Source organism: Phaenicophaeus curvirostris, chromosome 4, assembly GCF_032191515.1.
Source record: "Phaenicophaeus curvirostris isolate KB17595 chromosome 4, BPBGC_Pcur_1.0, whole genome shotgun sequence".
Classification (NCBI taxonomy): domain Eukaryota; kingdom Metazoa; phylum Chordata; class Aves; order Cuculiformes; family Cuculidae; genus Phaenicophaeus; species Phaenicophaeus curvirostris.
In genome coordinates, this window is record NC_091395.1 from 35,123,703 (window position 1) to 35,700,418 (window position 576,716).

Genomic DNA, 576,716 nt, shown 5'->3' on the forward strand with positions numbered 1-576,716 from the left:
TGTTGTGAAAGGGGGACAAATAAATCTCTGCTTATATGACTTTTTACTAGAATCAAGTCCTTGCTGACTTTTCCTAGCTTCCTTACTTGTTACTTGAGGACTGTTGTTCTGTACACACATTTGTATTTGCCTTTTATTTAAGTGCCATTCAAGATATGCATTCTGATAGTGCCAGAGCTAACAGTACTCTTTGTTGGAGATTAATTTGGTTTCTCTTTCTGTTGATATTACACAGCCAGTGTGGCTGGGGGCAGTGGGAACAGTGAGCAGCCATACCGCTCTGAGGAGGCCTGCAACTGTTTGGGCTTATCTAGTCCTTCACCTACTCAACAGAACAGGTTATTTTAGCAGCAGTAGATGTACAACAAATTGAACCATTAATGCTGTAGCTTCTGAGAGGTATTTATTCATTTAGATAATGGTAATTTTTTTTTAAACTGTACTTCAGCAATCTTCTACTTTGTATTCCATCATGTAATACATCCAAATAGAAAATAGAACAGGTATACAATTTTTATTCCATTGTTCATCTTCTTAATTACAGTCTAGTAATTTACAGGCATATGCTCTCTGTAAATCCTTTAAGCACACCTTGAAATCATTATTTTAATGCATCAGTAAGTTGGTCAAAGCTTCTATAGCTGTTGTTTAATAACATCTAAGCCAACTATCTCATACTAGTCAGCACAGAAGTGTATGTTTTCGTTTTACTTATTATCATGTATATATTACTAATTGTAGCCTATTGTATAATAACATCAAATGCACATACCTGCCAATAGTGTCCCAGTTTTTACAGAGAGCTATATTTCCTAAACTGCAATAACCAGAGAATTTTATCCTGGTTCCCAGAAGATTAGACAATGCCATCTCACTTGCTGATTGAGCTCTACTAGTCGCCTATCAGCCTAGATCAGCACTGGCTGCTTTACCTACTAGCACATTGGATAGGGATTATACAAAGTTGACGCCAGTTCTTCTTGGCCCTTTAAAATTGTTTATAATAGCTGAAATTGCCAGAGAATGTTTTGTCCTGAATGTCATTTAACAGCGAGAGAAGGCTGTAATCCCAGACTCTCAGAAAAGTGAGAGAAATGGATATTTTGCAGGATACCTGCAGGAAAGGGTGTTTATTCTCAGAGATGCCTGGAAAACACTCTGACCATCAGAAAGGCTAGTTGATAAAGAAAAGCATCTCAGAGGCTCAAGAGAGGCCACAAATTTCTGTTTTGCCACCTAATGCTGTCTGAAATGTGTGTGTGTTTATGTGGGCTGGACTGCTGTGAAGTGTTTTTGAGATGTGCAATGGACCGGATCGTCTGAAAAGCTAGTCAATTCTAAGGTACTTTGGCGAGCAGGGTCTGAAGTGGAAAAATACAGGTCAGGCCAAAGTCAGAAGGAATGTGCCCCTTGCAGCGACAGCAACTGTGGAGAAAGACTCCCAACCCCAAAGATCAGGTTTATATAGCCATGGTACAGACCTTTATGGAAAATGAGCAGCAGAGCCCTGATGAAGCATTATTATCCTTCCAGGTGTAGATTACTATGATATGTTTAGATGTAGAGCAGCAGCTACAATTTGAAGGCTAATATGACAGGAAGAAAGGAAAGCGAACTTTAGGGGGGCTCATTTTTCTTCTACACGAAAAGCCTTTTCCTTGGCTAACAATCCATTCAACAGTGCAATTGTACAGCCTTCACACTGGTACTCTGATTTCCTAGGAACTCATCTAAATGAAAGGACAGGGTATAGATTCTATCTATGTGTTCTGGTTACAAATAAATGGCTCTGGAGATGTACGAAAACAAACAGGAAATAATTGAGAATTCTCTGCTAATAGGAAAGAAAAGGTGAAGTTTTACTGCTGTCTCTGCCAATAGAGCTTTGATAGTGAGAATCATGGGGACACCTTTTTATATATATTAGCTTTGCAGTCATATTAGGGAATAAACTGGAGCCCTGTAGAACTGAAAGGAAGAGCTGCTGCACATTAGATAATCACACTCTTTTGGGAATTTTGTAAATTAAAGCGCCTTTGACTCCCTGCACCTTGACTAGACATGAACTTGTATCATGCATTAACCAGAGATTACACATCCATTTCAGATTTGAAATAATGCCTTCTGTTAAAGTTGTTATAACCCCTTGGTGGCTTACCAAATGACATATTAAAATAATTCTAACTAATTTTGTTATATTCATGTTAGTTCAGTAAGAATAATCACAAGTTAAAATCTGCTTTCCAATGTTAAGTTCAGCTGCTTCTAAACATTTATAGGAAATGTATCCACTGAATAAGCTGCTTCTGTTCTTAAATATTTCCCTCTCTGAGTAGCACTGAATTTTGAAGGTGGTAAGAAAGTACATCACCTTCTTCTACAATTTTATCCCTCAAAGATGTTTGTCTGCCTGTGCTATGAACTATAACCCTAGCACAGATAAAATCTGTAGTGAAACTGACCCACAGGACAGGACTTCTCTCTTCTCCTTAGGTGCCTTTCTTCTCCCTACCCTTCTGCTAGCACAAGCTGCAGCAATGGAAGTACCTGAGGCAGAAGGGCTTGTGGCTCTGCCAAGGCAAGATCAAAACATCTTTAGTCACTCTTATCTTGAAGGACCTGCAACAGCAGAAAAATCTCTTGGCACAAACCAAAATGGAGGGAAGAAAGAGGACCAGCATTCTGGCAGAATAGTACAGATGGGGAACCAACAGAAGGGGAGAAACACCAAATAGAAAAAAGAATAAAGAAAATAACTGACATGGATAAAAAGGGGTGAACGCTGCAAGGAGTCATTCACACTTTTCTGTTTTTTAGAGCTGTATGGGACGTCTGAAGAGAAACATGTGTTGTCTTGATCCACATAGGAAGTTGGCAGAACTACTTTGTACTGATCTGAGTTGACATTTGCTTAAAAATTTAAACACTTTTTCAAAGAAAGCTGAGATGATAGAATCATAGAATCACCAGGTTGGAAAAGACCTCTTGGATCATCGAGTCCAACCATTCCTATCTGCCACTAAACCATGTCCCTGAGCAACTTGTCTTACCCCTCTTTTAAACACCTCCAGGGATGGTGACTCAACCACCTCCCTGGGCAGCCTGTTCAAGTGCCCGATGACCCTTTCTGTAAAAAATTTCTTTCTGATATCTAGTCTGAACCTCCCCTGGTGCAGCTTGAGACCATCACCCCTCATCCTCTCCCATGTCACTTGGGAGAAGAGGCCAGCACCCTCCTCTCCACAACCTCCTTTCAGGTAGTTGTAGAGAGCAATGAGGTCTCCGCTCAGCCTCCTCTTCGCTAGGCTAAACAACCCCAGCTCTCTCAGCCGCTCCTCATAAGGCCTGTTCTCCAGCCCCTTCGCCAGCTTTGTTGCTCTTCTCTGGACTCGCTCCAGAGCTGCAACATCCTTCTTGTGGTGAGGGACCCAGAACTGAACACAGGATTCAAGGTACAGACTCACCAGTGCTGAGTACAGGGACAGAATAACCTCCCTGGACCACTGTTTCTGATACAAAATATCCAAATACAAATATCAAAATACAAGTATCCAAATACAAATTACCTCAGAGGTAAAACAGTAACCATAATGTTCTGCTTCTACATGCTATCCTTGAAGTATCCTCAGGAATGTCGAAAACTCATCACTGGCTTGGTTCCAGCAAAGCTTTACTCTTCTTATTCTAAATGTAAATCCTTTGCAGGAGGGGGTGAAACTGATTGCTTCTCAATTCCCGAATATTTGTGATGGAAATAAACACACAAACTCTGGTATGAAGACGTATCCAAAATTATCAGTGGCTGGCCCTTGTAGGGTCATGCTTCCTTCATACCCAGGAATAAACCTGACTCCTGCCTCTTTCCTTTTACCACCTATTTCCTCCTTCCTCTCTCAATTAAACTGTCATCTCCTAATCTCACCATTTGGCCTTTCACCTCTGTGCAAGCTCATGACTCCTGATCTTCTTAATCTAGGATCATTCCCATCAATCACTCCTTTAGGCAAATTAAGCCTTTTTTTTTTTTTCACAGAGAGATGCTAGGGGCCTATAGATCTTTCAGTATGATAACATTGTTTTAGTTCTGGCACCAGCTGGGGGTTTTGACCAAACTGTGTCTAGTGGCATTTTGTGCCAGTGAGATGCTCCAAGCTGATCAACAAAATTTTGCTTGGGCCGGTGATTCCTTCCAGCTTGAGTCATTTGCCTGGGAGAGGTGAAGGATTAACTTAATTAAATCAACTAATACTTTGACAAAGTGTTAGGGACTGACAAGGCTAATGTGGCCTAAGGTTAATAAGGGCCAAGTTTTCCCTTCCTATGTCTTACTGTCTTTTAGACAGTACCACTTACCAGACTTCTTCACTGCAGTTTTTCTCTCATCTGTTACACTGTTTGTGGTATCCAGCTCACTGCCCTATTCACCTGCTTTTCAAAAATAGGCTCTTGGGACTTTTTCTGCATTTTATGCTGAGTTCAGGCTTTCCTGCTAGCCCACTTTACATGGCTCCTTCCAATTCATATATTCACTAGATCTGGGCATCTACCACAATGGACACATGAAAGGAGATTTCTGTTTGTGTATGATTAACCTGCTTGACAGTGCTGTGGACGCACCACCTTTAGGTAACCACAAATTCTTACTGTTTTAAGCCATGTCCTCTTTGTTGCCTATCATCTGCATTGTTTTAGTAAAGGTTCTTGAAGAACCTGACACGCTACCAGATCCTGTTAAAAACCACAAAAATACTAAGATAATGGGAACTTTATAAAGAGCTAAGACTCCTAGGGCATACCAATCTGCAATATTTGACTACAATTTTTTCAGGAACTGTTCCTAGAAAGTGTTGGTTTTTTTGTTTGGTTTTTTTTTTTTTAATCTGGCACCATGCTTTCCACCTCCTGTGCCAGATGATGAGGGGTCATTTTCAAAAGTCCCCCTTCAGGGCAATAGCACTGATACTAATGATACACTGAAATAGAAAGCCACTGCATACAGCAAATGTATTTTCTGAATGCTGCAGAAGCTTTCAGGAAATGATACATTTTTTTTCATACTCTCTTGATAAACTTCCTCACTGTTTGCTTGTTTTCACACAGGTTTCTTTGACAGTTTTTAGAGGAATTTTTTCCTATGTCTTTGTTTAGATTTTTTTCAGTCCAGTGCATTCAGAATTATAACAGGGAAATATGAGATTGCAGGACACCTCAAGACAGTTTTATGTATTACACATAGTTAAAAAAAACCCCTGTTAGCAAATAAATATACAGATTCCCTAAAATTTGATTTTTTAAGAGTAAAAAACCCACTATACTCTAAAGATTTACTAAACCATATTACTTATCATCTAAAATTTTCTAATCAATGGATACTATTTTAGATCAAGAAGTTTAGCAAAATCTCTTAGTATACTAGGCATAATAGCCAGGTATTTTTTTTGTTTGTTCATTTGTTTGATTTTGGTAACTTTTGGCCTATTCCTGAGAGTTTCTTAAAGGTCTTTCTAAACTTTCTTTCAGGCAGGGTGAGATCCTCAAAATATTACATAAAAGCAGAGGATATATGGACCAGAAATGGAAGGAAGTTAGTTAAACAAATTAATTAATGAACTTTATACAATTAATACTAGCTATAAAACTCATAATGATCAGCTTTTTCTTTTCAAGGGTTTTGAAATGGTTTCCCTAACAACCTTGATGGATTAGAAAACATTATTATATTCTTTTTTTTTTAATGTACATCTTATGTTCTCTTGAAAAACACTGGGCTAACAGCATTAAAAATAGATGCTCTTTAGACAGAAAATGGATACATCACTAGCAGCCACACCTAAAGCCTTCCAGTACTGCCTTCCTGAAATGTTCCCTCCTCAATCTGTCTGGGTAGTTTTTCAGTAAGTATTTACATGCCTGCCCCTTTTCTAGGTTAAGTGCCCACGGCCCATCCACCAGTCATAGCCAGTCATGTAGGATGATGTGACATCCCACTCACTCAGTCCTTTACAGAAGTTATCAGTAAAAATACAAACGAGTTGTCATTATGATTACGGTTTTGTTTTTTTTTTTTTAAACTAAGTTGGCATCTTATAGAAGTGCAATGCATCAAAACGATTTGGTTAAGTTATTTATATGCGTTTCTTCTAGGATCATCTGAGGCATCCGATTTCACTAAGGTCATGGAGACAGTGATGTCTAGTAAACTGCCAGCAATCAAAGGTTGTTAATTGCTTGTCAACTTCCTTTTAAGCTTTGTCTTTATAATGAGGAAGACATGTTCAGTAATACCCAGGAAATATGCATTATATCATTAAAATATCCATAATGTTGCAGAAACTTTATTTCTAAATACTACTGGTCAATGAAAAGTGAAATCTTGTTATGCCTCTGCAACAAAGTTGCTCTCCGACATGTGAAATGCTTTGTTTCCTAGCTCCTCCTCTCTCCTTTAAACCTCCTCCACCAGGGCTTCAGTTTAGTTTAGATTTTGAAAACTAGGCAGGGAAACACATATGATTTTAGCATTATAGTTGTGTTCAGTGTTTATTCCAGCTTTTGCAGCTGCTCTCTGCTGTGGTAGCAGTTTGCTGGCCACAAAAAGAGAGTCAGATATAACTCTAAATGGAAAAAGTTTAGGATAAGTGCTGGTGAGCTCTTCAGATGCAAAGATCTTCTTTTCAGGCATGTTGATTAAAGCCCTCTCAACCATAAAATAATTAACTGAAAAAACCTGAAGCAAGCCATCAGCTGGTGCAGATTAATATAGCTTCACTAACATGGTGAGCCCAGGTCAGTTAATGCTATCTGTACACTAGATTAAACATATATTCAGAACTATCTGGTAGTTTAAAAAAACTTCTGTGAAGAAACTTCACAGCCTTTTTGAGGAATGCCTATTAAAACTAAGTGCTTCTGGTGAAATATGAGAGGAAGACATATCTATCCGTCCTATCAAGTTGTTCCAATGTTTGTTGGGTGGAAAAGATATAGTTGTAAGAATACTTGAAGAAATTCTGAATGTTAAATTAGTCATGAAATACTGTTATCAGTGGAAAGCTTTGGAGAACACCCAAGACAGAATTTAATTTAGAAGTAGGGATGATAATTCATTATTAATAAAGTTTTCTGTTGAAGGAGTCATGTGCTTAGCAAGCCATAACTATTATCTGTGAATCTGTCATCTCAAACGTTACAGGAGTACAGCCCTAAAGCATGTTGTCCCTAGGGCCACCTTACACCTGTAGAAGGAGGATTACATTTGACTGTGGTGATAGCTTTTTTTGTCTCAATTTTTAAAAAAAGAGAAATTTGCTTAAGCTGAAAACAGTGAGATAATGGTCTTCACCGTTAGTCTAATGTATACTACATTTTTTTTTCTCTGCAGTTCAGGTTATACTTAATATATTTGAAAAATCAACCCATTAATTTAAAACAAACCTCTGTCCTCCATTTATATCTTTCTGATGGTCACATATACAAATGTGTCTATATATACACATACACATATAAACCATGTGTTTGTTTCTATGCTACATTGTGGCAAGTTCTTATTAAAATTTTCTCAAGATATGGACCTTCATTTAACCTTTATATTCCAGACTGATCAGTGCTTGCTTACCATTGACAAACAACAGACTCCAACATATTTTTCTTTTATTTGGCCTATAAAGCCTGAAAACATTTAGTAGATCATATTTTTCCCCACTACAACATCTGAATATTAGTTATGTGGATTGTTTTCTGAAAAGGACTGCTAGATCTTACAATTAGTGCTCAGCAAAGGTTTTCTTTAGCAGTGCAAGATGCTGTGCAGTATTACTCAACGAGGGATGTAAAAGGCATAAAAGTTCTTTGCCTCAACAGCAGCCTAGTTCCCACAGACATTTCAAAATCAGACCACTGAGATGCAGTCAGACACTCAATGGTATAACCTCACCAATCTGTCCATAACATAAATTGCTTAGCTAGTTTAGCAGTTCTCTTTTGCTTCTATTTTGGGCACACTGTGTTGGTTCCAGGACTTTGACAGTTTGGGGCCAGTTACAATCAGCAGTATGAGGGCTGCATTTACATTTTAGACAGACATTTTCTTCTTTTAGGAAATCTTCTTTCCTCATGTCCAGGCTGCAAATAAATTATGCTACAAGCACTGCACCTGAGAAGGCTGAAAGTCTGCATTGCCTAGTCTGGTTCTATGCACTGATGTCTAAAAATATCTGAAGTAACCTCACACAGCAGCCTTACTTCTTCCATTTCTCAGGGCACCATATCTTCAAATTAAATTTAAACAACAGCTAAACAAACTCACTTATTTTAAAATCATAAAATGAGAAGTCTAACTTTCCGATTATCTGAAAGATCCCTTCACTAACTTACAGCAGTTGCTCCAAGTAAGGATGCATTTCCCTATTTTCCAAATGCGTGCATCCTGAATGATACAGGATCTCACTCCCCTCCCCAAAAAGTTCCTATGAGCTACAATTTTGGGTCTTAATCTACAACTACAAGGTGCTGCCATAAAATAGCACATAGTTATTGATACTGAAATCATCCTCTGGATGCAATCAATGCTCTTTGTGCAATAACACAGTTTAAGGAGCAATAAACAAAACACAGTCACTCTACTTATTCAAAACAGGATAGATTGCACATCAGTATTTTGGTTAGTCAGCCACCTCTCCAGCAATCAAAATAAGCAACTTAATTACATATGGTATTTTTGGAACCTGAAAGCGCTGTTACAGCTACCTCTTAGAGGATGTGATCTATCTGCATTTATGGTGCTTTCATCTATCAATTCATATTTGAAGCAAAATCAGGCAACGTGCTTACTTGATATAAATTTATACTTGCTCTTACCTTGAAAAATCCCAAACCTATCAGTTATGTTCCATGCATCACTATTAACTGTTTTCTGCTGAGAGAAACCATAGTTTCCCCCCAAAAAATTTTAGAGGCCTCTCATGCCAACTGCTTGACAGCTTTGAGGGACACCATGGGCCATAATGATCTGTGTGACAGAAGTCTCTCTTCATCTGAATTGTGCCTGTGCCGAAAACACCAAAATATTGTAACATTGAACTTATTTGCACTTGTTTCCTCCATCATGAAATCTACAACGCCATTCACTCACAGATTTCAAAAACTATGAAACCACCCAGCTAGTTTCATGTCATTTTCCCTCTCTACAATCCGTCAAGAGCACTGCAAGATCTCTGCAAGATCTTTTAAGCTACACTGCAGGGAGTCAACACACTTTGACGTGATGGCAGAGTACCAATGTTAATTTGACTAACCTAGTTCAACATGCAGTATGCACTTATTTCCTGCTCTCCTTATGTTCTTTTTTTTCCCCAGCCCATTTTGAATTTAATTTATACTTTGGTAAGGATTTTACCTTTACAGAAGATAGTTAGCCTGCAAGCCTTCCATTATGCTGCAGCTGCTGCTATTGTATTTGTTGTCAAAAAAAAATAAATCTCACCTTGTGTGACAATAGAATTCGAATCACAATTGCTAAGTATACCATGTATAGAAATTTGATTGCTTTACATGTTTTTTTTTCCAGAAGGGGGGAAATATGAGGGCAAAACCTTACAGTTTATTTCATGCTTCACTACAGTGTAATTCTAGACCCTAAGATTTCTACCATTCCTATTTTGGTAATGGATGGAATGTAAAAGGGAGGTATTTAAAATTAATTGCAGCAGTTCTGAGGGTTAAACCTGCTTAACCCAACCTTTTATTAAGAGAATGTCAACAGAGCATATATCTTGTCTAGGGAGTGCTGGGACTTAGTTATTCTTCTACCAGCATGTTTATTTCTCAAACTTGGGATTTCTTCAGGTTGCTGTAGTCGTCATGCACACCATATAACCATCCTGAATTATAGTGTCTGTTCTGAGCTACTCACTACAGCAGGATTAGACCTGAGAAACTCTATAATTTTGTTTTAGTTTATTAACTTGGAGTACTTTTAAACAGTTTTTAAACAATTCTTTTTTTCCCTTGACCAGCAAGGAAATTTTCAGCCTGAAGTTCTCAGCAGCATCCAGTGAGGCTCTTGGCCAAGTTCTTCAGATACTGTACATCCACAAGGACAGCCTGCTGGCTCTTGCTGTGGCATTTTCTTAAGCCTCAGAACAGACTTCCTAGATCTAGGAAATTTAATTCCCGATTCCTTTGACCCAGATGCTGGCGAAAATGTAGTCTGCAGTCTGTATGTAATTTGGTCTGTTCATTTTTTTTCCTTTCTAGGAACTGGCCTTGCTGTTAAATTTTTCTAGAACAGTCATATTAATATGTTCAAAAATCCACTGTTGAGTTACAGATAAAGGATCACATCTGTTCATGAATATCTTCTTCTCGGCTGGGTTACAATCTATGCAGCTGCTGCTTACCGGATGGAACAAAGTTTTGTCCTACAGGAATGAAAAAAAAATAGAATTAAGTAGCAAATGCCAAATCGTTGCAAGTGTTCTCATTTTACAAAATATGAAGTAACACAGCCCTGTCTGAAATGATTTTGTGGTCTCTGTGCGTTGCTCTTGTACAACAACCACAGCTATTACTAGGAAGCTGTTGAGAGTGGAGTGATTTTTTTTCCTTTGGGTTATTATCCTTTACAAAACCGGAATTCAAGAAAGAATGAGAAGAAATGTTCTGGTCTTTAGCTAAGAGCCACATAATGTAATGAAGAAATAGAATGTCTTTTAATAATCTTTGCACATCATGTGCTTGCCTGGGCCCTATTTAAGATATCTGAACTTGAAAAGGGAAAGTTTTCTTGTTTGGATTTGGTTTTGACACTTTCTACTGTGCTTCTGGGCAGAATGATCTGTAACAAGCTATCTGGAAATGGATAATTTTAAATTTGAGGAAGATGTTAAAAAGTAATTATTAACTGAAGTGGTTTGATGCACAGACACGCCCAGGACTGATGATCTTAGTTCCCACCCCATGAAATGCAGATTTTCCTTACGGCCTCAACAAGACCAGTCACTGAAATATGCGCTCTCTCATAATGAGAAGGAAGTTCTAACACTGTTTCAGCTCCCTATGAAGATTTTGGCTGGATAAGCATGGATTAAGTTGCTTTAAAAAGTATATATGTGATGATCAGTTTTATTATTTTTTATTGCACAAAACTGGAGCAAATTGTAAGTTACCTGACTGTGAATCTTTGGTAAAACAGAAACTATCCAGATGGGCAACTGGTATTTGTGAGTTGCATAGTTTCAATGTATTTAGTTCATGTGGGTAAGTGTTTGAAAGAGACAGAAGTGGGAATGATTAGACAGTTTGAAAGTTTCCAGGGACCGTACATTCACTGTACCTGTTGAAATAAATCTCAGATTATTCTTGGCAAACCCATCCATGCCAAACATGGCCTGCCAGTATTTTAATACTACTGCTTGCCCAGTTTGTGAGAGGGAAAAAGAAAAAAATAGAAGCTACTTGTCAAACTGCAAGCGATTAAAAACTTAGCAAAGTGCTTTGTGTGCTGAGCAACAGTCACAGAAACTTCTCTTTAACTAAAACTACGCTGCATTAAAAAAAAGAAGTATGAAGAGAAAACCAAATATAACTCAATAAGTCAACAAGAAACACTAGCTATTTAAAAACCACTTTTTAAAAAAGAAAGGGTCTCTTAAAAAAATTAGTTATTATGAAATTGCTTGATTTTGGGTGGAAGTGAAACACTAGTAAGTACAATAGCCTTTTTTTTATATTAACATATGCAAAGCTGCAAAGTCAAAACCATCTTGTGCTCTTTCTGAGGGAGGTAGTGTTACATCTGCCTTTCACAAACACTGGGTTTCACCTCCAGTGTCTGTCCTTTCCTGCAAAAAGTGGGTAAACACACACAGACACACACAAGACTAATTCTGAGGGATGCCATCAAAAAAGGCAGGACTAAACCAAATGGGTAGAGGCCTTTCTGCCATGCTCCTTTTTGCTCTACAAGCAAGCAGGTAGGATACTTCATCTTGTAAGGAGGAGCTGACTGTACACACTGCCTGAAATCAGGACACAATGACACGGCCGCCCTGCCTGCTGCAGGGCCCCAGAGGAAGGTGGCATCTGGTTTTCCTTCTACCATAGCTGGGCATGAGGGTCAGCCAAGATACTAGGAAGCCAAAGTTGGAATACTAGAAGCTTTAATAGGATAGCTAGTACAAGAAGAAAGGAAACTGCTTCAGTATAAAAAGCATGCTATGAAAAACACTTCAGTCTTTCTGAAGAGAGCTGAGCGTCTTTCTTCTCATGGAATTTTTTTGAGTGAAGCATTGTTGCTTTCTTTTAGAAAGTCTGATTATTAGGAGAGAAGAGCAACTTTTAAGAATAGGGACAGTTACCACTCTGGAAAAACTTCTGGGTGACTTTGCCATATATAAAGGCCTATTAATTTGTCATCTCAAGCTTACACTGAACTAAGGTCAAAGCCTGCTGCTCTTACAGCTTTGGGAACAGGCTCAGGACTGTAAGGGATAACAGTTGTGTGCATCTCTGAGAAGAACCTTCCAAAAGAAATATCTGAATTCCTCTTTACACCAATATTAAAAGGCCACAAGAGCTCTTGTGGAGACTTTTCTAACATCTGAAAACAGCAAAGCAATTTTTTTCTTCTGCACGAAGGCAAGTCTGAAGATTATTTGCAGAAGAGAAACTTCACAAGATAATGGGCCTCGACAGTTCAGGGGGCTGGTAATGAGACACAGAGCCTTTCATTTCTTCTAGGTCACTGCTGTAACTATAGCCAAGGTCAACCGCAAGTGGAAGTCATTATCAGCTGGTGGCTGCAGTAGTTTATCTGGAATTAGCTGGTAGCCCCAGTGCAGTTTCAGCAGGACAGATGTCCATATGATAAAAGCCTCTATCACAATGACATGTCTTCGTTTATCTGAGGAAATAATCTATGTACCTACTGTGTGAAGAGTGAACTTACTCTTACAGTTTGTCCCTGAAGCTGTCAGGACAGTTTGAGCAAACCACACTGTTCTGGACATGTTTTTTGACATTGTCAGTTTAGCAGCTAGCGTAATCAGTAGGCTCAGGGTAGAAGTAGAGTATAATTAAAAAGATTTTGCACAACTGTTTCCTTTGAAAAACTTACTAAATCAGACACTTTTTGGATACTTGTACTCTACAAATAGCACTAATAGGACTGGAGCACATAAATTGACTCATACTTTATTAGAACCAATGTATTACCTATTAACACAGAACAAAGCTACATTGAAAACCAGAGGTCTATTCCTTCACTGGAAGGAATGGAAATTTGTAGGCTTTGTTGGTTTCTGGTTCTGGCATGCTTAGAAATCTCAGAGTCAAGGAAATTCCTTAAGTTTAGGAAGCCACTATTCTACAAAATCTCTAATAATTTCAAATTATTTATATATCTAATTTCTCACATTGCTCCCATCATTGATGCCATAGCCCTGTTATGGTCTCAATATTATTTTTTCCCAGTATTAAACTAACTTTATTCTATTTCCAACTCACATTGGTGTTTATGATATTAATTGGATTCATTCTACTCCATAATTTCTTACAGTAATTTCTTAAAGGTATATTTGGCTGGTTTGGATTGCTCCTGAAAAAAAAAAGATTTAATATCATGGACTTACGAGACTTCCAAATAGTTGCTTGGATATAGTTTAACATGTAGCCAAATATGTGATTAGCAGTATGGGAATAAGAATAGCTTTTTGGCATGTTCAGTAGTGATGGTTTTGGTTTTATTATTCTGAAAAGAATTCAGTTTGCATGCTCTGAGATTGCACTCTAGTGAGAAAAAAAAAGTGCTGGTAATAGGGATAAGCTGAAATTCTTTTGAGAAGAGCACTCCTTAACCAAAGTAAGATATTAATGTATTCTACTTGCCACTAAAATATTTAAGCTGTTTTATTTGCCAGTATCCAAATACAGGTTGTCAGGGTTTTTTGTGATATAAGAATATGGAATCTTAACACAGTGTCTGGCTTCAAACTGTATTTGCAGCGCTCTGTAATGACTTCGTAGCCCTAACTTCTTCTTACCAGTAACTCAAGGATCAGAGAGATTCATTCTTAAAAGAATAAAAATCTCTCATTTGCTAGTTCTATAGGAACTGTATGATAGCACAGTAAAAAATGTTTCCTATTAAGCATCCTACAGGATACTGACAAACAAGGTCATTTTTCCTAAAACATGGGAGGAATTATTGGCAGGATGGATAAGTGAGTGTTAGGAAGCTACAGCATCTGTAAGTGGTGCAGAGAACAGAACACAGCTGCTATCCTGCTCTCTGGTTTTCAAAAGGAGGCATGTCTTGCTTAACCAGACTGCTATTCTTTTTTTTTATTTAGGGTGCAATGTTAATAGCATACCATCCTCTAGATAAAGGGCTCTAGCATAGATGCAGTTAAACTGATATTACATGCTTTTCTTGTACATTATTTTGTGGGGGGGAAGGGGCAACACTGTAAAACCTATTGCCAGGATGCTTTCAGTACTAGACAAGGATCATATTATCAGGATTTTTGAGATACAGGGGTGCCACCAAAAATCTCTAATGTAAATCTACTCTGTATCTGAGGAAACAACACAAAAATACTTAATTTATAGCCAAACTAAAACTAAGCCTAAAGAAATCCAGGTATACACAATTCTATTATTCCAATGCAATTTCTTAATTTGAAAGTTTATACAAACTAATCAGCTTGCTGTGAGGTTGATGTTACAGTTAAAATTGTGTCAGTAGTTACATGATAACAAAATTTTGTCATGTTTTTTGCTGAGACAGAAATGCCTGCCTTGCATGGAGAATTTTTATGTGAGCCCTGTCAGCCTTCTGGAAGTGAAAAATGAAGTTGTGCAGAGGATTTAATAGAACTCACACTGTGTATTTTTTTCAAATGTATTTCTTTTTAGTTATTTGCTGTATTCTGTGCACGTCAAAGGTGATGAGCCTTACAGAGAACAGCTCTAGACCTGTATTTTGTCTTATGAACTGGCTACATTAGGCACCAATGAAGTGCTAAAGGTGTGAAAGCTTCTTTCTTGCAACTTGGGCAGGCAAAAAGATAAATTGGAAGGGTTTTGAAGCAAGAAGGTATTATGATGGAATTATAAAGCCAGACATGCAGCAATAAAGCCATGACAATTCATATCCTATAAATATCTGTTCTGTACATTCTAACTTTATTACGAGTAATACCTTAGTTTCACAGGGACTACACTTCTGGAAAATCTTGTGGTGGATCTCCAATTGCAGCATAAATAAGGGTAAAAAGGCACAGGCTAATAAGTAGGCACTCAGAAAAAGCGTCAGGGCAAACCTGTTTTTAAAAGTTCTTGACTAGTTTTCTACTACATATACTTTGAAACTAGAAAGTAATATTGAGGTTAATCTGGCAAAGTCCAATTCCTGGCACTTCGGCCTCAGTTTAAAGAAGGTGGTGGTGGTGGGCAAGGCACAGTGGTCACAGAAAAGCAAAAGATGTGTGAGAGGAATTCTCAGCATATGTCTTTACTCTGCATGGAATATAGAGTTTATTAGTGAAATTTTCAATCAAGGCAACTTGCTGATCAACTATTTAAAAAGACTAATAACAAAAGCTTGGGACCATTACCAGGACTTTTTGCCCTAAATGAGGCTCTGACAGTTTCTAGGTTGACCTACTATTTTCAATGATTTATAAAAGTAAGCTGAAACTTAGCAGATTAAAGTAGTGCTTACCTTTAGTTTATAAATTCCTGCCTTCTTTGGCCTTACAGCAGTGCTTCTAATATTGGTTTCGGTTTTTTTGTTTCTTTTTTTTGGGGGGGTGGGGGGAAGTGTGTGTTAGGGTTTTTTTTGTTGTTGTTGAGGGAGATTTTTCTGCTATTTTTAACCCTTAACATGTAGTAAACCAGTACTTATAGAATCATTGAATCGGGTTGGAAGGGACCTGAAAGACCATCTAGTTCGAACCCCTCTGCAATGGGCAGGGACATCCCAATAGATCAGGTTAGCCAAGGCCCCATCCAACCTGGCCTTTAAAACCTCCAAGGATGGGGTAGCCACAACCTCCCTTGATAAGCTGTTCCAGTGCCTCACCACTCTCATTGTGAAGAAATTCTTCCTAATGTCTAATCTAAATCTGCCCCTTTCCAGTTTATACTCGTTCCCCCTTGTCCTATCACCACAAGCTTCTATGAATAGTCCCTATTAATAATATTTACCTATTATATTTATACTAAGTTAACTATATTTAACTATTATATTTATACTATATTTAACCCAGTAAATAGCAATATTTAACTCATGAGCAGCATTTCTTCCAGCTGTCATGTTGGATAAAACTATTTCCAACAGTGCCTCTGTTAGAATGACACAAGCATCTTGAAGTGCCAGAATGGTAAAACACCTTTCAGGGAACAGACTCTACACAGATGACCTCTGAGCCGGATCATCCATTTTCTTTTAAATTTGGCCTAAATGGCTGAACACTCAAAAGGAACGAACTCTAGAGAGGTTACCGCAACATTAAACTGGAATAAGAGCGTGTAGATTTTAAAACAAAATTTCTCTGATGGGAAAACAGAAGCCTGCACTAAACTGAAAATAGTCTCAAGACAGTCTGAACCTCTGAGATGCCCCAGAGTGACTCCACCTTCCTATAGCTCCAGTGCTGGTTTCCCTTCATCCCGTGACAGTCATACAGTGTGACCGGGCTACTGTGTGAAATGGCATCGAAGCAGAACTTCCTGGTGTGAAGTGGCTCCCCAGGGCGGATGTCTTCTCTCCAACCAAAGGTGAAGAGCTAGAAAAACAATCAGACAATGTAGCGATATATTACTAGTGAAAAAAACCCCAAACATTTAAAACCACACACAAAGCTTGATGCCCATTTTCCTACTTCACATATCCCAGCTGCTGATTAAATGAGATCCTGTTTGTTTATGATTAAGTAAATTAATTGCCTTAATTAAAGTGACTATGTGGCATATCTCCCAGGAAAGCACAATCCCTATGGCAGGGAAGAAAAAAGTCTCTGGCGACACAGTTCTGTGGAGAGAAGAGAGGATGCGCTGTATTGAAGTTATGCCAGCAGAAGAAGCACTCATGTGCACTAGGACTACAACTGCCTAAGACTCAGAAAGCCTCTGATAGTGAACTTGTCCTAGCTCTCATTTGGGTCTGAAGAGGCTACCTGGAGACATCTTCCCATCATAGCATCTTTCCCATGTTTAGTGAACAGTTTCTTTCTGTTTACATGGGACACTTGTTGGCATATCCTCTCACAACTGTCTCCCCCCCGCCCAAAATAGACATTAAATGATCTTCATCTTTCTACTGCAAAACCTATGAGCTACAGGCAGCTTGTAAAAGCCCTTTCACTGGCTGAGAGGAATCATGGAGGCTCACAGTTAATAGAGGAATCCTCAATCTGACACCAGCTGTCTGAAATGATGCTGTGACACTGCAGTCTTTCGATCATCAGATGAAGGTGACAGGTCTCACAGCACCAAATATAAAGATACAGAGTACATTTTCCTTTCCCGTGGACCAATCTTTGCAGAAAACAGGTTGCAGGTTGCAAATTGCTACCTAGAAGTTCTGCTGAAAGCTGAAAGGGGTGGTCATCATTTCCACCCCTCACCCCTAGCCCCGCCCTTTTTTTTTGCACCATTGCCATTCTTTGGCTTTGTCCCTGACTTTTTATATTCCACAGTATAAAGAGAATATAACACTGAGAAAGTGAAGGTTTGTTCACATGGAACTGCATACAGGCTCATTATCCAGAGAAGCAGATTCCCATACTGTGCTCAGATTGCCTCCAGCACCGTACCTACTTCATCTCAAGATTGTTTTGGTCCCAGTACCCTGCTCCCTGCGGTGTGTATGTTACCTGATAGAAGTATCTACAAATCCAAACTGAAGCTTGCTATTGTATGGGTCTGATCCTGAATACTTCAATTGCATTTCCCAGATTTAACCCTTTCATTATGATAGCTATCTTCTTCCCACGGTCTTTATAAAAGACACAGCTTGTAAAAATACTCATCTTTAATGCTGTGCCATCTTCCAAATGCCACATTTGAGAGCTGCTACTATTTCCCTCAGCCTGCAGGCACAAAATACAAGCATAGATCTGAATATTTGCCCCTTGTTTTGCATGTGTCTCACTGTAAGCCATTGTGCTCTCTATTAGCTGCTGTCACTCCATATTACTTCTGTATTATAGGTTTTCTAGACAGTATTTTCTCCATCTGCCCATGTATCCTGCTTATTTCTTCTTCCCCCGAGACTGCATTTTTAGTTTATCTGCAATAAAATGCAGTGGACAGCTTTAACTTCATTTCAAATAATTTTCTGCTTTTTAAAAGGTTAAGTCTTTTCTCACTCTTCTTCATGTTTCTTGGAAGTGGCATCACGGACTCCCTAAAAAGATAATTTATCATTTTACAAGCAAACTCAGAAGATCTGGTACAGAAAAAAAAGCTATGCTGCTGCTTCTTTATTAAAACAGAAGCCTGACATGATTTTCCTATAAGCAAAAAACAACAAAAGCCATTTCCTTTCTCTTACTCTTTAGCTTTCTACAGATGAATAATAAACCTAGAGCTCAAAGTAATGAATAACAAATACCTAGAGGAATGGTGTGGAAGAGTGGTTCTGTGATATTCTCACCCTCATCGCTATCACTGTTAGGGGAGGGCTGGACATTAGGAAAAGCTTCTTCAGCTGTTGGAGCAGTGGAACAGCTCCCCGGGGAAGCAGTCACAGTCTAACAATATTCCAAGTGCTTGGACAACACCCTCAGCCCCATGGAGTGAATACTGGGATTGTCCTGTGCAGGAGCAGGAATTGGACATGATGACCCTTATGGGTTCCTCCCAACTCAAGGACATTCTGTGATCCTGTGATCTGTGATTATCAGTGTGTGGCTCTTGAAATTCCTCATTCTGTGTATGACTGGTGAGCTGATGGGCCAATTCCCACTGCTCTCTGGACCTTGGCCTGAGGATTAGTACCCCACTGTATGCATTGGTACACCTGAAAGATCTCAAGCTAGCTTCTAAATCAGATCATACTGACCTAGGGCATCCCTATGCCCTTCCCACTCCTGTGTGGTTACTGAAGAGCACCAGGGCTGTGTCTTGTTTGAAGGTCAAGACATGGTAACATAGGATTTTTATTCCCTTCCAATGAAAACCAGGATCTGTGTAATACTAGATCTCGATGTTTAGACTAGCACAGATTCTTCTTCCTCTTTCTTAGCTTCCTGTTTTGTAAATCAGTTTAATTTTTAAGTCAATGACTACAGCTTCTCTCTACTCATACTATTATGTGTTGGGACAGAATAACAGTTTTAGGACCAGAAGGGAGAAGAGGAAAAAAATCAGAAAAAGGGTTATACGTCTCTATATACTAAATTAATATTAAAATCTTGTACTTACAGATAAAATTTGAAGGTGTATGGAACTTCCAATCTCATCATTCTGTGCTAGCCTCCATTATATAGTAAATAATCTCTAGTTAACACTACAGTGGCTAATACAAAACTTATATTTTCTCTGCATAATGTGCGACAATGCTATATGCTATTAGCTGAAGTCCTGAGTACATAATGCTCAGCTTTGCTGCCACCTGTCACTTTGGATTTTTTTTTTCCCTTTTCCCTAAGCTTTATACCCTTCATTCATTCCTGCCTACTTGTTGATTTGAAACAAGGCTGCAGCTAAATTTCCAGACACATTATTAACAAACAGCAGGGTGGATCTTCACTTTCAGTCTGCAGGGCTGCTGTTCACTGCTCCCTGGTGCACCCAAGAAACTCTCCGTCCTGGCTTAGCAGATTCTCATTCTCCTGCTCCACCTTCATTCATACCACAGAGCTTGTAAAACATGGCCCCATCCTCTGCCCTTGCAAACAAGCAACCCCTCAGTCCTCATGCTCTAGCTTTTAATTCAGCCTAGCCCTGTCACACAGTGACTGGGGCAAACACAGCTTTGGAGATTCATTTATAATTGGCACAGGGCCTGAAAAATGATTGCCTGACATGGCCATTGGCTTGGGACTATCTAAAAGACAAAGGCCCTTCTGATATCACTAGTGCTTCCCAGCCTGACAGCATTGTTCAATTACTTGCTGCATGGCTGGAGTCCATCATCTGGTGCTGTGGACACACACAGTGCCCTACAAAAAGATGAAATGCCATGTTTTAACACTGGGCTCTGATTTGAACTATACCTCCAGGTAAAGAAGGAAGAGCTGGGCAGGGTGTATGGCTACTTGTTGTGCCATGTTAGAGCTGATGCCTGTCCACCACCTCCCTGACCAGGCTGAGGTACTTGAGAAGAGAGAATAATGCCTGTCATTTTTCTTTGCTGCTGGTTATCACCACAGCAGAGCCTCAGTTTCCCCTGAAGCCAGAAGTCAGCTCTGGGAAGAGAGGGGGAAGAATCCTGTGCTGTGCCATCCTCCTGCCCCATTACTTCCTCTCTGTTTTTTAATTCTAGGGAAGTTTCCAGAAACCACAGTGACACTCATCCTGATTTCCATCCTTCTCATGTTCACCAGAAAGCCTGCAAGTGCACCACAAGCGTCTTGTCTGCTGTTTGCCTGCTGGGGCTTGTATAGCCCTGGGCAAAAGGTCTTCTCCTTCTCCTGGGGGCTGCTAAAGGGCTGCACCCCACAACATGGCTTCTGATATGGTCAGCTTCTAATTCCTAACCTTGTAGTGTCACATGAATCAAGTGGCACTTTGGACCATATCTCTACCTAGTATCAGCACTGATACCTGCTGCACTGATCACATCAAGCTATTGTATTTTGCCACTGATCTCCCTGTAAATTTATACCAGAAGTTACGTGACCAGCTCAGTGTCAATCCATGGTATTTGAAATATGATAATAAAATGCTTGATACTTTCATTAATACTGATAGTTTCTACTGGCATATGTAGGAATCACATAGAGAACAAACTCAAGAAGCCATAAGAAATAAAGAGTTGCTCTCTGGAGGTTTGTTCTGTGTTCAGCAGTTCTTTCCAAACACTCTTCAACAAAGTTAATCTTAACATCTTACTGTGGTGCAAATGGAAGATCCCATCCCTTCTCCTTGGGAGATGTTTCATTAGACTGTGCTGTGACATGCACTACAGGTAAAGTTCCTGATCAGGCAACCTTTGGGATCAAGTACAGAGAATTACTTGAGAAATTTCCAACAAAATATACCAACCTAGCCCATACTTCTGTGGGAATTTTTGCAATTCTGTTAACTGTCACCAGCATAGAGACAGAATTTGCTTGCCGGGTGGTTGTGGCTGGAGTAGCAGAAGCCCAGGTACTAACACAGCATGCACAGTGTTGCCACTGTAGGCTGCGGGAAACTACAGGAAAAAGGGGGATAAGGATGCCATCCTTTTTTATGGAACAATTCCCTCAAGCCCTGCCATCACCAAAATATTTTGATCTTCTAAAATTAAACTTTTTCAGAATTTCTTTTCTAGAGGAAAACAGAAAGGTTCTCCTCTGGATGAAATACTTTGCACATACTGTAATTTCCAGTGGGATAGAAATTCTGAGTTCCAGCACGACCTATGACCTTGTTCGCTTCACATTTTAGTTAATGAGATTCTGTAATTCTTTCCTTTACTTCTTAAGTGGTATCTTTAAAATCTAGGCCTCGCACAAAGTCATGCTTGAAATCTATTAGCCAGATGAATGTATCTCATACCAGGAGTCTGAATATTTGAGTATAATTCAGGTTGGTTTTTTTTTTTAAACTAATCCAGAAACCAATAGCGTATTACCACTACTAAAATTATGCAAATAAGAAACTGCCCAGTAACACAGTAGTAGATACTAAACCAGGTCCTTCTCTGACAAGGGAAGAGATAAAATAATCTTTCTTCTAAAACATCTATTCTAAGTTTTAGAAAATAAATTTCCTTTCTAGGAGAAAGTGAAATGACATTTATTTATTTATTATAATAAATACCATTATCTTTTTATGTATTATTTGTAGCTATAAATGAACTACAATTTTCTTTATTTATTACCCTGGTTTTTTTTTCTCCAAAGATTCTTCAACATTTCTCGCATGATTTCTAGGATTTATATCGACAGGTGGATAGACTATAGGTAACTGTGTCCCTATCAGTGGGAAGAACAACCTTTGAATGCAGCGCTACTTCCTGGGGAAAAAAAACAAACACAAAAAACCCCATCAAACGAATGGAAACCAAAGGCAACCGATTGTTTTGAGGATGAAAAAGCTTTTAACAGTCAACTGTTCATTAGGCTGCCGTTGGCTCTGTTCTGCGTTCCGCTTGTCCGGAGCTCCCTCTGCTGCCTACATAGAATCATAGAATCATAGAATCACTAGGTTGGAAAAGACCTCTTAGAATCATCGAGTCCAACCATTCCTATCTGCCACTAAACCATGTCCCTGAGCACCTCGTCTACCTGTCTTTTAAACACCTCCAGGGATGGTGACTCAACCACCTCCCTGGGCAGCCTGTTCCAGTGCTCAACAGCCTGGAAAACTGCCCCCTCCGGCCCCTCCACCACAGTCCTGAAAGACACTGCACTCTCCAGCAAACTGGATGAAATGGCTTGAATCTTAGCAAAACCTTCCTAATGCAACTGTACGGCTCTGCTGCTCCCTTGCAGTGTTTTCATGCTATCGTGCAGTGAGAAGGTACATGCTGTTCCACAATAGCCCGGCAGAAATCATTAACGTTGTCCCTTGGGCACATGTCAAGCATGGACACGCTTGAGGCTTCCTAGTTCTGGTTCTGTGCTCTGAGTAACTGGCTGGTTGAAGTCCTTTTGTGCTAGCTGAACTCTGTTTATTCTAGTGAAGTCATTTTTTATCATTACTATAGAATGAGATCTTGAGTCTGATCCCAAATACTGCAATGCACACTGCAGGACACTGAAGCACAGATTCCACTCCAGCCTCCTTCTCTCTTTACTTCCCTTTGCCCTCCTCATAAGAGCTACTCTTTCAGAGGATATTTCAAGCCTTTCTTTTTTTCAGCTTTCTCTGCTAAAATTTTTTCTTCTCTCACCTTTTCATCTTGTTTTCTCCTCTCCTTTCTTTTTCCTCATCTCCGGCAGTGTCAGGACTCCATATTTCTAAAGGAGGATTTGAAGCTCTTTATGTTTGCAGATTTTAAAGCCAGAGAGACCACTCTGATATGATCTAGTCTGGACCATATAACTTCCTTCACTTACTGGATGTCTTACACAAACAAAACCCGATTCTATTTATTTAGTCTTGGCATCCTGTCAGTGTGTTGTATCTTTGTTAGCTATGTAAAGAAGCCTTCTTTCAGCACCTTTCTTTATCCCATGTTGACACTTACCTAAATAGTGATCATCCTTCAGCTCCTCCATTTCATTCTCTCATACCTCTCCCCATGCATTTCTCAGTATACTCCGAGAATAAATTCTTGACCTCAGCACTTCAAATACCCCTCAGAACTCCTCTCTCTTGAGCTTTTAAGCTTTTACAGAGTACCACGTGTAGTGTGCCAGGTCAATTTTTCTCCTTAGCACTAGGAATTTTTTCTAATCTGCTACCTCATCCCATGAAAGACAGGTTCACTAGAATTGCTAATAAATAGCTAGGTTAGACTTTTCATCTAGATTGCCTTTGTTCATGTTGGCCAGACCCACACCCGGTAGGTCAAGATCCCTTTCTTAAGGCACTCACAGCCACAATGAGTACAAATCAGAGCTTTTTCCCTCCATACTCCTGAGTACAACATTTTTCTACCTAACCAACCTAGATAAAAGCTTTTTTTTTTGAGTCTTTATCATCACTTGTCTTTGTGAAACTTTCTTTCTAGCTTTTACTCATTTATCTCACTTATGCCTCATAAGAATTTTAAATATGATGGTTTATGACACTTATTGAGATGAAAGCATAGAAGCAGACAACCATTAGAGCTGTGCAAACCCAGGTACTATATTTAAAATATTTTCAGCTAACTGAACCAAAATTAACATGTTCCCATAACACAGCGGTGGAGAATGGAGCAACCAAGGTTCTTTGAGCATTGCAATTCATTTGGAAATTAAGAAGAATACACAGTCCAGATGGTGGTTGGAATTTCTGAGGTGGTGTTAAAGAGCACTTTGTAAAAGCCATTAAGGTCAGCAATCACTCACAAATTGTTTCTACACCCTGATCTGCCTTAGGAAAAGGAGAATCCCTCAGAGAAATGTTTAGAAACTGGAAAAGATTTTAGCCCGCTTTTTCTCTTTCTGCAGTTAAAATACCTGTTCGTGCGACCACGTCCGTTCTGAGCCATCCTTCACACAGATGTCTAGCCTCAGCTCTGTCCCTGTGGCTCCATGTTTACTGTCCACACAGAGGTTGGCTGCCACATTTCGAATCTACAAAACCACAGCAACATTTCACATTAAACAAGGGTGCAGAATAGAGGTTCCAACATTAGGGGTTTAGGATTTTAGCTCTGAATGGCTCAAAACTGACCATTAGTACATAAGACTGGTGGGACTTATTTTTTACAGCATAGAAAGCCATATCCTGGAATAAACAATTCTTTTTTTTTTAACAGCTTCAGAAGCAGCAAAGTTTGAAATATTCTGCTTAACAAAAGAAAAGTAGATCTGTATGAAATATTTTCATGGAAAGAAACTAAGAGAAAAAAAAGCCTGAGAAGTTCAAAGCCGGGTCTTACTGCTTCTCCCCTGCTACCAGAGCAAGAGAGAACAGTGCATTAAAAGGAAATGATCTCTGTATGAGTCTGTCCTAGGCTTTGGAGCATTATTTCTTGAACACAGAGGCACACCTTGTTTCAATGCTTGTTCTTACTTTGACACAATAACACTGTTGTATATAAGGTCACAGATTAGTGCCCAAAGTGCATAAAATTAAAAAGCACTTAACAAATCTGTACTGAAACTATGCTTACCCATGGAGGTTCCTTGTGCTGTCTGCATGCCTTCTGCAAATACTCTGCAGTGTAACTTATACTTAAAAGGCAAATCTCATTTCTGAGTCTGAAGCAGCTGAGTAATAATTAATCTGTGACTCTCAGCCATACTAGTTATGTACCACTGCTGCCATGTATATTTTTCTGGAGAACTGGATTGAAAAGGAGTGGGTTGCCCACTGCCACCAAAAAGAGGAAAATCTCAAATTTGTTATGCAAATACACACATGTGTATCCTTGAGTACCTTAGTTGGGCTATTTAAAAACCCTTTAGACACCTCCATGGATGAGGAAGATTTCTTAAAAAACTTTCCCTGTCAATGACACTGAAACTGGGTAGTCAAAGTCCGCTTACATGGAGATATGCACAAATTCAATACGTATCACATGGCCTGCTACATTTGTAATCCTGAATGATCATAGTTATAGAATCACCAGGTTAGAAAAGACCCACTGGATCATTGAGTCCAACCATTCCTATCTGCCACTAAACCATGTCCCTGAGCACCTCATCCACCTGTCTTTTAAACACCTCCAGGGAAGGTGACTCAACCATCTCCCTGGGCAGCCTGTTCCAGTGCCTAATGACCCTTTCTGTGAAAAATTTCTTTCTCATATCTAGTCTGATATAGAGAAAGAAGCAGGTGTACATTTTGACATTCTAGCCACTATTTTCATTGTTATTTTAAAAAATCCCAAACATCTAAATGCCAAATAGAGATGCCGTCCAGTTGACAGTTGTAGTTTTTCATGGAAAATATCTTCGAAATCACCATTGCTGTTATATTACACTACACAAACGTAAACATTGCCATTCTTAAATACTACATACCTCACACCCTCCAAAAAAAAAGGATGAAAAGCTTCTCAGCGTAGCACAAAACGCTGCAAGGAGGGGCAATCCTCATCCTACTCTGCTCTTTTTCTGATTCTGGAGAACTGGAATTGAGTCTATTCACCATGTTCTACAAAAGATTTAGACTGATGGGAAAGCAAAAGGAAATGGGGAAAATGCAAAAAATGTCACTTTCTGGAAAGGTTTTAGGAGTTGCATTTGTTTAGCCTTGAAAAGAGCAGATCAGGCGAATGATGGGAGCATCAGTTTGAGTAATTGGCTCCCAGAACTTTGAACTGTCACCAGTGCTCAGAGGAGTATTCTAAAACTTGGACAAGCCTAGTTCTAGGTTTTTTTTTCCTTGCTTTCATACAAAAAATTTTGCTATAGATGAGGTAAACCACTAGCATTTCATACACGCAACCAGATGCAGAAACCCAGCATTGAGTCCCACAGTACAGAGAGTTACATTAACAGAAAAAAGGGAGGTTAAGTTAAGTAATAAGTTCTCAACACCTCTGCTTTCATTTTCACATCACCAAGCAAGAGAGACAGGAAATAATGATGAGGGGAAAATATTTTTAAAGTTTCATGTTAAGTAGCTACCCTAAGTATAATTTTTTGAGTGTTTTCAACCATTTCTCAGGGCACTTAAACTTACATTGTATAAAAAAAGGATTATTGGCCTAATATAGAATTAAATGATACATCAGTTCTGTTCTTAGAGCATGTAAGCTAATTAAAATGGAGCTGTTAACAACTGCCATTAATAACTGGGATATATTTATGTGATTCAGAATTGTAAAATGACAGTGAATACACTCCACATCCAGTGAAGGCTTATTGGATGAAAAGGCTTTCAGAATTTTGTCTTGATGGCATTGTTCCATGACATTCTCAGTTATTTGGACTATATGGTAAATGCATTCGATGCGTTTGTGGAAAAGGTTTGAGCTGAAGCTACATTTAGTTCCTTCACTACTGGAATCTGTCTTCTCTGTTCTTTTACTTCCCCTGCTTTCTCCTCTCCCCCTGAAAGGTTTCCTTGAGTTAGTTTTTCCTCTGGTTTGTTGCAGCTTACATGTTAGTCATGATTTTGTGTGTGTCTCTGTTTTATCCTTCCTTTCAACTGCAGAGGGTCTGCGGTTTGTTCTTCATTCTCTTTTTGCAACACAGGCATTTCAGTCAAGTCTATGCTTTTGTTCTCTGGTGTTTCTGTGTGGCCTTTGCAGTTGCTGGAAGTTAAACTGAGCCATCGTGTGCTGCCAGAGCCACAGGGCATGTTCTGCTGAGTACCACACCGCCTGCAAATCCCTTAAGATGTTTTCATGGAAGGAGTGAGAAAAGTGGAAGCACAGTAAGGAGAGGATTTTTTCTCATTTATACATCAACAAGCATTTGAACTGCCTTGTCTCCAGTCACATTGCACAATGGATTTTGAATTTTTAAGCTTATAAATTACAACTAGCAAAGAAGAGTGAGTACTGCCAATACACTCACTTTTCTAACATTCATATATGTGCAACTTTAGAGATGGAGGTGCACAGGAGGTTTTATCACACATGCAGGTAGGGCACTGAGTTGCTACATACAACATGTATTTGCTGGGCCTTAATTGCTGTCATTAGTACACACAGATAAGTGTATGGAAGAACATGCTTTTAAGGAGTCTGTATGGACTATTAAGGGTGGTTAGTGATCATCTTAAAGGCTTTTTCAGAATTAAACATATTCCAAAAAAAGCATAGGGCACTATATGAAAGTCATGACACATGTATAGTTTTTGAAATGCCATCCTAATGCACATTGGGACATAGATACAAAGATAAGGGCCCTGTAGTCCTTATAAAGAACATATTTTTTGATGGATATCAAGAAAGGAACAAACAAACTGGAAAGCAATGGATGTGTTGATTACCACGATAATCTCCTTGTCAGAAGATTACAGTTTTCTGAAGAAAATGAAGGGTTGCAAGCCATCAATACAGCCTGCTAGGATTAATTTTGAGATTTTTGAACAATGTGGTGTAATGATGCACTTGCATGCTCCATGTCAAATGAAGAGAAAAAACAAGACAATGTACCCTCACACCTCTACAATTTTAAGCAAAGTGAATTTCCCCCTTCCTGTTAAGACAAAGTATTTTAGGCTGTAAAAGAAATTACATAGAGCAACTAAAACTCTCCAGGGTCCAGCAGTTATCTTGACAAATTTTCTTTGATAATACCAAAACTCTACAACTTTGTTCTCAGGCAAATGAGTTCCTGCAAGATTTGCTGTTGAGGTAGTGAATGTTGCCTTGTATCCAGCAGCCTTGCCCTGCCTGCACTGGAGCCAGGCTGTCACCCAGGGTCACTTCAGCCTTCCTGGGAGAAGAGAGGGGCAAGTTAGAGAGGCAAAAGCACTCCCAGAAGTCCTGGGAGCTACCCTGCAAGAAGGAAGATGTCTGCACCAAAAGCCAAAAGTGGGAAGGCATAGCAATCTAAAGACAACTTTATGTATGGTCATCTGTTAGAATGATAACTGTAGAGATGGTGCTCGGACTATCCTTAAGATGACACAATAGAGCAATAAGAGAGGCAGCTTGGTGCTATCACTTTTTTTTTTCATACATATGATTTAATTACTCAAAGAAAATATGTCTGTAGCTCTTAGAAGACATTTTCCTGTCAACTGATATGCAGTAGCTTTAAAAGTATGTATCCCTTGTGTGAGCCATAAAGGGAAAAGTCAAAGTTAAAAGAAGTCAAGACCTCACTGAAGTAACAGGGGATTCTGTTATTCAGTGCAACACTGATGCCAATGAAAGAATTTGAACAGCCTAGCTGTGCAGCACTTGGTCTGTGCAGTGTGAGGAACAGCTGGCTATGTCACTATTGTACAATGGATGTGTGACACTTGGACTGAGATTGACTGACTAATAGTATGAGGATGACAGGTTAAAAAAAGATAGTAATCAAAAGAGAAGTTAGTGACTTCTTAGGCTTTAATCCTTTCCCAAATGTGCTACTTGACTTAACATCATGGGTGACATTTTCATGTCAGCGCTGTAGAACAATTCTTTAAAATCCTCAAGTTCAGGACTGAGAAAGGTGTATTTTCAGGTTCTACAGCTTAGCGCTGCTGCAGTGACTAAGAGACTTGCTGTGTATTAAATCATCAAATAACAAGTTCATATAGCAGCAAACAAAAAAAAGCTTAAATACTTCCTATTTGACTGAGTACAAAAATCATCTTTTTTCACATCACCTTGACCACAGGACTCATGAAGTCTACAATAAATGACAATGGCTGATATTATTTGATTGATTTAAGGTAAAAAGGATTGATTTAAGGTAAAATGTGTTTTCAAAGATACTGTTGGAAATGGTGATATTCACACAATATATTCATGCTGGGTCACAGCTCATAGATTGATGAGTATTTTTTAAGTAAACATTTGCTGTTGAAATCTCACCTAATGCAGCAATTGTTTTAACTTCTTTTAGTAGAATTTCAAATACACATTACAAATAAATCATTCTGTCTTAGAAAGAGAATAGGGTTGGTATTACTGTTTTTCCACTGTTAACATACTTCCCAATATATTCAGAAGAGTAGGGACAAAACCTAATTGAAAACTTTCCTTTTTGCCATGGTGGGAGAGGAAAGAGTACAGTTATCTCATCCAGACGCGGAAATGACAGTCTCACTAACCTTAGTTTGTCTGGATTCACTATTACATCGCTTTACTGCACATATTTCGGATGTTACAAGGCAGGACAGAATATAAAGGGAATGTATGCCCTGTCAGCTATAAAGGACAAAAGGCATGAACAAGCAGAATAGATAAGGCCATGACAAGTGTAGTGAAGATTATTGCTTTTTGTTCTGTAAATTTCCGTCTTTTCCATCATGAAGAGATTTTGTCAAGAAATATAAGAGTCAGATTTTAAATAAATGTGTTTGCCAAAAAAGAAGAGTTGTGCAGAGGGTGTTTATGAGATGTCTGCTTTCACAACACATGGTTTTACTAGCTAGATATCAAAATACTGGAGCCAAAAATTGTCTGAGTACCTTATTGTTTATTCTTTCTCAGACTGGCATAGGCAGGCAGATGAAAAGTCATTCCAAGTGGAAGCAGAGACGGTACTAAGTGACAGTCAGTCTTGGCACAGACTTCTGGCGTGTATAATCAGCAAAGTTTCTAGAGCTGCTTGATTCTTACAACGCAATAGCACACAGTCTGTTTTCCTTTTTCAGCTTCTAATTATGACAGCCATTGACCTTCAAGTTTGTTCAAATTCCTTGCAAGTGCCAACAAATTAATTAAAACTTCACAGGAATATGACAGTCTTGGAAAAAAATAGAGTAGTAGTGCTGAAACTTCTCTTGCTGTTTTAGAGAAAGTACACCTTAGAGTAAATAGAAAGCCTTTGGTCTTAACTGCCTTCCTAAGAACTCTATAAATGCTTTTAAGGTAAGGATTTTATACCACTACTATGATCTCGGATTTACTTATAATAAATGTTGCTTTTATGCAAAGAGTATATTTTAATATTGGCGTGAAAAGAATGAATACTTGAATCAAAATCTCTTTCACTTAGACCCCTTAGATGGTTCAGCTGGCCAGAGAAAATACAGCTCTCACAATCGCAGTCCTCCAAGGATGCACATGTGTACATGTAGAAGATGGTGAAGGAAGATCACAGTAGCAGTCCTAGCATTCCAATCCAGTCTGACTTCTATTGATAAACTCCTTAAATCTTGGTATGTATTAATCCCACAAAGTGTGGGCAGCAGTATCAAAGACAGAAGAAACTTTATGGTTTTGACTTCAGACTTCCTTTTGACTAAGGTGATTTCCAGCATCTCAAATCATCTTGTGATATGCAATAATGACCACTACATATCTTTTTCACATTCTTGTCCTCATTGTGCATGCATCTTATGGCCCGTAGACACAAAATTGTAATGAATTATAAAAGGGACAATGTTAGTTCTAAGACATGACACTTTCTCATTTTAAGGGCTATTCCAGAGATATTTCCAATCACTGTGAAATCCCTTAATAATATTACTTATCACAGAGGCTAAATCTAATGTAAAATGTTTGACTCATTTAAATTTGATCTAATTTGTGTACTTCTCACCTCTCCCCAGGCAGCAGGTGGAGGCTCTACGGGAGGGTAATATTTGGGAACATCCCAAGCCACTGCAGCCATGAACCACTTGAAGTCTTTACATTTAAGGTGCTTGCGAAGTTCCTTCTGGGCAGAGATATCACCGGTTGAAAGGTGTCTGTACTCAGGCCGTCGCTGGTAAATATACTCTGCAAACTCATCCATCCATGTCTCTGCCACACGCTTCAGGTTCTGTGCAGCAGAAAAATGTAATTAATAATTTCTTCATGCTTCGAAGGAATGATATTTCTAATGGGAAGAATTAAGTAAACCCACTTCAATAGGCCACAAAATTTTTGAGCTTAACTGGTCTAATTTCTCTGTCTTAAAACATGGAAAATTACTGGGAAATATATGCTGTCTTCAGTATAGCAACAAACATTACAGAGTATTAACATATTCTGCTTTCCTACTGAGTCTGTAAGAAATGGTCCTCCGTCTGTTGAACATCTTATTTTCCTTCATATTCTTTCTGCATCTTCACATGCTTTTTGACTAATGATGGATGTTGGACAGAAATTTTCTTGCAGCTTTTCACATTGGTACCTATGTTTTTTCCTGTTAGTTCAGAACTTATTACCATGCATTAATGGGTCAAATTATTCCTTCCAATGTATTTCAGTTTGCATTTGAATGGCATCTGAATTTTCAACTGTCATGATACTGTCATCTGGTAATACTTACCTAAAGTTTAGGGTCAAGTGTTACACAACAATGTATGGAGCAAACAATCATGAGCTTGCTTTGTGCCACCTCACAGTTGGTTTTGCACTAGCTTTGGACTGAAAGCTTTGTGGTGTCGGCGTGCTAGCAAGTCTATGCAAAGGCACAGCTTATATCCTGAAGTAGAGCTGATTAGAGCTGAGGCAAAGGATAGGTATGGCAAGTTGTGGATTTCTACACTCACACATATCTAAGACTATTTCTGTTCCACGGAACCCAGTTCTGGCGTAGGTCCCACAAAGTTTATTTTCATTGGTATTTTACAGGAAACAAAATTTCCTATTTTGTTGCATAAGATTATATTCAAATTAGAATCAGCTAACTCAAATTATAAAATAAATAAGACTAGTAAGAAATCCTGAATAGAGGAGATCGAGGAGTTATATTTTATTTATATTTAGCACTACAGAGTCTAAACAGGCTAGGGTCAATATTTTCCATATTTTTGTTTGTTTTTAAAATCCCTTTTGCAACTTAATCCACACAAATTTATATGCAGATGTTGTAGTGGAGTACAGGCTTAGTCTATTCTGCATTTCCACATCTGTCCAATAGCCTCTTATCCCACCAACAAAGCAACATCTCACTGGATGACACTGAGATGCTAGGATGTTCTTATTGCTTTGTTTGTAAAAAGAAGACCATCGAGTTTTGTAATATTCTTTTTATAGAACACTAGCTGCAAAATGCTGAGATTTGCTCTGTAATAAGCTGGAGTACAACATACATCTGATTATCATCAACATAAGGTAATATTTCTTCTCAGAACACTCTGTGCATTTAAGTAAGCCTGACTCATACTCTGATTTGCTTTCATGATTAATTTGAAAATTCCTTTCCTGAATTTTATTAATCCATGCAAACTAAATATCTCTGAATTAATAAGGCTTATCTGATCACAAAGACAGCAAGATATAGAACAAATAAAATACTTCTAGCTGACACTGCAAGATAAGTTTCTATGTGCTTTCTCTCTGTGAAGCAAATATGTTAAAGCCTGCAGGGATAAAGCAAGTAAAATAGAACAGTATAAGAAATCATAACACTCATATACCTATTAAAAATGGCTTGTGCCCCACACAAGGTCGATGTTGTAATTTAACAAAAACCTGAATTACTTTAGAAGAAATTAGAATTAAAAATACAGGAACTGGGTAGGACAAAGAAAACCAGAACAAATACAAGAACAACATCTAAATGACAATCACACCTTTCTGGTCTTTAACCTTGTAATACAGAAATCTCCCGACAAGTTAAAGACCTATGTGATGAGACTTTGTAGATGAAACCAAAACATGATTAACCTCATTAAGCTAAAACGCCAAAATGATAAAAAGAGGTGTGATCTTTCTAGCACAATTTGCACTGCAATGCTGTATATCTCATTTACTGCAATGCAAATACAGATTAAGACTGTTCTAGAAAATATCACACTATTTTTTGACTTATTACCTTATCTGACAGTGATATTTTCATATTTAAAAATCATACTGTAGAAAGAATCGTTCAACAATAGGACAGTAAAAAAATTCTCTTAGGAATGAAAAATTCAAAGTAACTCCAGCAGCAGCTTACTGCATCAATATTAAGAATAGTCTCTGCTAGAGTTTTGTCTTAGTTGTTTGGCTGCACTAAGAGAACCACATTCTGCTTTAGATGAAAATTCTCATTCAACAGTCAAAACCTCTTTGTTTTCCAATAGGTCCTTTATCACTGTTTAGGTTTTGTGTGTGTGCATAAACCCACCAAAACATCGCATTAAAAAAAAATAATAATTCAGTTCTTCCCACCATTCCCCAAGTACCAGGTAAGGCACTTCAGACACATCGATTTGGAAAATTATTCCCCAGTTCTTCCAAGATCGTTCTTTTTATTGTCTGCTAAAAATCTTTCCAAATCTTTCCAGATCCTGTATTGAACTTTTATATTAATCTTAGTATGTTTATACATTCCTGTCATAAAGTGAACTCCATGAGTCAGCCCTTTGAATTTCAACAGGCTCCCATTTTAAAATAAAAACTCTTGATTAGCTACCTCTAAATCTCCAGACTGTTCATGAACACAACTGCAAGGAAATCTCTGTCTTGGAGTAGTGGGAAGCCCTTTCTGAAGTTGCCTGTTACTAGGAAGCAAGCACTCAGCATCCAAACAGTGATGTTTTAAAAAGGTTTGTTGACTTCAGTTAGCATGGGCTTCTTATGCTCATCATCACTATGCCAGCTCAGTTATCACCACACTATCTTTTAACATAAACATTTACAAGTAGTAGAACTTCAAACTGCAGTTAATCTCCATACTCAAATGGAATGCAGTCAGGTAGAGCTGCAGTCCTGAAAGCTAGTCTGGTGCAACCTTGCACAATGAAGGCAAATATCATTTAATATTCCTATTTAGAATGTGCTAACCTAGCATGATCCTGATGCAAAAATTAAGGCTGTCCAAGATTAGGTGAGTTCAGATAAGTTGAAAATCCTAGTTCCGTGGCTGTCTAACACCATGAAAAGATGCCCTGTGCAAAAAACCTCCTAGGAACAGAGCTCTTCTCTGCAAATTTCTCACAACAGAAAGGTAAAGGAACACAACCGAAATGAAAGTGCTCATCTCTGAACACTTTAAGGCCTACCAATCAAGTAACTTACTGTAAGGTAAAGATGTCATTTCAAGTCCTTTATGAGTCTCAGAGTTGCCATTCCCACAGTCTGGGTGAATGTCTGACATGATGCAGAAAAGGAGACAGCCATGTTCTCCCTGCCTGAGCCTTAGGCAAGGCTACATACAATCTAAGCACGCCAACATAGTGGTGATGGTTATGAATTGCTACCAAATCTTAGCAGAGTGTAACTGTAAAATAGGTGCTAAGCAGTTAGACCTTGTTGGGTCTTTACTATGCGCGCGTGTATACTGCCCCAGAAATTACAAGTCAAGTTTAAGAGTCTACCAGATCAAGTGTCACTTTGAGAGTGTCTTATAGCATCATTTAAGCAGTCTAGTCTCACAGTGAAGCTAATCTATAAAGAATATAAAACAAAGTAAGAGATTTTGACTTCGTTCTATGTTACTCTTTGTGTAATCTTAAAAAGAAGTTAAATAGCAGTTTCTCAAATGGCATCAAATACACCTATCAATGAGAAGAATCAGTTTTGTGATATCTTCATGGTAGATCATACTTGCTTGGATACAATCTGAACACCTCATCTAAATGCATATAGAAAGGAAAAATTAAATATGCCCCATCCCTGGAGGTGTTCAAGATCAGGTTGGATGTGGCCTTGGGCAGCCTGGTCTAGTGGGAGGTGTCCCTGCCCATGGCAGGGGGGTTGGAACTAGATGATCTTTAAGGTTGCTTCTAACCTGAACTATTTTATGATTCTATGAATTCTACAGGTGAAAACTGCTGTAGTTTAGCTTGGTTATCAAACATCATTACAGATGTCCAGATTGCTTACACTGGTCTTTTAATAGAAAAAAAGGAAAAATAAAAATTAAATAGAAACAATTACAGGAAAATAATTTCCATGTTAATCAGTTACACACATTGACACATAATGTAAGTAAGTCACAGGGACTCTTGATGGACATCTGAGGAGCTTCTCAGGACCTACCCATGATAGACCAATGATAATTAGTTCTCTTTCTTGTCATTTTCAGTGAAAAAATTCTGTATAAAGATAAATAAGGCCCAATGATATTTCAATAGATGCTTATTTCTATATGTAAGGTTGTGACAGCTGTCACCAGCAAGCTGTGAAATGCATACAAAAGTGATGGCAACCATAGTGAGACTGACTCATCTGCTGTCATCAGTTGTCCATACACGCCTTCTTGCTATAATTAAGTTTTGTGTCACTGTTACAATTTTACTCCCTGGCAAATACTTTTACCTTTGGGCTCAACTTTGGACAAGTTTTCTTTAAGTCACGCATTTAAGACTGTGACTTTGTTTTGTATTTTTACTCAGAAGCAGTTTATGAGACTGTAAGTTTCAATGTCACTGATACCTGGACTTCAATAAAAGAGTTTCAATCAGCTTGACTGGAGAAAGAGAGAGATAAATGAGGACCTCTCCACTTGAAAAAAAGAAATTTTTCATGGACCATTTTGTCCCTTTCACTTTCTTCAAACTAGGGAAGATAAATCTCTCTGATCAAACGACTGCCCTTTCTTTTTAAGTATGTAAGATCGTCTGTCATTTTCAAGAGACATGATATTACTCAAACAAATACAGAGAAGAAAGTAGACACTGACCATGAGAATGGAAAAGTAGAGCAAGGCAGGGATGTGGCTAAGGACAGATTCATAAATATTCCCTCTAATGAAGGCTAACTAGATTGTTCCCTAGTGAAAAAGGGCCTGGTGTGCTGGCTTGCAATAACAGCACAGATCAGAGAGTACTTGCTGCACAGTACCATGCACTGGGAGGCCGCTCAACTCCACCCTATAGTCGCTTCTTTTCCTACTGACATTCTAGGTGCAGCAGATAATATAGAAATGTAATTCCTGTTTTCAGTTTCTCTAGATGTTCTAAAGTAGATTTTTGTTATCCAGTGGCACTAAAGCAGCACAATGGTTTCATTATTTGTTCCATTTCACCTGCATAACCTGTTTTTTCTGCTTTTGTGCCTATCTCACACTTCACATGAAACCAACCCTGACCTCAATCCACAGACTTTACTTTTGTCAATATTAAACTACTGCAGGAACATTTGGATCCTGTAATGAGTTGCTGTTGTCCTACATTTAATCTGAACGTTTTCCAGAAAACTGAATGTCACCAGCTAGTGTAATCTTATTTGTCATGATAGTCATTTCTCACATCAGCAAGGACATCAAAAATAACTTTCAATTACACCAATCAAATACAAGTCATGTCTGACTGTATTTCAGTTCTGAAATATAAGAGAGGATATGACTGTTTATTTGCTAAAAATAACACAACAGTCTTTGCAACAACTGTCCTGTTAATGTCTTTTCTTTCCTAGTAAAATTCCAGTGGGGTTATTTTCATTACATCTACATCCTCCTCCTCATTTAAATGTCTTTTATTGTTTGTTTTGTGAAGCACAGTGTTAGTACTACTTCAGAATGGGTTCCCTGTATATTTATGGAAGCAGCTATATTTCATTTGGCTGGAAATAATATAATATGCAGTTTGCTACATGTAAAATGTATTTAAAAAGTGCATCAGGATCCAGCCAGACAAGACAACTATGCTTTATGTTCCTCTGGAATATGGGTAGCATAAATATAGCATAATAATCACAAAGGAGGAGAACAAAGTATGACTGGACGAGCCTATCCAACAAGTATGGATAATATAACAGGGGCAGCAGGGTACAAAACTGCCAAGTATCCACAAGGAGAAAAACAGTATCCTCAACTTCATGCAAAGGTCCCTCCTTCAGTGTGGGAACACAACCATTCTCATTTCCCTTTATTTCTACAGGGGAAATATGAAAACATACGAAAGATTTCTAGCTAAGTCTAAATGGGTGTTTCATTCCTTTTGCCTTTCTTGCCTATCTCCCTTTCAATTATAGTGCTAGAATTTTTCCCTCTCTTGGGTATCTTATTTTGGTCCTTTAAACTGAACTGTGTTTAAAACTTAATGGTTTTATTCTAGCAATGGTTCATATTTGTGTAGAAAACCCCAACCAAAACCAGAGATGTCTACAGGCATAAAAGAAATGCTTCTCCATGGAAGAGAGCATGCTAACTAGGCGGCAAAGCTGATGATGTATATAAATAACTCTTGTGAGAGTTAGCACAGCTGGCAGAGAAGCAAGAAACTATTTATCCTTAGCTTGTAGCCTGCAAATACCTGAAATTTCACAGATGCCATCTGAAAGCAGCCGGGATTTCATTCTCTCTATAAAGGTTTGTAACTCCACCGCAAAAGAATTTAAGATCTACACATTTGAAAAAAGTGACCCTCCTTCCCTGCCAAAAAGCAGCCCAGTCACTGGAGGCTACATCTGTGCTCTCTGGCTCACTTGAGGCCAGGCTGCCAGGTTTGGGAGGCAGGGATGGGCATGGTATCCCGTGAGGATGCTGCCTGCTCACAGCTCTTCGGCCGCAAGTCTCTGCAGGAGCTGCAGAAAGCAGTGACAGCGTAACAACATCTCTACAGATCTGTTGGCTACTTCTATGCTCGCTGTATAGCCCACCTATAGACTATAGGGCACCTCTGCAGCTAAACTTGGAAGAAAGATTCAGGTATTTGTTTCAAAATAGATTTGTTTAGGTATGTAACTTGAGTTGCAGTGCTGGTCTATTGAATGAATCCTGGAAAGCAGCTACCACTGCTTTGATGATGTTGCCCAGAAACATCTAGTCCTACATTTTCTTTGTATTCCTTTTCAATAGCTAAGCTATCTGTCCTGTAGCATTTATCATCTTAAGAACAAAACTTCTATTCAGATTGGAGAAAATATAAAAAATTAGCATATAAAAAATTACTTTGACTTTTTTGTATTCAAGAATTAGGAGATATTAATTTAAAGATTTGGAAAGTGCTCTGTTTGAGATGGTTAGTTAATTTTAATGATGAATTTCTAAATGTGTTAAATGAAAAAAGTTAGAATGTAAACTTAAAAGCTGTATTGTATAGTCATCATTATTATTATAAGCTATAGCTGTGTTGTTGCAAGAAGGTGATTCTTGATTCCTAAATAATTTGCTTATTCTAAGGTGACGTTTCAGCTGCTTACTGTAACTGCTGAAACATAACTGACTTTGTGCTACAGTCTTGTGCTAAAGAGGTGACTGCAGAAGTGCCAGCAGTGCTTCCTTAACAACATGCCACATCAGTCAGTTTGCACTCTGGTCATGTGAAAATATAGCCATTATCTAACCAGTTCTCCTTGTTCTTTAACTTGGCTGGAAACTGAAAAGAAAAATTCAGAAGCTGCTTTAAGAAAACACTAAACATTATTTGCAGCTGGAAAAAACCAAACAAAACCATAAACTGTTACAATATTAAAGGAATCTCTGTGAAAAATGCAAATGTGGTCACAGCACCAGATGGCATAGCTACTGATGTTTTCTTTATAGATCCCTTTTGAAGCTACACAAAAAGGCTGCATAAATGGTTCAGGTGGGAATCTGAACCCACCTTTATTAGCTGATTCCTGAACCCAAACTTGTGCAAGTTCCAACTCAGCAACACTGTGTAATGAGGCAAATGTCATCGTGCTTGTGCCTGCTGGGTCACAGGATCACTGTGCTCTGGGATCCCACGTCCTGGTGTGCAGGGAGGAATTCAACTTAAGGTTAGGATTCATCATGCTGCTCTGTTAGGATCCAAACTTGAACTTCAGTGTGATTGTCCTTTCCTTCAGAAAGGCCTAATGCTCTAATGTTCTGTAGTTAATGCTAAAATTCTGTGTAAAATACCTGCAAACAAAAAAAAAATCTCTAGATATATTTTGAAGTTGTGAGTTTATCTCTGCATATCCTATGGAACAGTGAGCTTTTATTCATAAATTTCTTATGGCTTTTATAAAATCATGAATAGAAAAAAAAAATCTCCCCCCAAACAGGAAAATAAATACAGTAAATAATGAACTGGGATACACCTACAATAAATGGCTCTAATGGCTCTTAATATTTTTAAGTCTAATTTCAAAGGTAACTAGCTAAAAGAAAATAGCTAGAATTCTTAAAAATGAATCAAGAGTCAAGCACCACAAAGCAACTAAATAATCCAGTAAAACAATTCAGAAGTTTTAATAGGACAAGATCTTGCACAGGACTCTAAGTTTTGAGAATTTGCTCACTCTATATGTTGTACCTAAAACAAACAGGCAAAACTGGTTATTATTGCTTCAGTTTTGTGCAGAGTTGACAGGTTTGGAATGAATGAACAATTATGAGGTGCTTCCACATTATAATGTGGAATCAGTGTTGACATCCGCATGTCCATTAATCTTGCTTTATGTGCAATTACCTGTAAATTGGACATTGACAGCATTTGGCAAGCAGCAACATCTTAAGATATCTCCAGGAAAAAATATTCAGCTTTTCTATCTACATTTAGTAGTCACGGTCTGTTTTTTAAATCTAATACTCATGTTTACAGCTTGCTTTACTTTTGTCCTGTACCACCAAACAGTTTTACTCACAGAGCATTTCACATGTGGATGTTTTTTCAATTTATGGGATGTGTATCAGAAAAAAATATGCATAAGGCCTTGCAGGTCTTGAGTGATTGATAAGAAGGCAAGAAATATGATAAGGGGGATATGAAAATTTATGTCACAATACATACTGTTGTGTGTGGTACACTAATTGTTATTTAGTCATGGGGAGGCAGAACAGCATTTTTGACAAGTCTTTCATTTACTAAAGTGTATGTGATCCTCATGCTAGGTCACAGCTCTTTAAAAAAACATCTAGATTGGTCAGGCATTATGCAGCCAGCTGAAACTGCATGTTGAAACTTGCTGCGAAAAGATATAGAGGTGAAATCCCAAGGGAAGGTCAAATGCTCACTTTAAGTATTTGTTGTTAAGGGCAAACATTAAATGAAATAGCTTGAAAGGCATGATTTAAGCTATGCCTGAGTCAGTCTAGAACTTCCATCTGCTTCCTGACTCCAGTCTCCATATCCTTTGTGCTGCTGCTGTGGGATAGGGTGGAAAATCTGTCATTCTCTAATGGAGTATCTACACAAAAAGAAATTATTTCTTCATTAAAGAATGGGCTCCTGCAATCATTTATACAATCACATGGCTTCCTAGGCCTCATTTCTTTATGAACTGCATCTCCAGCATCCTCCTTTACATAGCAAAAGATGGAAAATAATTTAGCAAAAACTTTGTGGAAAATACTTAGTAGGAAAAGTAGTAGCATCAGTAGCAGCAGCAGACGTAATACTTCCAGATATTCTTGAGTGTGTTATTCATTATATTCTTTAACTGGAGGGAAGTTTTAGATAAAATGCTCATAAGGGGTAGACTATAATCTTTGGAGTGTATAACATAATATGTGGAGGATAATGCAAAGATATCTGAAGTATCCAGGCCACTTCTGTGCATACTCCCCTAGCATTACTTTTGCCAACAGCTCCATTTGGGGCAGTTTAATTGGAAATACAAGTGTTTTGTATCAGAGATTGACACACTGAAGATTAATATGTGCTTGCTTTTCCTTTCCTGGCTTGGATGACAGAAAGAAAATACTTTTAGGTGTAAAAATGCCCTGGGTCAGGGACCAAAAACTCCTCCTTGGTTAGTTATTGAGATAGCCCCAAACACTAAAATGTACAGAATCATACAATCATAGAACGGTTTGTGTCATAAGGGACCTTGAAGAACATCTAGTTCCAATGCCCCTGACATTGGCAGGGACACCTCCTACTAGATCAGGTTACCCAAGGCCCCATCCAACCTGGCCTTGAACACCTCCAGGGACGGGGCAGCCACAGCTTCCCTGGACAACCTGTTCCAGTGTCTCACCACTGTCATAGTGAAGAAATTCCTCCTTATGTCTGGTCTAAACCTGCCCCTCTCAAATTTATAGTCATCCCCCCTTGTCCTATCACTACAAGCCTTTGTAAAAAGTCCCTCCCCAGCTCTATTGTAGCCCCTTTCAGGTACTGGAAAGTCGCTATAAGGTCTCAGAGCCTTCTCTTCTCCAGGCTGAACAAGCCCAACTCTCTCAGCCTGTCCTTGTGTGGGATGTGCTCCAGCCCTCTGATCATCCTTGTAAGCCTCCTCCGGACCCCTTCCAAAAGCTCCATATCCTTATGTTGAGGATTCCAGAACTGGACACAATACTCTAGGTAAGGTCTCACAAGAGAGGAGTAGAGGGGCAGAATCATTTCCTTCGATCTGTTGCCCACTCTTCTTTTCATGTAGCCCAGGATATGATTTGCCTTCTGGGCTGCGAGCGCACATTGTTGGCTCATATCAAGCTTCTCATCAATCAGCACCCTCAAGTTCTTCTCCGCAGGGCTGTTCTCAATCACATCATCCCCCATCCTGTACTGACACTGCAGATTGCCCAGAACCAGGTGTAGGACCTTGCCCTAGGCCATGTTGAACCTCATGATGTTCACACAGGCCCACTTCTCCAGCTTGTAAGAAGATCTTGTGCTCTTGGCAGCTGTGATGCAATGTATCCTAAAAGCAACATTTGAGTTTAGAACACTGCATTGGAAAGAACCTGGGAACCTGAGAACTTTTCGTACTTTGATAAATTTATCCCAGAAATGTATCTAAGCATCACATTTTGGACCCCTTCAACACACAAGAAACTATCCATTATTTGAATGGGAAGGATAGGGCCCACCCTATCAGCACACTAGATCTTTTCCCACACGATATAGGACACTCTGTCCATGACCAGAGATTTCATTTTTATAGCTGACTTTTTTTTAAATATTTCACAAGTAATTTATTGAAATCAAGCTAGAATATATAGTATAGAGAGGCTGCAGGCTTTGGCTGCCTGATGGCTCTAAGTACTCACAGTGCCTCCAGAAAAGCTAGTTAAGTGTCAAACTATATGAGATGCTAACAGTCCAACTGGAAATTAATATTTTGCTCCCGCAGGCAATGCACAAGACAGCATATTCTCTAATGAGGTACTTTGTGCTGTAATAGAGAAAAGCAGAGCCTAGGTTTGGATTTCTTATGTCAAGTTGTGTGTGATTTTTGTAGGCGATACTGTAAATGAAGCGGTTTATTTCAGCCAGTGCATAAAACTGCATGGGGAAACAGATACTACATAGAGCTATACTAGGAGAAGATTTTCATCTTGCAATTCAGTCAATACAATTTTTGTTACCACCACTAACACCATTGCCAATCCAATCCCATTACTGTATTGTGTGTCTCACTGTCTGCACAAATGCTCTTTTAAGGCAATTCTTTCTCTCTGTCTAGCCAGCTGTCAGGCAGGCAGCACAGGCGGCCTCTTTCCTCTGTTACAGTTGCCACAGCAAGACTTGTCCTGCGGTGCTGAAACCAAGAATATCTTTGCCTTAAAGCAAGAAATTCATTCTTTTATTCATACTGCATTTTTATTATTGTGAAAAAACATGATTTGTAAAATATTACCCTATGGCAATAGGCAGACTTTAATATTAATGCTAGCTTATTAAAAAAAAATCCTCTAAACTAGAAAAGATTAAACTCAAACTTCAATAAATACAAGTATCTGCCTGGAAGCTACAACTGTGTTCTTTGTCTCCCATCTTTTGACACCTTGTGAACATCTCCAGAAAGGTACGGAACATTTTCTCTTGAGCTAGAAGCCCCTCATGGATGTGGATGTGCTCAGTACTCTTTGAGGTCTTGTAGTTTCTTACTCACATGGATTCAAGCTGGCTGTATTACACAACCAGGTTTTAAACAATAATCAGACAGTCGCTCAAATCATTGTTACTCAGTCCTTTTGCAACAGAAAATACTCCTTTTGTGAAATTCTGTCTGTTCTGCTGACTGATAAGGAAATGTGCATTCAAATTGCTCCTGCTTGTAAAAACCCTGACCGACAACACTGTGCAGTTTGAGAACTTTAAGCCCTAGGTTATTCCTAGGTTCTTTTGAATCAGCATGAAACATGCTTCTGTGCTGAAACATCCAACCCTGTGTTTTTAAGCTTTTGTTTTATACTTGGGAATCTTATCTCTGGAAGGCAGCATAACTGCAGCAATTGCACATTTCATTTCAGAACAGTAAAGAAACATTATTCTTCCATGTTAATGTTTTACTGGGAACTAGTTCACAGGGAATTAAGAGAGATATGATGAAAGAAAACAAAACCCAGCAACATCCAATTACCTACCCGGGCTAGGCTGGTTCCAGAAGGAACTTTATATGGGACATACTTCCTGTAGATATGCCCAACTCGAGAGCATGGAACATCAAACATGCCACCTCCACACATCCATACCTGGAAAAAGGATACAAAGTAAATGAAAGAATGATTCCTGGAAACAAAACAGGCAAAGAGGGCATTTTAAGTAATGGGTATGTGAAAATGACACATCATTCTGTATTGACCGCTTCCACAGTTCTGGCTGTGGCCTTCTTGACGTGTTGATATCTGGGATAAGATAACATGGTAGACTCTCCTACCCAGAATCTCACCATACAAAATCAGAGTATGTTTAAAATAAAATCATAAAACATGTTTAGAATATCTAACAATGATCCTCCTGCAACACAACCAAGATATAATTGTGTCTGTTGTATAAAACCTACAGGAACAAAATTTCAAGAGAAGGTTATGTGAATAAAGCAAGCCACCAAGCAGAAGTAATTTTTTTTTCCCAGAACACCTGCCTTACATTTTGTTTTTGAGTAGTAAGTACAAAGCTCAAACATTAAGATGCTCTTTGTTTTGTAAAAAAAAAGAAACAAAAATCAATGTACTTTGGATAAAATTTCTGTAGGCAGAGAAGGAAGATCATACCACTGCATTTCATTAATAATACTTTAATAATGAAATATATAGAATCATCTGGAGTGCACAGGTTTGAAGCATCAGGTCTGAGAAACCAAAATTCAGCCAACATTGATGGGAGCTGCAATGCTTCATGGGTCTAAAAATCTAGTTGCATCCTGATAAGCAGTAAGTAAGGAATTCTTCATAATTCTTTACCCTGCATGACTTTTGTTTTACCAAGTGTACATGAAAACAAGGTTGTATGTCCTGCCAGAGCAACTATGGCAGTCAGGCCAGTGATACCTATAGGCATGTTTTTCTATGTCCTGGCAATGCAGACCCACTGAACTCCAGTACAGCTATTGGGCGACTTATGTAGAATACTTATAAAATTAGTAACTTTCTGATTTGAAAATCCGCAATTTTACTTAGCAAATCAGGGAAATGGAAAAAAACAACAAAACCACCTCAAACAGGAGTTTTTTAACTATTCTAAAACCAACCACATACCAAGAGTTTAAAAATAATTTAGAGTGTCAGATTATAAAAAATACAATTTTTTCCCCCCACAAATATTAGAACGGAATGGCTGCTATTCCACATAAGGGACCCTTGTGGCCTCAGCTTTCAGCCTTTAGACTGAAAACCAAAAAATCCCCCAGCACCCTACAACCCAATTTAAAAGAAACCCACAATCAAGCTGGGAAAGACAATTGGCTCCTACTTTTCATGTCTCTTTATGTGGACAAACATAAAGCTACTTCATGAAACATCTGCATGAATCTGGATGAGAATTCAGGTCTATCATATTACATTAGATATGTGAAGGAATTTTATCTGTATTTGATGCATTCTGGAGGGAAATGGCATGAAATAATTTTGTGACTGAGGCTAAAGTACAGTGGAACATAGACAGACAAAAGTTTCACCAACAATTTCCAGACAGGAAGGAATTAATCTAAAAGTTGATATGCTGTGAATTAAAACAACAGTAACCATGCCCTTAAAAAAAGGTATCAGAAAGTATGATGTGATCACAAATACTTGACATCCTGCATGAAGCCTCCAGAGAATAATGTGTATCTCTATACTTCTTTTACCTTAAATTTCTCATTCCAACCCTTTTGTCCTGCTCATCAGCTGGATGTAGCTACTGGATTTTTGCAATTATAGGAAAACAAAATGATTAATTTTGTTCATTTAAAACATTAGTGGAAATGAACAAAAGTGTGGCCTCTTTTGCTGTGCTTGCCCATTTGTGTTATAGTGAGTATTTCTATCCAGTCCTGGCAGTATGTCTGGGGGCTTGTGACTAAATTTTAGTAATCTGAACATGCAGATGCTAAACACTGCAATATGGGATAATCTGGCACTTGACTGTGACTTAAAACACTTGCTGAAGGTTGCATTCTGGAATTCAGCCAGTGAGACTGGCTGTCCTATTCATACTATGAAAGGAGAAAACACGGAGTTTAGAATGAAGCCTTGAGTTGCAAAGTGATTCAGGAAGCTGCATCTCATGGGTTATTTCTGTATTAGCCCTTACAGTTCCTTATCTTTTAGCTGTGGCATCCAGCTGACACCTGGTAATGAAATGTTTGAGGATCTACACCACATTACAGGATAAACCTATACACACTGGCCTAAGTGGTTAAGGTAGGTTTGAAACCACTGAAGGTGGAGCAAGATGACACGCTTGGCTTCATTCTGAAATTCCATGGACACCTGTGTGCGGCCAGGTACAGATGAAGGCTACTTGGGGAGCTGCTGCACACCACCTACCAACAGCTAGTTAACTCATAACTAAAGCACAGCAACTCTGGTGCTCACCAGCTTCTCAGAAGAGGAGATAAATTTCACAGGTTAGTGGCAAAGGGTAACAAAAGCAGCTGGCCTGGGCATTACTATGCCAAAGCACATAGGCTGACAGAATAAAGAGTATTTCAGTACCTGTTTCTGCATTGAGTATATCCCACTTGGTCTCCTAGCAAGCACAGTCCTTCTCAGAGAGGAACTTTTTTTTGGAAGTTGGAAACAGAGAACCAAATGAGTATTGCTCCATGCCAAAATAGCTCATTGCAGAGAGCAGTCTTAGTACACCATATAGACATAATGATTATTTTCTTTTCAAAAGTATTTTGTAAAATTTCCTTCTTAAAGAAAACCTTGAAACCTGTTTAATCCCATGCCACCTAATTCACTGGAAAACATGTTCATAAACATATTGCAAATTTTAAAATAAGCTGGGTAGTGCCACCATTACAAAAAAAGTTATTAACATTTCTGCATATACTTTGTTTGTATGTTATGTCATTTGTACCTTCTTAAAGAGGAATATCTTTTCTGTGTCTGTCTTCAAACAACACAATGCACCAATGAACTGCAGACCTATACTTACCATTTGTTCTTGGTTTTAAAATTAAGGTGTCATTTCAAAGGCTAGACAAGATATTAAAGTGATTAATGAAGATTTCTTAACCTTTGAAGAGTGGACAGCATAGCAGTTTGGCTCAGATGAAGGCCAGCCACCAAATAAATTGAAAAGACAAGAAAGCAGAAATATGTATGTATAGGCCAGTATTACTTTAAATCAGACAGCGCGAGCTCAAATATTGCATTTCCTTTAGAGCAGTAGGGTATCAGTGAAAAAATAAATAAGAAAAGAAAAGAAGAAAAGGAATTAGAAAAAAACCTGTCAGATATGCAGAGTCAATAACAAGAAGCAGGAAATAAAACTTTGTTTTAGGCTTATATTTGATAGCTATAAAACTTGAAAATACAGTGCTGCACCTGAGGTATGCTGTGCATGGTAATTGAAATGAATCTTAGGCTGCCTCGAAGAACATTTAGCAGCTGTTCCTGTTTATCTTTTAGCTTCAGAATGATTTTAAAAGCATTTTTTATATTTTCCTGAGAAGAGCAATTCCGGCGACTTTATCTTTAAAATGTGCATTTTTATGTCATCTGCACTAAATGCAAGAAATTGGAGAATGACGTCTGTGTTAAATATTACAGAACACCAATGTACCATGAAAGGAATTCAGGTAGTGTGGGACATTTGCTGAAGTGGTATCGCAACATGAATGCCTCTGTGTTTATCTAAGGAGCAAACAATGAAAATCTCAAGACTGCTAATGTTTCCTTCTTACAAAAGCAATAAATCTGGTCTGCAGTTGAAGTATAAAAACCAAAGACAAAACCAAAACAATGCCATTGCAGCTGGGAAACATCAAAAGAAGAGCATTTTATATGCAAACCATATCACAATTTATGTAAGTCCTTCCGACAGAATATTCCAGACACTTTATAGGGATAGTTGGAAGCAAATGGCAACCACTAACACAAGCTTTAAGAGAACAAGCTGTGGTTATGTGGCTTTGCTCCTGACTGGAGCCTGGTTGTTGCAGATGCATTCTTTTTCTCTGTTCTACAATTCTTGCAGGATTTTGCATGAATCGTCCTCTTTTGACATCACTTGTTTGTCTTTAAAATCGAATTCTGCTTGATCTTGTGATTTTTAAATCCTCCTTCCTTATCTATCTAGTTTATGAGTGATCCAGCCTGGGGACTATCTAGAAAATGTAAATACTGTGCACAGGAGAACGAGACTTCAATCCATATGCTACACTGTAATCATAATTACTGCAGTAAGAGATCATGATATATGAGCAGTGGAGGATGTCATGCTGTGGAACAGGAACGTAAACATACAGGGAATTATGTAAAAGACTGAGGAAAGTGTGAATGGATTTTGGATCAGTCTTCAAAACTAATTGAGAAAGGCATTAATGAACTTGGAGGTGCATATTGGGAAAACAATATGAAGAGAAACTGGAAGATGTGTTGGCATGGATAAGGATAAAACAATTCTAGATATAGGTGGCTAGCCAGGGTACAACATTTTTGTTAAGGTATGATTTATGATACTTAAGGAACATCCAATGTAAAAGAACTTCAGCAGACACGGGATATGTTTCACTTCTCTATATTTTGGAGATTGCTACATAAACTCTGTCTTTCTAATCGATTTAAATTTGGTATTTCCTGAATACTAGCTACTCTAGTTATTGAGGAGGGACAATATTTAATCAAGTCAATTCCAATACTTTGCCAGCTTTCACAAGTCTAGCACACACTGAACAGTATCATCAGCAAGATATCATACATCTTTTTAATTAAAAAATTGGACCTGAGGTTATACTGCCAAAAAATTTTAAATGCTGCACATTATTCCTTATGTAAAAATTCATTTAAGAAGCTATTTAATGAAGAGGTCATATTTTGAGACACCTCACCATCCATTAAATGTGCATGCTTGTGCTCTGATTTGGGAACAGCAGTTAATCAGCATGGCACACACTGCTACGCTTGCTGCTGTCCTCTGCATCAATGTTTCCAAGCAAGAAGGGAACAAAAGAGAAATACGCTGTTTCTTTAAGTTGAGGAAATACAGGTCGAGCAAATATTTTTTTTTTTTTTTTTTTTTTGTCTCTGTTTTCCTTACAACTCAGCACCTGGAACAGTCCTGTCTGAAGTTTTCTGAGGAAGTCTCCTTTCCTGCTATGGCACAATTCCAAATGTCATAGAAACATTATAAAGCATACTGTATTTTGGAGAAACTTATTGAATTATGCAGCAGTAAATTTAGATTCACTGCAGGCTCACTTTCTGTAGTATATTTCTTTTTTTATCAAATACCCTTCCCCCTAAACACGCACAGATATTTTTGCTTACATCATCCACCTTCGGCCCCTATACAGTGACACAATGCAACCTCCCCCCCAAAAAAGACCTGCTTAAGACCATGCTCTGTACTGAAGGCTGGTGCCTGTCACCCTCTGTCACATTTAGTGAAACAGCCAGAAAGAAACATCAAAATTGACACTTTCCCTTCAAGCTTCCCAACCTGAGTGTCTTTCCTAAATCTGTTTCAACCTCTTCTTGTCAGGAACTGAACTCCCCAGGCAACCACTTGTCCTGCTAATATGATTTTAATCAGTCCTTGAACTGTCCTAGCATCTTGAACTCATAAAGCAATATGGCTTTGCTATTATTAGGGATTCCTTTGAGCTTGCATGATAGCCCTTGACTCAGCACAAGGCTTTAATTCATTGTGTGTCTAGCAGTAGATTACGCTGAGCAGAGCAAAGCAGTTGCTATTAAGTTCATGACCAAGCAGCTACTCCCTAAAGTCAGAGGACTTTAGACAAACTATTTTATTGAGTCTTGACTAGAGCACATCTAGCCATTGTGTTTTTCTGAAAGATCCAATTTCTCTGACTCTCTAAACCCACACTTTGTACTCATGGCTTCCCACCTGCTTTCTAGCAAACACTCCTATAACTTGAGCTGTGCAGTTGACTATGGATGTCTTTAATACAGTAACACAGAGGCTTTTGGTTGAGAAGATGCTTTCCCTTGGTAAGATATCGGTTGTCAAGTGATCAACATGCAAATGTTTCGTGGGGTGAAGTTTAATTCCAACATACAGGAAATTCTTCAAATAAGGGCCAAAGAATATCAAACATACACTGTTTCTTAAACAGGATTCCATATTTTCCACCAGTGAATTTGGATATTTAAACACAATATTTATCAAAAATCTTCCTTAACATACTTGTAAGCTTACCTTTGCATCAAAACATTCGTGATGCTAATTAGAGACACAGGCCATAGCTTGTCTATTCTGTAATACCTGGATCTACTCTTAAAATACTAAGCAGAAGAGTTATACTAGTCTGTTGATCCATGGAGTTTAAAATGTATCACTGAGAAACTCAAACCATCTGCAAATACTCCTCACTCCTGCTCACAGAGCAGGGCAAGCAGTTCAAGACGAACAAGACACTCCTTCATTTTAGGGATCACCTGACAGCTCTTGCTCTGGCATGACCCTTCATAACATCACTACATCACTATTTGAATTAGCTACAAGAATCCCCAGTCTGACACTGGGAAGGCCATGTCATCAGCATGGTCTCCGTTTACAACAGGTTTTGAACAAATGAATCTCAAAGTTAAAAACAAGACCATAGGAGGAAAATCTTGTCTGTTACTGAGGTTAAAGATCAACCCAAACCAGACTTCTACATACAAACTTCCCACAATTATGAGATATTTCAAATCAGCTGCTTTTTAGAACTTTTTAATGAAAATCAATCATGATTTTTCAAGATATTAAGAATTAATGGAATCAAAGAAGAAATGCATAATAACAGGTAAATGTATAGTGGTTAGACATGTTTTTGAGGCAGGATACTCTGAGTAATTATTTTCCAGGAAAAATACTGTTAATGTGAGATATAGTATCAACACAGGGCACCCATCCTATGGCACTTCCACAGGCCATACATGTGGACAGTTGAAGGAAAGATAAAATGTAGTTTGACACTCACTGGAGCTTCTGAAGAAACTGAACCAGGCTGGTGTCTGCCTTCTTCATTGACTTTGTGAATAACAGAGACAGCAAGTCCACCATCTTCCCAAGTTTTGTGAATAAAGTTAGTAAGTTAAACTGTCTTGCTAACTTGTCCTCATTTAAGTAAGTTCAAAGATGATTGAATCTATAGCTACAGTAGAAATTGTTGAAGCAGAATTGTTTCCCAAGCTGATATTAGTGATGCTGATTTAATAAAAAAAAGTCCTTTTTGTTCTCCCTCCTGCCTCCATAATTCCCCCCCCATTTTTTGTCATTGGAAACAAACAGCAGTCTTTTTAAAATTTATATCTATTAAATTCTTCCAATAGAAAGTTTTTTGTATTTGTCAATGGTATCTAAAGAGTATTTTTTCTTGTTTTGACACTAATAAGAAAGGGCAGGGACCCTAATCTCAGTATATACTAATGAGATGAATCAGAAGATATGACTGAAATGAGACATAGCATGACACAGCTGCCTCCAAAAAAAATCTATTGCTTGAGCAAAACACACTAGGACAATCTAGTATCTCAGTTTCCAGTGCTGTTACCATGGTTTCTATACAAAGATTGGAGAACATTGCAAGTATTCGTATATTCTTTGTGATGACGAATAAAAGGAATATTTGAAAAAGGATAATAAAATCTTAGGTGACCTGTTAGAGACTGTTGTGACAGCTACTAGTGACTACTTATATTTGCCTCTGAAACAACCCAAAGGGCCAGAAGGTGAATCAATATGGTTTAAATACACAGTCTGGCTATTGGGTTTCCCCTGCCTTCTGGTTTTATTTTCCTAGGGTATAACAATGACTGAGAGAAACAAGAGAGTAGCACACCTAATACAAACCGTTATGCTGCTCTTGACAACTCCTGTAAAGACAGCTAGGCAGTCCCGTGTCGGGTCACACTGTATGTTTTGTTCAACAGAACAGCCTCAGCTCTGTTGATTCAATCTCTGTTGAAACTCAGATACAGCACGATGTATGATATTAGTCATGGCTGACATACTGAATTTATTTACTGAGCTTTACACTGTTGGAGTTTGGAACTAGGTTGGAAAGATCCTGAAGCTAAATGTGAATTCTAATTTCAGTTCCAAGCTTTATCCAAATATGCTTGCATCGATTCATCTTTGTCATGAAATTCTATCATGTCATTGAAAATCTTCGCATAGCGTTCTTATGTCTTCGGGTATACTGGAACATAAAAACATTTAATTTTCAAAAGTAGACATGTTAGTCCTCAACAAACTAACACAAATACCTATTTTACATGTGGAAAGCAGCAAGACTTTTGACTCAACATGTAAAAGGCAAGTAACTGATTTGAATACACATGTTGACATAGGGGATATGAGGATATATCATGTTTTTTTTTTATATAACCTGAGCATTTGAAAACTGCCCATGTGTTTTGTATTACAATTATTCAAATGCAATTGATAAATCATCTGATTTTGAAAATTTGGCCAGTAGATAACAGGTCATAGCAGCTGAGCTGATTTAGTGATTCACTGCTACTGGAAAGGTGAACTTCATTCTTTGATGGTTGTAACCTACCAGATTTTCAGGGGAATTGCTCTCAGTGTGATTTTTACATGGCTTCTGGGGCCATGTTTATGTTTATGGCATAGTTCTCTGTAAAATTAGTGGAAATGCCTAATGGAAAAAATAGCATTGTATGAAATCAGTTTTAGTTAAAAGTCAAGAGCCAGGATGAATGGAAGCATCATGATCACAAAGAATATGAGAAGTGAAAATCCAGAGGTGTAAGACAGAGTCTTGTACCAAACAAATAAGGAAGTATTGTGTAAGTTGACTTAAAGGCTTACCTTAAAGGAGATTTCGTACTGTTCTCCTCCCCATATTTCTAATCCTGGATCATAGCCTCCCAGCTCCCAAAACCATTTCCGGTTAACAGCAAATAAACCTCCAGCCATTACAGGAGACCTGAAACATGCATAAAACAAACGGTGAATGACAGGAACCATAACATAACCTGAGATTAGCAATGTGCATGGACAAGCAGTTTTGAAGATGTGTGGATGATGTGTGTTTGTGTGAATGTAGGTGGTCTGGCTTCCACAATTGTAAAGCTATGGAAGGCATAGACAATGGGTACTGTAAACAAACAACATTTACCTTTATTCACTCCCAAATGGATTCTAGATGAGTAACAGGCAGTGTGATAGACATGTAAATAGATACAGAGCATGGTAGACAGTCATGCACACACTCCTTTTTTAATAAAAACCCACAAATTCTGTTTATTACTAAATAAACCCAAATAATAGAAAAACAAAGGAACCATGGAAAACTGCCAAAGTGTTTAATGTAGTCTCAGTACTCCATGTGAAGTGACTCACATTTGAAAATTAGCAAAATTTTTCAATTCATCTCAGTATCATAGGTGCTGACAAGAGAAAGGCAGAAAAATGGCAGTGGATGGTTACAGAGCAACTGCTGGCAGTTAAACATCTGCATTTCTACAACAGCATTTAAAACTCCTAAACTTTGTCACACAATGGTACTTTAACTCATCGACAAGTGATTTACTGTGTTTTCATTTATTCCATGAATGAACATGAATGTACTTGAATTAACTCGGCGTTTTCCACAGACAAAACCAAATAAAACAAATGAGATATTTAAAGTTAGTGTTAGGGAATATTAATGAAAAGTGCATTTTAAATTTGTAAGCAGGAATTTTTTACTGGAAACTAAGCAAGTTTTTTTCCACTACCAAGAACACCATGTTTCTAATGCAGTAAATGCATTGATAGCTTGAGGATTTAAATGTAGCTCACTGATTCCTCGAAGTTGTGGTAGAAGTGGGATAAAATGGCTGTACACTGAACAGTGAGGAGAAAACAGGTTGAAGAAAGTCCAATCCAGCTGTTCAATTCAATCAACGCAGGTTACCACTTGCATAATGAGTTTTGGAGCAAGCGTCTAGAGGGAACAAATCACTGTTGATGGCTGGTCAGCAAGAGAAAAGACACGTAACTCTCCTCAGAGACAGGGAGAGCTTCCAGGCAGTGCTTCCTTATCAGATGTGTAGAACTGGATCCTATGCCATGTGGTTTTTAACACTGCAGCCCCTGGGGGGCAAATGATGCAATCTAAGTGCATTTTTAGGCTGAATCACTATTTGTGGTTTCTTTGAGGCAATGGAAGCAGACAGTATCGCTCCTTAAGTATTGACTGAAAAATAAAGACTTCACTCTGATTTAGGGATTTGGCAGTGAGCTTAGGGCCGGTAGATACCACAGGAATCTCTATATAAGTTAGAAATTTATTAAAGAGATCAGAAAGCTAATGGAACAACATTCTGCCATATTTTCTCTGCCTTAACACTTTTTAAATTCCTCTCCTTTATCCAAACCAGTGAAGAAGATAGAACAGCAAGCAGACAGTTGAGTCGCCTCTGTCACTATTAGGATGCCAGCAAATCCCTGTATACATGAATGTTAGAAAATGATCCTCTCTTCTGCATTCATAGTAATGAAAAACATCACACATATTTTACCTTTCACTTCTATAAAATAGCTTTAAAAAAAACCTTTTAAAAAACCCTTTTGCATAAGGTTTAGGTAATATCTTATCTTAAACTACCTGTTTTCATGACTAGGGAGCTCTGTTTTTAACACACTAATTCTATTTTCATTTAGAGATTATATTTTTAAAAGCACATAGAAGCTTTGTGAAACAAAGCTGCACTATTCTAACTGACAAGACCATGCACTGTAACATACACTGGATGCTTTTTACTTTTATTGACATTTCATACCTCAAATATTGACTGTTCTTTCCACATATGAATAAATTCAATGGAGATCTTAGTAGAAACCTTCCCCATGGGATTCTGACTACTACAATACATTTTCAGTTCCTACTAAAGCAAATCTAATTACAATACGCCCTTTGCTGCTTCAGGTCCTAAATAATCAAAACACAATGTCCTTTCATAAAGATGGACTTGTATGAAGAACGCTTATAACTTAAATCTTTACTGGGAGAAGAAATGAAGTCCCAGAAATCACTGAGGAAATACAGGTTTCCTCTAATCTCTTAGGCACAGTATATTTTCTAAGTATTTTTCTTGACATAGTGAACAGCCTATGAAAAAGACAATCCCCACAAGTGACGGAAGATGAAAAAATCAGAGACTTAAAATTGCAAAATAACTGGCATATACTTACAAATGATACTTTGTAACTAATCTGTAGATTCTTTTTTTTCCCAGTAGTTATTCTGAGTAAAGGAAACCCTTTGTTGGTTAAAGGCTAGTTCAAGAAAGTTCAGAACATTTATTACAATTAGCAAAGCTCCCAAACAATGACTGGAACAGCAACAAACTCATGTTTCATGCACTTACTTGAAATTAAAAAAAAACCTGGAAGATACTTCATGTAAAGTTGCTCTACTCTTTTTAGTCCACATGTTCTGACATTTGCTGCTTTTCAGCAGGAGTGATGGAGAGGACAAACAAGGTGGCTTTTTGGTTTTCATTGGAGTTGGATGAGCACTAAGCCATGTGAACCTGACCACTTGGCACAGGATATTCCACTCCATGCCCATGGCACAAACAGCTGCTGCTGAACAGGCCTTAAATTGTCTCCAAAATATGAAGACAGGAGTCTGCAATCATGACTAACACGAAAAATCCTTCTGTAGCCAATAGAATGACTCACACAAATAAGAACTGCCCTCAGCCCAAAGGGGAAGAATTACTCTTTTGTTTAATGCCTTCTGTACAGAAGCGTCAAGTACAAAGCCATGTTTGTAGAAGCAGTTTTTCATGAAATGTCCTAGATACTAGCACAGACTTGAGTTACTGTAGAATAATATTATGTGAATAATTACAGTGGGAAGCTGTAAAATACCTAGAAAAATTTTGATGGTAAAAAAAAAAGAGAGCTTTCCAAAACATCAGAAAAGCTGGAAAGGCTTAGGTTGCTAGACTTAAAGATAGTTAGAAAAAAAAAAAGAACCATATTGTAAGTAAAAGATCAAAAAATGGCCCAACAGGTCACAGATTCCTGTCCTGAGACAGAAAGAGAGTCTGATTTTGCGAGACTGCAAAAAAATCCCACCCCAACACAATTAGTGAAGAATTTTGCAACTTCTCATAATTTACATGCAGAGGAAGAAAAGAAATCATCTATGAATTTTCAAGGTAAGAGAAAGAATGACACAGACTTAAAAGGAATTTGAAGTTACTTGCATTAGAAATGAATGTGGTATATTGCAAACAAATGAGCTGCATAGCAGGGCTTGGATTCATTACATTGCAAGAATTGTATATACATTGGACCTAAAGGATCTACGAAGACGTGAAAAGAGGACCTTTTGACAGCATTCAGAAAGACATTTGGGAAAGCACCTGTGTTAAATGATGTGTGCAGTAGGTACATTGATGTCGAGAGTGGAAGATGTGCAATGACACATCTATTTAGTATCATGTTTTAGTAGGTGAATGCAGGTTTGTGTAATCTATCATTCAACATAAAGAAAATATTACACTATGCATTGATCATCATCGAATTTGGGGCTGCTGCACATTGGGGTACTTTGGAAAGGGCTTATAGGGATCACCTGCCTGGAACAGCTGGAATTTGGCCATTAAAATCACAACCAGTGAACGACACATTGCACTATGCATCTCTTTGTATAATCCAGACTGATTAAAGGCTTTGTGCTGAGCCACTGAATAGAAACAGATGAATGCTGAAAAGATGTGTCCACCTCATGCAGGATATGCTAGAAAAACTGACCTTCAGTGCCAAACCAGCTGTCACACAGTACAAAAACTGGAGTAAATGTCAGCCTTCATCAGCAGTCAGAGCTGTGTCCTGTTGACCTTGTAGAGTTGTGGATGTGATAGGTGCTGAGGAAAGGGACCGTGTTGCTGCTGGCACAGTGACAGTCCCAGAGACGACTGGTGACCTACTGAATGCAGCTTTGAGTTGGACTTATGCATTTTTTTATAGTGAATTTCAATGTCTTGTCAGTCAAGGAGCGTGGCCCTCACCCTAGTGCTACCACATGAAGGCACCTCAGAAGAGTGAATAAATTCAAATACCTTGTTTCAGTGGTTGCTGCTCCTGGTGCTCTCTGCAGTGGTTCTTGATACTGCACCAAAGATTCTTAAAACAAACAGCAGAAGCTGACACTAATCTTAGATAATAAAAGGTTCTAATGAAACTGATAACCAAAATCTATGTGTGTGTAATATTAGAGACAGACTTGGTCACTCACATGAAGTGAAGGGAATGCAGAAATAAAAGAAAGTGAAATTAAGATGAACTGCACAAATATCAAGGAAATTAGATAGGCTAATAAAATAAATGACCAAAATATGAGCTTAAAGGTTGCTCCAGCTAAAGATAAATTGAGGAACAGAATCTATACTGTGCATAGAAAAGGTGCTGATGTAGCTGGAATGAAATTGGATCAGACTTACTGAATTTTTCAAGTAAAATAAAAAGTGGAATCTTTAATATACTTAAATCTTTAAACAAATATATTTAAAAACATATTTTTAAGTGTACTGACTTTGTAAACATTTAATATTGCTGTAAGACAATAAAAATTTAGAAAGTAAAACCTCTACCTCTGACATTAGCCCATGCGATTTACTCTTTCTTTTTTTCACAAGAAAAAGTGTCCAGTGTTCTGAACAACTCTTCCACTTGATGAATTTTTGCCCCTATCTGTACCAAATGATCATACACATTTTGCCAACCACTGCATTCCTGATTTCCATATCATTATCTCCTTGGAGTCTAGAAACAGTATCTTAAAATACATGGCAGATCAACTGTTAATGGGTCTGTCTAAAAGTTGATTTGCTCCCCTTAAAAACTGCCTCCATCCCAACAATTAATTCGCTGTACATTCAAGGCTGTCACCACAGTACACGATAAATTGCCAGAGGATTTTTTTTTTCCTCTGTTAATTCATGTAACTTCAAAGTTCTAATTATTTATGGTAAGGTACCCCAGCAATTTTTGCAAAGCAAACTGAAGCTACTTGCACAAATTCTAATTTGTATGAGCTGTGTCCCACTGTGCAGACTATTTCTGTATACCCAGTTGGCTTCAGTATCTGTATTCTCTTATTCAACTGTTGTATAATTTTATTGTCACTCTTAAGCAGTTCGGGTATTCATATGTTATTTTTTCTTTGCTATATCTTTCTAATAAGTTGTTTGAAAATCCATCACATGTCGACAGATTTTATATAGATGAACACTGTCTCCATATTACCCTATAAATCAATAAACACCCACATATATGCATGCTTATTTCATACATTTCTACTCACTGGTATCCAGTCAACTATTTTACAAGTGATAATTAAATTGTGAGATACCTGCCCTTTAAAAGACATAGCACTAAAATTTCAACCATATTTATCTCTGTATTAAACACTCTCAATTTTCTTTTCCCAAAACAATCTGTAAAATACTCAAGTCTAAACAGCACTTATCCACAGGCTAGCACAAAATGACTAACTCTGCAATGATAAATCTGCATTTCTAAGAAGTTCCATTTAAATTCTAGTCAATGTTGACAAAGAAATCATTCCCTTTTTCAGAGCAGAGTTGCATTCAGATCTAGCAGAGTTCCATTATGTTTTAACTTAAAGTAAAACATCTTTCGTGCATCCATCTTTCGTGGACAACTCAAACCTGTGAAATGCTAATGTAGCAGAAGAATGGGTATGCACAGAGCTGTACCCACTAGTGACAGCAGCTGCTTGTGACAAAGCCACACAAGCTTTTCCTGACTCTGCTACTTCCCAGCACAGAAGGCATTATCATGCAGGATGGCAATCAAAACTTATATAATTTGAATTGCACTCTTGTAGCCTGCATCTCCACATAATGAACAATCTCTCTACTAAAATTGCAATGAGGCCTCATGTTGATGCCAAATGTAGCAAATTATTCTTGACCAGCAGAGTTCAAAAAACTTTGATAAAAATTTGCATTCTTATTCAGTCATTGTTGTTGAAGATTATGACCAGTTAGTTTAATTATATGAAACCTGTGTGAATAGCACTATATGTTTCACTCCCTTGAAGCTTAAAAGTATAAACTTGTGGCATTTAAGCAAATGTTCTTACAAGTATGAAAAAGAAAGAAAAAAGCATCAGGCCTAATCTGTCAATTCAAATCCTCATGGTGCTGAAACACATTACAGCCAATTTGTATTACTTAAAATTAACCCCCAAATCTATATAAAATTACATTTAATTATTTAATTAGACTTCTGATTGGGAAATATTGAGATAAAACCTCATTCTTCTCCAATGGACAGAAAATCAGCTGTAGAGAGTCACCCACAAGGAAAGCTCTGAAAGCACGTAAGTTCAGTTTATAAAATTTTGCACTGTGATTTCACCACATGGCTTCTCTGTGTATTTTTCTTAGCTCATAGCTAAATGTCATTGAAAAAATCATATTGAAAAGAGTGATGAGCCCTTATGCTGAGGCCCATGTATCCTTCCCTCCCACATTTAGAAATTAGTGAAGCTATAGAAGAGGTGAGTCAGTTGGGTAGAGATGGAAGACTCTGAAGAGGCTTCCCCTTCTCATAATTATCTCTTATAAACCAAGGGAAATATATCTGAAGTGTTGCTAAAGTAGATCTACAGGACTTAAACTAAGGAAGTGGGTAAGGAGAAATTGTCATCCAGAAGCAAAAAGAAAATGAAAGCCTCTGGAAATATCCCACAGACAAGGGTGTTCAGAAGGGCAAAACTGAGGAGCAAAATAACAGCTGTAATATTATGCTGCAAGTTGCACTTACAAGTTGAATCTAATACATGAGCAGTCTCACAAGGCAGAGGCCTCAGTACTGAGAGCAGCACTTTGGCTGAGCCATATACATGTCATGAGCAGGAATGAATCTTCGACATGAAGAACTCAATTACAGCAACCTGTCCTTCAGCCTATTAGTAGGAAGTGAGTAAGAACTGTTGGGGAAAAAAACCCAACCTCGAAGCAAAATTGGACACAAATCTGTCAATTTATTGTATCATATTGCTAATTATAATTTCTATCCAGGGTTGTCCCTGGAAAATACAATGTTTGCAAATTAAATGCTAACATAATGATCAATCAGAGGCAAAATATTACCACCTATCTCTAAAACACGAGCTTACCTGAGCCCTCCTGGCTTTTACTGTGCTTCGAACTGAAGCTTATCTAAAACTAAGCACAAAAAGATTCACGTTCTTTGTAAAACGATATACTCTTTCTCAACTTGCCTAGATTTTCAGCTATACTAAATTCTGCATATAAAGGTAACCCGAGGTCAGAATTCAAAGAGATAAGTAGTGTTTTGCACAGCCTAAGAATTTCAGAAGTGGGGGAAGTAACCATGTTCCTGGTTCTTGTGAAAATCTAATTCTTCTATTGTGAAAGCACAATGATCATCCTATGATCATATTTTCCATCTATGTTATTCTGAAATATGATGCTGGAATTTTAAGGCAATGCCAATAATCTCTCCTGAGTGTACATGTTACTTTTGAACAGGAAAAATGTGTTCAAGCTAACAAGGAAAGCTGTGTCTAAGGAAAGCAATACTTAGGTAAACTGACATCTCATTTGAGATTCAACTTGTATTTTCAAATAAGAAACAAGACCAGAAGCATATTTTCAGTTTACCCATCCTGGTTGCACATGACCATCTCCCAAGCGTTAGGGGATAATAACAGTTCATCAAATTCCATCACTGCCTCTTTCAGAATATGTGGGAGCAGTGGCTGAGAAGAATTACTATTCAATTACAATGCTATCTTCCCCTCTTTAGATGTAGTGGTACTACCCTCCTTTTCCAGTGCTTACTTTTGCTTCATTGATTTACTTAAGCCCAGTATAGCACCACAAGCAAAGTTTAAATAAAAGGAGAAATTTTAAGATTTCATTAGAGATGATAAATAATTCCTCTTAAATCATAGCCACTGGCCTGAACATAGGTTCTGATTTCTAACACAGTCCTTTAAATCAGACCTTGTCCTCCCATGTAAGATTCCTAGATAAATAATGATAACAAATCTAATTGATATAGCAGTCTGCTGTTAAAAGTTACAGGTAATCCTGATTAACTTATTCTGTTTACTGTAACTTTATGACTCTGATTTCTATAACTCTAAAACATTATGTACCTACTGCAGATTAAAGTAGATTTAAAGGCAGCACAGGCCAGAAAAATAACTTTGCACTTAACATGTAACAGTAACTTCCCAACTGGGAATTACAAGCCGCTGCAGGAACAGCCTTTTATGCACTGCTGACACCTTTCAGCACAACCTCAGATGCAGACCAAACCTGCTGGACCGCTAATTGCCCCAGCAGGACTGATCACCATGGTGCCCTCCCTGCAGACAGGACCAGTGGGGCTGTGTCCATCAGGCCTGCAGCCTCTCCAGTGCCATATGCACTCCACAGGGGCTAGTAAAACAGCTGCTTGAGCTTTTTGTGGATAACAAGTGAAGAAAAGGGGTCATTCCAGTAAATATATGACATGCTACTGTCTAGCAGAAGCCTGAAATGATTACATGCTGACAGGGAGGAAGACTGGGGCCTGTGAGGCCATGCCATTTCTAGCATAAGCAGGTCAATCATTTGCCAATGGTTAACAATTTTAAGAACTTTATCATTAAGTTATGAGAAGGCAAAAATAATTATGCCTGAAGAGGCAAATACGCAGCCAATGGGATCCTGGAAATGTGCTTCTAGATGCCTCATTGCTATTTATTAAAGCTCTATAATTTGCTACGTTACCCTGCTATGGAGGGCAGTGGGGAGACAGGCACTTAACTACAACCAAATTAGATGGCTACTTGTCTGCACCAGAGGCACACCACTATTTTCTTGCAAAAACTATGAAGTACTGAAAGCAGTTTTTCAAAAATGGATATGACAAAAAACACTGGAAAGCACTTCGCAATGAAAGGTGAAGGAGCTGAAAACTGATGAGGTTGAGCACTTCATTGTCCCACAACAGCACCTGCTTTTTAATTCGATATTGTAAAGATGGGCAGGCAGGGCTGTGGAAACCCAGGGAAACGAACCTTCCTGTTTTATCATCATAGTAAATCACATTAAAAAAAAAATATCTCCAATTGATAATAGAAATAAAATGAAAGTCTGGTCTAGGGATAGCTCTCCACATTTGCATAAGCTCATTCGCTCTGCACTAAAAGTGCATGGAAATAGGCCTTAGTAATAATGAGCTAGAGAGAGAATATCTACAGTGTGATCTATGGGAGATTAATATTTTTGAGGTTTTCAAAATCCAGGCTGACAGGAATTGCTGAAGATAGTCAAGAGCTTGTTTTATTTCCTCAAAAGATTTACATCTAATATTTCGCTTTCAGAATTTGGATGTGAACTGGTTGTTTTCAAAAATAAAGACAGTTTTCATTAACTGTTAGCGAAATGTTCTGACGGCAAGAGTTGCTGACTGCTGTTATGAAAGGTTTCTGTTAGAAACCTTTCAGCTACGTGAATGTCTTGATATACAGCTGAGAAGAAAATAGTCTATCCCATTTGAAATATCACATTTTTATTTTAATCTACACATAAGTGCAAATTTATGGAAGTGTCACAAGTACACTTATTACACTATTTACTGATAAATAGTCACGTCTAAAGGTGAAGCACTAAAACCTGTATGAATGAATGCTTCCAGTCAATGTGTCTTGTGAACCTGAAGTGGGTCTTTAGGTGGCTTAAGTTTATGAAGAAAACGTTGCCAGCGAAATTATGCTGTTATGTGTGAACTCTGGACCTGACCCTTGAAGACAAACAAGGATAATGAATTTGCTGTAGAGTTCTGCTAATTTATATAGGCCATAGTGTATTCCATTCTGAGCAAAGCACATTGATTTCAGAGCTTGAAACAAGAACTCATATGTAGTGTAACTGCCCATGCATAGTAAAGCACTTCCAACCAGTGAGATGCCCAAGCTCCCTGACCCTAGGAGTTGCACACTAAAAATTTTCATGTAGATGGAAGGTACAATACATATTTCTGAGAAGAACAAGCCGAAGGGGACCTCTGGGAGTAATTCAAAGGCAGGATAATGGCAGTTCCTTATACGTAAAGCTGCTCCATGTGGGATAGGACTGGACTAGGTACAAAGCTGGTTTCTGGGTGACTCAGATAGAGACCACAGTTACCTTGCAGGCTTTCTTCCTCCTGGATCCAGAGACTGACTTGCTTCTAGGAAACACTATTGTTTCACATTTACCTAGAGTAATAGTATGCAGATAAAATAAATGATATAGTTATTTTAAGAAACCTCTGAAGAGTTAGAGAAATTTGCGACAATTGGTCATCCCAAAATAATTTTCAAAAATTTGCCAGTGAAAGCCCTGTCACTTCAGTATTAAATTAGAAAACACACAAAAGGCACAACAAATCCTGAACTGTCAGGAAGGTAAGCTGGACAGTAAAAGGACTCTTGCATCTGATGTAAGAAGACTTCATCGTTAATAGTTTACAAGAAAAACCCCACCAAATCCATGAAAAAAACCCAGAAAAACAGTACAGAAAATGTAAAACCTTAATAACAAACAGTCAGAATAATCTTTGTTACAAATCCCAGCTACCAGCTGTCAGGAAATGGTTGTTTCATCTGATCTCCTCCACCATGTTCCTATTCACCACCATGAACAAATGAGTTTTATATTGTCTAGATGGTTACTGACAGATAGTCGTATGAAGTAGAAGATATTCATAGGAGGGAATTGGTAACACAGTTATCATTTTACAGACTACACAAAGAACACTCAGTGCTCCTGGTCCAACAGGTTTCCTAGCTGCTCATCTAACTACTTTGAATGCAGATTGGAAGAGGATTGTCAGTGGTAGCTTTTAGGTTATGAGCCCACACTTTGAGGCGTTTCCACTTTTCCCCAGCTTCTCAGCATGAATGCAGAAACTGTCCTTGGAAGTGTAAACCAAATCTCAGTAAGAGATCAATACGCTGCTGTAACCCATTCTCAGTGTCAGCATATAGATGGGCTTCTTATCTCAGATCATCTGTTTTCTCCAAGAGCCAATTTTCTCCATCTGCCCAGGCACTTCTCACCATGGGGCAGCACTTTAGCCCTGCAGGTACCTACATCACCTGTTTGTATTCCTCAGTAATCCACTCTTAATATTTGAGATTATAATCTGTTATTTAGTGGCAATGGCCAGGATCTGCATGGATTATACTAAAGGAATAAAAGCTGAACGCTTCTGAAGGGCAGAAGTCTGCTGATGAGAGGAATGTTTTTGTCTACCCTGTCACTGTAACTTCCTTTCTTTTTTATTTCTCAGCCTGAGTTCCCTGCCTACCTGCTCCGACCCCATCTTGGCTCATTCCCCAACTCTCCCCCGGGGAAACTCTGCCAGCAAACTCTGAAAGGAGGGCGGCTCTCAGGAGATATTTCTCTCTGCAGCTAGTGTAAGCCATGGAGTATGAATCTCACCAGCAGGTTTCACTCCCTCCACCTAGGGCAGTCCTTCCATAAGTAAAAGTATTCCTAGAATACCAGCTAAACAACAGCAGGGTAATAAATCTGAATACTTCACTAATGAATACATTTTCAAACCACTCAACTCCAGCTTGCAGAATAGAAGAGAGCCCATTAGAAATTGTAGACAACAGCAGAAATTAGGCCAATCTGACATTCATTGTCCTGTATTTATGAAAATAGTTTCCTGAAAAAATCAGCTACACAACAATGCATGACCAAACAACAGACACATGAGCCTTCTCAGATACACAGTTAAATACAAATAGCAAGACATAAATGAATACATTATAAAACACAGAAATGCAGGTCACAGATTGAAATTATTAGCACTGACAGAATCACTTTTATAGCTTTTCTTCTGAAGGTATACACAGGATGCTATTCTTCTAAACGCTATGCTTATAAATAAAGATAAAATGAAACAGAACATTGCAAATATTTCCCCCTCATAACTATACTTTAATAACAGAACCATGCCTCCACTGTAATTACAGAAAATGCTATTCCATTAATAACTAACACTAAGAGTCAGCAGGAAAGCAAACAAGCCAAAGGGAAAAAATCTGCTTCCAAGTATTGCTAAAAGAATCCACATTCATAATTGAGTTTGCCGTGTAGTGATGAGGCACAATCTCTCAATGGAGGCAGAAAAGCAATACAGTCACAACTAAACTTGTATTCTGGGGTCAAGTGAAGTGGATTCCTGACAATATGTTTCAATCACTTGCAGATGCAATTATTCCTGGAGGACAAAACCTGCTCTAGCTGGAAGATACAATTTCTTGACAAAGAGTAATAGCAAGAAAGAAAGACTAAGTACATTTTCTTAGAAGAAGAATGAGCTTCACAGAGGTCAGTGTTTTGTCTTTGTTGCTTCTCTTTCCTGAGCAGGGACAGCAGCTTCAAGCAAATCTGACACAGCATGCTCTGCATTACTGGTCTTCATTCATACATCACTCTGTCTGTACCAATACCCTATAGATACCTTCTCATTAATCTAGTAGTGGTTCATACACCCTCATTTCCCAAGGAGAAAACTCAGTGTAGTCCAACTCCCCATGTAGAAGTAAGATACAAAACAACACAACCTTCCTCTTTGTGCACAAGAAGGGAGGAATTCACCTTGAGATTTGATTTCACTTCCTGCAGAATTTGTTAAATCAGAAAGCAATGAAGCAGGAGACTCACCGTCTGTTTAGAGTTCACTTTTTAAAGAAAGCTGCTGAAGAACACACACTCTCATTACCAATTGTACAGGTACAAACTCAAGTAATGACTAAGAAGATAATTAAGACACAGTTAAAAAGTTTTCCTATTTTTGCTTCTGGAACTTGAGGAACTCTGGAAGTCCACAGAAAATACCAGCAAAACATCCACGTATGCCCTCCTGATAGTTCTTCAAGATCAATGCATTATTTGTTGTGTGCTAATAATAAAGAACAATATCAGCCTTTGGAAACTCTTGTTGCCAGAAGCAATGGTGTCCACATGATAAACACTATGCAACCAAGCTAATATTCCTACATTAGATCTTCACATCTCTGTGGAATAATGAAGTTCATTCCACTGTCAAGATACATTCAAAGCATGTGTGTATGTATTTCATTATCAAGACAAAAGCCAACAGCCAAGTATTAAGCAAGAAATATGCATCATATTCTTGACAAATAGTGTAAATAATAAAAAGCTCCTGTTTCAGAGAAGGGAATGTAGTCAAGAACATTTTTCTTCTTGCATGAAAGACTTTGAGTTTAGTTTTCCAGCTACTGAGCTTCATCAATGAAGCAAAGCTAATTCGTACTCTAGGCAGAGATTAATGTAAGATCTTTTAAATATATTTTCTAATAAGAAGTCAGCATGCAATCTGTTGCAGTAAGTAGCAAACCAGAAAAATAATCTATTTTCAGGAAGTTTATGGCTTGTCTGCTGATATAAGAAATCCATTGAAATATCAATTCTTGCAAAAAGGTGTTTGTTTAGAAATTGATACATAAGATGGCTTTTTTCAGTCACCAAACTGTTCTAGCAGGGCCTGTCTCCCAGAACCTCAGTACAATTAGACATCCTGCATTCATGCCACCCCAGTTAGCTGCTGAAAACACCTTTTTTAAAATTTTAACACTTAAAATACTGATCTAGAATACCAAATAAAACGTTTTCAGGGCTACTATGCAGGAAGTTACATTTCAAAAGATCCCTTGAAATATGATTTCACACATGCCTCCAATGTTAACTTTGTATATATTGTTCAAATTTTTGTTTGAATTACTTGTCAGTACTATAACTCTTGATCTGTAGAATAGATTTTTTTGAAGTTAAACATTTCCTCTTATTGTAAGCCTTACAAACTGACTTTATCACAAATGGTTTAGCTATTCTGTTTTATTTCCCTCTTAGGACACAAACCTATCAATGAAGTGCTTCACTGGATTAAGAATGCTCTTTCCTACATCTCAGTTATTAAATCAAGTCCCTTGATGGAGCTGAAGAGTTCAGCAAATCACTAAGCACTGTTCTTTGCCCATGGAAATGCAATTTTCACAGGAAAAAAAAAAAAAGAGTTGTGCACAAGTAAACCACCACCACTGAGGTTTTGTATAGCACTCCTTAAAATATTAAGGGTTGATAAAACTGATTTTCTTCTCCTTGACCACTTCACACGCTGCCTTTACTTGATGCAAACCTCAATAAACAAAGGAAGAAACAAACAACTTCCTGAAAAAATTGCCCCAGTCTCCATGGAAACAACCAGTATCCCCCTTTAAATGACCTTTTTTTCATATCAGAAAACAGATATGTCTTCCCTCTCAGCCCTCCTTCTACATTAAAAAACTGAAGTTGAACTGGAGTCTCCCAATGACTGCTGCATGGTTCCCAGGAATGGTGACCAAATCTGGACGTAACATAGAGTTACCTGCAGTTTCTTAATTAATGAAACAATAATAATAAGGAAAATACTATTAATAACAAAATAATAAGCTATATACAAACATATGAAAGTACTCCATGCAGTGACTATGTCACAATTGAAGCTGCAGAACAGGCATGGGGAAAGGTCCTGGGCTGGATTTAGTGGCAGATGGGAGTTGAACTCAGGAACTGGGTTCAGGAACACATAAAGTGTTCCAAGAACACAAAAAGAGTTCTTACTGGATGCTGGCCTTCAAAGAAGAGAGTTCGACCTCCCTGATCCCTCAGTTTTATCCTGAGTATGACATGTATGGGATAGAGTACTCTGCCAGTCAGTTCAGGGTCACCTGAACTACACAATGAAAGTTCAACTTTGTTGTTTATTTAACATAACTTTTTCATCCTGTCATGTCACAGGGTTGACTAACTAGCTATTTGCATTTATCTCCTCAGCTGTAGCACTCTATGCTTTTTGAGGCCTAATCTCATGTTATTTTCACCTAATTATTTCCTCAATTTGCCAAGACTAACTTACATTTTGACTCCGTTTTCTTAATGACTCGTACGATACTGCAAATGCCAGCGTGCTTGGTGTTTAAAAACTTACTACTAATTTATTGTTCAGATAATTAATGAAGACACTGAACAGAAGTAGGATGTGGGGTTCTGCAGAGACATTTGCCTCAGGGACCTGCATCAATATGTGAGACAATCTCACAGTTTAATGTCAACCCACTCACAGCTACTCTTTGACAGCAGTTTCTGCTCAACCTGTTGTGCAGTTATCTGATGAAAATTAAAGATGTATCCACACTCTTTCAGCTTTATTAGGAAGCAGCAGTGGCAACACCAGAAGCCTTGGAAGAAAGAACACATTAACCACCTCTCTATTTTCCTACATTCCCAATATTGCTTAACACATCTAATGAATTGCTGTTACCAATGGGAGAGAATGCATTCTCTATTCACTCCTCTAATCCTCCCCCACCTCCTTGCAGGTTTGTGGTCTCCTTCCCATGAACAGCTTTGTCCTCCTTAAACTGTTTAATTCACTAAAATTCTAGAAAACTAGACATTTTTTCCTAAATGTTTTTTTTTTTTTTTTTTTTTTCTTTTTCTCCATTTCAGAGAGTTTACATAGGTCCTGGAGATGGGTACTGTAAAGTGCAGGAGGCAACACAAGTCAACAGTGTGACAGACTGCCCCACAGCAGGATCATCTTTTCCTCGACCTGGTGGCATAGAGCTAGTCAAGTTTTCCCTGTGTCTTATGACACCACATCCTTTGTCAAAGAAGAAAATTAAATTTCTATGACATGGTCAGCTCCAGACAAGCTCGTATCAATCAGATCAGAGAGAGCCTTCTTTCTGATTATGTGGTTGTCATGGTTTAGTCCCAGCCTGATTGGCAGCTAACTGTGGGCAGTTACACCTCCAATTCCACCCCTCACCCCCAACAGGGAAAGGCAAATGAGAGAAAGAGACTAGTGGATTACAAACAAAAAAACCCCCAGCTTTAATGAAACAATAATAATAAAAAAATACTATTAATAACAAAATAATAAGCTATATACAAACACACAAAAGTGCCCCCTACAATGACTATGTCACAATTGAAGCTGCAGAACAGGCATGGGGAAAGGTCCTGGGCTGGATTTAGTGGTAGATGGGAGTTGAACTCAGGAACTGGGTTCAGGAACACATAAAGCATTCCAAGAACACAAAAAGAGTTCTTACTGGATGCTGGCCTTCAAAGAAGAGAGTTCGACCTCCCTGATCCCTCAGTTTTATCCTGAGTATGACACGTATGGGATAGAGTACTCTGCCAGTCAGTTCAGGGTCACCTGTCCCATCCACTCCTTCCTGCAAGTGTGACCCTTTTTCATCCCTTTTACTTGCAGCATTTCACAAACTCTAGAATGGCTTTCATCTCCATAGGGATAGACGTAAACAATAGCCTTTCTGCATACCACTGACCCGTGTTATCACTTCTGGAAGAAAATACTGTCTGAAAAGACGTATTTAACTTTGAGAAACTGAAGTTACTTATATGAGGATTAGCTGAAAGTTAGAAAATCAGTTCTGCTTTAGCTCAAACTAGAACAGTAGTTTATAATAGCCTGCACACATAGGCTAAATATTCACTAAACAAACCTGCCTCTTGTCTGTCCCAGATTTTCATAGCAATTATAATAATCTTGTATAGCCCACAAATCCTGCTCCTCTTCACTCTGTAGATCATATTTGCAAATCTCTGAGAAATGCCCATGTCTGCCATACCTGACAGAGCACTCCTGGAGGCATTCTGAATTTTAGGCTGCTTCAGAGACCCAGAACAGTATGCCCATCCTTTCTAGCTGTGCTGCACCCAGTAGTATCATTTGCACCCAGCACCGATGCCCCAAATCCCCGGTCTTCTAGGTGTTTTAAATCAGAATTGAATCACTCCAGTTTTGGAAGGATGCAGTGAAGCCACTGCCAGCACAACCTCTGTCTCAAACTACTTTTCCCCGGCTCACCTCTTTTGCTTGTTGTTGTTATTATGCAGTGTATTGACCCTACATTCATGGCAGGAAAGTGTGTCTGTATCTTGCTTTTAAACTGATGACATACAGTATTTCCCTTGGAGAACACCAGCTGGAATGTCCCTGGAGCCAACTCTGACATCACTCCTGCAGCTAATTAATATGGACAGGTGGCTAATTTGGCTTTAAGCCTGTCCTCCAGGATGTTCTACTCAGTAATCAAGCTTGCTTCTGATAATGACAAAACATAAAAATTCTAACAAAACATATGGATTTATACCAGCATTTCTGGTTTGTATAATTTGTTTTCAATGTTATTGAAAATAAATTACAATCAGAAATCTCAAATTCAAAACATTTTCCTTGTTGAAATCAGCTTATTTTAGGCTTATAACATACTTATGCACTCTTTTCTCCCAGTATCTTTGTCACTTATAATTATTCCATTAATAGTATTTTGAAATTTATCTGCATGGATCAAAAACTCCATAATCTGATCTGTATTTGATGTGACCAGTCAACCCAGTCACCTGGTATGATACTGCTCTCTCCTTGCCACAGTGTAAACATAGAGCTTGCTCATTGGCTTTCCAACAAGGCCTGTACACAGAAAGCTGAAATATTTCCATGCATTTTGAGATAATAAAGCTATGTATGCATAAACTGAAGACAAACAGAAAGGGGCTACAGATGACATTAAATATTGGTGAAATTTCTTTTTGGGTTATTTCCTTAAATCTACACATGACAGCTAAATAACACTTGTTTTGTGCTCCATCTATTAAATTCAATATTAATAGCTTTCTACTTCAGTAGGATGCTTTAATAACATAGTCACTAAAGCTTATAATGCAAACAAAATCTTTTAAGAAAGACTATCTTTAAAAGATCCCAGTGAAAAGTCAAAGAAACAAAAAGCACTTTCTTTGCATTAAATGTTTATGTTCTCCTTTCATTCTCAAAACCTAGTTTCAATCCTGAAAATAAATGTGTCCATTGTTTTTCAGAGACTGACTCTGGGTTCATTTCAGCCAGTGGCCATCTGACATCTGTCTTCAAAGTGACAACCAAAGTGGATTCACTTGGCACTGATCAAGGGAACAGCAGCAGAGCCTATTTCTCCTATATACATTAGTCATAGCAAAGACAGAGATCATGTATTCTGCATATCTGATAGTACATTTTGCCATAGAACAGAGATGCATGATGATTGCCAAGAAAAACAATGCTTTTTAAGCTAAACCAGCCTATTTATATTGAAATGAAACAACTGGGAATACTCTGACTTACCATGAGACAAATATTAAAGCACCTGTATACCTAATCAAAAGCTTAACAGGCTCCCAATCCTGAAATGTCATTCCTTTATTTAGCAAAACACAGTTCCAGCAGTAAAAGCAGTAGATCAAATACTAGCTAAATATTGTCATTATTATCTTGGTGAGAATGAAATTAATTTCAATTTCAAAAAATGTGAGGCATGGAAAAAGAACAACCAAAGCATTTAAGACATGGAGAAAGAGACAGTCCTTCCATTTCTAAGAGTGAGACAAATGTAGGTGAGATCAAATCTCAGCATTAGTTTAGTCGTATCGATTTTTCTATATTTTGAAAGGTTTCATTCTTGCTCTGTTTTATACAAAAGGAATTTTGTTGTGAGCTTGACAGAAACCAGGATCTCTTTTCTAGAGCTTCCTAGCTCTGCCTTGCAAGTTCCTGCAAACTGTAGTTGGTATTCTAAACTGCTATTCAAGTACTCACAAAGCAATGAATATATAATTGGGACATTTCTTTCTTGCTGTTTTTAACCATTGCTTAGCTAATTATACTCCGGAGACACTATCTGACTTAGCAGCAGCAATGCTGAATAATTCAGAAATATGGAATATCAAAAATGCAGAAAGAAAAGCTGTCATGAAAATACCCTGGTGTCTGTTTTAGCTAACAACTCTGACAGCACATCAGTTACCAGCCCTGTGATGAGCAACTACTGTTCCAGCTATTCTTATCATCTACAGATTTTTTGAGTCACAACAAGAGAATCTCCAAAGCAGTAGTATCTTTAGACTGAAATATCTGACTTTGAAAAATGGATTAAGGACACCAAAGTTTACTTTTTCCATTACTGCTGTATCTCTGGAAGGATGTGTATACTATTAACATTACTGTTACAGGGATGGAAACCAGAGAGGGACCAAAAAAAAAAAAAAGCTCAGAAAGGCAGATTACTCCAAAGTAAATATTAACAGACTCTGACCTTAAGGCTAACACCAAGTTTATTTAAACAGATAACAAATATACAAAACACCAGAAATCTCAAGGTGTATTTTAAATATCAAAGTCAATCCCATCATACTTCCAGCTTGCAAAATTTACTTACTGAAATCTTGTTCATCGGTACAATAGGGTTGATGGATCAGGCTCAGTCACTAGTGGGGGTCTCCAGGACTCAGTTTTAGGGCCAGTTCTCTTCAATGTTTTTATAAATGATCTGGATGCAGGAATCAAATATGCATTAAGTAGGTTTGCCAACAACACTAAACTAGTAGGAGCTATGGATTCCCTTGAGGGCTGAGAGCCCTTACAGAGAGATCTGGATAGACTGGAGAGCTGGGTAATCACCAGTCATATGAAATTTAACAAGAGCAACTGCTGGATTCTTCACCTATGGCAGGGTAATCCTGATTATACATACAAACTTGGGAATGAGAGGATGGAGAGCAGCTCCATGGGGTGGAAAGTCATCTGGGGATTTGGGTTAATGGCAAGCTGAATACAAGCCAACAGTGTGCCCTGGCAGCCAAAAGGGCCAACTGCATCCTGGGGGGCACCAAGCACAACATTGCTAGCCAGCTGAGGGACATGATTGTCTTACTCTATACAGCACTAGTGTGGCCCCCACCCTGAGTAGTGTGTGCTGTTTTGGGTGACTCAATATAAGAAGGACATAAAATTATTAGAGTGTGTTCAGAGGAGGGTGTCTAAGATGATGAAAGGTCTTGAGGGCAAGGTGTAAAAAGAACAGCTGAGGTCACTTGGCTTGTTCAGCTTGGAGAAGAGAAAGCTGAGGTGTGACCTCATTGCAGGCTACAATGAGGCAGCAGAGCAGGAAGTGCTGATCCCCTCTCATCAGCAACAGGACAAGAGAAAATGGAATAAAATTGCATGAGGGGAAGTTCAAGTTAGACATTAGGAAAAGGTTGTTCACTGAGGGGGTGACTGGTTGCTGGAACAGGCTCCCCTGGAAAGTGGCCAAGGTACCAAGCCTGTCAGACTCAAAGGGCTGTCTGAATTACCCGTTTAATCATATAGTTTAGTTTTAGGTAGTCCTGCGAGGATTAGGGAGTTGGACTCGATGATCCTTATGAGTCCCTTTGAATTCAAGCTATTCTATGATTCTCTGATCCTAATATAATCTTCTACGGTCTTCAGAAATTTCAGAACAATTAACTGCTATAATTTTTCCCTTAAAACCATATTTTTTCCATGCTATTACACATGCAAATAAGAATAAGAAAATTAACTCACAAAAAGAAAATGAATGTGTTTGAGCTTTTCAAAACAAAAAGCATCTATGTTAAGTTAAAGTGATGCTACCAAAACCTTGAGAACCAAAATAACTTTTACCTTAGATTCACATGAATTGTCTCCAAACAAATAGCAGTTTAAATGTAGAGATACTAAACACTATTTTTATCCATAAGGATAAAATAACTCAGAACACTCCTCCCAATGTACAGGGCCTATCCAAAATACTTCTTACTTCTGGCTCCAGCTTTACAAGAACTATTCCTAGTACCATGCTATTATGATCAACAATGACATTGCAAATAAGAAAGTAAACAAAAAGACTATGTTAATTTCAAGCTTCATTAGAAATACAAGTGAAAAAAACATTAAAGCTTATTAAATGAAAATGGACTCAAGTATTGGAAAAGTAACACCAACGTTCTTGAGGAACCTTTCAAAAACATACCTGGCTGCTATCCTGTGCATCTTGTGCCTGTTACCTCACCAGGACCAAGACTGGATCATTGAACTTTTGCAAGAAAAGCTGAGATGCATAAGGTCAGATAGTTCAGGAATGGATGAAAAGAGTATCAGATAAGCTTTGGAAAGGGCAAATGAAACTTTAAGATCTATTAGCAGAGATCTTTCCAGCAGATACAGATCAATATCACTGCTGAGGATTGCATGCAGTACGATGCTGCATACAAAGCTGGCCTGCTATTTTCGAAAAAGGACAAATGAAACTAAACTTAGAGCTGTGTCAGAATAGTCAGAGGCATTACAAATCTAGTATTTAATGAAAAGAGGTTGAAGAAGCCCATAAAATTGAAGACAGAAACAGGATGTGATTTCTCTTTAGCAACAGACCAGGAAGTTATCTGACAGATCAAATATTTTTGAACAATCTGTCTGCTTATGTGTGTTCAATTCATTTCAGAAAGACCAGCACTTTCAAAGATCTGAGACATCATCTCTGCTGCTCTCAAGTTGCAGGAAGCCCTCTAGTCCTGCTGGTTTCATGTGTTTATGGGTTGAACTCCAGGTCTTTCAGCATCACTTACGCTCTTGGGGTATTCTGGATTCTCTCTCATGTCCAGAATGTAGAAATGTACAAATTCAGTTAACAAAGTTGCATATTTAACTTTCTCAATCCGAGTCAAATGAAACCATAAAAAACTAGCTATCTGCAGAACTACAGCTATTGTCTCACTGGGTAATTAATATTCCTGCTGGTGCCTGTTGCTTACATATGCACAGCAAAGTGCCTTTCAAGTTTCCTTCAGTTATCTCCTGCATTTGTGAAAAAATTCTTTTCCAGCTGTTAAGAGCTGTTTTTCCATTCATGGCATGCACCTGTTTCAGGTTATTTTTTTCTTCTGTAACTATCTGAAGAAATTGTTCAGAGGAAAAAAAAAAGGAAGAAACCTACTTGATTTAGCATCTGCTTTCTAGCACTGTTTAACATGGGCTTCTATATAAAACACTGCTTAGAGAATAATGGAATCATTTAGGTTAGAAATGACCTTCAAGATCAAGTCAAACTGTAAACATAACGCTGCCAAATTCACCCTAAACCCTGTCCCTAAGCACCACACCTACACACCTTTTCAATACCTGCAGGGATGGTGACTCAATCGCCTCCCCGGGCAGCCTGTTCCAATGCTTGACAATCCTTTTGGTGAAGACATTTTTCCAGCTATCTAGTTTAAACCTCCCCTGACACAACTTAAGGTAATCTTCTCTCCTTCTATCACTTGTACCACCACCGTCTTGCTACAACTTCCTTTCAGGTAGCTGCAAAGACTGATAAGGTCTCCCCTCAGATTCTTTTTTTCTCCAGGCTAAACAACCCCAGTTCCCTCAGCTGCTCCTCATGAGACTTGTGCTCTAGATTCTTCCTTGGGTTTGGTGCTTTTCTTTGGACATGCTCCAGCAGGTCAAAGTCTTTCTTGTAGTGAGGGGCCCAAAACTGAATACAGTATTCAAGGTGTAGCCTTACCAGCACTGAGTACAGATGGACAGTCACTTCCCTGGTCCTGCTGGCCACACTATATCTGGTACAAGATAGGATTCTATTGGCTTCCTTGGCCACTGGAACACACTGCTGGCTCACATGCAGCCAGCTGTCAACCAAAATCTCCAGAGTTTTTCCCACTGGGCAGCTTTCCAGCCATTCTCCCCCAAGCCTGTAGCGTTGCATGGGGTTGCTGTTTTGGCCCAATCATAGGACCTGACACTCAGCCTTGTTCAACCCCCTAGCGCTGGCCTTGGCCCATTGATCCAGTCTGTCCAGGTCTCTCTGTAGAGCCTACTTTCCCTCAAGCAGATCAACACTCCCACACAATTTGGTGTCAACTGCAAACTTTCTGAGGGTGCACTCAATCCCCTTGTCCAGATCACTAATAAAGACAAGAAACAGAACTGGATCCAATGCTGACCCCTGGGGAACACCATTTGCGACCGGCCTCCAACTGGACTTAACTCCATTCACCACCACTCTTTGGACCTGGCTATCCAGGTAGTTTTTTAACCAGCAAAGAGTATGCCTGTCCTAGCAACGAGCAGCCAGTCTTTTGCAGGAGAATGCTGTGGGAAATGATGCCAAAGGTTTTACTACAGTCTAGGTAGACAACACCACAGCCTTTCTCTCATGCACTAAGCAGTTCACCTTCTTGTGGAAGGAAATTAGGTTAGTTAAGCAGGATTGCCTTTCCTAAACCCACACTGACTGGGCCTGATGACCTGGTTATCCTGCAAGTGCTACATGATGGCACTCAAGATGATGTACTCCATAAGCTTCCCCAGCACTGAGGTCACACTGACAAGCTGGTAGTTCCCCCAGTACACTTTCTTGTAGCTGGGCATCATATTTGCTGACTTCCAGTCAACTCTGACCTCCCCAGCTAGCCAGGAGAGCTGATAAATGATGGAAAGTGATTTGGTGAGCACATCTGCCAGTTCCTTCAATACTCTTAGGTAGATCTCATCTGGCCCCATTGACTTGTGGACATCTAAGTGGTGATTGCTAACTATTTCTTCTTGGATTATGGGGTTCCATTCTGCTCCCCATCCCTGTCTTCAAGTTCAGGAGGCTGGTTACCCAGAGAACAACTGGTCTTACTATTAAAGACTGAGGAAAAAAAGGCATTACGTACCTCAGCCTTCTCCTTGTTCTTCCTCACCAAGTTTTCCCCCATATCCACTAAAGGATGGAGAGTCTTCTTCGCTCTCCTTTTGTTGCTGATAGATACATTTTTTATTGCCCTTTACTGAGTACCCAGATTAAGTCCAAGTTGGGCTTTGGCCCTTTTAATTTTCTCCCTCCATAACCTCATGCCATCTTTGTAGCCCTCCTGAGTTGTCTGCACCTTCTTCCAAGGGTCAAACTCTCCTTTTGTTTCTGAGTTCCAGACAATGCTCTCTGTTCAGCCAGGCTGGTCATATTCCCCACTGCTTTGTCTTTTGGCACAGCACATGTGGACAGTCTGCTACTACAACTTTAAAACTTCCGTCCTGAATAATGTGGAGCCTTCCTGGACCCCTTTGCACTTCAGGACTATCTTCAAAGGTACTTAATTCTAAGAGGCATTCTAATAACATCCTTAATTCTAAATGCTTTTTCAGGTGCATCTGATCTAATCTGAGTCTCTGTAAAACTAGAAATGTGTGAGTTGAAGAGTTACTATTACTCAGCCCAAGCATCACTAGAAATGTCCAAGCATTTCTAGTTTCATCATGTGTTGTACTGTATTTATTCTTAATATGATTACTAGGGAGACTGTGTATTTAGTATCCCTTACAATAGTTAAGATTTTACCAATGTTATCTCGAGTAAGAGTTTCCTGAAGCCAGAAACTTGGGAATTAAGCAGAAATTAAGTAGATTCAGTAGAAATGCCAGTCAAAAAGATTTTAAAGGTAGAGGGGATGTGACATTAGGTCCCACAGACAAATGCCCCATCATAAAGAATAAGAAAGTAAAATCTCTGGAGAAAATGAAGGTATAAAAGAACAGCCTATACTGTAATTTTGTGTCTATTTATTCTATGTTTCCTCCTTCTCCCTGGTGAAATGAGGGAAAGGTTGTAGAGTCTAAAAGACAACAGAAGCATGACAATTTCCATCTGAGGCTGAGAGGAGATGATACCCTGACTTATGAAGAAAAGGTGCAGCAGGCATCTGAGATTCTGAAATATTCTATAACCATGAAAGGTCAAGGGCTACAGCAAAATAAGTTCTAGGATTGCATTTGCCCTTTTCACAGCTATTGTCACACTGCAGAGGAGTTGTTGTCTATGATCAGCTTTTACAAAAAGCATTTCTCCTCCTCTACTATTACCAACAGATGAAATCTACTCTGAAAGAAAATTCTCATTATCAGTCCACTTTGACTTTCAACTTTTTATTACTGAATTGCAGCCTCTTCTCTTTGCTAACCTTTAAACTGCTAATATGAAATTTCCCCCCCCCCCCCACTTTTTTTTTTGTGCTGGAAGCCAGCACTAGTAATCACCCTATGGGTTAGCTGAGTTCTTCGCTACAACAGACTTTTCCTTTACTGTTTTTATAAATGATTTCTCTAGTGACAATTCTTGTTACACTATTAAACTTTATTGAGTTACATCGGAATAACTTCCTACAGTTCTGTGGTGTACTTGGCTCTTGGATATGCTCATGCATTGCCACTGACAGAATCTGTAGGTGGATTAAGTGTATTTTGTTTTTCTGATTTAAAAATCTTGTCATATTTTCTTTGTTAGACCTAGGTGAATACGCATAGGTCAAATAATTTTAATCAAACTTCCCTCGAAAATCATGGCTGTAAATTATTTTAATATCATAAGAAAATCTTTTACAGTTAAATGCTGCTTCGATTACATTTCAATGGGACTTTGCTGCATCAGCCAGCAGGTGGAGATGTAAGTCCAGTAATTACTGCAGATAACAGCTATTTGGCAGTTCTTGATGCAGTTGAAGGTTTGTCTAATACAATTTAACATTTCTTAATAAACATTAGATAAGACAGATGAATCTGTCTGCAGTTAAGACCAATCTATCAGCCTTTCTTGCAACACACATTCTTACAGCCTATGGTCAGTGGTACCCATGGAGCTTAGGAAACTTTATATTAAAACACTATTAATGAAAATAAAAAGGCAGCAAGTTAAATAGGCAATCAAAATAAATATTTTCTAATATCTGACAATGTGTTATCAAATATTTTAAAAGCTCTTGGTAATTATTATATCACATTAAAAAATAAAACAACAATATAAAAAAATGTCATCCCAATATCCACATTTTGACAAGTTTTGAGTCTTTTCATGCCTACATAAGTTATGAGCACATCATTACCTTCCAGTAGATATATGAATGTTCCTAAAGTATCATCATTTCCATTGAGACAGTCACAATATTCTCTTTTTGTATTGAAAATGTATGAATCTATTAAATTATCATTAAAGGAATTCATACTGGAAATTGGTTGCAATAGTGATAATATCTTGTGATTTAGAAAAAAAAAGCAATCATCTCTCAACATCCTTCTGCTACAGAATAACAATAATATGCCTATTTAGCAGAAACGGAAATGCAAACAATTACATTAATATGAGAGAAATTGTAAAACTTAAGGGAATATAGTTGGACATTTATAATAACTTCATTTTGTTTATGCTTGATTTAAGATCAAATGAGAAAATACCTTAAATAATAGGGTCCATATAACTTAGCTATATCAACTAATTTTATATATATATATATATATATATCACCTACAACTGTGGAGACAGGCAACCTATAACAAAGGATATTCTTCCCTGAATGCTCCGTGAACAAGTCCAGAACAAAGAAAGACTGCGTTTGGAACAATTTTGCTGTTTAAACTGATGTTCTGTCAAAGAGGATCACTACAAAATGGGCTAAGCATTAAAACCTACTGCAAAGCAGCAAGCTAGGGACCTGAAACGTTTTCCACAGGCTGAGAACGTGGTGAGATTGCTTTCCTTTGGTGCCTTCTGAGAGTCTCTTTGAAATCACTACCCTGAGGTCCCCAGACAGTTATCTGAAAACACTGCTCCAAACTACTTTCTTCCCCACTGTTTACCTTTTCCTCAGATACTCTGAGAGGTCCTTTGCATATTTGCAATGTCTCGAAAGAGAAAATATTGTTACTGTCCTCCCACTGTGTTCCTGGTTTGTCACCATCTCTTTCTTCCACTGTTAATGCACTGCACGTCCGTAGGTCATTTGTACTCATGGCAAAACAGAGTGGTTATTTGCCCTAGCACAAAAAAGCCAGGGAAGTTCTGCAGAATCAGCTAAACTTTCAGATGGAGAATGAGGAGAGCAGAGGGAGTGGGTCTCCTCTCTTGTTGCAGGCACCTCTTTCTCTTTGGGGGGCAAATGGACTTGTATAATTTAATGCCTACAGTGCCTCTCCAGCACTGAAAGTAACACTGACATAACAACTTAGCAACAGAAAACATCAGATGGGTTGATTTTCCAAATAACTCACTTGAAGAGATAGTTATGTGCTGTTTTCCCACAAGGGAAGTGGGTATTTTTAGAAATGGGTGAAGGTGATATACAAACCTTGTTCTCTAAATAAAGGACACTGACTTGGCAGTTTATAAAACAAATGTCAACTCTTTTGAGCCTCATTTGTACTGGGTCTCTCAAAAGATATGCATAGCATTTTATAAATAAACTAATATAGCAAAATTGGGAGCGTTTATCATAATTTCCACCTCACAGGTTGCTGGAGGCTTTTGCCTTTGACTCTTCATAAAACTTGTCTTCCAGCTAGAATAGCTATAATTTAGTTCCTTATGAGAAAAGAAAAGAGATGCTAGTACATCTGAGGATGATTCAGGATGTGATCTTGCTTTGCTTATTTCTAAGGTCCTCATCATGTCAGTACCTAATTGAATTCTCCTAATACTTTAAACAAAGTTTGTTAACTCTTTTTCTCGCTGAAGTCTCAGATAAAACATCTGATTCATAGACGGTTGTCAGGGTTAACAACTACAGAAATACGGAAGAGAGATAATAACTGTCAGAAAGATGTAAAAACTGCTGACAGCCGTTACTAAAAAGCAATCACCTATAACTTAGCATCAAAATGGAAATTGTCCTGAGAGTGTCTGCAAACATTGTTATGCATCTGACTCAGTTCAGCGTTGCATTAAAAACCTGTACAGCGCAATTCAGCAGCCCTACTCTGTGGAGCTTTAAATAGTGCTGTATGCATTGCTGTACTAGTTTGGAATATGTGCCCATGAGGTCCTAAATCTTAGTCTCAGGTATGGAAAGGGACCTGAAAAGCCAGCTGCCATTGTGTTGTAAATCTGTTGCCACCTAGACCATGTGGAGGAAGTCTTGTGTATCATTTTACAAAGGTTTGCTCCACAGGAAGCAAGGCTCTCAAATCTGACAAACGTTCCAGGACCATAAAAGTGGTATATGCTGTGTTTTTGGCTGAGAAAATGTAGGAACCACTGGATGTATTCTTGGAAAGTCAGAGGCTTTGCATATCTTGATTTCTGGCATGAACCAAACAGATTTTCTTACAATCAGGATTTAGAACAGTTTTCCCTTTGCACAAACCTCCAACAGAGCTTAAATAACATTGCAAAGGCCTGTGAAACCAGGGAGTTAATCGGAATTAAAAAATCTTAGCAAACAGGAATGAAGTAAACAAAAGCAAAAAAGATAAAATTCAAAATGTTCAGCTACAAAGTATCACACTAATCTAGGGATACTGAGGAGAGATCACCTTTTTGGACATGACCCTTCAAGCATATATGAAGACAAATGCCTTGCCTTCAGATATATAAAACCTGAATTACAAGAGCAGGATGATGAACACTTGGCTAGATACCAGTTCTGTAGCAAATTATGTGGAGGTTACACCACAGCACAAGCCTGGCACAAATCAACAACTTCAAAGAAATATAAAAGGAACATAGCCTCTGAGCCAGGCAGTCACACAACTATTCTACCAGGCAATGACTAGGCTTTGGCTGGTGCCGTATCTGCTCCGAGTGTGGAAAAAGTTCAGAGGAGAGCAAAGATAATAATCAGAGACCTAGAAAACATGGCTTAATAAGAGACTTAAAAAACCAAGATAATTTACTTTAAAATTAACAGATCCAACATGAGTCCTCAGGTACTTAAAAGATCTTCTCCTAGTGTACAGTGTATATTACAAAATATAAGAGAGTTACAGGCTGCCCAGAGAAGTTGTGAAGTCTATTTCTCTGGAGATATTCAAAACCTGCTTGGTTGCATGCATGTGCAACCTGCTGAAGGTGAACCTGCTGTAGCAGAGGAGCTGGACTTGACCTACAGAGGTCCCCTCCAGCCCCTTACCAGTGATTCTGTGAAGTTGCGGCAAGAAAGTTTCTTACTAAAAGTTAAAAAATAGTACTGAAACACTGGCTGTATGTAATTTTCTTCCCAGTCCCTTCTTTTCACGCTCCTAGCACACACTGCATTTGCAGCCTAATTTCTTCAGAATGGAGGCCAGAAAACCCTCTTCACCTCAGGGCTAAGGATGACCCACAACCAAGAGAGCCAGACATTCAATTATTCTTTGTTGTTAAAAAAAATCAGAAGGCATATAACAGCAGGTGAAGATGCTTCTATGCCATGCCTAGTTGATTGCTTCTTCTGAAAAAAAGAACCATGGGCATTGCAGGGGAGAGAAAGAAAAGCACTGTGATACCATGGAGTATGTTGCAGACCCTTTAGATTAAGAGAGAAATGACACACACACACCTCCCAACTCCAGCTGCTCATACAGGACAGATGCTAAAGAGTATTACTAAACTTGTGTCAACAAGCATACATGGAAGTTGCATCAATGTACAGATTTGGAAGCCGTTTGGCACAATGAAGGGTCTGACAAAATTTGTCAGTGGTTTTAGTCTTTGTTCTCTATTCTGTTGGAAACAACAGTAGCACAGATATGGGCTTTGGAGAGCAATAGGTCATTCTGTAAGAATCTCACAACAGCAACCAAACAAAAATGGAAGTAGACACAAAGGTCAATCCCAACTTTATGCTGGTAAGATAAAATGAAAAAGAAGGGTGCTGGGTTTGTGTTTCTTAGTAGCAATAGGTCTCACCAAATTCTGCATGAAAGTTCTGGAGAAAATTACTTGAAAATATAAAATTAGAAATAATTATTTTAAAAGCATGGTTTCTTTTTCTTCATGGAAAATTGTTCAGATATGATTTTATAATTCTGAAAGCCAAGTGATCTACAACAATAGAATGTTGCTAGTGTTAAATAGGTCACCTGTAATCACTGAACAACATTGATGGTCTTCTTGGCCACCATCCCAATCGTCTTTTATGTAAAAAATATTAAATTTATGTCCAGAAACTTCTTTCTTTTCTAGTGACTGATAGCTTTGGTGACCCACTCTATGAATTTGCCCCAGCAAATGGGAAGACAGACCATCAAATGCTGAAGTTAATACTTGTGTGAAGTAGCAGGCTAACAGTTCAAGAAACAATACATTCAAGATGTTCACAGCAAACTATGAAGCTCCAAATGTGATAGAAAATTGGAAATATGAGTTTCCACAGAAGTTGAAAAAAAAAAAATACCTACTGCAGTATCAAGACATCATGAACAAAATTTATTCTGTTTTGTCTTAGGGGCAAGACCACTGGCAATATCAAGTGAAAAGTTGTGTATCAAACCTGAATCTATTCAGCAGCAGCTTTTTATCCTTGATGGTTTTGTGTGGGTTTTTTTTTTTTTCCTCATTCTAGCAGATTACATTCTCTATAGAGATGCCTGTACTGTCCTGGCCTTCAGAGAACATGAAATATTCTCTGATATATAATATTCTCTGATATATATAATATTCATGAAATATGAATACAACTGGTTGTACGGAATACCTACACTGAAATACTATCAGAGGCAGGAGAAAATGATCAAACATTCATATCTTGACTCATAAATGGTGTGTTAGCATCAGCATTTTTCATTGAAAAAATTCTGAGCTTTTCATGGAGCCACAGGTGGATGGCAGTTTGCAAAAGCTGTTGTCTCACCTAACAGCCTTCTACAGACCATAGCTTTTCAAAACAATAAATCAATACTTTAGATTACAGAAACTCACACTGGTTGGAGACTGCTTCTCTGCAGAATAATTCCTTTGCATCAAACAATCCTGCAGCACAGTTCAAAATAGTAGATTATACTCAGGCTTTCAAAAAAACAATGATTGTTTCTGGTTGCGAGAGGTTTTATGAATACGTTTATAGGCAGAAATCAGCCATAAGAGACAGACTATAAAGGACTGGGAGCTATAGAACAGAAATCATTGTTCAGAGCACTTTTTAAACTTGAGAAAATGATCATAAAATTGTAAAAGTACTTGTCAGATTTGAAATGTAGTCTTAGGGAAAACTTCCTTTGCACCAACATGTTGTTAAAAGTATATATAAAGACTGAAAGTAAGGAGCTGCAAGAAAAGAGTATTGCTGAGAGTATACAATCTTAAAATAAAAAAGCATGCTGACAACAGCTTGCATAATAATAATAATACGATATTACATATGCAAATCAACAGAAAATGTCAAGTAATCTTCCAATCTAACACACAACTGTCTACATTAAGGTCATATGTTAAATCCAAGGTTGAGCGTCTGCTATGCAAGAGAAGAGAAAAATACACAAAGCTGCTTCTACTTCCACTAGCCTAGTATTTGCCAAATTATTGTTCTTGTCCTTTGCTAGAATTACATGATTCTCCAGCCTCACCCTTCCCTCAGGGGGTGGGTCTAGAGATGACAGTTCCACATCAGAAGCCACACAGGCTGTTACAGAAAGGTACCCTTGGAGAGCAACGATTGGTCATACAACAAAAAATTAGTGACTTTCCCAAATAGGTGCTGGAAGTCTTGGCATCTAGTAAGTAGCAGAACACTCTTTGGTTAGGTTTTCCACCTTGAGTTGCAATTCAATAGCAATGCTGTTAGGTCTCACTCATCCCTTTCCCTCTGTCCTGTGTCACAAAGTTACAAAAGCACAAAAGTGCTCTGAGGAGCTGTGCAGCCCTTTCCTACTATAATTGTTTTGTGCTATGTTAATTCTCCTGATTAGCTTGTGTTTTTTCCAAAGAGTTTTTTGAATTGAACTGTTGATGTTCTCTTGTCTGGTTAAAAATGTGTTACTGCTGGCTTCAATGGACACAGATGTCTATTTTCAGACTGGGCATGTGATAACATGAATTGATGTAATTTAAGTGCTGCCAGGAAATAAAGAGCAGTCATCCCCAGCAGACTTGAGCATATCAAACCTCTGCTTTGTACTTCCACAGAGCTTTTAGCCCAGACAGGCTATTAAATCATATAAACTGACATGCTGTATATCATATTCCATTATAGTAACAAGGTTACCCTATTAGTTTAAGTGGCAATCACTTGGGTTAGGCAAGTCCTCCAGAGACTAGAGTGCTTACACCACAGAAACAGCCACACAACAGTATATTCCTAAGTCCCAAACTTGTTTGTCCCATAAAAGTATGCTCCCAAACCTCTGTCATGACAGAGAAACAAACCAGTCAGAGATAATAAGTCAAGGTGATGCTTGCCACAAATGAGGTAAAGACCTCTGGTGCTTCCTGTTTATAGAGCAGAAGAAAATTTCCCAATTAATCTGAAATTCTGCTGAATGATCATTGACCTTGGAATCAAGACAGTGAGAATCATCACAACATGAGGATGATTTCACAATTGTCTAACAGTTTTCCACGATACATTAAAACACCAATTTGTTTTGTGTTGTTTATACAACCGAAAACACATCAGAGCCCACTTCAGAATACATTGAGGTAGTCATACACGAACTGCAAGAGAAAAATCACTACAGCCAATTGTGATGAGCTGCAAGTATGATAAATCACGTGAATGCAATATAAAACCTCTGTTGTTTCTGCAGCACATTACTCCCCAGCTTTCTTGCAGGCCCCCTTCAGGTACTAGAAGGTCGCTATTAGGTCTCCGTGGAGCCTTCTCTTCTCCAGGCTGAAGAAGTCCAACTCGCTCTGTCTGTCCTCGTATGCGAGGTGCTCTATCAAGTCAAATCTTGGTGTAAAACTACTTGTTGTGAACAACTGCAGAGGGCCTGAGACCAGGGGTGTGTGTTCACTTGGAAAAGCTAAGATCTGAAATGAAGCCAAGTTATGCCACAACAAAGGGTGGAGATACTGTCTGAGTGGCACTGCAGGTGTATGAACAATAAAACGTGCCCATGCTCACACTGCAGATGAATGAGAATGTCCAGATTCTTCACAAGAGGGATTTTGAACTAAAAGACTGCATCCACATAAATGGTGTCCAACAGGAGAGTGCCTGTCAAGCATTGACCACTCCAGAATAAGGTTTAGAAAAAAAAGGAGGCGGGGAGAATTAATTCCAGAAGCACTAGCTCAGCAGGCATTGGAGTTCAGTAAGCTCTGCGCTATGGTCAAAAAAAAATCCACTTCTGTTTGTTGTATCAACAGCAAACACTGCTTATGTCTGCTGCAGCAGTGTTTTGATCACGTGCAGATGGAAAGCAAATGTATCATTCAGATGATACAATAATTGCTCTTAGGTTTTCCCTAGTTTGATCTGGTTTTACATGCACTATTTCTTAGGCTGATGTGACCTTTTCTGTTTAGCGTGCATACTGAGCTGGCATTTTAAGCAAAGGGGAAGAACTTATCAGCACAATTTTTGGATCACATTCACATTATTTGCTGGTGTTTCACTAAAAACTGACAGTTTTCCAGTTCATTAAGGAAAAGCTCAGATCTGATACTGTTGGTACACTAATAGCTTTACTTCTTTCCAACAGCAAAATATTTAACCTAAACAAAACCAAAAAATCCCTACTGCTTACAAAATAGTAACATTGTAATTATGGTGCTGGCTGAAGGCATTTCTAGTTTCAGTGTATATGCACCTAAATGAAAACTGTTCTGTCTCTTTAATTCTATAGAAGCTGTTTTGGTCCACTAAGTTACTGATATCTAAAATAGTTTGTATCATTTACCTTACTTGTAAGCAAAGTATTGAAAGCTTGAGGTGTCAACAGAGAAGGCCCTAGGAGAAAAGCAGTACTGGATTTGAATTAGAAAATAATTCTTCACCTAAGCAAAATTCATACTGATTATATAAAACACTTCTATACTCTCTCCATTCTAGGCAGAGGGTATTCTTGAGCAAAGATGTTGTCCTAGCTCAGCCAGCCTTCAATCCTGCTGCCATGTGCAGGGACAGACACAGAGGTCCCACATGCAATGTTGCTTTTCCACCTACATCACTCTGATGTGGATCCTGTAATGGGGAAAATGGAAGCAGACTCTCGTTGATTTGTGTAAGAACTGGGAAGCCTTTCACCTTTCTGGGCAGATGACTACTCAGACTACAAGAGATTTATAGGCTGCATTGTCCTATATGTTGTTCCTTGCAAAGCTATTTATCCGTGCATCTTACAAGTGATTTCTGGGCAAGGTGAGTATCCATTACTGCTATGCTGATAGTAACAACAGTTCCTGAAAAAACTTGTGTCTATTCTGCATTGCACAAAGCCTCATCTGTTCTAGAAAGTTTTCTGCAAGTCCCTCCTCTTCAGGCCTCTCTCGTCTTTGAGGCATGCATGCTACAAACTGCAAATGCATAAAACGGCTGATAAACAGCCCTGTAGCTACACTGGAAACATGGAAGTTTTGCTTATACACAAACTTCAAATGCTGAACAAAACTATATGAAGTGCTTGGTGACTTTCAGTAAGTGACAAAGAATTACAGATGTTCAGAGGACCAGAAAGACTTGGGGAAGAGCAATGGAGGCTCTCGCAGCCCTGGAGTATTATGTGATTGCACTAGCTGCATCTGTGTTAGAAAGTGGTTATATTAGTAGCTGATAGGAAGTACTTCATCAGCACATACACCAATGTAAGATGAAGATTGATGTGCCTAGATGGAGATAAGTAAAAAGGAACAAGTAGATTAATGAAAATAAGCCCACTGAATGCCTCAGTTGCCTACTTCTCCCTGTACAGAGCTGGTCATTCCCTGGATGAAAGGGCCAATTTCCACACAAATTAGACCTATTACTTCAAAACAGTGCAGAGTCTGGACCCCAGACAGCTCTTCTGTTGCTATTGTTTACCAGTTTTATTTCATGAAGGGAAAAATGCTGAGTTTTTAAACTGCCAAGGTCTGCACTGTGGAGTTTCAGCCAGGGGTACTGACAGCAACAGAGCCAGTTCTGCTGCTAGCCCTGCTGGGATGTATGCTGCATAAGAGACCTGGAGCTTTGCCACATCGAGCCATGTCTGTCTGTCTATCTGTCCTCTCTCTGCTGATGTGGATTAATCCCAGTTAATACTTACACAAGAATAATTGATAGAGAAGAGGATATACTTTTGTGAAGAGTAGGAGATAATTCCTGTGAATTATTTACAAATCAGCTTGACACTGTCCAGGTTTGACAGCCCTATGTCTATGTTACAGCAATACATACATAGTAGCAATATCATCAGTCATAAACAAAGCATCTGTGGGCAGAATGAGGACTCAGCTATTGATGCATGTATTGTGTCAATCTCCGGCAAAGAAAATATTAAAATAAACTCTGTTCAGGAAATAAGCATAACTGGTTTCATTCACTCCTTGTCCAATGCCAATATCTTCCCCTACATACAAGTACCCATTTCTTTTATGCAAAACCACTTTGCCAGAAAAGATGGGGAAGGTTTGTATTTCCAGGCACATCTTGCAAATTCTGCAACTAGTTGCCCTAATCTTTTTTTCTAATTTTGAGGTTTTATAAGCCTGTATAGAAGCTGTTTGCTTCTACTACCTTTTATTAGTACAAAGTGGCCTACATGGAAATTTCTGGGCTTGAATTCTTCTGCTAAAATTACCTTCTTTGCTTGTTCTGCTTCATGTTCCCACTCTTCCCTTTATTGCTACTTACTCAAAGGGGTCGCTGGGATCATCTCTCTGGAGCTCTGGAGGAATTGGTATTCTTTTGTAGTACATTTCCCAGTCAAAAGCTCCTCGCATGGCATCCCCCGCCTGTGCCTCATAGCCAAAGTGATTGTGGTCAATGACATCGATCATAGGACACACGATGGTTTTGTGGTTTAGTGCAATCTGGTCTGAAAAATGAAAGTAGAAAATAGGAAACGGCATGTCTAGTCAAACCATCTATCATATTACTGTAAAGCGAATCTCACAGGTTTTCTGATGTTTGAAGATTGCTTGCTTTGTTCCCTATTGCCCCCAAATAATTTCATTTTTCAAATCTGTATCAAATCTTTATCTGAAGTGGACTTAATGCAGTTGGGAAATGATTAGAAGGATTTACAGTTCTTTAAAGGGAGGCATACCCCCGTGAGATTCAGGAGTCCAGTCATCTATGTCTCTGTCACTTTGCTGCTCTGAGCTGTCCCCAATCTGTCAGCTACAGAACAAGCCAGCAAGCAAAATGTAAAAATACTCCTTCAGCTGTGGGGAGTGTGTATGGCAAACTCCTGTGAGACAGATTTGTGTTCCTAAATGTGAATCTCAGCCCTTGCAACCATTCAGTCCCTGCCCCTGTGGCTCCACTGTGCATCAGCTTTGAGATCAAATGCTACAAAATTAAAGGCAAACTCCAACACAAAGAACGAATCAGGGTTTGTGTCCTTTTTTTTTTATTGATCTCTGAGAAATAAAGGAGGCCCTACAGTATTATTCTTATTCATTTGTTTTCTAAATAAAAGGGTTTATTTTTGCTTTTTCAAAAAAATTTAGAACTGTGAGTCTAAATAAAATTCCCATCTCTAGTATAAGGACAGGGCGCACCAGACCCTGCTTTGGTGAATCCTATTGCTTAATCCCATATAGCTCCTCAGAAAAGAAATGTAAAGAAGATATTCCAACTGCAAGAACTAGGCCAAAGAACAATGGTTAGAAATGAGGAAGTACAGGGGAAATTCGCAGCTGTGCTGGGATGAAAGGACAGTAGAAAAATTATCTATGAACCCTTGAAAAACAAAACCTCAAAGTTCCAAGCATATTAAATCTTTTTCTTTCAATGGTAGCCTAGATTCTTTAAAAAAAATGTAATATATTGTTGGGCTTATGTGGAAAACCTGATTTTTTGTTTAAGGATTAGATTTCAGTAGTGCTTGACAATACCCTAAAAAATAAATCAGAAGCCTAAGTGTGGAATGAACACTTATATAGGAAGGCAGATAATGCTGGTGCACTGATTAACTAATAGATTCCACTTCCTTGCTTATGAAGTATTGAAATTAAGAAAAAATATCATTTCAGCAAAACATCTCCAGTTTTTGCCTTTATTCTCATCTGTTACTAGAGGCTACAAAAGGGGGAACAATGCTGACTGCTAGTGAGAAATCTGGAAGTGTCTGGAAGTTCAGCAGGTTTTTACAACCTTATCCTTTAATAGTGAAATAAATTTAAGGCACAGGCCCTCACAAAATTCTAGGAAACTCATGTTAGACATGACAGCTGCATTACTGTTGCTATTGCCAAATATAATTACATTCACTGGTATACTGTGTAGTGTTATCAGTAATCATTTTGTAAAGTCATTTTCACATAATCTCTTTCCTGGCAATACTTGTAGGGTTTATAATCTGTCTCTGATCTCCCACTTCCAAACTGATTGGAAGAGAGAAACTAAATGGGATTGATTTGGCTGAAGTAGGTCAAAGGTAGACTCATTATACATTAGCATCTTTCTATTGATCTCTAAAATCTGCTTCCTTTAAATACACTGGAGGATTGGAAATCTCCAAGTCATATGCAGACATAATTTCTACAACTCTGCAAGAATTTTGCAAGTAAGATGATGCTTACCTGCCCATTCTTGTATGCATTTGCAGAACTTGCTTCTCAGCCTCAAAAACGCTTTAGAGATGACGAGGAACCATACGAAGATCTTGACTTTTAAAGAAACCATGGTGTGTGTAGTCATGCACACCAAAAGGCAGAGTAACCAAACTTACAGCCTCAATGTTTCTTTCAGTATGCCTAAAATAATGAATTTTGCACACCTACTTCTTAGGCTTAAATGCAGCCCTAATTCAAACTTAGGAAACAGAAAAAAGGGCTGTAGGGCTAACTTACATTTAACAGGAGTGCTAGCAACATAGATTTACAGACATGAACATGCTGCTCTTTGCCAACCACTGCTCTTTATTCCACCAGCTCCTAACACAAGAGCCTGAAAGTCACAGCTGACATACTTTACAGAGTCTTTTCCATTGCCTCTCGCAAATTCCTAGTGGTCTGAAAATATCGATCCATTATTCCATTACATATATGCTGCAGATAAAGTGAGACAGATAAGCATCATTTACATGTATAAATCTTGCCGATTTGAAGGAAAACACGGGATCAAGAGGGAACATTGCTCAGAGCCTTCTTCCTAGCAATTTTAAACAATATATACACATACATTCCAATTCAACACTTTTCATAAAGCTGAGTGTGCATATGTGGCAATAAACAAGAGTTTCCAATATTTTCTCTTTTGTAAAATGCATTGCTTTAAGTTTCAAGTCCTTGTTTCAAATTGGCCTGCTTAAAGTACCAATGTTACACTGAAAATATTTTTAGCTTTCTACTTAAATTTGTAATTACAGATGATGACAACATTTGAATGGCTCAGCAAATCATCCTCTGTTATTTGAGTTGTCAAAAGCACTTGTACACTCAGCCTGCCCTACTAGCAAGCAATGTATCATATAAATGTTGTGAAGAGGGACAGATATAGCTAGCAGGTGTCTTGGCAATTTGCTAAACATGATATATTCCCACAATAATTTCACGATCTTGGTCAGTAAAAAAAAAAAAAAAAAAAAAAAAATCTGTTTTGACAAACCTGGTTGCAGTAGCCTTTGGCATTACTGATCTATTGTTCATCTTCTCTATTACTCCTCTCGTGAGCACCATCAGCAGAAGGAAAGTTGGGTCAGCTTCTTTCAAGCTAGTTTGCTGCTCATTTCCTTGCCTTAAACCTGCAGTAACTGCAACTTCACACACCACTAAGCTCACAAATACAGTTACTAGAAATCAACTCAGAGCTTTCCTTCTGCTGACTTTATACTACTGAGAAGTGATAACAAACAGCTGTGTTTGCAAGGATTTTTATATACCTACAGCTGCCTGCTCAGTCAACATCAGGTGAAACTTGCTGAGATCTCAGAGTAGCTTATCTCAATTTAGGATCCCATATAAGTTAAAGAAATAAACCAAATAAAGCTCAAAGAAAAGCCATTTTGCTCCTGCTTTTAAGAAAACAAAGCAAAGGGACTATAAGTGGAAACAACTACAGTTCAGCTCCACAAAGCTATTTAGATACCTAACAATTACTGAAATAACTCAGTTTTACTTTGGCCTAAAGGGTGATAGTCACTTCTGAAAATGTAAGCTAGATGCTAAATATAATAAATTTTAGAACCACCTTTAAGTAGTTGCTCTTGGTTCTCCATCTATTTGCAAAGTCTCATTTTGAAAAAAAGAATCTTGTTTGGAACACTGGAAACCACTGCCCCTCTGTGAAGACTGGCAGACTTCACTGCAGAGCTGAACTAGGCTTTTGTTGAGGATGTTTCACTACACATGGCACATACAATCAGAGCTAAAATAGAGCATCTTCAAAGCAATAAATACATAGCATATTCTGTGTTCTGGTTTCCTTGAATGATATTCATTCAAATGCAGTGTTGAGTGAATCACAGGATAGACCTTTATATAAATGCTTGCAAAAACATGTTAACTTTACTATTGTTAGTAGCCAGGTGTCATCTGATTTCAGTGTAGTAAATATTTGCCACCTAATTGTTATGAGAAAGTTCTCTAATCCCTTTTGGAAAATAGGGCACAGGGAATCTTTAAATTACTGGTGGTGTATTCATTCTCTGTCCTTCTTCACGTAACGATCTACTTTTTCTTTCAAAATAAAGTGTATTGATCCCAGGCTCCAGTGTTCCTCCAGATTATTTTCTAGATCCTCTGGCTGGTTAGCTAAGGGAATTTCTACTACATGTGGAACAAGAAAGATCTCATTCCTCTAGAGAACTAAGCAGAACTGTGACTTGGTCGCAGATGAAGCTTTTCTTATCTTTCCAGTTTTTTGGCTTGAGGCTGAGGGTTATGACCATCCGTTCAATACCCAACTGCAACCTAAATGCATTTGTGAATATTCTGTGTTTTCAGTTTTTATAGGGTAAGTCCAGCTATATACACCTTCATTTCAGATAAGAAAGCAAGAAAAGGAACTGATTTTGCAACCTGCAGTTTTCCCATGTCTAAGTTAACAAAATAGAAGGGTTACACCTCATTTACAGTAACTCAGGAAAAGATTTCAGAGGACAAGAGCGAGAATCTTCTTCAGAATTTCTGATTAGTGGCAATGTATTATCCATGATGGGGCAAAATCAGAGAGCAGAGGAAAGGTGGCTGTAGACTATAATAGAGTGTATACCAACTACTTGTCAGGGTTATTTGTAGAAGGCTTATTGAAACTTGGATTTCTCTCTGCTCCTTTATGCCATTTGGACTTTACATGAAGACATGGAGGTTACTTTTAAAGATGCTGATGTTGTGATTAAGGGCACAACAAGGGGATAGACTGCATGTGTAATTTGATCTGAAAGCTAGAAAGGTTGTAAGTTTGGAATTTTGGACATTATCTTGCTACACATCTGAAGAAAAACTAGGTTTTTGCTTTTGTTTTTTAGTCTCAAGCAATAACTCATTAGCAGAACAGCATCTCTTCTTGGCTGCAAATGTTTATCAGCTTATTATGTGGCCAAACCAGTCCTAGCAACAAAAATCAACAAAAAAAAAATCATTAATTGGTGAAATTCTATCCTGTCATGTACTTACGCATACTTCTGTAATGAATACAAATTTCTTTAATAGTAAACTTGGACATTTTCTTTGGTTTTGTGAGCATAAAAGCACTCACTGTGCAAAGCCCATAGACTTTGCATGTAGTCAGGTAGAAAAGGGGACTTTTGAAGAAAAGGGGACATTATTTTCTGAAGTGAAATCCAACTATTGATTCTTCCCATTCCTTTGACTAATGGAGCTTTGCCAGTTGCAGCTGGAATTCAGCAAAGCAGTCAATAACAAATCATTTTTCCTAAGCTTCCTATTGTGAATGCAATTGTTATTAGATTTAACTCTCAGGCCTTGGATACATTTACAGAAAAGCTGTTTTATTGGAATGTGGAGGACTAGGAAGAAGTATAATATATGCATAACGGAAGTTTTCAGATGTATAGTAATAACAAAATTAATTGTAACTCTAATAGGCCAAAGTGATACTTCAAAATTTTACCAGCTTTTTAGTCACAAGAACCATAAAATGCAACTGCTTGCTTTTCTCTCAGTTGTCTCTCATACTGAGTCTTATACACTGTAGCAGAGCTCCACGCACTTCTATACTGTGTATGTTCTGCTTATTGCGGGACATAGCTTTGATTACTTGAGCTATGCTATATGCTCTAGTTTTTGTGGCTGATGAATGCTCATACACTTACTAAGCAAGGGAGGCAGCCAATTCACGTTGACTTCACAATGGGAATCCAGAAATGTCAAGACTTCTCCTCTAGCCAGCGAGGCTCCTAGCAGTCTGGTCCGAATAAGCCCTTCTCGTTTCTTGGTACGTACAATCCGCACTTTGGCAAAACGGACCATGTATTCCTCCAGCTTCTCTTTTAAATGTTCTAGAAAGAAGGGCAAAAAAAGCGTCAGTGGTGCCAGGCCTGGAGGAGCCAACAGAAGGACAGGATGGCATACAACCTGCAAGCAGCTTATCTACTTCCATCTCTTGTCACTTCAAGTCCTCCAAAATCTGCCACAAATCCTCTCTGAGACAGTTTGGAAAGTGCAAATGTTCTCTGTTTTATCACACAGAGGAAGACACTGACACTCTGGATCTTTTACTGCAGTTGCTACTGGCAACCTGCCATCCACAATATAGTCGTGGCCAAAACAACTGCAGGATATTCATCCATCCTCTTGTTCCTGCAGCCCAAGGCCAGATAAACACTCTGGCATGCTTTTTTATAAGCAGTGTCATTTCCAAGTGGGTTTCCTATAACAACTAATTATGAAAAACTATGCTTGGAAAGCAATTTTTAAAAAGTCAAATATTAAATTAGCTTTATTAGGTAGTTTTTATAATGGGAAGGGAAATAGACGTGAAGATCTTCATAGGTGGATACCAGCATGAAGCAAAAGGACAGCTGACTTCCTAATAAAATTAAGCTGCGAATATAGATCATCTGATAGATTCTCTGATCTGCATAACTTGTCTCTGTTTGTATCACAATGCAGCATCTTTGGGAATGTCTTTTCTTCTGACTAGACATACATACTAAGAATCAAAAAAAAACCCCAAACAAACCATAAAAACACTCTTCAAGTTTGCCTCTTCCTAATTACATCTGCCACAGAAATAGCGATCTTTTGTCTTTGATAAAACACCTCAGCTTATCAGACTCATTACTTTGGAAAAATATACTAATTTCATTTTGCAGGAAAAGAGCAAGAAATGCTTAGTCTCCAATAATTAAAACTAGCGATAAGCCACATTTAGTGATGCTAGGTGTTGAAAGCTTAGTCTCACTGAAAGGCATTTGCCAAGTTAATTGCTTCTTACATTAGCTTGTAGTTCTTTGGACTTGTGTTGTCGTACAAGCCTTGATCCAGACCTTGCCTCACTAGAGATTGCAAGAAGTTTGCTACCAACTACCCAAAAGGGCTACCATTTAGCAGTGCACTGGCTGACACATAGATTAAAGGCAACAAGCCAAGTTGTCACAGTGCAGAGAATGCAGGGTCTTGTGTTAAAACAAAATTGAGTTCTACTGAGCAAAAGCTTCTTGGGACACAGTCCTTATCTCTGCTCCTTTCCTTCTTAGCTGACCAATGCACAAGATTTTCCAAATCTACCTGCAGATTAGGGAGGAGTAGAAACATTAGTGTGTAGTTTTACATATTTAGTTGGAGAGTACTACATAGGATGTACTGATGAGTCTTGATGTACATTGACACCAAAGAGGAGGAAGCCTGAGAGCTGGGAACATCAGCCTACAAGGTTTACAGAACAGGCTAGGGGTTTTGGGATGGAGAAACTGAATGCTTTGGAGACTTGCTGACCCATTAGACCAAATGAGGAAGGCCAAGTCTGAGGCAAAAAAAAAAAAAAAAGAGAATGACATTCAAGTAAGCATTGAATGTTTTTGTTTTCTACTCTGTGGTTAATTGTAGAATACCAAAGTTTTAATTCTGAAACATGAGGAAAAGAGGTATCCCTTTTTTTCATTCCATTTTGCTACTTATGTACTCAATAAAAAAACCCAGCATGGTCCCCCAGTGGTTACAATGACAAGAGATGTACTGTGTCTTTAAATGACGATCTTTGTATCACCACTAATATCCATGGGACAAGGGCTGTGTGCCACTCTGACTCATTGTAGCTATCAGCTACAATTCAGAATTGTGACTAAATTCAGGTTAAATCAAGTCTTAGATCATCTCATGCCCAAGTGAAAGACTGTCTAAAGTGTATATTTATCAAACTGTTTTCCTGTTTTTATAAGCTCCATTGAGGCTATTCCCATAATGTAGGAATATAGAAAAAGAGAAATAAACCTTAAAAACAAAGATACCAAGACCTTGCAAGTAATCTAAGAAAGTCTGCTAAGGCTGCCAGTTTGGATTTTTTTCTGTATTGTAAATTGCATCATCTTATAGCCATGAGAAATGAAAGTTTCAAAAGGACAGGATATTCCACATTTCCAAAGTAAATGAAACTTAATGAAAGCTAACCATAGCTCCTGTTAGTCCTCAGACACTGTGGAATGTTATCTAACCCTTTCCCCTCTGATCTCTTCCACACAAGTCTTAAGTTTGTTTGAACTGAATAGCACATACGAACCCTGCACCAAGAGCAGGACCACACTGTACAGACAACTAATAAAAAGATTCAGGTTACACAGCTCTCCAACTGTGTGATCAATCACTTAACACCTTGGCTATAGTGCAAATCGTCCACCTTCACCTGCCTCCTCTCAAAGGTGGATTCACTGATGAGACTCTGGCTGATCAGAGGGTCCTACTGTACAGCTCTGAATTCGGCTACATATCAGATAAGATTGCTTTACTGTTCCCTATGGCCTGGTTCTAGGTCATACAAAGTTTCCCTCTTTGTATGTGAAGACAGCTACCAATGAAGCACCTAATGCATCTGGTGGAAAGAAGCAGGAGCTTTACTTAGACAATGTAAGTTGTTTGTGGTGTCGGTAGACTCTCCGTTGCCTGTACAGAAATTCAAGGCACACCTGAACTGGCCATTCACTAGATAGGTGTCACAATGGTTAAGGCAAGACCCTTGCAACAGACATTTTGAACATGGTCACCACTGATCTTTAAAAGAACTAATAAAAATATTCTTTTTTCATGCATTTTAATGGCTATCACTTGGGCCAAACAAATTTAGTGAAATTCAGTCTCATACAAAGGACTTGATTTCACTCCTTTCACACCTTGCAATGAGCAAATTCTGAAAGCGGAGTGCTTATCTCTTCTGGAAAACATTCCAGGGAGAGATGATGTAAGCTATCGTATTATGATACATTCTTTTCTGTTCTCATATCACTTGCCAAATAACAAAAGAGCTGAATAATATAATTTGAATGTCAGCAGTTGCATCTGAGCTTGAACTCCATGAAATCAATGATAATTCCTACTGTTCTTTCATTGCTTCAGATTCCTTGCAAACTCAGGAAAAGAGATCTCTCAAATATTGATTTTTTTTTTTTTCTGGCTAGAATAATACCTGAAATTCTATGGAACAAACAAGAGTTGTCTATACCGCCTTCTTCCCTCTCTCTCAGATAGCTCTTCACACATTTTATTCAATGTGTCATCTGATTTGTGAAGAACTGCATTAAAACATCCAACACATCTTTTGATGCCAGAATCACATATACCAAAATTGTTTTCATCTACTCAATTAGTCCCATGATTGAATAATTTTATTATTTTCTCCTTGTCACTCAAAGAACAACTTGCAGAAAAGCAGAAGTATAAAAACAAAATTTGCATGTCACGTTCACATAGAATTCTAAATATATCCCCATTTAGATGTACCTGGAAGGAATCAGGAAGAAAACAGAAGTAACAAGTCTTAACTTTTCTAGAACAGTTACACAAATGACATATTGTTAAACATATTGTGACATTTTGTTAAAATAGTTACATGTTAGTATTATAATAACCTAATAATTATAATAAGTCATGACATAGTCAAATGGATGTCACTTACAATACCTATGGTATCTTTAGGTTTGAGATTTGGACAAGAAGACAGTTTGGGAATTTATTTGGGAAAAATTCTCAATAGCTACAAAACTATCATGAAGTATTTAAGTTCAATGACTAACTCCAATATGGTTGTGAGAATGAGAGTATCTTAAAGTGGAGAAAAATAATTCCCTTTTAGATCCATAAGTAATGATTTTTTTAAACGGTCTCTTATTGTATTTTCCCTTGCAATGTCTTGTGTTACATACCTGTTTCAGATCTTACCAATCTCTAAAAGCATAAACATAAAGTAACAGTCCGAGATAGTCGAACAGTAGTTTTAAAAAAAACCTGCACTATTTTCTACTGTTTATATAAGTAGTGAAAATGTATCTTTATGTTGACACACTTATTAAACTCCTCCCATACACCTCAATATAATGGTATTATCATAGATGAGACTCTTTAAAGCAAAAAGGCAATTCTGCAGGACCTGCAGTCGGCAGCTGGCTTTAAAGGCTAGCTACTTAAACAAAAAGCTAGTGTTTGAGACAGGGGTCATGAAGATATAGGTGCTCTGACAAAGACAATACCTGGGAATCTCACAGCTTAAATGTTGCTTAAAACAGACCAGATAAGTCTTCAGCATTCTCTGTGTAGAAATAATTTTGATTAAGAAATTATCTATGTGTTTGCGATTACTAATAAATATTAAGTTTTTTAGCCTTGCATTTCCCCAAAATACTTTAATAAATTGCCCTTTTTTCACAGAACTCCATAAATTTCCTTCACAGAAGAGAAAACGAGATTATATTTTATTTCCTATACTAAGAATGCATTTTCTCATTTTCAATTATTGTGTTGCTAGTATTATCTCCACAAGAAGCATCTCACACACAAAACCTATATATTGCACATATACACTTAGATGCAAGTAAACTCAAATGCCAAAGTAAACATTCATCGATCAGTGTCAGAGCAAAACTATAATTCTAAAGAAATTCTCTAAAAGAAATTAGAATGTGGTGTTTAGAATAGAAAGCAACCTGTAATATAAAAATGCCTTAAATGTCCAAAGGACAATACATTCTACATGTTTATTACCAAAGAAAACATTTCAAGCAATCTTGCCATGACAATAAACGAGAGAAGAAGGATGGTTTCATTTAAATGCTGTAATATTACACAGATTTCACTTTCAGAATTAGGCATGAGAGAAAAGCCAGTATTTAAATTCTACAGTGAGCTATAAATGGTGCATTTTGTTTATAAAGAAGCCAAAGCCCCTGTCGCTAGGTATGGGGAGTAAACGTCTAATTTGTAATTTAAAAGAAAATACATCATCCTTTTCTTCACAGTGTTGAACAAATGAACCTATGAATCATATGTTTGACACATGCCAGGCACCTGCCAGGCCAAGAGTTGGCACAGGTGGTGACAAATGAAGAATAATACACAGGCAGGAGCTTTACAGGCTGTCACCACTATGACAAGTGATGATAAAGGGAAGCATTATGCCTCTTCTAGTGATAGCCTGTAAACAAATTCTCCATTGTAATTGCTTGGTGTGGGTCTTCTCTGTCTTCATTAAAGTCTGAAGTAGTTTTTCTAGAAGAACAGCAGAGATACAATTGCCTGGTCATGGTAATTAAAGATCTACTCAAGCAGAGTACCCAGTTACTTAATTTGGTGCCCAGAAATAAATTGGAAATAAAGATTCTGCCTTTGTCAGGAAAAAAAAAATCAAAGTAAAAAGCAGAACTGCAATTCTTCTCTCCTGTTGGGATGCTACAGAGAATATTTCATTATCACACTGGTACCCTGTGGTAACATGTGCTATGTGACAAGCAATGTTCCTCCAAGGTTATTGAGAAGGTGCTAAGAGAGACTTAAAAGATGAAAAAGCTGGAGCTGCTCTTCAGGACTTTTGCTTGACTGCAGCATGGACCATGAAAGAGAAAGGACAATACAAAGAAAATAAAACCTTTTGTTAAGCCCCTCTTCTGGACAGCCAGAAAGGTCCATCCCAAATCTGTGCTTGTAACAGTTAACCCTCTCCACCCCTATAGCACCTCTAATTTCTGTCCCCAAGTACTGAAAACCTCTATTATAGTATCATTGACCTCCAACTTATCAAATAATTAAAAACAGTGACAGAGCCAGCTAAGTACTCTGATAAACAATTTGAATTAAACCTGTTTCTTTTTAACTTTAATTGAGTGAGAAGTACGTAATTTGAGCTGTTCTGCCTTTCCCAGGGAGAGTCATGTAAAAACAGTTCAAGAAGAACTTGCAGTAGTAGAAAACACATGCTAGCCTCTCCTGTTACATGAGCACAGGCATATGGGAAGAAGCAATGTGGCCAAAACCATAGCAATCTGTGATCTTAGGTCAGTAAAACAATCTCAAAGTGACTATTTCTGTTAGTGAAAATTAAAGCAGTCAAATGGCTGTTCTGAAATGCTATAATAATGAGGCCAGCTTAAAAAGATTTTTCTCATTAGCCAGCAGCAGAAAGCTTTGTGACAAATAAGCACAGATAAACCCGAAAGTACATTTATGCAAAATCCATGGCTCGCATTGTGAAAATGACCTCCATCACTTTATGTCCTTTTATGCAAGATGAGAGTATCTTCCCAGGGAAATTAGCAAGAATATCCTTTATTCCTTTCCTAATGCCTTGAGCATACATTTTTCCTGGAACACCTCAGCTTAAATTTTTGATGAGTGAAATACTTCTTTCTAGTTTAAGGCATAAGCTTGAAAAAAATACATAAAGGAAACTTAGGGTCCTATGATTATTCACCTATTTGTTGCTGCAACGAAAAATATAGCCCTTTCCAGTGCATTGCCATTATTTTTACTTTCACTGTCTGCATATATATTACTATTAAAGCAAATCAGTCTGAAGAGAGAATACAAGGTGACCATAAGAATTTGGGTACATCAACTACCTTTCTTCCAGTTTCCCTTTAAGCTTCTTATTTGAAGAAGATTGGTTGGAAATGGGAAATGCTTGTTGGGCACAGAAATGTTGCAAAGGCTTTACCAGGTCAGCTGCCAGTGTTTCTACCCAAGCTGAAGACTCCAAGAAGGAAAATTCCCCTGGTTATACCTCTGGCTAAGCTATTCTAGTGCTGCTCTACTCTTCTGGTGAATAACTTTTTCCTAAAGTTCAAACTGAATCTTCCAAGGTCTATCTTGAGGCTATTGCCTCTTATTGTACCATCTGTCAGTACCAGGAGGAATTGGGTTTTGCCATCTGCGCAATTCCCATTCAAGCTGCTGTGTGCGGCTATTAGATCAGCACTTAGCTGCTTCTTTGCCAGACTAAACAAGCACAGACTAGCAGAATCATAGAATTGTTTGGGTTGGAAGAGACCTTAAAGATTATCTAGTTCCAACCCTACCACTACACCAGGACTCCCCAGGCCCCATCCAACCTGGCCTTGAACATTTCCAGGGATGGGGCATCCTCAAGTTCCGTGGGCAATCTGTTCCAGTGCCTCATCACTCTCATCCTGAAGAATTTCTTCCTTATGCCTAGTCTAAATCTTCCCCTCTCTAATTTAAAGCCATTCCCTCTTCTTCTATCACTATATGCCCTCATAAAAAGTCCCCTTCTTATAGCCCCCTTCAGGTCCTGGAAGGCTGTTATAAGGTCTGCCCCAGAGTCTTCTCTTCACCAGGCCGAACAGCCCCAACTCTCTCAGCCTGTCCTCATAGCAGAGGTGCTCTAGCCCTCATATTCATGGCACTCCTCTGGACCCATTCCAAGAGTTCCATATTCTTCTTATATGGAGGATTCCAGAATTGGACACAGTAATCCAGGTGGGGTCTTACAAGAGCGGAGTAGAGGGGGAGAATCACCACCCTCAACCTGCCGGCTACACTTTTGATACATTCCAGGATACGGTTGGCCTTCTGAGCTGCAAGCGCACATTGCCAACTCATGTCAACCTTCTCATCAACCAGCATCCCAGAGTCCTTCTTTGCAGAGCAGCTCTCAATCACAGCATCCCCCATCCTGTATTGAAACTGGGGATTGCCCTGGCCCAGCCTCATGTGATTTGCACAGGCCCACTTCTCCAACTTGTCCAGGTCCCTCTGGATGACATCCCATCCTTCTGGTGTGGCAACTGCAACACTCAGCTTGGTGTCATCTGCAACCATTCTGAAGGTGCACTTGATCTTGCTATCTATATCATTGATGAAGATATTAAGCAGCACTGGTACTCATACAGATTCCTGAGGGACACTACCTGTCACAGATCTCCATCTCGACATCAAGCCACTTACCACAACTCTCGGAATGTGAACATCCAACCAATTTCTTATCCACCCAACAGTCCACCCATCAAATCCATATCTCTCCAATTTAGAGAGAAGGATGTTGTGGGGGACCATGTCAAAGCCTTTGTAGAAGTCCACATAGATTACATCCATTGCTTTTGCCGTGTCCACTTACATGGTTACCCCATCATAGAAAGCCACTAGGTTGGTCAGGCAGCACTTGACCTTGATGAAGTCATGCTAGCTGCCTCAAATCACCACCTTGTATTCCATGTGCTTTAGCATAGCTTCTAGGAGGATCTGTCCTATGATCTTCCCAGGCACAGAGGCGAGGCTGACAGGTAGGTAGGTAGTTCCTAGGGTCATCTTTTGTACCCTTTTTCCAGTCACCAGGGACTTCCCCTGACTGCCGTGACTTTTGAAATATCATGGAGAGTGGCTTGGCAACCACATCAGACAATTCCCTCAGTACTCTGGGATGCATCTCATCAGGTTCCATAGACTTATATGTGTTCAGGTGCCTCAGGCAGTCAATTCCTCAGCCTCTTCTCAAAGGGCACAAGCTTTTGGCCCATGACAGTCTTGCTAGACTTTTGCTAATCTCTAGCTTTCATCATCCTTCCTGGACTGCAGAGCTCAAAACTGGAGACTGTGCTTTGGCCAAGAAAGGTTGGACCAGATGATCCTTGAGGTCCCTTCCAACCTGGTATTCTGTGATCCTATGATTCCTGTTCACCTGGTTACCACCATGACTTTTGCAAGTCCTTCACAGCATACCAGCTAGACAGCTTGCAGTTCTACTGGTATATAGGCTTATTCACCCAGGTACAAAATATAGCACTTGTTGCTGAACTTCTTGAGATTTATCTTTCCCAATTCTAGAACTTCTCTGGACTGACATCGTACTATCTGATGTGTTAGCCACTTCCTCTGTTTTAGTATTATTTACAGATTTGCTGAGGATTTGTCTCATCATTCAGGTTATTGACGAAGATACTGACTAACGTTGCCCCTAATACTTTACCTCCAGTACTTACCTGTGATATTCTCTCAGACAGATATCAAGTAATTGATTAGCTGCCCCTTGAGTCCAGCAACCCACCTAACCATCTTTGTGAAGCCCATGCTTCCTCTAGCAACAAATGAGAATGATGCAGGGACTTGAACTTCCTGAAGTCAAGGTAAGTTATATCTATCACCCTTCCTTGACCACTACCATCGCAAAAGGCAATCAGACTGTTCAAACACAATTTGCAGTTGGGTGGACACGTGACAACTATCTGGTATTATTCTCTTGTCCTTCATGTACTTGCTGATGGCTAAGCACTATTCAACAAGTGGATACGATTCGTGACCCTTCCAGGCAGTGAGCTTGTTGGTTCACAGCTAGTGGATCCTCTGTCTTTCTCAAAGATGTAAGTAGCATCTTTTTCAGGTTGGTTGCACATTCTCGTTCACTGCAATTTCCAATAGTTGCCCAATAGGTATTTTTTTAGGTTTTTTTTTTAGTTTTTCATTGTAGCTTTATTTCTCACATAGGAGAGTGTGACAGTGTTTGGTCTTCAGATATCCATATCCAAAGTCCTGGCTAAGTAACCCTGGAGGAAGGATGGGGAGGTTTTCTGCCAGGCTGACTTTAGCATCTCATCCATAGCCATGTCAGACTCCAACACAAGTTCCAAAGGCAGACAGGTACTGTTAAAACTGTTAGATGTCATTAAGTCTGACACAGACTGATAAATTAGAGCAAAATTTAAAACAATTTAATTTCAGCACTGGATAACTCATTCTTTCTGAACAGTTTTGCACATGTAAGAATAAAGGCACTTGAGGAAAGCTATGTAGTTCCTGCTGATCTGGAAGTAGCACTGTTTAGAGAGACATTTGTGCCAATCACTTGTAAACTTTTTCTCCCAGCTGTGATGTTTGGGTTAGCTGGCTCGTGGCAAGCTAAAATGCAGTCTCTTTCTTTTGACATTAATAATGAGCCAGAGACCTTGGGTAATATACTACAAAGCTGTGGAGAATATCATGGATGTGCAGCAGTTCTGTTCATCACTTGTACCTCAATGAATATAAACTTCCAAATAGTACCTTCATTTTGATTTCAACTACAGATTGTTAAAGTTGAAAGAACCTCCAAACTCAACAGTAAATGCACATTTCTTTGCCACAGCCTGAAAAAGTTAGCATTACTGAGGTCAGGAGGCTGAACAGAGCAGATGAATATGTAGCTTAGCTTGATTTCATTCACAGTAGTCTTAAGATAAACTTTGAAGAAATCTGTTTCATAAAGCATAAGTTTCATATAGGCAGTCAGGAAAGGAGTGACTGGGACTGCAGTCTGTGAGGCTACCCAGATTTGCTGAGACTTTCTCAGACTATAGCTTCAGTCAACAGAGAGATGCGGAGGTTCTGGTATCTCTTTGTTCCACTTCCCTGAGCCTGTGTAACTGTGACTGTTAGTACAGTTGTGCTGTTGCCAGCAGACAAGCACCTAGGAAATCTTCGTCAATTAGGTGAGTATTCAGGTAATTGAATACATGCAGGAGCTATTAGGTGGGGTGACTTCTTATAGAGACGCCATGGAAGCATCCCTAAACTCTTGAGGTACTTTTCCCTTCCAGATTTTGTGACTAAAGAAAGGAGCAAAGAAGTTCATTTTTAGGTTGTGGTAATTTAGCACAGTAAGTCAGATCACCCCATAAGCAGCTAGGGCTGGCTTGCTAATTTGCTGGCAGTACTAGCATGACTGGGCAGTTTTCCTTCTCATAAGGATATGAATGAAAGATGATTATTTGTTTCTAAGGATTTATCAGGGACATTATAATAAGTATATGGCAAGATAACAACTAAATGTGAAACTGCCTTCAGAGATCATTTCTAGACACAATTACGTAGTACAGACTTGCTGCATTAAAATTAGATTCTTTTTAACAGGTCTGTGCACTACACAGATACATATATACACAGTAACTTATCCCCAAGGGAAGCATATTGTGAGGTTTCTTCCAGGTTGCAAGGCCAATTAGAAGAAAGATATTTTGAAGAGAATCCAGGAAATTGTAGCTTTCCTTGAGATGAATACATTGCTTACAAACATCATCCTCTTATTTTCAGAGTCACACTTTTGCATCTTGACAGTATTAATTGTTAAAAATTGTAAACAATGACCTGTCAAGCAAGACTGGTTTTTGGAACATATTTCTAACACTGTAAGCAGTCTTGCAGATTTTGAGACCTGTCTTTCCACTGACATTGTCTCTGTTTTGCCTGAAACAATCTGTGACATATTTTCAGTTCTTCCTGCAAAATATATCACTGACTTTTACAGTAGGTGTTGTCTTCAGATAACAGTTTTCTCTCATAATGCTCTTTTTAACCTCTCAGATGCCAAGGACAGATTGTACTGGAGAACTCGTGAAGCAAGGATGGCATTGACCTTATATTTGCAGAGGACAGTCATGATGGTTCTCAGGAAGGGAGAAAATAGAAGTCATGCAACTCATGAAATTACTTTTTAAGTGGCATCAAATTCTGGTACAGTTCCCTCCACTGAACAGTTTTATTTCCCAGAGTAATTCTACTGAAATTATAACTTGTTGCAAACCTTAGGCTCTGCTATCCTAAACACACTGGAATACGTCCATCTCCTAAGAAAATATTTTAATAACTTTCTGCCTAATTGAAAATACTACATTTCTGTAGTTCTTGTCCATCTTTGTCCTTCTTTGCCTCAGTCTTTAATTGTAAAGAAAGCCGTTCCGTCTGTGTACAAACCCAGGAGCTAGAGGAGCAAAATGAGGCTCCCATGATCCAAGAGGAGGTGGTCAGAGCCTTGCTAGTCCGACTAGACACCCACACGTCTATGGGGCCAGATGGGATTCATCCAAGGGTATTGAAGGAGCTGGCGGATGTGCTGGCTAAACCCCTTTCCATCATCTTCCAACCGTCCTGGAAGACTGGGGAAGTCCCACTGGACTGGAGGCTGGCTGATGTTGTGCCCATCTACAAGAAGGGTCGCAGGGAGGATCCAGGGAACTACAGGCCTGTCAGTCTGACCTCAGTGCCAGGGAAAGTCATGGAGCAGGTGATCTTGAGTGCTATCATGAAGCACATGCAAGAGAACCGGGTGATCAGGCCCAGTCAACATGGGTTCACAAAAGGCAGGTCTTGCCAAACTAACCTGATCGCCTTCTATGACCAAGTGACTAGACTATTGGATGAGGGAAAGGCTGTGGATGTGATCTTCTTGGACTTCAGTAAAGCCTTTGTTACAGTTTCTCACAGCATTCTGCTTCGGAAACTGTCAGCCTCTGCCCTGGACAGGCGCACACTCTCCTGGGTGGAAAACTGGTTGGATGGCCGGGCCCAGAGAGTGGTGGGAAATGGAGTTTACTCCAGCTGGAGGCCAGTGACAAGTGGGGTTCCCCAGGGCTCAGTGCTGGGTCCAGCCCTGTTCAATGTCTTTATCAATGACCTGGATGAAGGCGTCGAGTGCACCCTTAGCAAGTCTGCAGATGACACTAAGCTGTGTGGAAGTGTTGATCTGCTGGAGGGTAGGGAGGCTCTGCAAAGGGATCTGAACAGGCTGGACCACTGGGCTGAGTCCAATGGCATGAGGTTTAACAAGGCCAAATGCCGGGTCCTGCACTTGGGGCACAACAACCCTATGCAGTGCTACAGACTAGGAGAAGTCTGTCTAGAAGCTGCCAGGATAAGAGGGACCTGGGGGTGTTGGTTGACAGCCGACTGGACATGAGCCAGCAGTGTGCCCAGGTGGCCAAGAAGGTCAATGGCATCTTGGCTTGTATCAGAAATGGCGTGACCAGCAGGTCCAGGGTGGTTATTCTCCCTCTGTACTTGGCACTGGTGAGACCACTCCTCGAGTACTGTGTTCAGTTTTGGGCCCCTCGCCACAAGAAGGATGTTGAGGCTCTGAGGCGAGTCCAGAGGAGAGCAACAAAGCTGGTGAAGGGGCTGGAGAACAAGTCTTATGAGGAGCGGCTGAGAGAGCTGGGGTTGTTTAGCCTGGAGAAGAGGAGGCTGAGGGGAGACCTCATTGCTCTCTATAACTACCTGAAAGGAGGTTGTAGAGAGGAGGGTTCTGGCCTCTTCTCCCAAGTGGCAGGGGACAGGACAAGAGGAAATGGCCTCAAGCTCCACCACGAGAAGTTTAGGCTGGATATTAGGAAAAAAAATTTCACAGAAAGACGAGGTGCTAAGGGGCATGGTTTAGTGTTTGATAGGAATGATTGGACTTGATGACCCCGTGGGTCTCTTCCAACCTGGTTATTCTGTGATTCTATGTTTCTATGATTCTATGATCTACGTGCCATCCATCCTGGGTAAATCAAGTCCTAAGCATAGCCTGCAACTAGTCCTTTTCCTCAACAATTCAGTGGGTGCTTTCCTAGTGCATGGGCTTGTTCTTGTCAATAAGAGAAGTCATTGAAGTATGCTTTGAAAATGATATGCAGATTCAAAATACAAATGAGAATTTGGGCAATACCTTGTTATCCATGAAATCTGATATTATATCAAGAAGTTGCTCTTGTCTTCCAACTTTTGTATCAACATTTGGGTTTTTAAAAATGCCCTCTCTGATGTAGGAATTTGAGTTCTGAGGCACCAAGTTTCTCCTATGGAGTGATGAATTTACCTAAGGTCTATATACTGCAGCAGGATAAAATATGAAGATAGTCAACAAGATTTCTCTGACCTACTGAAAGAGGCCGTAAATTCCTAGTGCAAATTCTAGAACCAAGTATGTAGCCATGAACTCTTAAATATCTTTTGTATCACCTGAATTGTATTTCCTGCAAAACAACATCTGGCAGTACTACACTTTTCACAGCTGGAATGCAGACCTTTATAAGCTTCAAGAACACTTATTGTTGAAACAAGTAGCCAGTTCCTTCTCTTGACTGTTGCTTTCCATTATCCAAACATTTTATTTTTTTTAGTTATTTCAAGACTTTTATCTTTTTCACTTTGTCTAGAGTGGAAATACATTCCTTCTTCCAAAACTTTGATATTAAAACGACTCTGTGTTTACTAAGCTAGAACTGTATTTCTCAAAATAGTTACACTAATTTATTTGCAAAAGTTAGCCATGTTCTTGGTATAACCTTTGCAGTCATTGCTGTGTTAAGGCGTGAATGAAAGATGATGGAGTTAATATTGCTGAAGAGGTTTTCAGAAAGCTGCAGTCTGTGGGAATTCTCTGACCACCTACTGGCAATGAAAAGCAAACTGTTAGAGACATGTTTTTGAGATAAGGTCAGATATTTTTCTTTCTCCTTTCATTATTTGCAACAAACAGTTTGCTTCCAAAAGTAGGGGAATATAATTCTTACAGTGAAAGAACTAGATCATTGTTTAGGTTAAATATTTTGAAGCATGAGAGCTAATTATCAAAAAGGAAACCATTCTCTGTTCATAGACTAATCTGCTATGATGATGTTTCACTACATAATGAGGCAAACATTGATGCATAATTAGGCATCTCCTAACATCAGTATTAGCTATTAACCAAACAATAACACAATATTTTTTTCATGGATAGATGCCTGGCTTTTCACTTTTTATTTAAAACTAGAAAAAGAACAAATAAATGAGTTGCTGCATAGATAAAGCTTTGGAAGAGAAGACATCAAGCTTTTTATTTTCTTTGTTATCTTTTTTCTCCCTTTGTTTTACACATTGAATAAACCTGTCTTTTCCTATCTCTTGGCTGTCACACCTGTTCTGCAGTATCACTGAAGCTCTTCACATCCTCTTTAGTCTGGCAGGTTCCCTCATTAAGGATGTGAATTTAAGAAACAGAAAGACATATTGAATATGAAATAAACAGCTGAGATAGAAAATTGAAATAAATAAATATTATATTGACTATTAACTAGAAGATCTTGTTTTCCTCCTAGGAGCTTTCATATAATGACAACGGGATCAGGCTCAGACTATGCTCACACATTTCTATATCGTTTATTTTGAAAACTCCTACACCACCTTCCCTCCCTCAAACTGCTGTCTTTCTTGCAATGTCAAAAGACAGAGGATGTGAGAAAGGGATTTGAAAAGGCTGGACTGCTGGGTTGAGACCTGTGGCATGAGGTTTAACAAGGCCAAATGCCGGGTCTTGCACTTGGGGCTCAACATCCCTGTGCAGTGCTACAGACTAGGAGAAGTCTGTCTAGAAAGCTGCCTGGAGGAGAGGGACCTGGGGGTGTTGGTTGACAGCTGACTGAACATGAGCCAGCAGTGTGCCCAGGTGGCCAAGAAGGCCAATGGCATCTTGGCTTGTATCAGAAACGGTGTGACCAGCAGGTCCAGGGAGGTTATTCTCCCTCTGTACTTGGCACTGGTGAGACCGCTCCTCGAGTACTGTGTTCAGTTCTGGGCCCCTCACCACAAGAAGGATGTTGAGGCAATGGAGCGTGTCTAGAGAAGAGCGACGAAGCTGGTGAGGGGGCTGGAGAACAAGTCTTACAAAGAGTGGCTGAGGGACTTGGGGTTGTTTAGCCTGGAGAAGAGGAGGCTGAGGGGAGACCTCATTGCTCTCTACAACTACCTGAAAGGAGGTTGTAGAGAGGAGGGTTCTGGCCTCTTCTCCCAAGTGACAGGGGACAGGACAAGAGGGAATGGCCTCAAGCTCCGCCAGGGGAAGTTCAGGCTTGACATCAGAAAAAAATTTTTGATGGAAAGGGTCACTGGGCACTGGCACAGGCTGCCCAGGGAGGTGGTTGATTCCCCTTCCCTGGAGGTGTTTAAGGCATGGGTGGATGAGGTGCTGAGGGGCATGGTTTAGTGATTAATAGGAATGGTTGGACGTGATGATCCTGTGGGTCTTTTCTAACCTAGTGATTCTGTGATAGGATACAATCCAGTAGTTTTTACTTTACATGTCATAAAAGTTCACACTATCATCTCTGAATACAACCAATAAGGATGGTGTGGACTGTTCTAAATCCCTTTGGAAACCTAAGCTTTAGTCTCATTCCCTCTTCATATGGACAGCCACGTGAATCCAGATCAAAATACAAGAACTTGCTGGTTTTGGCCTTAAATTATATAAACCCAGCCTCTTCCTACTGATTTTTTCAAATCCTTTATAAGTATTAACAGACTAGCACACATAATGTGAAAAATAAATCATTGCCATGGACATGTCTTATTACTCTTGGAAAGTTTAAAGCTATTTCAAAGCCACAGTGGTCATATCTGCTTTACAGCATTTTACTGATCCTTAAATCTGGACAAAATATTGTACTTCCGAAGAAAATTCTCATATTCTTATTAATGCTAAAATTACAGATCATAGATTCAAGACAGTAAGTAACCTTTGTATTTCAAATTTCCTTAACATAAAAAAGCTTGCACAAACCTGCATTTAAACCTATAACAGAAATGCTTGAATTTCAGAAATATATGAACAGAAAAACAAAAGTATGCCTTGTTTAAATTTTAAAATGCTTTTTATTTGAAGTACTCAGCAGGCTCTCAGTACCTTGGTTGTTCCAAGAAACCTTACTGGTCCTGCCCAGAAACATATGCATCTTCCCCTCACCATCTTGTTGCTGAACTGAAGTATTCTGATATACACGTAATGTGTCACTTAGACTTCCCCTCAATTTTGTGCTGGTGTGAGGTTTCCAACCATTAGCAGAGAAAGCCTTTTTTAAAAAAAAGGTGTACTAAAGAGTTCTGAATTCGTTATTAGAGTTAGGTTTCTGTGTTTGTCTTTTCTTGGAAGAAAGTGAAGGGAAATAAGAGCAAGAGAAAAACAGGAGATTAAATAATTGTTACACTGGGCAAAGCTGAATACAGGTAAACTATAAAACCCAAAACACTAGAGAGCACATAAATAAAAGGTAAAGTACAAGTAACTACAGTATTCTGAAATGAATATGATTTCTATTCATACCAGGCTATGCTGAACAATATGTTGGGATTTTAATTCTGCTGCAAAGGGCAGACTGTGTCTTAGCCATACATCTCATGATTTGGTTTGCTGTAGCTTGCAGTGAAAGGAAGAACACTTAAAACTCGCAGACAGATGAAATACAAAAGAACATATTTTCCAAGGGAACAGTTGGAGATGTTCAGAAGAAGGAAATAACATGTTACCTGGTTTCTTTTACTGATACATGCTTCACTGCCCAAATGAAGCAAGCTTTCATCCTACGGGGGGACTTCAACCACACTGACGTCTGCTGGAAAAGTAGCAGAGCAAGCTGTAAGCAATCCAGGAGATTCCTAGAGTGCACTGAAGATAACATCTTAACCCAGGTGATACACACCCCTACCCGAGGAGACGCAATACTGGACCCAACGGTCACCAGTGGAAGTGAGCTCATAACTGGTGTCAAGATTGGAGGCAGACTGGACTGCAATTATCATGCATTGGTGGGGTTCAAGGTATTGAGGAATATGGAACAGGTGAGGATGATAGTCAGGAGCCTAAATTTTAGGAAAGAAAATTTACAGCTCTTCAAGTTGTTAGTCAGTAGGACACCCTAGGATATGACCCTCTGGGACAAGGGAGCAGAACTGAGCTGGCAAATATTTAAGGATGCTTTCCAGGGAGTGCAAGAGTGCTCAGTCCCCAGATGTAGGAAATCAGCTGGGGAAGGGAAGAGATCGGTGTGGCTGAGTCAAGATTTGCTGGTCAAACTGAAGACCAACAGGTAACTGCAGACAGTGCAAGCAGGGACACGTAACCTGAGAAGAGCATAGGTACACTGCCTGGATGTGTAGGGTTGAGGTCAGGAAGGCCAAAGCACGGCTGGAGCTGAACTTGGCAAGGGAAGCAAAGTATAAAAAGAAGGGCTTCTACAGGTATCTCAGCCAGAAAAGCAAGACTAAAGAAAATGCACCCTCACTGTCTTACAGAGGCACCTGGGAAAGCAAGATGGGCAAGGAGGGTATTTGCCTGCCACCTCAAGCATGGACTCACCCCCATTCACTTGTTTCCTTTAATGTACTGATTTCAGCCTGCTGGGGAAGGAATACAGGATCCTCTTGATCTTGTTTTTGGTTGTTTTTTTTTTTTTTCTGGCGGCTGTTCCTGTTTCTGTCTTAGGAAGGACAGAGCCTTTTCTTCCATGAACAAACTGTATATGTAACAGTACACTAACATTATGCTTTTGGAAGGATCTCACTGAGTGTAATAAAATAAAAAAAAATATTCCAGTTCCCTTTGAACATGCCTTAGTGACTTCCCATAATCTCTTGTTTCAATAACCCTACTGTGTGTTTTTCTTCAGAAACTATTGTAGCAGAATACTTTGAGAACAACAAAGTCAGCAAGGCAGTATTTCATCTATTTGTCAATGTCAATATTGTTTTTGCTTTTAAGACCCTTTGCAGCCTCTGAATACCAGAGCTATCCGTTTCATCAGACAACGATTTACCATGGGACTCGGGGCTTGTTAGTGTAATGATTCAGTATCTGCCATAAGACTGAGGCAGCTTTACACACACAGGCAATAGCTTTACACATCTAGCAAGTTTATGAAAACGCACTTTATTTTAAACCAAGATCTTCTGAAAAGGACATTCACATAACACAGATAATTTGTGAGCTATACAGGGAAAACCTCAGCATATACTGAAGAACAGGAGGTAGAATTTGTAATGTCTTCTCTGTATTTGATGACTCAGACAACCACAAGCTTCACTGAATCTCAGACTTGTACAATCTCTCTGAGGGCTGCTGTTCACCAGAGCTGCTAAGGTACTGCAGGATCCCAATTCAGTTCCTGTCTCATTTCATTTTTTTCTGGGCCTCATATGTCACTACCAAGAGGAGCTTTAAGAGCTTCTAGGGAGGCAGCAGTGAAATCTCTGACTCCAACGAGCCAGTGTAGTCTATGACTGCAGAAAGTAGCACCAGGTCTTTAAGACAATGCCCCATAATAATAATCCACAACACTCTACATGTGTTATGTACGCACATGAGAATGAGAGGTGAGAGATGACTCCCTGTGAAGCTCCTGTCTCACTCCATTGACTGGTTAGACAACAAAAGGGAATGAATTACCATCTCAGTCAGGTAGCTAAAGCTGAGAACAAATAATTCTACTCAAACTTAGGGCTATTTTATAAAATGTTTTCTGAACTAAAGCTATCTGCAGGAACCAATAACAGCAAATGTATGTATTCTAAGTCACATCCCTGGAGTATCTGAATGTGAGCTATACCTTGGGATCCACCTGCTAAAAAGAACTAGTTTATCCTAAATTATTTGCCTTGAATTTATCTGCAGACACAGGAAAAAAAACATGTGCAGCAAAATGTCTTCACAAAAGTAACCTGGAAAATAGTGTTAAAGAATAAACAGATAAATAAAACTAGTCAAACTCTTCAGGACACTAAACACTTTGAAAAAGAAATTATGTTCACTGAAGAAATAATTCACAATTAATAAGTTAAATGTTAATACAAGTGGGATTTGTCAAAACAGTAGGAGTAATTTTAATAGTGTGACTGAACATTTCTGCATACTTCTGCTACGCTTTTTTGTTTTCATCAAATTAATTGTCAGGCTACAGAAACTTCCACTTTTTTGTTTTCAATGAAGATCAGTTTGTTTGTATGTTTCTCCAAAACTTCACCTATGTTTTAAACATACCTGTTTAGAATAACTGTAACTTTGAATCATAGAATCATAGAATAACCAGGTTGGAAGAGACCCACCGGATCATCGAGTCCAACCATTCCTATCAAACACTAAACCATGCCCCTTAGCACCTCATCCACCCGTGCCTTAAACACCTCCAGGGAAGGTGAATCAACCACCTTCCTGGGCAGCCTGTGCCAGCGCCCACTGACCCTTTCTGTGAAAAAATTTTTCCTAATGTCCAGCCTAAATCTCCCCTGGCGGAGCTTGAGGCCATTCCCTCTTGTCCTGTCCCCTGTCACTTGGGAGAAGAGGCCAGCATCCTCCTCTCTACAACCACTTTTCAGGGAGTTGTAGAGAGCAATGAGGTCTCCCCTCAGCCTCCTCTTCTCCAGGCTAAACAACCCCAGCTCCCTCAGCCGCTCCTCATAAGGACTTGTTCTCCAGCCCCTTCACCAGCTTTGTTGCTCTTCTCTTGACTCACTCCAGAGCCTCAACATCCTTCTTGTGGTGAGGGGCCCAGAACTGAACACAGGATTCAAGGAGCGGTCTCACCAGTGCCGAGTACAGAGGGAGAATAACCACCCTGGACCTGCTGGTCACGCCATTTCTGATACAAGCCAAGATGCCATTCGCCTTCTTGGCCACCTGGGCACACTGCTGGCTCATGTTCAGTCAGCTGTCGACCAACACCCCCAGGTCCCTCTCCTCCAGGCAGCTTTCTAGACAGACTTCTCCTAGTCTGTAGCACTGCATGGGGTTGTTGTGCCCCAAGTGCAGGACCCGGCATTTGGCCTTGTTAAACCTCATGCCACTGGTCGCTGCCCAGTTGTCCAGCCTGTTCAGATCCCTTTGCAGAGCTTCCCTACCCTCCAGCAGATTGACACTTCCACCCAGCTTAGTGTCGTCTGCAAACTTGGTAAGGGTGCACTCAATGCCTTCATCCAGGTCATTGATAAAGACACTGAACAGGTCTGGACCCAGCACTGGGGCCTGGGAAACCCCTCTTGTCTTTGTGATACACTTAATTTTATTTTCCCATAGCTTCACATTTCTTCACAAGTTCTCTTCCTGGGTACAAATGGATGTATTGCAAAAAAAAAACCGGAAAGGGATTTTTAAAGTCAGTCGGTTTGATTAAGTATTAATAAATTTTTACATGCTCTACATTATTGCCATTGCATCTATGGTTACATAAAATTAAAGAATGAAACTAGACTGGGCACAGTTTCAGGAAAAAAGATAGACACCACTTATTATTTTTCATTATTAAAAGCAAAAGTTAATCCTCTTTTTATATTTCTGAGTGGAAAAGGTGATCGCCTAAGTAAAAAGGGAGAAGGATTACTATTGGTAATTACTACTGTGAAACACTTTTACCTATTCTACACTGGAAGTATATCATGTATTTCATATTTTGAAGACTTGCAAAAGTGTCTAAACTAGAAAGACTCTGTGGGACCAAATTTTACTTTTTTATGTTTTATAGTACTCTCACATGCACTTTTAAAAATCAAATAAGCTATTATAAGCGTTTTGAATTTTCTGAAAACAAACCCAAGGTGAATATATATCTATTTAAAGAATGGTTTCCTTGCACTATATTTCTGCTGGAAAACTTTGGCTCAATAGCAAAGCAGAAACAGCTATATCTAGTCATCTAATCCACAGTATAACTCAGGTTTTTCTGTCATCAGTCTTGAAAAATTTATGTAAAGAACAAATTATTTCTTTGCTTTCTTTCACTGCTATGTATCTTAATGTCAAACAATGCAGAATTTGACCCATCAAAAATACACAGACCTAGGCTTTGTTGAATTTTATTTTTTTCTTTTTTTTTTTTTCCCTAAATCACTGTAGTCTATACTTCCCTCTTTTACACATCATTTACATGACTTGCCTTCTACCTGGTTACCGTCTTTTCCCCTGAATTTCTGTTACTACAGATCAATGCTTACAAGAAGCATGGGATCCTGTAGTAGTAATTAAATTATTGTCTTGTGGAACTGAAAATTTCTCCCTAAGTTTAACCTAAATCCTATAAATGTTTTTGCTGAAACCAAACCAAAAAGATTGTTTTCAAAAAGACCTCACTGGCAGATTCCTGTTCTTTTTACTCTGCACAATTCATCCCTGCAAGTATAATATATGAATATATGCTTTAGCAACAATTCCTCATATTAACAACTTCAGACAGCTATGAATTGCACAGAGCAGGCTGGAAGATTTTTCTACATAATCTAAAATATTCACAGTTCAGCCAGAGCATTAGGAAAAGAGATGTTACTTATTTAATCTCTGAAGATCACTTTGCTTATCTGAAGTGAGAGGACTTGATAGTAGTCAGGTGCTTTTAGAAAAGTTTCCTTGCTTACATTTGTAAGTTCTCATTAAATGATATTGCTAAATTAAGCAGAGAAAATCCTTTAACAAGCAATCACCATGTCAGATAAGCTAAACTGTAAATTAATGGCCAGAATGCTAAAGGTCTTCAGTTATTGAGTGGTCCTTGATAATAGTGAGAGATAAGTATTATAGTACTTCTAGAACTCCCACTAATAACAAAAAATCCTAAAAGGTAAAAATATTCTGACCTCACTTTCTGGTATTTTTCTTCAGCAAGTTAATTTATTAAAGCTACCTGAAAAATGGAATTGGATATAATTTGTGAACACTATTTATCACTGTACAATGACTTAAAAGCAGTGCACAAGTACTTATTAGTCCAGGTGTCGTAACTCAGATAAGTAGAAGATTTGTGAGCAAAACCAGAACTTTGAGTATTTCTATTAATAAAATCACACAAAGCTACATTTCATCTGCCACAGAAAGGATGCCTTTATGGTCTCTGATATTTACAGTATAGGACTATACATTTTACCTCTGCTTTGACACATCCTATTGTTAAACTAAAATTGAGTGTTCACATTGAAGAAATTCTTTATTCAGAAGTTAGTGTACTGTAAGCAAAGTTGTCTCAATATCTGCACAAATTAATGATTTGATCCAACAGCTTTAACTCTGACAAAATTCCTATTGATGTACCTAATGTACTACAAAGCAATTTAAGTAGTGAAATCTCTTGGTCATTAGGCGCTATCAGATTTGCAAAAAAAAGTAAGCTCTTGTGGTCAATTTAGCCTTTAAGTAATTAACATGCTATATAAGCATTTGTGGCTCATTGATAGTCAGGTTGGTGAAAGTCAGAACGTGTGGAGAATGCCTCCAGTTCTAGTCCATCCTACCCTCTCCCTGTTTTGAGCCAGCCTTCTGCTGTCCCTGTCTGGGTAATCCTCTTTGTAGCGGAAATAACAGCCCAGGGAGTGGGAGGTACATGAACAGATACTGAAATATAGATGAAGCCAGTCATACACTTGTATCTCTGTAAGCCTAGGGATGATGCCTGGGACTCCACAGTCTGCCTAGAGATGAAATGACCCTGCCTGTCTGTGAAGGCTCAACCGAAGACCATACAGACTCCAGGAAATGATAACAGCTTTAACTATTATTATTATATTATATTATTATTATTATTATGTCTTTTTCATTGTGCTGGGAAAAATAAACAAACAAATAAAGGCGTATTCTAGGTCCGACCTGACCTAAGTTTAATGGATCTATCTGTATCTATATTTGCCAGTTTAGACTGATTCACCAAATTACTGCTGTGCATTGAAGAAAGCTGGTGAGTCTATTTAAAGATTTGGGGTAAAACCTTCGTTATTGTATTATGCCTTATGCATTAAAAAATCAATTTCCCCTGAAAAGAACCAGAATAAGAAAAATGCTGTGCAATAAGGACAAATTTTGGCACTGTAATGACAGATAATAAAGGTAGTTATAAACGTCAATATGGGCATTTCCCATTAAAAGTTCATTAAGCACAGATGTGTGTATTTAGAATGATAGAATGGGTTTGGGTTGGAAGGGACCTTAAAGATCATCTAATTCCAAACCCTCCACTGGATCAGGTTGCTCAAAGCCTCATCCCACCTGGCCTCGGACACCCCTAGGGACGGAGCACCCACAGCTTCTATGGATAATCTGTTCCAATACCTCACAACACTCACAATAAAAGAATTCTTCCTAATACCTAATCTAAATCCACCTTCTTTCATCTTCAAATAACTTCCCCTTGTCCTAACACTACACTCTGATACAAAGAGACTCTCCCCATCTTTCCTGGAGGCCCTCTTTAAGCATTGCAAGGCTGCTAGAAGGTCTCCCCAGAGCCTTCTCTTCTGTAGGCTAAACAACCCAAACTCTCTCTGCCTTTCCTTGTATTGGAGACGCTCCAGTCCCCTGAGCATCTTTGTGGCCCTCCTTTAATAGATCCATGTCCTTTCTGTCTGGAAAACTCTCCAGTTGAATGCAATGCTCTAGGTGAGGTCACACAAGAGCCAAGTAGAGAGGAAGAATCACCTCCTGTGACTTGCTGGTCACACTTCTTTTGATGCAGCTCAGGATATGGCTGGCTTTCTGGGCTGCAAGTGCACATTGCCAGCTCATGTTGAGCTTCTTATCTATGAACACCCCTGAGTCCTTCGCTTCAGGGCTAATCTCAGTCCATTCTCCAACCAGCCTTTATTAGTGCTTGGGACTGCTTTGACCCAGGTACATTGCACTCAGCCTTGTTGAATTTCATGAGGTTTGCATAGGCCCACCTCTCAAGGCTGTCCAGTTCCCTCTGGATGGCATTCCTTCCCTCTGGTGTGTCAGCTGTGTCACACAGCTTGGTATCATCAGCAAACCTGCTGAGGCTGGTCTTCCCACAGTCTGTGTTGACAACAAAGATGTTACACAACACTGGTTCCCATATCAACTGCTGAGGAATGCCTCTCATTACCTGTCATTGAGTTATGGACCAAAACACTTTGAGTGCAACCATCGAGCCAATTCTTTACCCACCAAGTGGTCCATCCATCAAATCTATGCCTCTCCAATTTAGAGACAAGGAAGTCCTTCAGTATACCTGTCCATGAGGTGAATTCAAAGACTGATTTATCTACATATTTTATTGTACAAAGTTTTCTTTGTCTACGGCTCTTCTTTTGGAAAGTGAGTTGGAGCTTATTCTGGCATAATAGTGCCACATCTACAGGGACCTGCTCTTTTATTTTCCTATAAAAAAAAATCAGTTCCATAAAGGAATGTTTCCCTGGTCACATCTGTAAAATTAGACAAGTTTGAGCACTGAATGAGTGAAGTTGATAGCTTCAGCCATGATATGGGTCTGATATTTAGACCTTAGAGGAGAGAGATCTACGATGTTTGAACCGGATATAGGAAAAGAATGATAATGATAAACATATAGGATTATGATGATGGTACTGGTAATGACATTTATCATCTTATACACTCACAAATAATAGTAGAAGATATTAAAGACTTCAGGGAATTCTATATTTATTCTAGCAGCAATTACTTGTATTATGCACCAAGATGCTGAAAACATATATCCTTCAAAGTTTTAAAAATTTCTTATTATCTTGTGTATATCTTGTGATACACACAAAATACCTGACCAGGTGAACTAGAAGCTTTAGCAATACATTAATTTGGGATTCACAGAAAGTCTTGTGGTTTTCTCTCATTAATTTAAACCTTTTCCATCCACAACGTCATCATTTTGCACTCTGTACTGCAGATCTCCTCATTTTAGTACCTACATGTTCATTTGTGTGCTAGAACGTAACAAATTGTGTCTATACATAACAATGATTACCAGGGATGAATAAAATGTTAATTTATTAGAAAGGCACACTATATTAAATATTTTCCATTAAGCCAATACTTGGAGACTGTGGAGAATCTTGCAGGAGACCGAACTGTTTTGAGACCATCTGTTTTGAGACAACCATAAAAAAATTTAATGCTGCAGATACTTATGCTCAAACTTTGCTTTAAGAATTAGGATAATAATATTCAAGTAAATGGGTGTGCTGGCTTTTGCTGTGGTAGAGTTAATTTTCTTTATAGCTGCTAGTATGTGGTTGTGTTTGGGAGTTTTGCAGATAACAAAGCGATAACACAGGGCTGTTTGACTTACTGCTGAGCAGCGCTAACACAGAATAAAGGCTTTTTCTGCTTCTCACATGGCCCTGTCAGTGAGTAGGCTGGGGGTACACAAGAAGCTGGGAGGGGACACAGCTAGGACAGCTGACCCAACTGAACAAAGGGATATTCCATACCATATGATGTCATGCTCGGCATATACAGCTGGGAGAAGAAGAAGAAGAAGAAGAAGAAGAAGAAGAAGAAGAAGAAGAAGAAGAAGAAAGGGAGGACATTTGGAGCAGTGGTGTTCATATTCCCAAGTAACTGTTTAGCATGATGAAGTCCTGCTTTCCTGGAGATGGATGGACAGCTGCCTGCCAATGGGAAGTAGTGAATGAATTCCTTGTTTTGTTTTGCTTGTGCATGTGACTTTTGCTTTAGCTATTAAACTCATTTTATCTCAGCCCATGAGCTTTCCTCACTTTTACCCTTCTGATTCTCTTTCACATCCCACTCTGGGAAGGTGAGTGAGGAGCTGTGTGGTGCTTAGCTGTTGGCTGTGGTTTAACCCATGACAACAGGACTTTAAAGTTGAAATGCTTTTTATAAGCTCCCAGTGTCAGTGCTAAGACTAAGAAAACAGGCAAAATCAAACTTCCAATGTTAAGCTTTCAGCAATGTCCTTAAAATATTCTTACTCAAGTTAGCTGAAGAATTTCATAGTCTACTGCTCAGGTGAATGATTAGAGAACAGGGTGACAGACATTTGAGTCAGATATTGATTGAACATCATGAGAAATCAATTCTGAGAAGCTCTTTCAGTATGTCTATACAACAATTGGTAATTTAAAATACGTAGCATACACACAATGTCAGGAACTATTACTGCTACTCCGAAAGAGCAGAGATCCAGTTTAATTTCTAATATATGAGGAGAGGGCTCCTGAGGAGATGAGAGCAAGTTTTACCAAGTTCCTAGTACCCATTATTTTATGCTAAGGCAGATGTCTGAAGATACAAGACACAAAAGACAAGTTAAAACCCAGAAGGGAAAAAGAAGAAAAAGGATAAAGCTGTTGTTGATGGTAGTCTACTATCTTTTCATCCCCTTCATGTAAATTCTTTTAAACAGTACACAGACAATTCAGTTACCTAATGCCATCCATGACAAGAGACTCCCTGATGTTTTAGGAAAATTATGTCTGCATGAGAATTACTACACATCGGTGTTATGTAGCTGTGACGGTCTGAGAGTGTAGGGGAAACAGGGGTTTGCAACACAGACATAATCTTTCATTAAAGTGGATAATATAGTGAATATAGATTTTTTTAAATTAGATCATAATTTCTAACAGAAGATGTTACATAAATAAAATACATGTTAATAGAAGGCAATCTCACTTTAAGGAAATGAGTGTGGTGAATTCACATTATCAGTCTGTTATTTGAAGTGATACATTTTGAAGGCATTTAGCAACACACACTCACAAAAAAATACAGACATTTAAAATACTGTATTTTTGATTTCTCAGGTAATGCAGTCCTGAAGTAACCTGTAGAAGATAATGAATGATTCTTGTATTAAGACAATATAATCTTTTGCTTTCACTGAAAAAGTAGAAGAATAATGAAGAGAAATTCAATCCTTGATGAATCACGATAGCTCAAACATTTGCAGGCATGAAAGACTTCATATGAAGTAAAAATAATTTAGAAAGTACAGAAAAAAATTAAGGAGTGAATAAAGACCTATTAGATGAAGTGATCTTTTGCTACCAGTGTTAACAGCAAATATTCTACCCTTGAGTAAGTTAAAATAAAGAGAAACATAAATATACAGTAAGACAAAAACCAGACTTTGAACAGGTAGGCTGGTGATCCAGGTTCATGAATAATCTGCTATAAATATTGGGGTGATATTATTTTGTGGACAAAATAAATACAATGCAAATTTGTTTCAAGGGCAGTCAAGGAATTTTTCAGCTGTTTAAAGATTTCTGTCAGGCTGTGTAGCATCTTTCCTGTATTATTTGTGTTTGAGTTCTTTGATTAAGGAAGAAATAGACAAAATGACCGACTGGCATATTCCTATCATCTCGAGACAAGACTATTCCTTGATATAAGCATAAACAATCCAAACACTACTGCATACTGCCAGCTCTCAAAAGGAAATTACACTCTTGTAATAACACAAACACTGATGTCTCTTCATCCAGCACATCTTATCTTTCTCTATATTTGCCATTATAACATTTTCACAGTTACCCCAACTCCCAACTAACTGGAAATAAAAGGAATTCAGAATCTTGCTACACAAACCTTGTCTGATGTGAATGTTTACACACTTATAAGCTACTGAAATCATTCAGTCATAGAGTGCTTTGGGTTGGAAGGGACTTTAAAGATTGTTTGGATCCCATGTCATAAGCAAACTTGCTGAGGGTGCACTCAATCTCACTGTCTGTGTTATCTACAAAGATGTTAAACAGCAATGGTCCTAATACTGACCCCTGCAGAACACCACTCATTACCGCTCTCCACTTGGACATTGAGCCATTGACCATAACTTTTTGAGTGTGAACATTTAGCCAATTCCTTACCCACACCGTGGTCCATCCATTAAATCGATGTCTCTCCAATTTAAAGACAAGAAAGTCATAAGATGCAGTGTTGAATGTTTTGCATAAATCCAGGATATCAGTTACTCTTCCCTTATCCACTAATGCTGCAGCCCCATTGTAGAAGGCCACCAAATTTGTCAGGTACAATTTGCTCTTAGTGAAGCCATGTTGGCTGTTACCAACCAGCTCTTTATTTTCCCTGTGCCTCAGCAGAGTTTCCAGGAGGATACGCTCTGTGATCTTGCCAGGCACAGAGGTGAGACTGACTGGCCTGTAGTTCCCCAGGTCTTCCTTTTTTCCTTTTTTAAAAATGGGAGTTATGTTTCCCCTTTTCCAATCAGTGGGAACTTTAACAAATTGCTGCGACTTTTCGAGTATGATGGATAGTAGCAACTTCATCTTCCAGTTCCCTCAGGACGTGTGAATGCATCTCACTGGACCCCGTGGAATTGTGCACCTTCAGATTCCTTAGACGGTTTCACATTTGATCTTGTCCTACAGCAGACCATTCCTTGTTCTTGCCTTTTTCTTCTGTGATCTGGGTGGTGTGGCTCAGACCCTTGCCAGTGAAGGACAAGGAAAAAAAAGTCAGACCCTTGCCAGCCTTCTCCATATCCTGGGTAACTAGGTCTCTCATTTCCTTCTAGAGAGGGTGCACATTCTCCCTTTTATTGCTGACATACCCATAGAAGCTTTTTTTGTTGACCTTGACATCCTCGGCCAGATTTAATCTCTCAGAGTTTTAGCTTTCCTAATCTGGTCCCTGTACAATCTCTCTGTATTCCTCCCAGGCTACCTGTCTTTGCTTCCATTCTCTGTAAGCTTCTTTTTTTGACTTTAAATTTGTCCAGGATCTCCCTGCTCATCAACAATACAAAATACTACGAATTCATATAATTATGGAAGAAAAGAAGCAAGAGAGACAAGTTTGCCTCAAAGCTTATAGTAATCAGATATTATCAGATGTACTTAAAATGCAAAAACATTTGAAAACCAAATAGAAAGGTGGCATTCGGGATTCATTTTGAATGCTTAAAATTTACCCGTGTGTGAAACAGTGAGTTCTAATCCTCTAGAAATGGGCCTCTCAATGAAAACATGAAGTTTCAATAATTTAGTCCACAGACTTTAACGTTTTACAATTAACGATTTTTCTATAAAACTGTGGTACCATGAAAATTCAATCACAACTGAATTCTTGGCAAGGCAGGATGCCCTGGAATAATGCTGGTAATGCCTTTTCTACAAAAATAAATGTTTTTCTTTTGCTTCAGTAGCAGTAGTTTCTCTACAATAATGATTTTGACGGATCTTTAGCAAAGAGTAAACATTTCAAATCTTTTGGTCCAAGCACTAACAATCTGGGCTTCCCAGAAACGCTGAAGGAAATCAGCATCTTTAATGGAACGATAGTTACAATTCAAAATCAATACTACCTATATTTTGCTGTCATAATTAACGCAGAATATCTTGGAAGACAATAATCTAAAGTTTGTTTGGTTTCTTATTGAATTTACTATGAATAAGCATTTAAAGAAGTAACATGGGAAATAAATGATATTGCTTAAAATAACATCACAAATATTTAGAATTCTGAAGTCAATTGTTTAAAAAACCCCCAAATTTACATTCAGATTTCTAGTGTCGTTCAACACAAGCTTTATCAGTCACAGAATCACTAGGTTGGAAAAGACTCCCAGGATCATCGAGTCAGCAGCATTCAGTAAAATTGAATGCTCCTCTCAGTATACTGACTGCTCATTAGGAGTATATATTAGATTATCATACTTCCAATGGTCATAATTCTGCTATCGAGAGTAGTAATTCCACTCTTTGCCAGCCACACTAACGAGTGAAAGAACTTGAAAATATTTTACAGTAAGCTACTTTGGGATGAGTAATAATAGCAAATGATTCATACATTAAGCAAAGTCAGAACTACAAACACTGAACATTATCGCCAGGATTATCATTTATAAACTCACAAATACCATGCTTTTAGCAAGAACATGCTAGTTTAACATATTGTTTTATACACAATCCATAACAGCCACTAAAAGCTGTCATAAAACTATTTAAGTGTTTGGAAAATGTCTGAAACTCTCAAATCTGAGGTGAAGTCATCTCAATGAAGTCAACAGCAAACTTTCTACCCATCAAGACTAAGATTTCTTTCTCCTTATTTACACTCCAGATCTCTTACACAAACACACCCTGCACTAATTATGGTTCACAGAATCATAGAATGGTTTGGGTTGGAAGGGACCTTAAAGATCATCTAATTCTAACCCCCCTGCTACAGGCAGGGACTCCTCCCACCAGATCAGGCTGTTCCAGGCCCCACCCAGCCTGACCTTGAACACTTCCAGGGAAGGGGCATCCACAACTACCCTGGGCAACTTGTTCCAGTGCCTCTCCACCCTCGTTATGAAGAATCTCTTCCTAATGTCTTAGTCTAAATCTTCCCTTCTCTAATTTAAAGCCATTCCCCCTAGTCCTATCACTGCATGTCTTGTAAAAAGTCCCTCACCAGCTTTCTCGTACTCCCCTTTCAGGTCCTGGAAGGCTGCTGTAAGGTCTTCCCACAGTCTTCTCTTGTCTAGCCTGAGCAATCCCAATTCCCTTAGCCTGTCCTGATAGCAGAGGTGCTCCAACACTCTGACCACATTCGTGGCCCTCCTCTGGACCCATTGCAACGGTTTCATATCTTTCTTATGTTGGGGATTCCAGAACTGTTCACAATGCTCCTGTTGACATCTCACAAGAGCAGAGTTGAGGGGCATAATCACCTCCCTCGACCTGCTGGCCATGCTTCTCTTGATGCAGCCTAGGATACGGTCGGCCTTCTGGGCTGTGAGGACATATTGCTGGCTCATGTCAAGCTTCTCATCGATCAGCACACCCAAGGGGTTGAGGGGGTATAGGCTCTCATCAGCCTGTGATGCCCATGACCATCCCACTAGGTACAGCAGTTAGGATTACAGTTCAGAGATTGTTTTTGACTTTTAAGGCCAAGGCTGTAGAAAAATATACACATAAGCTCATATGCAAAGTGGGATACTAGTATTCCAAAAAAGAGTATGCTTATTAGGTATGCAATTATTTTTATTCTATGGAAACTAGTACTGGCAGGCTTACTCTATTACTGGAGCACTCTGCTGGGTTCTCCTCACTGAAACTGCTGCTGAGATTCAGCAGTACATTTCCAAATTTCTCACTGTCTCCGAAGTAACATACCTGTCTCATCTCACAAATAAAAATAAAAAATCCACCGACCTATAGCTACAAACTCTTGTGACTACTCTGTATGCAGCATGAGGAACCCAAGGACAAATCAAACTGTTCTCACTGTACATGAGATTTTCTCATGGCACTGAAAGCTAAACACGTGCATATGCACTTGCTACATCATGCTCTGCATTCCTCTCTTGCCAGCACTCACACCACATAGAAAGTCTCTCGCCTAGCCTAACAAAATACTAGTAAAAGACTTTAAAACTGTACTTGGGGTTCTCTACAGGTAAAAAAAAATCATTCCATATATCTAAATTTTTAAATTTAAAATCCCACTTAATTTGGAATCTTAATGAATGAATATATAATTTCAAGCCAAGCGGATTTTCCATTTGCTGATTTACTGCAGATTCAAACTCTAAACATGGTGTCTTGTCAAAACTGAGAAGCAATATTAATCATGGTCTATAAATATGCAGAATATGAATACCTGACTAAAAATTACATTTTTTTTTACACAAGCTATTTGCAATATTTCTGTTACTAAGCAACAAAATGAACAGACTTCTACTATTATCAAAAACACTTGCATTATTGCCAGAGTTGCCTTAATACAACTTTATTATCTCAATTGCTTTACTTGCTGAGCATGTGGAGCAGCAGATTAGGGATAATTAGACAAAGAATGAATGAAACTCCAGTGCAGTCACATCCTGAGAGACAAATAAAGTATTGATTTTGAGGATTCTACTATCAGCCATTTAATATGCATAGCTACTAAACATTTGAATTGATATGACTTCACTCCTGATATGTTGTTAAATGTATTCTGGGTTCTGGCTGAGCAAATGATGCTCATCCTTATGACACAGCACACCATTCATGGTTATTAAATAAAATGAAGCAATGTGGAAAAAGTGTGAAGGCTGAAGGAAAGCTCATCAGAGCCTCTTTAAATTTATCCTGGTTTCTGAGGTAGGATGGAAGGGAGAAAATGAGGTAAGGTGCTTTTCCAACATGTACACCCATCTGCAAGATGTAGCATTTTTCATTGTGTTTTGTAGCATAATCATGTATATGTTACAATTCTGGGAAACAAAATAGGGTGCAAGCCAGGAAAACTCTAAGATGTCCCTATCAGACCACTGTATAACATGATTAATGACAACTTTATATAAAACAGTGTTTTAAGAAACATTAAAATTTACTTTCAAAAATGTTTTCACATAAGATGAAATTTCTGTTACATCATTAGAAATGCAGGCAACAGAAACTAGCACAGTTAACCTGGATTTATATTTGTGTAACTCAATGTTGCATTTTGTGCCCTCAAGCAGCTTAGGAAATGTTTCACAGTGGATTAAGGGAGAGGTACAGAGGAGAAAGGGAGAACAACTACATATAATTGAGAGTACAGACATTATTTTTATCAAAGAAATTACATGAACTCAAATATCCCCAAGATATTAAGGCTAATATCCATAATTTAATGACTGTTAAATAAGCAATATCAGATTTTCATACACTGTATTCTAACATAAAACTAGATCAACCACAATGCCCGCAAGTTCTGCAGACAAATAACTTCTTTGGATTCAAGTCAGAAGATACAGCAGTATAAATGAGATCATATTCCATTCTCCCGAGTGCTCTAGACCTCATTCCTCATCCAAAAGATTCAAGGGCAAAGACAAGAAAAACAATATACTGAGAATCAATATGCACCCGGTGTATCCTTATTCTCCTGGATATACTTCAAGACCTGCTACTGGAAGTTAACCTGAAAGCCTAAAAATACAATGGCTTTTTAAGTTGATCACTCATAAGGTTTATGTGTCTACATGGGAGATTTTGTGTGTGTGTTTGCTCAAGCCAATCTGCAAACATACCTGACACTAATCAGCTCTGAAACAGGCACAATTTAGGCACAATTGAATCATGGTTGTTTGGACTTAACATGATGACCACAATTGCTCTAAGGGTTTTGGTTCACACTGTATGATATTTGGCTTGCCTGAAACACAAATGTCTTAAGCATACACCTCAGACCACTGCAGGATGCAGGAATATCAGAAGGACTCAGCACTTTCAACATATCAATGAGCTTATGAAATTCTATATGAAGAGCATAGAAGCATAGAATCATAGAATCATTGGAAGAGGCCTTAAAGATCATCTAGTTCCAACCCTCCTCGATTGCTTGACTGCCAAAACAGGAGCTGTCAGCATACTGCAACACTGGCATATTGCAGTTTCTCATCAGACACTATAGCTTTCAACACAAGAAGCTGCTCAGTCATGCATGACACAAGTGGGATTTTGGTCAATAAGAAAGTAGTATACTCATGGCAGCAGAGGCCCTAGGGAAACCTTCTGACACCCCATCACTGCAGATATGCTTCAGACTTACTATATGTTCTTCAATAGATTTATCAATGACATCAGGGAGAGAATATGGGTTCCTCCTGTCACCAACATCCCTAGAAGTAGCAAACTGAAAACACTGCTAGGGTTTAGGAGTAAAGGGACTAGCTATGGCTGGAGTGATTGGCTTAGTTTCATTTTGATTCTGATGAGAGCAAAACCAGGGAAAGAAGCAGAAAAAATGATGTAGTAGGTAGAAGTAGAAAAAAAAAAAGGATTTGATAGGTTAGGGAACGAAGAACTTGCAGAGCGGAAAGCTGAGGACAAAATGCTGTCATACAGTAATGGGACATATGTCACAGATAAGTTGTTTACATGCATTTGAAGGAAGTGCTTAAAATGGTGGATTTCTTCATTTGTTAGTTTAGATTGGGCTTTTTAGAACTAGGGCATTGCCAGGTAAGATTGAAGTCAGTCACTGAAACACACCTCATGCGAGTCCTGCAGTGGAGAGCCAGAGCCAGACTTACGCCAGCTGATAATAACTTCTAGTGGTGAGCTGGTAGGTGAGACAAGCTGTGGGAGGCACTTCAAATGCAGTAGTGTCACCTGGGGGTTCCTCTGGCAACTCTCCGATACCATTAGTGGTGTGAGAATATGGAGTTGGTGTGATTGGAGGAGTAATCTGTATTATTTTTTGCTGGCTAGTGAACTAAGAAGCAGATTTTATTAGTTTTTGTAAAATGATTTGTTATTTTCTAATAATGCCAACTTCACTGGCACAGCTCACTGTAATTTCACCTGAAACAACCAGTGGGGGTTAAGATAGGGACCTTCTAAATTTTCCTGTGCTGACATAGTAAAAATACTAGCCAGGGAGTTAATGTAATTTTGAGTTATAGCAGGGAAACAACTGCTGTCTTGTTGAGAAGACAGGAGCGCCAAAACAACTCTTCCGGTGTGAGATGCCCAACAGAGCAATACGGAGAAGGCTGCAGATTGCAACCTACGGGAGCTCAGTTATGAACAGAAAATTGATCGATCAAAAATTCAGCTGCTGTTAATTAGTTGATACTTCAGTTGTGAATTGAAGTGCCAACAGGAGGGATTAACAAAGGAAACAAGACTTCAAAAAGTTCAGCTGCCCTCAGAGTGGTGGAATAAATCTGGGGTTCAGTGCTCCTGACTTCATGCACATTAGTGAGATGATCTTTGTCAGCACTGGCTACAAGCTTCAGACTAGCACCTTGCATAGCATGAAGTCTTCTTCCCATAAAAACAACCCACAAATATAATTTGTTGGAAACCACAGACAACAACATTTTGACTATAAACTAATGTTGTAGCTAATGCTTTAGTCTAATAAATCTATTTCAGTTAGCTTTCAAATCTGTAAACCATACTTGGCTGTAAATCATATCTATATAATGTCCAAGAAATTCACCAGACTCATGCCAAGAGGCCTTTCAAAGGGAGAACTCTTGGCTTATATCCATTTCAATGCTGTGAGAGTAATGTTTTTCAAAGAAATTGAGTGTTTTAATGCATTGCTTTAATGATAGTGATTCGAATTATAGCATAATTTAACACCATGGAAATAATTCTTAAAAAGTATTTATTGAAGAAAAATTAATTTTGACAGGATGGGCCAAAATTCTAGAGTCGCCAACAGGATTACAAAGGTCTACCCACTGCTGTCAGATTAAAAAATATTGAATATAAGGAAGCTTCTTAAATACTCCTGTGAACATAGTTAATTGAATAAATTACTACCACCTTTAAGCAACTGACATATAGAAAATCATTCACCTTTCCCTAGAACCAGAAGTATTATAAAGGGACTCAAAAAAACTCTTCTGAAAAGTGTATGTGTCTCTGTCTAGGACTGCAGTCCGTGGAAACCCCCTAATCTTTGAAGCACCTATGAAGCTACTAATAGATTTTTCAAAGCCATCAGCACTATGATTACATGCGTGTGTGTGTGTGAGCTGGTACATACTTGTATCTGGCTATATGGAAATATCCACTTTGCCTGATATAGGGTAATTATTTCATACCCTGCTGCTGATATTGCACAAAATATCCATTGGATGAAATATTTAAACAGTTTGTGGAATAAAAGCTTCCACTTTTATAGGGAAACCACGCTACACAGTAACAATTCACTAGATTTCCCTTCCTCTGGCAAGCATACATGGCACCAAATTTACTGCCAAATTTATCATACTTCAAAAGAACGGTCTTAGCTTTTTCTATTATTTGGAAGAAAGTACATAACTCCAGGAGACAAGTCAGACAAATTCTTGCCAAAGACACACAAGCAGGCACTTGTATTCTGCCCAAGATAATGAAGGGAGGTTACATAAATCCTTCAAATCAAAGTTTTCTACCAGAAGCAATGGGCAGCGTGCTGGTTCTTTTGAATGCCACAGCAATCCCTAACTGTGCAGACATCCATTTGCATAAACATTACAGTCATTAAATGCCTCAACTGTGACAGAGGAAGCACTCTCCAAGCTTCTAACAGGGATGCTGACAGAGACTTTTCACCTCTATCTTTCTCTTCTAGGGCTTTACCCTCAGGCGGGGTAATTCAGCCATACAGCACCTTTGAAAAGTTCCACACTAATCCCCAATGAGGTCATATCCTACAATTATCAGTAGCTTACATTTTCATCCTTGTTTATACTCCCCAAAATCCAGTATTTATTAACGCATTCTGCAGCTATAAGACAAAGTATCTCTACTAACTTATTTATCAGCCTAGCTTTGTTTTGAGGAACAGTTCTGCCGACTTGGAATACAATAGTGTTCAATCATTCATAGCTGCCTTGGCTTTTCCAGGATTGCAGAAATGAATAGACAAAATCATTAGCTATGTGACTACACAGAAGAAGGCTCTAACAATTCTGTTTTATATTACATGGGACTGATTAGACTACCTTGTAGCAAGAATGAACAGTGCAATGCAGAAAATTGGTTATTCTCACAAGCATTTGCTCTCCTTGCTCCATTAAGTCCCTGTTCCACCCCAGTAAGTAAAAGTTTGTCATGGTACTTTCAACACTTTGAGTTGTAAACAAATTAATAATTAGCTTGGATAATATTTCTGGTAGCCTTTTCCCCTCTGTTTTACTGCTTGCTACTTAGCTAAAAACCTGACTTTTCTGTAACAGCACACATCAAAGCAGTCCAAGAGGAACACTGAGGAGGCTACTGAGTAGCAGCAACTTAGGATGTCAGCATAAAGACAACAGCAAATACTGAGTCACCTCATTGTTTACATAAAGTTTTATTTTGCTTGCCATTCTCTTTGGCTCATCCTTTTAATAATCTGTAATATATCGCCCCACAAACAAGAAAGTACTTTGTGCCATTCATGGCAAGACCAACAATATAAACCAAAAAGAAGTAACAAAATGATAGACAGTTACATAGTACTGTCAAACAATTTCTGGACACATTCTATTAAAATAGTCTTACTGATTCTCATCTTTCTCTGCACAACATACAGACACGAACTGACTATGCTAATTCCTACAAAAACTAATAGTACCGACATTGTGACACTATGAATTATATGCAAATAAATCCAAATCCAGGAAAAAATCACTTGCTTTGTCTTGCAACTTGTATCTGGAATCTTTAAACAGTTTTTTCTGAAGTTCATTAATGGATTGATATGACTTATACAAAGATGATAAACTCAAAACCTCAAACCCTTAGGGCTGGATAGACTACGTTAAAAAATAATCCATGATAGTTTCCCACAACTCCAAGAAGACTATATCTGTCTTTTCAGACAACACAGCACTACTAAAACTCAGTAATAAGCAGATATTTAGGTTCAGCTAGAGAGATTTGAAGTCCCTAACTCAAAAGTCCCTTTGGTAGAAAATAAAATTTGCTTGTTCTGCCTCTAGTAACCTGAGAATTTTAGAGGTAAAAGGACACTAGTGTGTTAGGTGATGGCACAACACAATGCAGAAATGCCAATTATTTCTTCTCAGAAGTGAGACAGCAACAGCAGCCAACGGCAAGGAACATCTTAAATTACATCTTAGCTGTTAACCACATCTTATGGGTGAAACTTATGCCCAAGTGTGTGAGTGCTCCTCCTCCTCCACTGTGGCATCAAGTCAGACAGAAGGTGAAGATATTGTACTGACTTCACAGTAAAGAGGAATGAGAGAGACACAAATAAATAGGTATAAAGGGACTGTAAAATGCTGTTCCTTACACACATTTTCAGCCAAGTTTATGCTGGTTTTATGCACAATTCATCCACACAACATGTTTCGCTGCAGCAGGTGTATCACCTTCAACATGAGTATCAGTAGATTATCTTTTAATTAAGTGTGCTCTACACATAGTTATTTGGATACAAATGTTTTTGTAAGCTCCAGAATAACATATTGTTTCATATTTGAATACATTGCTGGCAAATCTAATTACAACAGAGATAAATTCAGTGTCATAGGATATGCATCTTCTACTCTCCTCTTTTTATGTCTGTGCGGGTTTCACTTTGTTTTCATTCTCTTTTTAGTCCTTGAGTTTGCATTTTACCTTATATTTTTTTCAGCTTTTTTACAGTATTCATTTCACCTATGGCAAAACTGATACCCTCCTTCTTAAAATCATTCTGGTTTGCATAAGAAGGCATCTCATGCTCCTGCTCCATGCAGTTTTGACATTAAATAAATAGCTTTTTAAGCTGACCTATTTTTAATCTCATTTCAAAAGATATACTCTTCATAAACAAAAGTCTGCTACTAAAGTCAAGAGCAAACCAAACAGCATCATAGTAACTGAAGACAGAAAGCACCAGAAAGCTCCCAGAGCCATAATTGGTTGAAGTGAATCATTACACTTAGATAAGTGATTCTTATAACAGAATTGAACCAAGAAAATTTAACTCACACATTGTGCATTAGGTGGAAGGTTGGTGTGGGAACAAAAGTGGAGATTCATAGCGAGAATTTAGGTTTGCATAATTATTACTGAAAAATGTCGGAACTAGTAACATGGCATAACATATCATATCAAGGAGCGCTGCAGAAGACTGTAGGCTTTACTTCTGATGTCACCTATGTGTCTTTTTACACAACTTCCTACCAAGAACGTTCTGTATTCCAAGATTTTGTTTCAAGTTGTGGAACTGAAGTAGAAACTGTGTGCTGAAGTTCAGTCCAAAATCATGGTTTCCCTCCCAAAATGATTTCCCCTTCTCCAAAAAAAAAATGCTTAAAATGTGTAACATTAAGGTGAACCTGCAAACTGCTTTTCAAATGTCATTACATCCCTTGAAAGTGCCACAAAGTCTTAGAAGTATCTTTTCTCATATGTACCATCATCCCTAGGTAGATTAGCTGCACAAAACTTAGATTGGCAGCATTCTGAATTTTGTTCACGTTGTTGGTATACGTTATAAATTTAACATCAATTTAATACAACTCACTTTCCTCTAATGTATACTACAGCACAAGCATTTCTCAAATCAAAGCGAAAATTCAGTGCAAAGCAGTTCGGTAAATTTTACAGAAGCCTGACCCAAAAAAATCTCCCAAAGAGTTGCTTGTTAAAGGAATGGAGAAAGGGAAGCATTTTGAGTGCATGCAATACTGTACAATGCTCAGGTTATTTTTCAGTCAGTTTTTCTTCTCTCCTCATGCGTCTCTGTTTTTAGGTATTATCTTTAGCTTGCAAGTTGTGGTTGTGTGGGGATAAAATCAGCTCACAGACTGCTGTTAGCTCTGCTCTAGCTAGTTCTAGCATATGTACAGCTATTTCCATACTTTCTTAAGCATTTCATAACAATTCCCTGTTACTTAAAGAGTAAAGACTTTTCACTGTTGTTGCAGTGAAATGAAAGTTTGTGCCTCTATTTTTGCAACTTTGTAAAAATACATAGAGAAAGCCTTAACAGTGGTGCAATATTAAGGGGGAACCACTTCTATTTTCACAAAACAAAAAAGAAAGGCTTATTTGTTCTGATTTGTGATCAAATGATACAAAGAAATAGCCATTACTGTTTTTGTAGCACACTTGCTTTTAGCTCATTTAGGACCCGAGAAAAGGTTTAAATTCAGGCAAGGACTTTTCAGTGTAATTTGACACTGAAAGTCCTTCAGTGCTCCAATAAGCTGGATTTATTATTCAGATCTTCATCACTGTTGGATGAAAATCAAGCAAGATCTTGTAAAAACTCATACATCTGAAGAGAAATGAGCTACACCCCTGGCTGGGAAGGGGTTATAGTGATGCAGGAAGACTTTCTTTAGCAATATTTTAAAATATTTTTTTCTCTTTAAAATTTAATGTTTCACCCCCATATTTTCTCAGATGAATTCTTTCTGGAGAAGGTTTGATAATTCCACAGATGCTAAAGTTGAAAATAATCTTCCTAACAGATATTGGCCTGAGGTAGAAGAGCATACTCACATCTAGAAAATATTAAGATTCAGCATCTAATATTTTCAAGTCCTTTTATAGTTCAATAGATCACAAAAGAAGTGATGCAAGAGCTATTTGAATGGAAGGATTTATTACTCATAGGTACAATCTGGTAGTGTGAGGGGAAAGTGAAGCACTGGAAAGAGCCAACATCAATCACAAAAACCATGTTAGTCAGCATGTCTGACTTACCATACTGCCCATTTGCCTTGAAACAACATAATAGGGAAGTATCAAAAAGCCTTGGAATAATTTACAGCTTATGATTCTTTTAAATATTGTACTAAGCCTACTGGTCATCTCTCCCACTGCACTACAGGCTAAGGAAAAACTGTCTCAAGTAACAGCACTTAGCTAAAAGAAAAATCATTCTAAACTGGAACAGCATGCTTCAGAGGAACTGTCTGCTGGACACCTGTAGACCTCACCAATACCCAATATATTATTGGGTATTAATTTCCATGCTCTCAAAGCATACATTTCAAGTCAGGATATGAGCACCATCACAGTATCAAACATAGCAGATAGACAGATCTTGGGTAAGAGGATTTACCTTGAATCACTGCAAGTAAGTGATGGGGAAACTGCAGCAGGCCTATGCTGATTCTGAACACAGTCAAACACAGACGCTTTTCAAATAGACTGTATGACTGCTTCTGACAATCATACCATCATACACACTCATTCATATAGTCTGCATGGTTTGTGCCCAAAATGTAACAAAGCAAGGATATGATAAATGCATACAAAACTTTGTCACAGCTTGAAATTTGATTGTACATAGCTAACAAAGGTAATAAAAGACACCTGTTTGTTCAAGATCTGCATTCTTTCTTGGTAGAACATTTTTTCAAGCGATATTGATAAGGCTAAGCACTCCAAGCTTGATATACAACTCGTACGTTAATGTACTACAGCTGCTTTAATATTTCCAATAAAGAATTCATTTTATTTGGTACCTTTCTACAACAACACATACCAATATAAAGATATTTATGACTTAGTCCTTAGAGCTCCCCACTGCAATTACTGAGAGAAAGCTTAGATTTAATTTCATATCACATTGTAAAGCTACTAAAATTATGGCGATATTTTAATCTAAGTGGACCTAAAATACTTTGCTCTCTAAAGCTTTTTAAATAGCTAACTTGCACATAGATATCCTCAACTTTAAGAAGTCATTACATTAGTATATCACTTCAAAAATAGTTTCTGATAACATCCTATGTATCTACTGGCTACTTCACAGAGAGAAAACACCCAAGCTTTATGAAGTCACATTAATAGATAATGCATTTAAATTTTTCTACTTCTTATGCATTGTCTGAAAGTCTGCGCTTTGAAAGATTTGAAATAAGCTCTTTCATATAAAGAACATAAAGAAATAATTAAAATACCTCAGGCTGATGAATCTGCTGCTGTCAACCAAAGCAAACTCACTGTCAGCAGAATTTGTCTCTCAATACACAAAATAACTAAAGATGTTACATTCCCAAGAGCAAGCCATAGGCTGAGCTTTCAAGAGTTGTAGCTAAAAGTTAGAAAACTTTCAGCAGAAACAGAAGATGAACCTGTGCCTCCCCCAAACAGATAATAAAAATGTGGAATACTTTTCTAGAGGAAGTTACAAAAGCAGCTTATGTAAGAGACCAGTCTTAGAAACAACATACAAAAATTATGAGTTTGAAGTCTAGAAAGACTTAGATAATGGTTTTTGACTTCACCCTGTCCTTTGTACTTCAAGTAACTTTAAGAAGATAATAAGAAAGAAGCAAAGAGGGCATGTTCTATCAACAGATATTATTAAACATTCAGTGATACTGGTATTATATCATGAAATGGTTTACCACAGAAATTGATATTTACTTATTTTAATATATATGATATTATTTATATAGATTGGATAGTTGTAATTATCATATGTATTATTTTTAACACATTCCTTTCCCAAGGTGCTAAATACAGAAGTCCTGTTTGAAGCATAAGGGATTGTTGAAGTGACTATTAATACAAAGTTTCAGTAATCTATGACTCAGTTGTCCCTGAACCCTCTGAGAATTATTGGAAAAAAAGATATCTTTCATTTATCTCTATTACTTCTTAATTTTATCACCTTTTTAATAATTTATTTCACTAGAAATAGATTACAGTTCACATTAGACACTAGACTTAAAAAGAAAAACAAAACAATTTCCTTCCCCATCCCCTGCAATTCACTTGAAGCATGTTTACACTGAAACTTTTCTGGATTCATACAAAAATAGGACTGTGCTGTGAAGAAATTCCATCTCTCTACTTTTTTTTTTTTTTCCCAACCCATGAAGAGTGTGATTCTGTCAACACTTACATGACAGCTCTTCCAAAATGAATCCAGAGCTATTGTCTGGTCTAAACTTGATTTAAATATTGCCAGGGAGGTGACTTCAGCAGATTTCTTGTAGTATTCAGTTTCCAGCTGTTGGATTATATCTTTGTTTCACAGATCTAAAATTCTAAAATTTGCATTGTTAATTTACATACACTGTGCTCCTGTATAACACGTTTTTATAGCTTTCCTCTAAACTCTTTCAATTTATATCGCTGTCTTTCCTGATTACAGACTCCAGAATCAGATACCATATTTCAGCAGCTATGCACCAGGCCTGAATACCGAAGTAAAGTACTTCTACTTTCAGGATTACAAGGCTCTCCCTACTACCCAATGTAGGATATCTATATGGACAGAGTTCCTGACATATTTTGGCTAATCTGGTTTTATGAATAAAGACTGAAGCCCTAGCCACTTACTTCAATTAGCACTTACTGCCTCTTACAGTGAGACAGATCTTGCTACAGTCTAAAGGTAATCTACCTTGCAGCAGATAGGCCCATTTTTTCCTGTCCACTGTGAATCTGAGATGGTCTTTTCTTCTACAAAACTGCATTTTTTAAATACATGAAGACTTGTCACTTCCTTCAGTGCAGACATCTAAGACATCTCACAACCTTTTCAATCAATCGCCACATGTCTGAAACTTTGCCAAATACTACAAGGACATTTGGCTCAGCTCTCGGCTGCCTGTTGCTGGTCACCAGTGGGCAACTTCTCACACATTGGTGATCTACTTTATGCTTGGTCAGCCTAAAAAAATCTGAACATATTTAGAGAGTTAAGATTTAAAGCTGCTTATTTTCTGAGGAGGCTGAGTAAGAGATTTCACCGTTGCTGTAATTTGATCTGATTGAAAGCGAAAAGCAAACTTTTCTAAGTCACCAGAGAAAAAACTGCTCTGGCTTCTTCCAGTTTACAGTAGAAAAATACAGTAGGCAGCAAGTGGTGATTCAGGAGCTGCTACATGCTTTTTTCATGTGCTTAGTGGGACAAAACAAACCCCCTAGTCTGGAGACTCCTGATTCTTTCTAGTTTTAGCAGACCTCTTATTGGGCAAGATTCTGTGTTAGAAAACTCTAATTTGCAGACCAGAACAGTTGTCCTTCAGTAATCCACATGAGCCACTGAGAAAAAACCAAGACCTACCTGCCATACACAAGTCCTCAGTGGCTCCTCTGCAGCTAGGGAAGCCATGCAAGCTTCCACTAGCACACCTGCTTCCACATCCTTCCACTGAATTTAAATGGGACCTCTTCACATCTGACTGACTGCAAGTAAAAACACCAAGGAATTATAGAATCACTTAAGTTGGAAAAGACCTCTAAGATCATCAAGTCCAACCATCAGCCCAATACTACTATGCCTACTAAACCATATTCTGAACTGCTACATCTACATGTTTTTTGAACACCTCTGGATGCTAACTCCACCCTGAGCAGCCTGTGTCCAATGCCTGACTACTCTTTTCAGTGAAAAAACTTTTCATAGCATCCAATATAAACCTACCCTGATGCAACTTGAAACCATTTCCTCTCCTCCTATCACATGTTGCTGGGGAGAAGAGACCAACACCCATGTCACTACAACCTCCTTTCAGGTAGTTGTAGAAAGTGATAAGGCTTCCCCCTAGCTTCCTCTTCTCCAGACTAAACAGCCCCTGTTCCCTCAGACTTGTTTTTCAAACCCTTCACCAGCTTCTCTGCCCTTCAGCATCTCAATGTCTTTCTTGTTGTGAGTAGACCAAAACTTAACTCAGTATTCAGGGTGAGGCCTCACCAGTGCCGAGCACAGGGGCACAATCACCTCCCTAGTCCTGCTGGCCACACTATTTCTGATACAAGCCACTATGCTATTGGTCTTCTTGACCACCTGGGCACACTGCTGGCTTGTATTCAGCCAGCTGTCAACCAACACCCTCAGGTCTTTTTCTGCCATGCAGCTTTCCAGCCATTCTTTTCCAAGCCTGTTTCACTGCACAGGATTGTTATGACCGGTGTGCATTTGGCCTTGTTAAACCCCTTACAATCGACCAGGTGCAGGGAAAACCACAGCAATGTATTCTGTGCCCGAGACTGCCATTTTGTAATTCTCTCTATATATAAATATGAAAAGCATTTTAATGACTGTCTTTTAATGCCAGATTCTTACAGCTTTTTATGTCAGATACGTGCTAAAGCTGGCAATCAGACAAAGCTCCTGGTGAGTGTCCTCACAGTTCTATTTATGCATATGAAAATACACAGTTGCTGTTATTACAGAGAAAATTGGGCATTTCAATACTTATGAGGCTGCAAATATGTGACAGAATTTGTTGTCCTCAGATGCTTCCACACAGCCTAAGGAAAGGAATGAAATCTGATAATCTGTGGTATCTGGCAGCTGCTAGTCAAAGAAAAAAGGGTTATTTTCACATCCCCCCTCTCTCAAGCAGTTTGTGTGGTTTCAAGTAGGAATCAGAAACAGGAGCTCAAAAGCCTATCAGAGCCATGACTGAAACACACTGTGCCTGTCACAGATCAAAGATGTAACACACCACATCATCAACCTTCAGTGTTAATGGAGTCTTGGACTAAACAAACAAATACCTCAGGAGTTTATTTCCTTTTTGTCACATTAAAATCTACATTGTGGTTATTTTTCTCTTGTTCTATCTGGGACCATTTGAAACATCTGGTACTTGAAACATGTACCTTTCACTAATGTGCATCTCAGTTTGCATGCTTATTTTTTTCACAGCCATTGAAAATTGCACATAGTATAGCATCAAATATTTCATTTTTTTCTTCACTGTCAATTATTAACTTTATAAAATAGAAAGATGTATCATATGTGAATTTGCCACAGTTTGTCCTGAATTTGCTCTATTTTTTCCATTAATGATCTGGAAAAGAGAGCACCATTCATTAAACAGCATATCAGTTAAGTTTCCACATAACAGGGAGTTGAAACATGCTAAAACATATGAGATTGTGGGATTAAAATTCAAAACTATCTGGTCAAACTCAAGAGAAAAATTGAAAAAGAGGGATTTCATTGAACAAAGGGAAGCCTCCAACATTCGGAGACAATAAGCAGGTGTAAAAAGACTAGTTGGCTTTATCTTGTAGTTCCTCAAAACAGCTCTCTGATTTATAGTAGATCAGAAACTGGATATGAGTCAATGAGTTAAAAAAAAAGCAATCATTATATTGGGAAAAGATGTAAACATATAAGACTCATATAAATATGTACCTCCAAAACAGGGAAAAAAAACCCCATAAGCTGCTTTCAGTACTGGCATAACGTGAGGTGAAACACTGTGCCCGGTTTTGGGTACCACTCGTTGTGACCATTTTCTGCCAGCTGGAGTGGCACCAGGAAACAGCAGTGAGAATGAGCAGGGTCCTTTCTGTCCAGAAAACATTAGGAAAGAATGAAGAAATTTGAACTAAAATTGGAAGAGAATAATCTTTCTTTTACCCATGTCACGTAAGAAAAGTCAGAATAGGTTTAAGCTGCAACAGAGGAGATTCAGTCTAATAATATAAATGAAATGGGAAGTGAGCAGAGGAATAAGCCAGCCTAAATGGTTCTGGGAGCACCACAATGGCAGGGAAGATAAATATCTGTTAGCAGGGACAAGCTCACAGAGATCCTATCTTGAAGTGGGAGACAGACAAGTTGGTTTCATGATGATCTTTCCAATCCTGCTATCCATGAGTGGCTATGGGTTAATATCTTACGAGTCTGACAGAGCAGACATACCGCTGTATTTGATTACAAGGAACTGTCACACCACACACATAAAAAAAAGGCAGAGATATCTCTATTTGTTACTTCTACAAAGAATTCAGCTGACTTCAGTTACCAGTGGAACAGCTGCAATCTTACTAAGTATAAGTGATCCTTCTGGACTAGAAAATTGATTTAAATTAAAAGTGTGTCTGTATATCTGACTACTGCACCTCATTAGAGTGTGTGCTGGGTTCTGCTTTTTGTTTTGCTGCAGATTCTCTCACTTCCAATGAATCATGTGGTCTTTACTGCTTAATTCCTGCTCTTGAAACCTGAACCATTTATGTTTAATTCTATTGGGTTAAGAGGCTGTGCAAACGTTCAATAACAGATAAATGTTCCAACATCATAGAGAAGGGACTGCACAAAACCTCACATTTTGCTAAATAAAAGCAATAGTTTTAAGACTAGAAGAGATGGTTCCTACTGTTTAATAAGACTCTTTGCATACTATAGATCACTCATTTCTTCTTCTAGAATGGTAGGAATGTTCCACTTCCAGGGCAAACTGGACTTGGATATCAGGATGTCTCACATAAGCATTCTACTATTTTCTTTGGTTTTCACTATATGCTACTAAGCATATGATCAGAATTATGCTATGATTCTTATGCTGTTCAGCAGCAAATCTGCATTTGAGCCCTTGGGAATGGAATGACAGAGCTGACAAAGAATGAGGTGGAGCCATAGAAGTTTATATGTCTTCCTCCCACAAATGGATAGATTATGGCTAGCGTACATCCTTGTTAAGGTTTTTCTCCGATCTTCCCTCTCTGTTTTTTGGTTACCCACGGGGTCATTCTGACTCTTACACTGTAGAAATCTGGAATGGGAAGCTAGGCCATTGACTGCATAAGAAGAGTGGTTTGAAGTCAATATACTCATCTGCCTTCATTTCAAAGTCAAAAGCATGGCCTTAGGTTGAGCTTCAGGCACCTGAGGATCTCCATTGGTATAGTACAACACTTCTGTGGTTTAAAGAAGTTTGGCCAGCAGGTAGGCACAAACAGGTAACCTGTGAAGTAAGGATCAATGTAACATAGTGCTCACAGACTGAATCTGTACTAATGAAGTACTTGCTGCCAAAGTTTGCCCTCAGACCACCTGATGACTGGTGGCAACCATGCTGTTAACCTCTATGAACATCCAAATATCTACATCAACACCCAAAATGCATACCAGAAATATAACAAACCATGCCTGGGAACAGTTTTGCATAGTTGGCTGGTGGAGGCTGAAGCTGCACCAGGAACTCTTCTGTAAATTTAAAACATTTAGTCATCTAGATCACTGAGATTAAGTATTCATACAAGTGCCTGGTACTGTTTAGCTTACAACTACAGACACTCCCACAAAAACTTCAGGTATCACTTTGTAAGACAAATAAAAACAACCCTCTACACCAACAGATCTTCTTCCATTCTTCCCAGTGTTAGTTTTCCTGCCCTGCTTACTACAGAAGAGTGTCAATTACACAATTTCATAGAATCATAGAATCATAGAATAACCAGGTTGGAAGAGACCCACTGGATCATCGAGTCCAACCATTCCTATCAAACACTAAACCATGCCCCTTAGCACCTCATCCACCCGTGCCTTAAACACCTCCAGGGAAGGTGAATCAACCACCTCCCTGGGCAGCCTGTTCCAGTGCCCAGTGACCCTTTCTGTGAAAAATTTTTTCCTAATGTCCAGCCTAAATCTCCCCTGGTGGAGCTTGAGGCCATTCCCTCTTGTCCTGTCCCCTGTCACTTGGGAGAAGAGGCCAGCACCCTCCTCTCTACAACCTCATTTCAGGGAGTTATAGAGAGCAATGAGGTCTCCCCTCAGCCTCCTCTTCTCCAGGCTAAACAACCCCAGCTCTCTCAGCCATTCCTCATAAGACCTGTTCTCCAGCCCCCTCACCAGCTTTGTTGCTCTTCTCTGGACTCACTCCAGAGCCTCAACATCCTTCTTGTGGTGAGGGGCCCAGAACTGAACACAGGATTCGAGGAGCGGTCTCACCAGTGCCGAGTACAGAGGGAGAATAACCTCCCTGGACCTGCTGGTCACACCGTTTCTGATACAAGCCAAGATGCCATTGGCCTTCTTGGCCACCTGGGCACACTGCCGGCTCATGTTCAGTCACTGTCAACCAACATCCCCAGGTCCCTCTCCTCCAGGCAGCTTTCTAGACAGACTTCTCCTAGTCTGTAGCACTGCATGGGGTTGTTGTGCCCCAAGTGCAGGACCCGGCATTTGGCCTTGTTAAACCTCATGCCACTGGTCTCTGCCCAGTGGTCCAGCCTGTTCAGATCCCTTTGCAGAGCCTCCCTACCCTCCAGCAGATCAACACTTCCACCCAGCTTAGTGTCATCTGCAGACTTGCTAAGGGTGCACTCAATTCCTTCATCCAGGTCATTGATAAAGACATTGAACAGGGCTGGACCCAGCACTGAGCCCTGGGGAACCCCACTTGTCACTGGCCTCCAGCTGGATTTCACACCACTTACCACCACTCTCTGGGCTCGGCCATCCAACCAGTTTTCCACCCAGGAGAGTGTGCGCCTGTCCAGGCCAGAGGCTAAGTGAAAAAAATCAATTTTCCCGCATGAAATGAAGTTTAGACTACATGTAATCAAACTTAGAATTAGTTAATAGAAAACACTATTAGCTGCCCATGATCCTGTTAAAATATTCCTTTTTGATCTCCTGAGTGTATCCACACATTAAAAAAAACAAAACCAAGCACACTGGATTATATTTATTCCCTTTCTATTTCAAAATAGTAACATCTTTGGATGAAACTACTTACAGCTTCTTCAGCTGTGACATATGCGTACACAATTAGGTTTATTTTTTTCTATCAAGAGAGAGTGTAATTACTTTTCCAATAACTAGCTACACAAGTAGACATATTTCCTCCCTTCAAAATAGTAAGAAAACTGAGACCAGTTTTCATCCACCATAAAAAGACATACTATGTACAAAATGGTATAGAGAAAGCAGTGTACCTTAATATAGTCTAGAAACAGAGCCAACAGCTGTTACATATCTTTATAACTCCCATTTCAGCCCACAGAAATACTGAATATTTAAGAGAGCTTTAGTAAACCATGCCAGTGTGTAAATATTACAACGCTCAGTACTAATACCTTGTTGGACCACATTCAGGTCCTCTGCAGAATTCAAATGGAGATAAGGCGCAAGTTCCTGAGCTTAAATCCAGACTTCCCCTGCAGCTCTTCCGCTTGGAAAACTAGATTTCTGTCTGAACAGATTTCCTTAGCACCTTTCGGTCTAGCTGTTAGAACAGCACGAACAACACACAGCAGCTGTCTTAATTGCAACAACAGTAGTTCTTCTCAAACTCCTGAACATACCTCTTGCCACACCATAGCACACTGGAGAGGGACAGTGAAGTTGAAAGACAATTCTCTTGGCATACTTGTGAAAAAAGATTCAGCACCAGAAGGATTTCATTTGGAATATTTTAGAAGCAAAGAGAGACCTCCATTCCATGTTCATTTGACTGACAGAAATAGAAGAAAGGGCACATTAACGGAAGCAATTCAAAGTGTAAAATTCAACTAATTGATGAAGAAATACTTTAAATGTGCATCTAATTAAATGCCTTTTGTACTGTTTGCCTCTTTTAAATCTTGCATATTTTACTACAAGAAATTTACCATTGAATTTAAGTGTTTATTTTTCTAGTGAATGGACCATTATTACACTACTGTTTTTAAAGGTATTGCAGGCTCAATAAAGTGACCAAGTCACAGAATTAATTCCATGAAACCAACCCTAGCTTTCCTGAATGATAACTGCTGAACGCTGCCATATTGCCACAGGTGATAACCTCCAGGCATATTTAGCAACCCTGGAAAAAGTGTTATTTTTAAACAAGGATGAGGAATGGGAAGAAGTCAGACTGTGTGCAAATGATCTGTAATGCTTCTCTGTAATCACTTATATGACAAAATAGGAAAGCTTTATCCCATTATTTATCAAGGCATGTAAATCTTATGTTTGACTACATGTGTTATTTCTGTCAAAGTAGTTGATCAAACACTTGACTACGCAGACTGTGGAATCTCCACCCCTAGAAATATTCAAACCCAAACTGGACAAGGTCCTGAGCAACCTGTTTTGCTTCTGAACTTAGTCTCTTTCCTTCCAATCACAATTATTTTTTGACATTCAAAAAAAAAAAAAAAGAAAAAGCTTCCATATCTGGAAAATGATTAGTACTTGTGCAGAGTTTGTATGCTAGTAAGCATTTTAATCTTAAGCTATATAGTGGTGATGGAGAATAGTTTAGGGAATTAAATTTTTTCAGGTTAAAATCTTGCTTGTTTTGAAGTCACAGTGAGCCTTCCTTTTAACTTCAGCAAGAAATGGTCATGTTTGATTAAACCAGGCTGCTACTCCTCTTTGTGTATTCAGGAGCCCTAAGATCCATTAAAGGAGTTATTTCCTGAACATTTTAGGCCAATAGTTCCAAGAGAAGCAATTTGCCCACCCTTTCACCCCATCACTTGATATTGTTCCTTTTATGCTGGCACAAGCATTTATGCAGCTGTGTGCTAAATCAGATTAGGGAAATCCAGGTCAAAACGATTTTATTTATTTATTTGTTTAGGCCATTTTGCTTTTATAGGCATTAGTGAATTACTCCTGACAGCATGGCTGGAGATTAGAGAAGTTGATGGTATTTTAGATGAGGAGGGAGAATTATGTATAGACAACCAGAAATGTGCCAAAATCAGGCATGAAATCTGTTAGAGTCAAGTATTTAACTAAGATCCCCAAGTTTTCTCTCTTTTAGCATTATTTTCTTCACAGGAAAATGTGATCAATTTAGTTACTCATTAATGAAATTATTTTATTTACAGTACCTAAAATGTTTTCTCTGCCTAAGGAGTACTATATTTTATTAATTAAATAGAACTAAGGAATTTCCAGAAGGATATATTAATATTAATACTTACAAACAATAAAAAATTGCTTTACTCTGTCTAAATAATTAAAAAAGAATAGCAGTTTTGTTTCTGCGCACAGGTCAGTATTCCTCTTTACAAATATTTAGTTAAGCCTGAGATATAATGCATAATTAGATTGATCTGAATTGAGATATAAAACTCAAAAAATAAGCCCACCTGACAGTGATGAAAAACTGGCAAGACACAATAAGCAGATATGTGATACATACTGTAAGTGAATTCAGAAAATACACTCCATTCTGTTTCAAAAAAAAAAAAGAAATCCTCATTCTAAAGCATTTGAAGAAATTTTGTTAAAATTCAACTACTGTTGCCTTCCACAAAAACCCAGTTAATATCTTTGCAACCTATAATTGAAAGTGTCCCCCCCAAAATAAGCCAAAAATCTGTAACATGGCAATTTAATCCCAGTATTTAATGGCTTGGATTGCATAATACATGAAATTTTCTTCTGACTGGCACCTTCAATGTAGTGGCTTTGTAACCAAATGGTTTACATACATGATTACATGTGTGCATACAGAGCCATGTTTCTCTTCACAGAAGACAGCTCTTTGCAGCACTGTCTTGAAAGTGTATTGCAAACATGTTCCACAGACTAATTTTAGCCCAGTTTATTGAATGGACTTCCCTCCAACTCTAATATGATTTCAAACTAAATGCTTCCCTCAGTAATAATCAAGTTTACTCTGAGTTAATGGAAAGCTCACAAAAAAAACCCCAACATTTGAAGTGCTGATTGCAGACTCCTCTCTGGCATTTGCCTGTGCTCTCTGTGCATCTATCTCACTTAATAAATGTCCTTGAGAGCCTTCAAGTAATTATTTTATTATAAATCCATTTTTTATGCACTTACTTTGTTTAATTTAAGTGTATTGGATCATGCCATAATTTTATTTTTGAATGAACCTGCTGGACTAAGACTAATTAAACTAACGTCTGGGTCACAACATACATATTGCCACTAAAAACGTTATTTAAAATCGCAAACAGTCTAACATGCTCCATAGGCTGCCGAAGAAATTATAGGTACAATACTACTATTTATCAGAAGAGAGTCAAAGCATGCTGTGCTTTTGTTGACCAAAGGACAACCATTCATTGTAATTCATTCTGTGAAAACTGATTGAAAAGTTGGCATGTTACAAAAATTAAAGTGCTTATGCATCACATCGATTTTGCAAAGGTGTAAAGGATCAAATAAAGCCTAGGGACGTACAGACTTGAACCTGTTGTCTAATTTTTGTTGTTCTTCCACTGGATTCAATAGGTCTATGTCACAATGGAGAGAATTGTCCCCTCTCCTCTTCTTCCTTTTCAAACCACAGCTAAAGGGAACAGAGGGTACACAGTAGATTAAGAACATAGGTTATAATATACAATTATAGAAAACAAAATCTAACTAAAATATTTTTCTTCTAAACATGTGGAGCAATATCAGCCTTTTAGTTTTAGAGTTACCAGACATTCTTGTCAAATGGAGGAAAAAAGCAAGCCAGCCCTGAGTTACACGCCCCCCCCCGAAAAGACCCCATACCATCAAAACAATTTTCAAATGAAACATTTCCACTTTCTGACTTAATAATTCACTTCAATTTCATGCCATTATTTCACTATAAACAAGACTGAAATGTATCTAAACAAAATCTCAATACTTAAATGTCTCATTTTGATCAAAATTAATTAAATTAATTAATTTAATTAAACCAAAGCAGTTACCTTTCAGTATTTTATAGCATCCTAGAATAGAACCATAGAATCATTATGGTTGGAAAAGACCTCTAAGATCATCAAGTCCAACTGTCAGTCCAACAACATACTTACTAAACCATGTCCTAAAGTGCCACGTCTATATGCTTTCTGAACAATTTCAGGGATGGTGACTCCACCACTTCCCTGGGCTGCTTGTTCTGATGCTTCACTACTCTTTCAGTGAAGAATTTTTTCCTAATATCCAGTCTAAAACTCCCATGGCACAACTTGAGGCCATTTCCTCTTATCCTATCACTTGCTACCTGGGAGAAGAGACCAGCACCCACCTTGCTACAATCTCCTTTCAGCTAGTTTTGGAGAACAATACGATCTCCCATCAATCTCCTTTTCTCCAGGCTAAACAACTTTAGTTTCTTTGGCTGCTCCTCATAAGACTTGTTCTCCAGACCCTTCATCAGCTTCATTGTCCTTCTTTACACATGCTCCAGCTCCAAATTACCAGCTTATGAAACAGCTCTATTTCTTTCTTGTGAGTGGCCCAAAACCAAACACAGTATTCAAGGTGCAGCCTCACGAACACCGAGTACAGAGGCACAATCACTTTTACTCCTGCTGCCCACACCATTTTTGATACAAGTCAGGATGTTATGGGCCTTCTTTGCCACCTTGGTACAACACTTGGCTTACGTTCAGTCAGCAGTTGACCAACACACCCAGGTTATTTTCTGGCCGGTAGCTTTCCAGATACGCTTCCCCAGGTCTGTAGTTTTGTATGGGGTTGTTGTGACCAAAGTGCAGTGCCTAGCACTTGGCCTTGTTGAATCTCATACAACTGAACTCGGCTCATTGATCCAGCCTGTCCAGATCACTCTGCAGAACCTTCCTGCCCTCGAGCAGATCAACACTCCCACCCAATTTGGTGCCATCTGCAAATGTACTGAGGGTACACTCAATCCCCTCATCCAGATAATTGATAAAGATCTGGATGATCTGGTTCCAGCACTGAACCCTGGGGAACACCACTTGTGACCGGTCACCAACTGATTTAACTCCATTCACCACAACTCTCTGGGCTCAGCCATCCAGCCAGTTTTTATTGCAGCAAAGAGTACACCTGTCTTAGCCCACAAGATGCTATTTTCTCTCAAAGAATGCTGTGGGAGACAGTATCAAAGGCAGCAGCAATGCAGGCTGTGGAAAATAGTAGTTCTTTCTCCCCTGAAGCATTTCATTTTCTTTATGCTTGGAATACCATGCCCCTTCCACGTCTGTTGCTAAAACAGCTGTTGCCCAATCCCTCTCAATGAAAAAATGAAAACTCACATCCACTCTTTTTCTCTGGAGTCGGTCTGTGCTATCACTACTTAAAAAAAATCTTAGAGAGAAATACAGAAGGAAGAAAGCAGGTCAAATGGCCCTTTCTAACCTATTATCTCTACCCTATTCTTCTTAAATTCCTAGGAATTGATTTAAAGGTCAGAAGCCAGCTCTTAACCAACTCCCAGCCTGTGTCTCACACCAAGTTTCAGGTTTGCGCTCTAGAAACTCCCAAGGGCAAGGACAAGAAGCAGTAATGGGTTCAGTTTTCAATTCTGTCAGTAGGCAGTCTCTGTCTGCAAAAGTTATTCATCACTACGTTCACCCAACAACTACTACGCTGCCACTTTCCAACTGTAAGCATGAGGAAAACTCCTAATTTTGACTTCCTGCAATGCAATACCCAGAAACACGGTATACCTACCTTGTAGCATTGCAGTGGTCCCAGGAGCTGTTCTGTTCAAACTTGTTTTCTTTTGATCTGACTCAAGAGTATTCTATCCCCTTTAGTCCTCCTCACCAATTAAAACTGTTACTGAAGCTTGGAAACCACCCTTGAAATCCTACACATTGCAGGAACCTCACCTTGTAAAGTGCATGCCCATCCAACCGCCTTTCTCAGCAGACACATGCAACTCTATTTCTTTATGGCTTATTTCTGCATCAGTTTACGAATTCCCCTCTGTCCCTCTGACAATTGTCTAGCTCCAAGCTCCTTATCATTTATTACTTTTTCCTCTTTTTATACGTCCATAAACCCAGTATCATGTCCCAACGAGTGAAAAAAAAATGGAAACATTTACCAAATAAAAAAACTTATTGTAAACAGATTTTTCACATCTAAGTGTATCACAGATAAGATTGAACTGACTTACAGCATAGACGGTGGGAAAAAAACCCCAACCCTCACAGGCAAATAATACAGAGCATCTTGAAAAATTGACACTGTGCACATAACCATTGAGAAATACCCTGCGGGGGGTTGCAATGGGTATAAGACCTTTCCTTTACACTTGAAGAATAACTACTTTGCGATGGCAAACTCTTGTAAGAGCAACTGAAATTTCTGTTCTTATTATTTTAGACTGATCTCTCCTTTGTACAGAACAGGTTCTTTAGTACTTTTAGTGCAGTGCTAGGTAGCACGTCAGTGACTTAGAAGAAATACTAAGACTTTTTGTAGTCATGTCTCAAATAGGATGTATATTGGAAAACAATAAATATTTTGCCTAATATTTCAGGCCATTACTAACCCAATCCGTACCTTTAATGTTTACGCCTGATGATACCATACAAATTTTTAACTCATACAAAACACAATGCTACTGAATCTTGTTGGGTCTTTACAAATCTTATTCTAACAGTGCAGCCAAAACTCTTGTTTGGTAGTCTCAAAACATTTTGAGGCTGTTGTCTTTATTATAGTTTAATGATACTGCTACACCAGTTCATACATTTTTAACATCAACATTTCATTAGTGCCACTCTGCTTGCCAGTTTATGGTGTACCAACTTCAATTGATGTAGTTTTATGAAGGTCAGCCTCAGCCTTATATATTTTAAATGCTGTTGCTACTCTGCCGCCTGTGATAGAGTCACGTCTTGGCATCTGCTCAAGTACTAAATTACATGATGGCAACTTTACAGCGTGACCAAATGAAAGGTCAGAAAACATTCTTCAAGGGTAGCATTCCTACTCCCCAGACTACAGCAGTTGTTTCAGCATCTTTGCCCAACAAGCAAGGATACGGGGATGAAGGGCCAGAAAGGCCTCTATGGTACAATGGCAGAAACTACAAGGGTAGCTTCTATGAAATATTATTTACAAACAGAATGAAAAATCTTATTCTTTACTAGGTGACAGAATTGCCTGTAGGTAGGTTTACAGTGTGTAAATGGCACACAGAGATATTTGATATGTTTTAACAATCTGTAAAACTCTTACTGATATAAACCAGACAATCTCTGACACTTGAATCAAGTTGTGGTGCTTCTCAATGCATTTCCTGTATTTCATATGTATCTATCTCCTTGCTTTTGCTTTTAGAACAATAAGACCAAGAGGATTTTTTAAATATTTGAGTTGCTATTAGTTTTTGTCTTGTGAGGATACTAATGACCTCAATGAGGAAACAAGCCAAGGTGAAACAGAGACAAGCGAAAAGGAAAGATGTCCTTTTTAGACAGCAGTAGGCTTGCGAAAAGATACAATAGAGAGACTGGATGGATGCTACAGGTGAGGAAAAGGAGAATATAAAATAAGGAATAAACAAAGAATGTAGTAGTTGCAAGGCATATAAGATCTCAATATTTTACACAAGAGTTTTACAGTCTATTTCAGCTTTGCAGTCCCTCCTTTTTACAGATAGTTTTGTCTAATTAAAATGCATCTTGCTCTTGCAACTTTAAAATCTTTTAATAACTGCCTGTGATATCATTGAATGCTCTTCAATGATCTTTTTTATCTCTGCATTTTAATTTTTGCAATACATTTAATACTGTTTTTTCATGGTTCAAAAATGTTGAAAGTCAGTATAAACAACAATTCTGTATTACTTATTTATCCCATTTTTATGTGTAGGGACAGGAAAATAACCTAACCCTATCATCCAATTCTCACTCTAAGTTGGGTTTTTTTCCTCTCTATTTTTCCTTTCTCACACTCTACTGTTTTGTTGTTGCTATGTTTTTGTTTTTTTCTCAAAGACTGCCAGTAAGGGAATCCAGACTACTGGGCTAGTCTTGTTTGACATTACTTGCAGGAAATATGATGAAAATTTTGTCAATGTTTTCATAATTATCAGAGTGTTTTTTAATTGCAGTGGGAAATTAAAATGTTGTGAAACCCAAATCTGAAAACCTTTTTGTTTTAAAAGAAAAAAAAATTCAAGAGATTATGTTAATACTTAAGATTTGGGCAAATTATTAATTCATATAAGAAAAGCCCCAAATTTGATAATTACAAGATGAGTTGATCTTGGGTGGAAAGTTGTACTGTTACCCTCAATACATTTAACATTAACATTATAATGCAATGGTGAATGGAGTTGAGCAGATCAGGAAACAGGGTGAAATGGGAGTGATACGGAAGAGACTAGGCAGTAGTGGCTCTAAACAAGCCATATAAAAAAGCTGGATTTGCTAAGTAGCTGTGAATTGTAACTGAGAAGCAGAAGGAAGAATAAATTGTTGGAAGAAAAAAATTACCTAGTTCTTCATTGAATTCTTTCTGGGAAGTCCAGGAATGTGGGAAAAAAAGTAGCAGATAATCTACAGCAGAGAACCTACTTCAACTCACATTACTGCAAAGAACTCTTCAATCATGTAGAGACTTTCATTACGTATCATGAAACAACTATGCATGTGATGTTATTTTTTAACATTAAAAGTTCTGGTTTTAAAATCAAGCCCAGATGCTTGTGGTTTATCTCCACTTACTGGAGCAAAGGCCGATTTCACCTTCCCCTATATGGTCCTGTATATTCTCACAGACAGGAGCTTCCGCCTGACTGAGTAGTGCTTTTGATCTGACAGAGCTCTCAGGCTAAGTCTTAGATCCTTACTTTTCTAATAACAGAGCAAAACAGGCATCCTTCTCTAATATTTCATTGTCTTGATGATAGATCTTTATTTAGGGTCTCTCCCACACTAAAATATTTGTATGGAAAAGAGGAAAGTTCTACCATTTTTGCCCAGGATGCCTAAATAATAGCAAAATCAAGAATATTTATTTTTAGACTTGTCAAAGACAAGGGTGATCTTGCTCCACTTTATAAACCATAAAACAAACACAGAGAGGAAAGTAACTTGCTCAACAGGAAGCAGCATTTGTACAAATTTCCAGATGAAGAATTATATTCAGAGTTTTCACTGCTTTCACATCATCATATGTCATGTGCCTAAAAAGGCTCTAGTTCCTCAAAATACTTACTGTTTAATATACAATAGGCCAGTATTATAGAATTCTAGCAAATAAGTCATAAGGATTTCAAATATCCAGAATCTGAGAAAAAAGGCTTGAGAATGCTTGTAACAACAAGGTAAAGAAGCATCCAGAAACCAAACAAAGTCCTGATATAATGTTTTGAGATTATGAAAGATTTCACTGGAACAGACAATACAGAGGATAAGTGATAACTTCAGCAGAACTATGCAGTTATCAATCAACATAGACAGGATGTTCCATACACTTTCTGTGAACTCTGAGGATTTACACAACAATGAAACCTTGAACTCAATGCATTGCATTCAGTGAACTACATGACAAAAACTGCATATGTTTAGAGATTGTCTAAGAAGTAAGTGAAGCAGAGAAGATGCTCCTTGTAAATGATACAGTGCTAATAAATAACATCAATACATATGTCAAATTTAGTCTAGAAATACCATGGAGAAGCTGTTGTGGTTTTATGCAAATACAGGTAAAAATATAATAAACATAGATGAAAGGGTCCTTAAGAGGTAGCTAGTCCTTCTCTCTACTTTGAGGCAAGAGAAACATTTACTTCATTTTTATGGCAGATATTTATCTTGTATACTTAAAAGTACTCAGTGGTGGAAAAGTCACCAGTGGCAGAACACGTGTTGGTTGATGTCAGTAGGTTAAACTATCACCTCTCATTTCAGGAGAAAAGAACACTGTCATTAAGCACACATTCTATAGACATACATGATGTAGTCAGAAGTCACTTGCTCAAGCCACTGGGCTAGAAGGCAAAGTTTATTTAGGGTATATTTGAGGACTATTTCAAGATTCACCTCATATAATGGATGCACTACAACTTTCAGTCTAGAGAACATAAATGGTCATATGGCTTTCAAAGAAGCTGGATCCTATTCTTATTGATAAATGGCCATATTGAGTCAGACTAAAGGTCCATCTCACTCAATATCCTATTGCTGTCAGACACTGACTTTTAAAACATCACAAAACCAGCACTCAGTTTAATGTTTTTCTAAAGTGCTGCTTTTTATAGACTGTTTTTTTTATATTTTTCTTTAAAAAAAAGTAATCAAAGATTGATCTTTTGCACTGCCTTTCCGCCAGGCTAGCTTCAGCTGAATGTTCCTCATCTACCTTTTGCGACAAAACTCTTTCAGACATAGACAAACATACACTGCAAAAGTACAATCATTGTTGCCTGTTCTTCTTTATCAGTTACTAGGCCAAACTTCCTGCTGATGTGTACACCAAGTTAGAAATTGCTCTGCAAGTGCTTGCCATGCCTGCATCCTGGACTATAACACTCATATGCAAGAATCCACTAGTGGGATCCTGAACTCAGTGGATAAAACTGAGTAAGTCTAACACTGGCAGTTATAGGTGAAACAGCTCTTCATGCAGGATTGTCTTCAAAAACCACGATGAAGGGTCCAAATTATCACCTGATCCCACTGGACACTGCTGTGTGGATGGGAGTTAAAGAATAATTATCACCAAGGGTCAAGAAAGCCTCTAAGGAACATGAAACTTAGAAGTAAAACAAAAATCAATGAGATGAAATTGACAAAATTTTCAAAGAGAAGCTGTGAGATCCTATTGTCAAGTGCAAAAATCAATGTTGGCTTGCTCCATTCTTTTTATTTTTCCTGAATCTCCATAAACCTTTGTTACTGTAGTTAAGTACAACCTGTTCTCCCTGACTACACCCAGTGTGGCTGAGGAATCCTATCACTATGGAAATGGCAGATCACGTTGTTTCTAGGAACCGTGCTGCCGCAGCCAGTATTAGGCAAGTTCAGGGAACAAGACACGAAGTGCTTCATGCTTTCTAATGGTTTTTATACAGTAACCTACAGCCAAGTTACTAAAGGAAGAATATTTTCAGTGAAACTGAGTGGAGATGGCTTGATAGAACATCAGTCATCTCCACATATGCCATCCAAGTGTGCTAGCAAATATACATGCTGCTTTCAGGCATCTTTTACTGATCCTATGGGTATACTTCATGCCTGTCACAAGTACAGCAACAAGACTTTCCACCCTTACATAGACTTCTCCCTCCTCACCTGGTGCAAAACTTATATATCCAGTTTCTAATTTATCACATATCTAACTCCTCTTATTATTGTACTAGGTGGAAACATTAAAAAAACCCAAACAACCAAACACCCAAGAGTATCAAAGCAAAATGTTTAAATGTGCATTTTTTCCACTGAGCTATTATTATCTCTTCCGTGGATGATCTCATCAAACCCTACAGAAAAGTTTAAAAGGCAAAATAGGAAGATTGGTTGGTAAACAAGAGCTACGAGCTATGGCCTCGTTACTCTTCATGCTCCAACTCTGAACTGGCCTTTAGAAGACAAATTTCTGCTCTGCTGTGTAGTTTCTGCACAATGGCCCCATAACTAATTATTGGCCACCACGTGTAAAATCCACCGTGATGGATTGTCTGCCCACATCGGCATAATTACTAACCACAGTCATTGATAGTCTTTGTTACTGGAGCAACCAACCAGTAGGACTGAGAGATGAATGGAAATACTTTGTAAGACAGGGCAAAGAAAAGCAATTAGAAAACAAAGACCTATCAAAGCAGTTAGCACAGTACCTTAGCTGTAGGGACCAGTAGACAGCTGACAGCAGCGTGAGTAACTTACAACAAATCACTTAGGAAATGAAGCATCTTTAGATGTTGAGTCTATAGACTCTATAGTATTGAACAAGTCGAATTTGAGTGTGATGCTTAATAGTTTCTAAAAATCACTTCACTGTTCGTGATTCTTGAAGGAATGAACCATGGTTAATTATTAAATAAAAATATTACAATTATTTATATTTCCATTATTGTTACTTGAGTTACTGCTCTAATAACATTTATAACTTAACATGGCAAGATAATTTAGAAAATGACCATTACTATGAAGAGAGAGATGTCTGATTATGTCAAACAACAGAGCTTTAATTATCTGTGGCGTGCCCTTGTACAAAACTGTGCTAACCACAGAGAAACCCAGAAATACCTATGATTTTCATTCCCTTATTTAACAATATCATACAGAGGAACTCTACATATTTATGCTGATCATCTTTCACTTGCCATTTTTTTATGTCTTTCTTCTTGCTTTTCATGAATGGATAAAACTATGTCTTTTTTATGTATTTGTAAGAGATTTTCTAAAACTCTTAATAAACCAAAGAAGTTTCCATATATAATTTCCCATTAATACTATACACTAGCAGGGGGAAAATTCCTAATTATGTTTCCAGAAAAGTGAAAGGCCCAGAAACAATTTTCAGTGATAATTACTTTGTTTGAGAAATGTGCCAGCTTTCAGAGTTCCAAACAAAGTCAGTAAGAATTCCTTCAAGAACTGTCAAGTCATATCTTGTAAACAGTGGGAACGTAACATGATTTTATACATTATATTATTACTGGAATTATATCATATTCCACTTGAAGCTTAATATTGAATTTTTGCATCAATTTTTGTACATTTTCAAAATTATAGCACCTCAATTATAATTTTTAGATTACAAGTTGAATGGCCACCATGAACAACTCACTGCTGCTCCTTTTCCGCATCAGCTTGGCACTACAATTATTTTCTAATCTTTTTGCCAGTCATTATAAACTCTAATGAAGCTACAGCTTCTTAGCCCCCCGATCCTTTTTACTCTCTTCTACTAGTTCCATTGATCCATTAATTTTGCTTATTATCATTTTTCATAGAAAAAGGAACAGTAGGAATCTGAAAGACAGTGGGTTTCAGGCTCCTTTGCTGTTGCTTTTAGTAGAGAAGCAGGAAAAAAATAAATACTGCTACAGTATTTATTATAGAGACTGAGATTATACCACCAGCAAACAATGATTTAAGATATTTTAAGTCTTCAGTTGGCATAGAAAACTGTTATCCAAGAAATAATTTCTTTCTAAGAAAACATAATGGAAAACACACAAGCATAGACCTTAGCAATGCTACTGATTTCTTATTGTTCCATTTCATACTGCTTTCCCAAAACAGTTTGATACAGTGGAATCTGAAGCAAAACTTGTGAAATAGCTTATAGGCATTTATTTCACTAGAGGAGTAGGTGTGAAAGTGCATACAGCTAAATAGATATGGATTCTTTACCACAAACTTCTCTGAATTTTGTGGTTTTCAATACAGGCTACTAGGTCACACTCTGTTTGTGAGTCACTATAGCCTCAAATTCCTGTTCTAAATAAATGTTACCAAGTAAGTTTCTCTATTTGCTGAGTATTTTGATTTATTTTTATTTCTTTTTCTTTTATTTTATCTATTTACAGGTGTACTAGCATGATCTGTTTCAAAGTATAGAAACAATGCATTTACCCTTACTGAGTAGCAGTTCCTTATTAGATTTACTCATTTGTCAAAATAATTTTCAATTTTAATCTTATCCCTCCACCTCTTTGCAAGCCCTCTAAGCGAAAGCACAAGAAACAAGTTTCCTACATATGAACACATGAAATCCTTCTTTCTACAACCAAAGAGCAAGGAATAGTCTGAAGGGTAGCGTTCATTGAGAAAACAATACAAACAATCAAAACTTCATAAAAACATGGACCAACAGAAATATCACTTCAAATATTTCATGTGCACCACGCATGCGAAACTGTCTGGCATGTAATGTACTGCCATCACAAAAAGGTGCATATCAGTGCTTTCTGGGAAAGCTATACAGTGTAGACACAAATACTGTCCCAACTTGCCTACTTTATTTTTTTGAGTGATCCTGAGTCTTAAAAAAAAAAGCAGTTGAAACATGAGCACCATAGCTCTAGAAACATGTAATATACATTTTAATATTCAATAAACTTCTCATTTCTTAAGTGAGACATAAAACTTAAAAGAATTACTAGATAACAAGGGCAAATGAATATGCTTGCTTCCAATTTATTTTTAAAGAGATCTTTATTCATATTTTATTAGTCTGATTTGGATGACGCTCACAGAAGTAGTTACTCCATATTGTTTCCTTAAATGTACATAAATAAATAAATATAAGAGTTTTATAATTCATAAAAATCTTCCTGTAATTTTAAGATAAGGATTCAGGAAAATAAAATAGAAACTCAGCACTTCTGCATTTAAAGTTTGTTTAAAGACTTCAACTGTTATATATATTATAAACAACTTCCTTCTTTTTACACCATCTGTTTGACATTATTATTATATAGTAACCAAAACTGTGATAGAGGTCTATCGCCATTTGCATGGAGTAGATGATAAACATGTGGATAACAGGAGAGATGAGATTCATAAGTAGGTAGCATGAAGAGCTCCTACAGTAATGCCCTATCTATGACTTGACCTTCACTTGCCAATACAGTGATGTAAAGAATTTAACAATTGGATGCAGCACATTCCACTTGCTGCTCAAGGGGATAAGATACAGCAGTAGAAACTGCACAAGCAAGACTAAACCAATCTTAGCTTTCTGTTTTAGCAGATGTTTTTCCTGTGGTCTCAAGCTACAGTGCTATTAACTCTAGTTTGAAAGCTAGGAAAGCTGTGTGTCTTCTGTGTAAGAGGAACAGAAAGGCTCTAAACTCTGCCAGTCTTCAAACTCTCTTATTCAACTACCAGTCTTCAGAAAAGGTTTCAAACAGACCTTTTGCAAGATGAACAGGAGATTCTCCCTCATCAGGATTTTGTTCCATGTGATTTTCCATACATAAAACCAAGAAAAAAACCTTTAAAGTCATGGTCATTTAAGTTTATAACAACTTAGATACTATGTAAAATACAACACAGTAATACAGCTCTGGACTCAATCACAAAGACCTTTCCATATGCATTAGATTAACACTTTATGTCCACTTATTATATTTACTGCTCTGCTTTCTTTTGGTGGCAGTCAAAATCTACATTCTGTTTTTGTATATCTGACTGTACAATGACCCAGTGTCTAAACAAATCAGCATTTAAAAATACAATATATGACTATAATACCTTAACAAATCTGGGAAAACTGGTAGCAAATGAATAAAATCCCTACTAAGCTTTCAATAGTTTCTAGCACATCTTCCTTTATTGATGTCACTGTGTTTAATAGAAAGTATATGGCTGATTTTGCATCAAAAACAGCAGATGGAGGCGGAAACAGAAGATTTCATGAAGTCTGTCAATAAAGGAAACAGTTGTGGTAAATATATATATTTACAATTCACTTAATTTATCTAGTGAAAATTAAACTAATTTGTTTAGAAGGCAACCAAGACTGTTCCAGGAAGATGATATTTCCGTAACAAGTCCGTATTAAAGAACATGGTCCAGATATTTAAATTATGAGCAAGCACATGCTGACTGCATAATACCGTCTCTGAAAAGATGAAAACCCAGTAAGCTTTACTCTATTGGCAAAACATTTAATGTTAACTGTCAAAGTTTTGCTAATTAAAATAGCGTAAAAAGGCAAAACTACCTATTAGAACAAGACAAATCCATTCCTGTGGTGGCTAATAAACAAAAAGTGTCTCATGTTATTAATTAGGAGAATGATACCAATGTTCCAGATTAAGATCCAGGTAGTGCAAACCTGCTATCTGTGTTGGCAGCATTTTTTAGGAGAACAGTAATTTAGAAGCTGAAAAGTATGTTATAATAAGAAAATTAAGTCATATTGTATCTCTGAGGACTCATTGCCATCATCACAGAAGTGAGAGTTATGGATTGGATTTATAAGACACAGACATTCTTGGTGTAGATCATAAAATTAATTGTGAATAGCACAGAAAGAAATACAATGAAACTCATTGCTTTCAACTCATGGGGAACTAAGCAGACTGAAATAGCATCTTTAGGCTATAAAGCATGCTTAATCTGCACAAACCAATGGACCTGAAGAAGAAAATAGGAGCAACGGAAAATAAAAACAAACAAGGCCACTGATAAATAAACTGTAGCACAACAGTGTTTATGTAATTTCTGCTTTTCATCGTTGCCTGAAATAAATGATCTGCTTGATAAATTTTGGAAAAGAAAGGACTAAAGATGAAGGGGAGTAGAACAATATGGAGATTACTAATGCTTAAAATACATTTTCATTTTCAATTTTTCTACATCACCATGACATCATCATCTGTAACACCCAAACAATAGCTCCATCCTGGCACAGATAAATATGTGCACACAGATGACAGAATATGACTTGGTTGATTCATCATCTGTATGAAATTATGCAGATCCAAAATAAAGTCTACATCACCATCTTCAGAGAAAAAAAGAACATCATAAAGATATGTACTTTCCTATCATATTCTAAGTCAAAGAATCTGTATGGTGTTTTTACATAAGAGGCCTGACACAAAAAAAGTAAGACTGTGCCTCTAACACTTTTTATTTAATAAATTAAAAAATCAACTACAAACACCTTCAAAATAGTTCCCTTCTGAGTTGACACACACCTACATATGATTCTGCTGAAGTCCAAAGCTATTCTGCAGATAAATTTCTGAAAAGCTGTTGGGGATCTCTGTGATTTTTACTGTCACATCTCCTACCGACAAAAAAATGGGTTTCTTTGAGCACTGACTTGATCTTTGGAAGGAAGTAGAATTCACAGGGAGCCAGATCTGGTGAACAGGGTAGGTGATGAAGTATGTTGTTATGTTGTTACTTGCTAAAAATTGCTTCATAGACAAAACATTGTAGGCTGGCACATCATCTTGGTGTTAACCCACTGCTCACTCTTGCATGCCAACATCTTCCGACCAAGGTAAGAAAACATCCATATTTAAACACACATCCACTCATACCATGTGAAGCGATCGAGTTGAGCCTTGTCTCACTCAGGCAAGGTAGAACATGTTCTATAACCATCTTTTTGTCTCTCTCCTTCCACTCCTGGTTTCCGAGTTATACGGTTGGTCTCAGATCTTTTGTGTTGGACACTAATTACTTAGAACTGTCTTTTAAGTTTATTATTCCTTAACATACATATGAGTAGTATGTTCTTTAATATACTGCTTTTAAATGTAGCATAAAATTTTATTTACAGGCAAAACAAATCTCTTACAGGTTATCACTATGACAAACATATTTAAATTAATCAGAATCAAGAGAGAAGGTACTCTCCCTAATTCGTAATACGGAAAGTGGAAATTCCCTTAGGAACACATGATTTTCATGATTTCAGATCATGTTTGACCTCATCTCTTTTGTTTAACCAAACCTATTAATCATGTACATCCCAGAGGTTCGTAATGATCTTCCAGAATTCTAATAGAAGCAGAAAGTCAAGGACAGCATGAACTGATCCACATCACCTACCTTATTAAGCTTACAATGCTGACAATGCTTCCCTAGATTTACTCAGAATTGCAGCCCATCTAGTTATTTTAAGACTACTGTTTAAGAATTAAAACAATTTGACATACTAACTCTGAAATGTCCAGTGACAGGTTGTCTCAGTACAATACATCCCTTAAAATCTTGTAGGTTTTTTTTTTCCCTTCAGATACAAAGTTAATGGACACCTAAAGTTACTTTTATAAACATCCTTGAAATGTGTAAGAACCCTCACATTGAATGACCTTTGTTGACTGTAATTTTGGTATCTATACGTATTTTTTAGAAATAATGTATTCCAACTTCTCCTGATAATTTTGTTCTGTTTTGCCTTCATTTATTAGATGACATTACATTCAGATTTCATTCTTCAGATACCTAGGCAGAATTTTGTGCTTACTTGCTTCAATGCACTGAAAAGATATGTTAAAAAGCACAGCCGAAAAAAAAATGCAGAATTGGATACAGCACTGAATAGAATTTCTGTCCTTCATGGGCCTCACAGAAGACTAAAATTGGAAATAATACTTCCCATGCTGGGTTTACACAGCAATCTTTAGCCACTACAAAGCCTGAAATCCATTGCTACAACAGTTACTCATATGGGGAGGATAAGTTTTACCCTGTTTTGTGTATCTCTGATTAAGAGGATTGAAACATCTTTTATTGACAAAAAATTGAACCTACCAACTCAGTTGCCACCCAACACGAACAATGACGGGAGATGGCAGTTCCAGCTTGGGGCATTGCTGCTTAAAGGATATACTCCTAACCCACAGGACAATCTTTAAGAAGGAAGGGGAAACACTGCCTTTCCATGCCAAGGGATGAATGCCTACGATATTACAGGGATTAATTAATGAGTTAGAGATTAACTGTGCTGTTAGTCACCACACGTACTGCACTTCCCCTCTAAAAATGGTATAAATATTAAAAAATATATATTTGAAGAAAAGTTAGATTGTATTTGCAACAGAAATAGGAGGTGATTTTGTTGTTAGAATATATACATATGATTTTTCGTTATTTTCTGTGTGGTTTTTTTTTTAGTGAACAATAGATTGGTCATACATACAATATGATTTTCTGGTTCAGAAAATGGTGTATAAGCCTGCTGTTAAGAATTGTGTTGTGTCTGGTAGAATGAGGAAAGAGAATGCCATGAACATTGAAAAGGAAGGATTCAATTCAACAGGTGCTGGAAACCCAACGTTATGTAAGATCCACTGTTATTTAAGCTTTAGATATAAGCAGTAGAAGGGAAAGGCAAAAAATGGAACACCCTGAAATACTGTAATTTTTCAGAAAAGGAGGGGAAACAGATTGCAAAACAATTAGAGATTTACTGTCTATCTTATTAGTTGTATGGAAAGAAATTACTAACAGAATAGAGAAACATACAAGGAGGAGAACATGAAAAAGGAGGGAGAATAATATTGGTTAAAGAAAATTACTTTGAAATTATATTTTTACTTGAATTGAATGCATGCAAAGTAATAAGAAAAAAAACCTCAAGAGCAATATGGCCCCACCAAAGCTTAAAGAAAAGTGAGAGACAAATTTTGTTCAGAGCCCCATTAAACAAAAGCTTTGATGACACAGCTAAAATTGTCTTCCTTCTTCCCCATTGCTCCAGATAAGGGATTTAATATTCTAAACATAGCATATACTCCCATATTTGAGGCAAACAAGACTTCTTTGCTAAACACTTCACAATATAGTCATAGTTCTACTCACTGCCCTCCCTCTACTTAACTCAGAACTTACCATCTTTCTTAAAAGAAAACCAGAACTTTCTGTCTTTTCTTACCCATCTTTCAAAAACTAAACTCAATGTATTAAACCTTTTTCTATTAGACAGTTTTATTAATGACTGTCTCATGGATGCATTTTTCAAAGAGAAATGCTATCATTAAAAACACTTTTTTTTTTTTTTTAAATCTAGAGTGACTACACAACAAGAAAGTCTGAAAACTATTGAGTTCGCATAAGTCACCAAAGTTCTGAGTGGTGAGAGGTGATAGACTTGAATTACTCATGATCTTACTGGAAGATAAAGAAAAGACAATTCCTCTAATTACAGAAGTTGCATAAAGACATCTGAAAAGTGTTATGATGGAGAACAAAAAGTAGAAGTATAAAATTTTATCAAATAATCAGATATAACTGACTATGCTTATCATAAAGATTATAAATTTTCCTCTCTCCTATACACATGATGGAAGAATGAATAACATCACAGGATTTTTGCAGGGGTAGATTTCTCTGCCATCTGCTTCTAAACCCCCAAGAAATTATGGAGTATTTACTTTGACATTGTCTAGTGTTCACATAAGGGCTTTGAATTATCTAGAAATAAAATACTTCTAAAAGTCAACTTAAGTTAAAAATACATGTAACAAAAGAGGTGGAACTTGTGCAGCACCCAAACAATTGTTCCCATATCATAAGCTTATGCCTTTCTATGGGAATGCCATAATCTCCATGCTGCAGTGGTTTCCATGGTAGCAGAGTATATATTTTTATTTTATACATAGGACATGCTTTTTGATATTGAATTGGCTATTTATTAAAGTTTTTTTGCTTTATATACTTATATTTTGTTGCTTTTTGTTCCCACACAATGATCAGCTAATTCAAGTCACCATCCTTGAAGATATTCAAAACCTGCTTGACACAGTCTTGGGCATCTAACTTTAGTTGCCCTAATTGCCTCTGCTTGAGCTTGGAAAAGATGACCTCAGGAGGTCCTTTCCAATCTCCACTGTTTTGTGAGTCTGTGATGGTTTTGCAGAGCAACAGGCTCCAAAGGAATGTCATGAATTTAGCTGATTCAGTCCTGGAACATTTTGTGATGTTGGCCAAAGCACAGTGAAGTGGGATGACAAAGAGTTTATTTAAAAGCACGTGCCTGCTTCTGACTTAAACAATACTGAAGTGGCAACCACTGCATGTAAAATATAGAAACAGGGTGAAAATTTTGTGAGTCAAAGCTCTTATCTTTCTGGAGGGAATTTCTGATGCGTATGGCATTTTGCATTATCCTGTGAAGTACCTAATTCTCCATCTGCATTGAATAGAGAGCTTTAAAGCCTAAATACAGGACAAAATTCAGAGATCCAGAGCAGGTAAAACTAAAAACTGCAGTCTGAAAATCTAATACTGAATCAAAGCTGGAATGCATAACTTTTCATAACTATATTCACCATGCTTATGACAAGGCTAGGGTGCTCACTTATTCCAGGACACTGTGAAGAGTAGCACAAAGATAACTAGATAATGAGCCAAACAAACAGCTCAAAATAAGCAGAAATATATTTTACTTTCTTAGAAAAAATGACCTAGCTATCAAATTATATACAGGATAATCTATCTATAGAACCAATCACCAAGGAAGCATGTTAACCTGCCCTAAAATGTTACCAGTGGACTTGGCTGAAAATCATTGTCAGGTCCCTCCACCTTTATGAGAGTAAGCTATTCTTCACATGGTGGGAAAGCTCTGTCAATAAAAGGCACTGTAAAACACCCTCCACATGAACAGAAAGTAGAAAGCATAGATCAGTATCCATAAAAGGCTTTTTCTACAACCAAAACTCCTCAGCCAAGAACACTTTATCTCTGGCTGTCACATGCGTCATTCTTGGCCTGGTGAGCTGTATTTGTCTCACATGCAATCAATTGGTTTGGATGGTCACAGGTAATGCTGCGACGGCTGATGTGCTTGGGGACTGTAACTGCTGAACTGACAAGGAGAGGAACTTTGCAAAAATCAATGTGATTCTATTCGTTTATGTTGTGTAATGGCACAGGGACATCTAAATTAGTAGGGCTGCTGAAGCAGTGGGTACTCTGGGCTGGTCCGTAATGTTCACATTAGCATTTAAGTAGCCATTGCTGAGCCTGAAGTAAAATTCTACCTACTAAAAGTTCTTTTAGGCCTAAAAGCCTTAAAAGATATTAAGCATTTTCACTAGAAAGTGCTATATGCATCTATCCTTGTTATCAGTAAAATAAATAAAACTCAATCCTGCAGCAAACTCAGAGCTGATCAAATTAAAGCATACAAATAATCAAATCATTAAACATTAGGACTATTCCTATGTCAGTACCATGTAACCTGGTAGACAGAAACTTGAAAAGCAAATAAAATTATCCATTAAAAAATATTTTCCATAATATTCAGTACCAACATCCAGCTCCTCCAGCATAATACTGTTGTCTCTATAGTACTCAAAGCACAAATAACTCATATTTAGTGACACAAAAAGAGTACTGCACTATCAGTGATTCCTGAAACTCTCTGAATACTGAAATACAGCATGATTAAATGATTTAAATTAACACAAGTAGAGCGATAACTATTTTAATTTCAGAGAAAATCCTATCAGAAAATATGCTATGATAATTTGATATAATACAACCTTTAGAATTGAATGAAAAGTAATCAAGCTACAATGAAGACAACCGAACAGAAATGTGCACAGAATTAAAATAGTGCCACCCTTAATTAACGTCTTCTTGTAGAAAATCTATCAGTTTTGCAGCTGGTATCCAGGAGGATGCAAATGAATAAGGCACCAGGACATCAGTTACGTGTGGCAATATATATACACAATATTTCCATTTTTACTACCGAATAACAAAGGTCCATTAGAATTTAAACTCGGAATTTTTACCAAAACCTGTAACAAAGACCTTAAGCAAATTATGACATGTGTCATCCATAAAGGCTCATAAATACCATGACACCAACAGGAAGAATTTGTGTCCTCAGCATCACAGGGTGTCGTCATAAAATATTTTAAACTGCTGATAATAACCACCTCATCACTAGCGAGCAGCAAACACAGCCTTTGCTGTATTGTCTACACCAGTTATCACTATGAACTTTTCCATGAATTTAATTCAAGTTATCTGTGTGAGTTTCCCCCTGAAGCTGATTTTCTAAGTTTCAGATATTTGTATCATCTGTATCTCTTCTGACAGGAAAAAAATTCTTCCTACATAGCTTTCCTGGTGTAATCTTGAATTGTGGAGTTGTTTTCAAAGGGGGGCAGGGATGTGAAGACTATAATTTGCCTGACCCTGAATGATCAGAAGCTTTATTATGTAAGCTTAACTCATGACAGCACACAATTATTCACAACAATAACCCCATTCAAATTCACTGGAATTGTTTGCGTAAATGGTAATCGAGACTTCTAAGGGTTTAATAATTATATCTTTGCATTTCAATCAATATTCATTTATAAAGTTATCCACTGAAAAAAGCTTCTGCTCCAATAGCTATATAATAAAGTTATAGATTTTCCTTCCCCATGGGCTAAATTATATTTCCTGTTATGACAGTGTGACATTTTGTGTTTCCAAACACACAAAAAAAATCTGGATCCACAAATGCTTTTCACCTTGTGAGACTGAATGATCGTTTATCCTCCATCACATTTACTCAGCTGTATAATTTTATGTTGCTTTTACAGATCCAAACAGTTTACAAAGCTTCCAAATAGGAAGCTGATCTAAGGAACTACTGTTATAAATGAAATAGCTGTTAAATGTGGATGAAAACCGTATAACTTTCCTCTAGAAGTACAGAGATGAGTTTTTAATATCGTACTTTGAATACAGAAAAATATGAATGGATCCATGACTATATTTAATTCCCAAATGCAAATATATTCTCATTCACTTTGATCCCCAGCAAAAAACACTTTATGAAACAATGGAAAAAGTTGAATTTATTTTAATAGGAAAAAATTAGGGGACACAGTGTTTTCTCATTCCTTCTCCAGCTTTTGTGTGTTTATAAATATGCTGTTCCAAGATCTTAGGAGAGCCTCTCTTTACTGTGATTTTGAAAAGAGTATAATTGTAGATAAATGTTAACAGAAAAAACTGTGAATAACCAGCACATTTGGAGTATCGAACACATTCAGCCTTTGCAAAAATCAGCTGTGTAGCTCTCATGTGATAAGTGTATGTTGTATAGGTCTGGCCTTGCTAATTAGCACCCTGATTTGTGCAAACAGATCACGATGGGCACATCAATTCAGATGACAGTACTTCACAATTTCCTATAAAAAAATGATGACGACGACGTCTACCATGGAAATCTACTAGGCAGTATCATTATTGGAATGATTACTTTGTTACTATTGCTAGGATTGCACACCATATCTTTATATGGCAATCTCAGATGTTCTTCTAGCAAAAATGTGCCTACATTTAACTGTATAAAAATAACACTACAAAATTAGTATTTAATGTAATAAAATGATCTTGACGTCATGTTTTTCTTATTTTTAATCACAAATTTTAACAATAATTTTACAAATCGAAATCCAACCCTGTACGCACAGGGCAGGTTTAGCTCTAAGTATGTAAGACCATCTAATTCCACTGTGAATTTGGCTGCTGGCTGGAACGCCATCTAAGCTCCTTACCATGAAATCTCTTAAATCACTGCTCTGGCATTGTTTTTTAGTATTGAATTGTAAGATCAAGGCAGTTCTGATGTTAGTGAAAATAACTCCAACACCAATAATAATTATAAAAATAAAAAATTATAAAGAGGAGTAGTCACTACAAGCTTCTAGGCATTAATGGCAAAAGGATCATTTTCATGACTGCTCTTAAGAGGTAAAGATTTTTAGAACATAAATCCATACTTTGGAAAGGTGAAAGCACCATTCAGTTTCTTATCAGTTCTGTCCTTAACTTGCACAGCATTTATTTCTGACCTAGAGCTGTAGGCTTGTTCTGGGAACTCAATAGCTGCTCAGTCACAAACTGTCGTGCTCATTCTAATGTCTAGTCTCCCTGTATATTAATGAACTGCTTAGTGGTACAGTCTCAACAAAATTGCTATGTATATCATGCATCAATGCATTAAACACCATTTATGATTTTAGATTCCACAGAATTGTGAGAATATGATTGAATTTTCCCAAGATGAAATGAGTTTTTTAACTCATCATTTACCTTTAAGAGGCCTCATTTTTGGGCATCTGCTGTACATAAATAAACATTCAGATTTTAAATATCAGAAGTCCATTTAGCGTGGCTTAAAAATTAAAAGCCTACTCTTCCTCATTACAGAATCTTTGAGTGTGAAATTGAAAAGTAAATTTTAATATTCTTAGTCAGTGAAGGTCATCCAACAATTTGTTACATTGCGAAGAATCTTATTTAAAAGCATAGTCATACAGAATAAACAGAAAAGTAAATTTCCACTGCCTGTCGCTGCCCAAATGGTAGGTACAGATTTCATTAATTAAAAAGTAATACAAGTGTTAAAGAAGAAAATAACAGGCAGCAATATTTGCTGAAACTTCGTCAGTTCTCTATATACAGAATGATTTCTTCTGAAGGACTGTCTCACATCTTTTCCTATATACAGGATTAGTGTAAGGTTTAGAACTAGATTAACTTAACAAATGGAAATACATTAAATTCAATATGAACATGAAAACCACTGTTTTTTTTTACTGTGAATTTGGTCAAACACTCAAATAGATTACCCAGACTTGTGATACATCCACAAAATCTGACTTGAAACGGTCCTGGGAAACCTACTCTAGCTGACCCTGGATGAGATGACCTCAAGAGGTTCCTTCCAACTTCAATTATTTTGTGATTATATAATCACAACTGGTCAGTAATAACAGATTATATGAAAGAAGAACCAGATCAGTTTTGTGTTGAATGCTTGTTCAAGTAAGTCACTGTGCAGGGATCAGGTCCATAAACGTTGCAGACGGCAAATTTGTGCAAGCTGTTTCTGTACAGACTTCCATGACATGTTACTGACCTTTTTCAATCTTTTTCTGGATGGAAATGAATATTGATATCAAAGGCTCATGAAACAATAACAGTATGTCTGTTTCTTGGTTATTTCAATGGGATGCTGTCAACAACAGGGTTTATGAGTCTGATAAATGTGCATTCATGCAGAATAGGGAAAAGGCCACATTTGCATTGAAATTCAATTTTTAATTGTCCTTATTGTTTATTGATGCTTGGTGAATTGGATCTATGAAGAATTATTTTGAAGCAGAATAAAATTTATCAAATAGTATAGCTGCGTAAACAGTTTCAGTAATTATGGCAGCAATTATTCTCTGTTCTATCTCTTGGTGGCTTTAAAAAGGGGAGTAAGAAAGTGAAAAGAGACCAGCTTTAGAAACCCTGTGGAAACCACAGCATCATGGAAATCAGAGAAGGCAAATATTAAAAAATCTATGCAATGTAGGTCTAACAAAATAAGATAAATATTGTCCCCATCCAGAGTTTCAAAAAGGAAAATCTTTCTTAGAGAAATCAATAGATACAAATTAATGAAACATGTAGGAAAAATGCTACCCACACAAAGACTTTAAACAAGTACATACAAAATTGTGCAGTCACAAAATATCATACACCACCCTATTATTTATACAACTACTAGAAATTGCATTGGCATTATTCCCTCTTCAGGCTCGGTTAGAAAAAAATCAATCATTGCTCAGGATGATAATGAGGACAAACCAGAAGCCAGAGATTAGCTCTTCAGATAAGTTTTGCTGTCTTCTGTAGAGGCCTGATTACACAGCCAGTCTTTTAATCTGAAATTATTGACATTTTCAGAGCAGGGGGAGAGGAAATATATTCAAGCTGCACTGGTACTGCTGAGAGTATGATCTCTAAAAAACACATACAAGTACAGAACAGAGATCAGATTATGATCATTTTCCTTTCCAGACTTAAACCTCATTAATCATCCAGTATCTGAAGTGTAATAACTCCATCCCAATGGAGCACTACTTCCCAGTTTCTCATTTCACACTAACTACAAGTCGGACCACTGGGAGTATTGTCATACACTGTCTATGGAAAGCAGAGAGTCCTGAGCATGTCAGGAAATTCCTCCTCAGAAGAGAAAGCTTTGTAAACAGTTAGAAAGAAGTTAAAATGGCAACTATTTACTTTAGGAACTTAAAGTACAATGCAGAAGACACACAGGGAAAAATGTAGATCATAAAACATCTCCTCTTGCAAGGAGAAAAGCCTATGAATTCAGAAAAAAAAAAAATGAATAGTTTTAAGAGATGAATGGCAACAGAAAAAAGTATCATTATGACTACAAAAGAAAATGCTAATACCTTGGAGAATACGTTACTGACGAAAAGCTGAACTAATTTACTAATTTTTTGGTCCTCCCGCTTTTTGTTTCTCTGAAACTCAGGAATACTTAGGAAATGCAGAGAAAAGAGAAATATTTTCATTATCTGTCCCTTATAAAGATTCAGAGACCTGACACAAAAAAAGGTACATCCTACCTAGCAAATTAAACCTGAATAATTCAATTCTTAAATGATAGCTAAAGGAATTTTGCTTTTATTATTTTTCCACTGCTCCTAGTCTCTTACAAAATACTGGAAGTTATATGGCATTGCAAAGAAGAATATGAATCAAAGTATGTGGCCCTTGGTAGATATGAGACAGACCAGAAGCCTTTGTCCAAGAGGGTGCACCACATTTAAAAGGTTTGCTAAATGAAGCAGAGGTTACACTTACTTTTGTGAGTATCAGCCCTGTCACAGTTTTTCCCTTCTAATGTAGTTTCAAGGCACAGAAAGGAAGCAAACGAAGTGCAAAAGAATGCAGCTTCTACAGGCAGAGTTTGATTAAGATTCAGCTCTAGAAGCACTGGCAAGCACCGCCACATAAAGCACACATAATACAAAGCTCTGCAGTTTGTGGATAAGACAAAAAGGCAACAAGAGGATAATTGGGGTGATAGAGCATCTAATCAAATGATCAGCATCACCAGTAGAGGAAGACAGGTATTTTGCAGGCATCCCAGCACAGGCTATTATTTTAGAAGAATCATAGAATCATAGACTAATCAGGTTGGAAGAGACCCACCGGATCATTGAGTCCAAACATTCCTATCAAACACTAAACCATGCCCCTCAGCAACTCGTCCACCCGTGCCTTAAACACCTCCAGGGAAGGTGAATCAACCACCTCCCCGGGCAGCCTGTGCCAGTGCCCAATGACCCTTTCTGTGAAAAATTTTTTCCTAATGTCCAGCCTAAACCTCCCCTGGCGGAGCTTGAGGCCATTCCCTATTGTCCTGTCCCCCATCACTTGGGAGAAGAGGCCAGCATCCTCCTCTCTACAACCTCCTTTCAGGTAGTTATAGAGAGCAATGAGGTCTCCCCTCAGCCTCCTCTTCTCAAGGCTAAACAACCCCAGCTCTCTCAGCCGCTCCTCATAAGGCCTGTTCTCCAGCCCCTTCACCAGCTTTGTTGCTCTTCTCTGGACTCACTCTAGAGTCTCAACATCCTTCTTGTGGTGAGGGGCCCAAAACTGAAAACAGTACTCGAGGAGCGGTCTCACCAGTGCTGAGTACAGAGGGAGAATAACCTCCCTGGACCTGCTGGTCGCGCCGTTTCTGATACAAGCCAAGATGCCATTGGCCTTCTTGGCCACCTGGGCACACTGCTGGCTCATGTTCAGTCGGTTGTCAACCAACACCCCAGGTCCCTCTTATCCTGGCAGCTTTCTAGACAGACTTCTCCTAGTCTGTAGCACTGCATGGGGTTGTTGTGCCCCAAGTGCAGGACCCGGCATTTGGCCTTGTTAAATCTCATGCCACTGGTCTCTGCCCAGTGGTCCAGCCTGTTCAGATCCCTTTGCAGAGCCTCCCTACCCTCCAGCAGATCAACACTTCCACCCAGCTTAGGGTCGTCCGCAAACTTGCTAAGGGTGCGCTCAATTCCTTCATCCAGGTCATTGATAAAGACATTGAACAGGGCTGGACCCAGCACTGAGCCCTGGGGAACCCCACTTGTCACTGGCCTCCAGCTGGAGTTAACTCCATTTACCACCACTCTCTGGGCCCGGCCATCCAACCAGTTTTCCACCCAGGAGAGTGTGCGCCTGTCCAGGCCAGAGGCTAAGGGAGCCAGGTTTACAGGACAACCAGCTAAAGAGTCAGAGGTGATCTGCCTGCACAGCAGATACTCACAGAAAGTAAATTTTTAGCTCCTAGCAGGACACACTGTCAAATACACTGTCTTGCAAACACAGAACTTGCCAAGAACTAAGAGACTTCTAGTATTTAGTGTCAGGCAGCTGACAATTCAGTTGCCTTTGTATATGCTTGGCAGCAGATTTTCCCTCACTTCATGGACCAAGAGCTTACTCGGAGGGAGGTTCTCACCATTCCTCAAGTCAATCCATCAGCAGGAGCTGCCTGCAAAACAGTGATTACCTCTGCCTTCAGCATGCAACTACACCCATTCTGTATATACAGTTCAAGGAACAGTTTATTATTATATGTCAATATTATTATTAATTACCTATCTGGATTAGCAGGAAAATGTGTTTAATTAGGCCATACAAGTATGGGCTACTGCATGACTAAAATATAATTAATCTTGTAAAACCTTGGAGAGCTGATATATAGGGTAGTCTAATGGTAGAAAATAAAACTTAATGAAGCACAGTTAAGCATATGAGAATGCTAATATTATCAGAGAATAACAAACAGATTACGGCATTAAGAACATGAGTCTAATTACTGTGATTTTCCATTTTTAATACTGATCAGAAATTTAATTCTAGCCCTCCCCTTGTAACATAAATACCTAGATGTAATTATGTAGATTGATTTTGAGGGATGAAGAACTGTGCTCCTTATTCATGCCCAAATTTAATTTCTTACCATTTCACTACCTGTTTACTATGATGCCTTCCCTCCTCCTTCAAATCCCATAGCATACTGTGAACTAGTTCATTTAAAGACACAATGAACAAAATTGTTTTTCTCTACAGCTCTCTCTAGAACATGTTTTATTTTTTTTTTTGCTGATGAACACATTGTTGATACTGCACCAGTTTTCAAATCAAGATAGCATTCCTGATATGTCATTTAAAACACAGATTTCTTTCACAATTCCTCTGGCATTCAGATATATTCATTGTAAATTGCTCATAATGTGCTTTCTTAAATGTGCAAAATAATATCGCAAACCAAGCACTACAAACCCTTAGAAGACAAACAGAAGCTGACTTCTGACAGTATTTAAGACTTCTCTAGCCTTTTGAGATATCTACAAATCTTTTATACCTAAGAATTTCAGCAACAAAATAATGAGGTAACATTGCACAAACTAATATTTTTAAAATCAGCTAGTTAAGGTGAGAGCAACAATACTATATATATATAGTTTTGCTTGCCTGCTGATTTAAATGATTAATTGATCACAATAAAAGTTGATGAGCTTCTGTGTTTAGGATGGAACATTTTATACTATCAACAAAAATATGAGGAGAAATTGTAGGGAAGATGATAGATGCTAAATATTCAAGATATCAGGAAGATTTTGTCAGGTGCTATAACAGGTCACAGCATTCACTTGTGTCCTTAAAAGTAATTTTTGGCATTTGGATGTTATTCAGTACATAACAATCTTCACATATTAAACTTCAATGTTCTATAAGTTCTCAGAAGATTATGATTTGTAGAAGAACATGACTACAGACATGGAATGATTCTAGAGAGGCTCAGAAATATCTGACTAACCTCAAACAAAGAAACATACTCCCCTAAGTATATGATTTCTACTCAAGAGAATTCATCACACGAAAGATGTCAGCAAGTATTAGACAAATTGATACAACACTGTCTGTGCCCCAAAATAACAAAGAGGTCAGGATTCCTTGAAGAGGTGAGTTTGACAGACAAATTTGTATTTTGCTTGTCCTAAAGATGCAATATTTGAACTCTCCAGTTAACAAAGGACATCTACAGAAGAAAAGATGAAGATTGTTAAGACACTGAAACAATTAAGTGTCTGTGGCCACATCCACCAAAACTGAGGTTATCATAAGTACCTGGTAAAAGTCTTCTAAAATTGGAGAGCAAAACCCAGGGGTTTTGCATCTCACAGTGTAATACACATTACATGATTATATACTTGTACCTTATTACAGAATAGTTGGCTTTGATGGCAGCCCATCTGCACAAAAAATGTCTATTCAAATGAAAATGTTTCTTATGCTAGAAAAGCCGATGTTAAATAATACTGAGTGCAAACTACTGGTAACCAAACAGGTCCTAATAAACATTTCCTAGAAAGTATCAACACTGCTTTTTTATTTTTCTGTTATACATACAAGTTCACAGCCAGATTCCTGAAGATGCTGCTAAGCAAGATTCACAACTAATCTACTTGTTAAAAAAGGAAACAAAAAATACCTAACCACATGTCTTTGATACCCCATGGAAAGTGAAAACTGCTTAGACATACAATCATTACTGTCATTAGCTGATCAATAGGAATCCAGGGCTGACAGTTCCTACTGCTTCCTGAAACTCATAGTGTATGTCTGTAACAGGAAACAACACTCACTTTCTGACATAAAAGATGGGCTTATAAATATACAAAGTTGCCCACACACATATATACTCCAGGGAGAGGAATATTTAATTTAAACATGAAGAAATGTGATCTAGAGCACTAAAGCAGTGTTCTAACCGAGAGTCTGAGAAAACATGTATGCCCATCAGCCTGAAAAAACTTAATCTCAGGAGATGACAGCCAGAGCTGTGGAACTTCTTGCCTCTTGAAATGGCATGTTTTCAAAATACAAAAGAAAAGCATCTTGGGAGAGTCACTGAAAGTTAGTTCATATATTAGTTACCGGTATTTGAAGTGTTTTACTGTATTAATGTTATGGTTGTTACAATATGCTATTGATATGGAGAAGCCTCAACATGGAAATTCTTTTGAAATCCTACTGAAACTCTTACTTCACAGGTATTGAGCGAAGTTCATCAGCTAGAACTAAGACCCTGCATTGTACCCAATAATACAGGGGACACCCCTAGCACTTCTTCAAGACAGTGGACTGACCAGAGGCTAGCATAAAGCTAACAGAATTAACATGGTCTGCTAAGATCAAATTGAGTATTGAACTTGGTCCTTGGCACTATGCTATCACAAAATGACCAAATCTACACAGTATTTCAGAGGACAATGGAACAGGACAAGAGGGAATGGCCTCAGGCTCCGCCAGGGGAGGTTTAGGCTGGACATTAGGAAAAAATTTTTCACAGAAAGGGTCACTGGGCACTGGAACAGGCTGCCCAGGGAGGTGGTTGAGTCACCTTCCCTGGAGGTGTTTAAGGCACAGGTGGATGAGGTGCTAAGGGGCATGGTTTAGTGTTTGATGGGAATGGTTGGACTCGATGATCTGGTGGGTCTCTTCCAACCTGGTTATTCTATGATTCTATGATTTGATTAGATTCTCACTACTAAACGTCAAAGGTTTGCTATGATGATTAAAAAGCTTTTGGAAGAAAAAGAGAAAAGAATTGCTTTAATGAGGCCCTTCTCAGTAACAGGGATAGCACAAGTATCAGTCTTTTTCATGGTTTCGGTAATTACTTTTCCATACCTTTGATCTCTATAGACCACAAGACTATGACTGACCATGCCATGTGATCCTAAATGACCTATCATAATAGTTACATTCTTTCAGTTTGTAAAAAAATAGCAATATCTCAGGTGAATCAGCATTTCTCTCCCCTCCTCCAATCACAGTATACTTCCCTTGCTTGCTTTTTTTTTCTAAACAAATACTGAAACAATTGATCCACGTTTTAAAACACACTTTAAATAGTACTATGCTAGTGGCCTCAAATATTTAAAAGAAATAAAATATGGCAGAGTAGTAGCCATGCTGTTGTCAAAGGTGCATTTCTTACTCTGGTTTTCAGATGAAGTGTCAAGGACTAATCTAAAAGCTGGATCCTTATATGAGTCTCACAGTAGCTACCAGAACTTCTTCAAGGCATCTCCATTCAATGTACAAAAATGATTTTTTTTGTCACAGGGATGCACATCTATATAGGTTTAATGCAAAAAAAAAAGAGAAAATTACTATATTCTGGGACATTTGTTCCATTGTAAAATTCCTACTGTATCACTTCTGGATTTATTACTTTTGAAGATTTTTTCCTCTTGATTTTTACATGTGTCATTAGACTTGCATTTCTGGAATTCATCTTGTTAGCTAGTTTAGTGGTTATTGATGGCATCTTCAATACTATAGCTGCAGTGGTGTTGCATCTTGGTCACGTCTACATTATGAGGCATATTTTCTCCTTTCCCCAGAAACACTGAAATCTGAAGTCAAAGTTCCTCAAAATATTCTCCCCCTTCCTACTGATTCAACATTTACTATGATTATTAGCATTGACCTTGAAGGAAGCATATACTGTTATATCATATAAATTAGACTAGGGCTGGCAAGTTATCTTCAGCATTTTTACCCCCTTCAGCTAGTTTCTAGCTACTTAACTGTATCTAAAAATACAATGTCAAGATTCAAATATGGTTTGAAAATTATTGGCAGCACGTCGAGACACTGTTGGTACTAGATCTTCCCTATTTGCAAAGCTTAAATAACAGCAGTTCCCTTGATTAAACACTGTTGTCTTTGAAGGGTTTAGGTGGAAAAACAAACAAGGGCTATTTCACAGGAAATTCAGACTAAGTAATCAGTCATGCAAACACTTAAATGATTTTGCAGACTCAGAACAATGAGGCAACCTGACTTCCACATGACTTTGGTTACTAAACATCTGCACTATAAACATGGCAAGAGAGACACAGAGAGGGAAAGGAACAGAGGTTTTAATTTTCTTCACACTGTGAGCATTTTTGCTACACAACTAAGCTCCACGTGTTCTTACACTGGGAAGTGCACTAGGTTGTTCCTCATTACAGAAAATCAATGGCAACAAGAATAAAATGATTTATTTGCACTGCTTTTTAAAGGACTTAACAAAATTGAATTAACCAGTATTACCATGTTTGATTCTATCTTAATTCTTAGCATTCTTAAGCCATGCAAATAAAAAGGCAGAAAAAGTTTATTTATCTTTCTTCCTGTACTAAGTGTTCAGTTATTTTTAATCATTGTTTTGGGAATCTTCATAACTACACTGTGCAATGTTTCTGTATTAAAAAAAAAATCCAACTTTTCCATGTAAAAGGGTGTGCCCATCTCAAAAACTAATTGCTTGCATAATATGAGTGATTAAATGCATGAATATTGAAGGGATATTTAAAATTAGCATACATACTAGAAGTATTGATTTTAAGACCAATGCTAACTAATTAATAACATTAACATTTGACATCAAGGCTACCATTAAACCTCATCTGCTCAAATACAACTTTGTCTATTGTATCAGTTTTGTTCATCAAGTGGCATCAAAAATTAAAAAAAATCAGAAGACTGAATTAACTTAAATGTTAGTTGTATATTGAGAGTACTTCTGAAGGACTTCTTAATAAGTCAGACTAGTTTCTGTGTTAAGTAGCCTAATAAAAACCTTTAAAACACCTGTAACATATTTTAGTTATGTGAGCCAAAGAGTATTTCAGTATTTTAAACCGTTATAATGTGTCAAACCACAAAATTCCTGGAAGGGGAAAAGGGATTAGGTAAAAAAATCTAATTAATAATTAATTATCCCTAATTAATTAGTATCAATACTCATTAGACGTGCATATGAACTTATTTGTGTAGGACCTTAGGTTACACTAATATATTATAATTACAATGCAATGCAGGAGACTTCAGAGTCACCTCTGCAGCTTTACTTTCCTTCATCAATGAATCTATTTGTATTTTAAAATACTTTGTTTTTATGAAGGGATCTTTATATGAAACAGAAAGCAGCATATCATAATACTGAGATATTCTATGAAACCAAAGTAAAAAAAAAGTAGTAAAGAAAATAATTGTACCAGAACCAATGATTATCTACATTAAGTCTTTGGTAGCTGTTAAAGTTTTACAGTGTTTGTTAAGTGTTATAAAATTAATTTTTAGAATCTGTCTTGCAATGCAGCTGCCGCCTCACCATTAAACATTATAACTTGTCACTGAAATGTCCTTTTGGATTATTTACAGGAGTGGATATTGCATTTGATTCACAATCACAGATATACAGGTATGACTTTACACAATTCTATAATCTTCCTGCTATATCTACTAGTTAATAAACAGCAATTAAAATTCTGAAAACCTGTAATTCTCTTTTTCTTCTAATAATAATAATGAAAAATGAAACAAAACCCTGAAAAGTTAGAAATAATTAGTGCAAAAAAATGCTTAAGCTTCTTTTTCCTGTACATGTGCTATAGAAGTAATTTAGTAGGTATTTTAGAATTCCAAAAAGAAAAAGTAAAAACCCTCCAGTTTCTTTAAGTTCTGCACGTTTTTTTTTCATCAAAAAGCTTTTTATTTTTATGCATGATAATGCCTCTTCATAAACAATAGGTGGCTCTGAAAAGATTACTGGCATCTCTTCATTAGTGATATGCATTTAGAACCATGATGGTTAATAATACTAGTCTGACTGCATTTCATGAGAAAAGGTTTGGGTAATTAGGCTGTTTGCAAAATCTTCTCATTTGCAGTGCACAAATTACAATACTTTCTTAGAGGAACTTTAAGGTGCCTTCTGACATTCCACTCTGTGATTGTGATTAAATATGAAACACCACAGTCCTAACCTTTAAAATTCTTAAATGTATGCTTTCTTGAGAATTTGGCAGTAACAGCCATTATCTACATATGGTGAGTAAGTCACACGTATGAAATAATCCTCATCTATGGTGGTAACTGAATGTCTGCAGATAAGAGATCTGAAATCATAGAATCATAGAATAACCAGGTTGGAAGAGACCCACCGGTTCATCGAGTCCAACCATTCCTATCAAACACTAAACCATGCCCCTCAGCACCTCGTCCACCCGTGCCTTAACCACCTCCAGGGAAGGTGAATCAACCACCTCCCCGGGCAGCCTGTGCCAGTGCCCAATGACCCTTTCTGTGAAAAATTTTTTCCTAATGTTCAGCCTAAATCTCCCCTGGCAGAGCTTGAGGCCATTCCCTCTTGTCCTGTCCCCTGCCACTTGGGAGAAGAGGCCAGCTCCCTCCTCTCTACAACCTCCTTTCAGGTAGTTGTAGAGAGCAATGAGGTCACCCCTCAGCCTCCTCTTCTCCAGGCTAAACAACCCCAGCTCTCTCAGCCGCTCCTTGTAAGACCTGTTCTCCAGCCCCTTCACCAGCTTTGTTGCTCTTCTCTGGACTCGCTCCAGAGCCTCAACATCCTTCTTGTGGTGAGGGGCCCAGAACTGAACACAGTATTCGAGGAGCGGTCTCACCAGTGCCGAGTACAGAGGGAGGATAACCTCCCTGGACCTGCTGGTCACGCCGTTTCTGATACAAGCCAAGATGCCATTGGCCTTCTTGGCCACCTGGGCACACTGCTGGCTCATATTCAGTCGGTTGTCAACCAACACCCCCAGGTCCCAGCAAGGGGGAGCAAATATATCCTGCAGAACAACAGAAACTTTAAAAGAACCTAGTTCCCATTTGAACTAACCTCACAGCTTTAGAAATATTTGCTAATTAGTAATTTGTAAAAGTATCTACAGTTGAAGAGGAGAAGCCAGAAAAAATTTAAACCCATGAGTTTATAGCCTTTGATTTAATCGGAGTTGCTAAATATCAGCAGCAGTTTGGAAGTAAAAAGAGATCTTTTTCTTATCCTCATAGTCTGTAAGGAATTTAAGCAGGGTACATGTTGCCAAGTGCAACTTAATTGATATAGGTAAAGGAAAGAAGTGACGTAGGATTTGCACTTTTTTTCACATGACCATGTATATTCAGCACTTAAAACCCAAGAGGGATACGAGAGAGGAAAATCATAAGCAATGTTCTTCTGGTATGTCACTTCTTCTAAGTCAGATAAATAAATTCTTAGATGTAAAATATTAACACAGAAAATCTGTGATTATAGCTTAATTTGTCACTTAATTTTAGACTATATTTTCACAAGAGGAGAGCACTGAAGGAACAACAATATTTTTCAAGAGGAAATTTGAATTTTAATATTCCCTTGAAAAAATTAAAAGCTAACAGAATTGTACCGAGGCTTAATTCCTGATCACATTAATTGTCAGCTGCATGAAGGAAAGAGCAAGGCGACTGCAGGATTTTGATTTTTGACAAGTGACAAGCACTCCAAGGAGTCTGGGTATCTGGAATAACACATAGCCACTGTATATGTTAGAGCGGTCCAATCTCACATATTTGAATGACGAAAAGGAATTTTCTGAAACCTCACCACAGCTAGAGTTAATCCATATGTCTAAATAGAATTAAACTATTATATTTATTTATATAAAGTGAGAATTTAATTTATGATTTAATGTAGGTTAGTGTATCAGTACACAACAGATAACAGTGTTTATGTTTTGCCATGTCCTGCATGGCAGTACTTCATCTCACCTTAGAAGCTGAAATAATTTTGCTCAAAATATTCTGCAAGATACAGAATAAGCTCAAACCAAAAACCTCAAAGTTGAGAGTTCATAAAAGAAATTTAACCTAAAAGTATTCAACCAGAATTAAAAAACTACAGAACTGCTTACACATACACCAGGTGATGTTACATTGGTGCATTGGTTACTATAATAGTTCAAAACTGCAAAACCAAACAACTGTTCGGGCTAAGTCAGTTCTGTCCAAATACTAGAGGAGTGGCAAGATATAATTCTGTAAAGAAAACCCACTGCTTTTAGGGGGTGTTTGAAGCAGAACAGACATAAAAAGAACTGAGAGGTTTAAAAAGTAACACTCTCTAAACACAGTAGGGAACTATGAACAAGGAAAACAAGGGAAGACAGAATTTACTGAGGTTAACTGAAAGCTAGTCTGTTCAGCTAAAAATTACGTCGTAGTAAGACCTTTAGGAAAACAAATGTGTGCAGTACTTCAAAACATGTTTTTCCTCTTAGGAGGCTTTGTCTGTTGTTAACATAAACAGTGTTATTCCAAAAGGCTTGTTGAGTAGTACATATGCTAGTGGCCACAGCTAAGAAAAAAATCACAACTACAGAAGACCTGATGAAAAGTAATTGTTAAAACATTGTTGTACTGTCTCATTACATGAGAAATAAGGGTTAATATCTAAAAAGCTCCAAAGAAGAAGTATTCAGAAACATGTAGAAGGAGACAGAAGCACAGCTAGGAATGGTTGGACTCAATGATCCGGTGGGTCTTTTCCAACCTGGTGATTCTATGATTCTATACGAAAAGGGTCATTGGGCACTGGAACAGGCTGCCCAGGGAGGTGGTTGAGTCACCTTCCCTGGAGGTGTTTAAGGAACGGGTGGACAAAGTGCTGAGGGGTATGGTTTAGTGTTTGATAGGAATGGTTGGACTCTATGATGCAGTAGGTCTTTTCCAACCAGGTGATTCTATAATTCTAACCCTGTAACTGGGGAATCTTACATTTCAAGAAATCAAACCTTCTTATAAAATCCTCAAAAACCTAATACTGGTGAACACTTTCAGAAACTAAAATAGCTGTATATATTTCAGATGGAAATTTAATTTTTTTTCCCCATATTAAAATGTTTATGAATAAACCTCTACCTTTTTGAATTAATAAAATTAATAAAAAACTATGACTCCTTATTCTACTTCACCTTTCAAAATATCCACCTGATATCCAACTGAAAAAAAGATATATTGAAGATGGTAACAGAGAAAGAAAAGGAGCAGCTCAGCTTGAATTTTTTCAGCGGTTCTGCAGAAACTGTAAGTATTTGGTGATCATCTCAACTAAATAGGAAACTTGGTAATACTTCCTCATAGCACAGTTTTCTAAATAAAGAGGTCATGATGTTTTGGTTTAAACACAAGTAATGAAAGCCAGAAGGGAGCACAAGATTAGAATTTCAAGTTAGTTTCCCTCATTTTTTTTAAAGACAGCTCAAAGGCATCGCTTTAGGCCTGGCAAACCCACTTTTTCCAAGTTCTGTAGCTCTTTGCTGGTATGAAGAATGCATTAGCCAAGGATGATGAGAGTAAGTTCTGCTATGAAAAATTTAGAAACCTGACTGAAATATAACAGACTTTCTAAAAACCTATAAAGACTCTGCAGCTCTTCAAATCCACACAGGACTGTTAACTTTGAGTGCCACTACTGATATTTGTGTAACTGCCCAGTTTAGCATGTGCTTATAACTAGAAAAGGTGCTTTCAGGGGTAGTCTTCAGGGCTAACAATATACATTTTTGTTACACACTAGCCTTCTTTTTATCAGAACAAACCCCCTGAGATTCATTTCATCTTTTCCTTCTGAAGTACCACAGAAAAACACTTAAAAAATCAAATAATTGACTGTGAAAGCATTAGGTTTGTTACTGTCCAGACTTTCTATGATTGGTTTACTTCTCTATGTTGAAAACAATAATATGCTCCACTCTACCTTCTTATATACATTTGGATTATTTGATGGGGGCATCCATGCGCAGGCATAAAGGTGAAAGAACTCTTGTTGTTATAGGACCAGAGGATTTGTAAGACCTTTATGTTCATTAATTTTGTTGATCCTGACTGTCATATTTTCAGGAGTAAATACCAAGTCTGCTGGAGATGCAATTTAAGTGGCTTGTATGAAAACAAAGTATTTTTACACACTTGGACCATTTTGTACATTATTTATGATTGCAATGTTCTTTATTAACTCTTCTACTCAGAAGGTAAATACTGTAAAGTTATTATTAAAATTAAAACTATAAGATAATGTGATTTGGCACTATCTAGTTGGAATAGTCTCATTTTATTTTCTGAGATATATTCTAACTCCATAAAAATTTAACTTTGTAAGGTAAAGACTGAAGAAAAAGGCATTTCAAAACATAGTAGTTCACAAAATGATCAGTAAATAACTAATTTTTACTCTTTTAATGTGCAAACGTAGGAGATATATATCAAGGTATATCTTAGGAACCCATGAGAAAAGTCACTAGAGGAGAACTGTGGGTAACAGGAACAATATCTGCACTAAAAATTCCTATGACTCTCAAATGAAGACGAAAGGAAAATGTTATGAAAATAAGAAGGTTTTTCTGTTCTTTTATAAGTAGCATGGTCCAGGGCATCAGTTAGGTACTTTCATTTAAGGTTAATGGAGCACATGAATAGAAGAATTTCATATAGTTATTCTGAACAATTTTTTATTTTATTCTCTAATGTCAGAGAAGGTATTCTGCTGACTACCAGCTTTCTAGAAAGAATGAAAAATAGTAGGAATAATAACAGTTTTACATTTGTAAATGAATAAGTATATATGTATTGCCATGTAAAATCAATGTTAGTAAAAAATTCTTTGCTCATGGCATCATCATGAGTGTACACGTAAGCCGAAAAGACAGGGAAATGAAAACTCTGGATCCTTCTACTGGCTATTTTGCAAACTCCCTCTATTGGTAATTCATCAGATTCTAAGTTTAATGGGTTATCTCCATTTTAGAAGAAAATAATATCATACTAATCCATAGTGGGCCTAATAAATTACTCTTGAAATTTTGTCAGTATAAAGTGAACATCCTTGCTAATTATTTTATACAAGGCAAACAGTAGCATTATTTACTGCTAATGTTTCTTATATTTCCTTGTTTCAAGACTGTTTTCAGCATGTCAAACTCACCAAAATTTAATAAGATCAGTACCAAAATTCTTCACATCATGGACTTAATGAAGATTTATTTTTATTTTCTTATAATCAGAGTAACTTCAAAAAACAGTTTAATAGCTTATGACTAATGAGAAAAAACACATTATTTCTTTGCAAAAAACAATTTTTGTCATCTTTACTTTCAAAAAAAAAGAAAAAGGAAAAAATTCTCTTGAGAAAAACACAGTACTGAAATTTGACAGATGTGGATGAGGATTGTGTCAGAGGTTTGTTTTTTGCCATTTCTATGGCAGTCTTTTCAATGTAGTTCGCACATGATCCCTAGAGATGGAGGTTTTAGCAGCTAAATTCTTTGGAGCTTCCCTTCACACTCCTTGCTATACATTCCTTGCCATTGCAGCTTTACTGAATATTCACCTAACCCCTTCTCAAGACAAGCATTTTACAAACACAGGCTGTAGTGAAGCTGCTTTGTGCTATCATACGGTTAATAAAACAAAGAATAATATTTGGATTAAACTAAACAGAAAGTCATGATTAGGTGAATGCAATGTGAGTTGTGCTGACCTTAGAGAATGTCTAAAGTGAGAATTCAAACTACTGGTAGGATTCAGCTGGATCAGAAAGTTTTCACGGTGCCAGACAAAAGATGCTGCGCTTGCTTGACATACATAGATATGGTCTCCATGGTCCTCATTCACAGCTCATCACTTAGAAAGGAAGTAAGTGACACCTACATAAATATGCCTACAGATTTGCTGTCTCATCACACACAAAAATGCTGCTTATACACACACACACTTACTTAAGAAATAAGGTGTGATCAGGAAAATGAAAAGCAGGGACAGACAAATAACATTTCATAATTGTTAGTTGCTCAAAGAGTTTTAATGTAAATAGATCTACAATAAAAACAGCACTTAAACTAAAATTCTGTATCTACCTTTACTTCAGATATTGACAATAAAGAAAATAACATTACATTTAAAGGTCTTCTTATTTTTAAGTGTTCTTTTATAAAATAATAGTGCTTAAATTAAATTTAAAACTCTTCTAAGAAATATTTTCCTTTCTTCATACTTTTGCACATGCATATAGCAGTGAAGTACTACACTCCGAACACTACCAATGTAAATCCCTCATAATCACTGCAATTTTTTCAGATACAAGCATAGCTGAGAGCATGTTAGGCTCATACAGTGATAAAGGTGAATAGCTAGAAAAGGTCAGTCACCAAGATAGTTCTGCCAAACACAACTATAATTTCATGTAAACAGTTGCAGTGTTGTAAAGTAAAAAATAAGCAATACATGACTCATCTCCTTGTCAAATAATTTCTTATAATCATCATGTCATTTTATGGAAACAAATGGGAACAGATAAGAAATGTATGAGATGCATTATCAGATCCTTGTCCTGCTGGGAGCCACCATCCATTTAAGCCATCATTGAAAAATCCCTTTAATTTGCATTTACCTTTTATAGGAATCTGGGGTCACATTATCAACAACATTTTCTTTGGAAGGAAGAATATACAACTGGAAACTATATACATATCTGTATAACACTAGCTCTTCAGCTCAAATTCCTGATTGTTTAGCTACAAACCACCAAAATAACAGTGGCTTCATGTATTCCTCACATATATTTTTACTTTACTTACACTGCACCCTCAGGGTTGCAGAAATACTACTTAAATTCCTAGGACCTTTATAATATGAGTAACTCTTAAGCATTTCAAAGAAATTCTTGCGTAGCTGATACTGAGTCATATTAGTGAAATTAATAAGCTGAATCTAGGACTTTTATATTACACTGAATGCAAATTTGCATAATTCATGTTCAGATACTCAGCTGCAATTTGCATTTTGAAAAAATAATAAACAGTAAATTAATCATATGATTTTAGGACCAAATGAAATATAAAACTGCAACTTACAGAATAAAAGTGAATATTTTAGCAGTACAAAAATACATGAATTGACAACTTCAATAAAATTTATTTTTACTAGAATTAGAAAGACAACAAACTTTTATGAACTGAACAGTTAGTTAGCTATACATCAGATACAAAAGCCTGGCAACACTATACATTTGAAATTATTTAAGCACATTGTGCGTGATTTCCACAAAGGATGTAGTATAGTTCAAAAGGTAATGAAAACAAGATTATTTTGAGGTTATGTAAAAACCATCTATCCATTTCAAAACTCTTCCTTGCATTGACTTCACAAGCTACTAGTTTCTTAAAATATGAGAGAATTAAGCTAGCTGGCATATATTTGGACCTACATAATGAAATGTTTTCTTATTCTAACTCCTGTTTAGATCATGCCCACAGGACAGTTGCAAGAGAATATGAAAGCAACTTTCTTTTGAACACAGTTCCATCAGCTCACAGGTGAGACACCAGCAAAGTAAATCAGCTCAAAATGCCTCTCTTGCATCCCACTCTAAACCCCACCATCTTTCTCAGAAGAAAAAACATAATAGAAAGCGTAACATTAAAAACCCAATATTTTTTTGGTAGTGTAAGACTACCATGTGAGAGTTGAGAACATGCAGAAGCCCTTCACTTCAAAGAGATTTTAATAGAAGCTGCTTTCCACAGGGTGCCTAATTCATGCCTTTATCTTGGCATAGAACATGAGTTTATATTTACCAAAATATAAGGCACTGTTCTGAGACAGACTTGCTTCAACACACTTTCTACCTATCCCAAACAGGCTGGAGGGCAATATATAACCATAAAAATCATAGAATCATAGAAAAAAAAATCCAAAAACCCACCCTGTACTTTATGCTGAAATTGGCACACTTCTTTTTGTAGTAAAACATATTGAAAAACATTAACAAACTTTTATGCTCAAGTCTTACATTCCTAAACATTTGATATGGTGCAAAGGAAAAGAAAAGTCCATCTCAATACTTCGAGTCAATTTGCATTATTAATCTGCCCAGACCACAAGTTCCTAAAACTGCCTTTTTGGCAAGTATTGAAATGCCATTAACCCCAAACACCCTAAGTGAATGGAAACCTAAATCTAATTTTCTAGCAGGCTCCTTTTATAGAACAAAATTTACCATGTTACATTAAGTTACTTTATTGTTTTAAAAATGACACCACTGACCAAGAAAAGTTCTAGAGTCAATCCATTGTAAGGAATTTCAGCTATTTTATATTATCTAGATAGGATCTGACATTACCATATCACTTGGTGCCAAAGCTATAAAATCAGAGCTAAAGAAAACATTTACAAAAATTATGTTTACTGTGCCTTCTGGAAAGCATGTCAGATAGAGGGCAGGCTGTACTTTGGACTCTATGCATCCACATTGCCACCAGAAAAATACTTCCAGGACAAGCACACCTGGGTGGCCTGAGGACATCTGCCATCACCAGTCCAGCCATGCTGCAAGCAAGGGAGACACAGGGCAAGGACAGAGGGTAACACACGCTCACTCTTTCCTCCTTAGGGCACTCTGTGGCTCACTCATATTAAATGAGAGCTCAAGCCTGAGAAGGAACTCTGTACCTCTACTCCAAAAGTAACCCGATGAAGACCACAATAAAGATTATTAGCTAAGCACCATTAATCACTATAGTTAAGGAACAGCTCAAAAAGACTGAATGTGAAATGTGAAAATGCAACGGAGGATGCATGCTGGTTACAGGAAAAATATTTTCAGCCATTCGCACTGCTTTCTAGCAGTTAACATATCACCGACCATTATCTTCTGTCATTTCCCTTCAGTATAAGGACTCTTATGAAACCAAATTTAAAACTATGCTTAGAAAATCATCATATTATCAGGTACGTTAACGTAATAGAATTCAAACTACAGAAAATAAAGGAATATTTTTGTCTAAGCCTATCATCTTAAAAGAGTCCAAACTATCTGACTTACACTAGTGAAGTTTGTTGATTTTAAGAAAAATAGGTGGTTTGGGAAATAAATTATTCTATTTGTTTTGAGATATTTGTAATTTATTATTGGAATAAAAAAGGATTTAGATCCTCTTTTATTAAACACGTCTTCCTATAAGAATCACAACTAAAAGCACCTGTTATTTCACGGGTGAAATTTATAACTTCTTGTACAGTAGACATAATTTCTTTCCTTTTATATATTCAAGAAATAACAGCAATTAAGTACTGATTTTTGCCAGTACTTTGTGAATTAATGCAATTAAGTGTGAGTCTAAAACTCTAGTCACACAGACACAATACAATTGCCTTCTTATGAAACTGTAATGAATAAAATCGAACAGCAGGAATTCCACTGGAAACAATGAAAAGTAGCAATCTACTTCATCTTATATTACACTGACTGCTTCATATAATTTCATTTCATTTCTACATAAAATAGAGAATTCTATTGTCTGCTCTGCTGCCATCTCTCTTGATATTTGAAATATATTTAATTATACAAGGTCACATCTGAAGAGATAAAGCTCTCTGGAGAGAAAGAAATTGAACTTTTCTGTATCAGATCACTTCTCTCTCCAGAAATGAATTCTTTATTACCTCAAAATTACATGGTATTATCCTGAAATGACATGATATGTCTTATTTCTCATCTAGCACATTCCTGGAATTAGGCTGGAGAATAAAAGAAAACTAATGGTTCTGAGAATTGGCTGCACTAAAGGCTTCACTCTTTCATTACTCACTCTTGATAATTGGCAGTCCGCAGCAGGAGAAGCAGGAAGAAATATGCCAGTTGCATTTATAGTTGGGAGTTACGGCCTTTTCTTTATGAAGTTGCATAAAAAATTATGGCAAATTATAACAGCTGTTACGGATGTGTTAAACCTGCCAAAGGTCTGTTTGTGTTAAAAGACAATTTTTTTTTTTCCAAATTCTGAATGTAGATTTCTTCATGCCTTCAAAGGCTTGAAAAGAGTGTTTGCAATGGGGTGGCAGAAATGGAAAGAGAATAATTAATGGGAAGACAAATGCCACTGAAGATAAAAAGAGTTTCAAAACCTTCTGAACCATCCTTTTTATCCCCATATTGAGAATATTTAAAAAAAGACACATTTCATAGCTACATATTTTAGCTCTCAATATATTTTTTCAAACATATTTTTTAATTGTATAGAATACCCACAAAACATGTAAATGTAATGAAACTTCTATTCCATTTATTCGCTAGGTTTTTTTAATCTACTTACTAGGGTTTTATAAGAATTAATTGTGTTACAAGGAATTTTATACATTTGTAAAATTACATTTACTTGAAATACTTAAAAAACTCACGAGAATAGTCTATACAGGATATAATTGCTTACAGTTAATACACTTTTCCAAATTTATTTGGCCCTTTTTCCAAGCAGAGGATACAAAATGTTCCAGAACAGGAAATGCTCTACAAATACACAAAATTTCATCTATACAGACTTAAACATACAAATCTCATAAAGTGGATTCTGGAACCAGCTTTAGTAACAACTAGCAGGTTATCCCAGATGTTATAAAAACAATCAGCTTCTCCAAGCTCTTCAAACATAACACTTCTATATTACAAAGGCTATTCGAATCTTAACAGACAGTTCAAATTGAAAAAGATAAATCAGTTTGTAGCTGACTGCCTGATACACTTACAAACTAAATTTTCCAGATTAAATCCAGACTTCATCCAGTTTGTACAAGCAATTGATGAGGAAGCTGTAAAATTCGCATTTTGGAAAGCAGTAAAAGAAAAAGACAACCTAGAGTTGTCAGTGCCCTAGTGATGTACGGTCCATATACTTGTGCTGCTGTAGAGAGAGATTTGGTACTCTGTGAGCTTTGATACCATGTAGGCTAGCTTTAACAGAGCCCATACTTACCTTCTGGATCTTGGTGCTTTTACAGTCTTTCAGGAGGTATTTGTAGGACAACTTACAATATTCTTCAGAAAGTTTTGTTGACGTTACTAAGAGTTGAAAATCTTTATATCTACTATGGGCTTAAAATTAACCATTACCAAGGAGTAAAACCTGCAGCAAAAATGCATTTGCAGATTCGAGGTGCAAGAAATATCACAGTGGAAAGTACAAAGGAAATAAGGATCTGCAAATAAAGGGAGAACAGGTTTTTTCAGATTACAAAGCTCTCCTTTCAAATTGTTCATGCCTTCTAAAGATATGCAAAAGTGGAAAAATCAGAAGCAAATTTTATAAAAGATGTATGTATGAACTATAAAAGTCTGTGTTCTGCCATCTAATTCACAATAGAATGCACTGTCACCGCAAACATACACAGCACAGAACTGCTATATTACCAACATTTTCTGTGTTCATTAAACTTTGATTAGACTTTATTTAAACTTTCATTAAACTTTAAAAAATGGTTGGAAATCCTACTTCCATTGATATATTGTTCAAAACCCAGACTTTTTTCCAAGTCTTAAAATAGAACAACAGGGCTACTCTTTGATGTATCTTTGTTACAAAGCTTTCAAGACATTGTACTGTGTACAACTTTGTGTTCAGATGATTAATAATTTATTATTTTTTATGTATATTTGCCTGTTTAGAAAAGCTATGCAATGCAGGAGAAAAAAAAAGAAAAAAGGAGATGTAGGGATGATTACAGACTGATTTCTTTGAACAGCTTCAAAACTGTTTAGCAAAGCTAAAAAGTTAAAATATATGCAATCCTAAAATCTCAGAAAAAGTCAGAACTGTTTTCTTTTCCAAGGGTAAACTATGATGCAAGGTGAAGTGAAAATTGTTTTGAAATTGTTTCTCATCTCTTTACTTTTTAATTTTATATTATTATTCTGTTGAAGTGTTTCAAAGAAAGCAATGTTTCTTCACAGGAGAATTTACTAACTTTCAGAAAACCTTATTTTTCAAAACAGAAACATCTCAATTAAAAATTATGAAGACTTTGTACAAAATTTTCACAGCAGAAATTATTTTCTTTCCTTTGGCTATCAAATATCTAAATTAAATTAATAGCTTTGCTGCAGAATCTGTAAATGCCAGTAAAAAATATGATCTGAAAGACAAACACAAAACTCTAGAGGTCAGAACAGTCTTTCTGTGTTTATAATGATCAACATGTTCTGTACACAACTACAGTATGAAATATGAATTAGCAATAAATAAATGACAATTGGTCTAACATTTAACCTCAGCATTATGGAAATTATATATTATATTTTTTAATCAAAGTTCCAAAATCTTGAGAGTTTCTCACAACTAGTATCAGATGCACACGTTAAAATCATATATGAAAAATAAAACCAGAAAAAATACGGATGCAATAATTTACATATCAATAATTAAAAAGTGAGTATAAAGTTTTATCCAATATTTTTTTTCTACTACTCTTCTATGGCCTTTCTATACACCATTAGGTAGGTTTCCTTTTTGCCTAGTCTTACTCGACTCCCTGGCAGATAATTTTGGTTTGTATTCTTTGATTTGTTAAGCCTACACCCCCAGTGGTACTGTTCCCGATATGTTTGATATTCCTTTATAGCAGATCCCAGACCAAAAGGAAAAATGACCATGAAATTCCAATACTTTTAATTCACACAAGTGAAATCATGTCCCAAATTTCATTGAACTGGAAAGGGACCTGACTTCTGAAGACTGACTTGATTCCTGATGTGACAGAAGAAAGTGAGAACACAATGAAAGACTCTGAAAACACGCTAGATACTATTATTTTTTTTTTACCTTAAAGAACAGGTTGATTTTTTTATTACTTAGACTAAAATTCAATTTTGGATTATTTAATCTCCTTTCACCAAAAAAGAGAGGCTCAGAACCAGACCTTGATTAACTAAATTGAAGTAAACCTGCAATAATTTGGAACAAATCTCTAGATTTTTATTTGTGAACAGCAAAATTCACTAAATCACTAAATTTAAGAGTTCTCAGAAAGAATTAATATGATGGTCATTTAACAGTAAATCATCATGATACCTCAATAAGAGCAGGAAAACCAAAAAATGGGTTTCCATTAAACTAAATCTCTTTCATTTTTTGAAAACATTATTTCTTTTCCCATAAATACTGCTCTCATTAAATATTTAATCATGGATCTGTATTTTGTCTGTTCAGAGCCCAGTTTGAGCAATTGTTTTCTAGGAAAAATATAGAGTAGAATAACTCTGCAGTCACAAACCAGGGAAAACTTCACTCACTTCAGAGAGAGTAGGTAAGTGTTCTAAGTCAGGGTTACATGCCTGGCTCAACAAACCTCTGTGAAAGTTGGTTTTAAGCCTGGATTTTATTGTATATTGTTCTGGTTTTATTTTATTATAAAAGGAATTTTTAATGCATGTCACTTCTCAGTTTCACTTTTATCTTGAATCAGCTTGGAGTAGAAAGCCCTTGTAGGTTCAGGTGAATCTAGCATCTTCTGCATGATAGTTAGCAAGTAATTTTGAAAGCATGTGAGAACAGTTAAGTTTACCATTATATCTTCCTACAACTCTCCGTTTCTACAAGTGTGAACCTCAGAGAGACCTGAGGTAAAGGGTTTGCCTACATATGAGGTCTGACACAGAACCCCCCTGAGACTAACCCTATAGCTCAGGAATCAAGAGTGGGAGGGGAGAGACAAAGAGATGGTTATAGAACATGTCCTAACCTGTCACAGTGAGACAAGGCTCAACTTGATAACTTCACTCAGTAAAAGTGGATGTGCATTCAGATATAGATGCTTCCTTACCCTGATTTGGAAAATGTTGGTGTGCAAGAGTGAACAGCAAGTTAACATCAAGACAATACGCCACCACACAATAATTTGTAAAGCAGGTTTTAGCCATTAGCACCATCACTTTGCTTCAGCACCCACCCTATTCACGAGACCTAGCTCCCTGTAATTTCTGTCTCTTCCCAAATGTCAAGCTAGTGCTCAAAGGAACCCATTTTTTGTCGGTAGAAGATGTGAAAGCAAAAATGACAAAGATTCTCAACAGCCTTTCAGAAAATGATCGGTAGAATTACTTTGAACGCTGGTAGCATGTAAGCAGCTGTGTGTCAACTCAGGAGGGAACTATCTTGAAGGTTATCTTGGTTGATTTTCTTGATTTATTAATTAAAAAGAGTTACAGGCACAGTCTCAGGCTTGGGTTTTTTTTAATCAGACCTTGCATTTATGAACCCTCAAGGAATTATCTTTGAATTTTTCAATCTCACAATCAATATAATCATTTAGCATCCATAACACTTGTAGGAAAGCAATTTCATATCATTGAGCTTTCATGTTAGTTTTCTACAAATCTATCCCCATTCTACCATGCCATTTTTGAGATGGCAGCATTGCAAACAAGATTTAACTTGCGGATGAATCAAGGGTACATTAATGGCATAATGATGTTTCTGTTTTCTTCACTCAGCGGCTCTCCTATTTGCAATTTTGGCCACTTTTTCAGAGTCAACCTTTCAGTCAACTTCACCTGTTTTTACCTATACCTCTAAGTTGATATCAGCAAGTTAAACTACATTGAGAAGGGAAAAAGAAAAAAATAATCTTAAAATCCCTAAACTATACTGTTATAACTCAAGGAACTGAGGAAACATGGTCCTTATGGTAAATAATATGTGATATGATGACTACATCAGAATTTTACACATGCCCTAAAACTGGAGGTACTGTGCACAGAATTAATTTTGGTTAGCATAGCTCCACCTTTTAGTCAGCAAAACATCAGAGGGCATTTTAAAATTGCTATCTTTTTCTGCAGCCAGTTCATTTTTCACAGGTAAGAAATAACCACATTGTTTCTCTTTGAAGAAGTCACCAACGTGAGAGATGAAAAAGAGGATTCATCAGATCTTTGACTATAATACAGTGTCAGTTTCTCCGATAACAGTTCTCATTCCCTCCTTCTTCACTCCCTCCCCTTTGAGAAAGAGTTATGAAAGTTTTCAAAGCTTTGTAGAATTTACTGAGCTAATTTTTCATTACCTCCTCTTTGAGAAACCTTAGGTTTCTGGAATTGTCAGCAAATCTTATACAATTGATGTAGTTGAAATTATTTCCCCTAATCACTGGTGATGCAGATTGAGATGCGATATCATTCACACCACCCAGATATCAGCAATTGCCTTGCCCTTTCATACTCAAGAGGCTGAGCTACTATAGAGCATGAAAAAGTATCATAAATCTCCAGCTGATCTTCAGTTAGTTGTTCTGTCAATGAATCTTGCACATCAGCTTCTATAAACTCCCAGGATTCAGATGTTTAAGGCATTTTCTACGAAAAAAAACCCTGCCTCCTCTTGATGAGACATACTCTTTCATCAGACCCAATACATATACCAGCCCTCCAAATTAAAATAAAAACGAAACATCTTTTCATCTCGCAGGTATCATACTCCTAAAAGACCAAAACAGTTTAGAGAGATTTGAAAAAGTGCTCTGCTTGAAATGTGTATAGATATGTTGAATTAGATGAGAAATACCAGGGGGAAAAAAGTTTTTAATATTTCATGAAACTTCCAAAGGTAATGGCTAGCGCTGAAGTTGTAAGGCAATGAAAATCAGAGTATTGACAGCCCTGGTTATCACTACAGGCTATTGAGAAAGCAACTCTCCAGAGGCTGAGACACAGAACATGGAGCAATCATCTCTCAACTTTCTGGAACACACTGAAGTGTGTTTTCCTCCAAAAGAAAAAAAAAAAAAGATTAAGGCTTTCTCCAAATGGGTCCAATGCAATAGTTGTCCAATTTGCAAATCAAGAAGTACTTTTTCTCATTATCAAGGCTGTAAACTCCAGAACTGAAATCAAATTATATTTTTCTTTTTTTACCATTCCTAGGAAAGTGTTTACTTTTGTAAATTAACTAACAGTTTTACTAGTTGCGTCAAATACAACCTTATACAAAAGAAAGTTTATAAGCTATGATTTTCTCGCAGGTATCATACTCCATAGTTATTCTGAAGACAAAGAAGCATTATTCTCTTTATGGCTGCTAACAAAACAGTCTAGTTACTTCCACGTACCATCACTATACTGTTGTGTATTGTGCCTAAAAGTAGTCACTAGAGCTGGAATTAAAACCCCATGATTTCAGCTTCCATATACTAAAATCAGCAAACAAGTCTACCTCAGATACTTTCCATCAACAGGCCAGAATTTCCATAAAAATGACCTTATAGATAGGCAAGACTCACAGAAGAGTCTGAAATTTCACTCAAAAGGAAACACATTATTTTTAATGCTCAGCATTTGTTCTAAAGATCCAGTTCATAACACACATGACTATCTATTTAGAAGAATGTAACAGATTAGTTGCTCTTTCTCTTGTTGCTCTGAGTGTAAAAGAAAACTTTTATTAACATCTGACATCAAAAATGTTTCTTGCATATGCTCCATGCAACAAATCTAGAGAGCAGTCACACATGTTCAGGTACCTGCAGGAAGCAAGCAGCAGGCTGCTATCTCTAGATTTACCTTTCTAAGAGAACACATTATCAGGTGCTGTTTCCTCTCACAAATTTATAGGGACCACATTTTTTAAAGTTTTATGAACGACAACATTTTTACTAAATCAATTTACTGAAAGGAAGATGGCACAACTTCAATTCTTTGGTCATTTAACCTATTGATTTTAGTTGTAATCAATGTGCATACACACACAGCTACCTTGTATTACTAAGTTTTCTTTCTAGTCTATACATTTAGACCAGAATGTGATAACTGTGATTAAACAGAATTTAGTCACAGAATCATCCCTCAATACAGTAATGCTGCATCTAGAGTTCATATCTGTGTAGGACTAAAATAAGTAAATAAAAAAATGAAAGCTGTCAGTCTGTGATGTCCTTTTGAATGAGCTGCTACAGTGAGATACAATGTGACCACTGCCACCATCACCAAGGAAGATGAAACAGAGGAAACAACAGCCTGAGGAGGAGTATTGAGGGGGACAGCTCAAAGGTCAAAGTAGTGACTTCCCATAGAAATGCAGGGGTGTGTGCCACAGGAAAATCCTACCAGAGGTATCCCAGCCTTGATTACCTAGTTAATAAAGTAAGGAAATTCAGCACAGAATATCCATGCAAAGCCGAAGGAGGAAAACACGCTGGTGACTAAAATATCACGCTATATCTCTACTATACTGTAGTTAATGCTCCTGGATCCTGGCCACTATCAGTAGAACAAAAGTTGGAATTTGTTGAAAGGTACCAGATGGATGCCGAGTAGCAAATGCCTAATCTTTGCAACAAAAGCCAGCATCAGCTCATAGGAGTCAAAAAGAACTACTGCCACACTGTGGCAAACTGTAAAGAAAGGTAATTGCTTTCTCTTTATCAAAGTAGCATGCAGGATAACTCTGGTCAAAATGAAGGGTTTTTTTAATTTGTGAGTGCTTTAATACAATGCCAAAAACATGGAGGGAAATATGTAATTGCTTGGAATCTCACAATTCACCTCCTAGAAAACAGCTGAATAGTCACAATGCTACGTTCATGTAGCAAGGGACAAATCAGACAAAGCAGCTAGTTTGCTGGCAAGATGACAATTTTTGACTGAACACCTCTTGGTATAACAATCAGTAGAAAAAAAACCAAACCAGGAGAAATCTGGTTATTTAATAGATACATAAAAATACTACATCTTGTAAACAGTTCAAGAATTTGGGGTAAAATCAAATATATAATACATATGGCAGTTGAAACACTTGTTTCTTCTTTAAAATGCTAAACCAGCTTTAAAAGGTAAAACAAACATTAAAAATGTAAAACAGCAGCACTGGAATACAATTATTTTTTCATTAACAAGTGACTGAATGTATTTTTAAAGTAATCTTTCATTTAAACTACAGCTTAGCAGATGATGCTATGAAAAGGAAAGATGATTCTCAATTCTACCTTATATCCATTACAACAAGATGGAAATATATATAATTGTGATGCTTACGTGTGTATATATATATACACAAATACCATTCTTTTTACTCAAAAAACTCTTCCAGCATACATAACAGGAAAACAAAATAACGTATGCAGTTCTTTCGGAAAAAAGAAAAGAACCATCTATTGTGATTACTAGTTACAGATTGCTTTTGAGTTTTAAACTTTTATGATTAGAAATTGCTCAAACGTACTCCTAAAAGACCAAAACAGTTTAGAGAGATTTGAAAAAGTGCTCTGCTTGAAATGTGTATAGATATGTTGAATTAGATGAGAAATACCAGGGGGAAAAAAGTTTTTAATATTTCATGAAACTTCCAAAGGTAATGGCTAGCGCTGAAGTTGTAAGGCAATGAAAATCAGAGTATTGACAGCCCTGGTTATCACTACAGGCTATTGAGAAAGCAACTCTCCAGAGGCTGAGACACAGAACATGGAGCAATCATCTCTCAACTTTCTGGAACACACTGAAGTGTGTTTTCCTCCAAAAGAAAAAAAAAAAAAGATTAAGGCTTTCTCCAAATGGGTCCAATGCAATAGTTGTCCAATTTGCAAATCAAGAAGTACTTTTTCTCATTATCAAGGCTGTAAACTCCAGAACTGAAATCAAATTATATTTTTCTTTTTTTACCATTCCTAGGAAAGTGTTTACTTTTGTAAATTAACTAACAGTTTTACTAGTTGCGTCAAATACAACCTTATACAAAAGAAAGTTTATAAGCTATGATTTTCTGCAAAATGCATTTCAATTATACAGAAACCAAGCAATAACAAAAGAATCTTATCAGACAAACTACGATAAGAATTATGTTTAATTGACAATTAGATTTTCAAGTATATCTGATACTGAGTGTGGGAATTTGCTGGATGGATAAAATGTGTCTTAAAACAGGCATATCTTACATCTTTCATATTCAGCTGCTATGTGAAATTAGTGTAAACTGATTCTCACAGATGGAAGGGCATGGAGCACAAATTGCTACTAAGATGAGATACTAAACCAGGTATTTGTCTCCCATCCCTAGCAACTGTAATTAGCAAAGTAAAAGTGCCATTATAAGTAGAAACAAAGGCATTAAAATGAATGTGCTATATCTTTTTTTCTTTGTACTTTTATTTTGGTGTGTGCATTTCCACATGTAGTTGAATGCAGTCGTTAGTGCAAGAGACATAACTGTATTATACCAAAGAGTGGAAGGATTCATTCCAGCAGCTTAGGAGAGCTGTAACTGTGATAGGATGAGCTGTGCCTTTGTGCCTAGAGGGATCAAGCGTACCTTATTACTTACTATTTTTACAGACTTCTCATTTTATAGACTTACTATGCCATGAGGATGCTTAGAAGAAAGGTGACATATTTGTCTGCAACCTCAGGCTGACCTACGGATAAGGAAAGGAAACATCTTAGGTACAATCCTCCCTGAGAGGGAACAGTAAGTCCCTGTGTGCAGGTGGCCAGAAACAAGCAGCTCCTTTCCTCCTTACCTGACTTAAGCCAGGGTTCTGCACAGAAATTGATAGTGATATTGATAGTGACTGACTTATGGGGACTACACGTATTGTTTCTATGTTCTTTTATAGCATCAGCAGAAGCAGAAATGCTTTATTGCTTTGTAGCAGCATCACTTGAGATTGCAGGCTTAAGTCATGGAGACAGTGTATACCCACACCATGTACTTCTGTGCTCTCAGGGATTTAGGCTTAGTTCACTTGCCTGTTCTGGGAGGTTATTAGAAGTTACTGAAAAATTTTATTTCCACATAAATGAAGTTTTAACTGTCTGATTTTGAAGTCTTCAGCTTTCTTAGTTAAAAAATGAAAACCAAAACTCAACAAAAACATATATGCACACCCTAAATTTCCTCCTCATACTGTTTTTTTTTTTTATTCCCTCATAGTGAGGGCTATTATAGAATCATAGAATCCCTAGTTTGGAAAAGATCTTTGAGATCATCTGGTATAACTGTACCTGTCTACTACTAAATCATATCCCTAAGCACTTAATCTACTCTTCTTTTAAATACCACCAGGGTAAATAATACCTCCTGAATCATCTTGGACATCCTGGTGAGTTCATAATTATTTCTGCTTCCAAGTCCTGCTTCAGTGAATTACATATATGCCCATATTAGATATATGACTCAGATGTCAATCAATATTAGACACTCAGACTAAGAGCTGAAGAACAGACAGAAATAAATAAATAAATTAGTGATTGGGCTGTGCTCCTTTAACTTTGTTTATAATGGAAGCATGAATTTTAACAAAAAAACCCACAACAATTTGTTTTGATGTGACACCTGGAAGCCCTCTGTCTTTTTTTTTCACCAGTTTTCAGTATCCCACTACACCACCAACCATGATTTATTTCCTTTGTTGCTTTGACTATTTCTGTGCACTCCGAATTCTTTTTCATTTCTATTGCTGTGATGAACCAAACTTTTCCTTTGCCTTTAAAATCCCCACAGTATATTTGGAGGCACAAAGGCACACTTTTAACCTTCAAGATCAATAACCTTCCTGGTATTGTTTTCAGAAAGCAGCAGTGGCACAGTGCACTGACTGACCACCAAACGAAGGATGATTAGGTACCACTAAGTCACACTAGATACAATATTCATGACTGGAAACAGAGTCTGGAAAGAAAAAAATGGGATTGGAGGAAAGATGATGAATGATGTTTTCAAACGTCATCAGAAATAGACTACCAGCCCTAGAAAGCAATGATGCACATGAACAACTCAAGACAATTCAGAAAATGATGCAGGTTTTGGAACAGCCAAAGCCAAGGGACTGTTTTAATCTCATGAAAGGGCAACTTGAGATCTGCTATATTAGCCAGGTTCAGTTTAGCCAGCTACTTAGTCAGGGTAGCTACTTTTCCCTCCCCACTTTACTACATGGGTAGTTTCTCATGCAAAAAAGCAGGATAATTTACATACCTTTAATATAAATTGTTATGTAATCAGGCGCAACTACACCCTGATCTTTATCGTGGTTCTAGCATTCCAATGCACGCCAATAATTATTTAATTAGTAATATAGCATTTTCTGTTATCTTGGAGGGTAAGCTGCATTTGTTTTATCCACAGCTCTGAATATCAAATCGATCAAAGTTACTACAACACATGGCTTCCACATACACTCTGATTCTTTTCTCCCAGGAATGTCATGCTACTGTTACCTTTTTCCCTTCAATTTTGATATCGTTTAGGAGATTTTGTAGTCAAGATCAGACTTGCAAATGCTTCAGCTGCATATTCAGCTGAACAGTTATGTTGAAGTTGATAGGAATAATTGCTTCTTGAAGATTATTACCACAACTAAAAATTCAGGGGACTGAGCTTACAGATTTACCCAAAATATGTGGCAGGAATTTGTACTAAAACAAATATAGCACCAATGACAATGCTGGTGGTCTTATTTCTTTTTTTTTAATAACAGTTACATTCCCATTTGTTTTCTTCTGCTTCAGTCTCAATAGTGTTCTCCAGCTAATGTATTCTTCAGGCCTAAAGACCCCACCCAGTGAATTTCTGCTTGCATCTGTATTATAATGAACTAGTAAAGAAGAATTTAATTTACAGTTAAACAAGAGACAGTCCCAAGTATCACTATTCAGATATTTTTCGTTCCTTTTTGAAATGTATTTTGTTTTCAAATAAACCAAAATAGGAAAATCAATACAAATTTGAAAGGATATCATGAGTTGAAAGAGGGTTTTGAATAGTACTCGATATTCTGCTTTGCAATCTGTTTCTAGTTGTAAAACAGCACAGCAAGTAAACAGAGTGCCAGCCACAATGATAGGTGAGATAAAATCTGGTTACAGTTTGAGTACTATAATGCTGAACCTGTGTTATGAAATGAATGATGCCCACATTAAAGATCATTTCCACCACTTCTTTAAAAGGAAACTTAGTATGCTAGTTCTTGGTGTGACTGAATAAGCCTTACAGTGTTGTGCTAAGTCTTTCAAATAGCTGTATGCCAAAATTAGGAAAAACAAGATTCTGAAATGATGAAGGCAAAAATCCCACCCCCTGCCAAATTCATGTAACTGATATACTATATTTGACTTTGCATGTAAAAGCAAAACTGCTTCACTTTAAATCCTGTGCTGTTATTTCATTTTCAGTTCAACTCCTAAAAGGCTTATTTCCTTTTGATACTGCTCCAGTTGCTCTCTGTGGGAAACTATAGAGTTTATATATTATTCATCCAACTAAAAACCCTGAGGCAGGACCCCTATGGAGCCTCTTCAGTAATTGGTCTCCAGATGCTGGTGATATGCAGTGCACTAAAAGTCCTTAAACATCATGAGACCATGATTCCATCTGCTTTTCAAGCTGCATATGTTTAAAGGAACAACACTAACTGCTCACTTACATTTCTACCCAATTTCTACTGTATCTTATTATTCAGGAACTCATATGCATTGAACTACAATTTATGTGGCTAACACAACAGCATAAAAATTTGCAAACCAAATAATCACTCTATTATTTAATAGATATATGACATAGCTGAGCAATCTATCCACAAAAGCAGTGTACATTGACAGCAAAATCACCAGTTGCTTTAATGTTTCCAGAATACTTCTAATCAGGGGCTGAGAATTTGAGCAGGAGTCATTCTGTATTAAGATATCCTGACAAGATGCAGGTATGTGCAGGGAAAAGTCATTATACCCTGAAACAGTAAAACAATAACAATGTTTAAAGCTTATCTCCACATGACTCCAATATGGGCATATATGTAATTCACCGAAGCAGGACTAGAAGTATTTCATTCTACACTTGAATGGTCAATCTCCGTATTTCTTTGAACTCCCCTCAACTACAAATAATAAGCATCTTAATATTTCTGTTTCCAAGAGCACTATAGTAAAAAAAAATATTAATTTTCAGGACATCTCACTTGTGAGCTCTGTTTAAATGCTAATCATGGAACTTATTAGTGATGAATTAATTTAGATCTGCAAGGGATGCTGACAAATCAATCATTCATTCATCTAACAGTGCTTTCTCCTTTCTGTCTCATTTTGACCTATCTCCAGGGTTCCCTGCTACAGCCTATAGTGTCAACATTCTTTTACCTCAGTCTCCCTCAATACCTTCTGTTTCCCTCAACTGTCATATTGTAGAGAGACTGAGAAGGCAGCAGTTCAAGGCTGACAAACTAATTAAGTTCATTTAGCCTGAAGCTGCTGTTTGCCATCAAGGTCGGTGAGAAGCAACTGATACAATTTGTAACCTACTGCCATAAAGTAGGCACATCTAGGTGGTGAAAGAAGAACAACTAGACATGAAATCAGATGCTATACACACTAGAAGTAGCAAGGACAAGCAATCATGGTTGCTAGAGACATGCCTTCTCATGAAGGGTAAAAAAAAAAGCTGAAGTGGGCACATAATTGTACACATTAACAAGACGAGTGCCCTAGGTAATAAAAAAAGAGTAAGATGGTGTCACGGCTTAGCCCCACTCTGTTTGACTGGCAGCTAAATGTGACCTGTTGTGCTCATGATCACTCATCCCAAGGGAAAGGGAAATGTGAGAGAGTTACATGTGGGTTGGAAAATAAAACAGCTTTAATGATGCAATAATAATAACAGTAATAATAACAACAATAATAATTATTATGATGATAAAATTACTATTAAAAAGAAAATAACAAAATATATACAAATATATGAAACTGAATCCCCCAGTGATGATACATCACCACTGATGCTGCAGGGCAGGCACTAGGAAAGGATCTGGACTGGACTCAGCAGCAGATGGGAGCTGGACTCAGGAACTAGATTTGGGAACACATGGATCCAGGGTCAGGAGCAAAACCGCAGACAGGGTTCTTACTGGACTCCTAGGGATTGACTCTCATACTCTGTCAGTTTGATACAGATGTGATCCTTTTATGCCTCTTTGACTTACAGCATTCCACCAACTTGAGGATGCCCTTCATCTTCACAGGGATATATGTAAGCAAGAGCCTTTCTGCATACCGATGCCCCATTAATTTAATGATAATCATAAATTTTAAGTATTATCACAAAGCGTTCATTTCAGAAAATGAAGTTACTCAGATGAGGCTGAGCTGAAAATTTAGAAAACTGATTCTACTGTAGCTCAAACCAGAACAGATAGATAAAACACAAACTACTTGGGTTGAAATCAAATTTTGTCATGAAACAATGAAAGAGGTTCTGAACAGCGTAAGATCAGAAGTCAGGTACAGGTCTTCAGGATGAGACAGAAGGTTCCCTTCCTAGTGGGAGGTGAAAGGACCAACTGCTGCTTATTGGTTGCAAGAGCCAAAAGACTTCTCACCACTTATCGATGAGACAGTTAAAGGCAAAGAAATTTTAGATGTAAAGTTTTGGCCACTGTAAGTAAAGCTGTCAAGTCGGTATCCTCAGAATAATAACGTATGACTAAAAAATAAAATAAAAGTTAGGGCAGTAGCTCAAAGATCTTATATTATAATGTCACTGTAATTGCCTGCAGTAAGGGAAACTTGAAACAAACATACAGCAATGGCCTCATGGTGCTTATTTTTGCTGGGAAAAAAAAAAGGAAAAGTAACTTTGTGACCAATTTTTTTAGGAATAAAAAAATAAATGAATGATAGATGCACATCTGCAGAATTAGGAAAATTAAGGAATGCACTGTTATATGGGCAATGAATTCCAAAGCAACAAGATTTGTACATGCATTTACTCCTCCCTCCCACCCAATGTACTTATTGAAATAACATTATGGTAAGAGAGGAAAACTAATACAAGCAATTCTTGAAGTCCTAAGCATGCATTTAAAAGTTTTAAGATGCTTTCAAGCAATCACACCTGGAGATACTTGAAACTTCTGTATAAACCAAATCACTAAAAATAATAATTGAAGAATATTTTTTTTTGAGCACGAACATATTTACAGAGTTTTAAATATCACAGATACCTAACAAGAAACTGTAGAAATGCAAGGCTTGCAGTCATTAGTATATGCCTGCCTGTGACAGAGTGTACAACCAGCAGCCCTGAAAAATTCCAGATAATTAGAAATCAGTATAACAACTAGTTTCCTTATTTTTTCCTTAAATACCTAGTATACAGCTTCACAGCTGTTATGTTACACTAATTTCACTGTCTTCCAAAGCTCACAGTGTATTTGCACTACAGAGAGGTGTACTTGCCATGAAATGTAAATGAGAACATGCAACTTGCTTTACCCTCTTCCTCCCCCTAGACTCCATGCCTGTCCTAGCAGAACAGCTTACAGATGACAGAGAAAAGAAAACCCATGGTGAGAAGGGTTAAAGAACAGAACCCCCCTGCCTTGAACACCAGAAAGTCTAATTTAATTTATCTCAGATCTACATAGATGTATACCACTCCTCACCCCCTAGAAAGAACCTTTTCAGTTACAGTCCTTGCTGTCACAGGCAACCTTGAAGTAAGGTCTGCTAACACAGCCTCTGTACAGCAAGTAAAATTTTCAGCCATACAAAAATTGATATATTTTTTTCTCTTACATTGCAAAAACAATTAAGAACTTTTTCTGGTTTTGAATCCCTTCTCTAAAAGAACACAGAGCCATAAAAAAGTCTCATTGGAAGAGGCCTTAAAGGTCATCTACTCCCCTTGTAGTGATCATACACTCTTCTGAAACTTCTCAAGAAGTCTCCATTTCAGATCTGGAGAGAAAAAAATGCATTGCTTATACTATACTCCCCCTTTGACATCTCTGTCCTTACATCTCTCTGTTGACTCTTTTCTTAGTAACAGAAATTAAACTCATTTGAAGATGCCTAAGCTCCATCCCCCCAAAAAAGAAAAGGATACAAATTTTCTGCATAGGTATGCAGAAAGACATGTGGCCCTTATACACACAAAGCATATGCCTGTCTGTGTTCATGCATGCATTTACCATTCATAAAAAGATTCCTCCTCTACACAGTTTTTATCACTCTGGAAATCATGATTGACTGTAAAGTGTTAGGTAAAGAATTCCCCCCACCAGTACGAAAGAACTGAGTATATATAAATTGTAAATACTATAATCACATAATTGACACAAGCAACATAATGCTGAGAAACACAATATTTGAAGCAATTACAAACTAATATTTGAACTACCTGCTATGTAAAGAATTTTAGTGGCATTCCTTAAAGTAACTCATGAGGTATGCAGAAAAAAACCAACCAAACCCCTCTATTTTTGGCCTGCTGTTTCTCTTTTGTACTTAAAGGTACACAACACAGCAGTATTATTCATTGAAATTAAAAGATTTGGAATATTCTTTGATGCACAGGATCTCTCTTATATATGCTTTTCCTACAACTTCATAACTGGATTTTACGGTCCAAAAAGCTATCCACAAAGTTACTTGGTTTATATTCATGCGGTTATATCAGCAAGTAATGTAGCTCTGAACCTGTTTGACACATCACAACTCACACTAAGGACAGGATTTTAAATTTAAAATACAAAGTTATTTGAATGTTTCTTATAAATAGAGTGGCATTCTGTGATTGCTGTACTGCAAGTCATAAAAATATAAACTACTTGCACTTATTATTACTGTATGCCATCAATCCGCTGAGAAAAATCACACTTTGCTATGAGACGACTTCCACATAGAGCACATGGGGAAAGCATTTGTAATGCTTGGAAAGTTAAACAGGAGTTTAGAGAGTTATGGCTCACAGCTAAGAGTTTTGAAAAGATTATATTAATTTTCTTAGAGTAAATCACTGTAGTAGAAGAATCAAATTTATGACTAAAGAAATGCATAAGCAAAATAATTCTGGCAGGACTGGGAACACGAAACAATTACAGTAAAAAGCAACTTTATAGATTTCAGCTTTACAGTAGTTGTGTCCAAAACCCTTGTGAACAAGTCCTAGTTCTGAACATATTTATCAAGGGAAAGCTGAAACAAAGTGAACAACATCAAAGTACATGGAATAAATACACAGCATATTGCATTTGTATATGTAGTTGATTAAACAACACATAGTAGTCTGGGATAGAGTTTCACACGGACATAACATGCATTTGGAAGGTAGGATTACAGCATTTGTTTCAAGAATGGAAAATATATCTGGGAACCAACATCATGTTGTAAAGTAAAAACACTTGCACTGATCTGCTAAATAATATGCGGTAATCTCTGCAAATCTTCACACCCTTCCTAAGTGACTTTAAAGGACAATAAATAACAATCAATTGACACATTATTTTGAATTCATAATAAAAAATGTATTCTTTAGATTATGGCTGGTTTGCCTGATGAAAAAGACCCTACAATAAATCACTGTGATAACATTATAGGTTATAGTAATTAAGTTTACATAGTCTAATGATATTATTGATAATGGAAAGCAGTTGTACTTATATAATGGTGATACATTTCTCTCTTTCCATTGGGAAAAATATTTATGAAAGATGCCAGTGGAATTATTATAGAAGTTAATAGGCTTCCTATAGAGAATGTCAAAGAAAAATAGCAGCAGCACCACATCGAAGCAGTGCCTCCTCTGTCTTCTGTAGGAATTACTTTTAGAACTAAAGACTTCATTCCTTCAGCTTATTAAGATGATATTAATGTCTTGAAGGAAGTATGAATTTGTCATCAACATGCTGCTTTTGTCCCTCTTTGAAGCTTTCAAGTTTGATTTAAATCAAAAGCAGACTGTATTTTTCTTCCTACTGCACACAGAAAAGAATCTTCTGCACAATAATATATAGTAGAACACATACAATTTCACCAATAACAACTGTACATGCATTTGTGGGGAGGAAGCAGTAAAAGCGTTCTAAAGACCTGTTAGGAAACATTCAGAATTTGTAAGAGTACCTTAATGCTAAAGAGCTGAAAAAATAATCTGGTTTTTTTTGTCTATTATGTGTAAAACACTATCTACACTGAAGTTGCCTTTACAAAGATTCAGTGGAGATATAGATGAAATGTAAGCTAGGAAATTATTACCTTAATTTTCCTACAATAGCTGGATAGCTCTATAGTTACCTGACCGTGGACCTGAAAGGCTACTCTTCGTGCCTCAGATAGATGTGAAAACCTGCCAGGGACCAGATCAGGCTCGCATCCATCCAAGTTTTCCTGAAGGCAAAATGTTCTAAACCAGAACCACAGAAAAGCACAGCGGTGCACTGTCCCACTTCTTTCATTGCTCAGTAGCAGAGAATCAGAAGGAAACAGCTGAGTATAGACTGATCCTTCCACAGTAATGCTTCTTTAGCTAGCAATTTGGGGAAATAGAGACTAATAAGTTACACCTGGAACATAATTTTTTTCAGTAATCAATAAATCTGGTCTGAGTCACCTGAAAAAATTTTTGCATGTCCAGTTACACACAGACTAGTAGTATCCATAGTATCTTGAAAGAATGAGTTCCATGTTGTTGTTATATTTAATAGAATAAAGAGGCATTTTTTCCCTTTAATGTTCTCAGCCTAATAATTACTTAAATATCTCTCCATTGTTACATAAAACAATGAAAAATAACATCCATGTTCTCCTCATCATCTTCTTCTGCACTTACCCGTGTAAACCAGGACTAGTTAGGTAATTTCACTACAATGCACTAAATCTTTCACTAAGGTGCTCAGTGTCCTATAGATATTTAATCTACGCAATCATGCTTAGCATTTACTTTCCTTTTTTTTTACCTACTGTTTAGTCAAAGATCATGCATAATACTGGAATAGGAAACTACATTCCCCATTTTCTTTTTTAACAGTATAAAATTATTCTAGCTAGAGCTTATTGTTTTACTTTAAATAATAGAAAAGTAAAACAAAAGTACACACATGCTACAATGGAGAAGATTCATAGGTACAATCATATAACCTCTCACTTCTTAACTCATGGCTAGAAAACCAAATCAAGGCAATTTTATTTTGCAAATCAACAGACAGAACAATCTTTGTTCAGCAAAGACCAGTTAAACACATATTAAAAATATTAGAAAAGTATTTGTCTTGTTACCAGTCTTTGCCTATAAGATATTTTTCTGTTGTTTGCTCTAAGTTTAAGAAAATGGTGCAAATAATTGCTTTCTCATCATCTTGACAAAGCTCAAAACAATGTCCCATAATCAAATGGGATTCAGCTGATCAGATTTCAGGGCCATGACAATGAATGCCTTTTGGCTCTGGAAATATTTGGTTCTTTTGGAAGTCAATAGCTGAGGAATGAAACAAAATACTTTGGCTCACATTAGACATTTTTCATTTTCTATCCAAAATTAAGTCCACAATGTAAGAAAGGCTTTCTTCAAGCATGTAAGACAGTGTAACAAAAAATAAATGTCTTTTTTTTCAGGAACTGTTACTGGAAAGAAACGCAGTAGGAGTAGACCAGAGTCATCTTCCTCTCACTATGCCTTGCCACAGGGAATGGCACAGCCTCAGGAGGGAAAGTAATGGCAGGGCACTGAACCCAGAATAACCCACTGTTTGATGATTAGGAAGCACTTCCAATTAAATAAATTATGCAGATTGCATCACTCATACAAGTACAGAGGAGGAAATCTCTGAAACTCCAGGTGAATATTTGACTCTCGAAAACAGAAAATTAAAAGAACATCACTTAGAGCAAAACTAAAACAAAAGCATGGCCTATCATTCAGCTCATTATCTGTAGAAACAAATTACTTAGCAGGAGTCAAACTATAAGACATTAACTAGAACTAAACGTAGAAGTAGTCAAAACCAGAAATTTACTGTGCCTTATGGAATAGGCTCAAAGAAAGCAAACTGGATTGATTTTGGAAAATATTAAATCTGAGGATGTTGTCCAGAATGACATCCAATAACCTTTTATTACCAAAGGATGTCCAAGTAATGGGATGAGAGTAAAACTAGTCCGAAGTAACTCCCTCTAATAATAACAGTGCAAATTTTGGCTCCTCAGCACCTACTGTTGTCTCTGCAAAGCATCCTCTGCCAAACTGCATTACTTGCTGCAGGCTCAGATCCCTCCATTATGCGGGCATTCATTCAAATATCACCAGAGGCAAATGCTCAGCATTGGAGACAGCATCATAAGGAACATCATGGCACAGATTTTTGCAAAACAAGGCTGCTGAGAAAAACACAGACTTTAAGCAACAGTGAAAGTTGCTAGAAAGGAACATCAAATACTTTCCCGAAAAACTAACCTGATGTGACAGGAAAACACTGTGACATAAGGGACATAAAGTAACTGCTTTAAAGAGATCTTCATGACTCAAGGAGACTTGCATCAAAAAAGAATATTCATAAGAAAGTAAATTATGTAGAGCTACTCAGAAAGATTAATCTAAACTTAAGGACAAAAGGTGCAGCCTAGCCCACAGCGCTTGATGAAACTCACCCTAAAGTAACTAAGGAAGTATCTGAAGCAATCTCTGCACCATCATTGTGAACTTATGGAGGACAAGCATCCCAGAGGACTAGAAAGAAAGAAACATGGTACCTAGTTTTATCAAATGGAAGAACAATTGAGAAGCAGAGAATTTATAGACTAGTCCAAATAGATTCAAACCCGCCAAAAAAATACTAGAGCAAAAGAAAAAAAGCCAAACAAACAATAGAAAAATCCTCCCATGAGAACCTATAAAAGAACAAGATGAGAAACACCCCCATAGATAGAAAAGTATCGCAAACAATTCAGTTTTCCTCTCAAACAGGTTAACTGCCGACTCATGAGATACTGTAGAAATGCAGCGCACCTTGCCTTCTAGCAGTATTAGTTGATGTGATGTCCTAGGACTTTCTTGTAATGAGCATTGCCTAATAATCAGAGATGTTTCAGAACATTAAAGCTCTATCACATACAAATTATTTCAGTTCTTGTTTTCCTTCTATACTGAGGAATACAAATATTTTTAAAGTCAAAACAAAACATACAAATTTAGCAACACAAAATTAGGAAAACAGGGATTTGGAATTTTTTCACAATCAATAAGGACGTGGCACTTAAGTCTATAAATGCTCATAGGAAAAAGCACGGTAAGATTTACAGCTATCAAAGAAAGATTTCAAAACAATCATGAAGCACAACGTAGGATTATCCCAGATCAGACTGACAGGTACTGAGATTCTGCAACAAGAAACTGGCTAAGATAAAGTCTGAATACAAAAGCTAAGAAAACAGCCATGAGTAAGACTTGTGCTGAAGGTGGAAAAAAGAAAAAAAAATAGAGACAGAACCACAAGAAAAACACATTTTGAAAACCTACTCCATTTCATATGTCAAAATTTTTAAAGGATCTCACAGGTCCTTTTAAATATATATAAACAAAATGGTTAAGAAGCCATGTCTGGGAACTCAGATTTAGTAAATATAACAAAATACCAGGCACAAATGGTAGTTACATGTTTATAAGTATATATAGAAAAACATCAAATAAATGAACACATGCCTTAATGCTGACTCACATTAATCCTTATGGATTTGATACTCTTGTAGCACTCTATTAACTTTTTTTGTCCACAGATGTTAGGACTCAGAAGAGCAGATGAAAATGCTTGCAAATTCTGCTCAGCACTGAAATATATTTCAACTGTCATCCAGTTTCATGGAAGAAAATAATTATGGTGAAGGCTAGAATACCAAAAATACAGGAAGGCAAAGGCTTGGATTATCACAGAAGGATGAAGAACCCACAAAGATAAAAAAATCAGAAAAGCATACAGTAGCTTAGAACCAAGGAAAGGAGAAGAAAACTTGTAAAAGGAATCAGAACTTCCCCCCAAACACAAATACTACTGGAAATCTACCAGAACACATACAAAAGGGCTCTTATGAGAAAACTGGTGAAGACAGTTTAACAAGGTATTAAACAAGGCTTACAGCTCTTCTGTTTGGGTGACTAATTTCACAAGATTTATACAGAGTATTAAAGATGAATAGTTTAGAGGTTGGTGGAAAAGAGAGAAGGGCTAAAACTGTTTTCTTGCAGCCTTACACACAAATTGGAAGATGAAGCAGGAACGAGCTGCAGGCACTTAAAAGAGACAATCAGAACCCATTAACTGAAATAGGGGAACATCACCACCTGCAGCATTATACTTGTGGAGATGGGAATCCCATGGGAAAGACGCTGCCGCGAACAGTGCACCTGCTTTCACAGTAGACAATGTTTGAACAGAACATTAACAGAAACAAAGACAATATAGGGCAATATGGTAATAGACTCCCAGTGGGAGAGCCATGTGTCTGTTCTACTTTAGGAGGACATGCACGTTCACTCAGGAGAGGAGGCAACACAGGAAAACAGCAGGACAGGCTGCCAGCTCTGACTCCAGTGGGTCACAGGAGGATCTTCTGCTTGAGAGAATGTGTGGTGCTTTTGTGTTTTCTGTAACAGAAACTGAAAAGAGTGTACCCTTGATGGCCTACGGGAAAACGCAAACTATATGCAATCTGACACGTATGTTTATTTGTGGGTTTCTACTTTTCCCTCTCTATTGCTGAATTTTTAGATGCTCAAGGCTTGCTTTCAGGGAAAAGGAAACAGCAAAAAGTCCCTGGCCTGGGACAATTCAACGTAGCAGCATGTGTAACAGAACCCAATTCCCTCAAGTTAAAGACAGGAGAAAATAAATATTCTTATTTTAGACAGAAAATGGTTCTTACCCTCATCTATAAGTAAACACTAATGTTTTTCACTATTGTTCTACGGTTTTGCTTGGTATAACCACAATAGCGTGAAACCAGAACTTCAGGATTAGATTTTTTAACCTTTCTTCAATCACATTAATTGTATTTGAAACAAGGCTTGTTTGCTGCCTTTCACAGCTGGCATGGGTTATTATAAGAGATTGTTTCCAAACTTCCAATCCAAGAAACAACAGATGGATTCCTTTGTCATGGGATTCTCATGTGGAATAGCAGTAGTACAGTATTTTATGTACTTTTTAGAGTTACTTACAGAGAGAAAGCTCAAGGATAAGAACATTTGTGCTTGTTTTGACTGAGATAGAACTAGTTTTCTTTCTGATAACTTGTATAGTGCTGCATTTCAGATTTAGGATGAGGATAGTATTGATAACACACTGATATTTTAGTTGTTGCTGAACAATGCTTAGACTAAGTCAAAGACTTTTCAGCTTCCCATACTGCCCTGCCAACAGGGACGCTGGGGATGCCCAAGAAGCCAGGGACACAGTCAGGACAGCTGATACAAACTGGCCACAGGGATATTTCATACCATATGACCTCATACTGATCAATTAAACTCAGGGGAGTTGGCTGGGGGTGTGGTGTCTGCTTCTTGGTGACCGGTTAGGCATCGGTCAGAGGGTGACGAGCAACTGCGTTGTGCATCACTTGTTTTGTATATCCTTTTACTATTATTATTATTACTATTACTACTATTACCCTTTCATTTTCTGTTCTATTAAACTTCCTTTAAATCAACCCAGAAGTGTTACCTTTTTTTTTTCTGATTCTTTGCTCCATCCTACTGGGGGAGGGGGGTAGTTAGCAAATGGCTGTGTGTTGCTTAGCTGCCTGATAGGTTGAACTGCAACAACATTAAAATAAGTTACTACGGGCTTTTGTGCAGTAAGTTGCACTATTGGCAATGGTGACTTTCCAACCAGAGGTTTTTTGCTGCTTATTTTTGTTTGGCTGCTTGTGAAACTTCGGCCACTGAATAGCCTCTAAATGAGGCAGCAAACAAGCTTCACACAAGCACAAAACATGGAAGATGATATCATTCACATACATTGGAAAACATCTTTTTCACACGCATTTAACAGTTTACCGTTTCTGAGTGTATGCCTGATACTCTCCCCACAGGTGCATTTCTTAGGATCTATCTCTGCCATCCCCGTACAGGCATCAAGGCAGAGGTAATGAGGCAAATGCAATGAATAATATGTCGTTATAAGGTGGTTTATTTTTAAATAAAAGCCCCTAAATTTAATGTTTGTCTTTAAGAGGTTTTGCCTCTTTGACTGACCTCCCTTTTATTTCTTTTTTAAAAAATCTTCTAATTGTACAGCCATGCAGTAGAAGTATTAGAAACGCTTCAGAGTCTGACGAAAACCAGTGGTTCATAAAGAACACTGAGAAACTGAAAAACTTTGTATATTTGTTGTTTACATTTAACAGAAGCAGAACTTACTTAGAACAGTGAGGGCTATCCAACACTTGCAGATCTTTCATCTTGTACTATTTTGATTTGCTATAGAGTTAATGTGTCCTGCACAGCATGTGACATATTCATGTGACATCATTGTCAGGTAACACTAGGTATTGATTTCAGTACTTGGCAGACTTTGGTGGGATTATTACTTTCCTCAGATACAAAAAAATGAATGGTGGCCAGTGAAGGCTCCTTTAAAATACTTTAGCCAGAAGAAAAATGCAGGAAAAATGACACAAAAATTCTCAGGAAAAGAAGAGGAGCCATTTTATAGCTTATTTATAGCTGATCTATAAATAATGCTGTAGCTCTACAGTCTCACTAGAATTAACAAGTACCTCAGGTGAGGACATGCTCCTAAATGTGTTGAATACGTGGACATGTCAGGTTAAAGTTTACTCAGAAATTAAATGGTAAAGCTCTGTCCACTATTTTCTTAGAAAAGCAAAAGTAACTGAGGATTCAGTGGTAAGAATTTGGTTCACATTTTTAAAAAATACTTTAAATGAGTATGGACATACATATGCAAACACATACAAACACACAGACTTGTCAAAACAAAAAGCTGAAACTCCTCTCACAGGATGCACTCATTGCATATTTCTTACTGCTTTGCATATGTAGATGCATACTGCCTTTGGCAACATAGCAGTTTATGCATTGTGTGCAAACATTATTTTCATATAAAGATGGGAATTTGCAAAAGGATGCACTGTCTACAGTTGGAAATAAATTCCACCTTCCACCATTCTGCTCTTATCTCAATTATACCTATTTTCATCAAATTCTGTACATTAGGAGCAGTACCAACAGAGGTGGATCAAGTCAGAAGTAGGGAAACTGCAGACATATTTTGTTCTGCTCTTTCCCACTACTTTTTCTCTCCATATTTCCTGACTTACACTGCACAGACATAAAAGCATGGAGATTTCAGTTCATATATACCTTGTCTTATGCAAGCATCGTGAGATTGCAAAGTAGAAAAAAAAATTCCTCTGCCTTATTTTTACATCTTTCTTTATCTTTCCACGCAGCTTCTGTATAATCCTAGAGTATCAGAGTTGAATAATTGAACAAGTTAACGCATGAGAAGAAATCAGAGTCACTATTGCCTCTCACCTCTTAAGAATCATTTCTATGTTCATCTCTTTCTCTGTATTGGCATGCTCACACTGCAGTCACTACACCTCACATTTACTACAAACATGCACAGTGAATGCTCAAATACTGCTGTTTAAATTGAGTGAATTGACAGTACATATGTGAAAGGAATCCCTCCTCTTCTCTCTTTAATATATAACAGATTATGTCAACAAAAATAGCTGCAACTGTCAAAAGGCATTCACAATGGTCCATTTCCCTGTTGAAACCGCATCAGTTCAGTTCTTCAGTCCACCAATCTAATTTATTTAGCACAACCTCAGAGATTACACTGCCCCACAGTCTGGGCAAAGGAACTCACCTCCCAGTACCAGATTGTGAGCTTGCTAAAGGATCCAATATAAAAAAAAAAACCTGCTGGCTTTGTCTAGTGTGATAGATGTGTCAGGCAATGTCTAGCCGGTTTGTCTTATCAGACAGAAGAACCACTATGATTTCTGAAGGACTGACAAATCTGAGAAGTAGAGAACTCAAAGCAGTGGGTCCTTTCCAACCTAGTGATTCTATGATTCTAAGACTTATGTATTAGTTCAATGAAATGATATTTCTAACAGCTTTGGAAGCATTGCCATGAGTAGAAACAGTGCGGTCCTATTCCTGCCATCACTGTTGCACTGAGAATAGCAGAAACATTGGTTTGGTCACTAGGACTTTTGTGTATTATACATGCAACTAACAACAGACTAATGCTTACCATGAAAAACTAAGATGCCTACACATTAAGTCAGTGAATACTTGCCATCCTTATTATCAGGTGAGACTAGTTTCCAATTGTTTGGGGCACACAGAGGTTAAAATTCAGAACTTTTAATGGGAAGAAAAAAACCTTCAAATCCTGAATGCTTACTGTGTGGTTCTCCACATCTCATATTTCACTCTGTGCAGTTTTACAATTTTAGTGTTTTAAGGGGAATTAAGGGGGCTAAGAGGTCTGCACTTAATTGAAAGACTAAATTTACTCTAAGGGTCTGTGGACATCTGCCAGATTCTTCTCAGTGACACCCACTGCAATCTTGGAGAATTGAAAAACATGTAAATAAATTCCTGTAAACCTCCAAAAACCTAACTGGTATTTAAAATATAGAAATAAATTAGTAAAACAAAAAGTAAATTCACAAGATAGCAAAGCTAGAAATGTAATTACATTTTAAGTATATTTTCTGAAAAAATAATATTAGTTTCCAAATTACTTATACAAAACTGTCACTGTAGTAATGGAAAGTGTGTCTTTATCAAAGCACATAAAGTATAGAAACAGATTTGAAAAATTCTGCCAGCTCCAAAGAGCAGAAGAGCAGAGTCTGCAGGCTGTCCATACTAATAATTTAGTCATTCTAGCCCATTGTTATAAATTATATTGTTCAGACTATTCAAACTCAGCAATGAAAAGAAGACATAAAATGAATATAAAAGCAATGAGTGAAAATTTCTCCTTCAAACATAATTCTGCCTTATTAGTCTCTTACAGAGAAACCAAAAAAGACGATAAAAGTGTTGATGATTATGGTGCATGGTCCTACATCCATATTGACAAAAAGGGAGATGACGGACTTTCTAAAAGAAACTTCTTTTTCAGTATTACTTCTAGCTTCTATCTTTTCCATTAGAACCCTATGCTACAAGAGCAGAGTATTTATCTTATATACATTAAAATGTTAGAATACAGGCAAATACAAAATGGGACCTGCTCCAAACACACATACACACTTTTAAATACAGCTTGGTATATTTACATAAAGCTCTTGACATTAAATTTTTTTAATAGTATTTTGTTCATAATTCAAACAAGGAATAAGTAACTGTACTGGACACCAGGATGGACTCAAACATATCTGAGAATGCTTATCGCAAAACCAAATCAGCTGTGGTATAGTGGCAAGTTTTTGTGATACTCTCTTCAGTCATTCAGACACAAGGATCTACACCTTTGTCTTCCCTTTGTTGGAGATGAAACCAATAAAAGTGCAATGATATCAAAGTACAAAAATACTCATGAGTGTATGTGGACATAAATTCAAATGACCTTGTGGGAGGCTGAATCCTACAAGGTTAGGTATCTCCTTTCCACTTGGCAGTGGAAAATCCCAGTACATCACAGAGCACGAGCTCCAGTCACATCAAGACTACACATTGGACTTGGTCTGCTTCTGGGCCTTATGCTTCCCTCCAGCAACCGTCTGAAACTTCATACAAGGACCCTCACAGAGCAATGCTTCAGCTATGAGTAGCAATGGAGATACCAACAGAGATGTCATTTTTCCAGTGAACTAGAGCTGCAGAGGCACTAAAGATGGCTACTCCCTTTCTTCCAGGTTGGTGTTTGCTACTGAAATCCAGAGCAGAAGAAACTAGATGGAAAACAGCTATTTTGGCCTGGCAATAAAGCAGTGATTCTCAGTAGCAAATTCTCTTCTCTAGCACATGTACGCGATAGAAAATTTAGATCTCCTCTCGTTACGCCCTCAAAAAGTATGTTTGTGCAGTGTAACAATTTAAAGAAATATTGGAATAAATACCATGAATATTCAGGTCACCTGCATTTTAGAGAATGTGATGTTCATATTTTAGAATTAGTAGATATGTAAATTTTATTATTGTTTGCTAATAGTTGCATATTCAGTTCTGGTATTATCAGAAAGAAGGTTTTCATATTACTAATTTCTTTGGAAGCAGAACTTGATGGACACAGACAAGTACTTTTACTTGCACTATGAGTTTCTCAAAGCAGATTTACATAACTTCTTGGAGTCTATAGTTCCATCTTAGTTTCAGCAAAAGAACCTTCTCAAGACTAAACAACCCCAGTTCCCTCAGCAGCTCATCATACACTTGTGCTCCAGATCCTTCACCAGCTTTGTTGCCCTCCTCTGGACACACTCCAGCACTTCTGTGTCCTTGTAGCAAGGTGCTCAAAACCAAACACAGTATTCAAGGTGCAGCCTCACTAGTGCTGAGTACAGACAGTCACTCCCCTAGTCTTTCTAGCCACGCAATTTCTGATATAAGCCAGGATGCTATTGGTCTTAGAATCACAGAATCATCAGGTTGGAAGAGACCCACCGGATCATCGAGTCCAACCATTCCTATCAAACACTAAACGATGCCCCTTAGCACCTCATCCACCCGTGCCTTAAACACCTCCAGGGAAGGTGACTCAACCACCTCCTTAGCCACCTGGCCACACTGCTGGCTCACGTTAAGTCAGCTGTCAGCCAACAGCCCCAGGTCCTTCTCTACCAAGCTGCTTTCCAGCCATTCGTTTCCATGCCTGTAGCATTGTCTGGGGTTGTTGTGACTCTAGTGTAGGACCTGACACTTGGCCTTGTTCAACCCATACAGCTGGCCTTGGCCAACCCATCTAGCCTGTCCAGATCACAGAATCACAGAATAACCAGGTTGGAAGAGACCCACCGGATCATCGAGTCCAACCGTTCCCATCAAACACTAAACCATATCCCTCAGCACCTCATCCACCCGTGCCTTAAACACCTCCAGGGAAGGCGACTCAACCACCTCCCTGGGCAGCCCGTTCCAGTGCCCAATGACCCTTTCTGTAAAGAATTTTTTCCTAACGTCTAGCCTAAACCTCCCCTGGCGGAGCTTGAGGCCATTCCCTCTTGTCCTGTCCCCTGTCACTTGGGAGAAGAGGCCAGCTCCCTCCTCTCTACAACCTCCTTTCAGGTAGTTGTAGAGAGCAATGAGGTCTCCCCTCAGCCTCCTCTTCTCCAGGCTAAACAACTCCAGCTCTCTCAGCCGCTCCTCATAAGGCCTGTTCTCCAGCCCTTTCACCAGCTTTGTTGCTCTTCTCTGGAAAAGAAACGCTGTAGAGCCTTTCTTCTCTCAAACAGATCGACAGTCCACCCAACTTGGTGTTGTTTGTGAACCTACAGAGGATGCACTCAATACCGTTGTCCAGATCATTGATAAAGATATTAAATGACACCACCCCCAACACTGAGCCCTGAGGAATACCGCTTGTAACCAACTGCCAACTAGATTGAACTCCATTCACCACTCCATTCATCACTCTTTAGGCCTGGCCAAGCAGACAGTTTTTTTACCAAGTGGAGAGTACGCCTGCCCAAGCCATAAGCAGCCAGTTTCTTCAGGAGAACAGCCAGTGTCACTATTCCTAAAAGCCAGGAAAAGGGTTTGTATCTTTCATTCATTAGGAAACATAGGTTGCCACAGTCAGCTGCTCTATTTTAGTAAATATCAGTAGATAGTCTCAAAATATAAAAAAAAACGGGAAAATACCTGGTAATAATCTTCTGAAAAGACTAAGTTGTGAATGTCCATATAGATTTTTTATCCACTCTATTTTATGCACTTCAAATATCCAGAGAGGCACACAAATAAATTTTTAATCTTATGGACCTTTGTTCACAAATGCAGAATTCATTTTGGATTGGATCCTGATTTCAGAAGTACTCTGACAAAAAACAGTCTGAAATGACGCTGTACAATTAATGCATAACCATTTGCATTGGATAATTGTGCACTTTCAAGCAGAGTAAGATACATTAAATTTATCTATTATGTCTTGAAAGGTGATAAGATCTCTTATAATATCGTTCTTGGATCCTTAAGTCCAGCTTTGAGCTTTCCTCAATCCAATTTAAAAATAGCTTGTTTTTTTTGTTTGACTGTTTGTTTTTAAAGACAATTAGATAATGCTTCACATTTAAGAAACTGAAAAGCATTGATGTATTGATTCTACTTATATCTGTATGTTTCAAATTCGTACAGTACTTGTGATAAGATAGAAACTCAATGTAGGTAGCTGAAGCTTATTCTGCTTGCTGGCCATGCTATATGATTTTATTGTCTAGTTGGGTGCCTTCCAAGCCTGGGGTAGTAAGGAGCAAGATGGAGAGAACACAGATCATGTCCATCTAAAAGTAAAATAGGTATGTATGAAATTGCTTTGAACAGAACATCACTGCCTATAAGTATCTATGAATATATCAGTGAAAATACAAAAATATGAGTAAAAGTCATTTAGCTATACCAATTCTTTGGAAGAATTTCTTTGCTGTACTACTATCAGAGCTGGTAAACAATGTTCTCTTTTGTGAGAAGTTAGCTTTCCCAGCTGTGGGCAGGTTTTTGATTTAGAACATACATGAAAATAAAACTGATTGAACAAAGAAGGGCTGGCAAATATCACTTAAAATTTTCACAGAAGGAACACAAAAATGTTTCTTTCCTATAGAATTTTGTTACTGTGAGTAGATCTGTCTTGATTCATTAAATATATAATCACAGTATCAAGCAATTTAACTACTGATCTTTCACACTGCTGCTAACAATACAGTTGGCACAAACCAGGTTTCCGTTGACAGGATGTTGGTTGCTGTCAATTGCACCAATTGTAGACAACTGGAGAATTTTAGGGTACTCACAAATAACTACAGTAATTAGTTTTACTTTACTTCTTACTTTAGAATCTTTATCAAACAATTATTCTTGGAAGTGCTCCGAGATCTCTGAATACAGACCTCTGGCGCAAATATGCATTGCAAAGGCAAAAAAAAAATCCACTGAATTGTATAGCTCAGCTCTTTCTGAAAGTGCCAGAAGAACTGCATGGAAACCTCCAACAGGCACATATCGAGCTGTCTCTCTCATACCCTCCCCAGATTAACAGGCATGGGGAGGAATTACCTGCAGGAAAATAGTCACAGCTTGAGCACTGTGGCCAAGTGCTCATCTGTTGAGTTAAGATCTGTGTTAAGCCAGCAGGGAATCTTCAATTCTACATGTGAAAGGATGAAAGGGTAATTCTTGTGCCAAACGTAGACCTCAAATTAAGTCTGGTGCATCTCTAATTCTATTTGACATGAAACTCTCTCAGAAGGGTTAGAGTGAATAAGTGTATTTAATAGAGCTTTATTCACCTGAATTTTATTCAAAAGAAACCAGAGGGTCCAATCCAGTAGAAAAATACATTTTCTTTTTGTTCCCAAGGACTGGGGAAGAATTGCCAAAATTTAGCACTCAGGAAATTTGATTCAAATGGACCGGTTAGTTGCTAACAGATAAACACAGATCCAAGAACAAGGACACAGAAGTCAACATGTAGAAACAAAGATATATCTAATTTTTAGTTCAGAATCAACCTCCCTGCTACCCAGCCATTTAAAGATCATTTGGTAAATACAGTGCTCAGCTAGCAAAAAAGTAATGCTGTAAACATCTACACTATCTGACCTGTTGACCAACAAGTAGTGAAACAAGGCACAGCATATATGAATCAGTTTTCGTTAAATTATTCTAGTAAAAAAACTCCCAGCATTGAAGTAATAAAGCACAATACATACTGTACGAATAACTGGCTACACAAATTTCTATTAAGAAAAAAAAGAAGCCCTCACTGTTTCAGAAGACCGCAACTATTCCCTATTCAAGCGTTCTGGAAGTTCCATTCATTTTCTGACTTGTGTTTAGGAACATACCGGTGTAAGTCAGCTAAAACCAAATTTGCAAATAACACCCGCAAAGTTTGCCTTTATATAATAGCTAATTGTACTGCACACCATGAGCAAGGGAATGTGTGTTCTATATTTTCAGACATCCATAAAACATATACATCTGAAGGATTCATCTACATGGTAGAAAAACCTGGATTCTTGAGTAAATATTGGTATTTTAACTGTTGGACTACATGTCCAGCTGCTTCTACAGTGCAAATATACAATCAGGGCTGCAGAGTGAGACCTCTTGTAATTTTACTTCATTTACCCATGGAGTGCAAAACTAGCAGTATGTAGAATGAAACCTAATAGCATCAATTTACACAAATCAACTAATCCAACCAGACATACGTAAAGACCACTTGCTTGCATTGCAAAGGCTGGCAAAGGAGGAAAATGGGACAACCCAAGACTAATTCTTTTTAATTTTAATTTTAGACTTGCTCTCTGGAGGAGCTACTTCCTGCCAAACTTCTGTCCAAGGCTGGCAACTTTCTTTGGATGAATCATCAAAAGGCTTTCATGTAGATCTCCTGCTTAACGCAATTAGAGAAGCAACTTTCCAGCTTCTGGTTGCAATTTTTTACCAACAGTGAAATAGCAGTAATAACTGAGGATTCCCAGCCACTAGACTTCTTCTGAAAGTCATTATATGGTAGACCGACATGGCAAAGGATCAAGCAAACACTCACCTTCACAGATTTGCTACAAACAACGAACTATTACAGCCTTTTCTCTATAAAATGTTCTTTGCCCTCTCTGCTCCCAACTCATCACAAGTCAGCAACTTCTGTCACTTTATCTTTTGAGCCATAGGCCATCCAGTACTCTCAAATGCAGAAGAAACCCAAGCTTTTAACTTTACTTTGCCCTGCTATTCGTGCTGTTCTCTAGCCTGAAACTAAAGAAGTCATCGCAAATAGAGGCAAAGCCTTTTTTCTATTCTAGCAGTACATGGCAACACAACCCTTCCCTGGCTCTGAGCTGCAGTAGTTAGCAGACACAGCCTTGAGCATGTCACGATCCTGAGAAGAAGGATAAAGCCTTCCTCTCCTTTCTGGCTTTGATGGGTGTGGACTCTCAAAGAAGCTGCTGCACTACAGGCTTGGGGAAGATTGGCTGCCTGGCAGAAAAGGACCTGGGGGTGTTGGTTGACAGCCAACTGTACCGAACCAGCAGTGTGCCTAAGTGGACAAGACAGGAAATAGCATCTTGGCTTGCAACAGAAACAGTGTGACCAGCAGCACCAGGGAAGTGATTGTGTCCCTGTCATCAGCACTGGTGAGGACGCACCTTGAATGTTGTGTTCAGTTTGGGGCCCCTTACTACAAGAAAGACATTGAGGTCCTGAAGCATGTCCAGAGAAAAGCAACAAAGCTGGTGAAGGGTCTGCAGAAGAAGTCTTATGAGGAGTGGCTGAGAGAACTGTGGTTGTTTAGCCTTGAGAAGAGGATGCTGAAGGGAGATCTAATCACAGTAGAGAGGTGGGTGTTAGTATTCTTGCCCAAGCGATAGGATAGAGGGAATGTCCTCAAGCTATGCCAAGGAAGGTTCAGATTGGACATAAGGAAAAACTTCACTGAAAGAGTTATCAGGCACTGGAACAGGCTGCCCAGGGCAGTGGTTGAGTCTCCATCCCTGGAGGTATTTAAAAGACAAACAGATGAAATGCTTAGGGATATGATTTAGTACAGTTAGGCTTGATGATCTCAAAGGTCTTTCCAAACTAGGGATTCTATGATAGCCCTCATTACGAGGGGAAAAAACCCCAAACATTATGAGGAGGAAATCTGGGGTATGCATATATGTTAAAAATTCATTTATGTAGAAATAGAATCTTTTGGTAACTTCTAATAACCTCCCAGAACAGGCAAGTGAACTAAGCTCAGATCCCTGAGAGCACAGAAGTACATGGTGCGGATATACACTGTCTCCATGACTTAAGCCTGTAATCTCAAGTGATGCTGCTACAAAGCAATAAAGCATTTCTGATTCTACTGATGCTGTAAAAGAACATAGAAACAGTACAAGTGGTCCCCATAAGTCGATCACTAACAATTTCTGTGCAGAACACTGGCTTAAGTCAGGTAAGGAGGAGAGGAGCTGCTTGTTTATGGCCCCTTGTACACAGGCAAGTGATTGTGTCCCTGTACTCAGCCGCACCTTGAATACTGTGTTCAGTTTTGGCCCCCTCACAACAAGAGAGACATTGAGGTCAAGGAGTGCGTCCAGGGAAGAGCAACAAAGCTGGTGAAGGGGCTGGAGAAGAAGTCTTATGAGGAGCAGCTGAAGGAACTGTAGTTGTTTAGCCTAGAGAAGAGGAGGCTGAGGGGAGACCTTAATACTGTCTACAAATACCTGAAAGGAGGTTGTAGAGAGGTGGGTTCAGATTCTATGTGATTCTATCAGTCTATGATTCACAAAGTTCAGTCACACAGTGTAATGAGACAAAAAACCTCAGCGAAATTCTCGCTCATCTAGTTCTGCCATTTTCCAAATATGTCATATTCCTTATTTAACTGTCAGAAAGAAGTCAGCCATAATTAAATTAGATTAGATTTTTTTCCCTTCATCCAACCAGAGAAAAATCTCAACATTTTAATTTTCTTGTTCTATGAAAGCATGCTTATGACAAGCAATAGGCAAGTTCTTTCAATTCATTGCTGACTCTAATAAGCCAAACACAATCATTATATGAAATTGTTCATAAGGAGGCTGAATTTTAAGTAGTATATTATAGCTGTAAATACAAGCCAATGACTCCTGCTATGTAATCCATTACAAATCTGCTAGGCAATCAAAATTCAATTAGATTTAATCCAATAATGTTCAATAGAAATGTCAAAATAACGTTTATAACAAACAGTTAGAAATCACTATCTTTTGTGTACCAATGAATATACTTATTCAAGGCAGAGCTATCAAAACTAAGAATTCATTGTCCAAATTAGACAATTATTTTGACTAATTCAAGAACTCAAATTGACTTAAACTTGAAAATCTGGAAACCCTTTCATTACTTTTCACATAGCATCAGCAACATTTCTGATTAGGATGCTTTAGAAATGATGGCTGTTCATTAGTCATTGGTATAATTACAACTCACATAAGCATTCAACTGGGATTTGAACAGCATTAAGAAAGCTTAAACCTGTGGTGTTAGTCCTGAAGAATTCAATGCAACTGCAAAGAAAACATTTATGGGGTATGAGTGGTGTCTTCCATGTCATATTTTCAATTCCTGCTTAAAAGTGGGGAAAAAAATGTTTATAAACATCTATAAACTCTATGTGACTTATTGGAATTGGTACGAACCAAAAACTCTGAAGAAATCTGAAAGCCTTCAATAAGAATAGCTACCAAGGTTCATCAAAGAAATTTTTATACAAATCATTAAAGTTATAGGCAAGCAAAAGAAAGAAAGAAAACAAAGGAGAAGAAAAAAACCCCTTAGAAAAATAGCTATAACATAGTAACTACTTTGAGCATACATTAGGGAACATGATTAGCTTAGAAGTGATAAAAAGTAGGCACTAAGGTTTGGAGACAATCTTTCCTTACCACTGCCAGCGAGAACAGATTCTGCACAGATCTTTTGCTATATTGCACTAAAGTTCTTCAAATAACAAGCCCAGAAAACTGGTTAGTTGTCTACACTGACATTCAGACTGGGTCAACACAACATGAAGAGCATCCCTCACATTTATTGATTTTGTTGCTGAAAAATTATTAAATAATCTAACACAGAAGTATGGGAATACACAGTCTCTCTATATCCTGTCTTGCTCAGAAATAAATTTTGTAATAGAATTCAGTTGATAAATAAAAAAATCATACTTGGTGATAAACACAGGCACTGATCTTGAAAGGGGTTTTTAAATGGCCTCTAATTTCAGCCTAAACTGGGCAACCTCCTTTTGTGGTTACTAATGACTCCTATCCTTTGCAGAGCCTTGTGACTAGGATTTACACAGAGGAAAAAGCTAGTATGATGCAGGCTATGCGTAAACACAGAAAGAAGGAAATTAGCTATATCGCTCATTGCAACAGTGATGTAGTTTATTGGCAGGGCTGTCTCAAGCAGCCAGAAGGCAAAAAATCCAGATGTACATCTCTGATTTTATAATCTTGTACAATGTAAGTCCAATACACTGCATTAAGTATAGACACAGTAAAACAGGACACTAAATCCCAAGAACATTAGTCTCTGTCATCGGGATTTACGCTCTTTTGCTCTCCATAGATCCAGGCAAAACTTAAATTTGAGAGCATCTGCAGATGTGACAAAAGCAGATTCACACCTACTGGACACAAGCAGCTCATCATCCCATAGCCTACATTTTTAAACATTAAATATTTAACCCTGTACTCTTATTTTTGAGTGCAGTCCTTAGTTAACTTAAGAGGCATAAATGAATAACAACACATCATATGGGAAAGAGTGTTTTAAAAGATTTTAAACCTCAATTTCTAATTTTTCAGAGACACTCTTAGTCCTTATATTTTTTTTTTTGCTCACAATCAATTGAAGGCATAGATAATAGAATTTAAACTTAAGTAATACGCTAAGTTGGTATATCAAATAATTTGTTACCGTAATTATGCATATAAAATTAGAAACAACTTTTAAGAAGGGAATATTTTATTAACAGAGTAACTAGCATAATAAGAAGACAGTAATGATGTATGGTATGTCAAATTTGGGACGTGAGAATGCTTCTGATCTGTAACTTCATTTTCAGTAAAAACTTAATCTCACCAAAGTGTGGAACAGATAAACTTATAGCCTGTGATACGACAAGGGTACATCATTAACTACTTCTATTTTGTAAATCCCTTTTTTCATTTACATATAGCAGATGGTAGCTGTTAACACATCAGCACTCATAACTAAATCAGATTCAATATCAGATCTTGCCAAATTTTAAAAATATTTTTTTTGCTGAGCAATTCATTTGGGACTCTTAACAGTTGCACAGAAGTTCATCTTAAATTTAGTACATTGTTCTGCTATAAAAATAAAAGTAGAAGTCAGAATTTTCACTTAAAGTATTTGAAACGCAACAGTTACCTTGATTTAGCATTTATTTTTATTATTTTAAGATTAAAAATTTTTTATGTAAGAAGTAAATTTTATATAATGTTTTAGACATGTTTTCAAGAAGAAGAGATATTTCAACTGATTTTCCAACGCCCTGATTTAGTAAAAAATTAGTTTACAAAATGCAACTTTACATTCAGCTTCAAGCTTCACTCATCATAAGAACACCTTCAATAAAATTCAGGTTGTAAGATCTGAAGAAAATTAAATAGGAAGAAATCCAGTGTTTCTGCAGTAACTGATGCCATCAGATCTCAAATGATATATGTTTAGATAATGCATCATGAGACACTGGCCTGAAACAGGTCTCTGAAATTTTTTCAGCAGGATCCTGTTAAGCCTCATTAAGGCACCAAGTGGGTATTGCAAGATAAAAACTTTCCTCACTGAAATCTAATACACTTGATTCTGATGTCAAATCTGTTTAAAGATTATCAGAACACTTGGACTGATATCTATTTCTTATGTTTTAAACTCCAAGAAAATATTACCACAACTTTTAAAAGGTTATAATTAAATACTTCCTTTCACCGTAGTTTCCATAAGAATGTGTCATTCTCTCAGCAAGTATACAGAGGATTAAAAGTTTTCTTCAAATTAACATAAATCTGTACTACTCAGAAGAGTATTTTCTTTTCCTAATAGCTACATCAGGTTTTTTTATAAGGTTCATTGTACTGATTAAACCTGAACATATTTTATAACTATAATCACAATGGAAATGTGAATACGGAGGTTGTTTGAATCTCAGACAAAAAAAGGCAATACATGGGTGTACAAGTATATAATTTTACAACCACAAATTACAACATTTTACATAATATTCTTTTGATGGACTAAAAGGAGTGTCTGCCATTCTCTGTCATAATGTAGCCAAACAAATTTAGACTATTTTTACCTGGTGAATTTAGAGGTTTTGACTTTGTAACTTGACGTTATGCTCTACAAGAAAGTTAAGAAGAACCTTCTAGACTGCACTGAATGTTTAGACAAATAAAATTCAAATATATACTATGCGCTAGGTCTGTCGTATACTGTATACATCAATTATAAATTTCATTTGTAAATTTATTGCTCTTTCCCCAACAGGTATAACAAGAGCTTTGATTTTCTAATCAACTTCCTTTCAATACAACATTTCCATTCAGATTAAAATGAAATGCTGAACTTTTACAAGTGTTTTTGGTTCCAAGAGCCTTTTGTTACTACTTTCAGACTGTGAATAAATTTAAGGAGCAGGGAAGAAGGCAATAACAATTTTCTTTCAAAAACCAAACTCAACTACAGCTCGTGGTGCAACTAGCCTGTCTCTGAAAGCTATAAAGAGATGTCAGGGGAAAAGTAACAATAAAATAGGGCAAATGTACACAATATTTCCCTCGTGCTCCGCTAGACTCTAACCATTTTAATTAAAGATATGTACAGAGTTCTACAATTCCATGATTTGTGTTTCATAAAAGACTGCCCTTCCTTTAGTTTACTTCTACCAGATTCAACTGATATTCCCTAGCTACTGTACAACATACATAAATTATTAAATAAAGGGTGTTAAATACATTGTTATCATATTCATGTGAGAATGCGTAAGTACGCTTAACTACCAGCAGGCAAACTTGAACTTTGTGATAACTGTTATGCATCAAGATGTGCTTGTAACAATGCACGTGAAAAATAAAAATGCCAAATTACATTTCATTATACTAAAAAATAACATATAAGTAATTAGAAGAATTCAGTTAGAATAAGGAATAGTATAGTAGGTGACCTAAAGGTAGAGTCTATGTAAACATGTCAGACTGAAATACAACGCATGCTTCAAAAGCCAAAGTGATTTGAACAGATAAAAATAAATATTAAAACTAATGAAATGATTTTGAACATATTCTTAGTGTAAAATTAAAAATTCTTGCTGCTGTTTAAAAATGCCTCATCTCTTCCTTAAAGTAGTGCTGCAGGAAGGAAACCATATGAGGCTGAAGCATGAGTCTGTACCTTAATCATGAATCCACAATTACAGATTTACCACAACAGCTTGTACTGCTGTTGCATGTCTTGCTTGCTTGGTCAATAAAATTGAAAATGAAGAGTACAATTTAAAAGAATAACATAAAAATAAAGAATAAATGTCAGTAACTCACTTTATACCAATAAAGTTTAGATACATATAAAGAAAATACTTACACACTAAGTATTTGATTTTTCTTTTGCACTAATTTAACTTGCATAGTTGTGAATTGATAACATTAAATTATTTATCTTAAAGGTAAATAGTTATAATTTGACTAGACGTTACTTTGACGTAATTATGAGGGACGTCTGGCCAGCTTGACTATCCAAGAGAAATGCAACTGACTGTAAGGGAAATCTGCCACTGAAAGGGAGACAGAAACAAAGCACTTCAGGGGATTCAAAATATTGGGGAAAAAACCATAACATTCAGTAGCCTTTCTTTTTAAAATTTTTGAATGAATACATAACTACTTGTATAGACATAGTAAGTTATATGCTATAGGTATTTGGCAGTTAAAGCTTAAACAATGCGAGTCAATTAAATAAACCCCTCAAGTTGTATAATTTACATTTTCATTTATGCTGGAAAATCAGTGAGATAATAGTTCTCCCATATGGTTTTCCTTTTGAAAAAGGAAAAAACCCAGCCAAACAAATAAAAACCACTAGTGTTGCAACATGTAGGGATACAAATAAAGACTGGCAGATTTTCTAATGCTTTTGGCTTCAAGCAGAGGGATACCTTTTTAGCATGTCTTGACTTTTACAACTTAGAACTGAAAAAGCAGTGAAGCCATTGACTTTTGGAGGACATTGCGTTTTGTTCTTTGTAGGGAGATTGAGTTTTTTACTTTGGTAGGTATTTTTTGTTTGTTTTATTATTTTTTTTTAAATAGAGTGAAATTCTTGTTGCTGATGACTTCTACCATCAAGTACCTAATCTCTGAAGATCCATTCTAATGTGAAGTTCATACAATGAAGACTCTTTGAATGAGAAATATTTTCATTATGAAAAATCTTTCAAACATTTCTCCAAAATAGTATAGATCTTTTAAAACTGCAATTGGGCAACCAAACCTGCTTAGGTTCCCTCCCAGTTTTTGACTGCCATTAAATTTAACAGGCGCATGTTCTATTTCACCTTCCAATAGCAAAAATACATAATACAGTCAGAACCAGAGCACGACCCTATGGATATCCACACACATCCTATTATTTTGATTAGGAGCCTCACTGTGAGCACAGTCGCACATGTAGGAGTAGTTTCACCTATACTATGCTAACTTAATTGAATGTCACTTATGAAGTTTTAAACAGAAAATCATATCTTGACATTCTCATCCACAGTGGAAATAACCCATAACTAGAACTCTACAAAAAGTGAAGCAACACAAATTGCAAACTTAATTTCACGCAAAGGAAAGTAGCAAACAGAAAAAAGGGGTCAACATTCATAACCTTTAAAGAAAACATCCATTTGTCAGGTCTAAACATTGTAACACTATTGAGAGTAAGGAATAATAACCCTACTACTAGACATGCTACCGACTTAAGCTCTTTATGTAATGGGACATGTATATTGAGGGACATGTTTTGCCACGCCTCCCCCCTTGATTTTCCTGAAAAATTATGTTTGCCAAAAACCACGATTTAGAGTTTTAATATGTTCAACACATACAATTTTCTGATAACTTGCTGTTTTGTTTACTGTTGTTTTTCTTCCTTCGGATATTCTACTTGTAGCCAAGTTATCCACTACTAATTCAAGCATTTACCTTCCTATTGATACTAGCACATTTACACAGGCAAGTAACTTAGTTGCACTTCCAAAATTATCCAGCTAAGAACTGCAGTGATGAAAGAGGAGTGAAAAAGAAAATATTACTGAGGACAATACCTTAACTCCATTTGTATACTAATGCAGAGATACGCTATAATAGTTCCTGATATTCCACAGATGGCACAGATTATGCCCTTGCCATTTATGACACTAGCAGTACTGATTATATTGTGCCACAATCACGACCTTTGCTCAGAAATAAGAGCTAACCTTGCAGCAACTGTATAAATAACTTTCAGCTACGAAAAGACAACTTGGGATCACAGTTCATCAACACAGTCAAGGCAGAAACTTTCACAAATAACAAATCACCCATTTTCCTACTGTAATTTTTCACCAATCAAAACTGAACTATTTTAGAAGAGAGATCACATTTTTTCTGTCCAAGATAAATTCATTTTTATCTTCACTTTCATTCATATTTAAGAGTATGTTTCACAAATTGGATCTGAATTGCTCTGCCAATCTCATCATTTTGTGAGCTAAGTTATTCTCTTCAGGAAAATCATGTTAGATAAATTAGTCCTTTCTCCTGGTACCTCAGCCATGTGAAAACTGCATATATGCATGAGGAGCAGTATGACCATTAGGGAATCATTTATATTTTGCTTACCTTTGTGTTATGTCACTGATTCTTCTAACAAATCTTACACCCTTCTACAATGGTGGAAGAAGGGTGCGGGGTGGAAAGAAAGAAAGAAACTGGAGCTCAGATGTAAGACTGATGAGGTTAATGTTGCACAAAGACATAATTGGTTCAACTAGTACTCTTTAGAGTGTCTTCACCTAAGATGATTTCTGGGTAAAAATATGCCTGAATTTTTATTAGGATTCTAAACAGGGAATTAGTGAATTGAGGGTGAAATTATTTCTGATGAGTTCTGAAATGACAAAAGTATGGTTGCAATCATATATGATTCTGCTCAAAAATACACTACTGCTTCATGTAAGCAAAGTTTCCAAATATTAACCATCCAAATTGCAGGGGTTGGCTTTTCTTTTTTTTTTTTTAAATATATATATATTTTCAAGATACAAAATTTCTTTGAGGCTTTTATGTGATGATAGTTTAACGTTTTAAATACTCCCTCTTAGCAAGCTGCTACACTGAACTGTGCTGAAAATTACATCACATTACAAGTAATTCCTTAAGAAATGCTAAAATGCATGCAGGTATTTAAAGGAAAACAAAAAGTGATAACAAAACACAATGCAGAAAAGTTTCAGTTTATTAATTAGCCTTATCAATTATATCTTTTCCAAAGGTTACAACTTTTCTGAGCTGAATTAAGAGTCTAATTAAGCTGGCTGTAATAAGGATGACTAAGCTTCAAGACAAATGGCAAATCTGTTATGTCCCTTTTCATCTAACCACAACGACAAAACTAAAAGATGACAAATTGTGGGAGGAAGCATTTTCTGTTTTCATTACCAGTTACCAATTTCTTTGAAAAGTTTGAAATCTGTGCCCTGTTCTTTCATTTACTAATACACTCTGGAATTAGATTAATAACAGAAAATTGCTACAGGACATTTTGTATGTTAGTTTTCTGACAAATTCTGTTATTCAAGGTTACTCTGATAAATATATTTTCCTTGTGAGAAGGCACAGGTGTCCACTTTCAAAAATCCTCTTTTTCTGGCCTGTTAATGTCAACAAGTATCATGAAGTGTAAAGAGATGCTTGGCAAAACTGTCACAACACATGACCTTTGTGTAGATGAGATAGCATTTGCAGTATTGCACAAGATTCCCATTTAAACCCATGTTTATTTGGCACCTATTAGAAATGGGCCACATGCCATCTTCACAGATGGCTCTAACTGTTCACCACTAAACTATCATGTAGCCTAAGAAATGTGAGAGTCAAGGGCAGGGTTTCTTATATGAGAACATTCACATGTTGTCACGTTTAAGTCATCTGCCATTGTTATTCTGCTGTGAGCTAAATTAACCTTCAAAGTGTGAAACTAAATTCTGCAGACAGGTAAAGGAATACTTAGCTTGTTAGTGACCTACAAAGACAGAACATGAATTCAAATGCTTTAAGCATTTTTCTGCAGACAGCTCACAAGGGTTTTAAAAGTAAATGCTATCCTACTTTACAGAGGAGAAAAATTATGGTATTTCCAAACAGGTAATGCAATCAACTGAGAATTCTGGAACTAGAAATCAGCAGATATTGCCACACTATGTCACACTGTTTACCTCCTGTTCTAGAGGTAGAGATTTATCTCAGTCTCCAGCTGACTGGCACGCAAGTCATGCTGTAAGGAATTGAGACTTTTCAATGTTTCCAATAGCTGCTTGTCAAATCAAGTCTGTTGCAGAAAACAATTCCCATTAATATTTCCTGAGACTTTTAAACATGATTTTCCTAGAGTTTGTATGAACAGAGCTGCATAGTGACAGGCATTGAGTAGGATTGTACAAATCCAAACCCACCTTGCTAGGTTAGTTATATTAAAATATTGTAACATTTGTAACATTACATACATCTGTACGTAAAGGTCAATTTAATTCCTAAGACTAAAAATGTATTTAAAAAATTACGCTCACTAATGACAAAAAAATGAAATGAGACATTTTTAAAGTTTATTTCATATAATAACATATTCGGAGAAAGCAAAGGAAGGTAGGAAGGCATGTTTTGTAGGAAGAGTTTATATATGCTGTAAGACCTGATAACAAGATTTTAAGCTGTCTCCTGTTACTGATATGTTTAGTGATCTCAAGAGACACTGTGACTGTGTTTGTGCCTTCCTGTCCCTATCTGCAGACCTGAGACAGTAATGCTGGCCTACCCAGTGAAGTACTTCTCATCGGTAGTTTTGAAATGCACTGTGTCAGCCACGTATTACAAACGTATGGAAAGTGTGTGGGCACATGTGAAACAGTACTGAGTACATCTTTGACCAATATTACTGATGAGAGAGAAAAACAGAAAATCAATTTCCATTTCAGCAGCTTGCACCGTATGCTAGCTTCTTTAAAACAAACATTTAGATATTACTACACTGAATTCCTGTTGAAAAGAACTGATGTTTGTCAATTTAGAGTGCCTGGTTTAGGAAAAAAAAAGACTATGCCCATGGTCTGATTCATACACTCAAAGTATGGATGGTTTATTGACTTTGATTCTGGTGATGTCTGATGCAAAACAAACACTTCCTTAGGACAGTACAAAGTCAGCTTTCAAGGCCATAGTGACTGGAAGATACTGGACAATGTCTAAAATATTTATGAATAAGGGACATTTGATTTTACAACATTTGCTAGCATTTTTCCTAGAACTAAGAACTGCGTCCCTTTTTTATGGTAAGAGACATCACTTACAATTTTTAGATGTGCCACCTAAATTTAAGAAAAAAGTAATCTGAAAGGTCATGAGTGATTTTTCATTTTACCCAGTCTCTTCATACAGCATTTGGGAACTTACCAATTAATTTACACAAGTAATTTCTGCTTGGTGACAGGTTCACTGAATACTCAAAGTCAAAACCTGAGCAGCACAGAAATAACAAGCATAAGATCTGCGATGGTGTTACAGAGTTACAGTTACTTCCTCAGAGTTACAATTTAAGAAGTGTTTAAGAACACAAATCAAGCAATATTTTTAGAGACTTTTTTTTATAACTCTTCTCATAAGTAAATTAATTTACTAGAAAATACATAAAAAATAAGCTCAAAATATATTTGATGTAAATATGAAGTAACATTCTTCTGTAAATTTAAATATGTTTTAATAATACTCTGGAGCCAGTATTGAAAATACTGTAATAACAAAAATCACATCACATTTTAGTTACAATTCCATGTTCTTGAATATAATCTTTTTAACACTTGAAACTCATTGCCATATCAATGTTTTGTCATATCAACTACAAGTCCTTCATCTCAAAGCCTTTAATAAACTGCCATCCAATTTAAGAAAGCAAATCGAAAGCATTTTCTAGCTAATATTTTCCTACAAATATACCATAATTTATTTATTTTGCAATTCGTATATATCCTAAGAGAAAATGATAGTTTGACAACAGCTCTGACTTTTCCCCTCCTCATATTAATGGAAGATTGTGATACATATTAGATCTGCGGACATGACTAAGTAGTTTCTTTTTCATTTTAGAAAAGCAACTTATTTATATGTCACTTCTCTACTTAGATTTTTTTTTTTTTAAGGCTTACCTGAAATTCAAGCACAGAATATCTCATTTAGTGATTTTTTTTTTTTGTATGCTTATCTGTTTCCCTTTCACTAGTACGTGATTTTCAGTTTTACTTCCTAAACAGTGAACTGGCAGCTAAACCTGGGGCCAAAATTCTGGGCCCTTTTGACCTAAAGTCTACCCCATGCTACTGATAACATAATACATTTCTGTGATTTGGATAGTACCATAAAAACTCAGGAGTGGTGCTACAGAAGAACGGCAAGAGCTTCTGTGTCCTACTTGAATCCTCCTTCCAATTATCTGATTTCCTTTGAGAATTTAATCTTGTTGTAACTGCAATGCAAACTTATAACAAAAATCCTAATTTACTCCTTTCTCCTCTTTAGCAAAACATTTTTTTCCAATACCAGTTTTTCACAAACAGTGAAAACTAATCCTAGTTTCCTAAACTGTGCAAATTGGACACTTCACAATGGCTACTAATTAATCTCAGCTATTTATTTCAGAGACGATTTTCATCTGAGAAAACTTGATGTATGTGAGCCATTACTCATTTCTGGAATGGCAACCAAACTTTAATACAACTAGTGAAATTTATTATGCAGAAAAAAATAACTCCAAATGATTATCAGGATATCAGAGCTCATGCGATGGGCTAGCCTTTTGGAGTCTGTATATGACTTTTCTACTTGAAAGAGAAGTAACCTCTAAATTGCCTCTTTCTCCTATTCAGGAAAAAAACATATTTTTTTACATAGTTTCAAGGCAGCAGCAAAGTCTTGATGATTTAAGTTTTTACCATGTTCAACCCAAAATTGGCACATATAAATAATTTAATTTTCCAAGAGGTTGTATAAACATATTTCCTCTTACAATGATTATAATATTCACCTGTAGTTTGTTATAGCCAGAGGAAAAACATGAGCCCTCTTTTAAAGAAATGAAGATGAAAAAGAGCCAATTGTCAGGCTATTGCCAGTATTTATGAAAAATGAAGGTGTATGAAGCATAGCGCAGTCAATATTCCTTTTGTAGATGGCAATTTGAACCAAGAACAAGCTATTAGTACTTCAGTGGCACTTTTGGTACCCTAGTAGCACCAGAATATATGCTAATAGTGTTTGCCATATTGCAAAACAAAATCTTGACACAAAGCAACCTCTCACATGAAACGGAATCTCCCCTTCTTCAAGAAGACCAGTATAGGGTTTAGAAAACAGAACAGAAAAATGAGCAGATCTTTCAATGACAGTCTTAAGTATTTTATGCCAACAGTTTTGAGGTAAGTTTTCAAGCTCCAGCACTGACTGAACTGAACCTGTACTGCATGTTAAAATAACATACGTTTGCCTTACCAAAACAGTTTGAAATTTCTCTTGTCATTAACCTGCATTGCCTAAAATCTCAATTAACAGCTACCCTTTACCATTTAGGGAGGTGTAGTCCAGTGGCTGGATATACATGATTATAAAGTACTTCCTGAGAACAGCTAAGCGCAATATGTTGCTACAAAATACTTGGCTTAATTGGGATATGGTGAACTGGGACTGACTTTTTATTTGGAAGTCCCAAGAAACTGGTTTAGCTAATGATACAGAATAGCAATAAGTGTTACTGAGACAGGATGCTATTAGCATGAAATCAGTGTAATAGGGACAACATTTGAATAGCATTAAGTGGTGTTTAATGAAGTGATAACTAGAAATCAATTGTTAAGCCTTAATCTTTAACATATAAGTTGTCAAATGCACAATTAAAGGGTAGACATAGACTTGAACACACGTAGGTAATACTTGAGTGCAGTTGGCTTCCAGAGACCTCAAACCAATCAGTTCCACAAAAGGACTACGAAAGCAAGATTATTTCAGTCAGAATGATTACCAATCTGTTAATGAAAATGAGACATTCTTCTACCAGTGAATTTGCTGTCAAATGAAAGCAGTAAGAAAGATACCTACTTAATATTCATAAAGACAATCGTGATTTAATGGTATTGCAAAGCCTAGGATACCTGGAGTACAAATGCAAGCATCACGCATGCGTGCATACATATATGTTCACATGCAAGCCTTTTCCAAATGTGCAAACTTCTACTATCAAAGTAGGAAGTCTTATATCTTTGACTTCTTATGCCCCACATACATTTCAAACACTCTTGGAAATAATCTCTCGTGTTACTTAATAAAGGTAAGTAAAATCATTCCTCAACAGTGAACAGACAAAACTGAATTAGTGAAGTGCTACAACACAAAAAGCGGTGTTAGCATTCTAAAAGAAATGCCATATTTAACCATAATCTACATTAATACTTTTCAATGGCATTGTTGCCACAGAAACATGCATGAGTAATCCTGTAGCTTACATCCATTAATCATCAAAAGTCAAGTGAGCCACTATGACTTTGGAACAGACGAAGCTTGCTTTGTGGGTCAAATCATTAATCAATCTTGCCAAGATTGATTTTTCCTTTTTATTTCAGTAGCAAACTAAACCCTAGACACCAGTCTTGTAAAGCACTCCCAAGGGGGCATTATAAGCATAAAAATTAAAAAAAAACTTATCAAATGTAAGCAATATAGAAAAGCAAAATAAGATATGGTACAGATACAGCATATAGAAACTAGAGTGCCATAATAAGAAAACTGACTTTCAACAATATTTTCATGCTAACTTCTGCAAGACCAGGCTTATATAGGCTGGTTCACATGAGAGCTTCATAAAAAAAAAATTTTTAAATTTTATTTCCCCCTTCCACCTCCATATATTGACGTTTCATCCTACCCAATGATTTTCAAACAGTTCTGGAGCTACAGGCTTGTGTCTGAATTTGTTTTAAATTTGCTGTAAAACCAGTTTTTACTAACTTTATAGGGTATTCTAAACTTTTTTTTAGGGGTAGGGGGCTGGCGGAGGGGTGGAGGGGAGTGGCAGAGAGAAAAAGGTATTTCTAGAAACAGAAATAAACCCTGTTCCTTTCCTCAGAAGGATCAAGATCCAGATTTCATAGGACACTGACAAAAAGTCACAAATGGATATACCAAAAGAACAAAGTGTCAATGCTGATGCTCAAAAGAAGCTAGTCAAATACTCACACAGATACCTCAGATATCAGTCTGTTTGAAGGCGATTTCCTGCTCTGTTTCATTCTCCCACCCCTCCAAAGTAATAATTTGGTTTGAACTCAGCTTTAAAATTGAGATTAATGGAAAACCAAAGTAAAAGAATAACTTGTGAAAGGTATATCTCTAGCAGAAATCTTGAGTAAGGAGATTAAGGGAAGAAGGAGATGAATGTGTATTTTTGAAAGAGTGGATAAGGAGACTAGCCTGCAAATCAAGATCAGAAGAGAAAGTTGCGAGCCACCTCTAACATTGAGATCAGTCTTCATCCAAAGTGCAAACTGTCTTGAATATGACAGGGTTCTTTTGGAGTCAAGTGAAATTACTTGGTGAAAGCACTTGGTAAATAATGATTTTAAAAAAAATTGTATTCCTCATGTCTAACAAATGCATAATCAGAAGAAATCTGCATGTATCAAATTCCTCTCTGGAATTTCATTATACATACATGCCTTCTGTTGGAGGCTACAAAAAATACAGCCCAGATACAATCAATAACTATAAGAGACTACTATATTCTTCCTATCTTTTTAAAACTCTTTCTCCAAGAAATCACTGTTGAACTCAAAGTGTTGATCTTCAAACTTGGCCTGGACTGCTTGGTACAAGTTGCAGAAACAATCAAAGTTCACTTGGAACTTGTAGGGGAAAAAGACTACTTTGTTGGAATTAAATATCACATGTTTTTCAAAGAAGTCTGCTTCATATAAGTTCATGTCCATTGCTGTTGATTTAATTACTGTGTGTTTCCGTATTTGGGGTGGCTGTCCAAATTAGACTATTCATCAAGGGTCATCTGTCACTAAGCAGGATCAGAAGGAAAATAATAAGAGGCACGAGCTTCATTATTCTGTGTTACAGGAGAAAGCAAGCAGGATGGAAATATACAGGAGGGAATTTATTCTGAGCTATTATGCCAGGAGAGAAAGCATATCAGGCAATTTCATAGGAAATCAGTCCCAGTGCACCATTTAATAGATTAGAAGCCTTTGTGTAAAATAACATTCAATCTAACTGTGGGTGTCAGGCTTAAAATCGAACAGGCAATTACACACATCTATTCAGAAATAAATTATTCCTATTGCTTGAAAGTACCTATGAGAGAGTATGCATCATGGAACTTAAAGGAATTAATAAAACCCAAAAGATTAATGGAAACCTCAGAAAAACCAGAGAACTTATTTTGTGCTGTGAATTTGTACAGTGACTAGTTCATTTTTCCTCAAGTTAGTTGATCTGACAGTAGAAATAATTTAGAATTAAGTAATGGAAGCTGTGTCAGGTTACCACCAATTTCAGCTTAAACACAAGAAAATATTATAATTGGCACATGGCTGACAAACATAATTCCATCAGAAATTCTCTTTTAGTCTTGTCATTGCCAAGATGACCCTTCACTCCATGCACTGAAGTTACAATGGGAAAAAAGGAATTGCAAAAGGACATACCAGACCTCCAGCTGTCACTAATGGTGAAGTCTTCTGGTCAAACAACATTTTCAAAGCCTACTTGCTCTAAATGCTGTGAAGAATGCTTTCCATATCATTCCATCTTATGGTGGACTTTTCTAGAAGTGCTATTTAGTTCCCTCTAAGAAGAAGCAACAAAAAAAAGTTTTGGTTGGTGTTTTGGTTTTAGTCTTTTAACAGTGGAGAGGAGGCAGATAATAACTCTGATCTCCCGAAATGGAGAACAGTTGCTGTGCTTTGGACAGAGTTCCACTGTTGCTTTTGTAAACGTACTAATGAGCCATTGTCATACCAGTGCCAACCTGGCATTAGCAGTCACCATAAATTTACTGCAAGAATACTGCTGTTTGTAATTAGCTCTTCATTACACAATCAGGCTGATTTAGAGAAGCTCTCATATGATTTGCTCAGCAAATGAAGCAATATAATTACACCTCACTTGAAATCAACAAATTAGACTGCTGTTTGCAATTGGCTGTATTATGTGCTGTTAGCATTCTAGCAACTGCAGGCCTGTTGCGGCCTTTAGCACTTACATAAAGTAAGCATAATTAAAGTACTGAATATTTTTGAATTCACAAGATTAGATACATAATAGTCACAATTCTTTGCAATTAAAAAAGAAGCCAAGATCTATATGCCACAAACTCTCCATAAGCTTAAGTTGCAATGCTGATAACACTTAATGATGCATTTAGAAATCAGCTAAAAATTAGTTAAGAAAATGTTAAAGGGACCAGCGTTTCCTTTGTCGTGATTTATTTTACAGTCAGCACTGAAAACTTGAGTTTATTCAGATCAAGAGGAGTAAGGAGCAATTAGTTCCATCTTTGCTTTTGCATGTCCTTAGTAAAAGCAAGCACAGCAATATTTGCTTTTTAAATATTGTAAAACATTTTTTAAATCTTTCTTTTCCAGGTACATGGTTTTATATCAATCTCCTAGACAAGCAAGAGCAATAGAAAACTAATTCAATTGTTTGAATGCTACAATGAAGCTTAAATGGAAGTGGTTAGCCAACAGGAGTTCTTCCCTTACATGATCCCTTGGGGCTAGGCAGTAACAGGATTGTAACATGCAGTGCTGGTGTATGTTCAATTGTTTATTACAAATATATTAAACAGTAAAATTCAACAAATGTTGGAGAGAGAAGACGGGAGAGACTGTGCAAGAAAAAAAAAAAAAGGAAAAAAAACCCACAACCCTTTCAGACAGACTGCTTATGAGGGACATTCAAGTATAATTATTTACATTCAGTTCCTGTAAGGGATAGCTAGAAATCCAAACATCTTGAAGATACTATACTGGCTGACCTTGAAGAGGCAAATGTTGTAACAAGTCCAATATTTGCTACTATGATCTAGCCTGCTATATTCACCATAATGATGAGGGCTTATCAGCTTTATCACTCTGCTTTGGCAAGACTTTGCCAATTACCCTCGTTTACAAGCAAGGTTACTAAAGCCTATGGGTTTGGGATTCTATTGGCTGCTTTTCAACGTATGATGCAATGAAAAGTAAATAATGAAATATGGGGTTTTTTTGTGGACCATACACACTTCCCAGGCTAGTAAAATGATTTTAAATTCTCGCATCACTAACTAGATAGCAGATGAATTTCAATGTGATAAAAAACAGGTTTCTTCACATGGGAAAGAAAAGGCTAGCTTCAAATGTGCATGATGGACTTTGAGCTGACTACTACTACGCAGAAAAAAAATATATTGATACTAGATACAAAAAAAGTACTTTGTGGAAATGACAGGTCAATATTCACTAGTAATCAAAATAAGAAATTGGACACAAAGAAAACATGAAACCTCTTTATGCCACTCAAATTTGTTGTGTGCCTGGATCTTTAGTATTATCTACAGGTTGCTCTCTCTGCCGTCACTCAAGATGTAGCATAGGTAGAAAAAGCAAAAGAAAAACAGTATTTTACTGCAAAGATACAACCAAATGGAAAAGTGAATTCACTGACTGTTTAAAACTGTTACTTTAAGATCTGAGGTGTCTGACTATTTTGTGCAAAATTCAAGTTTGGAGTACACTGCCCAGATTAGTACAAAATATATGGAACTGCTGACCTGATAGTGTGATAAAACAGCAATTTTTGGTGGAAAATAATTTAGAAAAGTTGAGAAGGCTTCTTATAATGATGATGATGACATAGGCTTACACTGCTAATATTACACTTGCTAGTATTTATTACATAATGGCGAATGAGAAGCTATTTTCATCTCATTAGCATTCAAATATTTTATTCTATGTAGTTTTTAAGTTACACATATTACTTTACTGTGTGATTTACACTGTTTAAAAATCAATATTTGCATTTGCTATTTTTGTATGATTATAGCAAATATAGCAGCTCTTAATAAATTCACTTCACTGCAATGAAGTTGCTATTACATCCCCAAGCAAAAAGCAAACATTTTAAAATCCCAATATGAGAAAGAAGCAAGAGTAGGCTTTCTTCAAAGCCCATCTCTAAATACTGATTTCCTAAGGAAACTTGCCTTAAAAAGATCTTAAGCATTTTACATAAACAGTGGGCTACAAAAGGTGTTTTGTAACAGTACAATCTAAAGACTTTTGCCAAGAATCTTTAAGAAGTTACATAGAACAGTAATTCACCAGAACAGTATTTGCTGTGATTAGGCAATCTCCAACCAGACCTGGGAGATATTAAACTTGGATATTTGCAGACTACAAAAAAATATAAAAAATGGCAATGAGGTAGCAGAGGGGTCATTTATTTTGCTTTCAATTAGAGCTCAAAACACGTACATCAGCAGAGATGATAAAGTACTTTAAAATAAACTAAGATGAGATCCTAGGCTTGTTTAATAGATACACACATAGGTAAACAGCTACATAAATAAAATAATTATGAAGATCAATAAAAATATTGCTACCAGCACAACGAATAATAATTTTAAAAACAGCAAAACACATCTGTGGGGAAGCAATCCTAACATACCTGTTCAAAGAGAACAGTTTGCTGCCAACAGATTTGGTTTATGCCTCAATAAATGAGAGCAAATAGAAACTCAAATGGTGCAAAGTGGACCCAGGGAAGTGAAAAGAGTAGGGAAAAAAGGTTACACGGCTAAGAGTTATATTAGAAAAAAAAAGTGTATATTGTGTCCTTCTCACAAAAATGCTGTCTATGCAAGGATACGTGTGGAGTAGTAGCAAAAAAATATATGATCACACACATAACCTTAAAATTAATTCTGACTTTACTTTCTACTATATTACTTATCAAATAACGGGATACTAAGTTATAACTGAATTTCCGAGAAGCTTTATTGTCATGCAGCTGCAGTTCTGCTTTAAAGAAAGCTGACTGCTTTTTTCCTGTGCTTTTTTTTTTTTTGCTCTCTGTGTAAGTTCACCCTGAAGGTTTAAGTTGGTTTTGTTTTTCACACATACAGAAGATTCTCCAAGTTCTTTTGCAAAATGTCACCAACTTGCTATGATGCTGCCATTCCTTATTTCTCTCAATTTCACATCAGCAATAAATTAATTCTTTCCCAGTTTCTTATAAAGAAAGTAATTCACATTAACCCTTTTGGCTGTCACCTTCACAATGCAAACAAAACCATTAATGAAGGTGTGAGGTGGCAGAATGCATTAATAAACACTACTGGCTTTCATTTAGCAAAATTCAGTTTGACTCATTTTTCATAACTGCAAAGAATCTGGTTGTCTGGGTTGTGACAATTAATCCTAGGAAAACAAAATGAGCAACACTGACTAATCTAACAAGTCCAGAAATTAAAGTCCGTACATAGGTAAATAAGGAATTAATTGAAATGGAATAAAGTTTCCAAATCATGATCCAATTCTAACAAAAGTGGTTAAAGAAGTACAAGACTGGTGCTATGTACATCGACATTCACACTCTAGAAGGAAACTTCAAGAGAAGAGCTAAAAGCATGGGATTAACAGTGCACATTACCATGAAACAGGAACAGTTAGTTAACTGCTTTAAATAATCATTTACTACTTGCAATATCATAGTTTTTAAAATATATTGTATTAGAATACTTCCATGGAAATTATATCATTTCCTAGAAGGTACCAGCTGTCACAGAAAATGAGAAAGAAATTAAATAATTCATGAACAGAAAAGCATAACTGCCTCACATAATGCCACACTTCATTCAGATTAAGGAATTCTTTAATACTCAAGCCATTGCTACTGGTTACCATTAAGAAACAGAATTAATATTAATTGTGAGGCAACATATTTCTTTGAATTTTTCTGTGTGTTGTAGTAATTCATATATGCATCAGTTGATATCAGGATGATGCTATGTTTGTATCTGTAGACTTATATAGACTCATACACCCTCAAAATATGTCTCACTTCAGAGAGTCTGCAACCAAATGCAGGATCAAACAATAACTGAGAACTTGGCTCTAAAGCGGCCATTGGCATTTATTTCTTTTCTTATTTTACTTTACTGTTCTAAAAATCTCATCTATCTGTTCACTTGCAAGTCATTTGTGTGAATCTAAAAGCTTCTTGGAGAAGTATTAAAAAATAGTCTCAAAAGATAGCTTAAGCTAGCTTAATGGAGTGCTCCTAAAAAAATATAAATTAATGCTTAACATAAAGATCACTTCCGAGAGATAATGGCAGTTAGGCTTAGCTAAGTGAGAAGGCAGCCAAGACAACTGTACTGAATTCATACTCCTATTCTATGTTCCCTGCTTAGCTGTCAACACCTGTGCAAACACATACACAAGTTGAAGACTGTCTCTTCATCTGTAGCATTACTGCAGAAGTGTTAAGGAACAGCTAGCAGTGGAAAGGCATAAAGTCTGTACTTTATTCAGAAATCTACTTTTTTCTCCTACGTAACTCTACCAGGCCAGAAGCCCCTAGCATTTAATTTTCATATACAACATTGTACAATCATTACCTATTTAGATTTATTTAAAAAAAAAAAAAAACAAAAAAGATTAAAAAGAGATTCTTGGATAGAAATGCAAAGCTTTAGAAATCGCACAGAGAACAATCTATTATCACATCCTTTCTTGAAAGTTAACAGCAAAAGACTCCAATGCCTGAATGGCTAAAATCAACATTCACCTCACAACAAAAATGGATTGTTCATGATGATCTGTCTAGCAGCACTTTCCAGATGTGTGACCACATTTAATACAGAAATTATTCTTGATTTGCAGCCTACAAGTCTGGTAGATGCCTGATGTATGAGAAACTTATGCATAGTTTCCCTTCAGTATTTAAAATATCAATATATTACAAATTACAGTACACTATATCATACATCATTAATATAATTAATTGTTATGAAAGTATCTGCTTTAAAAGTTTAGATGATGTTTTAAGTAATCATAATGGTCAGAGATGAAATTTGTTATTTGTTATGCCTTTTTGTCTTTTAAGTTTTCATTGTCTTTTCTTGCTTCAGTAATGACCTACAGTCAACTTAAATCACACCTGACAACCCAGGGGAAAGGCTGTGAAAGCAGCAATTAGGAACACTGAAAACAACCAAATAATTTATTGGCACCCTGGGAACAATTTGTGTCAGCTACTAAAAACTGCTAGAGTCCATCACATCACAAGACAGTCCCAGACCAAGCTGTCTCTCAATATTAAGAAAGAAAATCGGGGAAGCGCTGGCAAGGAGGGGAGAAATGAGCAGAGCCTGTGGTAAAGCCCTTTTTGAGGCACTAGGAAAAAGGGAAGCATTCAGAGTAGCTGGTCCTCTTCTTCCAGTCACAGATAACTCCTTCCTGCCACCCTCATTTTACATTGTGGCTGCAATGCACAACTTTTCAGAAAAAAGTCAAGCAGAGTTAAACAGATTTCTTTAATGAGTGAGAAAACACTGGGACAATGATGACTGGTTTTAATGTTGCTGTATTGATGCAGTCACTAATATCCTGAAGTGTCACTCTCTTGTAATATTTACTTTAGGGAAAAATTAAACTGAACATTGAATTATTTATCCTATTAAAAAAAAATTCAGTACTCAACTGCAGTCTTATGACTATTTCAATCATTTATGAAATTCTTTTCAAATCTGACTTTTATGCTGAGGCTGGACATAATCTGAAATTGCGAATTATTAATGCAATGTCAATAAGGCCAGCCAATTCATAGAAGAACTTTGCCCTACGTAACTACTGACCTTCCAGTCCAGTGTATGTATGGTCAATAAGCCTAACATGATTCACCTCAGTGTTTATCCTGCATCAGACAATTAAGGAAACCCCTTAAAAAGATTGTATCGTTTCAGTGTGGACAGTTTTAGTAGTATAATAGCATTTATACTGGTAACTATTTTCCAATATGATACCTACCTAAGTTGCCATAACAGCAGTAGAACAGCACTCAAGGTAATGTAAACTGCAGGGAAAATATCATCCTTGGATGTCTCAATATCCTGGATACTGCCTTAAGAAAAATGTATGCCCTGCTTTAATTCCTGCAGTGGCCTACCTAAGGAATACCCACTCAAAAGTATTTTCGTAAGGTTTGCAGCTTCTACAGGACTGGGATTAAAACAGAAGCTAAAACTCCAGTCAGCATTAAAACAACAGGAATGGAGAAATACATGGTCATTCAAATAACAGTAATATTCCCAAGAGAGCAGGTACTTGACAGTAATAAAACATGGGCATAGTGGGAAGACCTTAACCTTCTCCAACAAATTGTGCAATAATAATTTAAACTTTCCTTATTATTCATTGTTTGTACTGTGCCACTAGAGTACACAGCGCTTTACACACATCTTGTTTCCATTGCATCCCACAGCCAACAAACATTTGTCTTACTGTTCAAACACTGGATTCATTAACAAGTGCTCTGAGGCACCACAAACTGAATGTTTCCAATTGGTCTGTGATAATCTGCTGGCAAGGCAAGAGCGCTAGGGATGAGTTTAAAACAGAAAACAAGCACAAATATATGCAAATCTTGAGGCCCACCTGAGAATGTTCTCACAGCAAATCTCTTTTTCCCTGCTCCTATTATGTTAACAACAAGATCTTAATGTAAGATGTTCTGCGTTAGTGGAATATTGCTGGATACTAACATCAGTGATACCCATTTGGCATGAAGCTTCTCAAATGCATAATCTTATCTGCTGGATTAGAATTCCAGCTGGCTAGAGATACTTCTGGGCAAAGTAGTGAGTGAGATGCTTTCTCTGGTATGAGTTCACTACACAAAGCAACAGGAATTATAAAGAGGCTGTTCAATTAGGTGAGAAAATGTTGGTTTCCCTGTTAGAAAGTGATTGGGAAAAGACAAAAATAAAATTAGATTATGTATCTGGTAAAGCAAATTTACTGCATGATAACAAAACATTAGACATACAAGGAAGGCTTCAGAGTTAAATGTGTTAAAGCTGAAAATGGGATTAAGGTAAAAGCCCCTCTAAGACATACTCCAATTAAAAAAAAGTTTCTTATACTGGATTGCTCAACTGAATATGGGCAGCTTAAAATGTCCAAGGGAAATTCTGAATATCTGTTTCCCAGAAATTAATTATATCCAATTGTCTTGCACTTTAATTTTTGCTCAACTCTTTGAGCCTGAGGTTTCCATTCATACTCAAATTCTTCTTATATTTCCTAAACAAGGAAATGTCACAGTATTTTGCTGTACTGATCAAAGAGAAAATGCAGTTTAACAAAGGCAGTTGTCGCTCATCAGCTTTTAGCCTAAAATCAGACAGTTTTGTATACCAGAACTCCCGCTGATGCAAAAGGAAGTACATAATCAAAGTAAGAATCAGTAAGATATATTGCTCAATAATTTTGTCTTTAAAGAAAAAGCTTTGTAATTTGGTTTTGTTTGCTTTTTTTTTTCCTCCTAAATACATTTCAGAAGACAGCCACCTACAACTCCAAAAACAGAGCAAAAAACATGATGCTGCATTTGACAACTTTGTATATCCACAGGATGTAATTCATATGAATGGTGAAGTTAGAATTAAATTGACAATCTTTACTAGTAAAGATACATAATATAAAAGCAACAATGCCATCTTAATACTTTTTGAAACTGTGCTGTCTAGGTGCCATCACATCCAATACAATGTCCCACAGAGTTGCCCAACACAGAAGGAACAAACGCTAGACAGATCGACATATAGTTGGAAACAAACGTTCCTGTTGCAATAAATACAAAGTTAGCTTATTTCTTTTTGTTTCCACACAAATTCCTTGCTTATGCTTCACCCTAAGGTTATTTGCTTTTGATTATCATCACTTGCATAGATATTTTTAGGTTCAATTTTAAAAGGAAACCGTCTAGATGAACATTATACTTTTGGCTAATTTTTCTAGCTCACTCTTCCTCATACATAACCAATCTACTCTAAGCCCTTCCTTGTAAAACAGGTGATAAACCAAGAAAAAACATGCCTTCTGGGACAAAGATTACATCACCGACTTTTTATCTTAACACATCAATCACTGTACTTCAATTCTCCTTGACAACTACTCATGCCCTAAAGCCATGCAGAAAACCAGCTAAGAATGGTATTTTGTATCATCCCAGAGCTGCTTCACCAGAGACACAGAAATGAGCCATTTTGCATCTCTTTGATTTCTCGTGGCTTAATCTAAGTATTTTAATTAGCCCCTTCACTTTCTCAGCCTTACACAAAGAAGGAATATTAAATTTGCAGTTCATTATAATCCATCACATTAATCCATTTTCATCTGCATTAGCTGTGCTTGGCCCGGTCTGGGTGCCAGCCAGTGCTTCCATGAGAAACAGGGAGGCAGCTGCTAACTCCTGGTCAGAGATATTGACCTCAGTCCTCAAGCAACTTAGTTCTATTTAAATATGAAAGAGAACAGAAAATGCCCATTTCAGCACTTTTCAATAATACTGCTCATGAAGCCGGGTAAAAGCGTGTTGCTCATAAAAGCCTTACTGCATTTCTTCTCACAGAGCATTTCTGTAAGTAATTTAAAGGAGAGAATTGGCATGCCACAGAAGAAGTATACTCATTGTGGTAATTTCAGAACAACTTATTCTTTCAGAAAACATACATGTTAAACATCTTTCTTATTTTATACATTGACAAACCAATAAAAGCATAAATGAATTTCAGAACAACTTCCATAAATCTAATATTACTGTTTTTTCTGTGTAATACTGCTAAAAGCAATAGAGTTAAAATCATGTATATACACACACAGATTTGGGAGCAATCCACAAAGCTCTATTTGAATTTTCAATAAAAATCTTTTTACAGCAAGATACTCTTTGAATCATTTAGAAAGCATTATATAATGCTTTTCAAAACACGGCTTTGAATAAAACAGTCAATTAAATATATGAGCATGCTACTGTCAATCAAAAATTGCTTATAGTTCTGTGCTTGTTTTTTTTGAAATATGCCTCTGATCAGGAATACTAAATTTACTTCATTGTTTGCTTATATCTAATACTCAAATAACTCCATTTACACTCATAAATGTATTACACATATTTTACCGAGAATTATATATCACATACTAACCAGAAACACTGAAGCAGATAAGAAGAACTGCAGTTATATACTGTTTTATATATAAATATCAACAAAAAATCTGCTTTTACCTTTACAGTTGATACCCAATCATTATTCTATGATTCATTTTAAAATGCAACCTTATGAAGAAAGATGCATCTCAAAGTTCAGAATAACTGAATCAGAATTATGTTTCTGGTCTGACTTGAGTTCTTCTACCAGTCACTCCTTTTTACTATTATCTCCCTCTCTGCACTTCCTGCAAAGCAAATTCTCATTCATGTCCCTCAGCTTCCTCCAGGTTTTGCTGAACAAGTTCCTCTTCAATACATATTTCCAAGGACTTCACCACCATCCCTATTTCTTCACCTTTGCTTCTGAAACCTAGAATAATTCAGGTTCCCTGGAATTTTGTAGCCCATTCCATAGCTATTTAGGGGTTTCAGCTTCAAGGATACTTCTCTTAGATTTTTCTCCAAATAAAAAGTGAGAAAAATCTGTTTCCTGGGATGCTAAGGAACACAGCCTGAAGAGAAGGAGATGGGAAACAGAGAAACAGAAGTTGTCTTTTCTTCCACTGCTTATCTGTTCCATGCATTCAGTGATGTAACTTTGTTTGCAGAGTTCTGCTACCTCATCTGAATTTACTCTTCTATGACAAGAAGGCATACATATTCAAATGGCTTTACAGAAACACTCTGCAGGGACGCATTACCAAAAAAAACCATGTATGCACTTGCAATATAACTTAGAGTAGCAAGAGAGACTAGCAGTTATAAACCCAGAACATTACAGTTAAAACTTGTTTCATATGGACTAGTATGCAGCCATAGCTCATGCTTACGCTTGTGAAATGCAGGAGTACTGTGTAAGTTATGATTTTCACATCACAGTGAACTTTTTTTTTTTTTTTAAAGATTTCATAACACAGCATAGAGTTCTGGGGATCGTTTGTTTTTTTGGGAGTTTGATTTTTTTTTTCTTTTGACCTAAAGCAGGTTGCTAAAATTCAACCCAGTAAGAGCCAGATTAATTAGATACTTTAGAAGAGATACAAGCCATTCCATTATAGATCTTCAGTCAATGTAATTGTTTTACACAAGGGCAAGCCCATCCATTATACTAGGCTTTATGTGAATTCTGAACATACCCAAAGAGAACAAATTAAAACAACTACAGCAGTCATCACTCATATCAGAAATGAAGACTTGACACTGTGACCAACAAATGGGCTAGAGTAGTTTACTATTTAATATTTGCATATTGTTAATGGAATATCACATCTCTCAGAAAGGTTCCCAGAATCTATCCCCATACATTCACAGCTGGTACCCATATTGTTACTCACTGTTAATAACACACTGACTAGATGTACATGTTTAAATTTGTTCTGTAGTACACTTCAATGCTGTGTTTACATATTATTACGGTTTGTAGCACAAAATCCATTCCTATGTTTAACATCAAACTGCCAACTGAAAAACAGAAGAAGAAGGTTTGCAGTTTAGAAGAAAGCACTTCAATTACTGTTTTCAAATACATTCAAGGACAGCAATAGTTTGAGACTCAAATATAAATTTGGATTGTTTTCATTTTTCTATTCATTAGCATAATCTACCGTTGCTTTCTTCAGTTAAGAACTGCAATAGTAAACCACTCAAAGAAGAACAAGACTACCATCTGTTATTATTTTGCATTGCTAAAGGATACTGACTTCAATATCTTTATGATTGTTTGCACACAGCACCTCTTTTGGTTTTATGCACTCAGATCTACTTTATGGAACAGACTGTGAGTTTAGGATCCTTAAGTAATTGTTTTCAATTCTCATCTAGGTGAATCAGTTGTACTTGACACATGTTTTTAAGCACCATTATTTCCCATTAGAACTACATAATTTAAATAGAAAATATATGATATAAGAATACTTACAAAATTCTCTTAAACTTGAGTGTCTTTCTTTTTTTACTAGAATTATTGTATCTCAAATACAGAAAATGCTGCAAAAGGCAAAGGGAAGTTACTCGCAGCTACTCTGTGGGGCTGCTGCAGAAACAACTGCTACATTTTATATATATATATATCTCAGTGGAAGTTAGAACTCTTATGCCTTATTAACTTTCCTTTAACTCACCTTCTCGATCAATACTGATTTTCAATTTGGAGGATGATACATTACGTGACATTTAAAATGGAAGTCATATATAATTTCATTTTTATCAGAAAGGAAACTTCAACAGTATTTTGGCCTTTAAGTTTACCAGATGTGTATGACACCCAGAAAGGTTCCCCACTTCTATAAAACACCACCTTCTCATCCAGGTTGCCATTACACAGGCTGCATTCCCTACAGGCAATGATAATTAATTAGTTGATTGTGACATTTAGAAATCCTTAAAGAAAATGTATCAGCATCAAATCATATACTTCTTACAATAAAATACTGGACTGAAGAGGCAACAACTTCACTCAACATAGCAAGAGGACATCAGAAAAATCTATGAGGCCTGGAGGGGCTCACTTCAAAAGACTTCCACACCTACAAACATCTAAAGACAACTAATTTGGGTCTCTTTTGTGACTAAATGAATCAGAAATGAAGTGAGACAGTCAAGTTCCTTCTATGCTACTAAATCTAAAGCAACAAGTTTACTATTTTGATACTCATGCGCAAACAGCGCCTTTACAAAGAACGTCAACTCTGTTACCAAAATCAGGTGTTGCACTTCAGATGAAGGGGAAAAACTGACTTTAGTCAGACATTCTCTTCCAGATTTCTTAAGATTCCTACCTATTAAAGATTATTAGCTCTCTAGTAAAGAATCAACATTTGCCTGCAAATTAGTATTACACATTCCCTCCGCTTATTTTTTTTCAGACCTAGAAAATATTATGGAAAGTATCCTGTCTTAGCAGTAAGAGAAACTAACTTAAGACATACATCTTAAGGTATGTCTTAACAAAACAGAACAAATCAAAACAAAACCCTACAAAGCCCCACACACCTTTCTGACAATACCATCAGTCATTTAAGCTTCCAGAACCAGAAACCAGCAGAGACTGGAAATCTGCACCCCCGAATGTCATTCACATACTTGCAGCACATTATACAGATGTAATTAGAAGTTCTTTCTCCATCACAAAGAAGCAAAATCCTTAATAATTACCTTTTCAAAAATTTTAGGATTTTCTATATTGTGTAAGTCACCTCTCTAGCCAGTGTGAAAAACATTACACTTTGTTTTTTCTCTTTCTCTTTTTGTTTGTTGTTTTTTTTTTTTTTTTTTTAAGACAGATGTGATAATTTTTTCATTATTACCATCAACTCAGGTTCATTTGTCCTAATGCTTATTTCTTGAATTTGTGCATGGGGAGGGCAGATACGGGAGTACCTACAGAACATGAACAGAGCTTGCTACATCACTGACCAAAGATGAAATCAACAGATTTGTTTGCCTCTGTGTGCTGTCTGCATCTCCCATCTCCACAGAATTATGCAGCCACCCTGCGAAGCTGAAGAAAAAGTGTGTACTCTCACAATGCATAAGCATACAACACAATAAAAAGGAAAAAAAAAAATTAAACCTCTATCCTAGGTAAAACATTTTACATCTGTGTCTTGGAAATGCATGGCAGAATAATCAAAAGCTCATGACACGTACCAAATAATCTTGCTTCTGGCACACTCCTCTTCGCCAAAATCTCCCACTGTATGTGGAACTTAATCTAATTTAGAAAGCCTGATTTGACCCACTTCTATTAAAATAAATTCTTTATAATTGCTAGGTACAAGTTATTAATGTTTTGTTCAGAAGTCAGTAACTTTTAAAAAACAAATAGTGCATGACAGACCCATTGAAGTGTTCAGCCATTAATAAACTTCATAAAATTGCCCATCTGCCTGAATGATGCATGAGCTCAGTTTGGGAAAACAGCACATACAGAAAAGCCCCCAAAGTTGACTCAAATGTCTGGACTCAAATGTCTGACTTCTGAGAGCAAGAAAATATTGCTTTTCAAGCTAATCAAAATTATAATTCTATTTTTTTACAGTAAGGTTTTTAACTAGACAATTCCTTATGTCATTAATGCCTCCTGTGAGACATCCAAGATGCACAGAGCAGTGAAAAAACATGCATAAGTACACTTTTGATTTCTGACTGCACAAACCAAAAATCTGCATAAACACATACAACACTAAACAAAATGGATGCTTTTGGCAACAGGGGTTTCATTTATGCAGGATAAGTAAATTAAATAAACACAGATGATGGTGGAACTGCTTGCCATTAGCCAGAAAAGAATCATCAGAAACAAGTGCTGTCCAATTATGTATTGTGTAATCTCAACAGGAAAGAATCAAGATTAAATGAATGCAAATGAATTGCAGCTCTTTTAATACTCATAAAAATATTCTCTAGGCTTTTTTATTTGTTTGTTTTGACAGAAATAGTACATATCAGAGCTTTAATGGAAACTGAAATTATTTTGTTTTACTCTATGACTGAAGCAAGGTCAGAACAGCTATTAGAGCTCTTTAAACATTTCTGATTTTTGTCAAGGTTACCAAATTAATAGGACAGGACAAAGCTTTGTTCCTTACATATAAAGCTTTGAAGGCATTCATTTGCTAAACTCATTACAGGGTTTTTCATTCTCTGGGTCATGTTAAGATTTGAATATTAAACACTCACTAGGCATCCTACATATAAGAACCAGACTAGAAAAGGCACTAGCATTTAGTTTGGCAAAACCCAGACTTAGTTAGCAACCATAAAATCAACATTCACCTAACCATCTCCCAGAGAAATTATTAGAAGCTATTATCTACTCTGAGTATTGACTGTAAGGGCTTTTACAGGTCAATACAGTGTTTTACTACCAGAACTGCGGACTTAAAATTGTCTTACAAGTGACAATCATAATTTCCTGCATTGGTCACCTTAGTTTTCCTTGCACTACCCACATTTGTTTCTTACTTGCATGTCACATTTGGTACTAGCTAATGAACAGGAGAATAACTGCTTATTTATACTTCTAGGAAGATATTTAGAGTAATGTCAGTAGATTTCAGGCTTGCCCATAATTTGCAAACAGGAAGAGAAAGAAGATAAAGGACAAAACATGCCACTAAACATTTAAAACATGGTAAGATAATTAGAAACTTTTCTGAAGTTATTATCTTTAAGATGTATAAAATGTAACTCATGGCATGCACAATGCTATTGCCTGTTCTTTCAAGGATGTTACTGTTTTATGTGGTGATTATAGGCCTACTTGAAAACCTGCATTCAGGAAAGGGGAAACACATTTTTGAAGTAAACTCAATTGCTGCAATTAAGAAAACCTCAACTGTAAAAAACTACTGTCTTCAGAAAGACTGCTAGAATGTTGATTTAAAAAGCTTATTGCACCTTATTAAACTGCATTTAACTTTGAAAACTGAAAGCTGCTAGCCCTTTCTGTGAACAATAGGCAAATGATGAGTTGTTTAAAGTAAGGATAAAGTTGAAACAACAGTCAGATATAAAAGAGATCATGAATAAATTTTGATTTTAAATTAAAAGAAAGCCTCGAAATAACAGACAACTAATGTTTGGCAAGAACCCTTTATGTTGATACTACGGCAAAACTTAGTTGATTAGCTCATGAAAAAACAGTACTATATAGAATCTCAGGGCTGTAGTGCTGACACCTAATAACGAAGAACCATTCAAAAAAGAAAATTCGATCACTTAAGATAGACTGCTTGCAGGAGGTCCAAAGCAATGGACTTCAACTGCTATCCCACATCACCTAAGTTTTCATGCTGAATACTTTATTCAGGAGAGATAACATGAAAAGGCATTAAAGATAATTAATATCTTCATTACACTACTCACTGAAGTTGTGGAAGTAATACATTTGGAGTACTAGCTAAGAACTGCTAAATGCCAATAAGATTTCCAAGATCACCTAATTCATAGCATCAACTTTTTTCTTTAAAAAAAAAATTCTTGAAACTTATAACGCTAAGAGAGAGGAAGGCATGTAGGGAAATGTGTAAGGACTATATCTTTTCAAATTTTTCAGCTGCTAATGTGCATCTTTGCCATAGTTCATTAATTATGATAGATGAAGGATGTAACTGTGAGTTAATTGTTCAAGTCACTTGTAGAGTTGTTTAATGTACCACTGCAACATAATAATGCCTGTTCAAATGTAAAGTTAACAGCTGATGTTTTGAGTGAAAAAAAAAGTGTATACAATAAACCAATGTTTACTCAAGTTTAGAACTTTTCTTTCCTAATTATGAGATTGTTCTGGTTTTCAACTAAACCAGAATCAATTCTTGTACTTTTCAGTTAAAACTTCTTCTGAGTGACTACACTGCTTGAAGTTACATGTTTTTCATACGACGTCTGCTTCTAGAATTCAGAAACCTGACATTTCTAGCTATTACTAAGGACAAACACTATGCAAAGAGACCCTAATTTACACATATTCCAAGAGAAATGAAGGCCACTGCTAAAGTTGTTGTAATATCATAAATGAGAGGGCAACCAGGGTTGCACCTGCCTGGAGGACAGATGACCCAAATTTGACCAATGAAGTATTCTGTTCCATATATCTCATGCTCAATATACAACTAAGGGGTTAGGAAGGTCAAATTCTCCTTCTTTGTGGCCCGCATCCAAACAAGACTCCATCTGCCCTTCTACCTTCAATTGCAACCTATGTATTCCTGAATCCAATTCCCATCTACTGTTGAATCCTTTCTGGGACATCCCAGTGCCTGCCCTGAAGTGTCCATGATGATGTGATTGTCATGGGGGGAACTCAATATTGGCTTTGTGTATTTTTAATATCTTTCATTATTTTCTTATGAAACAGTAAAAATAAAAAGGAAAGACAATACTAACGTTGTTTTCAGTTCTAATCCATAAGGGTCTCTCTCCCTTTATTCCTTTCCCTGAGAGAGGGACAGAACTGGGACTACATTGCCCAGTGTTCAGCCGCCAGCTGAGGGGCTAAACTGTGACAGAGATCAAATTAGAGTATTCTACATGAATAATTTTGAAATAATTTAATTTCAGTCATAAGTCAGTTTAACCTTAAACAAAGGTAAACCGAAGATGAGATGCATAGTAGAAAACACACAAAAGAACGTAAAGCTACAATGCATTTAATTTACTACTTTCACATTAAAACAGGGGAGATTCTGACCAGTACCTGAGGGATGCCCTCCCATGGAGTCATGAGGTTCAAAATGGACCCCCTTGCTGACTAAGTATCCCCTTAAAGAGGATGCCTAGGTGCAGCTGAATCCATTTCTAATTCCAGACTTGATTGATAGTTTATGACTAAAGGATTATGTGTTTGCCACAAGTCAGAATCCAGTCACCTGTGAGAGTCTCCTTAGAGACTGGTACACACAGGGTAAATAACACGTGCAACTCAGCTCCCAGTAATAAGGCAACAAGTAATCTAATTGAAGTGACAGACTTAAATTTGGGATTGCCTTGATAAATTCACTTAGTGCTTTAAAACTTAAACACATGAACAGTTAACAAGTAGCAGAAATATATATGTGTGTATATATATATATGCATCAAGTAACACCAAAAGCTCAAGTCAGTAGTTATTTTCCCAGGGAAACATCTGAGAGTTAGAGGCACACAATTCTTACCAAGACATTTCTTCCTGGTGAAGGAAGAGAGGTCCAGACTCATACAACCCATCTGTCAGGTAAGGTGGTCATTTCCTTCTTCCCCAGAGAAAGAGTTTTCAGCTATCAATTTTATACCTTTTTGAAAACCTTTTAGTGCCTCTTGGCAAGGTGGGACTAAGTCAATCAGTAAATGTTGATTGGTCCTTGGCAAGGCCACTTGTGTGGTCAGAAGCGGGGACTGGGCAGTGTGCCATGCCTTCGAGGCAGGGAGCTCAGTACATGCTTTTGGGAGGGTTTCTACTCTTAACTGAAGCAACACCAGGCTCTGAGGCTTCCATCTCACCCCAGGCATGACTTAGTTGACAAGCATTAGACCATCACCCCATTTATCTGTTTTACCAGACGCAGGTGTCACTCCCTCTTGCCAACTACTCTCTTTTGCAAAACCAAGCTCTTTGCCATCCACAGGGCTTAGCAAGTCTATTATACCACAACTACATGAATAAATATACTTCTAGTATTTCAAGATTATTCAGAGTGCATATACTGATTTATTTCAGAATCTACTTCAGATGATTCATTAATGACATTCCATACAAGTATGGCATAAAGATTTCTAGAAGATGACAGGAGACACAGTCTTGCTAACTACAGGCTGTCCATTGCTACCACCTTGTTCTTACCTTAAACATTCTGCACATGTCCGCGCAAGAAGGGGTTGCAGCCTAGATCCATCAGCATAATGCACAAACAGCAAGCATTTCATAGAGTGGGCATGCCAAGAATGATTGACCAATACATACCTTGTTGAAACAACCTTTGTATTCTGAGTCCATAAGCACTCAAATGAAATCGCTTATCTTTTATAACCCACTCAAGAAAGCATGTGAAAAGTAAAAATTTGTTTTCATACTAATATTCCATTAAAGGAATTTTCGTTTTTACAGTTGAGTTGTATTTGAGTTGTTTGAGCGCAGGCAGCATTGGGATGTACAGATACTCCTAACTTTCTCCCTCTGCAGCCACATTGCAAATCAATTCCACTGAGGTGAAGTGTACACTTTCAATTATTTGAAGTTCTTCTCAGCTCTCCCTTTCTCACAACACAACAATATTCTTTCACTTCAGCAAACAAAAAGCATTTTGAGCTGGGCTGCAGATGCCTTCAGGATGGCCATTATTCTTCTGAGCTGAACTCTCCTCAGCCTAAGGGCAATACTTTCTTTTCCCATTCGTAAAGCCATTCTGTCAAGTCAGAATACCTTCAGTAATGAAACTGCTATTGCAATGTATGTCAAGGTGCTAAAGGTGAAAGCTTGTACACTGTAATTTCAGAATAAAAAACCCATAACAGAAATGATGATATTAAGTAATCAAAACTGAGAACAGACAGGGAAGAACAGAAAACTTGGTATTATAGATTCAAATCAGCTTATTCCAAGTCATGCTCAGATATCTTTTAAATTGTACCTGTTGCACTGACAGTATATTATTTGGACCAGAGGCAAGCCCAATTTTAATAAAATCCAAATAGTATCTGTGTGAGTGCATTATAGAGGAAATGAAGACAGCATTTTATAGTTCATTGCAAGTATAAAAACATAAACCCTGTGTTTAGTTAGATCTCTAGTCAATACAGACATCTTCAAATCAGATGTGTTTCCTCCAAAAAGTTGGCCTTTTTTTTAAATATCTTTTAAATATAGTGATGTATCTCTTCACCAACTTTTGATAAAAAGACCTATCTGATGGTCAGTCTCAGTTTTTCTGATGCAGTGCACACGAAGCAGTAATATACTAACATTAAGGTCAAATTACTTCAAAATTTTGCTGCATTAAACTCTAATCCTCTAGAGGTTTTCTTACCCTATCACTGATATAAACAGTCAGATGAAGTTGCTGTGATCATTCTGGGTTTTTAGATGTTACATTAGGCATCAGTGAGGCCACTGCAAATACTTCAGGGAGCAGAAAACATCTATCTTTACCTTTGTGTAATTACCTGACTGCAGCAATAGACTGTTCAGCTATAAGCCTAATAGGTACGTAGATTCGCACTTATTTTCTCACACAATGTCTAGGTGAGTTGGGTCTAGCACTGCAAATACCTGTTAACATTGTGGCTAAGGAGAGAACACTTGATCAGTGTTCAAGATGACAACATTACCTCAAATTTACGGTTTTCAAATACCTAGAGTGTTAGCACCCACGTTTGGGATGACTTTCAGATGACTGATTTATTTGCAATTGCTCTTTCTAGGTATTCTGTCTAATGCAAAAATTGTGTTGCAACTGACAGTAATAAGGCTGCTTGGTGACCCTAACAGTTCATTAACCCTTCCCAGGTTAAGAGGCAAAAACTGGCCTGGACTAACTGGCACAGAATTGCCTCTTGTTGTCAGCAGTTTCCCTTCTATCCATGATACACCACAAGATCAGACACTTGAAGGAAGCAAGAATGGAAAACACTGAGAGTTACCTTCTATGACAAGATGCTCCGTAGGCTTTACCTTTCACAGAAGGCTCATTTTACATCACAAGCACAGACTGCTCCTTGCAAGTGACTTCCAAGTTCCCCAGCCTCCAGTAACTTTAAAAGATGGCAAGATATGGCCTGGAACTTTTGAATGACTGGAAATTTAGTTCAGTGAACCACTCCCTACTGATATAACAATGTTTTTTACCAGAAAAATTTCTGGCAGAGCTGTATTTTGGGTAAACCTCGGAAGGGAATGGGGAGTAGGGGCATGGCAAAGGAATAATAAAATTCTATTTGCAAAGGCATGTACTTATTTAATTCCTGTTAAAAAAACCCAAACCAGAAAACATTTCAGAACTAAATCAAGTACCAAGCCTTATTCAATCACTTATATTAGCACTTCTTTTCCTATTATCTGATCTTCCTTTATTAGTAATACCCAGCAGTTCACCTCAGAAAGTTATAATACCACACTCAGATTTTGTTGTTGGTATAGGAATAGCACTGGTCATCTCTCAAAGGTCTTGCCAATATGATACACAAAATATAGTGATGATGAAAAAGATAATGCAACTCCTCATGCCTTCTATTACAGTAAATGTGCTTCAAACTCAGTGTTTGCCACTTAGTTTTGTTTTCTTACCTCAGCTGTGTCAAAATGAAGCAGAATTCCCTAGTTTGTATCAAATGACTAGTGTTCTCCAGAGGCCTGTTTTGTATTGAAATCAGCTTGGCTTAAGTGCACTGCTGTAGATATTGAAAGCTAAAACAGAATTAGCCTTAATGTTTCAACTGATTTATTTCAGTTTAGTACTTAGTCAAAGTGACAGGTTTCTGCACAGCTTTATCCTATTCATTTTAAGGCTCAATACTGCTTACAGACTTACTGCACTACAGCTTCTGAAGTTTTTCCTATTACGTAAACTTCTACACCCAGAGGATGTCTTACCTAGGCAGCAGAAAGTTGCATCAGCACAGCTATCCTATGATAGACATCTATGCTGTATAACAGTGCCAGAGAGACAGACAAAATAGCATCAGTGCCAAAAGCACTAATCTCATAAGCACAGCATTTCTCCCCAGCTCATTAACCTTATTCAGCAGCAGTTGAGCACTTGTAATTACGCTTGGAACCCCACTTTTAGCATAGTAATACTTGTAGAAGCAGGGATGCTCCTCCTTCTGCCTTTCTCCTGCCGCTATTTTTTTTTCCTTTCTGTCACAGAAGGATATTCTAATCACATAAGAAATGCTCAATGTCCCATACCATCACAGGATGGAGAACAACAACAAAACACCATCTTTTATCATCAAATACAAATCCATCAGTTTATCAGAAAACATTGCCACAAAATTACTTCAATAGAACTACATTTCTATGTTTATAAAAGCTTGTTTCTCAGCTTTCTGAGAAACCATACGCAGTCAGACAGCTGTTAACTTGCCATGGTCCTCAGCCTTGCCGTTTGCCACCACTGCATCCTCCACATTTACCACTGATAACACGTGGGGCTCCTCTCTGACTTCAAGCACATCTTATATCCAGGTTCTGGCTTCTGTTCCCATCTAACACTTTTTAGTTACGCCCTTGCTGTTCAAAGGAAAGGCACATCATACAACATCTTCTGGGCTGCAACTATTTCGGCCATATACAGCATCAAGAGGCAATCCTAAACACTTTCCATGAATAGTTAATAGTGCCCCATTCCTTGTCCTACTGTCTGTCTAGGAAGAGTGCTAAAAAGCTGTATCCATGTACTCATTTGGATGCATTCAGCAATGGATGTTGTCGGAAGCATTATGCTTGGTGTCCCAATCCCCACAGGCTCACATTTTTTGAAGAGAAGGGTAGCTAGTTTTCAGGGATAGGCAGACATCCAAGTTCAAAAGTATAGTCTCTGGTATACAGAGGTGGAGAATTAATAATATTGAAGAAAACCAAATAGTTTGCATAACTTTAAAGAGCTCACCTTGAAAGCAAAATCATTGAGAAATTACACACCATCTTGAAAAACAGGCTCCTACACTTAAGGAAAGGGACAGATTTCAGTAGAGATTGACTCTCACAATATTACAACACCCTCTTCCAATTTTCTTTTGTAAATGTATATTTTGACAGCAAGGCCAATTTTTAGAGAAGTAAGCTTTCACCATATCAGAGAACTACTGTCTATAGAAGAGGTTTTCTGTGACAAGACAGTCATTCATACAATAAAACTTTAACTTGCATCTCATCAGAAAAGTTATACCCAGCCACGATCTGAAGCCAGACATTCATAAATTAGAATTACAAGTGACATGTTACATAAACTAGCTGTCTGCAAGCAAAATACATGGAATTTCATCTCTATGCAACAAACAGCATGTATTTCTTGAGTAGGAAGTTATGCAATCTGATACTTCACTAGAACTGCTTTTCTTTTAGCACACTTTTACCCTACTATTACTGTATAATAACACTAATATAATTTACATAATTACAGTTAAAAAAAAAATAATTACCAGACAACCTCTACACAGTCAAAAAGGGGTTGGCAGGCTGTTACAGTAATTGGGCCATAGATCAGATCTTCCTCCACAAAACAAAGCACATCACTAGCACTGAAATTCACTGAGCGACTAAACTGAGCTCTAATCAAGTAGTCACAGGCTACTTTTGCAGACTGACTTGAGCGTTATTAATCTGTGCTCATTAAAGATCTGGCACAAAGCATATGGTATCTGATATGGGACAGTATGATACTCTCAGATGAGTAGTGGTATAGAAAACAGAGCTATGCATGGGGAGAGACAGGGGGGTATAATAGATGACAAAATGAGAAGGGACTGGCTCATTAACATGAAGGAAAATTCCCAGTTTATCAATTTCCACCAAAACAGTAGTGCATTGCCGGTGGCAGAAACCAGTTCTGCCCTGCAAGAAGCTGTTGGCTGCTAAGTTTTCCAATCGTCTTTTTTTTCTTAGCAAATCTGGTTGATGTTTTTCAAGGAAAAAAAAAGGAAATGCCTGATAATTGTTACTGCTAATAATTCAATTGTTGGCTGTGGCATTGCTTATTTTTTCTTATAGTAGGTGTCGTACCCATCAGAGAGCCATGGGGTAAAGATGCTTGGAGAGTCAATTTTACATGCACACGCTGCATTAGTGATAGTTCACAGCCTTGACTATGCTAATAGGGTCAAACAAACACAAAATGAATAAAGATTAACGTATAAACCTATCACGTGCCAGAAACCTACATGAATTATTTATGCAAATCTACATTTCCCTAAAGTTCCAAAACACTAATTAGAATTTTTAGTATTCCTTTTTAAATGCAAGGTGTTCTGTAACAACAGCGAAAACTTACTTCCTTTTCCATTTTATCCTTTCCTCCAAATCTATTGCCCATATTCTGCTTCTTCTCATGTTTCTAGACATATGACAACAGACTGTAACTTCAGAGCAAACTACATCAACAATATACACTCCATTCACACATAAATCTGCAAACTAAGCCCGCTACCCTCATTTGAAAACCCCTTCACACACACACACAAAAAAAACCCCCAACTACCAGAAAAAAGTCACTTTTCACAAGGCTCAATTTTCCAGAAACCACGATCACATCATCAGAACTGCACTCAAAGCCACTGCAAAGATACCTGACACAGAAGTATGTTGGTACTTCCAACATTAAGGTGTTCATTTTCCATGGCAGGTGACTCTTACTGAATCATTCATTTAAGTACAGTTTGTAATGGAGGGCTTGCATAAATTGGGTATTAGAATTGCAACTCAAAATCCATCAAAGTTAGATATATTCTGCATACCTTAGTATGCAAAGGTCTGTAATATAAAACTTTTGCAAAAACCTGTGGTACTTGGATCCAGGATATATTTCAGTAGAAGTCTCTCGCGAAGAACCGACTGCTAAATAAATCAGTTGGGAAGAGGAAAAAGATTCTTAAATCTAAGTATCTGCCAGCACATAGAATAGCCAGTTACCTTATCAATAGCTTCCTGAGGCAAAGTAAGTAGAAGTCTAATACTTGCCTCTCTCTTATAGAGCTTTTTAAGTGAGACTGTGTTCCTTTTATGGGCGTTAAAACTCCTGTAAGCTCTAGATTCAGTTCCCTTTCATCTTGACAGTACACTACCATTTGACCATTTGTTGGTCAAATGTCAATCAGGAATGTTACTTCTGTTAAAACAGAGTTCCGATAACTAGATTGATTTTCTTCCTCCCATTCCTACATAATTTTAAAATATATGAACTCTGTAAATTATATGAATAAAGATATTTTGCAACTTGGGATACCTATATTTAAATCTACATTTCCTTCTGTCATAGATGACTCTCTATATTCTTGTAGGATTTTATATTAAATTTGTCCATAACCAAGTATTGCACTTTCAAATTCCATAACATTTGCTTACCTCCCTCTTTAATACCAAGCCTTTAGTCTGCATTATATTGATATTTAAAAAGGTGCTGCTGTCCTTTTACTTTTATAACATCTAAATGTCATAATTTATGGTGAATATTATGCATGAACTATCTAAAGTTTTTGGGTTTGATCACAAAAGCCAAAAGATATGAATGTGAATAAAACGAAGGCATGCAAGTCATTTTGCGGAAAAACCAGCAGCCAGCTTGGAACCCGGCTGTGCACTAAAACATTTTTATCTTCTGTTATCAAATGTTCTTTATGTGCATTTCAGTATTTGTATTTGCATTAGTTAAGAAATTGAAAAAGCTCCAGCATTTTTAACCATCTTTTACACAGTTTACAAGTTTCTACTTTTTCTCACCTATTCTAACTAAGACTGGCTTTTCATAACAACTTCTTAGACTTTTTTAAAAAGGAAAAGTTTGATTAGTTGAACACATTAGAGAAAAACATCTGTCATTTAAACATTATTTTTAAAACAGCAGTGGTTTTGAAAAAGCCCTTTCTTACTTTCAACTACCTATAAATGATTTTTAGGTTCCTAGCAGAAAACTCTCTCCTGATAATGCAAAGTTGTGGAACAAGTCTAGCATACACAGTATCTCTTGATAGTATATAACTGATTTTACAAAAGAAAGTAATAGTCATTTTTCAGCCACTTGACATATGAAGCATCATGGAGAAATTGTACAATGAGAAATAGGGATACGGATTTATCACTAATCACTATACTACTTCAAAACTGAAGTAAACTTGGCTTGCAAAGATTCTATCCGGTTTGACAACTGGAGATGCTTTTATTTTATTTTTTTACTTAATCTGTCTTCAGTGTCTTTCATACAGCTTTACTGCTCTCATCAGTCTAGGAAAAAGAAACTAAAGGGTCAAGGACTAACAACAGTAAACAAGGCATCTAGTCAATCACTTTTAAAAAAAAATGGTTTTATGAACTGGGAGTGAAGGAGGATAGCTATCAGTCAGTATTTTTTCAACATAAAATAACCTAACTGTATTATGTGTGATGACTTCATGAAAAAGAAAAAAAGGGCACAGGAAAACATGATATAGCCTCAGTTAAATACACTTTGGAGGATCATAAATACAAGCATTAAATATGCCTCAGAAGCACAAAAATGATTCACCTGATTTAAAATTCAGTGTTACAGAATCAGAGTAGAGAAGCCTGTACATTTTTCTTGCTCTACTCAAAACTTGCAGTACCAAATATTCTTAAGCTTAAAATTGGTACCCATTCAAAAATACATTTCTAATTTTATTTTAATAATACCAAAAACCATATAAATAAATCTTCCTAATGGTACAACAGTTCTAGGCACAGCTCCATAAAAATCTTTTTAATAGGTTTCTTTCAGATTTTCAAATCAGACACTTATGTTAAGCATTTCCATGCTATATGAACCACTTCTTTCTGCTGAGGACTGTTCTAATGAAAAGTTAGACAGGTTAATATAACTGGAAATGAAGAGGAATTGGCACATTTTTATAGTGCTCTAGGAATTAATGAGGAATTAATATTACGAGTAGCATATACTCTCAAAATACTTGCAGCCAGCAGTGCAAACTAAGTTAGTGCAGGCACAAAACAGAACAGCAAAAGTAACAATATTCCTTTTTTAACGGCATTAATTTTTTCTCTAGTAACTTGGAAGTAAATAAGTTTTAGAAAACATTAAAACATTTAAAAATATATCAACAACAGTCAGTATGATCTTCATTAAAAAAAATGTTGCAATATCATCATATTGAGCAAGCATAACCTCGATAGCCGCTCTATCGGTATAAGAAGCATTTTTACTTGTCAGATATCTCATAAAACCAACTTACAGACTTCCCTGTAAGTTGTTTACTACTAGGAAATTGTTAGCCTGCAGAAAAATTGTTGTTCTACTTTACACTTCTTTCATCCATGGTCTAGATTTTATAAACCTAGAATAGCCAGAACTGCACTCACTTTACAATTCCATTTAAATTCAATTAGAGCTAGAGAGGCAGTTCATCAAAGGACATATTGCAACTAAACTAGCAGATATGAGCGGGTAAGACAGATGTGTGCAGCATTAATCTTTTTAATTCCTGAAATATAAAGTTAAAAATCTTACACAAAATAATTCCAGTGTAGTGCTCTACTAATATTCCTCTTGGTCACCCAGAGGCTTCTCACAGTAATAGGTCAGAAATCTGCTCCTGTAACTTCCTAGCTGAGACGAAAGTTTACCTAAAACACTAGCAAAATGTACAATTCTCTGTTTTTTTGTCAATCTTCTCAGAACAAAGCTCACACACACTCTAGCAACTGAAGTTTCAACAGAAACAAACAAAAAAAAGATGCCAAAAAAGGTCAAAGCTCATCATGCTTGAAGTGCTAGAAGATGTAGAGTAACCTGAAAGAAAATCAATTTTCCAGTTCCATACCATTGCTGCAGATGAATTTTATCAAAGAAATTATTAAATTTCATTCAAGGAACTTCAAAGCATTCATTTCTCATGTTGCATTCAAGAAGAGATGATGGTAGAGGTCATGATGTGACTGCAGTTTTCTTAATGTAAACTTTGGTTAACTATTCTAAAGCAGTCTTTCACATTCCATATAACAGAGTCTCATTTCTCTGTATTGCTACTTTGTACAAGTATATGAAGTTGTCTAACACAATAAAATTCTGTGATTAAAATCTAATGCATTGCATCCAAAATGGTCAAAATTAATACGTTTTCTGAGTAAAAGTAAATCCTAAGAAAGACAAGTTGAAACACTAAAACTGCAGCATTTCAGAAATAATACATTAAAAATAATATTTTAACAAAGGCCAATGAACAGTCTCTTCCCTTCGACATTGATATTGATACAAAGTAAAACTAAAGCCACTTATGCATGTTTATTGCAGATAACAATCAAACAGTACTTCAAGGCAAACAGTCCAGCAGGTAGAATCTCCTCACTTTTTGCTTCCCTTTAGTTTCTATACGGACCACATAAGGACCAATTGCAAGTGAAACCAAAACCAGTTGGGTCTTACCTCTGTCACTGAAGTCATCCACAAGAATGATTTCTGCTATCAGGCTGTCTGGAGTGCGGTTGATAATGCTGTGTATTGTTCGCAAGAGTGAAGTCCAGCCTTCATTATGGAATGGGATAATTATACTAGTATTTGGTAGCTTTTCCAAGTACACCTTGTGCTTACAGCTGAAGAGAGAAGAAAATAATTGTATAAGCATACTGGAAAGTTTGAATTGGCAAATACTGCCATCCATTTGAGCCACCCAACTATCATGGTTTCTGGTATGAAACCTGTAAGTTTAATGAAACAGTACTTTCATACAACAATAACTAGTTAATTTAAAATATTTATTTTGCTTACAACATACAATAAATCTGAAAAATGGCAAAAATTTAAGTAAGCTAGCAGGAATTACATACTCTTCCCTCACTGGTATTTTTTTCCTGCAAAATGACAGAGGACATATATTCTACAACATTATTCTCAGAAAAAAACATTCTCTTGTCAAAGAATTCTGAAACATAATATGAAGCAAAAGAAAATCTGAAATTATCCTTCTTTTGTCCATGGCGAACAAATTTGTAAAAGCAATCTACTATACCAAGAGAAACTCTAGAAAACAATTTGGTACTATCCTGGCTGACATCTACTCACAGTATGCAAAACTGCATAATCCACAAATACAAATCCAACTTAACATCTAGATAACCAAAAATGACTGCTGCCATTAAATACAAAGCAACACGTGATTCTGAAGATACATACTGATACAAGCAAGGAAATACAAACAATCTTTTTATTTTTGAAAAGAAAGCACTGCACCTTCGGCATCTTAACAGTATCTATGTAACAACAGTGCTTAATCTTACCATTTTCAATACTGACTTGTTTACATATTTGACCAAAGCCACACTCTTTAAAAAACAAATAATGGCCTTGCAATTTAGTCATTCCCAATAGCTGAGAACATTCAATGAATAATGTTTATGTTACTGAAACTGATAGGATCTCATCTTTCATGTTTTATTGAAAAAGTGGGAAAAGGGACACGTTCCTCTGTTGTTAACAAGGCATGGCACTTTCAGCTCTGTGGATAAACTAACTAAATGATTTCTTATTCCCCAAGAGAAATGCACACCCTGATAAAGGTATCCCTACAAGCAGAAACATGTCAGCTTTGCGATAAACAAACAACAGCAACAAAAAAAGGAAAACGTTTAGACTCAACCACTTCTAGGTATAAAAAAATACACATCTCTCTGCTGCTTTTCAGAAAGAATAACTATGCATATCAAATACTGCTGTAGGTTATAATGTTCATACACATATATTTGCAGCTTGATTTGCATTTCCACTTTATAAGTGTCACTCAGAAATCAATATTTACCAATATATTGTACAGCTACCACACCAAAGAAATTTCCAAGGAAGTGGCAAAACTGCATAGCGACTACAGTTGTATTTGCAAAGTATTAACTGTTCTGTAGTTGTGAATAAACAATCAGGTTTTTGGATGCCTTCCTAAACAACCAAGATTTAGATTTGTAATTCAGACTTCTCCTAAAATGTGGTGACAATGACTTCAATGATAAGCCATTTGCAAAACTAACACTTTCTGAAACTGTCTAATAAGTAATTTGCTGGTAGAACATACAAGCACACTGGAAAAAGGACAGCAGCTTTGCAGGAATGAAGTTCTGGAGTAAACAGTGCTCCTTACCTAGTGACAGAAAAGTCTAAGTATATATTCTAATATTTTGAGAGGGGAAAAAAAATTCAACTGCAGCAATAGAATTAAGTAAAAACTCTTTTTATTTTCTGTAGAAAGAAGTACAGCAAAGGAAGCCTGCTATTAACATATAGCTGTTTCAGCTGGCAAATTAAGAAAACCACCCACCAAAACCACCACCTACTGTTGCCAGCTGCTTGCCAACAGTGATGCTTCTTGGACTAGAACAAATGCAACTAGTATACATACACATATTTCTTACACTGTTGTTGAAAGCAAGATTTTTCCTTTAGCATTTTTAACTCTCAGTATGATGTAATAAGTCTCTATCTCGCCAACAAACAAAAACCAAACCCACCATACAGCACTAAGCAAAAGAACACCACACGACACTACAATTTCTAAAAGGTAAAGGAAAAAAAAAGTACCCCAAACATCCAAATACATTGGAGTGCTGTTTCTTTTTAAAAATATCATCCCTCACGTAGAACAATATACCTTTTGAAAGAGGTTGCACTGAAATCTGTATATTTGCATGGTCAATATTACAATATTATGGCTATACAGATGGGGAAGGTCATTGGATTTGAATACTGCCATCGATAATTTCAGAGTAATTGTATATTCTATGGGATGACAAGGATAAGCAACATCAATGGACTTAGTTTAACACCATTTCATTCTTCCTAGAGAATATTTTTTTCTATTAACCTTAAAAGAGAATCAAGCTTTGAGGACAAAAGAGGAAAACATTTTCTTAACATGTCACAATCATTCCACTTTGATTTTTAATCCTCATTTATATTTACTTCCAATTTGATAATCATTGCAAAGGTACCTATCTACACGTGAACTGATTTCTAGTAAGCCACTGTTTTCCTACTTTTCTCAAAAAAGCCGGTCAGCGTCTCAAATTTACAGAAAAGAAACTTTAAATTTCATCACCTCCTATTGTTAAGATGGCCACTACTATGAAACCTAACAGACTAACTTGCCTTTCTTCAGCAAGTTATTCCGCTAACATTTAACCCCTTTCTCTCTGACATGAAACTAATCATAACATAATGCCAATGTTTTAGAAGGTGTAACACAGAAATTCATTTTATTTTAAGTTCCATTCATCATTATCTATAGCAGAATACAGCCATCTCCCTGTGTGATGGGCTGCAGGACAGATTTGATGCATAGTTGTAATGCTCAGAAAAGGCCCACAAACTGCAACAAAGATGCAAGTAGATACCCACTGCAGAGACACTGGATTTACCAAGAGAGTAATTACATACACATGCAGCATTTGTTTAGAGCCAGTCAGTGTAGTTCTTTATTTCCTGCGTTTTAGAAGTGATGGCAAATACCCTGGCTGCAAGAAGACTACTTGGAAGTACAGATACTGCTTCTTGTAAGCCTATGCTAGTCTTTGAAATAATGATCAGGGCTTTCTGCCCAGAACAAGGAATCAATTATGTCATTGGGTCAGAGTGAAGTCCGTAGTCCTAAACTACTATTATATTTAAATCCATTAATGGTACCTACAAGATAGAATAAACCAGTCTAGGTAGATGGACAATTGGGATTATTCCTAGATTTACAGAGCGCTAGACTAGGTTGGTGAATTAAAGCAGCTTGCACATTTCACAGCCAGGACTGGAATCCAGCAATACTTGGGAATGTTGTCTCTCGTGTTCTTACACCATGCAGTCTGATCATACACACATAACATGCCACCTCTCCTCTTAAGAGCTTTAAAAGACAGTGGAATTTAGCAATAAGGACTATTTTGCCTATACTTTTCATCGTCTGAAGTTAATTTCACAAACTCTCCTCAGTACTTACTTTCTTGCAGGCAGGGACTCCGTCTTACTACTAGTCACAACAACATTTTGATTTTTAGTTATTTGTAGGGGTATTAGTATCAAACATGTAGGGTGTACTTATATATCCTCTTTCCTCTCTATAAGTATAAAGATATAACTAATACACAAGTTACTTCTAAGGATATCTCCTACACATCTAAACACCCCCCAACACTAACTGTTTGTAATTACTCAGAAAAGATCACACAAACAAGGGAAAGATCTAGCTTACCATCACTCCATGTGGCAAGTTAGCTATTAAACCAAAATAATTTGTGTCTGCAGTACAATCCTACTGTATTCTGGTACAGTTATACAGGTAAACTGGGAAGTGGAAACTCTGTGTTCTCCAGCTGTAATTTTATTTTAAAAAAACCAACCCCACAAAGTAAAGGAAGAGGGTAGTCGTTTTGTTGGGGGTTTTTTTTTTGTTTTGTTTTTGTTTTTTTTTAACCACGCACTTGTTGCCCTAGATGCTTAAAAATGCAGAACTTTTCAGATAGAGTTCAATCAAATAATAACTAATCTTTTGCCTTTACTTTTCAAAATGACTAAGTGGCTGCTATTTTGACACCCTGGAAAGCAAGATCATTTATTTCAGAAGTGCAGCACTCAAATGCCTGAATCAACAAGCTGGGAGGAGGTAAGAGGGTGAAGAAACAACATCAGATATTTAAGTGCAACACACCAGCACTTATTCATGGAACAATGCCGAACAACAGGTTTCACAGCTAAGGCTATAAGAATGATAATTTCTCAGCATAAATGTTAACAAATTTCTGCAAACTTATCCTTTAGTAAGCTTTTAAATCTCAGAATAATTCCTGTGTTAAGTCTGAAAATAATATACAAAAATGTATCGGCAGAAATACCTAGGAAGAAAATAACCATGATAAGCAACTGACATCCTGCTAGATAAATAGCTCAGATCTGTATTTTCATGCTGAAGATATTACATTAGCATTCAGAATAAAGGGAGTTTAGAAGAGAAGAATATGCAAGGGGCATTATGCATTTCCCTCACACAAATCCTCAGAATAATGAAATAACATTAGCAATTTGGACTTAGCCAGAAAAATATTTCATAGAAACAAACACTTGTGTATGGATAGATGAAAAAAGTGGCACCAAACGATAAATTTATTGATTAATTGGATAGAATGATATTTTTAAGATTATTATGGTAAATGGAAAAAGTTATGAACCTTGAATTATGCTCTCAAATACTGTTATTTGTGACCAATCTTTTCTTTCTTTCCATGATATTTCAGAATTTAATATCTGATGTGTCTTATCAAAGACTACTACTACATCATTAAATTTGTCACAGAGATTTTCAGATGAGGTTTTTACAACCAGAGGTCCTCTCCACCAGAGCACGAGCTGTTTAGAAATTAATTTTCAAAGCAGTAAGTACCTCTCCGCTGTCTCTGGCCAAAGAACCTCCCCTCTCCCTTTCATTATCAGATACATGACTAAGCACTAATCATATATGTGATTCAAGTATGCCATTTATTACTGTTTTGGAAAGCTGAACTCACAATGCTGTCTACTCTACACACTCACCACAGAGTCACCAGAAAACACCTACTATGAAATCAAATTTCTTTAGAAAAAGGTACAGTAGAATTTCTTTGTAAATAACTTCTGAAAAAAGTTAAATATACATAACTGACAAAGCAGAACTTTCTATCAGCTTTGTATTTGGCATGCTGTTCCTGAAGTTGTTATTGTAGCTGGGCATTTGGCTCCTTGAGTTCAAGGATTATTTGTAAAAATGATACAACGTCAAACCCTTTAACTTGCTTTGAAACACCTCATACTGATTTAGTTATTCCATTGAGATACAGTATTCTGCTGGGTTGAATTAAGAATCAAACCCAAGTTTTTGAATGAAACACTTGTTGCAGGGAGACTTTTAAAAGGTTTAAAGAGGTTCCTTTATTCCAGAAGTACTAATTTACCCTAGGAAGAAATAAAAATTGTCACAGAAACACGTGGAAGCTATTTGCAGCAGACAGCAGTAAAATACAATGTGAAAATAGGACCACTCATTTAAAAAAAAAAAAAAGAAGTAGTGAAAAGGAATGTAAAGATGCAGAGTTGCAAAACTCTCCACACAGAAATCTACTGCCTCTGTAGAAAAGCAAATGAAAGAAAAGGGCTTCTAAAATGATAAGAAAGGAGAGCAGTGCTGACATCATTTTGGCCACTTCATAGCAAAAGCAGATTCATAAAAGCAGCAATTTTTTTTAATCCTGTGGATATAACAACAACTTTTTAATGCACATTAAGGGATGCCAAAACCAATGCCTTGGCAAGTTACCAGGCTCTGTGCCTTCTAGACACATCAACAACCTTGTAAACTGCCCTTTCGGATCGATAATAGCAGAGCAGAAGTTAAAAGTCTTGAAGACATGCCTTTGCTGCATTTAGGAAGGAAGGCAGCAGCCTACTACAGCAGTTATGGCATCATAAAAGTAGCCCACCTCCAATTTTCTCCTCTTACAGGAAGTGCCAGAGAAAGTTAGAGCAAACCAGAAAGGTATTTTCAACCCTTTTTTCCCCACTGGCTTTGTCAGCACATGCTCTCTTAGCTGAGCTGCTTTTTCAGATCTGACCTTTCCTCTCTTTTAAAGGAGCTACCGCTCCCACTGGGCTCCCAGCTACTGACAAGCCCTCTACAAAGCTACTAGAACAGAACATTTTCCAGTGAAGATTTACATAGTAATTGTCTTAACATGTCAAAGTAGTCGATTTACATCAACAAGCTTCAGCCACACCATGTTTCTGTTCTAATCTAGCCCCAACAACTGAGCCTGATAAGGCAGTTATAACTAGTAATTCCTTCTGCCATTTGAAAAGGCTGTAAAATTAGCTTGGGTGTGAGCTGATGGAGGAGGAAGTAATCTTTATTTTCAGTGACTCACAGTTAGGAAGCAAGCAGGCTTTACAAGGCAGGGGCCTTATAAATGTCACAACACTTCTTCCTACTGCAACAACAACAAAAAAAGCCTGCTCCAAAATGTTACTGCTATATTCATGGGGGTGTTGTAAGATAAATAAATTGTATAGCAGAAAATTTGCATTACTGCTATCTAATGCACTAACAAACAACATTTCTTGGAAACTAGCTAAAGCTCTGTGTTCTTTAAGTAGGTTCCACTCCGCATGGACTTAATCAGAGCTGATAAAGTAACAGACACCTAATTCAGTTCTATGTCAAATTGCATTATTTTGGTCTGTCATGGACAATCTCTCCAGCAGCACCACACATCTTCAAAGAAATCAAAGCCAATGAACTTGCCTCACTTCACCCTTCATATAAAAAGTTTCTCTAACCAAGGGAAGAGGCAGATAAGCCTGATGACACAAACAAAAAAATAAATTAAAAAAAACCAAACAAACAAGACAGTCTTTTACATGCTTTAAAAATTAACCACTTACACATGTATCAAATCTAGTGTTGGGGAAAAAAGTTACTATTGCATCATCAATATTAATTGTGCTGCAATATAATATAGATACACATACACACACTCCAAACCCCTCTTTTTTTACAGAGATTTCAGACATATGAATACACTCAAAATTCATATATTCACACAAAGCAGACTTATCTGATTGTCTCTCAAAAGTCAGGCAGACCTTAACACAAACAATAAAAAGCCTGTTTTGAGTGCAGGTTCATTTTCCTGGCTGAAGGTAAACAAATAGGATTAGAATCCCTTTTTTCTTTTTTTTTGTTAAAAAAAAACACTTTGTCAAAGTGTTTTTTATCACATTGCTTCAGGAACAAACTAACTTGTGATCTTCAACTACCCTTTAGCTTCTATTTCAGAAATTCTAATTAGCATTTTACCATTTGCCATCACATTCTAAAGCTATTCTATAGGCTTTTAAGAACTCTGATACATCAGCCACTCCTCCCAGCTTGGTGCCACTCCTCCCAGCTTTGTGCCACTCCTCAGGCACACATCCCAATTGCCACAATCATTCAAAGACAGTTGAGAGTGGCCTCAAAACAGTACCAGCATTTATGAGTGCATCCGATCAGTGCCCATGGACTTGATACATCCAGTTTGCCTAAGTATTTTGAGATATTCCTTGTATGATCTACGTACATGTCTCTTCCACTGCCTTTCAGTGCTTACACCCGCCTCTCAACATCATCTTCCATGCACCACATGAGAGATTAAATAATGGGCGAGATATTACTAAGTCTGACCAGTGTCTGTAAGATCAAAATCACCACTGGTAGAAGTGGAAGCAAAATGCTGTGACAGTACTGCTCTCAGGCCTCACAGACCACGGGCAGCAGTAAGTTCTCATACCTGCTACCACATCTTGTGGCTGGTACAGCCTTTGGAAAATTAGAGCTTGATAAGGCCATTCATAATCAAACCAGGCAAAAAAGGAAAAAGTCACTGGTTCATTCCAGCCTTGCTGCACATTCACTGTCATTTTTACATGAGGTATAACTACAAATTCTGTTGCCAGAGAGAATGTACTGCTGGCTCTTGCTGTGTTTTGTTAATATTAGTGTTGAAATTTTATTTGCTGAAGTAGCATTCAAGTCTATTCACCTTAGATACATGCCTTCTTGTATGAAAAAAATACTTGGAAAGGAAGCAGAAATGGATATGTAAAAAAAAAGGAAGCTATACTGAGGCTTTTCATTGGACTATTAAATTAAGAGCATACATCGTCACTTTCACCCGTGAATTGCAAAGGTACGGATCCCTCAAATATTCCACACCCTTCAGATTTTAGTGAAGTTACATGTACTTTCCAGTTTTAGTACTGCATTATCTGGAAGTTAAAAGTTCTAACTTTAACCATTGCCAAATGCTAATAGACTTGGCAATCCCAGATGCACAGAATTGGCTGGAGGGTAAATATCCTTCAGTATTCTTGCACCTATTAAATTTAAGATTTCACAGTTATGTTTACTGCAGTTTGCTGTTTTCTCAGCAGTGTGGGAGGCTTTACTGGATTCTAGTTACCATGCAAGGCATCTAAACAGACAAGATCTACTTTCCTCCACTTGTATAAACAGCCTATTTCTTTTATCAAATTCTTTCCAGCAAACAAAAACAGACCCATCAGGGTTGGGCTCTCCTCACTGGTCTATTATACACTGTAGCCTATTCCTTACCAAAAGGATGGAAAGGGAATCAAATTTCAGCCACATTTTAGCTGCTGCTGCCATGAAAAAAAGAGACACCCAAAGCACACAGATAACATTTGGGAATTATTCCATGTTATTTGTTACTATCAATACATATCATGCAGAGGAACTGACAGCAGGCATGACAGAGACAGAAGACCACAAGTTTCCTGGAGTATAAAATACTCCTGATCCTGTTTTTAGGAGCTGCACTTTGAGCGCGATGCCCTGAAGCAATTGCAGAGAACAATCTGGTGAGGCTTGGAAACGGGGACATTGCCTATAATGCTTTGGACTGCATGACTTTCCACCTTCACTACATTATTCAGTAACTACATAAAATGCTTTGAAAAGCAGTCACAGCAATAACCTATATGTTTCTCACTACCCCACTAAAAGCACAATTTGAGTTTAACCAGTTGCTCTGTGGCTAGATGAGGCTAAGGTAATACTAGTAAACAGCAGTATGAAGCAATGCATGTATGCATGTATGAAGACATTTCTGTTTTCCTAATGTGAATGAGAACTAGAAAGAAACCTTCCATTTTCTTTGTTTCTTCCAACATACAGTCAGTAACTCAACAGAAGATCAATCCAATCAACTAATTACTTCCATGAGCTTTATTAGATATTATGAAGTTCAGCATACTTAAATTAGATTTATTTTTCTTTTAGTGTCTTGAAGCATAAGACCTTAAGCCTTTCTTTAAGAACATAGAATGGTGAGGGAATTCACTGGAACCTATCTTGGAGTACTGGATTTTTAAGTTTCATTTTTATGGACAACATACATACCTTAAACTGTGACATATGCACTGTATTTATAAAAAGAAAGTAACTAAATATATTCAGTGCAATAACTTAAAATTTTTAGAGCATTGCATGACTGTATAACTGGAATATTTGTCTTATATTCCTTTCCCATGCAAGTCGAATAATTGCAGCCTTTCTGCAAAGTTAACTGAAACTTATTAACAGTAGCTCTGCAACTATTCCAAAACTACAAGATTACAGTGAAACAAAAAATTCACCCCATCCCCCAAGAAACCCCATCACATATTCATTTTAGCCTTTTCTAACAAATACAATGGACAGCAGCCGCACTGTATTCAAATATTTTGAAAGAGAACCATTCAGGCATTTTCTGAGTTCCTGCCCTGATAAGGGAGAGTTGGAGAGTTTCAGTTATGCAGAACAGGTAGAGTGAAATTTGCTTTTTTATTATTAAAAAGAAAGAAAATCTCATTAGTGTTCAGGACACACAAGATCGCACAGCCTTTAGCTAAATACCGGTACTCCTTTGAATATGAAAATGCATTTCTTCTGAGGCCTGTGAAAAATATAATGTCCAAGAAAAATGAGCATAGCTCAGACTTCTGCAAAGGAATACTGCTGGGAGTGATAGTGAAAGGCCACCACCCCACATAGCAACAGCAAAACCAGCAGTCAATGCTTGGAAACACTGACTCTAGCCCATACGGGCTAAAAACCACACACCACAAAAATTAGATTGGATATCCTTAATATACAATATAAGCACTAAGAATTTCAGTACAAAATGAATCTATGTATGCCCAGAGAAACCTAAAAAGGATGGGATTTCTTGTGATAACTATTCAGGAAAACCAATGAGGAATGTTGTGATACTGTGAATTGTGCATCTGATCCATGACTACACAAGTTATAAAATATTAATCCACAAATTGTACATAAAAGGAGACCTGTTCTCGAAATCAACCTATAGGAAAAAATCAAACCCAACGATTTTAAATTATAATGCTCAACTCTATCAGTATCAGGAATTAACTTGAATTCCTTGATTGAATACAAAAAGTTAAAAAATTGGATGCTCAAGTTCGTAAGGACTTAGGAGTCTGAAGCAGGATATACCAAAAAAATTTATATTCACTGTTCAGAACAGATGACTGTAATAATTCCACAAGCCTCATTAAAATCACATTTTGAATGTTATTGAATGTTATTCAAAATGTGAATCAGATTATGTTTTGTTTTTTGAACAAAACTGGTATGAATGACAGACTATTTAATAATATTGAGAAGATAAAAAGTAATGCTAGCTCCTATGTTAAATAATTAAAATAAGTAGCATTTGTCTCTCTACAGTAGAAAACAATACCGTCAGCATTTTTCCTAGCTAAAGGAGGTTTGTTGTATTCCAAGCTACAGAAAGTGGCACAAGGCAGGTGAAAAGAAAAAGCAAAATACTATTCTTGTAGGGCTTGAAATAATTTTCATATTGGCACAGTTCTACCTCATAAGTAGTAATTCCACTGCCAACTCTCAATACTACCCAAAGCTCATAACATTGCCTTGCACTTTAGGTGGAGACCATAACTCTTATCTTCACTAAATCAGTCTCAAAACCCAGTGAACCAAGATGATAACACAGTTTCAGATTTTTCTTTGGAATTAAATAATAAAAAAATCCCAAACAACAACAACAACAAAACCCCAAACTTGCTTTGTTTGGTTGGTTTTTTTAAGATAAACCTGGAGATGATTGTTGCAAAGAATGGAATTAGCTTCCATAATTTGTTGAGAGCATCCACCACGAGAAGACTTTTGCATGAGTGTGGGACAGAAACAAGACAAAGACCACTCAGAAATGGAAAAAAATATTCAAGCGTAGCTATGAGAGGCAAAGAAAAATGGGAGATGTTATGGACACAGGGAAGCTGTCAAGTCAGCATTAAAACAGAAGTCAACTGTTTCACATCTGAAGGGATTTTTAGAGCACACACATTTTGGTGTCTTGAAAAGAAAGGAAGCCTCAATCTGAATACATCTTGCTGAAGCACCTTAAATACATCACATATAAATGAAAAAAAAGCAATATTATGAAAAAAAATTTGAAAAACTGAACTTCTCAGAGCTCAGCCATCTTAGCCTTTCTTTAGTTTGACTCATCCCTCCCCGGATGGATTTTGCAAATCCCAAGCCCAGTTTCTAGACAGACCACAAAGGAGAAAGTTCATTTGGATTGAAAAGAGCAAGTTTTCCTTATCTGCTGTCTTTGCATACTTCCCAGAAAACCAAACATTTGGAAATGAGACCTGATATTTCTTTGGTCTAAGACTTAAGAATAAAATATTTTTTATTAAATTACTTGAGAGAAATGTAGAAACTACTGTAGCTGCTTTTTCAATTTTTTAGAAGATTAATCTTCAGCACAGAGAAGCCTCTGTGCATACACTACATGTGCATACACTAAATGGAGACAGAAGATCAAGGACTCAAAGTCTATAATAATAGCATCCTCAACAAACAGAGAAAAGGAGTTGAAAAGCTGAAGGGCGGCTAGAAGCTCCACAAAGCAAAAGCCCTTTATAACACTCAAACTGACCAAACAAGCTTGCTCGCTGTGCTCACTTACCTACTCTATTTCAATAAGAACACACTTTATTCTATAGTCTTCACATGAGTTACTCTCAAAACAACCTTATGAGGTATGAACTACTTCACATTTCACACATGCTTCCGAAGAGAGCACACATTTCCAAACATGAAGTGCAATCTAAGACTCGCCTTCATCATATTTAACACACAGCAGCTGAGAGATGGGTTTGTTTCTGACATTAGGTCAGAAAGCCTTGTCAGTCTTCTGTGCACCATTGAAATTTGAGACTTCGACTTGCTCTAGGTTGTAATCATAGGAAGTATAGAACTAAGCTTTGTTACCCTAATCAGGGTGCCACTTATTACACAAGTTTAGTGCAAAATCACTTCTTAATCTTTACATTTACATGATAAGTGATACAGTCAACTAACTAATGGACTATTGCTGTTACAAGTGTTCAACATAAGGCAGGTTAGAAGGACATAACCCAAGTCAATTCACTCAGGACACTACCAAACCATCCAACACACAAGACTTCTATGAATGCCCAAGGAATCTAGCTGAACTAAACACAAAAATGATGGAGAAACACAAGGACTCTAGGTTCCCAAATAAGAAACTTTAGTGACAGTCACTAAAGGATTTGTGCAGGGGGAGGAGGGATCAAGCAAGTCTGGTGTAGCACTGATTTATTCCCAATATGTCACTTCTAACAACACATCACACACATTGCTTCTGGGGACACACATGGAAATGTCATTGACTGCGTGGACAGCAGCGGGTGAGAAACAAATTGCCAGAAGACCAGCTTACAAAAAAAAGAAGGGAGGATAAACATTCTGGCTTCTTTTTGTACTTAGTAATTGCCCTCTGCAGTTTTGCTAATAGAGAAGGATGCTTGATGAGCATATTTATTATGCCAAAAATGTAACTTAACACAGCTTTGATGCTGTACAGCTGTACATTAGAAGTCAAATTCTTTGGAAACACTCTTTCTATAAATAATTTAAAGTAAATTGGCAAAGTAGAAGGTAAACAAAGTATCTAAAACACACAGCTTGTTAAAAAACATTATTGCTTTTGACTTAATTCCATACAAACAATACTAATATATATAAATTAACAGACAAAGTATTTTTTTCAAAACAATGCTGCATGGCAACTAAATAAGAAACACCACCAAAAGATTTTATTAAAAAAATGGTTTTGTGGCCAATTTTTCCACTGAGAATTTTTTTTAAAACCTTACTATGCAAACATTAATATACTGCTTGCTTTTTGAAAAGGACAGTTCCACATTTGAAGGCACAAGAAGTGTTATTTGCCATGATATTTCCCTTCCCCTCCCCAACTCTGAGAACATCAAGCTTTCAAGGTCTGCTCTGTTCCCTGACAAATTTCAAACTCTTTCACATGGCAAAATTTTACAGGTTAAGAAGTGAGTAGTTCGCAAACTGAACCATTATGTAATAAATGGCATTGTATCCAAAGCAGAATACAAATTCAGGCGTGGATACAGTTAGTTTTGTTACACTCCTATACCTTTCCCCATGCACTAATTGCATAACACCTAATTAAAAGAGGGAAAAGCACCACATAGAGACCAATCAAATCATCTCTTCAGAGCTGAGAAGGACTCTAGAGGACTAGAGCACGAAGACTAGAAAGACATACATGCCCTTTCCTGTTACAAATAGAAAAGTTTACTCTTCATATAAGGGAGCCAGAAATTACAGAACAAAAAGAAAGTTATGTTTGCTGAGAACTGCATGACCTTGTTTAGCTCAGTGGTTATTTTCCAGAATGATCTTTATCCTGTTTCTCTGTAGGATATTACTGCTATCAAGAAATAATACCTGTATCCACATGCAGCCTCACTACTCCAAATTCTGGAGTTGTATTCCATCATCGCTAATTCTGGGGGGTTTTTTATGTAATTCTATACTGCATAAATCAGCTGTAGTATCAGCACCTGAATAGCTGTAGCTATTGGACTGCTTTCACCTTTTCATGTAACCAAGCCAAAACAAATGTTTTGGAGACACTGGTTCAAATGTTTTGCCAAAAATTTTATGCAACTTTTCACTCTGCCCCTAGAGCCCCCAGATTTGCAGCTATTACAAAATGAGAAACTGAAAAACTATGGGAAATGTTGTTTGTCACTGCCTAACAAATCACTACCCAGAAATGCCTTGAAAATAATCTGCAATCAAAAGAAGCCTTCCAGTCTCAACTTATCACTAATAAGATGAGAGGCCAGTAGCAAACAAATTTGTTTTTACAAATAAATTAACAACAGAAAGAGAGACAAGGAGAACCCCCATCCTTTATTGGATGCAGGATGGGGGGAATATTACCACTAAGGATGAGAAAAAGGCTAAGGTACACTTCAGTCTTCAATAATTACACCAGTTATCCCCATGGTACTTAGCCCCCTGAGCTGGAGGACAGGGACAAGAGGCAGAATAATACAGGACGAAGCAGTCAATGATCTGCTACACCACCTGGACATTCACAAGCCTACAGGGTTGGACAGGATCCATCCAAGAGTACAGAGGGAGCTGGCAAAGGAGCTTGCAAAGCCATTCTCTGTCACTTATCAGCAGTCCTGCTTAACAGGATAGATCCCAGATGACTGGAGGCTTAGCCAACATGATGCTCATCTACAGGAAGGGCTGGAAGGAGGATCCAGGGAACTACAGAGGCCTGCAAGTCTGACCTTGGTACAACGTAAAATTACAACCAGTCACAAGCGGTGTTCCCCAGGGCTCAGTGTTGGCGTCAGTCTTGTTTAACATCTTTATCAATGATCTGGATGAGAGGATTGAGTGCTCCCTCAATAAGACTGCAGACGACACCAAATGGGGCAGGACCTTCAACCTGCTTGAAGGTAGGAAGGCTCTACAGAGGGATACGGACAGCCAGGATAGATAATCCCAGATAAATATTATGAGGCTCCACAAGGCCAGGTGCTGGGTCCTGCATTTCAGTCACAACAATCCCATGCAATGCTTGGGGAAGAATGGCTGGAAAGCTGCTTGGCAACAAAGGACCTGACTGAACACAGGCCAGCAGTATGCCCAGGCAGCCAAGGAGGCCAATAGCATCCTGGCTTGTATCAGAAACTGTGTGGCCAGCAGAAGCAGGGAAGTGATTGCCCCTCTGGCACTGGTGAGGCCACACCTCCAGCGATGTGTTCAGTTTCAGGCTGCTCAGTACAAGAAGGGCATTGAGGTGCTGGAGCATGTACAAAGAAGAGCAACAAAGCTGGTGAAGGGACTGGGGAATAAGTCTTACGAGTAGCTGCTGAGGGAACTAGGGCAATTTAGTCTGGAAAAAAGGAGGCTGAGGGGAGACTATCACTCTCTACAACTCCTTAAAAGGAAGTTGTAGTGAGGTCAGTGTCAGTCTTTTCTCCTAAGTAAGAAGTGATAGGATAAGAGAAAATAGTCTCAAGTTGCATCGGGGAGGTTTAGAATGGATATTAGGAAAAAAAATCATTACTGAAAGAGTGGTAAAGCATTACAACAGGCTGTCCAAGGAAGTGGTGGACTCACCATCACTGGAGGCGTTCAAAAAGCATGTAGACATGGCATTTCAGGACATGGCTTAGTAGGCATGGTGGTGTTGGGTTGACTATTAGAATTGATGATCTTAGAGGTCTTTTCCTACCTTAATAATTCTATGATCCTGATTAATAATGCTGCTAAATTCTCTGTTTCCTCTTTAATGAAATTAATACTTTCTGTTGGCTGAGGGTTTATGTTTGACCTTCCAGAAAAAAAACCAGGTTATTTAAAGATACACAAAGATAAAAACTTAAAATCAAATTAGTCTAGGAAACAATTTACATACTTAGGATGTCGGATGTCTGGCAGAGATCTCTCCAGTGCTATGTTGTTGCTGACAAATATGTTGAAGCCATTTTCCCTATAAGCAGAATCATCATGGTCTTCCTCTGTAAGAGGGTACGGCTTTCCATGTTCACCTTTCCCTACAATGAAACAAAAGTTATTTGCCTCAATTTGACAGCACAAAATAGACTACAAACCCAAAAATAACAGTTTAACTGGATTTCAATTGGTACATTTGTCTGGAACATTTCTGAAGATTTTGGTAATGTCTTTAGTGACATTCCTGTTACCTCTAATGCAAAAATACAAAGCAGCTACAAAGAATGGGACTCAGAAGTCCCCTCCAAATTCACCCAGTTATTCTAGTTTTCATTCTTTCCAGTGACACAATCAGCTTAAAGACATTTTACCATAAGAATTTGAATTGTGAATTAAGCCAGGACCTTTTTGCATCACAATCAAGATTTCATAGCAAAATTATAAAAAGTGGATTAGTACCAGCAACACTCCTTTTGACTGATACAAGGAACTCAATTACTCAGTTACTCTACATTTTTGCACTCCTCCTCACTCACCATTTCCAAAGCAACTTTAACATTGAAGTTTAGGGTGTCTAACTTTCCAGAACACACAGTAAGGAAACCAAATGTTTAGCTTGGGGCTCCGTGAACACCCTTACACTCCAAGGGACCAGCCAGATGTCCTCAGTGCTTCTAGCGTCTCAGCACTGCTGATTTGGCTTCAGAAACTGGTCACTTTGGTTCCCTAGAGAAATCATTTGCTTGTTCTCTGGCAAAGCACTTACTTTCTGTTCCAGCTTTTTATTCCCAAGTTAGCTCTCATCATCAGTCACTTGGCTTGCTTAGTACCTACCTCAGGCAACTGTACCTCTATCTCTTCCAGTCAGAGAGCAGAGAACAAATGAAAAAACTCTTCAAAGAAAATCAGAACATAGAAGCTTTCATTTCTTCTCCACTATTTTTATCCTTCTCATTCTTGCAGAAGATGAACTCTGAAGAGTTTCTAAGCCCTTCATGCTTACTCAGGCACTCAAGAAGACATACTTTCCTCTACAGGTAACTGACCAGTTAATAACCTTTCTGTTCCTCTCCCTCTCGGCCCACTCCTAAGAAAACACCTCCTTTTACCTGAGCTGTGTTAGAGAAATTAAGCAACTTCCCAGCTGGATTTGATAGGTGACCAAGACCACCTGATCCTCAGCTAATCAGGAGCACCTGCAGGAGGCAATGGAAAGGAAAGCAACTCTGACCCGAGAGAAACATCCAGTGGTATCCTTAAAGCTTTGTCAACACTCTATTCCATATTGTGCGTACGGAAAACATTAAGAACAGAGAATATGCAATTAAAGTTGTTGTAGCTACTAAATTTTAGATACTTTTGCAGATAAAAAACTTTGTGTATATAATTAAAATTTCATTTAAATGCTTAATTAAAATAATTAAAATTACTCACAGGGACAAAAGTTAGTTTGTATTATGAAATAGCCTTTGTTTATGCTATTTTACTACTAAAATTTAATCTTGTAATTTTTATTTTCAAATATCTGCAAAATGCACACAACTAACATAATACAAATCCTGAGACTAAGATTCTGTGCCAACTTTTCTGGTCTCATACTAAACATGGGGAGGAACTATAATATTAATGAAGCAGCAGATGAGTCAGAGTACTACTCAAAATTCAATAGTACAATTATATCAAATCTATTTCATATTAGAGTAACAATAAAGTAATGCAGTTCAACCTCCAAGACAAAAATTTTAGCCCTTCTCTTTCAGCATTTATTCTAAGTAGATCCAAAGTAACAACTTTAATTTGCTTTTAAAAAGAGATTATCTAGGTAGCTACTAATACAATGAAAATTTCAGAATAAATTACCTATGTGATTAAGACATACTATTACTACTAGATGTTTTCACAATATAATTCTCTGTATATTCCAGCTATTTATTCTGTATTAAGCTAAGTTTCTTTGCTTTCCTTTTCTTAAAGGAGTCAGATTTGGTGAATAACTATTTTTCATAGTATTGCAGTTTCTTCACATTGTCTCCTGAAACTGAACACAAGTACTTATAAAGAAGTCTTCCCCTCTTCCTCACGGGATATCATAGAATCATAGAATCACCAGGTTGGAAGAGACCCACCGGATTATGGAGTCCAACCATTCCCACCAATCTCTAAACCATGCCCCTCAGTACCTCATCCACCCGTGCCTTAAACACCTCCAGGGAAGGTGAGTCAACCACCTCCCTGGGCAGCCTGTGCCAGTGCCCAATGACCCTTTCTGTGAAGAATTTTTTCCTTATGTCAAGCCTGAACCTCCCCTGGTAGATCTTGAGGCCATTCCCTCTTGTCCTGTCCCCTGTCACTTGGGAGAAGAGGCCAGCTCCCTCCTCTCCACAACCTCCTTTCAGGTAGTTGTAGAGAGCAATGAGGTCTCCCCTCAGCCTCCTCTTCTCCAGGCTAAACAACCCCAGCTCTCTCAGTTGCTCCTCGTAAGACTTATTCTCCAGCCCCTTCACCAGCTTTGTTGCTCTTCTCTGGACTCACTCCAGAGCCTCAACATCCTTCTTGTGGTGAGGGGCCCAGAACTGAACACAGGATTCGAGGAGCGGTCTCACCAGTGCTGAGTACAGAGGGAGAATAACCTCCCTGGACCTGCTAGTCGCGCCGTTTCTGATACAAGCCAAGATGCCATTGGCCTTCTTGGCCACCTGGGCACACTGCTGGCTCATGTTCAGTCGGCTGTCAACCAACACCCCCAGGTCCCTCTCCTCCAGGCAGCTTTCTAGACAGACTTCTCCTAGTCTGTAGCACTGCATAGGGTTGTTGTGCCCCAAGTGCAGGACCCGGCCTTTGGCCTTGTTAAACCTCATGCCACTGGTCTCTGCCCAGTGGTCCAGCCTTTTTAGATCCCTTTGCAGAGCCTCCCTACCCTCCAGCAGATCAACACTTCCACCCAGCTTAGTGTCATCCGCAAACTTGCTAAGGGTGCACTCAATTCCTTCATCCAGGTCATTGATAAAGACACTGAACAGGGCTGGACCCAGCACTGAGCCCTGGGGAACCCCACTTGTCACTGGCCTCCAGCTGGATGTAACACTATTTACCACCACTCTCTGGGCCCAGTCATTCAACCAGTTTTCCACCCAGTTATATATGGAGCACTATCATTGTGCATGAGCCAAAAGAATAGATACTATAGTTCTTACCTACAGCAACAGGCTAAACTTTCTCATATCACGCTACAGAAATATTTCACCAACTGCAACAAAGAAATTGGCTTTGCACTTATACAGTAAGTCAGGCCATGACTTGCACTAGAAGTTGAGAAGCATGAGTCTTTCCAAACACTATACTAAAATATAAATATAACACATTAACAGAGCCTTGTGGGCTTTTAGGAATCCCATGGATATTTCTCCCAGCTTTCTTCTTTGCTTGCTCACTCACACTGCAACTCCTGATTAGCTAGGAATCAGGCAGTCATCTACTAGATCCAGCTGAAAGGAGTTGGCTAAATTCTCTATAAGAGCTCAGGCAGAAAGAAATCATTCCTTGAGACACCAAACCATCTAGAAGTTTGTCTAAAATGCCTAGGTGACAGTGGGAAGCTTCACAATGCAAGAAGAGTTAAATTCTGGTCAAAAGGCGAACAAAGGTGTTTAATTTCTTGCTTCTGGCTACAGAAGGTTACTTCAAGCCCATTGATAGACAGATAGAAGCCCTCCTGTACTGCCTGTTCTGCATGAAGGGAAAATAGCAGTTCAGAAAGTGCATCAGGGCTATAAAGAAAGTATTGTATGGAACAGAGAGAGTAAAAAAAACTCCGATGGTGAATTTTTGGCCTCTGAGTTTAAAAGGCAGCTCACTCAAATGTGATGGATGAAAAAAGCCCAGCATTAAGACTTGATACTAACTTCTATGAGGCTGGTTTACAACTGCAGTATAAATAATGCCAGAAACAAAGGACAATCGGAAGTTTTAGTTCAGTTACTTGGATTTTGATTTTTCTCAAGGCAGGGAGCAAAGGATAGGAAGAACCCAAAAGCATGAGAACGTCACATATATTCAACCTAGGCCTAAAAGTCCCAGGAGAATGCTCCATTGCCTGGGAACCCTAACAGCACTGTTTAATTCATACAGTGGTGTCCAACCTTTGTGATTACAGTCATTACACTCAGTACATTAACTCAGTATTTAATGAAAACAACATTTTGAAAATATGCTGGGTTTTTTTTCCTTAAACCATTATGATAGTTTGGGAGTTGACATCTCCACATTGCTTAGCATTATGTTACTGTAAGGGGTTTAATACATCTTAAAATGCTTCTCCATAGATATTCAGACAAAACAATGATAAAGTGAGATGTTATAGCTATTCAGATAAAGTACTGGCTTGGCCAAATATTAGATGCTAAAAAAGCCCTAATTGCATGAAATTTTATGCTTGACAACTTGTGATAACTCAGATTTCAAGAATACCTCGGTTAAAGCATCTTCTGCTCAGATTAAATTCAGATTCAGCAGAAGGAGAATAAATCCTCTTTTTCAGCAGAAGGTGCAAAAAGAAGAGGATTAAGGTGAGACAAGAAAATTTAAGAAGTGTTCTGTATACTTATTACAAACGTGTAATAGCAGAATAATAGCTCTGGATCAGCCATGTTGGTACAGTTGCCAGGTAGGATAATTATATAAAGAAGATAGGGCTATTGTTGGCAAAATATATCAGCTGTAAATCAATCTGAACATGCAATAGAAGAGTTCTGCACTACTTCTGTGTGCAATTGATAGGGAACCCTGTCTAAAACTATAAACAACAAACTACCCTACAACAGGTTCTGGTTTCAAAGTCTTTAGGGTTTTGTCTTGGGGGTTTGTTTTTGTAATTTAGATGAACATTATTTCTCTCCAGGAAGAAGATAAAAGAAGAACATTTCATGGAGAGCAGAGGGGATAAGAGGGATGAACAAACAGGAACCTCTGAATTACACTTCTTTTACATATGTGATCTCACTATGTTTGAGAAGCATTTCTATCAAAAGTAATGCACAAAATGAAAAAAAAACCCAAACCAGCTGTAAATTACATTTTTTAAAATTGCCCTGGACATAATTCCCATAGACTAACTAGGCCTGGACTGACTTCTCATATTAAACTAAGATGGTAACTTCAGGTCAGACTGCAAGCAAGACAATGGAATAAGATTTTTTTGAGTCCATGAAGAAGGCTAAACGGATTACCAGTATACTGTAGAATACATTAAGTGCATGGTATTGCCTCAGGCATTCTTAAAAGCTGAAACAACAGAAATTGCTACCAAAAAGATGAGGTGGTGAGGCAGGGCAGCTAAGAGGTGAGAAAAGCAGTAGTGGTAGTGAGCAGGAGAATGAAGTAGACAGCAAGTGGAGCAAGAAACAGCAAATGCTGGCAGAGTGGCAGAAACCACAGTTCACAGCCAAAAGCTCTGGCAACTTGGACTGGGCATCGTTGCATCACAGGATTCCAGAGTTCCCAAAAGTAAGGAAGGTTCAGGCATGGGAAACAATCTACTGGCTTATCTGTTGCCTTGCCAAAGGACTGTAAAATTATTGTCATACTTAAGGAATTAGCCCTTATATGTTTCTTAGTTATCTTTAATAAAATATTGTTTGCTTAGTCAATTAATTTGCAACAAGAAAAAATGAGCTCAGTGTTCTTGAGATTAATTCTTATGGTCACGTATGCATTTTACTAGCTATGACCTGTCCCTTGCTATTAGCCATAGTGTCCTAGAAACGGTACATTATGTAGCTAACAGTTGGAACAATCCAACTCTGCTTACAACTTTTGTATTAGTCATTTCATTTTGGTTGCTTTAAATCAAGGGGAGGGACTGTTTACAAAGGCTTGCAATGATAGGACTAGGGGCAATGGGTATAAATTGGAGAGGGGCAGATTTAGACTAGACATAAGGAGGAATTTCTTCACAATGAGAGTGGTGAGGCACTGGCACAAGTTGCCCTGAGAAGTTGTGGCTGCCCCATCCCTGGAGGTGTTCAAGGCCAGGTTGGATGGGGCTTTGGGCAGCCTGGTCTAGTGGGAGGTGTCCCTGCCCATGGCAGGGGGGTTGGAACTAGTTGATCTTTAAGGTCCCTTCCAATCCAAACTATTCCATGATTCTATTCTATGATTCTACGACTCTGTGCTGTACCCTGAATGTGTGAATTTTCTCAATCACTAATTCCTAAACCTTAAAGACTGTACTTTATGGTACATTAGAGAAGTGTATCACTCAACTTTTTCATCCATTTGAAATATTAAAAATGCAGCCTCTGAATCTCCAGCACATGCATGGTGAAGTAAAAATAGAGTGTGTGTGGGGAAATTGATTGCTTTAAAATACATCATGAGTTTAACCAGTTGTGTTGTTGTGTTTCAGCAGAAGGGTGACTACACACGAACTCTGAGAAGTAAATTGTCCGAAGGCTTGACAAACACTTCAAAACAATATATCAGAATATTTGTAATTATGGCTTTTAACATTTGCTGTACTACATTGTGCTACAATGGCTTGGCAGGCAGAAAGATTCATTCTATCCCCTTTTCCATTTCAATAAGTAGAAAAAGAAGAAAGAAAAAGAAGGCCATACTATTTGGTACGTCCAGCATATTTAGAATGCTGCTGTGTACAATACAAGATAAGCAGCAACGCATGCTAGTTTGATATGAGTTGCTCTATCACCACAGCAGAGCAGTAATATCCACAGTAACATTCTGCAGGCTGAGCTGAATCTAATCATACCACTATAGCCAGGGATGTACAGTACATCTTCTATTTAGTCTAACTACTTATCACCAAATGCCACAGCCACTAGAATGCTTTTTGCATTTAACATTAGAACAGACTGGCTGTAAACTATTAATCAGAGCAGAACACTGAATGAACAAGCATGTGAGAAACAGAACTCAACCATAAAAATGGACTCAGAGGTTGGTAATGACCTGCTAGGATAAAAAGTAACTTCTATGGGACAAGATTACCTGAAAAAAAAAAAAAATCTACCTGTAGTAGTAAGGTGTTTGTCTCAGCGCTTAAATAAATTAATTCACACAAACTGCATCAAGAATGGCGTTTTAATAGTCTCTAGTGCCAGCAGGTCTTCCATAATTAATGCATGCGTCTAATCTGGTCTCTTGAAAAAGCTCAAATTGAAATGTTACTAACATGGTGAATATAAAGGAACCAAACAGCTCCACAAAGTTAATGCAAAATTACAGTTGCGTAGGTACAGTTTAAGAAAGCTCAGAAATATAAAATCATAGGGTTCTAACAGCTGTAATTAACACAAGACTTTTCCTTCCCCCTCTTTTTTTCTTCATTCTAAGGTGTTTTATAACAATGTTCTGTTTTCCTCATACCATCACAGGAAAACAAACAGGATGTTCCATGGAACAAATATATTAATAGGAGTTCTTTAATTTTTTGTTTTCTTTTTTATTTCATGAACTCAGTGTAAAGTAGCTCTAGAAGCTGTCTTTGTGGCTGTTGCACAAAGAAGACAGAACAACCTGTAAAGATTAATTTAGCTAAGTATGAGTCAACAGTGTGTAATAGCATAGTCACTCTTGCATCAGAAGCACTACTCCATGATGCATATCCTAAAGAGAAAGAACACATGAACTGTCATAGCTCCCAACAAATTTAAATTTAGCCTGTAAGACCCCTACCAGGAAAAAAAAAAACCAACAACAAAACAACACAACCAAAATCCCATTATATCCATTCTTACATGCAGAGATAGTAAATATTCACAGTTAAAGTTCAAGGCAGACCCAGGAACAAAAACTATGCCACCTGATTACCCACAAGGTGATCCTGTGACAAGGCCATCCTTCTTCCTTCTGTAAAGCTAAGAAGAGTGCTCATAACAGAGTTCTCACACTCAGGGTCAAGAAGGTAACTTCTGCAGGCGGCATGTATGTGTGTTTTATTACTTTTTTAGGTCCATTTGGACCTATCCATTACAAAATACAGTGCCATGTTTCTCAGATGATAATTAGTTTAACGTGAAACTGGAGCTGAGTATGTAACTACCTACCTGGTTTAATAAAAAAGCAGCTACTCTCCCCAGCAAGTTCAGATATACTAGAATTATCCTCAAAAAAAGCAACATAAGCCCAAGAAACTGTACTAAAATGTTAAGATATAGCAAGGTGCAGTTATGGCAAATAAACAACTGAAACTCAAGTTATATCACGTTCTTGGGACTGGTCTACTTAAGCACTTCTGCTTTACTTAAAACATAATGCATTTTTTTCTGTCACACACAAAATGACACTTTGACTCTCAATGCTTTTCTCCTTTTTATGTTTTGGGGGGGGTTGGCAAATCAGGACCATTAGTCTTCTGAAAACTGTTTTAATACTACGTATACTGCTGCATATACTCACTGCTACTGCACTTCCCAGTGTCTGTCTTTCCTCCTTCTTACATCACTAATGCTGCTGTCAATATTGCCTTTTATCATTCATTTTGTGGTTTAAAATACATTCTTAATTTGAAAGAGCATTGTGACTCACTGATATTCTTGTAGTAAGGAGAAATAAACTTAATGCTTGATCTACTATAAGCACAAATCTACGCAGCCCTTTTCCTCCCCTCCCATTGATTCACCTCTTTTTGAGTAACAGGAGCCTAATTAATGCCAACTATTTTTCAAATCCCTGACACAAATTTGAGTAAATTTCCTGTTCTATATATGCTGTGGAATTAAGCAGAGACAGATGTGGAGACTGAAAAACCTCCTTCAGCCATGAACTGAACAGATTTTCAGCTAATTAGTTTAAAACATTTTCTGTTCAAAAGGACAACTCATCACCCACAGAACATAACTAAACTTTTATCCCAAGGCCATATTTGTGCATAATTCAGCAGGAATCCACACATGCCTACTGGGAAGTTTTTGTAAAAGTTAATATGCTCAAAGTGGATGTTTGGATTCAGACAAAAGTATTTGCCAATTTTGTAATTTTTTTTTTAATTTGATGGATGTCTGGGTTAAAAGAAGAAACTAAAAAATATATTTTGAAAATAAAACTTTATAATAATAAAAATTATGGGGTTTTGTTTTAAAAATCTTATGTAAATGAAAAAACTTAACTAACATTATCAAAGGATAGACATTCAAGTTGAAAATCCTATTTATGAACCAAAACAATATTTTCTTATTTTATCACACAGAAAAAAGTTTCAAGTAGCAGCCCAAAAAGTCTTCCACAGCTTTAACTTTCAGGTGTATATGGAGCAACTCCCTAAAATTTTATTTCTTACTGAGAAAGACTAATAAATGCTAAATTCTATTACGCAGATTCATGTATTTATGCAGTACACTGTAATTCTCAATTCTACTTTTGCACCTCAATAAATCCAGTTTTTGAAGATAAGGGAGGAGATCTTTAACAAGAAAGCAAACACACACACTCCTCTAGCCTCCACAGCCACAAATAACAGAAGAACAGAACATAAAGCAGAGATTAAGTTAAATTGTAGGCTTTGTTTTAGAAGCATTACCAGAAATTCCACCTTCTAATTTGTCAGTATATTTGAAACTAGAAAAGTAGAAAGAAATCATTGTTCCTCATATTTTCCCAAGGAAATATAGCCACTTAGTTTGTCTATTTTGTTTCCATTAATTCAGTTCTGCATTAATTTGTTATGCTTTAACTTAAAGAAAGTATTTCTGCACATTTAATTTATTTTTTTCCTGTTGTTTCTTAAATAGTAAACCTACATCTTTAAAATACTTAAAAGCCTCATTGTGTATTGTCAAAACTGAGAGAAATTACGACAGAAGACTTGAACTGTATTAAGAACTGATATTACACTATGGTGGGTTGTCTCTGGCTGGATGCCAGGTGCCCAACAAAGCTACTGCATCATCTGCCTCCTCAGCTAGACAGGGGAGAGAAAACATAATGAAAGACTCATGGATTGAAATAAGGACAAGGAGAGATCACTCAGCAGTTACCATTAAAGGGCAAAATGGGATTTTGATTACAAATCAAAATCAGAGTAGGATAATGAAAAATAAAGCCAAATCTTAAAATACCTTCCCCTCACCTCTCCCCTTTTCCTTGTGCTCAACTTTATTCCCAATTTTCTCCAACTCTACCCCCTGAGCAGCCCAGGGGGACTGGGAATGAGGTTATGGTCAGTTCATCACACATTTTTTCTACTGTTCCTTCCTCATGAGGGGAAGGACTCCTCATCCTCTTCCCTGGCTCCAGCATGGGATATGTTGTATGGAAGACAGCCCTCCATAAAGTTCTCCAACATGAGCCCTTTCCACAGGCTACACTTATTTACAAACTTCTCCAGCATGGGTCCCTTCCATGGGGTGCAGTTCTTCAGGAAAGACTGCTCCAGAATAGGGTTCCCATGGGGTCACAAGTCCTGCCAGCAAACCTTCTCCAGTATGGTCTCTTCTCTCCATGGGGCCACAGGTCCTGCAAGGACCCTGCTCCAGTGCTCCATCGTGGACCTCCATGGGCTGTAGGGGGACAGCCTGCTTCACCATGGTCTTACTATGGGCTGCAGGGGAATCTTTGCTCAAGTGCCTGGAGCACCTCCTCCTACTCCTTCTTCACTGACCTTGGAGTCTTCAGGGTTGTTTCTCACATATTCTCACTCCTCTCTCTGGCTGCAGGTTGTTGTATCATTTCTTTCCCCTTTCTTAAACAGGTTATCGCAGAGGCGCTACCACTGTTGCTGATGGCTCTGCTCAGCCTTGGCCAGTGGTGGGTCTGTCTTGGAGGTTGCTGGCATTAGCTCTTCCAGACATGGAGGAAGCTTCTTGTACTTTCTCACAGAAGCCACGCCTATAGCCTCCACTCTCCTACAAAAACCTTGCTATGCAGACTGGATATATCCACACAGAAGAATTCCTGCATAAATTTATGTTTGGCATTTCAAAATGTTTTCAATTTTTATATACATTATGATTACTGACTCTTGATTTTTTGTTTTAGTCATATTTTCAGAACACATTTTCCAAAATCCATGATGCTTTTGCTAAAAACAGATTTGTTGCTGACAGAAATCACTAATAATGAGCTCACTTCCTTTACAATAGATTCATCATCCAGATGGCCTGTGAAAATGCTTGAAATATACACTTATCAAAAGAATTTATTCTTCAATTTGTCTTTAAGAGCCTTTGCTAAAAATAAATAAACGAATTAAAAAAAATCTCAGCATGGTATGTTCATGTTTTACACTAAGCAATGAAAAACCTTTTAGTCAATTCCTTTCCTTCTCTCTTTTCCATTTGTTTGTATCAGTTGACCAAGGAATATTTGAAAACAAACTGTTCTACACCCAGACATTCAGAGACACAGCTACCCTCAAGGACTATCATTAAAGAAATTTATCAAACCGTGGATTTAGCTCCTGAATTTAGTTCTTAGAACTGTGAGATTAAGCTTCCCTCAAATGATAAATCTGAACTGAATTATGCGAGAGGGCGAAAATTGTAGCAAACGATCTATCTTTTTAACAGTATCCTTATTAACATTTTTTTCAGCTGTGCAATTGTTATACACTAAATAAAACAGATACAAAATGAAGAAAATGTTATTTGAGTATTTGTCATTGACAAGAAATGCTCAGGGTCTCACAACTTCTATGAAAACTTTAGACTTGAGGAAAAAACATACGAAAACATGGTCTTTATCACAGTCTACTACAAACTTTAAAAGAAGTTGATGGTTGCATAAGCTGGGTAAAAAGTCATTTAAACTCAATAATAAAGTGGCAGTATGTTAGTAATATGCTTAACTTACTGATTAATAGCAGCTAACTAAAATGCCAGCACTCTAGAACTCTGTCAGCTTACAGCTTTCACTCTTCTTTCTGAAGCATGTGAAGTTTGGATTTCTTCCCAGCATAAGTGCTTTAGTAAAAGCTGGGAACAAAATATATCGTAAAAACAAATAAACTCACTTGTTATTTATTTAGAGGCTTCTTTTAATTTTTGTATGACAATATTAAAACTAGATTAGTCTCTCAATTAAAATATATTAAAAATATAAAAATAAAAACCTCTTTTAAGAGTAAATTAACTGGGAAATACCAAAAGCAAGACTATCTCCATGTTTTAAGAATACTGATAATGCAATTTAAAGGCATATCTTGATTGGCTTTTTTTAATCCGAGCATTCAAGTTGGTTTGTTTTGCCACTGAATTTCCCAGTAAGTCTTACTATTCATATTTCAATATCATCTGCAGGACTTTTAGTTAAGATTGCCTAAAAGAGAGTTTGCTTCCAACTCACAGACAGACGAACATTCACACAGGTTGGCAGAACAAAATGTCACTCCTATAAATGTGCTTTTTCTTGTTTACTTTTCTTTTGTCAGAAGGAAGATAAATTCTCCAAGATAACTCTGCTGCAAGCATGGAGGGGGGACAATTCTGTGTCACACACCCACAGCCAAAAGGTAGCCATGTTCCTTGAGAAGCAGTGATTACAGAGCATCATTTGATAAGCTAGAGTCTATAAGGCAAATAATAGCACAACAATCATATATCTCTGCCTTTTCACATATATCAACTGGATGTCAGACAAATTGTTTCACCAGTTCAATAATCTTCCTCTGTCAACTTGTTTAATGAAAACAGGAAGGAAAAGAAAGGAAAGTCACCTTACACATATTTCAGTCATAAACTGCACAAAAATAACTATATTAGATTTTTGTACTTGTGAACTTAATTGATACTCTCAAAAGCACAAAAGGCTATGACAGGGAAGTAGGCACAATTGCATAGGTTTTATTAGGAACAATTGTTAAATCCAAACATCTTGTTTGCCTTTTGAAGGCCAAAAGGTTAAAAAACACTCCAAAATTGTGTTGGTGAATTGAACTATGTGCTCTGCTAAATTGCATTTTCTGTGCACGAGAAACCAAGGTTTACAACATCAAGTCAAATAGAAGCACATAGATAGTGTTACATAGCAATATGTTATATATCATCTTTGAAGAACCTTAACAACGTTAAGGACAGTAACTACTGAATTTCAGAGTGTGAAGAGCTTTCTAATTTCTTTGGAACGGTGTGCTTGTGATTATCATCAAGATGGTTCTAGATGATGAAGGCCAAAAAAGTGTCCTAGCCAATCATTTGGCAAACCTTTAAAAATGAAGTTCCTCTTATGGGTCTTTTGACTTGGATTCAGGATAAATGAATGTCTTCCTTAAATCTTTAAATGACATAGTCTTTAAACCTGGTTGCCAGCATCTTATTTTCTGTTTTAAACCTAAAAGATGACACAAAAGTGGTAAGGAAGAATTCCTTTTTGCCATCGGTTCTGAATTGAGAAGTATGGTCTTGATATGCTGTAACTGCTGTCAAGTACTTATTCCAGTTCTTTTGTACAGTCTAGTCAGGATTCATTTCCCCCTTCTTTGCACTTGGATTTTCATAGAAAAGCAAGCACTGAAAACTAAAACACAAAAGAAAATATGTTTCTTTGTGCCACTGAGTTAAGCAGTAGTTTCCCTGAACTGACAAACCTGGTCCTTTTTACACCTACCACAGGAGGCAACCAACTCAGTTTAGAAGGTCTATAGTACTCTCCTCCTCCTCCTGCAGAAAGACAGGTCTAGGCAGAGCATTTCTTGAAATCTGGACATTAGTTTCAAACTAGAATATATATATCATTGGTTTACAGCATAGTGACAATCATTCCTTGCCAAGTTACTGGAAACAGAATTTTCTTTCAGCCTGTCGGGGTAAAAATCAACATGCCAGTGCCCAGTACAGAAGGGTACGCTGAAGATCATTTTCAGTCCTCTAATTAATATGAGTCAAAGTGATGTATTATGACCTCTGTTCCCACTTCCTTCACCTCTCTGGCAGTTCTTAAAAATTAGCTTACCAATTACTTTTAAATGGTATCACTGATGAGTTTTCAAAGGCAGAAGGCAGGCAGGGAAGAACAGGGGAAGAATCTAGTTAACTTCAATCACACAAGTGCCTCAAAACTTTGTTGCATGTACTGAGACTGCAGAGTCACTGTGCTTTAAAAAGAAAGCTTCAGTCCAACTTAGAGCCACACGTAAACTCCTTTTCTACACAAGCAACCAGAGTTCCATTGTGCACAGTTTTCTGACAGATATAAATGCTATGCAGTCACATCCTTACACTTCCTGGCTTCATCTCCAGTAGTGTAATATTAGGTTGTAATCTGAGATCCAGTGGGGGTGTGTACTAACCCCAAATCACCAGTTAAATAATACTTCGAGATGCCATTTCATAATCTGAGGAAGTAAGTTTGTAGTCATCCATGGAAAAACTTAAGCAAAAACCAAGCCAAATCATATCTTCTATATCAGGGTTTAAACTTCTGGAGAAGACATCACTGAAAAGCATCTCTTTATAAATTAATATTTGAAAGTATAACGTACTTTCATATTATGTATTCTTTGTATGCTGTCTTCTTGACAAGTAACAATTAACATTATATTTTAGAATTTTTTAATCAAGTCATGCTTGCATTAAGACAAACTGATGAACATTTTTCCCTTTACAAAGCAAGACATGTAAACTTCATGAAGCATATTAATGATTACTACTAAGAACAATTAAGTTATGACTGTTTATTGATACCTTAGCTACCAGTATAGTTTCAATTATATTGCAAGTTCTCAAATTCTTTCTAAAGGAATTGCAGATTCAGTGGCCTAAACTAAATTAAGTAAATTTGTTTAATATATAAAGCTGACAGACTTCCCAGTGTATAATCCCACCTGCAATATGGGATAAGTAAATCAATATTTAGTATATGCATCTTTCCCACGCAACTTTCATTATATTTATGTATATAAGTATCACAGAAGTAATATTTTCATAACTAATAAGGAATTGCATTTAATGTTGCTATCTGCATGATGCTGCATCCTATCTCGTAGAGGCATTATGGCACTAGGATTTGCTCTGACAGGTTCTTTTGAACTTAAGAATAGGCTTGAAGATGATAAAGATTAACCACAGAAGTTTGAGGAATTTTTCTACTGCACTTCATGCTCAAAAAATCTTGAAGAGAAGTGATGGGAAAGAGATCAATAGTGCAAAATTTGTTTAGGTAACATAGAAATCGAATCACAGATGTTTACTATTTTTATGGTGGTACAAAAGCACTCTATTATTTTGCCTTCATTTAAAACTCCACTCCAAGAATACAGTTTGATTTATTTCCATTTTCATCACAAACATATACAGCTCACTTTTTCTTCAAAGTCTCTGTTTAGTTTGTTTATACCACTAATGTGTATGAATGTTTGTAGAACCATAGAACATACTGTCTGTTTGTTTATAGATCTAATCGTTATGAAATGGCTGCACTGAGACATGTAAAGGTCAAGATCTTTAAAATCCTCTTCTCCCAGTCAAGATAATATTTCAAAGAAACAGAAAGGTAAAGACTATAGTTAGTATAGGAAAGAATTAAAAACCTTCATTCCTTCCCTCCGCATAGGTCTTCCAGCTGCTATTTAATTATACTAATAGGAGGAAAAAAAGACAGTACAAATGGCTCAGTAACTGCTTGGATAACCATTAGGTGATACAGTACATTCTAAAAGCTTTTTCCTCTGAGATCTTATTACCAGATAGGAGCAACATGGCCTGACAGTCAAACATAAAAGTATTGACAAGCCACATCATAGAAGTAATTTTATCAATTCCTCAACCAATTTCTTTTGAAAGACAAAGGTTTTTATAAATTCATAGTTAGTGTTATAAACATAGCTCCTTACCTGTTACCATTCTCTCAGAAATTTGCTTTCAAGTACACTGAATTTTCAATGTGCTTCATAGAACATAATCATTTCAGCATACACATGCAAGCAGTGAAAAATATTTCCAAACCATTATAAAGAAAAAAGAGGAAAAAAAAGAGAAAGTATTTAAAGAGCAGCTCTTTGAAATGTTGCCCTTCCAAAACAATGTGAAGTGGAAATTGAAAATAAAAAAAACCACCTCAGAACTTAAGTATGCAACCTTTCTATATCACTTTATAGGCTACTAATTACATTAACAGAATTGATAAAAAAAAAAACAAAATTAAGTCTTACTTTTGTTTTCCATCAGTTCTGCTCAGCTGGAAAGTTCCCATTTTTCTATTCCTTCAGTTCCCCTTTTGCATCATTTCACAATGAGAAAGTTATCACTTGTAGTTAGAAATAGCTTTTCAGGATCAGAAATAACACCATGTTTAAATATAAATATTCAATCTGTACTTTTTTACTTCTTTAAAAGCTAGGAATTACATATTTGAACACCTCTTTTTCTCTGAGAAGGGCTGTAATTCATCATTACTGCTACTACGTGTAATTAATGAGCACATACAGCTTACAATTTCTCAAGGGAAACAAGATACAACTTTCAGAAATGGAGTAACAATGACATTGACTGATTCTCTAGGACTCAGTCTCACTACCCAGGACACGAAGACAGAGGTGGAATCAACAGAATTTCTTCTCATGGATGCTTTTGAATCACTGTCTTAGACCTTCATGGCTCTCTCCTACGAATTTCATCAGTCATGCAAGCATTCAAGGATCTCTGATTCCTAGTTCTGCACAGAAAGCCTGGAAAAATCAGAGGCCATTGGTGTTACACTAGTTACCATGATCCTGAGATGAACATCTTTATAAACGTATCCTTAGACCTCTCCCCAGACAACCAAAGGGAACTAGGGAAATCTGATGAAACAAAAAAAAACCCTTGCCAAGTCAGTAGCTGATAAATGGCAATATCAGAGGCTCCAGCATCCTGTATCTCTACTCTGTCCAGAGATTCAGGCAGACTTACACTGCCCTTATACAACAAGCGTAGCTGCAGGTGGACTAACATGCCTACAGGTAGCTATCTAGGCTATTACTAGGCAAGTGGTGTTTACGCAAGGTGCACTCACAGCTCTGAACTGCAAAGCAAGAACGCTCTTCTGATACACATAAGACATTGTTTACTACTGGTGGGAAAAAAAATTATGACAGATGTAAGATTTGCATTTGTTTATAGGTCTCATATTTCTTCAATGCAAATTAAGAACATTCTTCATCAAGGCATGTCATCAGTTGTATTCCCAGAGGAAACTAACATAATAGCTTAAATGCTGATTTCTTGTCAAAAAGGTGGCATAACATATCAGCTCCAACAAAGTCAGTTTCTCTGATTAGCTTATTCCATTCCCACCCTCTCCATTGCAAGATCTGGGTTACTTCAGAAAGTGGAAACAATTAAGCTCCTCTTTTTAAATCTTCTTAAGGTATCTATCAGAACTGTTTACTCAAGAAAAGGCTTTTGGTTTTGATTGGATTTTTTAAGGTAAAGTTTTGCTTTCCTATTTCTGTATTTCAGTCACTGGTTTTGAAGTAGTGGCAGAATAATACTCAGAGAAAACTGGAAGTGATGGGGATGAAAGACTGAAAGAAATAATTTTTATTTCACTACATCTATTCTGTACCAATGAGTAGTACATTTAATATAAGTCATTAAATGTTCCTTTCTGCCTTTGAGTAAATCAGGTCTCGAATAACTATCAACTAATTGGCTGTCTTTCCAGTTCTACCAACACTATAGCAATTAGTACTTCCAGAACCCAACAGCACATCCCCTCTATAGGCTTCTTGGATTCATGTATCAAAACTAACATACTCAAATTCTTAGAACTGTTTTTCAAGTTTCATTTCTACTCAGAGAGATTGAAAATATTGGGACAGCATTAAAAACTTGTGAAAAAGTAATAAGCTGCAAGTAGAACAGCAAATTAAGTTCCAGTGTTTTTCCTAACTCATAATAAAAAAGCAATACTAAACATCAGAGCATGTAAAAATATAAATTAACCTCAAATTCATTCTATTATAGAGGTCAAAGAACTATGAAGATTCCAGACAGAATTAGAATTATTAAATAAAGAATACCTACAATGATAATAGGTATAGGATGGCAAATCTGACTATTCAAAAAGTTATTTGTCACTGTATCTGAAAAGAGCAAGAAATTAATTTCCTAAATGAACAGTGTATCCAGGTGCAGTCTTTCTTTCCAGTAATGGAGGGAACAGGCACTGGTTAGTTAGTTTGTACGTACATTTAAAACTGGGGGTGCTCTTTGGCTGGCCTTTTAAAGAAAAGAAACCAAATCATAAAATTCAGCACAAATCTCTTCAACAATCTGTCTCAGTGAGGTCAGTGTTTTTGTTGGCTTTTTTTCTGTATGTTTTCAGCAATACAAACAAATATGGGGAAACTTCTCAAGCATAACAGACTTATTTCTCAGTCACCCGAACCAATATCATTCCTATCTCTCACCTGGCTGCCCTGTAAGTTTCAAAAGTTCTGTACAGGTAAGGAAGTAAAAGCAACATGTGAATAAATGATTTCCCATTTTCTAGACAAAGAAACAAAGCAAATTTTGGGGATGAAAGTATAAATACTTCTTATAAAAAAAGAAATTCCTCTATCTTGGGGACTTTAAAGCAATCAAGATCCAAGATGAAGTATCATTTTGAAATAAAAATTGCGATGTCTTAATTGGAAAAGATCAACACCAAACATCCTGATACTTTCAATGTAATGTTCTTTTGCAGCAAAGATCCATACATAATTTCCTTCAGGAAGGTTGGGCATTCATCTACACTGAGTTACTAAATAATACTTCTACCAGTATCTCACAAATTAATTTCCTTACATATCTATCTAGGATCACTTTAGTCTTTTTATTCATGGCAGAAAATACATCGCAAGTTACCTGAAGATCCCCAAGTCATTTAATCTTTGCAAGAAAATTACCTATCTGGGATGCCGGAATTATCTGATTCACTGACCTTGCATTTGACTACTAAGAAATCATTTATTAAATTGTAACCATTTGTGATGGTACTGCATCATTATCATTTCTGGAAATGAAGAAATTACATGGAAACTGTATCTGAAGATATATCAGTAAGGAATTTTTAACCCATCTGGGTCAAGTTCAGAAAATGCAATTTGTTAATTCTAATGCTGGCTTGTTTGGGATTTTTTTCTTTTGTAAATCAAAATGACACATGGTCTGTCACATCGAATACTGTGTTCAGTTCTGGGCCCCTCACCACAAGAAGGATGTTGAAGCTCTGAAGCGTGTCCAGAGAAGAGCAACGAAGCTGGTGAAGGGGCTGGAGAAAAAGTCTTACGAGGAGCGGCTGAGAGAACTGGGGTTGTTTGAAGCCTGCTCACCTCCTCCCTGAGTTCTGTCACCAAGTAGAGGAGTTCGTTCACCCAAGCACAGTGAATTCCCCACTGGTGTCTGATATCAGTTCAAGTGGGGTCACATTCTGCAGCCCAGCATCTGGATGGCAGCATGCACACACTGGGGCTCTGTCTGGGAGGCTGCATCTGTCACTGCTGGTACAGAGACTGGAGCAGCCTTAATTTTCTGCCAAGTGGTCACCATGGTTCTCTAGTCCTCCTGGACGAGCTCCAGGGCTCTTCCTGTTCGCCCTACCTGCACAAACTGCCAAGCCCCATTTTTCTGAGGGATTTATAGACTCTCAGACTGCTGCCTTAATTACAGGAGGAGCTCATTTCTTTCTGTAATGTAATTAGTAAAATACATATGTATACACATATACACAGAGTCCATTTGCTTCTGCTTTGAGAACAGCATAACAATCCACAAGGGCACTAAAAAAGATGACATGACGTCCAAGTCTGGACACAACCTTATGCACATTTGAAGAGGCTTGCCTGGACTTAGCGATGTGAAGCAGCTTCAGATGTGCTTCTCCTGTTCTTAACACACAAGATACATATTTCCCAGAAGTAAGTATCTCACCCAAGAAATACCCACCATGAATACGTATCATATGTCTTTACATGTTTAGCTGCTGTAAAACTGATATCTTACAGTGTGGGACTCTAGGCTATCAAAGCATGTTAAGTAAAAATTACTTGTTGCATGACTGGACACCAGACAGATTCAGACATTCAGTGATGGAACAATGGCAGGAAGCAGGAGCTACGGTATAACTGCATCTGTACCATCCCTTGTTTTCTCAGATGGGAAGTCCACAAGGGTGTTTCCAGTTCAAAAGGGCTTCAGCAAATAATTCCAGCTGAAAGAATTGACCTTGGAAGGATCTATAGTGTGAGCAAATACTGTATAAGTGAGAAATTGAAGAAGTTATTGAAGCCTCTGTCTCTGCAAGAGTCTTTGAATATTTATTACGTTTCGGCTACATCAGGAACTTATACATGTAAAGCCTTACCACTCCATTACTCACTTCAGGCTTTCTCAAGTACCACCAACATGCTAACAGAATGGGAGTTCATGCTAAGAATACTATAAACATACATTTTTGAACTTCAGGTGGTCCAACAAAGCCCTACAGACCTGAAAGTATCATGAGCTTACTTCAGCACTTATATGCAGGATTGATTGCAATTTTGGAGCCAAAAAGCATGAACTATATGCTTGAAATAAACAGAAATTTCTCCACATGACTTGCAAATGGCTTTTATCTTTAGATTAAAAAGAACTGAATGATTTCCAGTGAGGGAAGACCACTTAAATTCAGGAACACCAGTTTTAATATGGTGGAATAAATAGGGATCAAATTTCTTGGCTTTGAAACAGAAGAACTAACCATGGAGCAACTAACACCTCTCCATAATTAGATTTATGAAATTCACAGTCTCAGTGCTTATGAAATTGTAAACTTTACAGATAAACATGTAAACTGAATTTAAAAAAGAATTCATTCCTTTCTTTTTTTCTGTGTACTAAGTACAGACTGCCTTTTCTGAAACGTCTCAAGAAGCTGTTTCATTGGTGGTGTTTTCATGCCTTCAGATTGATTTTTAAATAAAAGTTGATTTCAGCTATACTTTTTTTCTTATTAGGGACAGAAATTACATAGTGTGTCCCAAAAGAGTGCACTGAGAGAATCTAGCTTTGCATTTGTATTACTATATTGTGATTTTTTTAAAAAAAAAAATCCTTAGAAGTTAATTTAATCTAATGAATAATAATGACAGATAGAAATTATTAAAAAAAAGATTTCTTAAATGATCAAGCTCAGCAAACACTATCACAAGGAAGGCAATAAAAACATAAATAAGTCAGAATATTTTAAGTAGTATTATTATTACCAAGAATAGAAGTTTACTGGAAAAAATATTCACATACTAGAGCATTGCCCTACAGTTATAAGGAGTAAACCTGAGAATTACAAAGCTACATAATGTGTCTTGCTAATTTCTTAGTTGTCCATATGCAACATCTTGCATTCTACTGGTAATGCTATGGCTGTCCATCAGATCATCATAAGTACTACTGTTTATCTTCCAAAATATGAGGTCCACATTGCATACATATCAAAAGCATATTGCCAAATCATCAGTGCATTCCCCTCAAAAAGGTCCATTCTAACCAGACAACGTGATATTCCCTATATATGTGCATGTTTATACCTATATGCTGTTTCTATTTTGTACATTCTCAGTTAGATATTTGTCATTTTACACTTAGCAATTTGAAATACAACATTAAGCTGACAACTCCTAAATATCTAGAATAATTTCAACCCCCTCCTCACTTTTTTTCCTCCTAACCACATGTGAGAAGGAAGGATAATTTTTTAAGTTAGTGATCAAAAGAATTCAAAAGAGAAAGGAAAACCACATTAGCCTATACTTGAAATATTTTACTGGTTCAGGCTCCTGCAAAATTAGGTACTTATCAAGTCTTACAAATCTGTCAACTGGATTCAATTTTAACAGTATTTTGAAGGAGGTGTTGGGTGTCTTCTGATGGTGGCATCAAGACAGTGTAATTTAATTTACAATAGTAGACTGGTCTTTGTAAAATAATCACTTTCAGATACTAATTAAGATGCAATTCAACTGCTGTCTCTTCCTTCCTTTTAATTTAATTCATCTTACATTGAATAGTTGTAAATTACAATATAAAAGAAAGAGTCCAATCTGAAGATGCCCTGATGATAGAAAGACGAACACAAACCTTTCTTTGCATAAATGGCATACAGCATGTGAAGGTACATTAAAATTACATCACTCATTGTAACGATGTGTCCTTCAATGTATTTGCAAATTGCAGATTTTAGACTGTCAGAATGAAGTGAAGTAGCTTTAACAAGACTAAAGGATTGGAGCTTGACAATGGTAAAAAGGTCAAAGTTCATTCCTGACAATTATAGGTAGTGGACTCAGGTTTTAAATCAATTCTGCTTCAGTTGTAAGGTATTTTCCTTCAGAAACTAACACTTTTGTTCATATTTGATCACAATGTAATAATTGATTTCAACCTTAAAAATAATTTGTTAATAATATTTGCGTCCATTTCCTTGTACAATCATTACATAGCTATTGGCATGAAACCTTATTTTTATTTTCGCTTGGCTATTTTCAGAGATAAGGTATTTGTACTTGATTTGACCCCTCAGTTCAGAACATTATGTCCTTGTGACATGCTGCAAGCAAAAAAAGGCTGTTAGGAATGCTTTTTAGCTAACTTACAAGAAAAAACAACCATATGGAGAAAGAATGAATAAGTCATTTAAATTTGCTCTGAACTTATGTATACCTGAGCGCATAGCATCTTTCTGAATGCTTTCATAATCATGCCAGTCCTTCCTTTTCAAGCCATCAGTCCAGGTAAACAGCTGTCCATCTCCTAGCCCCAGTGGAAGTGTCTGTGAAAACAGTAAATAAACAAACAAATGCTTACATACATATATGGCTTGCATTATTACAGAACAACGCTTTCAGTATGGCACAGGCGACTAAACAATCAGTTTATCCAATAAAAATATTAAAACTTTACTATGGTAAATTAAGCTTTTTTTTTTTTTTCTCTAAATAGTGTGAAAAAACCCATGAATTTAGTTCTGACAAACAACTAATCAAACTAAGTCAGACAACTCACGTTTAACATTTCTTTTTCCAGCAGTATCCTGCTATGATTGCTTGGCAAGAAGCTCATAGAAGAAAATGGACCACTAAAGCTGAACAGATTTAAAAAAATGCCTTCCCCTTCAACTCACGAAGTACCTTGTTTTTTCTTTCAAATATCACTTGTGCAAAACTGAGAGTTATAGCTACTCAGGACTTTCCAATGTACCCCTTTAATTTTGAGGTTTGCTTTTTGGATTTTTTTTAATAACTAAGAATGAGTTATTGCCTATGGTAGGGGGGTTGGGAGCAGATGATCTTTAAGGTCCCTTACAACCCAAACTATTCTATGATTCTATGATTCTACGATTCTACGATTCTATGATATAAGGTCAGGCTCACTGCATCACAGGAATGGAACAAAGAGATTCTTAAATCACTTTCAAAGTGATTTCAAAGAGATAAGGGAAAAAAAGGAACACTTATCACCACCCCCACCCCCCAAAAAAAAACCCCAAAATCAAACCCAACCAAAAAACCTCCATGCAACCCGCAGTCAGCAGTCTGACTTCACCTTTTGAGACTCCAGATTCTCAGGCTAAGCTAAGAACCACTTTTAGCTTCCAAGCAAATTCATCTTTCTAGAGATTTTCTTTTTTTTTTTACTCATTCTATCTCACTTCTGCTATTTTATAAAAAATAAAATAGAGAAGTACTTTTAGAAGTACATTAGATGTACACAAACTTTAGATCTTTGGGAAGTAGTACAAAGCTGTAGAAGGGTTCAAATAAAGTCTGCGTTTTCCTAAGTGCTTAATTTATAAAAAGTGTAATAAAAGAAATGGAGAAAATTTTGATAAGCAAAGACGATCATCTATTATATCTGCATAGAAGAAAGTGAGGAAGGGTTTCATTGCTGCTTAGGAGTAACATGAAAACTCTAGTTCTGTTAATTCTAAGTTTGAACTAGTAAGTTGTCCAGAATGAAGGGTGTAAGTATAATGCATGTTTCAAATGTTGTTGTCAAAGGGTATGTGAAAACACACTTGAAAAGCAGTTCCAGGGAAGCAACATTTGATCAGCCATCTACTAAACAATGGTAAAAGCTCTACAAAAATCTATGCATATATAACAGTGATGTTCTGAACTTCATGTATGAAGTGTGTAAACCAAATACACATTGGACTCATCCATCTTCTCTTACTGATTTTACACTACTGGCAGCACAAAACTGGATGATACTCAGTTGCTCCAAGTGAAGTTGTCCCAGCATTTTCTGTTAGGGTTTCTCTTTTTAGGACAGATAAATGTTTGCCAGGCCACATTATGTGGACCTGGTAGCTAAGCCACCCTTCAGAGACTTTCAGACTTGTAAGTAATAATGAGGAATGCCAGGCACGGCTGGTCACCTTTGAGCAAAGGATGCTAGAAATCCCAGCTGACAAATATTCATGCAAAATATCTCTGCTTCTGGTCAGCTAATATTTCTATGAATGTTGGATATTCAGGGCAAGGTGTTGTGTGGCCAGTGTTCTCCAATAAATCCCTGAATTACTGAGAAAAATCCATCCCATTCAGCTAGCATAATATATTCTTTTTAGTTAGGAAGGCAAGAAGAGTTCCACAGCCAAACTCTCTGGAAAGAGTAAGAGTTTTGCAGTGAAAATTCTACAGGTCTGAAGAAATCATAACTGCCTTCATCCCCTCAAGTAAGTATCTTAAGGACTTTTTTCTTTCTTTTTTTTTTTTTTTTTTGATATTGCTATACTGCTTAACAACATACAAAAGAAACTGAGAAAACTGGTTCCTCCATTTCACTTCTGGCTAAGGGTAAACAAAATGCATTTTGGAAGACCTTAAAATGCAGTTTCTGGAATGTTTAAAACTGCTAGAAGGCTCCATTGTAAAACTCCATCTAAGTACCCTCATATGCCTCTCATAGGCTGAAGGGAGACTTTATAACTGTCTACAACTACCCGAAAGGGACTTCTAGAGAGGTGGGTGTTGGTCCTTTTACCCAAGTGGTAAGTGATAGGATGAGAGGGAATGGCCTTAAGCTGTGCCAGGGGAGGTTCAGATTGGACATTAGGAAAAACTTTTTTCACTGAAAGTGTTATCAAGCCCTGGAACAGGCTGCCTAGGGAGGTGGTTGAGTCTCCATCCCTGGAGGTATTTAAAAGACGGGTAGAGGAAGTGATTAGGGATATGATTTAGCAGTGGACTGGTATGATTGGACTTGATGATCTCAAAGGTCTTTTCCGACCTAGGGATTCTATGATCATATGACTCTCTGATATCCATGTTATAAAATACCTTATGATTTTAGCCAAAACAGGGTTGAGATATTTAAACAAATAATCGAGTATGCTTGGGTTGCAGCCCAAAATTCATCAAGGATTATTAATCCGTGGCTAAGAAAATTACTGAGCCATAGATCATGGGAGACAAAGTATTCTGGAGAATACTTGTTTGTTATTTGTGCATTCTAGGCTTTCATACATTTAAACAGCAGCAACACTGCAAGATTGGTGTGAAGTCTTGCTTTTGTAACTGCAAGGGCAACAATACTGTTTGTTATATATAAGGGGCTAAGAAATGGGAAGCATGACTGGAAAACATTGTGGTTCTTTCCAACATATGCAGTAGGTCTTCCTTCCAGTGAAAAACAAGGTAAGAGAAAGGAGAAGTACCAAGCATCCCTGCCCCACCCAATACCTCACCTTAACATAGAAGCAATGCTTATATGCATTCTTTACTGATACATCAATATATAGGAATGAGAAACCAGCACAGTTAATTAGCTGAAAAATACTCAGGATTCTCCCTTCCTAAGCATTTCTGTAAGTCGCCCACAAAGAGTGCAACTGCCTTTACAGCCCTTAGCTTCTTGAACTCAAGAATTATTTTTATTGTTGCAGCACTATTACAGTAGCAAATATCCCTCCGCATATGAAGAGCTGGATTTTGACTGGCTGTCAAAAAAATCCTACAACAATTTATCATCCAACCATTTGTTACACGTAGTATGCAGCTGTGAGTTGCACAGTTTTTATGTTTCGGTCCAAAAGGGATTACCCACCTACAGCAACATTACACACAGCATCTGCCTTACTATTTCATTTTCACATTAACCTCAAACCTATTGGGATGCAAGACTGATACAGCACTACATAGACTCAGAAGATCTTCCTCCTCTAGAGAAGACTCAACATCTGGTTCAATTACAGAGAATATTATAAGTCCCCAAAATAGCACAATTATCAAAAAACTCACTCACAGACTATTAGTTCCCTCAGAGGGGGAAAAAAAAGCTTCTCTGCTGTGACATCCAAAATCTCAAACTCAGAAACAAGTGCCTTCATTGAATAACTCATTTATTTTAAATTTCACTCTGTGGAGGCAGACAATTAGAGGCAAAGGAAGATGATATACCAATGGAAATGCACCTTTCTAAAAAAAAAAAAGAAGAGATAATTACAGATTCACTTGGAGCCCAATGATTTGCTCACTAGCTCTAGGGTTATTTTACTAAAAACCAATATACAATCAAATACTGCATTAAAACCCCATCATATGCTGATTGGCATAACTGTTTCCAACTGTTTAATGAATTTTAAGAAATAATCTTTCCTAAAACACAGGCACTTGTTCATGCTCAGGAAACAATGCACATGGGAAAGAAAAGCAGTAAAGAAGTACTGACACTGGACACCATAAAGGATGTTTCAAGAGAAGCATAAAACTAACCATTGTTTGATTCCACTTTGTTCTTGAAATAAAAGATTCTGTATAGCATTTGTAAATAGCATTGGGTAAAATGAATAATTTACTATTTTTTTGCCTTCCTATCAAAATAAATCTCAGGACGCTAAGCTCTGACCAAATAAAACAAACAAACAAAAAAATAAATCAGAACACAAAGAGTAAATTAAATTAATTCCTTTATCAGAATAAAGTCAAGGATAGCCTTTAAAGAGGTGGTATCATTTGATATACCACCATATGTTTATTATAAATCCACTGCAATATCACAAGGTGTCTGCTTCATAAATTTCTGTTCTGGTGTGGCTACAAACCTAGGAAGATAAACATTCTCATGAAGCTTCTTTCCCAAGAGGTGGAACAGTCATCAAAACTACTGATTTTGAAATAGTTCCCCCTTTTCAGTTGAGGATAAATTTTAGCATAAGATTATCAAAGTGAAATATTAGCACTGCAGCACTAAAAGCCAAGTGCTCTTCCACTTCCATGTACTAGGAATATCGAATGTGTTGCAGTGACTAGCTAAGGGAATTAAGGATGAGAATCGAAATATTATTTCCTCTAGGGTTCTGCTGATCTATGGAAAAGATATACAGTCCAAACATCTCATCTCTACTCTTAAGCTCTGAACATTGTTGATTTCTGTATCGCTTCAGCGTTGGACTAAAAGAAAACAAATAAGGGCTTACATCTGAACTGCTAAATATTACTGAGATCTGCGTATAAGCATCATGGAAAGCAAATCAGTACAATATAATCCGTACATGCCTGTGAAGTTCCCATTGCCATAAAATACAAGTGTCACAACTAATAATTTGGCTCTACCGTGATCTTTTCTAAAGACATCAAAAGCAGGCATCACACAGCCTGAAAACAGCTGATAGTCTAGAACCTCCAGGCTATATGCTTCTTGGGATCCTTGTCTGGAATGCTGTCTCTCCGGGAGGGGAGCAGTGCCTGCAGTAAATGCGGTGGCAGGCTGTGAGGGGTGGCCAGCAGCTGCCCTGCCCACTGGGATACCTGGCTCTCTGTGCCACTCACAGATGGTTCCAATTGGTCCTGCACCACTACTGGCCAGCCATTGCTCACCAAAAATGCTGCTCATTAGAGCCGCACTTCAGGGATGTACAAGAGATGTCTGAGGCACAAAGATAAGAGTCAGAGTGACATCTGGGGGACCTCATCCTACAGCACCACCCTCTCACCTGCTTCAAACAAACGACAGCTGTAGAACTGAATATCCTTATTAGGTTGAAAGACACTGAAAATGAAGCAAAGGTTGTTCAATAAAATGCAGATAACTACTATTTGCTGTCAAGTGAAGGTGGTAAAGGCTCTAAAGCCCAGAATCTTTCAAAATGAAGAAAGAACATAATACATTCAGATCCAATTACTGCCTTTTAATTTTATTTTTACTTTATTTTTCAGTACTTCTAAAACATTTAAAAAATACAATTGCTTTCTAAACCCTTGACTTCAAGCAATATAATAGAGTTGAGGACATGATTAATTTCTTCATATGCTCAGACTTCCTGTGCCATTTATTTGTTATGCCACAGCAAATAAGTCCTCATTGCACTGACATTTACATTAGTAGAAATAATTAGCCCAGCACATCAAAAAAAGGGCAGCACTTGATTTAGTCTGTGACATCTGAATGACTCAAGGTTATTTTATTTTTGAAACACTTATATCTGACTTTCTGTGTTTCTAGTTTCTCAAATACCATAGACAACCTAGTAGCATCATGCCATCAATTCAAAATTAAAGCTGTTAATAATGTTATTTAGAAAATGCCAAGCTCCCTAAGCATTTCATTACTGAGATTTTTAAAGACAGGAATAAAAGGAGTTATTGCTGCACTATGGTTATATTGTTAAAGTCACAAAACTGCAGGAAAAAAATAAGTTAAAATATGAATTTTAAAACTATCACAATTTCCTACTGACATAGTGCATGGGTGCTTGCGCACTGGATGAACAAGGACTCTGTAAGGATGCATTTTCATGCTGGAAGACTGATTTATCACATCAAATTATGGGGGATTACAGGTATTAATAACATACAACAGTATGAGAAGACTAATATCTTTAGCACAGATAGTCTCTGCCATTCATCAATCATTGATTAAGAGCCTGCAGTACGCACTGCCATTCAGGACGTGGAATTTTAAATATATGCATTTTATAATTTATCCGGAAATGGGGTTCACAAAATTCTACAATGCTAACTACATGGTTGATACTCCATACATAACTACACCAGGTGATACTCCACAGAAAGTTTTGAGCTTCGCCAGTCTGATATATGTGGAAACTAGCTTCAAAAATTATTTATCATTTCTTTGAACATCTAACATTTCCAAAAAAATCCATTATCAGCTTGGCAAAAGGCCCAGGGTAACTTCAATTAATTTGTCATATGAACAATGAGTTACATGCTGGCATCTCTTATTACTCTAAGAGAGACGCAACCAGAAAGCTGACATTTGTATTTCCGCACTGCTAAGAACAACTCGGGTAACACAAGCAAAACTATTCTAAATCCCCAGAACAAGACAGTAGAGAGGGACAGAACAGTGCCAAGTAGCTATTCTAGGCACATCACAATATGTCTAAATGGAATTTTTCAGTATTTCAGTTGGTGCCCATTGCTTTTTGCCCTTTCCCTCAGCACTACTGAGAATGGTCTGGCTCAGTCTTCTTTACTTCCTGCAGGTATTTATATACACTGGTAAGATGCCCCTGATCCTTGTCTTAAAGCAAAACAGACCTAGCTCCCTCAGCATCTCCCCGTATGAGAGATGCTCCAGACCCTTTGGGATGGGGGCATTACCAGTTCTACAGATACGGGATAAAATTTTGGAGTTTGGACTCCATATCTGATGAACCTGGAACATCACATATTGCCAAAGGTGACATACAAAGCCTGGTGGTGAACCTTGGCTTCCTGACTGGTGCAGTTTCAACCAGCTGTAGGACAAGAGGTAGTACCTACAGCTTTCTCAGAGCAAGCAGCTCTCATGTCTTTCCACCAGCTGATTAAAGCTGCTGAAAGATTAGCTCAACAACTAAAACACCTAAACCCATCTTTTAATGTTATATTTTCACTTTTCTCAATTCCAACTTGGTGAAAAGAAACTGAACGTAAGTAAAACAGAAGCTTATATACAAGTATTCTATTCAGATCTGAATGAACTTAAACACATGTTAACTGTGTGCTGCTTCTCCAGACTTCTTCAACTCAACAGTGTTTTGCCAGCACAAAATGGTAAGCTTGTAGAAGAGCCTGCAACCATATAGCAATATTCATTTTCATCTAGTTTAAAAATCATACCTGATGCAGTGTTAATGCCGCACATTTTTCATGACTGAATCTTTCAGAAATTATTTACATCAAAAAATATGTAAATGGTTTGAGGAGACTCAACAGGATTTTTGCCAGCACGACTACTGGTTGGTTTTTGAACTGAACATCTCTAAGACCCTTCTGATGAATGACAGAAACAATGATTATGAATAATTCCTGAAACAATAAATGATAGGGTTTGGGTTTTTTTAAACATGCACCACATGGTCATAGGAAATTCTAAGTATGTTCTTTTATATAAACAGTATTTCTCTTCTCTTTTAATATAAAATAAGTTTTTACAAAACACCCAAACCCTAGGTCCATAGTAAAGAAGTAATTTTGCTAACTTTTAAAATTCAGTTTGGGGAAGAGAGGGGAAGAGGAAAATAAAAAGACAGAAATCTATTTACTGTTTGGGGAATGATTAATTTTTTTTACTACCTGCAATTTGCAGTATTGCGCAGATGAATAATAAAGATAAGATAGTCCTTACGTTAATAGACTTTTTAGATATACACATTTTTTTCTCAAGTTTGGAATAATGTCTTTAGATTTTCATTATGGAAAGAATGCTGCTTTGCATTTGCCACTGCACAAACTCAGGAAAATGTGCTTCAATGGTGGTTAACATTCATATCTTCTTATGCTAACTTACTTCTAAAGTAATTTGCCTGCAAATTTCTTTTAGTAAAAGCACATCCTTCTAGGTAATATTCACAGAACATATACTGAAAATATTTTATAAACAGCACAGAATACTCACTATACTTATACTCACTAACGAGAAAACTTATTTGTTGCTGCATGAGACTCAACAATTTCAAATGTTATTTCTAAATTTTTTTTTCTCCTTTGGTGCCCTTTTTATTTATAAAAAACTGCATTTTCTTCATGAGTGTAGCATTCTTCAAATCTCAGCAGATAACAGCTTTGCATCAAATCTGATAAGACTGACCTAGAGACCCCACAATACTAGAAAACAATAGCTACCATTTATTATTGTTTTGTTTAAATAACCCAAGATGATCAATATTTTCAATAGAAAAGGATTTTTTTTTTTTCATATTCTATTGTAATAGAAACATTGTAAGCAAAAGGTCAGATGCAGAAACTAACACTAGCCAAACTTGCTACGTGGCATGTTTTAGCATTAAGTAAAAAAACTCACTACAAAAAAAATCTGTTTCTCCAGCAATAAGATAGCATTTTCCATATTTTTGTTTGCAGTATAAGGTGAAACTTAATTTGGGTTCTCAGAGTATTTCTAAAAGCTAATAGCTTTCTACACGTACATATTTTAATTGTTAAAATAGAAAAGTAGATTTTTGTATTTGGGGCTTTAATGAGCTTTAAATTCTAATCTGTATAGATAAAATGTCATACTATGAAAAAGCCTCTGCATACAGGTGAAATATAGTAACTTTATTTTATGCACTTGTCTCAGAATTTTCACAAACATCAGAAGGAAAATACTGGTATATGTAAAGAGTGATTTTGAAATTGTTTGCTGATCCATGCCATGACAGAAATCATGTTCCAAGACCACTGGCAGAGTATTCAAACTTTTGGCAATGCCCATAGAGAGGAGGAAAACACTTTACTCTCTTGCTGAGTGTCACATAGTGCTAATCTGTTCACAAATACTCCAGAGTATCTGTACTAAAAAGTAAACTTTCATGGAAAAAAAAGAAAGACAAATGCAGAAAGAAATGCTGTTCCTATTAGAAGTGTCTTTCTTTTTTTTCCTGCTAAAATACCCATCAGTTAAAGAACTGGCATTAAAATATACCAATTAAATGCATCATTAATACCCAATTTTGGAATATGCAGTTTAGGTTACACTGGATAAAAGAAAACAAAACATTGTTTAATTAACTAAAGTAATGAACTCACGTTGAAAAATAATTACTATCCTGCACGTTAAAGATGACCTTGAATCAAACTAATCTACCCAAAAGCAAGTATGCACTCTTCATCAGCAGGCTTCTGATGCTGCAGCGTATGCATCATTACTTGATCTCTCGAAGAATTCTTTCTTTATGTGGCCATTGGAGAGTAATTTCCATTGTTTAGGAGATTTTCAAACAAACACCACTGACTGCTACAGAAAGAAAGCTGATTAAACATAACTGACAAGTTTACATTATTTTCAGCCTTCTTAAGACAATACAGTGCTGAGAAGATGACCTTTTCCAAGGTCTTTGGAAGCATTAGAATTTCTGTACTTCGTCTGAACTCAGCGCAGGTGTACTGATGCGAACAACAGTCTTGCTAGTGATTCCAGTATGATGAAGTTTGGGACTAAAATTTGCAGTGGTTGTGCATGTTAACAGATGACCACAAGAGAAGTCTATAAGCATCATCCGCTTTTTAAAAAATTGTTTCATTTCCCTATGTAAAGCTATATTACATTTAGATTACATTTATTCCAGCCTGCAATACAACTCTTCTTCCTGCTATTAATAAATTGGATTTAGCTTTCTTAGGGGGCTCTTGGGGTTTGTTTTTTGGTTCTCATCATGCTTTCTGAATCCGACTTAATTCCATGCTTGTTCCATTCTCAATCTCATATACACACCCATGATAACTTCCTTTCCCTTCTTCTACGTGTTTTTAGGTCAAACTATTCTCACATGAACAAAATTTATAGGTAAATCTCTAAAAATAAAGTAAATTGAAGGAGATTTGATAGTATAACATTGTTTAGTATACTCCTTTCATGTGAGAAAAATAGTTTTCTATCTCCTTCTTTCTCTTATTTTCTACTAAATGAACAATAATACAAGAATATAACAAATAACATAGTAGAAGAGAATAGATTTTGTTCTCCTTTAACTGGATCCAGTTAATTGAAAGAACGGGTTTATTAATACTGAAGAAGTTCAGATGAATCTTAATACCAAGGTATTGTGGCAGCTCCTGTTGCTGCCCTGTCACAGAATCACAGAATCACAGAATCACAGAATCTCTAGGTTGGAAAATACCTCCAGCATCATTGAGTCCAACAACCATTCCTATCAATCACTAAACCATGTCCCTGAGCATCTCATCTATCCACCTTTTAAATACCTCCAGGGATGGTGACTCAACCATCTCCCAGGGCAGCCTGTTCCAGTGCCCAATGACCCTTTCTCTGATTTTTTTTTTCTGATGTCCAGCCTGAACCTTCCCTGGTGGAGCCTGAGGCCATTCCCCTTGTCCTGTCACCTGGGAGAAGAGGCCAGCTCCCTCCTCTGTACAACCTCCTTTCAGGTAGTTGTAGAGAGCAATAAGGTCTCCCCTCAGCCTTCTCTTCTCAAGGTTAAACAACCCCAGCTCTCTCAGCCATTCCTCATAAGACTTGTTCTCCAGCCCCCTCACCAGCTTCGTTGCTCTTCTCTAGACATGCTCCAGAACATCCTTCTTGTGGTGAGGGGCCCAGAACTGAACACAGGATTCGAGGTGCAGTCTCTCGAGGTGCAGTGCCGAGTACAGGGGCAGAATAACCTCCCTGGAACTGCTGGCCATGCTGTTTCTGATACAAGCCAAGATGCCATTGGCCTTCTTGGCCACCTGGGCACACTGTTGGCTCATGTCCATCAACACCCCAAGGTCCTTCTCCTTCGGGCAGCTTTCCAGCCAGACTTCTAGTCTGTAGCACTGCACAGGGTTGTTGTGCCCCAAGTGCAGGACCCGGCATTTGGCCTTGTTAAACCTCATGCCATTGGTCTCAGCCCCCGGTCTAGCCTGCTCAGATCCCTTTGCAGAGCCTCCCTACCCTCCATCTTCCACCCAGCTTAGTGTCATCCGCAAACTTACTTAGGGTGCATTAAATCCCCACATCCAGGTCATGCCCATTTCTGTTGAAACACCAAAAATACATTCAGTAATACAGAAAAGTTTAAGCTATGTATTATTGTGTGTAATTTCACAATCAGTCACAGAATCAGAAAAATATCTGGAAGGTCCTTTGAGACATAATCTTGTCTCACCTCAAATCAGGACTGGTTATGCCTAAATCACTTTTCTGAAGTATTTAACTAATCTGCTCTTGAAGACCTCCAACAGCAGAGACTGCATGATCTATCAAGGCAGTCTACTTCAGTACTTCATTATTCTTGCAATTAGAAAACTTCCTCTTTCATCTAACCTGCATTACGTGCTGTAATTTAAACCTTTTATTTCTTTGTTCTTTTCACCAGGGACAGGAATAACGCATTTCCTTTCCAGCAGGTACATTTCATGGACATGAAAATTATTCTTTCCTCTTGATTAAATGCTCTTAGTTTTTTCAGCTTCTTCTCAGCTCTTGTTGCTGACCCTGGGAGTATATGAAACTTTAAAGAGAACAGCATTCCTCTGCTAGTAATTGGATAAGGCTAAGAATAGCAAGTATAAACCGCTTATTAAAAATCCCTAAACAAACCAACAAGAAACATTAATACTAACTGGACAAAGAAGTAAGACAAGTACCTGGAGGCAATCGTTTCCTGAAAATAAGATTAAACCACTTATTGTAACATGCTTTTTCCGCCTCTGACAATAAAATTGCCTAGCATACCCACATTGTGCATTCATATACTTCATATTAATACTTCCAACCTTACCTCATAGTCTTTTATGAAGCAGCGGTGAACTCTTTTAATTAAAGTGGACAAATAACTGAAATTTTAGTAGATAATTAAGACACTCAAGATAGAATTACATCACAAACCTGAAACAATACCAAAGTTGAACAGGATTTATATCCTTAAAATTACCAAACTAGTATCAATGATAATATAACAGTTCTTGCACTTGTCCTGCTTATGCGTGAATGAACATTGATTTCTCCTCTAGCAGTCAGAGCATGTTTAAAGAGTTCAGACATGCAGAAAAACTCTTCCCCAAGTGGGAGAATAGGAACAGGAGTGGAAGGAGAGACTTATGAGAGATTTTAACAAACTAATTCAAATTCAAACAATGACCTAATTTATTTCCTCTGAACCAAAAACTTTGAAATTGGACAAACAGATTATCTTCCCTGTATAATGCCATTTAAGCTGACCTTTCCATTTTATGCCAATAGTTTTCAATTACAGAACCAATCACTGTATATTTCACTAAATGGAGTACTGTGATTAATTAAATCTAATTTTATCAACAGACAGAATGTGAATAGCATATGAAAGTAAGGTGAAAGGATAGCTTTGATTGATATATTGAGTTTTAATTTCTAATACCTTGTCTCCCACTCTTTTGGTAGGAATTGAAGGTTACGCATCATCAAACAGAGTAAGCTACTGTAACTCAAACATAGTTTCCAAGATTTGACCTTCATTTTTTCTCAGACTTTTTTCCCCTGTAGTATATAAATACCAAATTGATTGGTCTTGAGTTATGTGTTATGTGGAAATTTTTTAAGCATAAAATCCTTACTTAAAAAAAAAACAATCAAGCAACAAGAATGACATTAAAAATAATTATCAACCTTTGCTACAGACTACTTCCATAGATTTTGAAAAAGCCTTCTTTAAAATGCAAGATAATATTTCTTTTTCCAATGCGGGTTCATTGCTTGAGTTAATTAAAGAAGACCTTTAGTCTTCTAAGTCCTAGAACCATCCAATGTCCAAAAGTAGGTATTAAAATTCGTGCTAAATTATTAACATAAACAGCCTAATTTTCACAGCCACTCACAGCTCCTTACTGATATCAGCACTAAAGTCTGAAAATGTTAGTCTACATCTAAGCATCTTGTGCTTGAGACCCTACCAACCATGGCGTTGCACTGAGGAATTAATAAAAAGGTTGTGCTTAAGGGCCATATAAGTTCTGAAAAAAACCCATGGCAGACAAAGAAAAGGTATTGTACTTTCCATAGCCCTCATCTCCAAGAAAAGCTGCTGTAGCATGCCTTTACAGACCATTTCCATAACACCATCCTCTGAGGGCAGGTTTTCCAGTAAATTCAAGTAACAGACCTTCCTGCCAGCCCTCCCACTGGGTCACAGCTGCAGTGCTGGTTAACCTTGGCCCTCAAGGGGGCTTTCATCCCAGCACGCTGATGTCTTCGGCAGGCTGGCTCTTACCAGTCCTTCTGGCTGAGAGCTTAGGAGAGTCTCCATTCTGCCTTTGCTAAGTCTTTATGCATAAACATAAAATACACTTATTCCCTCCATGCTACCTTGGCTGAACTCAGTATCCTTATGTTCCCCAGCAGATCTGATATGCAGTTACGCTTCAGTGGCTCTGAGGCAAGCTCCAGGGCTCCCTTAAAGGCCAATTCGCTCTACAAACAGGACCGTTACTACCATGTAGACACAGAGAAAAGATGATATTATCTCAGCTAGGATCATGAAGTAGCTGTTCTTTAAAAGCTGACTTTCTACTGATGACTGTTACAGCCACAGCATTTAACATTATTAGTCCCCTTCTTCTCTTAGTTGGACACTTCAATACACAAAAATCCTGAACTTCAAAATGTCTCAGGTCTGGGGAGAAGTCAAAAATGAAACACAGTAGATTGTCAATTTAATATATTTTAGAATCCATGGAGACATTAAATTTCACTTTTCATCTATGAATATTAAACATTAATGAGGTCTCAGGTACAAAGACATTTAAGTGAAACATAAGAGAGCTATGACTTGGCTTGTACATAGAGAAAGAAAGTTCACAAGAGAAGATAATAAAGGTCACAACCACAGAACTACCATAAAACCAGAACATATAATAGATGAAAAAAGAGAGATTTAAGTAAGCCTGATTTTAAAAATGGGTTATTAAGAGATGCATATGCCTTTCCACAAGCAGAAATTTCATGTCAAACAAAGAAAAGGGAAGTAATTAAGTACACAGTCCTATTCATGTATGTATTCAGACTGAGAGTCCACCAACATCTCCTGGGTGACTTGAGAACAAATTGTAGAGGAAGCTGAATAACCTTAAAATGAAGAATTCATAAGCACAAACAAAATCATAGTAATAGCTGCATCCTGATATCTCTTGTTCCTCCCACATCTCCAATTCTGGGAACTCCAATGCCTACAGCTATAAACATAATAATTTAAAAACTAAAACAAGCACACAGTGATGACACAAAAAGATAGTAAGGCAAGATGCACTATTTACATCTCAGTGTACTCAGAATACAAAGGGAAAAAAAAAGGAGGAAAAGGACAGCAAAAGATCATAGGCCAATCAAGGAAAACTGCATTTTGTTTGTACATCTATAATTTCTTTTTATTTACAGTTTGATTTCCTAAAATTCAGTGTCCTGACTTTACTCTTCACCTGATCCATATCCCTCAGGACTGCAAACTCCGCCAGTGTGTGATCACTGCAGCCGAGGCTGCCATCAGTCTTAACATCACTTGTGTTGGTGACCACTGATGGCGTCACCATCAGATCCAGCATTGCATCTGCTCTGGTGGGAGCCTCTGTTGCCTGACTTAAGAAATTATCATTGATGCACTCCAGGAGTCTCCTATGTTGCCTACAGCTTGCCATGATACTTTTCCAGCAGATGTTGGGGTGCTTGAAGTCCCCCAGGAGGATGAAAGCCTGTGAACATGATGCTGCCTGTAGCTGGAGTAACAATCCTTCGTCAACAGGCTCCCCTTGATCAGGCAGCCTGCAGTAGACATCAGCCACAAGGTTCCCTATGTTGCCTCAGTCTCTAATTCTTACCCATAAGCTTTTGACCTGCTTGTGGCTGTTCTCCAGATACATCTCCTTACACCCTATCCATTTCTTGATGTAGAGGGCAACACCTGCGCCCCTCTTTCCCTACCTGTCCCTTCTGAACAGCCTGTAGCCATTGACAGCTGCATCATACACACAACCTCCCTCTCTATGGGTATAAAAAAAGATAGTCGTTCCCTCCAACCCTGAAGATAAAAATTTCTAGTTACAAAATGAAAACCATCTTGGAAGAGATACAGTATTTGGAGGCACAGTCTAGCACATTTGACAGAAACACAGTGAAGCAAAATTTAATACTAGATTATCCATAGATAAAACCTAAAACTGTATGTCACAGATCTCCCTAACTTTATGTAGAAACTAGAACATGTATCCAGACTATATTTAAAGATGTAATTTTGAAAAATCAGAGTTACTAGCATACAAGAACTAGCACAGCATCTTTTCAATGTATATTATCCTTATAAGTGGAAAATTTTCACTTCTAAATGCTATATTGTCACCCCGGTATAGAATGCCTATATAATGCGCGTATAATGAACACTCAACAGTGATTTGTAAAATAGCTCAGAAATATATTTAAGGCCCTTTTATTATATTACAGCACATATCACCACATTAATATTAAAAAGTCATCAATATATGTGACTTTAGGAGAAAGACGTCAATATCTATACCCTGAGATCTTGGATAAAGCCATTTCAAGAAAGATGCCACTTTCATAAAACTGATCAGGTCACCACGAACCCTAAATGAAGAAAATCTCTAACAATCTTTAACTTGAAGTAAAATCTGAGCAGCAAAATCCAAGCCTCTACAAGCAGTTGTGCACAGTCATATGCACCTGTCTTTTCACACATGAAGCCTGTTAATCTTTCAGTTGCAGTTGAATTGCCAAATCCAGTCAGGGTGAAGGAGATACAATAAACTGAAGTTATGCTCTTAACTGTGCTCAGCATGAATGATGTTAACAGAAGTAAAACAAAAGGATATGGTTCCATTAGTAAATTGAACACCAATACCTCTGCACTCATGCTAACTGCAAAACTATTAAATAAAAGATTTCTTTTTTTTAATAGAATTTCAGAATGAGAGTATATCTTATTAAGCTTTTCCCATGGACATTTCAACAACAGCAACAGTATCAAGAAGAGCTGTAAATTAAAGTTTTATTACAGATCTTTCACTATGAGGCTGTCTAACAGCCCTAGTTAAGAATCATAAGCCTACTGCACTCAGCAGCAAAACCTAGTTTTTCCTCAAATGTGTTAACTATCTAAGCCCAAACAGGTGAACAGAGAAATAAATACAAGCAATGAGACAGTATCATTCAGCATAGAAAATGGTATTTTTAATGCATTAGGAACCTAATGAGTACAAAATTCAATATACAGCCACCACAAAAATATTATTTTTCTTTTTAATTAAGAAATAGTTATATCGTTTCATAGAAGTCTGCCTTGTGCTCTTCCCAAGCACTTTGTGCTCTTCTCCAAAATGGAGATCAGGGTTTAGGCTCAGTTCATTGGCTGATGAGAGTCAATGTGTCAAGACCTAATGAGAAAGCTGGGGTAATCTCCAAACCACCTGGGGATTAAAATAAAGCAGAGAATGCTTCATGTTTTATCTTAGGGACAACAGGGTGCATAGGCAAGGCAGTAGCCTTCTCCTTGTTCTTTGTCATGTCCAGGGAGAAAGATGTAACACTAACTGAGATGCTAATACCTGAATAAATATTCAGCTCTATGGATGAAGAGGAAAGGTTGCATCTCCCTGAAGATATGGAGAAAAAAACCTCAGTTTTCATTTTGTCTTCAAACAAGATATCACACACTATCCTAAAATCAGAATTAACTATTTAGTCGCCATATTTTTTATAATTGATCTGGAAATTTTATAAGATACTATTTTCTTCATACACATCCTAGTCTGGGTGGAAAACTGGTTGGATGGCCAGGCCCAGAGAGTGGTGGTAAATGGAGTTAACTCCAGCTGGAGGCCAGTTACATGTGATGTTGCCCAGGGCTCAGTGCTGGGTCCAGCCCTGTTCAATGTCTTTATCAATGACCTGGATGAAGGCATTGAGTGCACCCTTAGCAAGTCTGCAGATGACACTAAGCTGGGAGGAAGTGTCGATCTGCTGGAGGGTAGGGAGGCTCTGCAAAGGGATCTGAACAGGCTGGACTGCTGGGCAGAGTCCAATGGCATGAGGTTTAACAAGGCCAAATGCTGGGTCCTGCACTTGGGGCACAACAACCCTATGCAGTGCTACAGACTAGGAGAAGTCTGTCTAGAAAGCTGCCTGGAGGAGAAGGACCTGGGGGTGTTGGTTGACAGCCGACTGAACATGAGCCAGCAGAGTGCCCAGGTGGCCAAGAAGGCCAATGGCATCCTGGTTTCTATCAGAAACGGCATGACCAAGAGGTCCAGGGAGGTTATTCTGCCCCTGTACTTGGCACTGATGAGACCGCACCTTGAATACTGTGTTCAGTTCTGGGCCCCTCACCACAAGAAGGATGTTGAGGCTCTGGAGCGAGTCCAGAGAAGAGCAATGAAGTTGGTGAGGGGGTTGGAGAACAAGTCTTACGAGGAGCGGCTGAGGGAACTGGTGTTGTTTAGCCTAGAGAAGAGGAGGCTGAGGAGAGACCTCATTGCTCTCTAGAACTACTTGAAAGGAGGTTGTACAGAGGAGGGTGCTGGCCTCTTCTCCCAAGTGACAGGGGACAAGACAGGGGGAATGGCCTCAAGCTCTACCAGGGGAGGTTCAGGCTGGCCATCAGAAAAAAATTTTTCACGGAAAGGGTCGATGGGCACTGGCACAGGCTGCCCAGGGAGGCGGTTGAGTCACCATCTCTGGAGGCGTTTAAGGCAGGTGGACGAGGTGCTGAGGGGCATGGTTTAGTGTTTGATAGGAATGGTTGGACTCGATGACCCTGTGGGTCTTTTCCAACCTGGTTATTCTATGATTCTGTGTGATTTTCGTCAGGTGCTCTGTATTCACTACCAGTTATCACTGATTCAGTACCAGTACTTGTCATTCATCTATGTTCAGGTACCCATTTATGTCAGATGGTCTGTATTCAGCAACATACATAAATGGTTTAAGAACAGTTTCTTTTAATGTTTCTGCCACCCAATTTCAGTTCAACACACAATTCTCACTATGAATGAGAACAGTTCCCTTTAACCTGACCTGAAGAGGAAATAAAAGCTTCAAGAGAAGTTATAACCTAGCTCTCCTCATAACAGAGGGTAAAAAAATCCCTTCAGTTAATGCTAACAATCTCTTCTGAGATGAAAAATACCATAATTTAATCTCTAATTTATATCCAATATAAATATCTGTAGCCACTGAAACTTAAGTAATTCATTCAATAAGCAATTCACCTGAAGTAATTCATTCAACTCAAGCCTCATTCATTTTCTGCAGCAACTGGCTGTAACTTCTTTTTCATCCACTAATGTTTTCTACATCTCTTTAAAGGATGGCATCATCCTTTGAATCACTGCTTGATTAATCACTGGGGGCCTGTAGCTAATGCTCAAGTGGAAAAGGAAAACTCACTGCAGAAAAATCTTTTGGAAGAGTTTTACTTGAATTTCTCTACATATAAGTTTCACACATAGCTTTTTTCTTTCCATCACTGAGCTAATATTATCTGCAAGAAATGTGATTCTCAAGTAGAATTTAGATAATGCAATTGCTATCAATGCTATACTATAATATTTTTCACAAACAATGTGTCTTAATTACTGAAGTGTAACTTGATGGCAAATAATCACATTTTATAGTCACTCTCTTAACACTTTACAGGTTTTAGAATGAATCTGTATATTAAGAAACTGTATTATGTAAGGTACTTTCAGTACTGAATACTCTTGTCAGGGGCCCCAGAGCCACGCCTGCCCCTCTGAGGTCTGGCTTTGAGGGCTCAGGTGTTTCCCAAGTAACTGCTGCTACCAAACTGGGCCCAACTGTGGGCTGGATCTCACCCTGTTCCCCTTGGAGGGCCTGATCTTGACCCTCACCTGGGGGTTGGTGGCCCAGCTCAGCCCTGCCACCCGGGCTCCTCAGGAGCAGCCTGACTCTCCTGCTGGGCACTTCTCCTCCCTGGCCAATCCTGCACTGAAAATGTTCCGCACTTTCCGATGTTCACAAAACCTGAAAAACAGTTTTAAGTACCTTATGAAAATACATAACTCACCAGAAAGCTGGAGATATTGATTTGTATTCCTGTGGAAAAAGTGAGTGGGTTGTTATATAATGCAAATTAATACTTAGCATAATAATGATTGAATAAATTAATTGTTGCATAACATGAAGTAAGAACAGCAGAAAATCAGCTAAAAAGTCAACTACTGCAATCGTACAACCAGCACTGCAGGATCACCTGGAAATTAAGAAGAGGTCACAAGTGAGAGTTTTCTGCAGAAAGTTGTTCTTGAAGCCTGAGAGCCATTCATCGGCATGACAATCCGCAATACCAAAATCCAGCACCATCAATAGCAGACCATCTACTCACATTGCTTGTTAAATGTTACCCAAGAAATACGGTAAGCCTGGGATGAACTAAATCCAGGGAGCAACAGATGAAGGTCAGTTCTGTGGCTCATGGTGAACATGAGTTTACAATGGCCTAAAGCCTTCCTCAAAGGGCCTCAAATGAAACCACAGAGCCAGTTGACTTCTGGACCCAACACTAATCCTTTACAAGAGAAAGACCATGGTGTTAAAGCCATAATGCACATGATTAAATTAACATACCTGAAAACAAATGCCATAAAGAGCAACCTGTGTTTGTAGAACAACACTACAGCCATGCAGTGTTATCTAGTATAAAGGAAAAGAAAGACCACACATCATACTTGCCGTAACACATCCCAGTTGTAAAATGGAGAACATAAGGAAAAGGAAAACCAACAAGGGAAGGGAAAATCATGAAGAAAAATCATTTGCACTGCATGTAAATCAAATCAGTATTGAAAAAAAAGCTGTCATCCATCAAAAAGGTCTAGATAACTGAGATATTGCTAAGCAAGGCACTACATGAAAGGATTGACAACTGATGGAATTTGTTCCTTTAAAAAGGATATTCTGACAGGGTGGACTGCAGCCTATTAAGGCTGACAGGCTATATCTGTGCTAATACATTTAAAAATGCCTGGGAGTAATTTTGGGCAAGGCGACATGGCTCTTCATAACTGCAAACTGTTAGAATGATCTCTATCACATCTTCATCCCTTGCCAACTAGCCCATGTACATTTTTTCAGTGATCATATTCTAAGTCCCAATTCCCACTAGGTGGTTTTTATTGAGATATCCTCTTTTGGAGATTGGGAGCTACATAGTGTAGATGCTGGCCACTCTGTGATAGTTGGCCACCATTCATGGCAGAGTTTGGGGTATCATGTACAAGAAAAGCACTGCTTGGACAGAGCATTAATGCAATGCAGTCAGATATCAGTATTCACACTGCACAATCCAATTTCTCTGTTCTAACATTTACATTTAATAAACACGAGAAATATTAGCAAATTCTTTCCTACCTGCAAAATACATCTAACTGATTTCATGACAGAAATTTCTAATATGTTAGCTGCAACACTCCTAACTTTCACTTTTAGTCTTACTAATGCTGAATCCTTGAAACTTCTGCTTAGGAGACAAGAGGTATTACTTGTAGCATGTAGCTGAGCACTGAGCAGCACACAAACAAATTTTCATTACTGCAGTTAATTCACAAGGCTTGAATTATCAGTTGGTACATTTCAATTCAGGTACAGTAAATGCATATAAGACACAGCAATATTATCTAAAATTGTAAAAAAAAAGTCAATCCATGAAAACAGTCTCTGCAGACACAGAAATAAAACCTGTAGTTACATTGCTTATCATGTATCAATAACTACTATAGCTTGGATGTTTATTAACTGAAAGCAGAGAGAATTGTTAAAGTGCCAAAAGTGTTTGCTATATCTTTTTGTTACTTATCACGTCAAATACCATCACCGCAAAGGTTGTATGGCAATAATTTAGTCACAAATACTGACGCAATACAGCTATTATACACTAAAAAATGTAAGCAGACAGAAGAAAATCTTCATGGAGTCTAACTTATTCTAAATGCCACCTCACTGTTTTCTGCTTAAACCTCACAGTTAAGTATAGCAGACACATGCCTGTATACATCTGTATCAAAGTTTTGACCTTGATTTGACATTATAGCTGCCTTTGGAAAAGTGTGACCTATGTTTCAAGAACGTATTTCAACTGTGAGTAGTTGTCACAGTTAAGCTGCTAACAGATTATTGGAATGCCTGTCACCTTCTTGGATGGCTTACACAACCGTCAGCGGCAGTGACTATCATCTCAACATAAGGACTTCACCCTTATTAAAACAAGGTTTTGCTAAGGAGTGTGGCTGAAGTGATGCTGAATAGCAGTTGACATAAGAAAGGAAAGAAACTTTTATTAAATAAGCCTTTCACTTGGTTAACCACTGTTACCAAAGACGATCTGTAGATGCAAGAAAGCGCCTGCCTGAAAGAACAGCTGGTCTAATGAATGAGAACAGACACAGACAGGAGATCTTGCTGCATTTTGTTGCTTTCCCTGAAGATCTAAAACTTTTACAAGCCCTGGGCCCCTGACACTCTGCATGTTGTGCAAAGCCCATGTTCCTTATTTTACTTGGTATGTTGTCCACAAGGGATTGTGCTACATAATAACTGCTTATGGGCACGCTGTTCTGTTGGTGCATGTAGAACTGATGATGAGGACAAATGTTTTAGATCTAGTATCCTAAACTGTTGTGCCAGGAGGAACTACATTAGCCCACGCAAATGAAATCATTCCAATGTGGTGCTGCACCTTTGTATGGAGGAGACCCAGATGTCCAAATGAGCACAAAACCCTTTCCTCCAGAGTGAAAATGTAGGAAAATGCAAACTATAGCTCAGACTGCAGTTGCAGAGTACACCATGCTAAAATGTGTTTTTCAGAAGCAAATATGGAGGATGCACTGAAGTTTAATTCAAGCAGTGCTGAAGATCTTTTTTTACATAATATTGTAAAGAACCTCAGAGAGTATTTCTATTTTAATTGGGTGGTATGCAAGCAGTGTTGTCTTTAAAATTATTCTTGCCTTTGTGTCTGTCTGCTGTCCTGCAAAGCTACCATCTAGAATTATCATCAGCTTTTTAAATTTTTCACAGATGCAATTCTTGAGTAAAAACACACCATTTTCAAAAATGCTGGCATATTGCAGAAATCTGTTTGCACGTCCAGCTACATTTTTTACTGAAGAAAAGTAACATCACAAAAAAACTCCAACATTTTTCTAGCATCAAAAGACAGTGATTGCTGAGAACAATGAGCATTTGCTTTTAAAGGGGGGCAGGGGAGTGATAATTATGCAAAAATACACCCCCATCTACAAACTTCTAGCATTTCTAGCTTGGAAGCAATCTACATGACCCAAGCAATGATGTATCCATCAGTTAGCAAAGGCTTTGTCAGCTTATAGAGGACTCCAAGTCTCCTTTTCCTGAGGATAGGATAAGATCCTTCATATACTTCCATGTGCCAGACTGAATATTTTCTGGCAAACAGATGGATGTAAAGGCATGTCACTTCCACAAAAGGTTATCCTGTGTGTTTATGACAGCAAAGCATAAACTCCACCTATGTTCTACGTATCTGTTTCGTCCATTGATTGGCCCATTTCTACCACAGAAGAATTAAATGGGTTTTACATTGGCATAAATAATTCAATGCCTATTTTATTTATATTAGTTTTACATATTCTGAGTTTACTTATGAAAAAATTGCTGTTTGCAAACTCATTAACACAGATTTCAATTTCAGCAATAGATACATTATTTTCACCATTTTCAGCAGAAAAATAAATCCATCTGTACTAAAAAAAAGGCAGAAGCTTTATGCCACTGATAAAATAAATACATTTCTTCTACAAAATAAAAAAGAAGGTATTTTTGTAAAGGCTTCAAGTTTAATATAATACTTAACTATCAGAGGATGTAGAAGTTTATCTTAAAATAAATACATAGTTATAATAAGAAACCTTAAGACTTCTCTAGACAGCTGCAGTATTGGAAAGTAGCTACTGATGACTCAAATACTCTTGAAAGTTTTTCATGTTTCCTTTGTGGCTGTTCTAAACAGCAAATCTCAATCAAGTCTCATAGCAAACTCTCACAGAAGCTTTGACTCAAACCAAAGGATGAATGTTCTACCTGTGACACCGTTCATGCAGTATTCTTATACATCTGTTTCTACACTTTTTTTTAATCTAACCTTGTTTAACGAGCTGAATAGAATTCTTTTGATCATAAACTTCTCTTGAAAATAATATCTACATGATGAATACTGTGCTTTCTGAGATTGCAAGCATTTTTAAAGTCAAATTATGAAGGGTGGATTTTTTTATTTTTAGAAAGGTTTGTTGATTTTTGTTTCCAGAGCAAATACATAATTAAAAAGTAAAATGAAAGGAAATTATAAGCACATTAATAGGTGTATATATAGCATTCAGGTAGATGTAATTAAAATACAAATCCATCCAGAAGCAGAAATTCTGTAAGGGCAGAATGGAGCCTGTACTCTGAACTCCATTTTTCGTTACATGCAGAGTACCCAGTAAACTCAGATAATAGTAGTTGCTATATTATACTGTAGAAAAGTACCCTGCTCAAGAAATGTGAATAACCCAGGATGGGAAGCCCACAGCACAACAAAGTACAGCCACTGACTCCATCTGTTCCCTAGAGCAATACGCTTTCTTCGCACAGATGGGATGAGTGGGACTAAGAAAAAGGAGTTGAATTTCCCAGCTGAATTTACAGAAATAAAGAGAAAGATTACTTTTAAAGGAAAATAATGTTTTTTTACTGACACCATATGTCATGCATTGATATCACATATTGGAAAATAAAGGGCAAGGTGTCCTCCCTGCCCAATCAAAAAGCTCAGCTTGAACTATAAGGGTAATTTTTAACTATCCTTCTCCAAGTGCTTTTAAAATAGACTATTGCTATAAAATTCCTCTGCCTTGTCTACACTGTGTGCTATCAGGCATTTCCACCAATAGATTAAACTTGATGCCCAGGGGTCATCAGACGCTGAGGGCATGTATGTGTGAGTGAGCATGGGGTAGACACTGATTTCAGAGTTTAAACAAGCTGACTGCAGCGTTTCAAGGAAGGATGTCGGACCAGAGTCCCAAGACTACAGGAGTGGCCAGAAACCCAGAACAGAAGCAACTAATGCTTCTCTCCTTAGACTGAGGATTTCAGAACACTTCAGATCAACGACTCTGTGACCATATGGTTCTAGATCAGGCAGTATCACGTATGAACAAGTATTGAATGATGAATTTCAGACTGCTAGACATTATTGATGTTTTACCTCTTATAGCCTCTGGAGATCTGGTCAAAGACAGTTTGATTTCTATCACTTTTGTCACTCCTCAAGTCAGGCTAAATTTCAGCTATGAGAGTAAAATGCTTTGTTAGAACAGTGCAAAACTCCCTCAAGATGTGGTAAAACATACTGATTCTGCTTGAATTAAACCAGAGTAGAAAGAATTTATTTATATTTACTTTATAGATGTGCCAAGCCAGTGAGTAAGGTATATGGAGGGTGACTTGGGAGCTTTTAAACAGGAGCTGCGTAAATAGCTTAATTACTATAGCAGCACTTCGGGCTGTGACAACCCTAACTAGCAGATCTCATCCTCTCCACCTACCCTTCCTCCAAATTGTCTTGAACACCTGTGAGTGTCTAAAGTTTTTGCAGCACAAGTTCCTGGTACAGATATCAGGGCATCAAAAGCTGTATTTAACATGACCACTGTAATTTTTTTCTTAGAACATCTGGTATTTTTAAAAATTGTATTAATTACATAACAAACCTACATTACCATAATCACAGAACCACTAGGTTGGAAAAGACCTCCAGGACCATCAAGTCCAACCATTCCTATCAACCATCAAACCATGTCCCTGAACAAATGTAACGAATTATTTCAGATTGTTGTGCTTATATACTATACACATGTATAATAAGAATATTTAATATACATATAGTGTATAAAATATTTTTCAAGTTATGTCTGACCTCTATTTATGACAGCATTACTAGTTATCATAGCTGTACCTGGTGAATCTTGGTAGATTTTACTACAGGGTATATATTTATCTGTAAACTAACAAAAAATGGAGCATGATCAATGTTTATGGCACTATAAAATACACATTCTAGTTCTGCTAGAATAGATCATGCATTATAGCATTTTTAAACTAAATCACGAGGGCTTTCTTGTATCATTAAAAATCTTATGCATTGTGGCAAGTATGTGACCTCTAAAACATAAGTGTGAATATTCATGATGAAAATGTTTATTTCTGTGATAGCAAGTAATCATAAATATATTTATTTGCCTATAATTTATATTAATTGCATTACCAGCTTGTATTACATGTCCATATTTCATTTCTGTGTATGCACTTTAGTCTAAACATACAGGCTAAATAACATATTACTTCATCATGTCATAGATTTTTAATTTTAATTTCATATAGTGTACAGAGGGCACAGTGACTGATTATTACAAGTATGGTAAAATTAAGAATACTCACAGACACCTCCTGTAAGTTGCAGAAAAGACAAAAGAAGCTCATGCAGCAGAATACAATTTATTGCATAAACTCAGGGCGCAAAACTGGTCTGACCAGCTCTCAGTCACACCAGGATCTAGCAACTAACTGTGGGACATAAAGTGAGAGAACACCTTCAGCAATTCCCCATCTGCTCACAAGCATTATTCACATCTGTGATATAGTGATAAACGTAATGAGCAGATCAGGTTCCAGAGCAGAGTCTAGGTGCAGTGGATGGTCCAGAAAGCGAAGGGGAAAAAGATAGGGGAAACACATGCTGACAGTAAAGAAAAGGAGAGAACACACGGAAATGTTACTTACAACAGAGATTTTCTTGTCACTGACCTAGAAACTGTTATCCCTACTCCTGCCATCATCACTAGGAATATTCTAACTCATATGGTGTGAAAATACACACAACTACACATGGAGTCATGGTGATCAGATGCGTGAATACTTATCCTTTATTTTTTCCCTGTTCATTGCCTGAAACAACAGATAAAAAATTCCACATTACTTGAAATGGGGAAAAATATAAATAATGATAAACCAAAACCATCTGAGGTCAGAGATTTCAAAATAAACCATTTTAACCTTTCAAAACCAATTTTGCTCTGCCCTGTTCTGATGCTGATTCGTATTTTGAAATACAAAAGATGAAACTAAAATATAGTCAAGGGGATTCTACAGTTGAAAGTGTCATTCAAAATATCTTAACTTAATACATATGATCCCCAGATGAGACTTGAATGTCATGATCCTATCTGAGATTGACTAAATTTCCATGGGCTTATACCTAAGAACATAAGTAAATAACAACAGAAGATAATCATGTCTAGCTGATAGAATTTGACCTAACTGAAACAACCTCTAATATATTTTAAACCAAAAACTTACCAGCTTCATGCACTACAGTATTTATATTATTATTTGCAAGTACATCAGTATCAATAACTTCCTTTAGAAGTTGTAATAAGAACTGTAGATTGAGGAAATACAGATAGTGAATGAATAATTAGTGTGAGGGCAATAATTTTTTTATGAAAAAAGGTTATTAGCAGATAACTGCAGAACCTCACAGGAAGAGATAAATTGCACTTGAATTTTTTTTGTTTAGGTCTTTGGTCATAAACACTGTACCATCCCAGTGATGGTGAGACTGAAGCATATGATACATCGTACATCCACGATCCTTTAAAACTGTTCCTGAAAGAACTGAATAGGCTGTACAGCAGATAGGCCAACCTCTCAATAATAAGTTCAGCTGCTTTAGTGACTGTTGAGATAGATTATACAAGTTTTTTCCACAGGCTTAAAATCATAAAGATATACCATTTTATTTATCAGAATTCTTCAGACACCTTATTTTCTTCTCCGATAGCATCACTATAATCTCATGAGAAAATACTTCTACCCTCAGCCGTCACATTCCTGAACGATCCACAGCTTCCTATCTAATGCAGTTTTCATGTAATGAAAATAAACTTTTCCATAAATATTGTGGAACCTTTACCTTTTGAATGTTAGAGCCTTCCAATTTTAAGATTTCAGTTGTTTGGTCTCAAGGTGTGTTTTATTATAATCAGGATGTTTTTCACACTTCTGTTTAAAACCTTTATCTTAAAAACTGAAGCTAGTCTCAAAAATTACATTAGCTGGAATGAAAACAATGAGAACTGCCAAATCCAATGCTTCAAGTCCTCTATGTCAGGAAAGAATTGTCTCATATTAGTATTAGAAGCTCATTATAGATTCTTTCATTACGTATCTTCCCTGTTTTTTCCAGCCCTGTACAAGTATACAGATAAAACACTAGTTAAAGCTCTTATACTTAATTCCTATTAACATTAGCATAGAAGAAGCTTCAGTATATAAAAATAGGAAAAAAAAAAGACTGAATAATTTTAAGGGATTACTTACTGAATAAAACTTGACAGTAATACTGTAAGCCTACTGAAAATGCCTATTGGACTGAGTTTTCTTTGGGGTAAATGTTTCAACCATTTCCTTAATTGTAAACTTGTCATAGGAACTACTGGTGCAATTATTTAGATCTTTCAAAGTAAGGCTCAACTCTAAAAATTTTCTGGGTTAGAATATCAGCTTTTTACAACAAATTATAGCTTTAGTATTATAATTAGAGCCCTGCTTGCCACTTCAATGGTGATAATTATAATTACCAAGATTTATTAAGAATACTGTTTGTAGGGTCTTATGAGCAATAAAATATGTTACATTATATTACTTTTTCTGCAGTAATAACAAAATTACTTAAAATCAGTTATCAATGCCTCAATCAACAACTAAGAACTGATATAAACATTTAATCATGATAGAAGAAAACAGGATAATATCAATGCTATCAAGGTTTTAGTATTTTTAGTGAAGATGATACAACAGGAAATAAGGGGTGCCCATGGAGCCTTATTCTGCCCATGACAGAGAAATATGCATCAAGACTGGGACTTCTGGGCACTATGGCAATCCCAGCATAAAAACTTAAAAGCATAAAAAATAAAAGGAATTATCTTGCAAATGGCAATAATTTTATTAAGTTCCAGAATCATAATTTCCAGTATCCAATAAAGAATAATTATTTCATGTGAGTTTCCAAGATATTTTATCTCAGGTTATGAATTTGATTTTGATACATGAGATCTATTGATTGTGAAAACCCTCTCTGCAAATTACAATACCTATCTGGTATCAGAAGCTTGACAGGGAGCTTTCCCTTTTTGGGAAAACGTGACAGAACAAGCAAGAGCTTTCTGCATCTAACAGCTCTTCTGTCCTGGAATAATATGTTTCCTATCAGCATGGCTATTAACTCTATGTCCCTTTACTCAAGAGCTGATGATAGGGAGCTGGATAAATTTCATCAGCAGAGCAATAACAGGGACAAGTCCCATTTTGTTTTTTAAATGGTGTGTTTAATTGCAGGTTGGAGTCCATTCCACCAACAAGGGGAAAAATAAGAGCAAGACGACTGAGGGGTAAAGAAATGAGCCTGCTGTAATGACAGAGTCTGACATTCAAAAGCTGGATTTCAAAGCGCTTGAATGACAACATCTTCAGATGAGAACAGTCTCAAGCACCTCTAAGCAGCAGAAATGTAGCTTCTAGTCAGCATTTCTGTTTCAATATATATAAAAAAATAATACTACCCAGCACAAAGTGCTTGTTAATAGAAGAATCCATTGCTAAGTCTATGTGCTCAGCTTTGCTTTATTAACATGGTGACTTTCAAGAATGTAAGTAGTTCAGAAGCATGAAGATATAGGATAAAAACATACATATTAGAGGAATAGTAGCACTGATTCCAGTGACAAAGCAGCTCACTTGTGAAATGCCACTGCCTACGATGTCTGTCAAACATGTGACTCCACAAAGGGGTCAGCTTGAAAGGCAGGTGAGAAATAGTTATGATGAAAGCACAAAAAAGACACAAGGTTCTTAATAGGTGAACCATGATCACATCAGTTCTGGTAAATATTAGTAGAATTGGTCCTCATAATTTTGATACACATGTCACTGTTTCAGTCTAGTAATCTTGCTACTATTCTTCCTCATCCTATTTCCACCACCACAAAACCTCTCTTGCCTTTCATCCCCTTGACCCACTGCTTCTGACTTTGATTTAGGAGAAGACTGTCTGAATGGCTGGGCTTACACAAGTGTGGGGTTTGTGTCTAAAAATGATAACTATTTTATCTTAATTATATACTCTTAGTTACGAGTGGTACAGAGAATTTATTTGGAATTATATAAGAAAGAACAAATAAATACTTTCAAAACTACTTTCACAGATTTTCCCTTTTTTCACTTTCCTAGAAAACCAACTAGATATACTTCAAGAACTACTTGAAGGTGGATCAAGTACTACTCTTCACTTCAGCTAGCCTTTTCTTTAAATTCAGTAGTAAAGCAATAACAGTTAAAACTATCTGGAATGGATTTGCCTTCAAAGTCCCTTTTATAAGCATTTTCTGTACCGTACTTTGACATTAAGGAAGCTTATCTGGGGAAGATATTTGCAACTAGAAAATCCCACAGATTCCTGTATCCTTGGTATGGTAAATTAATTTAATTTTTCATAAGCATGGAGTTTAAAAACCCTGTTCTTCATATGGTTATATTCCTACCCAAAATTAATATTATCTATGCATAACTTGTCTATTATATTCTTTCATTGTTATAAGTGTTAAAAAACTGGCACAACTTTATTACCTAGAATGGCTGGCAGCAGGAAGGCTGACATGCCAAAATTAACTTCCCAGCTACTTTGTTGAAGAAACAATAGATTTCTTTTAAATACTCATTTTTTTTCATCCTTAGAGTAGTATTTCCTTAAATTGTCTTCCAGGGCCACAGTCAATGCCCACTGATATACTTTCCCATCTTTAGAGATTTTGAATGCTAAATTCCTTTCATTTTACCTTATAAAACCCCCATAACTTAGAATCATAGAATCATAGAATCACCAGGTTGGAAGAGACCCACAGGATTATCGAGTCCAACCATTCCTATCAAACACTAAACCATGCCTCTTAGCACCTCGTACACCCGTGCCTTAAACACCTCCAGGGAAGGTGAATCAACCACCTCCCTGGGCAGCCTGTTCCAGTGCCCAATGACCCTTTCTGTGAAGAATTTTTTCCTAATGTCCAGCCTAAACCTCCCCTGTCGGAGCTTGAGGCCATTCCCTCTTGTCCTATCCCCTGCCACTTGGGAGAAGAGGCCAGCACCCTCCTCTCTACAACCTCCTTTCAGGTAGTTATAGAGAGCAATGAGGTCTCCCCTCAGCCTCCTCTTCTCCAGGCTAAACAACACCAGCTCTCTCAGCCACTCCTCATAAGGCCTGTTCTCCAGCCCCCTCACCAGCTTTGTTGCTCTTCTCTGGACTCGTTCCAGAGCCTCAACATCCTTCTTGTGGTGAGGGGCCCAGAAATGAAGATGGTATTCAAGGTGCGGTCTCACCAGTGCCGAGTACAGAGGGAGGATAACCTCCCTGGACCTGCTGGTCACGCCGTTTCTGATACAAGCCAAGATGCCATTGGCCTTCTTGGCCACCTGGGCACACTGCTGGGTCATGTTCAGTCGCTGTCAACCAACACCCCCAGGTCCCTCTCCTCCAGGCAGCTTTCTAGACAGACTTCCCCTAGTCTGTAGCACTGCACAGGGTTGTTGTGCCCCAAGTGCAGGACCCAGCATGGCCTTGTTAAACCTCATGCCATTGGACTCAGCCTAGTGGTCCAGCCTGTTCAGATCCCTTTGCAGAGCCTCCCTACCCTCCAGCAGATCGACACTTCCTCCCAGCTTAGTGTTGTCTGCAAACTTGCTAAGGGTGCACTCGATGCCTTCATCCAGGTCATTGATAAAGACATTGAACAGGGCTGGACCCAGCACTGAGCCCTCGGGAACCCCACTTGTCACTGGCCTCCAGCTGGAGTTAACTCCATTTCCCACCACTCTCTGGGCCCGGCCATCCAACCAGTTTTCCACCCAGGAGAGTGTGCACCTGTCCAGGCAGACTTGTTAAGAAATTAATTGTGTTAATTATGTCAAATATGAAATGCATCCTTTACATTTAAAAAAAAATCTGTCTCTTTTTTAAAAGCTCATTTATTAAAAGGAGCTTTTCTAGATTTCAGGGTTCTAAAATAAAGCAGAAAAATTGTTGTGAACTGGAAACTAAAATAACTTTATTTCATTGCCTAATGATTGATGAAATCAGCACTTTAGCATAACTTATGTTTACAACAGACCTTACATTAAATTAAACAATGCAGAAGACACCAATTCACCAATTCACATTCAACATGTGCAAAGACTTACAGTGAACTAACAGAAACCATGAAAAGAAGCAAATCCTACCTCTTCTATGTAAAAGGATACACATTCAACTTTTCTCAACTAAGAAACAAGACCATACACTGAACATTTAAAGAAGGTAACCCAAGTGATTGCAATGCCTAGGCAGAAATCATATTATTTAGGGTATGGAAGTAAGTCAATAATGCTAATTATCACAATGTGCAACACAATCAAAGCCTCCTCAGTAGCAACTAGATTTTTTATGAAAATATATTAAGTATCTTTCTTCTTACAAAATAAAGTTCTACAAATTCAGAAAAATGTTAACATTTGCCATGTACAAACCATATCAAGTATGGCTTCAGATACATAACAAAAACTAACAACTTCATTACTTAAGCCTAGCGGGAGGGGGCAAAGCGAAGGGAAGTGTCCCGGCTCCCACACACCTCTTCATAGCAAGGAAACATGCAGTTTTGTTTCCAGGTGATGGCAGTATGGATTAATCAAGGTCTTGCTTACACTCTATCAGGCAAAACTCAAGGGAATGAGCATTCTCTAAGGAAGAAGAAAGGTAACCTCACTCACTCTCTGGATCCTATATTTCAAGGAAGTCTGAAAGAACCTTATTTGTTAAGTTTTAAATCCCTAGATTGGATGTATCATTGTCAAAGCACTCAGTACATTTATAAACAATGAAGAATTATTGATGGACACTGAATTTTGCTAGAAGTTACCCCTGAAACTAGGCAAGGAAAAGAGAGAGAGATGCCTCCTCTGGGAAATCATAGATACAGACAGGTGTTATTTCACATTTTAAACTATTTTGATATTCTCACAGCATTAGCATTCCAAATAATCAATTTCAAGTCTGTATCTCTACTCCTAAATCAAATCAGAAAATAGATGTCTTGCCTCTGCCAAATTAAAATTCATGCTGAAAGAGCTACACCTTGTAGCCATATCTCCACCATAAATTTTCAGCCTCATCTGCAATCAAATAAGCCATCAGACAACAAGGTACCATCTACACATTTCAATACATACCCAAATTAATGGTTCCTAATTGTTTCAGAGACAAGGGCAGGACCGGCAGGACTGATGATAAATTTCATGCAGTTAAAATAAGTTCTTTTCTCTCTTTTCCTCTCCATGCCTATTGTGGCCTTCTTAAGATGCAACTTTATTCTGAACTTAAAACATATTCTTTGGTACTATCTGGAATGCAAGTCATCTTCAATGCTTAATGACTACCTTTGAATCAGATCTTGTGACATGGAGAAAAAGGGATCAATTAAAAATACCTCCCAGATCTAATCTTCAGCAATGCAGTTTAAATCAAAACTCCACCAAGTCTTTCCTTATCTGTACTTCATGCCACTTTCACTCCCCTGTTTCCAAAATACCTCACCTATCACAATGTTAGCATCACCAGATCAAATGCTACAGATTCTCTTTCCACTATTAACTTTCTTCTGGTACCTTTCCTTTGTAAATTTAGTCCTAGCTTCTTTGTCCCATATCCATCAGGTGTTATCCATTCTAATAATCCACCTCCACATCCATGTGAACGTTTTCAGATTCTATGCCCATTTTTCTCCTTCCTTTTCCCATGTCACTTATGAGACAGACTCTGTGTGCTACTCTTTCAGTTCTAAGGTTCCCTCAGCTGAGAAGATGTCATGCTTCTCTCCTTGTCACCTACTAGTCCATAGGATTCTGATCTGATGCTCCATGGAATGGGCAGTGTTAACAATGCTAAGTAATAAAAAGATCTCTGAAGATCTAGCTACCTAGGAAGAAGTGAAACATTTTCATTGGGAATGCAAGAAGTGGTATTATTAGAAGTCCTAAAATTAGTTAGACAGACAAGGAAGCAGACAACAAGCACAAATTTGACAAAAAGCACTTCTCCAAGTAATTTCACTTTCCTGCTTCAAAGTAGGAGGACAATAAGACTATTTATCGTAAACTAATGTGCCTAAATAATCAAAACACTAATTTCTCTACTTCAGGTTTCTGAAATATGCGTTTTGCCTGAAAAACGCCCCCAACATATTCGACCTGATGCAGATATCTCACACTAGGAATTCCAACCATTATGCCTCAATAGTGTCATAAAACACTTAAAATTGAAAATTGAACAAACTTAACAGACATTTCATGAGTTTTACTTATTGCAATTGAGTGCAAATTCTACAATGTGTTAGAATATAAACTGTTTGAGCTATATCATGGAAGTCTCTAGATTAATTGCTAAACCTCACAAAAGGAACATACTGTCAAAAATATTAAAAATCAGTCAGAGATTTAAAAGTATTTGGCACAAAACCTGCAATTATTTTTACAAAGCAGAAAACATCTATATCAAAAAATCATCTGCAAATACCACTTCTTCACTCAATTAATTTGCTTATTATAGTGACAGGGAAGATTATAGAGTTCTTTTTTTATGTAGTACTTCAAAACTTCAAGCTCATATAAAATAATGTATAATTTCTCTTTAAATCAAACCTATTGCACAATGTACCTCTATTTTCAAGTTAGACTACAAATTTATCTGAGCATGACACTACTGTGATGTAGATTGGGAAGAGCAATGAAGCTGGTGAAGGGGCTGGAGAACAGGCCTTATGAGGAACGGCTGAGAGAGCTGGGGTTGTTTAGCCTGGAGAAGAGGAGGCTGAGGGGAGACCTCATTGCTCTCTATAACTACCTGAAAGGAGGCTGTAGAGAGGCGGGTGCTGGCCTCTTCTCCCAAGTGACAGGGGACAGGACAAGAGGAAACGGCCTCAAGCTCCGCCAGGGGAGGTTTAGGCTGGACATTAGGAAAAATTTTTCACAGAAAGGGTCACTGGGCACTGGAACAGGCTGCCCAGGGAGGTGGTTGAGTCACCTTCCCTGGAGGTGTTTAAGGCACGGGTGGACGAGGTGCTGAGGGGCATGGTTTAGTGTTTGATAGGAATGGTTGGACTCGATGATCCAGTGGGTCTCTTCCAACCTGGTGATTCTATGATTCTATGATTCTGGGCATCAGGCATCTATGCTAGTCATTGCAAAAGGCTGACAAGAAAGTCCTCTTCCTTCCACAAGCTCAAAAAGCTCACTTCTCACAGAAGAAAGCATTTATTCCCTGATTTGTAACTCTGAAACTTTCTTAAACAGGGTCCTGAGCTTTCTTCTGAAAACTAAGCAGCATCAATTCTTTCAAAACTTCTCTGATGGAGTTCCTTGTTTGCCTGGTTGCTCATTGGTTACAATGGGCATATGAAAAGAAAAGAAAGCACAGATTCAAAACCCCTTCAAACAAAGGACATCTTAATACTTCCTTTCTATTTTCACAAGAGTGCCACAGAAAGCTCGTGGTAACATAATTTGTGTTCCTCCTTGTACTCTCATAGCACACCTCCTTGAAACCACAAGGAATCCCAAGATACAACTTGGATCACAGCAAATAAGTAGGAATTGCCATAGCTCCACAATTAGGGTATTCACCTGGGAGGAGGGAGGACTGAGTTCAAGATGCTGTTTAATGAACGCTTAATTTAGAATACTGAAATGTTCATTGTCATGGAATCTGAAGGCCTTATTTCCCATCCCAAAGGGCTGCCTTAATCACTAAGTTACAAAGTTCTCTCTGGCTTAAAAGATATTAAAGTACTTAATTCTAAACAGCACAGCTCCATCATTAAATTCTTTGGAAGGACTCACCAGTTGGTTAGCATGAAAACTTGAATGTAAATCCCTCAGAAAAGGCAGGAGGTGTGACCCCAGCCTCTCCAATATTTCAGTAATTTTAGACTATCTTTTCTGATAACTCTTTGCTCATCAGCTCATTTAAAGACATCTTCTGCATCTCACCATGGAACAGGGGACAAGAGCCTCCATGTTGCATATACATTGTTTTCACAAATAAGGCCAATGATTCAAACAGGTTCCTTGCAGTTCAGCTCATTGGTCACACTTTGTAATGCAAATGCTGAGGAAGAAAATTATCAGCTCATACAGCAATGGAATTTGAAACTAAAAATCCAAAGGAATTTTCTTCTCAGTATTTGATAGGTGAGGTATGAATACATTGACATTTAAATGCTCAATTTAGATGTCTGCAGGGACATTTAGGCTCTAGTATCCGTCTTGTAAACTTGTCTTCTAAACACTTTGAGATTTACAGACAAACAATACTTGTAATAATGAATTTGGAGAGTTTACTAATAATGTCATCAGCTAATCTGTTTAAATTATCTGAATTCATTCAGCTAACCTGAATTAAAATGTTGATACTAGCTTTCAAAGAAGCAGGATTAGGCTTATTTTCCATTACTAAAACAACAAGAACACTTAATTTACACATCTGTTAAAGACTGCTAAAAGCCATAAATGTTTCTACTACATCATGCAGAAAATTACAATATTTGAAAGAAAAGAAGAAAAGAAATAGCTAAGTCTATCATATCTTATACTGCTTGCATGCAATACAAATAAACACATATTTACAAGGTATAGGTAATTACTTTTTCATCACAGGTAAGATGTACTAGCTTCCATTTCAACCTGGTGTTATATAATTCATAATGCAATAGAACAACATAAGCAGGTATTTATGTGTAGAAACAAAAAAAATCCAATCCCAAACCAACACAATTCAAAGAAGAAAAAGAGTGCAACAGAAGTCTCCATTCGTGAAGTTCTGACATGGTGTTCTGACATGGTTCTGACAATTTCTGCTTGAGTCAGTGGGCAAACAGCAAAGGAACTCATCCAGCAGCTTCTAAGGCTTACTGCTCTGCATGCAGAGTTGCAATAGAATTGTTTTACTAACAACCTCCATTACATTCTTCATGGACTTTTAGGAACAAATAGGCTTCCACTGCACTAAAGTGAAGTAATCTACTTTTCAGCTTGATATTGGGGGGGGTGTTAAGAGTAACAATGAAACTAAAAACTTTCTCCTACACTCTGGTATCCACAAGCTGAGATTCAGAGTAATTTTTATCAACAGCTTCCCTAATAAAAGACAACAAATGACATTCATCTCTTTTTTGAAGATCAAACTTTTGGACATGCTGATGACTATGCTTTTCAAAGCCTTATTCTCTTTTCCTTTGTGAGAGCAGCGTTAGGTTCTCATACATGCAAGCCCTGATAAAAATCCCTTTGCTTCAGATCTGTATTCCATTGTTAAATTACTTTAAAGCAGACCTCACATTACAGAGAAACATAGACAAACATTCCCAATTACTGTGCGCATTTTTGCCTTTAAAAATAACAACTCTCTTGTTTAGTACATTCCATACCACAAAGACTAAGAGACTGCTGTTCTCCATGATTTGACCCTACCATTAACAGATTCATTACTCTGGAATAAAAGACAGAGTGAAAAGTGAATTTATTTCTGAACAAGTAAATTGTGTAGTAAACACAGAAAACCTTTACTAGTTTAAGAACACCTTAAGAGGTTGTTGAGAAATTAAAGTGTGTTTTATCACTTAAATCATTCTACTATTACTTACATTACAAATGAAGCCTTTCTTTGATTTACATTATATAGTACATATGATCTAATCATGCAGGTTGGAAGTTATAAATGTAAAGCAAATCAGAAAGTGTGGGAATTTCCTTATAAGAACCTTAATTCCAATATTGGGTACTCATGGACATCAAGTCATTGATAGGCGGTAATATCTTTGGGGATCAGCACACCAAATTAGACAAGTAAATAGCAATTAGGATGGCTGTGTGAGGCAACTACTAATAAACTATTGAAAGACAAAAAATCCTGTAAGAATGAGATGAGATTTCCTGGAAGGGAAAATAAGAAACCATGTGTGAAGTGCGTAGAGTGGAAATCAGCCTTTACCTGATATATCTAGATAGCGCTTGTCTAGATATACTATATACTTCTCCTATATATTTCTTTATCACTTATTCATTATTAATATTTTTAAAATGAGTAACTACAAATGGAAAATAATCACACATCGTGCAGAAGATAAATCTTTAAGCGAGTTAAGCACAATCATCTTAAGGAAAGCAGAGAACAATCTAAAGACATCAAACTAGATATTGAAAGGCAGTGAAGTTAATTAAATCATGATACAGTTTTCCAAAGGAAGCAACTATATTTCAATAAAATACCATGGGAGGAAAGGAAGGAAAACGTGATTTACTACACGTGAAAAAAACGTGATACCTACATATTAGTCTTTCTCTGCTTGGGCTCCTAGGCTACATCTATACAGACTTTTGTGGACAGACAGTAACTAACTGCTCAGTCTCGCAGAACTGAGCTTTTCTTCATTTTCTACTAGCTAACTGCTAGCAAGTATTTAGTCTGTGGGACCAGTATAGAGCTAGTACAGAGTGAACCCCTCTGCAGTGTGGGAAAAACAGACATGGGATCCTCAGCAGCAACTAATGCACTATCAACACTGTTGATGTAAACTTAGCCATAGATGACCACCCATCAAAGGCAAAACTAAAAACTAGCATATATCAGCTTGCATTCTGTGCAATGCAACCACAACTTTGTAGTTTCCAATCAGGTCATTCTCAGGAGGAAACTCATTTGCATCAGCCTAAACTACTAACAGTCAGTTTACACTAATCTGCAACAGCTTAAGTGGATTTTCTGGAACTGCAGCAGTCAGCCAGCTGCAGTGGCCCTTCCTAGTTATGCTCCCTCATCCCCAGACAGAATTCCCTGGTTGTGATTCTGTGGCGTGACATGGTGCTTCAAAGAGTCCATGAACCTAAAGCAGGCACAACCTCAAAGAGGTTCAGCCATTCCTGGGCAGTGCTCAAGACTGACTGATAAGCTCAGCTAGCCTCTACATTTCTATGTTAAGCAATTTATGGAACCCTTCAGTGATGGCTGTGAACATATACACTGCAAAGCAGTATTACAGCACTTGAAATAAGAAGATTGCTTAAGTTTTATTTTAAGTTCAGCAATCAGAACAATAAACTTGACCAGACTATAAAGAATAGAATACCCTGAAAAGCAAGAATTCCTCATCGTTCCAATGCACTCAGCAGCTGCCTACATTTCACGCTACTTTCCTACATTCACATCTATTTCAGTGGAGTTTGGAGGGAATCCAAAGAGCTACCAGATGCTGTTTGCTGTTCCCCAAAGAGAACCACAGATTATATCATAATAACAGACTGCAAATCAGAATTAAAAGTGATAGATCACAAATCCCTTTTTAGGGTTCCATTCTGTTGAGTTTTCTAAATATGACTTTGTATTTTTTTAATATCTGCTTATATGTTCTTTTGTTTTTCCACAGCTGTTTTGTTTGGCTACTATTCATGCTGCCTAAATTGAAGATAGAATATTCTGCCTCATATTGACCTCTGCAGCACTGCCTGCAGAAAGCTTATTTTAATTTAGATTTCCAGCGCTCATGGAGAAATGTGGAAAGCTGCTTATATTCACATTAGTGGAAGGTGCCAATAAGCACATAGGAGACATGACATTAGACATACCCAGGCCTAGTGCAAGTCAAAATGAAGATAATTAATCTCAGTCCCACTCCAAAAAAGATGCTTTTTATAGGGTCTAATGAACATTTCCACCTGATCTATAGGCAGTTGTGTTTTCAGTAGGACAAATTACTGTATTCTGACCATAACAGCAGAAATTCGTGAGCAGTGTGAGATCCATCCACAGACATTACAAACTAATATCATACCACAAATATTTTTCTATTTATCATCTATTTTCTCATCAGTGGACAATTACAATAGAAAGATAACAAAAGCCTTCCAAATTCCTGCCTACTTGTAATCTTTTTTTTCCCAAATGACAGAGGACCAGACTTCCTTGAGTACTAAGATGATCCTCACATGACCCAAAATGTTTCTTTTTGTCTCAATATGTATTTCTGCTCAACAGGCTTCCAGTATAAGCATATGGAAACCCTTAAATCACATTGACTATTACCCTATCCACCAAAAGCATCACCCCGGGCTTTTGAAGCAGACATATTTGAAAAACATTCAGAATGACTGACGAAGCTACTGCAGTGTTTTGTCTCCCCTCTGAATTGAAAGAAATAATGTTCCTCCTCCCCACAGGAGAACTTTTTTAATTAAAAATTTCAAGAAGAAATTTCTTTTGCCATTTGAATTGTGACACGCTGCTTTCCTGAAAATATGATACAGGTAGTCAATGTCACTTTATCACTTCTAGTCTTATTCAGTATCTCTGTTCACAGAAGAAAAGGTATATAATTAACAAATAGCACGACTTCTGCTCCTTGCTTGCAGCTTCTGTAAGGCTGATGTGATAATAACACACTTTCAATTCACCAACAGTAATAGGAGCAGCGAATTCTTTGTACAGTAAAATCATAAATGAAACAAGGGAAAACTATGAATGTATTAAGATTAGTGAAGCCTCACATTTAACTTAAATGCCATGTAATTTTAGTTTTTTAAAATGTTAATACTGGAGGACAATAATTCACAATAGCTGTTCTGCCACCCACGAATACATGCAGATAAATCAGGCAAGTATGGAAATTTTATAAACCAGCCCATTAAGTACTCAAGGAACTCCTGTGCATTACAGTTTTCTTTCCTTTTTCTTTGTATCAGAGGACACATGGAAGACTTACATTTTATTTTACCTGCTAAATGCAAAGCTGACAAAAAAAAATAAATTAAAAGTAAAACATAAAAATTATTTGAAATTGCTAGTGTCATAATCCATTTCTCCACCTGCAACAGCTAAGGCTGTACACAATGTCTCTTCCAGCTTTTTCTCCTCTTACCCAGCCTTTCTAATTAAACTTTTAGTTTTAAAACAATTCAAGACGACAATTCCAAAATTGCTTCCTTAATTATTCTGTTTTTTTACTATTTTATTTCTATTTTCCACTGCTTATTGCTATTTCCTTACATTATGTCTCCACAATTTTCTGTATAAAAACATTTTGGCCTTCATATTTAAAGCTTTCCATGACATCAAATCTAGTTTCATCCAATTCTCTGATTAACTCTTGCTGTGACATCTGCCTAAAGGCTTACTTTTAGTGTGGTGTTTCCCAATAACTTTAATTCTCTGATTAACTCTTGCTGTGACATCTGCCTAAAGGCTTACTTTTAGTGTGGTGTTTCCCAATAACTTTACATCTTATTTTGGGGAGATAGGACTGCAAGGTTTTGGGGTATGGGGTTTTTTTTTGGAGGGAGGTTGTTGTTGGTGTGGCTCTTCCTTGCTAGCATTGCCATTTTACACTTCATCGTCACATATTGCCTTAAAGTATATACATCTCTTCAGTACAAATACTACCTGCATACTCACTCAAAAAATAATATCAAAAAAATGTTACTAGGAAGAGATCTGAAAGTTATTTATTTTGCCAATTCAAGTGAAACAGACAAATTTCTCTCAAACCCATTAACCTGTCATTTCCAAACTATTAAGATGTGTTTTTTTCCAAAATGTTATATTTTATGATTTGAACTAATGATTCGTAAGTAATTTAATGTCTGCTTTGCATAAGTGCATCATACGTTTTTGAAAAACAATGAGTCAGATCTGGTGTTAACACAGAGGAGTAATGATAATATATAAAAGGATTAGTGATAGGGTGACACATTTTCTTTTTATAAAAATTAAGCTGATAGTTGCTATCTGAATTTCTATAGTATGCTATAATAATTACAGCACAAATCCATTTGCATTATCACAAATGGAATAATATTGTGACAGGAAAAGTCTATGGCAGATCTCTAGCAAAAATAACGCATTAGCTCCTTCTGCTTGGTAAGTTTTTTCAGCCTTATCCTTCAAATATGTTACTATGGCTGCTAGTTGTCATGACATACTATTTATGAGACATATGTCTTCTGTTAAGCACTGTTCTTTTTATTGATTATATGACAGGTTTTATTTACTGCCAGATAATATACTAGAACATTTTACTAGCACTGGTCATGTTAGAACTGTAAATTAAAGCATCTTGATAAGGAACTGAGCTTAAAATATAACTGGAACTTAAAGTATTACCAGTGGAAAATAGCAAACTTGGGATATTTAATTAATTAAGAAAACAAAACTTTCAATATTGCAAAACATAGCTGAATATTTGTGACCAGACGTGTCAAAATAATCATGTCAAAATGATCCATATGCATCAAGAAGAGTATGTCCTCATAAAACAATGAAGGACAGCCCTAAATACATCACTATTAGACAATTTTTTGTTTCATTGCTCCCAATACTTCAGCTTAAATCTCATTTACTTAACAGGATGTTAAGAACTTAAATTAGCCTGTAGATATAAAAAAGGGAAATTTTATTTAATCTTTTCTGCTTTGTTTAATTACCTACACTGAGAAGCAGAGTAATATAAACCCAGGTGGAGTACTGTTAGCTGCTAACATGCAGCTGTATGCAATTAACTTGTGCCGTCTGAAAATAGTGCTCTACCAGGATGAGCTAGCTTGAGTATCTCTCTGCTCTATTGTGTTACAGAAACCTCAATAAACATTCTTCAACAAGCTTCTCATTTTTCAAAGAACGCATAGGACACGCTACTAACACACTGAACATCTGTTAAAAGTCTCTACTTCAAATCAACGTACCAACAATTCATCAGCAGTTTTTAATCTAATTACATCATTAACATGTGACTGTGTTATCATATGAACGGCAATAGCTGTCAATACACAGAAAATAATATATAGGGTCTAGTAAAGATAGTATAATCCATGTAGAAAACTGTGCAACCATGACATCATTGATGATTCAAGCCAGCTCAATTAAAGGTAGAAATTTATGCTCACTAATCTGCTTGTAATGCATTCTGACTGCAGTACAGACATACCCACAGCAATAAGGAAAATCTAGGTGACATTTTAAATGTCATAAAGCTATGCTTTATGAAAACAGTAGAGTATTATTATTATTATATTTACTTTTTTGTTGTTGTTGTTCTTTTTGAGCCAGGTGGATACTATTAAACCAGAACTCATCAGATGGAAGAACAGAAAGGATAATAAATCTCTTCACAGTTCAAATGCAATTACTCCAATTTAGGAAACAGTCTAAGCAGAAGGTTGAGTTAGCTCAAATTCGATCTATTTTAGGAGGACCTACAAGGCCATAAACTGGCTCAGTCCCAAGACACTTATTCTAGCTTTTGGAAGCTCAGTACTCGTTATTCTATGATTCTATATGATAAGCTCTTCCTAGCCTGGAAATGAAACTCATTTCAGAGGTTTGCTTGATGAGTTCATGCACTTGTGTATACATATATATATTCAGCAAACAAACAACTCCTGAGCAGAAAAAAAGCTATCATTATTATATCAATTTAGACTCTCTGAAAATATTTCATTTCAATTAATGTAACTGTCGTACAATTTTAAGGCCAAACCAACAAAATACCCACACCAACAGCTACTGCTAATTACAAGGCAATAACTGCAAAACTCCTGAGCCAAGTTCTCCAGCCTTAAGTTGGCAATTGCTATTTATGGGGTCTCAGGAAAGACACCTTCAGGAACGTAATATTTATGACTGTGCTGTTACCACTGCATCTCTTGGAGAGATTGGCCTTGAAAGTCAATTCAGGGGGAGTGGAATGCCTATCAAGCTTTATAAGATACTGCACCTGAGTAACACCTAGTAACATCAACAAAATTGTTCAAAAAGCCTCTTCCAATCTACTTCTGGTCTTCCCCCGTGCATTTAGCTCAACAGCTATGTGAAGCTCTCCTGTGATTTCCTGATCTGAGGCCTGCTTTAATATCGTACATTTTAGTGAATACAATTTTAAGCCTTTTTTTTTACTGTTCCTCAACAGGAAAGCCTGGAACTACAGAAATAAGAGACCAAAGTGGGCCATTTAGCCTAAAATTACAGAATCCCCTGAACTGCTGTAACTGGGTCAACATTTCATACACATTCTGATTTCCTTTCTGGATAGCTACCTTCGCATGCTTTTAAATAATTAGTAATTACTAACCAAGCTCTGAGCTTATTCAAAAGACAGCAATAAACTTCTTCAGAGGACAATTCAGAGCCTTAAATTAGGCTTTTGCTCAAGAATTGCTCTCTGGAGGAGCCATGTTCTCTCATATACTTTGAGGACATCCTAGGGAGATTAGTTAGGTAATTTAGCCTGCTAAATTAGATACTAACAGCCATGCCATATTGATATCAATATCTTCTCCTTAGTCTGAATATAGTGTAACTCCACTTACATATTTCAAGAATGAGTTTGTTGTGTTGCTCATCTGCATTTAAACCGTTCTCTAAGGCAAATAAAATTGTACACACATTACCTTTACATGGACATCTTGTTAAACATAATGATCATCATTAATATCTCTTACAATATTGGTACTTCTCAAATGGCTTACACCTCCGTAATAATCTCATATATTATGTGTGACACACTCATGATTCAAGTTTTCGTAGAACTCAAAAAATATAAAGAACCAAATAAATGTTCTTACTTAATACCCATTTGACTGATTCACAGATAGGGAGGTTACTGCCACTACAGAGTTAAAGACAGGTAAGGCTATTCTCAAAAACTGAAAAAAACCCACAACTTACAAGTTTCCTAAAGCAAAAGTGTCACTAGCTCTTGATCAAAATATCATAATTCATTACTTTCTTAAGACTAAATACTGCTTCATATATTATTCTATTGGAAATAACAGGAATAATTACATCTTTGACATAAACTACATGAGAAACATCAATATGGGGATTCTACATTCCTTACACTTAGCAAACTACAGACAGACAGAGATCTACTTTTATGACATTTACCTTCTATGTCTTACACATTGTGAGACATCATGTAACCATCTCCAGAGAACTGTTCCCTTCTCAAATTGTAAAAAAAGAAAAAATTTAAAAAAATCAATAAAATGGTCAGTTAGAAACCAATTATACACTAACAATGCAATATAATAACATGTTTTATTTTTATTCAGAAAATAAACTAAATATTCTGAGGTTTTTCAGTAGTTTACCGTTTATTCTCCATGTTCATACTTCACATTGCAATATCATAACTGTCAATTAATTGTCCAAGAAAAAAATTCTAATACAACAAAAATACAGAAATTAGGTCCTCTGCTTCAGGAATCCAGAAATCGGGTCCTCTGCCTACCACCTCATGGTGTTTCACAATACAGTGCATCTGTTATTGGCATAATCTTGTGCCACATTCAGAGTTTTCTGTGCCTCAAGCACTTCTTGCTGATTCTGACTGGGATATATTTGGTTCTTCCCAGTTGCTTAAAAAACTGTTGTAGAAACACTATGCTTCTCTTGGTAAGGCTCAGAAAAAGATGAAGAATTGAATGTGTGTACTTGTATAACACTTCCCTCCATGATTCATGCCTGAGGATACTGTAGCTGCAGAAGTTAAATAGCCTTATGATTATGTTAATGGACTTCCACTTCCTCCGTAATAAGTTAAACAACTCTATCTGTTTCTACTGTACTTACAACTGAAATATGTCACTGATTACCAGCAAGAGAGCCCAACGATACTCTTGAACAGACTCAAGAGCTCTCTTACACTGAACTGAAGGGTTGCTAAAGAACAAATTGAGTAACATGAAACAGGTGGCAACACTGCCATGCAACTAATGCAGCTCAAATTCACAGTGCAGCTGAAGAGAAGTGCACACAGAAGGTAGCACTGATTCAATGTCAAGTATCAAAAGAGAGCTAAGCAGGATTTCTTAGTTAAAAATCTAGCCCCAAAAATTACCATTGCTTGTAACATCTCTGCATGCAATGGGCTGCTCACACCCTCATCCTAGTTAGACTGGCTACTTCATTACGTCAACATCGGCATTGTATCCTTTCCACTCTGTATTATACACTTCTATTAACTTGGAGGTTTTCAAAGGCAGTATAATAGATGAAAACTTGTGCCAATCCATGGCCTGTACATGACTGTCTTACTAAAAAGCAAAGAATTGCTTGCACAACAAAAAAACATAGCCACATTAAAAACAACTATTGCTATGTTTATGATAATATACTTGTACTATAGCCCTGAACACAAAGAAGTGTCACATAACCACAGAAAGAAACAGTCCCTGAAATTCAGTTGCAACCCTGAATTTCAAAAATAGTAAAACATCATCTGAAAAATGCACAGCGTTAATACAAGGGTAATGAAAAGCAACATTGTGTCTTAACCAGCGCTCTGTCAAATAGGAAGGATGTGGGGTAATAAAAAAAAATAAGGTGAAATCACAATTTTGTCAAGAGCTAAGAGCAGAAAACATACTCTATTTCTCTGAGGTGCTGATATAGCTAAACACAAAACACTGCAAATTTGCTGCTAATCTGTACAGTCAGAACAGTGACAGCAAGAATGCATAATAGTAAAGAGATAATAATGTAAAAGCAGTCAATGTGATAAAACTAGAATACACACTATAAAGAAATAGGTAGGAGAAATGACAATATACATTAGGGGAAAAATACTACTGAAAGACTGTACTGACTCTTTTAAATATATAAGGAGAGCTAATGAAACCAATTAAAACTTCTGTATAAGCAGTTACTGTCAGAACATTAAGAAATGGCCCTGGAAATATAAAAAGAAAAATAAACCTAAACAAATGCAAGCATATTTAGTGAGGCAAATTGAGTTGTTTTGCTGAAAGAAAGGCAACACTATATTGGAAAGTGTTCGCAAAAGAACTTGGGAAATGCAGAGGAGGAGTCTAATGAGTATTCTGTAGGAAGCCATCAACAATTCCGAAGCTGCTGGAATGGAGTAATTGAACCAGACTCTCCTTCCAACCCCATCAGCCACAAATGCAAGTATTAGGGAGGATGCAAATATTAAGAAAAAAAGAACTCTCTAAAGTTGTCAGAAATTTAGGGAAAAGCAATACATGGAAAAGAATAAAAAAAGTGCATTACACAGGGTCAGTCCTGACTCTACAGAGTACAGTAATATCACAAAATGACAGGCATTACATGAAGAAAAGAGCATGGTAACATTAATTGTGATACTGTTCTCATAAAAATTAACGTCTCCTTAAATCTGCTGTGTCAATTACGTGTGTAACTGGAAGATATTATTTTCCAAGCTAACTGAACTTATCTTCCTCTCTTTCACTAAGTGTTTAATCTTATACTGCGACAGAAAAATAGTATCTTATAATCTGTGCTAATAAAGGAAAAGATTTGATAAAACTTAACTGACTGGGCAGTTGCAGAGTTTAAAAAGCACGTAAGCAATATTGAATAAAGCTTGAATTCATGCATTTCTTTGGTATATCTAAATCATTCATACATAATACTGAAACCTGACATTTGCACAAATCCATCAGATGAGTGAATTCACAAACCAGAAATCAAAAAAAATATCACTTCAACAGAAATCAAAACTGCTGACCCTACGAATCAAAAAGTAATTATCTGCCTCTCTTTTTTTTCCGTCACACATATGGCTAAGAAACATAACTTTCTGAAACAAAAAGACAATTATCTTTTATTTTCTTTATATTTGAAATAATATTCCAGATGAATGGGGTTTTGTCTTTGTGGATAAGAGGCGTTGTCTGTTCCTCTCATCAAGCTAAAAACATACATTCACAAGTGAGGACAGGAAAATTCCTTTTGTTCCCTTCTACTTTACTCTAGTTTCTTCCTGCCAGCATACAAGGTAGTAAAGCATTTCAACAGTAGTATAGAATCTGCCAGAACCAGAAGTATCATCACTTCTGAGAAATATCCACAAAAGATTCACATTGGAGCAGTGGGACAATAGCTTGTAGAAATTATAGCTCTAATACAGTTCATACTGTACATTGACTTGCTTGCCCCAATGCTTGTTCAAAAGCAAAGACAGAGAGAACAAATGCTGTCTCTATATTTCCAAAAATAAATTAAAAGGTCACAGAGATATGAAAATAGAACAGAATAGAATAAAGTGGAAAGAATAGTTTTTCCTGTTTGCAACAGATAATTTTAAAATTATATCAGGCCCTCTTCAGACTGATAGAATTCCTCCGTATACAGATATTTTGAGTAGTGGATATGTTGATGACATGCTGAATGGTTTCATCTAATCATTACAGCCTGTGAGTCTATTTAGAGGGATTTTAAAGAGTGACAATAGTTTCTGATTTGCTGAAGCACAGAAAGTAAGAAAGATAAATAATTGTAATAATTACTTTACTACAATTAAGAATACAAACTTGATTTTGGAGTCCCTTTCTTTTTCCTTCTTTCAAAGGATTATTTTCTGAAAAGGGCTGTATAAAGCATGAGAATCAGAAATTTTCAGTGGAGACTTTCTGCCTCCTTTTTCCAAAACGACCAGTATTTTAAAACAATGAAAAATGCCTGTCTTTGGCTCTAGGAAAGTCAATGAAAGCACAGAGGGGGACACCAATGACATGATTAATATAATGGTCTTAACTCCTAGCAATGAATGTGGGTAGAAAGCACTCTTTCTTACATTCTGTATTTATAATACACATGAATATTTTAGACTTCATAGTGTCAGATGTCAGTGCCTCCACTCGACACTCACTGACGTGTAAAGTACTACATCAAAATGTTGAAAAGACTTTAATTTGGGGTTGAAAGATGAATTGTCCTCTTAATTCCTCAGACTTCTAAATCTTACAGCCAAGCATATAGCTCAGCTTTCAGATATGCCCAGGAAATAGTAACACAGCAGAGCATAAATTCCAGCCCTATTTTAAATTAAAAGGAAAAAAAAAAGAAAAGTGAAGGCCATCGATCGGAATTATTTACAACGGTACTGAGAAATATTGTGGGTACATAAATTTCTGAACTATCATGCAATGTAGTAAGTAAATAAAGCATATTATTTTCTGAATTCAAAAGATTATATACTACTAATACATGGGTTTGTTCTGACCAGCAACAAGCACACATATTTTTTCCTCTTGGTGCTTTAACCAGTCTGCTTATGTTTTCTTTTCTATTAAAAGACATCATGTTTACCAACTTCTTTGTACCAACTACACTATATTAATACAATATAACCTGATTCAAAGTAATACATTAAATAATTTGTGCAATTTAAAGTACTTCTAAATTAGTTTAGACCTTCAAGTACTTAAAATATTTAATGTATGGAATATTTTCAAAAGGAGTTCCCATTGACATCATTAGCAATGAAGTAACTAGTGCTCTAGGGCATCTGTGTCTAAATTTCCTAAGTCTAATTATAAGTCTTCGGAAAAAAACTAAGTTATGCTTGATAATTTTTTCCTTTACCACTGGCCAACAGGGACAAGCATTCAAATTCAAAACAAGAATATATAGTATAAGGAGATTTCATTCTGGAAGTTCAATCAAGAAGGAACTTTGAACAATGTTTTCCTTTGCTGATAGAAGAGAAGATACCATATAGGTATGTTTGCTAGGTAAGCAGGTCTCACAGGGAACCTGGCTGCATTTCAGAGCTTTGACAATTCCTTACCTTGGAGTCAATACAGAATTGTACATAGAGCCCCCCAAAGAAGGCGATGCCCCAAAAAAGACATGTAACGCAAACCCCACTTGGAGATTTAAAAGCAAGAAAGATGCCCTTCCTTGTTTTCAGTCATGAAAAATATATCAATGTTAGAATACAAAGGATTAATATGTTCTAAATGTAATACTTCCCTGAGTGTAATGACTTGAGAATGCTGTAAAAAGTATGTAGTAAAAAATTAATACAGAGGAATGCTCCTTAGCACTGATTTCCTCTAACTTTTAAAAAATAACTATAGGAAAAAAAGATTATAGTACTTATAATTACATGGTTTGTATCCAGAACAAATTTAAAACCAACACTACTCAAAAACTTTCCCATTATTTTCATTAATCTTTTCATATTCATTGCACACTTACACTTACAGTGAATTGCTTTCTAGTCGTTAGCAGTATACACTTCAGACATCCGAAAACTCAAGGTTTCTTTTCTTTGTTGAACTAATAATTTAAAAATGTCCAACCAATTTTTCAGTATTTTCACATTTTGTGCAGGGCCACATGGCTCCAATAAAAAATTTAGTAGATAATGAAGAATTTTATGAATATTTAACCTGACCATTTAATCTCTAAAAGAGTTGCTTAAAAAATACCCTGCACAAAAGAAGCAACTTTGTGCATTATTATTTGCAGAATAAAACTTATGAAATAAAAATCTGAAGTCCACGTTTCCTGCTTTTACTGTCTGCAGAGTTTACAGGCACAGCTTATTGCTGCTCTGCATTAATTGTTTTCCAAGGGGTTGCTGAAACAACAGAACTCGTAAACCTGGAAGGCAAACAAGAGGCTCAGCACAGTCTTAGCAACAGTCCAAGAGTTGACTGTTACATATAAAATGCTAATATGTAAAATACAGATTGTATCTCCATTTCCAGCTGACAGCAGGATCAGAGCACACCCTTCCATCAGCAAAGTTGATGAAAGATTACTCTTTGTCATCCTAATTCTTTTGGATTTTGATTTTTTACCTCCAGCTTAAAAAAATACAAGGTCTGACAAAAGAAAAATAACACTGTGCCTGTACCTCTTTTTATTTAACAAATTAAGGCAATCAACTACTATCTCCTTCAAGATAGCTCCCTTCTGAGTCGACACACAGCTGTATACAATGCTGCCACCATTCAAAGCAATTCCACAGATCATTTTCTGAAAGGCTGTTGAGGATCTCTATAGTTTTTGCTTCCACATCTTCTACCAAGAAAAAATGTGTTCCTTTGAGCACCAACCTGATCTTTGGGATCTCTTCAGTAAGCCTCAGTAAACAATCAAATTTCTTCAGTTTCACAAGAAATTTGATGTTAACTCGCTGTTCACTATTGCACACTGACATTTTTCTGACTGAGGCTAAGAAAACTTCTCTGTTTGAACACACATCCACTTATACTGAGTGAAGCAATCAAGCTGAGCCTTGTTTCACTATGACGGGTAAGAACATGTTCTATAACCATCTCTTTGTCTCCCCCCTCCAACTTTTGGTTCCAGAGCAATAGGGTAAGTCTGTTGGGGTTGTTTTGTTTGTTTGGGGTTTTTTTTATGTCAGGCCTCATAAGTCAGTCTTTAAAAAATGAAACTAACATAAAAGATATAGCAATCCTTTTTAAATATCACAATCTCTAGCAAGGTTCATGTCCTTTTACAACAGCTCATTTAGTTGAAAATGTAAGAGGTGAAGAAGCAGAAGCTTTAAAACTCCTGGCTTGAAAAGGGTAGGCTAGATGTCACTGTTTATAATATTCACACAAAATATAGACATCAACTGGTTAAAATTAGCAGGACACACCACAGGTAGTTATGAACAATATGACTTTTTACTTTTTTTAATCAAATAAGAATTCATAGTAGGCAGTGTATAATTGTAAATGGAATTACGAGGTTCAATAACTTATGGCTAGAATCACACTCTCAGTGCCAATGGGACAATTTTGTCATATGCTGTCATATCCAGGAAAAACACTCTTGGCTAGACACTATCCTTCTATTCAAACAGACAGACGCTTAAATTGCTACATTTTGTTCTACTCATTTATTTTAAAATATTATATGTAGTGTAGAGTTTTAGAATTCAGATAAAATAATTCTATTATTCCTCAGAGCTTTATGCTTGAGAACGGCAAAACTGCTTAACAGGCTTCATAAACTCATGGCTTTGTAACAACCAAGTGTTTTACATACAGTTACTATACTAATGTTAGGTTAATATTTGTTTTTATATGCAATTATACTACTCCTGCATCCCATATACACACCAAAACCTCAGCCCAGGTGTCAATAAATAATATTTCTGTAGGCAGATATAAAAGACACTCATGGTACACATCAGCTGTCAGCAGTAATGTGATACTGTCACAATTCTCCTGCTCTTTTTCACGCTGTGCTTCCTCCTAATGTCTCTGCTAAACCTAATTGAATGTGTCTTGATTTAATTTAATCTGGGTTGCCCTCTATCAGTAACTTCACTGCCACGCTCAGATTCTCTATTGATCTAAAGACCTAGATACACAACTGATTTTTTTACCAGGAGGTAAGTTGTAGACCTGGATTGGGAAATCATGTGTTCCAGTCCTGACAAGAATAAAGTGTTGTGAGATGGCAGAGGGAAGTTTTCTACAGCCCCAAAAAGAGATGGATTTGGGGTTTTCCAAATTCTTAGCAGTTTGGAAAAACTGGATGTGTGGATTGGTGAGGTGCAAAGTCTTTCACAGATACAAACTGAATGTGCCTAATGTCTTCTTTATTAGATAAGCAGTGCTGCTAGGAATGTGCAAGTAGAGATAAGTACAGAGCAAAAGTTAGACACTGAAAATATACTGTTCATTCTAACAAAAAGAAAGGTAATACTGTATAGAACTTCCTTTACCAAGGAATCCATAAATTAAAGAAAAAATTAATTCCCTTTTTGGTTTTAAAAGTGTTGTGCAAAAATATACAAATGAAAAAACCAAATATTTCTATCAATTTATTCTTATGAATTTATTTTCATGTAATTAATTCAGCAATTCATACTCTTTTCAGCTGCTTTCCTAACAAATGCTTTGAGGTTTGGAGCTTCTTTTACAGGTTACAGTGCAAGAAAAAAAAAGCTAAGTAAAATTCCATTAAACATCTTTTTGACACATTTTTTATTTAGCTAGTGGTGTGCAGCTTCCTATTGCTGATATAATAGACATTAACTGTATTTCAATTTTAATGCACATTTTAGGCCACCACAATTGTTTACTTTATTTCTACACTATATATTCATTGCAAGAGGAGACTACAAACTTGTCTGTTTAAACTAATGGAAAGCAAGATTCAACAACAAGAATCCCCCCCTGCCCTTAGATTTAAGTGCAGCTGTCTCTACTTTTTTACCAGACAATCAATAGAGAGCTGCAGGGGACACAGCAACTGAAGAACAGCAGTTGATCAGTCAGTCAATTAAGTAGCAACAGTGAGTAGTGGAGGAAGGCAGGTACCCTTTCCGTGGTTAAGCTCAGTGTAATGACGTTAAGAAGCACTGTTCCTGATAAGGTTTTTACCACCATACGCAAACTGTGACTCACCTTCCCCTCCAAAATTCCCACAGTACATTTACTATTGGAAACTTTAAAATCATGGGTTGTTTTTTGCCGCTTTGGAAAAACAACATGCCCCAAAAAAGACTGAGAGACTAAAATACTGGAGATTAATTTAGTATGCACCTTAATATAGTCCTGACATTTAATAGCATATCTGATGAGCCAAAGAGAATAATAGAATATTGACCTTTCAATTTAAATCTTCAGCATAAAGACAGGATCTGGCCTTTACGATAGATTTTTAAATTATATTTATACTCCTAATTTATTCCTTGCATATCTCTTTGTTTATTATTTAGTTGTTTAACTTTTGCCCTGCTAACAAGTACAGCCACTGAATAATCATGAATAGTCCAGCTGAATTAACTGAAAATACAGAAACATAAACAATTAAGCAGGTAGGTACAACTGGTTTTGAGACTTTACTAGTATTGTTGTTAAACTGTCTACAATGGTAGGATACAATTTGGAAGAAAGAAACAAAGTCAAAAAGTAGTAGAAACTTTTTTCATACTGAAGGAAGTAAAAAAAACACCCACAATGTCTAAGAATGAAGGGATGCTATGATATAACTGCTTATTGGATTTTTTTCCATTTTCAACTTGCTGATTGCTATGAATTTAATTTGGTCACAGCAATATCAAAACTCTTCTGCATTTAGGCAACAGGGAGCATCTTTTGTAGTAATGGGGATATCTCAACAATTTCAGGAAGATCCGAAATAGGTGGAAAATACCGATTCAAGTTTCTGGGAACTCAAATTAGGAAAGAGGGAAAAACTTGCAAACTGTTGTGGATGACTGTGCCAGAGATCCACAGCAAGGAATGGACATTGAAAAGTGATGAAGGGTGACCAGGGTCTGAGGAGGGAGGTAGGACATGAAGCAGTGGTGCAAGAGGGACCAGAGATGGCTGAGGTAGAGAGGATTGCAGAGCTAGTGAAATAAGTGCGATGAGATGTGACTTTGAGGAGACCTTAATAAATGGTTGAGATGGTATAGTACTTTACTGACTCACAGCATACATTAACCTGTACCATATCTTTCTAAAAGAGAATAGGAATATATTTCAGATGTGGGGAAAGTAACACATAAGTGAAGTACATTGTACACAGGATGATCACTATTATTTAAACTCCAAATTTAAAATTCAAAGCACTGTTGAGTGTTCAGCACAACCTTCTGAAACATCATAAACTGAAAATTTGTTATTTTCATACTATTCTGCTGAGTTTGTTAACATTAAATTTAGCACATTCTAGCTAAGAGGGGTTAGCTTAGATTTACATCATTAGCACACTCCCAAAGGCCATCTTCTCATCTTGATTGACTCCAGAGCTACTAACATTTAAGATACTTCCTGAGAACCCTTCCTCATGCTGCAAAGGAACAGGGAGGCAAAACATGCAAACTGCAATTATTTCTTTTGAATTTGCATTTTTACATTCATCCAATTTTAACAATCTCATTATGATACAAAAGGTCAAAACCTGCCACTGGCAAACACTGAAGTTGATGACTGGTCTCACTGTAATGTTAGTGCTCCATTTACTGGCACGACTTATTATCTATCATTGCTTGCTTATATTCAAATTAATACATTTAAACAAATGTCTTTCTTAATAATATGGAAGATTAAAAGGACCTGCCTATGATATATGTTCCTAATATTTGATGTTACCTTGGTGTCTTACTGTTTTATTCTTACTAAAATTAGTACAATAATGTATTCTTACTTGGTACAATAACATACTATTACTTGTACAAAACAACATGAGAATGACCCAAGAATATCTACACACAAATATAAATGCCTGTCATTGAAAAAATTAAACTCCCTCCTTTCATGAGTTCTACTTCACTAGAAAATAAGCTAAAATATAGGATCTGTTCAAAATACTATAATATCAAACTTGAGCATGTCTATAATGCAGGAACATGTGTATAATACAGTATTATGAAGACAGAAAGAAGCTTGACGGAAAATAACAGTCACATGGGAAATGTACATTATTGAAAATGTAACTCTTCTGAGCAACTGTTCTGAAAGCACAACTTATTTTGTTTTAGTCCCAGATACACTGAAATTAGTGTGTAGTTAATAGAAAATAAGCAAAAGTCCAGTGTATTTCACACTGCTTTTGTGTCTTTTTAGTGTATACATCACAGCAGCAAGTTCAATTTTCCTCCGCTCACTTCCTTGCTGTTTCCTGAACATGTAGTAAGTAATACATACTCTAGAGGGAACATGTCAGTTTGTATTTTAAAGTTCAAGAATTTGCGCTGTAGTCTACTACTACTTTTAACAAAATCAATTGTAAGTTCATGAAAAACAGCCACACTTTACTAAAGTTTATTCACAAGAATGCATATAGGATGAATTGCATCAAGGACAGCATATGTGAACACTATGCAGATTTTTTTCATCATATCTTAGCCATAATTTAAATTTAACATCCTGTTTATGAGGAATAAACAAAGCCTTTCTGATCTTTTATTAGAAACCAAAGGCTAGAGAGAAAATAATCTGTGACTCACTCAATCAATAAAATAAAGTTTTATGGACTGACATCTAGGAAAAGGTAGCCTTACTGATGTAACTGACAGGTTGATGGCAAATTTACTACTTGTGCAGGATTACAATAAATTTGACATAATCTCTGGACAAATCATGTTAAGAAATACTGCTGCATCAAAGAATTTCTCAGACACGTCCCTGTTGTATAACGGCATGTCGCCTGAGATTGTTATATTCTCTAGTGACCTATTCCTCATACAGATGATGAAAGAGTCTTATTAGTATTATTTATTTAAAAGTGCCATAGCACTGAAAAATGTCTTGATAATCTTACATCAGACAACAGTAACTACAGAATTTCAATTTTTTAATGAAAACTTTAATATATTACTCTGAAATAGAATATATTCTGTAACACAATGCTGTGTTATGTGAAAAAGGCAGGGAAATATTTGCATACTTGGGATCCCAAGATAAATACAGTTACTTCAGAATCTTTATAATCTCCTTGATTCCCTACCTCTGTATGGCAAAGATGATCTTGAATACTGCTCATACTGATTGCCTAAATGCAATTCTTTTTTTAAGGAAAAAAATCGGCTGATTATACATCACTTCAGTTTCAGCAGAAGCCATGGCTTTATTTCATCTAATGCCAGGTGCACGTCAATTCTCTGGTTTTTATCTAGAATATTAATAAATTGAAATGCCACTTCTGTGAAGCTTATGCATATATAATTTTATGAGAACTCTTCCTGAAGTTAATGGAAGCTTATTTGAATTCACATACACACACACAAATGTGTTTAGAGGATCAAGATTTAAGTCCAGCAACAACAAGGTTTAATTATCTGTGGCACTGGCCACAATGAGTATATTCAAAGAATCATAAAATCATAGAATGGTTTGGGTTGGAAGGGACCTTAAAGATCATCTAATTCCACCCCCCTGCAATGGGCAGGGACACCTCCCAGTAGACAAGGCCTCCCCATCCAACCTGGCCTTGAACACCCCCAGGGATGGGGCAGCCACAGCTTCTCTGGGCAACCTGTGCCAATGCCTCACCACTCTCATGGTGAAGAAATTCCTCCTTATGTCTAGTCTAAATCTTCCCCTCTCCAGTTTATACCCATTGGCCCTAGTCCTATCACTTTGTAAAATGTCCCTCCCCGCTTTTCTTGCATGCCCCCTTGAGGTAATAGAAGGTCACTATAAAGTCTCCTCAGAGCCTTCTCTCCTCCAGGCTGAACAAGCCCAACTCTCTCAGCCTGTGCTCATATGGGAGGTGCTCCAGCCCTCTGATCATCCTTGTAGCCCTCCTCTGGACCCATTCCAACAGTTCCATATCCTTCTTATGTTGAGGATTCCGTAACTGGACACAGTATTCCAGGTAAGGTCTCACAAGAGAGGAATAGAGGGGCAGAGTCACCTCCTGAGTCACCTCCCTCGACCTGCTGGCCATGCGTCTTCTGATGCAGCCCAGGATATGGTTGGTCTTCTGGGCTGAGAGCACACACTGCCAGCTCATGTCAAGCTTCCCAATCAATTAATACCCCCAAGTCCTTCTCCGGCAGAGCTGCTCTCACCATGTCATCCCCCATCCTGTATTGGAATCACAAATTGCTCCGACTCAGGTGCAGGACCTTGCACTTGGTGTTGTTGAACCTCATGAGGTTCACACAGGCCCACTTCTCCAGCTTGTATTTACCATTCAGTAAAGGTTCTCTTGTGGTAAAACACGTCTGCAACATGTCAAATGTCTTTCTTCAAAAAGTAATTTTTTACAAGGAATAAGCATAATTTAACAAAAACCAAAACATTTCTAGAATCTACAAAAACATGTATTAGAATCTTAGAGTAGCTAAAATCCTAATAAATTATTCTGAAGTAACTCAGATAAGCCTGACAGACTGTAAGGACAAATGAATGACTACTGTCACAAATTTCACAGCTGATATAAAAAATAAAAATCACAAAAAAAAAAATCAGATGCTTGTGCTGATTTTGCAGTTGAAGAAAAAGTTCACGATTGATCCTCCGTTGTATCAAGTCTAAACCTTGTGTTCAGAATTCAAGACTTAGTGCATATACCATACAATTCATTGAATACTAAGGAAATTAGGTATGTATTTCAAACAAGTGTCTAACTGCTTCTCTGACTACAGATGGACTGAAGAAAATGTTATTTGTTTTTCTGAAATGGGTCTTGAATGAAGTTAGCTCTATAGAGCTACTATCTCGGCTATGTGACTACTCAGTCATCAACATTAATAACTCAATTGCTTAGGATCTACAGTAACATAGCAATATTTACACTGCAGAAAAGGACAAGAAATTATGAAGAATTCTCTATATAATGAATTTACCCCAGATTTACTGCTACTAGTAGTGAAACAGTACTATGGTATAACAACTGATTTCTGACTACAGAAATTTCATTGTGAATTTAGTGGAGAGAATAGTTTGGGTCAAGAACTGGCAATGTTCCATTTCTGCAATCTGCCCATAGTGTACAGCATCTGCAGCTTATACACAATATGACTTCACAAAACTTCTCAAGAACTCTGCCACAAGTGATACAAGGAGCAAACAAAGCACTGAATAAAACACAGAGAAAACAACACCTCTACACAGCCACAGTACACTGTCAGAGCTAATGGTGATATGGAATCACAACTTGTACTGAAAACTACTGTGAAGTGTTTGCAATTTGGATAACAAAATCTGCACTAGGCTTTGGGATTTTATCTCTGTTGAGTCCTAAAACCGAAAAAAAAAATCCCTCTAGCTTGTGATTCTGGTACAGAAAAGAAATTCCATTAATTGCAACGCGTGAAGTAGTCAGTTATTGCTTTGAGCTGGAAGCACAGTGGAACTCACGGCACCATAGTGATAAATATCTAAATCCTGTTCATCTTCTAATCTAATGTTAATTAAAAATAAAATTAAATCTAATTGTAAAAATTTTCAGCTTGCTTTAAGTTTTGATGGGACCAGAGTTACAATTGCAAAAGCGAGTAGTATAGATTTTGAATATGGAGTTTCTCACTTCATTGATAGATAGTTAAGTTAAACTAATGAGAAACTGTATTTTTTCCCATGTGACTGGTTTGCTTTTAAGTAAAGCTGCTTTTGAAACCCTTCAGTCTCGTGATTCTATCTATATTCTCATGAAACTCATGATCCTTGTTAAAATGTTGTGTGCCAGAACTGTAGAGGAAACTTCCTGCCTCATTTTGATACTGTCATTTACAAAATATATTATATCTGATGGAAAAGATTGTGATAATTTCATGTTTACCTTAAAGATGCTTAGCTGCTTAGCTTGTTACATTTTCATATCTAAGGTATAACAAGGACCTTTGCTGTGGTCCAAACAATACACTTCCTTAAAAGCACATGCTCACATTCTGATTAACACCTCATTTTTAATGAGTACTGGATGAACTGAAAGGACTTGATATGATACATGCTTTTCAAGTTTTCTTACTGACAGTCTTATTCTTTAAAGTGTATGAGAATTTATAAAACCCCCAAACTGCACAGGGGTACAGTTCCTTATATTTTGCTCAACAACAAGTTCTGCCCCTGCTTTTGATGTTCCTTACAAATGAATCCAATTACTTTTCAAAGCTTTTGTTAGTTTATCTCCCTCCTATTAATAATTCAGTGTGAACACAGCTCCCACCTGGACTTTTGTTGTTTTAAAATAGTCTGACTTCCTCTTCAATCACTTAAAAAATCCCTTCGTTGCACAAATAGCTCAACTGTCTGATAAACGATTGCTTGTAGTTTAGTCTTATATTTGTCTCTTTGATAACATTAATTAATAGTCATGCTATTTTAATAATATTTACAATTTTAAGCCATTAGTTTCACAGCTGATTAGGATTTTTTTTTTTTTTTGCCGTGGATTCTGATATATTTTCCATTAAGGTACTATTCGTGTAATTTTAATAAATGAAAATGCATTTTAAATCAACATAGGCAAGTGTAACAGGAAAAGAATACTCTCACTCATTGATTATATTTTCTGTAGAAGAAAAATGAGAAGCTATATGTTGCATGTTTGTGTATGTGGCTGAGTATGAAGCAGAAATCACAAGTCAGATTCCTTCTAATTAAGCCATTTTTCTAGGTGACAACTGTCAAAGCCATCCCAGAAACCCATGAATATTAAAGTACTGTTCACTGGCACATTTGGCATTTTGAAGCTGGGCAAATAGAAGTAATGAAATATGAAAGGAGTGCCTCATGTAATTTTGTAGAAAATGTTGCCATTAAGACAACGTATGGGAAAATTCACACCTTCATCTTCTGGGAGTGCTATATACTATATTTTCTGTATTACTTTGCTTCAAAAGCATTACTAGTGGCTGACATTCTTCCTTCTTTGGCAGAAATTAATTTATGAAACATATTACAGTAAAGATTTTAAACGCCTGTTAATATTGATATATACACTTATCTAAAGAAAGTCTATTTCTATTTATAAAGAACTTCTCAACAGAGAGCGCATTCTAATGCAGCTCCTTTCATGTCTAATAACAGTGACACAAAGTCATTAAGTTAGTTCCAAATTATTCTACATTTGTTAAAATATAAAATCCACTATATAATACAACAAGAGAAGCCTTTTTTTAGTTTGAACTATTAAAGTTCAGATGCAACTTCACCTATGTTTCAGTTATCCCATTGGTGATGGGCAGAATTCTTAGAAAAACATCCATTCTTATCACACAACATACTTGCTGGCCTCCATCTGGCAAAGTTACTCAGAAATACAAGATTTTTTCCTGAATTTTAAGGACATACAAATCATAAGAATCCAGCCTAGTTACGCATCTAAATCTGTCACATAATTCATAAGATGAATTAAACACAATAGTAGGGTCTTTAATATAGTTATCCGATCTATTTACTAGCAAGGAATTTACTAACAATTTGGATGTCTGTTTTATCACACATACATTTAATGCAGTTTAAATGCCCTGTCAAATTCACATTTAAATGCATGAAATCCATTTAACACATGTCTGGCCCTGAAAGCAACAGAGTTCCACTTGGTGGGGCTCATCTGCTTGTGCGCAGACTGGCCCCATAGTTTACATAGTCTAGATTTACCTGCTTAAACCTCAAGTACTAAGACTAACATTATTTCCCAGACTTTGCATGTGCCTAAAAACACCATGTAAAACACGACCCTTCAAATAGACCTCCAATCTCACCAATGAGGGTGAGGCCAGACTGGAGGCTTCAGAATACCATCTCTAATAATTGTCACTGTCTTAGTGCTACCAATCATTATTTTGGATAACTTAATCAGTAATTTATTCTCAGCACCAAACTAATACTCTTATATACAAATGAGAGCTCAGGTGCAACTCAATAGTAATTTTAAAATCTGTAAAGCAGAAACATTTTTGATGAACAGGTCAAGAAGAAATGACCTTAAACTGCTACAAGATTCATCGTTACACAGTGGGAAAAACATTCTAATGAAGCCCTGCGATAGACTACACACTGTTGCAAGCTCATGAATTAAGCAGTGAACTTCAGTGTACTTAGACTCTTTAGAAAGAGTGATTCCTAAGCTAATATCATGTGAGAAACTAAGGTGCACTAATGTTCCTTTGGTTTTGTCTCTCAGAAAAAAAGCATTCTCGTTTTTCAACCCATGTCATCTACTGTTCCTATTAAACAGTAGTGCTAACAGGAAGCCTGTAAAAACTGTAAAAGCTAAAACGTTGCTAAAATCCAGCTTAAAGTACAGTAGAAGTATAAAATCATTACTATCATCTCCTCTAAACATCTGCATTGCAATATATCATTTCAGTCCTCTTTCTAGGTCCAAATAAATTTATTTTCCTTATTTTTCTTCTTGGAGAAAGACAGTTTAGCAGCTTATCTGGCCAATGCTTAATTGGGTTTTCAGATTAAAAAACCACAAAGTAACGAGTTATTAAATCCAATGCAAGTATTAGTTAAAGCACCTTATGTATAAATTATCAACTTGAAATGACAGAAAAATAAGATTTGAAATTGTACAAACAAACAAACAAAAAAAATCACTTTCCTTGGAATACTTTAGTAGCAGTAATAGGTCGAGGGAGGTGATTCTCTCCCTTTACTCTGCTCTCATGACACCTCACCTGGAGTTCTGCATTCAATTCTGGCACCCTCAGCACAGGAAGGACATGGACCTGTTAAGGTGAGTCCAGACGAGGGCCATGAAGATGATCAGAGGCTGGAGCACCTTCCATACAAGGACAGGCTGACAGAGCTGGGCTTGCTCAGCCTAGAGAAGAGAAGGCTCCAGTGAGACCTTCTAGGAGCCTTCAGTGCTTAAAGGGGGGCTATAGGAAAGAGGGGGAGGGTCCTTTTCTGAGGGAATGCAGTCATAGGATGAGGGTAGATTTAGATTAGATATCAGGAAGAAATTTTTTACTATGAGGGTGGTGAGGCACTAGAACAGGTTGCCCACAGAAGTGATGGATGCTCCATCCTTGGAAGTATCCAAGAAGGTTGGATGTGGCTTTGAGCAACCTAGTCTAATGGAAGGTGTTCCTGCCCATAGAAGGGGATTTGGAACTAGACGATCTTTAAGGTCCCTTACAACCTGAATCATTCTCTGATTCTATGATTCCATAATGGCAAAGAAAAAAAAAATTCCTAAGCTAGCCAAATATTGAAAGTGAAGATATTTTAAAAAAAGAGAATAAATTTGCATAAGCCCTGCCAAGAACAAATTTTTAAAACTCAAGTTCTGTGTTGACACAAAGAAAGCAACGTGCAACTGTGCCTTGCCAGCTTCTGTACTCCTAAGTAATATTAATACTCATTTATCAAAATTACTTCCAAAGATGAAATGCACATTCTCATTTGCAGTCTGTGTATAGGTCTAAGCAGTGAATTTCAGATGACCAAAATGAATAAAATTTCTCTAAAATTTATTTGTCATGTTACAAGAACAGACCTTGGTTGTGGCTTTCTCTGTAAGGTCATATCATCGGTGCATCTGCAATCAATTGTGTTTATCAAATACAGTAAGTTTAACATTTTTCTGATTTGACACTCACAGAAGGTGCATTGTAAATATGCTTTGGGGAACATTCATATCCATAACCCAATAATAGGCATTCATTAATAAAAATACCATCAAATTGTGGAGCTTAGGACATCCAACCAACTAAGAATGAAGATTAGATAGCAATAATATAATTATTAAACCCACATAATTAGATACATATATTTATATATAAAAAACACAGAAAATATATAAATATATACATATATTTATAAACATATAAACATAAATATATATATTTATATATATTGTATTATATATAAATATATATTTATAAATATATAAACATATAAACATATAAACATGTCAGCTACATGTCATCTGAGCAAATTCAATGGGTGCTCAAATTAATGATGTAGTTAGCACTTGCATTCATTTACCTTGACTCTCCAATGTCAAAGAAACAGAAGCACTTAGCCTATGATCAGTAGCCATAGCTTTCACCATTTCTTTGTACTTATCTCTGTTGCACCAGCCTATTCTGGAGCTTTCTGAAGGAACCTGATGTCCCTTTGCCACACAATGCACTTGTACTGAGCCTGTCTCTGAAGTACCAAAGACTGAATAGGCAAATATGCATCTCCAGGCATATATAAAACAAGACATCATTTCATAGGAAACCCTGCCAGTCAATCCCATATGGCAATGTTCCATTCCAAATGGTCATGGCCATCTCCTATAAATGGGAATTCCTAATTGGTGCATCCCAGTATAGCATCCATTGTCAAGCATGACTTCCCAGGAAAATGCTATCTATCTGCTCAGCAACTTGGGCATGCAACAGGAAGAGGCCTTATTTTTAACTGTCTCAGTTGGTCTTCACTACCTATATTTTTCTATCACTTAAATGCTATTTTCTTATGACTCTGATTATATATTTTTTTTCTTTTTTTCTGGCCTTAGTTCAACTAATTAAACCCAACAGAAAGAGAATGATGAGCTTTTTGGGAAAGTAATATTACTATTCAATTTTCATTTTGTTTTACGAAAGTATTTTTAGTATTGTCATTTGAGCCTGAAATCCCAAGTTCCTGGCATGTCTGTGAGCTATAAATCAATACATCATTTCATCAATGAGAATTTAATTAAGATAAAAAGGCAGCCAAGTATATGTTTCTTTATCTAACAGATAGCCCCTAGGATTTTGTGATGAAATCCTGTATGGTTCCAAAAATACAGAGACACAGAAGACAGAGCCGCTTAAGTATGCAGAGAGATTTCAGACAACATAGTTTGAATGCATTGGAATAAAGAACCCAAAAGATAACTTTGTGAATGAAGACACCAATATTTAGCAGTTGGTTTATCAAATCCTTATTCCTTAAATAGTACATTTGATTTTAAGCTGGGACATTCTAAAAGCACAAACTTACAGGCCTACTGTAAATGTAGAGAAGAAAAACATCCCTTTTTCTGTAGTCTGCACAAAATGACTCATGCCCTTTTGGCTTGATAAAATGATCTGCAATAAATACTTCTCGTGTTCCTATATCTTTAATAATTCTCTTTGAAAAGCTAACAATAGCTGTAGGCACAGTCTATTATGATTAACAGCAGAAGCAGTGACCTTTCTGTAAGAAAGCCCTACTGGTTCCAGAAGTTTTCAAGGTCACAATTTTATCCAGAAAAGTTCTGTTTCTGTTAAATATTCTTCAAATATGACAAGATTTTCATGCTAAGTGAGATATGTGTTACCTTACAGGAAGGATGATAGGAAAAGTATATCATGAAGCTTCAGATTAATAAAATTCACATGCACTTCAAGGAAAATTGCAGTGGGAAGGTAAAGGTTTTGTCAAACCTTTCTCATTATATGGTGGAAGTATAAACCACAACTCAGCTAATTTCACCGTCTTATCATTGTTTTGCTACACTAATGATCTCCGCATAAGTCTGAAGCTAGATAAACTACCTTTAGCAAGGTCTGATAAGAAAACGAAATACTGATAAAAAATCATGCTGTGAAACTTCAGATGTCATTATAAAGAAAGACTCATTTTCCAGGCTGCCTTTACAAATAACTGTACCAAAAGAGAATGACAGCTTTTGATGAGAAAGTTTTGCTCCTAGCCTTTATAATACCTGAGAGATTTATCACTGAGAAATTGCTACCACTTACACGCTAAAACATTCATCACACAGTGTGAAAGATAATTATCACAAAACTTCCCACTATAAATATATGCTCCTGTTGCTTTATGTTCCTATATTATTCTTAATAGTCATCATCATATATTAAAACAATTTACTACACTTAACAGGATGTCTTCACAATTTTAAAGAGCACAATAAAATTCATACAATATTATATCTTTCATAGACAGCATATGCTAAAATACTTAACAAATATCAAAGTTTATAGCAGTGGTAAAAAGAATATAAAGTAGAAGATCATGTAACAAATAAACCCCCTTCTTTTATACAGTAAGATGATGGAAAAAATATGAATACAGATAAATAGCCAAGTTTAAGCTAAAACAGAATGAAAACTATTCAAAATAAAAGAAGCTTCATGCAGACCCCATTAGAAATGACACATATTGTTAACAAGTGAAGAAACAGTATTGAAAATTACTAGAATTTTCATGACTCCTATTCCCAAAAAACATATTAAAGTTGCTCCATTAATCCTTGTCTCCCAGGATCACCCAATTTTTTAAAATCCTACCTAACATTTAGCTAAATATATCTATAGTTTCTTGAAGAAGGAAAAGACACAGGCACAAAACTGTGACCCATGGAAAACTAAAAGTTTTAAAACCAACTCTGTTTGTAAGTGGTTTAGAAGAGAACACATTACATTCACAACTTCATGAATCTACGAGGAAAAGATGCTAAGTGTCACATACAACAAAGTTACAAACAGCAAAAAATAACGCAAATTTCAGTAAGCTGTAGTCAAAACTGGATTTACAACTGCATTTGGGATTAATAAACTTATTTGGGGAAAAAAATGATTTTTCATGACATTTGAGCAGTGTAGTACACTAACTGCTTCAGAACAGGAGGGGGTGAAGAAGGAAATGAGACGGAGACAGGACCACATGTCACTGTGGTGTAAATACTGCTCCAGCTGCTACTTATGGAAGGTCAATATTAGGCTAGTTTGCCCAAATAAACCTTTGTCTATTTAATTTAGGGTAACTAAAGAAACTTACATAAAGCTCTACCTGGAAAAAAGATTACTAAGTCAGCAATACTTTTTCCAATAGATGAATAACATGCATCAACATGAAATTTGTTTTCTTCCAATGATAAAAATAATTATTGATATGTTTAGCTGGTAGTACTGTTATAGTTCCAGGTGGCCAAGAAATAGTCAAGATCATCCATCATCAACAGAATTGATAAGTAAGTTGCAGTCTTTAGTGTTATTGATGCCTCTGCCAGGAGAACCTACCCAATTTCCAATGTCTGTGTGAATTCAGTGTGCAAGAATTAACATAAAACTAACAGAAAAAAACCCCTAAACCTCAAAATATAGTGCCTGTAGAAGGATATTTATGACTGAACCTAAAGAAACAACCAGCAAACCACCATTATAAAAATCACATGGAACACTGTAAAAAGATATTTTTCATCAAGTTTAACACAGCCAGATGCTTGTTTGAGCAACTGGGAGACAGAGAGTCTAGACAAAAAAAAATAAAAATTAAAAATTCTCATTTCAAGCATCTAAGACTATGATAAAATTCAAGTTAAAAAAAATCTTAAAAGAAAAAATGGATTTGTACTCTTACAATAAAATGAGCTTTAAACCTATGACTTCAGTCATTATTAAACTGTGGAATCACAAAATCACCACGTTTAGAGGCAGCAAAAAATGAAGGGGATAAATGTACATTTTAAAGCAGCATAAATAAGCTCCAGCTAGCAGAACCAACCCTACCTCATGAACTGGTCTATTAAATCACGCAGCACATCATTTTGGATTAGTGCAGAAAACTGCAAGATACAGTCCTTGTCTTATAGTTGAATGTTATAAAATAAGTTGTGAAGTGGCACATAATGACAGGGTGCAATATAAAGGTCTACAAGTGAAATAAAAATGGACATATAACAGCTGACTATGATTGCTTAAGAGAAACAAGATGTTTAAAAGTGTTCAAGGGTGAGCATATCCAGAAGACATATAGATAGACAAGAGGACGTAAAATGTTCCAAAGCACGTGGCAACCAATTTAATTTACATTTCAAATATATTTTAGTACACTAAAACTACATACACTGTGGGCGAGATTTAGTTAGGACATCAAACTGTAATATCAACTGTCTTGCAGTACCAAATGTACCATGGCACAGATGCCTTATATGCTCTGTAGTACAAACACTGAGTGCACCTTGTATACAGCAACTGTTTTTAATTCAGATCTTCACATAGATTTTGTACTCCTATTCACTTTTGTTTGTTGTTTTTTTAAAAAATCATTAGCTCTCTGGCTGTGTATTCTGATGCCTATTACAGTTTATATACAAATGCAACAGAAGAAACAGGAGCTTTGAATGTTAAACTTGCTTTCATGGATTGAAGAATGGAAGCCTCTAGTCCCCAAAGCCTCATTCAGCATATTTCAGTTTGTTCACAATAAATATTTAATGTGACCTTCAATACATCACTTACTGAGATATCACATCATGCATCCTCCTCATTTTTACCAGTCTAAACTAAAAAGTTAGTCTAATGAATGACTTTCAAGAGACAGAGAGGAAGATGGTGCATTGAGCTCTATTTGTATTCCTGATTAAATGATTTTTCCAGGTAATTTAATAACTGTTATACTGGGTCCACATAGCCCAATATCCTACTGGTGACCACTGCCAAAAGCAGAACTTTCATACTGGTTTCATTGGTACATAGGGATACCTAAAGATGATCCTAAGCCTGCGTTTAACGAATGTTCTTCTTCCACACCCCACCCCATGAACCTTGATCAGCAGGGCCTCCTAGAACTATCTCAACATATGCATATGAAGGAAGATTTCCTGAAATGTACTCAAGAGATTGTTCAAACTTTTGCAATACACTTCATTGTGGCAAATACCCATGTTAACTAGTTGCTACTAGCCTGGATTTGCGTTTCTCCTTGATATGTCTGTGCTTGTCCTACTGCCAAATGATACTGAGGAAATTCTTAAGATCAAGTTACCAAGTTCCTCTCTTCCTCTCCATGACAATGATCATAATGCTGCTAACTTTCTGTTAGCAGAAACTTCTACTACATCAATGGTGAAATACATGTTCATTACAAATGCTTCTGTGCATCAGGGCAGAATGCAGAAGCAGGAGGGTGGTAATTACTTCTTTCATATTAGGTCTCCCACTATCTTAATCAGCAGCAAGACAGGACTGCCCATATACTGTCTTATTTTATATTTTGTATTTTACTCTTCTTTCTTTGCAGAATATAAGAAAGAATTCAAGTAATATTAAGTTTCAACATTTCTTTTTACATTCATTTTTACATTTTCTTTTTTACTTTTTGCTAGCACAAATATAGGAATGCGGAAGTGCAAGAGGACGCTTTACAACTCTGCAGATTTTTTAAAAAATGTATTTTGTTTTAAATTAAAAACCAATGAAACAAACCCACAGAAGTTGAGTGATGTATATTGCTTAAAGAGGACAATATTCCATTTTCAATTAATCTAATTGCATTAAGGAAAAAAACCCATGGAACCTAAATGTCTGAACTGAGTGATAACAGCATCATGTAGATCCAAAATCTTAATATGGGAAAACAAAACTTCCCACAGACAAGAGAGAGAAATCAGTCAAGAACTGAGATGTGTATAAGGAAAGGACAAACCACATCAGCAAAGACATTTAGAAAACTATGGACAAAAACTAGTCATTCAGTCAGTGTGCTTTGTGATTAGAGGAAAGTGAAAGAAAATGGACAAGGACTGTAGACAAGTAGAAGAAAAATAGCCCTGAGATAACAGCTGTAAATTAGAGGAACAGATAAAAACATCCTGAGTGTCCTTCTGCCAGAAACCACCTCAATATTAAGGCATAAGGATAACACCAGAAGTTAAAAAGCTTTCATAAAATGAAAGGAACACCACTGTTCATATCTCATGGGACACACAGTCATTAAGATAATTTGATAATCTGTATTTAAAACACCTAGAAATAAAGATTTCAGTAGATCAATATTTCATTGGCATTTTAATTAAATAATTGGTCTAAATCCTAAACTGGGAAGCAAAATGATGATCTTATTTAAAAAGAATAACTGAGGTCATCAAATGACATTTAATTAAATTGTTAATTGATTTTTCTTTAATTCTTTAGGATGATTGATGGCCGCACACTTAGTTGCTGAGTTTGTTAATTACCATCATGAGTCAATTCCATGCAGTGCACTTTGGTATGGCTGCTCTAGTTATCTCTGTATTAAAAAAAAAAGAAAAATGTTCAGAGTTTTGCTACACCATTTAGTACTATTCACCATGCTTCCCAATGCAGTTTACTTTTTAAAAACTGGTAAGATATCAATCATTTTCTTAGTATATAGTTTACAAAATTAATTTGCTAGTGAATTAGTAGCACAATTGTATTTTCCAGCAATTCTTTCTTTAATCGGCTTAATAGTCTTTCTTATGATTGTCAGAAAGAGGGTTAATTACATTTTCTGAAAATTATGCCAGACAAGCTACCTTAAACCCTTTAACAGCTGGTATAGAGTTGGCAATTTTCTTGGCATAATCTCTATCTCCATTTAGAGTTCCTTAATCTCCTGACAACAGACCTTCTGTGATTATGCACTGAATAATGAGCTGGAGAAATGACAGCTTGGTTTCACACCCAACTACTGCTATCTGTCCTTAGTTGGTTGACAGCATAATTCTTATTACCACCAGCAGTGCAAAAACAGTGTAGTCATTTCACCTGCTATGAATGTAAGCTCTGGATTTAAATTTTTACTTTGGGTCAAGATAAGCAAGTATTGCAGCTCATAAAACTTAAAAATACCCAAAGAATTCATCTCTGCTTTTTTCTTAAACAAATTCTGTATGAAGGAGGATATTGCTACCAAGACCCAAGCTTCCGTGAAGCCCTTCTAAATGTGTATCTAAACAATTTACCAGCAGTAGTCTTTCTTGCATTTATAAGTGAATTAAAAAAAAAAAAACAACCAAATTACTACTCCAAGGTTTACTGAAGCAGTATCTCCCTAAAAAGTTCATTTCACCATCTCATGTTCACCATCACCATGCTTTACCAGGGATGGTAAAGCATCACGATTGGTATTTTTTATGATATTAGTAGAAAATTTGCAAGGAGTGTATGGACAGCAGCACATTTAGACCATCACCTTACCAGTAACATGTTTTACCACTGTTTAATGAATTTAATAAAAGTTACAATCTCTCTTTTGTAATTTTACTTGTAATTAATGTGCCAGGAATAAATCTTTGCCACTCACCACCACACAGTCAACGCTGTTGTCAGAAAAAATGTGTCTGCTAAGCCACAAATTTAAAAAGAATAATGGAATGATAAATTTAGACTTGAAAAAAATGCAATGGGGATCCAGTAAAATAAATAATAAAAAGAAAACAAACAACAAACCCACAGATAAATGCACAGGAAGCTTACTTTCTAGAGTTCATTTTTTCTGCAATTACTTTCTTATTGATTTCTTTGGTGGTTTTTGCTAAAATGTAGAAAGTTTCACTTCTCCTATTCAGTGTTTCTACAACTCTGATGAAGACCAGTGTTTTACTTAAAAGCCCATTTGTTCAGTACTGGAAGGGAAGCTAGGAATAGAAAAGCATATATCTAGTAATTTTTTCCAGTTTATCCAGTTTGAGTAAACGTAAGTTTAGCTAGCACCTGTCTCTACTTTGGACACAATTTGTATATTAAGGTTTGCTAAATCAAATGCTTGAATGATGTAGAGTTTTAAATAACACGTGTAACTTCAGGTTCCATTCCTTTTGAATTTTGACTTAAACACTGGCATCTGCACAACTTTATTGCTTCATGCAGGCAAGAAAGGTGAAGAAGTGCAAACCCCAGGATAAGTTGCTGGGTGCTAACAAGCCTTCAGGAGCCAGAAGGGAGAGCACAGAGACCATTTGAAATTTTATCTGAGAAGAAATACGTAACGTTATAGGTCAAAGAAGTTGAATAACAAAAGATATAGCTTACTGAATCTAAAATTGTGACTTTATGGATTTCTATTTGTTTCCAGTTCAAAACATATTTGATCAGCCTTCAAATATGCTTCTTTATGAAGGGGATGGCCATTTTTTCTACAGGTAGGTAGCACTTTTTTAGGACTGAAATAAGCCAGCCTTTATCAAGATGTCTTCAGACAGCAGATTCATGTTTGTGTTAGTGAACTAGATCCTTTTTCATGATTTTCTACATTAGTACTCCGCTAATAGAGGAACTAATTAAAGACATCCAGTTTGGCTTCCTTTAATGATTTGCAGCTTTACTTTGCCATGTACTCTTTCATTCTCATCTAGCAAAAGAAGTTCTTACATGGGATAACAAAGACAGATTCCAACTCCTTTTTTTTTTTTTCCTTTCTCTTCTGGGACTGCTAAATGTGGAGGTTAGCATGAACGCGATGTCACACACAGTCCTAGAATTTGCACAGCATGGAAAACGAAATGTATTGACTTGCTTTCATTGTTGACTTGCTTTCATTGTTTTGCTTTACTAGTTAAACTCAGAAAAAGGACAAGGCAAGTATTATAGCTTACAAAGGTTAGTAATTCATGTAAGGCACCCAGAAACAAGGCAAATACCATATAGAGGTTGGCACAGAAACTCCAGAATCCTTCAGGTAGTTCTAGGTTTGTTGGCTTATTTTTTTTTCTTCCAATTCTTTCTTTCTTCCTCTATTTGTCTTTGTGTTACCCAAACACTTACATAAATCCTGACAACTACCACAGGAGGAGACTTTTAACTACAAACTGTGAATTGTAGGGTTTTTTCTATTAGCATTCCTGCTAAGCCAGAGGCAGCAATTAACCCTTACAAGCTGTTTTACAACATGGGCCATGTCTTCCTGTTTTATATCATGTTGTCAGCACCCAATAAATTATCCTAATAACCATGTTTATCATTATTGCAGTGTGCAATTCAGACATACACCAAGTTTTGGCACTTCAAGTGCAAAATATAATTCCAGGTATTTTCATTGTTATTTATAAAATTGTAATCTCAACAGGATAAAATTGGATAGATAAAATTGGAATAATGAGATGAAAATTCTTACGCTTTCATAACAATGAAAAGGAAATAGAAATGCAAATGAATTAGCATATTTTGACTACAGAATTAAATTTAAAAGACAGTTTCACACTCCAGGATCTGATCCCTATGCTCTCCAGTTTGCCTTTCCTATTTTAATTCAATCAGCAATTTATTTGTGGTATATTGTGGGATGATCATTATACAAGATATCTGTAAAGATATTGCACATGAATAATTCGTACTTCATATTTCTAGATTTTAGTGTCAAGATTATTTAGGGTTTTCTGTTAGTGAAACACTGTCCCTGACAAAAATATTCCTGGCTTAAAGTAATTCCAAAATCAAATGTCATCTATTTCTGTCAAAAGAAGGAAAAGGAAAAATACTAAGAAACTCCTCTTGCTGAATACTCCTTGCACACCATCTATGGTTATGCTAATACACACTATACTCGGGTCATCTGTTCAAATTAAAGAAATTGCCTTCACAGTAAGAAATCTGCATTGATTGTCAATTGTTCTAGTTCATTACCTATTAGCAAATGTGAAGAGTCAAAGCCAATTCTGACATGTATGTATAATGAATTCATTACAATGTCTGGCACACTGAGCTTTGGGGGAAAAAGGCAAAGGAAAATAAAAAGGAGCAACGCAGATTAGGCTTTATTAAGAACATCTATTGCAAGAAATGTAGGTGGAATAAGTTCTCAAAAGAATATTTCAGTCTTTTCTGAAGAGTCATGTTTTTTACAGAATCATTTAGGTTGGAAGAAACCTTTAAGATCACCAAGTCCGACCATAAACATAACACTGCCAAGTTTACCACTAAACCATCTCCCTAAGCACCACACCTACATGTCTTTAAAAATGCCCACAGGCATGGTGACTCAACCATTTCCCTGGGGAGCCTGTTATAAAGCTTGACAACCCTTCCAATAAAGACATTTTTCCTAATATCTAGTCTAAACCTCCCTTGGCACAACTTGAGGCCATCTCCTTTTGTTCTGTCACTTGAGAGAAGAGATCAACACCCAACTCACTACAACCTCCTTTCAGGTAGTTGTAAAGAACAACAAGGTCAGGCTTATTTTCATCAGGCTAAACAACCCCGGTTCCCTCAGCCGCTTCTCATATGACTTGTGCTTCAAACCCTTTACCAGCTTTGTTGCCCTTCCCTGGACACCAGACACTTCAATGTCTTTCTTGTAGTGAGGAGATCAAAACTGAACACCGTATTCAAGGTATGGCCTCACCAATGCTGAGTACTGGGAGATGACCACTTCCCTAGTCCTGCTGGCCGCACTAGTTCTACTACAAACCAGGATGGCCTCCTTGGCCACGTAGGCACACTTCTGGCTCATTTTCAGCAGACTGTCTATGAGCACCCCCAGATCCTTTTCTGATGGGCAGCTTTCCAGCCATTCATTCCCAAGCCTGTAGCTCTGCATGGGGTTGTTGTGACCCAAGTGCAGGACCTGACAATTGGCCTTGTTGAAACCCACACAATTGGCCTCAGCCCACTGATCCAGCCTGTCCAGATCTCTCTGTAAAGCCTTCCTGCCCTCAAGCAGATCAACACTTCCACACAACTTGGTGTAGTCTGCAAACTTACTGAGGGTGCACTCAATTCTGTTGTACAGATCATTGATAAAGGTATTAAAAAGAAACTGCCCACACACTGAGCTCTGGGTTTGACTCCATTCACCACAACTCTTTGGGCCTGGACATTTAACCAGCTTTTGTACTTTACCCAGGGAAGGGTACGCTTGTCAATTTGTTTCAGTTTTAAGTTGTATATATAGTACTTATAGAAAAGAGGATACAATCATTAAATATGGGCTTATCAACCACGCAAGAGTCATACAGTTTTACATCTAACAGGTTACACTAATGCAGAGCTTATGATTTGCCTGGATTTCAGGAAACAACCATGTTACTTGGGCATTACCACTAAAATAGAATCATAGAATAACCAGGTTGGAAGAGACCCACCGGATCATCGAGTCCAACCATTCCTATCAAACACTAAACCATGCCCCTTAGCACCTCATCCACCCGTGCCTTAAACACCTCCAGGGAAGGTGACTCAACCACCTCCCTGGGCAGCCTGTTCCAATGCCCAATGACCCTTTCTGTGAAGAATTTTTTCCTAATGTCCAGACTAAACCTCCCCTGGCGGAGCTTGAGGCCATTCCCTCTTGTCCTGTCCCCTGCCACTTGGGAGAAGAGGCCAGCACCCTCCTCTCTACAACCTCCTTTCAGGTAGTTGTAGAGAGCAATGAGGTCTCCCCTCAGCCTCCTCTTCTCCAGGCTAAACAACCCCAGCTCTCTCAGCCACTCCTCATAAGGCCTGTTCTCCAGCCCCCTCACCAGCTTTGTTGCTCTTCTCTGGACTCGCTCCAGAGCCTCAACATCCTTCTTGTGGTGAGGGGCCCAGAACTGAACACAGTACTTGAGGAGCGGTCTCACCAGTGCCGAGTACAGAGGGAGAATAACCTCCCTGGACCTGCTGGTCACACCGTTTCTGATACAAGCCAAGATGCCATTGATAAACTTTTCCTATGAAGTATTACAAGGAAATCTAAAAGTGCTCAAATTAGATAAAAGCTTTATTCAGGGATAATTTATAGTTTAACACTGGGATTTTTGTTCTGTTTTTTTTTTTTTTTTTTTATTTACTCTCCAAAAGGAACATTTATTAAATCTTCAGAATTTTTAATTACTACATTTTAAAAAAACTAGCATTTTTAAAAAAAATTCAATTTCCAAACCCATGCCAATTAAAAGTAGCAGCAGTCAGACAAATAAGTTCTGCCTGTCTTACAGATATGCTACACATTTGTTCTTTCTATCAAAGCTATTTAGTTAGCCATCTATAACTACATACATACAATTCATAATAAAGTTCAGTTAAGGATCATCACAAAAGGTAGTTTGGTGACAGTTTGTTTGGGTTTTTTCAATTGATTAAACAGAAGCATCCAAAATCCCAGACTTAGTGCAAATGGGAAGTTACTGTTACCAGGTACATGGTTGATAATGGAGGTATTTTAAAACAGCTGCCCAACAAATTTTGTGCTGAGAACAACACAAAAAATGAAGTGGGTAAATAATTACCAAACTCTTAAACATATGGACTGTGGGAAACATACTTGAAAACTCATTGGAAGTAGTTTCATTTATTACTCATTAAATTTGCAGGCAATGTCAAATTGTAGAGGAGAAAATACTGTTATCCAGAAGAACACGAAATATTTTTAAACAAATCAAGAAAATTAGTTATATGGGATATTAGATCAGTAAGAGTGGGAGCATCCACTCTTCAAAAAACAAGATGAGAAGACTACCTTGGCAGCAGTGAGCTACCTCCTATGCCAGTTCTGGACATGGACAAATATTCCTTCTCAAGAACTAAGAGTTCCTGAACTGATATGCAATATATGGTATAATACGAAGTACTGAAAGCAGCCAATACTTGCTGCTTCCTGTAGGGGCCACGTTGCAGAATATCTTTGCCTGGAGCATCCCAAGACTCTCAGCACTTGCACCAGAGTAACACGCAACATACACCACCATAGTTACATTCCTCTTCTTCAAAACTCTGTGCACAGACAGCCTTTATGTTTTTCTAGCAATGGAATCTCTATGCTGCAGTATCAGAGTGCCTGTGCCCCGGGGGGCTTGCTTGCCACTCTGATACAGGAACCTCACACCCACTGTCTTTTCCCATGATCCCGAATAATGACATGAGCAGCCAGCTAAGACATATCCAAAACCTGCCACGTACCCTAATTAAAATTTATAGCCAAAGGGGTTGATGACGAGCTTTTCAAGAGGATAGAGACATTACTTGATTTTTTATTACAGTGTCATTCATTTCTCCCAGTAACAACATTTTTTTTTAAAAAAGGAGGGTTTTATCTATATAAGTCCTTAATGAGATTATTTAACTGTAGTTTGTGGGTTTTTTTTAAATTAAAGATCAAGGTGTCTCTCAGCTTGAAGAACACACTAGCAACTTGTTTTCAAACACTGTAGCTCAACTCCTGACATCACAACTGAAGTCAAATATGGCCTGACTGAACAGGATTGCATTCTGATCCAGTACACAGTATATATCTCTTCACAAGAAAAGAGGAAAGGCAGACCTCTGCACATATGCTACAAAAATGAGGAAGCATCAGATTTCACAGGTCTAAGACTCAAAAAGCACCCTGACAGCTTTCTCCCGTTTTGTCATTTGTCATCTACCCTGGCGTAGATTTTGAAACTCCTCTGACTAAACTTGTAGTCCAGGTCATTGAGCTTCAATGTGTGTTTATGGCACTGAGATGACTGCAAATGTTCTCTACTTTAGGAATGGAACTGACAGTCTGTTAATGAAATAAACTAAAAAGCTAACGCTAAAAAAAAAAGAATAGCATCTGTTTCAGTCAAAAGAACAAAAAACAAATGAGTGCATTTTTTTTTCCATTGTCTACAGCTAAATGAATCAAATTTGATCAGGTGACAAAAGGTTAACAAATCCCTATAGAAAAACTATGGCTACTGATTCGCAATTTGTTTAGCTCTACCAATTTGTTAGGGTTTTACCCCATACTAAAGCTAAAATGATGTTGCTGTCTTCATCATTACAGTCAAAGAAGTTTCCGTGTTTCTGAGGGGAAATCCTGTAAGCCTTCTCCTGTCAGCGTGTCCATCAGGAAGACAACAGGTAAACCCAGCTTGCTCAAGGTAAGCATTAATCAATAGTTTGCTGTAATTAGGAACAAGATGTACAAACAGGCAAAAAGCAATAATTAACTTTAAACCAGAAATATAAAATTTAGCCTCAAAGACTGTACTTGGCTTAATCTTGCTTAGTCAGTTTTCTTGTATTCCTCTCTGGAGCAGGAATAATTGCAGAACAATTAATATACAGAGCTTTAACCAGCTATTGAGACATCAGCTCAGGATTTCACAGCCTCCCATGCATGTTGACCCTGCTCATCCACCAAGACATTTCTGGGCCATTAAGGTCCATCTGCCACCTACAGAGGTCCAGACCAACATCTAAAATTCCTGTTTGCGAATCCCACTGACCATGCCAGATACCTCTCTTACGCTTCCTTGGCACATGCCTGCTTACTACAAGGACTTCCACTATATTTAAAATTAGTTCACGTGCATAAAGTGTCTCATTTGCTGCCACTTCCAGAATCAAGTGGACCATTGCCTTAAAAACTTAGCTTTGTATGCAAGACAGCATATGAAGAACTGCTTTCAGGAAAAATGCAAAAATAATCAGAACATTTATTCACATTCTGTACGTAGAAAGGTTTGTTAAAAGGTGACCGCATCACAGAAACTGACAAGCCTAAGACACTATGAAATACACTAGAGACAAAACTGGACACTTCCTGAGTATTTTTTAGGGTGAACAAAATATCAATAGGAGAAAGTTTCTTTCTAATTAATAAATAAATAAATAAATAAATAAAAATCCTCCAGAAACTGATTAAAGCCTGAATCCTGATAGGACGGTTAGCAACAGCAGCTGGCAATCAGAAAAAAAAAAAGTTAGAAAAAATACCCTAATGACAACAAAAATCAAGGAAGGCAGAAAATCAAGTTTAAATAAACACTCTTCACAGGGCTGGTGAGACACATTTTAATCCAGAAGTAAAGACAAACCTATGTGTCTATATTTTAATTTTTTGAGTTAAACAACTGAAACAGTGGTTATCTGAAGTCTTTCTATTCCCTATACAGGAGCAACCACTATCAGAAATGTTTCAAACTGTAATATCTCAACTCTCTTCTTGATAGTTGAAGATGTGACCAAATAACATTGTGCTGAATTCTCCAGTTAACTCAACTGAACATTACTTTCTTTCTACTTTCACGTAATTAATTGTCATGATATATCTGGTATATTAAACAGAATAAAATGAACTCAAAATATGCCAGTTCCTGCATAACATGAAACACTGGCACTTGGTGGGAGGTGGCTAGGTAGGTATTTGCAGCCCCATGCAGAGTTAAAGACACAAAACTGCTGCTAAACAATTGGTTGTATTGTTCTGTGCAGTTTCCTAGATGTAATGTAAATGGGTGTTGATGCTCTTTCTTTTGGTCCATTCCAATTGATCAAGAAGAAAAAGAGAAAGAAAGCAATTTTTATTTAGCCCTAAGACAAAGTATTTAATTGTGATATATGTTTTAGAAACACCAGTGAATATATTCTGATTCCATTGGCTGGCAACAGAAAGTCGTAAGTGAAAACAGAATTTGTCATTACATTTTAATGCTATTCTATAAAAGAAAATTAACTTAAGAAATGCTTAATTAAACTATTATAAATTCACTGTTAGGAGGAAAAACTCCTTTTGACAGCATGCTGTGGGTTAGCTACAAACATTAATCAGGTTTTAGAGTTTAAAACTAAGTCTCTCTCATACCTTCCCATTACAGTTCCAGACAGTAAACACAAAACAGTAGCAAGCACAGCTTGTGTGAAAGTTCAGAGTTTTTTCGAATACACAAAGCTTCAGACTTTACCGACTTCTATTGTATAGGTTCTGTTACCCATATAAAAGCCTTCCTAACAAACTAATATATAAACTCCTTCACCAACATTACTGCAAAATAACAAGGGACATACAGCATTTTTGCTGTTATTTGTTTGCTTTCCTACAAAGAATGTCAGCATAGACAGAATTACAGAAAAAAAACAAGGCACACCGTTTAAAAAAATACATTTATTTAATATGACTTCTTTATTGATTTTAAATAAATGTAATAGAAATAGAATGTCAACAACTCAGCTACTGCTTATGTTATGAAAAAACCAGGAGAGCAGAATTAAATGCTGTCAGCTGCAGCACGCTCCAACAGAATAATAATTTACATTTATTCATTAAAATAACTCAAATAATGAAAGCAAAGGATAACAGATAGTTTATTTTCTTTGGGCAGTGCAGTAATAACGTCAAATGCAACGGCTGTCATAGAAAGGTAAGAACACTAAAGCATACATCCTGTTTTATATATATATTTTTTAAACTACAGGCCAACCAACGATTTTCAGTTTCACAATCATTTTCCACACTTGCCATAGATCTAAATCCATTTATGTCAATTGAAATAACAGAGGTCTCCACAATCTAAGACGATCAAAACTGAAATAGATAATTTTGGTAAGACTGAAATCTGGCCCTAATCAACAACTTCTCTTTTACAGAGACCAGAACATCTTCATAGGATATCCTTCATTTAGGTTCTAAGGAAAAAGAAATAAAAAGAATAATAAAAACCCCAACAACTCCTCTGCAACACCTTAAGGCTGCTGACCACGCAAAGAACTGACTACTTAGTTTATTGTAGCTTTTCTTGTCCATGCCTTGAGATAATATTCTTGTGAAATGCACGGTTTAATTGGGTAAGGTGTGATTAAGATTACAGTTTCAGTACTCAATAAGAAGCACCTACTGCATTTAGATACCTTAAAAAAAGTTTCTCTTTTTTTTAAGAGAGTTTGATACTACAGTACTGCATTCCTTTCCTTCTTAAGGAGATTCATCTTGACCTTTGCTTCAGCCCTTGTAGCTATAAGATGATGTAATCTATCTGTAAAGTACTGCTTACTGTAAAGAATGAATGCAAATCTAAACAAGGAACTATGCACCCATATAGCTATGGCCACCACATGCTGTGTCATGGGCATTCTATTTCTCTATATCATGGACAATAAAATTTTCCATAAAGTCCACAAGAAGTTAGGAGTTGCCATTTCCTGAAGGTGCTAACATAAGTCTACATCCAGAATTTAGTACTTCTTCCTGTGAACGATAACACCCTGTGACAACACAATGTTTTGAGCACTACGAAAATAGATTAGCAGAAGTTACAGAAAAGAAGGAAAGGTTCCTAACTCTGACTTGGGATTTACTGCATTTATGGTCAGTGAAGTACACAGAAAAATCACTCTCAGCAGAGAAAGACAAATGCTTTCTATGATGGACAAATACAGCTTTTCAAGTGAAGTCGAGCTAAGAGTGATCACATGCTGTAGTATACCACAGAGAGAACTAGTCTGTCTCAATATCACACCTAACCTGAAGTTCTCATTGCCCAGGCAAATGTACGTAGACCACAGTGCAGAACAGGATGGGTTTGCAGGGTCCACCCTGATAATGGAAACAGCTACCAGACAAAACAACTGCCAGGAGCTGGACATTGTGCCTGAGCAAGTGCATGTTTTTGGCAGGAAAATAAGGGGTGGAGTTAGTTAAAAAGGCCTATCAGCAAGGCATGACCACGAGCATATAAAGGGATGAAGCAAAGATGAGGGTCAGGAGAATGTTCTCCCGCTGGATTGATGGAACACTGCAGTGTGCCATGGTAGTAGCTCTCTGTAGCTCGCTCTCTTTCTTTCTTTCGTTCTCTTTCTTCTTTTGATGCATGCCTCATAACCAAATAAACAGGGGCACTTGATTCTGTGTCTCAGTATCCAACCTAAACGTATCCGAAACTTTATGGTATATATCATATGCTTAGGGACAAAGAAAAGTATTACAATTTTCTTGAAAAGAGCACATATTATCTGTAGGCTAGGAATAAAAACTTTCATCATACATTCTAAATCATTGAAAATTATTTTGTGACTTCCCATGAGACAGAATATTTTGCACACAAAAGGACAAAGATACGCTAGTTGAACTTGTTCATGCACTGCTGATGACTATGGAAATTTTCTTGCCACTTTCAGTACTTGGAGGGTCAGGCATCACGGACCAATCTAGTCAGTAAGAAGGAGTGCAAGGAGTAGTTTTTAGCACGCAGACAACTAACATCAGTTGTAAAGGATACAGAACTGCTTAATCATGGCCAAATGGAATAGAGAAACATAGCAAAACCACCATTATTTGGATCCTTATAAAAAAAAACCTCAAAAATAAAACACATTTCAGAAAGGAATGAAAACTAAATATGTCTGCTTAGAATCAAGTTTATTCTTACAGTGATGCTGTTCTAGCAAGTTACATTCTACCATAAACATAGTTTCCTCATTTTACTAATGAAATGAAAAGAACATTAGTTGGATGATGCTGTATGCAAATTAAAAGATACAGAAACTTAAACAGTAACCACAATAAGCTAAATACAATAAATGCTTCCTTTACAAGAAATTCTGTTAAAAGATATGTGGAATAAAACAAACACTCTAGTAGTCAAAAATTATATCTATATTTAATAGGTGGGAGAAAAATACTTCATATAAATATGCTTCAGTGTACCTTTTTCTCCCTAGAAGCATTTTTATCTAAGTTACTTATCCCACCTTTTGTTAAAATCTTTTTACACTTTCTTAAGGCTAGTAATACTTAAACATCCACTGATTAGTGCTAATAATAATGACTTAAAACTGGTATTCTACTATAATCACAGCATGGGTTGAGTTAAAAAGGACCTTAATGAACACCTAGTTCCAATGACCCTGCCATGGGTAAGGACACTTGCTGTACATTAGGTTGCTCAAAGTCTCATCTATCCTGATCATAAAAAATTCCAGAGATGGTGCATCTACAACTTCTCTAGGCAATCTGTTCCAGTGCCTCACCACCCTCACAGTAAAAAACTCCTTCCTAATAGCTAATCTAAATCTCCCCTCTTTCAGCTTAAAACCATTAACCCCGGTCAATATACTCTCTGATAAAAGGGTCCCTCCACCGCGTCCCTGTAGACCCACTTTAAATACTGGAAGGCTGCTATAAGGTCTTCCCTCAGCCTTCTCTTCTCCAGGCTGAACAACCCCAACTCTCTCAGTGTGTCCTCATGTAGGAGGTGCTCCAACCCTCTGATCATCTTTGTGGCCCTCCTCTGGACTCGCTTTAACAGATCCGTGTCCTTCCTTTGCTGAGGACACCAGAACGGAATGCAGTACTCCAGGTAAGATCTCACGAGAGCGGAGTAGAGGCGGGAGAATCTCCTCCCTTTACCTGCTGGTCACATTTTTTGCTGCAGCCTGGGATTTGGTTGGCTTTCTGGGCTGCAAGCACATATTACAGACTCATTGATGGACTAAAATCAGATGGTGTTTTCACTATGGTACATAGAGTTTAACATCAACAGAGAAGGAGGAAAAAAGTACGTTTGCTGCCCCTGTACAGAAAGTGTCTCAGAAATCTATTGACTGAGTCACATAAGCTCTTCAACCAACTGAGGACACCAATCAACAGGACAGTTGTGAACAAGGAGATGGATTATGCTCACAAATACAGTAATTTTATCTCCCTATACTTTGTGCAGACCATACAGCTACTGTGCTATTTTGTTAGCAGTATCTCAAATATTATTATTTACCACATAGGCTCTCTGATTTTTAAGATGTATGGGAAAATGCAGTGGAATCAAGACAAGGCCCTGAGAAAGTGCTTGTTGCCTAGGAAAACAGAGTCACTGCAATGTGTTCTTGTTCAAGAGACATTTGGATAGCCAATCTTGAAAAACAGATGTATTTACAGAACCTGACTTTACACATCTTTAATTTTGGCAGTTGGATCATTACAGGATGAAAAGATAATTAATCAATTAGTTGCTGAGACATATAGACTATATTTCACAATGTATTGATATAGCACTTTATATGGTATTTGTAAAAGTGGGACTTTTACAAATGGGACTGAGAGACTAAAATATTTCAGCTGCTGGGGAAGAAATGCTAAAGCTCCTTTTTCCATTTTGAAACTTTACCTCTTATTTAAAATATCAAAAGTCACTGACCATCATCTATGCGTTTACTGAATCCCACTTTGTTTTTAAAGCCCCTCCAAACTTCTTAGGGACTGACACGTGAAAAGACAGAAAGGAAGCATACATGTAAAGCAACCCAACAGGCACAACAATCAGCAACAGTACACTACAATTGCAGCAACAGACTTTCCACTGGATTCAAGTGTGTAAGTCTTCAGCAAGGTCCTTATTGCTACATATTACCATTTCTAAAACCAAAATGCTGATGACACAATAAGCTTTAAGCATACAATGCACTGACCTCCTCTGGAGGTAGAGTATATGGTATTTATCTTAGCATTCCTGATACAGACAGCAAGCTGTGATTGATAAAAAACGTGGTCATTCTTAAATGCTCTTGAGGGGACTAAAAGCAGACACAAGCTGACAGAGATGAGAAGGGATTGAGAGCTGCAGGTATACTTTGAGACTGTTAGCTTAATAATTAAGAAACAATTTTGAACAGCATTCCCCAATTCTTGCCTCCTTCACTTGCGTTTAACAGGCAAAAGCATACAATTACCTAGATAGCCATTAGAAAATTTAAGCTCTTAAACTATGTATCATCAAATTCTCTGTTTCCACTGGATATAAAAAATCTGCTGCATTTAAATGCAAAACCAGATTATTCCCCCCAGCAGCCAGCTGTGGGCTAGAGAGGTCAGTGGACTTTTTGCTGTCATGTGATTACACATAATAAAGGTTTGGTAATCCAAAATGGACTCTAAGCATCAGCTGCTTTTGCTGGAGCATCACAGATGTAACTCATTAGCTGTGGGTAAGCCATTCTGCACTAGGAGAGTATTCAGATACTTCAGCCAATGCTGTATTATGGCATTAAACTGTGCTAGAATAAAAAACCCAATAAAATAAAATTCATTACTAGATGTAAGGAAACTCACAAAATTAGAAACTACTCAACATCTTGGTATCATTTTTACACATACACTCTACATCAGAGTAATGTTGAGCCAAGGAATACAGTATTTAACTGAGTGTAAATCAGGCTACCCAAGGGCAAGAATAATTTGGTTTTCTTGCATGCCCTATCCTTCAGTCCTTTTATTTGGAGAGGGAGAGAGGGAAGTTTTGTGTTGGTTTTGGAAGAGGGAATCTAGTATGCATTGGATCATAGACAAAAGTTAATTTCTCAATAATATAAACACAGGAAAAAATAAAAGCAAATACTTGTTTGTTGTTCTTTTCACATAATGTGCTGTTTTGGCTAGGATAGAGTTAATTTTCTTCACAGTAGCTTGTATGGAACTATGTTTTGGATTTGTACTGTAAACAGTATTGATAACACAGGGCATTTTGAGTTACTGCTGAGTAAGGCTCACAAAGTGTGAAGGCCTTTTCTGCTTCTCACATGGCCTCACCAGTGAGTAGGCTGGGGATGCACAAGAAGTTCGGAGGGGACAAAGCTGGGACAGTTGACCCAACTGACCAGATGGATATTCCACATGATGTCAAGTAGAGTGAAGAAAAAGGAAGAGGGGGCATTTGGGATGATAACATTTGTCTTCCCAAGTAACTGCTACAAGTGATGGAGCCCTGCTTTCTTGGAGATGGCTAAACACCTGCCTGCTGATGAGAACCAGTGAATTAATATCTTGTTTTGTTTTCCTTGTATGTGTGGTGTTTGCTTTACCTATTAAACTGCCTTTGTTTCAACATATGAGTTTTCTCACTTTTACCCTTCTGATTCTCTGTCCCATCCCACTGAGAGAAGGTGAGCAAGCTGCTGAGTGGTGCTTAGTTACCACAACACATAAAATGAAAACCATTTGAGACAAATAACCTTAGTAAATTCAGCAGATTCCTACTCCTTAAGCTCTTTAAAAAAACACTGATGCCCAGTACATTCAAGACTTTGGGAAAATTAACAGAATGTGTTCTTTTTTCACTGATAGTATAAAGATGAGAAAATAGCAAATCCAGCTGCCTACTTTAGTCATAATTTCATATTCCCAATACCTCAAGAATAGATCATTTTTAGGAGGAAGGCATTATTTATTTTCCAGCTCATTGATTTGTCTCATTCAAGACTTCCAACAATTCCGACAAGTTTTTATTTACAAAAGGGATTGCTAAAAAAAATAGAGTGCTATTGGTGTATGACAAGCCAGCAGATAAACTCCTTCTCAATATACAATAGATTATCTAAATACCAACATTCATCAGAAATCTTGAAAGACATGGTCTTGGTTTTCAAATCCTTCAAAACAAACATCATCACCTGAGTCATCTAACAGTAAGTGGGTAGATTAAGTTAAAACATATTGTAGAGAATTGAAAATTTAAGTAAACAAAGTATTTTTCACTTAATCTTTATAGGAACATACCAGTATTACTAACTTGCAAAATAAACACATTCAAATTAAAACACAACAATTATAAGGTGCGTTTTGAGGGAATACAGTTTATGCAATCAGAGGACATGACCTTTAATGTTGGTACAGCATATTATTTGTTTAGAACTGCCCAATAAATGTTACCTCTATTACCTTTTTACAGTATCTTAGCACCATGTTGATTCCTGTGCACTATTTTCACGAAAAAGAATCCCCGAAATAAGTGCATCATATTAGTATGTATTTAGAAGGCTATGCAATGGCGTGATACATAAATTGGATGTATTTACAAGGAAAGATTAAATCATTAAAACAGTCACTAAGAGTGCTTACGTGCTTAAAATCAAACAAGTCTATATGGTGTGGCGGCCTGAGATGTTAAGGCACAAATAATAAGTGAACAATTCTCATATACTATGTCTCTAACGTTGATTTACAACATTTTCTTCCTCTTGACTAACACAATCAAATAATTCACCAAAAACAATACAAGAAAATTATCTAAACAGTAGTTACTTTTTACAGATTGAAAGCAACTCAAAGAACAGCAAGGAAACACCCCATCTCTGAAACATTTAGATCCTCTCTTTAGAAGTGCTGTGATCCTCATCTAGATCACCACTGAAATCTGCTGTCTAGATGAGACCGTTGGGTTTTAGCTCGAGAAGCACAAAATAACATTATGATGCACAACATTCCTAGTTTCAAAGATGACCATTGTTTTTCTGATTATAGGGATTTTTCAGACAGGAGAGGAGAAAATACTTTACTTCTTCCTTTCTCTGTACCTGGAGGTTTATGAACCACAAATCAGTTTCTGGCTGGGTCAGATGATTTTTGATCTGTTTCAACACCAGCCTCTTATACAGTACTCCCTCGGCACACCAGCTAGAAGTGCTTGCTGATGCCACTTCTCAGGCCCAATTTCCTGCATTCCTTCAACACCTCAGAACCACCCTTTGGAAACAACTGACTTAATTGTCTTGCTCTGAAGCAGCCTCATTCAATTTGATATAAGAATGAGTAACTGACATTTTATAAAGCTGAAGTCTACAGAGGGTGCTTTTGTATTTTTATATTTGACAGAACTATTAATAACGTCCCTTTGCACAGATGAGCTTTACGGAAGGAAAAACCTAAGGATTATCAAGGTCTCAAATCCAATCTGGTAGATTTTGCCTCAAAACCTTCCCCAAAAGCAATGACCCGTGTAGTAAGGGAAAGTTATAAGTTTCAGATATAGCTCTTATTTTGCCAACAACTGGGTGAGATGGTACTTAACAATAATATTTTGGGTATCAGCCTTGGTAATAAGGGTCTAAATGCCCAGGCAGGAAGGTCCAGATATAAACACATATACTTTTCCCCTGTCCATTTCACTTTTTTTGATTTTAGTTACAAGTAGATGAGTGGTATATCAGAAGGCATCCTTTATTCTTAGCCTGAATAACACATCTTTGAGATTCTTTACATCTCTCGTCCAGGTGATCATGGGTTAGATGCACCTGAAAACTCTACAATTGTTCCACATAACTCTAAGGAAAAATTTTTCACTTTTGCTGTGATTTTGGCTGTCAAGATTTTGCCATTTCAGCTGATGGTTAAAGGTCATGAGATCGTGCAAAGGCATGAACAAAATCATTGACATAAACAGCATGATAATAATTGGTAGATATATCTGGAGCCACACACACCTGGCAATGGCCTTTTAAGGTCATTCAATACCTTTGAAAATACATGCATTGAGGAAGAAAGACCGTTGATTTGCTCTAACTTTGTTGGGTGACAGGAAATATTCTAACTTTCTAGTTCTGCTACTCAAGTACTCATTTGAAACACTTGATAATGTGCTTATTATTTAGGTATCAAAAAAGGCACAAAAATACTTCAGCCATGAAACCAATTTTCATGTATACAGAATTTATAAAACAACATAGATTTTCATGCCAACAGTCTCCAAGACCTGAATAAAAAGCTTTGTAATTGTGATATTTCAATATTATGTAAATGATTTATCCATTTACTTTATTAATAAAACATCATTGTATTACATTGTAGAGACACATTCTGCACTTCTGATTTTGAGCTATTTTTAAATTAGGTTAGATTTGACAAGGGACTATTTGTGGTAATGTGGTAATTAAGATTTGAACAGATGTCAGCATTAATAAAGGACTCAAATGAGGTGTATGGAGATAAATGTCCTCTTTTAGCTGTGCTGGCATACCAGACATCATTGAGAGGAGAACACAGCATGGCTTCAGCAGTTCTTTTTTCAAGAAAGATTCTGGAAAATTATCCAGTAACTCAAGTTTTCTGATATTATTCAGTCATTCAACGTGTTCTTTCAGACTGTCTTATTCTTAAAACGAATTTCTGTTCTATCAAAATTTATGATGTTATAGAATTTGATCAATACCTTGTAATTGCATAATTCTTTTATAACAGAAATTATCTTCTGTGCTATTGATCATCCCTTTAAAAAATATTCTACGTAAGATTTTCTTATTTCCTCTGTTTCTATAGTACTTAAAAAATACTATAAGTACTTAGTGCTTTGAGCAACAACTTTCAGAAATTATAAACTATGTTGACAGATAGGTCTCAGTCCTGGCCAAGAGTTTTAAATTCAGTTCAAAGAAAACAGTATTGTACTTACATTGTGTGTACTAAACTGGAATAAGCAGTACATAAATTCACCATTAGCTAACAAGGATGAATAAAAAATTTGCAGCAACTCATATAAGCTGTTCCTACACTGGTAAAAAAACCAAACAGTTAGACACCGTTCTCTGCCCCCAAAACTAACTGCTACATCATGTGCCAAACTCTCCAAGCTCTCAAATTCTCCAAGACCTCAAATCACTGCAATCACTTCCAAACAAATATGTGAGTGGTGACCAGTTATTCCAAGCCCTGAGTTCTGTTGATGCACTGTTAAGAAAGTGGTAGCTGATAGAAGCAAAACTATGTTCTTTACATAGCTGATTGTAAAGCAGTATGGTGAACTGGGTGCTAACGCTGAGCCACACCTTGGCCCTACTTCTTTACTTGTAAGTCAGCAAATCCCTCTGTCTGTTGACTGAAATAATGTATGACTTCCCAGTCTCTAATCATAAATAAACAAAAAAAACCCAACTAAATTCTTAATTGGTTTCTCCATTACTGATTTTTTTTTCCCAAGGTCACTTCAGTAGCATTTAAGTCAGAGAAGAAACAGTGTAAAAGGCTTTCCTGATAAGGATGGTTTTTTTGTTTTTTAAAAATATCTTTAACAGAAAATACTACTTTGTTCTTTTCTTGTTCCATTTCTCATGACTCATTTGACAGTTAGATTCCTCTAGTATCCTATTAAGAATTGCTTTCAATTAGAATATTTTCATGTTTCATTATAAACTCAGGAAGAAGATCCATGAATGTTAGCCTTTATAATTTATACAACTATATTTCAACCTATCACGCATTCATTATAAAGTAGAAAAAAAAAGATCAACATACAGTAATAAATTGCTTCATTACCACAATACTGACTTGTGTCTAAGCTACAACCTCTCTGCAAACTAAAGCAATTTATAACTTTGACCCTGTGATCATTTATACTCCGAATGTATATCAAGAAGTGTACTATTAAAAGGCTTGGACTATTTAAACTAGCTGTTGGGAGAAGTTGGTCCTGTTTTATGCAGAAATTATGGTGTGCAGATTAGATTATAGGCCCTGTTAAGTACAGCTTCATGATTCTATGCAATTTCTGAAAATAGAAAGTAAGGTGAAATAATATTCACTACTGAAAAATAGTCTTTAAAGGAATATAAATTTGTAGGTATAAAAAGGAATTTCACACAGCACTGGAAATTACTATTGAGCAATAGTTAGAAAATATTGCTTCTTCTCAAGGAAGATCTGGTTCTTACACTCTTTTTGTCTTTTTTTTTTTCTTTAATGGACAATATGCGATAAAAATGTGATAAATTTCAGAAATACTGCAATCTGCCTAAAATATTCCACAGAATCAAGTACCCGAAACATGGCCTGAAACTCTGAAAGATACACCTTGGCATTATGTCTCAAAATAACTCTTGCAAAACCTATCAGAATGTGTGAGTCAAGTATACAGACATTTTCTAACCTTACAAGTAGTCTAAGATCCTACAAGAAAAGAGGATACCATAGGCAAAAAAGTTATGAAAGAGTTAAAAAAACCCTTTGTAGTAATAATATGCAAAATCAGTAAAGTCTAAAACTACATGGAAAATGATGCAAAAGTACAATCCAGGTTACATTTCTTTGCAATAGTTTACAACCACTAGTGCTTGCCTAACATGTATGAAAGATGTTGCCAGAAACTCCACTGCACTATCGGCAATGCTGTGGACATATAATGCAAAGTACCATGCAAAATATTCCTGACAAAGAAAAGCAAATAGGACCAAAATCTATCTCCACCACAAAAAAACAGAACAAAAAAACCCCAAAAAAACTAAAAAAAACCCAAAAAACCTAAATAAAATGTTCCGAAATTCAATCCCAAAACCAACCAAACAAAAAACCCACCAAAAAACCCCAAACAAAACCAAAAAATCCAGCTTGAGTATTGCAAGCCACACAAACTGCAGCAAGTGACACAAGTCTAGGCAGTGCCTAAATTTGGAAGAAGTTGCAAAATGACAATACGTTAGCCATTTTGCAAGTTAAAATGTAAATGTCAGGTTAAAAAGTAAATGTCAAGATAAAGCAAACAGGTGCAGCATTGCCAAAAAGGATAAGAAAGGTCTTCGTAGGAGGACTGGACAAATTTTGCAGCAAAAATGATCAGCTTATCAGTGTGAATGGAAATGAAAGTTTATTTGTTTCAAGTTTGACAGTGACACAGTCCAATGTACGCCAGAAGCACTAATGCTAGCCATGAATGCACAGCCATGGGCAAGCTGTTAAAAGCTGGCTCTGAGTATTTACTGAGTATGTTAAAAAGGAGGAAAATACTTGGAATGAGCAGCAGATCAGAATTCAACTGAGCAACAACTGCTTTGGATTATTCTGTCACGTGGAGAAAAAAGTATACATTTTTTAAAGTGATTATTAGTGCTAAAGAGCTCAGCTGAAAGAGACGAAAATCCAGTATCGCAGCACAACTGTGTTCACTATTAGGGTCTGTGAGTTATTCACTTTGAAGCCAATGTCTCCAGTCCTGACAAAGTAATGAAATAATTTCAAATCAAAATTTGGAGTTGTTCTAAATTTGTGTGACTTAAGTTAGTTGTCCTACTTACAGAGGACCAAAAGCTCAAATATTCAACTGGAAAAAAAAAAATCTGAAAACTTCAAAATAAAAATACCCCTTAAACACAATCTCCATGTTGTTTCTTTTTCCTTACTTACAGTTGCAATGTTGAGTATTATATGCCATATCATGAAACTAGTTCACCTCTTGACACTCAGCACAGCGTTCTCCAATTGGGTGATTTAGATAAACTAGCAGCTCATTATTGAATTGAACTACACCTTATACAAAAGATATTGTACACCTAAATTTTGGCACTACTTGAGAGAATAAGTGGGAAATCTGTGTGTAGTTCTGTAGTGAGTCCTGAAATATATTTATAGATTTTTCTCAACCATTTCCACTGGATTATTGCTCACATCTTAGGGTTTCTGGACTCCCAGGAGATTATTTCTGCAACATCTGTTTCCTCAGTGTTCATTTCACTGCCCTTTTACTAGGTTATTATTCTACCAATCACTATTTTCAGTGAGGTAAAGGCCTGGTTTACATAATTCTTGTTTCTCTGGCCTCCACTATATATACACAAGCTATCGCACATGGTAAAGGTGCTATTTACATGCATTTATACATTTTTATTCTTTTTCATGCTCCCAGTTCTATACAAGCATCAGGATTTCCATCTTGCACCATTTGGGTTGGCACAGACTGCAAGTCCACTGTAATGCTAATTCTCTTGTCTTGCTTCCTCTATGTGTTTTACTCTGTCACACTATTTTATTTACTGCTAATTATTAGTAGCAAGAGGTAATGGTACTGATTTCCCTTCTGCTCTTCCTACAAGCCTCCTAAAGTATTAAATATTACGCATGGTATGTTACCTTCTTTAGACATGGAAAAAGGAAACAAAAACATAACAAACACTTCTGCATCAGCGTTTAAAGCACATGTATTTATACTGTCAAGATGTCTGGTTATGTCAAGATACCCTTTGTGCAGAACTTCATTTCTCATATGATATCACGTTAGCCAGATATACTAAAGTACTTTCTGGATTGCCCAAACAATGCACACATAGACCAGAAAAGGGTACCATAAGAATCAAAATTCCTAGCTCCCCAAGTCTTCAAACACAAATAAAATAATTAAAAAAAAAAAATAAAAGCAATAAGAATTCTTTCTGGTTTGTTTCCCATGTTGCCACAGGTTTATTCTAACACTTTGAGAAAGTAATTTAATGCAGTCCTATGGTTTTGAGGATGTCTACTAATCTCAGTGAATCAGACACACATTAAATGTTACTACTGCAACATCTCTCGAAAATATAAAGAAAATTCCCTTGCTTCCCCGCAATTATTTTGGATCTTCTCACTATTCCAAAATAGAATGTGGTCCTCTGTGACCTCAAGTTCTGTTGCAGTGCCAGCACAGAAATCACAGTGATGTGAACCTGGAGATTTCCAGGATCACCATAAGTGGTATTCACTGACTCCTCAGGTAGCACCTAGGATCCTGAAACAACATCCATACACCATGGGCTGGAAAGAGCTTCTTCCCGATTTACAACTTTACTGTATCCTTCTGTACATCTCCTGGCATTTGACCCAATACAACCTATTTCATACAACGTGCAACCAAAAGTGGAAAGCCCTATGTGAAGACCTGAGTATGGCGCACAGAAGTTAATTAAGTTAAAGGATTTCAAGCTGGTAATGATTTATACATTTGATATAGTTTGCTGAGACTCACATAAGATTTGTTAAAGTAAGCCAAAAAGTGAAAGTTATGAAGACAATAAATACTCTTAGCAGTGAAAGATGCTGAACTAGAACAACAGAACTAAAAAAAGTTCACAGTTTCAATTACACGACATGACTTTGCTTATAAAAAAAATCACAAATTCTGATATTTCCACAGACTGAGTTTTAACAACTCTATATACAATGGTTCCAGATAGTCCAGAATAAGAAATATGGTTATGAATTAAAACGTGGAAGATTATTCTCACAGATTCTGGTAAAGACAGAAAATTTTTCTGTTTTGTTCTTTTGCATGTAAGGCACCGTTCTTTGCTCTCTCTCTTGTTATAGCCATCTGAATGAGTAGAATGACTGACTTTATCTGCTATCCAGCTTATGGCACAGTCTATCTATATTTTTGGGTGAATGTAGCCCTAAGTGTTTAAGATCTCAGACCATCTGTACGTAAAACACTCTCTCCCAAACACATTATATAGTAAAATTAGTTTTTCTGATTTACATGCGCGTAATGTTCAGAATAATAGTTTAACAGATACATTTCCAAATATATCCACTAAATGGTCTTTTCTATGAAACTGCCCCTAGCAGTAGAACACCAGATAAAACAGAGATGCAGTGAAATGGGCAATACACCTGCTTTACATTATATGGATGTTAACTGCTAAAGAATAGTAATGAGCTACAACTTAGAGTTATGGCCTTAGTCACACTGGTTTATAGCTTCTGTTAACCTATGAAGGAAAAAATACAGCACTGAGACAGCATAGAACTATCCTGAGCACCCGGGATGGAGAGCAATGAAAAGGTTTTAGAAGAGTTATTGTGTCCCTATTTACTAACAAAGCAAATACATAGAAAAGTTTTCTTGGCGATGACAATCTACAGTTTCTAATTATTCACAGTAGTATTTCAATGTCAATGAGGAGGAGATATCAATGTTTGATTAGGTTAAACGAACTTACTCGCGCTGACAAATATAACTATGAGCCCGACAATTCCTCATTTATCTTCTGTTTAAAATATTTGTAGTTTTTAAAAGGCATTTCTTTACCATTCACACTCTTTTATATTCTGTGTTGTAGCTGTAGGGTTTTGTTATAACAACTGGTTATAATCAATTTTCTTTTATACACAATAATATAACAATCACGTAGCTCCAACTAAGTTTACATATAATTTTAACAATGCAGCCTTAGGACGATGGAAGACACTTGAATAGTCATACAGAGAATGTATATGATATACTTTTTTCTCAGAGTAGCTCTGAGTGCTTATTTGTCCTCATTAAACTATTACAGGTTGGAATGATTATATTGGTATTGGTGTAATTCATCAGAGACACTGATAGAATAAGAGAACTCATCACAGGATTTATCCAGAATTGCCAAGTCATAATGTTGGCTCTTGGCCTTGTTAGGCAAATCCACGGACAGCATACAGAAATGACTATATAAAGAGGGCATGGAGTACTCTCTTTATTAATCATCACCCCACATATATTTTACATGACACTGTGAAACAATTGATTATGTACCTTCTCAACAAAATCACTAAATTAAAGGATTCGTAAGGGTAAATTTCACCAGAAAGGCACTGCAGGTGCCATTCCATGTAATGGTGTGTAATAGGTATCAGCTTGAAGAAAGTTGTATTTCACAAATATATTTGGATTCTTAAAAGTCAATTAGTATGGAAAGAATAGGCTGAACTTACTGCCTAACTGAATTCCCAAAATGTTTTCACTGTTTTTTTCTTGTGAAGGTTATGTATTAAAGATGGAAAAGGAAAGAGAAGAATCTTTTGTCGTTTCCACAACAAGCAGTATTTACAAGTCTTACAATATCTGCCTTGAGCTCTATTTTTCAGTACATTCAACAAAAGATATGGAAGAAGGAATGAATAACGTTATATCAGAGTTGAACGATGATTTAAAGTTACTCAGAATAATGAAAAGTAAAGCTAAATGGAAAAGAGGCGCAAGTTGATAAAATGAAAAATCAAATTGTGTGCTGATAACAAAGTCATTTGTTATGGTAAGGTTTATGGTAAGTTGTAAATTTTTTAAATTATCTTAGGGAAAAAATACACAGAAATTGGAATCTCTGTTCAGTTGAAGCCAAAAGGATAACAAAACTTCTGGTCTTATTATAAAGGAATAGAGAATAAATGATTAGGCCATTCACTGAATAACTCTATGGTAGATGAGCACCTTGAGTATTGCACAATGTACACTGTACCTAAAAACTAAAATTAAGCTAAAAGGCTTGTACAAAGAAAGGCAACAAGGGTGATTAAAGGCATGAAAATCTTCCAAGAACAGCTTCAAGACTCTACAACTTACTGCACTATAGAAATAATGAATGTTATAAAAAAGCTGAATAAGGAAACATTATTGTTTCTCATAATGCAAGCTGTAAGGGTGTACCCTTGAAAGTGATAGGAAAAAAAACCCCAAACCTACAAAACAACAGAAAACGCCCCCTGACATCACGTGAGCCGTGAAATCCATTATATTTTGTGGATTCAGTGTTTCTGGAAATCTTAGCAGAAAGACCATTGAACAGACATACATCAGTAAACATTACAGCTAAAGGACTTCTCAGTGAAGATGATGACTATTATTTCCTTTTTGCCCCTAAGCTAAAGATGAGGGTGGAGTCTGTTCTTAAAAAGTTTATTTTGGAGGAAGGATTCCTAGGAAGGCTTTCCTCCAAGATGTGCCATACATCAAAGGCAATATATATTCCAACTAGCCAATGTGGGATGACTTGGAAGCTACATATATTAAAAGAGTTATTAAAGATCAGACAGTAGAAAAAATTCATTGAAAATCAGAAATGTTATGTTTTGTAGAAACTTCTATTTTTCCAGATATTCTAAAGACAAAAGGAATGCTTTCAGATTACAGAAAGTAACTAAAGCTAAAAATTCCCCCCAGATGCAGCATTCTCACATAAGAAATTCAACCATGTCTTCTACTTTCAAGCTTTTCTACAAGATTTTTTTTTTCCCAATGAAAAACAATTTGTCATAAAAAATAATCCTACTTTTAATACAGGTATCTTAATGTTTAGAGAATAAAAGACGATCCACATAAAGCAGTGAAGTAAGTAGAAGTACATGTAGAGAAACCTCAACATTAAATTGGAAAGAGAAAAGTTAATTTTTTACCAACACCAATGCTCACAAAAGTTCTCATAAATTAAGTGATTTTTTTCCCATACCAGCTATTCATGTTTAGAGGGGAAAAAAACCCCACAACAGCACATTTATCATTATATTTCATAAATAAGAAGCTGCCATTCAGAGTTTGCTAAAGCTGAAGAAAAAAATACAAACAAAAAAAATCAGGCTTTGATAAAGAACTCAGAAAATCTGTGAAAATTTCTATCTCCAAACCAAACATTGCTTTGACAAGGGATTCATTCAATCTACTCAGTAATCAATAGTGCTTAATAATATTTTTAAATAGTGGCATATTTTAGCCATAACAATGATGACACTAAATAATCTAACTCTGAAGAATGTTTTGACTTTTCATACTTCAAGTTGTAAAAGAAATCTGCGAACTGTAGCAGAACTTGATACTGATGTGGAAACATCTTCTCCACTGCACCTCTGCCAACAAAACACAATCACAACAAAGTACTTAGAGTTGTTTTATTTGTAAAAATAAAAAGGAAAAGTAATAATTTTCTGTAAAGACTTTCAAATACATCCTGGAAATCAGTCCATTGTTAATTGTTTCTATTCTGTCAGCTAAAAAACAGAGTAAAAATACCCTCAGAATTGGCAAGAATTCCTCATTTTACAATACTAGCAGACAAGTGTACAGTTGCTAGATGATTTAGGATATGATATATGACATACAGTTACATGATTTACAAAGGTAAAAGATAACATGAGCAAACATTGAAATCTTTATTCAGAGATCACAATCTAATTTTTTTGAAAGGAGAGTGATAATTTGCCTTATTTTGTTCTCTTCACTATATATTTTTAAAGACATTATGACACTTCAGATCTCAAAAAGCTTTCCATTTAATACAAATAATGGTAATATAAAACTCATATATATGACTTCTGTATATGATGTACCAACAATATTAAATCACAATGTGCTTATCTTCGAAGAAAACACATTTCTGTAAGAAACAGATACAACTTTCAAATATCCATGTCCACAGAAAAAGTAAAAAAAATCACTTACAAAATAAATCTTGTGAGTAAATCTTAACTTCATGGAACCCTTTGCTTTCTCACAGTTACAGTGAACTCGAAGGACCCATCATGCCTATAACCCAAAGACCTGCAGGGCTTCAGAGCACCCCACAGCACTAACCCTACATTACAGACTTGGGTTCCTGTCTCCTTTCATCACCTGGCATAGTGACCAATTTATGAAAAGGTCCTCAATATTATTTAAGCGCAAAATTATTCCTAAATCTGTATTTAAAAATAAGAAGGTGCTTGGACATCCCACTGAGCCTGGAATAATATCAAGTGCCACTGAAGTGGCAGACTTCGCCTGAAATGCAAGCATTCACACCAACGCAGGCACAAGCAGTTCTGGTACTAGCAGCAACTCACAAAAAAAACCAGGCAAAGCCTGCAAAGTGAAAAGCAGTTTACAGAGAAGTCAGAACAGTTTTTCTGCAAGTGTGGAAGAGAGGAAAGTTGCTGAGACACATTTTTAAATTAGTTATTTTCACAAATTGAATAACTGCTCCCTAGATGTAAAAGAACATGCACACATGTGCACATGCATGCTTTAGATCATTGCCATCACTATATAGAGGTAAGGACATTTAGAAAGTAAGCATGTTTTAAAAATTATCCATCTTGAAGTTAAAAACTCCTGCATACTGACTGAATATTCTTATCAAATTTAAATTTAATAATTTAAAAATTATTTTCTTCAAAGAAAAATAATTGTGTATGTTTCAAAAAAATATTAGGTAGTTTAATCATTGCTAAATATACCATACATTTTCTGACCTCAATCAATTTTTCACTGCTTCACTAAGGAAGGCAGTGGCATATACAAATTACTTTACATGCTTCCTTTTTAGTTTCAAATGGAAGAATTCTGTAATGTCAGAACAAATAAAAAGACTTTATGCAAAAGTTTTATTTTAAAAGACAAGTACCACCGGCTGACTCAAAGCAACATTTACTTGTTTGTTTATGTCTCCTACTGGTTCAAAAGAAATAAACAAAATATCTTTCCCATTTACTGTCATTTTCACAGGAGATTATATTTTATTTTTAACCCTATTTTCCTTGTAATGTCTTCACAAACAAGACGAGAAAAAGGAAATACCTTTTATTATTTTGTCCCCATGGAGAAACTTCTCTCTCCAGCTTCACAAAAGAACCCCACCAAATAAAGACAAAACTAAACAACGAAAACATAACTGCGCTCCTCCACAACTAACCACACAAAAGAAAAAACAGTGGTAGGTAAAAATGGATACAAATGACAAAGCTCAAAACTGGCTACATATTTCAGAAATGTCATTTTTTAATCGTTCACTAGGTTCCTGCATTTGTAATTGCAATGTCTAGATAAAAAACTCTACAAACACTAAGAACGGCAAAGCATTGGTTTTGATTTATTATAATTTTCTTGAGCTGTGTTATATTAACAGCCACCAGCAATAAGAATAAAAATAAATCATACATTTCATTTGGGCCATTCTCTGATGTACAAAAAAAAAAGAGTTTTATTTTGACACTGAAATATAAACCTTCTGGGAGATAGTACCAAGCTGGATAATTAAAGCTCTACCTCCTTCCATAACGACAGTGTGGGTGGTACCCTGTATCAGCTGGGGGAGACTGGGACTCACAAAAAGAAGGGAGGAAGGAAAACAGGAATATTATTTTTGTCATTTCTGGAGATTTCTCCAGAGCATAAGCAGTAAGAAAGCTCCTACAACCCAAATGGCACTGCTCATACAAGAACTAAACCTTCATCATGAAAAGAGGAATGTACCTTATAGCATTTAGTTCATCAGGAAGAATCAGGTCTTGGATACCCAACCGGCAGCCACAGAAGAAAACAAAGGTCAAGAATGAAAATCAGCAAGAATCAGGCGAGGAAATTGGGTTTGCAGCCACAAATTGATGCTAACAATGAAAAATACCCTTATTTATTATTTAGAAATCACACGCTACAGTGCCCTGAGGGGTGGGTGTGTGGAATAAGGGGGGAAAATTCATTTCCTCTCACAAACAATATAGAAATATTTAAATGAAAGCATTTTCAGTTATTCAGTAGCAAGGTACACAAACTCCTCTGCAGTTTTAGGCACTTGGAGATAATATTTTCCTTTGTTATTGGTATGAGTATCCCTACAATGTAGCCTTTGTTCTCTTAATGACAGCTGAATTTCTAGACACGTAACATGAAAAAGGCAGCACTCTAGAGATGCTTTACTAATGTGAGAATAAAACTGTCAGATGGAAGTCAATAAAATTTTTAAAGAGTATTCACACTTCATATGCAGTGATTTCATGGGACACAGTGTGCAGCAGCCACTAATGCATAGGTAATCAATAGAGAATTATGAGGCTAGTATTTTTTTCTTTTATAGGTATCTTTGTAACCAGTTCCTCAGCATTCTACCTGGAGCTCTGCAAAATGCTTTCTTCTACAGAGAGATTTAAAGGAAATACACCTACCTGCTCATATTTATGGAACTCTGGAAAATTGCTCTAGTGGAGAACCCACCTGGACTTCTGCAAAGCATTTGACAACATCCCACATAACATTCTTCTCTCTACAACTGGAGAGACACAGATTTGATGGATGGGACACTTGGTAGAGAAGGACTTGGCTGGATGGTCACACTTAGAATCATAAAATCATAGAATAACCAGGTTGGAAGAGACCCACCGGATCATTGAGTTGTGGTCAACAGTTCAGTGCCCAAGTGGAGACTGGCGATGAGTGGCGTTCCACAACAGTTGGTATTGGGATCAGTACCAAATCCCAGGCTGCAGCAAAAAATGTGACCAGCAGGTAAAGGAAGGTGATTCTCCCACCTCTCCCATCTCGTGAGATCTTACCTGGAGTACTGCATTCCATTCTGGAGTCCTCAGCACAGGAAGGACATGGATCTGTCAAAGCGAGTCCAGAGGAGGGCCACAAAGATGATCAGAGGATTGGATCACCTCCCACATGAGGACAGGCTGGGAGAGTTGCGGTTGTTCAGCCTGAAGAAAAGAAGGCTGAGGGGAGACCTTATAGCAGCCTTCCAGTATTTAAAGTAGGCCTACAGGAATGCTGGGGAGGGACTCTTTATCAGGGAGCGTAGTGATAGGACCAGGCGTAATGGTTTTAAGCTGAAAGAGGGGAGATTTAGATTAGCTATTAGGAAGAAGTTTTTTACTGTGAGGGTGGTGAGGCACTGGAACAGGTTGTCCAAAGTTGTGGATACACCATCTCTGGAGTTTTTCACAGTCAATATGGATGAGACTTTGAGCAATGTGATTCAGTGGAAGGCGACCCTGCCCATGGCCAGGGGGCTGGAACTAGATGATCTTTAAGGTTCCTTTTGACCCAAACCATTCTACGATTCTATGATGAAGTGCCAAAAGACAGAAACATTGAAAATAAAATGCTGCATCTCTGGTATTCACAATAGGGAATAGCGGGATTAGTGACCAGTTCAGTACTTTTTCAAAAGTTTTGCAAGGTTTTTATTTTAATTTGGCACATTTATGCAAAATTGGCATAGCTTAAATACAGGTTGAAAACTGCACGTGTTTTGGTTTCTAAAATGTTTACAAGACTCTTCACTTTAGTCTTGGTAGAGTGTGCAGATGGTACTGTATTTTGGAGGTTATGTGTTCCTAATTCACTTTCTAAAGTATGCATAAGACATTTATGAATACACACACATGAAGCTATTTACACTTTGTTTTAACTCCAAGCTGGGATGTGTTAACACAGCTGAACATCACCTAGGAGCCTTATTCCTTTCTCTATCATGTCTGCCAGATGAGATCATACCCAAGATGAAAGTGGGTTTTATTACTGTGTAGGGACTGACAGTTGTTATAATGATCCTGCTTCACCTCTGGCAACCCATTTTGCAAAGAAGAACCAATGCTAGTGATAAAAAGACAGTCATCTCTGATTTGAAAATCAGAATAGAGACTTAGTCTTGGAGAAAAGAAAAAAGGAATAATAATTCAGATCCTCAAAGATTATGATCTTTGTCAAGTGCGTGGCATTTCTCTAGGAATAACAATATAAATTTGAAGCTTTATTTTATTTTTCCAGTAAATTAGTTCCTCAATAATAATTTAAGGAAACTCCTGAGTAAGAAATACTTGTTACAGCCTAGGACATACATGTGTGGAACAATGTATCTCTTATAGGTAGGGATTAAAAACCAATTAAAGGAAATTAAGTAATTTTACATATTTCTACACCAGGTACCAGTCCTTTTACAATCTCTTTCTATTAATGAACTGTACATTAAAGTATTCCAACATTCAACATTAAAATATTAACAGTCACAGGCAGTTAACAAAACTAAAACAACTTACTATGCAAGTCTGACCGTTGAAGTCAGACTAGTGCTAAAAAAAGAGCAATACAATGTTACAGAGCTGGCTACTAAGTAATCCCATAAGCATTTCTATAGCATTCTTGGAAGCAGTCTAGGAAGGTGTAAAGTACAACAGTCAAGCAGTACATTTAGAATAGTAATCTAGATAACTATTTTAATCACAGCAAAAGTGGAATCCATCCACAGAACCAGGTGTGCACCTGCACCCAAGCATATGTACACAGAAAACCCCTCCAGGACAGCAGCCACCTCTGCTGCTTGTGACTACTTGGAAGCTAATCAGTAACATTAAGTTTGTTAATTCACAGGGTGTTAAGTGAGAACCGCTTTGGTTTTGTTACATCAAAATCTTTAATTTTGCATTCTTAAGTGGAAAACAAGACACTTCACACACAGGGGGGCGGTTCTGAATTACAGCAGCTCTTGATACTGGTAAGCAGTATGCCTTGATTTGCAATCATAGGTTAACACCATAGAAACGCATGGGGGTGGGGGAAATGAGAAAAGCCAGCACTAACCATTAATAAAACACAGAGTACAGCTTCATGCACTAAAGAATACAAGTTATACAGGTGAAAAACTAAGCCAAAGTTACACAAACAACAAACATTTCTAAAATTTTTACGCAGTTATAAATGCAACCTCAGACATCTACAGATATGCCATGAAAAAAAATTAAATTATAATTAATAAATTAAATTTAATCCCACCTCAATATCAAGAATATTTTGGTGACTACATATATAATATTATCTCTGATAACATTAGGAACATCTTATATAAGAAGCTCAAAGTATGTTACATTTTCAAAACATAACGGTTTTTATTATCTCTGGGATCTTTTATGTTGGGGGTGGACAATTCAAAATTTTTTCACAGGTGTATCACATTTATTGATTTATTGCAGTAGGTAAATAAACTGCTTATAAGCTATTCCTTCAAAAATATGAAGATAATTTTCCCCAGTGAATATATATAAATCAAGTCAGTGTACATGTTCATAATACAAAGTATTCTGTCCACACAAGTCTTTCTTGTCCGGATTTTAACATTTGCTTAGTTAGTGATTTGCAGGTAAAGTAAAATAAGACAGCTGCAGGAAGAGAAACATGTTGAGGATATGTATTTGCATATGCAATCATAAAAGAACAAAATGATACTTAGCCTAAGGTGTTCTGCCCAGCTATTCTGATACAGTCCATTTTGATAACAGTTCAACATCCATCTATTTTATTACTACTAAACATGCCACGTTCATTTGTATTAAACAGTCTGGTGGAACTGCCTGAGACAAAAAAAAACCCAAAACCACACAACAAAACCTCTAAATCACTGTGAGCCACATCAGCTATTTTGCTTCAATGATGCAAAATCTTTTTACAGAGGGAGGTTGATCTTACAGCTATTCTTTGTTCATATTCTCACAGACTACAAAGGAATTTTACTGCATGGAGAAATCACAGTGAAAACGATGGAAATCTCTGACCTAGTTAGGCAGAAACTTTGAGATACAACAAAAGAACAGGCAGAGGAGGAGAATAACATTTATTTCAGCTTGTCAATATGGTTTCATTAAATTTTTGGTTATTCAAAGTAATGAAATAAATTTTGGGAGTGTTACGGTACAAAAAGGTATCTAATTCTTCCCTGAATTAGATCCCTGATTTGTAATCACTATGCCAATATTGTGTTTTACACAGGATGTATATAGCATTTATTTGCATCATATTAGCAGTTATACAAGCACAAAAACACAAAGAATCATATTCAAAAGGAGATATACACTTTGCAACTTGTATCATCTACTATGTAGTGTGGGGGTTAGTGTGTTTTTTTTTTTCTTTTACTTGGTTGCTTTTGTAGGAAAAAAAAATGCTCAGAAAACTTTTTCTTAGGAAACATAAGCCAATTTCAGTCAACTATTAACTCAAACTTTGATTCCAAAAGTAATAGAGATAGAAGTGGTAGGGAAATGGAAAAAGGAAAAGGAAGAAAAAAGCAAGCAAGAAAGATAATAAATCTACAGCTCTATGTTTTTCTGCAGCGCTTCTACATTTCTAACAAAAACAACCAACAACAAAGGAATGTGTCTTACATTATAACGTTAGTGCTTACCAGAATTACTGGCTTGGCTCTGCAAAAATACTGACAAGAAGAACAGATAGAGCACTGCAGTTAGAGGGTCAAGAATTAAAGGGGAATTAATGTGTATATGTACACATAAAATATATAATGTGCATATGTTCCAAAAAATAATTTATGTTCTCAATGAACAAGCTATGAAAAAATAGCAGTCCAGATTCCACAGAGTACAAATTACAGAATTCTTATGATTCCTTCCTGAACTGTTTGCACACTGCTTCTTTCTCAAGGAGCAAAAAAAATATAACATAGCTAACCAACAGGAGACAGGCTAAAATTGATCTTAATATTGAAAATATCAAATAATCACATTCAAAATACAATCATTGAATATATTCAGTTGTGTCAGACATTTATTTAATGTTTTATTTTCCCTTTTATACAGTAATCTTCCATATTGTTGACACTTGTCATGGAAGTACTTTGAAGGCAAGCGGAAAGACATTTTGATCCTTTATCACCAGTATGTATCACAGCTTCTTATCCTAAAAATCTGTGTGATATTTTGTGACCTTTTCTGTCTCCTTGAGGAGCCAACAGTAATTAATTGTAGAACAATCATACTATTGCACATTATATAGCCTATACACTTCACCTTTCTCTGTACACTCTATTGTATTTACAGTTATGATGGGATGGGGACTATAGAGATATGGAACCATATACCTCACTAATACTTACATATTACTGTAATAAACATGAAGAATTTAATTATTTTAAAATAGTTATGCTTTAGTGCACGTTAGGCTTAAGAAACATTAAATCATATTTCACACATAACCTTTCTCAATCTCATAATAATAAAATATTCCTTAAATATTTTTTATTTTTAATATTAATTTCATTTTCTCCAGCCTTTCATGAGGATTAACTCATAAACAGTGCCAAAAAAAATCTCCACAATCATTCTGCCTTCAAAGCATTTCCCTTTCTTTGAAGGGCTGTACAACACTAGCCCTTCATACAAACAAGATATCCGATCTACCAGCTGTTTCCCATCCAGGACAGATTTCGAATTTGAAAGGTTTTAGCAATCCTGCTGGCTTTGGCCTGCCTTGTTCAACTGCTCTCCATTGATCATGAAGCTTTCCAGGGTGCTCTCTACCTGCTACTAGTTATTGTGGGGTTGCCACACTGAGAGAAATGAAAAATTGTCTTGTAAAGGCATCAATTGTATGGGTCTTAACTGGAGTTTCTTTATGAATGCTGTGACCAGCTGAGAGCATAGAGCATGCATCTTGTTGTGAAATAAACTCCCTGAAACAACAACAGATAAGAATTTAAAATTCTATATTTGTTTGTTGGTTGGGGTTTTTTTAACTCAAAGCTTAGCCAGTGACTTTGATGAGAGAGATCAGTTCTTATATGCAAGCAGCTGAAGCAAAAGACTTACTCTTATTTGATTTTCTGTATGGATTGAATTTCAGCTGCATTATGATAGGTCTAATAGAAGAGAAAGCAACTGGAAGATCCAAATGAAAACACCAAACGTTCACAGTGTTCAGAAAACCACTTATGCAAGTCTTACAAAGACCAGAAAAGTCCATCTTCAGAGCAACCAACAGTCTATTTACTGATAACAGCAGCTGCTGATTCATAGTGATTGTCTTTCTGCAGCAGATTTGTTTGGAAACAAGCACTCAGTAGCAAAATAAAACCACATGACTGATTTTTCAACTCCTCACTAAGGATATATTAGTATCCCTCTGTTGTCAGGCATACTATGAGGCAAAGCCAATGTATTATAACAGAAGAAAAGATAACAGGAGATTACTAAAGTACAGTTATTGTCATTCACTTTCCATTTATAATTTATGATTGAACTGTATTAACAAAGCTTAAATTTACACCTTGCTATATCACTAGCATTGATGCATAAGGACAACAAGATTTAAATTTTAATTTAGGTCTAAAGAGAGATTAATCAATTCCTAAGTAATACAGCATCTTAGGCCTATGTTTTAAAACAATTCAAATTTATTAAGATTATCTGTCTTTGCTTCCTTGTTGTCAATTCATTACATTTCTCTTTGTTTGTTAACCATGCTATAATTTCTGTACTCTTGTCCTTCTCTGATCTTATAGCAAAGATTACACAGATACTGAGCATAAAACTCCCTTTTATTTCTGTTTGAGGAATAAAGGTCTTTACTAGAGATTTTCAAGAAAAAGGCTCCATGTACCTTTGGAAGCCAAGGCGTGTTTCCCTGCTAGTCCTCTATGAACCTAAATGTAACCTCTTTGCAGTATTCACTATACATGTACCTAGAATTACACATTATTGCTTTCACAAAATACAGTAACTCATTTTCATAAGCACTTTATTTTCCCACTTTAGCAGAGATACATTCTGTAAGATGGAGTTTGAAATAAAACGGTTTTCTAATTTTATTGATACTCTTTTTAGAGCTCTATATTCTTAAAAGTAATTGGGTGTGAAAGCCTTTCATTCATGGGAATCTCTGGGACAGATTCTGGCACACTTTGTCAGAGTTGACACATGATAGCAAAAGGCATTTCTTGTATTTCAGTAGTCTGACTGCAGATTAAGGCAGTACTTACTGCAAGTGTATAAAATAAAATAATTTTTTTCCTTCCACCTGTGTTCAGTCAAGAAGCATCTGTTGCTATCTTCTACAACATAAATTAAATGCTAGCACAGGACTGATTTTTGCTTGGCTTTTCTGTAAGGATGCAAGAGGAGAAGCAAGGGAATATTCCCTTTATACATTATTCCTTTTTCATCTGTCAGGTGATGTAAGACACCACCATCATTTCTCTTTCAAACATTATACAGTATTCTCATTTCCACTACCTAAGCCTGTGGAAAAGACTCAGATAAACAACTGAAACAAAAGGGATAGACACAAGAGACTCTACAGCAAAAACATGATACCGTTTGGCATTTTCTTCTACAAGAGTATGGAGAGGGAAAAAAAGCAGAAACGATGATTCTACCTCCAGCTCAGCTGGCCCAATCATTTCTTCTTTCTAGCTGGTTCAGTCTCTAAAGCTTCTCACTGCAAAATTCTGAACCCACGAAATTACATCCAGACAACAAGACCCAAGAAAGATGCTACTTTTTGCAACTGAACTTCCTCCTTCATGCAATATGAAGTGAGATCAAAGCAAAGCTGGAACCTTCCTGGGTTTTCCCAGAGCATACTGTGAAAGGCAGCAAAACCAGTGGCTAGCGTAGTATCTCATGGAAGAAATAAAAATTAAGAGAAAAAAAGAGTTACGTAAGCCATAAAGACCAGAGTTAAGTAAGAAACCATTTTAATGATAAATAACACAGCACAAGAATTTAGCAAGAACTGTTACCTGATTCAGTTAAATTAAATTTTAATTGACTAGTTAGGTAAGAGAGACATAGAAGAGTGTGCCTATTCTGTGCTTTTGTGTTTTAATCATAAAACTTGACATGGCTGAAATAATAATAACAAAAAAAAGAGCCAAGTGCAATTAACATTGAATTTAAAAGGAGTTTTCAACAAATAAGGTATTCTTTTATTCTACACTGCTTTACTCTATGCTACTTTATCCATCAAGGCTGGAAAGTCGGTAGGTTGGTTTTTTTTCATTTGTCTGATAAGAGATGATAGAATTCTACTCAGCAAAAACTTTTTGAAGGCTTGTTTTTTTTCTCCTAAATAGCTTTCTCCTGGCACAAAAGACTAAACTCTATTCAAAAGATCACTAGAAGTTAAAATATAAAATAGAATAACAACTCCTCTCTTTTTTTCAAGAGGGAATTAACAAGCATGACAACTCTAAATGAACACAGTTTTTAAGCAGGTTATCACAAAGAAATTATGACAGTGATGTGTAGACAGGCTAGATATCGGAAGTTTCCCTATTAAATGTACTCTCCCTGTATTGGGCACAAGTTCAGTATTCTCTCAGTGTTGTCTATTTATTTACCAAAAATAGTCACATGAGACTGGAAGAAAGCAGAATTTTCCCTGCTAACTAGAAGTTTATCATTGAGCTATTTAAAGAAAACCCAGAACTTCAAGACAAAAATCTCCCTTTTAAGAAGTGCTGCTACTAATGCATTTTTGAAGGGTGAAATTCACCAGTGAATTCAGTGAACTGAACACCAGCTAAAGGGCACAAACACCAATTTGTACATGCTATGAATCTCATTTTATCTTGAGGACAAAAGCTCAGGTCCAAATAGCCTGAATTCTATTTATGTTCCCAAGACCTTCGTTTCTGGAGGCTTATAGGCAGTCAATACAAAACCAAAGATGAACTGGAGATCTGGGTGGAATTTAGGTCATCTGGATTTACATTTAAAATCTCAGTTTAGCAAGCTGCTGTGAGCCACCTTGATGACTCCGAGAGCTCTGACTAGATGGAACAACTCCAAGGACAAGGCTGTTTCAGCAACCTGTAGACAAATGATCCACCACAGAAATGAAATTTTCCCTAATCAAATGCCTTGCATGAAGCTATGCAGAGAGAACACTTGACTGTGTGGTAAAGTTATTTTCAACAGACTGCTTGCCTACCTTTACTGTCAGTATCCTTGAAGATTACTCAATGACACGACATTTAAAAAGTTCCCAACAATTTACCATACAATTTGCATATAGTTTTGAAAGGAACTACAGAGTGGTTTTTTTTTTTAAGTCTGCAGTTTTCATATCACATATGTAACATCCTTTTAAGGTCAAGGATTATACCACAGTGTTTCATTGAAATTGTTTTTTTTTTTTAATTTTACAATACAACTCCAGTCGTTTTAACCAATAAAAAAATATAAATTAAAACAACTAAGATTTACCTCATAATATTTCTTCTATGCTAAAACACACTTAAAAGAAAGGATTAATTCCCAGAATTTTTCATAGCTATGTAATTATATGAACTTAAGTAATTCCATTTAAATTACTTATGCAAAAAAAATCAGTGGAAGTATGTACAGTTCCATTTCCCCACTGAATTTGGTATGCCTCATAACAATGGCACAGCTCTCATTTTTCAGCCTAGTGCCTAAAGCAATCACTAACCTAGGAACAAAGACTTCTAACTCTAAAGCGAAATGTAACTTTAGGGAAATAAATTCCATATTTAAGAAAGGAAACACTCTTGACAGATTTATTTACACATTTACGTTGAAGCAGAGTTACTGTCCAGCACTGACTTAATTGATCAGGACACTAGTATGGTCTTGATGGAAATTATTCTCCAAATGTAGGGCAACGAAGAAGACCAAAGGAAAATAACTACATTTTATTGCATGACACTACTAGATTAACATGCATTTAATCAACAACCACAGACACAACACACATGCAGATGCAGGTTCACATAGATGAGCAAGAGTGCTTGGTAGTGGTGAGAAAAGTCTAGATCAGGCAGACGGGAACTTGGGATCTTCTTGGTAACCATGGGGCTTCAAAAGAGTTGACTCAGCTCAGTTGTGCTTCAAAAGGGAACACAATGAGGCACATCTCCTTTGAAGCTACAAATCACCCTAACAGAACTGGGTCAGGATGATGTTCCCCTGAATCCCTGAAGCACTTGGAAAGCTAGAAGGGAGGTCTTTAATTCCTCTTTTGCCACTTCCAATCAGATGAAAGAAACTACCTGAAGTAATTGTGATATACCTGAAGTTTGGTTTGTTTGCTTGGTTTTTTTTTTTTTTTTGGTCACATTCCTCTAGAGATGTAACACAGTAACTTCATCAGGCTTGGGAGTTCTGTTCAGCAAGTCATTATCCAAGCCAAGAAAAGACCCTGATGTTTCAGTCCTATGATCTGTCATATTTTCCATTTGTGAATTAGAAAGGCACATTTTTAAAATAAGGAAAGGAACTACTTCTGATGTCAGAAATGGCCACAAATTCTACCCTTGTCAGAAGCAGAGCAATACAGTTATTCAGCTCCAGCAAATACCATCTGAGGACACACAGCACAATCACATATACACACTAAGTCAAGCACAAGCTATTCCCCTGTTCAATACTCTTCACAGATGACATTTTAAATTTAAAAGACTGTATAATCAAAAAAACCTTCCAGTGACTGTCAACTCTGACTAGAACCTCTTTCTTCTTCAGCATACACATTTGTTGTGTAGTACAGTGATGCTGATTAGAGTTATCAGATGACTAATGAAATCATGTCACATACAGTATTTAAATAAAATTCACTAGAGAGCCTAACTTTATAAAAATATTAACTATTTGTGAATGAATATCAGAAATTCCCATTCAGATTTATCAGTTCCACAATCAGCCCTCAATAAACTTACTGGGGTGAAATAACTTCACATGTAGACATGTGAAGGGGGAAATCAAGCTATTGCCCACCTGTTTCTTTTTCTTTTCTCTAACACCTGGATAGACCCAAAGAACTAGAGTATGTCTCCTCTCCATTTTTTGTTTACATCCCACCCCACGGGTAAATTATGGTTTGTTAAAGTCTCCTCTTTCAGTGATATGCTGATGATATCACTGTCATGTATCACTGTATCACTGTCACAATCATTTTCTTTCAAATATATTCACAGTCCTAGAAAATTCAAATATATGTGCCCATTAATTCTGTATGTATTAAAACTTGTCATACATTAAAAAAGCCCTATGCATAAACCTTCTAAAAGATTGTTTTGTTATGCAGTCTACCTGGAAATAAATTTACTCAAAAATTTAATAGCAGCATAAAACCCATTTTCCTCTTGTGGTAAAAGTCTTACATGTACTTATCAGAAATATTGAGTGCCATGGATTGCCAAGTAATCCTTGGAGACAGAAAGCAACCCATTCAACTATATTTTCACGAGTGAAGACTGAAGAAGTTCAGAACTTTGTTTGAAAGGAAAAGTTGCAACAAGCCATCTCAACTTTCCTTTGATATTCTACAAATACCAGCTCATTTTGCAACAAAGGTGCATTTTGATCACAATACAAAAACATATGCAATTACTCAAAGGGTTTGAAGTCAGAACTGCAACAGGCAGTCTTGCTTTTGTTCCCCTCAGACATTTCTCAAGTAGAGATAAACCCACAGCTTATGGAAGCACAAGCACAGTAACTACCTGTGTGCTAATAGTGAGACCAACATATCCACAATGACTCTACTGAGCAGTAAAATTGATACTGCATACTGAATCCAGTACTGTATGTGTCAACATACTGTCAATAAGCCAGAAGCATCAGGGTCACTATACAAATGCTGTGCCAGTTAGAAATGTGAGAATTCTAATCCAATAAAGCCATGAAAGACAATGGGCACAGCTGGGATTAAAGCAGACTTCACAGAGCACATTTCCACCCTGTTTGCTAAATAGTTTAAGGAGCAGAAGCTCCATCCCTGCTCAAAATCTCAGTTTTCATCTCACATGATTTCGTCTAAATGTAAAATCTTAAACAGTCTTGCATCAAGTCCCAAATGCAAGCATTTGTTGAATCCACTGGCAATGGATCGTTGGCAGTACTCCTGTAAAAGTCAGTGAGATAAAGTGAAGACTGTTTATCAGGACTCCCCCAATTTATATATAGTCTTAAAAAATTTGAATCCATATCATCTTCACAGAAGACAGAAGTCATCAGAAGGCATTTCACTAAGCAGACAGCGTATGACTTGAGATGCTTCATCTCTGTTGAAAACAAAAAGCTAAGCAAATGTACTCCAAAACAGTAGAAAACATTAATCTTTTACACAGAAATTCCAAGTTCATTCCCTGACTTACTAACACGTATAATGGCATCCTTACTTGAAACCTGACAGTATGCAATAACCCAGTCTCCTGTTAACAAAAAACACTTATCACACAGTTTTGCTCAAATCAAATAAGCAAGTCGCACTGTCTGCAATATTGACAACCAACTTCATCAGTCACTAGATGACTTTTACGTTATACATTTTTGACCTTTTGCTACACTACTTACTAGGTAAAGTGGCACTTCAGATATTTGAATTTCTTTGCTTCAGGAGTCTCCACTGAACTAAACGCATGTTACTATTCTGCTGTCAGTCAACAATGTTACACTCTGACTTCACTGGAACTACAGTCTGGAGTACTCCATCCTGGATCCTTAGGCACAAGAAAGACACGGACCTGCAGGAACAGAGGATTATCACAAAAATTATCAGAGGGATGGAACACTTTACCTACGAATTAAGGCTGAGAGATTTGAGATTTTTAAGCCTGGAGAAGAGAAGGCTCCGAGGAGGCCTTATCACAGCCTTTTAGTACTTAAAAGGGCTTTTAAGAAAGGTGGGGACAGAATTCTTAGCAGGGTCTCCTGTGACAGGACAAGGGGTAATGGTTTTAAACTAAAAGAGGATAGATTCAGACCAAATATAAGGAAGACATTTTTTACAATGAGGGTGGTGAAACACTTGAAGTTGCCCAAAGAGGTGGTAGAAGCCCCATTCCTGGAAACATTAAAGGCAAGGTTGGACAGGGCTCTGTCCCTGCTCACTGCAGGGGCTGGACCAGATGACCTTTGAAGGTCCCTTCCAACCCAAACCACTCTGATTCTATGATTACACTACCAACCATACTGTGTGTGGGCAGTGCAAAGAGGAGACAGATGACTAAGGAAAGAATTCTTATCTATGTATGTGAAACTATGTGAGCATTATATATACCTACAGTAAATGGCAAGCATACGTATATACATCTCAATTTACACATATCCACATTACATATAACTAAAATTATCCTACCCAATAATTATCACTGAAAATTAAGAGAACTGCATGTGAGAAACAAGCACCTGAACTGAGACTAGAAATAAAACTAATTAGAGACACTATAATCTCATTTCTGCATTATTTTCTCAAAAATAGACACAATTGGAAACTCTCCAGTTTGCAATATTCTTTCAAAATAACAAGACTGAGCCAGACACAAGTTTAAGCAGAGACTAAAATAAATTAAACTTAGAAGAAATATTGACAGTACTCTGGAAGAATAGCTGTTCCAAGTGACATTTAAGACCCCTACAAAATTTATTGCAAGAATCCAGCAATTTAAGAAGACTAGTAATGCAAGAAATAAATGGTTATAAAAAAAATCATTTTAGCAATAATTGGTAATCAACTTTGGAAGTAATAATTTAAGTTTTTATGATGTAAACTCCACAGCACAATTTTATACAGTTAGCTAGTAGGGAATGATGAGATCTTAAAACATTTTATTAACTATTTATTAACAAGATTAAAAAATGACTTCATACTTAATGAGTTATTAACATGATTTCAGATTTGCAAAGCTTTTCTTATTTATGAGCTACAAAATCAACTCAATCTTTCAGTAAATTTCAAGATTAATAAACTATATTATTTATATACAATATAGATACAATTTATACGCAATGTAGAAAAATCTATATTTCTTTCTAAATAAATAAATAAATAAATAAAGGGAAGCACTTAAAAAAAAAAAAGGAGTCTTATTGATTTACAGAAGATCTTGTTTTCAATTGTTCAGATCCTTATAGGAGTTAGGCTCCCAACATGATTTTAAAAATCAAGATATAGTTCTCAAAGGATATGCATCTTACGTGTTTAAATCACCTGGGACTCAAGCACAGGTACCCTTTCTTAAACATACGTTTATTATGCCTAAAAGCAGTAGCTTACCATAAAACCTACTCTTAATTCCAGTTTCAGAAGAGATTAGAATACACCAAATATTTTTATCAGTGAAGGTACATAGAATAGGATGAGTCATAAAACTTTTTTAAAACTTTCCCCAAGTTATGCTTTTCCAGTCAGTAATTTATAATATAAAAGAAACTTCATGAATAATTTTAAAGCCTACACTAGAAAGGACTGTTAAGATTCATACTTCATACATTAATCTGCCCCTGGCATTTCAGAGCTGATATTCTTCATGCTTCAAACATTTTGGAAGATGGTCATTATGCATGTCTCAGTTTACAACAAGAATGTTAGATTTCATTAAAGTTACCTAGTTATAAAAATGACAGATCTAAGAAAAGACCTCATACTACAAAATGATAAGTTACAGTCATGATTTCTCCTGCAGTTATTTGGTGCTCTGCCTGAAATGGTCCTTTCTTTCCTTAAGGTCAGATGATCATGGTCATGCATCCAGGGAAGACTTTGGTCTTTGCCGTTCTCAATCAGGTGAGGTTAACACAATATGGTCCCAAATTACCAGAGTTGGACCTCAGTGACCTGATGTCTTCCAATGACACCATAAAGACACAGGGCAGATGAAGTTTCAAACCCAGAAGCACTAAGCAGTTGATTTTAAACATCATTACTAATCTCATATCAACATTACTGATGTCAGTTGCATTTAGTTACGTGGGCAGTATCAACTCAAGTATCTCTGACATTTTAGTTGGGTTGCTGAAATAAATAATTCTTATCTTAATCAAGTAGGACATTGCCTTGAACTTGTTCAAATTGTAATGCTCCTGTGATACAAATTTGCCCTTATCAACAGGCTAAAATGGAAACATTGGAGAAGGATTGTGGCATTTTACAAACAACATGTGGAAGTTTGTTTTCATTGCAACACAGAGCGAACACAATATTCTACCTTTATCAGATGCAGCAAGGGCGTAGAGCTCATCTCTAGACCAATGCTCTGAGAGGGGCTGCTTTGAGAATTTTAATAGTAGATAAAATTGCTATATTTTTCTCTCTTTTTTTTTACACTTAAAATTTCTCAGGCCACATTTTACCAGAAGTGACACACTGCCTCAATTTGAAATCACCTGCTTAAAATCCTGTACTTAGAGGCAAGTAGATTTTGAAATGCTTCACCAGATATGAATCTGAAAATTCTCCTTCTTCCAAATGGTGCACACAGGGACCAGTTGTATACTAGTGGATGTCATTGGGATTTTCTTCAAATGAAAAAAGTATGCCCATCTATAACAATTTATTATGAAAGAAACTTAAACTAGTCCAAGCCTCCGCAGCTATTAATATTAAGAAAAGTTAAAGATCTAGCATTCATAATTTTGACAAGAAATATGAACTATTTTAAAACACTGTATTTGATAAATCTTCTTCAGGTGTTTCTCCCGGCTTTTAAGGACTGCTCTAGTTACAGCTTGTAATTTGTAAGTCCCCCTTTGAAGTATTCAGGAAAGAGCAGAGGCTTCCATTACAATTTGGTTGAAGACAAATTGCTGATGGCTAGTAGATAAGCAATGTGTCACACTTGTTAGTCCTCGAGTCCTCGATGCACAGAAAACATACTTTTTCAAATACAAAATACAGTACTTAATTAACAAATTTAGATAAGCCCAAAATGTGGAACGTACTTCAATACTACTGGAGATTAATGTAGTGATACTATTGCATTAGCATGCATAGTTAATCTATTCACAGCATGCAAAACTCTCATACTCCTCTGGGACAGAGATTACTGTTTGCAGTGATTTTATATATCCCCCCCTACCCCCTCCAAACATGAAGGTTATATCTTTAATTTTTATTGGAAGCATCGTGGAATTAGGTCTCTGCTGTTTTTCTCTAATAATCTATAAAATGTTAGCCACTAGAAATAAGAAACCAATTCTTACTGGCATTCCCATCTAGATCTCTCACTGACTCTCAAGTCAAATTAGACATTTCAAGATATTTTTCATAATGATCAGATGAAATTTATGGATTACAGTTTCAGAACTCTATTGCTTTACAATAAACAGCTGGACTATTGTCGACCTTGGGTTATTAATTTGTTTGGTTTTGCAATCTGTGCAATAAAAAAAAATACCAAAACAGCATTATAGGTATCTCCAATTCAAACAATGTAGAGCTCACATTCTCACAGACATGTAACAATATCTCTACACAAATAAAAGCACATACTTGTGTGCCTGCGTATGAATAAGCCTTCTAAACAACATACAGAAAGCACAGCCCATTTCAAACTGAAAAATATATTTTCACTTAAACAAAAAAACAAACAGACAAAAAAAGTAACCTTTGCCTCCTGAACAGGTTTCAGTTAAGTTTTTCCACTCAGGGTATGGGAATGAGGTGATAAGAAAAGGGAAATCACATGGCAAAAATACCTAAATTCTACATGTTATCTTACAGCCTTTCAATATTTCTATCTCTGCTAATGATAGTTTCATTTTACCAGATGCCTGTCTCCCTCAGTCTTTCTTCTAGTCTCTGAAAGAAGATACATGACCACGACAAGATCAAGACAGAAAAGACAGAGTGCTATGAATTGCACAAAACTGCAGGGATGATATTCAAAATAAAACCGTTGAGGCATCCCAGCTGATCTCTTCATAAACCCCAGAACCAAATCCTTACTCATTGCCCTTAAGAGCAGCAAACAGCCCCAATTAAAAGTTTTGTGTGTGACAATTACACGTTAACACTTTTTTTCATCATTCTCACACCTTCAGAACTCATGAATGCACTGCCCTTACTCCTATTGTGTGGATCATGTTTTATATTACCACAGCATCCAAAATAATTCCTTTATCTTCTCAACTGCAAGGTCCTTTGTTTCTTTCTTTCTTCTTCTGTTTTGGTTTTTGTTTTGTTTTGTTGGGGTTTTTTTTATATACTACTTCTATTCACAAGATTTTACTATGAGTACTGCACACTTCTAAGTGTCTATAAAGAACATACTCCCTGACTGGAGTTTCTACATAATCCAGAAGACAAATTACAAATGTATTAATCTGCTTGTTTCTTCCCTTCCTCTGTTGACTTTCAGATCTAATACTTTTTAGGATAAATTAAATCACACTAAACACTGCAGGGACTACGTTGCATAGCCACTGACTACAGAAATGACAGAAGTGCATGAAGAGATGAAAATAAAATAACATAAATAATATATAAAATAAAAAATAATAAAAAAATTAATAAAATAATTTGGTTTTATGCTGGACCTTCTAACTGAGTATTTTCAGCTGTAAATTTATCTTGCTTTTTTTTCTTTTTCTATAAAAGCAATATTATTTTTCCTATATTCATGTAGGCCTCTTTCCAGCCTGAAAGTTCTGTATATTTCACTGAGTCTTCTACACATTGCATTTTCTAGCACACAGCATTCTGCTAATATAAGAAAACATCATCTCAATGCCTTTGCTTTCAGTATAGAAGGATTTTTAGAGAGGAGGGAGCTGGCCTCTTCTCCCAAGGGACAGGACAAGAGGGAATGGCCTGAAGCTCCACCAGGGGAGGTTTAGGCTGGACATTAGGAAAAAATTTTTCACAGAAAGGGTCATTGGGCACTGGAACAGGCTGCCCAGGGAGGTGGTTGAGTCACCTTCCCTGGAGATGTTTAAAGGACAGGTGGACGAGGTGCTGAGGGGCATGGTTTAGTGATTGATAGGAATGGTTGGACTTGACAATCCAGTGGGTCTTTTCTAACCTAGTGATTCTATGACTTACACACAAAATTCCAAAGGCACAAACACGGGCGGCCTAAGTTCAAAAACTCCCCAGCATTTTTATCTTGGGAAAGCAGTAATCAGGATCACACATCTCCCTTGGAATTTGAGGGAGCAGAAAGAGAGGTTTTAAAATGGACCTATAAACATAGCTTTTTTAATAAAGTACATCAAAAATACTATCGCAGCAGCAGATAAATCATTAAAGAAGCTGGTACTGAAAGACCAAACATTTCTTCTCCTAAGAAGATTCACCATAAACTGTTCAGTGTTCATTGCTGAAGGAAGTAGATGAAAAACACTCTACAGTGACAGGCATTACTACCAGCTGAGACACAGGAGAAATTTCACGTGGTCTCTGCTGTGCTGGTAGTTTCCAACGCCGTGCTGAATACCAGCTCTTGGCTTTAAGAATAATTCTCCACTCTACTTGTAAAACAAGATAGCTTACCTCATAGATTTTTCTGAAGTGTATCTGCCTTGTTGCATGTTTTCCACACTCAACAACCTGTGGTACTAGGATTCAGTGGCTTCTCAGGCCAGGGTGGCTCATGTGCACACTACTCATCAAAGATCCTTCATGGCATGGTACTTGGCCCCCGTTTGTTCAATTCAATGTATGTAAAGCGCTGTAAAGGCTGTTGAACGGCTTGTCAGTACATTTATAATCTCCTATAGCATGATATAAAGGTATGAGGAGAAATTTTAGGACAAAAAGTGCTTACTTGGATAAGACCAAAAGACCAAGATGTAGAAACAAAATGGCAAACTGAATAGTTTTTAAGAAAGACTGTGCACTCTAGTCTACTTGAGCTGAAGTTAAGTAAAAATTATCAGCTTGGAAATTATACCTGCTTTAACATATTTTGTAAAATACTTTGTTTATTAATTCTTAAATGCCTGTTTCTTCTATCCATTCCAAATTGTTGATGTGGAAAAAACATATCACAGAAGCTTGCCTCTTGATTTCTGTTGTTTATAGCAATACTTGTAACAGTGCAATTAGTGTATTTAGTGTGTATTTTAAAACACTAAATAGAAACAAACCAAGCAATCCTGAGAGATTGATTTACCTTCCTTTTTCTTCCTTCTTTGCATTATCATCCCCACATCCCCAGGCGCCTTTGCCTTTCAATTGGTAATAAACACATTTTCTTTTCTTAGAAAGGAATCTTTCCTGCTGTTGCCACACTACCTTTCCCCTGAAGTCTCCTGCCCCGCGACCTTCTTCTCTCTTCCCACTGCCTCCATTCTGTTTCTAATTACACTAACAGCACCAGAAAATGACTCATACAGTAAATCACAGTAGATAACCAAGTTATTTCGTAGAGAAATATGTAAGCCACACACCATCCTATGGAAAGTACCAAGCTCAGCTCCAAGAATTTAATTCTCAGTAAATGCCACACAGTTCTCAGATCTTTGGAGAAAGGCAAGAATAAAGGGATGGAGGCACTTAAGATATAGTGTAAGATTTTCCTTTTCTTTCCATTTATTGCCATCCATATTCTGTTCTTTCACATGTTCTGGTATTAGCACTGTAAAAATATCATCAGGTAGCTTGAGAAAACAATATACATTCACATAATATCCCTTATATAACCTAGCTTATATTGGACAAAAACATAGACATTTCATGCATAAATCAATAACACAATACAATCACTTTAGGTGCACAGAAGACATTTTTTGTAACAGTAAACTATGCCACGGAAAGAAATAAAGGAGAGCACAAGTCAAGATGAGTGCAAGTTTCCAAGAAGAACACTGTACAAATAATCCTATTAATTTAAGCCCAGAAAACCTAAAAGTCTGGTTGCTTTTCAAGTTACCTGTATAAAAATCAGCAATCTCAAACTTAGTTCCTGTGCTCTAAACGGTATTTCACAGCTTTAGAACGGAGGACTTATCTACTTTTTTTCTTAAAGCAAAGTATATCTTTCTAATACCAAAACTGTGAAAAAATAGGCAATAAGTCCACCTAGCTTTTCAGTATGAAGCTCTGTCTTTACAAAGCTCACCACAAATCTGGTTTTATAACTCTATTCCTTCAGTCAGATCATCAAGAAAAAAAGGTCCTGAAGGGGTATCATTCCCATTTATATTATGTATCTTTTCAATATATTATTTCATCAGCATCCAAAGAAGAATCCTACAAGAATTTAAAGGAAGGGGTAAGAAAGCAAACCAAGAACTCCCTAAAAAACTTTTTAAAATGGGCAACTTCCACAAAAGATTAATGTCTCTGTTGGGCAGGTCACCAAAGTGTTTTCCTTCTTCACTGTGACTGAGTGCACAGCTCTCCTAATAAAGACATATCAGTATATAATAAACACTTCTCTCTCCAGTCTTACCACTGTTCTGTTCCCTGAAACTTGCACAGGCAAGACCAAAAAATGACTGAACTTACAAAGCTCTGAAATCAGTTCTGATAGTGGCTTAACTGACAGCACAAGCAGAAACAGAAGGAAACTTCCTCAATAAGGAAAATTCACTTCATGATGTTTTCATTTCTGGCTTACAGTGCTCTGGAGCAGACAACAATATGGCTCACTTCACCTTATCCATGGGAAGTATTCAAGCCCTCAGCCTGAGAAATCAGGAAATGAAGCTGCTACACCTGAACTTTACCACAAAGCATCATTTTGCTTTCTTGCTGACATACTTTTTCTGGCATGTAAGATGTTTGTCTAACAAGACACAAAATATATTAAGTCCCACCTAAGATTTTGCGTCTAGGGCTGAATGAATGCTTCCCTGGGAAATAAGTCCATGTAATTTGTTCCAAACTTAGTCAATTTGTTTCAGGATCCTTGAGGACACATTATCTGCTGTAGCCTTAGTATGTTAATAACTGAGAACAGGAATAACACCTCATGAAGAGAAGGTTTGGAAATACCATTGAGGCTAGGCCTGTCTGCTTATTATCTATAATTTGAATAACAATGGCTGGCACTTGAGCCTAAGTCATAATATGAAAGATTACACTTTTTTCCCAGAACTGACCTATATCTCAGACTATGATTTGAGAAATGGTGGGAAAACTAGGTTTCATAAACTGTGAAAAACACTTATTTCGTTACAAGCTCTTGAGAGGTTTTGACCTTAGAGTAGCAGGTCACAGCATGCCCTGCAGAGCTCGTATTTACTGGTTTATAGCTCATGTTGTGTATTTATGTATGGATATCCACTGCGAAAATTTACTGTAAAAGGCAGTCTAGGTGCTTAGAATGTGGAATTAGTGTCACCTTTTTTAACTTGTCTGCAAGTTTGGATGAGATTGCTTTGTTGCCAATTTTTCTTCATCTTTCTTGAAGAGTATGTAAAGGAAGCTGAGGAGAAAAAAAACCTGTACCAGAGGGTATTTTCCCATCTTTCATATAGTGAAGCTAAGATTACCTGCAGAAAAGCAAGCAAAACACATACATATCTTGTTTTCAGGAAACTCACCTGAGAGTATGGCAGAATGTAATTCACATAGCAGACATAAACCAAGATAATAAAAAAGCACAAATCTCATTTTATCCCACCTACTCAAAGGCTTCTCAGTAGCTCCTCCAGTAGTGCCGATCAGGACACACCTTTCCAAATTTTGTTATGCAACAATCTGGTTATACAAGAAAGTGCACTGCCAGTTCACTGACACTATGTATGCTTCATGAGGTCTCTAATTTTTTCTGTTACCTCACAAATCATTAAAATATGCCATGGTCATAATCTGTTCTTAGGTAACACAGTAGAGGTAATCATAATAATGCTATTATTTCCTACATCAAGATATACTTCCTTGTATAAAATACTACTGCTAAACCCACTCCAAGGCCCCTCACAAATGCTTAACATGGTACTTATACACACACACAAAATCCTTCCTTCCTACAACACCAGCTCTTTCCAAATGATAATTCTCTTGCAGTGCAAGATTAAAAAGACCCAGTTAAATCATAGTATGTTTTTCTTCTGCATTTCCAACAAGAACTAGTTGTAAAACAACATGTTTTACTGATGGCAAAGACTATGAAAGTTTGTGTTTTAAACAAAACAGTTGCAGCTGGACTCTTAACTTTTTATGGTATTTTTCCTTCTTGCTTTGTCCTTATGCTACAGGCAGCTAAACAGCAATGCAGTCTACTGTTAGTCAGTGAACTACTGAACACCATCTACTTGCACAGATCCTTTCCTGAAGACCCTGCACCTCTAGCAACTATTTGACCAAGGAACAACATGTCCATAAAATGTAGATGACTAATCCACAATTGAATTTACCCTCATTAAAAGAAAAAAATAAAGAAAGAGGAGAGGGAAGAGCCGTGGGTTAAAGGATTGATTGTTATGAATATTTCACAACAATGGAAGCTCCTTCCTACTGTAGGAATCATCTTTGCTTAACCACCTCCAGGGACTACAACTACCAAGTCATTCCACTGATCAAATTAACACTACTTACATTGCCAGGACACCAAGAAGTTCATAGAACCATTTCCTGTTACTAGAGCAGCACAAGTATAGATGGAGCAAATTGGTAAATCTCACTCCATCACTGTTTGTATGGTTTCCCTAGAAACAGCTAACTATAGCTAATGAGGAGATTGAATGACTCATTTAGCTCATTGTATGAGAATTTTTTCCTCCTTTTCTCCTCAATAAAAATCCACCAGCATTATAGATTCACATTAATCTTCTATAATGTTATTTTCCTTATTGGAAAGAAGTTAAGAAAAAATGGAAGCATCCAAAACCAACAGTGTATGATGTCCCAAAATACTCATGAAGTGAATACAATCCCCCATATATCATCAGTATTTTTTTCTACATCCAATGGTAATAGTGTTTTACCTAACTTACCTTTGGTGAGTTTCATTTAGCAGCATTTAAGCTGACTGCTTCATGGCTTTCATATTCTGACATTCCAAAGCTCCCAATTTTAGACAATGAGTAAGGAAAATATAAAATAACCACATTTCCCTTCCTCACTACAAGAAAAAAAAAAAGCCTTAAGATATTTAACTAAGTTTTATTTTATAAAAACACTGGGTTATCAATAACTGTGTCTGACCCGAGTATTCTTTCTGTCTAGAAAGTTTTGCTATTGTATTGCTTAACATTTTAGAAAACAAACAAAAAATATGAATCACTGTTTCAGTACCAGGCAGCAACTATTTTTCAGTCCTTGCTAACACATGGGAAATTAATTCATTCCTTACTGAAAGCACTGTCTTACTCCACTGAGGCTGTTTGTCAGTTCCTCCAGAGTGACACTAAATCAAGTTGCAAAGCACTGTAATATAAATCACAGCCTAATTTACTTGTCTCTATGTTGTGACACTTGGTTAAAAATGCTTTTTAATTGCAAGGATAAATTATACATTAGCAATTCTTGGTGGCAGTTTCAATACTAGATCAGATTATTTAACTCTAGAGAAAGGAGCTGAACAACTATGCAACCACAGGCTACGACAGAATATTTTTAAATTGATGGGTTGTTCAGATTTATGGTGTTGGTAGTGTTGTAATGATGAGTTCTGTCCCCCACAAAAACAAAAGACATAATCAGTCTTTTATATTCAGTAACTCATAAAGAAAAAGTACTCTCTTTTCTTGAACCTTACAGATCACTCCAGCTTCTCACTTGCAAATTATTAGTCAGACTCCCGAAAGTAACATAAACTGGTTCTCAGTCATGCTGAATAATATGCCTCTCTCTTCTATAATCTAGGATGGGAAAATGATTGAAGATAGAACAAACTATGGTTTAAAAAAAAAAGAAGGCTAAAAAAGGGAAGTTCTTTGAGCATCTCTACATCTAGGATTAGAATTCTCTCTACGAAACAAGGTTTTGTCCAGCAGAAATTGCTCTGTATCTGGTATATCTTGCAGTTAGTAAGCCAGCAAGCAACGACCAGTTCATGATTCAAGCTCATACCCTACAGGTAAAAGGTTCTACTCTGCAATTACTATTACACCATAAAAAAGCACTTTACAGAATTTAAAAGTCAATCCTATGGCTCACCTATATATTGAGTTTTGTGTAGGCTATTCCTTATTTACACATTTCCCATAGTATACTAGTATACCTGCTATAGTGTAGGTTGCTTTAATAGACGAAGTTATGCACCCAACAATATGCTACTACACAATTCAGGGCATGGTATAAACATAAGTCTGCCAGCCACAAGTTGCTAAACATAAACTAAGGATATTCTGTCAGTAAGGTGTAATACAGACATATTATGGAGATTATGCAAAAATGACACTATCAATGATGAGATAGAAAATTACACATTCATTTTAACAACAAAGATGACATTTTTAGTTGGTTTTTTTAATTTATTTCATATTTTCCCATTCCATTTAGCTGATGGTCCCCTGAACTACTTTATCTCAGCCCTCAAGGGCAGAAAAAGAGAGCTTCCCCTGGAGGGGAGCCAGAATCAAAAAGGGGATCTGCCCCCTCTACATTTGGAATCTTGTTCTTTTACTAGACATTTGATTTTGTAGACAACTGCCACCCTTAGGTCTGTATCACCTGCTGCAAAGTGTTTGCTAGGAGCTTCTTTCCCAGGCCACAGCAGCTGCCTCATCCTGCTGCTTGGCTAATTTTCCTAAAACAAACTATGTCTTCTCCCAGGTCTCCGGGCTGCCCTCTTCATTACCCACCAGTGGGCAATGGTGGCTGCGAGGCTCCTGCTTGCACCCTGTCCCCACTCTTTCAAGGTCTTTTGATGTTCCCTCTACCCTTAGGCTATACAACATTAATGCAGCATCTCGTACCACAATTCTATTTGCACAGCAAGTTCTCATAATTAGATGAAAATGAGGCTAGTAAAAGGCCAGGACTGGGCACTCCATAATATCGGTTTACATGAGGCACACTGAGCTTAAGGTTATTAATGACAACAACATTTTTTCACTGTGTACAAAAACTCTTTCACCATTATAGCACATAAGTACTCGTACGTTTAGGATCAAGTAGACCTCTTATTAAGTTGTAAGATGAAAGGCAGCCCCCATTGATATACCATAGGTAGAGCAGTGCCTACTGCTACTGCAAGAAATACTCTGGCAGTTAGTTAGGGCTCCACAGGAGCCGGAGCCTCACCTGCAGGGCAACGCCAACACTCGAACCATGTGCCTGCAGCTGCTGTGGAAGCTTTTGCACAGCAGTTGTAATCTATTCCTCTTTACGCACAGAACAGAAATATCCTGCTTCGGAGGCTTTCTGGCACAATACAAGAGACCTGAAATTTGCACTAAGTCTTCTTTAATATAATATCCCTGGAGGTGTTTAAGGGATGGGTGGACAAGATGCTGAGGGGCATGGTTTCGTATTTGATAGGAATGGTTGGACTCGATGATCTGATGGGTCTCTTCCAACCAGGTGATTCTATGATTTTAATTTTGATTTCTGTCAGAATGGCATCACAAACTTCAGACAACATGCAAGGACTCCGCATTGAATATTTTATCATAAAACCAACTTAGACTATTTCTTAAAAATTTATTTCCTTCATGTATACAACCAGCAAGCTGCCCTCCCCCTACTGACTTTTTTTTAATGATACCAAGTAGATTTTAAAATCATGAAGTAGATTACCTACAAGTAGGTACCTAAATGGCATGTAGGAGCTTAGAGGACTTCTTAAAAAGTACATAAGCATCACGGAAATATATAAGTGCTGACACCTAATTCACTAATTGTGTCCTGAAACACAGTTGGTTGATATTACATTGTAAATTATTGTTCCTAGCACGCATAGTAAATCTGCTTATTAAAATTCCCTTTCTGAATATTTATGCAATGGCTGTAACCCCCTATGCATAAGGGAACTGTATTATCACACAGAGTAAATTGGCAGTTACAAAGAAACCTAACATAATTAAATCAAACCAAATCAGAAATGAAAGAAAGTGCAACTGCATGATGGGCTGACACCCTGAATTTGCACAAAACTGTGGCATTAAGAGCATCCAGTGTATTACAATGCAAAGTGCCAAAAGGCTTTAAGGAATCCTTTAAAAACAAAACTCTTGTTTGCATTTTTTATTATGTTGCCAACTGAAATCTATAATATTAAACAGATTAACCCTTGAGCATTTTTGTGGCATCTCACTTTTTAGGGTGTATTTTAAGTGTGCCTTCAATACAATCTAGTATTTGGTAGGGTAGAAATAGCATTGGAACCCACAAGACTAACTCCAGCTGCTTACTGCCTCAAAACCTACTTAATCTGCTTCCTAAACTGGTCAAAGTTAGTCTTCAAGATTTCTTTCCCCCTTTATTACTGCTCTGATGGGCTATTTTTCCATTATTTAAGGACCTCCTGAGAAGTTTGTAAATTTTTTAGTTCTTTTCTGCAGTTGTGCTAGATATTTGAAGGTTGGGTTTATTTATTTATTTTTCCTGAGTGGCAAAACACAACAGAATCTTTTAATGTCCTCCTACACGTTCAACTTCCCTCCTTCTGATTACCCAAGAGTTGCAAACAAGTACTCTGCACGCTCGTTTACATTCATCGCTTAGGAAGCAGGGAACGAGGGCACAGTACCGCCAATGACTTGCAGTGCTGTACTAGCACTACCCTTTCTCCTTTCTCCTAAAATTACAGTCACACTTTTTTTTTTGTGTGTGTGTGTGTTGATACATATTAGTAGACTGCAATTATTTAATGATCTAATGAAAGCAGGTGTTTTTATTCAGCTGTCAGTTCCAGGCAATGATCTCTTCTTAAGAGAAGAAATTCTCAAACCCTAGATAAAACACTTCACCTACTTTTCTTTAATATGATTTCATTTCAACTCCTAGCCCCTTACCTCAAGAAAATTCAGTTCTTTGTAGCAATGAACCATCCCAACTTTGTAATTGAATTATTAGTATTGGTATAATGAGAGAAAAATTGTATGTGTAATTTTCATATGCGCTTCTGCATTATCAGTTTTGCAAACAGTTGAGATTACAACGCACAGATGCTATGGAGCTCATGTTGCACAACTAAAGGAAAATTAAAACAACAGTTTTAGAAATCAGGTCATTTTCCCTCCTCACAACAATTCTGAGGCCAGCAACACAATTTACAGTATAATCAAAATATACTATTGATGAGTTCTATATAGAAGTCAAATCTCTTAATACCGTTTTGATATTATTCAACGGAGTTTGTAAATGGCTGCATATCCATATTAATAATAGCTTCACAGCCCCTTACAACAAAACAGAGATGGATAAAATTTAAATTAATTAAAAAGTAAAATAATTTAATCTCATTTGGGAATTTTCAAGTAACTAATTTTTTTTTCCCCCTTTGGGAAAATTTTAGGTTGGTGTAGTAGAATGTGGAAAATATAAAATATTATTTTCTGAGTAGTTATTTTGAATTAAGCCCAAGCATTTTAGATTTTTTTATATCACCAGACAACCTGAAACATTTTGTTTGAAGTCATAGCAACTTCAGTCTCTTCCTTGCAAGTCTGGCAGTATTGCCAGATGTCACGTTCCATTAGTTGATGCTTTAAACTCATTTTTTTTGCATTCTCTCTATTTTGAATGCAAAATCTATCTCTCTTTTCCCAGTATAAAATTTGCGAAGATTTTTTTTAAATCACTAAGTATTGTTGGCAAGCAGCTACCACTCTCTTTTGATTCCCCTCCTCAATTTTTTTAAGTCTTTGATAGCTTCATTTCTCAAGGGCATATGTAAAATGCCAGTAATTTCAGTGTTCTACTAAGACTTTATAACACAACTTTCCATCTTTATTTGTAAACATCTATTTTGCATATGCATGCATATATTATTTACAGCTATATTCTGATGATTTTAGGCTTAAAAAAATGTTATTAGGTAAGATACTGCAGTTAGATTGATGCAACTGAATTTAATGAAAGAGAGAGAGAAATGCGTATCTTTAATATACATATATACGTGTAATATACATACGTACATTAAGAAACATAGCCAAGTATTTGAATTTGATGCCTAAAGTGCCAAAATGCTTTTTTTCTTCTAAGGTGCTCTTCATATTCAGAAATCTCACCAAAAATGTTTCACTTGTTCAGTACAGAAAATGAACTTAAACTGTTCTTATTCTTGGCCACTGAAATGCCACATTTACAGAACCTAATTGTGTTGATGTACTTTTAAAACACTGAAGAGTTTCTCAGCAAGTGTAAATTTTTATAGCTCTAATGGCTTGAGATTACAAGCTACAAATTACAATAACTAATGATCAGTCACATCATCTGTTCTTTCCCTTTTTGTCTTGAACCTCAAACAAAACTCTTCTGACATTAGCAATGCACCAGTAGTTCAACATTTTTTTAACGCATGTTGCTAAATCTCACACATCTGAAAATTTCCAAAAATTTAGTTTTCTGGAGTTGAGAGCCATTATCAGAGAATATCATTGGACTCCTTGAACTGTACAGCAATTGCCTGCTGGCCTTGGACAAGTGCTGTCTCAGTTGAGATTTGCAGCTCCCAACACAGTAAGAACTTCTCTCTGTGTTTATCAGTGCATCGATTCTTACCATTAAAGCAGCATAGCTCTGTAAGGACTCACCTGACACTGGAAGGAAGGGGAGTTCTTTCTACCCATCCTGCCAGGGGTAGGGTCAGGTCACAAGGATCCTAAGAGTAACTGTATCTGAATTCCTGCCATTCAGGTCCTCTAAGTATTTTCCTCTAATAAGCACCTGGTTATGACTCACAGGGACAAAAGCAAAATACCTCCAGACCTGCTGTGAAAAGCTGAAAAGTAGAATGGAAAATCAGGAAAACCTCAAGCTCTCTTATTAATGATGTTTGTTTTACCAGCATTTGCCATCTCCTAATGCATCAGCTCTGTGTCATTGTACTCTTGTAACTTAGTCCTTCAAACTTGTATTCTGCCAAACTCCTCCTTGAATAGACAGTGAAAAAGATTAATAAGGCACAAAAACCTATAAGCAGGAGGTAAGAGTTCAGTAAGCACTTTAAGCCAGTAAAGTTTAGAACTGGCCTGATAAATCAGTCTTCTAAACACTCCCATCATGGTCATCTCTAATGCCTCAGCTGATATAAATATATATCAGTCCATTAATTGCAGTATGCAATGGTTTGTATTTTTGCCTACCTGAAATTGGCACTGCACTAACATGCTCTGTTCATTTACTGGCCAGAATTACAAAGCATATATGCTAGAGAAAAATAAAGGACATACTAAAGACAGCGTTCCATCCACTAATGCAGTTAGAATGTCACAGTCATTAAACAGACATCACTGTGCTACTGCCTAAGTCAAGGTGTACCTGCATCTTGAGGGACACAAGAAACTTTGGTCCTTCCTAATTTAAGGAGTTTTAGTAGTGCTGGGAACGGATGATCACAAGTAAAATATCTGTCTTCTTATGAGGCAAGATTAAATAGACTTCCCAGCTTGGGAAGATGATGGCTGAGAAGAAAACAGGACAGACATCTGGAAATCTCTAAAAATCATTGATACAGAGAACAAGAAGAGTAACAATTATTCACTATATATTTTAAAACTCTATTCAATTCTTACTTTTTAAGTTACCAGAAACATTCTCTATAAAGCCCTCAACACAGCAAACGTCAGTAAAATAAGATCAATCTCATCAACTGTGAGGCATAAAGAGAACAGAAAAGTTATCCAACTGTTGCATGGCAAACACGGATCCAGAACAAAAGGGGATTTAAAAGTAGAAATTAAGATCAGATTTGCGTAACAAAGGCAAACAAAAAGTAGTGACAGTGGTGGCCAGAGACAGCATAATTTTCTGATGAGGATGGTCAAAACCACTTTATAAGGGAACGGTATCATCAAGATTTACTCATGTACCCACTTTGTGCTGCCCCAAATACCCCTCCCAGTAGTTCCAGGGCATCCCAGAGAGAAGAGGATGGGAAGAAGAGTAGCTGTAACAAGTTGAGAGTGCACAGAGGGAACCAGAAGCTAAGAAATGTTCCAAGAACAATCAGGAATGAGACAGAGACAGCATTTGCAATGTCACTTTAGCTCAGAGAGGAGGAGATAATGATTTTGGGAGCAGGGGGAGGAAGAGAGACAGCAGTATTTCAGAGTGAGTCAAAGGGAAAATAAAGTTGCCCAATGGGAGGGAAATAAGAAACAATTTCCCATGTTTCAGAGAAATGCCACAGAATCTCCAAACAGGAGACAGGAAGGCCTGGAGCTGTCAGGCACAGGGCACTAGAGAGAACAGGGGGGAAAAAAACCAACAAAGAATAAGAAAAAAAAAAATTCACAATTATACCGTAAGTGTTTTATTTCAGCTCGAGATGGGATGAATCAGAGCTCTCTTGAAAGAAATAACATTATACCCAGCCATTCCACAGCTTCAGTTCTCACAGGGAGAATCAGGAGAAAGAGGGAAATTGAATGAGAAGTAAATTTGAAAGAGATGTAAGATACCAGGTGTGCAAACCATCACACAGGACCACTGCAAAATACATGAAAGAAAAGCATAGCCTTTAATCTATTTGTTGTTATCCTGGAGTAGTGACCAGCAATGCTCATTTCCTTTCTGGCCAAGTTACTTTCTATTAAGTGTTCAACTCTCTTTTTCTTTAAAAATCTCCCTTCCAAACACTACGTATTTCAAACAGGCACACAAGCCTTAGGTTCTAATTCTTCATTAGAAAATACAATTATTCTGCCTCAACCCTAAGTGAACAGGAGCAGCTATTAGTCAGATAATCAAATTTAGACAGTTTAACTAAATCTGTTTAAGACACTTCACCCTTTATGCTACAATATGAAAAAAAGAAATTTCTATTTCTGAGTCACAGGAGTTAAATGAGTTCATTAGTCATGTTTTGAGTCAAAGTCTCATATGATATATAATAGCATAGGTCCACTGAAGTCAATGCTGCTGCTATCTACACCATTGAGGAACTGACTCATTATTCTACCCTAACTGCATTTGCATCTTCAAATTAACGTTCATTTTTCTGTTATCAGTGATCAAAATACTACTCACCAGCAGGTGAGGTCTACGGCAGTGATCAGCTCTTACCAGTGATGTAAAATCACAGCAAACAAAATCCCAAGGGTCCAGTTAAGTCAATTTAAAAATTACCTTGTAGTGCCAAGAGAAATCCAAGCAACAGGGAGAGTTAAAGACTTAGTCCACAACATTGAGTAATTTCAGGGAAAAAGGTTCAGCTTAAAAAGTAAACACGCAGTGATAGCACATCAATAGTTATGCAAAATGTATACATTGCTGTCAGACTTAAAATTAGGATAAACCTGTTAAAAGTGTCAGAAACCATCGCAAATTTAACCCACTCAATACACTATTAATGTAATGAAACACTTCTGTACAAAAAATTAGAGCCTTTCAACAGAACTATACTTATGGACTAACTCAAGCTCTTGCATTGTAGAAGAGTTTGTTTTATTTGAAATGGGTTTCGTGTATCACCAAGTGCCTGCAGAAAGACAATCTGCAACTTGCTGATTATTCAAGTTGGGTTTGATACTTGGTACTTGATTTAAATGGCCTTAGTTGGTCCATGTACACGTAACTTCAGCAGTTTGCCTTGCCTGGCACACCATCACATGCAGTTCAAACAGCTTCATGGATAGCACCAGGCACAGATCCTGTTTTCTACCAGTTTTCCATGGTTGGTCGCACACTGCAGTTTAATATCCCTTAACGCTTCCCTTGTGTGTCACCTCAGTCAGCTGGTACAGGATAAGGGGACATAAGATCTACACTCCTTCTTGTCCCCAGGAGGTAGCCAAAAGCCATTCATAAGTTGTTCAGTCAGTACTTTCTCACCAAAGCCGTGTTTCTGACAGCTGAGCTTCTGCTTGTAAAACACACTTTCTGTCTTCAGTACAGCCCACAACTTCTAGGGTTAATTTAGACTTGCACCAAAACATTGTCAGCACACTAAGACAGCAGAGAAAATTATCCATCTCTCCTCCTTCCCCACACTCACAAAATTAGCATCATGGTTCTGTCAAACTCTTTGGTGTAGACTTACAAAACTGTGCTCTAGTTGATTTGACTTCTGTTACTCAAAAGGAGAACTTCAGTCTGCCAAAGGACATTTCTTCTGGCATGTGCTGTGTTCCCAGCAGTGGGCTGCAGCTGGGCATCACCACGGCTACCTTAGTGACAGCTCTGTCCTGTACACAACCCCTCCTCTCCCACAGCTTGCAAACATCACTGTTTTCACTCCTAAAGTAAACCAGAATTATGTTAACATTCTATTAACCATTTAATAACACAAATCATTTCTCTTTCAGAGTACAAAGGTTAAGTACGAAAGGAAATTTAAAAAAAAAATTAAGAAAAAAAGACGAATACTCAAAAATCTGAGTGATTACAAGAGTTGTTAGACAACAACTAAATTCCTTCATCCCCATCTAAACATTAGACACCTAGGCTATTAAATCTAGAATTTGATTCTTGTGAGTCATTTTGTTAGAACACAGATAGATACAAAAGGAGAGGGAGGGCTTATTTAAGAGGAGCAGGAATCCATGTATGACAAATTTCTTTTCTCACAAACTCAGCAGAACATCATCAATGAAAATTTTAAAATCACATAGATTTTTTTTTCTACAGGAGGCTATGAAGTCTTCTGAATGATTTTTCAAATATGCCTTTTCTCCCTCTCTCCCAACATCTGCGCATGCAGAACCAATTTCTTATTTTGATGTAAGAAGAACGTACTAAAGCACGGTAAGAGGGGAAAAAAATACAAATAAAAAAACCTCAAAAATTAAACACTAAAGCTAGGGAAAATTTTTATAAATCATATAAACTGATAGTTTATTTTAATGAGTTAGTCATTATATATCAGTATTATTTTATTTAGTTATTTTCTCAAGTACATATTAACTCAGAACTACAAATGCAATGAGTTTTCAACCTCAAAGATAATCAGTAAAACCCTCAAAATCTACAATATAGGACAAGTCAACTGAAGTTGGCCTAAGTTAATTCTGAATTGCCCTACTGAGACCTCTTCCAAATGCTTCTCATGTTTCATGGAGCTTTAATGACCAGTGAGCCAGGCTAAGTTCAGAAATTTGGGCTTGAATGAAGGTGAGGAGAGACAGACCTTTTAATTGTTTATTTATTTTTATCATTTTAAACTTGGAGGAAATGTGAAACAAAATAGCACACTCTCTGACTTTCAGCAAGGTTTATGGGTCTCTATAATCCTTTTGACTAATCCTTCACTCAAGTCACAGATGCAGCAGTAGTAGTGCTTTAAACCAATAATAATTATCCATGCATAAGGTTAAGTGTTTGCACAGAGCCAGCAAATTCCCATTTTTGATAGGAATTGATGATTATATTTCTGAGAGCAAAGTCAAAGGAGCAGAAGATGAGCAGCTGTGATGCTGACCACTCTTCCTCCCGCTGCAGTGTGCCGCTGCATTAAAAGAAATTATTTGCATCTTTGAAATATTACTTTAATTACATATTCCATGAGAGAAGGACATGGTATACATTGAAATACTCTTAGAAATATAGTTTGATGTGTTAAATCAACAGAAGATGTCAAAGACATTAATCTTTATTGCCTTAATGAATCTAGAGTCGCCAAGATAATGGCCACTAAATTATTCAAGTACTACACAGAAATAATAACACTAATAATATAAAAATGGAAGTTAAGGGAATTTTATTCAGAAGACACAAAAAGTGTTTGAATCTTATGTGCTAAATAATGTACCTTTCTTTAAAGGTGGCAAGTTAATTTTAAAATTAGAAGAGGAATCAAAAACACACAAAAAAAAAGTAAAGAAAATCACTAAGGATAAACAAAACCTTAGTTACTACTTCCAATTGCATAAATTCTGACTATGATCAAACATAGTTATGAAATAAGTGAAACTAATGTGTGGGGGCTTTTGTTTAATGTCATATCCAGCTCAAAAATCATTGACTCGTTTTGTTATGTGAGAATCCAAGATTTGGATTCCAATCCAATTCCAATCCAGCTGATTTGGAAATACAGAATTACATGAGAAAAGACATTCAAAAAAAGTACACGTAGGTCTCGGATTGTCCTCAGGATTATTTTGATTAACTTATCATCTTGCATTGCATGATGATACAAAAAGCCTAAAATAATGAGGTTTCTGTATCCTTCAAACTATTTCTAGTCTAGCAATAGCAGCAGGGTGAATTCACTTCAGTTTCCTGAAATACATCAATTTTGTTTGAGATATCTTCAAGCCATGGGTTCCCATATGGCTCAGAAGCCACCCTCCAAAGCAGAAATGGATTATTTTATTTTGATCTAGCTCTATGTGAAGGAGATCTATGGGTTTATACCTTCAAAAGAAATAAGACAACAACAAAAAACCCCATACACAGCAACACACCAAGGCCTATACTTGGCTGCAGGCACAGTGATGGTTTCTCCTCACACTCCTTTTGGTGGGGGGGTGTGTGTGTGTGCAAACTACCAACATGGTAGGGACAAAATCTACCCAAATGTAGATTGAAAAATCATGTCTGCTTTTAAGCAGTTACCTCCCCTCCCCTTCTGCGCTCTATGAACCACTATTTCCTATCTGTTCTTCTCCATCAGAGAGGTTTCTTTATCAGCTGGTTGGGTTTCTTTCATTTAATAATCATTTCTGTGTTCCCCTCAAACCTGCTATTTTGTTTCCTTTCCACATCAATACCTGTATGCCCTCTTACTTCTGTACAGATGGGTGTAGATGGATTACCACCACAAAAAGGTAACAGACATGGGAGACAAAAACTCATGAAGTAGCCAAGCCTGTCTGAAAGCAAGAGGCACAATACCCTAATCTGGCAAGAGACTGTCACAGCCTGTAGGAGAGAAGAAAATACCAGCTGCTGTCTTCCAAAAAGTAACAGTGAGTAACATTTCAGGGTTAGAACATCTAGACAGTAAGATGCTACAAGAAAAAAAAAGTATGATTACAATCCTCCAGTACTATGTTTGTAGGAGGATTAAAAAATTAAAAGTAACACTATTGCAATCTGAACCCAAATAGTTTGGGGTCAGATAGTAGCATCTGAATTTATCAGATTCCTAAGGTTTGATAAAATCTTTGGAGTTTCAGTCTACACATTAGTTATGATCTCCGTCAAAGAAACATTTACCTTGAATAGCTCTGGTTTTGTTAGTATCCAGAGCAATCAGACAATCTGTCCAAATATCAGATCATTGCATACAGATGGAGCATAAGTTAAGATTCTGGGTGTTTCCACAGGACTTCTATTTCATTACAAAATCGAACATGAGAAACTCTGCTTAGATAAGGTTGAATTTTATTTATTTTAAAAGAATATGAACTTTCACGTAAGCAAATGCCAAGAGACCTGTTCTAAAAAGGTCCGATGCTTCAGCTATAAACAAGTAAAGATTTATTTAACAACTCCCTACAGCAACAGAACAATTTTAAATATTTTTGTTTGTTTGTTTATTTTCCATTAAAAAGAAAAAAAAAAATCTGGCTGAGAATGAAGAATATGAGCATGATGTGCACCACGTGTTAAGATTCTGAACCAGGTGTAAAGCAGATGTGAAACGCTGCTGTTCTGTTTTGATAGCATTTTATTCCCACTTCTAAAGCACACAGGTGATAACACATGATTTAAAAAACTAACTAAACCAAAACCTGAAAAACACAAGGAAAATCGGTCCCTTATGTTTAAAATGCAGATAAAACCAAAAGTGAAACAACAAGAAAAAAATTCTCAAAAATCCCACAGCACAACAATATTGAGTCCTTTAGTCCTTGAAAAGTAGAGAACTTTCAATAATGCAAAATCACCTTGAAAACAGAACTTGGAAGCACTAAAAAAAACTAAAATAAATCACCTCGTCTGCAATACACTTATGTCCATTTGCTGAGTGAATTTCATATTTCATTCTTTTACAATATTTCCCAAACAACTGCATTGCTTTATTGGCATGTTATTTTGACACTGAGCAGGAAATAGTAAACTTATACAGTAACCTTGATGAGACATTAGCTTTCTATGCTAGGTCTGAAATGTTATTACATTTCAGCATGTAAATTTGTAGAAATTATGACTTTTTAAGGTTGTTCCTTCAAGTACTACCAAAACAGTTACATAGAAGATATGAATCACAATATACCATTCCATTCCAAAGTGTTCACATTGTAGGTTAATGATTTAAGCAAAGAAACTGAAGCACAGGGCACTTCCCAGAGATTACTTTGCTTCTGAGGGAAGTAGGCAGCCTTAGCTACAGTCAAAAGCCTTGCAACTCTGCAAGTGGTCACCATCCACACCAAACAGCCTCACACACTCTTCTCTTTATCTAAAATTGAACACAAAACACACAATTTTGAAGGGAAGTTGTCTGTTTGGTTTTTTTTCTGAGCAAATCTGCTTCCAGGCTTCTTAGGAAGGAAATGACCACCTGTTTCAGAACCAAACTTGTTTAAAGCATCTTAAAAATGTCTGTCTATAAAAAAAAAAAAAAAAATGAAGGCCTATATCAATACAAGCTTGTCTAATAACTTAATATCAAAACTCAGTTCATCCCTGTCCCTTATTAAAATTTTAAGTCATTTCTGTCCTAATAAAGCACACTTTCCCAGTTTCTAAGCTTCAACATTAGTGACAGATGTATACACTAAAAAAACCTCAAAACAGCGAGTTAATTATCCCCACTATGTTATCAGCAGCACATGAGTTCTGTCAGTTGTTATGTGACCTGAAAAAAAAAATACACAGCACTGCAAATTTTCTATCTCTAGAGCCACATCCTTAAATCAACCAAAAACCCTACAACTGTTTAAAATTTACGTATTCTTTAACGATAAAAAAGAAGCATTGCCATTAGAGTTATCTGCATAAGACAAAAACTCTGGTTTTACCCATTCTGGCTTAAGTTATTTTTCTTAGTTACAGCTGAGTGCCTCTGTTAGCAGTAGTGAGGATAAGGAGATGAAAGAGACATTTGCCTAATGATGCTACTTTGCTTGAAGAAAATACTAAACTATCACAGAGGCTGACTAATCTTCAAATAACTTAACAATTACTATATTTATTCCTTTTCTAAAAAAGGATGAGGAGATTTGACAAGCCCACTTTGTTAATGGATTAGTCTAAAATAGTCTGACAAAATACACTGCAGGAAGAGAAGCAACCAGGAACTCTGACACAATGACATGTCTCAGTGGAACAGCGAGTGTTTCAAGACAGGCTTTGCTGATACCTACTCTTTCACAAAACACATGTAAAGAAACTAATTTTTCATTTCCAAATTAAGCTAAGAGATTTGATACTGTATTTTCAGAAGTCAAGCTCAACAGGCTGACCTCATCCACAGGCTTCCTTAGTTCAGACACCCACCTACCTCTCTACATTAAACCTCTTAAAAAGTACCACATCAATGTTGCTCCAATTTCTTCAACCAGTGAGGTGCTGTGGATACTGAGCATACCTGAAAGTTATGCCACTGGAGACAGACAATAAAATAACATAATTTCTACAGATGGTAACAAACAATTGTTGAATTCTCTTTAAGCCTAGATTCTGCAAAGAGCAAGAAGACCATTCTTGTCTTAAAATTGTCTGAAAACTGGCAGTTCCTTTCTCCAGAGAGATGAAAACTGACCCTTGGCTCCCTTCAGGCAAAAAAGGGAACTGAACCTGAGTCTACACACACTCTCAACACTGTGTTAATATCTGAGAGAAAAAAAAACAAACAACAAAATAAAAACACCACTGTATCTCCTTTACAGAAGAGCTGGTAAAATACGGCTCCAGAATGACTCTTGATTAAATCTGTATCTCCACTCAGCTTGGCTTCTTAAGGGTACAGTGAAGAAATCACACTTTGAACTGCATTTTTTTTCTGGTCATAGCCCACTTACCCTGTCCTTAAGTTAAGTAGGTCATATGTAAGCACTCAATTAAGACAACAGGGTTCTGGATCATCTTGCATTTGTCCTTAGAGCTGAGTGTTGAAAAGCTCAGCACTTCTAACACCTAGGGCTCTTTTCAGAACTAGCCTAAAGTCGATTAAGTTGAAGCACAAACTCACAAATACTAAAGGTGGATTTCTATGACTCCATCAAAGTCAAGACTAGGGCTCCAAGCTGGTTACAACCCATGAACAGGTTTCTAAGCTGACTTTTGTATCATGAAGACTCAAGACAAGTCCTAGACTGGAAATTCAAAATGAGAAATAATTAGAAGATTCTGACTTGCAGAATAACGACACCCAACTCTGAGTTAGGTGCAGGTATGCGGCTGTGCACAGGGTGCAAGGGAGATTTTTCCTTCAAGCTTGTACACCAGGTGTCCAAGTTGGCACATTTTATTGAGCTATATTATTCGTATGTATTAGGTTAGTATACATAGTCATGACTTTGCTGAAAAGTGGGTTGGGTTAGTAAGATTAGTTCCAAGAATTCATTAACATGTTATCTGCTCCTCCTTGTGCATGCATTCCTCCTAGTGGTAGTGGTCGATGAGGGTCTTTGGGGGTGAAGGCAGGTTGTCTTCATCACATTGAACTTTTCAACTTTCCTTGTTGCGCATGCTCTTAGACTTTTGGGTGTCTCTTCAAGGTTGCACCTAGTCCTAGCTGGTTCTTCTCCCTCTTATAATTGCACCAGTCCTTGTTATCTGGATTAATTAGATACAGTCACATTCTTTCCCATTCTTTCTAACTGCAGCTTTGTTAAAATTCCTTATGTAAGCATAAGTATCCAGGTGCAGGCTAGCTAGAAGTCATTGTTCAAGCTAAGTCTATATTTTAGTTATAAAATCACAGAAGCTATACATAATATTCAAACTTATATGTTAGTAACTCATAACAAATGATCTCTTCAATTCTATTCAGAGTCCCTACTTATCTGGTACGATTTTTGGAGTCATAAAAAAAGTACGTAAGCAAAATTACATTTTCTTGACATGTTTCTAGTAACCTTTCTACAGAGAAGCCCACATTATCTCTTACATTATTCCAGAGGGATTAACAAGCGTGGTAATGAATGTATCCTTTTAACACAGGTTACTACAGCAAGTTTTATAGAGCTTGGATGCAGAATAAAATAAGGACAGAGAGAAAGAGAAAAAAAAAAATCTAGACAGACAACTCCAAGGAAATTAGAGATCTGACATGCCTAAAAAGAAATTGATGGTTTAATATAGTTGAGGGGTGGGGGGAGGCAGGAGGACAGACTCTACGTTTTCCATTAAAGTATCATTCTTCAACACATCTTTTTTTTTTTAAAGTTATGAACACAGTTTTTCAAGGCATGTTTTTAAACCGTTAACCAATTTCTGACAACAATCTAAAATTATTATGTCCTAAGTCAGGAAGCTTCACAGACAGCAATTCTTTCCAAATATTGCACTGAATCATCTCTACTTCTTCATTGACAAATTCCATGTTGTTAATGGGTGTTAATCACAACTTCATCAGTATGCAGAGTGCCTTCTATTGTGTGGATGCTGATTACAGGTAATTTGGCAGCTGTTATAATGTGTTAGCTGTTTCAGCAATGTAGAATGTATAATGACAGCTTTACTTTCTGAATTTTTATTTAGTCACGAATCTTTCTCCCTACAAACATTCAGTTCAGGTGAAAGAAACTCATGATGCTCTGGTACTAATGGGAAAGAGGAAAAGCATGGTGCATTTTACAAGTAAATAAGATGATGTAGTGTGAGTCACCTGGCTAGAAGTCAGTCTTGAGGGCTGAAATTAGAGATTTTTCAAAGGTCTTTTGAAGTCTTAGCCCCCAGAAAGCACAATTTTGCAGTCCATTTAATGTTAACTGAATGAGATAAACCCACAAGGTACCTAAAAGGAGAAAGAAGGTCCCTGCAATAACTGTTTTAACCCTGCAAAGTAGCTAATAATTAAAACAAAGGACAAAGAAAATAAGGCAAACAAACAAAAAAAATGTGTAGCTTTCCCTGAATCTGCTTACCAAGTAGCAAAATACAGGACATCTGTTGTTTTACAATTTGTGTGGTTAAACCATACACTTTTCCTGTGTATTTAAATATGTTCTAATTGAAACTAGGTATATTTTAGCCTTGGTCTATGCTAAAAAATAAAATTTGTAATTTCCTTATTGGTTTATACTACAGTCATTAAAAAAATGGCTTTGAGATATACTCCAGTTCACTTTCTATAGACATTTAGTCCTGAAAGGGTACTCTGCCTTTTCAATTGCATGAGTATAAAACACAACAGTTTTGTATGAGCTCTGTACGCAGGCAGGACATTGAGTGGAGTAGGTGAAATCTTGGGGAACAAAGCAAGCTAAATGAAACTAGTTTGCTTTTTAGGTACTTCAAAAGAAATTATTAAAATTAGCATGAGGTGCTGAAGGTCTCACTTATAAATGTCATTACATTACTAGTAAAAAGCACACAGGTTTTCAAACTGCATGACCTAAAGCAGCCTGTAATTCTCCTTATGATTTTTTTTATCATCCCTGCCAAACTCAAACTTATTTTTAAAGAGATTTTTTTTCATGAGATAGCCCCTAATTATAACAGAAAGATGCAATGTCTTGCTTCTGTAAATTTAAGCTCTGTTTGAAAGCATTATTGCTTTCCTTAAGTTGCAGAGCAGGTTTAAGGAGAACAATAGTCTCTAAAAATAAACATAATATATAGCAGTCTCTCAGGCAATGTCAAATGCAGTGGAAAGAGAGTGATGAGAATTCTCCAACGTGAGTTTTAATGAACCTTTTTTCTCTCTTGTGTCAGTGCAAGTATCATTTATTTTTAAAGCAATCGGTCACAGCTTTCTATTAGAATGACGGTCTCTTGACTGATTTTGTTGAAGTGCAGAACAATAAGGAATAGTAATATTCCCAAGCTTGGAGTCAGTAATGAAGGAAATTTGAAGTCAGCTAAAATGAAGTACTGTATAAACTTAGCTGTAAAGTATATGGGATATATTTCTTCAGACTACAGGACATAAGCCAACCACTAACTGACAAGGATTAGGAAGAAAAAATTTCCCCTCTGGGCATGTTATTCCATAATCATCCGTCACAGTAACTGGGAGGGGGGGATTCTCTATACTGCCTCTTACCAGCCAGGGCTGGAGAGAGCCTGACAAAACTGATAAAAAAGTATATTTTTCCAACACAGAAATTCATATTTTGTAAATATACTGTCATTGTTCACTGTAAATAAAGTACAAAAGGCAAATTGTTGCAAACAAAAGCTAACCAATGTATATCTATATATAAAAATACGTAGTAAAATTAAGTAATAGAAAATTTCACCTATTGCCTAATAATGCCCAGATTTTTAAGGTGACTATAAAAAGTGGAGAGTTTTCCTTGGGAAATCACTGATCAGAGGCATTTTAATGCACAGGCATGTTGCTAAAGCTATCTGAAGAATCTCAACCAGACCAGGTACTTAAGTAAGAAACGGAAGTAAAAAGGGTCCTATCTAGAGGAAAAGGATTTGGCAGATAGGAAAGATGCTCTAGATACGACCCTCCATCCTTAAACGTCTTGTCTTTCCACAATTCCCTGTTGACTGCATGTGTAATTGATTACCAAATCCTAGAGGCTGTTTGAAAACAACTGCTTTTGCAGAAGCAAGACCAATTCACAGCTTAAAACAGCTCAAAAATAAGGGATGCTAGTCACAGAGAGATGAAGTGACAAGTTAGACACAACAAATGGAGGGACTGAAAAGTCACATGTAGAGACTCAGTCACCTAGGGATGGACCAGTACTTGGTCACTCACATCATTTCCCAGCAAGAAATGGATTTGGTATTTGGTAAAAGGAATGTGTCTTATGCCATCTCTGCTTCTCAGGAAGAATATTGCTTATTGTTATTTCAATACATTTACACCAATTAAAGCATCTACAGATATTGCATGCCAGTTTTTAATCATTTTGCAATGTAGTTTATACTTTTCCAACACATTTTTCTATGAATAATTTTTATGCTAAAGAACCATAAGCAAATACAGCTTGGTAAGGTGTTGGCAAGACTTGATCCTGTGAAATCTCTATTTCAGTTTTCTGTTATACAATTGTCTGTTGCCACATTTTCTAACCTTTGAAACAAGCAGAGCTTTTCATACTAGATAATATTATCCTTTGAGAATGAGTACAATATGAACACAGTAATTGGTTTGTTTCTACCTGTAGGCTATCTAGTCACAATATGAGAGTTTGGGATTTCTTTAATATATACACTAAAAAAAGTCTCCTGCTAGAAAAATTACTACTTTTTCTATCTTCTTGAAACTCTAAATCATCCTTGTTTAAGGTTCAAATCAAATTCATAAACCAACAAGACTGCAGTCAAATTTTGTTCAGAAAAAATCATGTCTCTGAAACCACTTGGAAGACAGGCTGCTGTTCAGATACATACAAATCTCCTCCATGTACGAGTTACAGTGAACATGATGTCTGAATTATATTTAAAACTCATTAATTAAATCACATGCTAACTCTATCTATTTTTGTGAAGATGCACCCCTTTTTAAGCTTTTCTTGGATTCAAAATTTTTTTTTTTTTACAAAGTTAGGTATTTATTATTTCTAATGCATCCCTATGTTTTGTTGTCTCTTTCAAACTGGGAGGTTTGGGGTTCACATTTTTTCATTCTATTTGCTTATAAAGTGCAGAATAAATTGTTGACATTAAGTTTAACTATGTCAGGGCGAAAACACTGGAATGTAGGACTGTTGTCAATCATAAGCTCAAAACTACAGGCTTTTAAGTCTATGATTTTAAGTCTATGGTTTTACTGACTAAAAATCTTTCAAAAGCAGTTATAACGTTAGATGAATGCTGCTTGATCTTATTTTTAAATCTAAGAGCTAATACTTTTGAAAGCTATTATTAGGTTAACTACCAAACTAACAGATTTCTTTCATCCACAGCAAAGACTCAAAGTAATCAGTGGTTCAAATTTCGCCATCAGCTGCTACTTTGAAATACCACTTATAAGGATGAGAAAACCATTCTGGGTCAATGCCTTCCAAGCCTTGCCCTCCTGACACATTTTCTTCAGATGACTGTCATGTTGCCTAGTGTTTGGTAATAGCTATTATTGCTAGGGCACTTCATTGTGTACACCAGCGTTCAAAACATATTTTGAAAACAGCAGGGAGAATGAAGATTTGAGAGGTCGCTTGGAGCACAAAAGAGGACATGAAAGAAGGTACAAAGGTTGATGCTGGAAACAAGTCAAAAGAAACTGCCTGACAGATGGCATCCCAGAAAGGAAGGACCCTATAGTAAGATTCAGATATGAAAGAGAAAGTCAGTCCAGATGGTGACTGACAGCACTGATTACAAAACTGAGTTCCCACTAAAGGCAATGGGAGCTTTACTCCAGTAATGAGGATGATGGCAATGAAGTCTGATTTTTTAAAAAATCCCACTGTTTTGCTATGAAATACTCTGCAAGAACTTGTATAATTATAAAATTCAAGCCCTGACACCTGGTCAACAATATAGTTGACATTATCACACTGCAACTTGTATATAAAAGCTAGGATTATATAGCACGCATGTATTCAAGAAAGAGAGAAATAAACCACATTTTTACATCATACATAGAAGTGCAGTGCAGAAACAGGTTTTAGCAAATAAGTGTCTCTCCTGGTTTCAGCTGGGATAGAGTTAATTTTCTCCCCAATAGCTGCTGTGTTGGATTTAGTATGAGAATACTGTTGCTAACATTGCTTTAGTTGTTGCAAGGTAATGTTTATGCTCAGCTGGGACAGAGTTAATTCCCAGCAGCTGCTGGTTTTTTTAGATATAGTATGAGAAGAATGATGATAATGCATGAATAGTTTTAGCTGTCACTAAGAAACTAAGGACTTTCTAGTTTCCTGTGTTTTGCTAGTGTACATGTGCAGAGCCAAGATAGCTAACCCAAACTGGCTAAGGTAGCATTCCATACCATAACACCATGTGCAGCATAAAAATGGGAACTGGGCAAGGGCACGGGTGGCAAATATTCAGTGCTTGGCTCTCTGCTGCTGTCGTGCTCACTGCAGTCCCTGTGCTTGCCGAAATCACTCCTTGGGATGGGCTAATCATCAGGCAGTGAGTGGTTGTATTTTAAAATATTCTTATATATTATTTATTATTATTATTATTCTCCTTTTATTGTTTTATTAAAACTCTTTTTATCTTAATCCATGAGTTTTCCTCTCCTTTTCCGATTCTCCTCCCAAAGCCACTGGGTGGGGAGAGGTGAGAGAACAGCTATGTGCTGCTTAGCTGCTAGTTGGGGGCTAAACTATGACAGCATGCAACAACTCTGGAAGGCCTTATTGCAGCCTTTCACTAGATAAAGGGGGCTTATAAGAAAGATGGAGAGAGACATTTTACCAAGGCCTGTAGTGTCAGGACAAGAGGGAACAGTTTTAACCTAGGAAAGGACAGGTTTAGATTGAACCTAAAGAAGATTTTTTTTCATGGGGAGGGTAGCAAGATACTGTAACAGGTTGCTCAGAGAAGCTGTGGATGCCCCGTCATTGGAATTGTTCAAGGCCAGGCTGGATGGAGCTTTGAGCAACCAGATCTAGCGAAAGACGTCCCTGCCCATGGCATGGGGTTGAACTAGGTGACCTTTAAGGTCCCTTTCAGGCCAAACCATCCTATGATTCTAAATCTGAATTCCAGGCGAGCTCTTTAAAATACCTTTTCCATCTTAGATATACTGCTTTGCATTAGCAACTTCACATTAAGCTATTTACTTAAAAAGGAAAAAAAATATACGAAAGAGAGATGAGCTTTTATCTTCACCAGTTACTATCAGCAAATTCTTAAGTGGCGTTCTGGTAAGTACCTGACAAATCCACGGCCAGCACAGCCTATAGAATCCTAACGAATAACCTCTGCTGAAGCCGGGGTAACGTGATGCATGAAGGAAATATTTTCCTAATTACTAGATAAGATACACATTCCTGAGGTAGATCCTATTCAAATTGAAATTCAAAATACAGCCACAATGTCAAACAAAGTCCAATACCAGGAAAACAGGAACCATTTGGAAATAGTACAACATCTCATTCATATCTATACATACTCAAGTTATAGTGGAATAAATGTACAGATCTGTAGATATTCCACAGAGTAACTAAAATACTTTAATACTTATATACAATGTATCAATGTAGGCAAAATACTTCCCTTCAGTACTAAAAAAATATGAAATGAAAAACACACACACACACCAAGCTGTTCCACATATACTGACACAATACCATGATCTCAGACTTAAGATGTTCCTTATGACATAATCGAAATGACCCTGCTTTTTTAATCCTGAGGAGGAAAAATGTAACACCGTTCAAAAGAGATAAAATGATAAAATGTTGCATAAAAATTAAAAGCAAACTAAATATACATAAGTCTGTGGGATCCTGTTGCTTGCGCCTAACAGAGGACGAGTTGATGGGGATCAGTGGTCCTCTAAGTATCAAGTGAAGTTTAGATTCTTGAAATGTTCTTTTGGTGTCCATCAAATATTAACCCATTCACCAAGACATGCATTTTTAAGAGGAAAATACATATTCTTACAGTTACACTTAGTCTAAGGCGTGTGCTGTCTCCATGTGCCCTGCCTCAATTTAACTGTAGAGCTGCAAAATTAAACCTGTCTGGCATTTATTCTTTTTGGCTAACTGGAATATTCTTGAGCATCAATTAACTCACTCAAAATTTCCTCCTGTTCCATAACTTCATTTTCTATCAGCTGCTACAATGGATGCCACTAACTTACAAATTATTAGTTTAAGAATGACTTATAAAGTCATAAAAAAAGTTTCATCTAGCCTACTATCTGTTTCTGACAGTGATCAACAGCAAATTCTGAAGAAAGCTATAAATACATGGCAAGCAAACAACTTTGCTTCCATACATACCCTTCCAGCCTCCAGCAACTGGTGGTTCAAGGACTTTGCAAGCCAGAGGTGCTGTCTTTATCCCTAATGGATTTTACTCCCATGAATGCATTCAATTGTTTCTTGAAGTCACATAAGCTTTTTAATATCCACAAAAAGCTCCACAGCTTAATAACCTATTGTATGAAGACCTGTACCTGTCATTTGTTTTGAACCTGGCAAAGGATTTTATTTGATGCTAGTCTTTCTATTAGAAGAGACAGCGAATAAAGTGATCCCTGCATATCTTTTCCACATTACTCACTCCTCAGATACCTCTATTGGATTCTCATTCCTCTCATCCATCACTCAACAATGAAACCTTTAATTAATTCAGTCAACACTGATAGGTATCTTTTCCGCCCCATCTGTGATGATTTCAATTGCATAAGAACTGCATATAGTATTTGAGTACACAATTAATTTATACAGAAGTCATAACAACGTTATCCTCTTCAAAATGAAAGCTAACATTTTCATAAAACTAATATATGAATCAAGAGCTCCTGCCTGAATAGCAATTACTATGTCAAAAGTTATTGCTGTATATGTAGAACTAGGATTATTTACTTCCCCATATACATTAGTTTATATTTATGCACATTTTACTTCAGAGAGCTAGACAAAGAAAGAGAGAAGCTTATGTGGAGAGATCTTTAGCTACAGCAGTAAAATTCGGCCTGCATTCCACCCCAAATTTCCAATTTTTATTTTGCCTCTCTTTCAGTATATAAACTCTGCCCATTATAATGGATCTTCCAAAGACTGGCTATATATGCCACAGATCATTTGTTTATGTCCCTGTTTCCTAGACATGGATCAGCTTAGTTTTCAAGCACCTTGGAAGTACCTCAGACTAATAACATCCCCAAAACATAAACCAGCTTTTCTTTTCTTTCCCATGATTCTTCTGAAGTAATTGGAATGAATCTTTCTGATCTTGCTTTACATTTTGTTTCTCCTCTTAAGTGGCTTAATGTTCAAGATCTCTGCTGATTTCTTGAACATCTCAGTCACTGCCAAATCACTGTTCACACAAGGTAGGAGTTTTAATTTTAAACCCTTTTTATTCCTCTTAGATAGTTATTAGTCCTTTAAATTGTTTGAAAACATCGTTTTGGGAAGTCCATATTCTGTTTATTTTAAGCAAGTTTCTACAAGCTCCAAGTAGGCTCACATAACAGGCCACAACTGGAGTCAGTTTTCAGCTCCTCTTCTGAAAGACCAATTTAACAAACAACTACAACCACAGCCTAAAGTTATCAATGGAACTTAATGAGTTACTCAGGCTTCCCAAGCACTGCCAAACCTGTGAAGTCCAACATCTTTGAAGGGTGGGCAATGCCAGTTATTATTGAGATACAACTGCATTACTGAACTTTGTTACTGAGCAGACTTTTGTTTGGTTTTTTTAAAATTTGCAGCATAAGCTGCCCATTATGTTCGAATCTGGTGGAGAAACTACAGTACAGCTTTGTACAGAAAAGCAGACTAGATTAAAACATGCAGGCATGACTAGGATGTGAAAACAACACAACTCTGCATTCTGAAAAATAGGCAATAAATCCTCATTCCAGCTCACTTCTAAAGCAGAACACAGCAAGTAACACTTTCCACTTCTAAAAGGGAAAAGAATATATAAAAAGTTGCCTGCACAATAATTAAGGATGTAAATTTTACAATAAAAAAAAATGTGCTGCTTTCACAATTAAAATCTGGGGCAATTATCCATATTACAGACTCCTACCACCCTGCACCACAAATAACGGCGATTTCCCACTCATACTCTAAAGCCGGCAGTAAAACATACTTCCTCCTTATAATTTTCAACCTGGTGTACTACACAGACCGCCTGCTCAGGTCTACAGTGTTGCGGAGGCTCTCCTTTCCACCTGCATTGCTGTTGCTGGAATATCCTCTCCAAAGCCTGTCTCTGACTACTGATACTAAAAACACCATGAAGCATTGGGAAGTGAAGTAGGCAGCCCACTAAGAATCTCCCCTTGGTTTTCAGTAGGAGCTCAGAGAGCATCCCCAAGCTGCAGTTCCCACCTGAAAATATCCTGAGTTACTCAACCCTTTCAACCTTCAGGCTGCAAAGGAAGAGACTCTGCTCCCTGAGTACAAGTGAAGTAGCACAGATCCATTAAGCTAGGGACACACAGACAGGGCGAGTGCACAGACACCTAACACACCATAAGCAGTACCCACACATCACAAAGTTTTCCCTTTCTATCACAAAGGCAAGTGTGCATTTTCAGAGAACTAGTACAAAAAGGTGATCATGTGTGTAATAGAAGAAAATAAGCTTATAGAGCCTTTCAAGAAGGAGCCTCAGTTTGCTACATTAAAATATGAAGCATGCTTTATTCACAGAATTTCAATTCACTACAACATTAAAAGCCCACAGGTCATGTTAGTGCGATGTGGTTAACATAAAACTAAGAGCTTATTGCAATCAAAATAAAATATTCCTCACTGGCACTACTTCGATAATTGACCTAGCCCAGGGTCAGTTTAAAACAGTTTAAATGCATCATTAATCCAGGGTATTCCAAAGCAGCTTTACTAATATACTATAATAAATTAGACTAGAGAAGCAAGGTTGCAGTTAGCATACATTTAAAAAAAAAATAATATAACAATACATGCCAGAGATGCAGATTAGAGCAACATGGAAGAGAAGGCATAAAAAACATGGTAGTAACATGACTTATCTTAGAAGTCTCAGAAATATATTTGATGGGATATATTTTCCTTATTCTTCTCCTGGCTGTACATTTTCCTTTCTTTCATGTTTCCTTCCTGTCACTTCCACCTTAACACTCTGGCAGCTTCTAATTCCCCATTATCATTAAAAGAGAGTAGCTGGTCTCAGTAACAACCAGATCAGTAGATTAGAGGTCAATCTGCAATATGAAGAAGGTTACTAAATGGAAGAGAAGGTCAGTCATTTTATTATTTTAGATCACATATGTCAGGAGAAAAGCAAGTTAGTGAAGTATATTGAAAAGACAGCAGCCTTGGGCAAGTCTTTTTTTAACAAACTAGTGCATGGTCTCCTACAGAAATCTATATAAGAGTCCATTCCTAAGGAGTAGTAAAGGCTAATGGGAAAGATTGGTAAGAAACAAGGGCACAAATGAAGCGAGCCAACATCTTTATTGCCTATGTATTTCAAGACTTGGAAACAAAGAGGAAAAAAAGTTCAGTAGGTCATCTAAAGCTATCACTGTTCAAAAAATGAAAATAAATCCAGCCCACATACAATCTGTGCATAAAGAGGGAGGGGAGACGAAAAAAAGAATCCACCGAAAAAAAGAATCCACAATTATTAAAAAAAAAAAAAAGAAAATGCCAAAGACATTGTAGATAGTACTGAATTTATACTCATAAACATATACTTTCAAATACATTTGCATGGTGTCTTTCACAAAATTCCTTATAAGAGTGTTAGGGAATGTCACATCAAGAAAAATACACTTTCTCTCCCTGTAGGAGCAAAGGTGGTCTCCTCACCTCCTCTTGCCCATAAAGAAATACTTCAGAGAGATTTTAGTCTCCTAAGTCATAGAACGAATGTGACTACAACACAAGAAAAAGTAAAGTTTTTTCCATGACCTCCTCATTCTGAAGGGGATAAAACATGCATGGGCGGCAAATACATGTGTCCTGGGCTTGATCTCCTGTGTTCACTTGCCACATAAACGCATTCCAGACGCAGAAGCCGGCTACTGCTTAGCATGATGTCATCTCCAGTTCTCTTCTCCCAATACAAACTACAATTTTTCTTCTTTGCTTCTGAAGGAGATATCTGCTGTGCATCTTGAGCATTTAAAGAAAAATTTCTCTGTCACTTATTCATAATGAACCTACTTCAGTGAAAACATCTTTATCTTCACTGACTGCGCTGTTGCTCTGTGCGGGGTCGGCACATGAACTGCAGCACCTGGAATTTCTGAGTAGTAATTCACTGAGATACCATCTCAGTTTCATAAAAAGTAAGTCTCACATTAATAAGAACTCTTTTTCAAGAAGTTCGTCTCTGTGCTTTGTGTATGGATGGCTTAAAAAAACCCATCTCAGCTTCTTTACTGCTCTTAGAATGGTTTTGGTTGGAAGGGAGCTTAAAGATCATGTAGTTCCAACCCCTCTGCTATGGACAGGGACACATTCCAAGCAAGGAGACGAGGGAAGAGGAAGGTTATAGCAGTAGGTGGAGGAGTGAAAAATCTCATCCAGGTAAAGGTAGAAAAATGAGTTTTTCAGCAGAGAGAATGAAAAGTCATTTCCCCAGATGTTTTAGCTACATATTTTCTGGTTTATTTGGTAGCTATTCTTTAACTTGTGGCTATTTTATCAATGATCTGGACGAAAAGATTGAATGTACCCTTAGTAAATTCACAGATAACACTAAGCTGGGAGGAAGAGTTGATCTGCTTGAAAGCAGGGAGGCTCTGCAAAGGCATCTGAACAGGCTGGATTGATGGGCTGAGGCCAACGGGATAAGGTTCAACAAGGCCAGGTGCCAAGTTCTGTACTTGGAAAACAACCACATGCAGCACTACAAGCTTGGGGAAAAGTGGCTGGAAGGCTGCCTGTCAGAGAAGAACCTGGAGGTGTTGATTGACAGCCATCTGAATATGAGCCAGCAGTGTGCCCAGGTGGCCAAGAAGGCCAATGACATCCTGACTCATATCAGAAACAGTGCGGCGAGCAGGACCAGGAAAGTGATTGTGTTCCTGTTCTCAGCATTGGTGAGGCCACAGCCCAAATACTCCGTTCAGTTTGGGGCCTCTCATTGCAATAAAGACATTGAGGTCCTAGAGTGCATCCAGAGGAGGGCAATAAAGCTGGTGGAGGGGCTGGAGAAGAAGCATTACGAGGAGCAGCTGAGGAAATTGGGGTTGCTTAGCCTGGAGAAAAGGAGGCTGACAGGAGACCTTATCACTGTCTACAACTACCTGAAAGGAGGTTGTAGCAAGACGAGTGTTCATCTCTTATCCCAACTGATAGGTCATAGGACGAGAAGGAAGGGCCTCAAGATGTTCCAGGGGAGATTCAGAGTAGACATTAGGAAAAAAATACTTCACCAAAAGGGTTATCAGGCATTGCAAGAGGCTGCCCAGGGACATGGTTGAGTCACCATTCTTGGAGGTACTTAAAAGATGGGTAGATGAAAAGCTTAGGGATATGATTTAGTAGTGAACAGGTACGGTTGGACTCTATGATCTCAAAGGTCTTTTCCAAACTAGTGATTCTACCATTCTACAAATCAAGAAGCAACATAAATCAAAACAAAACCTCACCATCTGAGTCAGATCGGAGTGTCTCCATATACTTGGAGAAATTCCCACTACTTCACTATCATTTGAAATTACATCAAGGATGCCCTTAGGCTGAAAAGATTTAATCTGATGTGAAACACAGATTAAATATACCAAAGGAATATTTTGCCATGAGGCTTTTGCATGTCATTTTTGCGCTTTCTGATCACTTTTAGAGCCATTGCAAGTACTTTTTCTGTCCATGTACATTGCACCTCTAATGATTTTTTTTTCTAACTTCAGCTGACAATTCATTATTTAATATTATAAAAGTTCTGGATTTACATTTTTACACCGTTTTTATAATTGTGAAATTTGATCAGCAATTTGACTGTCACTTTAGTTTATGTTGAGCAATCCTGGGAAAACAACAACCATTCAAGCCTGTCATTCATTCCGTATCCATATCAAACGTAACTTAAAATGTAGTCATTTTTCAGAGCCTGAAAAATAGCAATATATTTCTTGTAGGATGGCATTAATGTGTCTTCCATGCATTCCCCATGCTAATGTAAAACTACCACTCTGTAGAAAAAGCAATCTAAAAATTTCCAGCATTCAAGCAATCCTGTATAATAATTTACCCAGCAATCAAATGAGGTCTCCAAAACATTGAAGAAACCAAAATGTTTTTCCCTCAAAAAAAGCAAACATAAAGGAGAGAAACAGACAAGAGACAGGGGTGTGCTGCTGTGTTGAAAATGAGAAGACTTTCTCCACTGAAGACCACAGTAGGAATTTTGTCTCTCATATGAAAAAAATATATCACATAAGCGAATTATTTTATTAAACCATGTATTACAATTTTGCAAGACAGATAATTGAGAGCTGGTAAACTATTGAAGGATACTGCTTCAGCAGAAGATTTGGTACAAATCACAGGCTCTTCTCGAGTGATCTAGCTCTGGCTAACAACTGGTGCATTTGTGGAGGCTTTGCTAGGGACTGGCAAAATTTGTTAATCTATGCAGGAAAAAAGATTTCTCTTGCCAATATCTGTTGGAGCTAACTGTCTTGGGGGGAATATCTCAAACTTTCCAAGCACGTGTACACATCTTTGATGCTTGTCTTTTCCAACACAACCACGTAAAGCTTTATCAGCGTTATCCAAAAGTTAACGTTACAGGTATAACCTTTAGTCCAGGGACTGTATAACAAAACAGAAAGACTGTTTTGTCATATAGTTTTGAGAAATTGTCTGTTACAGACCATTATGTTATCTAATGCAAAGTTTGTTGTAAAAATTGGTTTGCATTCTTCTGGTACTTAATTTATAGCTAACTCTTTTCAGAGATTAACAATAAACAAACAGGCTGGAATTTTCTAAATAAACTCATCTGTTATTCTATTTTAAGTATGAAAAATTATGCTGCTTTAAGCAAATGAGCACCTTAAGTTAGTCTGATAAATCTACGCTTACACACTTCAGTGAGCAATCCAATTTCTAAAGCACCCTGTATTAACACTGGTGTCCTGACCAAATTCTAGTTCAGATAATTACTCTGCCTAGCTAAATCTCTTAGCAGTATCACATCCTGTAATAAACTGCCTTATAGCACGGAAGTAAACTGTTAAATCGCCATTGCATCTTAAGCACCGAATCAATTGTTTATTGCTGATCAATGAAACATTTAACCTGTATGGGCCAGACTTTTCTAGTCTACTATAGCCAATTTGCACTGTAAATTTAGTATTAAAACAAAGCAACTGATAAGTGTAGGAAACTGCACTGGGCATGGTTAACTCTTAGCTAGCACAAACCTGACAGAAGTTTCAGGGCACTGCACATTCACAGCAGTGCTAAATGTTACCTATCCCCAAACTCATTGTTGCTGCAACACTCACAGGAGTTATTGCTCATGTGGCTCTGAAGAAGACATGCAAATATCCTTCACCTACTTCAAGGAAAATCTGGCAGACGGGCTCAATCTGCTGTGGAAGTGATTTCAGATGATCTAGTAAGACAACTGTCAAATGCTGTGATGTCCTGTTACCAGGGATTTGGTTGAAAAATTCAGCCACTGTATTGTAACCAATATCTGGAGGTGTCTGGGAGAAAGGGATGTTGTAGTTGTCTGTTAAATCCACATGTAGTTAGGTGAAAGCCTCATGTTTCAGCTAGTGACTACATCCAAAAGCGAGGGCAGAGGTCTTCAATAAATAGGATCTGGCCAGGAGAAAGAGGGGATGGGAAATTCCTTCCATAAGATCAACCAAGAGATCTTAAAATGGCAGTATAAGATAACACCATCCTCATAAAACACTACCTTGAACCTTGTAGAAACAGGCAGGAAAGAGTGGGATATTTTAGCCCATCTATTTTCTATGTTAGCTGCACATACAGCTTATCATTTGTATTCCTACAATTCTCTGAATATATTGCCATTAGTTTGGTGATTAAATAGCTGACCTGAATCACCAGGTATTTGCATAGACTTTGTGTCACATAATCTTCTCTAGGAAAAAAGATATGTGGAAATTATGGAAATGAAGGTGAAGAATTTGAAAGAGAAGCATGAAATTCCGTTAAATTCCTGCAATACATTTTCTTCCTCTCCTTTACCTCTTGAGCAAGCCTCAAGCACGTCTCTTGTATAGCATTTTTTCATAAAGAAGGAAAGGACTTCTCTATCAAAGACACATTGAGGAAGTTTACACAGCCAAGCCCATCACCTAGTGAAACTCCTCCAAACGTGGCAGTTGTCAAAACCAGTTTGAAACCAAGGAATGACAATGGAGCATGACCTTAAAAAACCGTTCACACTGGAATTCTCAGAAAGGAGTTGTTACAACAGGTTGACATCTCCTTTCCACATTTTAAAGAAACATTAAAAAAATGGGACTGCTGCTTCTTTCAGTCAGCATTATTTGGTTTCTCGACACTGAGGAACACTTACAATAGAAGTAGGATTTTTAGTCTGGGATTCCTGAGCTGCATTGTATTTAACTTGTCAACCTCTGAGTTCTTTTTTTTTTCCAGACTTATTTAAAGTAACTCAATATGCTTGCTCCTGGTCCTGATCCATCAAAACAGTTAGCGTACACTCAGTTTTGTTCAAGTCAATTGCTACAAATGTGCGCACCAGCATATTGCTAGACAAAGAGCATAAGTTACCTGTCTGAATATTCAAAAAAAAAAAAGAAAAAAAAAGTTGAATTGTTCTTTGTTCTGTAAGTGGACAGACATTTGTCTACACATGGCCACATCTCCAGCAAATGGCACGCACAGAGCAGTCTGGCTGCCAGTCAGGATGAACCTAGAGTACCACTGTGGTTCCCCAGACCCAAACACAAGAACTACATTCCCTGCACAGGGAGATGAGGAAATATAGAAGTGAGTATCAAGTCCCAGTGATAGGTCAGCTTGGGTATTTCCTCCCTGCCCCCAGTCAGTGAACAATCCTGCATCCCACTCCTTCAATAAGACCACAGAGCCCTTCTCATTACCATGCTCTTTCTGCAAGACCAAACATTGGTATACACAGAAGTTTCTTGCCTTTGTGTTTGGATTTGGATAAATTTGAAATGACAGTCCTCAACCCGCCCCCCCCCCCCTCCAAATAATATTTGCTGAAAGGTATTACAAACTCTGACTTAAGTGGAAAGAAAACTAAATATAGAAAACAGTCCATTTTATCCCCTAAGATAGACTCTGTTTAGTAACATTCCTGAAAATTGATAGACATAAAATTAACCACAGGAGGGCTCCCTCTGGTACAGTGAATACAAGAACGGTATTGTTAATTGCCAGAAATAATATTGTATCTTAAAAGTAATAAAGGTTTTAGACCTCAAACTATACTTTCCTCAGTAGGCTCCAATATATACAAGGGACTAAAATTATACATGAACAATTCAGATAAATAAGTAAATTACAGAAGTGTTAACTGTATGACTATCAAATATTTAAACAGGAAATGCAGATTACAAATTCATTGCATTTGAAAACACTAAGCTGTTTTGCCATGGGGCCGTTGGAGCTGACATATCAGTGTGGCAATGAACAGGGCTGCAGAATCAAAGAAGATTGAACACATCCAGTCCCAGCTGCTGCTCTGAGGTCAGAAATGAGAACTTGCTCGGAACAGCACGTGCACAGAAACCGAGAAACTGAGCATAGACAGTGAAGCTTCAGTTTATCAGTTATTTTTTATGGCTCGCCATACACTCTCAGAAGATAGTACAAATTCATGTCAGCAATAGTCAAGCAGCTACTTTAGTAGACTTAGGCCTGTTTGTCACTCTATTTGCTCCTCTTTTAAACAAAACCCTTTCACCTCACAGCTTTGCAGTGAAAACAAAACTAACTGAGACAAAGTAACTAAACACCTAAGTACCTGACTGTCCTGACAGTGGAATCATAGGAAACAAGTGTTTATTTGTGTCCTAACCAAACCATATTTAGCACAAGATGATATCAACCGGCAAAGCAAGGGAAATGCAGCTAACCAGAAAAAAAGGAAAGGAAATTTCACTTTCAAGATGCAGTTCTTGTGCAGCTTGAGAAACAGAATTCGCCAACCCAAGCTTTACACTTCACTGGCATTGATAGTGAGTAAACAGTGTTAGCTGTCCAGGAACAATTATGATTATCAGAACCTGTGTACTAATAGTGAGAAACACTGCATTATGAGGGAAATGTTTATTTTCACCTCTTTCACGGACTTCCAAAACTAACAAGCGTTTACAAGACATATTTCGGGCTGAAACTGTTTCCTGAATTCAGGAGCCACAGTTAGTACTTTCCCAGCCACCATGCTCGGCAAGTGGATTTTGTGCCTGTTTACCAACAGCAATGCACACCCAGAACTTCTATGATCTAAGCTCTCCTTATCTGCAGGAGTTCATACAAATCCATATGTCACATAACCCAGATCTAAGCTAAGACCTAATCACAGGGCTACCCAAACAGAAACAGAATTCACAGGAGAAGGGGAAGGTGTTCTCCAGTGTTTCCCCAGACAGCACAGTTGTATTTTGGTCTTTGCTCTGAGCACCATGCACGCACCAAAAAAACCACAAAAAAACACCACTGAAAACTCAACCCACAGAAGTTCCTAAATCAGAAGGTTAAAGTAGCATACCCCACTGCACAAAAGCACAAGTGAAATGAGGCCAGAAATCTACCTTCTTTCCTTCCTTTACACACCATAAAGCATTTCAGTAATACACCTATTAATAAGTATTACAGAGCATCAGTGACTAAGAGATGCTGCTGTTCAATTTTAAGTGTGGAGATTTGACATCAGGAAGCAAGAAGATGGCAACTGAATCAAAAAAGTATACCAAATGAAGCTGAATCGCATTAGGAGTTACTTCCCTAGACTGCCCTCCTCTCAGCCAATCCAAGTGGCATCCCATAAAACCAGACAGAAACATCTCTCTCAACACTTTTCACTAAACACCTGTATTAAGGACACTGGAAAGCTGCGGCAGGAAATTTGGAGCTTTAACACAAAGTCAATATACGTAAAATAATAGACAAGCATAAAGCCTTACTGTAGCCAAATAAAGTAGCACTAACTTTAGATAGCATCAGTTAACCAGGTTTGGAGTAGGATTACATCCTACTGGTTGTACTGCATTGTTGCTTTCCCCCCACAGGAAACAAAACTGAAATTAAGAAGTTTTATCACCATAACTTACTATTCAAACAGCTTGGCCATGGGATTTTTGCCAAAAGAAAAGATCAGACAGGATACTTATACATACATAATATTTTCAGGGGAAAGAAACAAAAAAAAGGAAAAAAGACAAAGTTAAATAATAAAAAAAAAAGTAATCAAAATACAAGGACACCATAACGTGTTAAGGAATTTATGAGTCTTTTTTAAAAAGGCAATAAAAATACTCTATTCAATTTCCCTTATTCCCATAGCACAGCATGGAAGACTGGCTTAAAAATAATTACACCAGAAATTGATTATATTTTTTCCCCTCATATGTACTGTTTCATTGTCAAACTATACTTTATGGAGAAATTGTTGCTCCATGTAACTCAGAACCTTAAGAACTGTACCTTTACCACTGAAGATCTACTTCTGATAAACACAAATAAAGAAAAAATATCAAAATATAAAGACAAAGTCTTGCAAGATCACAGGTGAAAACCTTAGGAAAATATGATAGGTTAAAAAAGCAAGTTTGTATGTACAAAACACTTTGAGGTTAACATTGCTTATAAAATTCATGTATAGTGATCAAAATCATTAATGCTGTCTGAAATCAGGGTCAACAATACCATTTTCTCATCTTCTAATCCTTCCTAAATAAGAGCGCCACTGCTCAGAAACAGAATTTGCACAATGACCAAAACAAACAAAAAAACATTCTTATGTAACTTATTGCAGCTCTACTTTAAAGAATAAAAAAGAACTTATTATTTCACCTTAGAATTTCTAGATAGCACTAAAGAGCACAAGTGCCCTCTTCTAATCACTGGGAAAGACACAGTCCCCAGAGACACTGTTCTACCATTGACAGAAATAGGTTACTTTTGCATAGTGGACTGGTTTTGAACAGCTTCTCTGCTTACTGCTGTCAGGACATCAATGCCTCCTCCATCAGCCAGCTATCCCTCTGGTTCTGTGGCAGGCAGCTTACATGGCAGAAGCAGCTGTCAGAGCCCTCATTCACGGGCAAGTTAGGGGATGCCTGCTTTAGCAACAAACTGGTAAGTTTAATTTTGAACTAGCCAGAAAAATCAGAATTTCGTCATGCCATCACCTCAAAAACACATGATGATGAATAAAATTCATTTAAATGTTAGTAAAACAAGATGGCATGTTTCTAAACATTACTTCCAACATCACAGTATCAGTAGACACACAACTGGTAAAGCCAATTCAGCCTATACCTTAAAGTCATTGACAACTCTGCGCCTTTCCCATGGTCAAGACGTAGCACAATAGCCTGGCTGAACACCACTGTCCCAACTGCTGACTCTACATATATACCTATGTTACCTCACATAACTTCAGAACGCATAAGAAAAGTCTGCTGCAGTTTCAGTAGGACTGATCTTAAAACTCATGTTAAGTTGCTGTAAGTACTGAGCAATTTAACACCTCAAGGTCAAAGAATGATTATGCTGAGTGTTTAAATTCTTTCATCTCCTACGAACCCAACGGGGGAAAAAGAGTTGCATTTCTACTATACTATTTCGCTATTTCTAATGTAGTCTTTTCTAGTACAATCTCATTTCTAGTGTAGTCTCAAAGAAATACACTGACCATTTTCTTACATTTTCCTTAATATTTAAAGAAGTTCCATTCAAAACTTGTATTTCAACTCTTGTTCCTCGTACAGATGTGCATGTTATAACCCAAAATGCAAAGACACAAGTACCGTAACTGCATCACCTCTACTTCAACCTGCAATTCTCAAAGGGCAATGACATTGCCAACATGACTTCAATTCTGACTGTGACAGTGGAATTATATTAGAGTCAGCTGTGAGGTGCAAAGTTGCATTGCTCACTTGTATTGTTTTCCCATTAAACAGCCCCATTACTGCTCAATTAGTATTCAGGTGGGGAGAAAAGAAAGAAAAGGAAGCTGTTAAAAAGCCTCTTTCAGAAAACTTGGTATTTAAAATTTGCTGAGGTCTCATTAGCATGTCTCAGTAGTCCTTCATGTATGCTCAGCTACTGATCTCCCAAGGTTTTCTTCCACCATTTTAATCAGAAGTTTTTTTCAAAAAAAGTTATTTCCCTTCAAGTGCTATCCAGTCACGCTCCACTTATGAGTGCCGTCTTGAACATCAGAAATTTCATTTTATGTATGCATCTTTTAAAAAGCTATGCAACACAGAAATCATTATTTGCATTGAATACCTTAGTTTTTCCTAAATCACAGAGTAAATTAAATTGCAAGGACTATAGCATGCACCTTGTAAACTAATGACAGACACTTATGATCATGTATAATTTTCTTTCAGCAGACATTACTTGCACTGAAAATCCATCACCTGACACCTACAGCATTTTAAAACCCTTGGAAAGATAAAGCAAGCTTCAAATTAAGAAGCTATCGCTAGCCTCCTCCTGTAGTAATAAAGTAGCTCAAATTCAGCATATTTCACTAAACGAAGTCACACTACTTCAGAGGGCTAAGTTCTGTAATGGATAGCTACACTGACAAAGAATCAAATACGTTATTGTTCTATTGAAGACGTTGACTTAAATACATTTAGTATGTGGAAAACACATTCTATACATGGGTGATGACCCTTGAAATTAAGACTACTAATACACTAAAATGATATATGATGCTGTCTAATGCACTCTAACATGAAGGCTATACAAGTGCTAAACAAGCCAAAAGATCAAACAATCCCATAATTTCTTACTAATGATCTATGTTATGATTTATGTTATATTTAAATTGCAGGGACACAGTGTAGGAGCACAGCACCGTTGAACAAGACAAATACAACCTCTGGTAAATTGGAGGCAGGGTTTTAAAGCACCGCATTACAACAACTCCCAGAAACTAAACTTCACTTAACGCAGGTCATAGTGTGATTTACGAGACCTAAACCCAGCGACTTGAAGAATTACTTAAGGAAAAAAAAAAAAAAAAAAAGGCAGCTCCTGTCATCTGCCGCTATTAATAATAACAGCGATTGAGGAGATTGTAAACTGGAAATACTTAAAAGTTCGTCGCGACACCATCGTGACAAGCAGTTGTACCAGGTCACATTAGGAACATTCAGAAGAGAAAAAGACTGTCGGTCGCGCCCGTCGAGTTAGCAACAGAAAAGAAGAGGAAACACAAAACCCGGGCGGTGAAGTTACCTAGACGGACCCCGAGCAATTGTAGCGGGCAGCCAGCCGCACATTGGTTCAAGAAGTATTACGGAGAAGCAGGGAAATAAAAAAAAATAAGTTGCGGTCAAAACTCCGCTTCTCATAATGAGAATTAGAGACCGGCGAGGCGTGCGAGATCCCAAGTCCTCCCGATTTCACAGGCAGCCCCTGTGCCCGCTGCCCCCCGCCCCCCAAGCGACCCCCACAACTTTCTCGGGCTCGGCCGGTGGAGCAGCCCGGGTGCTGCCCCCCTCGCCTCCTGCCCTCGCGGGGCTCCGCACCTACCTGCGGCTCGGCGGGCTCCGCGGGCTTCACCAGGTGCTTCTCCTTGTAGAGAGACCAGAGGCCGATGTCGGGCAGGAAAATCAGCGCCGCGGTGAACAGCAGCGTCATTTGCAGGAACCGCTTCTGTTTCCTCTTCATGGCCAAAGCCGGGATGCTGTGGCGGTGGCGGCGGCGAGCCCAGCGCGGCGGGGCCGGCTCCCTCCCTGCCCGCCGCCCCTCGGCGGGGCCCGGAGCCGCGGAGAAACTTCTCCCTCCCGCCCCGCGCCCGGGCGGAGCCGCCCCCCGCCCCGCGCTCCCGGGAGCGCTCCCGCATCCACCTGCGCGCGGAGCGGCCGGCGGGAGGAGCGAACAAAAGCCCAACCAACCAACCAAATAAATAAATAAATAACGGAGAGGTGGAAAGCCCCCACCCCGCCGCCCGGGTTTTTAAGAAGAAGAGGAGGAGGAGGAGGAGGAGGAGGCAGGGTCGGTCCGAGAGGGCGCTGCCGGGGCACCGCGGGAGCGCGGAGCTCCAGCCCCTGCGCATCGCCGGGGCGGGGGGCGCGGCGTCGTGAGCTCATCACGCGCAATCTGCGAGGCAAGAGTTTAGAAATTGAAAATAAATAAATAAATAAGCAAATAGATAGATAAATAAATAAATAAAGGAACGAACGAATGAAAGATAAAAGCGAGCGCCGAGGTCCCCGTCGCCGCGCCAGGCGTCCCCCTGGCGCCCCCGGGGGGAGGGGGCGGCCCCCGCTGCTCCCGGCCGTCCCGGCGCCTCTCCCCGCCGGAGGGAGAGCGGAGGGGCCCTCGGTGCGAGGGGCAGAGCGGGAGGGTGGGGTGGACGGGGGCGACGCCGCCGCCGCCGTAGCGGGGACGGGGCTTTTTTAGCCATTCCCGTTCCGGTCCGTTCTCCGCGACGCCGCGTGGAGCGCGGGGGGATCCGCGCCGAGAGCCCGGCCCGAGGGCTCCCCCCGCAGCGCCGCCTCCCCCCGGCCCCGCTCGCCCCCCGGGTCACCGCTGCCCTCGGCTCCGCGCTCGGCTCTGCCCCGCTCGGTGCATCGGACCCGCTCGGGCTTCTGCTCAGGGTCCGGCTGCTCGTTCCGACTACGCAGTGCGATGGCCCTTATCAAAACTAACTCCTCTCAGCAAAACGGGGGGGCGCTTAGGTTAAGCTTACTAGGAGCTACCGCCCTTTCAGCTTCGTGGGAAAATGGGTACCAGAATTTAATTTTAACGTGTCTAGAATGAACGCTGAAAAAAATAAAGTTACGTCTAGCTTCCTGTCACTTCAATTGAAGGTCGTATTTCAGTTGGTGGCTAAAATATTTCTGAAGGTCTATGTCCCAATCCTGCAGTGAGAATCCTCTTTCTGTAACCGAAGCGCGTATCTACAAATGGTAAGAAGTAGTCCTGTCCTTTTTCATAGATGAGATCGGTCTTGCCTACCCATAGAACTGTTTGGTACAAAAGCATTTCCTACACATGTATAAAATAGTAAAAGAAGCAGTTAAAGTTTATTTTTAGGAGAGTAGCTGCAAATGAAGGAAGGCTTGTGGGAGGAACACTGAAGAACTCTGAAGGTGGAGTGGGAGGAAACAAGCATAATGCTCTTCATGTAAAAATGGGATTGGAGGGAGACCTCGCGAGGTCAGCTCCTCCGTGGCTCTGCCCCAAGGCACGATCAGCTACATCTATGTCATTCTTGACAAGTGTTTGTCTAACCCGTTCTGTAGTCCTCCAGCGACAGCACCACTACAGCCTCCTCAGGCAATCTGTTCCGACTTGCAGTTACAAACTTTTCCTTAACGTTTAACTTGGATCTTCCTTGCTGTGATTTCAGGCTATTAAATTAGCCCCTCAGTCTTCACGTAGACAAAGCCCACTGCCACTGTTCCATAGGCACTCCAGGACACCACAACAGCTGATGTCTTTTGCTGTTTTCATCAGGACTTCCTTCAACTGATTTGTACCTTTCTCAAAACACAACATCCAAAGCTGGGCATAATATGGTACTTTTGACCTTGTAAGACTTTATAAAAATGAAGGATAATTGTGCATGTGTCACAGTGTATATTTTTCCATGCATCCATGTCAAGTGCAAGCTTTGTTTGAAACAGCAGTAGACTTTTAACCAACAATCATTTTGTGATAGAATTTAAGATCTGGTTGGTTTTGTTTCCCTCTAATTAACCACCATGTAATTAATTGTCCCTATTTCTATCTCTGTCACCGAACACTTCTCCCTTTTGCACTGTCTCTATTGAATACTATCTTTCGTTTCCAAGTGTTCAACCAGTTTGTGAAAATCACTTTGAATTTAAGCCTATCTTCCACTGTCATATATGAATTTAATCAACAATTCTGTAATCCAGACTGTTAGCAAGAACTTTATCATGTTCAGATGCAGGACAGATTCTTGTGGAGCTCTGCAAAATGTAACCACCCACACCTGAGAGTGAGCCATTGATATTTTACTCCCTCTGTGATATCCAGACAATTTTGCACTCAGCTTCATAGCTGTAAGACCTACATAAACTGATCTTACTTAGAAGAGTGTCATGTGCAAGCCTTTGCTCTGCTCTCTTAGTGACAAAGGATTTACTTCAATCTTTTCTTTTCACCCTTACCAGGCTATGAGGACGTCATGGAAGATCATCAAAAAGGGTATGGAAGCAGTTACACTTTGTGCTAGTTGCAGCTAGCCAAGAAAGTATTCAGTTCAACCAAATGTAAAACAATTTGGGTTTGTATTCAAGAGCTGAATCCATCAAAAGATTAGAAATATTCACAAAAGCACAGGGAACTGAGCTTCTAGTGAGAAATTCCACTGAATTTTTTAGCTCATCATCCAGGGTTAGGAAACTTACCCAGCATATAGAAGATTTTGATTCAGCTGCCTTTTTGTCTGAAGGGATTCAGCCCTGATATCCTTCCACTCAGTGCAAGAAACATAATAGCTACAACCATCCTAAGTATAGAAATGATTGCTATGAGATCATATAATAATTGCACAGGAAAAGTAGGACTGCTGGCAGGAAAGATTTAGGAGATGGCACATCCTGGAATTCCACAGCATGCCAGTTCAGTCCCTCTCTAGTTGTCAAAGTGAACGCAGACATTCAGGAGATGTCATCTTGATGAAATTCAATTTAATTTCCTGAATCCTGAGGAAGATTTTGTTGTAGGGTTCATAGTCCACAACTGGCAAATTCAAGTCTGCTTTGTAAGAAATAAAAGCACATTTTTTCAGCAAATAATATTTTCACACAATCGTAAGCCACCTAGCCCTAACAAGAACTGCTGAATTTTTAAGATGCTAAGCTAGTTTAAAGGATGGAAAAAAACCCCAAACCCAACTCTTCTGTGAGTTAAAAGCTGCAGACACACATCAAGGCATGTGCCAATTACGTATGCTTGCCCTAGAAGAAATTGTAGTGGAGCTGCGGAATATATAGCTTCTTCAGTGAAAGTACATTCAAACCTTCAAGTATTTGCTGTTTGAACTTTCAAGCCATATATGATAAAGAATGAAAGAGGTGCATTCTAAAACTGTGCACACCTTGGCACCCCGAATTAGTACATTTGGGACTTACTTTCATTTTGTCTCCTGTGTGTCCTCCTAAGCCAAAAAGTTTCACCAAGTCTTCTGATACGACTTAGGACAGAAAATTGGAGTGTAAAATGTCCTAGTAGGGATGAGAGCAACCAAGCAAGATGACCACAAGAAGCTGTTTAGCTATGCATTTCAAAACTGGAAGCTGAACTCAAGGCAGATGGTGAGGTAAATTTTTTGAGATCACAGCTTTATGTATAGAATTACTTAAAGCAGACTCCAGCCTATAGTTAATCAATACTTTTCAGGCAGCAAAGCCACTGTTCAGTGCAGGAGCCAGATTCTAAACTCACACAAAAGATAAAGAATCCACCTTCACGTTCCCCCTTACAAAGAGTAGAGGTTGATGTGCTCTAAACAGAGAATGAATCTAGTAAAATGATGATTAACCATCTGTAATATTGCCACATAAAAGAGTGAATAAAGGTAATGGAATGGGAGTTTACTTTGATTACAGCATTTACCTCCAGGTGACTCAGGATGTAAAAGGACCAGGTCTGTTGCTCTGGTTTGTTTCATTCTGCTTAGCTACAGATAATACATCGTGTCGCAAACCGCTGTCAAAGGCAGAGAGAGGCAAAGGGATCTGCTCTTCTGCTAGTATAACCAGATCTGAGATGGAGTTGCAAACTATTGGTGATTCTGGTATTTAGGGGGCGGACATGCTTTTATCGTGGCTAGTTTTGATCCTCAGACCTGCAAGGGTCCCTCACAGCACCTTACAACCTTTCTCTGTATCACTTGTCTTAAGATCGACTAAAATCTCAAGGGAAAGGTATGACACTGGTAGCATACTAGAAATAGAAATGGAATTCAATATGATAGGAAAGCCCTCTTTTACAAAAGTTCAAATTCCAAGCTCCTCCAAGCTCCCACAGAGAACATATATTTTCAACGTATTCTGCAGAGAAAAGTTTCAACGTATTCACCTTAAAAACTGAAATGCTGGTTTATATATAGACTCTGGCTACAAATAGCAATGCATGTCACAGTTTTTTATTGCCTTTCTGTTTCTAAGTCATTTTGGCCTTCTTTGTATCCAGTTTTGTCATTAAGATTCAAAATCATCATCATACATTTGTACTGCTGCTAACTGTGGAAACATTTTTTGTAAATCTCATTCCTTAGGGTTTTCTTAGAATCAGTTTATTACTCTCAAAGTTAACTGAGAATTTCAGCTGAAAGGGAAATGTAGGAGCTCTCCTACTCATATTGAAAATACAGAAATTCTGTCCTCAGAAACTCAAGAGAAGTTCCTTTTATCAAGATTTTGGTATCTTGACTTGTATTTTTTAAGTTTTTCGGTTTGGTACATTGCATAGAGTCAGAAAATTTACTTGAGAAGTATACTGTAAACATTTATGAAAACAGAAGTAGTTAGAAATCTGAAGAACTCTTCTTTTTAGCCAGTGGGGATTTTCCATTCATAGTACACTTAAAGGTCCATTACCTTCAATAAACGGTTTAATAACAATGAAAAGAACTAAGTTATTGAAAAGATTGTTGGGAAAATCCTCCCAAAAATTTTTGACATTTAGTAAATAATGTCATTCCTATTACAGCATTATAAAGTTTTTTTTAAAAAAAACAAACAAACAAACAAACAAACCAACCCCAAAACCCCACTCTATTGCTCTTGTAAAAGTCACGTAGAACTTAAATGAGTAATGCTAACACCATGAATTATTTCCACTTTCAAATCTTTATTCCGTTTGACTAGCTGGATGATGGATGATTGCTTCTTCATTGTTGCTGTGCCACTACAAACTCAAGAAAGCAAACAAAAATGCTGATGGATCAGACATTTTGCCAGTTACCTCAGAAGCTGCAGATTCACCACTGCACAAAAGAAATCACTGAAATGTAAGGGTAATCAGAAAACTTTATTTTGAGAGGGAAAATCAGTACAATGTCAAATATTTCTAAATAGCTCAGTAATCATAAAACACTGATGTCAGGAAAAATAGTTGCTCATTCTTCCTTTCACAAAAATCCACAGTAATTTGGACTAAATATGGTTCAGGAACATGGCATTTGCAGGAAGTTGGATGAAAAAAGTTATCTTCTTTTAGATCATCTTTTTCAACAAACAGAAGCAATATATTAGCTTTACAAGAATAGAACAAACTCAACTCTGTATTAGCTAGGAAAAGCAGTCAGCTTTTCTGAAGATCAGCCCTCCTTTTAGGTCTTCTCTCTTGCCTGTTTCAGAAAGCTTGCTATACTTTTTCCAAGTATGTAGTAAGGCCTGATATCAACATTACTCTTTTCACATGAAAGAGTTTCCTTTGTCTGATAATGCGTAGGGCCTTCACACTCTCATCACACAATCTGATCCAGGTCGAATCTAAAATAACATTGTGTTACTGGAAATAAAGCTCTACATTCTGCATAGCTTCCTTAATGAGATTGAATGTCTCATCTCACCAAATTTGAAAAAATGTGCAGACTATATCAAAAGGTAGCAGGTGTCACCTTCAGTTCTGATTTCTCACTACAGGCATCGCCAACAATCTACGCTGATGAATAGGAGAAGAGAATGGTCTAGAGAAAACGCCACACTACTTGCTCATTTGCCTCCAGACTTGTTTTGGGCAGCTTGAAATAGTTCTTTCCAAGATTAAGTACAGGTGCAGCACTGGGAATCATTTATTTCTGTTAACCATATAAAAGGATAGATGGATGAGATGGCACCAGGTTGCATCTCTGTTATCCTCTATGCACTTCCAGTCGGCTGAACACCACATACCCCAAATCCTTGCCATACCTTCCTGCTGTTCCCTACGGTATGTTACACATCCTTCAGGTCTGAAGAAAGTCATTTAGTGGCTTGCAGAGACCTCAAGTCACTTCAAACCCTGTCACAACCTGAACCTTTTCCTTTCCCTGTTTTGTCAGAGATCAAGATTTCAGCTTGAAAATTGAGCAAACTGAAATGCTGGTTTGCTTCTAACAGTTCAGCGTTGATAACATAGTATTTCACTAACTCAAGAACAGCTGACTATTAATTTCTGTGAAGCATACATAGGACAACAAATACTGCATAAATACTTTAATCAAATCTAAAGATGAGGAAGCTATCAGGGAGAATTTAAGTGAAGATCATAATGCTGACGATCCAGTTCCATCAGTGAAAATTTCTGGTATAAATGAATATAAAACCATGAAGCCAGTAAGAAGTAGCACTTTTATGCTATGCTACTGCACTGAATTCCACTGTGTACTGTAGAAAGGCATCATAGATGCCATGGAAGGCAAGATGATGGTTTTATATTCTGGGTACCATCCAGCAATTACATAACCTGCATTCTAATGACTACATATTTCTCCATCATTAAGGAGAAAATGTAATTTTATTTAAAATTCTAATCGCCAAATCCAGTTATTTCTGATGAGGTGTCTGAAGTGTGATTTGCAATATTGATACTCCCATATTCAAGTAAGAATACAAATGCTGAAAGAAACAAGGCTTAAGATAAATACTGTATATTAGAAAGTATTTTTGTAAGATAATAGAATAGTTTGGGGTGGACGGGACCTAAAAGATCATCTAGTTAAGGGGTATTATTAAGAGTTTTTCTCCTTTTTAATGATTAACATATTTGACATTTTACGTGCAAATCTTGAGGACCAGAGTAATCTAACAAAAGGTAAAACATAAAGGACTAGAATACCACTCAGAAAAATGCTTACTATTATTTTTATAACCAATAGTTACTGTCAGGTTGATCTGCAGGCATAACCAGGTATTTAGTATTTTCCATGGAAGTTGTTAACCACATTTCAAAATAGCCATCGTGAGAACTAGAAGAACTTTTTGGCAATTGGAATTCAAACACTACAAATTGTCTTTTCAGTCTCAGACTTCATTCAGGCTCATGGGATATTCCACAGTAGTAGGACTCAGAGTACATTGAAGGATCACACACAAGAAATACAAATATTAGGGGATATTATGATGGAAATAAAGATAAAACTATCCAGAGAGTTTCATCAAAAGCTTATTGAAAATTTTGAACCAACACCTTTAATTGCAATAAGCTTCATAATAGCACAAATGTGTTGAAATTAAGTATTAATGGCTATCAAATGTAAAAAAAATGTGATGACATGGGTTAGTGGAAGATAGGAATGGTTGGACTTGATGATCCAAGAGTAGACCTGGTGATTCTATGATTCTATGATCTGAAAGGCTCTCAAGGTAAAAAAGCTGAAAGGGTTTAATTTTTTTTTGGGGGGGGGGGGGGGGGATGGGGAGGGGTGCACATGTTCTCCTAATACCCTGAATAAAAGACAAAATAATAACAATCAAGAAATGGAGAGCAGAGAAAATTTTGACAAATGTTTGGACATCTCCATGAGTACATTCTCACCAATTCTCACCACTTTTGTGAATATTCATGAGAGCTGGCAATTTCTGGTGTTAAAATATCCATGAATCATGTTTCTGAATCTTGTTTTCATTCCAAATACTCAGAAGCAGCACCAGGTGCTGGAACTGCAGTAACTTGAGAGCTGACAGTACTTTAGACAACACTGAAATGTACATGGGGAAAGCCAATAACATCCTCAGCTGCTGCAATGTGAATCAATAAGCATTCTGTACTGTCCTTTCACTTCAGTTAGAGCTCTTGAGTGTATGTATGTGGCTTGAACTTTTTCTATAAAGTGAGAACAGCTTCATTTTAGCTAGAGCAGTGTGGAGTAAATGAGTGGCAAATCAGGCTACAGGCAATAAAAGGGTACTTGGTCATGTGGTTTGACAAACTTTTTTTTTTTAAAAGCTAACATTCTGAAACAGAAATAGTGTTCCATGGTAGTGCCTAATCTTAGCAAATGTAGCTTAGATTCCTTCCTACCCCTCATTATTAAGAGGAAAATTTTTATATCTAGGATACAGAGGGCCTTCCACACCTTGGGGATCTAATTTTAGTCACTTAGTATGATAGCTAAAGGATCACTCCATGCTCAAGGATGAAAAATAGCTAAGATCAGAGCCAAATGGATTTTACAAAAACTTTCCTCCCTGAAGTTAATGATAAATCTAAGAATAATTAATGTTATTAGCTCTTTATGAAGTGATTAATGAAATCTGCCAAGTAGTAAATCCAATATTTTCTAGAACTTTTTTCAGGTGCATGCATCTACAATTTCATATATCCTAGAGAAAAAAAAATAGGCAAAAGTGTTCTGCTATAAGTATAGCTTCTACTCAATGAGGAAAAAAAAATCAGAATTTGCATCATGTTGAAGCAAATGGATTGGTTAAAACTGAAAATAAAAAAGCAAAACGCAAACACCAGAAACTTTTAAGCTTTGACAGAGCAAAAATCCTTAAGATGTTTTTAAACAAAATTCAAAGTCAGTGCTCTTTTTCAATGTATATGAGGGCTTTTGTTCAGCCGAAAATTAATTACTCCTTCTCTTTTTCCTTTTGGCCATCATAAAGGCTACCAGCCTCCTTCCCTGCCCACTTATGTCCACCCCCCCCCACTACTTAGTTGAGCAGTATTTTTCACTGGCGTCCTTCCCTTGCTTTAAATTACTTTACACTGCGGCCATTGACACATCATGAGTGTAGATGCACAGCATTAGAACTAATTACTCTGGTACAGGTCCCTACCCCATAGGCATGGGAAAACATATCATATAAAGCACTTATAGAGTGTTTTATAAGATAAAGAGTCACTACAGTTTGAATACCTCACTAATCGGTAGGGATTTTGAAGTTTCTTATAAAATCTTAATGCCCATGTTCTCAAGCTGTCATACCTGAGTTAAATGCTTTGCAGTCTTCTAGAAGCTAACAGAGCGGCTGGTGGGCTTTAGTGTTATTAATCATAAGCTTTTCAAGATAATTTTTCTTCCAAGGGCAAGAATGAAGACACTATCAGCCTAAATATTACATAGATGACTTAAAATATCGTGACATCTCAGGCTACTTCACAATGAAATGCCTCTTTTCAGATTACTTTTACATATAGGAACAAGTTAAATTGTCATCTTTTCTTTCTTTCAGGTCTCATACCATGGCATTCTGCTAGCAGAGAACTTCCTTGCCAAGATAGCAGTTCCCATCTGTCATTCACTCATCATGTTTCTCAGTGGACTTAAAAAGCCTGACAGGTGCAATGAATAACAATGACACATACTCTTACATCTTGTGAAAAGGCACAAGTTTTATTGATGAAAAGGGGGGAAAAATTCCCCACAGTGTGTGGAGTTTCCTGAGCACTGCTTATGTCTGATTTTGAGTAAAAATGGAGCTACCGTTATGCATGAGTCAACCACCCTGCTTATATATGTTATCATGCAATTTCTGATTTAGATCATTGCAACTAAGGATCTGTCTTCACTATGAGCACAAAACTGTTTTGTAACAAATACTCCATCCATGCTTTCATAAGACAGATTATTTTGTATTTTGCAAAAGCCCTTGCATAGCTGGTGTTCCAACAGCTTTTAATATCCTCTTTTTGATCATGCTTATGCATTTGCACTTAAAAAGCTGCTTAAGCATGCTTATTTGATCATCTTCTTGGAAGGTATTCTAAAATCATATTAGAAAAGCATATTTTGGAGCAAATGCTTACAGGCAACATGAACAAAACATACTTTCACTGCTATGAGTGGTTTCCCTGGTAGGTTTAGCAAATATAGTTGCATAAATATAGTTACAGAGGCATATCTATATTACCTAATTTTCACAAAGACTACATCTATGTATTTGGTAATAGATTTGTCAGTGTGTAAAACAATAAGAAAAAAATCTTGAGAAGGGAAAGGAGCTTAGCCAAGCTCACCTAATTTTGGACTTTAATAATGCAGTACTACATCAGTCTTTGGTCTGCCTCATGTCAGTCAAAACATTATTACTTGCAGAAGTTAATCCAAATTTCAGTCTGAAAAATTTCCTTTGGTCTCTTGAGGTTCTGAACAGAGAAAAAAGTTAACCAATATTCTATATTAAATGTCCTTATGAAAGAAAAGGATGACATCTGCATATAGACCTGCATTTAGAAGCACTTTTCATTACTGGCATGAATTATTTGGTATTTTGTTTTTCCTTCAGCTTTATTCTTGAACTTCTGACTGTACTCAATCACATTGAGAAATATACTAATGTCTTTAGGGGGTATGCATTATTTCAGATTATAATTTAGATGTGCATTACTTTTCTTGAGTAAATCTGTCTTCACTGTGTAAAATTCAGCTTTTGTAGAGGCTGGTCAAGCATTGGTCTTGGGGATGCTCTTGAATATTATGTTAGTGATCTTGGCACAAAAAGAGGTATATTCTAATAACATTTTGGGAGTCATCAGCAATAAAGGAGAAAATTAGAATGTTATATTGGAAGAGCTAAATGACCTTGATGGCTAGAATAATAAAGGTGAAACTGAATTTAGCATAGTTTGAGACAAGATCATATACAAAATATCCAGGAAAAAAAAAAAGATAGTGAAAATTTGGAATGAGATTTTAGTTAGTAGACTAAAACTCCGTCAAGTATTAGGAGAAAGCAACTTAATTTGTTTTAAAAAGATCTCACTAATTTATGATTAGGAAAGTACATTGTGGCTACATGCAATAGCAAAGACTTCACTTGATAGATCCAAGAGTCTGTTCCAGCCTGAGAGGCTCAACTAATCTGTTTAAACAATTTGACTAATGCTACCCTTCCCTCCTTTCTTAGTAAGTATTATGAAGTCTAAAACTCTCTAAACTGAGTATTCCCCTCCTTCTCAAGAGCCATAGGCATCGTCTTACCTTGTTTTGTGATTGTCTCATTTTTTCAAGAATTAGCATCTCAAAACTGGGTCCTTTGCGATTGTCTCATTTTTTCAAGAATTAGCATCTCAAAACTGGATCCTTTTGAAAATGCTTACAATTCAAACTGCTGATGGTTTAGTCTCTTTGACAAGTCAGCTGCTAAAGTAGAAGAATAGAAGATAAAGCAGGCAAAGTATAGATAGAAAAATATTGCTTCTGCCCAGATGAAACCTTATTGAAACCAAGCTGAAATCGGGTCAGAGTGCCTTTTAAAGGGAAAAAATAAAGCTGCTTCTGTGTATTGGGTCACCCACTATGTACTGAGTCACACAAGCCTACTATTTCTTCTCTAGATGACTCAGAGCAAAGGTCCAAAAATGGGAGACAAAATAGATCTTAAGATTTTTTTGTTTGATTGCTGATTTTTGAAGGGAGCAAGCTGTGTAGCTTCAGAATATAATTTCCAATATTGCTAACATGCCTGAGTAGTTTTGAGAAGTGTGAATATATAAGAATATTGATGGTAAGTTGCAAAACTTTTCTCAGTATATGTCATGATAAATTGAAACATAAGAGAATGCTGCTTTTGGGGGGAATCCAGCCCATAAAGTTCCTCGCTCGGCGAGGTCTTAGATGCTGGGTTTTTTTCTGTCTGCAGTGCCAGGCATTTTTCATGGCTAAACCTCCTCAGAAGTTCAGTGACATTTTACATGCCAGTAATTTTCAGAAAATTACGCATCAGAGTGCTTACTTTATAAAGAGGGTGCCTGAAGTGAGGCAGAATTAGACTTTGCACAGATTTATTTTATTAACATGGCATAGACACAGAATGTTTTAAATTCTGAAAAATGAAAATTCATAAAATGACTCATAAATAAGTTGCCAGTATTTTGGATCAGAAAAATCTATTTCAAAACCTGGTGACCTTAGGCAAGCTGGGTTAGTAATCCTCCTTGATTAGTCTGCACATAGCGATTGTTACAAGGTAGAAAGAGTAATGATTCCTCCCAATACACAGAAAGCATGTCCTAAAACTAATAAGTGGTATTTCATCTGCCTGTATCTAAACCACAGCCAACCTAACAATGTGAACTGTGCCATGTCTTTATTTGATGGAATATTAGAAGATGAGTATTGTGTGACATGTCAGCATGTGTGATCATTTTGTTATATTTCAGATTACATTGAGCTTATTTTTAAAACTTTTTTTTTTACAAACATGTAAGGAAGGAAGACAGCAATAGAATTTAAAAGCTGAGGCTAATATGGAAATGACACAGTATGAAACATGAAATAAATGGTATGAGATAGTTTTCAAGATGGAAACAGCATTGAAATGGTTCACTAAAAAAACTAAATTCTGCAGTTTTGAGATATGTGCCAAGATGGTTCAGTGCGAAAGCACATTTTTATAACCAACAAAAGTTCATAAGCATAGGAAAATGATGATGAAGTTAGAGAACTTCAGAAAGTTAAACAGTTGTTTGATGAATAGGGATGTACTAAAACAGCTTCTTCACTAATACTTCAAAAGAATTTTTTTCATCATGTTTATATCTCAAAAATGAATTAACATTATTTCTAATAGCGTAGCGATCTTTCTACTATTCCCAACTATTTCTCAGTAACACATCATGTGCTTTTAAAACATCTTAAGACTGAAATTGTACTACAAATAGGTAGGCTAGAGATAGTAATACAAAGACATTTAAATTTAAGATTCAAGTCCTGTGATGAGTGTCAACAGTGCAGTTGCAGTTACAATTGGTAGCTCCATGGTGGAGCCCAAAGCACAAGCTTTACAGTTATTGCTGTGAGAGAGTCAGAATCATAATGTAAGTGTTAAAGAATCCAGCTTCCTACAGGAATGCTTTCTTCCAGCATATACTACATAGCTGTAGTTTCTTAGACCTAGCTGCAACTGAAGAAGTGTTTCTAGAAGTCTGTTTCAAGAAACTGTTTCATTAACTGAAATAGGTAGTTGTTTACTATGTAGAGTGCCAGTCATTAAGTTTCATTACTGCTGAATGTAGAATATATCGTAGGTATATCACAGCAAGGAAGAAATTCCCAGTTGAGAAAGTTAATAATACAAAGATTTCAGGCTATTATTAAATGTCCTAGGGATGGTCAGCATCTTTGATTCGGGGTAAGTACTTTTATATGCCTATGACAAGTATGATTCAATATAAATCATCTTAACTGAGGTGAAGTGCATAAATAACTCCTTTGTTAAATTCTCACTCCAAAATTAGCTTCATAAAACAGAGACTGTTATTCCCTATTCACAAGCATATTTTAAAGTACAAAGCTCCTTATATATCAGGTTTTATTGATGCCTTAATCTCATTTCCAAAACTGAAGCTCTTCTGCTCTTTACAATTATTAATTTTTAAGCATGACAAATGTTAATGCTGAGTTACACATGAAAATAATATAAGTAAAACATAATGATGAAAAATAAGAGTGATTCTAGGATATTTTCTATTAACTATGCACAGGATATTTTGTTCTAGCTATGCACTGCGCTTTCATTTTTTAAAAAAGCGTAAAAACTGAAGTTATGAGTGAAGCTTGATGCTGCCCTCCAAGTCCTGCCATGCTAGATTTTTCTTAGAAGGAGAAGGAATTGGTGCTTCCTAATACATCTCTTCTTGCCTCACTGGGAATACTCAAAAGAAACAACTTTATCAATTTACTGCTTTCCTTGAGAATTTGTGGAAACAGATTTCAAATGCCAAGTTACCACTGAGTGCCACAGACAGTCCAGCCTATTCAACACAGGCATAGGGTGACAGCCTTCTAAACTGATCAGGAACTGTATGTTTGAGCGAGGGGATTTGTTGTTGCATGTAGCCCTACAATTTTATGGGTTTGTGAACCTTCATTTTGAAACCTTCCAGAAATCATATTATCAGAACTTTCTGATGTCTAATTACAGTGGGTTGTTTCTTGTCCTAAAGCAAACAAAGAGCACTCTTTCAGATGAGGAGCCCTGTTTCAGTTCCTAATTACGACTGGAGAAGATACCTTGAACACTGCCTGAGTTTTGCCCGCCTGATGTGAAGAAGTAACAGCATCATCCCAGGTTCCACCATGTCTTTGCTAGTAACTAACACACTAGGAATGAAATTTCTTCCTCATTTAAGAGAAGTAACAAGATGTCACTTCTGCGAATTTCCGTGGATATAATTTTCAGGACTGTGCCCTTTAAAAAATACTTTAAAAGGCAAATGAGATACAAAAATGTGTTAAGTGTTCATTTCTATGTATGAGAGTCATTCAGTACATTAGCAATTCAGGGAACTATGAAATTTTAGGTTGTATGTGCAACTGGCACACACATCCTGTACTCATTTGGGAGGGGTACTTCCTATTCAGAGATAGATATAGAATGTTGAGTACATTTTCATACATAGTTGTTGGCCTATCATACTCAATCCACCTGCATTAATTTAAATCATTTATTTAAACATGAGGGAAAACTAGCTATTGAAATCTATGCTGCAAGTTAGTAGTGAATTTCCATTTGTCTTAGTGTTAAAGGTTAAGTAAGCTCTGAGGTAAGAATCAATCCTGAGAAGTACTATTTGAACTAAAATATACCTTTCTAATTTGTAAGCTCTTCAATTAAGAGATGTATCGATGTATCTACTTATACAATATTTCAGAGCCTGGAGAAAAAGAGCTGGAAGAGTTACTACAACTGAGGGTGAAAGCTCCCAGGATTAAGTACAATATATTGTGCCAATTGCTTGGAATAAAAGTAAAAATGCAACTGTAAATTGTATGGAATTATAAAATTATATGGAATTATAAAATTATATGTTTCCTCTAATGACATACTTTGCCATCAGAGACCTACTTCAATAGCAGAAGATTTCAGGGTATTAACAAAGTTCTAAGAGCTATTCTTTCAGCACAATTTGTTTATTTGCATAGCTTGTGCAAAGTGAAAGATTCATTTTTGCAAAATAGCATACAACATACACATAAGGGAAGAAGCTAAACAGAACAGGCTGCACCTCCACTGATGATGATAACAAGCTAATGATCTCAGTGCTAGCTGGACTTCAAGGAGATTGTTGCATTAGCAAAAGGCAGAAAAGGGTACTGAGATGACAACTGTCATGCAAACTCCTACTCAGCGTATTGCAAACAAGTTCAGCTGATCTGACAAAGAATATGAAACTTCTTATATAACCAATGCCAGCTGTTTTGCTAAGGAAAAAAATTGTTATGCTTCACGAGAAGAGCAAAGATGTTGCCTGAAACCGGTTAGAACAAGCCAGATTATTGCAGTGTTAAAATGTCACTAATAAGCTGCTAAACAAATAGGTAATAAACCAAACCAAACAAAACAAGATGAAAAAATATAAAGTGTCAGTGCTAGACATACTGTAATAAATAAATTAAAAAATCACATTTAGGAAACCATGGTAATTAAGAAAGATCATTAAAAAAATTGAAAAAGGTTATATATATAAAAAAAACCCAGGAAAATGTGTTTCTTAAGTATTTTTCTAATTTGCATAGAGAAAATCTCGATTATAAAGCATATAGGATACCAAACAGTAGAAAAATAACAATGCTAAATGAAGACAATAAATTCCAGGCCCAAAAGACATTGCTTTTAATTGCTATTCTAATTTAATTTGGATGTCATTATGTTGAGTAAAGATTAATCAATAACAGAACTGGACATTGTTTAAGAACCTGCAGAACAACAGCAATAATGCAGCTGTCCACCGATTTCTCCATAAGGAAAAAAACATAGACCCAGTGACTAAGAATTGTGTTAGCACATAAATTTCCAGAAGAGTGATTTTCCCAAATAAGAAAGGCAATCATAAGCAAAACAGGTTGGAAAATGTTGTTTAAAGAGAAAAATGTCAAAAGAAATTTGGCAATAAAAAATAAGGTGGTTGCTAGAGAGCAAGAATCATGCAGTAACAATTCCACCAGCAAACGAGAAGCACATTGAAAACAGCACCCTGGTTCAGGCCAATGTGAGGACAATACATAACAGTAAAAAAACCAAAAACAAACCAACCCCCAAAAGCCCCACCAAAACAGCAAGAATGAAATAGAAAATAAATCAATATAAGCTTAAAACTTACAAGGCATAGAAATCTGATAAAGTCAGAGGCATTGAGGAAAATGCATAATAGGCTTGCAGAAAGTTAGATTTAAGCATGATCAGGTCAAATGTGCTGGTGGTAACTAGATGCATCTTCTGATGGACTTGTCAAAGAAACTCCTTAAGGTGAGAGCCTTCCAAGCTGCTTTGTTTTCCTCTGCCACCGCTACCAGCAGAGGTATTTCAAGTAGTGCATAAGTACCTTCACAGGGAGAAAAAACCGTGCATGAAAGTTAGAAAAGACACGATGAAGAAACAGATCCTGAAAGTCTAAAACCACAGAAACTTACATGACAAAAAAGCATGCTATTTCTGCAATGAGTGGAATTGACTTGCAATGCCTTTCTAACAGGTTGGGTGGACTCACCTGATGCTATTCTGGAAGACACACTTTATTCAGGAATATTTTTGGATTCAGTACAAGGTGTCTTGGCAAAAGTTAAGGGCTGGTTACTATAAAGGTCAGGCTCAATGCTCCAGTAGTATCTGCATTCAGTGAAACTTTGTGTAATACCATTGCAACAGCCTCTTCTCATGTCTTGCTTACTAGAGGAGATAAATCCCTGGCTGTATGCCCTGGGTCTGCTTCATGTTGTTAATCACTTTGCAATTTCCCTTAGGGAATATATTGACTAAATAGCTTCAGTCTCAGAATGTTCCTTTTCACCTTTATACCTCTGTGAAGCATCTATAGCTTTTCTCTGTGCTGGGAAAAGAAAATAACTTCTTTTAATATTGCAATATTCCCAATGTTTTTCGGTTTTCTAAAATCTGAAGTAGCAGACAGATTCTTTGGAGTGAAACTCCAAATTTGTAGAAGGCTTTTAAAATCCTTCCCCCGTAGTAACTGGGAATCTGCTTTCCAGAAATTTTTAGTTCCTTGCAATTATTTTTTTTCTTCAGCTTTAATCATAATTCACCAAAAGTTAATCCTATGAAAGATAAACTAATTGAAAAAGGAAGTTTCCTTTACCTTACATATCTTTCTGTGCTAAGAGCTTCAGCAGACCTTCTAGTTTGGTCAGATGGAATGGGATAAAAATATATTAATTTTCATGCAGTTTAGTCTGTACTGTTATATATAGAAAAAGGCAGGAAGCCAAAAGACTTAAAGAAAAAAACAATTTGTATCTAAAACATGCTGTTACTGTCTGGAACAATACCATATCATGAACCAATAATGCTGAAATTAAAGGATAATCCTTAGCAAAAAAAACCTCTATGGCAGCATTGGAATTCTTTTGCAATAACCTGGTGTGAATCTGGGACAACCAGTCCCAATTTAAGAAAGCCGCTATGATGAAGGAATCTAATGGGTCACCTACACTAAAGTCTTTTGAACTTCAAAGCACATGCTTTGATACTCTTTCCCAATGTGGAAGCTGTACCAAGAATTTACACAAATTAAATGAGGCAGAAAAGAAATTAAAATGGAAATTACAACAATAGTACAAGTAATAATAATACTTCCTTATTATAAATTTCCTATAATAAACGTATGTGTCAAGCCTGATATCCAGACCCTTTTGGGACTCAGGAACTGTGTCCACTAAGGGTACTCACAGGAAAGATCACATCATAGTGTATCCAAAGTGCCTCTTTCTACTGCCAGAACTGGAAAAAAAGCTGCAGTGTCAGGCTTACTGGCATCCCCTTTGTCAGTTAAGCAAAAGGCTAACCTATAAAATTATGTAAAACATATACAAATGTATGTTAGTTACTACTTCAGGCACTATATAAAATTTCTTTCTGTCTAGCGCTTCAAGGCACAAAACATTTGTTTGATTTTTCTTTGGACTTTGCTCAAATTTAAACTCTCCTTCAGGGCTATCAGATGAGCTGCCCAGAAGAAACTCAATGGAGCTTGAAATATAGCAGGTGCTGAATGGATGCTCTCCCTTGCCAGTAGCTGTAGCATGTAGCAGACTTGCCTTTATTGGCTTCTAAGGTACTGAATCTGCCCTAGTTTTCCACCACAGCCTCAGGCATGCTGCTGATCATTTGGATTTAAGCTTATTGGAAGTTGTAAATGCATCTTGCTGCAGCTACCTGTAGCTTTTTAAAAAGATGCAACTGGCAAGTCGACTCAGAAATCTGCTTCAAATCTAATTTAAATAAATTGCACTTAATCTGTCTACTCTTTGATATAAAAGATCTTCTTTGTTAAAAACATATCTGCAGACTTTGAAGCAGGATATTGATGAATGATTGATCAGATACTTCAGCTGCTTGAAAAAAAATATTGATTTTCTGTAGGTAATAAAATAGCTAAACATTTAGGGTACGTTACTATTTTATATAACCTTAGAAAATAAAGTACGATAGCTCTAATGTTCCAGCAAAGAAATGTAGTTCCTGTTTCCTGGGTGTGAAGGTCATTCTCTCAAAGTATTTTATTATTTTCCTTTCTCAGTGTGCTCTAGAGAAAGGCGATTGTATTTCTTTGTGGAGAAGAGAGATAAACTAGATACTGTAAAATGCATCCAGTTGCTATCCTTTTGTTTTACACATGTGGAAATTTAATAGTTTCATAGATAAGAACATTTTCCATGGGTCATTCTGATTTGCCCTACATTCAGTCCACTGCCAATATGAAGTAAAAGCTTATCTTAAAAATACCTTAAACGTGATTGTATTTGCTCCTGGTGGACAAACCAGGAACCAGCTCTTAAAACCACCTGTTAATTTTTACATTTTTGGAAAAATAATCAGAAGAATGACCAAGATAAATAACTGGAATTTAAAAGCGGCAGACTGACTGACTTGCTATGTAATTTGCCGTTAAAAGTGTTGATTTGGGAACAATCTGCTGTAGATGCAAACAGCTTAATGTATGTTGACACATATATCTAATTTTTAGGATTGACAGGGTTATTCCCATGAGTAAATTTTAATAATAATTATAATAATTTTTAATTATTACTGTAGTAAATAATTAACTATAATAAATTTTATCCATAACGTGGATGGATTCTTTCAGAGCACTGGGAAACAAAGAGAAACAAAATGGTTGGACTCAATGATCCTGTAGGTCTTTTCCAACCTAGTGATTCTGTAAAAGAAAGATACCACACCAATAAAATATGAGATAAAATTAGTCCATCACTGAAAGATTCAACCACTTTTACACAGTCCAACCTACCATTTAGAAAAGAAAACATTTAATATTTATAAGTCACTTGCTCAATAAATTTTGAACTGGTTTGAGCTTTTTAACTTTACTTGTATTGATACTTTTAGTGGTGGAATTTACATTCCTTTTATTCTGTAACTTAATGTGCCAGTGTACTGATGCGCCCAAGGGAACATCTGAAATATAAAACTGGTAAAGACCGGATAGGTTTTGGAAGCAAGCTTCGTTTGTCTTACTGACGGAGGTCATTTGCATTAATATTGTATCTTAATAGCTATGCCCTCAGAATGGCATAGAGCCTTGCACATTAGCTTTTCTCATGAACCCCAGGACTGAAAGTTGTTTATAAAAAGGATAGAAGCATGACACGTGGTTATAAAAAGGCATACTGCATGTATTAAGATTGATTTTTTGCCTCAGTACACATACTTCCAAAACATTCCTATACCTTTAGGCTGAAGGTGAGGAAGAATTATATCTTGAAGACAAAATTCACAATAAAAACTATTTACTATTTCTAGAGTTAGCTCCCTCTGGTGGATAATGGTTATCAGGAAGAGTATATGAAGGATTAGACGCCATTAACTCTTACTGCTCTGCTCTTGTATTTTAATGACCAACGTAAATAGGATTATGTATGTCTGAAAATCCCACTGCTCCTGATCCCATGGCTATTCAGCTGTACAGCAATGCCTACTATTTTATAGGTACTAGGACTCAGTCAAAGGCATTAGCTGGTCCATGCCTGTGACATCTAAGGAGTACACCACGCTTTGTGATTAACTAATGAATGTTACTTGCACATAAAAATATAGTTTCCCCATCAGATTCAACCTAACAGAGGAAATGATAAAAATCCAGATCTGTAAATACTAGAGCATGCTATATTAAATGAGTGCAATTCACAGCTGAAGGATGTAAAGGGAACCTCCACTGTCAGTAACTAAGTGGTATCTGGCTAGGTCTTAGTTATTTAGTTCCTTTGATTACCCACTCTTACCCTAAGGATAATCACTGTGGTATTTACTGCTCTCGTAGTCTGTATTACATAAAGATTCTAAATTGTGATAGTTACCTTCTATCCCTTTTTCTTTACTTAGGAAAGACAGAAGTGTCTGAGGATGGGAAATGTATTTCTCCTTCATCCCTTACCTAACTCATTCCCATTTTCAGGTTCTTCATAGGCTGAGGATTCTCCCGTTGTGAATTTCCAAGCTTTATACATTTTTTGTGCTGATTTATCTCCAAAAATAGTACAGACTATAAGCTGTTTGACCTTTCCAGACCTCAAAATTATATCTACATCAAGAATGAAAAATTATTCTGCTTAACTCTATGAATACAAGTTTCAGAAGAAACAGAAAAATAAGAGTTCCAATTTACATGAACAAGCTGAATGCTACTGCATCTAGATACAAACAGTGTCATAAAAGCTTTTTTAGTCTGTTGTTAACTGCCAATAAGCAAGTGTCAGACTCGTTCCGCTGTCATCTAGGGCAGCACTTAAAAGCACAGAAAACGTAACTGGAGAAAGATGGCTGGGAGGTTGAGATCTATCACTGACTAAGCAGTGTGATTCCTATATCATTCATCAGGAGTGTTTTCCTTTATCAACTTGTGATTGCCTAACGCAGGGACATGAGAAAATCATCACCAACAAACTGAATGAATCTTGAAGAGTTGGGGGAGTCCTGAGACAGAAAACAACAAAGAGGGGCTAAGAAACACAGTCATACTGACTGTCTGAAACCAGTCACAGAGGGGTGTTGTGTCTTATACAAGGGCTTCTCTGTCCCCCGTAGAAGTGCAAGTAGACTGGACATTTGGGCCAAATGGGTTATCCTGTCCTCCAGGCATTTACCCTACTGATAGAGTTTTGCTTATGCACAACATGCAAGACCAAATGCCCAATCACGCCCTAAATCCTGTTGCATTCTTGTCAAACCTTGCCATACAGATCCACTCTTATCCCTTTTAAGAAGAAACCCTAAAATGGTGTGAACTTTATAGTTATCCTATGCAGATATAGGAGTTGGGCTATATGATCCTTGTAGGTCCCTTCTATGAAAAACTAGAACACTGTGAACAGTTTTCAAAGCAAGAAGATATTATCGTTTCAGAGAGTGGCAGAATGACTCTTTTTCTGTTTGCTTCTTTTTTTACATTGTTTGCTTTTTTGGAACACTGCACATTGAAATGCTGCTTTCTTAGAAAACAGTTACTGTAATGTGGATGGCTTTATCTGCTGCAGTTCCATAATCTCATCCCTGAATACTAATAGTCAATTCAGAACACATTGCATGCATAAAGTTCAAATATTTTCCTCTTATTATTTCACATTACATACTATTATTTTCATCAGCCATTTTATCATCCTGTCACTCAGTGGGTATTTTTTGTCCTTTTATAACTACTCAGAGTAGATCCTTTTCTTTACTATACTCCCATAATTTTAATTTAACACCAAACCAACTAGTCTCATATATTCAACTCCCTTTCCAGAGTATTTAAGAATACATCAATCAACATGGCCTCAAACAGAGATTCTAGTGGAACTCCAATGTTGACTTCCTTCCACAGAAAACCCACTATTTGTTTCTATTTAGTAACTAGATATTTTAATAATTAAGCAACCTCTATGACAAGAGAATATTACCATATTTCTCAAGATTTTCACACAATTATCAGCAAATTGTACTTTTAAGTGTTACTCATAGCATGCACCTGTGTGGGCTGTACCTGCTCTGTAGATTGTATCTTTTATATTTCAGCACAAAAACCAATCCTAAACAACATCCAAGGAATTAATTTGTATTTTGCATCCATGATTGTGGATGAAATTATATAATAATTATGATTCACTTTAGTTATCTCTACGGACTGCATGGAACAGTTAAGTACAACTGAGTATTAGTCCGTAAAATACTTACGTGTTTAACTTGCATTAATAATTCCAATGACTTCATCTCATTTCTGTTGCAGGACTGAACGCCAAATGGACTCATCAGGCACGTGATTAAAGACGCATATTTGGCTTTCAGTCCTGCAACGGGAACCAAATGAAGTCATTGGGATTATTAATGTAAATTAAGCATTATGCTATAGTAGCACTGCTAAGGTGAGTAAAGATTGATAAGCAAACTGTAAAATCAGGAGAAGAATAGTTTCTACAACTTAAGTTTTAGCTTAGTTTTAACATCAAGAATGTTTTTGAACAAAAAGGGAAATAAAATAATAAATTACACTGAATACCACAAGCAGAGATTTCTATGTGAAAATTGACAGATCTGTTTTGGAGGAGTGACAGAAATCATGGAGAAAAGCAGTAAGATGGTGGAGAATGAATGCATGGAGAATGAATAAGTGCACATCCTGGCAGTGCTAAGAGAAATATTTCATTCCATCTAGCAGTATAGTTGAAAGTCCTCATTTCTTCTATCATTTTTTATTTGTAGGGAATGTTGCTATTTTGAGAATTACTGAGATTCATTGCCTGATTATGAAAAATAGGTCAAGACATTTTGGATTCTCAAATCCTTCTGTATATCAAAACCTAGAATTGACCGAAGTGTTTCAATTTTCACCTGTAAATTTTTTTCTGCTGCAGTTAGGTCTTGTAACAATGTCTTGTTAAACTTGTAATGGGAAAACAATGGCAAAACATACTTCCAGTATGCCTAGATTGTTTGACCTTGAACCTGGGTGTTTGGGCAATTATTTCATTAGAATACAAAGCATATGTGAGAAATATTTCTCATGTCTTCTAATTGAGTAGTGATGATGCTGAGCATGGAAATCTTCCTGCTGTTTTCCAAATAGATTTCTCTTGTGAACTCTGAAGCAATATCTGAGTAAGGGGATGATGACTTGGTTGTCTCCTGACATCTCTAATACTGTTTAAATGGGAGCCTTTGAATCAAGGACTGACATAATCAAGACGGCTCCACTCATAAACTAACATGTGTGGCTTTCAATGCGCCAGGGTTTCACTCTTCTACAAATCAAATAAGTAACCAAATCTCTTGTTAGGCGGAATTCTAGGGAAACTGGAGTTCATGTACAGTTAGGCAGAGATGCTTTGAGCTTTTGTTTTTGCTGGGGTCTACTGCTTCCTAACAAGATGCCATCATAGGACGACAGTGCCTGAGGCTTCTGTTGTGACACAAGTGAGAGTTATAGGGGCTGCAAAGCTCACTGAGCATCCAAACACTGTGCTTTATGAGCATATTTGAATCTCAGTGTGCAGTTTTATTCTTTTGACTGTTTATTGTTATGTAGCTGTACTAAAAATATCATCAGCATCAAAATCTTTCATTGCTTTGGATCATAAAGCACCCATACTGGTCTTTCCATATTGCAGTATTTCTAACAGCAAAACTATGTTTTTCTCACTCACAATCATCTTATGAATTCTTTGTAATTCATTGTAGACACTTGAGTAGTCCTCAAGGACTAAGGCTGATTAACATACACCTGTAAGATCTGAGATCAGCTTTACAAGGGACCACTTCCTGGGGTCAACCCAGCCTCATAGTGTTCTTTGGATGGATGGAATTATGATATTCATACATTGTGTAGTAGCATTACCTTTAGTGTAGAATCAAGAGTGTTCTGAGGTGAAGTACATCAACATGAAAGAAAACGGTCAAAGTAACCACTCCACTGCTGCAAAGTTCTCTCAGAATGGTCTGGTTTCATTTAAAACATGCATTTACGCTGTGTAATAAATCAGAATGACGCGATACAATTTTTATTTCTTCTGTGTTCAATTTTTCCATGCTACTCCCCCCGGCTTCAACTATTCATTCTAGGATTGAGGGACAGAGAAGGAGACTATATTATTTGAGTAACAGCAGCAACAACTTTTTCTTGCATTCTTGGATATCTGGGCTACAAGGGTTAGATGCTAAAGACCTTTCTCCACTTGAGGCACTGGTTTTTCCCAGAGTGAATGAATGCAACTGTGCAGCTCAGCTGACTTCAGTAAAGCTGCACTCATTGAGGTACAGCAAAAACCTTTAGTGTGACACAGTCTGTTTCCTTTTTTGGTTTATTAAAAATAATTTACAGATTATGTAGATAGGTGATTCATAGCTAGTACTTCAGTTTAGCACTTCATTTACAATGACAAAGTACTATGGGTGTGTTTTCCATTTCAGAGAAGGAATATTAGAGTTAAGTACAAATCTAGTGTGTAGGGAGTGCACAGACTCAGCACAATGGAGATACATCTTAGTAATTTGGAAAAATACTTATTTATTCCATTTATCTTGAAATCTGGTCACACCAAGTGACAAAATCCAACTGTACCAAGTGACAAGTATCTAGATTAAATCACAGTTTCTCACTCTTCTTTCTTCACATAAACGCAATTTGCTATCACACAGTTTTGGGAGAAAATTTGGGCTTTTGAGAGTTATTGTTTGAGTCTTGTATAACCTAGTGATCATTAAGTTTTACAGTATTCTCTGTTACTCTCTGTAGGCAGCTTTATTTCACTTTTCTAGAACTTCACAGTTCCTTTGTGGGCTATCTTTATTTCTGCTCTTTGGAGAAATTTGCTTTGATCTTTAGACATCTCTTAATATCAGCTTCTTCAGCTTATGGAAGATCTTTCTTCCTTCTCTGTTAAAACAAACTGCTTCTGTTCCATTCCTTATCTGTGGACTAGATTTCCCACAGCTCTTTTGAAATTAAGGTTCCCAAAGTAATTTTGGGATCCATTTCTTTATTAAGTACAGTTCACTGTATATGAGTAAAGAAGATCAGAAGTTCGATTGATCTATTTTTAGGTCAGAAGAAAGGCTCAATTAAACTGATTAATGGTTATCTTATTCCAAGAATGGTCAATAAAATCATAAATGAGAACATAATCCACTGTGGATAAATGTCAGATGGTATATAATGCAAAGTATAGATTTTTTATATCATGTATGACTGCCACTCAAAGCAACTCATTGCAGAACTCACTAAAAGAAAAAAAATGTACTGATTTACTTCTGAATCAGGGCAGGATTTGGTTCTAAATACCTCAATAAAATAATGGCTTTGAAACAGTGACCTATATCTTTATAGAAGGAAAGAGATATGGTATTGAGTATTCATAATACCATGGCTCATCTTCAATTAACAGTGGCATATAAAAATATGAAGCTTGTAAAAAAAAGATATTAAAAAGAGCAATTGAAAGAGTAAAATACAGCATGGGAAATAGCTAAAGACACTTCACTAACCAACCAGAATAAAAATAACACCGCATCAAAAGCACATCTAAACCACCTCTTTCTGATAACTGGGCCATCTTATTAATAGACTATATCATAATTAAATGAAACAGGAGGTTCTTACAGAAAAAATATATTAAAGACATGGAAGTTAAGAGCAGCAGTATCTTTCATAATGTAAATGTGAAACTGTTAACGACATAAGACAAAGAACAAATTTGAGGAACATGAATACCCCAAAGCTATAACTAACTTTACAGCCTTCCATGTAAGCATGGAATCTGGCAAGCAGCCATATATCTGTGCAATCTTGTGCCAGAGATCCATGATTTCAGAATCAATAGATACTGTAGGAACAAAAAGGATGCTATGGAAAGAAAAAGCCATCACAGAAAATTTAAGCATCCTGGTGCCTTGAAATTCATTGCAGAGAAGCCTAAGGAAAGTTGATATCACATCCTTTCTTTATAGGAGAAAAGGTTGAGGAATCATTTCACTTAGACATGCTAATAGATAATTTTGAAAACCAGACCAATAAATTGAACATTAATAAATCACACAGATCACATGATATTTGCTCAATATTTCAATATGAAATTACGAACACGTAAAGTATATTAGATATAATTTAAGTCAGCTTTAGAGCCAGAGGAAAGGAGGGCCACTGGTGGAATTTCAGCTTCCTAGAGAAATCTAGATTATTCCGCAACAACATGTAAAGAAAACTGATAAATTGTGTAACATGAACTAGAAAATGCTTCGAAAAACAACTAGGGATAGACAAATGGGCAATGAAGGTAACTATCGAGTGGCTTCTATGTAAGAACTTACATAGGTTCTATGAAGGCTCTGATTAAGTGAAAAAAAATCTTTATGATTTTTAAGGTTTATGAAGGCTCTGATTAAGTGAAAAAAAATCTGTTGACTTTTTCCTACCAAAATTAGGTAGGAACTAGGTAACAAGCACTTGAATTATCAAAAGATTTAAAACAAGAAAAGAGACAATAACAATTGTGAAACTACATAACTTTGCCATAGCATTTAGTGGTAGACAAAATGGGTTCAGGAATAATTAAAGAAGTAATTAAAGAAGTAATTAAAGAAGTAATTAAAGAAAACACGCCACATGCTAGCATATATGATATGGGGAAAATTAATATAATAAAACATAAATTATTGACTTAAAAAAAAAAAACCTCAAAGGAAATACTGAAGGATCATGCCTCTATTCTACCTTTATTTTCAGTATGCTTTCCCTGTGCACCTGTGACTGGCCCCTGTCAGAGGTGGGGTGCAGCAGTGATGGACTGTTGCTCTGGTCAGCATGATCATTCCAATGCAACTGCTATTGCTACATTTCTAATGCTATAGTGCTTTGCCAGAAGAGGATGCAGACGTATTCAAGTCATATTCAGATAAACCAGGACAGTTAAATGTTCTTATCACATACTTGCAGCTAAATTTTGAAGCTATAAATTGTTTGTCCAAAACTGAAATAATTCAGTTAGTGTTTTAAATAAATCTGGTAATGGCTATGAATTTTAAAAGGTGGGAGGTAGGGTTTTTAAAAATAAAGTTGGTATGTTTATAGAAAACTACTATGCAAATAATTTAAATTTAGATATTTGCATTAATTTTATCATATTATATATTAAGACCTAGAATAGTGCAAACAAATAGAGCAAAATCTGAGGGAGAAATTATATAATATTCAGAGAAGGTACAGGGTTCATGACATAGTTGCTCTATAATATCATTCAGATAGGAATCTGGACATGATAGTCAGTATTTGTTTTGATATTTGACAGTGCTATGCTGAACTGTTACTTACATAGAAAGTTAGTTAATTAATTTTTATTCCCATCATGTATTTCTTCTGACATTTCTTTGCCTTCAGATGGTCTAGATGTTATGTATTTGAGTATTATAATCACAGAGCGTTAAAACAGTATTTAAAATACACTGCAATTTTATAGGACAATATGTGTGCATATGTTTATTAAAATGTACTTTTAACGAAGATGTTTTATGAATTCTTTAACATTAGTGGCATTGTCTACCCTTTAAAACCTATTACAAATTTGGGCTCACTTATGTGTGAGTACATGCACATGTATGTATAAATATTTGTGTTTCTATGTGCATTTATGAGATCTATGTGTAGATTTGTCTCAGAGTCTCATCTTACATCAGTGACTTTCTGCGTATGTTACAAAATACCAATTCAAAAGCGTTGCTTTGTTCATCACACTTGTGAGCTAGTGGCTTGATGAACTAACATATTTCCCAGTGAAACTAATTTTTCTTTGTGATAGTTTATTTTTAGTTGTAGTGCATTTGTTTGTGCAAGTGAAAGAATTTCTGCAGATGTACTGGGGAAGCTTTTGTAGATTATGGCATGTTTATTTTTTCTGTGACCTTGTAGCTCTTTTGTAACACTTACCCTTGGCAACTCTGAGATGTGAAAATCAATCATCCATATTTGATAGGAATGGTTGGACTCGATGATCCGGTGGGTCTCTTCCAACCTGGTGATTCTATGATTCTATGATTTACCAAAAAAAGTAATACAAAACCTAATGCTACACTTCCTCAAGTCTTCTGAGTGTTTAACAGAGATGAATCTAACATAGAACTGAATAGGGTAATTGACAATAGGGAAAACAAACATCTCACCTTGCATTCAGTGAGTGGACTTCTAGAGTTGACATCTGGTATAGTGTGGTTGCATAAACATCTAATTAAATAGGTACAATCATCCTATCCAGCAACTGTTGTCCTGGAGACACGGACCTCAAAAGTCCCTCACACCACTGCTGAGCCAGAGGAAGCCTCATTTGTCACCACCTGTATGGAAGGTTACACTGCTTCCCTCAGCTGCACTCCCCTCTTTTCTGTCACTCCTGCCTTCATTCAAAGTGTTAATATTTATCTGAAGAAGCTGCTGCAACATTAAACAGAAGGGTTTGAAGAACCAGGCATCTCAAGTTCTTTATAATGGCATTAAAAAGCACAGAGGAAGACAATCAAATGCTAGATGTTGTTTGCTGTGAGATGTGTTCGTAATCATTTATATGCTTGCTCAAGCAGAACTTAAGGTCAAATGAAACTTACTGAAAGCCTTACTATGCTATCAGAACTCACAAAGTTGTACAGAGAAGTAATGGTCTTGTATCTCTCTCTAAAATATTTGTGCCTGACCTGCACCTGGAAGAGCTTGAATTATCCCTCCAAAATATATTCTGAAAAAAAAAATGAACAGAAAGGAAATATTTTCCATAAATACATCCCAACACTTCTAATACTTCTCTGTGACCCTTGCTTTAAAGGGAAAATAAATATTTTTTTCTTCAGATGAAGAAGCTGCAGAACTTTTTGTCTTTAAACTGCTTAAGCTCTAGGCAGTTTTAAAAAGCATACAATAGATTAGGGAAACACTTTTTGTGTGGCGTTTCATCTGAATGCTATCACACCCTGTTGAAAATCACATACCTTCTAAAAGTGTTGCAATGCAAATGTATTGTCTCTGTGATGGGGACTGCTGCCCTCTAGGAAAACAATTTTCTTCTTTTGATAATGTTTTGAGCCATGTCCCGCTGCTGTTCCTTTCAGACTGCTGCTTTATCTTACTTTCCCGATGACTTCCTGTAAAGGTGTGCTTCCTTCCCATTGAATCATGTAGTGTGGAACACGTCAGGCTCTGCAGAGTTTCTTAAATATTTTGCTGAAGGTCAGGCCTGCCATCCAGGAGAGAACAAACATGTAAGTTAATGCTGTGCTATGTTTGTAGAAACTAGGAATGAAAAAAAACAAAAACCCAACCCAAAAAACCCAAAACCAAACTCAAACCCACTTTCCCATATGATGGTGTTAATTTGTAACCCTGGGACACTATCACCTGTGCTATTGGAGGTTTAATAATAGTAACAGCTGGATGCTCGGGCATGTATATTTTACAAAACAGTAGATAGCAAAGATGCTGACAGGTCGTATGGGAAGAAAAGGCTGTTTTGTTTTTTTTTTTTCTGCTGCTGACACCATGTTGTTGAATTATGGGCAGTGGTTTATTGTGAAGCTTTGATCCCACTGAAAAATGGCAAAACTCCTATTGTTATCACTTCATCCAGGGAAATTAGCCTGGAGCTTTTTGGAATAAATTATGGAAACCTAGAGTCCCAGAGAAGCAAAGCCTTTCCTGCCCTTTGTTTTTCTTCCTCTTTATGCCAAAAGTCAGCACATGGGTAAAAACAGGAATATTTGAACATACAGAAATAAACATGGCAGGACTTGAATGCCACTATTTACCTAGAATGAAACATCATGCGTATGCACACAGCAGACTCATTATTTGCTTAGAAACACATATAAGAAAGTTTTCTAACAAAACTTAGAAAATGTGACAGTCCTATGGTATAACCTCTGAATAGATTCAAACCATGTTTAAAAGAAAATAAGGAGCTTTGCTTTCACACATAGAATTTTCATTCCAAGATTCATTCCTAAACTAGCAACATTTAACTTTGCATTAGAGAAGCATTTGGCACATGATGCTTCACTGAACCTCCAATAATAGGAATCCAAGAAGTGTAACTCCCCAAAGGCACGAGAGGCCTCTATTTTATAATCTATAAAGAGACAGTGAGACTTATGACAGTAAGGCTAAATAATTTTTTAGATAATTTCATAAATTTCAAAATATGCTCATTACATATTTTGCCTGTCATACAGTGTACTCAGACTTTATGTGCAAGATTTGGAGTTAATGATCACAAAAATTAGTAGTAAAAATAATTAATAAGAAAATATTTTCTAAATGCTTTTTCTGTAAAAAAATGTAATGACGATTGTACATGCTTTGCAAAGTGTGTCAAATGTTTTCTCGATCACAATGCTAAGGGCCTCCACAAATTCCTGGTTTTAAGGTGACCCTGAAAGTCATTCTTTGAGCTATGAAAGCCTTCATTGTATGTCACCATTCCCTGAGTTTATCTGCATGATGTAAATTGTTCTTCCAGGCTTTTCTACTTTCTTTAGATTATCATTTGAATAAAATGAAAAATGTATCTTCCTTTAGAATCACAGGATCACAGAATGATTTGGGTTGTAAGGGACCTTAAAATCATCTAGTTCCACTTCTGCCATGAGCAGGGACACCTTCCACTGGGTCAGGTAGCTCAAAGCCTCACCCCACCTGGCCTTCAACATCTGCAGGGATGGGGCATCCGCAACTTCTCTCGGCAACTTGATCCAGTACTTCACCACCATCACAGTAAGAAAATTCTTCCTAATAGCTAATCTAAATCTCTCCTCTTTCAGCTTAAAACTATTACTCCTCATCCTATCACTGCCCTCCTTGATTATGAGCCCCTTCCCATTGTTCCTCTAGCCCTCCTTTAAATACTGGAAGCCTAGGTCTCCACCCAGGTTTCTTTTCTTCAGGCTGAGCAACCCCAACTCTCTCAGCATGTCCTTATATGGGAGGTGCTCCAGTCCTCTGATCATCTTTGTGGCCCTCCTCTGGACTTGCTCTAACAGATCCACGTCCTTCCTGTTCTGAGGACTCCAGAACTGAATGCACTGCTCCAGGTGAGGTCTCATGAGGCAGAATAGAGGAGCAGAATCATCTCCCTCAACATGCTGGTCACAATTCTTCTGATGCAGCCCTGTCACCAGTTAGGTGTCTGGGATTCAAGTGCACCTTGCCAGCTCATGTTGAGCTTCTCATCCACAAGCAACCCCAAAGTCCTTCTCTTCAGGCCATTCCTAATCCATTCTACTCTATTCATACTTGGAATTCCCTTGACCCAGGTGCAGAACATGGCACTTGGCCTTGTTGAACTTAACGAGGTTCACACAGGCCCACCTCTCAATCCATCCAGGTCCTCCTGGATGGTATCCCTTCTCTCCAGTGTGTTGATTGTGCCACATGCTTGGTGTTGTCGTTGGCAAACCTGCTGAGGGTGCACTCAATCTCACTGTCCTTGTCTGTGACAAAGATGTTAGGAAACACTGGTTCCAATACTGGCCCTTGTGAAATACTGCTTGTCACCGGTCTCCATTTGGACATTGCGCTGTTGACTAGAACTCTTTGAGCATGACCATAAAGTGAATTCCTTAAAGTCTAAGAAAACATTTTCTTTGCGATATCTCAGGCTCATAAGTCACTGTTACCATAGCATCTGAGACCTTTCTCTGTGATCTTACAACACATGAAGATCAACATAGCAATGAGGTAGGAAAAGTTCTTTATTCTTATTTTCTACATAGAGAAGAGAGAAACCACACTACTGCAGCATGAAAGAAAGAATGACTGGACTGGCTTTTGAGTTTGCAAAGCTTCCTTTCTGTGATGAGTTTTCCAGTGATGATTCCACTTCTGCACCAAGGTGCATAAATTGAGCTCATGGTTGTCTGTCTAAGCAAGCAGACATATTATGAGAAGCATACTAAGTGTAAAAATAAATCTGATTAATTTCAGATTAGTTTCTACCTTAATCTCAATTATATATGCTTTATATATACATTTATTAACCTAATCATTGTTCTTTGGCTGTAATTTCAATGTTAACAAAAGACAACTTAATTGCTTTAAGAAATTTACTGTTACTGTATTTTCTGTGACTTATCAGGCAAATATTATGTACGTCAATCACTATTTTAGTGTTGAAAAAATTGCAATTATAGGAATAACTCAAAATTTAATAATGCTTAAAGCTGTTTCACTGTGTAAGAGTCCATTGTCAAGATGCATAATATTCAGATTTTCTTTCATTTAATAGCAGAGCAAATGAAGAGAAAAAAAAGAGATGTAACTTTAGTGCCATCATATTTTCATTTCTGTTAAATATCACACTGAATATGGTTCACGTTTATCAATTCAAGTATGCAGCAGTTATGGGCTATACTTTTGTGTATGTAATTTCTTTTATTAATTTTCCCACAAATCAAATTATATGAGAAGAAAAAGAGGAAATAAAGATAATAGTTTCATAAATATGTTAAAGGCAAATCATAAATTGCTTCACGAATCATCACTGTATTGTCCTTTTCCTCTGTCTTTCAGCTGGAGAAAGAAAAATCAGAAATTCTTATGTAACTCTACTTTTCCTCTCATAATAAATCATATAAATATTTAAATGGCTTCCAATCTTCTTCCCATATGCTTCCTTGATGCTTCATATAGGTACTAAAAATTAAGTTTCAGGGGTTTTTTTGGTGTTTTGTTGTTGTTGTTGGGTTATTTTTCTGAAAGCAGGTGCATATATTTCAAAAGCACGTACAATTACAAAACCATTCACAAAACCATACTTCTATCTTTAAAAAGCAGTAATCCTTCCTTTGAAAATTAAAACATGCATTTGTATTTGCAAAGGCTACTTGTTTCGTTTTCAGTTCCCCAAGTTGCCTCTAACCTGACTCCCCTTTTCCTTTCAAAGTACCATGAATAGGGGTTTTTTTTATTGATATAAGACAGAGAATCTTACAAAATACTGTAGGCTGTTTCCCTTCACCAAGGAGGGGCTGTTCTGACAGCCAGGTACTATAGAGGCTGGGGGAGGGATAAGGTGAAAAGCTGTCCATGTAATGCTGGTGTATGACACTGAAGCTCAGTGGTGGCACGTGGTCGGGAACAGTAACCTTTTTAGCCCCAGAAGCTACATATCCAAGTTTTGTCTGACTGAGACCTCTGGAAAGAATAAGAGCAACAGTTATGTCAATCTCCCAGGAAAGAGGTGGACTTAACTACAGGGGTTCCCCCCGCAATTAGCCACAACTTTCACTGGTGAGTGAAGTCAGCCTGCACAATTTCTCCTCATTTACTTGTTCCTGTATTTGGGGGTCTTGATTAACTTTGCATAAGCCAACCTCACCTGGCAGTGGTGACCTAATGCCAGTGAGATCCATGCTGTGAATTTCTTATGTGCTCAATTACAGCATCTTCTCCATCTGTGTGTTTACTTAACGCCTATATATGTTAAGATCTAAAGACTGTATTAGCAGCTACACCTTGTGTGTCTTCAACTAGGGAATATCGAGTGAGACCTTAAGCCTGATTATAAAAAAGGTTGGGAAGAGTGAGCTTTCCAGATCTCGTGTTTTGTAGCTTTTAAAATATAGGTAGATGAAGTCTAATGACAAAAAGGAGAGCTGTTGTATGTTTTTAAGCAGCGTTACCCAATGTCTTTTCACTTCAAACTGTGCTGGAAAACTACTGGTACAAGATAAATTAATTTCATCTTGACTGCTTTGTCTATCAGTGTAAGAAGATATTAAATCATAATACAAAAGACATTGTAATGCAGTGATAATTTTCTTAGGATAGCCTAAAGCATGAAGAGCAGCCAAGAGTTTCATATAATACAGGACAGTAATTATCTCATTACAAGTATGCTCCTATGAGATCACTTTAGAGCTATTTTAAAGATATTGTGGAGAAAAGCATGTATATATGTTGTACTAGAAGAAGACAAAGAAGTCACTCTACAGTCACAAAAATGACTTTTAGCTGACTGTGAGATACACACTGATTAACTTAGTGTTAAAAGCCAATTGAACTCCTCCTCAACTGAAGCATATTTATAACAGAGTGCAAAAATCAGTTCATCACACTTTAAAGCTGTGCCATAATAAAGAAATTGGAAGACAACACTCTTCAGTTCTTTAGCTTTATATAAAGGACTTCCTTCATGTATTTGCCTCTGAAAAGCACTTTAAAAAATGCAAGACCATTCTTCCATTTTTTTTAAAAAACCCATCGCATTTGTTACAAATACAGAAGGGTTGCTGAAGCTATGATTTGAATTCTGCAGAATGTCAGTGAGTGACCTAAATGAAATCAGTTTACAACTCCTGCAGTAAGACGTTCAATGACTTTGACGTGTGCCTCATTCCCATCTTGCAGCGCACACTTGCTTACACAGTTCTAACACTTGACTGTATTAACTTCCCTGTAAAATTGCATCTAGTTACTTTTTCTACTCTTCTTTTCAAACAAGGACAAAAACAAAAGTATTTTTTCTTTAGCCTAAACATTTCCCTTACACCTAATATACTCAATTTCTCTTTCTATCACAACAATGCTATAAAGATATAAAGTGCGTGTGTGCTTGTGCATGTGTAGGAATTTTTTCCTTGAATTGTCTATGCTTTCCTTGCCAATGTGACCTTCATTAACTATAGAGAAAATTGAGCTGCTGCATGTGTACATATTTGCTTACAAACTTTTTGTTGAAAAAGTAGCAAGTTAGTTCAATTATAAAACTCAAATATTGATAGGTCAGTGCTAAGCAGTTTTTAAAAGTCAATCCTATAACCTGATGTTTAGAAAAATATTACTGCAGAATACATCTATGGCTGCAGATTTAAGACAGGATATTATGCTTATTTTTATTGAGAATCACAGGAAGACAAGGTTAGTAGCAAATACCTGTGGATGCAATATGCATTTGTCATGTGTAATAAAGTCGATGGATAAAAAAATTACAGTACTGCAATATTGTTTACTCTTTTGCATAGCATGGAAATGGAAAAACAGTAATAACAATTTTACACTTTTTCATAATGCCCCCTTAGGGCATATGCCAATATTGAAACGGGTCAGGAAAAAAAACCAAAACATGATTTTAAGGGTATTATTTACAAATAGATATGAATTTCCAGACTATTTGTATTTCCTTCTTTTTCTTTTCCACCAAACAATCTTAATAAGGTAGAAGAATGGAAAGGAAAGACATCACTTTATTGTCAGCATTCTTGTCACATTTGTTAATAAAGGACTAAAATATACATTCATTTCTAAAAAGCTCAAGGTCTCCTTAGCAGAAACGGAAGACCTCTCACAAAAGAAGAAGAGGGGTCAGAAATTCATGCAGAAAAAAGTGAAATTCGTCCTTGGAGAATGGCCAGCACAAAGTTCATGTCCCATTTAGGTTTTAATTTCACAACTTCATAGAATAGAATCATAGAATAACCAGGTTGGAAGAGACCCACGGGATCATCGAGTCCAACCATTCTTCAACTTCATTGGCCCTTGTGTAATCCTGTCTTCTCCTAGAATGAATTTCACACAGGATAATGAAATATTAAACAAAGACCAAATAAAGCATTAAGAGCTATAGTGTTTACAGGGCATATAAAAATGGTATTCTGACTAGATATAAGCAAATTTTGAAGCAGCATGAGTAGATGCAGCTATGGGTTAAAGATCTAAATGATCAGCGTTTTTATTTCCTAAACTTAAGAGGAGGGACTTGTTTTGTCCTGTGCTGTTCTCTTAACGCTTGTTCCCTCTGCAGTATTCTTTGCTTCAGCTCTCCAGTACAACACATTAGGAATTATACCGTATCTCCCCTACATGTCCTCTGTGTCTTTGCAAAATAAAGTTCTGCTTACAAAGGGCTGAAGATCACCTCAAACAGATGACTCAGGATCACCAGAGTTTCCACTGCTATAGTTTAACCATTAGTTAAAGACCAGTCTGTAAGAAGAGGAAATACATTTTTTTCAAATCCGCTAAGTAGTCTCTGAAAACAAATTTCACTGTCCGTATGTAAGAAGAGAGCAAGAACTAGAAAATACTACTTTTAGGAAACAGAATATTTTCTAACAGAAATGGATCTATTTAGCAAGCAGCACAAAAAATGTTTTTTGTGTTAATAAAACTGGTATATTCACAATCCATGTATTTTAATTTAAATTAATTTTTTAACTGAGTAGGATGAAGCTTTTAAAAACCTCTTAGCTTCATGAATGGTTGTGTTTCATTTTACCACTGTTTGTAATTACCTATTTCCACTAACATAACAAATGTGGTGCCTCCAGCAGAAAACTAAAGGTTGATGAGAAACGAAATGAAAAAGCACCTAAATGTTAGACTAGTCAGCAAGATTTTCAAGTTTGTTAAAATTAATATAAGCTATCATTACACTACTTTACAGTTCAGTGCTTCATAAATAGGAAAACCAAAACAGCAAGCCTTTTTGTACCTTTCAGCTTGATTTTTATGTTGTTTTATCTTCCTTTAACAAATGAGGATATAGAGCAGCTCATAAAGCTTCCAGTATAGACCAGCAGTATAATGATTTGCTACATGCATCCTCAGCCACTTTAAACTAGAATGCAACGGAATATTTGAAGACATATTCTTATTATAGAAAACAAAATGACCAAGAGCAAATAATTATCTTTCTCAGTGCTCTAGAGGATGGGCTACCTCTTCAATACTTTGCCTGTTTCAGTCACTGACCCAGTTTTCTTGTCAGAGGAACATAAACAAGTTTCTTCCACTCTCATCTGCTGAATCCTTCGTGTCCCAAAGAGCAGTGGTGTTCCTTCCAGTTGGTAGTTGTGTTCTCTAAAATGAAATGAAACATCAAAGTACATCATTATGTACCAAAGAGCATGAAAAAGTGCTTCAGACTGAGTACTGGCTGCTTCAGAAAATGACACAGTGGGAAAATCAGTGCTAATTAATTTCAAATTTTACCATGTTCACTCAAAGCAAATGAGTATGTTACTTGCCATGTAATTTTATCAGAATAGAAGATGTTAATTTCCACAATGCTTAAACTGACTCATAACCTTGTCCACTTGCAGTGAAGTTTTCCAGGTATGTTAAACAATTAAAAGCCTTGAGGATACAAAAGTGGGTGAAAGAGTTCTTTGGTAGAACACTGAGTTCTTCAAACATTATTTAGAAAATATTTCAAATTCTGAATGATATATTCATTCAGAGAATCAGTAGCCAGTCAGTCATTGAGGGGAGTTGCTCTGGAACTGGTCCATTCCATAGTGGAGTGGCACAGAGGGGGAGGTTCCTGAGGCAGGGAAACACCAGGGCACTGAAGAGACTCACCAGGAGCTGGCAGCTTTCATGGGAGATGCTGCTGAGGCCTGGGCATTGCCAAAGAACAGTGGCCACCTCATACCTACAAAAAGCAACCTAGGGAGCACAAGTGACCAAGTAGTGATGCAACAGTTTACAGAGCAGTTCACGCGGCAGGGGATGTATGAAAGGCAGTCACCCTACCAGCTCAAGAGGTGAGTTTAATTGGTGACCAACATCCTCTCAGAAGGGGCTTAGCTACGGTGTCTATCTGGCAGAAAGCTTTGTCAGCTGCACCTGCCAGAACGGATGTGGCAATCCTGAACAGCTGTGTTAAGTGTGACGGGGTGGATGATCTGCTCAGAATGGTGGCATAGCTACCCAAAGAAATAGGAAGGTTAAGAAGCATCAAGGAGCCTGAGAATGAGGGAGACTGGTAGAGCCATGTGCTGCCCTCCCTGAGACACAAACAGGAATAGCCAATAACAGGAATAGCCATCAGAAGAAAAATGATATCAAGGCCATCCTGTATCCTCCCTCTGCTGGGCTGAAGGCAGTAGTTCAACAGAGAGAGGTGAATGGAGGCAAGTCCATCCTTAAGGCAGATGGCAAACTCCTCCCCTGCCCATCTCATCTTCCCAAATGCCTCTGTGCAACAGGTATGAGGCTCTGGATATCATAGAATCATAGAATCATAGAATAACCAGGTTGGAAGAGACCCACCGGATCATCGAGTCCAACCATTCCTATTAAACACTAAACCATGCCCCTTAGCACCTCGTCCACCCATGCCTTAAACACCTCCAGGGAAGGTGACTCAACCACCTCCCTGGGCAGCCTCTGTCAGTGCCCAATGACCCTTTCTGTGAAAAACTTTTTCCTAATGTCCAGCCTAAATTTCCCCTGGCAGAAGGCCAATCAATATAAGATGTGAACAACACTCAGTCTACAGCAGAGGTGATGCCAGGGTCAGAAAGGCCTATCCACTGCATCATGGCTACCTTCATGATGAAGAAAAACGGGTTACAGTTGTAGGTGACTCTTCTGAGTGGAACAGAGGGTCCAATATGCTGGACAAACCCTTGTCTTAGGGCAGTCTGCTGCCTCCCTGGGTCCTGGGTTAAGGACTTCTCTAGGATACTTTCTACCTTTGTATGGCCCTTGGACTATTATCCATTACTGCGCTTTCATGTGGGTGATGATGAAGCCACAACACATAGTCCAAGGGTAATCGAGACAGAATTCAGGACGTTGGGATGTCTGGTAAGGGAATCTGGAGCACAGGTTATTTTTTCCTTTTTTCTTTCAGTTGCAGGCAGTGATACTGAAAGAAACAAATGCACCCAGTCCAGTAATACACGGTTCTGCAGCTTGTGTCACCACCACAATTTTGAGTTCTTTGATATGTGATGCCCTGCACAGTACAAGGCTTGCTGGCATCAGTTGGGATTCATCTTTCTTAAAGGAGGAAAGGAGTCTTTGCTTAGGAGCTTGCAGGCCTCATTGACAGAGCTTTAAGACAATATCTGGCTTGCCAAATATTCCAGAGAAGTATTCCCTGTTTGTAGATGATTCATCCTGAATTAGTCAGTTATTCAAAATTTGTACCAGCTTTTGATTCGCAGTGTGGTAAAGGATGTTGTGTTGTTATGATGTAAACATTCATCAAGAAGGAAATTTATGAAATATTCACAAAATGGAGTCTAAATTAAATCACAGATTATGAGAACGGTAAGATTCAGAAATTCTGCTAGTATATTCCTATAAAGATTTATACTTCTCTGACAACAAGCATACCTGAGACTTAGGGGCATGACCTGCAGGAAAAAGTCTTGCCTCCATGGGTGAAGATAAAGGTAGGGCCAGTGAGTTTATCATGTTGCTGAGTTTAGGCTTATTAGTATGGAATCCTTTCTTCTCTAACCTTCAGGACAAAGATAAGTAGCAGATGCAAAGCTACAAGGTACAAAGGTTAAAAGTGAAACAAACAAACAGAAAAAGTTGAGAATAAAGGAAGCTATTCTCACTATAATGGAGTCCATTTGAGAGCCACCTTTCTCAAATGGGGTGGAAGGTCTTTGCTCAGGAACTTGCAGGGCTCATTGACAGGGCTTTAAATTAGATCATAGAATCATAGAATCATAGAATAACCAGGTTGGAAGAGACCCACAGGATCATCGAGTCCAACCATTCCTATTAAACACTAAACCATGCCCCTTAGCACCTCGTCCACCCGTGCCTTAAACACCTCCAGGGAAGGTGACTCAACCACCTTCCTGGGCAGCCTGTGCCAGTGCCCAATGACCCTTTCCATGAAAAATTTTTTCTTAATGTCCAGCCTAAACCTCCCCTGGCGGAGCTTGAGGCCATTCCCTCTTGCCCTGTCACCCGTCACTTGGGAGAAGAGGCCAGCACACTCCTCTCCACAACCTCCTTTCAGGTAGTTATAGAGAACAATGAGGTCTCCCCTCAGCCTCTTCTCCAGGCTAAACAACCCCGGCTGTCTCAGCCGTTCCTCATAAGACTTGTTCTCCAGCCCCTTCACCAGCTTTGTTGCTCTTCTCTGGACTCGCTCCAGAGCCTCAACATCCTTCTTGTGGTGAGGGGCCCAGAACTGAAAACAGTACACGAGGAGCGGTCTCACCAGTGCAGAGTACAGAGGGAGAATCACCTCCCTGGACCTGCTGGTCACACCGTTTCTGATACAAGCCAAGATGCCACTGACCTACTTAACCACCTGGGCACACTGCTGGCTCATGTTCAGTCGGCTGTCAACCAACACCCCCAGGTCCCTCTCCTCCAGGCAACTTTCTAGACAGACTTCTCCTAGTCTGTAGCACTGCATGGGCTTGTTGTGCCCCAAGTGCAGGACCCGGCATTTGGCCTTGTTAAACCTCATGCCATTGGACTCAGCCCAGCGGTCCAGCCTGTTCAGATCCCTTTGCAGAGCCTCCCTACCCTCCAGCAGATCAACATTTCCACCCAGCTTAGTGTTGTCCGCAAACTTGCTAAGGGTGCACTCAATGCCTTCATCCAGGTCATTCATAAAGACAATCAACAGGGCTGGAGCCAGCACTGAGCCCTAGGGAACCCCACTTGTCACTGGCCTCCAGCTGGATTTCACACCATTTCCCACCACTCTCTGGGCCCCGGCCATCCAACCAGTTTTGCACCCAGGAGAGTGTGCGCCTGTCCAGGCCAGAGGCTGACAGTTTCCCAAGCAGAACGCTGTGAGAAACTGTGTCAAAGGCTTTACTGAAGTCCAGGAAGACCACATCCACAGCCTTTCCCTCTTCCAGCAGCCGAGTCACTTTGTCATAGAAGGTGATCAGGTTAGTTTGGCAAGACCTGCCTTTTGTGAACCCATGTTGACTGCGCCTGATCACCCAGTTCTCCTGCATGTGCTTCATGATAGCACTCAAGATCACCTGCTCCATGACTTTCCCTGTCACTGAGGTCAGACTGACAGGCCTGTAGTTTCCTGGGTCCTCCCTGCGACCCTTCTTGTAGATGGGCACAACATCAGCCAGCCTCCAGTCCAGTGGGACTTCCCCAGTCTTCCAGGACGGTTGGAAGATGATGGAAAGGGGTTTGGCCAGCACATCCACCAGGTCCTTCAATACCCTAGGGTGAATCCCATCTGGCCCCATAGACTTGTGGGTGTCTAGGTGGGCTAGCAAGGCTCTGACCACCTCCTCTTGGATCATGGGAGCCTCATTTTGCTCCTCTAGCTCCTGGGTTTGTACATAGACGGAACGACTTTACAATTAAAGACTGAGGCAAAGAAGGCATTAAGTACCTCAGCCTTTTCCTCATCCCCTGTCGCTGTTGTTCCTTCTGCATCCAATAGGGACTGTATGGTCTCCCTAGTCCTCCTTTTATTATTTATATATTTATAGAAACATATTTTTTATCTTTCACAGACTTTGCCAATCTGATTTCTAGTTCAGCCTTAGCCCTTCTGATTTTTTCTCTACACAATCTCACTTCCCTCCTGTAGTCCACCCAAGAGGCCTGTCCCCTCTTCCAGAGCCCATAAACATTCCTCTTCTTCTTTATATCTTTCAAGATCTTTCTGTTCAACCGAGCTGGTTTTTTCCCCTGCCAGGTTTTTTTTCCGGAACATGGGGATGGCTTTCTCCTGAGCTGCTAGGATTTCCTTTTTGAAGAGCTCCCAGCCCTCATGGGCTCCCTTGCCCTTAAGTACTGCCTCCCATGAGACTTTGCCAACCAGCCTTCTGAAGAGATCAAAGTCTGCCCTCTGGAAATTTAATGCTACTGTCCTACTAAGCACCCTCTTCACTTCACCTAGAACAGAAAACCACATCATCTCATGATTGCTTTGTCCTAGGCGTCCACCTACTGCCACATCCCCCACAAGGCCTTCTCTGTTCACAAACAGCAGGTCCAGGAGGGCACCCTCCCTTGTTGGTTCATTCACCAACTGTGCAAGGAAGTTGTCTTCCATGCACTCCAGGAACCTCCTAGACTGCTTCCTTTCTGCTCTATTGTACTTCCAGCAGATATCAGGAAGATTGAAGTCTCCCACAAGAATGAGAGGCATTGATCTAGAGATTAACCCCAGCTGTTTATAGAAGAGCTCATCAGCTGCTTCTCCTTGGCTGGGTGGTCTGTAACAGACTCTCATCACAAAATCTACCTTCTGGTGGGCTCCTCTGATTTTAACCCACAGGCACTCAGTCTCCTCATTGCCACAATCCATCTCAACCGTGTCCAAGTCCTCCCTTACAAAGAGGGCTACCCCGCCTCCTCTCCTACCCTTCCTATCCCGCCTGAAGAGTTTGTACCCCACCACAGCTGTACTCCAGTTATATGAGTCATCCCACCACGTTTCTGTGATGGCAACAACATCATAGACTCCTTGCCCTATGACAGCTTCCAGCTCTTCCTTCTTATTCCCCATGCTGCATGCATTGGTGTAAATGCACTTCAGCTGAGCTGCCGAGCCTTCAGCCCTCTTAGAGGGAACAGAGTTCATTCCCAATTGCCTGGTAACTGGAGTAGCTAGCTCCAGAGTGCCCCTATCTCCCTTACCACCCCCAGGTGTGTTCTCCCCCACTTTCTGTGTGGTGAGATACTGGTGGTCCTCACCAGCACACCCTCTCCAAATCACCAGTGCCCCGCGTCCAGGCTCACTCCTGTCTAGCCTGGTCTCAACCCCCTCCCCCTTCACATCTAGTTTAAAGCTCGATTTATGAGCTTAGCTAGGTTTTTAGTAAGGGCTTTAGTCCCCCTAGGAGACACAAGTGTCCCATCCTTAGCAAGAAAGCCTAGGGGTGCGAGAGCCACCCCATGATCAAAGAAGCCACAGCCCCTTTCCTCACACCAGGCTCGGAGCCAGGCATTAATCAAATTCTTCTTCCTGACTTTCAGCTCCTCTCTATTTAGCCTTGGGATGGAGCAGAATACTGTTTGTGCCCCAGAGCCTGCCATCATTTTCCCAATGGCCCTGAAGTCTTTCTTGATGGCTTTGGTCTTTCTGTTTACTAGATCATCATTGCCAGTTTGGACTGCTATCAGAGGATAGTCTGTCTCGTGGACCAGGGAAGGAAGTTTTCTAGCTACCTCCTTCACTGATGCCCCTGGTAAGCAGCAGAGCTCTCTGTGGAGCGGGTCCGGTCTGCAAATGGGTCCCTCCATTCCTTTTAGGAGGGAGTCCCCTACAACAATCACCCTCCTCTTCTTTTTAATGGAGCATGTTTTTATCTTTTTCTGAGGATGGTGCAGCCTAGGGAAAGATTCTAGGCTGTGGGAGCCATCAGATGTGAAGGGGGAGTGGGATAATATCAGGTTTGCTTATGACAAGCTGTGGGAAGACATGCTGGGGTGGGGTGCTGGTATGGGCTCTCCATCTGGTGCCCCGGAGCAAGCTGGGGATGGATCAGCACAGCTGAAGTCTTGCAGAGGTGAGCAGGAGGCCCCTGAGGTAGTAGGTGCCAGGAAGGAAACTTCCACAGAACGCATTAAGGGAAATAAGAGGTGTTCCCCTAGGAAGGTGATGCGACCAACAGCCCAGCTGAAATGCCTGCTGCTGCCTCACAACCCAGTCCGGGGGAATGGCTACCTGCCACCCAGGTCCCACCCTGAACCAGGAGCACCCATCTGTGCCACCAAAACAAGGGAAAAACCCTGGCTAGACACCAGTCCCAAGCCTATCCTTCTGACCGCAGTTTGGCAACAGTCGCTGAAAAACTCTACTTTTGTTTTGACCAGGTGCCAAAGCCAGTATGAAAAAGTGCCCTGGTTATAGCATTTTTATGGACGTGAAGCATTTCTTCCAGAACAGAAATACCAAACAGCTCATGGAGGTGAATACAATGGCTGACAGGAGATTTTATGGAGTGCTATCATATCATACTGTCAGGCACTGGCTTTATTCGCAAGTCTTGTGAATCTATAAGAATGCTACAGTTAAAAATCATTCCCCTGTGGTGCATCTCCAACACCTCTTCTCAGAACCTTTAAAACCTAGGCTTTATTGTCTTTTCTCATTAATTTTTGAATGGAGAAGCAGGCATAGAGAATTCTGTTTGTCTACTTGTCACTGTCCAGTAAATGAAATGCACAGGTAAAATGTCACAGAGCCCAACCCCACTGAACAATGGAGAGTTGCAATTTATCTCTTTTCTTTCCTTTGGGAAGATGGAGTTATCTGTGAATAAAGACCTCATATCCTCAGTTGTGATCAGTTCCACAATTTTTTTCAGTGTTTGGCTGAATTTGAGTAAGCTGTAAACTTAGAACAAAATGCTGCCTCAACTTCATTGACATCAATATAGTTTTAATGAATCTGACCCTCTAATTTTCAGCTCTCACAACCACCAGTACTGATGTAATGTTTAGCATACATTTTTTAAATCTCATTTAATTTTATAGTAGTTTTTTTTTCTTAAAACTTTACAATTTTATTGAGCAGTTAAACTGTGTTCTCAGTCAGGGGGAAGAAGTGCTCATAAAACAGCAATAAGCTAAGCAGTAATTTCTAGACTGAAGTTGCATTTTTATTTCCTCCATCGTAATAGGGACAAGTATTTGTTTTGAAAATAAGATGCAGAGTCTTCTAAAAAGGTGAAAACAACAAATCTTTCTTCCTTCCTTCCTTCCTTCCTTCCTTCCTTCCTTCCTTCCTTCCTTCCTTCCTTCCTTCCTTCCTTCCTTCCTTCCTTCCTTCCTTCCTTCCTTCCTTCCTTCCTTCCTTCCTTCCTTCCTTCCTTCCTTCCTTCCTTCCTTCCTTCCTTTCACTAATTTTAGAGCGCTTGGAATAACAAACTGTTTCTCCTATACTGGCCTATCAGATCAATCTGTCAAATGAAATGTGGAAGAGTTGGTGGAATCTTTTTCTACAACTATTTTACTGACTGATGGTTGCTTTCAAAACATCTTGGATTTGTTTCCAGAAAGCACCTCTGATTTAACATGAACATTTTGAAAACCTTGTGGCTGCCAACAAACTAGTGAAATCCTGTAACTGTTCTAAACAGTTCTGATTTTAAAGAAAGATGACTGGAGACCTCTTTGTGACAGTGGAATGACCACCAGTGAATTTTAAAGATCATATGTAAAAATGCAAAACAAGAAGACATACTTATGTACTGTGCAAAAATTATAATAATCACAAAATTAGGTTTTAACCATGGGAATTGGAAAGACATTGTGATTGTAAGAAAAAAAAACAATGTTTTTTATTTCACTTATGTCTTCTGTTATTAAGTTGCTGTGGTAGATTCTAAAGCATGTTTCTATTCACCATGAGTAAGGAAGGAAAAATGTACGCTTAAAATACTGACACAAAACTTCCTAACTATTACTCCCCCCAGGTATTTAGTTTGAAAGAAATATTAAACCACAAAACTATACACTGCTCATCTATGGAGAAATTCTCCTTTCTTTTTGCATTACTAATTAAGTGTCATTGGAAGAATAAAAGTGTTCAACAATGTGTCTTCCAAAAAGTACCTCCTTAAAATATCTCTGTGTTTTGAATACCTACCAGCTTAGTCACTTTCATCTTCAGTCAACACGGATACCTTAAAAATAATTTGGATAGAGACAACATAGCTTAATCTTCATATTAAATATTAAAACATATACTATACAAGTTACAAAGCCTCATAAAAAGGAAAAAATAAGCTGCTTTTCTCCTCATCCACATGGCAGCACAGTAGACAGAAGCATACATTGAATCTTAAGACTCAATAACAACTAAAAAGATTATAAACATGCTTAAAAATTGGTTTAGGCCTGAACGCTAGGAAATACATACTTCAGTATCCAGAAGAATCCTGGCGTTAATAGCATAATAATACTAGACTAAATTCCTTAATCTTTATGTAGATGTTAAGTAAATGAATTATTATTTTAATAATGCAAATTTCTATAGGATTATGGTCTTATTATTTTCTAATGTAAAAATCCTACTGATTTTGGTCTCTATCTGAAAAGCAAAGGCATATGAAGCTGCTGTGCTACTTGAAAGACATCCTTACACAGAAATACTATCATTCTTCTGAAGTGACAAGGAAGTGTTTGTATTCATTATTATCCCTTGGTTTATGACAGACTGAAAACTTTCCAGCCAACTAAACCATTTCTATCCATGAATACTGATTTTATTAAATCAAAGCATATCAGTAAAATCTACCAACATCACTGACATTTGGGAAAAATGTTCTCAAGAATTTTCTTTGCAGTAAAATAATCCTACAGAATCACTAGGTTGGAAAAGACCCACAGGATCATCAAGTCCAACCATTCCTATCAAACACTAAACCATGCCCCTCAGCACCTCATCCACCCATGCCTTAAACACCTCCAGGGAAGGTGACTCAACCACCTCCCTGGGCAGCCTCTGCCAGTGCCCAATGACCCTTTCCATGAAAATTTTTTTCCTGATGTCCAGCCTGAACCTCCCCTGGTGGAGCTTTTGGACATTCCCTCTTGTCCTGTCCCCCATCACTTGGGAGAAGAGGCCAGCACACTCCTCTCTACAACCTCCTTTCAGGTAGTTATAGAGAGCAATGAGGTCTCCCCTCAGCCTCCTCTTCTCTAGGCTAAACAACCCCAGCTCTCTCAGCCACTCCTCATAAGACCTGTTCTCCAGCCCTTTCACCAGCTTTGTTGCTCTTCTCTGGACATGCTCCAGAGCCTCAACATCCTTCTTGTGGCAAGGGGCCCAGAACTGAACACAGTATTCAAGGAGTGCCGAGTACAGAGGGAGAGTAGCCTCCCTGGACCTGCTGGCCATGCTGTTTCTGATACAAACAAACCAAGATGCCATTGGCCTTCTTGGCTGCCTGGGCACACTGCTAGCTCATGTTCAGACATGATCATGATATTCAATATCATGATGATATTGAATATTACATTCACTCATGAAATAAAAATATTTTAATGTAGTTGTAACAATGCAATTATTTAAAGTGTTCTAGTAACACCAAAACTAAGCACTTAAATCTCAAACCCAATATTTTTCTAGAATATACAAAAAATAATATATAATAGTACTCTTGGGAGTCTCATTAAAAATATATTTCCCAAGAGATTTGGGCTCTATGTTCCTATTCAGGAAGAAAAATAACTTCAAAATAATTATACTTATTTATGATGAAACAGTCATTTCAAATTTTGACTAGTTTTGACTGGAGTCATACTCCAGTTCATGCTTCACTTCTTTTACAGTGCACTGTACTGCACTGTGTGGAAAACTGAAGAGTTATAACACTGAACTCTAATGGCTCTTAGATCAATAAAGCACTGTGACATGCTGTACTCCCAGGTGAAAGGAAAATTGAGCTGGCAATTGACATCTTGGATCTGCCAGTTCCTTATATTCACAGAGACATTATTATTTAGTCTTGTTGAAAGCAATATTCTAATATAACCAAAGGTCAGGGTTGAGTAATGAATATGAAGCTAGAGTCAGTTTGTCATAATGCTGCCATGTAAAAGTCACAATGCGTGAGTAAAGGTCAATTTTAGCAAGTCATATTCAAGTGTTTTTCCTTTGAGCTATGGTAAAAAAAAAAACCCGTCTATATTATGTGATAAGTAAATACTGAAAGGCGTAGCAATCACTGAATATCATATTACAAATTATTTTACTTAATTTTAATCCTGCTCTGCATCAGATTCATAGAGACTGTAGCACCAGTCTCGGCTTTCAATTTCTCAGCACATCACCACGTTAACCTTAAACAAAATTCTCCTCAACCAATAAACTGAAAGATTATTAGCTCATTGTACAGATATTTCTGTTGAATTTCAAAATTTCATTACTTTTTATGATCCATAGAAGACACTGAGAGATTACCGTAGGCTTTAGGAAGATCTTCACTTAGTAAGAAAGCTTCTGTAGTTGAAACAGTGTTATGTGAATCAACCTGCCTTCTAGAATTCTTTCTCCTAGATTAATGTAACTGATGTCAACAGTACATTTCTGTCATCAAGTCCTAATGTTCTGAAAGACCTATATTAGTCAAATAGTTGGAGATTCAAAAGCATTCACATGCTGTTCCTCCTTAGGAACATGAATCAGGAATTGCTACCCAAACCTATAGTCTTGAGAGAACAGCGACGTAGATATAAGAGCTGTTTTATGCTGAAAAGCAGTGTGAGTGTTTCTGTTAAAATATTGCATCTTGCTGAGTACACAAAATAATGTCCCATAATAAGAAGTAGTACAATATAGCCTCGTGCTGAGTAATATGATTCAATTAAATCATTGTAGATGCTGAGTCAAGAAGCTACACTATGAATTCAGGAAGTATGCAAGATCTGCAGGTAATTTGCATATGAAGTACTAAAGTTAACACAACTGATCAAAAAAAAATCTAAAAACAACTAACCGACCCTCCAAAAAAAGTCTTGTAAGACATAGATGATAGTCAACATCCATTAAATTGGCCTTATGTTTCTAGACAGAAACTACAATCTAGCAGTGAGTCATGGAGTGAATATACCTTCCCAAGGGAGTGGCAACTATGCAGTGCAATTTTCTGGATTTCTTACTAATTATGTTTATTACCAGATGTCCACTGACATTTTCAGCTTCTGTAGACATTTATATCCCAACTACCATTATAAAAGCCTTTATGAAGGTTTCCAAAATGTTATTACTATTTATCAGCTTTCTTCCTTCCCACTTCCTTTGCCTTAAAAGAGGTGCTTTACACCAACAAGAATTCAATTAGTGAAGACTACGTCCATTCTAATCTGTTATTTAAAGAGTAGAAAAGACCATAGAACATTTCTTTCTCTGCCTTTTCATTTTCATTAACCTAACCAGAGCTGTAATATCTCTTTTAACTGGTCTAGTTAGATATGTTAACCTTTACATTATTTGTAATTATTTAACTGGAGCTGCTTAGAACTGCTAAGGTCCTTGATTTCTTTGTGTGACATCCATTAGGGGCTCCTATAAAAAAAGAGCAGTAGCAAACACCATCTGTTGTCTTTACTTCCCTGCCCTCTCAGCCATCAGGTATTTGTACACATGGATAAGCCTGAGCTTTCTTCTGTCTGGCATGAACAGTCCCAACTCACTCAGCCCTTCCTCATATGAAAAGTGCTCCAAACCCTTAATCATCTTTGTGGCCATTTGCTGGACAGGCATCAATATGTCCGTGTCTCCTTTATAGTAAGAAGCCCAGACCTAGGCACAGAACTCCAGATGTATCTTACCAGTGCTAGACATAGGGGAGAAGAATCTCCTTTGTTTTCAAGATTATCATTTTACCAATGAAAAGAAAGAAAAACATTTTTAAAAGGATTTTTTTAATATCTTTCTGATAACATTATATTAGTGCATAACATACTATTTTGTAATTCTCAGCAGTTTAGTCAAGTTACATTGTTAAAGATCTATTACTTAGATGCAAGTTTACCTTGGAATTTTTGGAACTAGCTAAGAGTTCTCTCTGTGTGTTTATCAACCCCAACATTCTAGTCACTACACTTTGTTTTGAGTACTTTAGCTCCCCTGATATCTATGTACTTTGTTTGCTGCATCCTGGTTTTACACAAGAAACTCCTCCCCCACTCCTTCTTTTTCCCCACATGCATGTGACACTGAAAGCTATTTCACAAACTATGTTTCACAATGTTAGAATTTGTTCCTTTTTAATCACGACAATAGTCTTAGATGTGGCATCTCTACAGCATTTGTGGTAACATAGTCATTGAGGAGTGGGAGCATGATTTCATGTATTTGTACATATTTTATTAATTTTTTATTATTTACTTTTTTGTTATTATTATTATTTCATCAAAGCTGTAGTTTTAGTTTGCAGCCCACAAGTCTTTTTCCTCTCATGTCCCTTTCCCTGGGGGTAGTGGGGAAGGGAATTGGGAGTCCAACTCCTCAGTTTTAGCTGCCGAAATTGGCCGGGCTGGGGCTAAACCATGGGAGATGAATAACTAGTAAAAGAAAAAAAAAATAATACAAGCTTTATAAAAAGTTGTTATAACCAATATTTCATCAAGATCTCTTGGATGGAGTATGATAAACTTCCACATACCATAATGCACCATATTTGTATTCCTTTACAGTTCCTGGTTTCATACAAAATCAGGGCCAATTTAGATATATTCACAGTGTTAGTGGGGAAAAATAAAGCACTAATGGGAAATAAACCCCATCTTACACACTAATCAAACAAAATACAAAGATAAATAAAAGTTATAGTTGCCCTGCATGGTCTCTGGTGCATTTGTGTTGTGTATCAGTCATGATGAAACAACAAATAGCTATTCATACAGCTCTGAATATCCTATGCAGTAATCCTAGAATTTACAGCTATCTGCTGGTTACAGTTAGATATTATTTTGAATATAATGGCTGAGCTCTAGCTAATAGCCATGCTAACCCCTGCAGGCTCCATTACCTTGCAAGTACCCATCGTAAATGCTGCCATTTGCCATATACTTTTTTTTGTGACACTGTTCCTAATTCTTCCAGAGTTAACAATTAATAACTGTTCTCCATAATTCACCTTCTATCATACAAGATGAAGTGATGCCTTTGATTCTAACCAGATCATGCTAACTTTGGTCTTGTTTTTATTCTACTTTATTTTAATTCCATAATGAAATTGCTTGTGCTTCACTTCATGATAGAATTTAACTAGAATGCCAAAACTTGCATTCTTTTAAGGGTAGCGCAATGAATCATGTTAAATGTAGGAATATAGGCTTCTTAATCATAGAATCACAGAAACACAGACTCATAGAATGGTTTGCATTAGAAGGGACCTTAAAAATTATCTATTTTCCACACCCCTGCCATGGACAGGGACAGCTTTCACTGGATCAGGTTGCTCAAAGCCTCATCCACCTGGCCTTCAACGCCTCTAAGGACAGGGCATCCATGACTTCTCTGAGCAACCTGTTCTACTGCCTCACCACCTGCAAAGTACAGAATTTCTTCCTAATATCTCATCTAAATCTACCCTCTTTCAGTTTAAAACCATTACCCCTTGTTCTATCCCTGCATTCCCTGGTAAAGAACCCTTCCCCTCTTTCCTGTAGGCCCCCTTTAAGTATTGGAAGGCTGCTAGAAGATCTCCTACAGTCTTTTCTTCTCTAGACTAAATGACCCCAATTCTTTTGGCCTGTCTTCGTATGGGAGGTGGTCCAGCACTATGATAATTTTTGTCGCCCTCCCTTGGACTTGCTCTAACAGATCCATGTCCTTCTAGTGCTGAGGACTCCAGAACTGAATGCAGTACTCCAGGTGAAGTCTCATAAGCGCAGAGTAGAGGAGCAGAGTAATCTTCCCCCAACATGCTAGTCACACTTCTTTTGATGCAACCCAGGATAAGGTTGGCTTCCTGGGCTGCAAGTGCACATTGCCAGCTTATGTTGAGCTTCTCATCCATGAGCAACCCCAAAGTTCTTCTCTTCTGGGCTGCTCTCAGTCCATTCTCCACCCAGCCTATATTCGTGCTTGGGATTGCCTTGACCCAGATGCAGAACACTGCACTTGGCCTTGTTGAACTTCATGAGGTTCACATATTATATGTGTAACTGCTTTGCATTAATCTTCTAACAATAACACACTTGCACTTCAGAAGGCACTGCATGGGTTGTTGGCTCTACTGTTAACTAAACAGAAAATGAGCAAATGCTCAATTACTGTTGTGGGAGAACTTTGGAACTATTTGGGCTTCAAGTTTTCTCATTTGTGAGCAAGACTCAGCTGCTGAGGAGCATGAAATTGAGCTGTCGTTACTTACTCACTGCATTTTATTGTGCTTGGAATCATTAGGAATCCAGGATGTAAGACTCATGAGAAAGTAAAAGTTTATTTGTATCAAGTTCTTATCGTTATGCTTCTTTTTCCAATTTAGGGTTATTCACATTTTTTCAAAATTATCCAAGATTGTGTTATTATTATGAAATCTTCCTCATGTCAACACCACAAAGATAACTCTCATCCTACTCCTTTCTCACAATGACCCCATTTCTAAAACATCCCTTAAAAACCACAAACTAAGTATCTCTGATCCTTTACAATCATTTTAAGACTTTTCACCTTTTCCAGATATCCTCTGCCTTCAGAAATCAATGGCAAGTTCCTGTTGTTTGAGATTAGCCCCTTAAAGGGTTGCTTTAAATGACTGAAGGTCTTCTGTGTAACTATTATGAGTTTAATAGTTGTCCATAATTTTGGCTACAGATAATCTTTATTTAGCCACCTACTGGGACTCTTACATGGGTAATTTCTTGTGTTTATTTTAAGTTTTGAGATGTCTAAGCCTTGGTAGACATTTTTGTTATAAATGTTTGGGGTTTTTTTCAGTAAGTTAACAAAATACCTTGTACTGTCGGCTTGTAGATACAACATTTCATTGTGAAAAAGGATAAACTTAGCCATATTGTATTCTAATTTGTATTGGTGTAAGAAAGAGTAGCTTAAGTGACTTAACTGCAGTTATTTGGATTTATTGGGAAATTTCAAAAGTAGAATTAGAATTTAATTTAATCTAGCATTCTGTAATGATATTTTTAAGAACAGGAGAAAAGATCAATCTCACAGTATCTTGGCTAATGAATTATATAGTGTAGTTAATGTCATTTGAATTAAAAAAGATGAAAATAAATGGGGGTACATGGTCCAAAGACAGACATATAATCTCAGGTTATTTTAATGGTTTTTTTGAGATTAAATGTTCTCCAAAAAGTTTACAAGTAGCCTGAACTTTTACAAGCCATTTGAACAGCAATGCTTCTATTTGCTCTTCAAAATCTTTATTGAAGTGCACATGAAATGTGAGTTGGATCTACATTTCATGAAGGAGTCCTTCTGGCTTAGCATATTAGTAGAGCAGGTGTGAGAGTAACAGGAACAACTGTCGCAGTTAGAGTGCCATAAGACTCAGAGAATAATGGATGATGCATTTTATTATATATTACAGTTCTATATTTTTATTTCTTAAATATTCTGAATGTTAATTATGATCTACCTACTATGCCTAATTTGTCCTTGGTGATGGAAACATAGTAGTGTGCAAGTGGAAAAATTACTAGCTCAATATTGCAGATTGCTTGTGCAGAGAACTGAAGCAGAATGTGTGCAGATTTATGTAAATATTTAATTTCAGGGAATGCAAAATTATCTATGACAGCTAAAGTCATAAATGTTGATAATTTATCTAGGTTGCATGGAGATCCTTTCTGACTGTGGAAGGTATTGGTAGATACTTTACCACCTGACCTCCTGACAAAAGTTGCATGCTGTTATTATCACTTCATACAGATTATTGCTAAGTGGTGAATAAAAAAGACTGTAGTTCTGTCTTATGGAAGCAGAACATCAACAGGGAAAGCAGACTCATGATGTTCTGAATGTCCAGTGAACTTCACCTGTGCTAACATTAAAAAAAAATCCTGAAAAATACAGTCCAAGAGATTGCTATTTTCTGCATGAAAAATGGCACATTTTAGTTTAACTAAGTTCCAGATTGACAGATTAAAATGCAGTTTAGCACATAAAATTATTTCCATACTGTTAAAACCTAAGACTTTAATACTTTCCAGCACAAAATACTAAGACCTGGAGGAGAAATCACTGTAATGTTCATTCCACTTAATCACGTGTAGTTGTATCAGCAGAGGCCCAAGACTGTTACAACTGTTACATTTTCTAATGTGATGGAACAATTTGTCCTCTTCTGCAAACCACCTGAATGAGTGGGAGCTCTTGAGCAGAGTCGTGAATCAGCTGTTGCCTTCACACTATTGATTCTAATACCAAGGTTCAAACAGGAATTGACTACGTTTTTAAATTTGTAAGTCTAAGTGGAAATTTATGGGACTAAATTTAGTACTCTTGGTCTGTAGTTCCAATACTGCTGAAAGGTAAAACGTAATTTTTATAACTTGATAATTTAGAACTCATTTTATGTGTAACCATTTGATTTTATTTGTAGAAAAATCCCGTAATTAACTATAACGCCCAACATGGTTGCCTATCTTTCTGTTCACACTTAAAAGAACATAGTGAATGGTTAATTGTACAGCCTCACTGATAAGCAAATTTTTCATTAAAGCTTCATGAATGAGCATGACAAGAGAGCAAAACAAGACTCAGAAAATTCCTTGACTCTATTTACAAAATGCAGAGACAATCAGCTGTGGTGCAGGTGTGTGCCACAGTGGAGCAGGGAATCTTGACATACAGGGTAAGGTTCCCGAGCCAGGGAAACTCCAGAGGAGTGCAGAGACCTGCCAGAATGTACCAACTCTTGTGAGCGCAGCTGACATGGATTGGATGGGGCCAGCAGTAAAAGTAGCCACCCCCTACCCCGATAGAAGGCAGCCCTTGGGAGCGCTAGTGACCAGGGTCGCTGGGACAAGAGCAGACATCAGCCAGGGCATGGTGCTGCATTTTGTGCAGAAGGGCACACAGGAAGGTCACCTCTTTGAAGGAAGGCATTTTACGGGCAGTGTGGGAGATTAGAGGTGCACAGAACCCAACATCTGGGCTCCAATTCTGTGACTATCTGCACTGATCAAGGATACTCATCCTACCTAGCCCTGAAGGCAGAATGGTGGGCACTCACCTTAAGGGAAAGGCTGGAGCTTGGGCTGGTGTGCTTGAGCCATTTATCTCAGCGATGGCAGATGTCTCTACACAGATGGAGCTGCTGAAGGGAGGGGCTGCAGACTGCAGATTGCAGGAATAGATAGCTGGTTCCAAGTGCAGTCTGCAGCAGACCCACAGCCCACAGTCTAAAGCTTCCCTGCCAACACACACAGAAGCGAGGGGGGACAGTAACACAGAGGAATGGAAGCTTGCAAGGACAAAACCAGCACAAGGAGACCTTTCACGTGAAGCCTGAGGTGCCCTTGCAGAACCATTTCATCACCCCACAGACTGAAGGGGAAACATTCTTCCCATCAGGAGAGGTGCTGAAGCAGCCCAATCTGCTACCCATATAACAACCAGCATGACTAAGAAGAGGCAATGAATGATAGTAGTAGGATACTCTCTTCTGAGAGGTATGAAGGCACCATTTGCCAAATGTTGTAGTTTGAGGTAAATTAGAATCAGTTTTGTGACTAACTCAGTTGCTGTAAGTAACTTCATTTTTCTGAAAGCTGACTACAATTTTTTGAGACAGTTTTATTCTCTAAAATGATAACACCAGACATTGGTATGCAAAAGCGCCAATGCTTATACTTATTGAAGGCCATCCTCAAGCTGGTGGAAGGCGGCTGCACCTGCGAGGAGGGGAGAATACAGCAGGTGACCCTAAACTGACCAACAGAGTGTTCCATCCCATATACATCATGCTCAGTAGAAAATTGAGAGACCACAAATGTCTCGCTCTTCTGTGATGGCCGATGTCCAGGGAGGACCTCATTTGTCTGGTTGTTCCTGATCCCAGATTCCTGATACTGGATTCATGTGTCCCTGAATCCAGTTCCTGAGTCCAGCTTCCTTCTAGCCATGGACTTGTTCCCTTGTGTCTGCTCTGCAGCACTTGTGGTGATGTATAGTAATCAAGGGGTGGTGACACAATCTCATATATTTGTATCTACTTTATTACTTTCTAATTATTATTATTATTATCTTTTCATTAAAGCTGTAGTTTTAGTTTCAAGTCTCTAAGACTTTTTCCTCTCATTTCCATCTCTCTTTTCCCTGTGGGGAACAACTACCTGAAAGGAGGTTTTGGAGAGGAGGGTGCTGGCTTCTTCTCCCAAGTGACAGGGGACAGGATGAGAGGGAATGGCCTCAACCTCCACCAGGGGAGATTCAGGCTTGACATCAGGAAAAAATTTTTCATGGAAAGGGTCATTGGGCACTGGAACAGGCTGCCCAGGGAGGTGGTTGAGTCAGGTTTCCTGGAGGTGTTTAAAGTGGTTGATAGGAATGGTTGGACTCGATCCAGTGGGTCCTTTCCAACCTAGTTATTCTATGATTCTATGCCTGCAGGCCTATGATCTCATTGGCATCACAGAAACATAGTAGGATGCATTCTATGATTGAAGTGTTGGGACAGAGGGATATAGATCTTTTAGGAAGGACAGGAAGAGACAACGAAGAGATGGTGTTACCCTCCATGTCAATGACCAGCTGGTGTGCATAGATCTTCACCTGGAGTACTGCATTCAGTTCTGGATTCCTCAGCACTGGAAGGACATGGATCTGTTAGAGCAAGCGGGGAGACCTTCTAGCAGCCTTCCAATACTTAAAGGGGGCCTACAGGAAAGAGGGAGAAGGGTTCTTTACCAGGGAGTGCAGGGATAGATGGTTTTAAACTGAAAGAGGGTAGATTTAGATGAGATATTAGGAAGAAATTCTGTACTTAGTGGGTGATGAGGCACAGGAACAGGTTTCCTAGAGAAGTCATGGATGCCGCATCCCTGGAGGTGTTGAAGACCAGGCTGGATGAGGCTTTGAGCAACCTGATCCAGTGGAAGGTATCCTTGCCTGTGGCAGGGGTGTTGGAACTAGGCCATTTTTAAGGTTCCTTCCAACCCAAACCATATATGATTCTATGACAATGTAAAGCAAAAAAACCCAAACAAAACCAAAAAAAACCAGTTTATCCAAACTGACCCTGGATATACAAGCTAATTCTTAAAGTGCCAATTTCACAACTACACTATTACTACTCTGAAAACCTTACAGAATGCTTACAAATGAAAGGGTGTGAGGCTTGAAAGAAAGCTCATTATTTGGCATTTTTAGTATCTCAGATGCAAAGGACGGAAGAGAATTGCAAACAGCATTACTGTGGTATCTCTAGTGTAAAACGAGATGCAGGAAGAGTAATGGGAAATAAAGAAGATTCATTCTGTACAAACCTTGTTAAGGAAATAAATAGATGACAGTACATGAAAATCAAGTCAATCTTCATTCTCTTATGAGTATTATCCCTCAGACCCCGTGTTCTCTAAGGCCCTATAACATTAAAGTTTAGGAGGTATGTATTTAAGAAAACAAGTACAGTGTAGCATTTTCCCTAAACCATGCTCCAGGCACCTATATTCATATCTCAATGACATCTAGTCTTACACAGTACAGCTGCATTGCTCTAATCTGTGCACAGGCTGACTTAGAGATCTTACTGGCCTTTATAAATACTGTACTGGAACACTTCCAGAGTCCCAGATGTTCTGCATGACATTGATCATTTGATAGTGCTTTGAGGACAGAAGTAAAATACACTGGCAGGTTTGGACTGGGTATAACTGTGCCTGGCTTCTCCAAATAGGAATGCCTTTTGGCTTCTGCACCCAAATTCAAGAAATATGTAGATGTGGCACTTCAAGACACGGTTTAGCAAGCATGGTGGCGTTGGGCTGACAGTTGGACTTGATACTTGAAGGTATCTTCCAACCTTAGTGATTCTATGTTTCTATGATTCTATCATTTTCCCCTACAGCCTAGTAAGCACAATCATGTATTCCAACAACAACACATAATTGGGAATAAAACCCAGTTCTGTGCAGACCTAATCTTAGTATCAGATTTTGATCTCACAGAGGTGGCTGTTTTTCATAGAATTTATTATATTGTATGCTAGGATACAGAGAAACTGGAGCAAAATCCAAATTAATTTTTGTTGTTGTAAGAACTCCCTCATTGTTTCTAATAATAAAACATGAAATGTTCCCAGAGATGAGCAACTGCCAGTGAATATGATCCTGGCCCTTTCAAGGCATAACAATATTTCACAGATATACACTATTTAAACCCATGTTGACTGTACTATTCCCCATAATGCAAACATTAAACCACAAATTTAATACCTCTCTTATATAATAACAGCTTATCAGAGAAGCTATTAGAACAACTACTGTTGAACTTTTGCTCTCAGCATGTAGAAGATAAATTTTCACATTACTTAAACAAAGACCTATCAGTGTAATCGCTTCAGAGCCTTTATGTTGTGACCATAAATTTGAGACTGCAGTAGTGCTCCTGCAGTGTATCTATGGTATTATATAGAAATAGAACATTATATGGACACTGGTAGTGTGTGTGCTATAAATTGCTAGATACATACAACTAATAATGTATTATGCACACATACTATCTCTGCCTATACAGTAGATCTACTTTTATAGAGATGAACATTAGGAAATAAAGTCTCATACCTACTTGAAATCTAGCACTCTTTTCTCCTAAAGACTGATTACATAGTGTCAAGCTAGACTGTAATGAGAATTGAGATAATGATAATATGATGAAAATGAAAAATAGTGAAAGACTACTAAAAGTAGTTTTGGTGTTTTATCTGTGCAGTTGCTGAAAGTGTTACTATTTTTTAAAAGGTTGTATAGTATGAAAAAATACCTCTAAAAATGCCAGATGTGTGAATAGAAAATAACTGAATATAGTTTTGACATTCATCAGAACACATCTGCCTTGTGGGCCTTATTTCTAGAAAATGAAAACATTCTTGTAGATTTTGCAGTTATAGCACTGAAGTGCATTCAAAGATGACCTCCAGCATTCTTAGCATTGTTACATGTGCACAGGTCAATACATCCATAATTAGAGAAGTGTAAAATTGCTCAGTTTAAGAGTGGCTGATTAGTGGTTGTAATCTTTTACACAAAGCAAAACCAAGTTGCATATGAACAAGAGATAAGTGAACAAGCATAGTGGCTTCATTATAGAGGCTATATCTTTGGCTGCACTGAAGAAGAAAGTATAATCTAAAAAATATACTCAATACCAGAAAACTTCAATATTGAGATACTGTACTTGTTAAAAGGTTTTTATATCAGAAACAAAGATATTCTATTGTGTCTATGTTACATCACAGAGAAAATTTACCAAAGCTTATTTCAACTGTGGAAAAAATATCATTAACACTAGGAAGAAGTCGTCTGAATCAGGACTTGGCTGGAGATTTCCAACAATCCAAGTCCAAAATTGTGAACATTAAAATTCACTCAAATTTCACCTTGTAACACATTTTTATTACACTGTCTTCTAAAGGAGTTTTTGATCTTTAAGTTTCTTATATCTGTCATAGTTATGAAAAAAATCCTATTTCACTGCTCAGCTTAGGTTCAGCCTGCTGAAAAGCCACAAGACACACATTCTTCCAGTAAATCCTCCACAGAGCTCTATTTAATGTTCTTAAATTTTGCCTTCTATGTTTTAAAGGATGAAACTTGCAACAAAAAGAACTGGTAGCAATAACTTGTTTCGGAACAAATATGATGGCATTGCTAAACCCCATTGCACAGGGCCTTGCACTAAAACATTCCTTGCAGAATGGGCAAAACATTTACTTGTCCACTATAAATCTCTCACCTTTCCAGGACAGCACCTTCAAAACATGCGGCCCTTGCAATTGGGAAGAGATGATTCTAACAATAGATATTGTTAGGTCCCAATAGGGACCATACAGTCCCTATTGGACACAGAAGGAACAACAGTAACAGGGGATGAGGAAAAGGCTGAGGTACTTAATGCCTTCTTTGCCTCAGTCTTTAGTTGTAAGGAGGGTCGTACCGTCTGTGTACTAACCCAGGAGCTAGAGGAGCATAATGAGGCTCCCGTGATCCAAGAGGAGGTGGTCAGAGCCTTGCTAGCCCGACTAGACACCCACAAGTCTATGGGGCCAGATGGGATTCACCCTAGGGTACTGAAGGAGCTGGCGGATGTGCTGGCCAAACCCCTTTCCATCATCTTCCAACCGTCCTGGAAGACTGGGGAAGTCCCACTGGACTGGAGGCTGGCTGATGTTGTGCCCATCTACAAAAAGGGCCGCAGGGAGGACCCAGGAAACTACAGGCCTGTCAGTCTGACCTCAGTGCCAGGGAAAGTCATGGAGCAGGTGATCTTGAGTGCTATCATGAAGCACATGCAAGAGAAATGGGTGATCAGGCGCAGTCAACATGGGTTCACAAAAGGCAGGTCTTGCCAAACTAACCTGATCGCCTTCTATGACAAAGTGACTCGGCTGCTGGATGAGGGAAAGACTGTGGATGTGGTCTTCCTGGACTTCAGCAAAGCCTTTGACACAGTTTCTCACAGCGTTCTGCTTGAGAAACTGTCAGCCTCTGGCCTGGACAGGCGCACACTCTCCTGGGTGGAAAACTGGTTGGATGGCCGGGCCCAGAGAGCGGTGGTAAATGGTGTGAAATCCAGCTGGTGGCCAGTGACAAGTGGGGTTCCCCAGGGCTCAGTGCTGGGTCCAGCCCTGTTCAATGTCTTCATCAATGATCTGGATGAAGGCATTGAGTGCACCCTTAGCAAGTTTGCGGACGACACTAAGCTGGGTGGAAGTGTTGATCTGCTGGAGGGTCGGGAGGCTCTGCAAAGGGATCTGAACAGGCTGGACCGCTGGGCAGAGTCCAATGGCATGAGGTTTAACAAGGCCAAGTGCCGGGTCCTGCACTTGGGGCACAACAAGCCTATGCAGTGCTACAGACTAGGAGAAGTCTGTCTAGAAAGTTGCCTGGAGGAGAGGGACCTGGGTGTGTTGGTTGACGGCTGACTGAATATGAGCCAGCAGTGTGCCCAGGTGGCCAAGAAGGCCAACGGCATCTTGGCTTGTATCAGAAACAGCGTGACCAGCAGGTCCAGGGAGGTTATCCTCCCTCTGTACTCGGCACTGGTGAGACCGCTCCTCGAATACTGTGTTCAGTTCTGGGCCCCTCACCACAGGAAGGATGTTGAGGCTCTGGAGTGAGTCCAGAGAAGAGCAACAAAGCTGGTGAAGGGGCTGGAGAACAGGCCTTATGAGGAGCGGCTGAGAGAGCTGGGGTTGTTTAGCCTGGAGAAGAGGAGGCTGAGGGGTGACCTCATTGCTCTCTACGACTACCTGAAAGGAGGTTGTAGAGAGGAGGGTGCTGGCCTCTTCTCCCAAGTGATAGGGGACAGGGCAAGAGGGAATGGCCTCAAGCTCCGCCAGGGGAGGTTTAGGCTAGACGTTAGGAAAAAATTCTTTACAGAAAGGGTCATTGGGCACTGGCAGAGGCTGCCCAGGGAGGTGGTTGAGTCACCTTCCCTGGAGGTGTTTAAGGCATGGGTGGATGAGGTGCTGAGGGATATGGTTTAGTGTTTGATGGGAACGGTTGGATTCGATGATCCGGTGGGTCTCTTCCAACCTGGTTATTCTGTGATTCTGTGATATCAGAAATGCAATTAGAGTTGATGAAATTAAAATATCAAACTTGGATTATCAACCTCCTAATCCCATTTTCTTTTTAATGAACATTAGAATTCTGAGAGATCAACGTTTACAGATAAGTTTATAAAAATACCCTGCTTAAGAATAAAATATCTCTGAAAATTTCAATTCTGTTTTTTCAGATGATTTGTTTCTTTGTTATTAAAGAAACAGCTTGCTCTAGAGAACCTAACTTGTAACTGATTTGATTCCTTTGCTAAGTCTGTCTTTAGAATACAGCACAGGGGATCAACTCTTTTCTGTCCTTAGACACAGCGTAAGAGCTAGGAAACAGATTCACTTTATACAGTAAAAGACAGAAATTTCACAAAGGGAAAATATTATGAAACTGCAAAGGAAGAAATAAACAGAAGCTAGTAGAAAAATAAAATATCCTTACAATACATTGCTTGAGTCTAGAATAAAGCATTTTATAAAATATATAGACATTTTTCTCAGAATCTATACCAGGCTGCTGAAGAAAGGGCAAACTGTTATTATTTTATAAATTATATGTTATATACAATAATATATATGCTAACATTTATATATTTATTATATTGACATATTATTTTTATTTTACTATAATTATTTTGTATTTTGTTGTTGTTGTTCAAAGCATGAGACATTTCGTTGTTTTTTCATTTTTTATTGATCCTCTGGTTCTTGCATGTATAAAAAGAAAAGATCAGCTTTCAAGTAACTAACACCCTTGCAAATGTGAAGAGAGAAATGTGAAATACAAAAATAAGCATTTAAAAATATCTTTTCTACTATTCATAAGCCAACAAATTAAGGGAGTAAAAATCAAATGTATAGGGAGATGATAAAGAGCCTCATAATATAAGTATTTAAGATTTTAATTATTTCTGAGAAGCTTTTTTATTTTTTCTAAATAAAAACCAAACCACATTTTTAGAAAAAAGTATCACTTGTATATATTGTCCTATGAAACAATGAAATGCTCTCCAGAAAATATTTTTACTACAAAAGATACTACAAAGCTACTTACAAAGATATCCTGCATACGAAAAACACTGTTTCATAATAAGAGAATATTACTACAGTGACAATTAGAGTCTGTAAAAAAGGGTAAATTATCTTAGAAAATATTTAGGTCTTTTTCCTTGCAGAATTTTTATATAAAGACTTCCTATTAAAACTATTTAAAAACAATTCATATGATAAAGTATGGAAAAAAAGAACTACAAAGATTTAGATGGGTCATCATTATTGTTCTGAAATATGAACATTTATTATGTTGACACTATATGTTAATGGATTTGGTAAAATTTGCATATTCTGAAAGAAAAGGCAGAATGAGCTCAGCAAGACATCCTATTCATCAGTTTCCTATTTCACTCAAATTTTGAAATTAGAGTTATATTTCTGTGGTAAGTTACTTCCATAAATTTTTATTAATTACTTTCTGAAAATGTTCTTCACATTGTGTATTTTAATCTTCCATCCACTAGGCCATTGTAATCTGTTCTGTAAACTGCATATTGCACTGATCAAAATTCACTCTGTTTGAATGAAGTCACAGTTGTGACGTAGCTCACCAGGTACAATTGTGTTTTATTTATGAATAAGGCAAAGCCCCTGTCTCTGCATGTATCAAAAGGTTACTAGTCAATGAAAAAAGAAGTTGTATGTAAGTAAGATTAAATTAAATTTTCTTCTATTTAGGAAATAATCTACAAACTAGTCTGATAAGCACTGCAGCTAAATATTCAGGTTATTTAGAATCTCTATTATTCCCTTCCTGGTCTATTTTTATGTATACACAGAGTAAATTCAGCTCAAAAATGCAAATATATGCAGTGCTATTTTACTGTTCTGAAACCTCTGTTTATATATTCCAAGCTAGCTGGAACTTTTTCAAGAACCTTCATTATCTTAGGTATTCTGAGAATATTTTGAAAGCTTGAATAAACTGCCTAACCACCAAATGCCTAGGGCAGCTAGGCAATGTCTGAAGACTTAGCAAATTGAGTAACTCTTCAATTAGACATTTGCATGGTTATTTTTAATTAATCACCATATAAAATGTAATTAGCATGCACCACTTATCATTTGAATAGCAGTTGGCAATTTTTTTTATTTTGTAAATTCTTCTTACAGCACACAGTTCAGGAAGAGAGAGGGAATCCCAGAGGCTGATGTCAGAAATAATCAGGAGTGATTTAGTTGGCTGTTACTCAGGATATAATGTGTAGTTTATTTCACTCTCTATTGGTCAGGATTTTTTAACTTCAAAATACACAACTGTCTATACTTGCCATATATCACCATTGTTTTGGAGTAGTAATGTGATTGCTAAAGAAATAACTGCAAGACTTGCACAGAATCTCATTCTTGAGTGCTGTGTGGTTACTTTGTGATTCTTACTTTAAAGGGAGTGGGATGTAGCACAGGTGCAGGGACCCTGCTGGCTTCCATGAATATGTGTTTGTACTAGTATGAATGAAAATTCCCAATACTGCTTTAAAGTGAATTGAAGAACACAGCAGAAGAGCTGTAAGGCAGGGCATATCCCTAGAGGAACACCAGGAAGCCAATTTCTTCCTGTCTGGAGGCAGCTAGCTCTTAGCTAGGATTCAAAGGTATAGAGCCTTCCTAACAAACAGAGGAGTCAATATCAAGAGCTGCTGCACAACCCCAGCACCTCTGAAGACTGCAGTTCTCATAGCCACAGTGCCCAGAACAGGTAAAGACATTTTAGAATAATACAGATGCATTTTGAAAGACAATACTGAGAACGTTAGCTGTGCTTGCCTGGACATGCCTGTTTTCCCTGCAGTTATACAAGGTGGTAGGCAGGTTCTGCCACAAACTGAGTGTCTGGACCCATTAATGTCAGATTCTTCATATGTGTTCTGTTACTAATAAATGCTAGAATAACATAAACTATTATTTGACAGACTGTGGTCCTCTGTAAATATACAGATAAAGCAAGGCTTTACAACTACAGGCTCAGTCTTAAGCTCAGGCAGAGACAGAAAACTGCAACAGAGCAAAGTGAAAAATGTCACGGGATTCTACTTTCCTTCAGCTAAGTACCCAAATCTGTTAAAGGTGTATTGGGCCCCAATTTTTTAAGCGGATCATTTTTCCAGAAGAACAACTGCAGCAAATGAACTAAAATTAAAAAAGAAGGATAAACTGACAGCATCGCCTTCCACTGAGGATGTTCTCCGCTGTGAGCCACACAGCAGCATACGGATTGCATCCCTCATGCCATGGATCACCAGACAGTGTACATGGCACTCAGGAGGATGCTCCTAAAATTTCATTTGCAATAGAAAGAATTTTATCTTTAGAAAAGATTTGAAAAATCACCTAATTTGTGAATGAGTTAATTACTGCATCGCAACTGAACACAGGCCAAATTCTAGAAATGAGCTTAAAAGTCTTCTGGAATCCTTTTTAAACTCAACTCTCACTTTTCCTTAAGAAAAAGACTGTGAGGCTCTGAAGTGGGCCCAGTCTGGTTCTGCTGCTCTTCACTGCACTCAAGGAATATAGAACTATTACTCTTCTGGTTTTATGCTACACCTACCTAAGCTTTAGTAGCCTGATTTCAAATAAGATTTCAGCCTCTGAAGCACTACTTACACAGAAGATAGCCAGTTGTGTCAGAATTTATAGTTTGGGAAATCCCTGCCCAGCACGCTAAAAACACTCCAAATTGTCATTGTTGCTTCCACTTCTTTATCCTAATAGTTTCTCAAGTGATGAAAGTTTTTCTCCAGTGTATTGCCACAAACACCTCAGTACTGACAAAGGTGAGCAGACAGATCATAAAATCTGCCACCTAAACCTAATATCATATAAGAAACTGGCATGCACTTTTGAATTTTTTCTGCAATTCTTACTGCTTTTAAGTGTTCGTATAGTATCTTCAGAATAAAGAAGTCATACTAGTGGTGTCTTAATTCTAAACAATGCATGGGAAAAAGTTATTTCCTCCTTTTACGTAGCAATTAAGCTGATAGAAAAACCATGTGAAAGAGAACAAAAAGAGAAAATGTAGAACTACAAGCTGAAAAAAAAAAAAATAAACCTTACCTACAAAGGGAAACACCAGGTGCTAAGGCTATGTATTTTCATCAAGCATTAACTTAAGAAATCTAGTTTGTAGCATTATGTATATATTAATCAGCAACCATTGACAACACAGAGGTGCAACTACTGAGTTGTTTTTACATCCCCCTCCCCAGCTTCCCCTCCCCTATATATCTTTCTAAAAAAAAAATGTTGCTTTTTAAAGGGGAACTGTCAACAAATCTCTCCACCCAGAGTTACAAAGTAGGCAAAATTAAGACTTTGAGCCTCTGGTAGGTAGGTCATCTATGCTCTGGAGAGAGAATGGATTTGAAACACATATCTACATCGAACAGTTCCTGTCAGGTTTTGGATTCCACTCAGTAGATCAATCACTTAAAAGCATAGCATTAGCAGTACTTGGAAGTAATACATAACTCTTCTTTGAACTAGCCTTAGTTCTTTAAAAATGTTTTCTTACGCTCACAACCATACAAATTAAAAATGAAATCCCTCCATAACAATATCAAACCAAATCAAATTGAATAAAACAGTAATCTATTCCTGAAAACCTCTTGCTCCTAATCACTCTTTTGCAGGATTTTCCCTGGGAGATCCACATATGCAAAGCAGCATGCTCAGAGCAGGAGAGAATGAGTAACTAATGCTTCATTCAAGGTTGCTGTCAGGAAATGTTCTCTCTGATCCTGCACCCCTTTTAGTAGGTGATTGTTTCAGGCTATCTTCTACTCTTCTCTTTTTCTCCCCAGTAAGAAAGTACAGCATAGACATTATTCTAATGAAAATGTCATTTTTTTACTATCTCAGTAGCTGGTAGTAAACTTGTTTCCCCCATTAAAGCCTTTTAAAGATTCTATTTGTTTTAAACTCTCTATATGCTTATAAACAACTCAAATTGCTGTAAATTGATCCACCTGACATCCTTCTTTCTGGTGTGGTTAGTCAGGATAAAAAGAAGACCAGGTTAAATGCAAAGAAGTGTTAATTAGGTAATTAACACATCACACTTCTCTGCAGCAGGTAGAAAGAAGGAGGAAGATGACTGGGGAATTGAGTGTAGTTGTAGCAGAGATTGGGTTATACAGTAGAGTGCAGGGACTAGCTTTGATGAGCCACCATAGCTATGTGTAATGAACTATGTCAAAACCTAAATCTGTAGTAAACTGCACAAATTAGCTCAGATGTTCCTCTTATTCTTGTGAATGCAAAGAGCACTAGCCATACTAACTTAGGAGTTTGTCTAAGTTTCTACAAATCTGGATGAGTCTTGTCCCTTCTTGAACTGTGTATCAGAAGACCTCACTGTGTGCTACATAAAGCGAAGTGCTACTTGAAATTCTCACTATCTTTTACAGTGGACACAGATGTAAGAAAGCTATTATACTTTCAGAAAATGAATTAATCACACACAGAGAGATGGATGCTTTTGCCGGTATCACAGAGCTCTAGCTTATGCTATTTTTACTTTTATTATAGTTTAGTAAGGACATGTATCTCATATATCATGAATTTTGTCTTTGAGTACAAAATCAGTTTGGACCGAAGGTACTTGTGAGAAATGTATCTTTTACTCAATGGTCAGTTTGTCCCACACCTGCCAAGCAATCCACGGGCCTCTGCAGTTTCAAGCTCACACTCCCTAAACCAACCAAGATACCAGGATAGATCTAACCAGTATAAAATATGAGGTTTACATAAAATCGAAGCTTTTAGTGTTCTTGTTGAAACCGGCACATAGTTTTTATCTCATGTCTGCCTTTTCAGGCAAAGACAACAACAATTTGTAGACTTTGTTGTGTAATTCCAAATGTTTTTAATATATCCACTGACTGAATTTATTAATGTCATTTAACCTCTGAAATGCACACTGCTGTCTGTCACTCATATTTACTGCTGTCAAGATATGCTCAATCATTTTCAGGGAATATTATGGGGGGGTCTCAGCTGTCTTATGAGGCATGTTATACTTCTGTCCAGAAACACTGACCTTTTCTGAAATAAGCAGGGGAAACAAAATCTGCATATTAAAATTCCCTCTCTAAAGTAGTACTCTTTGTCTATTTGGTAATTAATCCACCATTTTCTGCCAGTCTTCCATTTCAGTGGCTTGAGATTCAACATGCTGTTTTCCTGCTATTTCAGGAGTGACTTAGATTATCAATTTCAAAGTGACAACTTTCTGTTGTACTTCTAAAATATTTCATCATAGATAGGCATTATGTCATTTTGATAAAGCAATAACAGTTTCAAATTTTTTTTCTTCTCTAGTCTTACTTTGAGTCTTTATATGTCTGTAATTTCTCAGTTCTGTAACATCAGCATCTATTACAGGCTAGGAAATTCCCAGTTACTCATAAAAAATTCTGCAAGCATTGATATATGTTTTCCTGCTGTTATTCTATAAACTAGCAATGTCAAATTTAACTTATTTTGATTCTACAACATTGTGTAATCATTGCTGTGTTACCTTCAATCTTTTTTCAATATTAGGTTGTGATCATAGAACTAAATGATTAAGATTAAGCTTATATGCCAACTGCGTAATCTCATGCGCACTAAAAAATCATATTCTCACTTTATTGCTCCATTATTAGCTTTACTTATGAAACCAGTACTATGGCAGAATTTGGGAGGTCTTAGCACAAGCCTGATCCTATAAGAATAATGCCTTACCTGCTCAATAAATTTGTGAAATTTAAAAAGTTTTATTTCTATGTGCAGTGTCATACTTCTAAAACTTTTGTACTGTATGTTTATAGTTGATCTCTTTTGTTTGACTCTAAACAAAAATGTTAAGCGCATCTAGTGTGTAAAAAAAGAGTTGGATTATTTGAATTACATACCATAGTCTTCACCTTTGCACAGTTTTTAAACATAAGCTGTAGCTTATGATTTTTCTTCCCTATTTCTTCAGTTTTAGCTCTGGTGTATTCTTTTCCCCTATTCTCTTTTTTCACTCAAATTATTTTCTTTAATGTCTTCACACTGCTATTTCTGTGTTATGCTCAGGACGCCCTGTTTAACTTTTTGATTTCAGCAAAGTAGTTCCAATGCCTCTGTAAAACTTAACATGTATTTGTACGGAGCTCCTTTTCTGATCTCAAACCTCTGAAGCTAAAGCTATGAGAGACTGAGTTTTCTGTTTTGCAACTATAAGCAATGTCACTGTTCTAAACCTGTAGATAATAATAAAATAAAGTTGTTGGTTTTTTCCATTACTGGATTGATATGGTGTAAATTTGTGGCTGCAGTTTAAAAAATTATATGTATTTATGTCCTAATGTCCCAACACAAACATACTGAATGGTAAACTCAGCAATAGGGTGAACTATGCTTTCATTTTGGACTTTGGCATTACCTTCATTTAGCTTTTTAACATGTACATCTACTTTTCTAGTTTTATTTCTAGTTTTCACAATCATAATTTTTCCAGGATAAAAACTATGGTTCATCTTCAAGACAGTTTTGCAGCTCCAGCAAAAATTAAATCTACAGATTGTTCATAGCTGTATAACTCTGAGTGCCTACTTAGTGCAAAGAAATAGCAAGCTACTAATTGCTGATTGGTTTACAGTTTTTAGATTTGACTGTCTAACCACATGTCGTTTGTTAGTTTAATTTTAACTTTTCAGTGTCTTCATTACTGATGATATAGGCACAGATTTGGAAGTAAAGACTCCAAGTTTTATCAATTGAATAACACTCGATTAATTACACTGGATAAAACCCAAATGCTTTATGTAAATTATGCCAAAAAATCCCAGCATTGTGATTATATCATGATCTATTAATGCCACAAATATTAACTAAGCTACATGCATGGTAAGCATTCATATGGTAAGACAGAATGTATCAATTGTTACTCCAAATTATTATGAACACTAAATATTTCACTAGAAACCCAGCAAAAAAACAACAGAAGAAAGCTGAAAGAAGGTAGGAAGAAGCAGCAGCAGAAAGTAAAAACTGCAAAGGATAGGAAAGAGGTCATATGAAAACAGAAATAAGTACAAGCAATCAAGGGATGGCACTTTGTAAAAGATACCAGGTGAAACAAAATTGGTCAGAGTTGTCATATCTAGTTGAAATTCTTTTCTCTGTAATAAGTACTGTACTAGTAGTGGCTCAAAATTCTTCCAAAGAAAGATGAGTTTTAAAAACGAGATGCAGTCTTAATTGTAGGCTTTATGAAGTAGGTGGTAATAACTGAATCCACATCCAATCTCAGGAGACATATATGAATTAAAGAAAGTGTAGGAAACAATATCTGAAATGGAGAACTGTTCATAAGAACAAAAAGCGGGTGAAAGAAGCTAGGGAAAACTGGTATCAGTGCTGTTCAGTGCTTTTAAGATACCAGATTTTCAGTTTCTTTTAGAACAGTCTTTAACATTTCTTCTTTATAACTGGAAAAAGATAGACTACATTTAAAATAGTATTGAACCGTTATTTTACTTTACAGCGGCTTCAACATCATCAGATCAAACATGAATAAATTCTAGACTTCACAATGATTAGTTGGTATTTTCTATAGTTATGCAGGGTCTATGTTAGTTCTGGAAGAATTTTTTGCAACATTTTTTTTCAGAGACTCATTCCCCTCCAAAAATGAAAGATTTCACATTTCTTAAAATAAGAACATTTGTGTGGTTAAGTTTCACCTCAGGTGCTCAAGCTTAAAAGCTTGAACCTTATAATCTTACTGCAAATTTGTATGAGCTCTAACATAAAAAAAAAACCCCAAAAACAACCAAGACTGTGCCTGTAAATCTTTCTGTTTAACTAATTAAGAAAATCAACTATGATCACCTTCAAAATAGTTCCCTTCTGAGTAGATACTCAGCTGCATATGATTCTGCTGATGTTTAAAGCAGTTAAGCAGATCATTTTTGGAAAGCTGTTAAGGATCTCTATCATATTTGCTTTCACATCTTCTACCAACAAAAAATGGTTTACTCTGGGCACTGACTTGAACTTTTGAGATCTCTTCAACATAAGCCTCAGCCAATAATTGAAAAGCTTCCACTGTGGATTTCTTCAGTTTCGCAAGAAATTTGATGTTAACTTGTTTTTCACTCTTGCACACCAACATTTTCATGGTTGGGAAAAGATTTGTATTTGAACATGTCCACTCGGATGGGGTGAAGTCATCAAGTTGAGTCTTGCCTTGCTGTGACAGGTTGGAACATGTTCTATAATCATCTTTTTGTCTCTTGCCACTCTTGTTTCCCAAACTGTAGGATTATTCTCTCTTTTCTTTTTGTGCTGGACCTTTTATATATTTGTATTTGTGTTCTTATATAAGGTAAAAATAAAATGGAAGAAAGAAAATAATACAGTTCTCATACTGCAGGGAAAACCACCAAAACACACTTTAGGTTCAAGCTGTCTATACATTTATCCTTTAATAGTCAAAGATTTTCCTAGTAAATGGGTTTTGATGCCTTGCTATGGGAACTATCAGTGTATTAATTAAAAAGAACCATGCTTCTCCACATGTCTTTTTGGTGTTCTGATTGGTTTTTCTGAAGAAGCAAGGACCTACAGCAATGAAGTAAATATAACATAGACTAATAAAAAAAAAAACGATAGGCAACGATAAAGGAATTGTGCAAAGTATGTTGTGCTTCAGCTGCACAGCCATTTCAAAACTTCTTTTAAAAGCGTATTGGTCATTTTTTTTCCTTTCATATGCTATTTGCTTCATAGATAACAATTAGGAGTCCAAGGAAAAGACCTTGAGGTGCAGATAGGCAATGACTGATTATTACAACCTTGATGGCACTGTGTATCGGTTGCTGCAGGATCTTTTAAAACCTAGAATTATAAACTGTATTTTCTGTTAACTGGTATTGCCCATAGTTAAAAGAAATACTTTTTGAAATGATGCAATAGGCACGATCCTACTTTCACTGAATTTGGAGGTGGTTGCTGTCCTGTAGCATGTCTCCACCATATACTGCTCTGAAACATGATAACACCCTAGTAAAATCTGAGCTATGAATGTATTGTGAAACCTGTCCTTTAAGCTGTGGTGCCTGAGACTTGTTTGGCACACATCTTAAGCATGTCTCTGACAGGCAAAGCTGGTGATCCTGTGCAGAACGTTCCCTTCTGTGTTTCAAACTCAACACTTGCAAACAGATCTGGTTTTTGACAGTTCAGTGATGCCAATATTTCTGCTTTCTCTAGCCTCATTGAGCAGGGATGACATAATGGATTTTGTTCAGGCTTCTGCAAGTGATTGGTCACACACTGAAAATGAATGCCATGTCCTAGATTTTGAGAGGTTTGTTTAGCTTGTCTCAGGTTCTTTGTGATGTATGTATTCTGCAATAAAATGACTTTGGTTTGGACCACGATAAAACAGTGAAAAATAAGCCCTTATTGATGCTTCTGTGGAATAACATACTGTTTGATAAGTGTTTGAAATTTGGCTTAATAGAAGTCTTTAATGTGACATGTAATTGCCAACAAACAAACAGCAAAACCCTAAGTTAGCTGCTGGTGTAATCTGTATTGACTTCTTAACAGGTAAACTTACAGACACTTTCCATTACCATCCAGTGAAAAAGTATAATAGTGCACTAATCATCAACTGACATTTCAGTTCTACCTAAGAATATAATTTTATTGTGATAAAAATGCAGGAGAATTACAGAAATGGTCATAAATCAGTGTCTAATATCTTGCATATTAGGAAAGTGGTACTTAAACTCAGAGTAAGCGCAAACATTCTAACGTGCAAGCATTTACTTTTCACTCAAATATGTATGTTCTTCTGAGAGAGTTTTCATAGTTTTCCCCATTGTATTACTCATTTTGGGTGATAAGACAATCAAATAAAACTTTCAAAGCCACCAGGGAGATGGTGGCTCAAAACCATCATTCACAGAAACATGAATTCTGTATATAAATCATATAAAATAATCTGGAAAAAAATACATATCCATGTATGAACAATAATTATTCTCTTGATGAAATACTGTTTGGTATACAATCATACAAAAAATCAAACAACAAAAAGCAGAGAAAGCAGAAACATTAGCATTAGAGAACTGTCAAAAAGCAGATCTATTTGTAAATGTTGAGTTTGAAGCACAGAAGGGAATGTTCTGCACAGGATCACCAGCTTTGCTTGACAGAGACGTGCTTGAGATGTGTGCCAAACAAGTCTCAGGCATCACAGCTTAAAGGACATATTTCACAGTACATTCGTAGCTCAGCTTTTTAATCATGTTTTGTATACACTAATCTCATTTTATCTAATAGAAAGTAAATATTTGTGATGAATGCTGGGGTTTTTAAATTATAACAAATGGGTTTTGGTTTGGATACTTGAAACCTTTCAGGAATTCTGTCGGTGATGTCACTAGCTTTCATGCAGATACCTGGTCTAGTGTGAGGTGGTAGTAATTTATGAACTCTGATTTTTAGAGTTTCCATTTTTGTTTTGACTGCTAAAAGGATTCCAAGTCTGAGATTTCACAAAACAAATATAAATAAATCAAGCCATTCCTTCTTCCCTTTAGAAAGTCCATTAAATGTTTATCTCTCGGGAAGGGTATGAAATGATATATGAAGCTGGGAAAAAAGCCTCAGTGATTAGCTATCTCCCACAGGTTTCCAACGGTATTTTGCAAAACTGGGAAGAACCATTCCCTCAAAACTCCTTGCCATCCTAGTCAACCATGTTTAATTCTTCAAATCTGTGCTAATTTTAATTCCTTCAATGAATACTGAAATGTATGTTTTCAAAGAACCAGAAAACCTGTTTGGAAGTACTGATGACTAGGCAGTGAATTAAGAAAAATAGAATTAAAATAGTCCACTTTTCAGTATTAACAGAGATGGATGTTTTAAAACTTCATGCAATATAATGTTGGTAAGTTAAATATATTTGTATTTCGTATTATTATGCTAATGTATCAGAAGTAATTTTTACTTTATTAGCAGCGATTGTAATAAAAGTGAATGTCTTTTAGCTGTGCCTCTATTCTGGAATTATTTGATTTCTAAAAGTAAATGAAATATCCGTATTAGAGAACTAAAGCAGCTGAATTTAGAGTTTATAAAAGATTTTAATGATTCGTGATTGTTATCTTCTCCTCAAGGAATGCATTGCATCCGTGTGTTGTTGAGCATAACACTAAGCAGTGGATTAACACACAATATCTTTCAAAGTCATTTCTAAACTTTACTTCCAAAATGAAGCTTTTCTGAGAGGATTTCTTATCCTAGCATAAGTGACCAGCCTTCCCAAGACACATGAAAAATGTCAGCCTTAGTGATACAATACCTGAGCTACATGAGAGTGAAATGTAGAGGAAATGATGGATTTTGGGCACCATAAGGACTACCTGAACTACCCAGGTGGTATGCTTGGGGGCTTGTCTCAGGCTCCTGGTCCCCTCTGTGAGCCCACTGATTGTTGGGTGACACTTTAAGACTGCTTTCTCACAGCAAGTGCAATACCATAAGGCACAAGAGGAGTGCCAGCACCAAGAGGAGCTGTGAAGCAGCTGGGAGATCACCTGCACCATAGAGCTTTTAGGTCTGGAATGGTTTTCGTCCCATTAACAGGTGACTAACCTGGGCTGAGGAAGGTTCTTCCTCTGCTCAAAACCCTGAAATAGGGTATTTAAGTCAGGTTTGACAAGGAACTTAGAAAAAATACGTACAATCCAAAAGTCAAGAATCTTTGGAAACTAAGCCTCCTTTACCTTCTGCTCTCTCTCCCTGTAAAGATGGTCTTGGATAGGGGCATATATATGTTTACATGTGTATACATCCAAGTTTGCTGGAAGATTTGAGTAGAAATATGGAGCTGGGGCTTTAGTTCAGGCCCTAACTGGTTAGTAGCTATGTCCTAACATAACCTGGACTTGGAATTACATAAAGAAGGGTTGCCTTTAACTGAGGTCTTCATAGTGTGCTTATGTAAAAGAAATAAAGCCACAGGCCTGTACAAGACATACTGACTAGCAGTATTACAGCAGATGATGAAAGGATTAGGTTCAATTATGCATGCTCCCAGTGACTACTTCTGAATTTCTTCCAGAAAAGCATTACGTAGTCTCCTGTATTCCTGCTTGAACATAATGTTGTCCCTGCCTTGAAGGATTTACTGACATCTGCAGTTTCTTCCATTTCCAATGATTCTGTAGTTTGTGGGGACATGAACCCTGTCAGCTTCTAAGAGGCACATTTGGTAGGGAGTTAGCTTGTTTATTGCAAAGGTTTTTCTAGCTGAGATTTTCTTTTTTCCCCCATTTTGCTGATTGTTTTATTCTAGCATAGGCTAGACAATATGAGCATTGCTCTTGAAGGCAGTAAATTCAGCAGATCTGTTTGAGCTCTGTCTGGTTCTGGTCAGCTGTGATTCCATAGCTAGTGACCAACCAAACAAAAAAAACCAACCAGCTTCCCCCCCCAAGAAAACAGGCTTCTCATCCACTACATTACAAACAGGTCTTTAAAAGGGTGAAGAGCAGGTCACGTAAGTGAAAAGTAACCATTTATGTGTTTTGTTTGGTTGTTTTGTGTTGATATAAATGAAATATTACTCTTTTTCTTTTTTTTTCTTTTTCCTGTCTGAAGTCAGTACACTTCAGGTTAACCAGAGAATTCGTCTCAGGTTCCCATAGAATTGATTGGAGAGTTGCTTAATTTTTAATTAATATGTGCTTAGCTTACTGTGTAAACAGAGGAGGATTTGTGAACATGCCCTCCATCCTCCCCCTGTCTCCCCAGTTTGAGATTAAAATGTAATTATTTTAGAAAAAATACTTCCAATTCTAGGGAGAATTTGCTGTCTGTTTTTCTTCAACACACTTTATATAAGCATAGAGATACTTCCCTCAAAAAAATTTTCTTCAAATATATAACAGAACTACAAGGATGAACATGTTTCTGAATAAAATTCCAACATAGAGGCAATATTAAGACAGCTTTAATAGAAGTCCCATTTTCAATAGTTATCAGAGTAGAATGTGCAATTTCAACACTTTGCTTTTATGACCCAGCAAATGATTACCAAAATTTAGTCCTCAGCTATCAAAACCAAAGAATGTTTACTTCATAGACTTAATGTTATACAAATACCTCATCTACTTTATTTGAAAATCTTTCACTATTATTAAAAAAATTAAGTTTCAAAGTAAAATTAATGCCTTCAGTGTGCTGTTAAGCTGTAACATTCATAGCAAGGACCATGACTGGAAACCCTGTCAAAAGGACCAACAATAATTATGTAATCATCAGAATCAGCTTAGTGAAAAATCGCGGGTGACATATCCACTGTATCTCAGTTTTTTGAAATCTTTCATGAACAATGTGCAAAGACTCTCATTTTATCCATGTTTATTATTTTAGTTACTACTAAGAGTTTCTAAATGATCCAAGCACACTGAAGATAGTCGGAAACTATCTACTGATATAACTTGGCTTATGCAGCTGAATATAAAGTTTATGGCTTATCTGATCCATTATTCTGGAAAAGTAGAACCTGATTTCAGCACTGGTGTTAATCACTTTCAGTAGTCCTTCCTCAGTATATTGTCTTATGGTCAAGATTACTGATGCTACACAAGAGAGAAGGGAAGAAGTTTGAGAGCTGGGAGTGACCATATGAGTTATTTATGTTTCTTATCTTAGAACTAATGTCTTCCAACATCTAAATTTATATACATGCTATCCTGTGCATGAATCCTACATTTATACTCTGGGCTTTTTAATTCTGAATGTTTTAGTGGACAGTGAATTTCTGATTTTTGAGTTGGTAAGTAGAAGAAGGCAGATGACTACACATACAGATAAGGAATTTTGGCTGCTTGAAGGTCAAAAATATAAATGTTTTCACAACAGTGGAAAAATAAAGAAAGAGAAAGAGAAAGAGAAACTATTTGCTTTTTCAATATTAGGACTGTAGAAAGTCGGGAAGACCGTAACAATAAGGAAAACCCCCAATACATTGCCACTGTTATGCTGAACGCGTATTAGTGATGACATTCAACTCAGCCAGACACTGTCAGAAAAGTATCAAGCTCAAACATCCTAAAACTAAGACACTACTTTTTTACTTTTTAAATTGCAGTAGATTGCTTACATTGTTTTGTTTATATTTTGTATTTTTCACTTAGCAGTATCTGAAACCAAAGGAAACATATGTATCATATTCCACTGTTTTTTTCACAGTAAATAAAGATCAATAGCACAATAAAGCACTAGCTATTGTATTAGAATTTGACCCTTTATCTGCCCTTCAGTAGCTTTAGTATAGAATTATTGAAAATTAATAAGCAAGGAGAAAATGAGGCAGTAATCTACCGAGAGAACTTCTTGTCTCCTGAGTAACTCACCATACTTGCCATCAAGTGTTGGCTGTTTAATTTTAGTAAATGACAATTTTTGGATGATTCTGTGCTTTGACATAATATTACCCAACCAAAAAAAAGCACAAGGCAATAAAAGGCAATATTCAGAATAAATTTTCATACATACCCAAAAGTTCCCATGTATTCAACACATGCTGGCTATACTAAATTTTTCTGCATTTTTCATGACCTGTATGTCAATAAAAACAATGTGTTTATTTTAACGTCCTCTGAAAAAATGGGATTTGAAATTATGTAAATAGATAGATATTGTTAGGCTGATTTCTGAAGAACTTAAGGTTTGTGCTGTGATCTGTGGAGAGTTACGGACTCATTTTTTTATTCCAGAGTTCCTCCTCTATACTAAAATGATCACAAATGGTTGTGACAGAGCTGATGATAAAATATATTTGTAGTAACACTGCTTCTCATATGATAGATTATTGAGGCTTTGAAATTGACAGAGACTCATGAATTTGTGGTGTAAAAAGGGAACAAACCTATATTTTTACACACTGGAATTGCAGTTTTAAACCTAAACTACAAGGTACTCTGAACTAAGTCATCAGCCCACATTTCATGAATCCTCCCTAAGAAAGGAAGAGGAACTAACATCTCTTCACAAAGACCTCAGCTAAGCAAACCACATGCAGCCTTTCCTTGGGGAGAAAACAGTTGGGCAAGTGATTTCACTGCCTTGTTAAGCTCTGCAAAAGATGGACTAGAGTTGTGTTCACCCCCAAAATATTTGGCTGCATGTGCCAAACTTCTAACACTGCTGTATAAAAAAAATGATTTGAATTAATCTTAGATTGTTATTACAGTAAATGACCCTGTGGTGGGTCAGAGCAAATACAAACAATCTTGGCTAGTCTTAACCTAGAAAACTGTAAAATATGTCAAATGGATGTCTCTCAAGTGTATGATAAAAATGCATCTTCACTGCCTCCAGCAGTATTGTAACTGACCTTAGAGCATTAGAAAAAAGAAACCATATTGAATGCTTTCATTTCCACATAAAATGCTGATCATGATAGTTCAGACATGCCAGATGGCAGTAATAGTGATAAATGGTGTTGATGCCTCAGGAGAAATGAGCTAGTAAAGTTATACAATGTTCGGCTGGGATTTTAAACATGTAATATAGTTAAAAATGTTATTCTCCCACAAAATCATTCACATATTTCAGTGCCATGTCATATATGGGGAAAAAAAATCCTGCCATCAAGTGCTACTATGAAAAGCAGATTTTCCACACCACAACAAGACACCCCTACACATAGTGTATAGAATAGTTTTTTAATGTATGTATGTTTATATATGAAATTATGAAGAAACTATATAGGAGAATCCAAAAAAAGTTGTTTCTCCTTTATTCCTTTTGTGGATATAGCAATTTGTATCTGGAAACAGGAAAATAATGCAATGTTGCATTAGATAAGACTGACCTCACGTTTGTAACAGGTCTTTTTTTCTCCTTCTAAAATTAATTAGGAATTCTGAGCTGAAGGCCATCAGATGTAACAGAAGGCACAAGACTGTCTTTAATTCTGACTTTGAACTAGCTAACAGTTTAAGAAATTTTATGGGTCTAGACATAATTTGTATCTTCTCAAAGAGGCATCTCCATGGAGTTTTCCCTTTCAGTGTCTGAGGATTTTAGAGGGAGAAGATAGATGTTATACCCTGTAAGTCAGTCTGTTCCCACAAAACTTAAGGACTCAGAAGGCTGGATATAAGTTGCAAAACGTCTTGTCCTCTAGCTGTATTCCTGGGACTTAAATTACTTTACTAGCGATAAGTCTACATTCATTCCTTTTAACTAGATTGTCTTCCACCAGCGCCATTCTCTTGATATACCATCATACAAGGAAGTACCAGAGGAAAGATAGTTAAAAACTGAGAAGTTGTTAGGAGAGTTATTTTTCAGATGTTCATTTTAGAGTAATGGTCAGAAACCCCTTTTCCTGAAAATCATCTTTTCCCATTGATCATATCTAGAGCTACCCTTTCTTTTATGTGTGTGTCTGGGTCAAGAATGTGCTGCAAAAGCACACTCATTTTTTCTGGGAGAGGAGTTGGAGTGTTTATAAGGGTGGCTTTTATATCCAAGTCAATGAGGACCACTGCTTCTTACTAGAAATTAGAGTGTTGATGGAAAGGAGAAACTACACCCAGCAAAAATGGAATGTTAATAATACCATACATACTCCTTCCTTCCTTCCTTCCTTCCTTCCTTCCTTCCTTCCTTCCTTCCTTCCTTCCTTCCTTCCTTCCTTCCTTCCTTCCTTCCTTGTCATACTATTTTGTGTATCACTCAACCTCTATATCCTTTGGCAACTTGGAATTTAATTTCCTTTGTCTAACTTCTCTTATTTAATTTTATTAATTAGAAGGCAGCCAAATTTAGAAGAAGAAATATTACAGCGATATATAAGAAACAGGACAGTAGAAAAGTCTATCACACAAAGATTAATTTGTCCAATTTCAAAATGTATATTGCAATATTTTATAGCTGACGGGTGATCATGTGCAGATAGTCATTACTATTTATCACAGCAAGAAGCTGTTAAAATGACAGTATGGGTAGGTATAAAATTATATGATGGAGAAGTTACAGAAGATAGTTTTGAAACTTTAGTAACTTGTCCTTTTAAAATTTCAGTCACCAAAAGAACATAATCCAAAATCTAATTATAATTTTAAAAGGCAGATGTGGAAAAAAAATTGCCTGTTTAGGTAGAAAAAATTTATGCAGGCAAATTTCCATTGTCACTTCTTCTATTCATCAATATTTATGCTTTACTACATGGGAGTTGTGTAAAAGGCGTATGCCTCACCTTTGTTGTTTTGAATTTATTGACTGATATTCCAAGAAACAGAGAATGGGTGTCCAATCTCAATTTATGCCTTTGAAAATCTCTCTCTCCACTTTTGAAACCCTATCATTTATAAACAGCAACCACATGTTATTTTTAAGTGGAAAAGAAATGTTCTTTGGCACTGATCAGCCTTGAGTAAAATTTTATAGCAGCCTTATAAATTTCTCAATAGCAGGGCTTATAATGAAATTGCTTAAAGTACTCTAACTCCAGTCTGCTAGCTGGCACACTAGACACTGCTGAAAGGATCCTTGTTATAAAATAGAAATTTTTTCTTGCCTGTTGCTGTTCACACTGCTTGTTTCTTTCACAATGCGACAATCAAAGGTCCATAAGTTTGGATCTTATAGGCTTTTCTGTGCTGCATTTGGTCACTGGGATCCATTACGAGGTTAGGACCTTGAGATCATAAGCTCTTGTGTGTAAGATTGTATTGTACTACAGGGCACAATGTCTACCACAGAGAACCCATTGATTGAACACACTCTATAAACTGAGCCATGACTACTGGCCTTGTTAAATAGCATCTCCTTAAGTTTAAGTATATCTGTCTCTATCCCTGGCTAGGAAAAAGTCTATAGATTCACAGCAAAGCACAGGTCACTGTGAAGAATGCTATAATCTAATTGTATTTAGCTGAGCTATCAACTTAGCCTGCTAGAGGAGAACATTGCGTTCTTTGTATGCAGAAATACAAAATATAACCTTTTTTATTCTAAAACAACTTGCCTCAAGAATATGTAGTTTTCAGTTAAAAAGTATTACTAACTTACATGCACCTTAAATCAAAACTTTTTTTATACTTGCATTGGTATTTCTTTGCATTTTTACTCAGATATCACCCAGTAAGTACTGCTGAGATTGCAACTCACAAAAATCACACAAGAAACAAGACAGGGATTCATGTGAAATCCTGTGGAAATGTGAATCCCTGTGGAAATGTACAGCCAGGTGGGAACACTCAACCAAGTAACGGACATCAGGATGAAGTTTAAAAGAGAAGCAGGTGCATCTGTGTTTGAAATGGATTCCAAAACACAGTCACAGCATTTCACTGAATCCTTCTAAAAGTAGAATTTAGTTCCTGAAATCCAGAGTGTCATCCTGATTTTTAGTACTGACTGGGTGAAATTTATTTGAGTACAGATCTGGAAAAGTTCTCTAATACCTTATAACAGGCACCCAAATGAGAAAATAAATAAAAATCTCTAAATTTTTCTGTGCTTCACAAGGCAAAAAATCTAGCTTCTGCTGAAGCCAACAGCAAATATTTTTGCTTTCAATGAAGCAACCACCTCAGCACTCAGATAAAATAAGAAAAGCCTTTTCAAACCATTAAGCAAGGGTTAGGTAAATTTAGAGTCCTTTATCATCCTTGCATAATGAATGGATTTGGTCTAATTTTCTCCTTTTTCTGAAAACCCCATGTTTCATGCACTAATAATGACATATAGTAGGAGTATAAATATTTTAAATTTTTTATTTGCTGAACATGGTTGAGATGCGTATTTTCTATTTTTTGTTTTGTTATTGTACAGAGCTAAGGAAATATTTAAATACAATTTAAACTCAGTTTTTAAACATTAATAAGAACATGTCTTTATAAAGTGAACATTTTGTCACTTGTATAATTTACATACGCATTCTAATTAAGGATACACAATGAAACATAAAATGCCATGTGAAATAAGCAAGAGAAATTGATTTCATGTATTTTTAATATCTCTCGCACACCAGTGTTCTGGTTCCACAAAACATTTTCAACTTTACTTGTCCAATAATAATGTATTGCAAGAGGATAATAATTACTGTTCAGGAACATCCAATTTTGTCTACATGAAACTGAATGTTAATTATAATAATATAGGCTTGTAATCGTGTAGGAGGTCTTCATATGTTGTTATGAATATGGTTTTTTTAATTGACTATCTAAGACTATGGTCATGCTATGCAGGCACTGAAATCTAGCCCAGAGGCAAAAGATACATGGATGTATATTCACGTACTTAAATAAAAATACTATTAAAATTCAATTCTATTACTTTATTAATACTTTCAGCTTATATTTAAAATACTTCTGAGAACAATATCAAACACTATTATCTGAGAAAGATTATTAAGCAGTTTTTTTATGTCCAGAATATTCATACACATCTATTACATCAATATGCATAAGTTTAATAAATTTCCACCTGCCATTTTCATACATCATTCAAATGAACAAAATTCAATAAAACACAGACTCCATAGTTCACTTACCAACATCGACTATAGTTTGGACAAGGTCTTTCATCTCATCCGAAAGCAGTCCTTCTTTGCATTTCTTGAGTCAAATCATTGCATATCAGTTTACCTGAACAGGCCAAGAAGTTAAACATGAAATCATAACATTCACAAGTGTTTGTAAATTTAGTGTCTATTGATCACAAGACCTAATGGTCTAAATTGAATCTCACTGCATCTGTACATTCCCATCTACTCAGTGCAGTACCGTCTCTGTCCTCTACCTCTCCAAGCCTCATAAAAAGCATTTTCTGGTTCAAAGGGAGTTTTTTTCCATGTAGTCACAAGAGGACATTACAGTTATGATCATTTTTGGAGTTCAGAGAAGGCTACAGACAATCCAGCTGTGTGGTCCCACATGGTATTGTATACTGATCAGCCTCTCCTGTCAAGATACAGTATATCTTGCAAAATCACATGGAGATGTGGAGAAACAAAAAAGGAAAAAGCCAACTTACATTTATATTCTGCTTGTACCTTTTGAAAAAAATAAAACACAAACTACGAGCTGCCACGAACAGCTAATAATTGTTTATTGTTTGCTTTTTTTCAATGTCATGGTATGAATGAATACTAGTAACACAGATTTTAATATAGAATGTCAAAACCCATTGTCTGTAGAGTTTTGGGCTTTTTTTGAACAGCTTTACTAGTTAACCTGTTTTCTCCCGCTGCCTTTTGTGCAGAACAGATACGCCTGCCTTGATTGCTTGGGGGTTTAATGTTTCCAGCTTAGCAAGGAGAAATGTGATTGTGGGACCCGCTGCAGGTATTTAAATGCCTGATCGAAACATTCAACAATAGATGTAATTAAGCAACCTCTAATTTTACTTATATGATTCAACATAAAGAGATGAGCTCCATTACTTAAGTGTTTACATCATTCCTTGGAGAAATGACCTTAATTTATTGTAATTTCCCGTTGGAAGAATACCAAATTGGTTTTGAACTTAAGTAGCCTTGTGGGCACACAGTCATTTACTGCCAGATTACATGAAGTATATTGATTACTTCCAATTATTAAAGACTTATTTTTCTTAATAAATAACTTTACCATTCATAGAATCCTAGAATCATAGAATCACTAGCTTGGAAAAGACCTTTGAGATCATCAAGTCTAACCATAAAGATCATCAAGTCCAACTGTACACTTTGTTATGAAACAGATAGTACAGTTAAACTTTTCTAGCTGTTAGAATTCAAGAGCATTTGGGCAGTTATCTTTCACCAAACAGTTAATCAAAGCATCTTTACAAACAGAAATACAAGTTACATAGTGTATATAGAAAGGCATAATTTTGTGTATCATGTGAACTTAGCCAAAAGATAATAGAGTTTGGGTGACTGAGCTGAATTTTACACAGGACAACTAAGTTCATGCAATATTCTTAAGAGGAATTTAGCTAAATGTTTCATGGCAGTCTGTTAACAAAAATCAGGCTTTATAACTCATGTTTTATGACATGACCACAATGAAAACAGTCCAACTGACACTCCAAACTGCCAGCCACTGTTTCCCAGTATAAATTTTCATTTAAATTTTGCAACTTCAGTAGAACGTCTTGGTTGCAGACAGCTACTGTATGAGGACAAACTATGAAAGGAAAAGCCAAATAAAGTTAAAAAGTAAAGCCAAATAAAGTTAAAAAGTACAGTGAACAAGCAACAGTGGCTCAAAATAAGAGCTCTGCTTCAGACGTACGCCAGTGAATAGTTTCACAAAATACAAAAATGAAAACAACAAAAATACTAGTGGAGAGTCTCATCAAGGTAGGCACACAGGCTAAATGAAATAGCAAGTATGCACAGAACAAGGACATTTTAAGGCCACAATCACTAATCATAAGTCTTAGGGATATCTTATGACACCAAATTTGAGATCTTCAACAAGTCAAATACTGTTAAATGTAATGCCTCACAAGCGAATTTAATCAAATTGTAAAATGTATTTCTATTCTCTTTACATTACCTCCTCTTCACATTTCTCTGGAAAGCTTCATGGGTTATCACCATTCTTTTGCAGGAATCAGACTCAGTTGCATACATTTGAGACCTGATGAAAAACTCTTAATTTTTCACCTGCATTTCCTTGTGAAAGAAGTTCTGCTGTCAGCAAATATCTTCACTTTTCTCTTTGTTACACTGGACTCAGTGCTTTCAGACTACATGTGCGTGATCCATCCTACAGAAATTTTACAGTAAATACTTTTTAGAAGCACCTGATAAAACACAATATTTGTTAAGTCTTCCACAAGGAATTTGTACTAGAGAGAGTCTGAAAAAATGCAGAATTCTGTGCTGGAGAAATGGGGATGCAGGGAAAGGTGCACATGTGTGTCTGTGTGTTTATAGGTAAGAAGCCTTTTCACACAGGAATTTTAACTGGATGATTTTCCTTCTTGCCTTTCTTACCATTTCTTTATTAAAATATGGACTTGATGTTTCATGTATTTTTAATAGTGAACAGGGTCAGGAAACTAGAAATCTGGAGACAATACCTGGAAAGGGATCTTCAACATTCAGATATGATTCCTGCTCAAATTAGAGCATTTGTCATGCTTACTGTGGTGATATCATAATCTGTTCACAAAATAACTGAATTCCATTCAGAGATGAATGCAGTACACTCCTACTGAAGAAAATGTAGTTCAAAGCCAGATTAAACTTCTCCTGTGGCCTGAATGCCCATTAGGTTTCTTGTCACTTCTCATGTTTTTATATAAAATACCTACAAGAAATTTTATATTTGTCACAAAAAATCACATTCTTATCCATCACTGGAGCAAACTGAGACCAATACAACCCCAGATTAAAGCAGTATGGGTTCTTTTGTTGTTTATACATAAAGAAAGGTTGAATGTTCCTTAAGGATTGTTTCCTTACTCCACCAATAATATGATTTATTTGTTTTTTACCATATTACCTGAAGCATCTGTGTCTTTCCTTTCTGAAAATATGGTGTCTGAATAACTTTCTTTAGTATTTTAGAAACATGACAGTATTTAATAAACTTTAATAAAATTGAATATAATTAAATAACTTGATGATCACCTACTAATTTGGGATCTAAAGCATGCTGAATACTTGCCTGAAACCTCCAGGATCTCCAGTGCTCCCTCTCTATCTGTAAACTTCATCCTCCCTTCTCAGTAGTGAAATGATGACTTTTTGCACCATTTTCAGAACATCAAATGTATTTGAGGTGTTGCCAATAATGGGGCTTACAGTAAAATTCTGAGGTACCGTAGCGGTGGGATGGAGTCTGACTTCATGTAGATGAATATACCTAGTTTTAGCCTTTGGCAGCTGATAACCAGCCATTGCTTGGTTTTCAAGTTAATTCCAGTTAAAACTGCTTTGACTGCCTAGATGCCAGTCAGCTAAGTATCACAGTCTAAGAAAGAGAATTATGAATAACAGCTCCTTAAATTTTACAGAAAAAAATAATTTTTCACAAAACCAGGTGTTTACCACAGAGCATTTTTAGATATATCCATCTGCCAAAATCCATTCTTCTGAGAAAGGTAATATGAGTTAACTACCTGTGTCTATATGTTGCTTTTCAATGATGATATTTTAAAGAAATGTTTATGTACATAGCAGCCAGCATGGAAGTGTTAATGTGAAATTGATAGCATAACTTTTCAGTAAAACTACAAGCATAATAGTGAACCACTATTCAGTAGCTGATAGATCAAATGCTCCTGTTTTCATTTCACAGTCTAAAACACCTGATATAATTATTTTCTGCGGTACTTTCTGGATTCAAATTAGCAATTAAAAGATCACTTCTAACACTGCAGGATCTGGAGCCTGAACACAATGCAGTGGCATTGCTGATGTTCGTATAATTTATAGTTTCCTAGGTTCTATTCTGAACTGAGAACAGAAGGAGGCATGTGGCGTGCAAGAGGATCTCAGAAGGGTTTGCACATCAGATACATCATATCCTCAAGCATCTTAGCACACAGGGCTCAGTATGTAGGCAGCATCATCCTTTATAGCTCAAATTTTAATGCAAGGCATCATGAGATAATCCAGCCTTACCTGAAAGCAAATGAAAAAATAAACACATTTCACTCAGCACCACCTGAATACTTCAAATAAAAGAGTGTTTGAAGCAACTGGATAGCAAAGGGAAAGGCAGCCTTTGTGAAGGTTTTCTTTCTACAGAGGGAAAAACCTGAGAGAGAAACTTTTGTGTTCATTGTGTATAGAGCTGAAAAAGAAAAGTAAGAAGCCAGAAGCTGTTTGGAAGAATTTTCTCACACACTCTGGGGAGAACTTCAAAAAATTCTGCAGAAACAGGTTTACATTTTTACTTAAAAAACCTCACCCCCAAAACCTAAACAAAAAAACCCCCAAACTTGCAGCCTCCCCAGCACCTGAAGTTTAAAAGGACAGTAGAAACACTGCAGGGCTCGTGAAATATTTAAGAAAGTTTTCACTTTAGAGGACAAGCGAAGTGGGATGCTTATTGAAAGCTTCACAGGAAAAGGATATTCTAGGACTAAGCCCAACAAGAAATAAATTCTCCAAAAGAAATGAATCCAGGGACAAAATACGTAAGAATGAAGATCTGAGCTGTGGTATATCAACCAGGAAATCATATTAGCCAACCTTATACATTTAACCATTGCTGTAAGAAACATCATGTTCAGAAGCAGCCCACGACCTCCTTATTCCTCACATTCTTTTCAAGCCAGCTATTGGTGCAAAGACATACATTGTCAATACTGATCTTAAAGCATCCTCTAGCTTGTTGCTATTAGCTGTATAGGTAGAAGTCATTTTTATTCATAACTTGAATTCTGCCAGAAAAGGTAGTCACAATCTTGCCTAAATTATTCCTTGCCCATACTGAAAGGATTTGATGAATGTTTGCAAATGCTTCAGGCACTATTTTATGGTAAGATTAAATGCCTCTTGTTTGGATACTTACTCTTTTGGGGAGTCATGTGTGCTCATACTTAACAAAATTATTTCTGTCAAGTCCAAGATCTCCATTTTCTGCTGGACTTGTTTGATCATATCAGCACCTCCTAAGCAAGCTGCATTTCTTTGTGTTTCCATGCATTCCAAAAACTCATTTTCAAAATTACTTTCTTATACATAACTATTCATTAGGATTACTGAATCACTTACAGTAATCGACATTTTAGAAATAAAAGTATTTGCTTATTAGACAGGCATTTATTAGCACCCTATGCGACAGTAAATAATTATAAAATTCACCATAATGTAACATCATAAAAGGTCCAGAACACTCTATGTAAGAAGTGCTGTCTCAGGGAATTGAAAAAACCCACAAAATCAGTCTTTCTAATCACTGGGGCTTGGCTTTATTTTGAAGTTAAATGTAAATGGAAATACCCCTTAACAAGGAAGAGAAGCACAAGAAAAAAGAAAAAAATAAAAGGTCTTATGAATAAAAGATATCAAGGAAGAAAAAAATAAAGATTAGTTCATTCACAAGGTTCTCATATGTTCCTGAAACATATATGTGTATTCAGATACATAGATGGGTAGAAAAAAAATAAAAGAAATATCCTTCACTGCAACAAAAAAGCTCAGGAATAGCTGTTGTTGATGTGCTTAGAGATCATTTCTCATCTCTCATCAGCAGAGAGAACTGGTACAACATACTTATCAGAATAGCTTCTACCTTCTTGTTGCTCCCTTGAGACCAGAGGTAATACCACGACCATTGGACACTGGTTTGTGCCCTGTTTAAAGCTTTAACTTCTGTCAGAGATACAGCTTAGAACAACACCTACCTGCCACAAAGTAATGTGTCTTCTTTTGTGAGTGCTGGGCTGGAGTTAGATCAGTACTTCGCGAAGTCTGCAAAGAAATCTCTGGAGTGGTAATCTTGACTAATAAAGAACTGTTATTGTTCTTGAACCACTACTCTCATCAATATTCATTTTCATAGAATCATAGAATCATAGAATAACCAGGTTGGAAAAGACCCACCGGATCATTGAGTCCAACCGTTCCTATCAAACACTAAACCATGCCCCTCAGCACCTCGTCCACCCGTGCCTTAAACACCTCCAGGGAAGGTGAATCAACCACCTCCCTGGGCAGCCTGTTCCAGTGCCCAATGACCCTTTCTGTGAAATATTTTTTCCTAATGTCCAGCCTAAACCTCCCCCGGCAGAGCTTATTGTTATAGAGTCATGATTCCACGTGTCATTACCTTGGAAGATGATTCTGTCTAGCATCCAAGTATCAAAAAGAGAGTGTCACAGCTCTCTCGTGTAATGTGATGGCTCTTAAAGGAGCCTTTAGGGTGTAGGGATGAAGGATCAGAGGCCTCAGGCGCGCTCTCCATGGGTGCGCCGGGACAGCTGGATGTCCTTGGGCATGATGTTGACGTGCTTCGTGTGGATGGCACACAGGTTGGTGTCCTCGAAGAGCCCCACCAGGTACGCCTCGCTCGCCTCCTGCAGCACCATCATGGCCGAGCATGTCATGTCATGTCTGTCATTATCGTGACAGACAGCACATCTTTACTATTGAGGAGACTTCAGGGTTGAATCATACACAGAAGCTTGGAATTAAGAATAATTGTGGCAGAAATAATTACCTTTTAACTAGAATCTCATGAAAAACACTATTTAAAACTGTAAACAGGGAACGCCTCATCTTACTATTAAAGACTAAGGCAAAGATGGCATTAAGTACCTCAGCCTTATCCTCGTCCCTTGTCACTATTGTTCCCCCTGCGTCCAGTAAAGGATGGAGATTTTCCTTGGTCCTTCTTTTGTTATTGATATATCTGTAGAAGGATTCTTTATTATCTTTCACAGAATGGGCCAACCTAAGTTCTAACTGGTCTTTAGCCCTTCTGATTTTCTCTCTACAAGATCTCACTTCAACTTTGTACAATTCATGAGTTGCCTGCCCCTTCTTCCAGAGTTTGTATATTTTCCTCTCTTTTGTGATTTCAACCTAGAGCTCATTGCTCAGCCAGGCTGGTTTTCTTCCCCACCAGCTCATTGTCTGGCACACGGGGACGGCTTGCTTTTGTGCCACCATGAATTTCTTCTTAAAGAGCATGCAGCCCTTATAAGTTCCTTTACCCTTAAGGACTGTCTCCCATTTGGTGCAAGAGGCATAAATGCTCCAAATAAATTGGAACGATTTCAATACAAAATCCAATTTGCTACAGGAGAACTAGAGTAGAGCATAAATATTGTGAGACCAGTGCCTATAAGACATAGCCTTCTAGAAGGCAGCTTACCTAGAAACTGCTGAAATGCATGGTATTAAAGGGAATGAAATGTGTGTGCAGTTTCCTATATTTCAAATCCTATGATTTGATGAAACATTGTATAAAAATTTTTAATGTCCTGCAGTACTACTAGCAAGATTTTCTGGTTATCAATAGACCTTAAATCTGTCTCTGGACAGGATAAACATTCTTTTTCTATGAACAAGTTCACATTTAATTAGCTTATTGCATGTGTTCACTTTATTTTTCTGTGTAATTAATCCTGTAGTAATTTTTTTTATATTAGAGCATTTCAGTGTTAAGTTGCTATTTTTAAGTCTGAATTACATCTTGATTTGGTTCCTTCCATTTGTATGTGCACTCCATATCAAAAAATAATATGATAATTTCAATATTTGTACTAATTCCTGGCCCAACTCCAAAATAACAATCTATAAAACACTAAATGAATTAGACATTTTGAGCTCAGGTAAATGATACTAAGGAAATAAAATCACGTACACTAAGTGTCCATTTACTCACATAAAAAAACAATTACAATGTTCATCACTACTAGAAATGCCTCTTCCAGAGGAAAATCCTGTCCTCCCCTGAAGCCAGTGGTAGATTGCAGCATGTGCAGAATTAACAGTTTCTGAGAGGTGATTCTCTGCCTGCTGTACAAGAGTGATGCTGAATGTCATGTTTGAACTTAGCACAGTTCTGTATGCACTTGTATTCAGCAGGTAAATCCTCTATAAAAGCTAATAGAACAAGACTTTGAACTTTGCATTGATAAATTCAGCATTTTTCCAAATCCTTTACAGAATACTTCTTTCACATTAATGCAAAAGTTAGGCTGATAGTGTGTTATTAAAGCTTCTGTACATTTTTTTTAAATTTTACTTTCTTTTTTTAAGACAATATGGCAAGCATGTTAAAAACGATGAATGTGAATTCTCTGCAGTGGTCAAGTAGTAAAGAAAGTCAAGAAGCTCAAATATGCTAAGCCACATCTCAGAGTGTCCCATTCCTGGATTTTGTGCTATATTTGCAACAACACGCAAAAATGCTTGCTGCTGTTTTCCCGGTTCAACTGAAGTCGATGAAAGTTTTGCCCTCAGATATGTTGGAATCAGAATCCTTATCATCTCATTATTATTCCAGATCTTACATTCAGAACAAAGTCAGTGTGTAAAATAACATCACTGAACTTCACACCGTGTCCTGATGACTTCAAGAATGCTAGACAGTTGCAATCTGTGATCTGCTCTGGCTTCTGCAGCAACCACATTGACTTTCAGTGTCTGAAGATCCTCAGTTGCCTTTGTTTATTCTGTGACAGTCCCCAAGGTTCTTAAAGCTTGATCTAAACTCTGAATTTGATAGCCTTTACATTTCCTTAATTTTCTCAGGAGTATAATTACTAATATTAGACATAAATATATAGGGAGCTACAATCTAAGAACTATCACTTATTTTGACTTGGATTTATTTTCTTGATTACATTGAATACAAGATAACCACCAGTTATTGTTAATGCCACATTTACAAAATTTCTCTTGCCCACTTCCAGTGAAGCCTATGGCTAAATCAGTCTATTGTACACCAGTGATCAGTTGCTTTTGTCATTGTGAAACACTATTTCAATGCTGAAGGAAGATAATTTGAATTTATAAATGGTAAAATCTCTGAGATTTGCATAGGCTTGTATCTACTCTTCCCAGATGTCTTCTTTACTGGCTTAGAAAGAGCGTATTTGTGATTCTGAATCATAAATTACAGTCCTGTTCAAAGAAGGCATGCTATTTTGGGGGACTACAATAACACTCTGACTGACAAGTTAATATATAGGTTTAAAAGTTGGCTCCATTGTCCACTATTTAAGATAAGGCAACTCACACTGAGATTTTTTTTTTGTTCTCAGCAGACTAAAAATAAACCAATACTGAATGTGAATGCTAAAATTAAATCACTCACTCTGTTTAGGTTTGAAATGCAGAAGTAAGTACCTGGAATTTACATTTTGGATACTAACCTTTGTTAGTATCATTTTGCCAGCATTTAAGGTATTCCGAAAAGGATGAATTCTAGCAGAGAATGTCTAACTTGAATATAATCAGACATTCTTTACTTTGGTCATTTTGCAATACATAAAAAACCAAAAAAACCCTTCTTCCATCGAAAACTGTATGCTTAATCTGACTGTAATTTACAGCTTGAGTTTCTGTCCTGATGTAGTATAAAACTTGGACAGAGGAGTGAGCAGATACAGTCAAAAGCACAAGTAAAATTAAATTTCTCTTTCTTGCCTGAGTAATCTGCAGTTGCTGCTATAATCCAATGGACAGGCAATTATACATTTCTTCTCCTGAGCTGAGAGTCTTTTAAAGCTTATTAAGATGGTTCATTTCTCTGCACGCTGAAACACCAAGAGCAGCTGTCTCCTGGTGAGTTCTGCCTAGTATGGAGCATTCCTCCACCTGCATAATGTGATTTCAATGCCTCAGCCCTTCCCCTCCTGCCTCCAAACACTCCTCTTTCTCACCTTTCATACTTGGTATATAATTTTTGAAAATTTCTGGTCTTCCTTTCCTTGGCTATGATCTCCCCAAATGCAACCAAGACAAGCAGTATTTTCCTCCACTTAGACTAGACAGTGCTTTGATATCTAAAGAGAATAAGGATAGATAATATTTGATAAACATGGAAAAAACTGTACCTTTTTATTGCATGGCTGTCAAGCCACTCACAGATAACAGGAAAGCTATACTGGTTAGAGGTAAATATGTCTAAGGTTTATGTGAATATGATAACTTGCTATCAGGATTTCAGAAGAGATATCAATACTTTTGTAACTAATTCGTTATTAAAATTTCTTTTAGAATAGATGGGAGATTTAGTCTTACCTGATATGAGAGTCCTCAGGTTTTTACACTGCAGGGATGAGGAGGATGAGATACATATAGTATTTCTTTATTACATTTTAAATTCCTGCTACATTTGCCAAAGGGCTTTGCTGTCTCTTACGTGACACTAATTTCACTAAATATTCCTCCAGTCCAAAGTTACACAATAAGTGACACTAATTTCACTAAATATTCCTCCAGTCCAAAGTTACACAATAAGAAACTTCTTATAATAACTCACCAATCTCTACCACAGCTGTCACATGCTGCTGAAATTATATTAACACTGGACAAAGATGTTGCCAGAAGCATCCAAATCTGATGTTTTAATTCCTAAGACATATCTCCAACACTTGGAGCCTATCATGGCATAAATTTTTGATCACTTAGAAAGAATTTTGACTATTTAGTCTTACTCCACTATAGATGATAGGGTGAGAAATTCAAATTCTCTGCTGAATTGTTCCAAATTATTTGGCCTTCAGCCAAAAATGACAGCAGCCCTTTGATTTGCCCACTCTTTTACCTGTCTTCTATGAAAGACACAGTTTTAGAAACCTTCACTCATCTTTCTTCTGAGCATCCGAGCAGACATAATAGGACAGAGGACTTCATTGCTACACCAGTAAGCAGCTGAAGCTATTACAGTGTCTTGTGCTTGCCTCTTGAAATATAACACAGCTAATGTGATACAAATTTTTGTAATACAGCTGTGCTATACAAGTTCCAACATACACAAAAATGAAGCTAATCCTATAGCTTGGAAATCAAGAATGGGAAAAGAGAGAGAAAGAGGTGGTTACAGAACACGTCCTAACCTGTCACAGTGAGACAAGCCTCAAATCGACACTTCACTCCATCCAAGTGGACACTTGTTCAAATACAGACCTTTTCTCATCCTTGGTCAGAAAATGTAGGTGTGCAAGAGTGAACAGTGAGTTTCAATTATTGACTGAGGCTCAACGGTGAAGAGATCCCAAAGTGCGAAGATCAGTGCTCAAAGGAAACAGGGTTTTTTCACTATAAGATGTGAATGCAAAAACAACAGAGATCCTCAAAAGCCTTTCAGAAAATATCTGTAGAATTGCTTTGGATGTTAGCAACAGCACATGCAGCTGCATGTCAACTTAGAAGGGAATTATTTTGAAAGTAATCATAGTTGATTTTCTTAATTTGCTAAGTAAAAAGACAGAGTCTTGTATTTTCTGTGTTGGATCTTGTACATCAATTGGAGCTTGAATCAGCTGATTGAGATGGAAAATGAGTACCCTGGGATTCAGATTCAGGGAGAATAAATTTCATCATATTCTTTGAAGATTTCTGATTTCTATCTAGGCATCCTAGTAGGACAAGGTGTATTAATAAACAAATAAGACACTTGCATGGAGTATCCTATGATTCAAGACAAGTATTTACTATGCTAACTGCCTCCCATTCCCTTTCTGTCCCTACTCTTATTCACTCAAAAAAGCCCCACCCACCCGCTCAAACGAAAGACATCCCAAACAAAACATAAAACACAACCCTAAAACTCAAAATCACAGTAGACTAGGAAAGAAGAGTTAGTTCTGAGCATTTGTGTTGTAATCATGAAGGTTCAGACATGTTCATATAAACCTTTGCATGGATAACCTTTGACAAAATGATAGGAGTAAAAAGGTTTACAAAATACCAGTAAGGTTAACTGATACAGGCAAGCATATTGTTCTTGGATTATTCTCTGCTATGCTGAGCTTCAATTTTTGACATCACAAAATGATGTTAATTTGTTTGGATATCAATGAATCATCTGTAACTGAATTGTTGGTATTTTTCTTAGTTTATATAAAAAAATAGCCAGAGTTTTTATTGTCAGACAATAAATTCTTCACACAAAGAATGTGTTAATGTCAAAACTCCAACTGAATACAGAAAATACTTTCTCTGCCCCATACTGGCCATATCTGGCTACAGTACTCACAGACTTGTTCCTGAAAGTGATGAAGTAGTTCTGGGAAATACTGCAGTGATCAAATGTTTGGTGTTGTTCTTGTAAATATACTACTAAACCATAGACAATAAACTAATACAAAAAAAATTTGCTACACTGATGATTCTTTTTTGGCTATAACATTGTATTAATGTACTGCTAAATAACAGTAAACCATTCCCTGTATGTCTTCCATTCTTGTTTAAGTCCTATGTCAAAGGATAAAAGAAAACATATTTTTAACTCCTATTCAGAATATTTTCTTACATTTGTTAATTCAAACCCCAATGTTTATATCAAAAATAGCCATTTTTAATTAAACTCCGGAAATTATTTCTGCAGAAGCTACATTTATCTGCCATAACGTTATAGATATTTATTTTATGCTTTTGAGTTCCTCTGGTCTATCAATTTATATAAATGGGTTGCATTTTTTCCAAAATGATTATGGTTAACTCTTATTCCTGTGTGAAATAATTTTCTTGCAATGATTTAAGTTCAATTAATCAGTTAAAAAAATAGTTATAAGAAAATAAGCAATTGAATGTAACATGAAAAAGCCCACAGTATAATCTATTTTCTCATCTTAATTTTTAGACATTGAACAGTATATTTTTTTTAAATGCAAGGTTTCTTACAAAAGCAACAAGCAGAAAAACAGTCACTTATTTGACTTGCTACTAAATCCTCACAGACCTTTCCAATCCCAGCCTAATAAACTTGAAACTTCTCTCCTTGTAGCTAATAATTGAAAAGAAAAAGAGCTCCTTATGTTTGTATTTATTATACTAGTACAGTCAAAGTAAGTTATTTGCTTTTAAAGATTTGTCATTGTCAAAATTGAATGACAGCATAAACAGTGTGGAAGTTTTTATAAGAAGTGAAATTTGTGTGTAATTCTGAAGCTTCCCTTTCCCAAAGGATTCATAATACATAAATTTTGGCATGGTTTACTGGGTGATTTTTTTAAGATCCTTTACAATATTTAGAGGCTTCTTCTGGATGCCTAGTACTGGACAACTAGTTTTACCAATCTGCTACTTAGAAAAATATAATCATCACTGTCATAAAATAAGAAGACTAGTTAGAGGTATTCTAACATTTGCAAAATTCAGCATGTGTGGCATCAGCATATATTAACGGGAGAATTATATCTTGGCTATGAATACATTTGGATCCAGATATAACCAAATAAAAAGTCTGCTCTTTTGCCTGATTTGTGGAGCCAAGATGAACATCTATGAACCAAAGGGCTGCCAGTAGTACTAAACAGCAAAGACAGCAAACTGGGCATCTGATACACAAAAATACTGCACACCATTTCCATATTCTCTTGTGTGTTCACTTCTGCTGACCCTATGGACTACTGTTATGAATTTCCAATGGACAGCTGTATTTTATACTTGGTTACTTAAGACAATGAAGATAATTTGTCATGTGCTGAACTTCAAGTGTTTTGTAATTAAAGAATTCAGGAAACCATTACCTTTTCACTTATGGAATAGATACCAGTCATACCATGTAATAATGGAAATTACATCACCTTCATAAAAGTACAGAGGTAGGTAGGTAGGTAGGTAGGTAGGTAGGTAGGTAGGTAGGTAGGTAGGTAGATAGATAGATAGATAGATAGATAGATTGATTGATAGATAGATAGATAGATAGATAGATAGATAGATAGATAGATAGATAGATAGATAGATACATACATACATACATACATACATACATAGACAGAGAGACAGACAAAGAGACAGACAGACAGACAGACAGACAGACTTATATTTCCAGGCTGTGCAACAGCTGGTGGGATTTTTATTCTGGTTTTACCTTTGTAGGGACATGCCAGCATCATGAGACAGAAAATACAGACAAATGGTGCTCATTGCCCACTGTAAAGCCAACTAATAGTCATCACAAGAAGTCCAAAGGCCAAGTATTAAATTACTGACAATTCTTTTTTAACACCACCTTTACCTGAAAAAGTTCCTGATTCCAAGAAGAGGCTCATTCCAGGTGTTTACTAGAACATTGCATCAGAAATTCTCTGCAAATTACTTTTGTCTGCATCACACCCTAGATGAGCTAATGCTACATTCGTTTTTAGAGATCTTACCTGTTTGGTGATAAATTAGCTCTTTTAAACACTGAAAAAGGTGGTAATTTCTTTCTATCATTCCAAGAAAAATCAAGGTAATGTGATGGTTAAGACTTTAAAATAAATACGATGGAGATGCATACACAGTGATGACTGCTCTCCTGAAACAAACCTATATTTTTTTATATATAACATACTAAAATTCTATTTGACACACATGATAATAACATAGGATATAAAGATATATTATCTTTCCTGCAGTATGCAATGTATTTCAATGTGCAGTAAATTGCAACATATCTGTACACATTGTTTTTTTTCCAGTGTGTGATGAAATGCTATATATTTTCAACCTGGTTCAATTTTCTCTAGGTTGCTACCAATAAATTGATTAAATAAAGATCTATGTTGTAAATAAAATAGTGCTACTGTATTTGCTGTTGTATTGTGATGGAAAACAATTTGTTTTACTTAATTTTCCCCACCCCCAGATCAGTATGCAATACAATATTTAGGCTGCCAGTACAAAATAAGTAAAGCAGGTTTAGATAGTGTTCAGTGTAATTTCAGATCTAAGATACACATTTTGTTAACCTTTATACAGGTTTTGGATGACTGAATTAATTGTATTAGTTAAATATGAACAACATTATTTAAACATGACCTGTCTTCCTGAAACTGTAAACAAAACTCAGCTTGTATCATGATTAAACTAAACAATAACAGCATGTTGTATTTACCATGTAAGGCCATCTTTAATGTTTATGCAACATCTATTATAATGTGGCTCTAATCCTGACTGGAGCCTCTAAATACAGTTTAATAGGGGAAAAAAGGAAAAAAGGCTATATTAATTTTCTTTTTCATAATCTGTGGACCCAGCAATTCAAGCAGAACAGCTGACATCCTTACTTCACTTATCAGCAAAAACTGAATAGGCAGACTGTTACAATAAGATCTCATGATATTAAAATATCATTAAAGTTATGACATTTACTCTTATGTGTACACTGCAGAATAAAACATTTAAAAAATAAATTATGAACTAAGCAAGGCTCCACAAGGTCACAGAATAAAGTACTTTCTGAGATACGTCAATCAATACTAGTCATTTTACTCTGGGTCTTGGAATCACTCTGCCATAAAAGATGCCATAGGCAACTTTGAAGACTCCACAGTTTTTGTCGTCTCTTTTTAACTTTTCCACACACTAAAGATATGGAATACTCACCTCTACAAAAGCAAGGCAAATTTTCCTTGGTTTTACTGCTTATATGTATGTGAATAGTGAGTGTTACTTTACCACACTGCTGCAACTGGACAACATTGTGGCCTCAGCGTATCACCATACAGTCCTTAGAACCATTAAGAGGGCTCTCCAGTTGTTTGCTATTTCATCCTAGAATAAAAACATTGTGCACTATAGTAAAAGACCATTGTTCCTTGTCACTTCTATATTTTATGCTCCTGTTGTTCCTTCTATAATATACAAAATATAAGTGCTACTTTTCCTGAGTTGGTAAAGATACTGATAAGATCACTGGCAGTTTTAATACCAAACATAATTCTCTATATATTTTTCACTGATTTCTCATTGGTGTTTTTCTTCCTGAAACCCCGTTGTAGGCCTGATGTTGCTCACATTTTTAGCAGGAAGGTTTTTGTATTCATAGTACTTTCTTGTACTTTCTTTCATGCCAGCCTGCATTTTTTTCTCTTCTTCCTGATTGGTTGGCAAAGGCCAAACAATGCCTAAATGGACCCTTATTGTTACTGCAACCTAAATACTACACGTAAACAAGAGTATATATTTCAGACATAGCGTTGGATACTAAATCAATACTATTTTGTCCATAGTCATACTTCTCCACTGTTCTCCAAAGGTAGTGTATAAATTGCATGACTGTCTTATCAGTTTTGCCTGGAAATACTTGTAAGTTCCAGAATTTAAAAGTTACATGCGAACACAGAGAAACAGAAAACCAAAATCGTTGAAAGGAGAAAAAGAAGTATCTTGATGAATAATACTTTCTTCCAATGATCTCGATAACCCTTAACAGTATAATGCCGTCAGCATCTACATTAAGGCCTTCTCATCCTTCATTTAATTATGAATTAGACTGAAGGTCATGCTTTAACCATATGCCAGAATAACTAGGAGGAAAGAAATTTTTGGGAGTGGGGTGAGAACAAATAGGCAGGCCGTTATTTTCTAGAATTGTTATAGAACAGTTTCCAGAAATCTCCTTTTAAGCACAGAGAAAGAGAATGCATTTGTGACTATGTTTAGGGCTTCAGACACATGACAAAAGCAATCTTAAAACTTGAAGAAATATTAGATTAATTTTCCATCTTTAATTGCTCCCTCTTTGGGTTAATCCAGCATTTCATTAGGTTGCTGGATATGCCAACCACATCGTGATGATACAAGAATGATCACTCAGTACATAAGAAAAATGATGGCTGTGTACCTAAGATTGGTTTACCAGACAAGAAAGTTTGTATTTTACTAGACCTTAGCCAAGATAAGCAATGAATATTTTTTTCTGTCTCTTGAAACCCCTAAATCCTTCTTAATATAGAAATTTGCTCTCTGTAATGATAGAAACATTTTGTGTTCCTATAGATCTGGCTATTTCATTATATTTTATTTTACAGTTGTACTAGAAATCCATACTGTATTTGTTATATTTGTAAATGATACATTTCTGAGCAAATGTCTATCAGACAATTCTTGCTGAAACTTTACTACAGGGAATGAAAGAGAGATTTCTTTTACCTTAAACTATACTATTCTTCACAGAAAGGGTCATTGGGCACTGGAACAGGCTGCCCAGGGAGGTGGTTGAGTCACCTTCCCTGAAGGTGTTTAAGGCATGGGTGGACGAGGTGCTAAGGGGCATGGTTTAGTGTTTGATAGGAATGGTTGGACTCGATGATCCGGTGGGTCTTTTCCAACCTGGTTATTCTATCATTCTATGATTTTATGATCTCTGTAGTAAAATCTAAGCACCAACTCTCTCTAAAGAACTTTGGATATACAGGAGCCATGAAAGCTCCAGAGCATTCGATGTCTTTTTTTAAGCACAATCTGTATTTTGGAATATAAACCTGCATCTTGCCCTTTAGTCATGACCAGCAGCAGAGGTGGGTGTCAGGTCTGTGTAGAAAAGTTGCAGTATGTATCCTGGAACACACCACTACATCAAAGAACACATGGAACAGCAATATTTGCTGTCAATAGACGTATATAATCATTCAGTGACTAGAAAGGATTCTGGGAGTTCTCCCTTTACGCAGTTTTCTGGTAAGTAAGAATACTGGCAAATACAACAATTCTGCAATTTTGGATTGATTAAGTAATTACAAGTCATTAGCTTTAAAATCCAGCACTGATCAAGATATTAGAGTCTTTATTATTTTGTCAAAAAATGAATAGGGTACAACTTCTCACTGAAAATGTTGGGAACAAAACAGCTGTAAGATCACCTTCTTCTTTTCAATCTGGCTGGAAGATTTGACTATGTAAAAATAAAGAACACTCTCTTTCCTTAATATTTTAATTGTGAATCAAAATATCTTTTTATTCTTTGGTTTCAAGCTTTTGTAAAACTTCAGAAGATTTAGAACATGCACATCAAAACCACTGCTTATTACACTGATCAGCACTGTCTCCCAGCTTTCCATTGCCTCTGTGCACATATCTCTATCTTGTCAGTCCTGTAAAGCATGTTTCTGTTCTATGTTTAGGGAGTACTACCCCATGTCCCAGTGTTCTGTGCCAATAAAAATATTGTTTATACAGGAACCATGATGGAGCCCACTACTTTCTCACAGCACTGGGAAAGAAATCCTGGATGAGCTGGCATTAATAAGACATTTGTCTCTTGTTGATGACAGACTAGAACCTAATTGCTTTCTTTTCTTAATATCAAAGGATGGATAAATAGCAAGCAAAATTTATATAAGAAACAATCCGAAGAATCACCAGTAAGAGCATCATTATGAACTAGAAATATTCTTATAAAAATATTTCATGTTGTGAAGTTTAACTCATATACATAAACATAAATTCTGCTAAATTCTCCTAAATTATGTAGCTAGTCTCACTGAGCAAAGTCAGGCTATACATAAAAATGAAGAAATAATACGTATAAGCACAGTTTCCTAGTATTCGAACAAGTAATTTGTATAGTCCTTTTAATCTACAGTACCAAGAGATTAATAATGATTCTTTATAGTTGGCTGCTCTGGTGCTTATCTGAAATTCAATATGTATTTTCAGTGGCCAGAATAGGATCTGATGAAGAAGTCACAGGAAAGTCCTGTTAGGGTCTTCTGTGTTTTTTGAAGGACAGATTTTATCATAGAAATTCTGTTCATAGGACTGAATGGCATCTATTCCCTGGTCTCACCCAAGGCAGAAGCTGACTACTAATGCTCTGTGAGCCTTGCTTCATGATCATTAAATTGACACAGCACTCCTCTGAGTTCTATTTCAATTCAAAACTTTTACTAGAGAAGTTTGTGCTCATTGGAGTGAGGATCATAGTTAATTTTAGGTTATATATAGCATATCCATTGAGAAACATATTAATAGCATTATTTCAGTTCAGTCTTGGCTCTTTTTTTTTTTTTTCCAGAAGCAGATTCTGTTTCATTTTGAAGAGGTTTCATAAAAATTAGACTGACACATTTATACAAGGAGCATTGAATGTCACAGCATCCCTGATTAAACATTTAGGATGGCATGTCAAATTCTTGGCAAAGTCTAGAATCGTTCCAATTTTCCAGAAGGGATTGGCATATACATAATGTCATCATTTATCACAAAGCTGCTGAGCTGCATTTTTAATGAAAAAGAAATCCTTTACTGTGGTTATTCTACACTGTGTATATTTACACTGTATTTAAATAAAGACTAGATTTTAAGGTGAACCCTAAAATGACTGATTGACAAAAGCTGAAGTCCTAGAGTCCTACTTACCATTAAATTTAATATACTAATCCTATAAAATCGAGATCTCAGAAACATAAGACAATTTACCAGTTATAGATCCAGACACTAATGATCAAAACACCTTTCATACACGTTTTCTTCAGGCAAAATAGTGGCAACCAGAGTAGAGTAGTGGTGGTGCAATTTTTGCCAATCAACCGTTGACATCAGTCACCAACAACCTTCCAAAATTTTCTCTCTTTGGCTCATGTTTCTACATGAAAGAAATTCAAAATCAGCTTTTAAAAAAAAATAGACAAGTAAACATTCATGGTATTTTTTTTTAAAAAAAATCTTCATAATTTTTAATAAGGCACAGTCAGTGAAGGCATTTGACTAAAAAAAAATCAGTATTTGGCAGAGAAATATTCATCACTAAATCAAAATATTTTACTTCTTGAACGGTGTTTCTGGCTCAAGCAAATATTTCAGCAACTCAGGCAGGCAAGGCATAATTTTTTCACTCTTGCCATGATTCATTGTCTTTAGCAACAGAAGTAACTCTTTTTTTTTATATATATATAGGCCAAATATTTGTTTTCCACTAATCCATTTAGGTACACCACCAAGCGACAAAAATTAATAGTCTCCCTTTGAGACAGAAAGAATCAGAATACCAACAGACACTGAGGTCTGTACAAATATATGCTTGGAGATACAGCGGAGAGTGAAACAATGTACTAACACCTTTCAATAACACATGGCCAGATTTCCTCACTAATGGCACAAATTCCTAATTACACTTCTCTGAATATTGTTAAAATTTCACTCTTGTACATTAAAAACAATATGTAACGTAATACTTCAATTTATCTTTCAGGCAGTTACACAAGAACACAGACACTTGAATAAATTTGTTGAGCTCGAAGTTACATTACAGTCAAATCTTATTCTGCATGGACACTACTGTTCATACTTATGATATCTGGGCTTCAAAACACAGTGACTGCTGTACTTAAGGCTACACGATCAATTATTAAAATTCCTTACTGTAGGGAATTTATATAAATAATGCTTTGGAAGATAGCAGTAGAGTATATAGACACACCCCCTTGCATGTATCTTGATGGGTCTTATGCACTTTGTCTTTAAAATTATGTATCTGAAATGTTTGTTCACCATTCTATTGCATATTAGCTTATTATTAATCTCACTTTATTTATGCCTATTCATGTCACTGATTTAAGCATCAGAAATGTACTTCACATTCTCACAAGTCCAGTGGAAGATATCTGGATAGCAGAGTGCATTCATTGCAAAGACTAGCTGATCTGTAGGACGAAAGCCCTCTGTAACACTGCAGGATCTATGTTTCCAGCTTGTTCCTGAAAATTCCCAGAGCAGATAGCATCTTTTAATTTGTTTGAACATTTTGCTAGTAGAAAATACATATTTCCACTAATGTAGAGCTGTCTTAGGCATATTTATCATGAATAAACATCGTGGATGAGTTTCGGTCATATTTCATTTTAATTTTAGGAATTATGTGAGCTAATAAGACAAGACTTTTATAAACATAAACAAGAAATTGAAATAATATTGGAAACTCACATAAAACAGTAAAATCTATCCTGTGGATTTCATTGGGTTCCAGAGTTGATGTTTCAGCTATTAATGCAGGAATTGATCTCAGAAAATCCTCCCTTTCATTTCCCTTGTATTTCTTTCTAATTGTCACCTTTATTCCCTTTCTCCTACAGTGCATGCTGTTTGTATTACCTATAAATGCATGGTGCCAGGCCAAGACTCCAGTAAAATTCATTTGTTCCACTGATTACCATCTCAAAGAAAGGACTTTTCGTTACAATAAAAAATCTCAAACTAATAATAATTAAAATCTCCCAGTTAGTTCAAATGGCCTGTTCTGCTTTAAATACTTTGGGGACTATGGGAGCATCTGTATATACTTTGTGCACACAGCTTAGAAATGTAGTTTCGATGGAGAGAAAGGTTTCCTTCTAAAGGAATTTCTAGTGCTAACTGAAGCAATATTTTAATGGAGCTTCAAATCTGACTGTTTTGTGGAATTTGTGCTATGAAAGGGAGAAAATGTCAGGTTTTTTTTCCACCTAGTCACGCTGATGCCAGTCTTCAAATAACTGTTTTGTCATTGTAGTTGATGATTCTGTATTTTAAAAGCTGTAGGCTAACACTTTCAGGACAGGACTCAGGTGAACTTGTGTTTGTCGTCAACCACTCAAGAAGAGAAGGAAAAAAGCTTCAAACAACAGTGAGAAAGAACACACAAGCTTTTTTTTGCTAAATTAAGTGGTCAGGCAGCTGAAGTGGTAATACTGATTATCTACACAGCTGGAAGATAGATGCTTTCCTCACTCAGATACTATAAGCTACTGTAAATACAATTCATATTGCCCCTTTCCAAGACTGTTATTGCAGTTCAGTTTCCTTTCCTACAGCAAATGCATCCTCTGCCTGATGCATTCTGTGTTAGCTGCGCAATGTCGTAGTAGCTCTAGGTTTGGTTTGCAGCACACCAAAGCAGTTAAAACTATCAGTAGCCATAGGAATTATCCCCAACTATGCACTATACAACTTCCAGTGTTACCTGGTAACTCTGATGATGCAGAGCTAACAGTGTGACTGTCACTTCTTCCTTCCTATCAGTCTTCCAGAAGTATTCCTAATGGAAAGCAAGCAGGGTAGCCCTGCTACCTTTATTTCTCCATTAAGAACAATTTAACATATAAGGGGGGCAAAAAGGTGTAAATAAAGAAAAAAAAGTACAAACACACCTCAGTGTAAATCTGCTGAGTTCATAGTCAAAGGTCTGCACTGCGTATGCCAATCACAGGATATTAATATACACGTTCCTTTGAGCTGTAGGCATGTCTCTTAGGAAATGCATCACAGGTGTTCCCTGTTCCCTCTTTGTCTCTAAGATTTAGGTTGATAAGATGTCCAATCTGGTCCCAGAGTCTCCCCACTTAATGAACTATTGCTGTGCTTCATATAAGACATATCCTCATGGAGTATGAAAGAAAACAGACTAGGTGGGACTGAGTGATCCTGTTGAGAAGAGTGGAGTAAAATTCTTACAGAATGCAGTTTTAATGTGAAGGAAACCCACACAAATGTTTCAACTGGAAGTTTTGGTGTTCATTCAACTACAGATGTATAACTGAATTTTCAATGTTAAAACTAAAAGCAATATTTACAATTTACAAGAAAGGAAAACACTCATATTTTGCCAGACTTTAAAATCCAATTTGTAAATTCCATTTTTAATAGATTAAGTTCCTTTCAAGCAAACTATAAAATGGCTTTTTACTACCTAAACAGCATTTTACCATTACTCCTCAAGAAATCCCCAATGTCAATACTAAAAAGACTCCTATTATTTGATTATTATTTCCCTCCCCACAATTTATGTTGTAGTGTGTATATATATATACACACACACGCGTATGCGCAATATGCTTTCTAGTGCAATATGCCAGACAAAGAAATGATGGCTAGTGCAGTTGTTCCATCATATAAATATTTCCAGTAATTTATCCATCAGAAATAGGAAGTGCGTTTAATTATATCATTGTACTGCTGCTGCAGGGATATTTTATCCATCAGAAATGACATGCATAATGATTGCCTGGTGAAGTTAAATACTATAAAAAGAAAATAATTCATAGATGAAAGTTCACAATGTTTCATTTTCTTTTTTTTAAAAAAGAGTGCAGTAGGAAAAAAACCCAAAATCTATACTATGAAATAATTAATTTTCAATACTATTAATTCAGCTTACTCTGGCATGAATACTGACACTTTGCAGGGTGCATCATGTCTAAGACCAGGATTTTCAAGGGTGAAGATGGGAGAGATTTAATTTATTAGATTACTCCTGTTTCCTTTAATATCTTTTCCTGTAGAAAAGAAAATTTAGGCTTTGTTTCAGATCGGAGCTATTTACTCTTTGCCTCCATTACTAATGAAAATCTAGAGAATGACAGCATACTTATTTAATACACTATAGAATAATTTATGCCTGAAAGGGTAAAGTAAAAGGAAAAAAAAACAAAACAAAAGCAAGCCTCCCTGCTAAAAAGGGGCATTAGTCATTTCTCTTTGGCATTTTTTTGGCAGCTGATGTTCTGTGTTTTGTAAATCATTATAGCTAAAACAGCTGAAGCTGTAAAACTAATGTACCAGGTCAGGGAAAACAACCAAAACAAGGTCAGAGAATCTACACCCATACTACCAGTTCAGTCAGTCTTATGTCACATCACTTACTCTTCATTTTAGTATGCTAAACTTCATTTTAGTATGATTCTACAAGAGATAAGGCAAAAAATACAAAGTGGAAAAGACACAAGTATGGGAGAAGACAATCTTTCAAATTCTAGATACAAGAGGAGAAAGGAAAAAATGTCCACCAGTATAAGAACAGAAGGGAGAAATGGATAGATTTTCATAGAATCATAGAATAACCAGGTTGGAAGAGACTTCTTGGATCATCGAGTCCAACCATTCCTATCAAACACTAAACCATGCCCTTAGCACCTCGTCCACCCGTGCCTTAAACACCTCCAGGGAAGCTGACCCAACCACCTCCCTGGGCAGCCTGTTCCAGTGCCCAATGACCCTTTCTGTCAAGAATTTTTCCTAATGTCCAGCCTAAACCTCCTCTGGCAGAGCTTGAGGCCATTTCTTCTTGTCCTGTCCCCTGTCACCTGGGAGAAGAGGCCAGCACCCTCCTCTCCACAACTTCCTTTCAGGTAGTTGTAGAGAGCAATGAGGTCTCCCCTCAGCCTCCTCTTCTCCAGGCTAAACAACCCCAGCTCTCTCAGCCGCTCCTCGTAAGACTTGTTCTCCAGCCCCTTCCCCAGCTTCATTGCTCTTCTCTGGACTCGCTCCAGAGCCTCAACATCCTTCCTGTGGTGAGGGGCCCAGAACTGAACACAGGATTCAAGGAGCGGTCTCACTAGTGCCGAGTACAGAGGGAGGATAACCACCCTGGACCTGCTGGTCACGCCGTTTCTGATACAAGCCAAGATGCCATTGGCCTTCTTGGCCACCTGGGCACACTGCTGGCTCATGTTCAGTCGGCTGTCAACCAACATCCTCAGGTCCCTTTTCCTCCAGGCAGCTTTCTAGACAGACTTCTCCTAGTCTGTAGCACTGCATAGGCTTGTTGTGCCCCAAGTGCAGGACCCGGCTTTTGGTCTTGTTAAACCTCATGCCATTTGACTCTGCCCAGCAGTCCAGCCTGTTCAGATCCCTTTGCAGAGCCTCCCGACCCTCCTACTTCCACCCAGCTTAGTGTCGTCCGCAAACTTGCTGAGGGTGCACTCAATGCCTTCATCCAGGTCATTGATAAAGACATTGAACAGGGCTGGACCCAGCACTGAGCCCTGGGGAACCCCACTTGTCACTGGCCTCCAGCTGGATTTCACACCGTTTACCACCACTCTCTGGGCCCGGCCATCCAACCAGTTTTCCACCCAGGAGAGTGTGCGCCTGTCCAGGCCAGAGGCTGACAGTTTCTCAAGCAGAATGCTGTGAGAAACTGTGTCAAAGGCTTTACTGAAGTCCGGGAAGACCACATCCACAGCCTTTCCCTCATCCAGCAGCCGAGTCACTTTGTCATACAAGGCGATCAGGTTAGTTTGGCAAGACCTGCCTTTTGTGAACCCATGTTGACTGGGCCTGATCACCCATTTCTCTTGCATGTGCTTCCTGATAGCACTCAAGATCACCTGCTCCATGACTTTCCCTGGCACTGAGGTCAGACTGACAGGCCTGTAGTTCCCTGGATCCTCCCTGCGGCCCTTCTTGTAGATGGGCACAACATCAGCCAGCCTCCAGTCCAGTGGAACTTCCCCAGTCTTCCAGGACGGTTGGAAGATGATGGAAAGGGGTTTGGCCAGCACATCCGCCAGCTCCTTCAATACCCTTGGATGAATCCCATCTGGCCCTATAGACTTGTGGGCGTCTAGATGGGCTAGCAAGGCTCTGACCACCTCCTCTTGGATCATGGGAGCCTCATTTTGCTCCTCTAGCTCCTGGGTTTGTACACAGATGGAACAACTTTCTTTACAATTAAAGACTGAGGCAAAGAAGGCATTAAGTACCTCAGCCTTTTCCTCATCCCCTGTCACTGTTGTTCCTTCTGCGTCCAATAGGGACTGTATGGTCTCCCTAGTTCTCCTTTTATTATTTATATATTTATAGAAAGATTTTTTGTTATGTTTCACAGACTTTGCCAATCTGATTTCTAGTTGAGCCTTAGCCCTTCTGATTTTTTCTCTACACAATCTCACTTCCCTCCTGTAGTCCACCCAAGAGGCCTGTCCCCTATTCCAAAGCCCATAAACATTTCTCTTCTTCTTGATATCACTCAAGATCTCTCTGTTCAACCAAGCTGGTTTTCTCCCCTGCCGGCTTTTTTTTCCGGAACACGGGGATGGCTTTCTCCTGAGCTGCTAGGATTTCCTTTTTGAAGAGCTCCCAGCCCTCATGGGCTCCCTTGCCCTTAAGTACTGCCTCCCATGAGACTTTGCCAACCAGCTTTCTGGAGAGTTCAAAGTCTGCCCTCTGGAAATTTAATGCTACTGTCCTACTAACCACCCTCTTCACTTCACCTAGAACAGAAAACCCTATCATCTCATGATCACTTTGTCCTAGGTGTCCACCTACTGCCACATCCCCCACAAGGCCTTCTCTGTTCACAAACAGCAGGTCCAGGAGGGCACCCTCCCTTGTCGGTTCATTCACCAGCTGTGCAAGGAAGTTGTCTTCCATGCACTCCAGGAACCTCCTAGACTGCTTCCTTTCTGCTCTATTGTACTTCCAGCAGATATCAGGAAGATTGAAGTCTCCCACAAGAATGAGAGGCATTGATCTAGAGATTAACCCCAGCTGTTTATAGAAGAGCTCATCAGCTGCTTCTCCTTGGCTGGGTGGTCTGTAACAGACTCCCATCACAAAATCTACCTTCTGGTGGGCTTCTCTGATTTTAACCCACAGGCACTCAGTCTCCTCATTGCCACAATCCATCTCAACCGTGTCCAAGTCCTCCCTTACAAAGAGGGCTACCCCGCCTCCTCTCCTACCCTTCCTATCCCGCCTGAAGAGTTTGTACCCCACCACAGCTGTACTCCAGTTATATGAGTCGTCCCACCACGTTTCTGTGATGGCAACAACATCATAGGCTCCTTGCCCTATGACAGCTTCCAGCTCTTCCTTCTTATTCCCCATGCTGTGTGCATTGGTGTAAATGCACTTCAGCTGAGCTGCCGAGCCTTCAGCCCTCTTAGAGGGAACAGAGTTCATTCCCAATTGCCTGGTAACTGGAGTAGCTAGCTCCAGAGTGCCCCTATCTCCCTTACCACCCCCAGGTGTGTTCTCCCCCACTTTCTGTGTGGTGATGTACTGGTGGTCCTCACCAGCACACCCTCTCCAAATCACCATTGCCCCACGTGCAGGCTCGCTCCTGTCTAGCCTGGTCTCAACCCCCTCCCCCTTCACATCTAGTTTAAAGCTTGATTTATGAGCTTAGCTAGGTTTTTAGCAAGGACTTTATTCCCCCTAGGAGACACAAGTGTCCCATCCTTAGCAAGAAAGCCTGGGGGTGTGTGAGCCACCCCATGATCAAATAGAATTTTGATGATGAAATGGAAAGAAGGATTACTGAGCTGCCAAAGAGAATAGAGAGGAGTCAAAGAAAACAATGAAGCTCATGAATAAAAATACTAGTCCTACTATTCACCTTTCTTCATCTTTTAAACGCACTAGAAGGACAGCTGTGTTACTATCAAATGCAAAAATGTTAGCATTGACTTGTTGTATTTGCACTGGCATGTATTAAAAAAGGTACTGCTCACGTTGTCTCTAAAGCGGTTTAGAGAATAGAAACTTAACATTTTCTATAATAGCAACTAAGGACTGATAAATGCAATAAAATTTTTATGGAATGATCTCTATCTCACTGGCACAAAAATAGTACTTACTGAAGATGTAGTCTTTTCTCCAAACTGACAGAATACTTGCCTAGAAACCTCAGAACACAATACAAGTATTGCTTGAGTGGTCTTATCATACTCCAGGAGCTCAATGTCTTTCTTGTAATAAGGGGCCCAAAACTGATCACAGTATTTAGCCTCACCACGACTGAGTACAGAGGGACAATCTGTTCCCTAGTCCTGCTGGCCACACTGTTTCTGACACAAAATTTCTGATTACAAATGTCATTTCAGCAAATACTGGTCTGGCTTTATCCTAAAAGAAAAATAAAATATCTGTTAAAAATTTTGTAAAAATTATTTTGTGGCTTCATGATGGGCTTTGTTCAAAGCTCATTTACAACCAATGAAATGGTCTCAGCTTGCTTTGGGTGTTTCAGAGTATAGTATATTTTTCTGAAAGAGGAGGAGTGAAAAACGTCTTTGCTAACTTCTGTTAAATTGATTATTCGAACTGTAGAACTGTATAACCTTTGGTGGTTCAGAGTTGTGTTTTAGTTTCTTTTCTTTTTTTTTTTAAGCAATGGTTTAAATTATAGATAATTCTGACAGAATAGAGTCATTAAGGATGAATTTTTCCACCCATGATTACTTTAATCTTTGTTACTATGATTTTAGCAAAAACAGTTTAGAGAAAGTATGCTGTTCCCTAACATTATAGGAAATTCTTATTGCTGATTGATTGTCATCAAATATTTATTGAAAGCTATGGAAATATGGTGCTTTCAAAGAAGGAAGCTAAAATGTATCAGGGGATGTTCTTTGAGGAAGCATGGGCAACCCATGCCTGTAGAAGTCTACTCTTTTTTAAAAACACAGTCTTCATGTGCTCAGTAAACACAGATTTACTGTAACTGATAAATTTCATTTGTACTAAGAATGCTTCAGACTGAGGAAGTAGGTATTTTCTGGTAGCGTTCCTTCTCTAACACCACAAAAGTCTCAGAATTACAGCAATTGAATAAAAGCCCATAGAAATAAATCGTATTCTTTCCTTAGGTACCGAATTCCTAGTTGCTAATGACCAAGCTATTTAAAACAGAGTTTTCATGGAAGGATATTAAATATGGACAGATAATTAGTGATCACTTGTTTTCTGACCTATGATCCCGACATGCAGGCATACTGACTAGTAACATCTGCAAGAGAAGTTAGCAGGAGCTTTACTTTAAACTACTGTATCATTGAGCTATTTGTAATGCTAAATAGTCTGGAAAGCAGGTCATGGGTAGTTCAGTTTGTCAAGCAGACTGAATGGTATTTTGACCTTAATCTCAATGAATGACAGTATATGGCAGTATGTCACCTTCGCATCTTGCACTGCAACACAAAAATAAGTATTTTTGAAACAAATAAAGCAAGGATGTTTTCCACAGTAAAGCAAAGAAACATGATGGAAATTCTATTGATACAAAACAAACAGAGGTAGAGAAAAGCAAAAAGAAATTCACAAGTTAATCTCTTGAATCCAATCCAGTTTTAGCCTTTTGAATCTCCTTAGTAAAAGCAAATTCTAAGAAAGTACCCTGGACACTTATATAATGTGAAGATCGATTGACTGATTAACAATCTAGATGTTATTTCCTTAACGAAGTTCACAACTGTTGTATGATACAGAAAAACATAGTCCAATCTAACTCTCTTCTAAGAAAAGATTTTCTAATATATAGAAAGAGAACTGATTTTATTCTTCTACCTGCTCTCCAGGGCGTAATAGTGGGAAGATTTTTCGATCTTTATTTAACTGCTGCTTAGCCACCTGTATTTTAATGTAGTATAAATGACTGGTGCAAGCATGGGAATTTTCTTGACTTTATTACTTTCTTAACTAATACTGTTTGTTGTTATGATTGTTAGAAATTAAATGTGCAACAGATTCAATATGTCACTTAAAATGTAATTTTCATTCCTGCAGTAATGAAAGTGAATTAAATATGCTTCTTTTCCTCTACAGTCATTCTGCTCATATTTTAAATCTAGGCTCATATAAAGTTTAGTGCATAACTGTCACTATAAACAGCTTTCCTTCACTTCAAAAGGAAGGGGTTTCTTCCATTGCTTTTACCTTCTCTTGCTGCTAACTCATAATTGCTGCATGAAAACCAAGATCCTTTTCTTCAGGGAGCTGCAAAGTACAGACTGCCATTAAATGTTATTTTATCACTCAACATTGCTAAGTTTATTGTAAAGCTACCTGCTACTTTTCATCTGGCAGCTTTTGGAACTGCAGGAGTCTGAGCAGGATCATTTCTCTTGCTTACTACTTTCATCTTCAGGCTTCAAAAATCTCCAAGCTCAATATGAAGTTTTGTTAAAATCAACGACTGTGGCCCTGTCTTGTCAACAAACCTAAACTTTTAATTATTTTACAAGGCTTTTGACATAGCAGATTGACCTAAACTTAAATCAGCAAGGAAATCTCAGAGTACTTGAAATAGATAAAATATTGCATTTTATAAGAATGACTAAGAACCACTCCAGTCAAAGCAGATGATAGCATTTTTGTGATGCATACAAGTCACTACTCTGCTCATACTGTGAATTTGCTTCAAAAACAGAATTATAAGTGGAAAATACATAATTGACAAAGCTGCAAGTAAAAATTAATCATGTCATTAGTTCGGAAACCCAAAGGAGAACTTAATTAGACATGAATTATCCAATAATTGTTAATATCTCTGATGTACATTTGTTTGGATATTTATTACTAGGAGTCCCCATACTATTCTAACCTTACAGCTCAATTCAAGAACATCCCCTTTGAGTCTATGTTGGCTTCCAGCTATCTACACAATATGTTCAAAATTTTAGCTGTTAACATGAATGTTAACAGATCTGAGTTCTCTGTAGAACTTTTCTGACAGATTTTAGTGATTGTATTTCTTGTTTTCAAGTATGTTTGGGCTGATTAAATTTGACCCTACATCCTTAGATGTCTTGCAGTCTCAGGTGCCTGCTCCTGCCCCTGATTATTTTGGCTAATACCAATACCTTCTTATTCCAATACCAGACAAAAAAGCTTAGCTCTTTACATGTCTATTCCTAGGCATAGCAAAGTTCCACCTTCCTTTTAACTTTTCACCAACAGTTCTCTGTCTGACAAAAAAATCTAACTTAAAACCTAGAATACTGTCGAATTTCAACACAATAGATACAAATATAAAAACATGAAATATACACAATAACTTTTGTACAGTCAGCTGATACATTTCTGCCTGTTAGGCTCTGAATTTACCTTATCCAGCATCCAAATATACCAGTACAAGGAAGAACTCACAAGTTATCCTTCTAGGAAGGGTAAGCAATACATGTGAGCTATGCATTTAGATAAAAAAAATACTGTATAACTAAATGTAGAAATCTACCCTTGTATTTATGGTACATACCTAAATAAATGCCTGAATTTTCAGCACTCAGAATTGTGTTGTGGGGAAAATACACTCGTGCTACTTCCTATCAAGTACAGATTTGTGAACTAAACTGAATGTTTGTAATCATTACATGCGGTATTTTTTCTTACAAGTACTAATAAATATACTTTTTTTTTTTTCTCAAAAGACATTTATGAACAGTTTAGACAAGCACTTTTTTCTGTAACAGGTAGGCATAAAAAGTATTTCAGGGTCTCCAGCAGCAATCTTTTCTCTTTTTCAGACTTTACACATATCTTAGACTGAAATTTAACCTCTTTTTCATCTTCAGGACAGCTACTGTATTGTAATGGAATAATTACCTCAGACAGTTCTTGAAAAAAATCTTTCTTGTAGTATGTGTAGCACATGGACATGCATATCAAATGCCTGTGTTACACTGGTGACAAGTTCTGCTGCAATGAAAATTAAAAGGAGAAAAATTGAGGTGGAAAAGTTAGAAAAAAAAAAAAAGGGATAGTTTTCCATAAACTTAGATGAGATGTTATGAAGAAATAATCAAGCTGGGATTTATTTGAACTTCTGTGTCTAAATCAATACTGGAGTAGTCTGTCTTTGCAGTGATAAGACAAGAAGATTCAGCCTTTCTATTGAGCTTGAGGCAGAAGTCAGTTTGAACTGTAATAAAAAATTATCTCCTAGCTTTTTTTTTTTTCATTTTGTCTTTTTTCTTCCTAGAGATGAAGCTTCAATCAATGGTCTTAGAGCTTCAGATTATCTGTCAGACAGAGAAAAGCTGTCTCAAGCACTGAAGACCTCTAATCAAATATTGACAGATGAGATGTTCTGGCTGATAAAAATAGATTTAAACTCCAAAGTGACATTTTTTTATTAGAATTATGGTATAACTGTTAAAGTCACGGTGTAAGATAAATGATAGAGTCCAAGCCTTCCAATCAATTTATTACCTTTCCTAAATGTAATGAATATGAGTTTCTTACTTAAGCCAAGGTCAATCCCCCACAAATTAACCTAGATAACTTCATGTTTTTCTCTAGATTGATAAAAAGATATCTGTTCGTGATAAATACAACTTTTACTTGAACTCACCTTAAAAGATTCCTATAACTAGCAAATAACAAACAGCCTCAAAACTCAGTTAAATCTTTACTTAAATTAACGCAGTAAATTGTCATGTCCAAAGGAGAACATTAGGTAGCAGAGAAGAAACCACAACTTAAAACACAAAAACCACGCCACCAACTAACCACTGAAAAATTCAACAAAAATGAAAAGAATTATATATATATATATATCATATTAATAAATAGCTTTAAACCAGCTTGAACTGATAGGCACCCAGTTAATGGGTCCTTGCATAAAATTACTAGCAGATACATTTTCAAACAGACCCCTCATTATAACTTCAGTATTGAACTAAAACAGCTTAAATTAACACAAAAATATTATCCTTAACACTGAAATGATGACCTTGATGCTGTTTTTTTATAAAAGTATTTAAGCCTGTGAAGTATTTTTTTAAAAAAACATACATAATCGTTCCCAGATTTGGCTTTGGGTTTCTGAAGACAACTGCCACTATCTAAGGGGAGCTTATAAAGTCTGCTGTAGCGTGGGAATGAAAGAGAGAGGGAGAAGGAAGATGCCAGACTACCATTTTTATACAAGTGCATCACACGTGCACACATGATCCCAGGGAACGTTCTTCCCAGAGTGTTGGACAAAGGAGGCAGTTTATGCCTGGGATGGAGACATGGTCAGCTGCGTGGTTGAGGATAAAAGATAGACATGCAATAATGACAACCAATTAGGAGATGTATGACCCAACATATATCTCATTACATCTTGTTTGCTGTTTGATGTACATCTCAAATACTGGTCTACTGGGGAACCGAGAAATGCACGGACTTTTGGTGGCTGACTCTATTCATGTTGCTAGAATTAAAAAGAGTAGCAAAAAGTAATTTCAGGGTAAGACAAATGGAGGATGAAGGTGTCCTCTGGGGTCATAGGGCAAAAGTCAGTGTAGATCACTAACTTGAGCCCAATACTAACTAAAATCCAATTATGATTCAGTACAGCTATTATAAAACTTTTTGGTTTTATAGGATGAATGTAAGAAAGAATCATAGAATCACCAGGTTGGAAGAGACCCACCGGATCATCAAGTCCAACCATTCCCACCAATCTCTAAACCATGCCCCTTAGTACCTCATCCACCCGCGCCTTAAACACCTCCAGGGAAGGTGAATCAACCACCTCCCTGGGCAGACCGTTCAATTGCCTAATGACCCTTTCAGTGAAGAATTTTTTCCTTATGTCAAGCCTGAACCTCTCCTGGTGGAGCTTGAGGCCATTAACATGTAACATGAGGCCATTGAGAACACACATAAACTTAAAAGTGGAACTTTATTTTGGATTGATGAAGGATTTTCAAAACATTGTGGTCGTGTAATCTAATTCACATGAGAAAACTCAATAGTAGACTAACTTTGAACTGTTAAAATGTTATAACACCTACATTTTCATGCAGTGAAGTGCTAGCTCCTACTCAGTATCTTTTAACCTAGGATATGGTAGAATAAATTTGACTTTTTCAATTTTATTTGAACAAATTATTTTGTTATAAACATTGTGCAAGCAATCAATAGTTTTAATATTCTGAGCAATTATTAGGTAGATTATATCAAAAGTATGAACTCATTGAATGTGTATAAAAATATATAAAAATTGAAGTCTACGTAAGCAATAATTTAAATGAAAGATTTTTTCATTTACTAAGGTAAAACCAAGAGCATAAAGAAAATTGTCAGAGCTAAACTAATAAAAATAACATTAATAACAACAACAATAATATTCCTGCTTTGCCTCTTTATAGGCTTTGTTGTTAGAAGACCCTCATGTTTCTTATAAGCAAATAATACAAATTAATTAAGTCTTACAGCATCCATTTGAAGCAGAAAAATGACATCCAATTTACAGATATGGAATTTCATGAGTTCATCAAAATTAAATGAAGGTCATATGTAGTCAACTGTAGAACTGCCATGAAAATCAAGATTAATCGCAAACTGCAATAAAACTCTTTAACAATTGAGAAGAGACAAATTTAGCTTCAGTTTCCAGATTCACAGTAATGGGCACTAACTTCTAACCACAGTGTTTTTGAATTAA

General features: G+C 37.1%; 1 protein-coding gene across 1 annotated transcript; it reads right to left on the reverse strand.

Annotated features, from left to right (window-relative positions):
- Positions 1-9,343: 9,343 nt before the first annotated feature.
- GALNTL6 (polypeptide N-acetylgalactosaminyltransferase like 6) lies at positions 9,344-461,159 on the reverse strand. Its single transcript, XM_069855784.1, has 12 exons — positions 461,018-461,159; positions 303,008-303,116; positions 280,357-280,495; positions 264,410-264,576; positions 93,556-93,741; positions 87,966-88,149; positions 52,312-52,429; positions 43,458-43,565; positions 30,915-31,136; positions 24,267-24,383; positions 16,638-16,787; positions 9,344-10,418 (listed from the first exon to the last, which is right to left on the reverse strand). The coding sequence occupies exons 1-12, from the start codon at positions 461,153-461,155 to the stop codon at positions 10,251-10,253; spliced, it is 1,806 nt and encodes a 601-aa protein (XP_069711885.1). The 5' UTR covers positions 461,156-461,159; the 3' UTR covers positions 9,344-10,250.
- Positions 461,160-576,716: the final 115,557 nt, after the last annotated feature.

Coding starts and splice junctions, on each gene's coding strand:
- GALNTL6 (XM_069855784.1), bottom strand. CDS start 461,155: ATGAAGAGGAAACAGAAGCGGTTCCTGCAAATGACGCTGCTGTTCACC. Junction 31,137..43,457: donor CTGGAACCAGCCTAGCCCGG/GTAGGTAATTGG, acceptor TCTGCTGCACAG/AACCTGAAGCGTGTGGCAGA. Junction 16,788..24,266: donor GGACGTGGTCGCACGAACAG/GTATTTTAACTG, acceptor TTGTTTTTCTAG/CTCTTCACCTTTGGTTGGAG.